Source organism: Falco biarmicus, chromosome 13, assembly GCF_023638135.1.
Source record: "Falco biarmicus isolate bFalBia1 chromosome 13, bFalBia1.pri, whole genome shotgun sequence".
NCBI lineage: Eukaryota > Metazoa > Chordata > Aves > Falconiformes > Falconidae > Falco > Falco biarmicus.
Genome location: NC_079300.1, coordinates 25059658 through 25636373, shown reverse-complemented (window position 1 = coordinate 25636373; position 576716 = coordinate 25059658). Strand labels below are relative to the sequence as shown.

Genomic DNA, 576716 nt, shown 5'->3' with positions numbered 1-576716 from the left:
TTTTCTAGTGAAGAGACTTACCAGCTGTTGTACCCACAGTGTGTTTGCATCCATTAATCATTCTTATGTCCTCTTCTGCCGACATATCCTTGGAAAACATCAATTTCACTGGAATATAATCTGGAAAATTTTCCTGTTTTATTTAAGAAGTAGAAATGTTTGTTTCACAAGTTGTTCAGACTCTCTTCTTTAATAACAGTATGTTGTAACTGCGATAGGCAAAGGTTAAATATGCCTCAATGCTTTAAACGGGGAAAAACAAGCAGATGAAAAAACAGGAGACTTCTCTTGCACAAGATTGCTGTCTATTCTAGCATCACAAGAAGGAATTATTTGAATGCTAATTGGCTTAGTAATGTAAGTAATGTCTCAAACAGGAGTTTCAATCTCTTATCTTCTGCAGTGTTGTAAGCTGACAACTAGGCCTCTGTAGCAGAAAGGCCTAGAAAAGGTTCAGGCTGTATGTATTAATTACAAACACTTGAAAATGGGACAATGTACCAGTGAACTGAGCCTCAGTTCTTTGCCTTCTCATTCAGACACGTGTTAGGACCAGTGGCGGTTAAGTTTGCCGTATGAGGTGTTATATGCAGTAGCAGAGTGGTTCCATGTCCTAGTGCAAAGCCTGTGACTTTAGGCTACTGTAAATATAGCATACTGGTCATACATGCATCATTCCTGCCCTCCACCCCACTCCCCACCACATCACCCTACCCCTCATCAAATGGAGTAAAGGCAATAGCAGGAAAAACGCTGGCAGTTTGGGACTCATTTTCATGCCTCTGGGGTTATGGCGGCTCCTTTGTTGGTTTGGTTTGGTTTGGTTTTCTTGTATTGCGTGCTTGTTTGACATTGGTTTAAGCTCCTAACTGTCCATTTTATGTAAATCTACCTCTCTGGGGTTGCTCTGCAAGGTAGTCCTGCAAGGTGCTGAGCACTGACCTTAGAAATTCGATGTAAGCAGCTGACCAGCTGTGGCTGTGCGTATGACTCAGATGCTGAAGCATTTGCTACTTCAGAGCCTTTTATTGCTCAAAGATGGGTCTGTAATGTGGTCTTAGTTTTAATTCTGTTTAACATATCCTCCTTTAACCTGGGGGGGTTTGTCCTTCAGAAGAGTGTCAGATAGTTGTCTATCATTGTAAGTTCTTCAGTTCATTAACTTCCTGTTAATGGTGTATAGCGTGCGCCAAGGAAAAATGTTAGTTATAAGGTAGACATAGTTGCAAATGAGCTTGAGGTTCCCTCTTTTGTCTTTCTAGTGAATTGATTTATACAGTGGGAATTCTGTACTGGTCTAAACCTGCATATGTGTATTGCATAAATGCATGTAAACCTTAGTCCATTTTAGATTCAGCGGGCCTTCTAATCCACTGGCACAGGGATCTATTCTGCCCCACTATGCTCACTTTTAAGTAATCAGGTGTCTGATCATTAGCAGAAGACTTTCTGCTTGTGTGTCAACACAGACTTGAAGAATTTTTTATTTCTTCTGGGAACAGTATTGACTATTAAGTCTCTTTCCCTGCAGTGGTGGCTCCTATTCCATAAGGTAACTGGTTTTTTCTGATTATAGGTACCTGTCCTAAGACTTTTTTGGAGACTTGCACTTGAGAAGCTCTACCAGGACAAAACAAGATATTTCTGCAGTTTGCATGTCTAAGAGATTCTTTTTTGGAACAGTTTAATATATTTGTGAGATTTAAAGATGTGCTGAATCTAATCTTCCAGGGGTTGAGGGAAATATTCATTAGAATGCATTGTTTCTTGCTGAGTTTGACCTTCACTACCTTGCTGGAGTGCACTGCAATTTTTTAGCTGCTTTCATTCTGCTTTTCCTCCTTGGATGATAATAGAAGCAAGGCAGTTTGCATGTCCAGCCTTAGTTCTCTGCAGTCTTGATGTTTTCCTGCCATTCAGGCTCCTGCTGAGGTCAGTGTCCCTGTGCCTGTGTCTTCGAATCTTCAGTCTCTTTGTATTGGCTTCTGCTTTTGACAAGCAGGTAATGAAGTGGTTTTGCTTTCTGTATTGCCCTCACGCTTAGAGGCTTGTGCTGAGGATTGGTTTGCATAGTAATTCTATCCTGAATTTTAGTACTTAAAATGTTGGTGGCTCCTGCGGTCTTCCTGCAGAAGTAGAGACTTCCTTCCGATCATCATTATTATTAGAAACTGTTCAGTCCTGTGGAGAAATACTTAATACTGGCACTGGAACAACAGCAGTTTTAAAACTAGCAATTAAGTACAATGTCGGCACTGGCCAGATCAACACCAGGTCACCTGTGCAGGGCCAGGAAATGCGGGGGGAGAGACCACCTTCCCTCCTTTCCATCTCTTGAAGTTGGTGGAAGTGAACAGTGGCTGCAGTCTGCTGGCTATTGCATTGCACGATGCAGAAGTACGATTTACGAAACACGCTTGCCACATGAAAAGAAAGGCTGATGGTTAGATGTTATATCCCACCCTGAAATAGGACAGTTTGTTTGCCTGTAACTATAGTTCTTATGACCTTAACTGTTTCACTGAATTGCAGGAGTATTAGAATTGGTGGAAAACAATGAGAATAAGTTTTGTTTTCAGAACAATTGTGTGTGAAACTCACCCCCACTCCACAATTAAATATTAAATGTGTTGTGAGGTTTTTCCAGCATTAGTTCAAACAGAGAAATACTAGCCCAATGTTGCTAATACATTTATTTTGGATGGCAACTGGAGGAAGTTAATGTTGGTACCATTCATCCTGTGCTCAGATGAATCTTCCAAAGCCTGAATGCTGTACTTTTCACTTAATTTACCTGGCTAACAGAGCAGGTCCAAGAGTGACCCTTTTGCACGTGGAAATACACAGTTATAAGTAAGTTGCCTGCTGTTCAGGTTTCAAGCCTGTGCCTGGGTCAGTAACATCAGAGGGAGCGATATCACTGCATTCAGAATAATACATGGCCTTGCTGTTGCACTCCTGATGCTAAAAGTCTGAAATTGGAATACCAGACGTGTATCCCAGTAACTGAATTCTTTCTTTCCAAATGCTGCATTCATCCCAACAAATGCAGTACAGTAGCTCCTATCATGGACAGCTGAAAGCACACATTACACTTCAAAACTGGATACTGGCTTATTACCATGGTTATATATTCTGTGAAGTGAGGTGAGTGCTCCTGAGCTTTGCCGATCATCTTCGTAAATCTGAGTTGGGGTCTAGGCTCAGCAAATCTTTCTGAGAGAGATGAGCCAATGGACCATTTTAGACCGAGTGGACAATGGCTCTTTTTTTTTTCTTCTGCTTGTGAACCTTTAGAAATGTTGCTCATCACTGATTGATAGATGAGGCTCTGAAACAGCTATAATTAAGATACCATTCACACTGCTATAATTACAAGATAAAGCATTTTTATTAACCAGGATTATTTATTAGTCACAGCAATCAAAGCTACATTTCGATTAGTCACAGGAGGACCTGACAGAACATGGATGTTAACATTAAGTGTCCAATATGTTAATTTGTAAACCTGTCATATTTGTCATGGTGGCAGTAAGTGGTTGTTAAACTGCTTTTTCAGTAGATTCATTAGTGACAACCTTTTGGGTTGATACATCTGCCAGTTTTTACAATATTTCCTGATTTATGTTTTTAAGCGCATGAAATATGAAGATTTAAATTAGGCTTATTAGAAAGAATTGGGATTTTATTAAACAAATTCAGAAATTTTTTTAATTGCTTTGGATTATTACATTTGATGCCTAATGTTTCTCAGCCACTACCTCAGATTTCATCAAGAAATATTTGATTTAGTTCTCAAACAAAATCTGATTCTGCAGCTATTAAAGGAAAATAATAGAATTAAGATAGTTTCTTGTCACTTTTGAGTTGTTTCCAATTCCAAAAGGCTTTGCCATGCCACTGTTTCTTTATTCTCCTCCACTAAAGAGGATATATTATATGTTTAGCAGGGAGTTCAGAATTAGATGTGTGAATTGGCAAATAACTTAGTAAATGATCACGTAAGCAGAGAATGTAGCTTATGACTGAATTTTAATTTGGACCTTCATTTTTGGTTACTTTAATGTATGCCAATGTGTGGTTCCTGAGATAAGATTTCTACAGAGAAATCTTAAATCACAGTTTCTTGTCCGAGGAGCTGCTGTAGTCCTTTTGATTAAACAATAGGGTTAATTTCATCTGGCATTGACTATTACACTTTGTTGAAAATCTGTTATCATGCAGGCTCAGGCAGCAAGGTTGAGGAACACACAAGAAAGGATGCTAAAATATGCCAGCCCATCAAAGTGAAGCCAGCTCTGCAATTCAAGTAGGTTTGCTAGCAGTATGCTAAACCTGGTAGCACGATGAATGGTAGTAATGGGCATGTGGCTGTAAAGCCTTGGTACGGGCTTGTCCTAAATGTATACAGGACTGGCATAGGTAAGATCAGTTGCCAGCTGTGGAGTTTGTACTGCTGTGTTTGGCAGTTGACTTGGTTACCTAGGTTGATGCTGGCACCAGTATGCCTATTACACTGTGCCCATTCCCCCATTGTGCTGGGTAGATGGGGAAAAAAGCTTGAGCTCTAAACCAAAGTATTGTTTCATATCTCACCCCTGGCAAAAGCTGCTGGACATATTTATGTGCCACAAACCACTTGATTATGTTGGTGAGGCTTTTTACTACTTAAAAATAGAAGTTTATTTGTACATAGCACTTGTTTTTATACATACCACTGAACAGCAAAATCCTTCCTGAGACTTTCAGTCAATGGAACAATCACTGTTGTCTTTACTGAGCACAAGTGTCCCTCGAGCACTTTGATTCTGTAGCAACAGGCTTGGATTTTACACAGCTAAAATACAGCAAATGTTTTGAAGCCTAAGCTTCTTGAGTGGTAAATTTACAGCTTGTGAGTTGTTGAGCTGTGACCAGTCAAGTGATGATGGTACAGCACTTTTGATAGGAGACAGAATTGCCTAATGCTAATGTGGAGCAGGTCCCAGTTCTCTTGCCTGTGAGTACAGGGACGCTAGAATTTATGTTGAAAGCTGTAAGTAGTGCAGCAGCAAAGCAGAAAACTTCCAGCCTCAAGTGAACACACACGATATTAGTTCAATGTCTTGCTGGAATGCTTCAGAGACATAGAAATCAGGAATGGAAGAGGATAGACCATATAATTTGTTTCCTTGCCAATGCAAGATGTTCTTCCGCATTTTATTGAGTCTAGTTTCAAAACTCTTGAGGAACAGAGATCACGGTAGTTTCCTTGAGTTAGAGCCAAGTGCTTTTCATTTGCCAAGAAGATTTGCTTGCTATCCATCCTAGTTTCTTCCTTCTAGTTGTACCTTTGAGCCAGCCTAAGTTTCTTTATTGTTGTTTATGTGCTTCACTGATATTTTCCCATTGTGGCATTTGACAAAGCTGTACATATTCATCTTCCTTTCTAACAAAATTTATCCAGTCTCCTAGCAAACAGAAAGGAATTTAGAAACGGTTTTGTCAACATTTGTTTAGGGATGGTTGGAAGACATGAGGAGAGGGAGGATATCACAGACACTTTCAGTTATGCACTTTGGAAAAGAAGAAAATCCTATGACCAACTCTGGTTTAATATTGAAAGGTGCACAACAAATGCGAAGGGGGTTTGGTTTGGTTTTTCATGTTTCAGTTTCTAAAAATCCAGCTGTTTCTATCTAATGTTGCAATTTCTATCTAATGCTCAAAATTTTGTTTAAGAGCACAGAGGAAGCACCATCTTAGAAGTAAAGGCAAGAAATTTTTGTTAGTGCAATTAAAATCTTGAGAGTCATAGTTGTTAGTGCAGATCTAACTTCTCTGTCTCTGCCCCTTTTCCCAGGTGGGGTGCTCCCCCTTCCACTGCTCCCCTGGGTCCTAATGCTGGTGGATTCATACTGGTGGTGGAGTGGTGGAATCCTTTGCCAGGAGGAGTAGGCGGCTCCTGTTCTTGTGTTGCTTTGTTCCCCTTTCCTTCCTCCTAGGATCCACTTGGGATTATTTTTGTAGGTGTGATAATGTGTGTTTAAACTTTCCTCTTTCTTCACTGGTCCACAGCTCTGGGTTAGATTCTAATTTATTATTTAATGGTACCCTTTGTTATGTTAGGTGCTTCTTCTTGCTTTGCTTTGTTACCTCTAGAACTGTTTTTGTCCAGCTGCAGGTCTGTGTTTATTTTCAGTTTTAAACTGATCGCTGGTGAGTTGTTTCTAGCTGTGGGGTCTCTGGTGCCAAGCCTGTGCCCCACCTCTCATCCCAAGCCTGTACTCCTCTACACCACAGCCTCCGTCTCTGCTTCACAAGGTCTCTGCTATCACACCAGGCCTTTCTCTCTCGACACTGTGCTGGTACCACACAAATCAGAAGTAAAACTGATCAGCCACAGGTAACCCTGTCGATTAGAGAAATTGCTGTCACGGGTAAACCAAGTGAAGCTACAGGCAGCTTAAGAGAAATGTAGACAGAGCAGGTCTGGCAACCTCAGTCCTGAGGCCTTGCAGATTCACTAGGAAGGTTATGGTCTGTTGCTGTAGTGCAGGGCTCTGAGTTGCACGAAGAATGCAGCATGTGTTGCTCTACACCTGGTTCTTAAGCACCTGAATCTCTCCAGCTGTCGTCTAAATACCTAGCTACTTAGATCTCTCCTGTACTGTTAGTTTGAGACTTTCACATATCCAACTGGGATACCCTGGAGACTATTTCCATTACATTTCAAACATAATTTGAAACTTGAGCACTGATGACTCCATAGTTTTGCTTCACCTCTTACTGTAAATGTAAATGCATCTTATGTTTTGTCTTCTACAGGTTTCATAATTGTCTGATGTTATTTTGATTCTTTTTATTTTTCTTCAACAGTAGGTTTCTATAATTCTTGCTTCTATAATTCTACTACAATATATTGCTGTAGTCTGTTCAAAACACTTCCATTTCCAGGAGAAATAATATAATGTACATGCTGGTTTAGTTTCTTTCATCATACTGCATAGACTTCTTCCAAAATGCTGTACAAGATGCTAAATTAAAACATTAGTTACTCCATGGATTATGTTTCCATTTAGCAGTTTAGGGACAATTTGTTTGGGGTTTTTAGTATTCTAGTCTAGGTTTTTTGATGGCTTGACTTTAATAATGATCAAACCCAAATTCTGATGTGGTCACAGGTAAAAATTAGAGCTATGGCAGTGCAATTACATTACACATGGCATTACTTGTATTAATTATATCAGTTCCTCGTATGGTTAATTTATATGACTGTGCCCATACTAAAGGAAGGAGTTGTATCTGTGTGCTTCGCATGAGTGGGTTTTTCGAAGGAGGCATTGCTCTAAAGTTGTGTATGTATAATTATATACTGTATTTTACACAAATATAAAACATGCATACTAACTCATAGTGGCAAATGTAACATAAGAATATGGGGTTAGGAGGGAAAGATTTGGTAAATCTCATTTCATAGGTGTAGTAGGTCTAGCCCAAAGTCTATGCTTGAAAGTCTGGCCTTGAGCTCTCTTTAAAAGGTGATTCTTAATTTCCCAGAGGCTCTATAAAGACATATAAGCACAAAGAGATAGGATATAGAACAAAAGCAATGTTGATTTAGCTGTACATTTACTGAAAATAGCATATGGAATTTTAACTCCTCCTGAATTGTTCCCTCCAAGGAGCAATCAAGGTATAAGAGCATCAAGAGATGTCTCTGCAGATAATTTCCCCATTCCTAAAGATTGTATGTCTCTCCCCTGAACCACTCATCTAGTTTCTCTGGGAAGCTTAGCCATGAATGTGTATACTCAGACCTGACTCTGTGTGTGTGTGTATGTGCACACATAATAGTACCAAATGGTACCTTTTTTGTCCAACCTACTTTACTCAGTATAGGAAAAAAATTCCTATCCAGTTTTTCATTATGAAAAAAGGTCTGCCAGATGTGAAGCATACACATATTAAGCTAGGAGGAGAGAGCATCTTTAACACACAGTAAGAGTGTTAAAAGCAGGAGGGGTTGTATTGTGGTGGTTTGGTGCTGGCTGGATGCCAGGTGCCCACCAAAGCCACTCTATCACTCCCCTTCTCAACTGGGAAAGAGAGAGAAAATATAATGAAAGGCTCCTGGGTATAGATAAAGACAGGGGGATCACTCAGCAATTACTGTCACAGGCAGAACAGACTCAGGGAAATTAGTTTAATTTACTACCATTCAAATCAAAGTAGAATAATGAGAACTAAAATAAAAACACCTTTCCCTCCACCCCTCCCTTCTTCCCGGGCCTAATTTCTCTACCTCCTACCCCTGAGGAGCACAGGGGAACAGGGAATGGGAGTTATGGCCAGTTCATCACGTGTTGCCTCTCTGCTCCTTCTTCCTCAGGGGAAGGACTCCTTGCACTCTTTCATGCTCTTCCCCTGCTCTAGCATGGGGCCCCTCCCATGGGAGACAGTTCTCCATGGACTTCTCCAGTGCGAGCCCTTCCCATGGGCTGCAGTTCTTCATCAACTGCTCCAGCGTGGGTCCCTCCCACAGGGTGCAGTCCTTCAGGAGCAGGCTGCTCCAGCCCGGGTCCCCCACAGGGTCACAAGTCCTGCCAGCAAACCTGCTCCAGCTGAGGCTGCCCACGGGGTCACAGCCTGCTTTGGGCATCCACCTGCTCCAGCATGGGGTCCTCCACAGGCTGCAGGGGGATACCTGCTCCCCCGTTAACCTCCACGGGCTGCAGGGGGATACCTGCTCCCCCGTTAACCTCCACGGGCTGCAGGGGGGACAGCCTGCCTCACCATGGGCTTCACCACAGGCTGCAGGGGAACCTCTGCTCTGGCACCTGGAGCACCTCCTGCCCTCCTGCTCTGACATGGGGGTCTGCAGGGCTGTTGCTCTCATATAGTCTCACTCCTCCTTTCTGCTGCTATTGTTGTGCAGATATTTTTTTTTCCTTCCTTATGAAGTCCATGTCTGCAGCACGTGTATAGCTCACAATATGGCCAGAAATTCAAATTTATCAGTGATACTTTTGTAGGAGGTATGCTGACCTGTTTCTATCATTTTCTTTGCTAAAGCAGAAACTCACATGAGCAAAATTTGAGGTGTTCACTGTTTTTCAACTTGCTTTTGTTCAGTAACATAGAATGCTAGAGAAATGTCCTCCATTCAGAGTACAGGAAATAAGTATTCCCTTGAGGCAGTTGATCTGGGGATCTACAGAAATGAAGTTAATCCTTTGGAACAAATGCATGGTATTACCAGGGAAAGATTCCCATTCATTTCCTATGTCTCTTGCTTGATGGAATATCCAGTAACCCAGTAAGGATTTTATGCTTCTTGGCCTAGTTTGAAGTAGGTTGTAGCTCAGACATCTGTCAAGACTACAGAGTGATTGTTGAGATTGAATTAGGGATATTATAGGTGTGTTGTGCTTAGTGTTGCTCTGAACTCTGATACTCTCTTAAGGTGTGTGTTTCAAAGATTTGTTTTGCTAAGGTACATTTATACCCCTAACACCTCCTCAAAGGAAAGCACACACAAGACATAAATGCACCATGTATACAGGATAATGTGCCTTGGAAGAAAGAAGAGCACCAGAAAGCATGGTGGGATTATCAAGAGCAGAATCGGGTGTGAATCGCTATTAGGAGCACAGATGTTACTCCAGAAAAAAATATATCTGTAAGTGCCTGCATCAGGGGAAAAAAGTGCCCTCCTCAAGCCACACCAGAGATGTGTAGCTAGAGATGTACAGTCCCCTGGGATTTACATTGCCCAGCTCTCTGTGTCTGACCGTTGGCCCCCAGAGAGAACCTAAGGGAAGGACATGTCAGAACCGGATCAGTTCTTACCTTATGCTCTGAATTACTTGTTATTCTCATCATGCGTTGAGGGTCTCTCCTCTGGGGATCCAAATAAAGCAAAACTTTCCCTTGGTCAAACCTGATTTTTCTCTCTGTAGTCTGTTCGTGATGCTGTGGCCTCATCGCATGTGCACAGACCCCAGTCACTTGGGTCTGCTTTCAAGAGATCCTGTCATGCTTTAGGTTCTTGCTTTCCTGCAGCAGGCAAGGCAGGTCTGAGCTCTAGAGCACACTCCTTGGGGGAAATACTTAGCTGGTGTTTTTACTAAGCACCCTTACTGTTAATTTGGGTTTATCTACTTGCAAGTATATGTGCAGCATCTGGTAAGAACCTTTAAAACAGAGAAATTGTTCAGCTGAATATGCAGATCTAATACTTGAAGCTCCGCTGATGCAGATGGTACGTCTGTTATGCTTTTGGATTCAAAGATACCGAGCAGAGTATCCATATGTAAAGAATATCTATTTTTCTTGGATTTCAGAAAGCAGTTGCAAAAATAGTTGTGACATGTTTCTAAGCAGGTAAGTCAATTAATTATAGTATAGCATATTGAGCATCGTATTTAGGAAGCTAGAGGTTAAAGTTTCTGGACTCCTAGCTGTGGTACAGCTGTGCTATCAGAGTTCTTGTTTTGCCATTAATATACTACGCTGTGATACTTAGCTTTCTGAATTTAAGGAAACTGGGTGACAATTACACTGTTGGATCAAGGCTGTGTCTGAGAGGCCTGAGTCTGGTGGCTGTTAAAAACAGGCCCACTGTGGTAAAAAAGCCATGGTTTAGCTTTTCAGTACCTGGGTCTTTAATATGAAGATGGATTTTGCAGTCCAAAGTTGTTCATAACCCACTTGGACTTACTATTCTGAAGTGTCCAGAAGGGAGAGACTGCCAAAGTAGGTGAGCCCCAAAGTAAACTGCAACAGTAAAATCATACCCCAGCGCACAGAACTGTTCCCTTTCATAACAGCCTAGAAAATCATAGATTCACAGAATCATTTAAATTGGAAAGGACCTTTTGAGATCAAGTCCAACCATTAATTCAGGACTGCCAAGGCCATCACTAAACCATGACCCTGAGCAACACATCTACATGTCTTTTAAATACCTCCAGGGGTGGTGACTCCACCACCTCCCTGGGCAGCCAGCTCAATGCTTGACCACCCTCCTTTCAGTGATTGATTTTTTTTTTTTTTTTTTTTTTCTAATCCCCAATCTAAACCTCCCCTGGCACAACCTGACACGCTCCAGCCCCTCCATGTCCCTCTGGCCCTGAGGGGCCCAACCCTGAGCCCAGGAGTCAGGGGCGGCCGCACCGGTGCCGAGCGCAGGGGGACGGGCACTGCCCCGGCCCTGCTGGCCACACGGCCTGGGACACGAGCCAGGCCGCTGCTGGCCGCCTTGGCCACCTGGGCACACGGGGGGCTCCGGCCCAGCCGGCCCAGCCAGCCCCCCCAGGCCCTGTCCCGCCGGGCCCTTCCCAGCCCCCTGCCCCAGCCTGTAGCGCTGCCGGGGGCTGCTGTGCCCCACGGGCAGGGCCCGGCGCTGAGCCCTGCCGACCCTCACCCGCTGGCCTCGGCCCCTCGGCCCGGCCTGCCCAGCCCCCCCGCAGAGCCCCCTGCCCCCCAGCAGCTCAGCCCCCCCCAGCTGGGTGCCCCCTGCCCTGACTGAGGGGGCACTCGCTCCCCTCGCCCAGCCCGGCGGTGCAGACACGCAGCAGGACGGGCCCCGGCGCTGAGCCCTGGGGAACCCCCCGTGTGCCCGGCGCCAGCGGGATGTGACTCCATTCCCCACCGCTCCCTGGCCCGGCCGCCCCCCAGCTCCTGACCCCGCGCAGAGCCCCCCCGGCCCGGCCGGGAGCTATTTTTTCTGCCTCTTCACCCTCGTGGGGTGGTCTGTAACAGACTCCCACCACGATATCTGCCTTGTTGGCCTTCCCCAGGCTCTTACCCATAATCACTGAACCCTATTGTCACCATCGTCAAGCTCTACAGCCAAAACACTCCCTAACACACAGCGCTGCCCCACTGCCTCTCATTCCTTGCCTGTCCCTTCTCAGGAGTTTTCAGCCACCCATTGCAGCACTCCAGTTGTGCGAGGCATCCCACCATGTTTCCATGATGGCAACTATATCATGGTTTTCCTGCTGCACAATGGCTCCCAGCTCCTCCTGGTTGCTGCCCACGCTGCATGCACTGGCGTAGGTACATTTCAGCTGAGCTCTTGATGCTGCTACCTTTTTGGGGGGAGAAGCTCTAATTCCTATGTGACTACTCTCAGGCACTTCTGTGGTTTCTCACACATCAATAACCCTTGTGCCTTTGCTGCCACATGGATCTCCATCCCCTACCTCCACCAAGACAGCAGACTGAAGGACCTCACCAGCACACTGTCCCTCAAACATTGGCATGTTGCCCCCAGGCTTATCTCTAGTGAGCCTGGTTTTATCCCTTTCCCCCCTTTGAGACAGAGATACCCTGGCTGTTGCCAGAAGGCCTGGTGTCAATGTAAACTGACCCATGACCAAAAAACCCCAAATTCTGTTGGTGACTCCAGGTCTGGAGCCAGGGATTGCTCTGCTGGCTCTTCCTGTTTCATCCTTCATCATTCCCTGCAACTTGAAGGACAGAGGAGAACACTACTTGTGCTCCTGATCCCTTAAGCAGTCATCCCAAGGCCCTGAAGTCTCTCTTGATTGCTCTCAGACTTATTGTTGCAATTGTTGCTGCCTACCTGAAAAATCAATGATGGATAATAATCTGACGACCATACCAGTGTAGGAAGCTTCCTCTTCACATCTTTAACCCAGGCCGCAGGGAGGCAACAGACTGCCCTAAGAAATGGGTCTGGCCAGCAAATTGGGCCTTCTGTTCCCTTCACAGGGAGTCTCCTATGACAATGACCCATCACTTTTTCTTTATGGAAGCAGTTTTGTACTTTCGTGTACACTTGTGAAGGAAAGCGAGCTCTTTGGAGGTAGGAATTTCAAAAATAAAGGGCAGGGAGGTTAATTGACTGTCCTACAGGCAGGTAGGGGCAAGAACAGCAAGTGGGGCATGTGGTGGAACGTAGGCAGAGTGATTTCCAGTCCTGAGGGCTCTCTAGCATCATGTTATCTGTGAAGATCTGTGCTTTTAACAAGTCTGTATTTATAACGTATGGAGAAGTAAATGTAGTGAAATCAAGGTTATTTCTGATTTTTAATAAATTAAATTTCTGCCTAAACAGGGCAAATTGCTCTGGGATGGAATTACCTGAATAAATTCCTATCAGGTGAAGTGGGCTGGCAGTCCAGTTATAACTTCCAGCAGAAGTGGATTGGATTGGGATCTCATACTATCAAATGTCAAATGCAGCTGGAAATGAAAAAGGCATGGGAAGGGTTGCACCTTCCATGCCACCCAGTTGCCTCTGGCCTCAGCTTGAGATGGGTATCAGCAAGGCTACAAGACAATGCTATTTATCAAGGAATGGGGTTTTTCCAGGCAGGGGAAAGTTTCCAACTTAGTGCTTTTGAAGAACTTTAAAATTTTACCTGGAATCCCTAAGTCATGCTATTTATTGCAACAAATTTGTATCTATTATGTCTTCTATATGTTAACACCTTTGTACATTTGAAGTTGATAGAGGAGAGCTGTATGAAGTTTTAATGTTGACAGTTATGAGCAAAGGTCTGGATTTGTCTCCTTTTTTCATTAAAGCCTTGTATACAGCTGCAGAAAAATCAACAGTTCTTAACAAAATGCTTATTGAGGTTTCAGTCTTCTGGCAAGAAGAAACTTAAACATACTTCAACTTTTCTGTAATACATGAATGTGTTGCTAATCTTGCCCCCTCTGTCAGTGTATTTCTGTGCAAAATGGGTAATTCATCCTTTGTTTAGTTTTGCTAACAAATATACGCAGTCTTTGAAAAGTCAGATATTTGTGCTTCCGACTTGACATTGCTTTCCCCAATTTTTACAGTGAAAACGTGTCACTCATTTATTTGTGCAACAAAGTTGTATCTTTTGAAGTTCTTACTAAATGCAGTTGACTTTAAAATGTTGGTAGTGAGTATTGCTCTAGTAGGTGTCTGTCAATCCTCCCCTATCAGTCTCAATGCTTTTTTTGGCAAACTAAGGAGCTGCAAATGCAGAAATAAGAGTACGCCTGTAAACAGCATAAATTTGATCATGCTTTGTGTTTATGGAAGTTTCTTTAAAGGTGGGTGACAATACATTGCCCATGTTCTTTGGTAGGAGTAAAGAATATTTTAAAGTTATAAAAATCCATTTATTGTTTTAAGGAACTAGGTTGTTGCGGGGGTTTTTTCCACTTGTGTCTCTGGGGAAAGTGTTCAGGTAAGCGCAATACATAAAGCATAAGATACCCAAACTCTTATTGACATTATAAAAAGGATGGAAAATATATGATGTTCTTCTTCACATAAACAGCTCCTGTTTTTCAGGGGATATTGTGATCCGTGGGCTAGAAGACAGGAATCCTCAGTAAGCCATGCATATGCTTGTTAATGATAAGCAATGCCAGAGAAGGTGCTATTGTGAAATGGGATACCATTTGTCTAATTTAAGACAACAGTAAACTGACTTAAAAAAACACAGTGGGGGAAGGCTAGACTGTTTAATTTATTGGCGAGATATTTTTCTGAATTATGCTGGTTAATTTTATTATTTTATTAAGAGGAGCCGGGACACTGCAAAAGCTCTATTTCCAGCGTTTAGTTTGTCCCTGGCAGAGTTCAGTGCTGAATTGATAGTGTATTCTTTTGAGGAGACATACAACTGCGACCTGCAGTGCTGTCTCTCAGCCTTTGTACTCCAGCTATACTTTCTGTAGAGTATGGAAACATACCCCCTTCCCACACGTGTGCCCTGCCCCTGCTCTCCTTGCTGAGGCGTTGGGCTTTTACTGAGCTGGCTGGAAGTGGCCATGACCAGCAGAGAATGGTTCTGGTGGCCCATGTGCCGATCCCAGCAGCCTCCCACTCTCCAAATGCTGCTGGCTATGCCCAATATAGGAGCTTTATAGGTAGGGAGCCCTTCTGTTCTCTCTCTGCAAGAGGCTCTATGGTCTGCTTGGGCTGAATACAAGCCTAGTGGTAACATTTATTTAAAATTGTCCAATATTCAGAGGTTTGTCCATCATGAACTGTCAGGGGCTAAAATTTTTCTGGCTGATGCCACCCTGAGTTGAACCTCTGATAGATTCAGGGCCAGCCCAGGCTAGCAGGGGGCTGTCATCCTGGCAGAGCATGGCACTTCCGTTACTGATTTGGGAAGCAGCTGGTGGAGGAATGCAGGAACATGGCTGTTTTGGAGGAGTGTGGTGGGAAAGCTGCCTGCGGCCATCTGAAATGAAAACATGCCTGAAAACATGGCTGCAGCAGAATCCCGGGACCATCTGGATGTACTGCATCCTTAGGCTTCCTCCTTTTGTAGCTAAATTCTTCAAATGTTTTGTTTGCTCCAGGCATTCAATATTGTTCTGTAGATATGGAGCACCAGTGAAGTTATATGTGGTAGTTTGTCAAATTAAAACCAACTGCTCTGTGCACACATTAATGCAATTGATTTTTAAGAATTACTTGTGGTGGTTAACCTTGGCTATGCCTGACTGAATACCATTTCAGGCCATTATACTTGTATTTCCTTGAACATTTGTAGGTTGTAATGAGCTTGAGGCACTAGGGTTTCGTATGGCTGGGAAAGTTACTAATGGCATAACCTGGAGCCTGTAGCTTTTTTACTCTTTTATAGGACAGAGATGGAATAGAATCCTGTCCTTTAAAGATTTAGCTTTTTTGAGGTAAACCTCTTAACATTTTTTTTTTCCCCAGTGATGATCAAGAGAGTAGATGTGCTTCATCCAGTGTGAATGGATTTTTTTTCACCGAGGTTTTTGCAATGACTGCAGAGGCTGATTCTGTGCTTAGCAGATAAACAAGGAGGCAGGGCAGCTGGAGGATGCCGAATAAGCTGTGTGCACCAGCACTAACTAAAAATCACCAGAGGTGAAAAATGAAAGGCCTAGAGGCCAAGCACTGCAACTGAGGTTTGGAAACTCTAAGGTATTGCAAAAGTTGGTGTGTTTCAATAAACTACTAATGTTTTCCCTGATGGGAGGCAGGAGGAAGGTGGCATTGGTGCCTTTGGGCTGTGACTGGTTTGTAAAACATGGGAATGTTTGGTTCATACAAGTTCTGCAAAGATGGAAAAAGTGAATGCTTAGCATAGAATCAGCTTCATTAGGTTTTCTTTTTGGTTTTGAGGTTTTCTGGTTTTGACTTTGTTGGAGTTTTTTATATAAGACGTAGCTGTTCCTGCTGAAAACCTGTTTGTTCTGTTTCAAATGGAAACAGGAGGAGGAAGCTGGAGGAGGAAGAGAACAGCAGGAACTGAAAGCAAATTGGTAAATCCAGCCTGCTGTTGTGACATGTGTTTATGGTGTGTGAGTTGGACCTACAGAGCCTGATTAGCACATTCCCAGCAGATAGAGCTGTTTGCACAATAGGAGGAATGGCAGAACTAAAGTTAGCTCGCTGTGTATACAGCATGTCGAAAAAACGTGAGCAGGGGGCAATCATCAAGCTGTTTTTAATGAATCTGGTAGTGGTCACTCTTGCAGGGAGATCAAAAGCAGAAGCTAAGGGCTGTTGCAGTATTAAGGCTTTTCAAGAAGCATCAAACTGAACTCTGATTCAACAGGAAGAAAAACATCAATTACATACCATCCTTTTTCTGATGTTCTGTATTTCATCTGCTGGTTAGAAACAACCCACTACAAATAGGATAAGAACTATTAAAGCTGGAAATAGGGTTTCTAATTACTGGAGGAGTTGAGGTTATTGAATATCTTTTCTTTAAGGACAGAACTGTTATGAAGTGAAGAGTTGATGAAAAAAAGGATTTGGGTTTATTTTTCGTGGTAGAAGTTGGAAGAAAAGCCCTGGAGAATCCTCTTCTAGCATTTTCCCCCTTTTGGATGTAACAAGTTTGAGGAGTTTCAGCAGCTGAAGAATAGAAGGGTTGTCTGAAAATCAACCCACATGCATGAGTCAGGAACACCAGGCTGCGGATGGTCTTGCTTATTACTGAGCACATGGTATGCGGAGAACACCAAGCTCTGTAAATTAAGTAATGATTGATCTGAGCTGTTTGTTAATTTCTTCATAGTATTGTCATTCCTTCTACCAGTGTCCTGAACACAATTAAGTGTGCGCATATCCTATTTTAGGACCTGCTTTGAGACAACTAATCAGAGCAAATGGCTAGAACTTTTTTTTTTTTAAGAAAAGTATTGCAAGTCCTTTTAAAAGCGTGTCTGTAACAATAAGAAACCCTACTTCTGTTCCTTGAGGCAGTAAGCATTGATTAAAGTGAACTAGTATGATCCCTTGGTGCAGGCACTAAGGTGTAGTGTTCCTGAAGGTTATAGTGTAACGCATAGTATTATGCATAAATGGCAACCAGAGAAGCTGTACAGTAGCTTTTCTAAGAGGGAAGACTACATTGTTTCTGTAATAAATGGTAACACCAGCAGTGACAAATTTTACTTGTGGGAAAATGCTAGGAAAATTGATGACTAACTAGAAGAAATTCATGTGACAGTTGTTGTCCAGGTTTATCTGGCAGCTTGATCTGGAGTGTATCATGTTATGATGAGTGACTGGGAATTGAGTAAAATTTTCCTCCATAATGAGAATGTGATTTAGGCGCATTTGATTTGACAGAGATGGAACTGTGTGAATCACAGCAGGTACAAGGGCTGTAGAAGAAGTATTGCTGAACAGCCCAAAGCAGGCTCCATGTCATATTGTAAAAGCTGGGACTATGACCCACACCTTGGACAATCATTATACTTTAGCAACCCATGGATGTGCTGTGTTGCAGAATTAAGTACTTTATTTGGTGCACTACAAAATCCAATGTACTGCATCAAGAACCTTCTCTGTTACATTTTCTGTTTTCTAAGAAGTTTCAATTTATTTTGAGGCACAGGCTCTATTTATCGGATTATTCAAATAGGAGAGTCATTCTGTGCTCACCATAGAGCTTTCATCATGGTATTCCAGTGATAGAAGAGATTGCATCCTTTTTCAGAGGCACCTTTGGCAGTTTATAATAAGCCAAGACCTATTTTTATGAAATGTGAAAATGACAGCATTTCTCAGTTATGAATGAATATGATTTCAGTAGGAAAAACTCTGTATGTCTTTGTAGAGGAAGATGAAGTATTGTTGTTCTGTTAGAGCTCTTTGAAGGAGCAGATTGATAACAGTGATCTTCTTGATGGGGTGTTTGTATTTCCAAAAACTCGAAAAAAAAACTTTTCACTGAAGGCTCCTAAAGTAACCAAACCACTACAGAATTAGCATTTGTAGGTGAATGGTATTTAGACATCAGTTGTAAATAAACAGGTTAAAACCCCAGGCAGTTACAGGTATTACAGACCAGATTTCATTACGAGTAGCGTAACTAAGAGTTGCAGCATTCACGATGTTCGTAACTAACCTGGAAGAAGTACTGAATTAGGGAGGAAAGAATCTGAGTTATTCCAGAGTGTTGAAATGACACCAATGTGTGGGTAAAGAGTTGCATAAAATATCATGAATGAAAAATACAGTGCCAGATGAAACTCAGTGCTGATAGACACAAAAAAATGTGTTGAGGGAAAACCAGTCCTAACTATCTGTACATGTTAATGGGTTTAAAATTTGCTATTATTGCTTATGAAAGAGATTTTTTTTTTAATAATTTTGGGTAGTTTTAAAATACCAGCTTAATGGTTTGGTAGCATGCAAAAGAATAAGGGAAGGTTAGAAATTACTTGTGAAAAGACCAGAGAATGCAATATGCCACTTTTGGAATGCGTAACTTGAAGGGAACCGACGAGTGCACAGAATTCATCTCAAGGGTGTGTTAGAGCTGTGCAAGGTGTGAGCAGGGGAGCTCAGGAGTGTTAAACATTTGACATGGAGGAGAGGGGAAATGCCAAGGTCCGTTTGCTTTACAGAAGGGACAGATGAGGAGGGCATGGCAGATGTCCTTAAAACTCTGGGTTGTTGAGAGGGAGTAAATGAGAACATAAATATGAAATTTCTATGAGAACAGAGAGTATTCACTGATGTTTCAGTCTTCCGGACGCTGAAAGACAGTGCAGTAGCAGGGTGGCGCCCCAGTATGGGAATGCCGTACAGTCCCAGACTGCGGGTCCTCTTACCAACCGATCAGAGCGAACGTCTTTGGGTAAAAGCTCAAGCAGCTGGGAGTGCACCTCTAGCAGTCTGTTAAGTGTGCTGTATTTCACTGTTACCTTTCTGAGTTGTGTCTGCCACCTTCTCTTTATCAGCTGGTAAAGTTGTTGCTTTTATCGCTGTCACTGTGAGCTCAGGAGTATGAACACATTCCTGTAGTGCAAAAGAACAACAGGTTCTCTTCGGCTTTAAATACTACTGTAGTAGTCATTAATGGTGGTCAGTTGTTTAGTGACCTAGTTCATAAAAACTCTAGATTTTTTTCCTAGACTTTTCTCTATAGATCTCTTAGCTTAAATCTATGGGTGCTTTATTATTTCACATAAATATTAAAAATGCATTGGGCTACCTTTTTATTTAGTCTTATTTGGTATTATATGATGATCACAATCTCAGATACTGTATCCTTAAGTACATGCCCAAAGCTAAATTTATATTGAATAATGAATCATACACTGGGTTCTGCAGAGCAATAACATTTATGCTCAAAATCAAGCACTCATGTGACATCTCTCAAATACTTTGAGCAGCAAAGGAGAGCACCATCCTTTAACTTCTGCTTGTAAGATTCATTACTTTTTTTATGCCTCAATCAGTCTAATTAAATTATTTTGCCATTGTGTCACCAGATGAAGGCAATGAATAGTGCCAGTAGTGTTGCTAATGCATTACCTAAGGAGAAATGGGTGCAAAGATATGTTTTTCATGTGTAATTGATACTAACAAGACTGTCAACCTTCTTTTGTTTAGGGTTATGTTTAAGAGCAGGAGGAGGAAGAGGAAGGTTTCTTCATCAATAGTCTTATGTCCCTGATGGCCTAAGGCAAGGAGCAGTGACTGCTGTGAGCCCCTGTGCTCTGCTTGCAGTCTGCCTCCAAGCCGCTTTGGGCTGTGTTTAGCTGCTGCTTGGGACTGCTCAGCATGTGATCCTCTGAACACTCCTGGAGGGTGGGTTCTCCATTGCCTAGTGCTTTGTTAAAGTTAATTCCCCCCTGCCCTGGCTACAGTTAATTAAAAATGCCACCATTTAAAGACAGTAATATGCTAGATCCTCTTGGCTGGTGATATCTTTCACGCTTTAGAAATCACTGGGTTAAAATTAAACCCACTGAATTCCATGGCATTGTTTCTGTCCTTACTACAGGATTAATATTTGGATTTCTGCTTCAGTTTGAAATTAGCACTTTCTTAAGACACTTTAATACTTGCTTACAGTTAAGCGTTTCTGTCAACAGTTCCAGTAAATCCATTAATCATTTCCAAAGTACAAGAGAGTAATGCAGCTAAACTGAACTCTCCATCGTCTGCACAGATTCAGCTTCCTCAGGGTTTTTGTAACTGTTGACATTGAAGGAAGGTAAAAGTGACTGGAGAGCTGCACTCTGGGAACACCTCATTGCTCCTCTCGGAAAGTGGCTGTCTTGTCTGAGGTAAATGATGTCATAACAAGAGAAAAAGTGGGCTCGTGTTATAGCAACATAGCTTGTGTGTTCAAATATATTCTTGACAGTGTTATTGCCTAGTAATTTTACATTTCCCATACTTCTGCCTCATACTTATCTCTACGGTGCATATTTGATGTTGGGAAGAATCAGATGTATCAGACTAATAGGTAAGCAGAAACAGTACGTGGTATTTCTCTTCTGCCAGCCCCTCCATAAAACCAGAAGTGGTCCTGGAAAAGTAATTCTCTCAGAAGATGAGACCAGCCTTTGAGAGGGAGACCATGACACAGGTGAAATGAGGGCAAGCTCATCCAGCTGCAGAGACAGGGCCAGGATTTGGGTCCATAGTTTGTAATGATGTACATAAATAATAACGAACAAATAATGTGGAAGTAGTTTAGCTATAGACCGAATAAACCAAGGAGGGTGGCTCTTTCCAGCCTGTGTTTAAATGAACATTCTTAGACTCAGTAAAATCCTCTACAAGAAGAGTATTAAAGTAAATTATTCACATCTTTATGTCAGTTATTTATCTGAATATAGACACTATCAATCCTCAGAGATAACTGTTGGACTGAGAGCAGGGGAGGAGGAAAGGAAGAGAGAGGTGGCTTCCTTTTTCCTTAGCCTGTACCTGCTAGTGTGACCAAGTCATGGGTGCCGTGTAGAGATGATCTGGGACCATTTCAGGTCACTCTTGCTTGCAGCAGTGCCAGAAGGGTAACAGTTCAGCCCCCTCTTCCGACCACGTTGCCATTACATGTAGTTGGTACCAGAACCGCTTGTAGATGATAGCCAGTAGACTTGTGGATTTCTTTTTATCTGGAGTTTTAAAGTCTTCCATGTTGGGGCTGTTCAGTAAGTGCCCGTGTCAGTTTGAGTTTTCCCTGCTATTTGAAATACTAGGTCAAGCTGTGTGCAGTAAAATAGGTAAACATGGAGAACCATGAAAAAACCCTTACGAACCCTTAGAGTACTTAAACTTATGAAAGATTTAATTTATATTATTAATAGCGGCCTCATTTCAGTCCATACCATAAGTACCAAAACTTACTAAATCAGTTTTGTACATGTCCTGCCCCTTCAGGAAGATGCAAGTCTGGTGGCTGCCGTGATTCTTGAGGCTGTTAAAGAGGTACAAAAATGCAGCAGATAAGAATAGTGTTGCGCTGATAGTAATTAGCATGATAGTTGTAGCTGACTGTCACCAAAGTTTGAGGTGGTTTAGATATCTAATAAGTCATTGCATTAGATTTAAACGTAATCACTTAAACTTTCAATATGAAAGGTAAGGCTTAACCATGTTTACCTGAAGTGCTTCTTTCAAGGCTTGTTTCACCGGTGATCTGTCTTTTTATTTGCTTCTGTTTTCAAGCAACACAAGATTTTCTTTTTGAAGTGGGAACAAGGTAAAGGAAAGAGAAAAATAATTTCTACTCCAAGCTCTTGTAGTTGAAATACATCTTTATTTCTTTAGTGAAGCAACTTTATGCAAATAAAAACTACCAGCAATATAGTACCCAAAATAAAACAGCAAGCACTAAGTCAAGTAGGAAAGTTGTAAAACAGTGTTCCATCGCTGAATGTTAAATATTCAAATAAACATTGTAAAAACTTCAGGAAGACTTTATGGGGCCATAGACGCACAGTGTAAAATCATTCAAGTTCTGCTATCAAACCGCAGCAATTGCTCAACATGTTCATATCAGTCCAAGTTGGAAGTGAGTATCTTAAGGGAGGGGAGTACTTAAGCTAGTGCATATGTATAATTCATCTCACCAGCTGCATGTATCCTGCTGCTTTCCCTATTACACCTTTGCATACAGAATCAAGATGATGATTAATTGCACAGAACACTGATGACAAATAAAATGTGTGCAAACATACATCAGTATCTGGATGAAGGAGACAGTTTGTTTCACCTAAGTGTGCTGTTACTGCCCTGGGTGCATGCTGTGTGTGCATTGGTAAGTGCCATAAGGACAGCTAAGGAAGCTCTGTAATCGTACTGTGTGGGCAAAGAATTGCAAGACTGCCTGAAAAAATACAGAAGAAAGGCAGAATAGCAGCAGGGGGGGTAAAAAAAGAAAAAAAAAAGGGGGGGGGGGGCTTAATATTAATCTAGAGGTTTTTCCCTAGATTAGTTTGTTTTTTTCTTTTTTTTCTGTAGTTGCAATTTATTTAGTGGCAGAAATGCCTTTAGGAAAGACTTCAGTAGAAGCATTGGTTGAATTTGAAATGTTTTAAAGAACTGGCCTTGTTCTCTAATGGCCTAGGATTCTGTGGCTTTGTATTTCTGTTGCTGGAAGTAGACTTGTCCAGTAATGAATAATACGGAATGACTTGTTATCTGGTGGTCAACATGCCTATGGTGAATGGAACTCCCAAAGCTTACATTGCTCATGCAGAAATTTTTTGAAAACGTATTGACAGACAGAACAACCTTTATGTGTTCAGGTATGTTTTGACCTCCTCACTGGGTAATACTTTATTCTGCAAATAGTCTCACTCAATGGGACTCTTTTACTGGGGGAGGGGGGCGAGAAAACAAAAAGTGGGAGTGGCAGAGCCAGACTGGCAGACTGAAGTAGATGAACAAGATACCAGAAGTGAAAAATACTTGTTAAGTAGTTATCCAGCTCAAATTTGCTAATCAACCACATTGTGTATCAGCTGGAGTAGATGCGGTATTCCCATCTGTATGCTGCTTGTGCATGTGCCCTGTTTCTGTCTGTCAGATGTCTGCTCTTCTCACCCTATGTGGGAGATGACTAGGAGAGACCATCTATGGGCTGACTTGTAACACCTTTGGTTTTTTACCACAAAAGCAGATAGTGTAAATAGATAGCCTGAGCTTACTGAATAAGGTTACTATGTGGATGTGGATTTTAGAAGAAAGATATTGTGGAAGCTTGAATATAGGCTGAGACACTAAACTCTCCAAGACTTCAGGAATTTTTGGTTAAACATCAGCTCGAGGTAGAAAATGTGCCAGAGAGAAATCGCACAGGTGTGATTCAACAAAAGTTATTGTACTAACAGTTATTTAATGGGCTATTTCTATAATGAAGCAGTAGTTCTTTTAAGAGTTTGGTTTAGCTTTAAATAAACTGAAAAGAGGAAGGACATAAATTCTTAAATGTAATCAATATTTTATTTTAAGAAACAAAATCACACCTTGTATTTGTCATGAAGGACCTGCACTACAAGCTGAAACCTAATTTGTCCTCTGTTTTTTTGGTTTTGGCTCACACAAAGCTTTCTGTTGACAGACAATAAATGATCTTGTGGAAAAGACGTGCGCTTGGGACTTGCAAGATCTGTGCTTAGTTCTTAGCTCAGTGCCAGTATTCCTTGAAATCACTTAATCTGGATGTGTTTCCCATCTGTTCTGCTTTTCTAGGTGGCAAACTTTTGTGACCATGTTTGCATACAGACGAATACAGGGGATCCCAAGTGTTACTCAGAGCCTCTTCTTGCTGTTGAAAAGCCTATGCCAGTGAAATAAATTCTAGTTTATGTCTTTTAAGTGATTGGATCTTAATTACATGCAAAAGTGTATCCTCCATTTGTAAGGAATGGTGGGGAACACTTACAAATGTGTTCCTCCTGTACAAAAAAACAGATTAAATAAGCATGAGGGGAAGGATTTAAGGGTAGCAAGCTGTATCAGAGTTCACAGAGGACTTCTTGAAGGAGGGAGCAGAGCAGAACTACTTTGGATCACCCACTCCAGCTGTTTATGTCCTTGTGACTTTGCAGTTTAATTTTCCAGCCATGATGGCCTGGTCAGACACGCTCAGGTCTCTTCCTGAGTACAGGATGCTGCAGTGTAGTGTTGGAGAAGGCTGAGCTGGGATGAAGTGGTTAGTTATGTACTAAAAGCAATCATTCCTAGTAATAAGGAGTCCCAAAGAGTTTATGCTGGCAATTAAAAACACTGTAGCTATGCTTTCCTGGGTTCATTAGAGAAGATATATTTTTGCTTGATGTAAATTGATAAAGCTCTAGTTAGATATCTAACAAGTCATTGCATTAGATTTAAACATAATTAACTTTTAATATGAAAGGTAGAGCTCAACCATGTTTATCTGTTACCCTCTCAGATAAGCTGAATAGTCAAACTTCAGAATCTCAAGTATCATTGAAATAAAACCACAGACTGTTGCTTTATTTGCTAGGGGTAAATTAGAAATAATCCCAGAAATTTGTCTTGATGTCCTGCCATATTGCTAGATTGTCCCCTCCCCAGTCCCTGCCTTTTGTAAGCAGCCTTTGGTTCTAGAGTTGTGCTCTACCGTACAGAAGTATAGCTAACGTAGCTAACCTTTAATGTCATGTAGTATGTTAACTGCTGGCTTTAAATGAAGTTTTTCCTGTAACAGATATCCTGTGCTGCACAACTTTACTTATATCCAGTTTATTTGAAAACAGATGGTATTTTAAATTTACTAAATAGATACTAGAGCTGTGTGGTATGCATACTTTTTGGCAAGCTGCCTTTCTGATCTGTCTTAAAAAGCTGTTTAAAATATATATATTTATGAGTTTGTGTGCCTTGCATCCCCTCACGCCTGCAGAGGTGTGGTTTTCATTTTTGTCAGGTAATGGAGAATAATGGCTACTAAAATTGCTGGCCGTACTTCACATAAAGGTACTATTAGAAATCCAGGCAAATATTTGCAGACTACTTATATAAGGAAGAGCAGCTTCCATCTGACTTTAAATAGTTTCAGAAGTTCTTGGTAGTAGAGACACCTTCCCCATGTGTGCTGCTCCTTGTTTCCTTTAGCCTAGTTACAGGGAATAGCAATTTAATGCTAAAATAAGTAAAGCCTCTGAGTTCAGTTGTGTCCATTGCTTTCAGACTTTTTACAAAACCCTGTGTGTAGCTTTAGACTGCAGTTCCCAAATATGATTTGTAATTTGTCAGAATAGGATTTTTAGGTGCCATTATGGAGAGATTCACTACAGCCTGGACAGTAGCAGAGAGTGAATGTTGTTATGGGATGTGAACGGGACAGAGAGGCCAGCACTGAGCATTTCATAATATTCTTCCTTATCACGGATCACTTCTGTTCATCAGAAGTGATGGAAATTGGGTGAAATACTCAAGGATTCTAATTTTTTATCTCAACTATAAGATGAGTCAAAATGTGCTCTTCAATATAACCATGAAATTCTTTGATTTGAGCTAAAAGATAAAGGCAAAACTTTGTCTGCAGCTGTTTAAGAACGGAAAAGAAATGGTCACAGGGATAAATCAATAGCTTTTCTTCACTACCAAGCAACACAAATGATGTCATGGAAAGCAGTTTTGGTAAACAACATTTATCTCTGTTTCTCTATTATCTGTGGTTAATGACAATTATTCATGCCAATTAAATATTCATTAAATGATTTGAAAATGCACTTGTTATTTTAAGTACACTGACATCTATTAAAATTATATATTTTTTAATGAATTTTTTTAAAGTGAAAGGAGCAATGCTCTGAATATACTTCAAAGAGATGACAGACCACTTACAATAAACTTGCTTGATACATTTTTCATCCCAGGATCTCACAGTTAATATACTAAACCTCATAGCTAATATGCCTACCCTCCAAGCTTTGAAAATGATTCATTTTGAAATACAGGGAGCTCTCTGTGAATGTGGTATTAAAAAGGGAATGGATTATTTTTTTTCAAAACTTCTCAGCCTCTGTGTGGGGAATACAGTCTAGTGAGTACCAGGTGCTTTGAAAATACTGGCCCACTGCATACTGAGTCAGTTAAATATATTTACGTTCACATTTTACTATTTGCTGTCATATTAAAATATTAACAAGCATACTCTGTGTAGGTGGAACCAAGTGCTGGCTGCTCTTCAGTACACTCCTTCTGAATTGCTATTTGTGAATATATCTGTGGATATATTTGATTGTACCAAGTGCAGTGTGATGGATACCCAAGTCCTGATGGATGCCTGTGGATATCAATGTGATTTGCATATCTTAGGTCTTCCCTAAGTCTCGACTAGTTGCGATGACATTGACTCATCAGTGCAAATACCTCTAAGGGGGACACTTTATTAATAAAAGCGCATTTTGTGTTAGTGCTTTGTACACGTGGGATTATGTCACCATAGCATCCTTAGCATCACTGCAATACTACCAGTCAAAAAAAGGAAACAGGTAAAATGGAATAAAGGGAAGGTGGAAGATGAGACTGGAAGACAGCATCTGGTATATAATGGGCACTTCCTGTAACTCCCCAAGTAACTAAGGCATCAGTCTCTGTCCTGGTCTTAGTATTAAAGGTGACCATAGTTGAAGTAGAAACTTAGGTCTTCTGCTAAAAAAGGTAAAGAAAATAGTTGTTGTTTGTGTATACTATGCCAGAGTCCAAAAGCCTGTAGAGGTTGCTAGCGTGGGATTGCCAAGGAAGGAGTTGGGTTGTGGAGGACAAGGAGTGCTGCTGACAGAAGCCATCATTGCAACTTCTACCCTCTTCCTGCACCTCCATCCCCGTCACGAGAAGAAGCTGTGACCCCAGGCCTCCTCCTCCTGCTGCTCTGTACCTCCCAGCTGCTTGTCCTGCTGCAGGAACAACTTGTCTCCTGCCAGGCCTTGGCCCCTCATTTCAGAAGTGGCAAGACTTGGTTTTGCCTGCTATGAAGGAAACATTTACCAACCAACATGATAAGATTTACTTAATTATTTTTAGTCTTGGTGTTTCGCATGGATAACATCACAGTGTGCAGAACAATATTAATGCTGGTCCATGTTTTCTCTCAACCTACTTTCATTTCTTTTCCAGCAGCAAGGGGCTGCAGTCATTGAGCCCAGCGGTAGCTTTCTCCAAAACTCACAAGATCAGATTTGTATAGGGTACAAATATTTGTATATGGTACGAATATGGTATACAGTGCTTCATTCTATGCAGACAGATTCTATTGCAGCTCATTGCTGTGATCAGCGATTCTGGTTTGTAATCGGTGGAAAGAACAGCTCCATCTTACACCCAAATACAGTGGACCTGATGGGCTCTGCCTTGGCCTCTCTGCCCAGTCCCCCAGTAGAAAATGAGATGGAAGCTGCAGTAAGCGAGGAGCTCTGAGATTTTGTTGCATTTTCGAACTGGCACAGGTATCAGGTGGTTGCCTGAAGGTAGTGAAGTTTGGTGGCTTTTGTGGTTGAATGTCATGAAATGAATTTGATAATGGAATTGATTATGGGCCAATGGAATTGATTCAAACCTCCGTTAGCCCTAGGTTTGTGACTGCATTGCTCAGTGTGAGTTACACATAGCATCTGGGTGTGAATTCTGATGGGTAATTAAATGGGAGTGAGAGAATTTACAAAAAAAACCCAACTACTAAGTAACCTTAAAAAAAAATAATAACTGCAATGACCTCAGTAGGCATTTATTTGTAATTAATGAAATGACAATTAATGGGCTAAAGAAGAAAATAATTTAAGATTATTAAATTGGTGCCTTATATGTTATGGTTAGACCAGTAGAAATGTGATGTCTGCTCTTCCGTTGCCTTGACACTGTGGTTGGAGTGGCAAGTTTGTGAGCGATGTGTAGGGGTTACACAGCCTTAGTAGCAGCACTTCAGGCGCACTTTGTACAGGTGAGGGATGCTTGACAAACCTCAGGGACGTGCAGAGCATGTGCTTAAAAGGTATGCTTGGCTTTCCTTAAAATGCTTGGGTAACTCCCAGTGCTGCTAGTAGGAAACAACTCTGTTATGGCAACAGCAGAGGCCACATGAACTCTTCATTTGGAGTTCAGCTCGGGTAAATTACTTCTGTTCCTTCCAGCCTGTCTCCTGGATGGGAGAGGGCCAGTGCAATGCCAGGGTTCTACCCAGAGAGAAACATCAGGAAAGCATGGGGAAAATAAAACCCCAAAATTGTTAGTTCTGTAGCAAAGGTGCCCAGCTTAGCTGAGCCTCTGTAGGTTCATTTGCATACCAAAGAATGTTTAAAAATAATTGTTCTAAACGTTGACTAGCATTTAGAAGTAAAATATTGTAGTTTAAATTATAGTTTGGGAAGCTAGGCGAAATCAATTTTAAATCTCTGGCATCTCAAAGATTAATACCTTCTAGGATATTATTTTTTTTCTGTCTTGAGTATTATTTTAGAAGCTAAATTAAAATGAGCCAACAGCTCTCAGGTTTTAAAGTTGTTTAGACCAAATTTTGACTAGTAAAAATGTTTGAAATTTTGTAGGTACACAATTAAGCAAATGAAATGTTTGTGCACCCCTAGAAAGGCTTAAGTAAGGTAACTTCAAATACTCAGCATCATGGAAAGGTCACACTATTTTTCCCTATATAAAATTGAACAAAGAGCAGTAGAGCTGTGTTAATTTTTACATCCACAAGAAGTAGCATAGAGCTTCACATCAAGGTGTCTCCTGTCAAGTCACAGTCATTTCCCAGAATGCCTTCATAAGTACAGAATTTTCTATCACAAAATAGAAAATTACTCCCTTCTAATTTCATAGCAGAGGTTATTTGAGGCTTTCTGTATAAAGGCAACTTAAAAATTTAGGGAAGACAGGTGTACATTGTGTGTTCCCTTTGCACACCTGAAAGGGCTGTGCTCCAGAATTCCTGATGGGGAACACAGCTGTGTGTCTGTCAGTTACATACAGCTGCAGTGCTGTCATGACTCACTTGTCTTTATAAGAAATTCAGAGTTTAGATTAATTTTCAGGGATGTTTTTAAGTGTGCCCAGGATTCAGAAGGACCTATTTGATGTGGCTAGTGAAAAAAATTACCCAGTGAAGTAATTTCCCTGAAGACCATCTTGTTTCAGCTGTCAGTCTTTCCTCCCTTTATAGCTGTTCATTTATCATTTGCCAAGATGTGTGATAGTGATTTTTTTTCTTAAGCAACATTAAAAAAAAAAAAAAACCAAAACAAAACCTCAAAACCACAAATCAAAATCACACAAAAAACTCTTTGGTGAAAGTTTCTGTCAAAGCACTTCCAAATAATTTATTTCACATTGTTAGCATTTGTACTCATTATTCTATATATCCTTAGATCTTCTAAAATTAAGACTTGAGTTCTGAGTTCAAGAAAAGAAAATAATTTATCAAAACTATGCAAAATTATGAAAGGTATTTTATTCTTATAAAATATTATGATCTATGTTGAGCCATTTACCCACATCAAACTCTATATTTTCAAGTGGACTTAATCATTCAACACATTGGATTGTCATGAGGAGTTAGTAGACAGGCAGTTGTTTCCCACATGATTATTTTTAAGTAGAGGTGCCACAGTTGTGTAGAGGCTATTAGTAAGGTTTCTTTTCTCTAAGATAGCTCTGCTTATCATCCTTGGTTAATTTTCCAAGTCTGTCTGTCTACCTAGTCTTTGGAAAGGTGTTTTTTTCAGAGTATTGCCACTAACAGGCCTGTGCTGAATCAGATGATTCTTTAGTGGTTAATATAAAGAACTCTCTGATCAATGGGAAGTCTCTTAACCTCTGCTTCCTGGGCAGAATATCTTGAAGATCCTTTGATGGTCTGGAGACTTTTAAAAAAAAAATATTATCAGGATGTTATATATTAGAGCAACAGAACAGGAAATTAAATCAATTAAATAATAATGCAAAATACACAGGAAAAAACTACTTTAGCATAAAAATATGCAGACAAAGCACTATGTAAAAAAGATAGTCACCCAATTAAAACAGTGTGTACAGAATTATCTCACTGTGACGTTAAGCTGGACGAAGGGCTGTGATGGGAGGCAAGCTGTCAGATAGCGTCCCTGACAGCTCTGCAACACCGAGGTCCAGGTGATGAAAACCTAGTGACTATGGACACCTGCTTTACAGCTCTGTCCAGTGTTGTTTTTGAAAATCGGTCAGTCTTGGATGGGATTCCTGTCGTCATCTCTGTGGTTGTGCTTAGCTCTGTTCTCTGTATTCAATTACCCACAAATGCTTGTATGGATTTAACTTACACTGTGGGTATGATGATCCCAGTTTGCACAAAAATCTCACAGGTTTAACAGGATTTTTTTAGAATTTTTTGTTTAGTTTGGACTTTTCAGCATGAAATGGTAAGGAATACTGCCAAATGCATCCAATTCATGTACCCGGTTATTCTCTGGTAGTTGTCAACTTTTCAGCTGACTGATCAAGATAGACTCTTGAAATATTTCAGGTAGTAAAACTGTTTCCCATTGGAATAACTGTGCTCTTTACGCATTAGGACAATATTGGGCCTTGGGGTTTGGCCAGACAAAAACCTTTCCTCCTGTTAATTGACTGCCAATTAGCCTGAGAGCAAACTAGCATTTATATAAACGTCCATCAAGATACTTCAATTGTATAAGTACAATTTGAAAGTGCTAGCAAGGGCTCAAGCTTACAGTCTGGCTTCTGTTTGGCCCCTGAGGTATTGCAGTGTTTTCAGAGCTGCAGTCTCTTGAAAGGCTTTGGTTACCGGCTTTTCTCCAATTTCTCAGCATCTAAAACCCTTCCTGCAGTTTTTATGCCTGTTGTGAGTGCATTGGTTGAGAAAAAAGAGGTTGATAAAGTAATACAGCTCCCATGTGTAGATGTAGTTACACACACATGTGTAACTAGATATATGCTGGCAGTTAGGATAGCTTCATTATCGCTGTTCCTATACTATATGCAGTATGATATGAAAAATGTTTAGTCAAAAAGAAATGTAGAGGCAGCACTTCACATTGTGAAACTGTTCTACCATTAACTGAAATCTTAAAAGCCAGCTTGGGTGTCTCTGGAGTGCAGAAGGCGTGTACGCTATACATGTACTGGTAAGTAGACATAACCACAGAGTATTTTAAATGTACTCTTTCTATCAAAAATCTGCTCGTGATAGCACCCTTATTAATGAAAAGCATTCGTATTGCTTTGTTCTGTTCATAAGTGGTGACGAAATAGAGGATCTGAAACATGTCTTGCATATTTGCTTTCCTCCAGTGCTACCCACAGAAGGGATACTGGGCTGTTCGCATCCAATTTTACAGACCGTGGCCAGAAGTGAGTCTTGAAAGATAAAAGCTATTCAGGTTTCAGATTCAGAGTGTAACGTGCGTTGACCTGCCTGCTAGCAGCATCTGTATTGCTTAAGTGTTTTATTAAAACTGCATTCAGTTTAGAGATCATAAAGTTAACTACATCTTGTATGGAAGACTATGGATGAGAACCATACAGGCCCGGCCAGCGCGGGGTTATGGCAGGCAGGGCCTGCCTGGCTGCCCCGATCTCCTTGTGGGACAAGGTGACCCCCCTGACGGGTGAGGGACAGGCTGCGGGTGGTGGCTGCCCGGGCTGGAGCGAAGCCTTTGGCACCGTCCCCACAGCATCTCCTGCAGCCACCGGCTGCTCCCGGCCGGGCCGGGGGGGCTCTGCGCGGGGTCAGGAGCTGGGGGGCGGCCGGGCCAGGGAGCGGTGGGGAATGGAGTCACATCCCGCTGGCGCCGGGCACACGGGGGGTTCCCCAGGGCTCAGCGCCGGGGCCCGTCCTGCTGCGTGTCTGCACCGCCGGGCTGGGCGAGGGGAGCGAGTGCCCCCTCAGTCAGGGCAGGGGGCACCCAGCTGGGGGGAGCTGAGCTGCTGGGGGGCAGGGGGCTCTGCGGGGGGCTGGGCAGGCCGGGCCAAGGGGCCGAGGCCAGCGGGTGAGGGTCGGCAGGGCTCAGCGCCGGGCCCTGCCCGTGGGGCACAGCAGCCCCCGGCAGCGCTACAGGCTGGGGCAGGGGGCTGGGAAGGGCCCGGCGGGACAGGGCCTGGGGGGGCTGGCTGGGCCGGCTGGGCGGGAGCCCCCCGTGTGCCCAGGTGGCCAAGGCGGCCAGCAGCGGCCTGGCTCGTGTCCCAGGCCGTGTGGCCAGCAGGGCCGGGGCAGTGCCCGTCCCCCTGCGCTCGGCACCGGTGCGGCCGCCCCTGACTCCTGGGCTCAGGGTTGGGCCCCTCAGGGCCAGAGGGACATGGAGGGGCTGGAGCGTGTCCGGAGACGGGAACGGGGCTGGGGAAGGGTCCAGAGCACAAGTGCTGTGAGGGGCGGTTGAGGGAGCTGGGGGGGTTCGGCCTGGGGAGGGGGAGGCTCAGGGGGGCCCGTATGGCTCCCTATGGCTGCCTGACAGGGGCTGCAGGCGGGGGGTGGGTGGGTGGTCTTTTCCCCTAGATAACTAGCAACAAGAGGAAACAGCCTCAGGTTGTGCCAGGGGAGGTTTAGACTGGATATTAGGAAAAAAAAAAAATCGATTACTGAAAGGAGGGTGGTCAAGCATTGAGCTGGCTGCCCAGGGAAGCAGTGGAGTCACCATCCCTGGAGGTATTTAAAAGACATGTAGATGTGGTGCTCAGGGTCATGGTTTAGTGGTGGCCTTGGCAGTCCTGAATTAACAGTGGGATTCAATGGTCTTAAAGGTCTTTTTCGTCCTAAACGATTCTGTGATTCTATGAGGCTTTCATAGTTCTCTTTATTTGAAGCCCTCTGTTTTGGGATACTTCCTGGCCGGCTCCTTAGTTACCGCATGTGGAAGTCTGTCTGCCCGAAAGCATGGCAGTGTCTTTACCTGCAGCTCTTCACTCACTATTACAGGCCTTTGTTATTTTATTAAGGTTAGAGTCAGCAGTTGCTGATTAGTCTTTCTCATATTTGGCATGTCTGGAGTTGCTCTAGGATCTGTTTTACTTGCATGTCTAGCCATGTAGTTATACTTCACTGTATTAATTTTTGCCATTCTTTCCCTTTATACGGAATTAAAATCTGGATATTTTACGGTACTTTATCTGATAGTGGTTTACAAAAAAGGGGTTAACATTTTTACCCCTTTTTGCAAATGAAATACTTAAGGGAAACGGGGACACATAAGGCAGATCTTTGAAGATCACCCAGTAATAAGGAATAAAACAAAGAATTAGTGTCATGCTGCAGTGCCTGAATATTGCTGTCTCCTTGATATTAATGTCCAGAAATAGCTAGATCATTACTGATTTGGAAATACAGTTACTTTAATTTTAATCTTTTCATATCTTTTTCTTTGGAAGTTTGCTCTATGAAATCCAGGAAGTTGACTTTCAGCTCAGTTATTTTTCTACCGTCACTCAATTTCTCCTAGTTAAGCTGTTTTTATGTAATCAGGTTTATGTTTCAATATAAGAATTCCAGAAAAACCATTAGATCTTAAATTCAGGAATCAAATGACGCATTGTTTATCCATTCAAATCAGTGGCAAAACTCTCAGTTACTCCAAAATGCTTTTACAAAAGTGACCGACGAGGTGAAATTCCTAAATATTATCTTTCTTTGAGAAAATTTTTTGATCAATCATTAATCATGACTGTCTTGAGTCAGTGAAGATGGAGGAACATATCAGTGACAGAGGAAAAAAAAAAGTTCAGTAAACTGATCACGGGTTTATTGGGTTTGGGGGATTGGTTTGTTGTTTGGTGTTTTTTTTTAAGAAACACCTCTTTAATTCTGGTTTTGAAGTTATATATTAAAGCACAGCACCATGGCTGTTTTGAGAAGATTGTCTAACTGGAATGAATAGGATAATTCTTGTGAGATAAGCAGCATGAGTTGGATATCCACCTTTACAACTGTCCCTTCTAGATTATTAAGAACAAAATTAGATAATTTTCAGGTCTGTTTTCTAAAGTACGCAAGCATATTCTCAATCAAAAATAGTGTGGATTGGAAAGACGTTTATATATAGACAGACATAGATGCAAATGTCAAATCCTTGTGTAGGTAACATTATACAATCAGCAGTTTCTACAGATGGGAAGGCTACATGCAGCGTTGGCAGTAAGTTAGTAGGCTGGATACATACTTACACAATACAGTTTTTCTTTAATCAACTTCTTGCCAGAAGAGCTTGTGTTGTATTTCCAGAATTACTCAGCTAGATAATGTAGTTACCCCAAAGAACAGTTCGGCAGTGTCTTTCTAGTAATGGTGCTGTAATAGCTAAAGCTAACACAGCTTTGCTGTAGGTAAGCAGGATGCTTCCATTCTGTCATTGCCCACCTCAGTCGTCATGGTACTTACCTCAGGCATTTGGAGCACAAATTTACTGCCTTCAACTGCCCACATGCATATAGATTTGCTATTAAAATAAAAACAAATTGGAAGGCTTCCCTGAATTTAGTGGTGACAGCCAAGCCTTGTGTTCCATTTGAGATCAGCACATCATAGTGTTTCGTTCAAGGCTGATGCTGTCCAGAGGACTGTTAGTAGTTCTGTTCGTTTGTTCCTTTAAGTTAGTACACACCATCCCAGTGACGTGTCTGAATTCCAGTGTCACAAAACAATATGAAATGGATAGAAGTCACCGCTACGTGCTGTAAGTGTAGAAACTGATGAGCTGCTGCAAATAGTCGGTCATCTATGCAAAAGTGACCATGAAATGTTGCTTAAAGTGGTCCCATGCTTGGCTGTGTGAGATTTTGCGCTGTCAGGTTGGTGGAGGAACATAAAATCAAAGTTTGTGCATGGTTCTCTCTGTCTCCCAGCTGTAGGATAATGTTCTGGAACACAGATACTGTGTGAATATGGTGCTCACAAAAAGAACTGGGAGTTTCTGTGTTAGCCTGGGTGGGAGGAGGAAGAAGTAAAAAAGCTTCCTAGTCCTTATGATTAAAATAATTTTATTCAGTATATTTTCCTGGAAATCTGCGTGCAAGCTGTGTCTTATTGGCTGTTAAGAATGTTCCACTTTGGAACAGGCAAAATACGTGCTCTAGAAAAAGAGTTTGAGTGCCATTTGAAATACCTCAGAGGTATTCCCCCCACCAAGGAGGAGGAGATCTAGGGGCTTTAGGGATTTGTTCCATCTGTAGCAGGGTCTAGCTGAGAATTCTCCTCCCTTGGCTCACCCTTCCAAGACCTGTCATTCAGCCCTGTTCCTGTGTTTTTTCAGCCTGGGAGCGGAAACTAAAATGGAAGGCTTGCTTATAAAGACTGCACTTCCACCAGTATCTTTTGGAAATGCCCCAATATCAGCAAACACTGATCTTATATTTATCCTTTGCTGTGGATACATTTTATCTGCATTTCTTTTTTTTGGCTCTGAGCACTACAGAGCATTTATGGACCAAGTACCTGTACCTCCTTCCCTAGAGTGCTAGAGACAAGTTGCCTGCCTAGCCTCTCCAGCTGCCTAAACTTGTGCCAGATTTGCACTACCATTGGGTTATCTCATGTTTTAAGTACACTAGAGACAGACCTCTCCTGGTCCTTTAGGTCTGGTGTTCCTTTTAAGCTGGTGAACAGTGATGTTTTAGTCCGTGTTCCTAAAAGAAAAATCAGACCTGGAGTGGGGCGTTCAGGGGCTGTTTCCTCTCCCAGCACTATGTTAGAAAGATTCTGGTGTGAAGATTTAGCTGCATACATGGTTCTCCTTCTTTATTTGTTGGTCTGAGAGTTAATACTTTTGGCCACATGCCTAGGAGATGTGGGGCAGCTTATCAGGGTGAGTTTTCCTCGCGTTCTCCATTAGTGTAAGCTCACAGTATGTTAGACCCTGTGGTAAAGCTGGACCAGTGAGTTTCTCTATTTCATCTGCTACAGTGAGAACTAACACAGAGTGGAAGCTATTGTAGATGTGTACTTGACCCATCTGACTTCTGACATTGAGGTACCTTCCAACTTTTCAGGGGCTGAACTTCTCTGAAATGTAACCACACAGGTTCCATACCTGTTTTGCCACCCTAAGAATCAGAAACACTTGAATTGGAATTATTAAATATATAAATGCTACACTTTTCAGCTGGATGAAAAACTGCTTGTCCCATGAATTGTCAGGAAATGAACCTCAAATTAGGGTCTCTGGGTCTTGGTGAGTCTAAGATGAGTCTGAGCTAACTGAAAGGTTGTTGTAGCTTGACTTCAATATTGGTGGTTTGCAGCTGGGTAAGAGCCTGAGTGGATCTTGTTCGTATTTGTCTGCAAGTCTGCTCAGGCACAGTGTGGTGGGTAATTGCAGGTATCCTGCCCATTAACTGTAGCTGCTGGGAGCACTGGATTTTTTTAATGCACGTGTGTTGGGGATATATGTCTTGAATGAGCGCTGTGTGGACAGTGCATTACCTAGTCCAAGAAATAAATATTGCTGATTTATTTTATTTGCAAGAATTAATATCCTTGAGAGAACTCAAGAATGTGAGAGGTTAATGTAAACAGGACTCTGAAAAATAAATACTAATTTTGAATGTCGTAAGGCAAGTATTAGAGGTAGTGGGCCTTTCACAAGACACTAGGGTAGATTTTTAGATTTTCTAATATTCCTATATTCAAAATCCAGACCAAATATATTCATTTTATCTTAGACGTTTGCTCTTCTGTGAACACTAATACCACAACTGTGTTGTTCTGTCATCATGCATCATGTATCATTTGGACACAAAACAGCTTCCAAATCCTCTTTCCTGCAAGGAAATTGACCTTCTCATTAGTTGAAAATAACACTATGATAGGTAATCAATATTTAGTTGAAATACCAGCATCTCATTTTAGGCATTACTCATCCTTATTTCTGGAAAGTGTTCAGACTAAAAGCAAAATGTTTAGACTCATCTGTGTATGGCAAATCTGCCCTTATACACACAGATCATGTGTATACAAGTGTTATTTTGAATGTACAAATTGCAGATTTGCATCTCTGAAGCTCGTTGTGTCAGTCTGACCTTCCACTCAAGACCCTGTATCAGAATGTAAAACAGTCCCCCTGGATGCTGACAGGTTTCCTGGCTGACAGGGACCTAGTTAGAATGACAGCTGGGACCTTTAAGAAACAATTTAATGGCGCTTTTTGTTTTGTTTTGTGTTTGGTTTTTTTTATGCTACTGTAGAGACTTGGTAGAAAAATCACTGGTTTTCTCCTTGCACTTTTAAAATAGTGTCAGATAAAAATTGATGCAAGTATTGATTAGCATTTAGAATTGTGAAGTCAATTCGGTTTTGGCATTTTAAAAGAAAATGCACCTTCATCAATCCATTTGCTGTAAAGTTGAAGGAAGAACCAAGCAACTATCTGAAAATGGGGCTTCAGCTTTTAATGGAAGTGTGACCTAATAGGCCCTGGCTCAGGTCAGATCTGCTTGATCTGTAATCACACTACAGGTTTTGTGAATATAAAAGCCTCTTTGTCCCTTATCTGTAATGAGGCTCTGTAAATTGTACATCGCCATATGTCTGTTTCCAGCCAGATTGGAGACCCTTCCTTACAAGGTTGCTTACACTCTCTGAAGACTGGATTCCCTTTAGATTTATTAATCCCCTCTAGTTTTACACTTCTTGGCATTTTTTTCCCAAAATTTTAATAGAGGTACGAATAAATACTGCAGTTATTGTAGGAGGACTCAAAAGGAGTGTTTCTTCTATCCTGTCTGCAGAAACACAGGGTCAAGGTAGCTGCTGAAGTGTATTCCCTTTTACCCCACTGTGGCTCAGGTATCTATTCACAGCTCAGTCCTGAGAGCTACAAAATCAAATCTGTGTCCAGGTCTGCTTATGAGAAGTTAATCCGAGCAGGCTGTATGTTTAACAGCTGCAATTAAATGGTGTGGAATGCTTGAAACAAAACCACCTCAGCCTCCCTTAGCTTAGGGTTGCCATATGTATATCAGGAATGCTATAGGCCATAGCATCAAAAAGCTTTTTGCTCCTGCATGGGCCATTTCTTTTCTTAACGAGCATAGCAGAGTAAAAGTATATGTAGACTTGAGTCTTACTCTGGTACCAGTGAGGAAAACTTTGGCAGATAGAAACCCAGACCCTCCAATCACTGGTACTTGTATGGGTGGCTCTTCTCTCACGGTAATTATGGTTACTGTGGTTCTTGTGATGTTCAGGGTTACATCCTCAACCTGTCTAGTGGCCAGATTGGACCTCAGTATAACACAAAAGCAGAAGAATCCAGGCCTTAATGTGACATATGCTTAAGATGTGGCAAATCAAAACTGTAAAGTATGCTTTGCTTTTGTTCTGGCAATGTCAGTAGTAAGCAGAGAAAGAGAAGAAAGTAATGGTCATGTGTTTTTTCTCAAGAAAAATGCTAAGGTCAGGTTAAAAATAAGTGTTCAAGAATAATCTGTACTGGAATAGTTAAGTATCAAATAGTTCTACAGGTTAGTGATGTGAATTTCCTTGGCAGAACTGAGAGCAGCTCTTCCAGAATAGGTGTCTTGCCCTGGCAGAGCAAGCCCAGCTGGGCACTGGTGGAGACTAAACTGAGGATCAATCTGTAGGCATGCCTTATGCCCACTCTGATCAAATATAAAATTACCTAACCGATAAATGTAAAATTACTTTAGAATAAGGATCAATATATGTATCTTAAGCTTAGTGTTAGTTAAAAGGGTTTTTTTTCATTATCATTCACCTTTAATTCTCTACATGCAGTGAAAGGTACCTAAGCATGTGGGAAAAATACCTAGCTGAGTATTTCATTCAGATGATAAACCATAAACTGTACATAAGGGCTACGGCATCTGCTAAGGATAGATTTCCTTCAAATGCTGTGAGAATTGATCACAGTAAAGAAGAAATTATGCTTCGTTTTGTTTGCTCTTCTGACACAGAATTTCAAGCAGTTTGACGGGATAAGAAACCCTAAACAGGCGCACACACACCTAAGGAGCTACAGACTGCATTTTTGTTCCTCACTAGTGGTTTTATGTGGTTTATAATGGAGTTTGGATGCTTTATTTTCAGGCATGTCTTTTTGTACAATGTGATAGCGTCAGCGTTTGAGCGAGTGATACCTGGTTACCTGATGCAGTCATGGTTCGGATGCATTGCTTTTTGTATTCTGCAGTTGTTTCAGGCAAGAGAAGCGTGCATTATTGTAAAACGGCTTTCCGGGAATCACTGCTTTTGTTTGTTCATCCACCAGTGGAAGCCTGTGATAAGGCTGAGTTTATACAACAGTAATACAGGATTTATGACACACAATAAAAAGAATGCCTTATTAAGGCCAATAGCAGCAGAACTAGTGATTAATATTCTCAAAACAGTTTTGAGTTTTGAAGTGTAGGTGACTACCAAAGTAACGCAAAGATTGAAAACAACCCTTTAAAAGTTTGAGGCTTAGCATAACTTAAGATGTAGCTTTTATCTGAATAAAGTTGGAAATTACACAAATTTAAATTCTGCAAGATGGTGATGATTTTTCCAAACCTCTCTTAAAATTAAGTAAAAAAACAAGAAAAATCACTTGCCTGTCTGTTCAATGCTTCATTGCTCTTACATGTGATGAACATGCAGCTGCTTTGTGGGAAATGCTGGTATTACTGTAACAGATTTGATCAGTGACTTGGCTAAACTAGTCTCTCCAATCAGGAATCACGGTCTAGATATCCTGACTTCACTAGAATGCCAATACACAGGTAAACCAGGATGTGGGGTTTTTTTGAGAGGAATCATTTCCAGTGAGCATTGCTGCAGCTTTGCTCTTCCAAACGAGGCTGAGGCACACAGCACCACGGGAGGGCTCCTGCCACCACTGGCGGGTTTTGCTCCCCATCTGTTTCTTCAAAGTGTCTCAGCTTTACCTGCATTTCAGCCTAAGGTGGTAATACCATTTTATTCTTCTGTTAGAAGTCTTTTTGACTGTTACACTATTGCTGCTTGTTTCATTTAAATTGGAGAATTTATTTTAAGGAAGCTATTGCAAACAAACCAGTCCTACCAACAACTTGTACTTAGTTCCTGTTTTTTAGCCCAAACTTTCTCCGGGGAGGCTGTTAATGTATGTAGATACTCTTCTAAGAGGCAATATTTTCCTCCAAATACTACTAAAGTGATTTGGTCCTATCATCTTTGATCTCCATACTCCATTGTCCCCCTTTGTATATGTCTTTGGCAGTTAAATTGTTGTTTAATTGTTGGGAGGTGGGGTTTTTTTGGTGGGGGGATGATCATATTCTGTTTTTTTCTGGGAGTTATTTATCTTTCAGACATGGTTATCTGTTTAACTGAATTTCAGATGTGAAAAGAAATCTGAAAAGAAACTCTCCATCTATAGGGCGATTTTGGCTACATAGATTTTTTTTTTTAAATAGTTCAACTTTCAATGACTCATTAATGATTACGAAATATCTGCTCGTCAGTGATCAATGATGCCTGTGTATTTTTGTTCTTAAATAAAAGTAGATACTGTAAGAGTGTGCTGCTGCTTTCAAATTTATCATAGGTGGCCTTTTGTTTTTACATTAAACTTGCTCAATTAGTCTATTAGCAACTTTATAGAGCAGAGAAATATGCACATTTTTCTCCATGCCCAGAAGAGCAAAGGAAGCATAATATAAAGCATTAATCTACATTGGTGATGGATGATCTTGCTTCTTGTGGTGTCTTATTCTCACCATTTGAGTGCGGATTTTGCAGAAACTGAATATGACCCCTATTTCACCAGAAATAAATATTAAGCTTATCTCTTTCTTTTGAACATATTTTTCTGGTTGTGGGGAGAGGGAGAATGCTGAAGCTGCCTTATAAACCTAACTGAAAGCTTCTTAACATAGTGTAGGTATCCTATTAAAAAAATTAAGTACAAATTTATGTGTTATAAAGGTGTTGCATGTTGTGCTAGGTTGAAGAAAATGGATTTTTTCTTAATCTGTCTCATAAGTGTTAACTGAGTAATGTAATAACTTTATTCTCAGGAAATCTTGACTATTGGGTATAAAAATACTTATTTACAGTATTCTGATCATTACTAGACAACTGTTTCATATGCATTCATAATGGAAAGTGATTCATCAATAATTCAGGAATCATGCTTAGTTGGTATGGTAAGTGCAAGGACAGGTATGGAAAGAATATTATTAGAGGGGGCCAATAAAAGAGTAAGAAAATCCTGGAATATGAGTATAATCACCTGTATTCTAAAAAGCAGCCAGCACTCAATTTGATATGCAGTGGATGTCACCTTTGGAAATGAAACACTGGAAGCTTCCTTAGCAATGAATATAAAAATGTGAAGATCAGTTATGCAGAAAAAGGAAATTAAAACCTAACTTTTATACATAGGTGTGATTAAAACTGTAGAATAGTTTTTAATCCTTTTGGGACAGGTATCCTGATGTGTCATTTATTGACGATAGACTTTGCCCTTAGGATTCTCTCCAGGCCTCAAGGAATTATAGTACATACAGTAAATTATTTTATTTGAAACTTACAGACAAGCGGCATGAAGACTAGCCCTCTTGGGATCAGTGTGGCTGGGGATGGGGTGGAGAAGAAAAGAATGGCTTTCATTTGCAGCTAACATTGTAGTGCTATAAAGGGCTGTATGTATATCACACCGGAATAGATTTTCAAAGGATTTGCAATGAGGTATAGTGCAGCAACGAGAAGCTACAATACAAGCACAATAGAGTACTTCATCTTATAGCTTCAGGTGTGACCAATAGTAGATATTCCCAGCACTTGGATGCTGGCTGCATGGCAAGTAATGCTAGGCACAGAACTGATCTGAAGGTTGCTCTAGTCAAACCACTAGATGAGCTTTAAATGGTAGAATAGCTGATGTTTGGGTGTCACAAGCATCTCCCACATTCTGTAATCTCATGCCCTACAGCAAGTAATTTCTGAGGAGGGCTGATTGAAGTTGCAACCACTTTTAATTTCTAAAATGTTTCATATGGGTATCCTTTCTTCTGCACCAAGACATTGGAGGAGTAAAGGAGTTCTATGATGTGCTTATCAGCTGCCTTTGTGGAGCTCCAGATTGAACTATAGTACAGAACCGTGCCTTGTTACTGAACATTAAAGGTGTTCTTAGATGCATCTACATAGGTGTCCTCCTCTTTAGAACAGTTGTGTTTTTACATGGAGGACAAATGGTATTTAAGAAGGTCAGAGACTGTCTGTTTCCTCTTTTGGCAGTAGTGGTAAAGGGAGTCGGATCTCTGCTAACAAAGCTTGAAGCTTGTAACCCAGTATTACATGTAAGTACATAGGACGGTCAAGCATTCATTTCGGTACTTGTATTCATAAGAAGATGGAAGGGGAGAGCTGTCTGACTCATATGTCAGGCATACTAGAAGTGGGAGGCAGGAAAAAACCATTACAGCACAGCTATTGCACTGAAACTGTTTTCTGACGGGGATCGTTAACATCACAGGGATTAGGTAGTTGGCTATTTTTAGATGCCTATAACTTTTAGAGGCAATTTGAAGCAGTAGATATCACCTAGGGCATGTTTTTGTGCTTCCAGAACAGCACCTTGAGAGAAGCAGGACTTTTCTCAGTTTGGAATCCTTAATTTCTTTCAGGACAGAGACTGCATAAATTCAGACTTGCACGTTATGACCTCTCTGTCAAACAGCTTGTGAAACACTCTCTGAGAAGGAGAGCCAGCTGGGCACTTCGTTGAGTGGTAAGAAGGGAAGAATTGGCATCGACTGTAGCAGCAGCAGCAAGGAGGCACATTCACAGATGCTCATTTACTTTCTCTCTCCTGCAGGGCTGACATGAAAAGAAATAAAGGTTAGAACCAACAGAGGAATACACATTTTTAATTAAAACAAAGATGCAGGGTGTGTCAGGAGATAATTTTAATTTAAAATTAGAGGAGGGGAGGAACAAGTTAGTTGATCAACCTTGGCTTCCCAATGCTGCTCTGATCTTCTAAAACAATGATTGAAATAGGGTTAAATAGCTCATAGCAGGACCTGAACCCCTCCTCAGATGCTGTCATTCTCAGATGTGTAAACGTGTGGTAGTTGTAGACAAGAGAAATTCGGGTAATAGAATTGCTCCAGATACTCTGCGCTGCTCCCTGAGCAATGTAAGGCAAACAAATCACCGAAACAGCACTCCTCAGGTTTTATGTTGTCATGAATGGGAGAAGAGTTTGGTCCCTGCTGTATGGTAAGAAATATCACTTCAGTGACGACTGCATTTGCTGCATTTGTAGTGTTTGTTGGCACTGCACATTCCACCTAGCTGCGAGCAGACAAACTGGCTTGCACAGCTCATCCTTGAATTTGTGTCCCTCTTACCTGCGATACTGAGTCATTTGCAAATAAATCAGGGCCTGACTAACACACTCAAGTTGAGATTAAGGTCTCCTAAGTGCTCCTTTTAATTTTGTCCATGCCTGCTTTTTTTGGACTGATTTGAGTTATCAAAGCAGCACAGCACAAACTAATCGAATTGTATCAGGAAAACCTCCATTTCGATATCAACTGGTCGTGTGCTGTAGCAGTCCAGCATTAAGAAAATTGATCTGGCTTTGATGGCTATGTGACTTGGTCAGACTTGCTTGTTCAAGCACCAAAATGAATCTGGCTTGACTGTCAGATGTTAGGTGGAGTTCACTTTTAGCAAACACAGCTTATTAGTTGTGAGATAAGCAAACTTGATAACGAAGCTGTAGAGAAAGGCTGAATAAGGAAACTGCTAGAGCTCTTATTACAGTTTTGCTGATGTCATTACTGTTCAAATTAGATCACTTAAGCCAGAAACTTATTGCCTTCTTTTCCTTAGACTCTTAAGTCTGTAATCTGACACGGAATTTAAAAACTTGTCATCCAGGAGTTCTAGCAGAGTAGAGACATGAATCCAGATCCTGCAAGCCTTGGTTTGGTTGTGTCATAAGCAATAGAGGCCCCTTTACCAGAACATGCGTTTCCAGGAGTGTAAGTAAGGCTTTGCTTTGTCTGAGTGTCTGTGGGAACAGCACAAAGCCAAAGGTCACAAATTTTTAGAATGTTAAAGGGCAAGAGATATACTCTTTCACAGAACTTCACTGAAAATTCATCATCCCATTTGCTGAAGGTCCTTTGAAAAGAATAGCTAGATAATTAGATTTTATTTTCTAATATTTTGTATTTTCATCCTTTTTTTTTTCCCCCCAAGTCCCTTTAAAAAAACCAAACAAACCATACAAAAGCCCACAACAACAAAAAGCCACTAAATTGGAAATAGTGGAAAGTAATTGCAGGAATTACAGATTTGTTTTTCTGAAGATGAGTTGCTTTATAACATCCCCAGCAGAACTTTAGAATTAAATACTCTTGAACAGCACTTGGCACTTGTTATATTAATGATAATTGATTCTCAAACACACACAAATCTATACTATGGTGCAAGCTCTGTAACATCCCAAAATGCTTTGCTTGAATTGCAATACCTGAAGTATTCCAGGGTTTAAATCAAAATGTAATTATTTTGTTCCTCATAAATCAGCATCCCTGAAGATAATACCAGCTTACATAAGAACCCAATGGCTGCGCAGCCATTCGTCTTCTGAAGAGCCAGGGTGTTTTTCATAGTTGTATAAGAAGTAAGTGACTCCTCGGACTTGGAGACTACTAGTGTTGTGGCAGAGCGGTGGTGTACTTTTAATGCAGTGGAAGTGCATACCCTAGCAGTTGGACAGACCTCTGACGTGTACAACAGCTGATTCTGCAAGATAAAGCACTTCATCTCTCTGCAGATGTAACCGTCTTCCTCCTTCACCTGTAAAACATGAAAAGACGTTTTCTATTTATGCTGTGAGAGCACGGCTATGAAATGCCCGGATACTGCACTGAGAGCCTGAGTATTTATATATATTTATATATATAAAATACAATATTTTGGGGTTGCCATTCTTGTGCTCAATGTACACTGTGCAGTTCTCCCAGTGTTGGTAGGGCTTAGTTCTGGTTTTGTTACACAGTGTTGGCATATACTGGAAGTAAGGAATTTGGGGTTTTAAGGCATTTCAATATATTGGATAAAATTATCTCTGTACTTTTGGTCATTGACACCATAGTAGCATACAGATTTCAAAAACCTCATCTGTTGGCTAAAGCAAAGAGTTTATTCTAAACCTTTTGACGTGTTTTTTTTTGGTGGTGTGACGGTGACTTCAGTGAGTTGCCATGGACAATCAAAACTGAGCTTAACTCTGTGTGTGAATGTTCTTTTAAATTGCAGTACGAGGTTGCCTGGGATGCACACACATTAATCATGTGCCATACCAGAAATATCAAAAGCCTATTTTATTTTTTTAAGGTAATAGATTCTTGAGGCAGACCACATGATGGTTGTTCTAAAGCTTCATGCTTTGAAATGTGTTCCGTGTCGTAATTAGCTTTGTGCATGCCCACGTAGCATATGCTTTTAATTAGTGGAATCCATATGGATTTTTACATACACTGAAGCTAACACAAGACACATGGACTTGAGGAGGGTGAATTTTTAGGCTTGGGTTGCAGGAAAGGCTAAGCCCAAAGGTACAACAAATCAAGTCTTGTTTAACATGATTACCATGTGACCTGGCTTTGGCTAATAATTGTGGGTTTAAGCAAACATGAAATGCAGTTTTTTAGTCTGAATGGAAACCAGTGACGGTAACATGAGAATTCTTGTGCAGTGAGGTAACTGGGAATGACTCTGCAGCTCCTTTCCTACACTCCTGCTTCTTTCCTAAGATTATCATAAATTAAAAAAAATAATAATGCAGGCTCTAAGCATCTCTCTGAGAAGCACATGCATCTGCAGAAGTTACTATTGCCATGATACTCTCTGGCTGAACCATGTCTCTTTCACGGTTGTGGGCTTGGAATTGTGTTCTGGCCCTGGCAAAACCAGTGGGTTCTGTGAGCTTGGAATTTGCACTGTAATTCCTGGAGCATCTGGCTGATGCTCTGCAACGAAACTAGTGCTAGAGGCATATAAATCTTATAAAAATGCAGTTATTGCCAGCACAGCACAAGACGATCTTCAGTGGATCAAGTTGCATCTGGGTGTGCTTGTGGACTGAAAAATAAATTCTGTATGGAAATAACTTCCATCAGGCTTGAACTTCAAATTCGCATATATGATTCTGGCTTCAAATTCAACAGGGAGGAGGATGTAAGTGAAAAGCTGGTGCTGTAATCGCTTTGCTCTGTCTCAGGCCCTGCATCCATGCCATCAGTCTTGTGTGGCTTCCTAGTTTTAAATTCCTCCCGCTCCTCTGACTGTGGAGCGGCTCCTGATTACAGAGCAGGTGGCCCCGAAGGCTGCTAATGTTACTTCCGAAGCTGCAGTCCCTTCTTTCACAGACCACATCCTTCGGTTAAACTAAGACTTTTGCCATCTGCTTGTAAGTAGCTGGAACGTACTGCTTTCTGTAGCCTTTGCTATTTAGTAGCGAGGCCCTGACAGAAATGCACCAGTGCTGGTGACGTTTAGTCAGGTCCTGCCTGAGATGAGACACAACCGCTGTCAGCTCAGCCATCTGCTTAACAGGTTTGGTGGGAAATAACTGCATCTGCAAGGGAGCGTTATCAAGGGTGCAAAGAGCAATGCTTGCGAGAGTTGAAGCGTGCTTTCTACCTTCATCTGGTTGCCTCTTCTGCCTAAAAATGTTATCCCCGTTCAAAGGACTGCCTGCCTTGCTTCATTTAAGCCTTTCTGTAAGATGTCTGGTCCTATGCTTTATTTATTGCATGCTATTCACACCTTGTTCTGATCAGAGAAGTATTGATTTCCTTATGGGCTTTTCTGTGTACTCATCATTTTGAGATGTTTCACAAATGCTAATTGATCCTCAGCTTGCCCATTAGGTGACAGGTTGGTGGGTATTCTCCTTCTCCAGATGAAGAGCCAAGACTCAGATTAAGCCCAAAAAAAAAAAAAAAAGAGGCTGCTCATTTCTATTTGCCTAATTTGATGTGACACTGCCCTGGCTTCTCACAGCACTCCAGATCATGTAACAATTCCGACGCTGACAGCCTGCAGTTCTGTGACCCCAGCTGCAGCTGTGAGCACTTAAGACTCTTGCCTTGCAGACCCTGGGGTCTTAGAATACCCAAAAATGAGCAATGTGATTAGTGGCCCCTGTGGGAAATTTGGTTAAAACTATGCATTTGGTCTGTAGGAACTCATACAGAGTGGCAATAATAACTGGTGTTCTCTGGGAGCAGAGGGTCTGCCTTAACCATGGGAAAGTCCTTTCTTTCCTTGCTCCCCACTCTTTGCATCTCTGGTTAACCCCTCATGTCTCATGGCCAAGTCTCCTGCCACGTGGAATGGACCTGTTCCATACATCCACAGCCTTCCCCCTCCCACTTGTACCAACCACGTTTCTTTCCCAAAGTTCCTTATTAATGTAATTAACTTGAACTCAGAGCAATGGTCCTGATTATTAGAATTTGATGCTAGGTTTCTACAAAGCAATGCATTCTGTCTGTACTTTTAGAGGTGAGGTAATGACATTAAAGCTTAAAATGTAAATCCATGTACTGGGCCTTGGGTACGGATGGGAATACAGATCTGCTTTCCTGAATCCAAGTCGAGTGTTGTCTGCATTGTGTGTATCCTTGCTGCCACCCAGAATTATTGCAATGCAAAACTAATCCAGCATCGACTACTGCTGAAATATGCTGCAAATCTATACAAAGTACCTAATTTCAGGAGCAAGGTAGTTATTATCCATGTGCTGGTTTTTTGTTGGTTTGGTTTTTTCCTCCTTACTTTAAACAGGTAATAAAAATGAAGACATATATAAAGTATTCCCTATAAGAAGGGAGCCAGTACAGCCCATAAAACAAAAAAACCCCCTTCATTCAGACTAGCTGTTTTTGCAGACAGCAGCTGTGCTCGCCCCTTGTAGTGGTTTCAGGGATATTGTTGAGAAGCATAGAAAGGTGCTGCATGTCTTTGTTTAAAAATGTTGCTCCCCCATCCCCCGACTATTTAACTTGTCCAAAGGAGCAGGTTTGTTGGTCTCACCGCCCCCCCCACCCACCCCCACCCACCAGCCATTTGTGCTCGTCATGAAAGGACTGTGCATTTTGCTGCAAATGGCTGCACTGGAAATGGCAGGGGTTGCTGCAGATAAGGATTAAGGTGCATTGGTGGCAGGAGGGCAGTGTGAAGAGGCTTGCTGCTTCCCTTGCTTGTTATAACTAGCTTTTGCTAAAGGCTGTTTGTTCTTGTATTTCTAGAGCATTTACTTCAAGATTAATTGAGACACATCATCTGAGACTTAGATTTATTCTGCCTGTTTAGGTGAAAACAAAACTTTTCTTGGATTCTCTTTTCCTCCTAACTAGCAAGCCTCGGGTCTGGCATCTTTTGATATGAATAAAGGGCAAATAAAGAAGCCTTTATTTAGCAACTGCAGTTTGGAGAATTTCTGACATTAAAAATGGGTAGTTGTTACCAATGGAGGCTGCTTTTTTGCTTTCTGAAAAAATTAACCATGCTCCTTTTACAGTAGGAAAGAAGTCAACTCTACTGGTAACTTTTAATTGCTACGACATAGCATAATGCCCCTTCCTTTTCCTTCCTTACACGTGCTTTCTTCAGCCATGCAGCAATTGAGGACAGGAGAGTATGTATAGGAAAGAAAAAAAAAAAGAAAAAAAAAAAGATTTTTTTTGTGCAGCCTGTCATTTATCTGGTATTTTGGGATAAGAATATTGGCATCTTTATTTGGGAGAATGATAAATTGGCTATCTGCTAAATGACCAGGGGCCAACGTTGCACACTTGTAGCTGTGGAAGCAGAAATCTGTTACTTCTGGCCAGGCACGACCTGCAGCAGGGTAGGAGTTCTGGGGTCTGTGGGGTCCGTGGGACAGGCGAGTATCTCTCACAGGGGAGCGTGGCCTGGGTGACGGGAGGAGACAGGAGGGTGCAGCACTGCCAGGCTGCTCGTGGGGGCTGAGCTGTGGCACTGCAATGCACTGGGGGCAGCTGGGGCAGGTGATCCTGTTTTCATCTGGGTTTTTGTAAGAGTTTGGTGGAAGCAAATATCTTTGTCTCTAGGACAGTACGTGAATTCTTCCCACCTTTGTGGGGCGCTGGCTGATGCTGTCCGTGTAACCGCGGCAAAACCGTTTGCTCTGAGAGACCTGTCAAATTTTTCAAAGCACATTTCATATTGAAACCTTGCCCTCACCAGAGAGGCACTGGTGGTGGGTGGGAGCCAGTCTGGTTACAGCACAGAGCTGATATTATTCAGACATGAGGCTCTGGGGGAAGAAAAACATTTCCTTGCTACAACTGTACAATTCTGCATCTAGCGGTAGGTACCTGATGGGAGCTCTTTGTGCTGCTTCAGTATACATAGCTTGGGTCCTTAGAGCATCCGCAGCATATCAAGTTCCTCAACATTATATTGAAGAATCCCAATGTTTTCCCACAGCATCATACTGTGGTTTGTGTTTAGTTTTCCCATAATGTTGTCTGCCCTTCCATGTAAATATCAAGAAAGAGGGTGGGAAAAGGTTGGGATTTTCCAGATGGGTTATTAGAGGGGAGCTTAAAATGCTGTAGGAAGTGATATTCTCTTGAAGCCACAAGGGAAGGTTAAGCACAAGGTCACTGTGAGCTCTCTAGCACTCAGTACATAAAATGTGTGACACAACTGTGCGTAAGCTTTGCCACTGAAGCTAATTGCCCCAGGCCAGCCCCGCGCTGGGGACCGGGCGGGCTGTGCCTGCACTGACACAGCATGTGTGCATCGGCTGTGGCAGCGCTGAGCTCGGTGCTCAGCCTGCCCTGGCATTTGAGGCCAGTTTGTGCCAACGGGGACACCTGGCTGTGTTCCTCTGCCCCCCCACCATTATTACTCCATTTATTGATATACTTATCTTTATTAGGTGCAATGTTTTAAAATTTAGTTACATTAACTGCAGCATTACAGCACATGGGGTTCTTGAGGTTGTTCTTTTTTGTTCTTTTTTTTTTTTTCCCCATGAGAACAGTTTGTGTAAGAAGCTTTGAGATGCCTTTGCAGAAGATATATCATATTAGGATTGGATGAGGAACTGCTTTTTCTTTTCTCTTGCTTTCCAGGCACTTGCAGCCTTTTTTCTCCCCATATAATTCAGCCCCAGGCACAGCATGTGAGCAGTTTTTATCTGTAGACTTGTTAGCTTTGCTTCTCCAGCTTTCAATCTTTGCTGTTTTTTCCTATGACCTGCTGCTTGTTTGGCAGCTTTGGGTCAATGTTTTAAGGGTGGTTCCAGTCACCTGGACTGCACAAGTTCATAAGAGAACAGCTGTTTTGAGTGTGTTTTCTTGTTGTTCCCAGGCTGGTGAATTGCCGCTGCTGCCAGCTTATAGCCCTTCTGGGTGTGAGATGTATGTTGTGCCCAACCTTTGGATAAGAACAGAGTGACAGAAAGAGTAAGATCATTTCCCACAGTATTGAGAATCATGGATTTGATTCTGATAACTCTTCTTTTTCAAAAATTAAAAATTGGATGAAACTAAAGGCTTACAGGGTTTATTTCAGTTTCTGTCCTGCTGTAAGGACAAAGTGGGGAAGGAGAACATGGAAAGAGCTTTAAGAGGGAAAAGGAAACCTTTTCACCTTGTAGTCTTTTTCAGCTGTCCTTGTATTTCCAATGCGTCTGGTAAGCTGCTTTTTTTAGAGGATGCTTTTTCTGAAGCTTAGGAAGAAAAACTTACCCCATCCTTTCTATTGAGGCGATCTCCCAGGGTGGAACTACTGTTTGAGAGCACTGTCCTTCTGTTAAGAGCCAGTAGTGACATGCAGAACAGGGCTGTAAGCAAACTTAGTTCCCTTTACTCCTTCTCCCCAGGAGGCAATACTTCAGCTGTCAGCGCAGGAAGATAGCTGCCATATTGCATTCTCTTCATTTTGTCACTCAGGACATTGTAACTTTAGCAATCTAAACTTAGATTTTTAGCCTTGGTTCCCAGCAAGAAGAGGGGCATGTTTAAAAGCGGATTTATGCTCTCCTAAAACAGATAAACAGATGTTTGGATGAGGTAAAATCACCCTCAGGAAAAAGCTTATCTTTCCCCACTGACTGTAGAGAAAGCAGTAAACAGACTAGCTTTGACCATCTTCCAAAAACCTATATTTTGCCTAATTTCGGATACTTTTCTCACATTTAGTAACCTTCTAGGTTGTTGTCGATGCATCCAGGAGTCCCTCTGAAGCAACGCTGGTGATATTCATTTGCACCTCAGGTTACAGGATGAGAGGAAAACGAAATACCTTTTCATGATACTCTCGAGATGAGGTTTCTTCCTGGTTCTGTACTCCAGTAAAAAGTACCACTGCTGGTTTCATTGTGTGTCTCCTCCACCCAAAGCTCAACACACGCATTTCTGAGTTAACAGTGGTTTTTTCAACTTCACTTTTAGATAAGTAAGAAACAAACAGAGAATTTCAAAGTGAAAAAAAACCCACCAAAAAAAAAAGGATTTAGGCAAGCTTTTCTCCCTGTTCTCTCATGTACTTTGCAAAACTTCTCTAGCTTCGGAAAAGTTAGGGACAAAAGAAAAATGAAATGCCACCTTCTGCCACTAACTTATTGAAGTTGGCAAAGCTTTGAAAACGGAAAAGGTGAGGCAGGAGGAGGAGAACGGTAAGGAGGACATGAAAGAAATAGTTTCCGCCAAATTTTTATTGCACTGAGATGAAGAAGGAGAAAATGCAGGAGGAAAAATGTTTAAAAAACAAGTGGAAATGTCATTCCTCTCTCCTCTCCTCTTTCTGAAGTGGTCTTGCAAAAAAGTTCATATTAGAAGAAAAATTTGATAAAATAGTTTTATCTTTTTTTACCTACTTGTGACTGCTGTCATGTTAACAGAATAACAGGGCAGCAGTTGTATTTGTATGCTGCTGCAGATAAGACGTATGTATTTTTAATGATTTTGGCATGTTCCTCTACTACATCTCAGGTCATGTTACTGTTGTATTTGGAACACAATGACTTAGCAAAACAAAGAAGTCATCCATCTTTTTATGTGTCTCAGTGGGGAATGCTGCCATACTCAATATTCTTTTTTATCTCTCTTACGAGTTTTTCTGTGTGTTGGATACCTTGGCAAACTGTCCTGTTCTGGAGGGAACTAACAGCATCAAGAATTCAACTAAAGTAATTTCTATTTCAGTCTAACTGCCATACTGGGCAGAAATAACTTGAATAATTGGGTGAATCATAACGCTGGCACTGCAGCTGTCTAGATGAATTCAGTTGCGATAACGTTCAGCCAGCTAGTTCGAAACATGCCCCTGGAATTGGCAACTAAATTCACAGAGATTTGTACGTAGAGCAGTGTAGTTCAAGGGTGAAGTTCAAAGTTTTCATCCTGGTTTTAGGGTAGCAGTGCTGGACTTCCACTTTCCGAAGCACAAGTTTGGAATTTGCAACTTGTAGAGACTGGATGGACCACTGTGTCTCACTGTTGTCCTCTCTTGTCCAGTCCAGCTATCTTTGCTCCCTGCTCCACTGTCTTTCCTGAAAGACTGCAAACACCACAAGATGCTTTTTGTATTAGGACACCTTTCAAAAATCAAGTATTTAATTTACTTGGGATCATAGTAAAAAGAAAGGGTAAAATAATGCACAGAACCAGACACTGTTTTGCATAGACACCTCTTCTCTGTCTGTTAAAGTGAGGTTTCCCTGGCCCACATACCATCTAGAATTTTGCCTGTAAGATGTACTGCATACAACATTTCCCCTTCTAAGAGTCCAGTCTTGGGGGGTGTGTATTAATGCATCTCTTTTATTAAGTCCCAGGCTGAAGTGTATCCACTTTTCTTTTTGAGTTCCCAAGCACAGAATTTTGCATTTTTCAGATCAAAGATTATATTCATTCCGTAGCTAAAACATAAGAACAATTATTATACTTGCATTTGCCATCTTGTTTCAGTTTTGATAGAACAATGGTAAACAACAAGATCTGAAAATTAAGTATAGGGCCAATGTTTTTCACAATAATGAGACTCTAACTCAACATGCTAATTTTAATGGGTTATCCTGAATAACTTAAAGTCATTACTTATATCTAGAGACATGTATCTGTCCAAGTTCAGGTTTTTTAGTGTAAACTGAGGTGGATTTTTGAAAAATTTTGGCCAGTGAGAACAAGATCCAGTTGTAATCCAAGACAACTAAAATTTTAAATGTGTATGTTGCATCTACTGCATGAATCACTCTGGAAAACTGTGTGATGCTATTGATAATCAGTTGTATTACTGTCATCTTTGTGTTCTCTGAATTTTTTATTAGTTTACTTTTCTCCACAGTCAGAATAAAAGTGCATTAATTTAACAAGCAAAATCCTAAATAGCACGTTCTTCCAGGGTGGTGGGTTGAGTGTGCTAGTTCTATAATGATCTACTGCAATTGAGGATTACTGTTCAATTGTTTTTCTTCTAAAGAGGACAAAAATATCAGCAATGACAATTTTTATTCTCTTTGAATGAGTTCTGCTTGGAACGTGACTCATCATTGAAACAGAAGGAGCTTCTCAATTCAGAGTCCCTAAACAGTGTCACAGGAGATACAGAACAAGAATGTTTTTGAAATCTTGAAATTTTTTCCCAAAAGAGCTGTTTTTTTCTTGAAGTTTGTAAGCATGAAAGGGAAGAATGAGCTTTGTATCTGATAAACCCTGTTTTGTGATAATGATATTGTGGCAAAGCAGTACCTCTGCTATAGGAAATAATTTTGTTGATAATCTGCCTCTAGACCAAGTGTCATCATGCTTTTGCTGAAAACACCACTCTTTGCAAATATTCATCAAGCATTTGTACCAAGCAAACCCCAAACCTTTACCAAGTGTTGTGAGAATAAGCACACTTAAGTGATTTTCTATTTAATTTGAACAGTACAAGCAACTACCCCGATTCTTCTTGACACCTACTTGTACTCATATTGATTTGATTTTATAAGCCTTCCCTATAATTAGAAATTCTTTCTGTGCACAGAGGAAGTAACCATATGCAGATTGTAATCCTTTAGTGTATGCTGTGTCTGGCAACACTCTTGGAAGATTTTCTGAAGTGTGTTTCTAAAGCATTAGAGAACTGTCCTTTCCAGAGAGTATTTCAAGCATTTCTGGGTCTGGGGAGCTTAGACTTAAATTGCTTTTTCACTTCATTTTATTGAGTAAAGGTTCTGTGCCCTTCTGTCTTCGGGGACTATAGCCATATTTCTAGTAGACAGATAATTGTAGGTGCTATTTATGTCAGGTTGTACTCAGTGGCTAGCTCCCAGGAGGTTGTGCTGAAGTGATGTTATCCCTCACACAAAAACTTCAGCAGTTCCCTGGCTAGCTTGTCTTCAGGATTAAGAGAGGCTTGACCCTTGTTAGGGGCTGGTGTGAAAGGATAGCTGATAGTCTTTGGCATCACGCTTTGTGATGATTTAGAAGTATCTGGCAAGAATATCACAATGTTTATACTTCTGTCTCAAACTTGAGGAGAAGGGATTAAGTCAGTCAAAAAAAAATGCCCTATGTTCAAACTCATCCCTAAAAGGCTGGTCCTATTCTATGAGTAAATTTAAGCCTTTGTACAGTGGAGTAGCTTATTTGTCAAAGCCATTGGACTGTCATGTTGGAGATCTTGGTTATTTTCTCTGCTAGATTGCAAGGTTTTAAAATGATGTTGAGGGAGACCACCTCTATTTCCACCCATGAAACAGGAGCAATACTTGTTTTCTGTCATTGCCTGCCGGTTTCAAGACAAGGTTTTCAGAAATATGGTTTGTCATCTATTCCTGTACTTACTACCATGTCAATGGCAGGTTTCTCTTTACTAAGTGATAGGGGAGATAGGTCAGTGCTAAATGCTCTCAAAAAAACCCCAGAATGGTACAGGAAGGAGAGAAATTCCTATGCTTACAAACATTTAGAGCTTAATAAAATGGGTCCCTGATTTTGGTTGTGCACTGAAAAGAGCTTCTTTATAATGCCACAGAGCTAATAAAGAAGCATCTTGGTTCGTGGACAAATTTCATACATCTTAATGATACTTTCCTTTAAAGGATTGCTGTAGAGACTTAGGAAGTAGGAAACGGATCATTGCTGAAAGCTTTCCTTGGGCACCAGAAATTGGTGCTGTCACATTCAGCTGTGTTGAAATTCTTTCCAAATAATTTGGGCATCTTAAAGAGAAAATAAAAATAAAGATCACATTATCCACCTGTGTTTTAATCTTTCTTCCCCTTCATGCATTTAACTTATTTTTAAAAATGAGTTATGTATTTAGGCAAATTCCTTTTTCCCTTCGTAAGCAACTGGATGGCTCTTTTTGCTACTGATTCATGGTTTCATTATTGAAATGGCAGCCTAATCACAGGACTGAGAGCCAACTGTTTGGTGTTGCAAAATGAAATGTTCAGCTGAACAGTGATGTTTTAAATGAGAAATATTACTATGGCAGCTTGAAGTTCAGCTGTTACAGAAGAAAAGGGGAATGGTTGATTCCTGCTTTCTTCCCCTCTGTTACTTCCCGTTACCTCACTGACACTCTCAGAATCAAGTTGTGCAGCAACCTAATTTTGTATCAGATCTTTCATTTCACTCCTTGCCATTATTTAGGATCTAGTTGCAGCTGCATTGTGTATGCTTAACAAATAAAAGCTTTCAGAGAACATCATTCAATTCCCACCTCCTGCTAAGGGTTTTCGAAGTGTAATACATCACAGAATCAAAATGACTTTCACTAAAAGTTCATGCTGTTTAAATCACACCAAATGTTATATTGAGCTGTAGCATACATAATTCATGTATCATTAACAGCTTCTACGAGTCTTTGGCTGCATGGCATACCAATGAATCAGAATGTGTGGATATTTTTTGATACCTGCCTTTACTTAAATTGTATTTAGAAGCAACAGCATGTAATTGTACTAACTTGGAAAATCAAAAAGGCATGTAATAAATTTTGGGTTGTGACTGACATGGTAAAGTAAGTCTCTTTCCTGATGTTGAGTAAGCAAGCTGTTTTAAACAGGAAAGACTCAATAGTTCTGTGCTGCTATTAGTATTATAAATAAAAATCCATTTTCATTGGTTATACTGTGAGAATTCTCCTGCAGCCACTTGATTCATTACATGGTTGATGGATCAATAGTGTCCTTTAGTAAGTAAGGACGTGTCTGTTTGGTCAGTTTGAATCTGTTTCACAAGATGCTGGCTTGGACAAGGGAACATGGTCAGGAAGATGGCCGTGGGATTACTGATATGTTAGCCTCTTACTTATGCCCCGAAGAGATGCTTGTCTTCCAACAACGCTCACAGCTTAATGATTGCATATGTCTGTCATTCCTACCATTATCCTCCTTCTGTCACACAAGTGTCAAAGGCTTCAATTTAAAAGATCTGTGAGTGCCAACTGGAGCGCTCTGAAGCTGGAAAAATCCCTGTGTCAGGTTTAGGAGCACGGTGCAGCCCTGACTGCATCAGAAGCTCAGCTCTACCTGCGTGAAGGGACTGTAATTCTGTTCAAGCATCTGAACGCAGTGATATATCCTGTATGGCTCAGTACAGGAGGATGTTAATCTGATTGCAATAATGGTGCGGGAGAGCCCATTAGACAATAGAACTACCTCCCAACAAAAAGAAGTGTTCTGCCAAAATTAGGGGAGACTGTACCTTGCAACTGGTGGTCTTGTGCTGGGTACGTGAACTTGATGACTAGGAAGTGGAGGTGGCCAAGGTCTTGCAAAACGCATGTTCTTCTAAAGCGGGATTACGAATGTTGATTGTAGCTCCTGACCAATTGACAAACAAGTAGGTTAGAGGTTTCATATTCAGAAATGTGACTTTTCTAGTAAGTGTATTCAGCCCTTAGTCATTGATATACCAATTTATTTAAGCAAAACTTGAATTTAAATATATATTTAAAGTAGATTTCGACCCCAGGTGCTTGTCTGTATACTTGTATTTAACAGACTTTAATAATAGATTACAACCTGGGAAACTTTTTGACTGGTTACCAGGAGGCAATTATTTTCCAAAATGATGGCATATATCGATCTTCAGATTGCATGGGAAACAGCCCCAGAACTGGATGACTTCTCAAAATTAAGTGGTTGGCACTTTGCAATTGGTGCTGTTTTAACCTAGCCTGTACTTGGTCTTTCATTGTGATTGCTGCTGGAAGTGGAAGCATGGCGTTCACTTTCAAGAAAGTAGCATGTCACCTGTCTACCCTAGCTGACCTTTTTTTTTTGATTTTTAGGACATCCAAGAACTGAACAATCAGTAAAGATTCCTCAGAAAAGCACAGCTTCTAACTCTACTTGTTATGCCTGAGAGTTCCCTGCTTCTTCTTAGGACTTAACTTCCAATGAACTCAAAGTTGCAGTGTGAGGGATGTGCAGATCTTGGTTTCCCTTTACGGTAGCTATGAGACAAGCAGCCCTGATCTCACCATTTGCTCACTGGTCATCTTGTTTGGGTGGCATTGGGTTTGTTGCCTTGGTTTTCCTGCTAGGCTTTCTCCGGTTTGCTTACCTTTGGGACAGAATTTGACTATGAGAATTAGCACGTCTCTAACTGTAGCTAGCACACAGACATTTGTGGGGACTGCATCGTCTCGCGGGACACTGGGTACTGATGACTCATCACCACCTTGCGATGAAGGTTATGTCTGAGACAAAGCTGCACAGAACTTTAAGGGATGTTTTCCTGAGTGGACAAGTTGGTGAGTTAGAAAGCGTTAATCTAGCTCACAAAAACCCAAATGTGCCTAGTGCAGATGCGCCTACATGCGAACCAGTAATTACATACCTGTGTGACCCGCTGGGCATAGAACATAAGGTGGCTGTGCAGTAAAACCTCAGATGGTCCTGGTATTAACCCGTAAATTGTTTACTTTTGTGAAATGGCCACTCAGAAAATGGCCACACCTAGAAAAATAATAAACTATTAAAAATGTCGGTACCTTCTAAGTCAGAAAAGGCTTATGCCAGTTTATTTGTCCCTAAAGCTTCATGCTTTTAAAGAGCAACTGAATGAGCATCCCTCTGAGTCTGGGCAGAACAGAGGAGCTGCACTCCATCCTTTCACTGTAGGGTCTTTGCTCCTTCTTTCCATTGAAATGTGGTTAAATGAACTGGAGCAAATTATACTCACCCTAGCAAGAAATGTGTGTGGGGGGGAAATTACCTGATTAAAAATTGTTTTAATTAAATATCAGGACCTACCAGATATTTTTACCAGGTATCTGCAGCATAACGTGAAAAAATGGAGAATGTCCCTGTGAAAAATGGTACAGTTTTAATATCATTAAAAAATAATGTAACAGTCATGTTATTATTTAATTTACCTTATTATTTAATTTACCTTAAATTTGAGAGTCTTTCTTTTAATGCTGATGTACCACTGTTTATAACCAGGAAAAATTATGCAGTAAAATAAGAGCTAGGAAGATATCGAGAGGTGAAGCTGCAGGAGCTGTATGAACCATGCCTAAGAGCGGTGTGTTCAGAGCTGTGGGCATTTCTAGTGTGACTTTTGTGCGCAAGGCAGTAGCCCTCTTGGGCACTGAACTATTTATTCAAGTTCTGATCTTCTGACTTTTCTCTGCCTGATTCAAACCATATTTAAGTCAGGTCTGCTTAAAGCTGCAACGAGGTGTAACTGATTTTGCTGTCAGCAAAAACAGATCTACTCAACTCCGGCGCCTGGAGAGCCGGAGAACATGTCCTGCACCGCTCTGTGTGCGGCTGCGCTAATGCAGAGGGCAGCGCTGCCCACACAGCAGCAGGTCAATGGCTAAAGGGATCGCAGAAGGCAGAGAATACACCTGAAAATGCTGTTATCTTCTCGCTCGTTAGCTTTGTTTTACCTCCACCTGTTTGGCTTTCTAGTTATTTTTGCTGTAAGCAAACAGACGACATGGTAATGAGTTCGCTGTCTGGTTGGTTACTGCTGAGATCTGTGATTACCACTTTAGAAGCATCATCTCAGAATTTAAATGAGTCTTTAACTGTAGGAAAGTACAGTAGCTATCTGCATACAGGTGTGTGTACAAATACAAAAGGGTTTTAAAATGTTTTGAGGAACAGCTCCTAAAGATACAGCAGTGTCAGCCACAGGCTGCGGCATTACCTGGCCTAGCTGGGCGTGAGCTCCCATGGTATATCCCTAGTGTAAAACATACTTAGTATTTAGATAAAAATAACATTTATTAGTAAATGTTAATCAAATGTTAACCAAATTCTCTATAGTTTTCACACAGAATTTGTTTTTTCTTGCCGGCGGCAATGCGTGCCTGTATTTTAAAGATGGGGAGAAGCTAACTAGGGGTTTGCAGGATTAGCTACAAGAATACATTTGTGTGCTGAGGTGCTGCCTGCCCTGAGGACCTATAGTTTTAAAGACTGGGGGAGGTGGGGAGGAGAAAAGGAAGCATTTGTGTTCATTGTATAGTTTGTGTCTTCATCAGCTTAGGATTGAGTTGCACGAGTGAGAGTAGAACTAGGATTTTTGTGTGATTTGGAAAGGTCAGCCTTCCTCTTCCAGCCCTGATATTCGGGCAAGCTTGCTTGCATGCTTGATCACAGAATTATTTTCAGCTCAGTTTCTCTTTTCTTTTGGTGTTTGAAGGAACTTGCCCCAGCTGCAAAAAAAACTTAGTGGTAAGAGGAGTGGAGACATTTTCAGCTAGCAGGCAAGTCCCTTCTGATTTTTTTCTGCAATATCTGCCTCTGCGTGTCTGCACATGTGTGTGTGTGTTGTGCTTGGGGAGTGGCGTGTGCTGAGAAATCAAAAGTTTGCCAGGAAAGTAATGCAGGTGTCTGGGAAATGAAGGTAAGTGTCCCAGTGATGGACTTGTCTTTCCTCATGTACCTTTTGCGGTCCTTCGGGATTTTTAGACTGGAATTTCAAAAACACTGGTACTGTGAACCCCACTAATGGAATTTTCTCATTTTCAACAATAACAATCCCTAAATCTTAGGCAGATGAGAGTCAGGGGTAGGCATTTCTTTATTGTGAAGGCGATCAGCCTCTAGAGCTATTTGAGCCTGGACCCAGTGCTGTTGCCATATGTTGTAGTAGGCTGACACTAGTCTTAAATGTGTGGCTTTGGGCTACACGTGTGTTGTTATTAGTGTATGTTATTAATAGAATACATTATTCATGAGGGCTAGTGTGCTCAGATATGAGGAAGAAATTCTCCCCTGTGAGGGCGGCGAGGCGCTGGCCCAGGCTGCCCAGAGCAGCTGTGGGTGCCCCATCCCTGGCAGTGCCCAAGGCCAGGCTGGACGGGGCTGGGAGCAGCCTGGGCTGGTGGGGGGTGTCCCTGCCCCTGGCAGGGGGGTGGGACTGGGTGATCATTAAGGTCCCTTCCAACCCAAACCGTTCTGTGGCTCTCTGATCAGCATGGCGTGTGCTTTGCAGCAAGCAGTGTGGCCACACAGCCACCCACCTCCCTTCCCACCCATGTGGGACACCAGCCGCTGCTGTAGCAGGGCTAGCAAAGCAGCTGCCTTGGGGGCACGTGGGGACAGGCCAGCTGGCTGGTGGGAGCAGGACCCCGGGGGGGACCTTTGGTGCTCCTAGTCACTCGGACTGCTGACAGAGCTTTTATAGCGCTTGGTGCTGTGGTCAGTACTAGGAGGTGTACTTGGAGACAGACTTTCCCTAAAGTTCACTACCCCTGATCTTACTGTTTCACTGTTTGCATTAGGCAGTGATCAAGGACAGCGAGGATACTATAACATGGAAGGAATAGAAAAGCGTTGTGAGCTGGGCTGGACCACCGACACTGGCTGGTTTGAGCCAGTAGCCAGGCCAGCCTCCATATCCCTTAGGGAAAATGATGTCCCTTGACTGAAACTGTGTGCTTCCCAGTTACACTGAATCTGCTCCCATGAGCTTCTCCCCCAGCGTCATTCCTCGTGCAAAGAAAATGCCACTCCCTTGACTCAGAGTTGGTACTGTTGTATCTGTGGTGGTTGGTAGTATTTGGAATTGAGAACAACTTCTACTGGATTTTTTGTGCAGTGTAAGCAGAGGTGACAGTTTGACCCACAGACTGTGATGGTAATACCCCCGAACTCCGGCCTTCTGGCAGTTTGGTGACAGAATATTTGGGGATTCAGTGGAGCAGGAGGTTAAATCAGACAACCAAGGAATGGCTTTGGAAGCATAACTCTACCCCGAGATGTTAAGTACAGGCACAGTTGTGATCTGAGAAATTCATGAATGTCACCAACACAATCTGCTGAAGTGATGGCTATAAAATGAAAGATTTAAAGGAGGCAATCATAATGGTTAACAGCGGTATGAAAAAGCTTAAACATGTTCATAAATTTCAATAACTGCTGAGCAATATACTGGATTCATCTAGGAGAGATTTAATTTGAAAAATGCTAAACAGGAGATACAAAGACTGGAAACACAGACATTTCTCCTGAAGATGGAGTCTTTTGGTGAGAAATTTACATTGTACTTCAGCTGAAGTGATATTAAATGCAAGTACAATGTGATAGAAAAGGAATTATAAAATAAATTATAGAGAGAGTTTTTAAATTTGTACATTAAGGAAAAAAGCTTTATTTTGTATTCTCACTTTGGATGGTATTTGTGTCTAGATCTATAAATGACCATACATGCTGAACAAAATGAGATAAAAGATTTTGGTGTCAATTATATAGATATTTAATAGAAAATAAAAATGACTGAAGTCTTACCTTATGGAAGTATAACCACACATACTTTTGTGCAAGCATCTAGAATATATACATCATTTAAATTAATGCATTCTATTTAGGATACAAATACTTCAAATGAATTTTAAATTTTCTGTGTTTAATTGTATTCTGAGGCAGAACCTTTCATTGCACATATTTTTAGCAAGATGCATCGGTGCAGTAAGATTTTTGAAATGGTGAATACCTTCTTTGTGTTGCTAATTGCAGCTGTGCAGTCTGCAAATGAAGGATATCCAGCATCTGATTTCCAATTTCAATCACTTTATTCCTGTTGATAAACAGCCCTTATCTTCTTCCCACACACCAGATAGATTTTACATTATTTTATAAATGTGAATTTTCCATTGTGCTTCAGCATATTGTTAGCAAGCTTGAGCTTTATTAAAAAGAAATAGAAACACAGAATTTGGAAACTTTCTCCTCATTCAAGTGACTTATTTTCATATGCAGTAATGCTGCTTGCAGTAATGATTTAAATTAATGGAGGTTGTGTGGTCTGAAGCAGCAATACTAGTGATTACCATCTTCTGATCTAAACCCTGGTGCACCCTTATCTCAGTCAGAACACCAGCCCACTTCGGATGGGAGTGGAAATGATCACAGCTCCGACTGCACTGAGGTTCTTCTGAACTGTGGGCCTGAATTTCAGAAAGGTGGGGCACCAACTACCCCGGTTCAAACTGCTGCTTGGCAGGTGTGTTGAACATCCCAAGCCCTAGTGTCCTCATTTCTTGTGTTATGGTCACAGGAAGATGGCGAATGCTTATGAGCAACCAGCTTGATCTGGGTTTCTGCCTGTGATGGAGGTACGTTCTGCTGTATATATCCAACCCCCTCCAAGAAGCAGCACAATCCTATAGATCAGTGTGTTGCTTATGGAAATGCCACCTCAGAAGTGCTTTAGGAGCTGAATCAGTCTTTTGAAGTCATACGGGAGCTGACTTACAAGATTTTGGGGGAACATCTAAGTAGGCACCCTTGTAACAACCTGTAGGTTTGGAACACTGAGGACCTTTCTTTAAAGCAAAATGTTTGTGTTTTCATCTTGTGCCTGCTTGTAGTAGGTAAAAATACACAGGGATTTTTGGACTTTGGGCTAAATTTCACTGTCTGTCCTTGCTAGTTTGATGTATCTCCTTGATCCCTGGCATAAACAAAAGTGCACACTTAGCTGAGAGTGGAAACCAGAATGGCTGAAGTTACAAGGCAGGTACCTTTGGGACCAGCGCAGGGAGAGCAAGGCAAAGGGAATTTCCCTTTCTGTGATCACCAAAAGCTACTCGTAAATTCTGGAAGTCATGAGTTCTCCTCAACTGAAACAGAACGTGCTCTCCAAGTTTGATTATTGAAGGAAGATGGCAACAAAAACACGTGTTAGAGAGTTTGGAAAGAGGAAATACAGCTACTGGCAGAAGAGTGATTAACCTAGCAAGGAGCTCAATACCAATGTTTAATTCTCAAGATAGGTTACATTTCTGCCACGACACTTTTTATTCTGAATGGCTTTACTGGTGCAGTTCCATTTGCTTCACAAACCACTCAAAATACAAGGAGATTTCTAGAGGGTGAAAATAATGATTTCCAATAACAGAATGAAATATTTTAGCTGACAAGTTCAGTGCCATGGCTCTGTGAATCCTCCTACATTACCTGCCAAATACCACATCAATTTTGTTTGACTTCATGCAAATCTGGATGGAGAGGAGGGGCCCTTATCTCTCTGTATACTTACATACACTCTCTCTATGTGTATAAACATTCCCAAACACGTTTGTGCTGGTGTCTTAGCAAAGCATATGGAATTTCACATTGATTTGTGAACTCAATAAAACACTAATGGAGCTGCTGCTTTAGCTTTCAGTCAGTTGGGAAAGACTCAGTGATGAAAAGCAGGCGAATTCTGCCTTTGCTGGTCCCAATAGTGCCTTCCTTGTAACTTTAGCCATTCTGTTTTCCACTACCCTCAGATTCCTTTCTCTCATTTGGGAAGCTACGCAAACTCATTCATGATACAATTCAGAAATGAATTCTATCTCACTCCATCTGATACACTTTATTTATTTCTAAGCACAGCTCTCTAAAAGGGAAAACAAGCTACACAATTCCATACATAATGTGTACACCTACAGTGCTGTAAAATGCTTCATCAGGAAGAGATGGGGAGCATTGCTCTTCTCTCCTTTTTATTCTGAAATGAATTGTACTGCTTTCAACAGCCTACACATGCAGATTTGTTATCCCTGTGCTCTGCTGAAAATGATCTGCATTATATGTGTTTTATGTGTGCCTGAGGGTACATCAGTGATGCCTTAGACTGCTGTTTAGGGCACAACCTCAAGACACCTTGATATTCAGAATCAAGTTCTATTATAAGAGAAGTCACCTGCTTCCAAAGAGCTTTTCATTGCCATGTACTTTTTGCAAACAATTTTGTTATATTGTTAGTCCAGTCACTGCTGGAGCAGTTGTTTTTGTAGTAAAATGATGCTATATCACAGCACAGTTGACTGATTGTCACAGGCAGTAGCTAAAGAAGAAAGTTAAACAAGCAAAAATCTACCTGCAATGTAGATAGTGCTCAGAATTACTGACCTTGACCTCATTTGTGAGAAGCCGTGAGATGTCTAATGGCAAATTGTATCTTCCTCACTCAGTATCAAATTGTTTTTTTTTTTCAAAAAAAAAAAAAAACCAACACCCTATATATACAGCGGCATGATTCCCTCACATGCTGCACACAGGTGTTTGTGCAATAGTGAATTCAGGATACGTGCTACCCATTGAATTTGTGCCATAGTGAATATAGGATACATGCTATCCTACGCTTCTTCCAACACGCATAAGCCAGCTTTTCTCTCCAGAAGCTGGAGGAAGCAGCAAGCTGGTTTGTTAGCATTTGGGTTTTTTTTTGAGGAGGTGTGAATAAAACCAAACCAAAGCCATGCAGCAGTGAGCGTGGGCCAGTGTGGGGGCTGTAGTTACTGAGGTCTAGGGGAAGGTGTGCTTATCGCTGGACTGAGTGCAGGGCTTTGCACAGCAGCTGACTGCTTTCAGAGGTTTGACATAATGCTCTCAGCAGAGGTCATGGGTAATCATAGATTCATTTGTGTTGGAGGCTGGAAAAGAACTTTAAGATCGAGTCAAATCATTGACCTAACATTGCCAAGCCCACCACTAAACCATGTCCCTGAGTGCCACATCTACACGTCTTTAAAACACCTCCAGGGGTGGTGACTCCACCACCTCCCTGGGCAGCCTGTCCCGATGCCTGACCACCCTTTCAGTGATTTTTTTTTTTTTTTTTCCCAATATCCAACCTAAACCTCCCCTGGCACAACCTGAGGCAGCCACCACCCGCAGCCTGTCCCTCACCCGTCAGGGGGGTCACCTTGTCCCACAAGGAGATCAGGGCAGCCAGGCAGGCCCTGCCTGCCATAACCCCGCGCTGGCCGGGCCTGACCCCCCGGCTGTCCTGCGCATGCTGGGTGATGGTGCTCAGCACCGTCTGCTCCGGCACCTTCCCCGGCACCCAGGGCAGGCTGGCAGGCCCGTAGTGTCCCGGATCCTCCTTCTGGACCTTCTTGTAGATGGCTGTCACACTGGCTGACCTCCAGTCTTCTGGGACCTCCCCAGTTAGCCGGGACAGCTGATAAATGATAGAATGTGGCTCAGTGAGCACTTCTGCCAGCTCCCTCAGCACCCTTGCGTGGATCCTGCCTGGCCCATAGACTTGTGAGTGTCTCAGTGGTGTACCTGGTCATTGACCGTTTCCCCTTGGATCATGGGGGCTTCATTCTGCTCCCTGTCTTCCAGCTCAGGGGCTGGGCACCCAGAGAACAACTGGTTTTACTATTAAAGACTGACAAAAAGAAGCCATGAAGTACCTCAGCCTCTTCTACCTCCCTTGTCATGATGTTTCCCCCTGCATTCAACAGAGGATGGAGATCCTCCTTATCTCTCCTTTTGTTGCTAATAGAAAGGATTTATAGAAATGGGTTTTATTGTCTTTTACAGCAGTAGTCAGAGTAAGTTCTAGTTGGGCTTTGGCCCTTCTAATTTTCTCCCTGCATAACCTCACAACATCCTTGTAGCCCTCCTGAGCTGCCTGCCCCTTCTTCCACAGGTCATAAATTCTCTTTTTTCCCCCTGACTTCCAGCAAAATCTCTCTGTTCAGCCAGGCCAGTCTTCTTCCTTGGCACATGGGGATGGCCTGCCCCTGTGCCTTTAAGTTCTTCAAGAACTTCTTTTTTTTCTTGAAGAATATCCAGCCTAATGAAATGAGCCACTGGATTTGGTCTGACTTCTTCCTAACTGGTCTAGCGCTAAAGTTGCACTTGATGGACTCGCAGTTTTTAAATCTAGAACCAGGCTTTTCACATTTCAGTAGCTGCTAGAAGGACTGTTTTCTGTTGGTTTAAATAGAAGTATCTGTGTGCAGGACACTGTTAAAATAAATGGGTTTAGACTGGGAGAAATCCAGACTACTTTTCTGTGTACACACTGAAGACTATGTATTGTGATATTTCCTTGTGATCGCCCTGTGAGTTGGTGGAGAGGAAGGGTGGCACTCAGAAATGAAACGGATTGTCTGACTGTTGGGTCTGACTTCTCCCCTAGCTGCTTTTCATTGTCTTTTTTCCTTCCTCTAATCATGTTTGTTCATTTTGATCATTTGTTTTCCCCTGGACATAGTCCCCTGTGGGAAACTTTATCAGCTGAGTGAACTGCTGCACACATTTCATTAATGCATAAATGAGCAGGCTGAGAGCATCTTATTGATCACAGATGCTTCGTTATCTGTGGTACCCTTGTTGTGATGCCCTGGGGGATAGAGGGACTTTCTACTGTGAGTCTATATGCTATTTTTTCCCTTCCTTTCTTTTCTTATTTTATGTGCACAAATAATAAAATAAATGTATCGTTATAATTTAGTGTTTTCATACTGTAATCTCTCTTCTCCCTTCTTCCCAGTAGGAATAATGTAGTTCAGATTTTTAATTTCACCTTTAAGGTTATGTGAAGGCTTCTGATTTTGTTCTGTACTCATACTCTTTGCACAAGCAAGCCTGGTGCTAGTAACAGTGAGATTTTTACAGTCAACATGGAGAACCTGGCAGTGCATTTAATATGCTCAGAGTTTAGAGGCAGTGCAGAGTCTTCAGAAGTCTGCTGGATATTTATTGCTTCTAGATAAAGAGGATATTTAAAAAAAAAAAAAAAATCTATCTCTCTTGCTGGTCCCTAGTGTTTGTTGCAAGACCCAAATACCTGCTGGGAAAGAAATATCAAACCTGAAACTCTGTTGATCATTGTCACCAGGAAAAAAACCCCGTTTTCAAAGTGAAAGGTGGACATGTAAAAGCACAGTTTTGTTGATGTCATGGCCTGATTTAGGCTCCGTGACCTTTTCCCAAACCTACAGTGGCTTTGAATGTTCCTGAAAATTCTCTTCTAACATCTTGAATCTTCACTGATAAAACTTTAGGCATTAAAAGCCTCCATCTTTCCTTGCTGTTATCTGTTTACCTGACACACTCATCTGCTCTGGGCTTGCTGAGGCCTGCATGGGGTAAACCTGATGGAATCTTTGCAACTGATAAAACTTGCTTGAACTACACTTCCCTGGAGGCAACTTGATGTAAACCAAAGTGAATGCAGAAGTGGACTCACTTCTTACCAATCTCTCTCTTTGAACATGGAAATCCTCATAATGGTTCCTGGTAGCCCTGCTGCTGTAATGGGATGGGGATGGATCTTTGATGTGCAGCACACTTTGCTTTTTCACTGTACTAAAAGCCATGTAAGAATCACACAAATTGCATTTGGTTCATATTTTCAAGCTTGTCCAATTTGCAGGAGCTAGGGGCTGTAATGTTAAAAATGCCAGCATGGGACTCCAGTGGTTGGTATTTGGTTTTGGTAAAAAGACTCAATTTGCTAGTCTTGATTTGTCTTACTCTGAGTTTAGTTGTGTTAGAGAAGTACTCAAAGCCTTGACTTGTATTTTCTAATTAATCTAACTTAAAATCCTCTTTTTTTATTGCAGATAATGATGGCAGCAATGACGATGAGAAATCATTGCATTCAGTTGCTTTTAGCAACTTTGTTTAAAAGAAGTAATATTAATATGTAAGAAATAGATTTACAATGCAAATGGAGCGAGTTAATACCTAAGTCATATACCCAGCTTCCCAAAATTCAACTCGAAACCTTCAGCTCCAGAATACTGTATTTAGAAAATCAGCTTTCTTTCCAAGTCACTGCTTTACGTGGATAGCAGAGTGACCCATTAGTGGGAAGTCAGCATTGGTTCCACGTATATATCACAAAACACATGGTACAGTTCACTTCAGTGCGCACTTTTGCCTTACAACTCTGGTTTTCAGTCCAGAATATCACAAATAAGAACTTCCAAAATGCTGGGTGTACAACACATACAGTATTTCTTTTGTTTGTTTGTTTTTTGTTTGTTTGTTTTCTTTTCAGCCTGTGTTCCTCTTACTACCAAAGAGCAAGAGGACAATCCACAGTGCCAGAGTCTGGCACAAGTGCGGACATAGCATTTCTGTTCATGGCATTTTTGTAAAATATCTTGGTATGTACACATCAGCTTTCTAGAAGCTGTCAGAAAAGGTTTCCAAGTGTAGTAATTGTATACCTTTCACAAGTATACATTAATTTGTTTTGATTTTAAGTTCACCGAGAGGTGAAATTTTCAGTGGGCCTGCTGGTGAACAGTCTTTTCAGTTTGTGTCATTCATCAATTTACACATCACTTAAATATGTCTGTCTTTGACTGCGTTGTACAAATAGAAAATATTAAGTTGAAAGTTTGCCTTGTGAACCAGAATTAAAGTTAGCAAAATATACACACTAAAATGTTATGCTTTGCTGTTAAGTCTAGGTATAAAGTGAAAGGTTAATAGAGTATATTCATAAGTTATATTTAAAGAGCATGTTTACCCAAGATTGCAGCTAGTGAGTATGAAAACTCAGAGCACAGCCCTTTCCTCAGAAGCCTCCAGCCTGAATGGACAAGGCAAGTGAGAAGAACGAGGAGTAACAAAACTCAAAGAGCTTTTTTCTGGGTGCTGATTCCTGTAAGAATGGGGCCATGGCTCTGGAAGACTGTCCGTAGGCTCTGTGTGAGCAAATGGTTTCAGCAGGCAGAGACATGAGAGGTAAAGAAGTCTGTAACACACTGGGAATCAGATTTATCCTTGCGGGGTCCAAATTCTTGAATGTTGTGCAGAAAAACCTTCTAATAACTGATGATTCTTTAGATGACCTATGTGGTGGTTCTCATGCTTGGCTTGGTGAGTTATCATGTAAATCTTTGCTACAAATCCATCAGGTTAGATTCTTTCTTTTTATAGGTTCTTATGTAGCATGCTCTGCAGGACATGTGTGTGAAACTTCAGTGGCTTCACATTAAGGTACCTTTTTTTTAAGGGACATGGACAAACTGGCTTTAGAACTGGAAATTAAACCCAGACTGATGCCTAGTCCAGAGCTTTACTGATTAGACTACTATCAAAAAAATATTTTTCAATTAATGCTGTGATCTGCTGTATCTTTTATTTTAAGCTTTCATTTCCTGTAGAATTGTGTTTCCACAAAATTTGCCCTGCATATTGTGTAGTTGAGTTTTAGTAGCTGCAGCTATCTGATTTCAGAGTGATAGCGATGAACTTGCTTTTGCAGCTGATGTTTCCATGTATGGGCTGCTGGAGATAGCCTAGGGGTATTCCTGGCTGAAATGAAACCTTATGCACAGTGTTGGGTGCTTTGTTGCTATTTTAATATTTCTTCTGCTGAAACTTTCAAATACACTGCACAGAAGAGGGAAAGATTTTGGGGTTATACATAGGTATACCCCATTGTTCCAACAGATCTATGCATTGCACAGTTTTGAAAATGTCATCTGTGTGATAGGCTGTTTTCTATATTTAATCTTTTCTTCTATGCTGGATATCACAGGTTTGTAAAAACCCGTGACGAGAGAAGTGGACAACTTAAAAGGGGATATAACCCACAATGGTGGGGTTACAAGATGCTAGGCAAAGTTATGAGTCAGGATGCAATAAAATTATTTACCAGATTCAATGATCTGCTCTGCCTTTGAGTTTCCATACAAGGTAGAAGGTAAATACAAATCCTGATCATGTCTCATGGCTCTGTTTACCAGCACCCAATTTGTGAGCTGGAATGAATTTATTCCATACTAACTCTGTACGCTAACGTATTTAAGAAGGCCTAAGAGTGGCTTCGTGCTAGGTAACATTTCATTCTGAAGACACAGCAAGGTATCTAGTATGGTAGTATCTCAACACTTCAAGCTCCTTTTTTATACAGTTAACATTAATGACCTGGCATTGGCACCGAAAGCAGCTGAACCACATCAGCCTATGGCTTTGTGTGAACCTGCCTGTTTTTCCAAGAAGCAGCATGCAAGCCAGGAATCTACTCTTTGCTCGTGGGCAACTCGAATGTCCGGTGCTGTGTAGTAATGGAGGACCAGCTCCCAAGGCTGGGTCTGGTCCACACTGACTTCCCAGCTGGGCAGTCCTGAGCTGTTCTTCAGCCTGCTAATTTACCTCTAAACTTCTAAAGGAGCAGGAGTCACTGCTCTCCATGTGGGATGTCCATGCCGGGTGACTGCTGTCCAGAATGACACTTGGGACAACTATGTGTGCACATTTTCTTGTAGGGTTTGCTATGGATCACATGACTGTGCTGTGAAGGACACAAGCCTGTAAAGAAGCTTACATGGTTTAGATTCTTAACTTTTTAATGAGACAATGGTAAAGAAGCCAGGGTCCCCAGTATTTCGTGTTCAGAAATTTAACTGCAGATTGATAGTGACAGTACTGTGTAAAAATATCTCTTAGGGATTTTCTTCCAGTTCACCTTTTGCCTCTAGTTTGACAGTGCTACACTTGTGAAGTGTTTTGTAATAATGATCTTTCAAACCTCTAGTTCATAACATCACTGAGAGAAAACATTTGTCAGAATAGAAAATGCCGTGCTATGTTTCAGGCTTGCAAACACTTCTTGATTTCACCAGAGTAGGATGTTGGGAAAAGGGAACTTTCAGTCTGATATTCTGCTAAAAGCCTGTATTCTCAAGGGTATACTGTTGACAAAGAAAAGCTAGAAGCTGCTTTTGGTTTGATTTGAACAAACCGCTGGATATAGGGGACAATGTGGTAATGTTTGAGCAAGAAAGGGCAAGATTTATTATAGAAGCACAGTTTACATCTTGTGCTTCGGAAAATTCTTCTCCAGCCCATAGTTATTAATGTTTTCTCAGTTGGTCTCTTGACTTATTTGTGGAAACATAATTCCAAAATGAACAGGAGAAAGTCATGATGTTCCAGCAAAAATTGGTTGTATGTTCTTAACAATAATCACTGTTTTCAAACAATTATTTCTACCCCTCTCAGGTAGGGCCTTTGCATTCCAAAATCAGAATTAACAAGAAAGAAAAAAATAAAAGAAAACATTTGCTTAAATATACCAACAGCTGACCTACATTAACTTGTACATGTTTCTTCATCGGTAAGGAAAGACTTGATATCCATTCCTTACTTGTGAATTACCTCCTGCTTCAGAGATGAACTATCTGCTATACATTATCTTCCCTCCCATCACACAAACTGTAGGTTGTATCTGGATATCTATTCCGGGTGTTATGTGCACAGTATAACTTTGGTTGAAGAGTAAATGGGAAAACTTATAGCTTGTGTTTTAATATGCTTGACAAAGCAGCAGGATGCTCTGATTAAAATGACACAGTGCAGCACGGAATGGGACAGCTTCCCCTAATGAACCGCTTAAAATGCTGATGATAAGTGCTCATCTATCGCTGTTACTGCATACCAAACAATTGGTTACAAAAAACAAGCACTTGTTTAGCAGCAGGTGCTGTGCTGGTGCCACAGCTGAAGAAAACTTGTCATCCTGTGATTTTATCCTTGAAAACTTCCTTCTTAGACACTGTAAACCCACATTGTCCCTATGCTTTTATCTTCTAATTCAGCCATAGACATGTAATGCTTTTTGTGCAACTACATGCCTCTAAACAAAGCAGGTCTGCTTCTGCCCTGGAAATCTATGTATAGATTCTCCCTGTGTCACACCGAGCTTGCAGTCAGTCACTAGGTCATCTGCTTTAGATTCCTCAGAGACAACCTCAGTCACACCTGGTGATGAGTGGGTGCATTATATGATGAGGTACTTTTTGTTTTAAACCAGAGTATGAGAGACAGCTATAGATCTCTGATGGACTTGTGGATGTGGAGAGAGCTTTGTGAAGTATTCCTGAATTCCCAGCCCTCTATGGATATGCTTTAATAAAAGAGTGTGCTCATCCTTAAATTATTGTTAAGCACTCAGCTTAGCTTAGCATAAATAATGATATAATCAATATTTAAAGACACTGCACCATTCAACATAGTCACATTTAACTGATTCTGGAGCCTATGTCAAGTTTTTTATGGTGTTTGGGAATTTAAGTCTGCTTTCCAAGTATCTAATTAATTGGGAATTTCAGTGCTGAGTGGAATAGTAGCTGAACACCTTTAAGAAAATGAGGTAAAGCTTCATACTTCTTAATTTCTTACTATGAACCATAATTGGAGAATTCGCTGTACAGGCATACAGAAAAAGGGCTGAGCCTTTTACTGCAGAAGGAAATGCTCCATTTCTATGGCACATCTGCTGTGCTCATCAGTCCATAACTGAAAAGCAAGGAATCATTTCAGGTTTCTGCAGGCAGAAAACTGACTCTCTATAGTCACTGTGTAGTTTTAGATCCTCTTGAGGTTGTTAATTCTCAATTCCTGTTTTGAGGATTCACAATTCAAACCCAGTTCCAGGCTACATTTAAAGTGAGGGAAAAAGTCTATATATTTCCTTCTTCAAAAAATTCTGAATGTTTTTGAAATCTGTGCACGTAAGTGTCCATGTGAGTGAAGTTCTCCATGTGCTAGTGTTGGCGGCATTGGATCTTGGCTAAGTAGACATACCTATGTGGATAGACTCATCCTTGCATACATTTACATGTGGGGGAGAAAGAAACTTCCTGTGCTATCGCAAACTGATGTGGAAAGGAATAAGTATAAACTAAATGAATCAAAGAATTCAAACCATTAATTTCTGATAGTAGATGTGAATGTATTTTAAGCACTACTTCAGTAGTGAAGAGTTGCTTAAGTAAATGTATCAATCTGTCAGTGAGAATTACACATTATATCCTTTACCCATTAATCCTGCCACCTTTCCCCTCTTTGTCTCTTTCTCACTTCTGTCAGTGGCTCTTGTCCATTTTCAGGACTCATTCACAGAGAGATCAGCAGCCATGCTAAAGGACAGGAATAGGTTATTTTATGTGGTGGTCACATTAAAAAAAAAACAAGCAAGCAAGCTTATGAACAAGACTTGGGTGCAAATCTGCAGCAGTAAAGTAAAACTTATGTAAAGGAATTTCAGAACTGAAATAAACCACTCTTCTGAAGAGCAATGTGAGAGTGGCGTTAAGCATGCATGGCCAATGCATTGTTGTCTGGTCTTGTCTCTGCTTTCATTGAAGCAGAGGTAGTTGGGCCAGTGGCTGCTGCATTCCTTTGATTCTGGAAACGTTTAGTTCTCCATGTTGGTCAGTAAAAAACAAAGCCCTGCATTCTTTAGACTTGCAGGCATCATCTTTGTGGTTGTGACTATCATGTCCTCTAACAGAAATAGGCCTTTCTAATCCAGTCCAGTTAAATAGCAGAGTACCACAACATATATCTACTGTGGCAATAGGCTTATATGTGCATCCTAGAGAAATATTGTGACAGCATACAACCATACACTTTTAATTTATATAATACGAGGTACCAGGGTCATTTCCTTTGAAATACGCTGTGGTCCTGTATGTTATAAAATATGCCTGTTCGGAGGAGTAACTTTGGTTAAATCTGGTGCAAGCAAGTCTTATCAGTAGCTACTGCAAAGTTAGCTCATCCTGGACATGAACTCAAGCTTAAAATTACTTGGAGTGTGGTAGTTTTGTGTGGTAACTGCCATTTTGTGGAGGGGGAATGATACTTGGTGCAGCTCATGGGGACAAGGTCTTTAACAGGCTCATGCTGAGCTCTTGGAGGTGTTAGAAAGCATGACAAAAAATTCATGGAGTCATAGACTCATTTAGTTTGGAAAAGATCTTTTAGATCATTGAGTCCAGCCTTTAATCCAGCACTGCCAAGCCCACCACTAAACCATGTCCCTAAGTGCCACATCTACACGTCTTTGAAACACCTCCAGGGGTGGTGACTCCACCACCTCCCTGGGCAGCCTGTCCCGATGCCTGACCACCCTTTCAGTGAATTTTTTTTTTTTCCCAATATCCAACCTAAACCTCCCCTGGCACAACCTGAGGCTGTTTGCTCCTTGTTATGTGGGAGAAGAGCCCGAGCCCGACCTGCCTGCAGCCCGGCCTGCCCAGCCCCCCCGCAGAGCCCCCTGCCCCCCAGCAGCTCAGCCCCCCCCAGCTGGGTGCCCCCTGCCCTGACTGAGGGGGCACTCGCTCCCCTCGCCCAGCCCGGCGGTGCAGACACGCAGCAGGACGGGCCCCGGCGCTGAGCCCTGGGGAACCCCCCGTGTGCCCGGCGCCAGCGGGATGTGACTCCATTCCCCACTGCTCCCTGGCCCGGCCGCCCCCCAGCTCCTGACCCCGCGCAGAGCCCCCCCGGCCCGGCCGGGAGCAGCCGGTGGCTGCAGGAGATGCTGTGGGGACGGTGCCAAAGGCTTCGCTCCAGCCCGGGCAGCCACCACCCGCAGCCTGTCCCTCACCCGTCAGGGGGGTCACCTTGTCCCACAAGGAGATCAGGGCAGCCAGGCAGGCCCTGCCTGCCATAACCCCGCGCTGGCCGGGCCTGACCCCCCGGCTGTCCTGCACGTGCTGGGTGATGGCGCTCAGCACCGTCTGCTCCGGCACCTTCCCCGGCACCCAGGGCAGGCTGGCAGGCCCGTAGTGTCCCGGATCCTCCTTCTGGACCTTCTTGTAGATGGCTGTCACACTGGCTGACCTCCAGTCTTCTGGGACCTCCCCAGTTAGCCGGGACAGCTGAAAAATTATGGACATTACACTGATTATATGGCAGTGTTTGAAAAATGTGGTGTGTGCTGTGTATCTCTGTGAGCCTGCAGGCAGCCTGGATCCCCGTCCTGAGGAGGTGCCTCTCCCTCAAGGGCAGGGCCATGAGGCGGCTGCGGCTCCGCTCCCCTCTGGAATCTTCCCTGAGCGGCTGTGGTGCTCCACACCTGAGGTCGCATTCACCAAGCTGCCAGTCACTGCTCTCCAAGACACAATAAAAACTTGACTTTTCAGGTTTGCCTTGAAGGTGAGACTCGCCAAGGATATTTTAAAGCAGGAGGTTTGTCTTTTGTAATCTTGGATAAAGGGCAGGGAGGGATTGTGTAAGTCCCAAAACACTAGAGACAGTTATAATTACTTCAGGTTTAGCAGCACGATGATCAGGTGAAACTTAAGAGGACTTGTTATTTTGGTTAGTGGCTCCAGGTTTTTAGACTTTTATCTAATATTTGACTAAATTAGTGTGAACCTTCTAAACAATTAAATTTCCTCTTTGCTTTTTCAAAGCAGTGACTTTTTCTCTCCTGCTGCTAGTCTTTTGGGTTGCAAATGAGAACTGTGTGTGTGCAGAGAGTTAGGGCACAATGTGTAGCTGATTTTTTGGTGCGAGGGTAAGAAGCTGTTGTGGGGTTGTCTCTCCTGACTTAGCAGCATGCTGTCCCACTTGGCAGTACTTGTCTGAAGAAAAGATGAGGTAAAAACTTAAGCTTCTCCACCACTGTCCTTGAGTGATGCCTCAGAAAGGTGGACCAACAGTCCACCCGGCCCAGCAGGCCTGTTGTCAGGAAGCAGAGACTAGCTTGCTTATTTTGGGGTTGTGAGTTATATTAACTGTACTTTCAACTCCGTTGTTTTTCTCTGCTTGAGAAATTTCAGGATGTGGAAGTTGTTCGCAGTGGAGAAAAAACTGTTCCTTTGATGAAATGTGTTGATTTAGTCAAAACCGGTTTGACTAAATAGTGGGCCTACCTCTGCTTATCATGGTTTTCATAGCTCTAAGAGCATGATGTGGTTGTATGGAATCCACAATTACTTCCCAAAATAATGGGGTTCACAAAATTTTAAGATCCTTTATATAAACCCTGTTCCTCACTGAAGCAATTTTCTCATATATGGAGTTGAACACCAGAAGAGGCTCCTTTGTGTAGTACATTTTCTAGTCATGACGAGACTGTATGATCTGTTCTCTGCCCTGCTTCCAGATTCCTGATGAGAAGACATGAATCAAGCAAGGTTTCCCATCTTTTTTTGTTCGTTTTGTTTTTAACCAGTTAATTACTCTCAGTGTTGAAGGAGAATTTGAATTTGTCAGATACAACTTCCTCCTGCAGTTTCTTGTTATACCACCTTTGACAAAGTTAAAGACTCCTTTAGTACTAGATATTTTTCTCCCCCAAGCTGATCTATCTCCTGTCTTTTTAAAATTACTTTTCTCTCTGAAGACTTTAACCCAGTCTTTGAATGAAGTTTTCTTCTCTGAAATCTTTTCACGTATTTAAAAAATCTATTTTGGAAACGTGAGCATGAGAAATGGATGCAATATTTTGATAGCTGTGCCAGCTCTGCTGTATGTGAGCCTAAAAATATCTGTCCATCCCTCTGTGCTGCTGTTTTATATACCTGTAATCAAGTCCTCTAGCAGCATTTAGGGGCAATAATACTCAACTGCTATTCACTTTTAGGACTCTATTTCTTTTAGAATCAACTAATAGCTTTCTAGTGCATGGATTGTATGTCCTGTATTGTTAAATATACGGTAGGGCTAAAACACAGTTTAGGGCTAAAATGCTTGTTTTTTTTTAATTAATATCTTTAATTTGACCTGTAGTGCTAAACAAGCTAAAGCGCTCTGAAAAACTACCCAGAATTTTATTCACATCTTCTCATTCATCTGTCACCTGCTAACTTTTCTTTCAGTGGATTAAGATGGAATGAAATACATTGATTAGCATCAGCTGGTTATTACAGCTCTCACATTCCAATATCATTTCTCACTGAAAATGAATATTTTGATTCCTTTCATTATCTGAAATCCATTTAATGTTGGCCTTGTATAGGGTTAGTGTAGTCAGAACATGGCATTCAAATACGTTACTGAACTCTGAGATTACAAGTTTTTACCTTTTTCAGCTAAATTAGTAGGTGTACATCATGTTACTGCTTGGAATATGAATGACATAGTTATTACTTATTTTATCTTAAATGTGTAATTAAAATGGACATGGTAAAGCCTTAAGTAACAGCCTTATGATCCAATTAGGATTTATTTTGTTTTGGTTTCTTTTACAAGAACAAGTACTACTGAGTGTGATCTAGCCATAATTCTTGCAAGACTTAACAATGTCTGTTTCAGTTCACTTTAAAGTTCAACATGACTCTTACATTAATTAACTGATTTTTCTGTCCTCAGCCGATAAGACCTCTAAGTCTGTTTTTTTAAGGAGTACTTGCGATAATTCATAGAACCATAGAATGGTTTTGGTTGAAAGCGACCTTAAAGATCACCCAGTCCCACCCCCTGCCACGGGTAGGGACACCCCCCCCCCAGCCCAGGCTGCTCCCAGCCCCGTCCAGCCTGGCCTTGGGCACTGCCAGGGATGGGGCACCCACAGCTGCTCTGGGCAGCCTGGGCCAGCGCCTCGCCGCCCTCACTGGGAAGAATTTCTTCCTCATATCTGATCGAAACCTACTTTCTTTCAGTGTAAAGCCATTACCTATTGTGCTATCACTACACAAATTCACTTCAATATACTTTGTTAGGTGAATGATTAATAATAATAATAATACCCACAGTACTGAGCTTTCTGTGTCCTTGTAGGGAGCACTTCCTGCAGGCTTTGTTCCTCATCAAATGTCAGTCATTTAGATTTAAAGTGCCTTTTGAGCTCTGTACCTTAACCAGCTCTTCTGTGCCACCTTTGAAACAAAAATAAAATGATCAAAGAGAGTAAAATGGGAATGCATTATCCGTTGTATCAGAAAGGTTTTTAAGCCTATTTAACCACAGTGGATAGATAACCTGTCATTCAGATATCAAATAACACATTCAAAATTAAAATTACATATGTGAGAACTGCAATCAATATGAAGATCAGCCATCTGAATTGTCACTAGAGGCTATTTAGTCCTCTTGCCCTGACTTTGCGTTTGGTATATCTCAGGAGGTGTATACCTTGCAGGCAGCAAACAGAAAGAGTTATATTTGCAACACTTGATTCCTATTAGAGTTTTTACTACAAGAATAGATTTCTTTGCCCCACTTTCTCTTCATTGTGATGAGAACACGACAACACCAGTGTAGTCAGTAGCAAAACTATAAACTTTTAATGCACTTATAATCATATACTTTAACCTTTTTAATATTCAGTGTTTTCATTGGTTGGCCTTTCACCTTTCCTTCATGGGTTATTGAGGCAATAAACAAGGGAGTGGGAGAATAACTAGTGACTCAAACCTCAGAACACTGAAAATGTCACTGACATATACTTCACAGCTTTTCTTCGGTATGTATGGCACATGGAAATGCCAATACAATGGACTCAGTTCAGGGTGATCAAATCCCTTTTTGCTGCTGCAGATCAACCCCAAAACTTCCTTTATGAGTCTGCAGGGGGACCTATGGCTACAGGATACTAGCTTAACCTGCCAGGTATTACCTCCTGCAGGTCCTGTTCCTCAGCGTACCGGTGGTTGTGGAGGGGCTGGGAAGTGGTGTTCTTGACTGCTTGCTGTCGCTGTAGCCTCAGCATGCTCTGGGCTGAAGTGCAGCATTTGAACATTCTGCATTTGAATGCAAACTTGCTCTTGATACAAATGGTTTGGATACAGGCCTCATGAGGTGTTTGTGTAGGGTGAGTGCAGAAGCACAGCAGGAGGGAGAGGGCAGGTCTCCCAGCAGTGTCCAAGAGACACCTCTGCCTGAGATGCTGTGAGACACCGCATCTCAAACTGACTGTCTCAAAGCTGGTTAACTGAGCTCCTGCAAGGCTTAACAGCTGTGAACAGATAAAGAGCCAACAGCTGCCTGACACCAGTTTTCAGCCGAGGCCTTTCCTTGCCCCAGTGAGGAATGTGCCTAGACATGGATGATCCCCCCTGTCTATGCAGTAACCCCACATGCCCCATGGAGGAATGCAGTAGATGCCATTGTCTGGGAAATGACCCCCCTGAACACTCTGTAAAAGACTATGCCACCAAACAGTGAGTGGCGATCCAGGAGACCACCACCACTGACATGAATGGAGACTATGGACCAACGGGACGCTGCTGTATCCATGGTGCTGACTCTCTCTTGCAACTCTATCCTGACTGCTTGCTAGATTTCCTTCATTCCTATCTTTCCCTCTCTTTCCTATCACTATTTTCTTACCACAACATGTGAACGTTTTGCACAACACATTTCCTTGGGTAGTGGCATTTGACCTCGTTTGTGTCTTAACCTCACTCTGGGCATAACAAAGAATCTCCCTGGCTTGGGTCTTGCCAGACTGGAACAGGTGTGTGCTTGTCTCCAGCCCATCATGCATCCCACCATGGCTCGCTGAGACAGCATGCTGGTTGCATTTGGCAGACAAATTACCCTTGTCTTTTTCCTACAGAATCCTAAAGTCATATGCTGCTGAATATTTATTAAGGGGTTCTTGTGCTACGGGATAGAAATGGAATTGAATATGGGATACAGAACATGCTCAGCTTTGGATTCTGTAGTTGGAGCATTGTTGGTGCTTGGCTCAGTAGTACAGAGAGAGATACTTGTCGTACGCCTTGTTTATAGCAATTCAGCTGTGAGGGTACTTTGGGAGTGTGTCTTTTCCTTAACAGTCACTGAATCTGCTAATGCCTTGGAGTTGCTGTTATACCTATTCTTACTGAGCTCATCATGTGTCAAGTGTAGTGGTGTAGTAGTATGTGGGGAGACAACCATTGCCATTTTGTGTGTGTGGTGAGGTGGCTTTAGATGGCAAAGATGAATAAACTGAGCTATTGAATCCTAAAATACTTGGATAGTTCTGGCTTGAGAATCCAGATAGAGAAACAAAAGCATGCTTATACCTTGGACTTAAAGACAATATACAATGAGACCTATAGAATTTGTCAGCTGATACAAGAGATGGCATGTTTAGTTCACTCAGCTTAGAACAAGTTGTAAATCAAAGCAGCCAGATTTTTTTACATTTTAATGGAGACAGCTGTGAGAAGCCAGATTGAAGCCCAAAGCTGTGGTAACCAGGACAACACAAAGGTTTTAACAAAACTGAATATCGATAAGGAAAGGAAAAAACTGCCCTACTGCACTATCTTTGAATTTGAATATCTTAAGGACTGACAGAAGGTTTCTTCATAATTGTTTGATTTGCATGAAACACTTGACCTTTTCTGATGAGTTACTAAATATCACAAAGGGGTTTATTTTTACTTTTGGTAAGAAGCATTTGATCCACTTAATTGATTTTTTAAATTTTTTAGAAGCATGACAGCACGGGATCATTCATTTGAAGTCAGGAATTTCACAGTCCAAATAGCTGGACCAAAATAAAAGCTCATGATTTTTACTGCAGCTTTTGTGGCTTGAATATTCTGACCATTCTGACACGCCTCAGCATTATGAATAGCTTAAAGATGTTTACATTTGTTTTACATTTAACAATGTAGTTTCTGATTTTATTTAGAATGTTTCTTTCTGTTTACATATGACATGCTATACCGAATACCACCAACTACAAAGTATATGAAATCTTACAGCTTGTGTATTTTGTAGGAAGTGGAAGGTCTGTAACATTACTTACGCTTGAGCTGCTGGTACTGTTGGTGAACAATGGACTGCAAAGAGGATATATTATTAAAAAAAAAAAAAAAAAAAAGAAAAGTGTGTCACAAGGGCTCAGAATGAGTTTGTGGCCACAGCAGAATGACAGGGGAGAAGGCCAACAAGCCCTAAAGCCAGACAGTGCCTAGTCTTGCAAATGATCCCTTTCCCATTGACTATTTGCCTGCAGCAAGTTGTAGACACTTCCTTTGAGAAAGAACATTTAACTTTTCTTCTTCCTGGGTGTCCATCTCATCGAAAAGAAAGATGGAAGTTAACTTTCCCTGGAGCTTTCTGTTCATGTTTACCTTCTTTTCTGTTTTCTTATCTCTCCAGACTGTCAGACTGAAATATGGAATAGTAAACTGTGCAAACAAAACCCCTTGTTATTTCTCCAAATCTTTCAACACTGCCTGCCTTTAAAGCTTTTACCATACTGAAGACAAATGATTTAATATTACTGCAATGCTCTGTTTTCTCTAGGTATACCTTTTATGGAATTAAAGAAATGTGACATAAATGATCATAAAGTTGCCTGTTGGTAAAGGCAGCCTACTTGTTAGTTGAATTGCTCCAGGTAAACTGGCTTACTGATCCGCTTGCAGCTGGAGCTAATGAAAAACTTGGGTAGAGCATGTAAATTCTTTAGAATGGATGAAGCAGTTTCTATCATATTCATAGGCCTTGGAGAGTCATAGATATATTCCTTCCAAGAGAATATAGATAGATATATTTTATCAGCAGTCTAAGTCCAGAGTATGTTTAGATAGCTGCACAAGCTAAGCGTCTCCTGTTCAAGGAGATCCATTCTTTCTTGTTTGTTAGGTACAAATGGCAGTATGCATGCGATGTCCCTGCTGCCCCACATCGGACCCCCTGTCAGACTGGCATGGAGGGGGTTGTACAGAACAGCAGGGGCCACAGTACTTTGTTCTCTGAGGTATCGCACCTCTTAATCAGCCCAGGAGCAGTTGCCCAAAGTTAAATGAGACACTGAGAATGCTCTTAGTCGTGCAAAGCACATTTTGAATCCTTGCGAGCACCTTGCGTGCCTGAGCTGCAGTATTTCCCTGAGGCTGAGTGCAACAAACATCAAGCTTGTTTTGATGAAAGCCCACTGAGAGTTGTGAAGGGCTGCTGCTGACAGTATGCTGTGCTTTGCTCAGAAGCTGGTGGTGGTATCGGAGCAGTGCTGGTAAGCACTCAGGCTGCATTCATGATCTGTGTTCAGTTGAGTGACTTGCTGGGTTTTTTTTCAGGCTGCTTTAGCATGCAGTTTGTTTGACTCTATAGCTTCCATGAAAAACTAGCACATGAATGCATAGACTGATGCTGTCTCCACTAATCAGTTCAGCTGCTCCAGGTCTCAGTCCATGCCCTGTCTCTGGAAACTGTTGGTTGCTCAAGTGAGAAAGTTTTATTGTCCAGTAGGATTGGATAGTCAAGTGTACATTTTGTCCAGAGAATCTCTATTTTACTTCAGGTGGAACAGTTTCTAGCATAGCTGGCCTCAATGCATGTTGACCTTTTACTCATGGTGAGATGGCTATTTGGAAACATAGGAAGTGTCTGTGGCTGCCAGAGTGCTCTCACGCATATTTTGTTTGTATAAAAAGGGTTGAGACACCTAGTTCTATAGCCACATATTCTTTTTCTTTGCTTGTATTTGACTAAAGTAAAAAATACTGACTGCTGCCACAAGTCTGCTGCTCTGATTTGTGTGGGAGGTTCACTGGGTCTTGAAGAACTGCATGGAGGTATGTGTCCTGTGGGATCCAGTCAGGTCTGAGTGGTTCTAAAGAGACATAGAAGCACAACTTGGCATTTGGGGTGCAAAATATTTTGGTAGTAGACTTTTTCTGGACTTTATGTATGGCTTGGGAATTGCACCGTAAATGGAGCACAGAAGTGTCTGCCTCAGGTTCCTTTTAGATGATCAAGTTCTTCTGAAAATCTCGATTGATGTGACTTGCTCTCAGCTGCCACGTGCCAAAGTCAATTAGTGGCAAAGCTGAGACAAGTCACATCTGATTTGAAGCCTGTTAAGAAAGTTCTGAAGACTGAATTTCCATGGTCTTCATTTGACTTGGGCTCAATTTGGATCCAAATTTGCTCTTTAGTTGTAAGACTGTTCTTATTCATATTTGCTGATATTTTCACTGTACCTTCAGTTAGCATGAATGATACATCAAGTGCTGCACAGGAATGTTATGGAGTGTGTGGACCAGAAAGGCAAGCAACATTATTAGAAAACTTGTGTCTTGCATGTGCAATTTACTGTTATGTCAAATACTGCATATTCTGTCCAAATTTTGAATCTTTTCTTCGTAAAATTCCACTAAATATTTGATACAGCTACATAAATATAAAAGTACCAATAAACCTAAAATAATATGGGTCTTAACCCATATAATTATGCATAATTTTGTAAATTTTCTTCGTTATTAAATGAAAGCTTACATAAGGGGCCATATAAATCATATGCAACTCTAATTGATACACTTGGATGGAAAAGTTTTTACAGATTGTTGAGATACATTTTCAGCTGATCTGTGCCTGGCAGCTGCCGCGGGCTGAAGGCAGATGTGCTGCTACCATTTTCTCCTGGCAAACAGATGAAAGAACAGTGCTGCTAAGCCCCTTTCAACTGGTAGTTTGTGCCCTGTGCATATATTGGCCCATGCCAAGGTATAGATGCCACTCTAGGGTCTTTAGTAGAGCTCTGCTGTTCAGCACCAACAAGGGACCTAGTCCTTTGTGGCTGTATACCAAGGCATGTTAGCTCGTCGGGTTAATAGCCAAAATTAGGGGGAAATGAGATGAAATATTTCCAGGCATTCTTAAAAGGACTGCAGCCTCTGTTGTTGTCACTCTGTGCTGCTATCGTGTTCATATAAACTAAATCTCTTCATATCGTGTCTGTAGATGGTGAAGATTCTTGGTACTCCCAATATGAATAAGCACACACTGTGTTTGGCAATCATCTCTCTTTAGTAAAGAGTTGGTGATTTAATAGGCTAGGAAATAGTTTTCACAAGGGAATTACTCTGTTAAATTCTGTCCTTATGTTGTCATTTGTTCTTCAATGGGAATATATTTGTTGTCAGGCTTGCCATACTGTCTGGAGGAGAGAGCAAGCTGATTTCATTTAATGGCAATCAGTGTGATCCAGCTGAAATCCCACACTGTATTACAGACAGAGGTTTCTCATTAATCTGGCAAGGTTTTCTGCTACGATAGATCTTTACACATTTCCCTCTTAGAGGATTTTTTTTAAACCTTGAAGAATTATCTTGCAGGGTTTTGTGTATAAAGGCTAATATTTCTTAAATTCCTCAATTTAAGAAATGGAAGGAGTGGTCTTTCCCAGCACTGAGACCATGCCTTCCACAGACTATTGAATGGCCCTGGCCTTGTCTGAAGATCAGTATCAGATGGGCCTGGTATAACTTCTGTTTTCTTTCCACATCCGCACTGGGGATTGTGTGATCTTGACAAATACCGTTACCAATCTGTGGGTCTTTCCCTTCTTGTCCATTGCCTCATCTTTCCAGCTTGCAAACTTCCCAAGGCTTGGATTATTTGTGATATACAGTGCCAAGCACAAAAGGCATTCTGGTGTGGGAATTCAGATACAGACTTTAAGGGACTTTGTATACATGACAGGGTGATGGAGCCAACAGATTATATCAATCTTACACTGGTCCTCCTTGTCAAACATATTCAGTCCTCATGGGCACAGCAAAAGTAAAGAATGGGACCCGGGTATTAAGTGCAATAGGGATCGGTGCCTTAGGCTGCAGGTTTTCTTGGCTCTTGTTAGGCTGCTCCATGCTCACAAAGACTCCCTAATTGCCCCAGGGGGAAAGAGTATCTTAATCCACCTAGCTCCAGTTAAGAAATTTCTGTGGTGACTTTATAGCTAGGTAACTTGATAAGCTACAGTATAGCTCATCATTGTAATAATCCTTCCCACATTTTAAATCATGTTAGGCAACAAGGGTAGAATGAAATCTTGATCTCACTGAAATCAGCAGCAAAAGTGCCAGCTGATTTATCAGAAATTCCCACCTAGTCTAAAGGATTGCCAAGTACTGGAGTTCAAACTGTCATTGCAGAGACTTGGAAACTGAGCTGCTTTTATGGCTTGTCATGTCTTTAAAGAGTAAATGCCAGTTAAGAGGATAAGTAGAAATGATACGTAATCCAGAAAAGCTGCCAAGTTTCTGTATTCTTAGTTATGTCATTAAGGTTTTATAGGTGTTCACTGTCTAAGGTTTGCATCTAGTGCTCAATAAGTACATCAATTCTGGGTACAGGACAAAAACTAACAGTGAAGAAAAAGGGAACAAAATATGTGTTATACATTTTAAAAGAATAGTGTTGCCATTCACAGAATTTTAAAATTGTGGTCACTGCAGAAAAGGGGGTGAGTTGCCGGATACAGTGCAGCTGTCTCAGTTGGCAGTTGTGCTTTGCGTATTTTACATACAATATCAAACCTTGCGGAGAGTTGATCAAAGTTTAAGTGTAAATTAAGACAGTATGTTTTCTGGGGGAACATGTATGAATAATAGAAGATGTTAGCTTACCAAGAGCCAGCCATTTGGTAGCTGCCATAATTTGCAACTAGAAAGGGAAATTAAAACACGTGTGGTTCCACTTCTTTGTCATTTGATGTTTTTAATAATGTTATTAATTCACTTTATATTAAGCAGTCACCAAAGACGAGGTGAGTGACTAGACGTTAAATTAGTGGACTATTTTTTCTGTCCATAAAACCTGTTTAATACTAAGCACCAAACCCTAAAGATATTAAAGAACTAGAACTCCTTCGTTCTGCGCTATAGCACTTTAAAATAAAGTTAATCTAAGTCATGATGTGCATCTATAGGTTTTACAAGAGCCTATAAATTTCAGGAAATTAACTTCCTCATAATCACATGTTCAGGCTAGTCTTTTTGAACAGGCATCTTATTTTTAGGTTAATCACTGCTGATTTTTTTTTTTCCAGAAACCTGTTCACATTCAGTCTCTTGAAAGGGTGAATAAAGTTATTTTCATTTTATTTATCAAATTGGGATTTCTTTCAATCACTTGTATCAGGAAATCCTCGCTGCTAACGAATGTACAGGCATGCATCACTGGATATCTGCTTTCATGCTAATTAGCTGATTATTCAAGTACTATGCAGATCAAAGAATTTGTCATGGGTTTTTTTGCAAAACAGGGGGACAAATTTTGAAGTAAGGTGAACCAAACATAATGGTATTGATTTCATTAGTGTTGGGCAGCTTTCAGTTGAAGGTCTGGCTGAAAAATCATAATGCAATTATATGAGGTCATCCTGCAGAGGGTTTTAGAAGGTCTTAGTTTATTCGCTTTACTGATACTTCTTCGTGTGTTGTCTGACATTCCTGAGTTGACTTCTGAAAGTTGAAACAAATATAAGCTCTGTATCAAGCCAGTGGCATTATGAAGTTGTCTCTGACACTTTTATAAACATGCACAATTCTCATTTCCAGTAAGCATCAGATTTGTCACCTCAGTCGTTACCTACATCTTAAGTCAAGAGCACTTAAACTTCCACAGCAGTTGCTTTCTGCTGATTAATATTTACTTGCATGGTCTTGTCAGTTAGTACTTGAAACCCAGAAAGCACCAAAACAGAGTTTGGTTTTTGTAATCATAGGCGATAATGTACCTTTCTAAAGTTACTGCAGCAATTTTACAGGAAAAGCTCAACATAATTTGCATAAATCAAGCAGTGACCTTATACATGCCTTTCTGACAGAGGTTTTGCAAGTTACAATAGTCTTCAAAAACAGTAAAAGAGAATTGTGATCTTTTCCTACAGTATGACTTTCAGTCTGAGAGGCTTGACTCAGTGGTTTGCATCAAACCATTCTCTTTTTGAGAACTGAAAAGGTGGTTTTAAACACAGAATTGGAATATAGTAGAATTTAGCAGGAAATACGGACACTGGGACCGTTCAACACAAAGGCAAAGGCTTACGCAGCTCACAGCTCTGCAGGAGTTTCTTTTTAGGAAACACCTTTTTTATTCCATTGACAGCAAAGCCAATTCTCTTTTGTGTGTCCACATGGAGTGGATTTGCTGAAAAACTTCCACAGATAAAATGTTCTTCATAACTGTCAAATATAAATGAAAGCAGAAGTTTTGCAGCCTCATTAATGGGGCACATTACTCTCTTTCACCATAACCTGCTGTCACTTAGCAAACTGAGATATCTGCTGTCTGGTTTCTGTCTGAATCTAGGACTTCTGGTGTCAGATCCTCTCACTGCAAAATGAGTTTGATCGAGCATTTCATAGGGTCTATTTTTGGTGTTCCCCTCCACCTCACCACAAAATGAGCTACTTTCCTTTTGGTGAAAACAGCGGCTTATGACCTCTTTAACTAAGTGTTGGACAAAGAAATACGGGGATATTTTAGTGACTAGCTGTGTCCTACTGCTGCTTTTGCATTACAAGGTGACATATTCCATGTAAGAAGCTCACAGCCAACTGAAAGGACAGTCTCCTGAGTGCAAAGGAAGCATAAGCCAATGAGAATTGGCTCGGGAAAGGCAACATTCATTCATAGTTCATCTCTTTTTTTTGTGTCACTAAGCTAATAAGAATAGCTGAGACCCACAGCCTGCTTCCTTTTCTGCTGTCCCCCAGAGTATAGCTTGTGGGACTGGAAGAGTGAAAATTAAATTACCTTCTCTTGCTTCAGATGAGTTGGATACCGAGGGATACTTGAATAAAGTTCTAAACAACAGCCATTTTTCTGTGTGTCATCAGAAAGGAGAAAAAAAATACATGAATGCAAGATAATTATAAAGTCAGTCTCTGGCACAACAATTAAAAGGGAAGTAGAAGAACAACCTGCTCCTTTGAAGCATTAAAAGATGGTGTCGTCAAGGTATACTGACTCCTGACCTCATTTCTCTGTGTGCTGTTATAAGCAGGTGGCAGGGAGTATGGCTTGTGTGTGTCCTTTCAGCCCCAGAAATCTGGGACACTTATGTCACCCTTTATTTTACAAGAAATGTTCAACCTTCCCTACCATCTCTTCCCAAAATCTCTTTGTCCCTGTTCACCTTGCTTTAATATATACCTGTCCTGTGAAAGGCCACATCTATGTGTTTTTAATTGTGTAATAAAGCTTTAAACAATTAAAATTGGAGTGGCAAGAGTGAGACTGAGATGCTGCAAATTTTCTGCAACCTGTAATTACCTGGGCAAAAGCTAAGTACTTTAGGTGTCTGACTTCTTTGCTCGTAGGTGCAATTGAGCACCTTTCTCTAAATAAGCAAATGTTTCTTAAAACCTTAAGGTGAAAACCCCTGAGATTTTAGGATGAGCTGAAAATCAGACCCTAGGTATGTTTTGGTTTACTGTTCCTGATTCTTGGCTTGAGCCACGAGAAGGAATTGTTTAACATGGTAGAGTATGAAATAAAGTGTTATTTAAAATTGGTAGTGTATTTTGAGTCACTTCTGCTGTAGCAGTACAAATTGCAGCCTCTGGGGAAAAAAAAAAAGCCATTCATCTTAAGAGTGACTTTAACAAAGCAGAAGGAACTTTGCACACATGCACAAATGGTGACTTCTGGGTGTCCTCTGGCTTAGTTAGACCTTAGCTGGACTTGTCTGGATCTCACAGAAGGTTCTTCAGTATCATCAACAGGAGCTCCTTACAGGTCCTGAGGTTCGTATGTCAGGCTTCTGAACTGCTCTCCATGCAACCACTTTTGAATATATAGAGTTGAAAGTATAGTGGGTCCTTAATTATCCAAAGAAGTTGGGACCATATTGCTTCTGGATTACATTCATTCACACTTCTGCAGTATGTTTGTTGCTGTACAAATACGAACTCTTCAGATAAGCTGCTGAGGTGTTTCCCTGAAAATGAGTGCACTGGCATTAGACAAAACACGAGAAAACCTGTGCATTATATGTGATAAATACCTAGAAATAAAAAGCAGAAGCACAATGGCAAAAGGAAAAGCAGAGGCAAACAGTAAATTGTCCAAGTTAGTAGAAAACAGCGAGACTCTGTTGTACTTGGGTTTTAACTATTTACATTCTTCAAGACTTTAATGCCCATCACAAAGAAACTCAACTGAATTATCTCAAAGACAGGCACAAACTGAATCATATATAACTGGATGCGGATGAAGGGTTATATTGGAATGTTTGGACAGTGTTATTACAACGTTATTGGAAGATGGCAGAATTGGCAGTCCAGATAGTTTAGATATGTGTGAGGCCGCCTTTCCAGACTCAGAAGTCGCCGGACCTTTGCAAGCAGATCTGGTAGTCCATCCAGTAATTGAGCAAGCTGGTGACTTCTTGGTGTGGTATCTCTCTCATGATTTTTCTGAAAAGTCCCAGAATAAATTGTCTGTTAAAACATGGGTGAAATAAACACTTGTTCTTTCTTGTGATCACTGCAGAAGGATGCTCCCCACTTAACTGTGCCAAACCTTGGCAGATACTTCTACATGCCTAATAAGAGAGCACAGCAAAAGAAGGGATTTAAAAACAAACAATACATGCCAAGACATAAATCTTTATTTTAGTGAATGATAGGTCTGGTACATGTTAGGAAAAGGCTTGCAATATTAATCGTTTTGAAGCTGACCCACACTAGGACACCAATCAAAGTTAATGAGCTGAGTGTACATTAAAAGGACAATATAGAACACGTCTGCTTTAATGGCATCTCTTTTCTGCTTTTGACTGTACCTTCAGGTAATGTAGAAATGATGAATGAGGCACTTAGATTAAAAACCTTGTGGATTATCATTAACTGAATTCAAATCAGAAAGACTAGCATTGCTTATACAAATGGACTTATGGCAGACATAACAACCATCACCCAAACATTTCAATTTACCAACAGAAGGTTTTTTTTAATAAGTATTTATTTAAGCAATATATACAGTAACTCTTCTCTGGCTGCCAGTCTGAAAGACATTGATCAATGCCTTTTTATTTATCACTGGTGGCTGAGTTTTAAGCTTTGTCAAAGAAAGTAAGAATTAATAAAACCTACTTGTTGACATAGAAGAAAAAGAAAGCAATAAATGTTCTGGGGTGGTGTGGTTCTTTTTGTTTTGGTGTTTAGGTTTGTTGGGATTTTTAGCTAGAATTGTGCAGCCAAAAGGGTGAGTAGTGTTACATGGAAGAAATTACATCCAAGTGATTCCAGGGACTGTATTTTTTGTCAAGAGTGGGAATGTGAAGATATTTTCCCTTTCTTGTGCTGCTTTCATTTAATCCAAGCTGGAGACTGCCATTATTCAGTTGTGTTAACACCAAGCCTGATAACTACAATGCTGAGTGCTGCACAGATGCATGGTTAAGAAAAGGGATTTACCTTTTGGAATTTATAGTCTAAATGAACACAACAAATTACTGGAGAGGCTGCTTAAATCTTGTCGGTCATTTTATGTTGTTTGTGAGTTATTGTTTGGCTTTGCTGCCCTTTCCATACAAAAGTGAGTCAAGTTTTTAAAAAGTTGTTGGTTTTCTTTCTCCCTTTTTTTTCCTTTTTGTCTTGTTTTTTTTGGGTTTGTTTTTTTTTTTTTTGGTTTGGTTTTTTTTTTGGTTGGTTTTCTTTCTTAAACATCTGTCGAAAACTTTGAGTTCTTAATGCCTCAGGAAGTCCAAAAATGCCCTCCAAGTAGTTACTCCCAGTGCCTCTCAGCTGAGAGTTTATTTCCTTAGGATTTGTTCTGTTACCTTTAAAGCCAAGAAGAAATTTATGCAGAGGCTTCTGCCTGTGAATGCCAAATAAATTATGTAGTATACTCAGAGTGCTTTATTAAAGTTGAGCTGGAGATCTGAAATTAGGAATTAATGGCTTTTTGGGGGTTTGGATCATTGTATTTCATCCTGAGGGCAAACATTATGTGGCTAGATTCATCCTGTGCCTTCTCCTGTCTTTGGCAGTATAACCATAGGCCATTCTGTGGGGAGGTGTCTTGAAAGAAGAGTTGTACTGAAAGGATCCCTGCCTGGGAGACATGTAACTGAATAGCTGATGCCCATTCATGCTGCTTTCTAAGGTGCATATTTAAACAACAGCAGGAGATACTGCAGTGGCAAGCAGAGAGCTGTTCTCAGTATCTATTGATTCCAGAGAAATGGCAGAGGTGCCACTTAGCTGGACAAGATTTCACGGCACATCGTGGCTGTTTAACATTTAGTCTGTTTGGCTGGGATTAAGCAGGATCATGAGATTTTAGACATAGCAATATAATTCTTGTTTAAATTTTAACCTGCATTTACTGATGGTCTATACAGTTAAAAACAAATTAGAACATATGTTCTTCTAACTAAAACTTTCATTTATAGTCAGGGTATTCGAAAGCACTGAAAGCAGTATCTGAATTTTTAAAGGCAATTCAAGGCTTTGTCCAGAAAACAAAGGAAACTGCTAGTGCATTCTGCTACAGAATATTGTCTGGCTGAGTAAAAGGTTTGGACTGGAGCTCCGCAACCTGCTCACTCTTAACCTGAAATCCGGACAGACCATGCCTTGTCCTGCAGCTCCTCGGACTGATGCAGGGCTGTGCTGGTGCCCTGGTGCCAGCTCTTTTCCAGGGGGAAAGCTGCAGTGGTAGAAAGTCTCTACAGTAAAATTTGGAACACATGCTCCTAACTGCTCTCTCCCTGCAGGTAAAGGGCAGTGCTGTGGGAGCTGGGACCCCACCATGCCCTTTGCTTTGGTTGCTCTGTATCATGCCTAGTGACACAAAATAACTGTCGGGTCTGGATCTGCAGCCCAGATGCAGGAAGGGAAGGAATCCCTCTCTGGCCTTGGGTTAGAATGCTGGCTCCCAGACTAGCCTGCAGTCTAGTGAATGGAGGGATATCCCTAATGAAGGAATATTACTGGAGGGGAAGCAGGTAAAAGGGGTAACAGAGTAGACCTGAACATGGTCTATGCTATAAAGAAAAACCTCGGAGGACAATCTGGTGCCATGGAAAACTGCTATGAATGGATGAAAGCACTTCATCTGTAGCATCCTGGAGTAGTGTCTGACCTGAGAGATGAACCGTTGCCCAACCAGTCTGAAAAAGGGCCTAATAGGGAATGTTAATAGAGGAGGGCTGGGAAGTTCATGAGTTTGGTTAAAGGGCAGTTAAGGCGTAACATCACCTCTCTGAAATCACAATGGTTTTGTGATAAGCAAAGGTGTTAAGAAAATTACAAATTTGGGCTTACAAGGGAATGATTCAGCCAAGGGAGAGTCGATATCAGTGTAAAAAAAATAATCAGAAGAGCATTTTTTTTTTGGCTAGCTTTAGTGTTTTCTTATGCAGGTGAGAAGACTTGTGACAATACCATTTTTTTACTCTTTTTTACTTTTTTACATGAATGACTCTCATGAAGTGAGAACACATGGAACAGCAAGTTGCCACGAAGTCTAACAAGTCACAGAGACTTTTATTCTACATTGCAAAGTCAGTCTGTGTATACAGAGTTGAGTCAGATGTGTGCCTTGGTCAATTTTTAATGGCATGAAAGATTTAAGGGAATTGTTCTCAGCGTTTCCAGCATTATAATATGAAAGCACAGGAAGGATAATGGTATTTAAACACTGCTGTGTGTAGGCATAGCACCCTTTACTGCACACCATTAACTGGGGATTAAAGGAGATGTAAGACTCTGGCAGTAAGAAGAGATTTCATAGAAGCCTTATGGTTTTCTTGTTCATCTTGTCAGTAAAAATAACCAAGGCTTGCTAGGGCTCACTGGTGGTATCTGTTACCATGGAGACTGGGGTTCAAGTTATTTTTAGGGCACAGAAGACTGATGATTGTGGACCCATATCAAACCTTTCTGCTTTAAAGCAAACATTATGTATAGGCACAGTTAAAGAGTAATTTGCAGAAGTGCCCATGCTGTAAGAAGCAGGAATGTTAAAGATCAGACCAAAGGTCACTGGGAGCTCAGTTCTTCCACCGATGGGGAAGCTAAGCAATAAAAAGTCACTCTTGATGAAGTGCCTTAGAAGGTTGTAATTACTGATGTCTGAAGAAAAGCAGTGCTTAACAAAAGCAAAACTTGAAAGAACTATTGCTCTACAGATGATATTAAATAACACACATAATGGACTAAAAGCAGCAGGGAGCCAGAATCATGTTTTAGTGAGACCTAGAGAATTCTTGTGCCAGATTTTAGTGTCTTGGGGCACTTCATAAAAAGAAAGCTCCTTGGACTGAATGGATCTTTAGCAGCAACTCTTCATACACAGTATACGGCACAGTCTCCCCATCTACTGTCTTCTTCACCTGGAGTGTACCTGCTTATATAAATAAGCTAGGTGTGTTACATGTGCCCCATTCATGCGCGATGCAATTTTTGCTGTTAGAACTTACTGCTAACCACAGTAACCTTAACTTAAACCTGCTCTTTCTTGTGGCAATGGGAAGTTTTCTTACTGACTTCTAGCACCTTGCTGAAGAGATGAAGAATAATGTTGATATCGTGCAACTTTCAACTCCGTGGTTTTAAAGTGATGTGTTAAACGATCAGGTACACATAGTATCCTGTCCAGTTTGTCCAGTGTTTTTAGATTATACCAGATGTTTTCCTGTCCTATCACAGCATGTAATTTTAGGCTGGTTGATGGAAATATGCGTGCATTATAACCTAATTTCTTATTTCTTAGTTTTAAACCACCTCATCAAAATTGCTGATAAAATGTAGCAGTGTATACTAGTGAAACTGTTCATGTAAATTAGGAGCAGTTTCTGAGGCTAATATCCAGTTGATTTCCAGTTAGCAATCGTGAGTACAATTTTTGGAAATCTGTGCAGGGAATGATGAAGAAGAACATCTGGTTTTGAAAATGGCAATTTAAATTTCAAAGAAACTATTTAAATTTTAATAGCCCTATTCTCTGAAAGTTCCTGGGGTCTGATACTTCTGATTAGGAAAATTATCTCTGGACCCACATTTTGTATTTGGTATTCATTATAGTAACAGCCCTAATGAAATTATCTTGTATTAATGTGGATGCATGTAATGTGCAATTACAGAGGAATTCCATTGTCATTCAGCAATGAATTGTCATAGCATTCCTTTAAAGTCTGGGAATTCACCAAAAGGCAGGGAGAATGGCATCTGAAATAATTCTCAAAGGATCAAACTGAAAAGTATTTCAGTGGCTTCTTTTAATCAGGAGAAGCTCTTTTTTGTTTTCAGCTTCTTTGCTGATATAACTTGCTGAAAGGCTGACTGATGTAGCGGTAGACTTTCAAGCAGCCTTATTCTATTTAAAATTTAGGGTCCTTGGTGACTTGGATATTTTAAAATACTTTCTCATTGGTGTCTATTAATCAATGCTACAATATTTAGTAAATCTTTTCAATATGCAAAGAGCTTAGTATTGTTGATCTTTTGGAGGGCTTAGAGTTACTAGAAGTTACATGTGTGTGTCTGTATATAAAATGCATCCTGATACTTCAGCCTGGGGCTTACTCTAGGACAATTGACAACGTTGTTGCCAGACACTTCACAGGATAAGGTCTTATTGTCCATGATCAGTAACTGAACATCAAGAGACTGACTTTTTCAGTTTAAGGTATTTGCTAAAGACTGATTGATTGTTTGAGGGATTGGGGTTTTTTTGGGTGGGGGCTGGGGTTGTTTGTGACACAGAGCCAGAAAATTTCACCATTGTCAAGGATAAAGCTGGGACGTAACACATTCACCTCTGCTAAAATTCTGGTGAGTTTTCCTTTGAAGAGGCCTAATGCCCTGACTCTTCAAGGCAGGAAATTGAAATCTGGTAGGGATTAACGATTGGGTCAGGGATGTGCCTTTTGATTTCCTCCTGAAATTGAAATTAAGCCTGTCCATTTGGTTGTTTTTTTTAATTATTGTGGCCTGTGATGTGCCAACAGGGTAATGGCTTTTTTTGCTAGCCTCTGTCTATCCTTCTACCCAAAACTGCTGCACGAGCAGGGAGGCACAGAAAGCATGATCATCTGTGACTTCCTTCTGATCTTTCCTCCACACTAAATCTGCGTAATTCCCATGAAGGACTCCTCCTGCTATCTTGCAAAGATAATCCTAGCCTCTCATTTCTAACATGATGCTCCTTCTTTTCCTCATCTAATTCAATTCTTTGGCATTCTCTTAGGCTTAACATTTGGCACCCTTTATAAACTTTAAACAGCTCTCATCAAGGGTTTTATATATCATGACAAGTTTATAACTTACCAGAAGTTTTCAAACATGCTTAAGGAATGTGGGGGTTCTCATCTCCGATGACAAACCTTCAGAAGGTTTTCAAAATGTCAGGCTAGATTATTAGGAAACAGCAATGTGTAAAGACAAATTACATGCCTAAGCAAAGGCCAGAACAGAGGCCTGTGAAACCCTTTTATAAAGTTCAGTGGGTTAAAGAATTTATATGCGGTTATCATTCAAATTGAGATTGCCAGCTTGGCAGTTAGGCCATGGTGGGCAGTTGTTTATCACAACATCACCTAAAGTTTTGTCGACAGATCATCACAGTTGCTGTTTTCTATTTAAGAAATTCATGCCTGGAGCATCTGATGTGAAGTGTATTGGAAGAGATATGTGCAGTGCATCTGTCTGTACTAAGACAGTTACTAGTCCATGCTGTCAATCTAATCACTTTCAGAAGCCCTAAAAAAAACCAGTGTAGTTTTAGAGAAGCGTTGATGTCTGTGAGATGCTCACATACTGCATTTACGGGAACCAAATGCCCAAGTGATTAGGCAGATATAGCCACCATTTAATAAAGGTAGGGAACCAGAACAAAGTACAATAAACACTTAATCATTTGTTTTATTTAGGTCTTTCTATTTATACACTAATACAGTACCTGAGAAACTGAAAAATACTGGATTTTTTTCTTTGCTGTGCAGTCATAGGTACATTCCCACCTGACGGGGAAAAAAACAGAAGCCAGAATGTCCCCTATAAAACTTATTTCAAGCTAATACAGGAATTCCTTCTAACTTAACAGTCTTTGGATCCCACCCTGTGAGATTTTATGGGTTGGCCAAAACCACTTATGCAGTCTGCAGGAGCCAGAAAGAAATCTGGTCCTGATGCACCTTAGTTCAATGCCATTTCCTCAACCACTTTTGAAATTGTGATGACCTAAATTTAGTGGGAGAGGTGCAAGCTAGCTGAAGAGTATTTTCACTGCCAGGACTGAAGTCACTCCAGGTGTCATTCCAGTGTAACAGGTGATCGAATCCTGCTGGATGTGTCCGTGGGGTGCAGTGGAGCTTGGTGCCCAGGTGTCTGAGTTACTATCGGTCCCGCTGGTCACTCCGTTTGGTGTCCCACAGCGCCTATCTCAGCTGGCCAGCTGCGGGCCGGCATTGCAGTGTTGGGCACAAGCTGTTGAGCTCCACCAGCTTGCCTTCCTGATACAGCTTCCCCGGGAGATGCCCGCCGTAGGATGTAGGCCAGGGCAAGAGTAAGGGCTGGGAAAACCATTACGTAATCTGCATTTCTATGGCGGATGAGGAAGACTGAATGGCAGCTGCATGCAGGGGAGATGAAGCTAATCCAAAATATTGGAAATGCCACCCCTCACAGTCCCTGGAAGACTGGCAATCCCTGATCCTGGCTTCATTTGTACCACTTTAATGGAATTACTCTTCTTACAGCCTACAGGAAATGAGGGGGGCCTCAGGTTCATGGCATGTGAACAATGTATATAGTACGAACCAGCATTATTTGTACCTGTATTCAACTTATATAATTTTGAACCAAGAAATACTTTTTGTCCCTGAAGTGCTGGGTGCACTGGTAATAAACTCTGGTTGTCTCGTTACTGAAGTGAATAGCACCATCTAGGGATCAGGTTGGTTTTAAAGTCATCTTTTTAAATTGTACATGGCAACAATGAGTAGAATTCTAGTCAGCTGTGCAATGCACATACACTCTTCCTATAGCCATGCTTCTCCATAATTATACTGCTGCAGGCACACATATGATATTTCCCTCTGTTTATATCTATATACATAATAATTTGCACATATAACATTTCCCTTAGTTTTTTTTTTTTTATATCTCTGTGTGCCCCCAGCAGTACAAAGCTTAAATGAAGAGCATATCCGTATTTAAAAACACAGAGCTTATAGATATATGCTTCACATTTACAGAATTCTCCAGAGCTGTTGCTTTGAGCCAGTGTTAATGCAGCAGCTAGTCTCTCCTGTACTGTAACAGGCCTTTCCGAATATTTGTGCCAAAAATGCAACAATTTAGAGTGCGTGATACGTTGCATTGCAGAGAAAATTGGAATTACCACCTATGCTGCTTTGAAATCGCTCCCTATCTTGACTATGCAAAGTAGGGAACATCAAGATAATGGTACTAATTTTTATTACAGTGAAGAAGCTGGGAGAGGTCAGAGCTGCTGTTCAAAGAAAAACTTACATGTACAATTAAGCCATTTCTGTCCTGGCATTTAATGAGAGTGTCTTGGCCAGAGGTGGGATTATAATCTCCTTGACTAAAACCTTTTTGGATTTCTTGATTGAGACCAAAACTCTGAAAACAGAAAGATTGCTAAATAAATAAACTCGGAGACAAAACCAAATAAAATAGACCAGAATCACAACTGAGGTAACTGTAATAACAAACCTGGATTTTTATAAAATGATCATTGAAAAATGCAAAACCTCCTGTGCCTGAATCAGTTAGTTTGCTTTTAATTTAAATGTTTGGGTTTTATCTGCTATCGAGAATACTTGGCTTCCAAGTGGGCTCTGTTATCGAACGGTGGGCCAGGCTCTGTGTGCAGGCAGCATGGAGCTGACTTCATGTCAACTGCAACGACCTGCAGAGACAGAAAGGTCTGTTACCGAGGCAGAAAGGTCTGCAGACACCGTCGCTGCAGACTCTGCTGTGTTTCATAGAGTTTGGGTGTTCAGACCTTGACAGATTTGGTGTAGTCTCTTCTGCTGTCATAAACGGCTTAAAGGAACGCTGCCAATCTGGGCGCATTGATAGGTCCCAGTAATCACAGTCAGCGAATGCACAGAGTAGGTGTGATTTTCCTCCAGCCACTGCCAGACTAGTTCAGCTTGTCTACTCATGCCCAGGAATATATCAAGCTAGAGCAGAAACCCAGTGCGCACAGAGGAAGCTAGCCATTGAAGTAATACTTACTTTGTGTGAATTTATATTTTAATTTGAGAAGAACACATAAACTCCAAATATTGTTTCAGTAAAGTAGCTGCTTCGCAGATGCACCTAATTTTTGTTAAGCTATTTGCACTGGTAAATATTAACGTTTGACAGAATTTGTAAAATTATATTCATTAATGCAAATTTCATGCAGTCTTTAGTATACTTATGTAAACAGTGTTCATATACCATGTTCTTATTATGGATGCATCTGAAACTTAATCCAGCTCATGTTGCTATCTGAGTACTTTTTTTTTTTTGGGGGGGGGGGGCGGATTGGGTAAATGATGGCTCTCACACTTGAATGCAATGCCTTTGGTTATTCTCTTGGATCCTGCTCTTGAAGAAATAATGATGGGTTGGTTTTCTGTAAAAATCTAGCTGGCTATGACAGCCTTCTGTTAAAATCAGTGGTACAACCCAAGCTGAGTTAAGATGCCAAGTGAAGTTTTTCTTTCTGCTTTTTTCTGCACTTTTATTTCAATGAATTGTGATGTAAAAAATTCTACCATTAAATGTGAACAATCAGTTTTATGGTTTTGCATTACTATTAAGGCACTAGTTTACCACTTCAGTACTGCTGTACTATGTACTTCATTTTGTATTTCTATATTTTTGCCTAACCCATAGGAATCACTGATGCAGTAAAAATACTGGCTTTCCCATCACTCTGCAAATAGCAGGAGTTTTTCTTGCAGACTTGACTTGATTGAATATTATTGGTGTTTAATTTTTTTTACATCTGCAATGTATTAGACACCAACTATTCAATAAACATGTTCCCATCCAAACAATACTCCTTAAGTACAATGCCAGAACTGTGGTGAGTTCATTCCTCACTGTAGTTGCCTATTTCTCTGTGTTGTGGAATCATGGAGCTGGAAGAAATTTTTTTTCCATTCCTCTGTAAGATGCTCATGTTTGAGTACCCTCTACCTGATTGGGAGATTAGGGATAGAGAAGCTGTCTGCTTGAATGCAGGGACTCCATTTCCAAACTGCTCTTAAAAACCTTCATTATGGGAAATGTACAGCCCTTTCAAGCAGACTCTTAAGGAAACTACACATGAATTTTGAAAGAGCTCCTACGAACGCATGCTAAACTTAGAAGGAAAGTTGTTTTTAAATACCATGTTTCTTCCTTTTCCTAGGTAATAACTAGAACCTGGCCCTGGTCCTGCAGTGAGCTCCCCTTTGACAGATAGAGCTGCACAGTTCCAGGATTTTCAAGGACACATTCTTTGCAAGGTTCCAAGGTTATTCTAATAAAAGGAAGTGATTCTAGTCCATTTCAGTGAAGATTGGCAGCTCAACTGTTCCAGCTGTCTGTCATCTGAATGGTGGCTAGTGCCTTCAGGTGAGTGAATGTTCACCAGGTTGCTAAAATAAGCTTCTCTAATTTTGGTATCTAATCTTGTCTAATAAGCACTGGCTAGTCTTGGCAAACAAATACAGCCTTAGCGTACATGTGCGTCAGAGCAATGTTGCCTCTTGGGCTCACTGGCCTCTTTCCTCACGGGAAAAACATTGATCTTCTGAGAATCACTGAGGGGAAAAAAACTGCCTTCCCTGGATGTTTTATAAGTGTGTAGGCCTCCAATTGCTGATGGTAACCTGTACAACTGAAGCACGTTTTTTCTGGAATTGCACCGTTCTGTAGAGGGGTGGCTTCTCTTCTCTCCTTTGGAGCTAAGCAGGGAACAGATTTCCCCTGCTCCCCTTTCTGGAGTGAATTGGACCCCCAAATGTGCGTCAGTGCTGCTCTGCAGGTCAGTCTGAGGGTAAGCTCTCTCATCTCAGCTGTCTGTCAGGAGTGGTTTGATATTGAGAGATTGGAGAAGTTGAGGTGTTTGATTGAATGTGAGAACTTTAATGCTTGGTTCTACAACGTATTAGAGGTTTGGATATACAGTTCAGTTAGGGCTCGGAGCAGTGCAAAGGCCTCATCAGAAACATGGAGCATGGTATGTTTTAGGAGAGGTGTATAGACAGAGACAGCTGTCTATACAGAAGTGTGGGACAGAGGTCTCCATTGTCACAAGTACTGTGGAGATGGTGATGGGGAAATTATACAGTTCCTTACTGTACAGAGATCAGAAAGTGCCTCTGATGCAATAGTATGCGCATGTTTGAAACAAACGAAGAGGAGGTATTTTTTTCATATATTTCATAGTAATAATTGTGGAATGTTGCCAGAGGCTATAAAGGAGACTAGAAGTGGTAAGTGACAAGTTCAGGGATGAGAGTTTCCATCAGTGACAAGAAGCCTGAGGGTCCGATCCAGCTTCTGGGAATCCCTCAATCACTGATTCCTGGAGTGTATAACAGGGAAATAAACACTGTAGTTTTCTGCTGCGGGCATTTCGGGCGAGCGGGAGTCAGATTCAAATACTCACAGAGTTCAAGATCTGATCCGTTTATTGTACAAACCAGTAGACTTTTATAAGGCATTCTATAAGCGTGCAATAATGTGATTGGCTATTTTACAAGCGTATAATAATATGATTGGTTAACAATTGTTTACTGGGAAGATTTCTGTTTCTGCTTGTTCTGGCATGTAGGCTCCTTTCTGCCGTTTCCCAGCTCCTCTTATCACGTCCCGTTGGCCTTGGTTTTGTGCCAACATCTGCAATTTGCTCCTTTTTCTTCATCCCACTGTTCTGGCCGTAACCTCGTCTTATTTCTTCAGTATTTTTCCACTTGCTTCAGAGTTCAGTATAATCATTCAATACAGCAAGAGCCCCAACAGTTTTCCTTAAGAAAGAAGTAAGTAGAAATTTGCTTACTGAAAGGTAAAGTTTACAAAGTCAGAAAAATCCATAGTCAGACCCTGAGTATCTGTTTTTGTGTTTACTGCATCCGTTGTATTTCTGCAGTGGGATTGTAGCAGGACAAAGCTTAACTAGCTACATTTATTTCCGTTTGTTTTGAATTCCTGGTAGTATTACTTCAGATCATAACTGCACACTAGCTCAGGTTGTCCTGTTAAACACAGTTACAATGGTTTCAAAGGTACTCTGTGATATTTGTTACTTTATGTTGTCTTTTCACTTAAAAATAGACTGTTGGAGAATGGCCAGCAGTATTCCATCATGTGTGGCTGCCACACTCTTGGTCTGCATCATTATGCTTTGGACAGGATTATTGTGCCTTTCCCCATCCAAGTGCAGGCTTGGAGCATAGTAGGCACGTTCCATTCATGTCACAGGGCTGGTTATTCCTGCAGCAGATGCAAGAGAAATTCGAGGGTTGCTTGCAAAAATATTACCTTTTCATTGCTGGCACAAACTCTTTTCTCCATTTCTTAGGAGCTTGCTCACTGAAGGACAGGGCTAACAACACGTGATTGTAGTCCTGCTGTTTCTTGCTGGCCTGCTAAAGGGGGCTGCCATGAAGCAGAGTAACTCCTCTTGATTCAATTCATGGAGCTCTGGGATGATCTTTGCGCAGAGTGGATCAGGGAATTAGAGAATGTGTACCTCTAATAGGTGTATTGCCTCTTCAGTGACCCATCCTTAGCAACGGAACATAAAAACCCCATTATTTAGCCCTAATCAACTCAGTTTCATTAGCCTGACAAACTCTTCTTAGGAACTGTAACTCTTGATTGTTAAAAGTAGAACTAAAAGATCAGTCTCAAAAATAGATCTATTATGACAAGAGTCAGAAATTTCTGCCTTTTTTCCAGCTCAGGGGGAGCTCAATCGTTAACAGATTCCTTCAGTCTTTGAGAAATGTGACAGCTGGCTATGAGATCCCCTTCCATCATTACATTTTTCCTATAGAAGCATGTTGACAACTGTATTTTCAAAGCATTATGCAGGGATTCAACCACATGACTTGTGTTAATAACAGCAGGAAATGCACAGCTGTATCTCCACCTACACCTTTAAGAACTTGCCTTTTGCTATCTCTGGGTTATCTTTCTAAAATATAACACTTTAAGTGTTCAAATTACTTTATGTCTGCTTCACCGAGAAAAGGGTAGGCTTGCTCTTTTTGTATGCCTCTGCTTGAATGAGCAGTGCCTGTGAAATACCATTTACAGTAATGCCAGTTTTAAAACTTGCATCCATGCATTAACTAGATGTTCTTGGCTGAATGTGTCTTATTATAGTTATTAACAGGCCACAGAAAATGGATAATTGGGAAATGAAAATGAAAGATTGTTATACCTTCTTTGTGTAAGTAAGCAAAAGAGGAGGGGTGGCTTTATAGACACATGTAGAAAACCTCATGCAATGAGAGAAGAGGAAAGGTTGTGAAAGAGCCTTATGCACTTAATGTGTTTTTATTGGTTAGGATTTGTAAATTGTTTGGAAACTTCCTTGGCCAGAATCTGTTGGACATGTGCCTTGTATAGTGAGGCTTTAAGAGTGGAAGGTAGAGGGGAAGACATGCGGGAGGGAAGAGTGAGGAAGAGAGCGTTAGGTTTGTTCCGCAGGACTACTCAGAGTAAAGACATAATGGCTGTAGGAGGCTGGGCCAGAGTCTGCCTTGGCCAGTACTGGACCTCTGGCTGTGGCCAGTGGCTGAAGGCTGTAAGATAATACGAAAACACACCAATGACTGAATAGTCTCCCAGCCTCCACCAGTTTCAAGCTCAGGGTCTTCCTGTACCAAAGATGATATTTCTGGTTTCAATAATCCACGTTAAGATTGCTTTTCTGTTGAAAATACTCAGTTAGTTTTGAAACTGTAAGCTTTATGGCATTTGTAGTTTCCTGTAGCAGGGAATTCCACACTTGACAGTGTTCAGGGAGGGAGGCTTGCCTTGGCTGGTTTTGAGTTTGCCTTTTGGTAATTTAATCTGATTACTTCAATGTACTAAGAGGCTGTAGTAGCTCCGAGTCCTTAATCATGTATGTAAAGTTAGGATTGTTTTCTTCCATGTGTATGACTTCACATTTCATTACGTATAATTTAATTTCCTAATTGTTTTCATACTTGTTCAGTCTTGGAAGGTCCTTTTGCAACATTTCATCTTTATCTTTAATATCCCAGATAGCTTTGTATCATCACCAGGTTTCACCATTATTGACTTTGTTTCAAATCACTTATGAGCATGCTGAACAGCATGCACCAAAGGTTGACAGCCCACTGTATCCTAAGAAGAACCAGGCAGAAAGAAATGGACACCAAATTGCCATTGCAATCAAAGAGGGCTTGGGTGCAAAGCAGAGTAGTAGAAGCACCATAGAGCCTAGGTATCTGTGACATGGGGCTTTGTAGGTACCAGCAGTGCTAATGGGTGGGGAGAGATGGCTATGGGAATGGCTCAGCAGAGTGACCTCGTGGCCCTACACCTCTCTTCTAAACCAGCAGCAAATGCCAAGCACACCCCTTGTATCAGGTACCTTAGGACATCAGTTCTCAAACTATAGGCTGTAGCCTTGATGAGGTCACAGATGTTTTGAGGTGTTGGTGATATTAAAAGATATGTTTTGCTTCATTGTCTGCTTTCAAGGTAAGAATGGTTGCTTTTCTTTTGCTTGGAGCATTGCCGTTACTCTTAGATAGGTAACAGCTGTGTTGGGGCAGTACCTCTCCCCTCTTACCCAGAGACAACAGCTGCCTGCGTTGGCAGTGGAGGTGGGCACCATCTGTTAGCTGTGTTCAGAGCAGCTGCTTGAGAACTTCCTCCCCTCTACACACACACACACACACACCCCAAACCAGTACAGCTCTGTAAAATGTGTGCAGCAAATTAGGGGACTGAGAGGTGAGCAGGCATGAAAGCTCAGGGCTGGCAAATCTCTCTGAACAATCTGTGTTCATTTGTCATGTGTGGACGTTGTGGTAAAGATAAGGACATTAAGATTTACTACCAGAAGTAATAGAAACTTCAAAAGCACAACCCAAAATTGTTTCTAATATACTTCCAGATTAGATACAATCAGAACTGGAATACAGCCTGTGTCAGTATGTCATTTTGTGAATAAGAAAAAAATCTTGAATACAAATGCTGCTTGTGGCTCAACTGTTACCATGCACAGCTAGACTTTAGAAGCAGATTATTTGGACCTCAGGCAATTTATGGTGTGTACTTACTGAAATCTTCATCTTTAAATGCTAGTGACAGAAGATAGATGTTCATACACAGCAGCTCTTTTCCGTAAATTCCCTTTCACACAGTTTGACCGAATGAGTCAAAATGTATCCTCCTCTACCCTTCAAATGCAGGACGCTGTTGTGTAACAGATTTTGCTCTCTGGTTGGAGCAGGAGAAAGTCATGTCCTTTTCCAGGGGAGCTTCTGCAGGGAAATAGCTAACCCGTGCATGTGTCCAGTGCTATCAGTATTTCACTTCTGGGAGGTCTCCACACTGCATCACATCGGATAACTTATGGCATAAGTCTTGAATATAACATCAAAAAATGTTCTGAGCACAAATACTTAGATTCTCCTTTTCTTATGATTGAAACACAGTCTGTCTACAGATACCTAAATAAAGATGGCTTTCTTTGTACCCATCTCTATTTTTCTTGCTCAAAAAAATGATAGTCTTCTTTATTGATAAATTGTTAGTCTATGTTTTTGTCAATTTTGTTTTAAATTATCAACTTGCCTGAAATACACAGCTATAAATACATCTCTGGATTATTGAAAAATATGTCACAGAATATGAGTCCCTGCTCCCAAATTTAGCAATAGTGGCTTGTTACTAATTTCAGAGATCAGCAGTAGAATCTGCAGGGAACTATTGCACAAACATTCTGGAAAGTCAGTACACCTTACATAGATCCAAATAAACAGAAATATATCTTTTGCCTTTGTTATAGTCACATTTGTATGTATCTGCTTGTGTTGCAGATATTTGAACATTTATATTATAATTATGCATGTATAATAATGAATGTTAATCATCTGTGTCACAGATTAAAGCCTTTCAACAACGCTAGTCAGCCCTTTCACTCTGCAGCTGCAGAGCTTGGAGCCGATGGGAGAATTTGGTTTGTGTCAGTTACCACTGAAACCTGCCTGTAACTTTGTGCCTTATTGCACTGTTTTCATGCACGTCTTGAATGGTATTGGAGAAAATACTGAAGTTACTTATTAGTAAGGATTTTTCAAGGCATTGGAATATAGTTCAGAGATTGTTATTTGGATCTCCATGATAATCACAGGGTGTTTATATATGCCATCTAGAATCCTTTTGCAGTAAGGATTTCAGTTAGCAGAACAGAATATGTGAGATCAGCTATATGGCAGAATGAGACATACAGCCAGTTGTTGAAGCTGCTTGTAAACAACATGAATGTGATTGCTTAAAGGAATGACAGTTAGTGTCCAGCAAAAAGGAGCTGGTGTATTAAGAATAGCTTTGTTGTTAAGCTAGAGAGATCACAAGTGGATCATGCTGTGTTCATTAATTTTCCAGTTTCCCTTTATAGGGAAATATTCCGTTTTTAAAGTAAAACAAGACATGAAAGTGATTGAGGGATACAGGTAGGGAAGAGTCTTTTTCAGTGTGTATAATAATAGGATGGTTGTCTGTTATAAGCACTCTAAGTGTGACCAGGTAGCCTGCCTCACTGCTGCCTCACATTTCTCATCTTCTTGTAAAAGGTACAGTGATTGGCAAAGTTACTTTCAGAAAAGTATTTGGTGTAGTTACTTCTAGTGCTTGGCAGTAGCTGGAAAGCAGGGACTGTCATCGTCAGATGAACTGTAATCTACCTGTTTCGTGGTTGTACTGTTTGAGCTATGGTACTAAGACAAGGTACTCATGGGGGGGGAGAATTTCATTTGAAATACCTTTTTCCTCAGTTTTCATTTGTAGTTTCTTGTTGTTTGGCTGCCATCTGACTGTAAATTTGCCTTTCCCACCTTCTGATTCAGGCAATGCCAAGTGTTCCAATGATTTCCTGCAAAGCTTCTGATTCCTGCCTTTCTCCCTTTAACTGGGAACTTCTAGAGTTTTCTGGCAGGAAAGGTGGAGGAAAGAGGCTGCTGCTGGGGAAGCAACAGTGCCACTGTGAAGGACAGAGATACAAGACTTTGCAACAGAGTGCAAATTTAACTGTTTCTCAGCTTTCTTCTGATTGAAGCGAGGTGGGGAGGGGGATCAGTTCAAACAGAATTTGTGCATACAACCTTTGCACTGATATCTGATGGAATAGCACAGATATGCTGATTGCCATTTGAGGAAAAACCTTGTAGCTTCATCTTCTTTTGTGCATTATTGGAAATGTGACTGGTATGAAAGAGCATCTTGAGAAACATCAGTTTTGTGAAAAATTCAGGAAAGCAAGTCAGATAATCCTATTCACCATATTTCAGACGACACAGTACATTGCAAGATAGCACAGCAAGACTCATATTGTATTATATTCCTTAGTTAGGATTTAGAAATGATGAGGAGCTGTGCCCTGGAATGAGTCCATTTCAGTCATTCATGGGATCTGGATTTATATTTTTGTGTCAGTTTGATAGGACTGCCATAAATTGGACATACTGATTTCTATCTTGATGTACTGTGGTGTCCTACCTTCCTGCAGTTCTCTGTTGGAAAGGACTGTTGGGAGCATGTGGTGGGTTGACCCTGGCTGGACCAGGCACCAGGTGCCTACCAAAGCTGCTTTATCACTCCCCTTCCTCAGTTGGACAGAGGAGAGAAAACAAAATTTAACAAAAAGCTCATGGGTCAAGATAAGGACAGAGATCACTCACCAATTACCATCATGGGCAAAGCAGTCTTAACTCAGGGAAAAAATTAATTTATTGCCAATCAAATCAGAGAAGGGTAATGAGAAATAAACCCAAATCTTAACACCACCTTCCCCCCACCCCTCCCTTCTTCCAGGCATAACTTTATTCCCAGTTTTCTCCACCTCCTCCCCCACAGCAGTGCAGGGGGGTGGTGAATGGGGGCTGCAGTCAGTTCATCACACATGGCTTCTGACACTCCTTCCTCCTCAGAGGGAGGACTCCTCACACTCTTCCCCTGCTCCAGCGTGGGGTCCCTCCTGTGGGAGACAGTCCTCCATGAACTCTTCGAATGTGAGCCCTTCCCACGGGCTGCAGTTCATGAACTGCTCCAGCGTGGGTCCCTCCCACAGGGTGCAGACTTTAGGAGCAGGCTGCTCCAGCCTGGGTCCCCTGTGGGCCCCCAAGTCCTGCCACCAAACCTGCTCCAGCCGGGGCTGCCCACGGGGTCACAGCCTGCTTTGGGCATCCACCTGCTCCAGCATGGGGTCCTCCACGGGCTGCAGGGGGATACCTGCTCCCCCGTTAACCTCCACGGGCTGCAGGGGGATACCTGCTCCCCCGTTAACCTCCACGGGCTGCAGGGGGGACAGCCTGCCTCACCATGGGCTTCACCACAGGCTGCAGGGGAACCTCTGCCCTGGCACCTGGAGCACCTCCTGCCCTCCTGCTCTGACCTGGGTGTCTGCAGGGTTGTTGCTCTCACGTAGTCTCACTCCTCTCTTCAGCTGCAGTTGCTATCACACAGGAACTTTTCCCCCTTCTTGAACACACTATCCCAGATCTGCTCCCACTGTCACTGATGGGCTCAGCCTTGGCCAGCGCTGGGCCCATCTTGCAGCCGGCTGGCATTGGCTCTATCAGACATGGGGGCAGCTTCAGGCAGCTTCTCACAGAAGACACCCCTGTCGCACCCCCTCTGCTACCAAAACCTTGCCATGCAACCCCAATACAGAGCAGAAAATGTCAAGTTGCATCAATTGCTGTTGAAAGCATGGTGGTATGTAGCTACCACCTGGGAATCCACAGGAAACAGAGAAAACGGTGCAATGGCGTTCTGGCTGACTCTCTTGGTTGTTTTTTTTTTCCTCTTCCCCTCCTTGGCAGCTATTCAGCACCTGTGTTGCTGTATGGTTCTGTAGCCAGGCCTCTGGTTAGGGATCCAAGTATGAAAGAAGCATTAATAGTACTCAGACAAGTGGTAATTTGTATGTGTATTTCACAAAAGAATTTCTGTGGGATTTCACCTGAAACAAGGTCAACATACCCTATTGTGAGTATGGACGAGACTGCGCCGCAGGAGTGGCATTGTTCCAGTGCAGGAGTGGATCTTGTGGCGCTGCTATTTTCCACCTTTGTGCACTCAGTCCAGTTGTACTAACAATGTCTCTGCCACTTAGGTTAGTGTAAGGCATACTGGAGTGGACAAGGTACAAGGAAACACCAGTTGCTTTCAAATAGTTCTACAATACAAGTGCAGGTGGACATGTTCTGCACATATTCAACCAATGCAGCCCCAAAGACCCTAAAGCTTTCTCCAAAAAAATTAAGTATATAGCAAAGTATAAGGACATTGTCAGTTCTTCATAGTACTTTTAGGGAGTTTCTGCATTGTCTCAAAGATATGAAAAATTTTATTGGCTTCTTAGGACAGGTATGCATAATGTGACATTTAAGTGTCTTTTTATGGCGATATCATGCAGGTTTCCTTCAAGTTCTCATTCTTGCACAGAACTTTTAAATACTAAATTCAAAAGGTCCACCCATACTATTTTTTTAATGCAGAGTCAGAGTACTCAGATTTCCTAAACTCTGTTATTTCAGTACTTCCTAGCTGCTGAAGTTTAAATTCAGTTACTTGGTGCTTGTGATCTCCTATCAAACTGTTATAAAGTACTTTTAATCCCCTTCCTCCTTGCTCCGTTCCTCTGTCTCTCCCTCTATCAGTGCAGCTGAGGTCTGTGACCACATTAGCATTAAAAACTGTAAGAAATTGCATTATAAAAGAGCAGTTCAACGTGAAATACTGTACAGTAAAACACTTTTTGTCAGTCCTTACTGTGAAGTAACATCCACTTTAAATAATTGGGGTAAAAATAGCAGTAATCCTAAACTGTCTTATTTTTTAATTATGCCTAGCTTTCAGTAGGTTTAATTGGGAGAAGCATGACACATCTGAGTTCTGTTATGGTTGGGAGTGAGTTTCTAAATTTCAGAGCCTGTTTTCAGTTTGATGCAGAAATAATTCATTTTATAAAACTTTGATACTTTTGAGGAGATCTTGATACCTTGATGGGTCAATACCTTCAGAACAACTAAGAACACCTTTTATTCTTAGCATGGGAAGAAAGCCAAGTCTCCTTGAAATTACAAAGTTCTTTTTTGTTTTCCAGGGTTTCAGGCAGCAGTTCAGCATTTAATATTTTCACGTGGCGGTGTCTAGGAGGGAAGTAGATATCAGAATATCCTTTCCCGCTCCTTTAGAGGTTTCTTCAGTAAAACCAGAGGTGTGGAGACTTAGTCCATAACTTCTCGGGGTTTTTTAAACTTTGGGGGAGAACCTCTAGCTGTGAGAGGTCCCTTCCATTCTCTATGAAACTCATTGGTGGTGTGATGTGATGATATAAAGCCCTGATGCTACCACACAGTGTGTCACATTGGTTCAGCCTGTGTCAGTCAACTTGTGCCAACATAGTGCATAACTGTCGTGTTTTCCAGTAATTAATTGCTACTGGAAGCAGCATTCTTGCTAGTAGGTAGGGAACCCTTTCCTGTGGAAGAGGAGGAAAGGAGTCTTTCTTTCTGTTCCTGCCCTGTTCTATGGGAGGGCAAGCTCTTTGCTCCTCACTGGGTGGCTTGTGGCAGCCTGAATCCTTTAATGAGAAACTCTACAGATACATGTGAGGACAGAAGGTACGCTGTACTAACAGATTGCTAGTAGATCCCAGCTGATCACTACTTCACGCTGAGCATGGCCTTTGTAATTATAATGAATCACACTTTTATCTTCAGCACAACATGCATCACTCACAACACTTTGAATATTGCAGCTGATCCTCTTGAAAACAAGAGTTAACCCAGGATATTCTCCGAGATCAAGAAACCTATTTCCAAGAAAAGCTGCTGAGCTAACACCCCAGGGGGATTATTGAGTGGGAAACTGTTGATGAAGTCAGACAGTGGTTTGATTTTTTTTTTTTCCTTTTTGTTACTGGAGGTGGAATTCCCCTAGTTGTCTCTTTAGTCAGTTTACTTTTTTGTCAGCTCAGTGGATGGGGGGGATGGTACAAGAAGACAGTTTTGCTCATTTGTTACACCGTCTCTGCCTTTTGCTGTAGCAGAGCTGTCAGAAGATGGTAGGTCTGAGTTGCATGGCTTGAGTGACAATGTAACATATCAGACCAGGCATGGCTTCTCTAGGTTGTTGCTCTCTGCTGATCCTTCACTGTGGTTTGACTGTTGCATTTTCTTATTAATATTTTTATGAAATTGTTCTATGCATCATTCTCCTGTGGCTATGGATTCAACTGTTAAAGCCCACCAGCTCTATTCCTAAACAGTCTCCATCGAACAGATCATAGCCCTTTGCCGGTGAAAAGATGCTTTAAACTCCTGTTTTTGTGCTTGTAAAGGTAATTAAGTAGTTTGCTGTGAGATTGAGGGAGAGGTTGAACAGAAGATCTCTAACCTCTCCCATGACGTTCTGTGCAACATGAGTCTGCCCGAATAGAAGACTGAGCAAAGTGCCAAGCCATCATCTGGGCAATATGTATCTGATTATTTTCAGACCCAGCCAGCATGGCAGTGCCCACCCATCAAAGTATCTTCATGTGTCTGAACCCCTACAAGTTCATGCAGAATACAGCCCCGTGTAATCCTCCTTCATCTGTACCTGTAGGACCATGCTCGGAAGGCTTGCCATCTGGACACCTTCTGCGGTATTTTTGCTATACATCTAAATATGCATGTACGTATTTCAAAGTATTTAGGCAGCTTGTATACCTCAGGAGAGAAAATTATGCCAAAGAATAAAGCTAAATTGTTCCCTGCCATCGCCCCTTTTTTTCTTCATCTGCTCAGGGCAGCAGATTGTAAGAGTTCCCTTCTTCATGAGGAGAATTAGCCAGTCTTGGGAGATGAAGAACATTATATCCCTAAAGACAGTGGCAACCTAACAAGCTACAAATTAAAATAATGGGAAAGTGTTGTACCACAGTCTGCAGTGTAGACAGTTTCATCATCTGTCCTGTTTTCTTAACATCAATTTTTCCAGCCATCTTAAAAAAAGAAAAGACTATAATCTAAGGTATGGATGGAAATGGAGCATGGATGGACATTCAAGAATAGCACACTGCAGGATCGTTTTAGAAAATTCTTATTCCCTGTTGTAATCTGAGGGTAGGGGAGAGTGAAATCACATTTCCATTGAATTGTCTTTTCTAAGATAATCAATCAATGTGCTTTCTTGTGAAAACATCCAGCCTGTTAGTAGCCAGGCATTGAGAAGCTGTTATGATAATAGGTATGCTCTCAGGAACTGATCCTAAGGCAGACCTGATCCTGCTCAGTTACTATACCTCCAGTAACATCTTAAGGAAGATAGTATAAGGGATACTTCCAAGAACCAGTCATGCTCCTCAGAAGAATTACAGCACTAATGAATAACATACCAGCAAAGAAAAAAATCTGTTCTGATATTGTATGTGGGTTTAGAATTTACTGACTTGGGTTTGTCTTATTTTGGCACCACATCTGTGATGTCGGTGGTTACTTCTGCACTGATGCTCCTGAGAGGTGCTTTTACTCGGGTTTTTTGCTTGTTTGTTTTTTGGTGGTTGTGTTTGGTTTGGGTTTTGTTTTGGTTTGTTTTGGGTTTTGTTTTTTTTGGGGGGGGTATTATTATTGTGAAGGGTGTAACTGAAGAGAGCCTCTTGATGGGAAGAGTGCTGTGCAGTTCTGCTCTTCACCAGTTTTAGTTCTTAATTGTGCACAAACATTGGAGATAGCAAGCTCTTACACTTAATTTTTCATCAGTTCTTAAAACACTTAACCAAGAAGATGAATATCCCATCACTGTACAGAGACACGAAGCTGACACGCCAGCAGCTTGCCTAAGCTGTTTCAGCAGTACTTGCAGAGCTGGGTGCAGAGCTCTGGCTCGGTGCTGCTCCAGTGCCCTGGGCAAAAGATGGTTTAAGGCAGACGTGAGATTCTGTGACTGTGGTCACAAGTGTCTAAGGGGGAGAAAAATCTCTGTGTGAGCAACAAATTTGAAAGGCGGCTTATGGGTGAACCTAAATCTTTGAGGCTTAGTTATTCCCTCTGCTCATAGAAAAGATCTGTTAATTGTCAGTATGTGGGATTTGGCCAGCAGACTCCCCAGCTGAGGCTGAAGTTGACGGTAGGGTGAAGCACGCCCAAGAGTGTTCAGTCCCAGGGTAACTGCTGTAGCTGACGTGTGGCTTTGTGCATCGCAACTCTTTCTCTTTCTGGGCCCTGCTTTATTTTTCCCAAACTGAGTTTTCTGGGTTTCCCTTCTCTCTTACGTGGTTTGCCTTGCTACTTCAGGTTACTAGACACCTGTCTTTAAAGCCAGCAGGGAATATTTTGAATAAACTTTGCATAGCTCCATCTTTCCAAAGAAATCACACCAATTAATCTTTGCCACAGAGGCCGCTCATATGGATTATATGCTAACAGTAACTTGAGTTTTGACAGAAAAACTTGTCAGTGTATTTCTGCCAAGGCACTAAAATTGCCAATTGCTCTGCTTTCATCAACTAGAGCAGGTGACTGTTTTGAACATTAAAAGCAGTGTGGGAATAAGCTGGTACTTTTTCCATCTACAAAAGCAAATGGATTTTAAATTTCACTCTGCTTGCAATGATGGCTAAGATAGCCAGCTTGGGGAGGATTCAATACAGTTTCTTTTGTACTAATCTGTCAGGCTATATCCTTGGGACTCTGGTAATAAATTGTCCAGAGAATTATGGGTGAGATTATGTAAGGCACTTCTAAAAGGCACACGTGGATCTTTCAACCAGCAGGAGTGAAGGAAATAGGATGATATAAAACCATTTTTATGTTATCCTAATAAAGAGCTTGCTCTCTCTCTGTTTTCTTTAGACCACCTCGAGGATCTGTTATTTCATGGCTGCCTGGCATAGCCACTGTGATTTCTTTTATTTGAGTATAACATTCATGGATTGGAGTGGGATCTTTGAAAACAGAACTGGGTCTGTCTTCCCCTAAGACTGTGCCAAAGGTGCACTGGCATTTTATAAAGAAGCTGGACTGGAGATAGGCATCTTACATTAAATACTGCAGAAAACGTAGTACTGGCTATCTCTGAGACTCCAAAATGAGGAGATGGGTGCCAGTATTTTAAGATGAGATCTTTCTTCTTAATCTTACTTTCCTTGTTTAAGCTACTGCTATAGGAGGTTTATTTTCTATGGAAACTATCCAGTTCCCTACTCTGTAGGCTTCAGAGGCTGTACACTCAGTTCTTCTAGGTCTGGGATTCTTTCTTAAATTTCATATGGTGAATTTTCTTGCTTGCCCTGTATGTTAGCATTAGATGTCAGAGTGACCTTTCTGAAAGGCAAAACTTGCCCAACATCTGCTGGAGTCTCTGGGAGTCCTTGCTGGATACTAATGTTGTTTGTAGGTTATCTGAAATAGCTAATTCAATCTGCTTCAATAAAATATTCCTCTGTTCCAAACAGTCTTGCATTTTCACAGCCAAATGTCTTTGTCTTAAATGTTCCATTTCCATAAATCTCTCTGATGTATATTTGACGTTTGTTACATTATTCCGGTCATGTATTAATGCTACGAGTGCTGTGCAGTCCTCTCCCTTTCAGGTCTTCAGTAGCCAAAATAGGTGTCTGAAAAGCGTTATGGACGTGTTTTTCCAGAAGGTTCCGAAAACTTTTTCTTCTTATCCATTTTTTAGTTTAAAGTCTTGAATGAATAATGCACAGCATGACAGCTCCGTTCACACCATGTAGCTTTAGAATGTTCTTTCTCTGGACCTTTCCTTTCACCACACCACTTTTGTCCCTAAGTAGTCTTCCCTTTGGAGATGTTGATGGCCACTGCTGTAGTTGCTGGTAGTTCTCTGAACTGCATTTGAGCATCAGCCATTTCAAAGGTCCGGTACTCATGTTGTCTGCAATAATTGCAGTCCCTCCCCTTAAATGACTGTGGCAGAACTACTGTTATAAGCAGTCACAACAAAGCTAGAGGTGTGAGGGCTTGATTGAGGCAAGAACTGTTCTCACTAGGTTCAGAAAAAGGCACTCTAAAACCAGCAGAAATACCATTGATGTTGATGCCAACTACTTAGCTTCTGTCCGGCAATCTTTGCCTCCTACTTGGAAAGGAGATGTCTGCTTTCCACCTCATGGTTTTAGTGTTGCAAAGAGTCACACTGTCAGCTCAGCCTTTTCCCAGACTATTTAGTTCTAGCTTCACGTAGCTGGGGACAAGAAGTTCCCAAAGTGTTTGCCTGTTTGATATGACAGAAGTTAAGCTAGGAATCAAAGTGCAAACATTAACTTCAGTCATCACTATAGAAAAGACAATAACTACTACATCGTGTTGGATGACAACAGTTATTTTTTATTGTAGGTAAGTTGGTGTAACTGTAGACTGTTTATTAGATTTGTGTTGCTGTGACCAGAGAAGAAATGTTTTTTAATTTTTTTTCAATGCTTTTCCTGCTGTTAACTATCTGGTTTATTAAATAGAGATTTCCGGGCAGCCATTTCCTATTCATCCAGGGAATCAATTTTCAGCGTATTCTAGAGCAAGGTTTTATAACAGGTCAAGTCCTATACACCTACAAGTCTACAGGTAGATTCATGGCTTTTCCAAAAGTTGGAGTGTTAGGTTGTAGATGTAACTCTTCCCCTTTTCCACAAGGTGCTCTGTTGTTATTAAAGCAGTGGCTGTATCAAGGGGTCCATTCTGTTAGCGTGGCTCAATGGATTGTCTCAGGGTGGACTCAGAAGGAGCAGAAATAGGAAAAGGTGAGGAAGGCCAAGAGCCACAAGACCTAAAGCATGCAGACAACGTACCCTCCTAGGAATTGAACAGGCACCAGCATGGCAGCCTGCTTTCAAATTCAGTTTGACGGAGTGAATTGAGCAGTTTTTCTGCTGAAGCTGTTTTCTTGGCACTCAAAAGAAATAGCTAATCATTTCCAGGTTGTGATTTACCAAGAATAGAAAAGGAAACTTATCTGCAGGGCTTCTACTTCAATACCAGGAGAATGGCACTAAATAGTTTGAGGCTGAGTTTTCTGTAGACTGGAATGACGTGAGCAAGCCTGAATCCTGGAGCAACAGAGATCTGGTACTGAAATATAAACATTTCAAATCCAGAAGCTTAGGGAAGGATAGTGCATGGAAGTTTTCCTACTCGTTAGCTTGTGGTCTGGATGTCGGGTAATATGTGCACAATGTATGTATCGCAATTTGTGCTGTCCTGTTAGCCTTGTGTTTTGGAAGTAAATGTAATTATCTGAACTCTCAAACTTTTTGCTTTCTGAGCTACTGTTGTGTTGCTGGTTTTAAAGGTACTTGGTAGAGGGTTAATTGGATTTATGAATGAGAGTAATTTCTAAATCGAAATGAGAAAATAGGATCTATGAGAAAATAGGATCTATGAGAAAAAATAAATTAACTTGACTTATTTAAAAACTAAGGGGAAACCTAGCAGAAACATGATTAAGGTTGTTTAAAAAAACAAAAAAGAATAAATTGTTTTCAGTGTTCATTGGGTGTAGAAAGTTAAAGAAATTGGAAGAAAAAAAGCATTTTTTAATGGTACATATGTTTAAGCAGTGGTATATAATGTAGACTCCATTGCCAGATATTACTAAGGCCAGGTTGGGCACATTGTTTAGGGATGGTGTAAGATGGATGAACTTCTGTTGGAGAGCAAGAGGCAGGATATGATGCCCAGTCCACTAAATTTTATCTTGTTCCCTGGTATGTGTAACTTTCTATTAGAAAGTCATGAATGGCTTTAATATTCTGACACATAAACAGAAAGAGGAAAAAGTGTGGAAGCTGAACTGATACATCCTCTGAAGAGATGGAGTATTTCTAGAGCCACAAATATTTTAAGACAGCAGTTAAGAGAAACAGGGGAAGAAAACCCTGTTGTTGAAGGAGTTCTACTCTAGGAAGTTGGATAGCAAGCACTTACTCAGAGATAAACTTCAATGAACTGGAAGTTCTGGTGCACAGTGCTCTTTATTTTATTCTGCTATTTATTTGTATTTAAAACTATATAAACATGTTGGAAATTGCCTCCTGTGAGTAACTTATTCCAGTCAAACTCACTAAAAACTGCTGGGCTGCACTGAATGCTTATTTTAATCTTCACCCCTTTATCCATGACAATTTTGCTACCTACAAGGAAGTCTCATCCTGTGCTCAGCTGCAGCAAAGACCTTTTCCATTCTGGTGATGAAGCTGTAATGCCTCACTTGACCTGGGAAGTTAGCAGCAGTAAGTATGGACAGTGTCTGCTCCTTACAGCCTTTCTTCAAAACGAAAGCCTGCTTTCAGGGCTCTGTTTGAGGGTCAGACCTCCCCTTGTTATTTCATAGGAAAGAGCTATCAGGTAATTAATCTGGCAGCCAAACTCCTGAAAGGTCTGCCTGTCTCATGAAGCAGGACTATAAAAATCTGTACTCAAATCAGGAGAAAGAAGAGCTGAGCTTGTTTAATGTAGAGGGACTCTTAAAGAAAAGGGATTTCCCACTCTGACTGTATCAGGCAGTTTTGGTTTGAGGTTGGTGGGAGCCTGTGAAGAGGTGAGTGAGGGAGGACTCAGCTGGCCTCTGGTTGGGAAACCGTAGTAGGGAAGGGAGTGATGTGTTAGAAGCCCAAGGCTCATTAGGGGCAAAACCTGACCCTGACCAGCAGGAGGACTAATTGTTCCCTGTGCCTTGTGGCAGTCAGTGGTAGGCTCCTTTTCTGCCCTTGCTCTATGATCTGACTTTTGAGTGCATGAAACACTAAGAAAGAAGACTGAAATTATGCATGCAAAATATGAGCATGCCAAGAGCTATCTGCATGCAGGAAATGTATGCTCAGAAAAGCTCGTCTGTACTTGTACAAACAGATGTGGGGTTTTGTCTGCTCTGTGAGGATCAAACAAGTGAGCTACAAGCAGGTAGTTGTAAATGAAAGAAAGTAGAAGTTAGACATCATCCAGCTTCACGCCTGAGGTCTCTTGCTGGAGTTGCAGGAGAACTCTTTTAGTTTGCACTTCCATTGATGTTGTAGTCCATAAAGGGCAATGTTGTTTTTCTATACTGTGTCAATATTTTACTCTGTTTGATATCGTGTTTTATTTCCTCTTCAATGCTAAAGATCAAGTCCTATATATGAAGTGTTCTGCTCCTTGAGAGCTATGCAGCTGTTCTGGGAGCTGGTCTGTAAAAAATACCATTATTTGAAGAGAGAGAGGGAGACAGCTACATCCAGTAGTTCTGAAACTGAAACCTGTACCAATAAGGTGAAAAAAGTTTACAAGTGTTGTGCAAAGCTAAAGATTCATGTAGTTTGTTCTAAGTAAACAGGAGCCCCCCAGGGAAGCAGTGGTGTACTTGAATAGTCCCACACACATATTCTGTACTAAGTGATCCTTCTGTAACAAAACAAACAAACAAACTCTTCAAATGATGAATCACAATAAACTCTGACTGTGCAAAAAAACATTAGCTGTATTTATATTTTTTTTGCATAGTCTAATAACCTCAGTTACTAAGTTAGACAGCTGTCAAATGCACCCTAAGTCTTTCAAACTACAAAAATCCTTATGATTCTCTGAAACTGCTGATAAACAAAAAGGTTTCTGAGATTTTTAAGCTCTAACATCTATAAGCATTCCACAGAAAACATGGGATGAAAACAGACTTCCAATTTTTCTGAGATTTTTCTTGACAAAATTATTTTTCTGACCACCTTTGTTTCAGCACTTGGGCAGGTAAAATGGAGAAAGTATTTACCACTGTGCCATGTGCAGCCATTAAAGCTGTGTGCTAGATCCTTCAGGGTCTGGGCCATCAAAGAAGCTACAAGTGGCCCAAACAGCAAAGGCAGGCTGTCAGCTGTTCTCCAGCCTCCTGCTACAGGAGATAGAGCAGGCCCAGAAAGGGAGAGGGAAACCCTCTCCATTGCTGGGGCAAGGGCAGGACCTAACCCAGCTCAGAGAAATCAGCGTCATCGCAGAAAAATAAACCTGCAGGACAGGCATGCACAACCTGGTGTGTGATTCTCACACCCGCTTTATTGTCCTCTCCTCCCTAGACTAGGTGAGTGCAGAGGAGGCCTGTAGGCTGCCATCCTTGGGTTACAAAAGGAATATCTAGCTGGTCTACAAGAAGACAGGGAAGTAACTACAGACAAGTGATAGAAATAAGTATGTCAGCAGGGGCTGCTGTGTGTTCTTCCGCTGAAGTTCAGGACAGTGACAAAACAACTGTACTTGGGAATCATGGAATCGTAGCATTCTTTAGGTTGGAAAAGACCTTTAGGATCATTGAGCCCCTACCGTTAGTCGGACTTTAGTTTGCCCTGGAAGTAAGACTACATTGTATACATCCCAGCTGTAGCTTAAACGTGTGGGGTGTTTTGCCTGGGAAACTTATGCTCTTCCGACGAGCACTTGCGCACATGTTTCTCTTTACTGGAAGCTCATGTGTGGGCATGGATTGGACCTGTTACATGTTTAAGATGAAAGTGTGTGTGCAGATGTGTGCAGGATTGGATTCTGTCTGGGTGAGTGACATTCATAAACTTCTTGAACATATTTCATAAGCACAGTATAATAAATCTCATTTTAACTGTGTCGTTCATTTTGTACTTTCAATATGTAACTAGTTTCTCAGAGAATAAAAAGTTAAGGAAATGTAAGAAAGCATTTTAAGCAATTTTCATAGTTTAACAAATTACCAACTATTTATAAAGTGAAAAACTTATTCTCTGATAATATGATCTTCTAATAAACTTAATCAATGAAACTAATATCCCAAACAATTTATCACAGGAAGAAAGGCAACCCATCAATTTTATCTTTAAAAAATCCAAAACACCCACACCACAACTAAATGAATGCCAGTGTAACTTTGAGACCATTTTTTATGTAGAGAATCTATTCTAACTTCTACCTAATAAGTCTGTTTCCCCATGGATCTACCAGAGCTCCAACCTGCTTCCACAAGGGCCACTTGACATGACAGGGCTCTCCTTGCATCTGATCCCACACCTTTCTTACAATGATGACAGTGGCATGGCTTGGGCTGCTTCATTATATCCACTTCAAATTGTGCATCTGTGCTGTGTATATTTTGTCCTTGGATGCAGAAGTTAAGTACCAATCTAGAAAAAAATAAAAAATTGTCTCTGTTGTTGAAGTACTGACGTAACAAGAGCTGCTTTCCAGACCGGAGGGGTCTTTGCCTTGTACGCCTTGTACTGACTCTCACAGTTGACCTGAGCAGTCTCTCACATTACTCTGAAATCTGATCACTCTCCTTTCTTCTGTGTCTTTTTGAGTTCTGTTACACTCTATCCTTCTCATGCCCGTGTTATTTTTTGAATACAAATACAATTGAACTCAGGCTAGTTATCAGGAAGTACCAGGTCCAGAGGTCTGAAGGATTGGGCAGGTTTGATTTTAGCTTCCATCCACAAGTCTTTCAAAGAGTTTTGGATGCTGGGCTTTAATAAGTGCTAAAAAGAGTAAATGTCTAAAATGGGAGCTACAAGTAGGTGGTTACGCTGCTTGAAAGAACACCCTGCCTCAAAACTACTAGAGAATCAGATGTTGTCAAGTTGATTTGCAATGACTCAACTGATCTGGGTAGTCTCACCAGTTAAAGGTGGGTGATACAGGACTGTGTGCTCCAGCAGAGCAGAGATCTCCTCTAACAGTTTTTTTTTTTTGAGCTGTGTGCCATGGCAAACAAGCACTTGCCTGCCAAACAGGAAGGGTGAGAAGGAATTTGTGCTTGAAGCGGTACATTGCCTTCTGGCACCTCTACAGCTCTTCCTACACAAATCTTTTGGCAAAGCCACAAACCTAGATGACAACTGGGAATTTACAATTAGCTGAATGCACGAGTTATAATAACGATCATTTTCTTTCATTCTGTTTTATGAATGAGTGGGTTTATGGAATGGAATTTGATATTAAAATATGTTCTTCTAATTGACCTTTTCAGCTGTCTTAGCATTAGATTGCAAAATCTGTTAGTGAGCTGAACAGTGTTGCTAAATTAAATACCAGTGCAGACGAGAGGAAAGCATGCTAGTGACAAACTGGACAGGGAGCCCGCTTTACCTCGTGTACATCTCCAAATGGTTTTTACAGCTGCTTTAATAAAGAAACAAGCTACATCACCCACAGCCTGGAGAAAGGGCCATAAACTCTGTAGTACACCATTAATATGTTAATATTGAAAGCAGTAAAGGATTTGCAGTACAACTTTGATGTTAGCCAGCTGCAACTGAAAGCTGGTCTGAGGGAAGCTTCTGGGTGCCAGCCATGACAACACACCGGCAGCCCCCTCGGAGATGATGTGCCTGTCCGATGTGGTTCTGCCTGTGATTTATACCCATGTCTGCCTGGCTTTTGACTGCCTGTCAGAAACTTTTCAGGCTTCTATTTCCCCTGCTCGCTCATTCCCTCCAGCCGGTTCCAACCATAACTAACCCGGTTCTGCTTGGTAATCACTGCTGCTGGCGAGGTGAAATGGAGACTGGATGGAGGGGCTGCCCATGTTTTCAGAGAATCTGATGGCTTTTCTGGGTCATTTTGGAAGGCATAGCTGCCCCCCTTTTTTTGCTCAATTTTACAATTAAGCCTAATTCTTCCCATCTTTGATAGGCAGTTTCTTCAGGTCTCAAGACTTCTCTGAGTCTACAAATTAACCCCCATTCACTGCAGGTCCCTGCTGCCATAACAGCAGGCCTGACTTGTAGAGGATGCATCTCACTGCCACAGTCCTTCTCAAAGCTCAGTTCTCAGTTAGTGCTTTTGCACTAAGGAGCAAATCTGCCATTTCTCACCGCAGTGTGTGTACGTTGCCTGGTCAGTCACCCGTTCGCACCTTCAGCAAGTCCTTCTTGGTGCATTTAGGTGCTACAGCAAAGCTTGGTACAATTGCTTGTGCTGCCTAAGGGAGTAATCCCAGTCCTCCCATCTCCCTTGTGTGTTCAAACAAGTCCAAACAAGTTCTGCTGCTCCTTTGACTGCATGGCAGGATGGTTCACCTTGCTGGTCCTGCAGAAGCTCTTCACTGCTCTTTTTGGCTGCCTCAGCAGCATGTTGGCCTTGCTCACCTGAATGCACATGAAACATGGATTGCAGGATGAGGGAAGTGTAGCATCCTTCAGAAGATTTGATCAACCAGAGTCTGTGATGGTATCCTACACATCAGAGCAGGGATCTCAGCCTTCCCTGGCCACCTGCATCTCTAGTAACACAAAGCAGGGACACCTCACTGAACCTTCCCTCAGAGATATTTAGGAGGGAAAGCAGCAACAGCCAGGGCCCAGCCCTTCACATGTCCCTTATTCCATTGCTTTGTACAACCTGTACAGCATCTTTTAACCTGCACAGCTCCTTCGAAACATCTTTGCTTTTGGTTCATTCACAGATGATCCAGAATAAAACCGCTTGCTGTGGTGCTGTTATTGGATCCAAGAGCAAGAAGCACGAGTCATACACCCTATCGCACAGATAGAGGTAAGCCCTTCAACACTTTGACATTTCCTACAGAAGCTGTGATCTTTCCTACAGACTTCCCTTCGTTTTATCTTTAATTCTTCATTCCACCCTTTGGAATCTTTTTCACAGATTTTATTTTTACAACCTTTTCTACATAGATTTGCTGAGAGATGGTTATTTCATTCTGAGAGATATATAGAGTAGATAAAATTTCTTCCTTGTAGCTGCACTGATCACAGTGCTTTAGTTAAGAGTCTGATGGTGTTTTCATTATAAACTGCTGGTTTCAAGGATTTATGTAATGTCCTGAAAAGGCTTGGCTTAAAAATAGTCATTTGGAAGAAATGTGTGTATGTACTTAACTTTCTAAAATCAGTGGTGTGTTCTGCAAGACTGTGGGGTGCAAAAAAAGTATCACATTTTTGTATACATTTTTATTTGTTCCTAATAACTCTAAACTTTTAGAAATGTTTATGCTAAAGACCCATATACTTGGGCATCTTGATGCAGATGCTGGAAAACATAATTGTCTTTAACAAATAACCTTTGCGTCTTTACTTCAGTACTCCCTTCCCAACTGTAAGTAGTACCATATAGGTCTCTGTCCCCAAATGTACATCCACATTTGTTCTTTGTGTATAATACTCCCTTTCTTTTGACATGTCTTACAGCTTCATTCTGCTTGTTTACGGTATAACCACTGACATATTAAAAAATTATGGTTATCAAAGGCTTGAATCATTGTAGAAAGAAATGAAACATAATGGCATATTATTTTGTTCAGTGTCATGTTGATGGCATGTATTTTAACAAAACTGTGTATTTAAATCTTGTAGAAGCTTCAGAGCACTCTAAGCATGGACTTCTTAGATGGTAGGATCTCGATGTGTCAAGCCTGCAGACTTTCTTTTTTTTTCTTTAAGCTGCATACTACAGGGAAAATCAATAAGGGTAACTTAAGAAGTGTAGTGAGAGCTCTGCATGGGAATTTTTGGAGTGTGAACTTAGCTACTTTGGACTGGTTGTCATGTCTTACGTACTTAAATGTGAAACAATGCTGCTTTTTCAACCCCCGCAGTGTTGGAAAATGAGGCAAAGCTTTTCTTCACAACTGAGCAGCAGAGCTACTGCTGATATGTCTATCACTTAGTGCATCAACCTTTCACTGTTACATGCAGATCTGAATTGATTTGAGTTCTAAGAGTTTTAATTGAAGTCTAAGATTTTTAAGATATATTATGCCAAAAATGGATTCGTCGTTTTTGAAATAGTAACAGAGAAACTAAAGAAGAGAAAAATAAATGAAAGGTAGATTAAGAGCAGTGATAATACATAAGGTCAGTTTCTGATTCACCAAAATTCCTGCACATTATCCTCTAGTCACCATTTCTGGACTGAACTCAGTTAATTTATGTCTGTTCTTTAGTCCAAACCCCTGTTGCTGAGAAAATATTTCTACTAATTTAGAACAGTTTTGGAACAGAACATTCAAAATATTTGGGTTTGAAAGTCTAAGTTCCATGCATATATTAAGTCTTATTCAGGTGACTCCAGTAAATTCATTGAGGTATGTTCTAAACTTGAGACCAGAAAGTGTTTTTGAAAGAACCCCCTGACATAAATTCAATCTCTTTGTTTTGAAGGGAAAAGATATATGAAAGGGCTAGTTCAGAGCCTGATTTAAAAAAATGAAATGGAAGAAGAAAGAAAACCTGGTAGAAATTCAGGCTGTAAAAATGTGACTGATTCTGGGGACAGGTTCATGTACTTGTGTTCTGTTTGGATCTTGATACCCGTTACATACTAGTGCTTCTCATGAACTAAATAGTGCTTCCTACTCCAAGTGAATTTAGATTTTTAACTTGTTCAGGAGAGCAGTGATGGATTTGATGGCTGAAAACTTTTGATAGAAATGAAAACAAATCTGAATAGATTAATTTTTAAAAGTCATAGCTAGAAGACACAAGTTCAGTTTAGTTCCATATGTCCCTGTAGAAAACTACCATATTGCTAACAGGATGATGAATAGCCTTAATGTCTCTTACTGAGCTGGGGAAAAAAGTCCTCCAAGATTCTATTATAAATAAAATTACAGAGATTCCTTTGGCACCCTATTTATTTATGTTCTAATTATTACTTAGCAAATGCAAGACGTGATATAGCTTTTAAGCTGAGATATTTATGAACCATGTGTTCTCTCTGCAAAATTAATTCAGGCTTTTTAGCGGTGGTTGTTCCTGTCTATACACAAATTCTGCAACACTTTTTTTAAAGATTTTGATCTTTAAGTCCAAGACAACTGATAAGGCTGCGGATGTATGCTAGACTTTGGTTACTCCTTTCATACCTTTTTGCAGGTAGGATATAGGCTGTTTGTTCCAGCACGGTTACTCTCATCTAGCTTTTCGGTGTGGCTGTGTATGCATCAGCTAAACTAATCCAAGTTCTCAGACCCCAGTGGTGATTAGGTCCATGGTAAAAGCACACCTTAAAAATAAACGGATCAAACAGATAAATGAACCAAATAGATAATGGATATTACAAGATATACATAATGCTTAAAATTGAAGTATTCAGAATTATGAAGAGTGGTAGCCCTGTGCCAGAGGTATTATTTTAGTGTTTCTGAATTCCACTGGTAAGCGATTATAGGTTCTTTGAATTTGGTCTAAAAAGGTCATATGAAATTGCTTCTGTTGTTGGTTAGTTACATGTGCTTTCTCACCAGAAAAGAGAATTAAGACAATACAGACTGTAAAAAAAACACATTGTAGGTCAGTGGTGTCAGGAAGATGAGCTAGAAATCTGGTTAATAACTACCTTGTTTAACTTGGATATTGAACCTGCTCTGTGTTTAGGGCTGCATTTGGGAAATCATCTGTGCTGCTCATGGGATTAAATTATATTATTTTCAGTGTTTTGTGAGCTCTTATGGGCCTCCTTTTCCTCTTTTGTGATAATTCACAAAATCTGACAGAGCAACACACGTTGGTGCAAACCTCATAAAGTTCAACAAGGTGAAGTGCAAGGTCCTTCACGTTGGTTGGGGCAATGCCAAGCACAAATAAAGGCCAGGCAGAGAATGGATTGAGAGCAGCCCTGAGGAGAAGGACCTGGGGGTGCTGGGGGACAAGAAGCTCAACGTGACCCGGCAGTGTGCGCCCGCAGCCCAGAAAGCCAACCGCATCCTGGGCTGCATCACAAGAAGCGTGACCGACAGCAGGTCCAGGGAGGGGATTCTCCCCCTCTGCCCCGCTCTCGTGACCCCCACCTGCAGCACTGCGTCCAGCTCTGGGGCCCCAGCAGAAGAAGAACGTGGGCCTGCTGGAACGAGTCCAGAGGAGGCCACGAAGATGATCAGAGGCCGGAGCACCTCTCCTACAGACAGGCTGAGAGAGTTGGGGTTGTTCAGCCCGGAGAAGAGAAGGCTCCGGGGAGACCTTGTAGCAGCCTCCCAGCACCTAAAGGGGCCGACAAGAAAGCTGGGGAGGGGCTTTTGACAAGGACACGTAGCGACAGGGCAAGGGGGAATGGCTGGAAGCTGAAGGAGGGCACATGGACATTAGACATGAGGAAGAAATTCTCCCCTGTGAGGGCGGCGAGGCGCTGGCCCAGGCTGCCCAGAGCAGCTGTGGGTGCCCCATCCCTGGCAGTGCCCAAGGCCAGGCTGGACGGGGCTGGGAGCAGCCTGGGCTGGTGGGGGGTGTCCCTGCCTGTGGCAGGGGGGTGGGAATGGATGATCTTTAAGGTCTCTGCCAACCCAAACCGTTTGATAATGATGATGATATGTAATTGCATTTAATAGTCATTTAGAGCCGAGTTTGGTGGGATGTCCTTCCATATTCCTAATGCTATATAAAAGTAAAGGCACTTCAAAATTGCATTTAAAAATGTGCTTAAATGTAGCATATCTGTGTTTGCTTTCTTTGAATCAGAGCCCAAATTTACAAATTGTGTATCTGTTTGCTGGTATCAACTAAGCCCTGCTAGACGGTGAAATTCTTGAGGTTTTTTTAAACTTGCAACAATGCTGGAAATACTGAGCTGCTTTGTCCGTAACAGTGAAACGGATTTCAGCACGGGATCAGGAGATACCTTATTCTTTTCAAGGCAGCAAGCTTGACATTCTGGCCTTAATGCATTCTTTTCAATTCTGTGTTAGGCTCAGCAGTAATTGTAATGGACTATTGTTTTTCCCAGGCGCATGCTATGTTTGAGAGTGCAATCAGAGTTTGAAGTCAGGGCTGGACTCCTTCTGCTGGCCTTTTTCTCATCTGCTGTGTCAGAGGAATATCAGTTCTGTTTCATCAGACTATCCTCACTAAAGAGATGACTAAGATTGTGTGGGTTTTTTGCTAATTTGGCCCGACAAAGGCAAAGGCTGGAGCTTCATCCAGATCCCTTGGATGCAGCAGCTGAACAACTGCAGCCCAGACCAGCACACATCAGTCTCACAAATATTAGGTGTGTGAAAAATCAGAAGAAAGAAATCTTCTTGAAGATAAGGAAATGGTGCAAGTTGTGATCTGTGCCAGGCTTTTATCAACAGAGATTTTTTATTTATTCTTTTTAAAATGTGTGCATGCTTTCCCATAAACTACCTAGAAGTGGAATACCATGAGGCTGTAGAAACTTCTTCTGCTTTGCAAATCCAAAGCTGAAGCACATTTATTCCATCTGGAGTTCGTAGAAGTGTAGCAAAGCCATTATTATTGTATCAAAAAGGAAGGTTTACGTGTGATGCTAAATCTAGAATTCTCAAACTCAAATGTAGTAAGGAAAAGACATCATATAAATAATTCAGTAGGGTGCCAGAGTTCATAGAATTAATATACATTTGATATCAGCTCTTAAGCTATCTAATTAGTATGCACAACAGAAACTAAAACGCCACAGTGTTATCATCTATAACAATCCTTGCAACGGCATGACAAATTCAAATCTTCAGACAGGTACTCTACAAGTGGTTTTCTTTCAGGAAAGAATCCAGTGGCTGTATTGTCAGTGCTGAGTGTTTTACATAGTCATTCTTTTATGACCTGGAGTGTCTGGGTCAATGATTTTAAGCAAAATAATTGCATATATTTTATTATTACAGAACTACCAATGAATAAAAATAAAATCAAATATTTACCTTACATTTATTTATGAGGGGACTCAGAAAAGGGACTTTATAGTCAGAATTTACAAATTTTCTTCTTTTTCAAAATGTTCTTAACCATGTAATATTTTTCACCCTGAAGAAAGGATAAGAATAATCTTGAGTATTATAAATTTCTCAGTCAAAAAGTAGTACTTCATTCTTTTATACTTTTGGTCAGTACATTTCATTCCCCTCCTAACACCAGTCTTAAACACTGTTGTAAACTCTCTTACTTTAAGATTCACATCATATATAGTCAGCAAAAACAAGTTTATAGTTGTCCAGTGATCGGTTAAAAGACATAGAAGACTGGGATAGATAGTGCAGTTGAGCTGCCAATTTTTAAAAGTAACGCTTTTTTTTTCTCTCCAGAGTTCTTTATGATTGTTTGCCTCCATGTGGATTGTGTGGTGCTGTACAGACGATATGCTGAATTTTTTTATGGCTTGGTCTTTCCAATGCTCGCTAACCTCATTAAAAATAACAGTTTACTGCAAGAGGTGCCCAGTGTGTCTGCACAGAGGACTGGATCTCACCTTACTAACGTGCTGTGCCAGGGAGCATAGCAGCATAGGGCACTGACTTTTTTGAAGGGTTAAAATGGAGTGTGTTCTTCATCTTTTGACATGTATAGTTAAGAGATTTTAAAAGTCTTCTTCAAAGTCTGCACCCTGGTGGAAAGATTGTACTAGTTTTGGACATTAGTGATTAGAGCACCTATTAGCTCGAAGCTGCATATCTTGTGTGCTTGTTTGAATTTAGGAGTCAAATTCAGCTCAGAAGCTTGTATCAGGCATCTACTATTTTCTTAAAAGCTGATAATTGAGGGTTTTAATTAAGTTCAGAGGCTGCTGTGATAAGAAAAGTGTGCCTGTTCTACTTACAAAGGAATGATCATTACTGAAGAAGCTGCTCCTGGAATCTGGCAATTCAGATTCTCATGCTCGCGCTGGGAGTTTACGTGATCAACTACCTGCACCTCTAATGCATATTTAACTCTCTTTTCTCTTTTCCTGCCCTTGTTAGTGTTATGGTTCACAGTCCCTGACCAGAGTGTGACACATCCCCTTTGGGGCAGAGAAGGGATGTCTGACACCGTGGGGAAGGAATACGATGCTGGTATAGGAAGAGCAGTGCAGACCACAGTTGCTTGCTGTAGAAACGGTGCATAAAATCACAATCTGGCCAGAAGTCCCACAGCCCCTTTGGTCTGAACTACCCGTCACCATAGAGTAAAAGCCACGGGGTAGAAAGGGGAAAGTACCAAGTCACACAAAACGGGCAGCATACCATTTGCAAAGGGAAGTATGCTCCACTGAAATAAGTGACTTCCAGTGCATGGTCACAATCATCAAAATGAAAATTTTATTACAAAACATGAAATAAAACTAATAAAGTTGAATTCTGTCTCTTATTCATCTTAACCGGTAGCTCGGTTTATGGTTATCCTAATTGATTTTAGTGAGCCTACTTGCTATAGAAGGAAAAAAAAGAATGGTAGTCTTGCATCCTTTTCTGTCTCTGCATGATGGCTGTTCTGCATCCCCTGGAGACATCCATGTTCTTCCTCCTCTAACACATAGACCAGAGCAGCTGGACCAGTGTCCTGGGGAAAGCAGGCTGTGCCCTTAAGGAGCTGGGGCAAGGGTCTTCCCTCGCCTAGGGTGGGAAGGGCAGTGAATTAGAAGGTAAATGGTGATGCTTTGCTTCTTTGTTTAGTTCCCTGTTTGCTCCCTGGTGGGAACAATATTGCATTGTCCTTTCCCTGGAGTTCTGCAGCAAATAAATAGCTGAGTGCGAGGCCCTTAAACCTTGTGTGTTTTGGGAAGATGCCACAAGAGTGAAAAGAAGGTGAATCAAAATTTCATGCAAACACACACAAAAGTGAAATGAAAAATGGAGGCAATTTTTTATTATGATTAAAAATAAAAAAGAAACATGAGTTTAGATATCCTTGATATCAACAGAAAATAGTGTTTGCTATAGAACACACCAGCAGGTGTGGGTTATTTTCTTTTTCCTCAAGTCAGTGGGTTGAGCCAAATTGTGTTCTTGGCAGAGGGGACAATGAACCACTGAAGATGAAAGCACTAGAATCGAATACCATTGTACTCTGCCACTGAGGCTATTATTTGAGTCAAGCGCATGAAATGAACTTCTGTCTTCCATGCATGTAAACAGCAGATTGGATGTTAATTGGAAAGTACTGGAGTAGTGGGAAAACCTGGTTGGAATTGTGCTTTTGGTATTTTCTTCTATTTACTTTCTGAACAAGCCCTGGTAATTTTACAGGCTATTGAATTGCTGGACAGATAAGATATTTTAACAGTGTGCTATAATTCTTAACTTAAAGGGTTTTCTTCCAGTGCACCAAGTTGGAGAAAAGGAGAAATACTTCACCAGTGATTTCTTTTTTTTTTTTTTCTTTTTTTTTTTTTCACATAAGATGATTTAAAATTTATCCTTTCCAGACAGGTCAAATCTTCAAAGGATACAAGATGGCAAAGTTCCATTGAAGCCAGGGTGTTCTACGGTTTTACAGCAGCTGAGCATTTCTTACAAGAAACATCCACTGAATAAAGTCAGAGGAACTAGCCAGCTGCCTTCACACTGAATTGGAAAACTCAACATCAAACCTGTTTTTGAAAGACCTTGAAGGTTGTAAAGAAAATGTTGCTTAGGTGATGGAACATGGCCTCCCATTGCAAAGAAGATGCTGGCTCAAGGAAGGCCAGGCAGAGTTGCTGGTATAAAGCAAGCTGCGTAGCTCAGGATGAAGGCTTGTCCTGCGAGTTGCTGGGTACCTTTGCCTTTCAGGGGAACGAGTGAAAGCTGCAGGTGTCAGATAGCAGATAGCAAGACGAGCATAATGCTCATATTGGTGTTCTGAGCCTGGAAAAAGAGTTCATGCATGTGCATACCTTTTCCTGAATCATGAAAGCAATCTTTTGTAAAATAGAATGAAGCAGAAATATGAAAGCAGACTTTTCATTAGCTGAGAATCTGGTCTGGCATTATATAATGAATTCCTGGAAAGTGTTGATGTGATTTCAGCTACAATAGCATCAGCAGAGCTGACGAATAGAGTCCAGTGAAAGAGAAATCAAATGGGCTGAAAAGCATAACAATTCATAGTGTTTTAGTCATTTTCCAATGAGTTAGAAATGAGGCCACTATTAGGGATACAGCAGGAACCATTTTACTTACATCTTCAGCTGATAAGGCCTGGAATTTTTACATGTACACATGCCATATGCCTGGGCAGGAAGAATAGCCCCTGTAGCACAGATTCTGGACTGTCAATTAATGGTGTTGCTCCTAAATAGGGGTTTTTTGATCCTGTATAGCATGGTCAGCAGTTCCTGTAGCGGGCCTTGCATGAGGTGAAATGTTTTATGGCAGTAATAACTGGGGAGCTCTTCATGATTCTGGCAAGGATCCAGGAAATGACAACATGAAAATGATAAATACGAAAAGATTCTCAAGAAGTGGCAACAATGCTTTCACACATAAGGCTTGCGTGCAACTTGTATTATCTTTATAGTAAGTAAATCTTCCTATGCAATTGGAAAAATCCTTGAGAGTTGGTGATGTTGTGTTCTTTTATTATGGCAAAGCCGATATGTTCACAATTTCACATTTGAATGCAGAAAGGTAAGGATCTGGACTATGAAAAGTGGGCATCAGGATACATGACAAACAAAAGAATCCCACTATGGTCACTCTGTTTCCAGTTTTGCTGAACTGTGGTCTCTTGTCTTGGCTATACGGTCACTGTTGAGCAGCATTTTACGCTTCAAAGCAGAGGTCTGAGCAGCTCTGTTCTGTGTAGGTCTGTTCGGTGGCTGCACCTTCCATGCCGAGGGTTGCAGGTTTTATCGGGTCTATAATGCATGTTTTGTTCTGCAGTCGACAGTGGTAGTAAATCCCACAGTAAACTGCACAAATGATAGTACAAAAGGCACCAGAAAAAAAATAACAGTGGAGTCACGATTGCATCAGAATTCTGTGACAGGGCCTTAAAATACCAGCAATGTCTTCCTGGAGATAGAGATTTCACAGGAATTCCAATGAGGCATTTCAGCCTAGTGTTCATTGCCAAGGTTCCTCTGGGACATTCAAGAATGAGACCATGACAGGTTGCTGCCTATCACCTCTTAAATCGGAATCATTATTTCCATGGCAACGGCAAGTGTATAATGTACCCAAGGCCGCAGGGCACTTTGGCATATCTGATGGTTACCTGCTGTTGTGTCTAGTCGCAACTAAACTGCACTTAGCAGACAAAAAGTAAGAGGTGATTTATGGTCCCAGTTTTTGATTCTTTGATAAATGAATGACCTTTCCAAATTGTGGTTGTGTGGTGAATCAGTAAGCATCTTGATGCTGGGATTCTTTGTGCTCCTTTGAAGTTTACAGTAAGCATCGATGAAGTACTTGCATTTGTTCTGGTAGCCCTTTGCTCCACTCTTACGGTAGTAGGGTGCCTTGTGAGGCAAACCCCTTATGGGTAAGGCAGGAGGAACTTTCCTAAGAAGTTTTCTTCCCCATAACTGGCTACTTTTGTCTTTGCAGAGATTTCTTTCTATGTGCTTTACTTATTCCATAAAGCAGTCTGATATGTTAGACTTTTCCTATAGTATGTTTTTGCTTCTGTATTTTGTGATTTCTGTCTGGATCCCTCTGAATGACAGTGATTATGTTTTGCCAGAGTCAGATGAGAAACTTACGGTCTTCTTATTGATAGTTTCTACCTGGAAGGGATGGTTTCAGTTAGCATTTAAGATAGACGAAGAGTTCAATTTTTTCTTCTAAGGTAGAAAAAGTGATTTTTTTCTTTGGTTTATTATTATCAAAGTAAATTGCCTTCCCAGTTTCTCAGCTTAACTAACTGTGTTATATTTAAACCAGAGGGCTAAGAGGGGGGGGAAAAAATTGCTGCAGATTTCTGCAGTTCCATAAATCATGAGAGTGAAGCTGGTGTGTTTGAATGAAATCCAAGCAAGCAACAGCTTTCTGGTAATGTGTAATGTGATTACCTGCAAGCTCAGAGCTTAATTTTATTTCTCCTAAGCATTAATCTGGGCAGACGACAGTTTTGAATTAGTATCTGTGGAGCAGTTCTGGATTTCCTGGTGCTGAAATAATTTTTCCTTCCCACCACAAGTTCACTGAAATGTAGCTATGATTGCAGCTTATCTGCCTTTGAGGCAGAGTTGGATGGGGACATTTAATAAAACCTGTGGTCCGCTTGTCCTTTCTCTTAGAGTCTCTCAGACTGGTCTATATTGGATGTTTCAGAGGCAGCTGAGAGCATGTCCTCACATCCCTCAGCTGCAAAGGAATGGGCTAGACAAGGAGTCAAGAGATTTGCACATCAAGGCCTTTAGATGTACCTAAGTTATTTAGTATTAAAGAATGGTGGGTTTCATTTCTTTCTTTTTCCCTTTTGCCTTTCATCCATGAGTGGCCCTTATTTCATTAAATGATCATATCTTGTGTCTGAACAAAATAAAACTGTTGTTTTAAGGGAGGGGAAGGAAGCAGTTAATGAAGAACAACTTTTATTTTCTAGCATAAAACAGTAATTTACAACACGTAGTAAGTTGACAGTATTTGCTACTCTATTCTCTGTGTGGCAGTATTTCAATTCTAAATTCCATAATAAAAAGCAGATTACAGGTGTTGCAAATGCCATATTTTACAGCTGTCCACTGTGCTCATTGTAGAGATTTGATACTGCTTTGGCAAAAGTCATCAGGTGTATGTTGCATATAGTCTTTAAAATCTCTCTTTGTGTATGAGAAGAGTATGCAGTCTGGAAGGAGATGCTTCTGCATTGTTCATTAGCATTGCATTAACTTTGATTGTGGTGGAGAGAGCACAAGCAAGCAGCAAAACAGTGTTTTAATCTCTATGAAGTTCTGTTCTTTCCTGTGCATTTATTTTGTGCATGTAGGGAAAAAAACAAACCATCAGAAATATATTCTAAAAACTTCCAGTACAGACAGATCTGTGTCACCATTCAAACATGTTATCACGTGGCTGCTTCAGACTTCTGAAGCTCAGGTAAAATGAAAGTTCATTCAAGTGGGGCATAAGCATCCTCCATCAGTCATTAGGGCAGCTGGTTAGCAATCTATGGTAACGTTCACAAAATGTAGGATTTTGCAGCTGTATTCATGTTGCATATCCAACAATCCATTATCATGTTGCACATGTCTATCAAATGGCTCTGAAGAAATTTCTAAGAATTTGAAATTTGACAAAGCAGTGGTGGTTAGAGCTTGCACTGCTCTCTGGCTGCTGCTGGGTAATACTCGGATTCAGTAGTGGTGGTTGGTGGGTTGGAAGATGAACGACAATGTTTTGCCCTTGGTGCTCTGAGAGGGTAGAGAAAAAAAGCTGTAGAAAGCAGGTGTGTACACTGATGTGCTCAGGAGCACCCAGAAAAGCACAGGTAAAAACATTCTAATCTTTCCTACAGGAATTTGGACTGTGTCTGTCGAAAGCATTTCAAAGAAGCCTGGTACCATACGGTTCCGCATTTGTTCTGTTCTTATGGTTAGTGAAGAGTGATTGACAGTGGGTTGGCAGGGGAAGGGGTGTTTTCGGTTTTTTAATATACCATTCAACACCAATACCTTTCTACTTTTGTACCCTGCAGAAGTGACCAGGCTTACACCTGCAGTGCCTTGCCTCTCTTCTACACCTCTTTGTATCCTGCCAGGGACCAAGGATCACTTGACACTTGTATATCAAGTCAGATGTGGTCACCAGTACAAAGTGTAATTGTGGGAATATTTCATTTGTTACTGTTAAAATATCACTAGATAAATTTTTATGACTTGTGCACTTGAAGGACAGGTTAGGTATCACACAGGTTCTTTTTTTGGATTTCAAATCTATTCAATTGATTTTCCTTATGGTATTACCTAGGACTTCTGGGACTCCTAAGCCACGAAACCTTGCCTTGTTCTTTTTATCTATATTCAGTTCTGGGTTTTGCAGCAGGGAATTCTCATAGTTTTGCCATTCCCAGTGCAACTGCAGGGAATAAGCTTGGCAATTTGTGTTACAAGTAGCACTGTATCACAAGGATTGCACTTGTGTATATTTTATTCTGCATTTTATATTTTCTTACTTGAACTAGATTTCCAGGAGGTTTCTTCCTTTTGCCTAATATTTTGCAAGTTCTCCATGCTGACTTATAAGGGAGCAGAGTTAGATCAACAACTGCCTTTTGGGAGTGCAGAGTCAAACCAATAGTGAGCATGCTGAGCTGCTTGGTTGAACATGTTCTGGAAGCAATTGGGTGTTGTCACTTTCCTGCCTGAGAAAACTGCATCACCTGCAGGGTGAAGAGGTCTACACGTAAACTCTAGCAGTTCTTCTAGCAGTTCATCCGTACGTCCTTGCATTGATCGTGTAGCCTTGGTAGTGTTCCTCAAACTTCCTCATATGAATTTGTGAAAGTTCCTAAAATATTAACGATACCAGTCAATCATCACTAGTGGTCTAACAGTATGTGGTATGCAGAATGCACACTGTAGAAGTCCATTAAAATGACTTTTTCTATAGCATCTTGAAGTATATAAATGACTCGGTACTGGTAAGGCTCCTGTGCTCTTTCCACACGAGGATGTACCAGGTATGACAGCTTGAGGAGCACTCGGTTAGAAGTGTGCCACTGCAATACCCATTGACCAGATATGTTTCTGTGTAAATGACAGCTGCTTATGGTTAACTGCCTGTACTCACTTAATAATCAAGAGGATTTATTACATCTGTCAGATGTAGCGGTGGGGTATCGAGAATGGATCTCAAAACGTTGCCATCAGAATCGTTTTCGGACCGAAGATGACTTTCACATTCCCATAATACATGCTATTACTCTTCTCCAGCCAGCGCTTCTAGTGTTGGTGTCACCGCTCCCCATCACAGATAAACGGGGCACACTAACCTTTCTGGTCTCGTAAATTAACACCCGACTCCTCCATATTTCTTGTGCATAGTACATTGTCACTAGCATCAGCACCATTAACATCAAGAAGCAGCCACCCTTCATCTCTCCCTGCTTTGAGTACCTGCGTGTCGTGCCAAAACAGCCGTTCATTACCTTGAGGAAGGGCCATGTGATGATTTTGGTGTAGTTTGTGAGGCCTGTGGGAAACCAACACGTAACAGGCTGGTTAAATAGCAGATAGATTTTGTTACATAATTGCTTTGCTGTTTTTGTGAGCAGAGTGTTGTTTTTAATTAAAATTTACATTCCATAACTTATCATTTTGACTCTATTGCTCCTTATCCTCTATGGACATTCTGAGTGCAGATAATTTTAATTAAAAAAAGCCAACAGATGCCTAACATGAAAAATATGAAGGAATGATATTGTAGTCCTTTCTAAACATAGTAATTGCTATGCTAATATTATGTACTATACTAATAGTTCATGCTAGACCATTTTAAAATATGCTTTCCAGACAAAAAGATTTTTGAAGAGAGAAAAATTAGCTACTGCTTCTACAGTCTGATACACAAATTCACCGAGAAAAAAACCTTATTTGACTTCAAGGGCTTTTGGATCAGACCCACACAAATAAATTCAGCAAAGCATGTGAAGTACATGATTAACCTTCAGAATGTGCTCAAATCACTCTTCTCAACAAAGCACGTAAGCACTTGCTTAAATTTGAGTATTTGATTAGCTGTCTGAAGTATTCGCTGAAGAAAGACCAAAGCACTACCACTTTTAGCTAATGGCATCTACCTAATGCTGTCTCCGCGATTGCATACACATGTGAATCTCTTTTGTGCAAAATGCCAAAAATTCAATTTTTACTTTCAGTCTTCATGGGGCTTCTAATGCAGTGACAATTTAAAACAGACGGGGGTCACAATAGTTAATACATTTTAATCAAAGCCATTAGTTTTGAATTTTATTTCTAACCATTTTTTGTTTATAACAAAAAAAATATTAAAATTAGGCTTGAGTCAAAATATTTAAACTGGATTTTAAAAGTCATTTTTATCGGAACTCTAAATTTCATTGAAGAGCATTTCCAAATCACAACACAAACTCAAAATAAATTTATTTCTTAGGAAAATTTATACTAATTGAAAGATTTTTCAGCTGGAGAAGTGTTTTACTGGGAAATGTCTACTTGACTGTAATGCTGATATATCACAAAACTGTTTTGAAATGAGAGCAGGCAATTAATGTTATTCTGATTCACTTTATTAAAGCCAGCACAAAGCCACTGCATTTAGTTTTGCTTGTGACATTTGGGCATTCACTTTGTAGAGCGTTAAACATTGCTAGTTATTGAATGTTTACAGTAAGAAGGTGGCAAATATATTTAAGTATTTTTTCCCATTGCTTTTTTAAAGGGATCAGTATTCATTTAGAGTTCTGGAAAGGATTCTGTGACTATAAATGCAGAAAAGGATGACCGCTTATGCCTGAAGAGACCCCCAGATCACAGCGATACAATTTGAACTAAGCTGCCTGTAGTGAGCAGCTCTAGCCCAGTCCATAATGCATCCGATCTCCCAGCCCATCATTTATATTCTAGTGCATTCATCAAGGCAGCACTTTTGCCAATAATATTTGAGATGGGCTCAGACACCGACCTGTGGTTTTGTCTTTGTGTTTTCTTAGTGAACAAACAGGAGGTAAAAACCTGTAGGTGGATGTGGACTTGTTAAAGAAGAAAAACTCACTTGCCTTCTAACTCTCCCCCTCCTTGTAATGCCTGCAGTCATACCCATGCACGCTGCCTCTGCGTGCTGCTCTCTGCTGCCCTACAGCAAAGATCTCACTTTCATGAGTGAAAGCAAGGCATGTGTGCTGTTTTGCTGGAGGAGAAGGCAGCCAAGCAGCAGTGCATTTGTTCGCAGTAGGTATCCTCTCCAGCACTTTGTTTGCATTTGCCTGCTCTAGACAGAATTTGCATCTGTTCTAGAGGCACCACGCTGAGTAGGAAGTATTCGACAGACAGATGTTTGTAATAATTAGCAGATTTTGCCTGCTATCCGTTAGGCACACAGCAGGCGAGGTATCTAACACTGATGTTCAATAGCCCACTAAGCTTGCTGTAATGACCCCTGCTGAGGAAACTTGTCTAGCCTGTTATCAGGTACAACAGGACAGCAGTCCTGCAGCCAGCAGTCATGGAGAAGGCTGTGTCCCTTGATTACAAAGAACCAGTCTCTGCCTGGTTCTGGGATGTCCTTTCCCTGGTCCCTCTGAAACAGCTTCTCTTCTCATTGCTGATAATCAGCACATGTATGGTACAGAAGTTGTGCCTGAGGGAGTTTGGATGGGAAAGTGGGAAAGCTGCTCCTGAGCAGGGGCACTGGGAGTCCCTGAGCTGTACTGAACGCAGTGATATGCTCGGCCTGGATCCCAGCACGCCTGGCCATCATTGGGTGCTGGGTCCGTCAGTTTTCTATTGTTGGGGACTGCTGTGAAGCTAGGACCAAGTGACACCAAGGGCATATTGACATGATTGCTGGCAACGTTTTACATAATTTGTTATATTTTGCAGCATGACTTTTAATACTATTGTGCTATTCAGGGATGTGAGAGATTAGGCAATCAGGCCTTTATACTCTAACAGAAGCAGTTAAAAAAATCACAGGTACCAAATTTGTTCTTTCTCTGGCTTGCCCTTTTCCTTTTTCACTCTCAACTTGTCCTATTGGCATGGAAACCACATTTTTACTTTTGTTGCCTGATTCTGTCTTCCCTCCTGCCCTTATTAATCATCTGCTAGCTGTTTAGTCTAATGTTCCAGGTACGTAGTGTAGACAGAATGACTTGGCAACCCCAGCCACCCAGAAACCTATTTATCCTGTGTCTTCTGAAAGAGAAAATTTGCTTCCCTTGTTTCAAGGCAAATTCAATGCAGTATGACAATATAAATGGAGTGTCTCCCTCTCAGTAAATGAAGAGCCTTAGTTTTGGACCATTTGAATTGAACTTAACTTGGTCCTACTAATCAATAAAATGGGTTGCACAGAATGAGTCCCTGATACACACCGAAAAAGGGCTTGTCTAGTACTGACTGGGAAGCTTCAGCCATGCCATTTTAGTAGGGTATCACCTTTGATAAGTAACATATATAATATACGTGTTTTGATAAAAGGTATGAAGAGCAGTAATTATTTCTCAGCAACTTCTACTCACCCTCTCTTGTAGAAAATCAAGAGTAAAGAATTATATATTAATCCGTTTTGACTACCCAACTGTAGTTCTCTCAGAGGGGAAATCTTTCAGGATCAGCAGCTTATGCAGTATAATAGTCCTGAAATTTCTGTACAAATTTGTAGATATTTCTACAGCTGTCTGTATTTGTAGGTAAAAAAGAGAGCAGATCTGATAACCAGAACGTTATGATTACTCTCTTCCTTTTGCTCTGCTATGATTTGCGTAAGAATTTATCAGCTAGTAAATCATATATTGCTAGGTTGAAAGGCTGTTACATTAGTCCAGGATCTTAATGTTTCAGATGCTCCAAAATACTGGTGTCTATCCTTTGCAAGTATTACAAGAACAACCACTACACTTATATCTGGCTAGAGGAACATCTGGATTTCTAGTGACGAGGGGAACATCTGGATTTCTAATATCCAGAGGTTTTAAGGTGCTGTCTATTGTCATCTGGTAATGCAGAATTGTATTTTCCGTGCTTTGAAATGCATGGAAATGGAAATTGCTACAGAGAGGCTCTTTATCAAGGATGCAAACTGTCAAACGAGTATCTTTTAGTGCAGAAACTCTTGTGAAACCTTTTGTCTTTTGGACCTGAAATAAAATAAAAGTCTGAGAAACTGCTGATATTGCTACATTCATTACAGTACCTGTAAGACCAGACTGGAGGAGAGAGGAGGGGAAAATTACTTTTTACAAAGTTTCACAAAACAGATTTAAATGTGGCTTCTTATTTGTTTAGATGCTTGGTTTTTTTCCTAGAAGATTTTTTTCTGTTGACTTTAATTACATCTCCATGGGTTCATTTCTTTGGCAAGCTTTGAAAGAGAGAGTGAAGAGAGCTTTCATGCCAAGATGGTTTCTCCAAGTTCTTCCTAATCCATACTTCATAGTAGCTTTATCAGTAATTGGTTTGGGTATGTTGGCAGTGCTTGATAGCTTTCGGTTTGGTTTGTATAGTCAAACACATTTGTGTAATCTACAGCAGAGTATTGTTCGTTTAGATCTTGTTTGTTCTTCTTTTCTAAAATAACTTTTTTTTTTTTCCCCCTCAAGCATTGCAATGTCTAATGTTTGCTGTTCCATTGTAACAAAATTTATGGTATAGCTTAGGTAAAGTTTAGGAGAGTAAACCTCATACGTGTACTGTGCTTCTTACTAATTACAGAAGGCTCAACTCAGTACTTCTGGGACAAAACAGAAGAATCTAATTAAGAAAGGGGAAGTCATCATGATGATGGTCTGTGCTTATGAATATTATTGTTATAAAATGACATTTGACGAATATATTTCTGGATCCAAAACCCAGTGTAATGTTAATAAATCATGTCATCAGACCTATTTCGTCCTCACTGTTGGTAAGGTGCTTAGCCAGCAGGTCTAAAAAGTGCTGTGGCACACAGCAGTAATTTAATTTTGGGGTAATTTTCCATTACCCACATGTGTCAGTCTCTTTCAGTGCTCTGAAAATTCTGCAGCTCAGCAGGAGGACGTGGCAAAATGCCGTTTGCCTCTGCTGAACTTGATGATATGATGGTTGGGGAGCGGACATTTCTCTGTATTGCAGATCAGGCTGTGACCGTGAAAATTGTTTTGCATAGAGCCAACAATCCAAAGATGCTATGAGCTGGTGGAGTAGATTTGGGATTTGAAAATCCAGGAAAGGTAAAACTGAAAGAAGCCACTAATTTTCATTATGTAAAAATTCTGAATACAAAAGATAAAGAAACTGCTCTGCATATGTCCTTGCTAGGACAAGGCATTGAGCAGAATTGTGTGCTGAAACAGATTGCATAGGAAAGCAACGGAGTCTTCAGTCAACAAAGATTTGTAAGAACAGGCTGGGCATGAGGTTTTAAATCCTCTTTCTGCTGACAGAAAAAGGAGATTACAGGTCCTGGTGGCAGTAACAGAAGTACCAGGCTATGTGCTGGTTTTCTAAGGTGTCTTATGTCCCTTGAGCTCCTCTCTATAAAACCATAATTGAAGACTTTCTGAGGGATTAAAATTTTGCAAAAAGCATGTTGGTGAGAGGTGGCAGCTCTCTTCCTGAGGGCCTGTGAATCTGCAGAGGACAGTGTAGCAGTGAGGTCCCCTGGATGGGGTAGCCCCACCCTGCCCAGCCTGGCAGCAGTGTATCCCAGGTGACACTCCTCTGCAGCTCTGCCACCACTGTGCTGGTGACAGTACCAAGGTTTGTTGGGTGGGTCATTACCACCAGGGACTCTGGTGTGGACTGCAGTGCTAAGCACCATAGTCAGTGTCTCCAGGTTTCCCGAGCTATGCCACAAACGTGATGGGAAGGGTGACCACAGCATGAATGAAGGCTGGGGTGGGCTGGGAGGCAGAGGTCACTGTGAAATGGGCTGAACTTCCAAAAGAACCAGCAGCCACCATTTCTGGTTGCCCCTGTTGGATACCAGAGCCCTTATATCCTCGTGAAGATGTTCAGAGGCTAGGGATGGATCAGCAAGAAATTCAAAAGCAGAGGAGGGCCTGGCTCTGACTGCTCCCTGCCGTTAGCTCTGGCCACGGGCGTTAGCTCATGCCAGAGCTTGTACCCCCAAGCTGTTAATTATATAAATTGGGAGAAATGTGCACACCCTGAGAAACCATACTTTCAGCTGTCCTTGCCGTTACAGAACAAAGCCTATTTTTCTTCCTAGTTTTGTCATTCCTCTTTAAATTTGAACATTACTATGAATAATGTAAATGAGCATCGGCCACCTGGGGTAAGGCTAACTAAAATGTTAAATGTGACTTTAAATGGCCTGTCTACCACCACTTCATCATGTTACATATTACAGTCATCGCTTGTTTAACTGAAAGGCTGCTCCCTGCTGCTTCACAGCCATTGGGGTAGCAGAGAGCTGTGTATGCTGGGGATGCGAGCTGTGTTCTGCAGTTAGCGGTGATTAACAGGCACAGTTATAAATAAGTGTGTACATGTGTATAGTAATCTTTGCAGAAGATTATGAAGTGCAATGTCAAACTGAAAAATCTAACACTGGGACATCTTTGAAGAGGTACCAACCCCCTTTGGATCCTTTCACTGTCACTCCTTCGTATCAGCTTCTGCTGCTTCGTTGCAATCTGTAGCTGCTAATGCATTTATAGGAAAACAGTGCTCAGTGGGAGAGGCTTTAAAATGGTGCTTAGTGTTTGTGTGGAGAAAAAGATTCATGTCTCTTCAAAGGGAATGGTGAAAATGTGTTTGTCAATATGCATGAAGTAAATGAAGAAGCAGATATTTTTAATAGGTTGCTTGTAGAATGAGAATATGGTTCCCCTCTGAGGCAGGTTTTATCAAGGCTGTGCCTGCATCTGTCTGGTTTATTTCCCTGCTATAAGAGCAATGCATTGACACCAGTAACCCCACAGCCTCTGAGTGCAATTCAGGGTGCTGAAGCGGACTAATTGCAGGGAGGGTTTGCTGTTACAGAGACTTTGAACAACCCCCTGAGTCATCTGTCCTGTTCCTGCCATCCCTCCTCCATTCCCCATTTCACTTTGAATCTTACAGCTGCACATGGCAGGCAAGAGACAGCAGACATCAACTAAGACAAGAGAGGGAGAAACTTTTCCCCTACGAGAGAGTCAGGCATGGGGACCTGTTGTCCAGGGAGGGTGTACCATCTCCATCTTCGGAGGTTCTCAAGCCCAGTTTGGGTAAAGCACTCAGCAACCTTATCTGATCTCATTGTGGACCCTGCTTAGAAGCCGGAGGTTCTTCCAGCGTGCATGACGGTGTGACTCTAAATCCCTCCCTTCCTGAGAGACTGCAGGGGCTCTTAGGAGGGGTTGGGCCGGAGGTTTCTGCTGTACAAAGGGACTACACGTGGTCATTCTGGCCATAACTGTAAAGATCTGACTGTAGGATGTGAAATGAAAGGTAACCACCAAAAGAAGTGCAAGGCAACACAGGATGGGGAATCCCTTTGCAAGGGTACTGGATATGGAGCTTCTCCACTGGAAACTATGTTAACAGCCCAAGGACCCATCCGTTGTCCGTCAGCCATGTCTTTGCCTGAGAGCTGAGAGATCCTTCTGTTCCTGTGTGCATGCTGAGATGAAACAAACCAAACGGTGTAACTGGCAGAGAAAGAACAGGCTCGCTATGGGAACACCTGCTACAACATGCTTCCCGTCCCTCTGTAAATCTACCTAGCCCATTTTTGCCATGGAAACGTCACCACCAGGCTGGAGGAAGGGTGACCAAGACAGACACAGGTCTCCCATCTTCAACCAGACTGCAAAATTAATGAGGTTCACAGAGGAGAGCGTTGGTCTGTACCCTAAAGAATATTGTCAGCACACTGGGACCGAGAGGAATCCCCGTCATGGATCGGGAGCTTGCAGGACGCTGGCACTGAGAGGGAAGCAAGCATACCTGTGCAGTCTTTCTGCCCACTCTGCTGCTGGAGCAGGGGTTTCCTTCCCTGTTGCACATACCCCTCTGGAAGCTCCTTCACTATGCAATAAGCTGGAGACTTTCAAAAGAGCCTGAGTGACGTAGTAATCAAGCTGGGTTCCTTTGGGCTTCTTGAAAATTCCCTGTTGCTCAAGTCTTCATTTAATACAATTGCTTAGCTGATATGTGCTTGAATTCCTGGCTGTAGAGTGGCATGCAAGCTATAACGTGGTACACAAGACACTTTACCCCCAGGTGACTTTGGCTGCTGAGACTCCCATGCTTCTTCTGTTTAGAAAGGACTTAATGGGCAAAAGGGAAGGAGGAGCAGTGCTCAATAAGGAAATTACCCTCCCTGCTAGAGACTCATCAAGATCTCAAAAGAAATTATCATGAATGCTGGTAAATCAATGTCCTAACAGAGGGATCAGAAGACGGAGTACTAGTTAATGGCTGTTACAGCCCACCCACTGGCATTAGAAAACAAGTTGGCCGGCTCCTCGAGCAGCCAGCTGTCATTTCAGTGGTGGAAAAGCAGACTTCAGCCTGAGCTGGTGCTCATGCTGCTGGTGCTAAGGCACTTTTGCCATTTTTTACTATTCTCACTGACAGAATAAAAATCAGAAAGTCTGGCATCCAGTGAGGAGACACCTGTAAAAATGAGGTGATTGTAAAATAGTTATTTTCAGTGTAAGTAACTGTGATTGGGTCATACTTCTTATCTGCAAGTCTGAAACCAGGAGATATTCCCTGGGCAGTTTAACATTGCCTTTTTCATGGCATTGCAGATAATTTTGAGGCATAGTGGTAAGGATCTGGGAGTAAAATTGTGGAGCACATAAGGGGTTTGGAACTGTTTTAGCTCCTCTTATGAGCTCCCTAAAATATCACAGCCAAAAACAGGCCACTGTCACCGAGAAACGAGAAGCCTGATTTAGGGGGAGTGTAAGGCAACTAGAAAGGAAGAAAGGTTTTAAGTGTCTGACACATACCAAATGGAAGGAAGGGGAAGATAGTGGGTCGTAAAACAGTAATGGAAAAATCAGGGAGAGGAGGAGTAACAAAAGTTGAAATCTAAGTCATCACCAAGACAATCAGAAGACCTGGTGGGGGGACGCTGAAGGTGTATTAAAACACAAGAAATATGTAACAGTTGCAACAGTCCATTCCTAGGAAGAGGTAACACTGCCAGTGAAGAGGCAATTTTCTGTAGATGTTTTTATCTTCTAGCTGAGGAAAGGCAAGATGATGTATCCTTTTCATATGAGAATGTGACATTTTCATCTCTTACAATGAAAAGTGTGTTAAAACTCAGATACAGAAGGTACACTTCTTGAGTCTGGCAAATGTAGATTAACTTGCATCTTGTAGTTGTAAAAGATCTAGCCAAAGACTGATATTTTTTTTTTGGGGGGGGGGGGGCTGGTTTTTGTTGTTATTTTGTTTTTCAAAACTCCTAGAACCTTGGGAGCGTTTCAGGGCACTAAAGGGAAATTAAGGTTTCAGAATGTGAAAAGCAGAAATGGTTTGATCCATGTAAATAAAATTCAGGTAAATATATGTCAACTTGATATCAGACTCAGACAAAACAAAAGGAGGACAAATATATGATTCTTGTAATAAATGGTTAAAATAAGTAAGTTCTTTAATTAATACTGCTTGGTGTATTGGCTTTTGGAAAAATGGATCCTGTCAGATTAGCTTTTTGATAGTATTATAAACTTATTTGGCTAAATTAATAGTGTTTGTGTAAAGTACTTTCGCTTGGTACCTTGGAATATTTTGACTGAGAATGTGCAGTACAAGATGACCTTCATCCCTATTAAGTTTTATTTCTGGCTGATAGGTGTTGAACTCTCAGAGCAGCTAAGTCATTACCATGCTGGTGTGCTTGCAGGGAGATCCTGCAGTATTTTTTCAGTGACCTCAGAGACAATCTGAAGTTGCTGAACAAAGCTTGCAGATGTCATGGCAGCTCTAGAATTATAAATAATTAAAAGGCCAGATCAGTGTTGCAGGTGTGAGAGAGAGAGATGCTGTAACACAGCAAGATGTAAATATGCATGCCTAGGAACAAAGAAGGCACCATACAAATTTGAATGTGTATTGAATACAAATTTAAGTTTTAAACAGAATTGCTTAATATTCCGGTATCCTACTCCCAAGACAGAGTTCTATTCCCCGTTCCAGTCCCAGAAGCTTCCTTGGCTAGCTGGAGCAGGCAGGCACAGCCTCTAGCACCAGCCCGCTGCTGGGCTGGGGGCACTGATGTGTTGGCCTGACGTAGCTCTAGCGGGAGGGACACCAGGTGTGGGCCCTGTGTCGAGTGGGTCAGAGTCACAGGGATACTTTTGGGTGTGTTGGATGCCTCACTTCTCTTTGGAGACCTCTCTCAGGCTCACCGCCACCTCCTGCTCACCATCGTGGCGTTTGCAGCCACTTTCCCACAGAGGCAGCTGCAATGAGCAGGGGTCGCTCCTCGGCTGCCTCCAGGGCTTTGTTCTAGGGGGAAGGTAGGATGGGGGAGGCAGTGCTGGAACATCACTGAAAGGGCTGGTAATCATGCCGTCAGGTTGTGACTCCAGAAACTGGAGCTTTTGAGTGAAATGAGGAAAAGGAGGATGTCTCCATATGAGTGGCTGTGTGAGGATCCAGTCTTGGAAATAGACTTCATTTCAACCAGTAAATGTATGAGAAGACCCAAGATTTAGTGGATGTAGCTGGACATGTTAATATTTTTGAAGTTAAAAATGGCTGACAAATATTTAGCAGCAGGGATAATAATACCCAGAAAAATCTTTCTGAAAGTGTGCTTGAACTCTCCACTGCTGGCAATTTGAAGACTAAAGCTGACTGTTGTAGTCCAAGGTATGAACTGCTCCAGACAAGAATTCAGCAAACGCTAAGACCTGTGTTATGCAGGAGAACATCTCAGTGATTGCAGCAGTCCTCCTTGGCTGCACAATCGGTGATGTGAAGGGTAGTGTGAAGTTGGGCAGACGCAGTAGTGAGCGAGATGATCATCTGAATGAATCCCCTTCACTCACTTGAACTATGAGGATAGGATCCTTCTGACTGTGATGACACTCAAACTTGGCTCGTCCTCACCAGTGTGTCTGATGTACCATGTGCTATTTGCAGAATATCAGGGGATGCTAATGAAGTTGTCTTTTCATCTACCTGGCAGCACTTTTCAGGAGGTACTAAGGCAATACTTCAACATGTCATTTCTCTTCATTTTTGGGAGAGTTCATGTGGGACACTTAAAGTCACGAGGCAGTACACAACTGTAGATCTTGGAAACAGTTGTCTTCCCTATTCCAGTAAAAGTAGCAGTAGAATGCCAACTCCTACAGGAGCTAAATGAAAACTAAATAAAAAAATCATCCTTTTCTTAATTCTCAGAAAAATTAAATTAACAAAACCTGAATCTAATATCTCCTGAACAAAGGACTTAGTTATTGCTTATTGTCTAGAGAGCCAAAATAGTGAGGCAGTACTCCCCCTGCAACCAGTATTCTCAGCCATTACCAATCTGCCTGTGTTTCTTGGCTCTGTAAATCCTTCACAAAGTGACTTCCTAACTCCCAATTTTTACCAGCTATCACCACCACTATTTTGCAAATCAAGGTAACTTCTCCAGTGCATTATTTCAATGCAGTACTGGATTCAGCTCTGGCCCACCTTCTTCCACCCTCCATGCAGGCAAGTTTTTAATGGGAAGGGTGTCTGGAAAACTCTTGAGCTTAGCGTTTGCTTATGGGAAGTTTATATATAGTCTGGGTATTAGGGAGAGAGGAGAAGGCTTCTACTGGTGTCGGAAAGTAAGGAGGTAAGAAATCATCTGCAGTTTTCCTAGGATGACAGGCAGTAGAAATAAAGAACGCGTAAGCAAAACAAGTACTAGGGAACCTCAAACTGCTTATTCACAGCTGTGTGCAGTGCAACTAGTAACACCTGCAGTATGTTTGGCTGGACAATAAACATGTTTATAATAACCTAGCTCTTCCTTCCTTATTACCAAGCTTTAATAAAAGTACTGCAACAAAAACTGACCCTGACGTGGCCACCCTCACCCTACCCTAACCCCTCCACTGGCTTCAGTAGTCAGGGTCTGCCATATAAATTTGTCTGAAGTGATCATTAGATTCACTCCCCAGAGCTGCAGACCCCACTTAGGCAAATTCAGTGGACTTGGGCTTAAGGCTGGCTTTGCAGCAATAGGGCGAGTCCCACAGGAAAAGCTGAGTATATGTGTGACTCTTTGCAATGCTGGAGGAACCCAGAGGGCCCCTCAGCAGTACAAGCTTGAATGTGCTGATGCTCCATTTTAGGGCCTGCATCTGTAAATTGCATTATAAATTGTTATAATTTGATCCCAAGGTCAAATGAAAAGACATCATCAAAACAACTTTGAGGAACTAGGAAAGGTCATTGTGGCTGCTTCTGTACTTCTCAGATTCTGCTGGAAGAAGCTTCCTGCATGGCCTGGGGTGCTGTGCTGAGTATGGTACTGTTATGTTTAAGGGATAAGGAGCTCCCCAGCTGTGCACTTTGTATTTCACAGGACTCCTTGCTCTCTTCCAGTTTATTTCTCTGTTACACATCATGCAAAGAGACATGAGATCAACTAGACCTGGGAGCTGCAAGATGAAAGCTTTAGGCACCATCTTTCAGATACGGCAGCTGCTGTGTCTTTGCTCTGTATATCATTAACAAAGCACCTCTCTCATCCCACCTCTCCACTAGGAAATGAGGGCTGGGAAGAGGGGAAAATTAGTAGCTGAGCTTCCACGCACGGTGCCAGATGCAATATATTGAGAGCATACACCAGATTAGGCCTATTTGCAAAGTGAATAGAACAGTGTTAGAAACCTCTAATTTGCTCTTTCAGGAAAACACATGTTGAAAAACCTGAAACCCCAGACTTCCATTGAACTTCTTTATTCATCAAGGGTGCACAACTGAAGGCAGAAACATAGGTTGTCCATTCAGCAGTCAGACAACACAGGATGAGAAGACATTCCTTTTCTTCCCTGTGACACTCACCCACATGAAGTGGCCTTATCACAAGGGTGAGAGGGGAAGAGAGAAAGCTGGCCCCCAAGAACACTACTTTCTTGTCAGAGAAGTGGACAGCAAAGTGCCGTGGAAGAGAAGGCAAGCAAAAGATGAGCATTTGAGCTTTTATACCATCTCACTTAGCCCACACAGGTCAGCTGAAAACACAAGGAAGTGTTTGGTCCCTGTTTGGCAGGTGCCAGTTGTTGCTGCTCCTCCTTTGAGGGCAGGTAGAAACCATGATGGCTGAGACACAAATCCTTCCCGGGCAGGAATGCAACAGCATGTTACTCTATGCTATGGGCCCTAGCTGGATTCTTAAGCTTGCCACTAAATCTTAACACTGTGTCTGCTTTTATTTTTAATTTGTGTTTCACAATATTTGCTAGGCATTTCCTCTAGTAAGTTCACATAACTTCCAGTGGGGTTTTTGGACCTCATCCTGCTGCCTCCTGAATTTGGATGATGCAGATTAGTTTCAGTACCAGTTAACGTGTAATGTTGAATGAGGGGACCCTCTAAACCTTCTGAATTGCACCATTGTTCCTTAACAGCATTATTTGGTGTAGCCAGGCTTTAATCACTCCCAGTTCTTGAATTATGAATCATTAATACGAGTGCAGAAGAAACAGAATATAAATGAAAAGTGGATTTCATTATTAAAGCAATTTTAACTTCATCTCTGAAGATAAGAAAACAAACTCTGATCTTCTCTAATAGAAAATAATTATGAACCTTAATCATTAACTTGAAATTATAAATTTACATACATCATTCTCACAAAAAGCAAAAATATTCAAGGTATGCTATTCTCCTTATGATATATTTTAAACACAAGAAAAAGCAATTTTCAGAAACTGATCAGTTAGCCAAAATTTGATGGGCCTACTGACCTGAAATAGCAATTTACTCTTTGAGTCGTCTCCATTATATCAGTGGAGGTTCTTTTCCTGGAAGGACACTGCTTGATATGTATAAAAGTATCTGACTTTGTATAGAAATGACTTGACACACTGGAAATAGTTGATGTGATGCTGTGAGTTCCCTTTGGCCATATATGAGAATAGGTCCCAGCATATTCCATAGCTGCTTTGTATGAGTAAGCATGCTGTAGAAGAAGTACCGACCTCCTTTCTGAGCCCGATTGAACTTTTGTACAGTGTACAATGCTTTGTAAAGCATTTAAAATATTTTCCTTCTTACAGTGCTAACTGATTTCTTATGATCACAGTGGTAATTTCAGTGTTTGCAACTGGAGGGAAAACAACCCAGCAAATACGCGCTTCCACTCCGCGGCGTACACACTCACATGTGCGGAGGTCACGTTCATCACAGCAGGTGTTCCTGCACTGCTACTGCCGTAAACCGGAGCCTGTGGAAAAGAGAAGATTCAATAGGAAGGGAGGGGTAATAGCAATGTGGGAGCCTGGGAGTGGGTCTGCAGTAAAAAGAGATTAGGCAGACTTGGCTGCTTTAACAAAGAGAACTGGAAGAGAAAAATAACAATGATGGGAAAAGATAAGGAGAGCTTACAATAGACCTGCAGGATGGAAAGTGAGGGCAGAGTACCCAGTGTTTTTGCAGATTCATAAAGAGCCTGGCACAGTCATCATGGGAGGGTTTTAACGACCCTTCCATTGACTAGAATAAGAATTACAGAATGACTGGGGAAGGATGAATGTTTCTGGTGGTTATTTCAGGACTGTTTTCTTGCTGCTTTTTCTTAAGCAATCAATAAGATCAGAAGCTGTAGTGGCTGGAAATGAACACTAAGTGACAAAAGATAGAGCCTTCATCTGAGGGAAAATGGTCATTATACCGTTGGATTTGTTTGAGGTACTTATGCGGAAATGTTCAAAGGCAGCAGCACAGAAATATTGGATTTTTTTAAAGGTAGATGTGAGGGAATGTGAAAAGGCTGGGATTAAAGCAATTGAAAGAACTATTGTCCAGAAATTCCACTCAGGAGCAGCCTGATCTAGGGCCTGTGAAGAGGAATCTCTTCATTATAGACGTCCTTTTACTGTTAATGGTGGCAAAGGAAGCCACCTTTGTTGAGGAAAATGTGTTTTAAACAAAAAAGTGTTTAATCGTGTGCCAGGTTAGAAGGGTGCAAATTGAGCTAAGAGGGTGAGGGAGGATATTTCACCGCAGATTATCATCAGGAACACTGAGAGTTGTCCGTTCTCATGGAGCAGTAGTGATTTCAGCCTACATGGGTCCTCAGCAAATATGGACACTCTGGAGGATCTACAAAACACCAAGATCACTCATGCTAATCTGTGGCTTCCTGTGCTTCTATTCACTTTGAGGACTTCAACTGTTACCACCTGCCCCCAAATCCCCACTGAGTGGAGGTTTTGTAGCCTGCAAGGTGGAGCCTTGGACTTCATTACCTTTTCAGCCAATTCTCCCCCTTGCCTGCAGCCTTTTGCCTGCCTTTTCCAGCTGTCTCCCACCACAGACCTCTGGGACACTGTTTTCTCTCTGCAAGGAGAGCAGCGAGAGAGAACAATTCCCCCAGCAAGTGCCATCCCTAATGTGCTGAGCTATATCCTGCTTTGCCCCACTGCGTGGGAAGGAAGAAGGATATAGCTGAACATTTCTCAATGCACAAAAGAAATGAGGCAAAATAGATAATGTCCCTTTTATTAAAATAAGTGGTGTTTGAAAAAGCAAAGTGAAAATCAAGCTTGCAGATTAGAATAAGTACCAAGTTCCTTTTTATGCAAGATTTCCATTTATAAATAAGTTAATAAATGAGAAATAAATGTCTAATGTTTTTATAACATGACTAGTGTGTGTTTATAGACAGTTTTCTAATACAATCAAGAAAGTCTTGTGGATGGTTACCTGCTGAGGTTATGACCAAGCTGTGTGACTTTAACAGCTGATCATTTTTTACACACCTATTCCTTTTCTGAGTCCTTTACAAACCCTGTGCCAAACTTTCACGTTACATGAAATGGGACTAAATATTGAGCGAGGTACAGATGTTCCACTTACTGCTGGTCCTTGCATGCTGCAGCCTGCCGTACCCCTGGCTCCTGCCAAGCGGAGCTGCTGCTGGAGGCAGACTGAGGATGCGATGGGTTTTGCTTTGCAGTAGTAGCAGGGGATTTGGAGTACTGGCAAGGGAAAGAGGGGCAGGACTAAGTTATACTGATTCATTAGCCAAAATATCATGTTTGCAGCTTACACCTTGAGGTGCTGTCAGCACGCTTGAGGACCGTTGTGCTCATCTGGGCACACTGCAGCTTCTCTACCACTGTTCCTGCTAGCAGTCTTGTCAAACAGAGAGAATACGCAAAAAGGTTTACATGGATAAAACTCACTTTCTAATATCTCTCCTTAGAAGTCTGGCTTGCAAAGGAGCAGGAAGAGGGAAGGAGATTGCTTCTCTTTCTTTTCAGGATCAAAACACTTCATGGTGGTTTCACTGACTTCCACCAGCATACGTTCTCTTTTGTCTTCCTCAGCAGCATCTGCATCAGGCCCCATGTTCTCTTTGTGCCTGTCTTGATGTTTTGTCAGAGCCACAAACTCTTGTCCACCCCCAGGGCTCTGGCTGCCTCTAATCAAGGCCAGCTCTGATATGGTGCAGCTGGGCCCTGGGATCAGGCTGCTGGGGCAGGGCTGTATGAGGCTGAGCCAGGAAACACTTCGACAGGGGCTCAGGAGCTGCACTGAAGCTCAGGCTCTTGTCCTAGGTCTTTACCTGAGCTCAGCCTCACGTTTTGCTGATCCCAGCTTTGTCTTGCTAAATCAACATCTTAGCCTGACCTTGGACCTACCTGCTCTCTGCAGGCTGACTGCTGCTGGGCCTGCTCTGCTCACTTTGGTGCTGTGGGAAGCGTTCCCCATGCTAAAGAAGATATTGCCATGTGTCTGCCTTGTCATCACCCTTGGCTCATCCCCCCTTGCTAGAGAAGCTTGTTTGTGATGCTCTTGGAGATGATCCAGGTAGGAAGAACCTGTGTGAGATTTCATCTTTGCTCATCTCCATAATTTTGAGTGCTTTCTTTGGTTTGATTTCTGGGAAATGGAGCGGGCTAACCATGCATTTTCTCAATGGTGTTTTGAGGTCTTTTGTGGTATGGGATATTTTCTTCCTGTTTGCATCCTCCGTGATTATCTTAAAAGCATGCTGGTTGTAGACTTTGTCTCTCTAATTGTTCTGATTATTTTTTTTTTCCTTCTTTCCAAAAAGAGAAAGACTGAGATATTTTTGGACTGATCTTGTAGAACAAACAGTCTTTTGTGTACCAGCAGACAGTCCCACCATCTGTCAAGCAATAAGCTGTTCTCACTTAAACACCTATGCTCTGCGCTCTCCAGGAGACTCAGGAGTCTGTTCTTCACTCCCTCTTGGGCAGGAGGTGTTTCTCCCTTGGTCCTCATCTGGTTGATAGCAACTGTGTGTGCAGTCAGTTGTAATAAAGGCAGCTGGCTGAGTAATGCCTGCTCATTGCTCCAGATCCCTGCTTCTCTGGCTCAGTCCTGCTCTGTGTGGGTTGATGTTCCTCAGCTGCTGCTGAATGCCAGTTCAGGATTCAATGCAGTGTTTTCCAGGCTCAACACCAGACTATACCCAAAGGACTATACCCAAAGGAAAATCCATCAGATTTCTCTGGGATCTGTTGTGAAAAGATGTGAGCTACAGCCAGTGTGTCCTGAAGAGGTTCAGCCCCACCTGGAGCTGCTTATAATGTTGATAGGAAGGAAGGGAAAGGCAGAAGCAGCTTTGCAGCCTCTTAATCTTTTTTACAGCAGGGAGTATGTATGCAATGAGGGGGGACTATGGTGGGTGGAGAGGCAACTCCATCTGTCCTTGGCCTTCATACTCTGCCCCAGTAAGTCTGCAGTGGGTCTCTCACGTGGCACAGGTTTCTGCCTACTGCCTCCTCTCATCTGCCGTCGTCTGCAGTCTTGACAGCTTTCCACTTGGAAGGTTCAGTGGAGAGGGCTGCATTTTGTGGCTGGTATTACATGGAAACAAATCAAGCACCACTCTTCATTACAGGTGCTGTTTTGGAAAGGGACTTAATTGTTAAGCAGATTTTCAGGAAAGAGATCTCGCCAAATCAGCTCATGTGATTTAGACTCGAGTGATTGTAGGCAGGTAGCTAATCCTTGGCCCTGCAGAGCTGTAGGGTTTGGGGCTTTGTGGGTGTGTTTGTTGTTTGGCTTGGGATTTTTTTAATATATAGCAGGAACTGTTGCTTTAACATGTAAAATGAAACTAGCTTGGCAAAGTAAATCCCTATAAAATGCTAACCTATGTAGCCTATCCTTTGGGTGTTTCTTTGTTCATTATTCTTTAGGATATGGAGTGGAAACTGAGTGGCTTCATACAAATAATGGTCTCTTAACCCATGTAATCTCGAACGGTAAATTTCTTCCTCTCTCCAAATATTTCCTTGAGACCAGTTCTAGGCTTAGTATGCCAAAGACTTTAAAAATAATAATAGTTGATAAGTGCATCTTCTGCAGAGTTAAGATAGAGGGGGATACTTGTTTGAATGTAGCATTTTCATGTCCATATCACAGCAGTTTATAAAATGACATTTTTTTATCAAGAACGGTATAAACATGAAAGCAGTAATAATTATCTGAATAGAGCTTTGGCTTATTTAACCAGGAGGAGGAAGCCTTACCTGGGTACTGCCAACTCTTTTGCTCCTCAGAAAGGAAAGAAGAGACAAACTTTCAAGTGGCAGAAGCAGTATGGCTTCATGGAAATCAGTTTGCACAATCCAGCTCGTGTTTTCCACCTGTTTGGGCACAGAAATGAACAACAGGGTTTGAAAATCTCACTTGAAAATTTGTTCTCTGTTTCACTCCAGTGTCATCACAGGATATGAGCCTCTGTCCCAGTGTGGGAAGTGAACTGGTGACCTAGCTTACAAACAAAAAATGTTTCCCAAAAGAATCTGGACAAAATTGCAGAGCATGATTTAATGCAAGAAAGAGGGCAGGCACTGAAAGGTCAGCGTGATGACAGATGATATTTCACTCTGCTTAGAGTTTTGCAGCTGTTTGCTGTTGCAGGAGGGTGGTGGTGGGGAAGGACAAATCCCAGTAGTACTATATCAAGACGGCGTGTCATTATGTCATGTGGAAGTGGTGCTTATGGGGGTGTCCACCTGACACCTAACGATACTCACAGGAATGTTTCTACTGGCTCTGCAGCCCTGGGGCACCAATGGGTGTATGCTCTCCCAAGCTGCAGGTAGTGTGGGTTTATAGAGGCAGGGGAAAACAAGCTAAAAGCCCCCTTCCTCCCTCCTTCACCATTGTTCAAAATGATTCCCGAGCCACAAGATGCAGGAGAGACCTTACAGCCCTTTATGGTGACCGTAGCTGTGTGGTGTAAGAGGTACAAGGCGGGGGGGGGGGGCGGGGAGCTTCCTCCCAGGAGCTGGCCTAAGGCTAAAAGCCCCAGGTTTACCTGTTACCAACCAGCTTGCCTGTTTCAGAGAGGCAAGAAGCAACCATGTTGCCCTGCATGCCGCATCTTTATACCTGGTCCAAGCTTTAGGAAGGCATGAAAAAGATGTGGCCAGGAGAGAGGGGCTCTCAATTGTTTGCAGAAGCCCATGTGTCAGCCTGCTCTGTGTGTCCCATCGAGGTCTCCTGCAGGTTTGTCCCAAACTCTGCCACGCTTTAGAAGAAATGGCTGTCATGGTTCCTTCGGGGTCAGGGAACCATGCCAATCTACAGCACCTGGGGGCTGCCTCCAGCAGTTGTGACCCAGCATGGTGTGCAGGCGGTTCAGAGGATTGTTAACGGGAGAAGTTTGTGCTTGGCTGTGTCCCTGTTCCACGGTTTTACACACAGCTTGCCTGACATATATTTTCTTAGCAAATAATAGATAACTGCATTTGGGTGAGGCTGCAGAAGCAATTCTTTTTGCAATTATCAGTGTCTATCTTAGCCTGCAAAATCTGGTGATTATCATATTCATCAAAACAAATTACATCTTTTTTGGACAGATTAATTAAAGGGAAAGACGTAAGTTGGTATGGTAAATCACTCTTACAAAAATGTGACTTCCCTGGAATTATACCTTAGTAAAATATATGTGCTGCTGTGACTTATGCAGCTTTTATCATTATCATGATTAAAAATGCAGAAGACATTAACCCTTGAACACCTTCAGAGGTTATTAAGCAAAGAGGACAGAAATGATTCTAAATTCCCCTGATTCCTGTTATGCACAATTTTGGCCTTTCATTCTTTGGAATGAAAATAGAATGGAAAATACACTACAGATAACTAAATATATATATTGTGAATTACTGCATTTTAGAAAGGAAAATAAAGGCACCTGTCAGTGGTTGAAGTTCTAACTGCTCAAATGTTTTTTCTAAGTAACTCTAAAATTGTGTCATTTGTGGAAGGGAAACTGGAGGATTCTCTTGAGATTCATGGTTTATTCTTAGGTTCAGCACAATGCTCACGTAAACTTCAGTTTTCTTAGGGCTTGTGGTCTTACCGTACACAAGAAACATCTTAGCATAGGGGAAATGAGCAACTTCATGTTTAAATTTAATTGGTGTAGTTGTGATTGATTGCTGTGGTAAGAGAACTAGGGAGTGCCCCTGACCTGGGGCAAGAGGAAGATAGCTGGCAAAGGTAAGAGTAACTTGATGTGCACAATGCAGAGAACTTGGACCCGCACAAGAATACAGACTTTCAGCTGCTGGTGTGGTCACCCACCTGCCTTTATGGTAAGGGCATCAGCAGCATATCATACCGTCACATGTAGTCAGGTAGGAGCTGAAAGGCTCATAAAGGCATGTAGGGCTGTTTGGTTCCTGGGATGGGGATTTCACTTCTGTATCTTTAAGCGCTTCTGTGTGATGCCATTACATGTTCTTTAGGCTGTAGGAAAAGCCAAGACAGAAACTGCCACCATAGTCTAGCATTAGGATGCTGACCTGAGGTTTGGGATGGGAAGGTTCCCCATGTGCCATCTCCTCTGCTTGGTGTGGGAGATGGCAGGCTGAACTTGTGCGTTTGCAGGGTGAAGTGTCTGATCCCCTGAGAGAAGTGGGCTTGTCATCTCTCCCAAACAGCTCCCATCAAGTAACGTAGCTTCCTCCACGTGAGACTACAAAAACCGGTCCTCCTCTTCTGCTTATGTCATGCCGTGGTTGGTGCAGCTGCTTTCTGTGCCCCTGTGAGTGGGTGAGATGCTCTCCACCAGGGTTGGTGGCACAGGAGTGTAAGGCAGGAGGTGCCACCTCTGCATCTAATAGGTCATAGACCAGGTGTCAGACTTCTTGAGTTGTCAAGACTGAACAGGCAATTAGACCTGACCAAAGCAAAACCGTGGTGTTTGGGGAAAGCCAGCGTCTTAAACATACCCAGGCATATTCAGGGTGCATCAAAATCGCAGTTTTGAATGGGAGTTAAATGGGAGCACCACACATGCCTCTCTCCCTTTTTTCTTTCTTAACGGTCTCCCAGTCTTTTCCCTGGATATAGTCTTTGCCCTTTCCTGATTATTGTCTCTTGTTCCCCGTCAGGTTGGTGTGTCTGTTTAGGAAGGCGTGTTCCTGCGTACCACCTACGATCTGTGTTGCTCTAAGGAAAGTGCTGTCATAACTATTGCATACATTTTACTCAGATGTATTTGTGCATATAGGACCACTCAAAAACTATAGCTCAAAGTGCTAAGGCTCACCTTCTTACATGTATCAGTGTTCCTAAATAAGTAATGAAGCAAACATAGTTAAGATGCAAATGTGAAGTATCTTATTTTCAGCTTGGCTTGCATTAAACTGTTAATTTCCATTAGCATTAATGAGAAAATACACCCAAAGGTTTTCCCCAGGAAAGAGCTCTAATCCTCCTAACAATAATTTCCCTTTTATAGTGTCTTTCAATCAAAGATATTTGTATTTTGCAAACTTAATTAAGACTTAATTAATTAACAATATCCCTGGAAGGAACAGCAAATGGCATTTCCCCCATTTTACCAGTGAGTGAAAGGAGGGTGCCCATGTGGGACTCCTGGCTCTGATGTTGAAATCTGAACCACCTGTGCCACCATCTTCAACTTACTGGGGACTTTCACAAGTTTGTCCAACGTACATCCGTATTTATCCTTTAATGTATCGCTTCTTGGATACTTGTTTACTAAATTGGTGTATGAGAAAGCTGTCCTTAGCCAAGCCTAATTTGTGATTATAAAGGATCTGGCTTGCACACAGCAGTTCTCTCTTGCTTGTTATGATTGCTGTTTCTGTTAAATACCTGACAGATCTGTTAAAACTTTCATGTCTGCATTTGTGGAAATAGCAGACAATTTTCATAGTTATCTTCAGAAACAAATTACATTTTGGCTGTAAACTGTGACTGATGCTATGGAACAGTACACCGGGATATCCACCCTATGATTTCCTATCAGATACTGTCTGTCTGTACGAGCAGCCTTAGTGCTGTGCATAGTGGCTAGCTAATTTCTACATATTCATTTTATGTAATATTTATTCCTATCACTCAATCAGATTTGTAAACCAAATTCACAAATGATGGGGGAGTATGTTGTTCTTTGCAATTAGGATGATTCACCAGTGGCATAACTAATAGGGGAACAGGAAACAGAAATTATACCCTTCTGCGTGAGACTGGGAGGGGAGCTTGGGAACAGAGATGGTAGGAGACAGAAAGATGGGATGAGAAAGAGAGAGGATCAAAATACTGTGAAGAGGCAAGGAGATGAGAGACAGTTCATTGGAACAAGAGAAGTGATTACAGGCAATGAGAAAGGCTGGGGAAGCCACTTTCCATAAAGAAAAGTAAAATAATGAACAAATAAATAAGAAAAGTATTTTACTTTCCACAGAAGGAAAGAGATGATGGGGAAAAGGGGCTAGCAAAGTTGGGCACATCTGTGTGGTCTGGGGGCGGGTGGGGGCATGGGTGCGTGTGTGTCTGTGCTCACTGTGCAAGTGTCCTGTTGGTAGCATCCCCGCAGAGAAACCCAAGGTGTTGCAAACACCTGATAAGGCTGTTCCTGGGTAGAGAATCTGCATTATCAGCACCAAAGTTACATCCAGCTCTGAGGCCCCCAACATAAGAAGGACATGGACCTGTTGGAGCAAATCCAGAGGATGCCACGAAGATGATCAGTGGCTGGAGCACCTCTCCTACAGACAGGCTGAGAGAGTTGGGGTTGTTCAGCCTGGAGAAGAAAAGGCTCTGGGGAGACCTTGTAGCAGCCTCCCAGCACCTAAAGGGGCCGACAAGAAAGCTGGGGAGGGGCTTTTGACAAGGGCACGTAGCGACAGGGCAAGGGGGAATGGCTGGAAGCTGAAGGGGGGCACATGGACATTAGATATGAGGAAGAAATTCTCCCCTGTGAGGGCGGCGAGGCGCTGGCCCAGGCTGCCCAGAGCAGCTGTGGGTGCCCCATCCCTGGCAGTGCCCAAGGCCAGGCTGGACGGGGCTGGGAGCAGCCTGGGCTGGGGGGGGGTGTCCCTGCCCGTGGCAGGGGGGCTGGGAATGGGTGGGCTTTAGGGTCCCTTCCAACCCAAACCATTCTATGAAAGGCAACATGGAGAGCTGGTGTGTTAGGAAAATATTTTACTCTACATTTCTTGTAATTAACTCCAGACATAATTGCAGAGGCTTATTTGTTCAATTGTTGATGTTAATAGCTTATTCCTTTAGTTTCTGGGAAGGTAAAAAACCCCAATTACAGACACCTGTTTTTAAATGAAAGCTCTATGCGGACTAACTTTTTTTCTTCAAACCACTTGTCAAAGGACAATATCCCTGGCTTTCTGTGCAGAAGCAGCCACCTATTCAAGGATTGAGACCACCTTACTCTCCAGAGATTTCTTACTTTGTGTGCTGACTCCAGGTATAGCTGAAAGATAGGCTCTGAAGGTATTCCAGACTGCTGAAAGTTACTGTTGGATTTTCCTCTTTCTCCCCAGAAAGATTCAGTTATTGAGTGTCCAGCATAACTTCTTGGCTGTTACTGATTAAGGCCTGTTAACTCGGGGGAATCAGCATTGGGCAAAGGAGTTCCAAGGACAGGAACCTGAGAAGAAAGGAATTTAGCTGGTGAAAGTGGTCCTAGAGATACATTGCAAGCTGGGTCCTTAAGCAGATAATCAATTCATGTAGTTTAGTTTGAAAATGACAATGGAGAGTTGAGAGCAAAATCAGTGGTCCCATGTTTTTCTTTTTGGATTTAAAATAAATAAATCCCATTTTTCCTAATCATAGGAAGTTCAAAAGTGTTCTCCATCTGGTTTGTTACTGTCTGTCTCTGATATGTTGTTTCATCATTGCTCTGCAGCCTGTACGTTGGACAGTACCCTCACTTCAGTTGCATTTTTGAGCGCTTTTCCTTAGTTCCCATTCACAGAACCATATGATCATATGAGTCCCAGCTTTCATTTTAAAGAGTGTAGCTGGCATTGCCTAGTTGGAAACTTGAAAAGTGGACCTGACAGGAAAAGAAAAAATACTTGAAATTGTTTCTTTTTTAGTTGTTCAACACAAATAAATGGATCATCCTTTTTGAAGACAATCTCATTTTTTTTTGTGGGATCTTACCTTTCCTATGGTTCTGGATATACATTAATAAATTAAATTTTGTCATTTGCATCTTAAAAATAGTAGACCTGTACCTCTCTTTATTCAACTAATTTGAATTTTACAATCTTATTTGGAGCAGAAACAATTCCAAACTGTAATAAACACATCTGAGTGCAGTTTTGTGTTGGTTGGAAGTTACTAATGGTTTCATGTTCTCCTTTGTGAGAAGGATGATCCCATATATTGATTAAAATTAAGTATTGCACAAAACCTTTATAATCGCAAAGGACTGTAATTTTTTCTCTGCATTGTCTTCTGAATAACTTTTTATACCCCAGCTAATCTACTCACTGTCTTTTTTTTTTTCTTTAACAGACATTTTGCACAGTTAATTGATTTCTTATTTTGCTTATATTCAGCTTTTATGAAACATGCCAATGGACACTTACAGGGCACAGTAATGTGAATAAGTGTAAAAGTGGACAGTTCTAGCTATGTAGTATGTAGCTGTAGGATAGGGAGCCTAAGTCTGGTTTTGCATATACTGCTTGGTAGGGATGATCACAAAGAACATTTAAATTCTTTCGGTGCCAAAGTATTTATTGTCTTGTATTGGTTTATACCTACGCAGCTTTGCAGGCTTGGGTGATTGTCTTCATACACAGCCATAATGAACAGTCTGTGGGTTTGGCTGTGGTTTTTTGTTTGTTTTGTTTTATTTTTGCATTGTTAAAGACACAAATTGATTTAACTGCATTATTTTTGAAGAATCATGCCAAGCAGAGGAGCATCTAAGTCATACTTGAATTTGGTCTGTCTGGCCAAAACCGTATGTGATTTATATTCTTTCCCTTTAGGACTGGGACATGAAGTGCCATCTGTAAAACTACAGCTCCTGAAACAACCGGTTGCTTGAGGCAGCCCCAGAGCGTGTAATTTCTCAAACAAACGCTAATGAACTGTCTGGGCACATTTCTCCTAACTTACCAGCCCTGCAACCCTGCGTTTTGCTTCTGATTTTAAGAGAGTGCTTATCTGATACTGACCCCTAAAAGCTAGTATGCTGCACTAACCGTAGATTTACACCAAGCGGTTCTTTTTTTCTTGTAGTTCCAAGCAGTGTGAATTATTCCTTCTAGGTTGACCCTGCACCATGTTTATAAACTTTGGGAAAGGCAATTGAGCCCAGAATGAAACCAGCAATCCATCCCTTGAGAGTAACGTGGCTAACCATGGCGTGGTGGTTCTGTGTAGGTACAGCTGAGTCATGCAGTGGCTCTGAACTGCAACGCTTTTGTTTGATCCACGTTGTGATGAAAAGGCTGAAGATCTGGGAGCTGATCCTGCCAGACTACCAAGAGGAGGTGGGGTTGGTAATTTCTGGTGCCAGGTCAGGCAAGGAGCTGTATTTGGCAAGTGGAAGCCAGCATCTATCCTGAAAAGGAGTAGTCATATAGCTGAGAAATGCTCTGTGGCAAATTCTGAAAAGTCGTAGCAACCAAACAAAATGTTTCAGAAAGGTAAGTAAGCAAAGGTACACTACAGGGACTGTTCGTTATCTGTGAGTGTGACTACTGCATTCTAAATAGAGATTTGTTTATAAGGAAACAATAACACAAGTGGGAAGATGGGAATTCACCCGCCTGTCAGTGACTTATCATCGCAGTGCAGAACGCAATGATTGGGATAGACAGGCTGTGTGATGTAGTTAGTAGGATACTCGCAAGATTTTCTGTGTGGCCTGGAGAGTCATTCCTACCCCCTGCTCTGGGCTTTTCAGACTGGACATTTGTCAGACCTGTGAATTTGCATGGCATCTTGTCTTGGCTACAGCCTCACCGTGCTTCCATAGCATGAATAATGCAACAGCGTATTCACTGCTGCGCGTAGCAATTGTACCGTGCCAGTAATCAACATAAACAGGTTGGCAAAATGTCTTGAGTACTGGTTAAAATTACCACTCTGAGCACAACAGAAGAAAGTTATGACAAGGTTAATCATTTGTTTAAACATTAAGTTTCTGCTGTTCCTTAGCAAGATGCTGCTAACGGACTCTCTCCCAGGCTACCACTTAATTACAATTAGTATGGTTAGAAGGTTAAGCAGTAAGGTCTTGCAGCAGGTCAAATTATTCATTAACAACCTCTGGGCAAAGCCTAGCCAGCTCATGTGCTTAAAAAACAATTAGACTTATCCCTAATTTTACTAAGTCTCTCTTTGGTCTTGAAGGTTCAGCAGCAGAGTTGGAAGGGACTAGACCTACAGTCAGTCCTTTGGGGCTAAACGTTTCCTTTCTCCCTTCTCCAGGGTTAGTGCAGGATTCCTTCTGATATAGGATCGGCTTGCTAGATTCTTCAGTATGTTTGTGTCTCTGTAATCAAGCATCGACTGACAGCGCTGGCTTCAAAATGGCTGTTAATAACTTTTTAATACTGCTTTTTCTTCTGCTGTCTCTCCTACAATTTTTTTTTTGTAGCATTTTCACTGAAAATCCAAACTGTGAAACTTCAGTTCTCCTTTCTGTCCCTTCCTACCTGCTTCTTGGTAGCAAAAATGGCAAAAGGTTATGCATTTATGAGCAGTATTCTGCTATTTAATTTATAAGTTAAAACTTTATAAGCCAACTTACCATCAAGAGTTTTGATTACAAAAAAAACCAACACAACAACTTCTCATTGAGTCCTAGAATTCCCTTTTCCTTGGCACAAGCGAAATACTGGGAGACAGTGACTGTACCCTGATTCTTTTCAGGGCTTCATCTACAAAGAGTTGAGGTTTTTTTCTTTGCATCTGGCTTTTGGCAGATGTAAAAGCATTGCTAACAGAGTGGTCATCCCCGATACTCCATACCCTGGTGTTGTGATGGGTATGTCCTAGGGATTCCAGGTTACCAACCACGAGCCCAGTATTCTCCCTTCTCCTCAAAGAACTATTTATCTTTATTTACATTGTTATTTGTGTTAAAGTAGGTCACCAGTTAAATAGAATTTCTTTATGTGAATTTCCTCATCAGAATAGGATTTGTAAACTATATAAAGCTATACAATGTTAAAATAATAATACTGTTGTGCTAGCAGGTAGAAGCAGCCTTGAGCTTGTCAGGATTGTCTCTTGAAGAGTGCAGGTAGCAGTTGCTAGGACATATCCCATGGCTCTGGGAATCAAATAATTTTGTAAGGAAACAAAAAGTAAAATTACATTTTGTGGTTTTACAAGCAGACTTATATTTTAAAGTAATTTTAATGGAACGACATAATGCAAAACGGCAACTAATTCCCTAAAGCAATGTAGCAACTTCAGATTATGCAGGCTGTTCAACTTCAATGTGACAAACAATGCTGCTGTAAAAAATGAGATGGTGAGATATTAGATGCACTCCCTGTGAGCTAAGAATGTGCATCCTTCTCAACAGGAGCTGAAAGTAAGAGCGAATTGGCACTGCCCTACCTTGGCTCAGTGTTGCAGCATCACCTCAAGTGGAGCTTTCATACTCCAGTTCTGAAATTGCAGTTAAACAGAGAAAGCAAAAAGTTGGTTTTAAAGGGCCACTGGCCTTCTCTGTTTTCTACAGCCTGTTAATTTTTAACATTGAGAGCTTGGACTTAGAAATCTTTACCTACATGTTACAGTAGAAGCGAAAATAGAGCATGTCATTTTTCTGATGAGTGCAAAGTGAAGAGGAACAGTCTTTAGCATTTCTAGATAAAACTGAACGGAAGGGACAAAGAGGAGAATGTGATTCCTGACAACACGTCCTGAGGCATCCACTCAGTGACCAATGTGCAGTCTGAAAGGAACCTTTTTAATTCCCCTACAAGAAACCTCTTCCTGTCTGCTCTTCTGCAGAAGTTGTAGGTTTTTTTCATTCTTCCTTGGGAATCAGTCAGAACTCTATCTTGTTTCCTAAAACTACATGTTCTGTTGGCCTTGTGCTTCCCAAAACGAACCTGTCACGTTGGCTGGCAGACTGAGAGAGAGAACCAATTCCTTTGCTCTTTCTCCAGACGACAGTGTTGAACCCAGAAATTATTTTGTGTGTGTCTTGTGTCATAAAGTTCCTCCTGTGTCTTTCAGGTGCTCCCTCACTGGTGTTGCTGATAGAAAGCACAACTATATTGCTTGTGCCCTAAGGAACCCCAACCTCTCCTCTGTGACTGGCTCTGCTTCAGCAAGCAGTACGGCACGGGAGGAGCGGATCTGTACAGGGAAGCAACTGAAACTGGGAAGCGGCCATCCATAATTTGTTCTGGGGGTGGGGGAAGAAGCTACTACCCATTTTCTCAGAGAATTTTTATGGCCTGAGTGCTTGTTGGAGGTTGGAGCACATTAAAAGCACACCTGGCACACAACTTACAGTTTACTGTCACCTAAAGTGCTCCCCTTAGCACGGTCTGAGACAGCTGCGTGGTGCAAACTGGAGCCAAGGAAGCAGAGATCCTGAGAGGTTTGCTGCAGCAGTGCTCTCCTCATCCAAACCCACATGCTAATGCAGATGTACCCCTTCAGCTCCTCGGCAGAGCTAAGTGCCCACCTTCCCTTCGCTCCCCTTTGCAGCAGGCTGGCTGGTACTCTGTTTTAGCTCGTAGGGATGGGATGGACAGGCTGGTGTGGAGGTTGGTAGGTTAGCTCCTTGCAGTTAGAGAAAGGAAGGTTTTGGAGGAAGCACTAAGGTAGTTAACTTGGGTGCAGTTGCAACACTAAATAGTTCTTTTAGTAAAAAGATGCATATGTAAAAATATCTCACATGATTATCAAAACAAAATATTGAAGATAAGTAGTAGACAGGAAAGCATTTAGGTGTCTCTTATCAGCTGCATGTTTTAATCGGGACCCAAGAAGATTTCTTGATTGTTTCTTATTGTGATGGTCAGCATGTGGCAGGAATCCTGACTTCTTGGGGTTGCTGCTGCTGAAAGAGCAAATGAGAGTTTATTGTTTAACCTTGTAACCATAGTAATTGTAATTAAATGGTAGTTTGGGAGTAAGTCCATTAGCAGCATCCTGCTAAGACAAAGCAGAATACGAAATATTCCATAAAACAAAAATTCTGCCAAAATTCTGTTCATAAATATAGAAAGACTTTATTTGATTTGTCTAAACAAAATGTTTCATTTTTACTAAAGCAGTAAGAGAGAGCCAAGCTATACACTTTGACAATTCCCTGTTGAAAACATGACCAGCATTGACATATTCCTGCAAAACAGTTTGATTCTATTTAAACTGTGTTTTATGATAGGTGAATTTTCCCCTTTGATACATTCCAGCCAGTTGTGGCTGTACATGCTGACATGACATGCCTTAGCTATCACAGTGGCGATGATACAGAAGCTCGAGTCAGGCAACTGAGGCTGAGCAACCCCGTTGTCCCTGTGAGGAAGGCTCGCTGCAGCCTGCAGCTGGATGTAAGTGGACCTTTCGCTTTGTCCACAATGGCAGAGCTAAATGAAGAATATCACTAACTGATTAAACAGTGTAGGTCATATTTTCTTCTGCAGGAAACCTCTTTTTACAAAAACAACTTTAGGGTTGGGACGTCATAGAACCATAAATGGTGTGGGTTGGCAGGGACCTTAAAGATCATCCATTCCCACCCCCTGCCACGGGCAGGGACACCCCCCACCAGCCCAGGCTGCTCCCAGCCCCGTCCAGCCTGGCCTTGGGCACTGCCAGGGATGGGGCACCCACAGCTGCTCTGGGCAGCCTGGGCCAGCGCCTCGCCGCCCTCACGGGGGAGAATTTCTTCCTCATATCTAATGTCCATGTGCCCTCCTTCAGCTTCCAGCCATTCCCCCTTGCCCTGTCGCTACGTGCCCTTGTCAAAAGCCCCTCCCCAGCTTTCTTGTCGGCCCCTTTAGGTGCTGGGAGGCTGCTACAAGGTCTCCCCGGAGCCTTTTCTTCTCCAGGCTGAACAACCCCAACTCTCTCAGCCTGTCTGTAGGAGAGGTGCTCCAGCCTCTGATCATCTTCATGGCCTCCTCTGGACTCGTTCCAGCAGGCCCACGTTCTTCTTCTGCTGGGGCCCCAGAGCTGGACGCAGTGCTGCAGGTGGGGGTCACGAGAGCGGGGCAGAGGGGGAGAATCCCCTCCCTGGACCTGCTGTCGGTCACGCTTCTTGTGATGCAGCCCAGGATGCGGTTGGCTTTCTGGGCTGCGGGCGCACACCGCCGGGTCACGTTGAGCTTCTTGTCCCCCAGCACCCCCAGGTCCTTCTCCTCAGGGCTGCTCTCAATCCATTCTCTGCCCAGCCTGTATCTGTTAAAGCATTGCTAAAGCATTCCTTAAAGCAATTAGATTTAGGCTGTTAAACCTCTGTGGTGAACGGATGGAAAGATGGGATGGGAGAGGAGCTTCAGTGTAGGTATCTTCCCTAAGGAAAGACTCATCACAGTTTTGATCCCTGACTCTCCTACAGGCCTTAACGTTACAGCTTCTCATGACAAATGAACCTGAAGGATGCAGGAGGAGGTGCTTTTTCTTCCTTTTCTGTCCTTACTGGCTATCTTCCCAGAACATTGTGGTGCCTTGACTTTAATTTGCCTCTTATTCTCTTTAACTGCACATTTGTGCTTTTAATAGTCTGGATTTACACTATTTGCTGGTGTGAGTTAAAAGCCCATTTGCAACTGCTGTTGTATTAAATGGGCTCATAGCTGCCTTCTGTGTGCTCCTTTGCTGCAAACCAGGCATCTGTTGTACAATGTGATGCAGAGGAGGTTGTAATTACTCTGTAGTCTGTATGTTCAGCCATAGGTCAGGTGAAGGCTTGAGGTCAAAAGGCCCAGTTCTGTCATGTCTGCAGCACTGAAAAATGATGGTTTTAATAAAGCTGGCAAGATAGAGGAAAAATGTTGCTGTAGGACCTGTCCAGGAGTTGACAGTTCCCCACTAGTGATGGCAGAAAAGTGGGTCTGTGCTCAGGGTGACAGAGCTGATGGGCTCCCCAGTGCTTATGGGACTGGCACGTGTTTTAAATCTGCCCGTGATCCCTGCACAGACAAAAGTAAAGACGTTAGAGGAAAGGGCCTGAGCCTGCACTGTGCTGCAGGCGCTGCTTCTGTCACCAAGACTTTCAGTGTCAGTGTTCGGTGTCTGCTTTTTTGGCACGTGAGCACCATGGTGCTCAAATCTGGTGCTTTACAGGGGCAGTCTGAGATTTGAGGGGTTTGAGACCACCAGTAATTTAGGAAGGACTGTCCTGGTTGTTGTGTTATTGGTACATAATTACTGAGTTAATTCAGCAGTTCAGGGGGAGGAAATGCCCCTCTACAGGGATGGAGGGCAGGGAAGGGTCCAGGTAGACACTTCTCTGCAAACCGTGTTTATATGTCAAGGAGGAAGAAAAGAGAAAAACACTAAAGTGTATTTTAGTGACTTTTAAGAACATTTGATGGTGTGAACTACTTAAGTGTACTTTTTTTATTGCATCTCACATTGGTGCTTATCAAAGGGCGAGCCCAAAATAGTACAGTAGCTTCTGTAAGACAGTTTTTACCATCTGCACCAGACCTTCTGAGGGCCTGAAGAAATTTTGTGCCTGTACCATAATAAAGAAGTTAGGGTGAATTCTGGTAACACACATTAAATACACGTTACATTACATGTAAGTGAGCAAGGCTTGAAGCACAGTAAAGGGAACCTCTCAATGCCCGGGCAGGTGGGAGAAGCTCCTGTTGTATGTGGGGCAAGTCTGGGAGTGAGGGGAAACACTTTGGCATAGCCTGCAGCCGCCATTTGACTGCTCCTTTCTTCAGAAACACAATTAAGCAATTGAGTGAAGTGCTGCTGCTGACTTTTAGAGGATGAAAGCAATAATAGAAGCTGAAGTCATCCTGCAGCTTAAAACTAAAGCCCCCCCCCCCAAAAGAATAATAATAAAAAAAAAAAAGACAATTCTTCCCAACTGGACTATTCCACCGGTTTGAAGCTAGTGGTATTTCACAAATACCTGAAAGACGTAACTATGACTTTCTGCACTCTTAGGTGAAAGGAAAACTCATTTGGAAATTAAGTATTGCTCTTAATGCTTATGATTTTGATCTGTTGGTTTACAGAAGGGAGGCATATATTAAAAATAATGAAGAAGCACTGGCATTTCAATGCTGCTCAATTACAGCATGTGTCTCTCTTGAGGACGGCAGTTACGAGATTGCAGGTGTGACTATAACCAGCATTTCTCTGGAGATGACTTTTTTGTTCACATTTGAAAAAATGTCATAAACCTTGTTGCCTTTGTCTTCCATTTTTTAGCTCTTAGTTTTATGGGGAGGAGGAGGACAAAGGAAAATGGGGGGAGGAGGACGATGAAGGGAAGACAATAAATGAGAAGAGTGATGTTTGCTATTCCAGGAAGGTAAAGAAGAAGGAAGGCCATTACTGGCAGTGTCCCAAGGAAGTTGCCACTCAGCCCTGGCTGAGTCTCCTGGGGAGAATTACTTCCCTTCTAAAGTAGTCCCAGAAGACTGCTTTGAGAACTTGCAATCACAAGTTATTTCAAGGATGTTCCTTATTGGAGACGTAATCAGGGCTGCACATCAGAAACTATATAAATTAACACTCTCATTAGAGCCCATGAATAGCTACAGTTTGTCTCTTAAGAATCACCTGAGAACATCCCTATTTCAATGTAAATGCAGCCATGGCAGGAGGTTGCAGGGATTTCTTCCACAGAAAGCACAGAAAAGAAGGGGTCAGTTGAAAGGAACTCTTTTGCAGACCAGACCTAAAGGATGGGAGTTTCTTAATCTCCAGGTAAAACTTGTTACTTGCATACTTTTATGCCCCGTGAATCACTAAAACCAAACCCCAAACAAAAAACATTGTGTTTTAACATGCTGGTCAAGTAAAACTACTTCCCCAGTTCTGGAAAAGTCCTCTCTCCATCAGAGATCACAGTGCCTGTTCTGATGCCATATTATTTCTAGATGGAAAACCAGTCCTTCAGGAGCGAAGGTCGTATTTCAGAGCAGAGTCAAAATTCTGGTGTCAGCTGGCCAGGAAACACAACGATCAGAAGTTCATCACAGTCATACCTTTGGATTTGTGTCCCTTTCTGCTGGCCCACTCACGTTCGCCTGCTGCTGTGCTTCCACGCATGGCAGCAGCCAAAGCTTGAACTGCTGCAAGGCTCCTGGTTCCCAAACCGCTGCAAAGAACCTGCTTCTTTGGCATGTGCCTGTCTGTTTATCCAAAAAAAAAAATAGAGACCTTTTATTTGGATGTTGCAGAAGACATGCCAAACCCAGGGCTTGGGCAGGACTGTAGAGCAGAGGAAGGAACTGAGGCAGTGCTACCAGAAACCTGCCTCCACTCCCGGGGAGTTGCACCATGAAAAGGATGTGTGTGCAAGAATGCAGTCTCATGTGGGAACAAGTGTTGTGTAGAAATTAAACTTATCCAATTCCTGATTAGTTATTGAGTAATTGGTGTTGTAGGCTTTCAAAAGCAAATGCAGAGCTCCCTTTGCATAAATTAAATCCACTGGGTCATTGTGCTGAAGGTAGAGTTTAAGCTGAAGTGAAAGTTGCACCAAAATTAACTGCTATTTATCAGCTACTAGGCAAGGTAAATACAACATAAATGCTTTCACATGCTTCTGCTTAGAGTCATCCTTTCCAACTTCTTCCTGAGCCTGAGGAACTGATAAACATTTTGAAGCCAATTCTGGTCATAGATACTTGGCTGGTTTTTCCAGAACTTCAGGGTTGTGTTTAACAGGCTTCCCCAGGAGTCACATCTCTCCTTCATTGTCCTCATCCTTCTTTATGACATTAAACAACATTTATTGCAAAGGCTTGATCCAAAGCCTGTTAGTCTCTCCGCTGCCTTCAGTGGATTTTAGTTTGTACACCTCAGTTCAGGCTTGAGAATTCCCTTATTTTGTTAGAACATCTAAAAATTATTTTAAGCCCACTGACAATCGGCACAGCTGTTCTTTGAGTCTGTTCAAGACCATTAGAAACAGCCCTCCATGGATCTGAAAACTACAGATTAAGAACCACTGAACTAAATACAATTCAAATAATGCCTCAAGCACTAATAGATACTTTTATTTGCTTCTCCCTCTCCCAACTCTGATCAAATCCAGCCTTTTCTGTTTTACCTTAAGGGGTAGAAAGCGGTTCAAGCACTGCACTGACAAATGGATGACTGTAGGAAAGCACAATTGCTTTGAGGAAGTTACTCTTCACAGGAGCAGTTTAAGGTGGGGGCGGGGGGGAAATAAAATTGCTTCACATAAAATTGTATAAACTCCATGGTTTATTGCCTAATCTAGGAAAGGGCGGTAAAATAGTGCCAAGTTGGAAATTTTTTTAATTAAACCCATGCTTGTTGACTTAAAGTTTGTTTATGAATTCTAGCAAAGATTAATATACAATAGGAAACCAACCAATTTATTATTGCAGAGCTTGTTGTCATGTAATTTGTAGAACTGAGTGAAAAAGAGGTTATTACATTCAAACAAATTTATTGTTCTGTAGCTTGGGGATTTTCTTTTGGTTCTTTTGGTTGTTGGGGTTTGGCTTTTGTTTCACGAAGTAAGAGTAAATAAATTAAAGTGCTGAAGCTACTCTCAAAATTTCCCCAGAGTGGGATACTCACACAGGCTCCAGGCCAGCAGCTCTGGACTCTATCAATCAAGGCAGAAGGATTGGGTTTCCTCAAAGCCAGAGTCATGTATTGTTATAGATGTAGAATAGAAGTGGGTAAATCATTGGTCTAATCTTTAAAATAGCCTGTTCTATTAAGGGAGAGATCCAGCAGATAAAATGTACGCGTACCTTTAGAGTGGTGTTGGGTTCTCAAAACCTTATAGAAGAGGGTCAGCTACAGAACTGCTCACAGGAAACGGTATGAAGTGTGAGAAGAGCAGAATCCTTACTGCCCAGTTCATTTTCTCTAATGAATTAGCTACAACCACCTCATTAAGGACACTGTTCTAGATGAAACTTTTCGGTCTGTTTTCTTAATAATCAAATTGAATGTAACCTCTCTCAACTTGAGAACGATTATTCTTCATCTAATGACAGGACTTGATTTAAACAATCCTTTTCATTCACTACATTATTACAGTAAGTACTAAATGTTAAAAAGAAACCATCCCAAAACCTTACTATACTAAAATGGAAAACTTAATTTCACTAAAATTAAATTATTCAAAAACTGTCAGGGTATTGCTGGATGAACAACCTCTCACCTCATCTCAAAGCCTTTTACGTCTTTGCTCCAGTTGTTTGTTCCTGACCCCATATGACATTAGCTCAGAGCCCCTCAGTTGGGGGTGGTGGTGTGTGTGTGCAAGCTGGGACCTCACTCTGAGCCCTAAAATCATTGCTTTGGCACAACAGAGGGAGCAATTAAGAGCAGAGACAGGGATGGGGAGGGATGGGAGCAGGATGAAAAACCTCTTACCCTAGCATTTACACAGCTATACATTGCCACAGTGCTGGACATGAGGAATTTTCTTATGGCGCATGTTTTCCATAGTCTCCTGTGGCCCTGCTGCATGAAGGGCTGAACACAGCGTGACAAGTGCCATACAGCAATCAGACTTGTGTTTTAGGCTGCGAGGAGGATTTTACCCTTAATGCTTCTACATCATAATTTGATGATGGTAAATGATGACTAGCTCTTTGGATGTTGTGAATGAGACATCTGGCAAATGATTTTTTACCATTCTCATAAAGTGTTGGGCCAGGCTTTCTGAATTTGTATGTCCCTACAGAGAGATCAGGCTGATGCTGGCTGTAGGATCTTTTAGAGTTGTAGCATGTTTATTTCACTCAACTGAAATTTTTCAGGAAAAATTTGAAATCACCCTGAGAGCCTTCCCTTTGAAAAGCAGAGGCCACCCTCAGCAAAGCAGCAGTTCTTGGGCTGAGTGCTGCTATTGGAATCTCAAATTTTGGACATTCAGAACTCTCTTCAAAATATTTACTCTGCAAACCCCTGCCTTTATTGGGACACAATGCAATAGCAGATAGAGGAATTCATGAGGCAATGAATATAATCTTTTGTTTGTATTATGGTTTATTGTTTCTTCTTATTTTTGTCATAAAGCGGGAGTAATGCTCATGGCATTAGAAGACACATGCACAATAAACAGCTTGGTGGTTCTCAAACACCTCAACTTTCCTTTGGTACTTAATCACCCAGAGAAAATGTTTATTGCAATTCGCACTCTTCTGCTGTGAACGTTATCCTTTTAATTACAAAACGTTGTGCTGTGCAAGACATATAGCACAGTCTACAGAATAAAATCCGCTATTTGTTTCTCAGGCAGGAAGTATCCCGTGGTGGGATCCTTGTCCCTTTGGTCTGCTTATCTTGACTTCACATAATACAGATCTAACCTATCTTCTCTGACTCGGGTGCCTTCAGGCTGGCATCCTCTTTTAAATGTGCGGTCCTCCTGTAGAAGCTCAGGTCCGCTTCCCCCTTTGGGGTCAAGTCCTGAAAGGGCAAATTTTAAGGGCCAGATTTATTGCCTTTACTCAATGAAGGAAAGGGAATGCTTGCAAAGTAAGTGACAGTACAAAGTAAAAGCCTGACAGAATCAGACTTTGTCCCTACTATTGCTAGCGATAACCCTTGCTTAAAACCTTCCTTTTCTTGGACTTGCTGAATACCACTGTCTGTTTAACTGTTGCCTTTTATGTTGGAAAAAGAGAAAAAAATCAGGAAGTTAAAAAGCAAGTTGGACTTAAAAGGAGGTTGCGGTAAGTATTTTTATAGATTTTCTGTACCGTGGGAAAAAATCCTACTGTGTCTTTCTCCCCTTGCATTGATGCGTAGCAGAGGCATTACAGGGACACAGTGTGCAGCTCAGGGAGGGGCTGTGCAGAGGGCATGTGGCCACCCCCGCCGCCAAGTCCAGGTCACCCCCGGCTTCCTGGGAACAGGCAGCTGCAGCCTGACTCATGTACATCCCCATTCTGCAGAAGTTTGGCTCCTTTGTCACAGAATAAATACAGAGGAAAAGGCTATATGAAAGCAGCTCAGCACTTCTCTCATGCCTCCCTCCCTCCTCTGCTCCCAGATGTGGAGGTACATCTGTATATGCTGGAGTGTACCTACCTTGCCCCACAGAGCAGCACAGTACAACCCCCAGCTGTCTGAGCCTTTCACGGTCAAGCCTGGAGCAGGGATGACATTCTCTGTGCAGTTACAGGGATCTGACCAAACAAGACATAACCACAGCCCAGAAAGGCTTTTTCAGCTACCTTTATTTTAAAGAAAATGTAAGCACCTACTGTCATTCTGTCCCTGTACAGACTCCAGGGCAGTATACCAAACCCCTGCATCACATATTCCTACCTGCTGTGGTTTTGAGTGCAGGCACAGAGTGCCATGTAGCCTATTTAACCTCTTCTGTGCCATCTTGGATTTTGAGACATGGAGTGAGTGGCTGGAGGTTGCACCTGATGTAAGATCCTTCGCTTAAGACACAAGCTACCGTGGCTCCCCTGGCAGAGTGTAAAGCCCCAGCTGTGTCCCAGGGTTTATATACAAGACCCCTCTGCTGGGAGCTCCAGGGGTCCTCGACCAGGGGAGAGGCTGTGGCAGTGTAGTGATAATCCATGAGACGTTGCCCTTGTGCTGGGCAAGAGTTGTTGCTCCAGCTCCATCCATAACTGGGGAAAGCTGACAGCTTTTTGAAGAGCCAGAACAGCCTTCAGCTGCAGTTTCCCATGGACTCTTTCTGGGTTCCTTCTTCTGTCCTCCCCTCCTGCAGAGGATTGTGGGGCAAAACTGATTTATCCATAGCCACATCTTTGCTGGAGGACCTTCCTCCCATTATTTCTGACGTCCTCAATCTGACCCAGTGCTGTTTCTCCTTCTTTTTTTCATGCTACATCCCCTGGGCTTAGGGCACTCTCCTTGAAATGATTAGCTGTCATCTCCACTTTGTCTCTCCAGAAATTTTTCACAAATTCAGTGGAGTAATAGGACCTCAGAATTTTCTTTTGAAGTATTTTCATCTAAAATTCCAGCGTCCCTGGATTTCTCCCTCCCTCCTTTCAGTTGTTGTACTAGAAGAAAGATTTTTTTCATAATGTTGTAGATTCTGAAGCTCAAACAAGAGCTGTTGTTAGGGGATAAGACACAATGAATCCATAGGAGTGGAACAGAACCTCATTGTGCATCCGAAAACATACTAGATGCTACATAAGAAAATAGTAATGTTTCAAATTACTATTGTCCTTTAGCAACTAGGAGTCAGACTTACTGCTGTCATTTCATGATAGCTCTTCTGGAAGGCACCCAGCATGCATTACCCGGTAATGTAACTTTGTCTGATGTGCCTCTGTTTTATGTATAGGCAGTGGAACAGCTACAGACAGATTTTTATATTTAGCAGCAGGTTTATAAGGGTGAAGAAAAATGTCTGCGTACCTGTATTGTTCCCATGGCACTTGAGCACTTAAATGTCTTTTTCTGTTTGACATCCTTTGTATTTTAATAACACACAGAGGCATCAACAGAGATTGGAACTCTATTATGTGAGGCACTAAATGAACATGGAGAATGGCAGCACCTGCCCCAAGTAGCTGACTGTCTAAAACAGACAAAATAGGCACTGAAAGTCCTATTATCTCCATTTATAGGTAAGGCCACAGGATAAATTAATACTCCTATAGTTATACACAGTCTATAATAGTCATAGTCATTGAACCCCTATCTCTAGAGTCCCAGACTAGTGTTTTTTTAAAAAGAATAACTGCTGCTTTCTTGGAAAAAAAAAAAATCACTCTGTTAATAATAAAGATGTAAAATGAAGTAATGCAGGTATTAAGACAGAAAGGTAATATGTTCAGGTATTACTTCATGGGGATGTTGCCATTTTATTTCCATAGGAACAGATCATTAAGAAGCAAATTAAGACTTTTTCTTTTTAAACGGGTAAAAAAGTGCATCATAAAACTAAAATAGAAAGAGCCCCAATTGTCCTTTACACCACTTTCATGCCCCAGGTGTTCCCTACCTTGACTGGAGTTACTCCAGTTTTAAACTACACTAAGGAAAAGAAGAATAATGCACTAACAGTCAATCCCAGAGACTCATTCATTTAGGGATAAGACCTCAGTGCAGCGTTCGCTGCTGGATTGCCTGGTTCCAAGCAGCAGCTTGCCCAGCTTTAAGGGAAATCCTCCATTTTTACATATATTTTAATTTACTAGCAGTAGTCAAAATACAAGAGGAGAATCATAGAATCATTTAGGTTGGAAAAGACATTGGAGATCATCAAGTCCAGCTGTTAACCCAGGGCTGCCAAGTCCATCCCAAACCATGTCCCTAAGCACAGCATCCACACACTTTTTAAACACCTCCAGGGGTGGTGACTCCACCACCTCCCTGGGCAGCCTGTCCCGATGCCTGACCACCCTTTCAGTGAATTTTTTTTTTTTCCCAATATCCAACCTAAACCTCCCCTGGCACAACCTGAGGCTGTTTGCTCCTTGTTATGTGGGAGAAGAGCCCGAGCCCAACCTGCCTGCAGCCCGGCCTGCCCAGCCCCCCCGCAGAGCCCCCTGCCCCCCAGCAGCTCAGCCCCCCCCAGCTGGGTGCCCCCTGCCCTGACTGAGGGGACACTCGCTCCCCTCGCCCAGCCCGGCGGTGCAGACACGCAGCAGGACGGGCCCCGGCGCTGAGCCCTGGGGAACCCCCCGTGTGCCCGGCGCCAGCGGGATGTGACTCCATTCCCCACCGCTCCCTGGCCCGGCCGCCCCCCAGCTCCTGACCCCGCGCAGAGCCCCCCCGGCCCGGCCGGGAGCAGCCGGTGGCTGCAGGAGATGCTGTGGGGACGGTGCCAAAGGCTTCGCTCCAGCCCGGGCAGCCACCACCCGCAGCCTGTCCCTCACCCGTCAGGGGGGTCACCTTGTCCCACAAGGAGATCAGGGCAGCCAGGCAGGCCCTGCCTGCCATAACCCCGCGCTGGCCGGGCCTGACCCCCCGGCTGTCCTGCACGTGCTGGGTGATGGTGCTCAGCACCGTCTGCTCCGGCACCTTCCCCGGCACCCAGGGCAGGCTGGCAGGCCCGTAGTTCCCCAGATGATTCAGAGAGAAATACAGTTAGTCTCTCTTGCTCACCTTTAAAATGCCAAAGCTAATAAACCCACTATTTCTTCAGGAAAGTAAGAGATTCTTTTGAGATGATCAGATCCACTGCCCACTATTTTTAAGTCAGATCTGCAGCTGACACTTTATTTTCTGCAGTGAATGAGTAACTGCATGTGACAGGTTTATAGAAAACGAATTCCTCACCTTCAGTGATACTTAAGGAGAGCAATGGTACCATCTGCACTGATCCCATTACAGCCAGCTTACGGACAGCTGGGATGTCTAGGCATACACTCTCATCATTAATCCCCCATTCCACTACGATAAACTTCTGCAGAGATGGCAACACATTGCAGATGGAATTAATCCACTATGGCAGGAGCTAATTAAGAGAACAAATCTGAAGCAGTGCCTTATGGCTTTAATTCCCTTTTTATACCTGCAGGGCAAGGACTGTTAAAAATGAAAAGAAGTTAAGCATAAGCTGATGCTGGCATTAACCATGTCTGCAATCTCAAATGCTATTGCCTCTGCTCATTTCAGCAAAGCCTTGGATCTGGCTTTAAAAAAAAAAAATTAAAAATTAATGAACTATGAAGAGAAGAGCGGAAAAAAAGCAGTTTTCATTAGGAATGTTCAAAAATCAACCTGACCACTCTCCTAAGAAAGCTGATACGATTAATCTCACCATCAAAGCAGAGTTTTGTGAAGTGGCACATATTTCTAGGAAACAGTATTCAGACAGATACAAAAGGTCTTTTTAGGAGCAAGTAGAAGTATAAATTATCTGAGATTGTATCATTTATAACAAGAAATAGTCCTCTACAAAGTGCTGATGTGTCAGGGTAAAAGCAACCATCTGTGCTTGTGTTTTTCAAAGGGGGAACTCTCTCTTCATAGGTTTTGGAACTTATCATCTTCAACCATTAAGAAAAATAATAAACATGAAGCCTTTCATTACGCACCAGTTCAACTCTCTGATGAGCCCCTCTGTCTAAAGCCAAGAATGGGGGAAGACAAAAATGAAAACCTCTGCACATGATTTTGCAAGATAGGAGTGCCAGCATACAAATGACCAATAGCGAAGGAAATGAATGAAATGTTCACAGGAGCATACGGGAAATGTTACAGCTACTGGTGATCTGTGCAGTATTTATACGCAAAACCTTGAAGTATGTTTTCTGGATCAGAGCTTTACAAAATGTGTTATTTCAAACATAAATAGCTCTATTTGTAGTGTACTGAAGCATGTACTTAGCTTTCAGCGTATGTTTAAGACCCTTCTCTGCTTGTGAAAACACTTTGGACTAAATACACAAAGGTTATAAGCCTGATGATTAGTATTATATGATCCATCTTAAGGACCCTTGCTATCACAGAGGAATTCCCAGTCTTGACTTTAGGCTTTAGGCTCTCTAAGCAGTGAAGTCACTGGTAGCACAGAAACAAGGAAGGAGTTGATAAAGCTAGTTATATAAAATGTTGAGTAATTGCCATTTTTTTCCCCAGGAACTGAGGCATCTCCTTCTGCAGAAAATTTTACAGACTTACATCTTGTCTTGGAATTAATTCCTTATGCCCTTACTTATGAAAGTGGTGAAAAAATAGGTCAGAGCTTGCTTTCATTCTTGACAAGTGATAGCCCTGGAACTTCCACACCATCCCAGATCAGTGGGCTGAACACATCAGGTGATATCCAAGTATGTCTAGACCTACAGGGCACTCTTAATTGCTTTGCAGCATCACCCAGAGACGTGTCTGCACTGCTGATATTTAGGAGATGGAGATGTTGTTAGCCCAGGAGTCAGCTGCAATTCAGTAGGATTTTTAAAAGACGGTGGTTCTGGCCTGAGCATTTGCCAGCGCATGAGGCTTGGTCACCTTTATCCTTTTGTGGATCCGGGCAGCGGTTCCCACAGGCAAGGACTGCAAGTCTGAACAGGGTCACGGTGCTAAGAAGTGGCATCAAAAATTCGCTGTAGAAATTAGAGAGGGAATTGTGAGCCCAAAAGTGGACAGCCAGGAGGGAAGTTGGGGAATTGCTGTCCTAGGGATGGAGGGGCAATTGTAGCATCATTGAGCAAAGCACTGTGCAAATGGATCCACACTAGAGGCATCTGAGATAGATTAACGCAGAGCCCTTCTTCCCTTACTAGGCTTTCTGAACTCTGGGATGCTTCTGCATGCTATGGCTTCATACTGCTACAAGTTTCCTATCTGTGGAAATCAGTGGGATTTCTGTATCCCCTCCAAGTTCAAGGTTGCTCTTAAGCAGCGACATTAATTGGAGTAGCAAGTCCTTTGCTGAGTTAGGGTCGGACAGGCATTGTTGTATCCCACACAGAGAACATCTCGTTAAAAGAATGTCTCTGATCCCAGAAAAATAATAGCTTGGGAGCAGAAAATAATATGTGCTTTTGGTCAGGGTATTTGCCACTTACTGCATGTCTTGTTACTGAAATAAATTAGAATGATGTATTCTTAAATCCAACTTATAGCTGTTTCTGGACAATTAAGATTGATTTTAATATGGATCCTTGGAGTCTAATAACTTATATAGAAACAGATATCTTAAATAGTAAGAGGCCTCATTATTTTCCAAATTATGCAGAAGTCTTAAATTTTACTGCTAAAATATTAATGTCCAGTTGTTTGCATATGAAGAGATAGAGTCTGGATAAATTTTTGAAAATGTGCCCCTGAGCACTGATGCTACAAAAAACATCAAAGTTACTTCAAAACTTTCAGTCAGACAGGGCTCCTAGGGCTCCTAAAGGTTTGTATTGTCTCAAAGTGAGCAATTAAGCCTGAACTGCTGGACTGAATGTTTAGAGGAATTGCTATGGGGAAGAGGAAAAAAAAGTAACAGAGGTTTTGGCCTATGCTCTTTGGTTGTAGCTTAAGGAAGACTGTAAGTATTATTGACTGGGGTTTTCAGTTTCAAATTGTGAAAAAAGATTGAAGACTGAATTTTATTGGTGGCAGGCAAGCATCAACCCCCTCCTTCTGTCACCGTGTGTGCGCAGGCAGGCTGCCAGGCCAGGCACAGCTTTGTTCCCCTCCTTCAGAGTCCACACGAAGAAATTGCAGAATGCTGTTTCAAAAGATTAAAATTAAAAAAGCACCAGACTTTTGAATACTTACTGAAACTTTACCACAAGGAAAAGACATGTTGTCTGTGTTGAAGAATTAGGTTCTTTTTCTAGACTGACAAACTTCTGTATTTGCTTCATGCCTACTTGATTTTGCTGGGTTTGTATTTTGAAACCCTGAGCTCTGGAGGTGCGTGCAGTGAGCCACAGGACATGAAGAGGAGTATCCAAACTCTTGCAAATCCCAAAGATTCAAATCAGACCTCATTTTGATTTGGGGTGAAGTTCTAATCAATTAGACGCAGTATGTTCTTACCTGATTTGTTAGTGAAGGTTTGCTCCACAGCTCTGTATAATCATGGAGAAACAGCTTCTAAGTCAATTGGTTAGGAATGATTTAAACAACTTACCATTATTTGTGTAAATAGTTGGTCAGTTTATATGAGCCCCTTTGAAAGAATGAGAGATTCAAGTCAAGAGACATTTTGTTCAGACTTTTTCAGCTTTTTGAAGAACAGACCTCTCTGTCACAGAGTTACTGACTCCTTTTTGACTGATGGACAGTAAGGGGGAACAGCACTCAGAGGTGGCATTGTGTGGAAATCCAAAGTCAACAAGCATCTGCCTAGAGAAGTCATGTGTCATACTAGATTCTCCTAGACCAGCTTCTCATTGACGGCATATGTGCAAGACCAATGCACATGGAATCAGAAGCATGGCAGCGATTCCCACCAAGAAGTAGAGCCGAGTGGCAAATAATTCCTGCTAACTTCAGAGTTGTTTGATTCACAGGCAGGAGGAGCAGTAGTCTGAATTCTTCTGAGTAGGCAGCTTCTGTGTTGAAGAGATACGAGTCTTGGAAGACATCCTTAGGCAGAAGATCCACATATTTATTTGTTCTGTAGGTGAAAAAGAATATTTCTGTGACATTTTGCGATTCTTGCAAAGGCTTTCAACTTAAATTTTCCCTAATGTTTTATTCCCACACTAGTTCAGATGGCAGGTTACTCTTTCAAGTTTCCCAAACCGGTATGTCTTCAGATCAAATACTTACGAAAAAATAGTTCAGTGAAATACCCCTGGCCTTCTGCAGAGAGTCATGGGAAGTGTCAGAATGGTTTTGTTTTAACCAGTTTTGGTTTTCAGAGTCTGATGTCTATGTATCATTTGGTATGTAACTGTGTTATTTTGCCCAGTGACCTTAGCAGTTTTATTTTGGAATTTTGCATTTTTTAAATGAACATACATTTCTGCAACTGAGCAGAGCAAGTGTTGACTATTTGTGGTGTCATGGATAAACAGCAAAACTGATTTAAAACAACATACAGGGGGAGACGGAGGGAAGAAGTCTCAGGTGCCCTTTCACCTGCTGGTGAGAGAAGAAAATTGGGAAGGACTGTGTGACTGTGTTTATCTTTCTTTTTGCCCTCATGTATTCTGCCTGGTCAGTTCCTCCACACCCCCATCAGAAGTGGACAGCCCCTGTAAAGCAGGAGTAACTTTCTTGGACTGTTTTTGCTCCCATCAGGTGGAGGGCGGTGGCAGGAGCTGGAGCAGAAGTCCTGGGAGTGGTGCTGGGCAGGTGGGGGGGTGCCAGGTCCGGGTCAGTGGCTACTTGCTCTGCCTGCCTAGCCTGGAGAGCTGGTGTCCTGAGAGTCCTGGGGACAGGCATTTGTCCCAGACACCACCACACCTGTTCACAGCTCTGATAGAATAAACCTTAGAAACAGCAGAGGCTTTGAACAGACAATTAGGAGTTAAGCTATCCATCAAAAGCCTCTAAAAGCACCCCAGGGAGTTGAGTTCATATTAGAATTGGAGAGGAGGGGGGAGTTTCTAGTTGATTCTTTTGATGTATCAAGAATAAGGTTTAAGAAGAATTTAAACACTTTCTTAAAATAATGCCTTTAGTTGTGTGGGTGGAAGTAACAAATCTTTCAGCTCATAAAACTTACGCTTTGTATAATTTCCTGATGTTCACTTACCTTGGCTGTTAATGGAAACTCGCATTCCACCATAAACTCTAATCATCCCACTGAAAGCAGCAGGAGAGTTTTGTCCCTGGTGACAGCCATGGGCCATTAATGCACTACACCAGTGGATGTACTCTCCCCTTCTGTTCACGCACTTCAAAGCTATCATGAGCAGTGCAGTGCTAACCATTCGGAAATGTACAGCTGGGCTGGAGCAGTACGCACCCACCCATGGAGCCAGGTAAGCCCGTCTCAAAGACAAAACAGGCAAACTACCTGGGAGGCCATGCCTGCCTCTGGGGTAGTCACTTACATTTATATCCCCAAATGTGCTGACATGTGCCACTAGAGTTCCGCAAAAAACGCTGCTGGCCACCAGGTAATGCCTTGGCCGCTGAGCTCACCAGTGCTGAGGGCTGCCACACATACAGATTTTCCAAGACTCCCTCTTCCCATACAAAGATGGGAGATGCAGTGCCTCAGGGGTGTCTTCTTGACTGTGCATGCACTGCACAGCTGCTCAGTGCTGGCACTGCAGCTGCTTCGCTTCAAAACCTACTGCCTGTGCCCCGAACTGACCCTTGGGTAGCGTTTCTGGTATGAACACCGATACTCTGATTACAGAGCTTATTCTATACTGAAAATTCACTTGTGGAAGAGTCTTGTAGCACGAAGCATTAATCAGGGCAGCGGAGCTGGCTGTGCCCTTTGAGGGGAGGGCACAAGCAGAGCAGAGGAGAGCTGGGCACACACTGACCAAGTGGGCAGCAGAGAAAGTTGAGAGATGCGTAAACAATAGTATGGGAGGAGTATGGCAGTGGGCGCCAGGAGAAAAGCTGGTCTTAAATCAGCTCCTCGGCGGGCCAAAGGGAAATGTTAATTAAAGAATCTGGGAAGCCCTGGAGTCTTATCTGCCCAGCTCAGGGTAGAGCCACACCAGTTAGCTAATACAGAGGAACTGGTCACTGGTCAGGATTTCTATTGCAGCTGTAACAGCAGGGTGGGACGTTATACCTCTCTGTGTGTGTAAATATATGCAAGTGTGTGTGTGAATATACATACATATGCCTAAATCCAGTGTAGAGTTTGTGCACAAAATTTAACTTTCTGGCATGGTTGCTAATTGTACTGTGTTGGCCTAAGTCCCCATATTCTTACTGCAAACTGCTGCCAGGAATGAAACATTGTTCTTATTTTCTATTTCCTTTCTTGGAGGCAGTAAATTAAAAGGAAGATCAGAGTCACTGAATGCCTAATTTGCAAGAGAGGGCTTAACTGCTTGTTCCCAGGATTTGAAATGTATTTTGCAAACTTTTATCCTGTTCGGATTGAACTTAACTGATTGGAAGTGACATGGCCAGTCTTGCTCCCTACGAGAAAAGTGCAGTAAAGCAGATGGCTGGCCAGGGCACTGTTCCATTATTAAACAGATCAGCAAGGAGCCTAGAAAAAAGAACACTTACAGCCTTTATATCTCACAAGGCCATATATTTTCTCTAAGATGAGGGAAAATTAATATGGCCTCTTTATTGGGTGGAAAAGGCTTTTCAATTTAACCTTGAGCTATTTCCCTTTACAAAGAAATTGCATAAAAGCAACAATGAAAAATTTTAATCTCCTTACAGGATAATAGGAGAGAGATCATCTGGAGTTTATAAAGCATCTTAGTTAATGGATTCATTTTAATAATGACAGGTTTATCCACCCACATTGGAAAATCTTGATTTTATTTTATTTTTTTTTTTTTTTGTCTGCATGCATCCAGATTACTTGTCTTAAAGCACAGAAAGAAAGTGTCATACTAAGAATAATAAAAGTACTCTTCTGCCTTTCCTTTGGTCAGTCAGGATGGAAAGTTCCAGCATTCTCCCTGATACTTGGGTCCATAATTTGAGCTCTGTCTCTGACAATCTTTTTTTAAAATCTTAATGTCTGTGCTACAGCTGATTGATACTCAGCTTGAAGCATAGCTTGACTCTGACAACAGAGGTTCCTACTTGCAGCTCACTAAAATGTAAAACATTTCCTCCAATGGTGTTTTCTGGCTGGTTCAGCTGTGTAACCTCTTTCTGTGTGTCCTTCTGCTGGTTCTTGGGGTTTTTTTAACCACCACCAGCACTAACTGCTTGCCTTTCCTTTAAAGGCCCTGCCTGATCTCTTCACGTCCCCATTATCACTTCTATGCTGCCAAGACAGTGTCTCCCTTTTCCATGCAGCCAGGGATGCAGCTGTGCTCACTCAGCCTTCAACACATTCTCTGTGTGCTCCAGCCATGAAGCCCTTCATAGCTGGAAGGACCCTGCCGCAGGCTGTGCCGTTCTCCTTTCTGCCATTCCCTGCTTAAACATTATTTGGCTAAAATAATTATGAAATTTTTGACCGCTGCTAACACCACTGCTGTTATCTCCTTGCTTCCTTAGCTGCCTTTTTGCCTTCAGGCACTGGTGTCCTGTTGGTCTGTAAGGATGTGGGGGAAGAGATTGTCCCTGCCCCATCTGCGCAGCGTGTAGCTCTGGGTGTCCATGGTCTGCCACCACAGCTCCTGGACCCTGCAGAAACACAAATAATTGATAGCAGTTCTTGTCACCATGATCTGGAAATCTTGTCAGCTTTGTGGCATTTCTTGTAAAAGTTCAGTGAGCCTTGTTGTGAAGCAAAGCTTGCCATTGAGGAAGAAGGCCAAACTGATTATCAATACAGGAATAATACAGCACTGTCCTGTGTTGAGTGTTCATTGATTTTTTTACCTGATTTTCTTTAAGTAGGGCCTAACTTTGCCCCAGCAGACACTTACATATAGTGGAATTCCTCTCTCTCGGGTGTTTACCAAGGCTGCTGGAGTCTGCTGTTCTACTCCTTGCTTTCTCTAATCAACAGGCATCCTATGATGCTTGCTAGATTAATTGAAAAGCTGCCAGCTGGGAAGCAAGTCTGTGTTTGTGTTTGACCATTTGGTTGGATCTAATGTGAAAAGGAAAAAAAAAAATCCTCTTTCTGTTTTGGTAAAACTCCCTGCAAAGGCTTTCTGAAGGCTCAGGATCAATGAGGCTCCTTTGCTCAGCAGTACCTGGCTGGGTGTTGGGAGATTTCTGGTAAGATCCCCAGTGCCTCCTTCAGGATATTAGGAACCCTTAATACTTCCAACAGGATATGCCCTAAGCAAAAAACTTTGTAAATGTTATGTGTGCTTTAAGTGATCACAGAAGCCTCTCTCCAGTGCATTTTATTTTTTCTCCCTTCTTAGCAGTTCCATAAGTGGTAAAGCCAGAGCATTTTGGGGGATTCTACCAGTGCCCATCATGCAGTCAGACCTACACCCACCACCCTTAACTTTCCTCAGTCGTCTGAGAAGGCAGAGGTGCTAGACCCTGCTCTTAACCCTGCAGATCTGGAGGAAATGGGAGCTTTAAAGAGCAGCTGTCTTGCTAAACTAAATTTCTGATCAAGTTCCCAAACCTCATATAATGCAAATTTCTCAGAAGCAAAAGTTTACCTTGAAAAAACTGCAACCAATAACTCCAACAGAGAGAAATAAGGATTTTGAAGGTGAATCCTATGCTAGGAATAATGCTTTAAACAAGCCCAGGAGTTAAGAGCTCAGATTTGCTACTCTTATTTTCACTCTTCTTTTGGTTTGGTTTCTCCATTTCCCCTGCATTGTCTGAATCAAGGAATTCTTTTTCACAGCCTTGATTTTTGCCTCTTTCCAAAACTACTTAGGAAACAGTGTAAGAAAAGTGGAAACAATCTTTGCAATACCAAAGACTTGTTTGATTTACTGATCTATTTATTAACATTATCTTGATCCATCATTATTAAGCTGTATCTTCCAAACCTACTGAGTAGGAGGAGGAAATCTTAACCCTGTTTTCTTCCTCCTGGGACATCCAAATGGGCTAATTTTGACAGAACTCTCTTTTGTGACAAATTAGCAAGATTTTAGACTATAAATGGGTGGATTGTAAGTCATTTTGTAACCGTTCCAGATCCCACTGAATACACTATAGGCAGCACAAGAATTGCTTCTACTAAATCCCAGATGTGGATATGGAAACTAAAAGTGTCTTCAGGGATCCTGTGATGCCCACTTGTTCAAAACATAGCTGCATTTTCAGCAGTCTCCATCACCTTAAATGGTGCCCATGGGTTTGGCCACTGCGTGTCCCTTGTGTGTAAAGGTGCACAGCTTCAGATCCATGTCCAAAAAGGTTGCAAAGCCTAGACATGGAGACCAGCGTGGCTTCATTCTCTGCTGAGAAATTACTTCCAATTTGAAAACCAGGAAGTGCACCTTATTGTGGGTGAAATGGCATGTTTTCCTTCACCCATTTCACAAGCCACGCTGTTGCTCATTTGCATATAAGTTCGAATACTTGTGTGTTTGTGTACCAAACCCTACAGTGGAGCCACCAGCAAGCTTCCTCATTTCATGTGCACGTTTCTTCCTTGAGCAGAGTCCCAGATCAGAAACAAAGAATGACAAGCCTCATTCCCCTGTAGTTATCTTCTCAATCTCTTCTGGAGGGCTATCCATAAATGTCAGCTTTATAATATATGCAGAAGAAACTTCTTCATTATCAACTAATGTCAGACTTCATTGGATTTCATCTGCTAAAACACCCAATCAAGAACCAAATTTTATTCTCTGGAGATTAAGAAGACTCATCCCTGCATCCAGAAAGTGGCTTGTGGTGCCCTGAAACTACCTGCAAATACTGACCAAAGAAGTTATTTTATATTTGTTTTTTGGGGTGAGTTATTAAGAAGAAATGTGTCATTCTGCCCTTTTAAATACCAACACTCTGCTGTAAGGAGCTATGGCCCACTTTGTGGGCCGGGGGTCAGGCTGGGGGAGCTCTCAGGCAGCTGTAAAGAAGCTATTTTACTTCATGTACTGTTAAGTACCCACTAGCCTGGAGACGACAGGGGGCACAGCCCAAGGGACTGAACCCAAGGTTACAACAGAACGATTCTCGCTTTCTGTTCTTTTCTCATCCAATTAATTTATAGTTATTCCATATTAGAGGAAATACCATCAGTAAGAGAGATGACGAACTCTACTGTGGCGATGCTGTGGCCTAATGATTAGGAATTCATTCTCAATATAGAACAAAGCAATGAATTTGAATGCAGATTCTCCGTGTCCCCAGGCAGTTCTCTGCCTGCCAGGCTGCCTACTGCCTACAGATTCTGCTCTGGGAGCCCCTTGTCTCCATCACTTTGGAAAAATGTCCAACACAGGCAGGTGGGAACTGCTGTTGGATCATCCGTATTTTCATTTTGGTTCAGTTAACAAGTTTGCTCGCTTGTGAAGCTTTTTGGAGTGATGTGTGGTTTTGCCACCAGACTGACAATTTCTGCATGCAATTCTGTTTTTCTTCTGACTTCTCTGCCAGTTTTAATTCATGTAGAGAAAGGAGGGGGGAAAAAAAAAAGATTAAGATATGTAAAGTAAATAGCTATCATTTTTTCTTAAATGTATTCATTAGTCAAAATTAGTCACTGAATAATTTACACGGATGATTCTTAGTTCACCAATTGTCTGTGAGCAGTTCATTACCCGTACTCAAATTGCAGATGTTTTGATTAGGTACATGAAATGCATCACAGCTGTGATCTTTCTTTCAGGGTGGTTTTTCTGATGTCAGCAGAGGCTCTCCCCGTTTATACCAGCAGTAGACCTGAGTGAAGCTCAATACGTTATCTCTTTTGATTATAGAACTTACGCAAAGCTTCCTGAAATCAAGGCGATCTTTGCATTCATGACTGCCAGCCTTGGGCTGTGAGTGGTTTTTCAGCCATTTCCGGGGAAATAGTGGGGATCCACAAACCCAAACAGAGATGCCAAATCCTGCACAGCAAGTATGAGGGAACAGACTTGCTTTTCTGCATGACCCTTCATAAGTTCTTGAACAGTAGCCCATAGAGCCTTGGTAGACCTGGGGCTGAAAATCACAGGATTAAACCTGTAATTAGGTATCTCGGAGCAGGGCTCTGGATGTGAAAGCTGACAGCTCTGAATTGGCTTTGCTCAGGGCTGTCAATGTCATTATGGATACATTTTTTAAAAAACTGTAAAACACATTCTGAAGTCTTTCCTCTCTGCAAACAAGCTTTTCTTGCAACCTTTGATTTCCACTTTAGCCTCTGGTTCGTTTAGGTAGGACTGTGTCTCCAAGGACAGCTTCAGCTCTCGTTCTCCTTACACCCTCTTGGGACACAGCCTCAGTTCACCATCGCTGTGGACAAACAGAGCATTCTTCTTGCATTTATTAAGCTGAGAAAAAGGTGAAATCATTATTGTTAGTCGACAAACAGGAGTTAAATACCTATCATGAAATGTAAAAAGGAATAAATATTGTACAAATTATTCTAATAGGTTTGCACAAAAAAGAGCAATTAAACTAATGCAGTTTGACTTCTTTTCAATTAATAATGTACCCAATCATTTCTACATTGTTTGGAAAGACTATGTGCAGATAATATTGTCTCATGGCCTAATTTTTTTCATGCAATTAGTTGCATACATTTGCTGACAGGCTAATTTATGAGCAATTGCTTTAAAAGCAGAACTATTTTGCATTTAATTACATTGGTTGTAATCCATCTGTTGACAAATTTGTGTGTTTTGCTATTTATTTGCTAATGCGTTCCACTACTCCAACATGATCAGTCATACAAGTTGAATATTTTTTTTATTATATAAATACCATAGGGTAATTAAGGGCCAGATGTATGGCTGGTGGGAATGAGTGGTTGTGGTATTTCTCCCCCTTCCTCCCGCAGTTGAACCTTTTATTACTGTTCTGTGGAGAGTGAACAAAACTATGATTCAAACTGGAATTCTGTGGCTGCTCTTTCTCAGCAGCTGCAGCAGGGGAAGGTGGGGAGAAGTTAATCCGATGGAGCCCTCCGGTGCTTTGCGCCCAGGACCTGCTTGCTGTTTGCTCACGTGCAGGTTACCTCCAAAGTCCGTGTTCCTGAGCAAATCGATACTCCTGCAGTGGGAAGCAGAGGGGAACCTGGGAAATCTGGCCAGCGTTTCTGAATTCACTGCTCTGAGGAGGAGGGAGGATGGGCTGGGTGGAATGACCCCTCAGGTGAGGTGCCTTTGGATGGCGGGTGCTTGGACGTGGGAAGCAGGAGCACTTGGTTTCAGTCAGTTTGTTTCTTGCTGAACTGATTAGCTGCGGATGCCTGGACTGCGAGTGCAGTACGGAGGGTGGTAGTTGTTGGGAGCACATTGTTTCCCTCAGCAGCTAGTGCTTGCACTTACTGAGGAGCACAGCTGTTTGGGTATAAGAATATTTTTTTTTTCTGGTACCCTTGAAAGAAAAGAGAGTTATCAAGCTGAGTGGTTTCAAGACAGTATGGTGCTTGTACTTCACATCATCCTTGGGGGAAGAAACAGGGTCAGAAAAACATGGGCCCGGTAAGGGATAGGTGTGTGGTGGCCTGCGGGTGGGGGAGCTTGCTTGCTTTTGTTCCTTTAGTGGGTAGTTCCTTCAAGACCAGTTGAGTTTAGGTTGCTTTCACCAGCAATGGACAAATCTTAAGACAAAGTCTTGAAAAAGGCAGTTGCATCTGGATACCCCATATCACTTGACAAAGCACACAGGGACAATGGGCAAAGACTTTTTTCCTACAGCAACAGCTGCAGGGTGTAGTGTTGGATTCCCTCTGCAGACAAAGCACTGTCATTCTTTCCCATAATAATACACTGACCCCCTAAGAAACCCCTTTTATTTAAATATGGCTCTTGATAGAGCTTCTAAGACCATTTGTCCAAGGCCCATCAAAATAGCTCTAGAGAATGCCATGCAAAAGTGACAGTAAGAGTGACAGCTTCTTGTGTATCAAAAGCAAAGATTGAATAATGTGCATTGAAGCCTTTTACCGTGACAGTGCCATATGTATAGATGTGCACGAAAATGCATATGCTCCAGCTGGTTCATTTGCACTATTGTGATAGGAGTACTGCTTTTGATTCTTTTCCCAAAAAAAAGGTCATTGTAAGGCTTGCAAAGGTAGATGTTTGTACACTGGGTTTATCTGTACTTCGTTTAGCTTCAGATAGACATCAGCTTTCTCAGCCTCTGAGTGGGGTTGAATTGAATCTTGCAATTACCACATTTTCAGGCAAACAGTTTCTGACTTTGGATTAAAGATAAAGGTCAAATTAGAATTCTCTTTGTATGCTTTGTACATTGGATTTTTGGTTTTGTTTCTTTGTGGTCTTAAATAACTGAATTTCTGTTTCTCCTGAGTATTAACAGCTGGCAGCTGTACAGATTATGAGAGTTCAGGCATCTATAAAAATATCAGTTCCTTTTGAAGTCCTTTAAAAGCAGAAATTGCAGTTAGATAATATCCTCAGATGACAATATCAGTCTGTGAAAAAGGATTTTCTTTCCCCACCTCCTTCTGCTTTTAATCTAGGAATTAAAGACATTAGGGACTGCAATTATCAAAGATGCCAAAAAATATTCCCTCTTGGAGGTTTCACCTAGAACTTCTAGTTTCTGCTCAGTGTACTTTGGGAAGTTCAGTCTGTTCTTAATATGGTTTTGTAGAGCTAAGGGTCCTCGTAAAGCATGGTGAAAATAGAGCTTAAAGGAAGGGATGGACACTCTGTGAGAGTCAGACAAATAAATTGCATGCTTTTTATTCTCTGAAGCACAAATTACTAGAATTGTAACTAACTGAATAATTCACAGTGATTAATTTGAAGAGATTTTCCAGGTTTTCAGTGTTCTTTGAAAATCTGTACATTTAAACAGAAGTATAGTTTACTTAAACATATTTCAGTGTAACTGTTTGGTCTTGAGACTGCTAGCAGGCAACTGTCATTTGAAATATTCAGTGTATAGACAAATTCCACAAAATCTGTGATATTTTTGCCTTATATGATAGGGAGTTACATGGAGATGGTTATATTGCTTAAATTGCAAGTCACATGTTTGATGATAATATTTTGCTATTCCTGCCATTTTGGCTAACCGTATCAGACCGTCAGGGAGAGGAGATGCTAACATATAATTCAAATAAGTAGCGGACTGAAATGTGAATTTTGCAATTGGATTTTTTTATCATTGCTATTTTTATAGTAGTGGTTCCTAGCTACTGTTATGAACAGGGTGAATGACTATGTGGGTGTTCCATGCAACTGGCATCTTAGAAGGCTTCCGTGGACTACCTCACATCATAGTTTTACACTATTATCATCTTAACTTCACTTTAGAAGCAGTTTTCTCGTTGTAATTAATAATTGTTTTGACTATTGTTTTGTCCTTGTAAACCGAGATCATTATGTAGGAGAGCAAGATGAAGATAGTAAGAGAACATGAACCCCGTCCTGTGCTTCTGTGAGAAGTCAGTGATGAGCAGAAGCCACAGGGGAAAAAACCAACAACCTGCTCATGTCCCTGTGTTCTCTAAGTTTGTTTGGGATCAAGAGCTGAACTAATATATTGCGAAGGGCAGGGGGAAGGGGAAAGCCGTACAGACAAGCGGCTCTGGCATCCAGTACATCAGTCCGTGTCCATACTCCTGCTGTGCCAGCTGAGGGTGTAGGACTTTTTAAGTATTTAACGCATTGCAGTTTCATGTCACGTATTCAGTTTCAGAACTGAAGATAAGCATTTTCTCCCGAGATCTCTGTGCTGGTTTCCCAGCTGAAGAGGTCCAGAGAGAGTTTGTAGTAGTGGAAGTAGGGGAATTCTGAAGCGTGATGAGGCTCATCCGAAACTTAATCACTGTTGGCCCTGATTTTACATTCAAAATCCAAATAGCTGCAAATATGAGTGTGGGAAACAGCAGTGAGTCTGTCCTGGTTTTCATCATGAGATCCTAGTGCCCCCCAGAGTCTGACTAACAAAATCACTGAGACTGAGATCCAGCACATGGGCCGTCTTCCCTGAAACAGATGGAAATATTTCATGGCGCGGAGCTTGGACTTTCCCGGTTGTCCTATTCACTGTCCAAAGTAATTCGGTTCAGATGACCAAGACATGGATGCTGCAAATTCTTCCTAAGTTGAAAAAAGAACTTGTTGGCCAAATGAGGGCAGGAATTGATTAGTGAGGAGAAAAGGTGTAGATCTACAGCACTGTGAGGAGTGAGGAAGCGGTTGCATTGCAACTGCCTTGTTATTTACTACAGCAGCATAATTTAGGTTGGAAGCGAGATGAAGAGGGTGTTTATACCATTAGCTTTAGACATCTAACTGAAGTACAGTTTGGTGAAGGTTAGCAGTGGATGTTCTCTGAAGTCAGTAGAAGGAGGGGTACTACCTGAGAGCCATTCAGATCACAAAAGTTAGGTGACACAAATACCTTCTTCATTCCTTTTCATGGTTCTTCATTCCCCATGTTCCTACCTACTCCGTTCTTCAGACCCACTTTGCAGTCACAGCTTGTGTGCCCGAGGCAGCTTTGGTGGGCAGCTGGGGGAGGCAGAGGCAGCACCCCAGTGTGACGTGCCATATTTGCTCTCGGTAAGTGCCCCCTCACTACCTGCCTGCTCTCTGTTTGCCCCTGTGTGCTCCTGGCATTAGTGAGCAGCACCACCGATGGAGATCATATCCCCAGGCCTGCTGCACAGCCCACGGTGCTACATAGCAAAGGGATTACTTCTTTGCTTCCCTGAATCCCAAGCCTGTATTCCCGTGCACTTGCTTCCCCTCAGTTGCTGTGGCACTACCTACCCAGCAGCCCTTTAACCAGGGAGGTAGCCTGCTGCTCAGAACATTTTTTTTTATCAGCATGAGGACACTTCCTCTGCTATATCCAGCTAACTTTCTCATGACAGTTTATAACAAACAGTAATGTCTAGAAAAAATGCAGATTTTATCTGCTCCCAAGATAGAACATAGAAAACATCCAAGGCACTGTAATGCCAAGACATTTTGAGGATGCTTTTCAGAACACGGACTTGACTTCAACCATTCCAAATCTATTTTGAAATCACAAAGCCATTTTATGTTCCTTTGAAACCAATTCTAAAGCTATTTCACAACCATAGTGAAAATGTTATGTATAGAATTTACACAAACATTTATTTCAGTCCTGTTTGGGTTTTTTGGTTGGGGTTTTTTTGTTGGTTTTCTTTTTTTTATGGTGTTCATAATTTTTACAGTAGAAAAAGTGGTGTTTGCGGAACCTGAGGTGCTCTAACATCTCACCATGACCTCTATAAAACGCTGCTTGAAGGAGTTCCATTCATCCGGGCAGTGTTAGTCTTAAAAAAGGAAAAGGAAGCCCACCCAATGCAAAGTTTTAAGGCCAGGTGGAGTCATTAACATTTAGTTTCAACTTTCCCTATGGCACAGGCCATACTGCTTCACCAAGGATTCCTTTGTCAAGGCGAGCAGCAGAGGTTTGCTAGGCCACCAAGTTTATTACTGGCTCTAAGGTTTCATCAGCTGGCTGCAGGGCATGGCAGTCTGGTTTGCTTGCTGGGTAGGAGAAAGGTCCGTTCTCTCTTGTCAGGTGGTGGTAATAGTAAAGACAAGATTGAAAACCACTGAAGAGGCCACACGCTTCAGGAATATCAGTGAGGGCTGGGTCAGCACGCTTGCCTATTATTACAATGTTGCCTTCTCCTTGATGATGTTGTGTGAGGAACATTACCAGATTTATCAAACCGTTCATTGTCCAGCTGTACATAACCCTGCTGCTAAGCAGGTTTTCTTTGACTGCAAAATAGCATTGGCAAAGCACAGATCACCTGCCTACTACATACAGCCTATCTCAGGCAAACCAAAGCTTTATTTAGAAGCAGCTGTGTTAAAGCACAAATCCACCATTAATGTGTAATGCCAGGAAATGAATGAAGTGTGTTTAGAGAGCAACCTAGTCCTAGCATGTGTATTGCCAAGTAAGAAAAGCACATAGCAGAGGGGAAGGTGTAGATCTGCTTCTGTGAGTATGTGCTATATTCACAGTGCAAGAGTGTGTGCGCTGAGTCAAAACAACATGTAATGAATTATCAAGTGTTATTATGTAAAGTAGCTGGAAATAAAACTGACATTACATAAAAAGTAATATGATGCTGCTACAGTAATCACTCTGAAGGCAGAGGAAGGAATTGTAAACCGATGTGATCTGGTTCTGATTTGAAATTGGTGGAATTTACATCCCCTGAGCATCTTTTTTGGCCCACAAGGAAATGAGGAGGCTTCCCGCTCCCTATGTTTGTGGGAAAACCAGCTGCGTAACTGTTCTCTCACCCCAATCTCATCAATATTGGCTTTCATGTTATTAGTTCTCAAGATTGCTCTTGTAATGATTCAGCCTTTAAGATGTGGTTATTGTGCTTTCTATAACTGAATGGAAAAAACCCACAAAGGTTAGCTATATTTCTTCTCAGTGAATTCCTTAGCAGAAGGAAGCATTCAATGATCCTCCTTTCTGTGAATGTGGTCTGACAGGTCAATGCATTTTCTGGGTTCTGCTACCCTGCTGAGAATTTATAACAGATTTTGAGGCCAGACCACATCTTCCTTCTGACCAAGGATAAGTTAATTAGGTAAACAGGACCACACAGTCTCACAAAGTTTCTAGATCGTCACTCTCCTCAGGGAGAGAGGGCCATACTGTCCCTGTCCCACAGGAGAACCGATGAGAGTCGCAGCATGTCTGTGCGTGGCAGTGCCATCTGCTTATGGGCCTTTTCCCCAGTCTGGGAGCCTTTTCTGTGCTGGGGGCTGTAAACCATTTACCCCCTGTGCAAGAGGGATACGAATTGCCAAGGTGAATTATTGATGAATGAGAAATGGATTTTTTAATTTGTACTACAAGTCTATTCTCTGGGGGTTTTTTTTGTTTAATTTATACCAAAAAAAGGTATGATTTTGCTGATGATTTCTGCCTACTGACATAACTAATTACTTAATCAAGGGCTTCTGCCTTCTGTTTAGAGATTGCTGAGATATTAAGAGATCACATTAATGCCCTTAGAAACACAGCGAGACTTGAGAAATCTATAAAGATATATTTAGTGGTAAAAAATATTCCATGATAATTTGTCAATTACAGTGTTCTATCAGATACCGAATACTTGAGATGAAATCTGCTCCAGCTGGGGGAAGGATCCATTCTCTGTGCCTTCAGACGTGTCTGGAAAGAAAATGCCTTCACTTACCAATTTTTTTCATGTTTGCTGTGTGTGTAGGGTTTGGGTTACATTATGCATCAGGATGGTTTTGTGTAGGGCTAGAAGATGGCTGATAGGAGTTTCCAGCATGGTACAGGTGTAAATTGATGATTTCTGGATTGGTAAAGTATGCCATAGAAAATGCTTATAAATAAACCTCCAACGCTAGTTCAGAGGAATGGAATATCTTAGGCTGCCTGGTCCACCTGCCCCCTCAAAGCAGGGCTAAATCATGTTAAAATGATAAACAACCATAATAAAATGTAATTTACAAGCCCTTCCCATTTCTACTCCATGTTTAATTTGCATGTCACTTCCGTGTACTTTAACGCTCTTTTTAACTGAGAAAAACCATGCACATGGAGGCATTCTAAGTTTTTCCTGCTAAACTTTCCTGAGTTTAAGGAAAGACCATCTGTTCTTCTTCGACAGAGGGGTGTTTGCCCATGCTCACAGCATGCAGGCTTAACGGCATTTTGCTCCTTCCTGCAGCCGAGTGTTGGATTCTTCACTTCTTGTATAACTGCACCTCCAACACATGGACATCACTCATATCCACAGGAGGTAAAGGTCAGCTCCTTCTGCAATAAATCCACGAGCCATGGCCATGGAGCCCACGGGGCTGTCCCCACAGACACAAAGTGGGGCCTCGGCTTTTTAAGACCTCCACAGAGAGCAGCTGGTAGAACAGGTTACAAACTCACCGCGAGCGTTGTTACAAATGAAGCCCTTCATCTGCTGTATATAATATGTGCACACATATTGATTGGCTTTATTATAATTTCTGTCATTTTATCCCATCTTATCAGTTAGCGAGACAAAGCCACGGTTTTAGTGACAGAGAACCTCACACCCTGCCCTGTCTCTTGTTTCAATGGGAAAGCTTACTCAAGGAGGACTAATGAAAATTATAGCTATTTATCCACCAAAGCTATGAAACGATACATTATGATTCCCAAAGTGCTGGGTTACTGTAGTGTGACAAAGAGAATACTTTCCAAAGTACCCTTGAGTGAGAACAAGTGTGCAAAAAGGGAACTAATATTGGAGATTTATTTTTGTCAACCGCTTAGTTGCCAGTAGAAGGAGTTATAAGTTTATATTTCTTAAATATCTGTTGGCAGGAGGGTGGGGTAGGAGGGGGTGGGGGGAGTTAAAAGCTGATAAAGCAGGGGGAACTTAGAGCCTATGGAGTTTGAAGTAGGAGGAGGAATAAATGTGATTTCCACACATCTGATGTTTTTTAAGAATTGTTTGTACTGCTGCTTTTCTGGCTGTGTACAGCCGCTGAGCCCTGGAGCAAGACGTGTGCTGTGCCCCGTGCCACAGCCTCGGCACCGTGCTGTGGTGCAGCTCGGCTGTTGGGGCACCATGACAAGCACCGATCACTTCTGTCACTCCTCTTCCAGGTGATCTTATTGTTCATCTGCTTGTTGTGCCTGCAGCAAGCAGCCAGCCTTTACCATCACACCAGTCAGGTCCGGACTATCTTACTCTCACGCTAGGAACGGGCAGCAGTGGCAGCACACGTCAGTGCAAGCCTGGTGCTGCACACACCGAGAGGCTCCTGAATCGGAAGAATTGCCATTCTTTGTTCTGCAAAATTAGCATTTAGATGTAAAGCTCTATCTAAAAGGAATAGAAGCAAAAAGCTGCATTGGAGGTACCTGTCCCACCTCCTCTCCCCAGTGCAGGCAAGCCGCATGAAAGAAGGACTTTGCTGCTGTTGTTGGAAGGGTGGCTCGAGAAAGGGTACTGCTTTCGGTATCTTGCTCAGTGGCTGAAAGATGGATAATACATAGAATCATAGAATCACTTAGGTTGGAAAAGACCTTTGAGATCAAGTCCAACCATTACTGCCATTGCAACCAGGACTGCCAAGTCCATCACTAAACCATGTCCCTAAGCACTGCATTTACGTGTTTTTTAAATGCCTTCAGGGATGGTGATTCCCTCCACCTCCCTGGACAGCCTGTTTCAGTGCTTGACCACCCTTTCAGTGAAGAAAGTTTTCCTAATAACCAATCTAAACCTCCTCTGGTGTATCTTGAGGCTGATCATCTGGGAGAAGAGCCCAACCCCCACCTGCCTGCAACCTCCAGTCAAGTAGTTCTAGGGAGCAATAAGGTCCTCCTGAGTCTCCTTCTCTCCAGGGTACACAACCCCAGTTCCCTCAGCTGCTGCTCATAAAACTTGTGCTCTGAACCCTTCCCCAGCTTCACTCCCATCTCTGGACATGCTCCAGCACTTCTATGTCTTTCTTGAAGTGAGGGGCCCAAAAAGCAGTGCTGTCCCATATAGGTTATAGGACTGCAGCATCCTGCATCCTGTATTTAGAACCTGCATCTACTGAGGGCAGAAGTAGGGGCAGGGGTAAATGAGATGTCCTGTTTGAGGTCCTTCACATCAGAAAGAGATCATCTGGCTTGGCTTTGTCAAAGACTTGCTGTATTGTCTCAGGCAAAGTATTTCATACCAGTTTCAGTCCAGATTTTATGCTTTTCCCTCCCACTGACACTCCTGATGATGCCCTTACTTGCTGAGATTTACCTAAAGGCGGTAGAATTGCTGGGTTTGTGGCTGATATCTTTAGAGCCTTTGGCAGCTGAGTGGGAGCTCCCAAGCCTCTATGTCTCATGCCCACCAGGCAGGGGCAGGTGTGCAAAGCCATCTGCAGTGTGCACTCTTGTTCCTTGCTGCAGAACCCGGTGGGATGATGCCCTGGGCTGCAGGCAGTGGGAACCACCATGTACCCGCTGCAGGGATCCCAGCAGGAGAGGGGAGTCTGTGTAGGCAGCGCGCACAGTCTGCACAGGGCACAGGGGTGGAGCAGAAAGGGCTCTCCCCACTGCAGACCCCCACAGAGGGGCTGTGCCCCACTGATGCACACCCTGCCATAGGGTTGTTGTGTGTCTTGGGTGCTAGAGGCTTCTCAGAAAAAGGGGAGTGTAATAGTTTCCCTACATTCATAACTATTAATTGTGTCAAGTTAACGGCCTCAGCAAATTAATCTGTGAAATGATCATTAATAACTCAGTTCGTAAATGGGTGAGCAAGCCAATAAATTAATGGAAGTTCTGTAGGTCTTGTAATTCAGCTCTGATGCAAATGCAAAACTGACACCTGAAATAAGCCCTTTAGTTGTGTTTCACCGGATTAGCTATAGAGGAGAACAAGGTGATGTCTTTTGGTTTCTTTAACAAACTGTCTACTTTGAGTTACCAAAACCTATATGCTTTTATACCACCTGGGGCAAAAATCAGGCAGCTGAGAAGAGCTTTCTCATTATTTTCAAAATACCTTAAACTTCATGAGGATGTAGAGAGGAACCCCATTCTGTCTAGTGTAGTCTAGCCCCTGTTACCCTAATACACCCTGCTTTGCAGTCAGGCTCTGGCTCCTTGTCCTCAAGGCACTTCCAAACCTTCCATCGTGTGAATAGACATTCAGACTTGCAACTGGGCAGTTAAATTACGTGAAGTGCATGGTGACCATTTTGACTGCTGTTTCTTGATTACTTTTTATGTGCATGGGATGTTTTTATGAATGCCACTGCTCAGTGAGCATATTGCTGAACCAACCACCTGACTTGTCCTGGGCCATTACCACTGGTTTTAGGACACATTAGGGCGCCTGTGTAGTTCACGTTGTTCTTTTCAGCCTGTATGTTGTTACAAAGGTGATCATCAAAATTAGGAAAGAGGCAATCTCTGAACAAACATGCTAATAATAAGCCTGAACTTGTGTTCGTATTTGTTATGCTTCTCAATTCTTCCCTCTCTTACAATGCCTACAAAGTGCTTGAAGTCTAAGCAGTTGATGAGTTGTGACTCCTGCTCATCTTTCATTTTCTGGTCTGATGGTTTCTTGCTGCCATCACCGTTTGCCCCTGTATAAGTGTGTTGAAAGCCTGCTGAGGTACAGATCTTTTCAAGCATATTTGGTGCTCACCCTGAGTGAGTCACTTTAAAAGCAATATTAAAAAACAGTGATCTTGAGATTACAGTGTTTTAAGAAACATGAAGCAGTATCCTCCACTCTCCTCTGCAGAGGACTTTTAAACAGACTTTTCAGTGAGACATTAAAGGGCATCAGTCTTTTCGCTCGCCAAGGTAGGCTTAGAGGCAGGAAAATTGCAAGTACCTACACATTAGGAGGTTTCTGACTGAGGGCTCTTTGTTCCCCCGTACAAAGTCTAGTAGCTGGAAATGAAAGTGAAGTGAGAGAAAGTACTTGCACCATTTGTACAATGAAAGAAATTAGTGATTTATTTAGGGATGAAAAAGTGCTCCATTCACTTCAGATCAAGAAGAGATGTCTAGCTGAATGACACGTTGTAGTTCAATGACAAATGGATAGGTCTGATACAGAAATAACATGGTGAAGTTCTTTGTCATGTATATAGTATGTCAGAGAAGCGCACCTTCTGACCTTGACAACTAAAGAAACAACCTTTCTCCTTTACCCTGTGGATCTGTGAAACATTCAACCACATGAGGAGAGAGAAAAAACCTGGGAAAAAGGTCTTTGATAAGTGAGAACTCCTTTCCCTACTTTTCACCTGCAGGCACCTTTGTTGATTAGTGACTCTGACATGTGGCCTGAGGTGGGTTTTTTTCTTAGTAATGAAGAAAAAAATTAGGCATCAGTTCCTGATTATGACTGTTGTGCAGAGTTTTGAAATAAAACCAGTGGTATGTGGCTGAACCTACTTGATAAGAAGCTATTAAAAAAAAAAGTAATAATGTCTTCGTCACAGCATTGAGGAGATAAATTATATGTTAAATGGCAAAGCACGGCACTGCATATTTCGTGCTCTGTAATGACTTAAGAGTTCATCGTGATAAATGTTATTAAAATAAGCACCAGAGGAATTAAATGTGATGCTCTGCTACCTGTGCTGAGATCTCTTCAACTCACTTAATTCTTGCTGCATTGCTTTTTGCATAGTCACTATTCAATATCACTTTTGAAGAATGTGAAAAGGCAGAGAAGTAAGCCCTTTATGATGAAAGGCTGCACAATTAACAAATGGAAAAGGGGAGTTGCCTTGAAGCTTTCCTGCTGTCTGTAAAAAATGAGCTTTAGGTTTTACACAGGTGGCATTATTTTTAAATGTCAGATCTGGGCTTTGTTCCCCCCTTTAATATAAATGTCAGTGGCATTTTGCTGGGAAATCTTTTTGTTTCACCTTCCACTTTGATAAATGCAGACTGGCTTTCAATCTTGCCATCTACCTTTGTATACTAATAACTCTGTTGACCAAAGTTCTGCATCAGGTTTTTTCCAGAAGCCATGAATAAAACACAAGCGGTGGACTGGGCATATTCCAGAAGATCAACAGCAAGGTTTAGCATTAAGTGGACAAGTGCTGCGGAGGGCATGGGGGGTGGGTAATAAAACACCATGAACCCTCACAGCCATAATGAAGGCAGAGAGCTTCATTAGCACTGGGGCCACTGATTGACTGTATGAAGAAAGTGTATTCCTTGCTGGGAGGGAAGATAGAACCAACAGCGCTTGTGTCTGCAGTGGATAAAGAAGGCAGGGTAATGGAATACCACAGGGAGAAGAGATAATCAGAAACTGCTAAATACTACCCGACTCTGCTCTTAAGTCATCTAGTTCTTAGTAAGCTGTATAAGCTTTGAACACAAATATGATGGTGTCAGAAGACTGACCCTAATTATCTGTACTTCCAGATTGGGTGCAGGTGCTGCCCAAATACCACTGCGGGGGGAAATCGCTTTATCATGAGTGCATTAATCCTGTCCTTGCTTTCTAAGACGATTCAGTGCCCTAGTACCTTCAGATGCTTTTACAGCTACCATTCATGGAGAGTAACACACCAGCGGGAAGGCAGGAGTGGGCTATTGGCAATGTTACTGCTCACTTGGATGAGAAGGTTGGAGGAAATGCCAGGGAATGTATCTCCATCTGCTGTCACTCGCCTTAGCATCTTCCCAGGGAACTGGGCTCGGGGGACCTTTGGTCTCACTCAGTAATGCCATCTTTGCTCTGTGGGCCCTTAAGAAATGGGATTAGCCCTTTCAGTTGTATGCATTTGATATTTTTAAAAACAGTATCCCAATTTTCTATGTGGTTATTTACCCACCCAGAAATATAGTTTGTTGCATTTAATGCAAATAGATTCATCAAATCTAAAATAGCAAAAACTGCCTTTCTGTATGAAGCAAAATAAATGTTGGCAAAACCTGTTCTTACTATAGCAGATTTCTGCCCTACCTTGCTAATGCCAACTGTTTAACTTCCAAAACCCACTAAGGTTCAGTGTCATTTATATAATCTCTAAACTATACTAAAGCGGCCAATAGTTCTCCGATCTCATCATTCTTTGAATAGTTGACTACTAGCATCTCAGGACTGAAATATATTTCTTTAAAACCTTTTTAAGCTGTCTGTAATGATGCATAAACTGAGAAGTAACGTTCTAAGGATTTGCATGAAAACCCACGGTGTTCATGGTACATTGTCTCTGAGTTACAAGGGTTTATAGCAGATTTTTAGTGTATTCGGATACTTAAAGGTGTTCAACTGTATTCTGTCAGAACTTTTTGGACATGTTAAATCTCTACTTTTTCACATCTTAGAAACTCCCATGGATCTGTCAATCCTAAGAAGTCAGCTTAAAACCATCTCTTTAAAGAGGCTTCCAAGCCTGTGCAGCTGCTTATGCTGCTTTGCATTATGAGCAGAATAGCCCCGACACACTCACCTTCGTTCTGTTACACAGATGTAAGCGCACATGGTATTCTCAGCACTACAGTATCAAGTACCTCCATGGTACAGGAATCACTGCTGATGAGGACTGGGTCATCATGTCAGAGACACTGAAATACTTCCCCCCGCACCCCACCCCCTGCTACTGGCTCCATTAACGTTCCTTTATAAACTTCTAATGGAATTAATTGCCCAGTGACCAACTTCAGCCCAAAAGGCACCATTGGCCTGTCCCTCATCCTCATGTGATGTTTATGGCAATTTCACCTCCCTGAAGATAAAACAAAGACTTTGTGCTCCTTTTGGGAAACGGGAGATGAAGGCAGACTGCCAAGCCTTGCTGCACAAAGTGTGCCTGAGATGGCAGCCGGGGCTCTGAGGCTAGAGCTGCTCTGTCTTTCAGGCTCGCCTAAGTGCATGAGCAAACTAAAATTAATCTCGTGTCCTCACTGAGTAGAAATATGTGCATGCTAATGCAAGTGGAAAGAGACTGAGGTCTGTGACACAGGGTAGTGCAGAGTAAGACAACCAACAGCTCGCTCTACTGTCCTGTCTCTTCCTGTGAACATCCTTTCTGTCTTAGTGGCAGCATCATGTTAGGCCAACATGTCAACCATGCATATTTTTTTCTGGAAAGTTTCCTAGGTATCAAAACAAGGATTTGCAGGTAGCAAAGCTCAGGCTTCCCTTTTGCACCTTGGATTCCCAGAACAGAGTCAAGACATACACCAGGTGTGGGTTTTAGCCTGCTCTCCTGTAGAGGAATGAAGGCAGTGGGTTGATTAGCATTGATAACATGCAGCTGTGGCCTTGCCTCAGCGGCAGTGGGTTGATTGACATGGATGATGTGCAGGTGTAGCTCGTTCCCACTAAGTGGTTAAATAGCCCTGAGGACGGTGGGGTCTGACCTCCGGAGGAAGGAGATACAGCTCAGGCAGTAGAATCTGACCAATGGTGAAGCCTTGTTGCAGCCTACTAGTTTGTTTGTGCTGCAACACTCTCCAGCTTAGTCTGCTAAAGAAAGGATAGAGGTATGGTGAGTGACGTTGCTACTGTGATTTGAATCAGCACTGGGTTAGCAACAAAAATCACACTGTCACCTCAGGTGTGCTCTTTAATCCAGCTCCTGCAGGCCTTTAAACAAACTGTGTTGTACCGGAATACCTCACTGGGTTTGAAGTGGATGCCAGATGCCACTGGGCTTAACAAGCTATACTGAGCTTCACAAACAAGCATAGAGACCAGAGAGCTGGCAAGCAAAGGTATGTCCCACAATGTATGGTCATTCTGAGGTGGGGCAGATACATCAGGCTAAGAATGGAGCAAGGGAGTACAGATCTAATACTCTTCAGTATGAAACCTCAATTTTCAATGAAGCCCTGAAGTCATAAGAGTAACTCGTGGCAGATAGGTTTTAAAGCACAATTAATGAAAATAAAGGCAGTTAACTGAGCAGTGACAGTTACAATTCATATGCTATGGTATGCTGTTGTTCGATTTAGGACCAGATGCTGGTACTTGCAATGAGTAAAAGAAGCTGGGGGATGTCTAATGTGAGATTCAGCGGGATACTTTTGTATCACGGTACCAACAAATAGAAGTGACAAAGTCTGTCAGTTAAGGTACAGTTCTTGATTGGAAAGACTGGTGTTTTCTGATTAAAGGGTAGTTAAACCCATAAGCTTTTGTAGTGGTGATAAAAGCTGAAATATAATAGTACACAAGGAGTGATTTCTTTCTCGGATTCTTGTAAGATTGCTAGCTGCCAAAGCCCTTGCAAAAGTGATGCTGGCAAGGTGTGTTCTCTTTTGCAAAGTAAAGCCCAGGTCTGAGCTGTCAAATGCCTGATTCACATACAGTCTTTGGATTACAGCTAACTGTTTCCTATAGCATAGCTGCTTTATGTTCGGTACATTCAAACTCAGCTGAAAGCGTGCTCTGAGTCAAATTTGACTACTTCCCATAGCCAGTTTTTGAAAACGTCTTTTACTGTTAATTCATTGTCTTTAAATATTTAATAACTTCATTGCCTTTGAAAAAAAAATCTTTGATCTCATGAGTTGAAAATTTAACTGGCAATATAAAAATAGAAAAACTTACAATGTTTTTATCAATGTAAGTTTACACAATAACTTTGAAGGCTGCTCTTCCAGTCTGGGAAGGAAATGTGATGCCAGTGCAGCTGCATCTCCTTTTTCCCTATCGATGGGTTTTTTTCTTCCTCTATAGCAGTTGCTGAAAGCTAGAGTTGTTGCTTCTCCCAATTCCCTCTCCTCTTCTTGCATTTTCCAGCAGCTGCCAAACATATCACTTCATCCCATCACCTCCTATCAATGGATTTCTCTCATATCTCTTCCTTTTTCATTGCATCAAGCTTGAATTTATCATCTGCATTTCTTATTGTGTTCTCTTCTTGTTCTCTTATTCTGTTGCATTCCCTCCATTCTGCCCATGGTGGTGGTCTCAGTGCCGTCTTTTGCTGGCTTCTTTCTTTTTATAGCAGGTGCCCACCCAGAAGCACCCTTCTTTCTCATGTTCTATGTGGTGATATAAAAAAAAAAATCCTAACAAATGGAAATTCCTCCTTAAAAAGTAGATAAGGAAAAAAATGCATTTTTTTTTTTTTTACTGTCCTCTAAAGCATTATGAGCTCAAATTGTTTGGACTAAGGAGGCCACCTTGCTCTCTCGAACACCTTTGTTGTTGCTGGTCCTCCCAGTGCACAGGCTGGCTTCACCTGTGGAAACAGGAGCAGACTAAAGGGATGAAGGGAGACAGCCCTGCAAAGGATACGTGCTCTGTGAATCACCACTGGCCTCACGTCTGTCTTCCTGAACTACGCTCTTTAAGACGTGTAACTTAAACACTGAATGTTTCAAGGGAGCCTGGAGAACTTTGGCACCCAGTCCCTTCTAAATCCCCAAAGTACTGACAGCCTGACTCCAGCAATTAGGATTAATCATTGTGGTTGATAATATCCATAGAGGATGGAACAAATTTGCCATGTCCTCAGAGCATTTAACTCTTACTGTCATGGTTTAACCCCAGCCAGCAACTACGTACCACAGCTGCTCGCTCACTGCCCTCCCTCCTGGATGGGAAGGAGAATTGGAAAAAGGTAAAACCCATGGGCTGAGATAAGAGCAGTTTACTAATTGAAATAAAGTAATAACAAAACAACAAAAACACAATAATAATTGTAATGAAGAGGAGCAGGAGAGAAAAGTATAAAAGCCAAGGGAAGAAAAACAAGTGATGCACAATACAATTGCTCACCACCTGCCAACTGGAGCCCAGCCAGACACTGAGCCACAATCGGTGGCTCCCGGCCAGCTCCCCCCAGTTTATATACTGAGCATGGCATTCTATGGTATGGAATATCCCTTTGGCTAGTCTGGGTCAGCTGTCCTGGCTCTGCTCCTCCCTGGCTTCTTGTGCCCCTCCTCACTGCCAGAGCATGGGAAGCTGGAAAGGCCTGGACTTAGAGTAAGCACTACTCAGCAACAACTAAAACATCAGTGTGTTACCAATATTATTCTCATACTAAATCCAAAACACAGCACTCTACCACCTACTGGGAAGAAAATTAACTCTACCCCTGCCAAAACCAGGACAACACCTAAATGGGAGGCGGGGACAGTCTCTACTCTGGGTCTTCCACAGGTCAAAACAGAACAAGGTCTTAATAAGATTGGTCAGGGTGAGTTTGGTACAATGCTCTGAGTGATGCTCTGTCTGTGTTGAGAAAGGAATGTACTCTGAATAATAAGAAAAATACTCTGAATAAGAAAAGGTTCCACTGACAATGTTAAAGGAATGTACTCTGAATAATTAGAAAAGATAAAGTGGGCACCTGAAGGAGATAAGGAGACCGTGAGTCAGGAAATCGTTGAACAAAGAAAGTTGAAAGGTTTACTCCACCTGGATCCCACCTATTATGAATAGAATGATTAGGTGTCAAAATCAAATGAATATGTATGTAAAGTTGTTGCAACATCTCCTGAAAACTGTATAAATTACCTAACTTTTCACTGAAAACTTGGGAGCTAGTTTGCCCGGGGTGCAAATCAGCTAGCTTCCCAACGTTGCATGAAATACCTTTCCTGCTTAAACACAAAATTTGTCTCTGAGCAGTTGCTCTGTGCTGTTTTGGCATCAAAGTGGACCACAGCCAGGCGCAGTGCTGTTCCAGGCAGCTGCTCTCTTTTGGGAGCTGAGCGTTGCTGTGATGGGTGTGAGCAGAGCCTGTGGCAGCCCTGGGCCGTGGTTTGTGACCCGTGTGGTGCTGTGGCAGCCCTGGGCCATGGTTCGTAACCCGTGTGGTGCTGCTCAGAGCCACTTCCCTGGTCAGGGTCCCACTGCAGCTGGCCTGGCGAGCGCCCTGGGAGGTTGGTTCATTAGATAAGGTACGCAAGTTTTCATGTTGCATGAAGGTTGGTAAGGCAATTTCTGGTAGAGGTTGAAAGAGGGAGAGATACAGGGACAAGATCAAGGTGTTGAACTTAACGTTAGTGAACTTGAGCCCAGGTTGTATATGGGGAAGACCAAGCAGCAAGTTGGAAATGAATCTTAGACGCTGCTGAAACCTTACTCCCCTGCAGCGCAGCAGTGATGGGGACATGAGAACGTCCAGCAGAAGTGGACCATGCCCCTGCTGTGGATCCACCCGACACAGGCACCTGCCGACCGAGAACCAGCAAGACCTCATCTGGCCAAAAAGCTCCTTCACCTTGATTGGGAGCTGGCCTATTTGTCAGCTCTGAGATTTCCAGTAAAGGACAGAAGTGCTGAGGAAACACTTCTTTCCTCTCCGCCCGCCCCCCCCCCCCCCCCCCCCCCCCCCCCCGATGTCTCCTAAACACAGGTCCTTTCCCCTCAGGGACTGGGGCCTGTTTGGTGCAAGATGGGAACAGAGTCTGTGACCTGATGGCCAGGAGCAGTGAGGGGGTAGAGGAACTCATGTTTCAGCCATCCTTCTGATGAATTTACAAAAAAACCCCAAAAACCAACAAAATCCAAGAAAGGTGGTGTTACAACCCAGGGAGAAAACTGTTCTAAGAAAGCCTTTAGCAGGAAAGTACTCACTTGGTCTGGGGTTGCAGGTAACCCAGCATCTGTAGGACAAAACATTAGATCCTGCTCGCAGGATCTGCGCTGAGAAACCAGCGGGGCTGTAACTGTTAGAAACAGGTTATAAAGACATAAATTAAATGAAAGAGTCCAGAGAAAAGAAACTTCTTCCCATTCACCATCTTTCTAGACATAGGAGCTGCATGGACAGCGTCCTGAAGCAGGGATGGGGACTGAGGGCATGAGGACGTGGGCCAGGCAGTGCACGAAGGCTGCAGTCTCCCCATTTAGTTCTGCTGTGGCTGTGCCTTGCTGCCTGCATGCTCTGGAGGTAATTCAACCATATTTACATCTGGAGGTCCTACAGTACACTTAGCCTTCTGTTTCTCTGTGGCTTTCGTTTTGAAAGGCAGGAGGGGAGGTGCAGAGAAGGAGGAACTTTACCTCGAAGGATCTTCCATGATAAGGCTGAGTATTTTAACAAAATGCACTTTCCGGCCTCTTTTCTGGGAGGCAGTGAATGAATCACAATCAGCTCTGCCGCAGGCTGCGGGGCTCAGCAGCTGAGTCATGACAGACCAAAGGGAGTGATACATCAGGAGCAAAATCAGAGCTGGTCAGCCTTGAGTGCTACAGCAGAGGGCCCCCATTAAACCGCTGCCAAGGACCATTCACTCTCTAGGACACTCTTCCATTTTGCTACATTATTCAGGTTTTCCGACAATGACCTCTCCTGACTCAAGGGATTTTTTTAGGAGAAATTTCTCTATTTAAATTTCATGCATTGTGCGTCTACTCTGATTCTGTCATAAGTTCTACATTTGACTGACTTCCTTTAAACAAAAATAGTTCTAGAAAATTAACCCCTTCTTTTCTAAGCCTCTGTCTTGTGAGTAAATGGTAGCTAATACTAGGAAAGGGCTGAAGCTTCCAGTGGGAGTCATGATGGCAGAGGAAGCACTTTTCAGGGCTCACACAGGTGGTGCAAAGAAGTAGTAATGGCTGAAAATAAAAAGGCTAACAAATTGTTGGGAAAACTGAGCATGTCTCAACCCACACCATGTTTAATTTGCTTAAACAAACAACCTTCCCACACAGTAGTCAAGACCAGCAGAGGATCTGGAGGACAGGCACATAGCAAACCAGAGACTGGAATATTCAGAAGTGTGTTAAACATGAAGTAGCAACTGGTGTTGGTAAATCTGCTGTAGGTGCACATGAATGTACTTCCGAGCTTATTTCTGGTATACGCTTCCCTGTTCCTGGAGTCAGAGACTTCTGCCGAGCCCAGTTAATGGTGCCCGTTAACTTCAATAAGCTGCAGTTTTAGTCTTCCAAAGAATCTTGCATGTTTCTGCTATCCCATGGGTGGGAGAAAAAGAGCTCTGATTTCCTTACGTTTTACTCCAATAGCTTGGCAAGAAATCATCTCATATTAATTTCTGACAGTTTTGGACCACTTGAGGACAGTACAAGAGGCCAGTATCAGTGGTGGTGCTCACAATCCATTCCTCTATTGGTTCAATGACCACTTTGGATTTCTTTGCTCCTACATTTGACAAACTGTGAAATTACTGTCTCACTGTTCATAGGGCAAATTAAGACCTTAATACTATTTGGGTGTGTTGAAATATCTGCACTACAAAAGAAGACTGGGTTTTCAAGAGCTTCCCATCTCTCATAATTGCTTTCCTTTGGTTTTACCTGTGAACAGGAAAGAGGAGCTTGTTTCGTGTGTCTCTGCTTCCTGTAAATGCCAGAGACATTGTGTCATCCTGACTGAAAAAAAGTCCTGTAATATTAATGTATGTGTATTTTTAAAAATAAGGTATGTTTAAGAAGGAAACAAAAGCATTTAAAGTTCATATAGTTGTTTGGTGTTTTTTTTCCCAGAATGCCCAAGCCTTTCTGCTGCAGTTCAATTAATTTCCACCATGGATGTCACCAGAAGGCTGAAATAAGGAAAGCACTAATATACACTCCATCCTGAGTAAAAGCATCTGAAGGCCTTTACTGCCCTGCTGTCGTGTTGCAAATACACACTGAGTGCGCCACCAAGCTCTGCATCCTCTTCCCCTGCCCTGGGTTTTGGATGCATGTCTGCAGGATCAGCTCCGATGTGGTGCAGGTGACTTTGGACCGCTTGTCTGATGCCCATGGGAGTCTTGGCTGACCCTTATTACCAGCACCCACCCCACTCTGCCCTTCTTGCTTGGGCACAACAGGACTGCGCCAGGCTGGGGAGGGCACTGCCCTACTGCTTTGTTGATGCCTGCAGCTCCCAGCTCGTCTTCACAAATCAGCCCACTTAAGCATGGTAAGATTCTGTAATTTTACTTAAATAGACTAATATTTTCTCAAGAAAATCTCTAATGTCTTAAAAATGTTGCTCTGTGCATTTAATCCATATCTGAAAGAAGTGGGAAATCAACCTATAAAGGAGGGTTTTTTTCTACAGTGCATGTGCTAGTGCATGCAAGGGTAGCCAGCTGCAGGCTTCTTACTGTCTTCTGCCTCTGAAGTTGCCTCATGCGACCACAAAGCCAAGTGTGCAGGCTGCTATCTTTAGGGAGTACAGTGAATCCTGCCTGATTTCAGGCTGGCTCCAAAGTCCATTGAAATAATCAGAAATGTCTCGTGGATTGTCTGTGAGCAGTCCTACAGCCTGCATTTACTGCGGCAACCTATGTGCTATAGTGTGCTCTTAAACCAAGACAGTATTTCAGTGCCTGCTGCTCCAGGGGAGTCCTTTGGCTGACTTCAGTTCCTCTGCCTAAACCCTTACCAAACAGGTTAGTGTAGACATATTAGGGAGGCTTTTGACCAAATGTGGCAAGAAATCTGTTGTGCTTATTGTTTGTACTTGTGGGGAGCATCTAAGGTAACTAAGCTTTGCTTTAGCCCTTTACGTTATTGAACAGCAAAAAGGATCCGCAGCAAGGTAAGTGACATTCAGAGTTAGGCTCCATCTGAACAGCTTTTCAAAGTCAGTGTTCTAATCTTGTAATCCAAACCGATAATCAAAGTAAAAATCCTTTTTCTGTAATTACTAATCTGAAATACTTGGCCAAAACTCTCCTCTATCAGCTTCAGCAAGGGGGCAGATGGTCTTTAAAGGTGTTTCAACATTTTAGATGAAGGTGGTTTTGGTTTTGCTTTGGGGTTGAGGGTGTGTGGGCCGTTGTTTTGTTTTCTTTTACAATACTTAATCAGACCTTCGCATGAGGTAAACTGGCAGCCACTAACAGGAAAGCCAAAGACTTTGTTAGAGCAGGAAATAGTCCTTTTAGTTCCACATGCAAAGGCACCTTTTAATGTGTCTGCTGAATTGGATTCATCAGAAGTAAAGGCTAATCTTCCCCTTGACATTTACGGAGTTGGTTGATTACTTCTCTTCTGAACCATCCGTATAGAGCATTGCAGGTTTTTATAAATTCTTTCCTGGAAGTGCTTAATATTAAAAGATGTTTTTCCAATTCCTGATTTAAGCTCTGCACACTAATATATAATTGAAAGCTTACAAGGTAAAGCAAAAAAAAAAAAAAAAAAATGACAGACCAAACCTGGCAGAACACACTGGGAGAAAAAAATATCACTGAGACAAAAACATTTTAACTGCAGTGGCCAGAGTTCTCTTGACCTTCATAAAATCACTTCCTGACATTAGTTGAAGGCTAATGTGGCAGGAGGGTGAGGAGCTGGAGGCTTGTGCAGCAGCTGGTACTCATGCAATACTATGTGCTGACATTATTACAATACATACACTACACAGAGGTGGAATTGAACGAGGGGATCCGCTGTGTATTCTCTGCTAAAGAAAAACCTTTTTGTTTGTTCTACAACTTACGCAATTTATTTGAATTTACATTTTGATTGTTTTGGAAGTACTGTGACCCTATGAGAAGAGTACCTATGCGAAAGGGAAATAGTTATTGTTATATATAGTTAAATGCATATGCATATACATATGTATGTTTTATATTAGAATAACAGTAGCAGTTAACAGACCATGAGAGGTCACAGTCCTCCTCTGTAGACTCTAGACCAAGTAGGAATTATTCACTGTACCACAGGGTTGACAACTCTGTGAAGACAGACAGAAAAAAATAATTTCTGTACCTATTTCTAGGGAACATGATGCAAAGCAAACATAAGGACTCAGATTTCTGTATGGTATGGATCTTCATAGGCCTTGAAAAGGGATCAGATTTTCAAGTTAGTTCTCTGTCTTTGAAAACCTGGGCATAGGTGTTTACTGCAGGTACTAGGTTCAAAGGTTTTCTTTAAATACTGGCCTGTATCAGGCTCTCTGTAGGAAAACAAACAAGCAAAATCCCATCCCAGAGCTTACACCTCTGAAATCTCTCCGGTAGTGCTGCTGCAACCCAGAAACAGGCACCTATGGTGGACCTTCTGCATCACCACCCATCTATAAGCTTGTCGGCCCTCATCTTAAAACTAAATAGGTTCCTACTGGCAAAGCTGCTACCATTTTCTCCTGCTGTTATCTCAGAGGTGATTAAAGAAGAATCTAGTTTCAAGCTTGAATTTATCTGTGGTTTATTCATACTTATTTATTCTTTGTCAGTGTTGTCCCTCACCATAGACAGCTCTTCCCCTTCCCTTGTGTTTCCTCCTTTCCCAGCCCCTGTGCTGAATTTACTGGCAGCAGGTTCAGCCTTGGCTTTCCAAGGTTACATGAGCCTTATCTGTGCACTCTCTTATCAGCTAACCTCTCCACAGCTCGTGTTATTCTAAGAGCCCTTCTCCACATCTGTTGCAGATTGAATGGGTCTTTCCCAGCTGGGGTGATCAGGCCCAGAAATGTGTTTGGGATATGCCGCCTTATCCAGGCTCTCCCTCCAGGAGTGAGATCCAAGTTCATTTCCCATCTCTGAGCGAGTGAATCTGAACAGTCATTTCACATAAACTAGAGACCAACCCATAAGGTACTCTGACCTGGCTATGTTTCTCAGTCACTTTCAGGTACTATTTCATTCACTCAAAGAAATCACATGTTAAAATGGAGCAGCAGTATCCCACAGCACTGCTGAGAGTCTTGAGCATTAAGCTAGAAAGTAATTCTCTTTCCTTTCCTGTGTCAGTACTATCATAACTGATAGTAGATGAGAGCCTCACCTTTCCTCTCTGCAAGACATGAATCCTGAAACCATCTGGAGAGCTTCCTGGTACCTGCATCCTCCTTTTCCCTCAAGCAGAGTGAAACGGAACCGCTTTCCCTATTCCAAGGAAAAGATAGATGCCACCTCAAAGTAAATGGCTTTTTCCAGGTTTAATGGCATCAAGAATACCTGAAAATTGAAAGCTGCAGATGAGTCTGGACTGATTTTTGTTTAACTTCAGTTAGGCCTGATGCACTGAGCAGGGGGAAAGGGTGGGAAAAACCAGCATGGTGAGTGCTGCTTGCCTAGCAGCGTGCCCCCTAACAGCCACAGGGGAGACTGGCTTTTGGCCCATTTGCAGGCTGCTCCATCCTGTTCAGTACAGATAAATGGGTGTGAACAAAGGTGAAACCCAGCTCCAGTATCCAACACAGTGGAACAGTGCAGCCGTTTGTTCAGGGGGCTTGTATCTGCTTAAACACAAATGGCTGGAGCCAGCTCACGTGGTCCTGTTCTCTTATTAGACAGCCTTACAGCAGTAGGCACAGCTTAGTTTTCAAGCAAAATGATTCCGTGATGATGAACTAGGGATATTGTTCACTTTGATAAGTGAGGAGGCCAGAAGATTTTTAAACAGGTATTCCTTTTTTTAGGTTTTGTAAGTAATACATTCCCCTACAAAGTTAACACAAGAGAAGTATCACAAGGTCAGAGTTAAACTTGTTATACAAAAATTACACTTGGTAATGATCTGAACTTTAAAAAATACCTGCTTCCCATTTCAGAAATGAGACAGCTCAATTCCTTCCTACGTTTCATTTGTTTTAAGGCAGAGAATGGAAATGGTATCAATTTTTCTGCCAGCATATTAAAACATGTTTTTATTAACAAGTAATTGCATTGAGTTTTGGAAAGCATTAGCAACAGCAGCTGAAAATACTTCTGGAAAGCTGAAAAATGTATTTCAGATTCCTTTGAATAAAAATGTAAAACTGCTCCAGCAGGGTATTTCCCTTCCCTGAACATAAAATGGGAGAATTTTATATACGTTCTACAGCTGAGAGCTATTTTAAATCTCATTTTGAACTCAAGTAATCTGTGAAGTGAATGCTCATCTGGGTGAAAAGACACCCTGTCCTTTTTTTTAGACAAAAAAAGTACAAAATACCTGAAAGCTTAAAAATTCAAATGAAATTCAGAAGGAAGTCCACATTTGAGCTATATGTGGCATCGGGTTTTTTTGGTTTGGGCTAGTATGGATCAGCAGGGAAGGGCAAGTGTTGATCTTCCCTGTGGTCATTTTTTCAGGGCAGTCTCCTATGTGGATGTAGTTATAACCACGTGAAGGTGCCAGTGGATTAGAAAACATTATTGGTACATGAAACTTAAATGTGATGTTATTAAATGTGATGTGATCATCTGGCTTGTCAAAAAGAAAATTGAGAAGCAACATTATTAGACCACATAAACATGGTGAAATGAGGGAGAATACCATGTGCTGATGAACTCTTTGTTCTTGCAAAGGAGGACAAAGCAAAAATGATGGCTGGAAGCTAAAGTTTGATAAAAATCCATTGGAAATGGTTTTTCAAGTGAGAGTGACTGGGACAATCTACCAAGGGCTGCACTAGGTTCTGCATCTCTGATGAAAGCTGCATCCCAGGGTCATGGTTGCCTTTGGGAAAGACACAAGGTCCTGAGCTCAGAGCAGGATGAGTTTAAGTGTAATAGCCTGAAAATAAACAGGATACTGACTGGACATGGGACAGTCCCTTTTGGTCTTAAACCCTCAAAGGGTTACATCTTAGGTTTAATCAAGCGCATAGCTGCCATTCCTGCAGCAATGAGTTCAATAAGCTGTTGTGGCAAACGCGTTATTAAAATGCAGTGACAGGATTATGGCTGCAAGCAGCTGGAGGTTGGTTCTTTGAAGAAGGTGTTAAAAATAATGTCTGGGATTCCCAGGAGGCCTGTTTGGTTCATGTGGCAGAGTATCAAGCAATACTCAAAAGACTTGCCTGGGGAGAGGGGTCTCCCCATGTTGCCTCAGGGAGCTAAAAAAATCAAGGAGGCTGACTTAGAGTAATGGTGTTGGTGAACAGCGCTGAACGCTCTCTTCAGTGAAAACAGGGATCGGGCTGGAGGCACCGCTGACTCTGTGCAAGGGCTGTCAGGGAGGCCTCTACCTTCCAGCTAAGTTTACCAGATCAAGCAACTTGGTAAAGCCCAAGTCATGTGGGGGCTTCATTTCCAGCCAGAAGCCAGTACAGAGGGCCTGTGGCGGGGATCAGACCAGGGCAGTGCTCCAAAGCCTGTCCTCTTTGCTGCCGTTCATACTGCTGTTGAAACCGTAGGCACTGTGCAGGCTCCTTCCTACTGCCTCGGGAGTGTTTTAAAGCCTCGATGCAGGGTGAGGGGCAAATGCAGATGAGGAAAATCCAAACCCACCTGTCCTTTCTATTTTCAATCAAACTTTATGTAGTGATCTCTTTGAAAAGATCTAGTGACTGACTGAAACCAAGCTCCTCTGAGTCATGATGGTGAGACCACTCACTGATCTTTGCAAAAGCAGTATTTCATCCTTGCTTTTTAAAAGAAAGAACGATGATCCAACCTAATCAAAACATTCAGTAAGTGTTTAAGCCCAAGCTATCCCATGGAAACAGTTTCCTCCTTTATCTCCTCCTTCTCCATCCAAAGGCACTTTTTTTTAAAAGCCTCTGCAGGCTGCTGCAGTAATTTTGTAATTTGAGGCTAGAAGGAAGCTGGAGTTTTCTAAAGGAATAAAGAAGCAGTTTGATTAGAACGTGGCAAACCTCCCAATAGTTCTTAAAACAGGTCTTTGGGAGGGTGTTTATATCACCTGTTGGCATAGCTGGGACCTTGCAGATCTGGACAACTATCCTTTCACCCTTAGGTTTTTTTAAATCACCCTAATAATACTAAATACCAGGGCTCAAACCTTTCAGACTCCAAGTATTTTTTCACCTGTTCTTGCAATGAAGCACATTCACGTTAATGCTAATATAGGAAAATAAGCAGATGATGAAAATATACCTTAACCCTGTTTTTTTTGGTGGTAGAATCTAATGAACTTTCATCCACAATCTGGCTGAAGGTGTGTGGGTCAGCGTGTGGGTCCCTCACTCCAATCGCTCAGCTGAAGCATCTGGATTTGGCACGTGGGCATGCCAGCAGAACCAATTCTGAACAGGCTGTGTCACTGAAGAAATAAACTGGACTTTGTGTCCTTCCCACTCGCTGGTGCAACATGTGTTCCTTGGCCACCAAATACTGGCAGGAAATCTGTGAAGGATACAAAGGAGGGTGGAAGGAACAAAAGATGACACTTAAAACAGACAGATGGAAATTTTCATATATTGAAAAAAGATGTCTGTTTTGTAGAAAACAGGCTGTTAAGTATGTTTGTTATTTTTAGCCAATAATACACTTGGTGAAAGAGTGTTCTTGATAAGGAACAGCCTCTGATGGGAGGGAGAGAGACAGAACCATGGCAGGTAGTTATTAAGGTCAGTTTGGTTGGCAGCTGTAAAATGAAGTAGTAGTGCTGCTCTTGGTTAACAAGCAGCAAATGGGGGGATTGAACAAACTTTCCAATCATTAAACAAATGGAAAGTTCACTCAACATCAAAGTGTGGTTTGGTGTTTAATTTGTACTTAAAAAAAAAAAAAAAAAAAAAAAAGGCAAAAGAAAAAGAAAAAAAAAGCTGGGACTAAATACTTCTGCAAGTCTTGTGCAGCCTCCATCAGACCTGCCTGGGAGCAAGACTGGTGCCATAGGGAGGAAGGTTTTGTTTAATTCCTCATTTGAGTGGGTAGGTCTACAGTGACATCTGTCCGCTTGGACATCATTTCTCCACCCAGGTTCCACCTTTTCTGTAAAATCCTGTCATTCAGGGAGCCAGGGACATGAATGTGTTGCTCAGGCTGTTGAGTTACCTGGGAAGTGTGCCTTAATCAGGCACCGTGTCCCCATATCCAGCTTATTTTCGCTAGAAGGCAATACAAGGATCACTGTCAGTCTCATTGCCTAATTAGTATGTTATTGGAAACAGGATGATGTTGATTGAAAATAAATGAAAAAAAAATCTAAAAATCAAAGGTTGAACAAAATTGCTACTTACATAGGGCTTTGTGGCTTCTGTGTGGTTCGAATGTCCCCATACCCCTAAACTTATGCTCCCGTGGGCACAGACCGTGTGTTTGTCTCCTCTGCCCAGGGATGAATTTGAGTCCGTAGCCTCCACATTTACCCATTCTAAATGTGAACAGAAATTCTGTAACATTCTCTTTATTGCAGTTGAAAATAGAAGAAAGCTCATTATTTACACACAGCATCAGTCTTCCCCTTGATGTCAGGCAGGCATCTTCATGCTCCTTCACTCAAATTAAAATCTGTCTAACCGAGCTCCCACCCTCTGGCTCGACCCAGAGACTAACAAGGGGAGAAAATAGCGAAGATGTTGTTTAACTTACAGAAAGACTGCTGAAAAAAAGCTTGTTGTAAAGATGCTGTAGTACTTCAGTGAAAAGTAAATTATTGGGGTTTACAGCTTTGTGTAATGCAAAATGTTCTGTAACAAAGCCTCTGGAACCTTGCGGTATTAATTACCCTGAGTACCCAAACTTTCTTTTTTAAGATGGGGTCTTTCAGCTATTTGGAAAGAAAAAGAAACATAAATACGTGATTTAAAGGGGAAGAGGGGGGGAATCACTTATATACAACAAAGGAAAAAAGCCCTATAATTTAAAACGAAAAAAAAAGGGTAAAGACATTTGATTTCCCCTCACTGATCACACTGGTACAGAAGGATGGCCATCTGATTACTTAGTGCTTTGAGATGGCTAGATCAGCCTGTGCTGGACTTTTTTATTATTATTATCTTTTTTTCCTCTTCTCTCTCCTGCCTCTTGGCCATAACAGAGATGAGGGAAATCATCCGAATAGAAATCCTAGCACTGGTAATAATCAAAGAACTATTCTGTTCTTATTTCAGAATCAAGTAAAAAAAATCTTTGTTCTTTCCCCCCCGCCCCGTTCTCTGCTCTTAAAGCAATGCATTATGGCCACCTCTTAGGTTCTTGTTCATTTCAGGGTAGATCATGATTTAGGTGATTGATTTGCGGGGGTGGGGGGAGCAGGAGCTCCCCTCCCCCTCCTGCGCTCCATGGATGCACACCAAGGACAGGAGTCTCACGGCCATTTTAAGGCAGCAGCAATGTTTTCTCTTCCTCTCGCAGCAGCAGAGAATCGCTGTGGGAGTACCTCGAGGTTGCTGTGCTGGGCTTGGCTGGGCTCCTGCCACCCAGCCTACAAGCCGCTCTCTGTTTTGCCATGATGCATATTCCTCAGCCACCCTTTTGTTGCCTGTCTTCTGTCCCCCTTCCCACACCCAAAATCACACTGCTTAGTGATTTTTAAATGGAACATCACACCTCATTTAGGTTTTCTTTGCAAGATAATCTAAAGTATTTGTGATTTTTCTGTGAGAAACGGAAGCCAAAGAAGCGAACAGACCCTAAGTATCTGCTCATGTCATCTGCATACAGGCTTAAGTTCTATTTTCCATATTCTACCTTCCCCAAATACCAGTATTAGGAAGAACCTCAGGTCAGTTTGATCCAGGTAAGACCCTAAAATACAGGTGTTTCCTCAACCATTTGCAAACTTCATCTTCTCTGCTTTGTTTCCCTCTTATTTACTATACACTCTCTAATTTTCCAAACTCCATCTATTCCAATCCAAGTGTCCCAGAGGTCCTTTATGCTTCCTTCCTTGCTCAGGTGCAGCAGATGTACCTTTCCCTTCCCCAAGCCCTGGCCTCTCCTGTCACTCCCGGCGCTGCTGTCCCCTCTGCCAGCAGCGTGCTGCTGCCCTGCCCTTGCTCTGTGGGTCAGAGCCAGGCTTGTCCCAAAACACTCGTGCTGCCAGGCGAGGCTGTGAGTCCAGCTGCTTTCCATACCACCTGTTTTATGACAGATAAGTCTACGAGTAAATCTCATTGCATTCTCCCCATGGTGGGCAGCAGCTCTCTAGGGACCCCTGGGCAGCGGGAACAAGGACCAGGCTGGCAGGGAGGGTCCCCCAGCTGCCCCCTGCTCGCCCCTGGGGGCGCGGGCTCAGCCTGGCCTCCCAGCAGGCGTTCGCAGGGTCCCACAGTGAGCACAGCGACTGGGTCAGGCTCACGCTCTTGTGGAAGAAGGAGCAGATGGATGTGGGTCCAGGCTGAGATTGACGCATGTACCTGTAGTTCAGCCAGCAGAGAGCCAGGCTGAACTTTCCCTGGGAAGAAGTGGGAAAAATAAGGCATAACCTGCAAGGAGCGAGGCATGGCTGAGGAGAGGAGGGAGATGTGCAGAGCAGAAGGCACCTTCTATGGCTGCTTGGCCTCCACTGCCTCTTCCTGCAGGGAGTGAGAGAGCCCATCCTGGAGCCACAGCGAGCGCTGCTCCTGCGCTGCCCACGTGGGGCAGGGTGGTCCCTTTTGCTTTGTCAGGCAGGTATTTGCCCTGGGTTTGTTCATTACTTTTTTTTTTTTTTTTAATTATTCCACTATCAGTTGTGGTTACCAGCCAAAAGGAGCACCATTGCATCTGAGCAAGGCCTGGAATTAATGGACACGAGAGCAGCAGGTCCAGGAGACTGTGCTGAAATAATTATGCCCCAACATTTTCTACCGGATAGATTTGAGGAAGACAGGGGCAGCCACTTGGCTCGCAAGGAAGCTGGAAAGCTATTTGTGCAAATTCTTGGGGCTAAATTTAGCCTGGTTGGGCTGGGTTTGAGGCCACTCCTTCCCAATCCCATTCCCACTTCTAGTTCAGGACTGTGTTTATGATCTTCCAGCAACTGCACAGCAGTCAGCCCTGGGGACTGAGGAGAATAATCACTGTGGTTTGATCCTCAGCTCCTTTTCAGAGCTAATAAATAAGTTAGCTGCTGGTTTATGTAACAGTTTGGAAGCTCACACCATTCAAAGGTGTGTTTCATTGGCACGAGCAATTAGCAAACATTACCCCAGCACTGTAATTTGCTGTTTGTTTTCCCTCAGAAGGAAATAGATATAAATTGTTTAAAAGGGCAAACCTGGGCAAGAAAAAAGCATCCAGGCACCCAAACACCAGCTTCTAGCAATTAAGGAGATATTATTGGCATCAACAGGATTATTGTAATTTTTAAACTACGCAGCTGATTGTGATTACAGTGCACTCCCAGAAAGGCAGCTGATCACCAGCACGCCCAGCCAGCAGGCGCTGGGGTGGGCTGGGAATTGCTCCCACTGCTATGCTGAGACTGTTTATCGTGGAGGTCTCCGGCCGGGTTTATCTCTCAGTGCCTTGTTATCACTGCTGGTATTTTCAAGTCAGCCTGTATGCCTTGAGCTGCAGCTGAAGCCTGCCCGCCCGTGTGTTCCAGCGGGTACAGCCAGATGGGAGCTGTCTGATGAAACAGCTCTTTAACCAGGAAGTGCCCGTTTCTCAAAACTAAAATGCTTTTGTAGGAATGCATCCCTTTCAGTGAATTTCTAGGAGCCTACACAGTTTGTGACGGGGTCCCCACATGCCAGCCTGGCCCTCAGCCCCAGGACCTGGTATTCCTGGAAGCTGTGGCATTCCTGACCCCAGGGCAGGGCTGCCCAGGCTGCACCACAGCGGCTGGGCACAGTGCCGCACTGGGAGCAGCAGGTGGGTGAAAGCCCTGCCTCTGACATCCCGAGCCCAGCCGTGGGTTATCCAGCCTCCGTTAAGCACTGCAGCCCCTGTTTTACTGGGCTTGTCTCAGATTTTGACACCCAGAAACCAGGTCCCAAATAAGTCTTGGGACGTGCTTTCATTTTCGTAATTGAAAAAAAAAGAAAAAAACTGGTTTGTACGTGAAATTTATTTGGTTTTTTCTGCTGTGGGAGACAGCAAAGCTTCTGTTTTGTTCTGAAAGAGAATAATTTTTCTACTTTTGAAGTAGTTTGGGACTTCACACTGAACAGCCATTGCTGCTGTGACTCTGGAGCTGTGATGGGGTCCCTGCCCCACACTGATGCTGCCATTCCCTTCCCTTGTACAAAGGGGCAGAGCTGTCACTGCTGTAGCAGAGCTGCCCATGCCAGAGGCTGGCACACGTGTTTATGCAGTTTTAGCTGAACTGAGAAATGAGAGAATAAAACAGGCTCCAGTCTCATTTATAATTACCCAGTGGGAAGGAAATTAAAATGACAGTACTTAAGTTTTCACTCTCTCCTGGTGACATTTAGACACGGGGTCACCCTTGGCAAAGGCAAGTAGCTAGCCAAGTACAAAACCTTACACAGCCCCAGTTCTCGTTGCAGAGCATTGCCAGTGGGCCGTGCAGTCCGTCTCCTCCCTTGTACAGGTATGCCATTAATTTCATTAGGCCCCTGTGAATTCTGTTGCAGATAATGGCGTAATTGAATTTAAACAAACTAGACTAGACTCTCCTATGGTCTAGTGAACATTTATGTCACTCAAGCATCAGGAGACCTCTGGAAGGGTTTAGGGTTTTGTTCTTGGGTTTGTTGGTTTTTTTTTTCTTTCCTTAAATACTTCAGAAAAATCAAATGTCAGTAGCGTTTTCTGGAGTAAATAGTTCTAATGGAGCTGCACAGAGCTTTGAGTGGTCGTGTGCTTTTTGTGTCCAACAAAGAAACAGGACTAGTTTTACCTGAAAGGCAGAGCCGCGGAGCTCCCTGCAGCCTGCTCAGGAAATGCTAATTCTTCCTGACTCAGGCGGATAAAAGATTCTGACACAAACTGACATTTAAAGAAAATAGCTCCTCCCCAGAAGGTGTTTTTTTCCTTACCTGTACCGTAATACTAACAGATTAATGAGCTGTTACTTAGATTGGGAGATCTGTATGTATATCATGATATACATTGCTCAGGTAATCAGGAAGGGAGAGCAGGAGATGCTGTGGCTTTCACCTGTTGTGTGGAAAATTGCCTAAGGTGCTAACGAAGTAAAGCCAGATTCTTGGCTGCATAAACGTGTTGTGGTTACAAATTATAGCAGGAGAAATACGTCTGCATTTAGTTGGCCTTAAGTTGAACTTTGTTGTGAACAATCATTTCATGGAAAATGTAAATGGTGGGGAGCTTGTATTGACGGAGCTTCCCATCCGCAGGCAGTTCTCGTTGCCACCTGCAGCACCCAAAGGGCTCCTTTTTTACCTGCAGTAGCAAGAAGACCAAAATGAGTCTGCTCCATGGCTGAGGTTGACCCTAAGCATGGAGAATCAACCCCATACTGACCAGCCCAGAGCCATAAAGAACCTGTATGCCCTGTGACCTTGACCTGCTGGTAACTGCGGGATTCCTCCTAAAGAGGGCTTAAGCTTGTGCCAAACCCCTGCTGTAGGCAGACACTAAACTATGACTGGGCTCCAAGGACATGTTACAGTACATCTTATCTCTAGATTGTTAGAAGAATTAGCATTTAATAAAGTGGTTTTGGTTTTTCTTTCTTTTTTTAATTTCTTTTTAATTTCACTGCAATAACCATGGTTAGATGGCTACGGCCAGGCATTGAGATCACCTCCATGTACAGTTCTGTTAGCTGAGACCTTCTCCCTCTGCATTAAACATTCATGGTATTTAGAATAAATGTTGCATGCATCCTTCTGTTGAAATAAAACCCAAACTTCCTCAGTGAAGTAATTAGGGTGTGGGTCACAGGTCTTTATATAGCAAGTCGGACATTATTTAACTTTGCAGAAATTCCGCACCAGGCCTTTTACCAAGAAAGTGCATTCATTTTTAAAAAACCTTAATCAATAAATCCTAATTAAAATCATATGTCAGATAACTAGTAGTCCTTAACATTTTGGTTTTATACCCGGGAGGGTTCTAGCTTACTGATGACATAATTGTATTTATTTACTGACTAGATCAATAGCCTGCTCAATAATTGTTTTTTGCCAAGGTTACAGGCATTTGGCTGGAAATAATTAGAACTGTTTGTGATGATGGATTTTTTTTTAAACTTGCTGTAATACCTGAAGAAACTCTAGCCTGGGTGCCTTGAGGCTCAGACAGAGCTGCGTTTAGTCCCATGTGCAGCACAGTTCTCCAGGTCTTTCTAAGAAATAGGTTCTGTGCAATTTTCAATGACCTGGCTTCCAAAACATGCCATCCACAGGGCCACAGTATGTGCCCTACAGCTGATATGTAGAATCATATCACATTGACAGCACTTCCAGTTGTATATTTGGTGATATTTGTCTGCAGTGGTCTGTGGGAAATGTTAAGGTTTGCTGATGGGTTTTAATCCCAGAAACTTTGGAGCTTCTGGCTTACAGGTGAGTTCTGGATAGCGTTCTGTGACATTGAAGGACTGTAGCAGGGATAAGGAACTCCTCCTTTCATTTATAGGATTTCTTAGCTTCCCTGTTTGTGTCTTAATAAGTGGTGATTACACTGTTCCCTGGAGACAACATACAGAAGATGGCACAAGTGGTTAAAAAGCAAGTACTGCTTTGAAGCACCACATGCTTTCGCCAGCAAGTATCAGTAGGGATAGTGAGGATGGCTGGTAAATCCCTGCGGTGCTGGGGGAATAAGGCCAGCAGTGGTGGAGGTCTCAACTCTCCAAAACCACTGCAAGGAGTGACAGACTGGCTATGAGAAGCAAAGAATCTGGGGAAAATGGGGCACAGCAGCTAGTCAAAAGAGCTGCTTTGACAAAGAGGCTCTAATAAAGATTAGATGCTTCCCTGAACTGTAGTTTCAAATACCTCTTTAAACTAGCAAAGTGACTAAGAACACATTTGGTTTAACCATAAACATATGAGTTCTTCCATTTATTTTTATTTGGGCTGATTAATGTGCACTGGAATATTTTTTTTCCTGGATAAGGTTCCTTCACTGTTAATTCCAGAGTACTTTGTCACTCAGTGAGGCTCACACTTGAGACATCCTTCCATTGTCCTTGCAATATACTGGGTCAGTGAGGTCCTCTTTCTCTTGCTGTGCAATGAATCTCCACTAGCCAGAGGTTGTTATGGTAGCACACGCCTCCGTCGTGTTGCACAGCTCAGTAATAAATACGTCTGACTTCTGCATCTCATCCTTTTCCCAGGGCGTCTGTTTGCCTTTGTGCACAGGAGCCAGCCATACATATTTATTACTGGGATGGAACAATAATTAGGAAATTTTTCATTTGAGTTATGCTTTTTACACTGTTTCTTGGTGTTGTGCACAAATATATTGGGGAGTAAACAACTTGATTACAATGACAACAAAAAGGAGAAGAAATATCTCTCTTCAGTAGGAATATAGTCTCAAAACTGATTATAGTGATAGCTTTTATCACGCTTGCTCTTCATCCCTTTTCCCGTAGGTTAAGACTCAAGTCATTGATGCAATATCCCAGAAATAACAATTCAGTTTATTCCCAGACGGCATCCTCAGCTGTGTATTTGGAGCCACTTGCACATAAATTACAGGGAAAGCTTATAGAAGCATAAAGTATTTTCAGTAAAACCTAAAACCTTTGACTTTTAAGCTTGCTCATGACAAACATCCCAACTACGTAAAAACTAGAGCACTTCCTCAGAGAACAGAATCTCTCAGTCTTCATAATCATTTAAAAAGAGAAAGAAATCACAGATGGGATGGCTAGAAATGAGCATCCTCCTGAATGTGAGTGTATCATGGCATCCAAGCAAGTTGTTGACCTCTACAGATTTAACCCTGTCTTTTAGTGTGTCCTTAATTAAAACTGGAGGTTAAAACACAGATTTTGTGCTTAAAACATATAAATTTATATATATGTATGCACACATATATTTATACACACATTTATAGAAAGGAATTTACATGAAAATGTGTTTTCCAAAGGAACTGTAATATCTTAAACAGGAAAAGCCATCAGGTTCTTGAACCATCTTTCCCTGACGATATCATAAACCTAAAGAACTACTTAGACTAAGTGTTTGCTTTTACATGGCTAAATTTAGGTAGGATGATTCACTCTTAATTTTAGAGCCAGATCTGCATAACGAGACAATGGCAGTTAGGTGTCTAAATGCCTGGAGCAGATTTTCCAGCTTCCTTACATCACAAAGCTGTCGTTGATCTGAGTGCAACATGAATTCTCTGAAATCAAACTCCATTTGTGGATACGAAGCCTGTTGCAAAGTTTAGTTCAAATTGTCAGAACAGTGATGTGACACCTGGTTGGTATTCCAAGTTGAAAAAGGGCAATAGCATTTGCTTAGGGAAAGAGTTTAAGAAGCAAGGGAAAATGGTATGACCCTTCCCATGGGATAGCCTCCTAGCTCACCGCGGTTGGCTGGGCAGGGTTGTTTTTGTGCTCAAGGCTGCACCTAGATCATTTTATGCTCAGTAGCTACTGATGAGTTTGCCTTCCATAAATTTTTGAGCTCATTTGTGAACCTTTCCCATTTTGAACCCACTTTCATTTTTGATCTCTAATATGCTGTGGTGATGATTTCCACAGCATAGTTAATAATTGCCCTCCTCGATGCAAGAGCCCGATGAAGGTCTGCTCAGTGGAAGAGACATGATGGGAACACAGTTATACAACCTTGCTGGATTTAGATTGCCAAAAAAGCATACTGGCGAAATCTTTATTTAGGGTCACTCTACAATATATAGGCCAAAAGCAATGCAAATCATTTTTCTTGAAGAAAAGGAAAGTAGAAATTGAACTTTATGTGCTTTGAATATGTGGTTGGTGTAGGGAGAGACAGTCTTTCTTTCACTGATTTAATTGAGTTAAAAATAGTATTTTCTTTGAAGTGTTGCTTGGCATGTCTCAAGCTACAAGATTCTTTTGTAAAAACTAATGCAGTCGAACTGTTCATCCACTGCCTGATGCTCCTTGCTTTCACTCTCAGGCATCCTCAAGGGAGTGTGCCTAGCAAAAGTGACACTTTCTCCAGTTAACCAGAAAATAGAAAACCAAGGACAACCCTTCCAAAACCAGCATCAATTTCACAGTATGACAACTTACATATTTGGGAGGCATTGTTTTTTTGCGTGTCTGTAGGACTGACAAAGTCAAACCAATAAATAATCATAAATCAGCTTACAGATGGTTTTTCATCTTTGCATTCTCTGAAACTACTGCTGGCTTGGTGGCAAACAACTGAGCTTTGATACAGCCTTGAGACTCTGTGTTTTTCAGCTCTCCAGGGACTGGCCAACGCACAGGCACTCTTGTTCTTCAAGCCTTCAGGTTTACTCCTTGGGTTCAAGGACTCTGTGTCATCGACGTAGATAGAATAGAGTTCAAGTCTATCTGGCAAAACTTTTCAAAAACTGTCTCCTTTCCCTTTTAAGGTGTTAGCCTGCTTTCAGATATGTGTTCAAGAATACATAATTTTGAAGAAAAAAGGCCACAGTCAGAGCAGAATGTGTCTAAACTGGTCCCTCTGTACTTCAAGCAATGCAAGAGCTATGCGTGAATCTTCGTCTTAATGCCCTCCTCCTTCAGCTGCATCAGGAGCTGATCCTCATCCTCGAAGCAGACCAGGACATGTCCTCTCCACTCCCATCTCTTTTGATGCAGCTTTGGGGTTGGGTTAAAGTTTCCGTAACAGTAGTAGACCCTCTTGTAAAGACAGCTGGTCTACTCTGTCAAGCTTGCTCTCATTTTTTTACTCTCAGGCTAGCAATTAAATTTCTGTCAGGAGATTAGCTGCTCATTTGCCCACTTGAGATTTGCTCTGGGCAGTAGCCAGCTCTTTGAACAAAAATGTTTCCTTTTGACTATAAGCTCATCAAAGCTTTACAGCCCTCCCCCGGGAGCCTTGTGTGAAGGAGGGGTGTCCCTCCTGGCACTGCCAGGGATCTCTGGCCAAATGGGTTTCCAGAGATTCAGATGGAGAGACACAGGGTAGGTTTTGTGCTCAAGGGTGGCCATGCACAGGGCAAAGCACAGAACACAGTGCAGCAGATGGAGAACAGTGTATACCTGTGCATAAATGTATAGTCACTGTTCACGCTTTCATAGGCATTCATTTCTTAAAAAAGAGCATCTGTTTCATAGCAGTAATTTTCTGTGATAAAATTACTGAGCATTTTTGTACCAACTCATTTTTCAAAACTTAACCCAGCACCGTCCTGTTGACTGGACTGGGATGGTTCTTGTGAGCAAGCACAGCGCTGGTGTGGGCTGGGTTGGCGTGGAGGTGCGGAGGGCAGCAGCAACGGGGAGTCCGCAGGATATACAACAGCAAACGGATTCACTTGCTACCAAAAAGCAAAATGTAAAGAGCTTTCCCTGAGCAGGTGAAAGAGAACATTTAATACCTAGTGCTTTCGAAGTCCAGATGAAAAATACTATAAAACATCCAACTTCATGTCATTCTGGTCCGGCATCTGCTTCTTTGGCGTGGAAGTTGGATTTTCCCCTGAAATCTGTTCTTGTTACCAGATTAGATCTTTTCCCAAGAAACGTGCAGATGAGAGCACTGAAACCATATGGATATGTACCTGTCACAGAATAGGTGTTGTCCCAGTGGATTATCATTTATAGATACTGGAAAGATCTGAATAAACCTTAAGTTGTCTGAGAAATAATAAGGTATATTCAGCTTGTGTCCTTGATAACCTACTGTAGTGAGCTCAGCCACTGCTTCTTAATACTGAATATTCATGAAGTCATTAAATGAATAATTGGGATACATTTACACTTTATTACTGTTATGGGATAGCCTGGGCACCTTAATAAGATGCTGATGATTCATTTTGGCATGACAGGAAGAGGGTGCAGAGGGAATTTGTCAGTATGACTTGCTAATGCAAAAATAATTGTTCCATTTTCCAACTTTAATGTCAAGAAAGACACTGATGTGTAAGAGTGAATCTGCCTAATAGTGCCTTTCGCTATGTGTTAGAGAATTGTACAGAGCCAGTGCTCCGCAGCTGGCTGTTGCTATTTCTGCAGTAAATGAAGAACCGAGGAAGAGGAGGCAGAAATAAACCTCCTCTCCAGAAACTACTAAGAGCTCCTGTACGTTGCAGATCAATTCTGATGCACTTGATAAATGAGGAGGATTAGATAAGTAATCTGATTAGAATGTAATAGCAATCGAAGGAGCTTTCCATTACACTGAGACCTTGACTCTCAAAATATAATGAAGCTTTTATGGGTCAATTTAATAATATTTGAGCTATACAAATATTTACCATGGCTACATGTTGAAAAGTTACATTCCTCTACTATAAGTCAGTTCCATGAATATATCAGCCATAAAGATATAAAAAGATTTATAAAGGTAGTAGGAAAGAAAATTTAAATGAAAACTAGGTTGAAAATGTAAATGAAAACTGTGTTAACTCAATCCAGTGTGCTCATTTTTGTGTTTTTTTAATCCCGGCCATCTCCCCCATGGTATCTTTCTATTTGCTAACAGATTGCCACGAGGCGTGCTGGCTGGCGGCACAGAGCTTGCATGGAGCGGGGTATTGGACCTGGGGCTGACCTGTCCTCCTGCACAGGACCTGCCCTCAGCTCCAGAAGCTCACGGTGGGTGGGTGTCTCATCCCACAGGGTGAGGCTGTGTCTTGATTGTAGAGGGGAAGAAAGGTGTCGCTGGAGGAAAATGGCCTTGGCAGGGTGTCTGTATGTGAGGAGCTTCCCCAAGATCTGATGGTTGTCAGAAAGGTGAATGTAGCAGACATAATGCACAGATAAAGGCAGATGCAAGCCTTCAGGCAGCTCGTATACAAGAATTTCCAGACCATGTACTCTACATCTGGCAGATGGTTCACATTATATGTCTTTGATAAATAGTGCTTATTAAAGAGTTAGAAATTTCTTCTTCCCAAGAGAAGCTGTTTCATACATTTTTCAATCTTTAAGCGAAATGAAAAAATGTAATGAAAAAGCCCCCGTTCAGCCTCCCCCGATGAGCCTCCAGTCAAGATTTTCCTGAAGTATATAAATTCTTAATTTGCTGTAGATAATGTCTACCAGATGATAGTACCAGGAGCACAACTGGAAATTAAAGAACAGCAGGCTTGGAACAGACATTATTAAGCACTTTTTCATTAAGAGAAGCATTAGCGTGTTGACTTAGGCAAGGCTGCCAAGGCAAGAGACGCCAACTGAGATCACATAGACAGGCTTTAGGTGGCCGCCTTCTGGAGCAGGTCAGCCGTGCAGGTGCGTATGAGGCAGGGGACAAAGCTCCCTTTCGCTGGGTCCCGATGAGAAGTCGATGACCATGAAAGCACATGTTGCATTCAATCACATCTACAGAGCAACATCGTTCCTCAGCTAGCCGGTCTTGGTTCCCCACGGTGAGAGGAACGTCTGGTTCACCTGAAGCATGGTGTGAGTTTCTTATGTGAAGATTATCAGGGATACAGAATGCGATTTGTACGCTGAATTTGTCTAGGTAATGATGTTGGAAGCCAAAAATATGGGTTCTTTTCATCTTCCCTTCTCCACTGTTGATGGTGCTTATGTGTGGAACAGCAGTGGTGGTATATCATATAAATCCAACGTTTCTGAAGGAGTTTTTAATGTCTGTCGTTTTGGAGAGAGGAGCTGTACAGCTTTTCTGGACCATGAAAAAATGGCCTCGGCTGTGGTGTGTTTTAGTGAATGACTAGAAGAGCAGAAAAAAATATTACAAAATCATAATAAAATTCTTCTTGTCATATAGTGAGGTTCATCAATAGCGATTATATGCGTTTGCACAAAGATTTATCACATCACCCCTCTTTCATAGATGAGGAAATGGAGACCTACAAGAACAAAGCAGCCTGCCAAATCCAAATGATCAGTGGATGAGCAAGGGATGGAGCGTAGGTCTTGATTCCACACTCCATCCTGGGAGGCCTCAGGCCGGAATAAGAGTTGAAAATTAGCATTTTATCAACTAGAACACGTGATTTTTTTTTTCCTTATATCTTTAGGGAAAGGGCTAATTATTTTCAGATTAACTTTTCATTATTCTTTTTTCCTATGACATGAACATTTCTATAGGGGACAAAGCAAAATATTCATTATGGAATACTTGATCAGAAACAAAACATTGCATTTACTTTGTGTGGGCACTTACTGAAACAGCAGGTTCAAAGGAAAAACTGGAATTTCTAACTTGCTTTGAAAAGAAATGTTTCACCTTTTAGGAAAATTGTAGCATTTTGAGTCTGGCTTCCTGAGGAAGATCTTTTGCTGTATCCTGAAAAATGCCTGATGATGTGTGTGTCCATCTGTGCATGAGCCTCTCTGTCCTCAGTCACTTTTAAACGGTGCATCTTGCAGTTGAGAAAATTCAGCTGATCTGCCTACAGTATATAAGTCAAGTGGGGAAAAATGTTCCTTGTTTTTACGTTTGGCAAAATGACAGCCGGTGCTGAATTCTATGCCTGCTTGTTCCAACATCCTCCTTACCCTGCAGCTGAAATTAATCTTAAGGCAATCTCTCCTATTTCCAAATGAAAAGAAAATCTTCATATTCTGCAAAATGCAGCTATTGATCTGGCTCTAACCAGAGAAATCCTTTTGAAATGAATTCCCAATAAAGCAATAAAACGTACTGCTTTAATAAGTTTACAGTGCAAAACTTATTTGACAATGCAATAAAATATTATCTCAATCATGGAACAGATTTAAGCGTACTTGTTAAATGAGGCAGTGTTTCCTTTTTCCAGAAACTCCAGTGCCAATATAGATGCAAGCTTGTTTAAAAAAAACACAGTTGTGGTGCAAGGTTATCCTTGTGAGAAGTTTCCAGCAGGGACTGTAGAAGTAATTATTCTTTCTGTGCTATCAGTAATTTCTACTATAACTTCTCATGATGGCAGAAAGCTTCAGTACTGGAAAAATTAGTGGATGGGCTGAGATTGAATTTAGTTTTAAAATGTATGTTAGTAACTTCAAAGTGATTTTTTTCTGAAAAAATTAGGTTTGTCAACAATATACTTACATGTTAAAAAGAAACATCCTAGCATTAGAAAACTTACTATCATCATCTGGATTTTTAAAATAAAATATTCATAAAGCCAGATCTGAATTTCAAAAAGAAAAATAGCCTTTAAATTCTGAAGTAATATATTCTCCCACCTCATTAAAAAGCAGAAATCTATCTTGGATCTTATACGCTCTTCCTCATTACAAGACTATTTATATAACAGTCTGATAGACATCAGCTCTTCTTGGGCTTACGGCCCTTGAAAATCATATAAAATACTTTCCTTGCTGTTTTAGCCTATATATCTAATTTTTCATTATTTATGACATACAACTCAACTCTCAAGGTCGCACTCTGAAGAAGTCAAAGCGCGTTTCTTTTTAGGTTTTGTTATATCTCAGAATTCCAATCAGCTGAAAGAAAAAACACCACAGAAAATACAGTGAAGGCAATCAAGAACATAATATGGTTGCGGTAAATGCTTTTCAAGGGTGGTGAGTTACTGAGGAGCTTTTTAGCTAACGCTTTACTTTAATGGTACATTTAACTAATGCCAACAAATTGCAGCGGGGCTTGAGTGAAAGTCCATGTGATGTGCATGTAACTATCCAAGAAATTCATTCTGACAGTTCTTTTTGCAAAAATACTCTAAGACAAAAGGAGACCTTGGAGTTCTCCCTGCTTTGTATGCTGAGTCTTGCTTTCCCAAGTATCGTGCCCAGGCATTAATCCCAGGAAAGGTTTCCTATCAGTGCATTATTCTGGGAGAACAGAGCAAAGCTCATGGTGAGCTTAAAACTTAGCCTGCAGTCACTGTCAGTTGTCAAACGTTTGCCACAGTACACCGAATTTTAACCCTGTTGGCAGTTTGAACCTGCAGGCAGGTGCCCACAATTCTGTGGCAGGAGGAGGGGGACAGAGGACATGAAGCCCAGTGTATGGTAAGAGCTGGCTTTGTAGGAACAGCTCTACACTTCCCATCCACATTTTATATTCTCTTAGAGGCAGAATTAAATAGAAAAAGAACTATGGAACAATCGGTGGAGTTTTGGAAATTTCTATCAGAGATGTAAACTGCCTTAGGCATGAAGTACGTTTTTCTTTTGATGCATGCTAAAGATTTGGTTAGCCAAGGTGGAGCTGTGGCATTTCAGAACATAATCACATCTGCAGCCATCACTCGGCCCATTCAGTGCAGAGGGTGCTACCGTTTCCCTGGAACATCTCCAGACTCCATGTGTGTCCTTGTAAACCAGACCAGGGCACACACCAGGAGCAGGCACTCGTGTCTCCTGCATGGTCTCTCAGAAGAGGGTGGTGGCACCCCCTTCTCCCCAGGTCCTCTGGCCCAGATCTGGCTGGGCAGATGTACGTGCTGCACCACGTTCGTACAGCCAAGTCAAACATGGTGACTGTTGGTCTCGGTGCTGCCCAACACAAATTGTAAAGAAAAAAATGGTAAGAGGAAGGGCCAAGCATCACCCTTCTATTCAGCACTCTCCAAAGAACAGGAGCTAGTTAGGCACAGGACATTCTTCCAAGGGCCTAGAGTGGCTAAAGCCACATGTCACTGTATTCCCAGCAATGACGATACCGGCAGCTATGTGCCAGAAGAAAAATCATCCTAATTCCTAATCATTAGAGATTGGTTTAAACCTTAGGCATGGCCCATGGTATGATTTCTAAAACAAATAATTAAATAAGTAAATAAATTAAATCAGATGTTGTTCTCATCCCTACAAATACCCCATTCCTCTCTTTCTGTTAAAATTTTATGCAGCATAAGAAGGTGTTGTGGACTGCTGGCAAAAACGCTAAATATTCAAAATTACCTGATTGTATATTTATGGCTTAGAACACTGTATGATTTATTCCTCCTATTATCCACTTAAAGGCTTCATCATTTATTTGTTTGCCTCTTTTACTTTCTAGTCTGAGAAGGGCACAAGAATGGTACCGTGTAAAGAGGGATGCCCTTCCCCCACTTTAGAGGATTGGCAGGCCTGAGCCGTACCTGCAGAACTGAGCCAGATCCTCCCCTTGCTGAACACAGGCCTGCAGCTCCCCTGATGCTTGCACCACAGGTACCCAGTGGAAAGGAGATGAAAATTTGCCCATTGAACCCGAGTGCTTCACATCTATCTTTTCTGCTGATGTTCTAATACAAGGGGTATATCGCAGCTCAGCACCTCATCTTCAGGAAGAGTCCCACAACACTTCATGGCACAGTTATGTACTAGTGCTACCCGTAATTCACCAGTGTCCTACTAAACATATGCTAACAGGACTGCTTTGGATTTAAATTCGAAACAGGGCCTTTACTCCTGCTACTCATCAGTATTAACCTGTGCTTATGGGAAAGAAACTAAATAAATCTTATGCAAGAATAACAAAGCATATGGTGATAGGACAACTTTATAGGGACATCAAAGTTTGTGACTCTTCAACAATTCATTCCCCTGCCTACCTCAAATTCTGTTTTCAGTGTATTACATGAGTTTCTCAGGTACATGAGGGTACTCTTCTGAGTTCCTCCCAAAGCCTGCAGTTCCCATGACGTGTGCCATATGCTTTTGTTGTAGTTAGAACAGCATCTCAGTTTTGTATCTCACTGCAGAATGTCTAGTTATCAGTAACTGGGACTCCCTGCATATTGCGTATGTTTTGTCTAGAAACATCACTCTTTTGCCATAGGCCAGATCCTGATGTCACTGAGCATCCTTTATGTTTGCAACAGCCAAGTCTTACATATCTTCAAAATGAACATTACATCATCCTTCAGCTTCATCCTTGCTGTGTGTTCAGGTGCTGCTGACCAGGTGGTTGCTCATTTCACTGCGAGAACAGTTTCTTGGTAGCCTCATTCTCCCCCTCCTATAACGTGCCATGGCAAGAGGTCCTGAGTTGGCAAAGCCAGCTGCTGCCAGCTTGGTATTACATGCACAGCACTTGTACAGATGCTGTCAGCCAAAGCCCTGTCTTCTTCAGCCTCACAGAGGGACTGGGGAGCTGGCAGCCTCAGAAGCCTTGTTTCTTGTTCATCTCTTCTCACCCCTTGTTCTGCAACACCCCACAGGGGTTCCACAGGGTCCCCGTTGTGTAGCCCTACATCTTCCACTTGTGAGAGATTTAACAACACTTCCTAACAGTCATGAAGTTTCTGCAGGCTCATAATGTGCAATCTCAGACCAAAAGACCATTTAGACTGAGGCCGCTGTGGGACTCTGATGTCAGATCGACCGCTGGGGGAGAGGCCCCCGTAGGAAGGGCAGGGATAGCAATACCCCCAGTAAGGGTGTGCGGGCAGCATGCGCGCTGTGGTCCGGGGGAGCAGGGCAGAATGTCGGGGCGTGCTGTGGCAGGTCTGTGTTTGGTGGTACATGCTTCATACCATCTGCACACTGTAACTAACAACAGTATCACTCAGAGCATGGGACAGTCCATGGAAAGACATCCAGGTGACAGAGGGAAGCTCTGCAGAGAAAACTGTGATGTTTATGACAATGGAATGACTATGTTGCGGATTGTTCGCAGCCTGTTGATGCAACACATCTTCCTAAAAATTCATGTGACTCTGGGCATTCTTCGGCTGTGTGAGCATCTGCCCCGTGGCTGGGGTCAGTACAGGGTCCCTGACCCTGAAAGCAGAACAAACACACTGCTGCTCCTTGAAAATTGCTGTTCCCATCACCTGCACAGCTCCCACCTGTAGAAGGCTGAAGGACCTCTCAGCCCCAGCGTGGTGCTACAAGGCTGAAGCTTTGTATCACTGCAGAGACCCGTTTGCCTTTGCTAGTAGATCTTTATTCTAATGCACAAATATAAATGTATCATGTGGCACCTCCCACCTGGAAATTTCAAGGCAACTTAGAAACACTAGTTAACCAAACCAAGAAGGTAACCATATAGACCAGAAACCTGAGGGTTTTGTCATTCAGTCATCTTGCCAAAGTCAAATGGGAAACAAATGCCAGAATTAGAGCAGAATCGAGGGCTGGCTGCCAGCCCTGCCTCCAGTTAAAACTTAAGCTGTTAAATGCCTGCTAACAACATTTAAAGCACAGGCCGGATGGGTGATCTCTAGTAGAATTGTTAGCTTTGCTTACCACAGGTACCAAAGATAGTGCATTGTGGCAAGTCAGAAATTCAGGTTCCATGTGAGTCCAGCTGTGATTCTCACTGGCAGCTTTTGCAAAAAAAGGGAGTAGTGAGATGTAGTCCATCACCATGCATACGCAGTATCTAGTGGTGTGCTTAGCATGAGGAGACCAGCCTTCTTCTCTTTACAATATAGGTTTTGTTGACCAGATATTGTCTGTCCACTTTGAGCTGACAGTGGCTGAGGCCCAGTGCAACTTGGAAGGGAAAATAAATGGGAAGATGAGACCTTCAGTTAAAATAACATTTTAAAAAGAAAGAGGAGTTTCAGTGATTTGTAATGAGAATGGTGACAGGGAAGAAGAGAGGTCACACTGAAAAATTTAAGGACTTTTAAGCTTGGTTTAATTTGTACAAAAGGATCTGCAGTGCACCTTGAGGCAACAGAGCCATAAATCATGCCTTTCCAGGGCTCATTTATCACAACAATTAGCCCCAGGATTTGGAAAAGGAGGTAGAAGCATTCCAGCTGTTTCATGCAGCAAAGTGTCATTGATAAACGCAAGTCTCCAAAGTAAACAATAAAATACCAATTATAAGTAAGACATTTGCAAGGAGGCTGCATAAGATTATGTTTCCTGTGCATTGCAGAGTTTTCTAGATAGTGTCTCCTTCCTCACCAGTGACATTGATTCCTCCATACTGGAGCAGTTCTTGCAGCTGAAAACAGGCAACCCAGACTTCAGGCCCACTTTCTCATCAGTAGCAGGTGGGCAAGGAGTCAGCAAGGCTCGAGCAAGGAACTGGTCTCCCCATCCTTCTGTGCCCATGCAGTCTGACACCAACATTAACACTCGTACTCATTTGCCATTGCAGAGGTCTCTCTTTGGAAGCCTAACATTTTCTCAACAACTCTGCATCCCCCTTCCCAGGGAGGGAATGACAATGAAATTAATTCAAAGTATACGCACCCAAATAAAGCCAGTGATAAGCAACGTACCTTCTGGTCACTTGGGTAGGGCAATGCTGGTTTTGCTGCCCTTGCAGATGCCAGCTGAGGCAGAACTGTGCCAGCCACACCGTGTGCTGGTGGCAAGCTGGGACCCACCTTCCCCAGGGCTCGGCGAGCTTGGGGTGACAGTGCTGCCAGATGTGCCCATGGACCAGCCTCCTGGTCCCTCCTGACCACGGTGCGTGACAGTCAGCCATTAATCATTTGCAGAGCTGCTGCTGGCTGCAGCCGTGGAGGGAGCACAGGGGTGTTTTGAATTCACTTTGTGGCATACAGCAGTCAGCCTGGGGGAGGGGGACACCTCACTATATTAATTTTCCAAAGTAATGTACAGGAATGGAGCTACATAATGAATGTCAAGGATTTTAATAACATCTTGTGTGACTAAATCACAGCATAATGCCTTGAAGTTCCACACATCCATACATTTGTACAGCACCCAGCACAGTGAACTCCCACTTCTTATATCTCAACAACATTAATAACCTGAGAGTATAAATTCTATCAGAATAGTTTGTGATATTTTCTTCAGCAAAGGCTTTTTATGTTTATCCAAGGTGTTAGTTGCCATTGCATGCTAAAAACTCTTGTAAATTCCCTGCTACTCATTCCATTTGTAACACTATGTAAATGCCGTGGGTAAGGGATTTTGCTTGCCATGGGCAAGGTGGGGCAGGCAGGTTGGATAGGTGTAGGGTTGCTGCAGGGACTGTAGGAAGTTAAGGTGCTTCTAGTGTTCACTGCCTGGAGGTCTGAGTCCTGCAGCAGGGCGTGCTGCCGGTGGCCCCAAGCCAGCGCTCCCTGCACCTCAGCACTGCTGAGGGGGGCGGGGGGAAGGACGTATCCTGAATGGTTTCTGGCTGCAGGTTTCTGGGCACAAGAGCTCGCTGCTGGGCCTGTCACGCTGCCGTGGTGAGTGCTGGCTGGGGGCTGCTGTGTGGAACTGCACGGAGCCTGCCCGGTGCCCAGCTCCCCGGTGTCTGTGGGTCAAGCGTGCCTGTCGTTGCAGAGGCTTGACTGCACACCCACTGACGGCTGAAATGCATTAAGGCTCCCTGTGATGTTTGATGGGGAGTGGTGTGGGGTATCCTAAGCTCGGCCCCACCCCAGACCCATGCTTGCAGGGAGAAAGACTGTTCTGGACGCTTGTACTTGAAGAGGAAGGGCGCTGTGCCAGGCTTTGCTGCGGCTCGGTTTGCTGCTGGAAACCACAGGAGGGAGCAACCCTTTGGGGCCACCTTCCCTCCCTGCGGCTTCTCCCAACGCTGACCTGTTTGACATCAGCCTGTGTCAAACATGCAGGCACTACCTGTCCCTGATGGTTTGTAGAAATCTATAAATAAGCCTCAGCCCCCCCCGAACCAGCAGTGACCCACCCCAGAGGGCCTCACGCTGCCCACGGAAGAGGCAGTAATGCCTCTAGCCAAGGGAGCACGTTTTCTTGGGCGTCCCCTCGGAAGAGGTATGCCTTACTCCTTATGCTGCTCTCCTGCTACGAGGGGTGTAAACCCAGTGTAGTACCACAGCAACAGTTCTCCGAATCGATACTGGTGCAATAGCGCAGACTAAACTCAAGGAAATACCCAAAGTCAAAGTCAGTTTAGTAGGAAAAAAATAAGTTATTTGTCATCAGTAGATAATAAGAATCCTATACACTTGCCTTAGTATTTATTTGCTCTGGGGGAATCCAGGCCACAAATTATGGATGATTTCTTAATTGCAAAGATTTATGATAAAAAAATTGCAGTCATTTCTATTTAATTGCTTGCAAAAATTCATGAATATTGTTAAGCAGCATAATTTTTCAAAATGTTTTTGGACGTTATTTTTATTAGTTATTATTGTACTGTAGGACTATTTATGTTTTGCCAGCAATCTAGTTACTGCATTATTAGTTAAGCTCATTAGCCTAAGTGACTAAGGCAGTCTTCTGTGCTACAGAAAGCTCCTCTGTCTCTGCAGCTAACTAGCTTGTTGCAGTCCAGCTTGTCTTGGATGCCTTCTGCTGGCCAAATAAATCCAGCCCATTTTCAGGACACCATTGTTTCAGGGTGATACTGAAAATTACAGGAAAATAGCAGGAATTAATGGTGGTTTTCATTTTAAAATTTTCACTCTTAGATGGATAGTGAAGTTGTGTTTGATTCTGTTTCTCTACCGTTGTAGTTCCAGCCGAGTTCAGCTGAGGTCAGGGCTGCTGTGTGCCAGGCACTCACCTGCACTGCCCAAGACTGTGCTGTTCAAATAGATGTCTTGGAGAGGGGTTAAACTCCCTGTACATATAGGAAAGGAAGAAGCTGCAAGGTAATCACTTGGGCAGGAGGCTGAGAAAGCCATGCTCCCAGCTGCTCCTGTGACTGCTGTTTATAGCCTGTAAACAGCCACGGGTTTGTAGACTGACCTGAGTGCACCCTTCAGTGCTGGTCCACTCAGCCACCTAAAATACAACGTGAATAACATCCAGGTGGCCGCCGCTCACCATGGTCCCTGAGAGATGTTGAGGTTCACATTCAAAGCTTCATGTTTGGGCTACCATTCAGCAGCTCACAGCAGAATCTTTAATATAGCTGTGTTTCTGGCACCAAACTTGTCTGACAAGGACCCTTAGCCTTGACAGAACAGCTTTCCACCTGGAGTATAGGTGCTGGAATGACTCCCCTTCAGCTCACTAAAACTCTGCCTCACCAGTTGCATCACTTCATTGCAAACCACTGCAGCAGTTCAAGGTGCTCAAGGACAAAACATGTCTGATTTTTCAAGGCTTTTAAGCCTGAGGGCAAATGCATTTGCTGGTGTTTTATTAATTTATCAACACCTTGTGAAAATTCCTTGTTTTCTGTAGCAGCCATCAGTCCTTCTAGAAAGGACAAGATGCGTAACCACACCATGTAGCTAACCTGAGTAAATAATAAATAAACATAGCAGAATTCAATAATTTAAAACACTATACTCAGAAAGGATTAGGTAATTTCAGGGAAATCAGCCTGGTTAAATGTTGCTAATGCACGAGAGCTAAGCGCCTTGATGACTTCGATCTGTTTCAGCCAGGCAGGAGGGTCTCCAGGCTCAGAGCTCCCCATTGGCAGGCACATGGGCCAGGAACGGGGGGGTGGGCCTGGGGCTCCATTAGCTTCCCCCAAACATCGGGAACTGGGCTCACGGCTGCTCGCAACTGCTCATCTTCACCCTTCCCTGTTTAGATCAGCATCGCTGATCACAGTATTATCTTATCTTAAAAGAATCTGCATACAGATTTTTTACCTTAGTCTTTGATGAAATTAGGGGTGTTCTCCATTCTAGTTTGCCCTTCTTTTTTTCTTTTTCTTTTAAGGAAAATTGATTCCAACAGTTATTTCTAGGGAATCCATTATCTGGTGTATCAGCTAATTGGCTTTTTCCTTATTGTTCCTCAGGCTCTCATTTGGTTTACAGTTGGACAGTCCCAGTCAGTAGGCCAGATTCAGCCCTGCTGTGAACCATAAGGCAACATCATAAATATCAATTCTGCTGTGTCTGTGCCACCAACACACTTCTGCTTGAGTTGTAGGGTCTCAGCATCTCACAGAATTGGGCTGGGAGCATATACAGGCTATTAGTTAGTACGGAATTTTAGGTAAGATATTAAAAGTAATTGCTTTCCAACGTACCCTGAATTATGGTTTAGGAGACAAAATGGAAAACATAGCACCCCAGTGTTCCCCTGCCCTCCTCATTAAACAGTGTCTTCAGTATTGCCTCCAAAACCAACCCGAGCCTGTATCATCCCAGCATCAGTTCCTAGAAGACATAGGAACGTCTAACAGGCAGGAATTAGAGACAGTGATATGGTAGTCACCTTCACTCCCTTATTAAAGAGATCTGTACTAATTTATTCAGCAAGCTGGAAGGCCAGATAGCCCCAACCGAGCCAAAGTGAAACTGGGACCGTTGTGGCTGATGACAAGGCTGCATATATTCTCCTTTCTTTTCCAGCTCGGTCCCCCTGCTTTGGGGCTTCCCAGCCTACAGTTTCCATCTGGGATATAATTTGTCCTTTGCAAAGGCTCACACTGTCTTAACTGCTGCACAGGACTGGATTTGAGCCTGGGTGAACCCTAATCACTACTTGATGCTCCCAATCCAGGGCTTTTTCTGACTGGACTGAAAGCTGTGCTGAGCTGTGCACTGGTGATTTTCTCTGGCTCATGAAATTTCCCCCAAATGTTTCCTGCCTTGTCAATGATCCCTAATTTTCTGAAGGCAAAAGGCCAGAACATCCTTATCCCAGCAAGTTAGCCAACCTCCTGCAGGTCCTGATGCTCTGCTACAGTCTGTTATCTTCATTGTTTCCCTCTTCCCATCACTCTCAGGTTGTAAGTTATTGATCATTCTGCCAGGGGTTGCTAAACCAGAAAAATTTGATACCTTAAATGAAAGTGCGTATCACAACTTATTTACTAAACTGCAACTAGGTTATCCAGAGCATTTTTCTGTTACACGTGAGCAAGAATGACTGCCATCAGGCCCAACAACAAGTTGTGAAAAATAATCATAGCGTGTTTCTTTATCTCATCTTAGATAGAGGCTATGGCCAAATTAAACCTGACCTTCATTGCTAACGAGGGCTTGGAGAGGTCTGTTCCAGCACTGTCCCCTGTGGTTCCATAATTTTGCAGTTCTGGTTAATAGCCACATTACAATGAGGTAGCCGTTACACCGAAATAGTAGTGCCCATTGGCACGGAGGTACCTGGCTGTATTCCTCCTACTGCCCTTACTGCCTTGTGCGATGCAGAGCTCCAGAGTCCAGGGCATGTCCGCAGGATCCTGCGGGGATCTGGGGAATGGCGTGCAGAGCATCTTCTGATAACCAGACTCCATGTGTGGCAAGTCAAATTTTGCCATTTCTAATGCAACCCAAAGTTACTTTTGAAAAGCTTCTCTGAACAACATCAACTGATCTGCTGTAGTGGGAAAAGGGGGATGAGTGGCTTTCGTGCCACCTCTCCACTGGCTTCCCCTGACTCTGCTGACCGGGCCAGCAGGAGCTGCCAGTGGTAACCTGGCCTCGGCCCTTGGTTTGAAACAGTGACTATGCTTTATGGACTTGTCCAAAGGTATATTAACACCTACTTTCTGTTTTCCCAGCTGTGTTCTCTATAATCAGCAACACACACTAAGCACAATTTCCAAGCAAAAAGATCACCATGTTAAAAATAACAGCGCTTGGTTTCAGGGCAAAGCAGCAGCTTGTGCATTTGCTTTAAAAACATACAAATATTTTTAAAAATCTTGACTCAGTTTAAGTGGTGACTTTCAGAACATATTCCACAAATCAGAACAGAGATCTTGGGCATTTGACAAATAATTCCAAGATTAATACAGATATATATCCCTGAGTGCAAGGACTTTAATCAATCCCTAATCTCCCAGAGAAGCAGTTTGACTGTACCTGACAGCACTGTGAAAGATGATCTGCTTCTATGTGACTAGTATAGGAATAGCAACAGCCATTTCCTTTTTTTTTTTTTTTTTAATTCAGTTTTTAGTATACATAGCCCACAGTTGCTCAAAGCCACATCCAGAGCCTTCCGTTGAATGCTGGAGGCTTTGGATCAAGCCCTTGGACACTTCCCCACTAATAAATTAGACCTAATGAAGTGGACAACAGCCTATGGGTCTTTGAAACTCCTCAAGTCCCAGCAGTTAAGTGTAAGACTGAAAACACACCTGAGAACAGTTGGGAGCAGGCAGAGAACAGGGAGCTGGGGACTGGTAGTGATCTAAGATCGCTGCTCTCGAGTACTTGGCTTTGCTTTCTCTGCAGAGGACAGCTGCCCTCTTCTTTCCTTCCTCCAGGTCATTCACAGCCCACTGAACTGCCTGCCAGTGGCTCTTGCTGTTATACATGCCGGCTAACCCGAGACACATGGGTTTCATACAGCCTGTTTGTGCATTGCCCAAAAAAGATTTACAGCTGAACAACCCCAAACCCTTACGGGATTAGAGCAGAGAACACGCGTACAGACGGAGTAACGCGGTGCCCGGGAGGTACGCCGGGGTCCGGGCACCCCTGCTGAGGGCGGGGGGCTCACTGCAGTGCCCGGGGCTTGCTCTGGCTCTAGCGCATCCCAGCACGTGCCCTGGTTGCTCCGGCAGCGTGGCTGTGCTCTGCAGCACAGCGGAGGGTGATGGATTGCCTGTGACTCTTTTTCATAGCATTGTTTTGCTGCTGGTCTAACCCAAGGCAAACTGCTTGCTTTATTAGCTAATTAACATGAGAGACCATAACATATAATTCTGTACAAAGATAATAAAAAAAAAAGTAAGAGTTAGGCAGCTTTGTGAACAGAGGTTTAAAACTCCAGCATATTCTGCCTGATGAGCTTCATTAATAACACATTAAGAGACCAAACATATCCTCTGATGAGATACACCGTGATGACTAAAATTTTAACAAAATATTAATAGCAGCTTTATGAATTGGCTCATTGATACATTCTTATATAATGGTATATGTTATTTATTATCTATCTTGTTAATAGATTGACAAAAGCTTTTCACAATAACCCTGTAGAGGATCTGAGAAGGTAGCTGCTAATAAACATTTCCACTTCGGTTTGGATTGTGAAACTTAAGATATGCCCACAGCAAAAGACACTTAATAGATCCATATAATTATGATCATGCAACATCCAAAGCATATGTTTAACTTCACCTGCTATGCATACTTCCCTTGAAACCAATGGGATGGTTCATTGTCTATAAATTAAGCCAACAGTGATAGAACAGCATTGTGAATGCTTACTCTTACTATTATGATCATGGCTACATGCTAGCTGAGAACATGGTGCCATCGTGCCTAGCCTTTTACATGATTGAGAGATTCCTGAAAATAATTTATCTTTCTAAATAGAGGAGATAAAGTAACCAGTCTTACAAGTAGGAAAAAACCAAAGCAAAACTGGGGGGAAAGGGAAAGCATCCACTGCCATGCTGTAGGGCCGATTCCTTTGCACCAGGGCATGTGGTACTTGACTGCATCACCAGCGCCACTGCAACATATACAGGAGTAGTAAAAGCTGCCGTACCCTGAGAAGGAGCCTGGTCTTTTATCTGAAAAATCCTTGTTAATGCCATTTCTGTCGGGTTACCCATGTAAACCTCAGTCTGAATTTCAAAGCCATGTTTGGTGAAGTGGATTTCTGAATTTACAAGCTAGCATATGACAGTTAAAAGAGTATGAATAGATCCATTTTAGCATCCCAGTTTGCATGGAAGCTGGTATATTTTCTTTTAATTTAAATGTCCAGATTCTGGTCTGAGAGCAAGCAAGGGGAAGTTACTCTCTTAAGAAACTATGAAGTGACTGAGCACCAGCAGAAGTGCCAGGATCTCCAGTGTAATTACAGCCTTCCCACGGTGCCCCGCGGATGCTGTGCAGCAAACCTGAGGTTCCACATGCAGATTTCCAGCAGATTTGGAATTTGCATAAACCACCACAAATATAATAAGGAATTGAACCCAGTTTCAGCTATGGCCCCGATCTCACTGTATCTGAAAATACAGCTCTGTTGTGCCTTGACCTTTTCTTTTTGGAATTTGGATTTTCTAGCCCCTCTTCAATCTGTTTACAGAACCAGCCCCTCTGGGAAGCATAAATAAATAAATCTTTTCCCCTGTGCATGCTCATGACATCAAATGATGTAATAAAATGAAATCTCTCTCCTTCTTTCTCCCTTTCAATATTTATTCTGGAGATTTATTGTTTTCCCTCCTTTTCAGGCTTCAAGGTTTCCCTCTGATAGATCACCTCAGTGTGGACCATTTCTTATACTCTCCGTGCAGTACCTCTCCAGCTATTATTTTAAAATGTAGTTGGAGCTGCTTTAAGCTGAAGACCATGAATGCAGTTTTTCACTTTTCTTTCTAGCTATGCTGGACCTGCTCCATGAGAATTTCAAGTCCATTTTTAATTGAAATATTGTTAACATTTAATAGTGATTTCAGTAAACACCTGAAGACAAAAAAACTGTGTGGTCCATGTGGGTCCTACTCCCACAGGATTCTGCTTTTATCATCAAGATTTATGCTGTCCTGAACTGAATTCTCAGCTGACGTGAATGGGAATTCTCTTTGGGATGGAGACAGGCTGATTTAGACCCTGTGAGTATTTAATATTGTGATGAAAAGACATAAAGTCGAGTGCACAAGCATTCAAGAGGAGGAGCTTTAATTTTACTTTCTGTGCTGTGAAGAGTTCCACAAGGTCAGTTAAAGCTCTTACACAGTTCAGGACATGCCTGTTTCAGTACAGGGTAATACTGAAGCCAAAATCAATGAACACACTAAAAATCCAAAGTCTTCTAGCAGAAAATGGTTCAGATTATCTCACAGGTCTTTTCTGTTTATCAGCTGTCCTAGAGTTTTCTGCAATTAAAATCCAGTATTTTCCCCATCGGGGTATTTCCCAGCAGTTTCCAGTAACTGTGACACTGGCTGGCAGAGGCTGTGAGTAGCACAGGCTGACTGGACTACTGCACGGGAGGAATGGGATAGAGGTACCTACAGGAGAAACCTGCTTCAGGGAATATGGTACCCAACAGGACGTATCACTGAAGGGTCATTTAATGATTCCATTTGTTCACCTTTGAGATATCATGTCTCCAGTCAAGAAAGGAAGCACCAGTGCTGCAGGATCACTTCTCCCTGCCAGCTCCCCACTACCCTTACTCTGTAAAACACAAGGCTGGCTCTTCCTGGATGGGACAATGATTTTTAGAAGCTGAGGCAAGCCACAGACAATCAGATTTCTCCTTTGCACTATAAATACGGCAGCAGTTTGGGTTATTCAGGCAGCACCCCCACCTCGGAGGGAGGATGGCAGGGCAGCTGGTGCTGGAGCAGCTGTGGGGCTGGCAGGACGGCTTGGGCAAAGCCGGGAGTCCTGTGTGGCTGGTCCCCAGCATCCAGGTGCTCTGCAGGAATGCTGAAATGGGGTGGTAGCTGGTGTAACACTGAACCCTGTGTATATGTGCTCACTTTCAAGTGTACTTCACTGTTACTTAATCTCAAGGGAGAATAATCATAAGGAATATAAAGTATCTTAGAGCTAGATTAGATCCGCACAGGGGTTTGATATATTGAATCCAAAGCACAAGAGCAAAGAAGCTACCTAAAGCAGGATTTCTGTAACGTTTAGGCACCAGCATTGCAACCCAGAAATACTTCTGAGCCTCTGGTGCCTGAGGGCATCTCATTTATCTTGCCCACACCATGTGCCTCCTGGCCTGCCTGGCAGTGCCTGAGTTTTGTTTGGTGAGTGCTGTTTGGTGAGTGCTGCAGGTGGCCTTGCCTGGGCAGTTGAGCCCTGCTCTTGCCCGGCTTTACTGCAACTGAGAGCCTTGGAGAGTCTGGCGATGCTTTCTGCTGCCAAGGGGCCGGGGCTGGGCTCCAAGCACACCAGGGGCACGTTGTGCAGAGATCTGGGGTTTTCTTTATTCCCTTTTCCTCTTGTGGGCTAGCTGAATTTCTCAGTGTGCCTGTTCTGTTACTGAAAATAAGTGCCTGTTCTCGCCTGTTGCTGTTGCTTTTAAGCTTGCTGACGACAGAGTTGCTTTTCCTAGTGCACTGATTGCTAAGGAGTGCAACTAGGAAAGAGTCCTGAAAGAAACCTGACTTCCCATCTCTGCCTGGGAAGTTTCCCATAAAACAGTAACTTGGAATCCTGTTTCTAAATGTAGTCAAGGGAGTTTTAGGGTGCTTTGAGCCCTCTTACACTGACCAACTTTTCTAGTTTTCTTATGAAAAAAAACCACATATTTTTATCCCATGAGTTAATCATTTAGCTATATCAAAGCTTTAAGCTTTCAGCAACAGGCCCATTGTTGAGTTTGGATTTTCTGCATAATCCCCTGCAATAAAAGCCACCGTCTTTCCCTGAGAACTTCAAGGCAATGCAACAACAGTTGCCTAACCAAAAAATGATTCACTGCTATGTAATTAGCAGCTCACGCAAGAGATAATCTTATTGAAATAAGTATATACCATGGGTGGTAATAAGAATTTAAAGCAGTGACATATACAAAGAGCTCATTCAAAAATGGAAGAATATAGCCTTTTATTTGTAGAACAACTTATAAAAGCAATGTGTGTTACAGCTGCGTTATCACCATGAATATATTGCAGATGAGCTGTACAAATAAGCAAGCATTTACAATAGCTTTGTTTACACCATTTTTTACACAAACTCTGTAATCACTCAGAGGGTACCCTGGGGGAGGGGGGCTGCTGAAGAATATTGAATATGAAATGTTGCAATTCTGCTTATTCAGGTAGAAACACAATTCTGAGAATCTGTTTAGCCAGCTAAGTTACAAACAAGTACTGGCACCTCTCTGTCCCCCCAGAGCTACCCACATACTGGGGTATGAGAAAGCAGCAGACCAAAAACCTGTTTGCTTAATAAGGTCTAATGACAAGTTGAAGACAGTCAGAGGCCCTTTGCAGATGAGTCATTAGAAATTAAATAGGAGACATTTCTCAGGCACACAGAATTGTCAGCCTGCTCCAGCTGGTGTCATCTCCCCATTCAAAGCTGATGCTGGCTGAACTGTGTATGACCAAATGACAGAGACGTTTGTTGTAAGATGCCTGGCTGAAGGTTACATCTGTTCTTCTGAAATAAATATATTCTCCTATATTATCAGCTCTTCAATTATCCATGTACTGAAATCAGCAATTAAGAACCTTGGAAACCTGTCCTTTCTGATGGTGGCTTGCAAACTGAGCTGGTCATCACCATGTGGCCAAAGCTTCTATTTCTGGCTTGCCAAGAAAGCACAAATCTGCATACTGCCTGCTCATGTGGGTAGACCTCCCTCTAGCCCACATTTCAGCCACAATCACTGGTGCATGGCCATCTAGATAGCTCCTGACATTTCACAGTGATTCTGAGCTGTAACACCTGCCTGCAGAGGTTAGCTAACAAATATGATTTTAAGCTCTGAGCCCACTGTCACAGCAGTTGCTTATTCTGTAATATCACCTTCTCCTGAGAGTGCATAGCTCTACTAGTTTAATTCACACACACACTTAGATAACACCGTGACATGTGAGACAAAATACAGAGACAGGAATAATTTGTTTCAACTGTATTTCTAGGTCTAGTGGTTTTCACTGATGTCAAGCAATCTTGCATCATCAGGGATGTTTTTCCCCTGACTTTCTTGGTGCTGTTAGGAAAGCTCACTCAGCCACTTACAGTCGAGCTCACAGACCTAATAAAGGACCAGGTTCACGCCTGTAATGAACTGGCATTGCTCTGCCTGGAATCAATAGAGCTGTATCGATACATCCCAACTGCAGGCTGCCCCGCTAGCGCAGATCTCTGTTAGACCAAGAAGGAAGTTTTAAAACTAAGCAGAGGAGTTTAAAAACTGTACTCATCTTTCTGCTCTGTACCCTAATCTTTCAAAAGAAACATTGCCCACCAGAGACAGAATTAGAAACATTCATTAGGAAAATGTGGTGAAAGGAGGGAAGTATGAGTTTGATAATTAAGATCAATTTCTGTGTCAAGGCACTCTCATTTTAACTGAAAACCTGCAAAATATCCAGATCCTGCTGCAATGTTCTTTGCCAAGGCATTCATGTTTATGCTGGACTTGGGTAATTTTGTTGTTTTACCACAAATTTCATCCCAGTTTTCTCTGAGCATTTGTATTTCAGTATGTTCAATATATTTTATATAGTTTTACTGAATATGAGGGCAGTCAGTGACACACTGGACATCAGCTGTTTTGTTAAAGAGCATTCGAATTAATAAAAGTTAACAGTTATCTGTAATATCAGATAACTTCAATCTCTGACCTTGATTTGTGTACTTTTGCCATTGGTGCTGAATACATCGTTTCTGCGGTGGGACACATAATAATCCCATCACTGTTATGTGCCAGGAAAATTCCTGGATTGCACTGAGCTGAAGTGTAGTTGCTAAATACGCATCTTTTAATCATATAGCAAAATGGAGAAAGATGAGGGAGAGTTCAGGGGAAGAGCATTAACTGGAGCCGTAGCGTTGGCCCCAAAGTTGCTGAAGGTTAATAGAGGTTTTTCAAATGGTTTCAGACAGCTTTGTGGAGAAATGCAGAAATCTTGTGTCCAGACACTGCTTTGTAGGATTGCACCGATACGTGCTGCTGAGGCAACATCAGCATGGACAAGATCACAGTGACGTAAAGCAGAAGTGTGCCCCCACCTTTTCTTCAAACCATTTTGTCATCTGTGCAAAGATTGAGTTTGGTGTGAGTCTTCTCTTCATAACCTGGAGATTATTCCTCACCTCACTGAAAGTGATATAATTTACCATAATGGAGGACATGTGCCTGCAGTTGTAGTTTCTAACCGTGTAGGTTATTTCACAGGGCATCAGATGAACGGGATAAAAAATGAGAGCTGCAGTTCTAAAATAAAGCATGAGTTTTAGAAATGCAGTGAATGTGACTGAACTCTCCTCTCACTGGAAGTACAATGGGAAAAGATTCAGGCCATGTCTGAGAGCTCCTGAAAAATCTCATTATGTATGTCCCCTCTATTATTTACATCTTTTACATATATCATGTAGTGCCAGTCTAATAGCAGTAGATAAGAATTACTTCTTTTTTTTTTACACAGATCCTTTAATTTAGAGACACCCAGCAGTATTCTAGTGTTCAAGTTCTTTCCTCCACTATTTGTAAATCAAAGTCTTAAGCTGTAGTGCTTTATTGAATACAGTGACAAATAGGGATGAACTTCATTCTCCCCTATAGTCATAAAATTGATTTAATATTTCAATTAATCTTTGCTACACCTTCTCCAAAAATTTATGTGAATACATTCTGAGTAAGTCATCTTCAGGAGTTAAATAAATACTAACATAAATATCACTTAATTTATTTGTTCTCTGTGAAATTTCTTTATATCACTCTTGCAGTCAAATGCAAGTATTGCTTCCACCAGCCAGGAGTAGCAGATGAGGTTGCCTTAACAAAGGGATTTTCACATTTTCATTAAATGCTTCTGCATTCCTTGTCTGGTTTCCATATCAAATGAAATGGTTCTTCACAGCTTTGCAGAGGATGGAAGTTGTATCATAATCTATCCCTTAATATCAAATTAAAATAAAAGATTATTTTAAAATAAGTGAGATTTTTCTTTCCAGAAAAGAAAAGCTGTCAGTGTTAGGGCTTTCCATATTTTCATTCTGATACAAGATTGCAGAGGGGCTGACAAGACTTCATGGAACATTTTTGTGTATGTGCAATTTTTGATAAGAAGTGCTATGGTTCCTATTTTTTCTGTGATGATCCTTTATGGTCATAATTTGATGAAGCAGACACACAACTCTTACTAGGCCGCGCTTAGGTAGTCCAGAAGTGGTGAGAAGAACGGGTATGTGGATGGATGCATTGTTAATACAAGATTTCTGAAGTCTAATGCTTTTTGCATAAGTACTTTTCCTCTAAACCAGAACCTTAAATTCGCTAAATGTAGCATGCAATTAACTGCGCATTAGCAAGCTATTTGTGGAAGCAGGCGGTATGAAGCACCCCCACCCCAAGCTCACCAAAGGCCTCACCCTGCAGTCATCGCAGTCCTCGGCAAGGAACTGACTGACTTTAGTAGATTTTAGATCATTCCCGAGTAATCTCCTACTCTAAAAGGTAAAGAGTTGGATTAAAAATTAGGTTTGGGGTGTTTTGTGAAATATAGCATTCTATGCTGAAAAGTACTTTCTAAGGAAAACAAATAAAGGAAATAGTATAAGGGAGAAAGGGCATCTTTCTCTCTTCCTGGGTCTGCCCTTCTGGCTACTCTTTCAGTGCTGGTTCATGACCTGGTGATGACTTTGAGCTCTAAAGCTGGTGGAGATCCTAAGGCCCTGTTGGGTAGGGACAGCCACAAACAGCAAGCCCCTGGCTCCGGTCCTCCCCACCGCGGTCCAGGCACAGGGTGGATGCATTTCTTCACGTTTTCCAGAGGGAGTCAATTAGAAAGCTGTGGGGTTTTTTTCTAAAAAAAAACCAACTGACCCTATTTGTAAGAGTCCTAGGGAGATACTCCGGTGGTACAGAGTTATATTAACAAAAAAGAGGGTGAGCTCTCGCATTGCAGGCCATGCGCTGAGAAGTGGTCTGATTTCTTTTCCTCTTCTGTTTCCTCACGGTATCCCCATTTTACTAACTTTACAGTTTAAGATGTTAAGGGCCTTAAACTACCTTGCAGTTCAGCGTTCTGAGCCCAGCTGTAACTGAAAAAGCTTGCTGCTCACTCGGGCTGGTGGCGAAGGAGAAGGTTCTCTTTGAAGTGGACCTGGAGGGGAACCAGTAAACTGGGAGAACCTGCTGAGAGAAGCGGCAGAGATTATATCTGTCCTCTCGGTAAGAGCAAGCACACTTAGTGCTTATTATTCCACTTTACAATGTAGAGACATGTTAAGCTCTAAAATATTTGTGGAAACAGCAGGAACAGCTGAAGTAGTTCTCTCATCTATCACTGATGAAAAATGTACAAAAATGTGCAGCACTGTTATCTGTGCATGTGATGTTTATAGAGTCATTAGGCAGTTATACGGCCCCTAGCAAGGAGTCTAACTTGAGACCACCACCTGTAAACTTCAGTTAATGCACAGGTGTAGCTGCCCATTTATTAAGTGGTGCTTTTACACTTGGGCTTGCTGGTCTCTGCGCTCCTGCTGTTGGTTGCCAGATGGAATTTAAGTCTTGCTTCATTAAGCCCTAAATGGCTTGGGCCATGCTTGGCTTTCTTGCCTTGCAGTACCATCATGCACCCAGAAGAGACACCTGAGGCACCAGTGCTATGCTCCAGAAGTTACTGAGACGTTTGCAGTCCATCTGCTACAAGGAGTAGTAGGTTCTCTTTCCCTCTCAGGCCAGAACTTCAGTGTCTTGACCCTTCTGGCAGAGGAAAACACTCTTCCCTTCTTGCACGCGTCTAAAAAAAGGATGGGGGGAGCTAGGTCAAGGCTGCATGGAAATGAACTTTACCTTAGGGTGACAGCTGGCCAGAGCTGATGGGGAGACTAGCCTGGTGAAGAGCTGTGAGGTGGGCAGGACGAACCTATAGCACCTCCAGTTGTGTGTGGCATATCTGACGTGGAAGAAAATGTGAAGGGAAATAAAAAATTAAGCTCCCAAGAAAAGTGAATGCTGATATTCTGATATTCAGTAAACACTCAACTATGTGGAAAACATTGGACAGATATAATATTGGCATAATATTAGCCCCATGAAGCTGATGATAATACTATCCTACTGCTGCTACCACGTTCTGTGCACAATTATAGAGGTCCAGTACAATTAGTGTCAGCTAAACTAGGTTAAAAATAATGAATAGGTTACTGCCGTGTTGTGTGTCAGTTTAGATCACACAGGGGCTTTTTATAAATCTCAGTGGGAAGAAAAATATTTGGTTCTTTTCCATTTTGGTTCACACAGCGAAGGCACAGATGTCTGGCATTTTTTCAGTTGCGTTTTTGCAAGTGGCACCACATTGGCACAGGGTGCAGTGCCAAGCTGGTGTCCTTGCACTCCTCTCTCCCAGCTCAGGGCTCCAGCAGCAGATTAAGTCCTCACTTGTTCCTCCTCTAACCTGCCAGCATGGGCTGGCAGTGGGCAAACATGGGACAAACCTATTTAAAAGCAGGTCATTGCTCTTTTAATGCTGCCTTCTACGAACCACTCTGCAGTATGTGCTGGGACTATACTGCTTCTTTAAGTAGGCAACCATTCCGAATGGGACCCCAGAGAGCTCCAGCAGCTCCAGGAGGCTGTAAGGCTGAGGATAAATTTGGTCTCCGTGCTCACCTGACCTGGGCAGTATATCTGACGCCTCAGTGGAGGCTCTGTCAGCCTCCCCTAGGTGTGCTTGCTGCAGCAAGCAGGACAGGATCCATCCTGGAGCTGAGCAGGTAACAAAAGGTCCACAGCAAGCCCAGCCTGGAGTGAAATGGAAGTACCAGCTTGGCATGGGCCTGACGTGCGCGGGATGCTCTGCATGCAAGAGGTAGATCTGATCTCTGTTTCTCACTTGGGACTAACTTGTCTTTAGTGCTGAGGAAAGGGGAGGCATATACCTGCTCCGGCCAGCTGGGACCATTCGGCCTCTCGCTGTAGCCCCTACAACCTGCTTTCAGCTTCCTTCGTGGGCCTGGTGCCTCCTCCCTGCTTGGCTCCCTGGGCAGAGGCACAACAAGGCTTTAAAGTTTGGAAGCACAGGAGGGAAATCCCAGAAGGAAGGAAGGAAGCCAAGGAGAGGAGAAGCCTAATACTGAATGTGAGAGGAGTGTTACCCAAGGCTGCAGCTCTTGTTCCAGTCTCAAGCTTTGCCCGGTTTACCAGGTGTTTTGTCTTCTCCCACTCACTCCACTCTCTATCCCCTTGCTGCCAATGCCAGCAGCCTTTCTTGTTCTGTATTACCTTTATTTTCCTGCAGTTTTTTTTCTAATTATGTCACATTGGCAAACATCTCTTTGGGTATGTGCTGCCTGCCTTCTTCTGCCACATAAATATCTCTATGGAGGAGTGAAAACTTAGCTGCTGCCAGAGTAGGGCAGGGGACCTTGTGTCTAAGCACCTCTCCAGCTCTGCACTCCCTGTGGAAAAGCCTGCTGGTGACCACCACAAGGGGCCTGTCCCCTGGGAACCAGCTGTGGCAACCAGCTCATCTCAGCAGATCCTGAGGATCTGTCACAAGGCACAATCATTGTAGATGATGAGAAGCAGCATCACGGTTGCTTTATGCTTGCGCCCTCCTTTCTAAAGCCCTGTGCTAGCAAACCACTCTGGTAGTGCAACCACGCTGCAGGAGGGCAGAAGAGTACATTAACGGATTAGCTTTTTGGTCATTTACATGCTAAGGGTTAAGTGTGGCACACGAAAAGCCTGTTTAAATGTCCTTTAAGCATCCCTTAAGCTTCTTGCTTTCCCCTCTTGATGCATAGCCAAGGCTTTGCCCTGTGGTAAGAGCAGAAGCCCGTGTGTAGCTGCCAGCCCTGCGTACGGCACAGGGCAGAGCAGGAGGGACACAGCGCGTGGCTACCTGCTGGCTGCACTCAGTGGCCACAGCCTGGCGTGGGCACGCTGCCCACGAAGGGCACGGCAGCCGGGCTGGGGCATGGCCACGCTGCTCTGGCTGGCCTTTGCAGTTCTCACCACTTCAGCAAGAGCAGTGAGGGTCCTGCATATCCCAAGTGGATCTCGGCAGGCCTGGGGATGTTGTATCATATTGCAGGCTGTCTCGCTGGGCAGTGCCGGGGGCTCCTGGAGAAGGGACTTGGTGACCTCTGATGGTTCGCACACTGAAACAAAGCAAACCAGTACTGTATAGACACTGACGTGGGCGAGCAATGCTAGGGATCAGTATGCTCCACTGTACAGTTAAAGCATATACAGCGGCCTGGTATTTTCTTCAGAAATTTCTCACATCTGGAAGGGCTCCTGGGCACTGGAAATCCTTTTCTGGCCATGATGGCCATTTGCTTGGGCTCGGTGCTAACCTAGCCCTCGGGAAGGAGGATCCACGGGGATGACGATAGCAGCTGCAGTTTATGCTAAGCTAGAGAGGTGCCTAAGCTCGGTATCAGTCTGCACGCTACCGGGGGCACCTGCTGTGTTGTGGTCAATTTTTTCACTAGCTAGTACAAGAGCTGAACACCTGGCATTCACTTTCAATCTGGAATGCTTCAGATGGAAGCCAGCTTTGGCCAGCACACTGGTGTTAATCAATCCATTGTTTGGGTCATACGATACTTGTACAGCAGCGAAGCTGTAGAGCCACCTTTCCAAAAGAAAAACAGCTTTGAATTTCCTGTACTGAGGTGTACAGGCTTCCATATTGATTCTGACAGCTTTCCCAAGCATCTGGAGTAGTGGAAGCAAATAGTTCCTTGTTTTACTGACACAGGAGAAAAATCAGTATCTCCATGCAGATCGGATCTTTTTTTCCTTTTGATTAAACGATATTGCATCCACAAAAGTCATTAGAGTTCCAAATACTTTGCAATTAATCATGAAGAGAGTAAATGAATCATTGATTTAACATTAAGAAAGGCTGGGGGTTTTTTTTGCAGTGTATTTTCCTGACAACTTATGTTACTAGTAACTATTCAATAAAGAATAAAATCATACATTTGGTCTGTTTTAGCATGTGCCCAGAACTTCATAAATATCAATACAGATACAGCCAAGCAAATCCTGCTGATTGCGAACTCTAGCTGACAATATATCTAGCAGTAAAGGTTTTCAACAAAAAGCAGTGATGGATACAGTGTTCTGATATGTCCATTGATACAGTTTGGGCAGCCGCATATATATTTGCACAGTCTAGGAATAACTTTTTGGGTGAGAAAGAGTGTGCATGGAGGTGGCAGGGACATATTATCTGGCCTACACCAAAAGATGTACTGACTTTTTGTCAGTACTGTGTTTGCATGTGTGTGAAAAACTGCTTGTGAGCATATACCCCCAAATCCACAGAGGTGTTGATGCTCTTGGCTGAGAATGTATTTGTGTCCATATGTAAAGAATTTTCATTGGAAAGGAAATCCAGAGAACTTTACAAATACTGTGTATGTACATAAAAGGTGAAGGTTATGAATTTAAGCACTCAAAAATTAGGAAATGCGCTCAGTGCTCTGTAACTGACCTATAGATTTGACTTTTGTGTATCAGACAGTCTGATGTCTGGACAAAGGTATCCCTGCCGTTGGGACATTCGGCATTCATTACGTTGAACCAAATGTAAATGAATCAAATTAGCAGGTGAGGGTGGAAGAGAGGTCTAAGCCTCCCACCACACGCTCTGCATCTGCCATGTCCAGCAGCTGTGTGACCACACGCAGCTGGATCAGCTTGCTGATCTGGAAGAAAATATCGTCTTTATTTTGGTGAGTTACTTTCCTGTGGGCTCAGTGAACTGGACCCACACACTGCACAGTTGCACGACCTGAGGCAAGGAAGGTTGCCAAAGCATGTGGCAGGCACAGTAGAGAAGGGAGATCAGGATCACTTTTTTTAACGAGAGCCTGCAGCTAGACTGGACATAATGAAATCCAAAGTCGTAGCCTTGGAAGGGAATATTGTTCATGTGCCTAATGGAGCATGCAGTCATGTAGCAGCCTTTTCTTCATTAACATGGTCCCTCTGCCCCAGCCAGTTCCCCATCCTCGACTTACAGAAATGTCGTTGTACCGAGATTTTTACTCACCTGTGAAATACAGTCTCTGGCCACTGGTTCAGGATGGGCAGGTTCCTGTGCAGGTGGATGCGCAAACACAGAGGGCTGCGCACGGGGAACCAGGCTATCGAACTAGGGCTGGGTCATCTCTTCCTTTTTCCTTGCAAACAAGATATTACATATCATCACTGGATAAGATAAAGAAGCAGATCAGAAAAAATACTAAAAATAATGGAAAAGATGTCCTCAATTTAGGACAGAAGAGTGAATATCTGGACTTCTGATGTGTATTTCTATCAGACAAAACTGTTATAAGGCTAGAGATTCATCCAGCTTGAGAAAAAAGAGCATTAGTCTATAATGTGCTCTAATAAGATCCTGTAACTTTATGCATATTAATATCCACCACTGAAGTTAATGATACTGCTTTTAAAGTTAGATACTTGATTTTTTGATACCTTGCTCGATCGGAGCCTGTTGTATCAACTTCTCTTAATAACTGTTGCTTAGAAGTGGTTATGGAAAGCTTTTATGGGGCTCCAAGGTTAATCTACCAGTATCTTTCTTTTCTCCTATCCCCAAAGTGCCGTAATAACTTCAAGCTTCCTTTGTACCTTGTTTTATGTTTTTGTCAGCTCTGTTGGTCCTTGAGCTTAAAAATATTCTCCATCCCTATAATAAATGGTAGGGGGAGGGAAGGCAATTGGGGCCAGAGTATAATTACCCTCTTCTGTAGCTTTTGGTGCATTTCAAGTCCCAGTATCCCCTACAGGTGAACTAAAACATGAGGGTTATAAACATATAAAAATGGTAAAATATGTATACATCCATAAATCTACTTAAGCAGAATTGGTGATGGATGAGTGCGTTTAAATTTTAGAATCATATTTCTGCTAACTTACTGGAAGAGGAATCCCATAATTCACTGGAGAGTCTTATTCGTGTGAATTATTGTCTTCATCATTTAAAGAATATTTCACCTCCTGAAGATGATCTCCAGCAACTGTAACCTGTAGTTGGCTTTCAGCTATATTTCTTTATCTTTAATGTCTATGATCTTGTGCAGTTCAGTCTGGAAAATGGGAGTCTCTGCTTTCTAGTTTCTGGAACTTGTTTATTCAGGAGCACTATTAAAGTCAACACAGTACAGCAGTACGACCAGCTTCTGTTTTCTTCCTCCTTCCTTGTGATCACCACTCATTTACTTCACCAGCATTACCTGTGGCTCCTGAGCAGCAATGTAACTTATTTCTAAAGGAGGTGACCCGGCAGTGCCTCAAGCACATATAATGTGCTAAAAAGGAAGCCGTTCTAGCACACCTAAATGTCCAGTCATTAAACTAGTGACAAATGGTCTTACGGGTAAAGCATTGGGCCTGGTGACAGGGTGACAGCTGAATTCCTGGCCCTTCCACACCTTGGCCATGTTACTGGTTGTTCTGTAACCCTGTGTCACAAGGTGGAGGGTAATGTCTGCTACCTTTGCCTGTTTGCATTAACAACTGCAGGGCACTTTAAGTTGTGTAATTACATCTGCTGTACCTGCCAAAGGGGCCCTAACCTTAGCTGGGCTTCTAAGTGCTGAGTAAAGCTCATCCTGAAGAAACCAGTTTAGAGAGGATCCATAGTCGCTGTGATGTAGGTATTTAATATTTTGTTCCTTATTTAAAAATACAGTAGTGCTGGTAAATGCTGCAGTGTGCAGGGAGGAGCTGTAAGGAGCAGCGTGGTGGAGGCAAGGAGGGAGCATCGAGCCAGCCATGAGGCTGGGCTCTGACCACAGCCTTCAGTCCAGGGCACCAGGAAGGAGGGAGTCCCCAAGCCACCCTGGAGCACATGATTCCCAACATCAATCCTCCTGGGAGGAAGCCTTGTGCTGTCAAGTCATGTCTTCCCATCCATGCTTTGGGAAATGAGGATAATACTATTTGAGCTATCTTCCCTGAGTTGCTTAATATTTGAATACTGCTTTGATCCCATGGAGTGCTGAGGATTATTGCTCTGTATAATCCCTATAATTCTATTACTCTCCAAGTGAAGTGATTCAAATAAAATTGGAAGCATCTTTTATGCAGACCCAGAGCCAAAGTACAACTGAAATCTTGTGTCTAGTGGAAGAAATTAAGCTCAACCACCGCAGAAAACTTCGGTTTTAACAAAGCATCCAAAGTCTACCAAAATGTGTTGGAGTCTCTTTATGCCAGTGGGCTTTGAATGGGAGCCGTAGAGACAGGTAAGCCAGAGAAAACGGAGGGGGGATTCATTCATTCTGATACTGCTTCCAGTTCTCCTACATGGTGTTCGCTATGCCCCAGATAGCTTTGAAGCTCCTTGTTATCTTTTTTTGTGTTTGACAATCTCCATGGACATAAGAAAGGAATAAAGTAATTTCTACAAAATTACTGGTGCTATCCTCTGAGCTCGGCAGCAAATCTTAGATCTGAGTCAGCTCAAATTTCTCCTCAGTCATATGGCCCAGACCCATCAATAGGCTATGAAGATTTGCCTAGCAAGTTTTCATTTCGGTTCTTCCCCTTCTCCTTTTTTTGCAAATGTTCCTCTCTGAAACTTTTCAGAAATGTTTGTGTCTGATGAGAAGTGGAGCCATTGGAGATGGGTTAGTGGGCAGGGCGAGGACATTTAAAATGGATGATAGATGAACACCATTACAAAGCTATTACCATCACACAACGTGTAGCTTAAATATCTTGAGGATATGCATGGTTTTGCTAGTAAAGAAATGATTATGTGAGTAGAAGACATTAGTATGGGAGTGATTATGCTAATGGCACTGTGCCAAGCTTGTGAAGGAGGAGCAGGGGAAGCTGAGGTCCCTGGAAACCTCAGCACCCTGGGACTCAGCCTTGCCATTTGTGGTAGATACAAACAATATTGTGTCTTCTTTCAGGCCCAATTTTTAATTGCTAATCAAATTCTGTGGCTGAGATTTCATTATTGCTTAAGGGAGTGCCACGGGGTCATGTAAAAATCTGATCATCAAATTTATACCCCCGTGTGGTAAGGGTGTAGGCTTGGGATTTCCCGGGCGCTTAGGTTAGTGCACTGGCGGTCCCAGTGGTGACTGGTGCAAAGGTCAGTGTGAGGCAGCAAACAAGGTATGTTCCTTCTTCACTCAAAAAAAGAAGAATCTGTGAGATTCTTTTTTGAAAGGATGAGCACCTTGTTGGGATGTAGCCTGAGAGGCCTCCAGGGCCAACAAGCACTGTACCTACAGGGCTGCCTCCAGTTTAGCTGGTTTCTTGCTCCACTACCTGACCACACTGCCTGCCATTCCGCAGCCATCAGCGCCACTGAGTAATAACACAATGTTTTGCTTCTTAGTAAATATCTTTTAAACTGGTGAATTCAAAAAGCACTTTAGATGACATTTAAAATTTAGAACCAAATGACTGAGCCGTGAATAATGAATCTTGCCCAGTAGATGGATGGCACGTTCCCATGCAATTCTCTCCCTCTCAGTCATTGTCACCTGAAGTGTTTTTCTCTTCCGCTTGGTTTCCCTCCTCTCTTCCCTCCCTCACCCCTGGTTTACACAAGACCTATTCAGAAATGCTTTATTTGAAGAGCACATGCAGGAAGAAACTTTCAACCCAATTGGAGATCAAACTAATCACAGATCCATTTTTCTCCTTCTCTTCAATCCTTACCTGAGGTTTGGTTAGTTATGATGCCCATCTTTAAACTGGGGCTTTCTCCAAATATCAGCTCATCCTCACCCATGCATTTGCCAGCAGTGTCTCCCAGAAGAACAGTGAGGCAACGTAACCGCCTGGCCCCTGCTACCCCCCTCGGCACACTGCCTCGGCCACGCGGTGGAAGGCAGCGAACAGGCAGCCCCCCGTTATCCCACAGCCCATAAGGCCAAACCAGAGGTGCTACCTCCAATGCCCAGCAGTACCCAATGTTCTGGAGCAGCACAAGGTGGCGGTGGCCTGTCACCAGCTCGGCTGTACAGGTGCTCTAGGAGAACTTGCTTTAGCAGGGGGTTGGATTAGATGGTCTCCAGAGGTCCCTTCCAACCCTGACCATTCTGTGATGGCTACGGTACACCTATCTCAGCTTTCCTTTTTGGGGATGGCACTCCTTGGCCATGGCAGCTCATGCCACACTGTCCCCCAGCTCTGGGATGTGTCTCCTGCCACCCATCACTCTGCCAGACCCACAGCTTCTGACTGATGCTGCAACCAAGTGTTTCTTTCCTGGATGTCTGGCCCCTGCTCAGCCCCTCAGCCCTTTACCTGGTTTAACCACGTCCCTTGCTGCAGGCGGGGCAGGTACTGGTCACAGCGTCCCCTCCAGCCACCCGCTGTGCCCAGGCCTTCACACCACTGCAGGCAACACTCAGTTGGATCCCCAAGTTGGGCTGTGAAACCCCTTGGCTGCTGCATCCTCTGCCCCGAAGCTGAAGTCCCTTCATCACCAGCAGGACAGAGAGCAGAACAAGGAGAAGGGGGGTCATTTAGGCAGGGGTGCTCAGGTGCAGCGAGGAGGCAAGTAACAGCATCCACCACGCAGGCTCAGAATCTGAATACTCCCGTCTCAAACTGAGCGGGTCACAGGTGCCTCAGCACTAGGGAAAAGGAACAGGTCTGTGCCCTTTGTGTTGTCAGGCCCCACAAATTAGGCAAAGGGGGATAAAGAACTGGTCAGGAGGTTCCATCAGATGGGAGCAGGCGATTAGGTGAGTTTTCTAATTGTCTTCAGCTGGGAGTCAGTTCTATAAGGGCTGTATTTCAACCATATAAGGTTGGCTGTCAGCTTTGGTTGGTTGTTGTGTGCTTTATCCCACCGTCTGGATAGGGTGGGGGAAAACCCTTGCAGCATATGAGAAGTCATGCTAAAGAAGGTAAAAATCTCTCTGTATTTATTATGGAGTTTGTTCTTTTTTTGCATTCTTCATTTTCATTGTTTCCATTCAATGTTTCTGTTTAAAGGAATTTTCAGTGTTGTATTGTGTGTCATCTCCTAGTGCTGTTATCTTGTTCCAGAAGGAAGCTGTCAAAAGTGCTTGCTTTGGTAATTACTCTCAGTTTTTTGAGATGGAAATTTTTTCTAGTGAGGATGATCAGGTGAGGTGGGCTGCTGTGAACATGGGCTGACCAGTCAGACTGGAGCAAACCAGCAGGGCTGGATGCAAGCCCTGGGGCCTTGCTCCTGTATTGCTTCTACACACCTGGCGGCTCCCTTGCCTCCCCCTGGCAGTTTTAGTGCTGCTGTGGTAGCGTTGGAGCACTAACACCAGGAAATTCCACTCAAGGACCAAAGTCCCTGCTAAGCAGGGTTGAGCTGGCTCACCCGCAACTAAGCAGGAAAGTTTGTGTTTGTTCCTGTTGCACTATTGCTCTGCTAAAAGTAATTTTTCCAAGGTAAAAAAAAAAACCCACCCTTCATCTGTACCTACTAAAACCTGCTGTTTTGCTTGTGCTCCTTGATGTATGTTTCTTTTTATATGATTCTATTGGAAACATTAGCCAAGAAATAACATGTTTAAGTCTTCATGTTGACTTCCTTGGTTTCTGTGTGGGTTCTTAAAACATTTTTTTTTATTTTAGGGTTTCCCATTGATTTAAGCACCCAGATTAGAGCCTCTCTCGTGTGGGAAATGCTTTTCTTCTGTGAAGACTTGTAGAACGTTTGCCAAGAGTGAACATGGAGGAGGTGCCCTTGGGTGGTAAGTACCCGCTTGGAGGTTAGTGCTCTGCAGTGGGTTGAACTTACAGCTCTGTCTGGCATCGAGTAGCAATCAATGGGTGTTGTTCTGTATTTATGAGGAAGGTAAATGAATGTTGCAAACTGTTGTTTACAAACCCTGCATTCACATCAAGGAGTAAGGTAAAAAAGGGCGGTGTTTGTTCGGTTGTGATTTTTATTATTTTTTTCAGTATATGTTAACTGTCAAAGCTGCCTCTCCTTAACTCCTTTGTATGCAAAATAGTAATGCAGAGCCAGGTTACAAGATGGAAAACTGTCTTTTGAGACAGTTATTTGGAGCAGTAACAAAGTAGCACTGACTGCATCTGAACCTTGAACCATTCATACCCTGCAAAGCTTTGCAAATAATTAATCTCTGCAGGATTATGTGAAGAACAATAAAAACTACTTTTTTGATCAGGGAGAAAAAAATCTGGTGAGCTAGACCCTGCTTTCAATGTCTGGGTATTCCGGTATGGTTGCACCTTCCAGCAGGACTTTGAGATACTCAGAGGAGAAAGACATTTTCCCTTGAGTATGGTACACCTGAACCAACAGGAAAGGGTGATGGGAACAGGGCCTGCGACTGATTGGAAATGTCTCAATAAAGATGATGGAAGCAGCATTGCAAATCCCAGGGTTGTTCAGAGTAAAATAATACTATTATTTTTTATATATATAAAAACTGGGAAAACTTAGCTGAGAATTTTTTAAGTCAGGAAATGGCTTAGTGGTAGGTATTGGATTGCTAATGAGCTGTAAACTTGACTGAACCTAACGTATTGATTAAGGTGGTATCTTCTTAATCTTGTTCTTAACACTTATTTACCCTCCATTAAACTTAAGAAAAAGTACTGCTGAAGATGCGCGTTTAAGACTCAAGGTCGCTATAATGTTCTACTGGTCAACTCACCTTGCACTCCAGCTAAGCACAAATATACGACGCAGTGCAGTGGGATATATAAGGCAAGCTGGTATCGTCAAGTGGGAAGAGCCTTGGGATTTGAACTATACACTGGGGTTACATTCAAACAGATCAGTATTCTGTGTGCACATCACAGAGCATTGCGTCGCGTTACTGCAATGAAGTTCATTGCCATGGCATGTGGGACAGGCAGCGCTTTTACCTCCCAGACACTGCGGCCGCAACGCGAGTGTGGGCGGGGTGACTGTAGTTACTGGTGCCTCCAAGAGTGTCAGAGCATGATGAGGGAATTGCATTGCATTCAATAGCTATTTGCTAAGGCCTCAGAAGTATAAATAAATAAATGGTTTCCAAAAGCTGAATGGGCTGTTCTACTGAACCAGCAGTGTTGACAGAATACACAGGCCCACACGCTAGTCCTTGGGTCGTGATTACAAGCTGCATGGTGAAATCGGGGATCTTTCTGTAGGCCTTTATTCCACTTGTCCTGGCAATACTCAGAGTAACAGTCTCTAAGTGTTAACATAGTATTTTTACTTTCACTCCTATCAAAAAAAAAAATCCAGAAAAAGCAAAGTAGGAAAGACAGACATTAACCAAGGATCATTTCCAGGGTACTGATTTAGCTCTTAGGACTTACAGTCCTTTTGGACAAATTGACTCCTATTACAGCTTTCTTGGGTGGGGTTTTTTTGTTGTGTGTCATCTGTCCCCCCTCATCCCTGATGCTTCTTCCCTGGCTCAAAAGACTCTTCTAACTCCTTACCTCACAGCTCAAAGGAGGAAAAAGGGGCAGGGGGAATAATCGGTGTCTGTGTATGCTCAGAATGCATGATCGCTTGTAAAAGACATTGTACATCATTGGAATAGATGCTGAGAATGTGACCTTTGTGTTTGAGAGAGTGATTAGAGAGCGTGAGCCTTGGTTCAGCACAGCACTTAGGAGTTTACTTTAAATTAAGCAATTCCCAACAATTGGTGTCTGTCAGGGCCTAACACAACTGTGTAAGGTGTTTGAAATATAAGTTTTTCTTCTAAAGAATTTTTTCTTTTCACTTGGAAAGTGTTCACAACAAAATGCTTTATTGTAACATCAAATGTTCTGGAAACATGATTAATCAAGAGCTTGCAGGAGTTGACTTAGCAGGCAAGAAATTGCTTGTATTGATTTACTCCACGTATATGCAAAAACTTTTATTGTGACATGAGCTGCTGCTCCTCTCCCCCCGATTCCTGGCAGCAAGTAGAAAGCAAATTTCTACCAGATGGTATGGGGGCAGTTCAGACTTGGTGTTAGGTATGTGATGGCACAGGTGTGGGGCTGTAAGAAGACTGGAGGGCTCACTGATAAAAGCCAGTGTACTGCAGACTGTGGCTAGGAACCAGGAACTGACTCTTCCTTAGCCTATTATTGACGCTGGAATTACTAAGAACTGTTTCAGAGCATTTTCTGTTGCTGGTAGGTGTGTAACAGCAGTACAGCTTCTAATCCATATGATTAATGGACATTGAGATCTTTCCTGAAATCCTTTAAAAGTAAAACTGTGACCATATGAGAAAGTGCTCTGTTATTAATGTCCCTTCTCTGGGGGGTGTATGTGGGTTTCTCGTTATGCTGTGAATAGCACAGTGTGAACTGTTGAAAAGCTGCTGAGCAGCACAGGTCTGCAGATTGCCAAACCCAGGCTGACCAGCTCAAGCTCTTGCTTCTTTCAGGGGATGCAGCTGACATGGGTGATCTCGGCCTTGCTGTGAGAACTGCTGCAAGCAAAGGAGAATGGTTATGCAAAACCGCATAGCAAGCAATCCTGTGAATGATTTTCTCCTTCATTTATTTCATAGGAGAGCCTGCAGTGTCTGAGCTTGGACCAAATACACAGGAGTGTTTGGACATGTCTGGATTTTCACTATTTGTCTGCATGCAGTCCTGGGTGCTGATTTAAACTTCATGTGGTAAATGTAATGGAGGGTATAAATCTTCATCTTGCTTCTCATCCAAACCATAAAAATTAGATAATCTGATTCATCCTATAGCTCATGCTAAAATGAGTCATATATAAGTATGTGCATATATGCTTATATAGGAGTCATTACCGAAATTTCTGCTGTTAATGGGTTCCTACAAAATCCCTTTCAAGGGAAGTAAGCCAAATAGCTTTGCTCTCTCATCATTCCTACAGAGGCAGCCACTGGGTCCCTGCAGGGATGTTAGCATCAACCAGTCTGTGTTTTGAGTGAGACACCAGGAAGCGTAGTTTTCTGGGCCAGTATTTCCAGAAAACATATGGCAGTGTCTGCAGCTTGTGAACGGCAACGGTGTAGTCAAACACTGAACCAGGATTTTCCCACTGCACAGACTTAGAAGAATCCAGTTTTCCCCATGCTACTGGATTCTAGTGCAGAGCTATCTTGCATTTTCTACTGTAGCTCCAATAGAAACTTTCGTGCAGCTAACCCATGCAGGAATTGAACTCTATCATTAGCACTGAGGTCTTCAGGCTAACAAAGCCCAAGTTCAATAGCTAGCCTCGGGAATAGGTAAGCATGCCTCTTGCACAAGGAAACCACTAAAGACGGTCTTCTACTGTAAGCTGTGTTTTGATTTGTGTTTTAATGCACATCATGTTAGATGAAGTCACTACAGGGCAAATGCGGTTTCTAATATTCTGTTGGGATGACGAACAGGCTAGCACTTCAGAGCAAATCTGGGGGGAAAGGGCACCTATCACTGCTGTACCTTCACTGTTCAAACTTGCATTGAAACTCATTTTGTTCTGCCATCCTGAACTTCTGACATTTCTGCCTCATTGCTGTTGTGCTGTCTGCATTGAGCTTGTTTATAATGGTATGTTGAAATAGAATAGTTGCAAGTGGACCTCTAGGCTTGTGGAATAAGTTTAAAAGTACATTAGTTGCCTTATTCTGTAATACAGCCATGTTCTGACAGTTCTTCCTAACATGATAAATAACTGTCTTACGAGAATCTCTTGATTGTATTCTTTTGCTAAAGAGCACTTTCACAACAGGCATTAATGACTTGGTTTCTAGTATTCTGGCTTCTTTGAGATCCCTAGCAGCTTGGGCATCAGGTGACTGCAGGACAGCAGGAACTTTACTTTTAAGCACCCACCATGGTGTTATCTGGCCTAGCAATTTTTCTGTCGTTCAGGACCCAGGAGCAGATTTCCCTTCAGTGCAGAATGACTTTGTTATGCAAGGTAATTATTTTTGTCCTTTAATTTCGAATGTTGATTGGGCTTTTTCCAATCTGTAGCTGTAGTATCAGCACAGTGTCAGCTGTGGGTGGGATTATAAACAAGAATTGCCAAAGCATATAAATATTAAGTATGGATATTCACACAGTCAGATGTTGCATGGGGGTTGTCTTCATTAAAGTTCTGTATTAGTAGTTTCCGTTATGCTGCTCTCCTGCAGTGCAAGCATTCTGGATCAGAAGAGACCTGCCATTTCACATGTGCTCCAGCTGTTCCCTTCACCCACCACAGTCAAGCCTAGCGTTTTCTTGTTTTTAATGCATTATGTGTGTGGAAAGCAAAAAAAAACAACCAAAGAAACAAAAAAACCACAACCAATATCAGAGGGAGATTGTTAGATTGAAGAAGCTGGGTGAGATCACAGAAGGGCCCAAGGAAATTTTTCACAGCTATGTGAAATGGGGCACTGCAGGGCTGGCTCATTTCCTTGACCGCTCATTGTGATGGACCAACAACAGGGCAGTTGCTGTCTTTCCCCTGACACTTTTGTTTCTGAGATCACCGATTATTTCTGCCCCATTTTCTAGTCTCCTTTTGTTCTTGCTCTTTTGTTTTCTGGGCTCTTTATTATTCTGTTTTGATTTTGCTTTTACTGTTCCTTCAGGGATTTTTCCCATCTCCTTATGTCTCATCTTAAAGCTACACTTGGTTCAGGGCTCCGAGTGATGGCCCCAGGATGCCTGGTCATGGCTTTGATGCATGTCATAGTCAAGCAAGCTGAAATCCCAACACAAATCAGTGCACAATCTGACACACCCCTTATTTTTTCATGCAGTGAGGGAAAAGCTGCGCCCAGTAAAACCAAAGCAACAATGAAAAGTGTGTCCCTTCACAAGGATTGATACAAGCCCCCCCACCGTGACAGTACACGTGCTGCATGCATGTGCCCTGCCTGCCTCGGGCAGCTCCGGAGGCCCCTGTATCTGTACCCAGTGGCACACTTGCACTGGAGCACTGTGCTTTTGCACCTCCTTCAGCCAGCAGAGCCTTCCCAGAACAGGTGTAGATTGTCTGTGGCATGTCCTGACCGTGGGGGTGATCACACTGATGGGAGGTTCTTCCTGGGTGGTGTTGGGATCCTCTCAGCCCGTGCCATGTTTGAGGCAGGGACTTGCAGAGCAGGACTCCAGCTTAGTTGTGAAAGCCTGCTCCATTTTACAAAGAACTAGCACAAACGTGACTGCAAACCTGAATGCCAAGCTGTTCCTTGTGCTTCACATCCCTTGCAACTTTGACTAGTTGCACAGCAATTTCAGAAAGCTTGCTGACAATAAGACAAACACTTGCTGCCTGTGCACAGGAATATCCCAGCTCTGGGCATGCAACCAACAGAGCATGTAAGCTTCTGTTTCTCTCTTTCCTTGAACCATCTTTCTGCTTCAAATAATCTTCAGAGAAAAAGAATTCAAAACTGCCATATCGAAGGCATATACCCAGTGGTCATGAAGAACTGCTGAATAAACAAGATTTGTCTTGTAGCAGGGCTGAGGGGAGGGAGTGGGTGCTGTGGCACTCTCATTGCTTGTCACGCTCTTGGAAAGGAATAGGGCCTGGGAAAGCGGCGCTGAGCTGATACAGGTCAAGTAGAGTGGCATTTTCAGTTCCCTACCCTCTAGCTATGCCTGATCGGCCTTTGCAATGTTCGTTGCTTCTGTACAGCCTCAAACCTTGCTGTGAGGGAGTAATCAGGCCCCTGCGGTATCACTTGGAAAGAAGAATGGATTAAAGCTCTGGAGGTTTGATAGCGGACCACCAGTACTTAAAATCTGAGAACTCTGTATAGTCTGGAGACCTTTATAGCTGTGCTGAATTACCACTGGCCTAAAATATTGCCAGAATGCATTACTCTTCTCTGGAAGCCATTTGTTTTCATTTACTGCACAAAGTAAAACAGGCCCAGGGTTACAAACAGCTCAGCCTGTGCTGTGCCTGTAATTCTGCTGCACTGGTAAACGCCATCGGCACTCGGAAGTGCTACTGTCGCTGATGTGACACAAGCAGCTCTGCTAGCTTCTCCAGCTCGGTGCCAGAGTGTAAGTGCTTGGCTGTTATGGAAATGGATGTGCAGACCTGGCTTGGCAGAGGACTGAGGGAAGGGATGTGCAGGGAGGGTTCTTTTCACAGGCCTTGGAGGGAGGGGGTGGGTAAGGGGTGGCAGAGAGAGGCTTCCTCTGCCTTGGAGCCTGCTGCCAGGGGCACCGCCTGTCTCTTGTGCTTGAGTAGTCTGTTGAAAGACCAAACCTGTAATCAGAGAGAAGACACCTGGTGTGTGTGGTGAGCAAATGAGCACTTAACACAACTAAAGTGTGTATCCACCATAGGTGGCCTCTCTCTAGCAGGGCAGCGCTGCTGGGGCACAAGGTTCAGGTGTTACAGCCAGCAATTTGCTGCAATGCTCAGTATCGCTAGCTGAGAAGCTCAGCGTGTTTCATTTTAAATTGCACTGTAAAGCTGAAATAAAAGGATAATATCTCTGCTTTACAGAAGGGGAGACTTAAACTAAGAAGAGCTTATATAACTGTCCTCATGGAAACTTCTTACAAAAGCAGAATGTGAGCAGGTGAATGGTTAACCAGTCTGTGTTCACTGGATGAATACAATCATGTAATGGGTAGGATCTGTACCTAAATTCTGTCTTCTGTTGAGAATTTAATTCCTAACAACCAGAGTAGTCCCTAATGTGGTGAGGAGAACTTCTGGAGCAAGGAAGATGTACCCTGGGTAGAGAAGGATGAAGCTAGAAACATTTAAATGAACCAGACAGACGCAAGTCCCTGGAACCTGATGGGGTGCACCCATGAGTGCTGAGGAAGCTGCCCTGTGTCATTGTGAAGCCACTCTCAATCTCTGAAAGGTCACCGCAATTGAGGATGGTTCCTGAAGGCTGGAAGAAATCCAGTGTCACTTGTATCTTCAAGAAAGGCAAGAAAGAGGATCTATAGCAATACGGGTCAGTCAGCCTCACCTCAATCCCTGGAAATCTGAAAGAGTAAACAATAATAGAAGCCATTTCCAAATACACTAATTAACAGGAACATGTCTGGGAGAAGTCAGCATGGGTTTACAAAGGGTAAATCATGCCTGACCAACTTGGTAGCTTGCCACAATGAGATGACTAGCTTGGTGGACAAGGGGAGAGCAGTGGATGTTTTTATCTTGAGCTTAGTAAAGCTCTTGACAGTATCTTCCATAACATCTTCATAGACAAAATGACGAAATATGGGCCTAAAAACAGACAGTGAAGTGGACTGCAAACTGGCTGAACTGCCAGGCTCAGAGGTGTGATCAGCACACAGACCCCAGCTGGAGGCTGGTCACTGGTGGAGTATCCCAGGGGTTGGCACTGGGGTCAGTGCTGTTTAACATTTTGGTTAATGATGCAGCTGATAGGACAGAGTGCACCCTCAGCAAGTTTACAGATGATGCCAAATTGGGAGGAGTGGTTGGGCTGCCCATTTGCAGGGACCTTGATGGACTAGAACAATGGGACAACAGCGACTTCATGGTATTAAGCAAAAGGAAATGCTAAGTCGTACCCCTGAGGAGGAATAACCTCACCTAGCAGTACACTCTGGGGGCTGAATGGCTGGAAAGCAGGTCTGCACAAAAGGACCTGGGGGTCTTGGTGGACACTGAGTTGAGCAGGAGCCATCAGAGTACCCTAGAAGCAAAGGCAGCCAACAGCACTGTGGGCTGCATTAGGAGGAGTGCTGCTAGCAGGCGAAGTGATCCTTCCCCTCTGTTCTGCACTGGTGAGGCCACATCTGGAGCGCTGGGTCCAGTGCTGGCCTTCCTGGTACAGAAAGACATGGACTTACAGGAGCAAGTTCAGCAAAGGGACAAAAGATGATTAAGGGCTTGGAGCATCTGTATAAGAAGAGGCTAAGAGAGCTCAGATTGTCCAGCTCTTAAAAAAAGAAGGCTCAGGAAAGGTCTTATCAACATGTTTAAACCCCTTGATGGGCTGGGTAAAGGAGATCAAGCCAGATGCTTTTCAGTTGTTCCCAGTGAAAGGGCAAGAGGCAATGGACACAAACTTAAATTCAGAAAAGTCCATTTAAAAGTAAGAGAACTCTTTTACTGTGAGGGTGGCCACATCCTGGAACAGGCTGCGCAGAGAGGTTCGAAACCTGACTGGCCACAGCTCTGAGGAACCTGCTTTAGGTGACCCTGCTTTGAGCATTGGACTAGATGGTCTTCAGAGGTGCCTTCCAACCTCAGCCCCTCTGTGGTTCCCGAGGAAGGCAGTGGTTTAGCGCAGGTGCAGAAAGGTAGTGCTCTAACTAAACAACATAACTTGGTGCTCTGCTCTTATTCCAGGAGGCCTATCAAAAATCTAACTTTGAAATCTGCATTTCCTGGCTTATGAGATCACCCGTGGAGGTAGAATCTCATTTCCTGAAATGGTAAGAGCCCAACAGATAAGCAAAGGGCAAGAGCTTGCTCAATCTGTTAGTTATATAAGCACATAAATATAACAGTCACTCTTCTTAGCATCAGGTACTTACTCTGTAATTGGTATCACTTAATGTAAAGCGTTGTTCTCCATTTCCCTGCTCAGTTTTAATGGTTGATGTAACTGCAGTTCTGCAAACCGTGGTAGCATACCAATGCAGTTGCTTCTGTATCAAGTGAAGTACTTGGTGCTGTTCACGATATGTTAGCATTAAGACTCAGACGATCGCAGAAATAGGATGGAATTGTAGTTGCAGACAACTCTTTTGATATTATGAAAGAAACAATACTAAAACAGTCCTTGAAATAAACCTGCAATTCTTAATAAAAAAATAAATCTACATGAATAATCGTTTTTAATTCAGGTACAGAAATTGCTGGTGTTATTCCAACTACCTGAATTTTCATATGGGAGAGGTAGAAAATTCCACTCCACAGAGAAAATGCGTAGCTAGCGGGATGTAGAAAACTTACTAAATGTATTAAACAGTTGGAAAATTCACAACTGCTGTACAGTGCGTGTGGCAGCTGTCTGAGCCAGCATTTCAGCTACAGTTGCAGAGCTTGTGAGGAATATCTGGCTTCACTGAACATGCTTGCCTGAGTAATAACCAGCTCGGATATGAGCTCCACCAAGCTTTGGGGCTGCTCCTGTCTCTGTTTTATTCAGGGTGGAAAATAAGCTACTTCATACAAATAGCAATCTGATTAATCCTGACCCTGCTAGAGAATTAAAATCGCTCCCTCCTCTGTAGTCCTGGCTGTAGCGCCTAGCTGGTTGCGGTGCCATTTGCTGGGTTTCGCATATGTGCCCACCGCGTTGTATATGGTTAGCCTTGGCAGGTCACTCACTAGGTGACTTTTGGATATAAATGAGATGATCATAAACTCAGTCTGAAGCTGTGTTCAAACAGCTTGCACCTGATGCTCTGAGGACAACTGCTTAATTAGAAGAATATTGTAGAAGAGGTGAGGTGTAGGATGGGAATGATGGTTTTTCATTCGACCTTGCCTCAGGAGTTGATCAGACTCAAATGTTACTTACTTTTTCATTTTATTGTGTTCTGTGAAGACCCCTGCCTGCCACCTGGCCTTCCGCTGCACAGAGATGAGCAGGATTGAAGATGCAGTAGAGGCACCAGACGTGACAGCGGGAGAGTGAACTGATGCCTGTGGATTTGCCACTTGGTGTTACAGTTATCCCCTTAAGCTGTGAGGCAAAAAGCTTGCTGGGTAATGGGAAAGTAAGCTTAGCTGGGGGCGCGAGGATCATCTCTGAAACACCTGCATGTCTGAATAATGCTTTCAGAAGAGCTGGTGAAAAGAACAGGAGTTTTCCTGCAAGAAATACTCATAAAATCTCATCTCTGCCTGCTTTGTACCTGGACACTGGTATTTCCAGTTCTGGGGTGGGGGAAGAGGAAGGAAATTGCTGTCATTCATTGCAAATGGTCAGCAGAAGAGTGAAAGCTCCTCCTTGGAAATGCAGGCAAGATCCTTGTGAGAGCTGTCCTTTGAAAAATTCCACAGAAAAGAATAGGGATTAGCTCCGTTCTGAACATTAACTCAGTTTTAGTGTACAAAGTATGCTTTCATCTGCAGTGAGGTCCCAACTAAATTAATACTTACGAGTGTTTATACCAGCGATATTTAGGACCTCGCTGTCAGTTCAGTGCAGGGACGGGATACTTCCCTAGAATTGCCTCATTAACTTGGGTTTACTGGGATTTGATCAAAACCATAATCTCACCTCCCTGCCCACAGTGTCTTACTGTCTGTATTAGAAACAATCAAACACAGCTCCGAGCTGCCAATTTTCCCCGTGTGCCATTAAAATACAGTGCAGTGTGCTGCAACATCTGTAGGTGATTCCATGCATGGAGTATATTGATGCCTCTGCAAAATGCTAGATTGGGGTCACTTCCGAAGCATTTGGTAATACTTCTGTTGAAGGGAGAAGCAGACTGTTTTGTTTACAGTACAGGCATTTCCTTTACTTAAAATGGATCTTGGAGAGCCTTCATTAGCTGTAAAACCAGGGTGCAAGCTGACATGTGGATTCATTGGTGCTCTGCTCATTTACACTGGTGCGGACTTTGGCCTGGTTTCTTGTACCATGTATAGACAAATCCAGCAAGTTTGGAGAGTTCCCCCACTTCCCCCTGCAAATGACTATGTTCCTGGGAGCTTTGTGTTTTTTGTAAAACAGTTTGGCGCATCTGACAACACAAACACTTGAAGATGCGGAGTGTGCATGCCATTGAAGTCAATACAGTTATTTCCATGCCTGAAGTTAAAGTACACTGACTGCCTGGGCCAGAACACTGACTGAACTGGAATAATGGAAGTATTTCTGGTTTTCTTTCTTTGTGGTGAGGACAAAGAAAGCACCAAAAAAAATGTTTCTTCTGCTAAATTGACATATGCCTGTCCCAGAAAGTAGTCGTTTTGCCTGGGTTGAATTGATGTGAGGTTTTCTATTGCAATTGTGTAAGGAAAACACATCCTAGCGTGACTGATCATAGGTGCATAGCTTTAACAGCAATTAGCTCCACTGGTAGGTTATCTGAACAGCTGCCAGATGTATTGATCAGGAAAAAAGCTGTTTGGAATAGTGACATCTGAAACAATTGGTTTTAAAACAGTCAGAAATATAGGTATTGATTGACTGAAGGGGATTCTTCTGGTTTCCAAGTGTACAATTTTGCTTTCTTAACTCAGCAGGATGCTGTGGTGTGAACTTTGAGAATAACGTTTATAGAAAGTTTTAAGAAAAAAAATGCAGCAGGTGTGATTGAACATCTTTCAGTGAAAATTACAGAGAAATCCAGGGTTATTTTCCTGATTATTTCTCAGCTATCCAAATCCAAGACTGAAAACGTTGCCTAGATTTCATCAGGAAGATGTAAAAAGGGCCATTGTTCAGAATCTGTCTGGAAAGTCTGTATGCACATCACTTTCCTGAGATTAGGAACTTTCCTGGGACTAAGAGATGGTTAAGTCATATTTGCAAACTGAGGAACACAGAAATTGAAAGTGGTTGGTGGCATTGAGCAGCTGATTGAGAAATCATTACTGGGATTTGTTCTAGAACTAGGCAAACAGTTCTGTGCTGGTGGGAGGGATTTTACCGGAATGTGTGTTCTTCAGGCCTCTGATTATCTGCCTTAATTCATGCCTGCACAGAAGGATAGCACATGTTATTATATTGAACCTCCACATCAGGAGACATTTCAGTTAGTGAAATGGTTGACTTTAGTGTTTTTCAGGGTAGTTAAAGAACAAATGTCTCTCTGTTTTCCCATTCCTTGTCAGCCAGTCGTTGCAACAGCGAATAAATTTCAAGTACAGTCTGTAAAGTCTCACGATCCAGACATTCAATTAATGTGTTCAGAATGTGGCTGTTATCATGCATGGTCTGATGTGCCTGACACAGTTGCATCTCCACCTGCTGAACTAGGCAGTTGTTTGAAAGATGGTAACGTGTTACATGTTGTAATGCTTGTGTTGCTGTAAGTTGAAGGTAGACAGTTTCTGAACTGATCCTTCCTGTCTATATAGCTAAAATGAGCTTGAAACAGGGAAATTGAAATTTAACATTTCCTTTTAAAAAAAGCTCTGTCCAAAGAGAATTGTGCTTCTTTCTCTTTCCTTCCCCCAGTTTGCAACAATGCTTAGTCTTTGTTTGTCTGCATCAGGTACAGGTTGTGCACCATGGGCCTTCCTAGGGCTCGGGATTCTGCGGAGAGCTGGCTCTGCTGCATGTGTTGCAAGGTGATGGAGCTGAGTCTGCTTTGGATGAGGAGGAGGGGTTAAAATGTTTTTCAGACCTCATGTCCTATATTCTGTGGGGTAAGAAAAAAACAAACAAAACCCCACAAACCAAACCACAATGCTGTTCTTGAACTGCCAGCCGTTGCCCTGCATTCTAGGCAGTTTCTTATTGAAACACTGTTAATTGTTAATTTGTGATCATATCGAAAGTCTCTGAAAACATCAACCAAGGCCAATGTCCCTGTATCCTCTGTGCAGCACACAGCGGAGCAGGTTACAGCTTTTCATGAACTTGTCTGTTTCTTTCACGTCACCGTCTCTCTCTGGAGAATGAGGGAAGTGAGATGTGACAATGTAAAATGGCTTTTTCCAGCATCACACAAACTGCCTGTGACAGAGCTGGGAAAACTGACCCAGCATAGCCCTGCGCCAGGCCGGGCTCTCGGGCCACCCTCGGGGTTACAGAGCGGGCTGGCGATGCACAGCGGAACGCTCCTCGGCAGGAGGCTGGAGTTTTCCAAGCTGCCCGAGGGTTGGACTTTGATCAGTGCAAAGCCAGTTCATCTGCCAGCTTGGCAGGCCAAGGAGAGCCAAAATATCCTTGTGTTTCCAGTAATAGAAAAAATCCTGTGACTTTATCATGAACAGCTCTTTGGCGGAAGCAGCTAGGGATTTGAGTGTGGAAATGTGGCATGGAAATAGCCTTTCGTTACAATCGCGGCTCTGAGCATTCCCATGAAAAACTGCTTTTGAGCAGCCCCAGGCTGGGAGAGCGTTACCTGGCGGGGACTGCAGCGGTGCGGGCTGCCCTGCAGTGGGGCTGCCCTCGCCCCGGGCTGTTACGGGCAGGGCAGGGCAGGGCGCCGCGGCGGCCACCCCCACGTACCCCCTTACAGACAGGGATGGAGGGGAGCCGGCTGGGGCAGCTGGAGCTGGCTGCTGGCGGCGTTTCCAAGAGAGCCTTTGTTTCCTGGGGAAATCTGGAATTGGTGCAGAAGGCCCTTACCCCCCCCGCCCCCCTCCCCGGCCTTGCGGCGGCCGGCGCCGCGCTGTGACCGACGGGCAGAGCCGTGCTGGCCGCTCGGCAGCGCAGGAGCGGGGCGGGGGGCGGCGGCCCGGGCGGGCGCGGAGGGGCCGCGGGGCCATCGCCGGTGTGGCGCCGCCATCTAGCGGGCAGCGGCGGGGCTGCGCGGGCCGGCCTGAGGGGAGCCGGGGCCGCGGCTGGGGCTGAGCCCGGCCCGAGGAGAGCCGGGGCCGCGGCTGGGGCTGAGCCCGGCCCGAGGAGAGCCGGGGCCGCGGCTGGGGCTGAGCCCGGCCCGAGGAGAGCCGGGGCCGCGGCTGGGGCTGAGCCCGGCCCGAGGAGAGCCGGGGCCGCGGCTGGGGCTGAGCCCGGCCCGAGGAGAGCCGGGGCCGCGGCTGGGGCTCAGCCCGGCCCGAGGAGAGCCGGGGCCGCGGCTGGGGCTCAGCCCGGCCCGAGGAGAGCCGGGGCCGCGGCTGGGGCTGAGCCCGGCCTGAGGAGAGCCGGGCCCCGGGGCCGTGCGGGCGGTGTATGGACGGAGCCTGCCGCTGCCCGCCGGGCGCCGGTGGGTGTGCGGCCTGCGGGCCCGCTGCTGAGGGGACGCCTCGGCGGGGTCCCTGTCGCCCCCACACGCCCCTGGCCCCTGAACGCCCTGGGTGTTCGGCTGCGATAGCGCTGGTTCACGCTCTTCTTGACTTCACCTGTCGTATCGAAAGACTTTGCAAATCACGGAGCCAACTTTGGCCCTGAAGTACTCAGCGAAGCAGCCGGTACCAGTACCGCACCTGCCGCACCCAGTCGCGTTAAGCCTAGTGTCATCAGGCTGAAACGTCCACTACCTGCACCTTAAAAATCAGCATCACACAGATCTTACGTTCTGAATTACTAACACCCATACGTTTGGAGATTTTATGTGCCTTGTGAGTCTTGGAGCCTCTTAGAGATGCCTCGAAAACCCTGAAGCCTGATGAGGGAACCTGTGGTCATGGGCAGACCCCCAAAGCAGTGCGCCGGTGTCAGTTCGTTGTTACAAGCGGTTGTGTTTAGGTAGTATGTGCTCACAGCGTAACAGGGGAAGCTTTCAGCACTGCTGAAATGGAGAGAACAGCAGATGCTCCACACCCACCTCAGTGCCTTGTAGTGAAACTGCAACAGGAAGGAGAGGAGCAAATAAAGGTACTTTTGGGACTACAACCCAAGTTTTACTGTGGTTGCACTTTGCAACTACAAACCAGACAGGCAATGCAGTCGGGAGAAGGGAAAGCAGGAACAGGGGCAAAGCATGTTCCCCAAGCTTTTGCCAGTTCAGGACCACAGCAGTTCAGGAAGGTATGGAGCTGCGGAGCCTTGCACAGCAAATTTAGTTCCCTAACTTGCTCAGGTGGAGAAATTTCAGTAAAGGTAGGCTCTGGTGGGCAGGGTTAAGCGTACATAATGGTCTGCTTAGCCTGGTAAATCCATCATACAGCACTGACAACTGATAAGAAGCCATAGCCAACATAGCATGCTGGGGAGAAGAGCGATGTGTACTCCTACATTAACTGATTGGTTTAAATAGCACTTTTGTTTTTATTCCTCCCCCAGATTAGTGGCTAAAAAAAGCCACCACCCCTCAAGAGTAAAAACAAAATGTACATAAAGCAAGGATAACGTTCTACAAAATGTACTGTGGTCCATCTGACAAACACTTTAATCCCCAACAAACGTACAAGATAGATTGCCTTTAGGTGGCAGAGCTAGTTGTGGTCATTTAGTGTCTTTGTCTAAGCAAACTTATTGATTGTACCCAACTCTGCAATTCATAAACAGGAAATACCGATACAGCAACCAGTAGCATTTAGCCCAGAGCAACATCTGTGCTCCAAGCTGCTTACTGTAATACTCAACAGTACAAATCTGTTGATTTGATAACACACTGTCAAATGGTAAATCTGGATCAGCACTGCATACATCCAAGATTAAGCGTTTCTGAGTCAAAGCCTTCAACTCCATTAAAAAAAGAAATAGGCCTTAATTCTAATCTATAGCTATAGTGGTGTTAGCGCAGAGTTACTTTGATTTCACAGATGTTACATCATCTTTATTAAATGGCAACTGAGATGACTGAGGTATGTCAGCCTGAGCCGTAACTCAGCAGCCACAGTTGTCTTAGTTCATTTTTCTACCAAGTAGTCACCCTTGTAATTGCTTAGGAAAGACGGGAGGTGCACAGAATTAATCATGGCACCGTTTCCTTGCAAAGAAAACCTCTGTAAGGCGACTACCTTTGAAAAACATATACCTGTCTACAGACCAACTAAATGAGAAATGTGGAACAAAGGCTAGTAAACATGTCAAGACAAAACAATTACACTTAAATATTAATTTTATTGCTAAGGAAATTTTGATATAAATTAATAATGAGAATGAAGACAGAGTAAAAGCAGCAGTTAAAATAGTGCACAAGAATATGAAGGATCAGGGTGGGGGGGAACATCTGCTGCATGCTACCCTCTGTGACTTACACGTATCTATCCTGGTCATATCACAAAGAGGAAAAGCCAAAAACATATCTGAGGAACACGAGTGTGAATTTTCTTCTTTACTCAGCTTGCTTAGCTGGTTCTATCACCTATTGAATCTCCACTGAAGAACAAACAAAATGAAGCCAGTGTTGTGTAACGTTTAGAGCAGCTCCATCTAGACGCAGCTCAGAAATGTGCTTCATCACTACAAAAGATGTCTTTGCCAAAAGTCAGTGCAGTTGCTCTGTATGTAAACACTTCCCACCCACTCCCCTCTAGTTCTTAAGCTTTTACCCACTCACTAGAAGAGGCTGGCTCCCTAGTCCCCCACGTTCAAGCCAAAGAAGCCACCAGCTATGTCTTCAAATGTAACTAAGAATTTGGGAAGAGGGCCCTGGTTCACCTCTTTAATGGGGCTGGACTTCTGAGAAGGCTGAGCATTTCCACCCCACTTTGGAAGCCTGCCCCTGCCCAGCTGTCCATGACTAAGAATCCAAAAGTAATTAGTCACAGATGAAAGTACAGCCTTGTGACCTCTGTCAGCATTGACATTTAATTCTGAACGGACTGTAACTGCTACGCAACAGACTTAGTCATCCTTACCCAATAGCATACCCGGCAAGAACAGCGGCACTGTAGTGGCTGTGGGCTGCCCATAGTTTAGGGAGGGCAAGTATTGGCCCCCAGGTGGGAAAGTGTGTGCCTGGGTGCTATGGTACCCCTGGAATCACAGCATCATGAACAGCACCACTCCGAAACAAACACCTGCTTAGGACTACCATTTCAATCTGTTTGGAAAGTGATCTTAGCACACGCACTGCCTCTTCCTATCACTGTGGTATCACCTATCTCTCGAGTTTATGCTCTAGCACAGTTTTGTATACTGGCTTTCTAGCTTCAAAATGCCTATGCTGGCAGGATAGAGAGATAGCTCATTATTTTTGTATTTTTATATTTAAAAAAGATGGAACTAGAACCTTCAGCTTCAATTTGTAATTATTTTTTTCCCCTTGAGAAAGGGGTAAGGTTATTTTTTTAATGGAGACATACTTCAATTTGAACTTTTCAAAAGATCATTTCTTGCTTTGAATCCAACCCAGCAATGTTTTGCAATGAACAGTGTCTTTATCTAACATGCATTATTCGAAGAAACTGGAGACCTAGATACAGTTATGTCCTGAAAGCACAAGAGACTTACATGTCCCTCTGCAAAACATTTTAAAAAAAACCCACACCACACAATAAAACACTGAATTTAAAATAAATTACTAGCTGATTCACTTTGTGCTATTCTTTCACAATCATTCTGAAATTCAAAAGAAATCACAACTATGTTCAATTGTTTTACTCTCCCCGACCCCTAAATATCACGCAGGGAGAAGAGAAGATGGAGGCAATCTGCAGCACTGGCTAGATTGCAAAGCACAAACTGAACAGCAGTGTAGACCTGTAGTCAGCTTCGAGGTTTTCTCAAGGCTGAAAAAGGGTGACAATTCACTGAAGTTCTAGACAGTCACCATCTCCTTCTGGCCTCAAGGGTACCAGGCCTCAAAGAAAACTGCAGTAATGTACTCCCATTTCTTTTAGTTCAGACTAGCAACAGGACACTTCTGCTTTAGTCCTCTTTTGAACCTGCAGCACGTCCTTTCAGTACATACCGCTGGCAGAACATATGCAGCTTGTATCTGTGAAAGGACATGCATGCACATTGGTGTTCCGCTCCAAGCCAAAGTTTCTCAAAAGAAATTTACGTTCCCTGGATTAGGCCCACTTCTAGTAATGCAGCCAAGATTACATCCATCTGTTTACTTCCAATCATTTCAGTTTATTGGGTTGGTCCTGAGAGTCATGAAAGCTTAGTGCTTCCCCTGGCTGCTACCCACTCTTGTCTGAGATCTCTATGGCTTAAATACATAGGGTAGAGCCAAGACAGCTTTAGGATGAAAAGAAAAAGGTTGCGGCTCGATCTAAATTTATATGGGTGCAAGTTCTCAACTATTTTCATCTTTCCTGACATACCTGAAACCCCACGAACCTTAAGGAAATTAACCTACTTCTGAATGAAAGCATAAGACAGGCAACATATTACTGTTTTAATACAGGAAGCTGAAAGTGGAAGTATAAAAGTAAGTCCTCTTCCTATAAAGAACTCAACGTAGGCACCCTGCCTCTTTTACCTGAGTAACAAAACACATGCATTTCTTCAGAGCTTTCTTTCCCCTGCCAAGCACAGCTCAGCATGGATTATAACAGGATAAAATAACAGGCCACATAACACACATGACAGTTGCACTCCAGGTTACAGTTCATAGCACAGCAGCCTCCAAGAGCACATTGTATAAAGGAACCAGACATAGCAGCAAAGCCAGCCAGGTTCCTTGGAGTGTTTTCCTTAACAAGCCATGAAGGGAAGAAGAGACCTGCTGAATATGAGGGGAAAGTGTGCACAGAACAAACCCAGCCTCAGCTGTGCTCAGAACTAGTTGCAAATAATGAACGTGGTTCAGGAAACCTTGGAGACCTTCTCTCCAAGCCATGGCAAGGCAGCTGGTGTCAAAGTGCCTTGTGCACAAGGTCTACTTGTGCTGGTTATCTCTGCCCTCTTGACCATTACTGCCTGCAGAGGGGTTCTGGTAGGCCCAACAGGGCAAGGGTTGTTCAAGCTGGTTCTCCTCCTGCAGACTCTGCCGAGCGATAGCAGTAATGAGCAGAGGCACTAGACAATGGCCTCTTCCTCAGTAATGCACTTGGTACAGTGTCTGAGGCAACTGTACAGACATGAAAGACCGCTTGCAAAGCTGGAGATCTATTACTTCCAGCTGACCAGAGAAGATTCGGGATAAAGAGGTTGGTGGAACAACAAACATTGGTCTTCCTTGCCACTGGTCATTCACATTTCTGGGAGAATAAAAGAACTGAGGAGTGCTGCCGCTTTTTGTGGTTTGCTTATACATTCTCAAAGACAACCTGGGTGGTGTGAGAGGCAGGTATAGGACTCCATCTAAGAAAATACACTACCATCTGCAGGCAAGTTGGACAACAAAAAAAATCCTCAAGCATGGCAGACTAGCTAATGCCAAGGAGTTTCTGCTGAGCTATATGTTTGTCCAGGGAATGTTTAGAAGCCAGTAGTACACAACTACTAATGCAGGGCTCCTGTCAACCTCCTATTTGGACCAGATTTTAGACTCCCCCTAAAAAATCAATTTTTTCTATGGTGTTTATAGTAACTGTCTATTCATAAAGCTAGCAACTGCTACCATGTTACATTGGTGCTCACGTTCATCCTTATCAGTACAAATTCTTATAACTCCAAACATCAGAACAGAATTCTAGAGCAACACATCATCTCCAATCACTTAACTAAATGGTGCCTTTAAACTCTCCATAAGACAGTTAAGAATCAGTTATTAAGATGTCACTACTGAAAAATAACTATTGCATTTCTTAAAGTTTAACAGTAAACAACATTGCAAATATATTATTGCACACAATAAAGGTTTTTGGAACTACAAAGATAAGGAATGGGTAATCTAGAAGACCCAGAATAATGATCCCAGAGCCATTCCAGTTGCTGCTCCAGCAAGCATGCCCAGTGCAAGGTCTCCATCGCTGTCACGGTAACGCTCTCGGATGATGACATGGTTTGCAGGGGGCTGGCCGTAAGGTCCTAGGCAATAAGAGATCATTAGGAGGAGGGCAAAAGAAACGTATATCTTAACACCACACACTGCAATTTCAAAACATGCTCACTCTTTCACCCTCTTTCGTCCATTGAACACTAAGGTGATATCAGCTACAAAGGTAAAATACATCTCTGCTTTGGGTTCAGCCTCCACATTTATTAAATAAATGCAGAGGTCTAGCAATACTTCTAGCCTTTTAAGAGTTCCATACCTGGAAGAAAAGCTCATCATAAACATAAAATGGAACATTGTTCTGCATTAATATTATCAAAGAACCTATGATCCACTTGCATCATTCTATCCAACACTTAGTGGATTTAATGCAAGAAATGGCTTTAAAAATGGATTCAGCCTTGAAGTTAAGGCAAATAGTGTAGTTCCTTCTGCCAAAAAATCTTTGGCAACTCTTAAGCCAGCGGTTTGTCAGGAATTGCGTACCAGTTATTCACTCTATAATTACTGCCTACTACTTCAGTTCAGCCTTAACATACTGGACTGATCTACTGTGCGGTGACAGCTGCTAAGTTTCTTTCCAGATGAAGACTGGCCCGGTAGCAAGGCATTAACCTAAGACTCAAGACACCACCAACTGACCCTTGCTCTGCAACAGACTTGTACAAGCTCCATCTGTCATGTTTTGTGACTTATCTTCTACCTGCAAAGCAACCATACAGTACTGCTTTCCCTTCCAGACATTTCAGGAAAATTGAATGTTCTTGAAGATACCATAATGTTCTTTGTAACAGATACTGAAGTGATCCAGCTAACACAACTGGAAAAAGCTCTCACTGACTCTCAACAATGCATGACTGGGAAACTCATGAGGAGGATTATGCCAATTCAGAGAATGAGCAATGAAGCTGAAAGCGCAGGGGTTAAGTTAGCTGCCAGGGGTGAACTTGACCCCTGAGATTTAGTTGCAGTAACTCTAGTGAAGGAAAACATCAAGACTTGGTTACTACGCCCAGCCTAAAACTGGTATCTTAACACACTGGACTTGCAAACTGTTTAGGAGAGTTGCATTTTTATGATAGAGGTTTCTGAAGCTACGCCTGCTGCTAGTTTTTAAAAATAGTTCTTGGGACTTTCAACAAGCTGCTGCTTTTCAGCTGCTGAGAACCAACAGAACCCACCTTCCCCTGTGTTTGCATATATACACTCTGTATCTTAGGACTTCACCAACTTAGATGAAGAAAGCTTTAAAAGCTTTAGGCTCATGCACCTCCCTTGTAATAAAAAATGGAAAAGGCAAAGGAAGTAATTTGACAAATGTCAGATGGAAAAGAATTTCCCTCAAAACTGAGAAAGATTCTGAATAGAGATTCTTGTTTGCACAGCCAGATCATAAGCAATTAGTAAGTTAAATCTTCCGATTTATATTACCTGTACTACTCTAAAGCCCCAGTTCTGTAGGATTGTGGCTCTCTGTGCAAAGCTAATCCTAAATTAAGTTGACTAAGCTTAAAAGCACACCCTAAAATTTTACTCTCTTCCCTCTTTTATTGGGATTGAAAGCTATACAAACCTGAACAGAGAAACAGAAGACTTCACAAGGCTGAATGCACTGCCTTACAGCAATACCAGCATGTGGGACAAGAACCAGTTACAACCATGGTTTGGGTGTGGATTTACCTTTGAAACTTGGGTTTAATTCTGAGGTCATAGCTGACCATCACTGTTGAAATAATTAAGCTAGGTATAAGAGCAACAGATGAATCAAAAGCTCTATCAATGCCCGTCATGGAGTACTGAATCAATATTGTTCTGGCTCTTCTATCTTTCCTAAGAAAACATGCTGCCTCCTGTAGTTATCGTTTTCTGTGTACTTCATAAAGAGTTTATGAAGTAATTTAAGTATGTTGGGATCACATTGGGAAGGTTAAATCACTTAATACAAATTTCACTGCACTTGCTTTGTCATGGAAGGGTAAGAGCACTTGGTTCCAGCTGCAAGTCATGTTTCTTTCTATCACTCTGTTGTGCAGGAGTGGTGGGTGGTAAACGATGGTGATTAATATAATTAAAGCCAGAAAGACTGACACAAATAACTTCTATAGGAAGGTGAAGGATATGGTTGATACCGATTACCTTGGTATGGATACTGATAGGGAACAGCATAAGCTTGTCCATTGGAGGCATAGAAGACTTGAGGACCAGGAGGGGGATACGCACCGTTGTACTGATCATAGCCATACCCATAAACCTGATGAAATAAAAAATGTCCATTACAGAGGTATTCTCTGCTATGTACCCGATTTTGCACTCTGTTCAATTCTCCCTCATTTCTAACGCAGTCAAACTTCCACTAAAATATCTAGTCCATACTGATATAGTCTGCCTAGTCCCTGGAAAGGATTCAGAACCGCTGCTTGCAAAAATTAGTGCTTCTAAGCAGCACTCCACCTCCAGCCTTCCTGGATGGTGAACGGCAGAGGCAGAGCCCGGATCATCAGGCAGAGCTGCAGCAGCCTTACCGGCTTCTCCTCTCTGCTCTCATGCCAACAGCAGCTCTCTGGACTGCTCAGAAGTGCCACGTAGGCAGCAGCTGATCTGAAACTCCAACCAACTTTCCTCTAGCGCACTGCAAGTAAATGTCAGATGCAGGACAGATACTCTGTAGCTGTACGTTTTGGAAGCAATTTTGTTCTCCAAAAAGAAAGGACTGCCACTAGCCCTGATAAAGCTCCCAGTACCACCTCTAGGTCTTAACAACTATTTCTAACAGTGAGGGGCTGGAGCAGAGCAGCTATACTGCAACAAGTAACACCACCCCAAACCACCCCTTTATGTACCACTGCACATCAGTCAGAACATCCAGAAATCCGCAGCGTATACTGGTTTGGCCCCAGTGCTGCTCCTTCTCCACTGCAAAAGAACACTGCATCCAGGAGCTAGAGTTATTGTGTTGCTATGATATCTTGGATACAACTAAATCCTTCTGTGTTAAAAGTGACAGCTCCAGTCATTAAATCCTATTTTTAAAACTCCTGGTTTTATATCCTTCCAGTGCTTACACAATGTGAAAGTGTAGTCACACCTCCTTATGTTACAAGCTGCATGGCCAGTATCTTTCAAGATCAGCCAAGTATTTTCTGCTCTGTCTCTGAGCAGCTTTATTTTCCAAGTTGACTGAGCAGCCACCCTTTTATATACCTCCCAACTAGATCTGCCTCATCTCTTTCAAAGGAAATCCATGCAAAATAGGAGTGACAATAGATTGTTAGTGCCTTACTCACCCTGCTTTCGTACAAACCTTAAAGCTGGATACAACTGTGAAACACAGCACTTTGGGAATACAGTTTGAGCGCCTGAAGGACAGCCACTTACGTTACCTTGGTTATTTTAATACTTCCTGACTGCAACTCTTACCTCAGGTGATGGTGTGGCATAAGCTGTATAGGGAGGAGGGGCTGAGGAAATGGCTGTCTCATCGAACATCACATCAGATCCCAGGTAGCCCTAAACAGCACGGGAATACAGCAGTTAGCACCTTTTCCTACAGATAGCTAGTTAAGAGTAGTACAAGGATTAAAACTGAATGACTCCAAAGAAAGAGTAACCTTTAGATGTGCTACATGTTAAGGAAGCAGTGAGTACCTTATAAAGTGCTACAAAAAGAAAGAACTTGGCGAGCAGACCTGGGAGAATACACATGCCTGATCAACCACAGGAAGGAGCCACAAAATTTCTTACCTGTGTGTGTGCACATACATGCATATGTGTACATGCAAGCACACCAACTGCTTCCACCATTCATAGCCTCAGTTTTAGAAATTACCCTCTTGTTCATCCTTCGTTTTCAGATAAAAAGGTCTTTACAACTCAGCTACTGCTTCCTGGCACCCTAGGGTGGTATCACCAAGTTCTGCAAGGGCAGATAAAGGAAACAAATGCAGTAGCCAAAAGCAGCACCTGAACTTTTTAGCAGAACATTGTTACAGTTCTTAGCCACCTCTCACTTTCTGGCTGCGAGGAGACTTTAAAAAAAATATATGGTAAAAGAGGCTTAACTCTAGGGATATGGGGGGGCTTGGTTGTTTTTAAGGAATTATTTTGCAATGCCACCTATAATTCTGGTCCTTCTTGAAGGCAGCCATGAAGCAAAGGTGATAACTTACTTCAGTCCATCTACAAGGAGCTCTCAAAGCTAATTAAGATTTGTTACAGTAGCCTTGTGTTTTTGCCTCTAGTATCAGAAAGCTACAGTGATGCTTTTAGTTAGTGCCCTATCCCAAGAAAAAAAAAAAGCTCCCTTTTTTAATTTAAAAGTGAATGCCTTATTAGCTCAATAGAGAATGTTCCTATTGTCTTTTGTACTGTAGACAGACTTCTGAGGGCATACTGTGGCTTATATCCCAGCTCAAACTTGTGGTGGAAACTCTAATTGTTGCTCGAAACATACTGTTGAAAGCACTATATGTAGAAACAAGTATTTCTACCACCTGAGAAAAAGTCCAGCAAGTGCTCGTATCTTAGCAGGAAACGTATTCAGTCCTGCTACAGGGAACTCTGTACAACACAAGCCGGTAAACATCTGTAAATGACATAATTCTCAAAGTAGGGTGATCACCCTGCTGCTGTTCCAGTGAAGTTATGAGGCACTGCTGGCTGTTTGGTATTTTTGAAAGCTGCATCAGACACCTACAGATGGACTCAAACCCAGTTACGTGGTTAGTTCAAGTCTTTGCTGGAGACCTTTAACAGCTTTAGAAGAGCTAATTTTCGACACTACCTGTGCGGAGAGCTACCTGCCCTACTTTCAGTAGCAGGGGTCTGCCTTGGCTGACAAAGGTGATGCACTGGCAAGTTTTGAATGCCATCTAGCAGGGCTGGCAGCTGTCAGAGACAGGACAAGCAGCAGCTCCTAACTCCTGAAACCAGGAGTCACCATCTCACACATAAGCAAGATAAAATGTCTAAACCAAGGGCAGACAGACCATGAGTGTTGTCCCCTCTGCGTGAGGACAATTCCTTCAGTTCTCATTGAACACCATGAAGCAGCATAGTATGGCTGCAGTCAGAGGCAATTGTGTCCAGGGTAGCTTTGCTATGACAAGTGTTTCGTTCGGATATCTACAGATCTAAGTTACATCATATGACAGATGCCTCAGTACAGTGGCAATGTTAATGTGACCCATAAAAAACTGAGATAAGCTTCTACAAAACCCAGCATTTCCCTATGATACACAAACATCTCTAGCTGGTTCAGTCTAGCCATCTAAGGAAAGCTAGTACTGAAAAGGAGTGAAAAATACATTTTTACTGGTTGCAGAACATTTACTTTTTGTCCATAGCCTCAATGCCCACTTCCCTTACAGACCTTCCCAAACATTCACTTCCACCCAGAGAAATCATTCCCTGAAACCATTCACTTCCACCCAGCATCTATTTGCCTGGACTTGGCTGCAAGGACCACAAGTGCTTGTGCTCCAGAGGATCATTCTCACCACTGACAAGCCTTACCATCATGCTCATGACCCTGTTTTTCTCCAGCACAGAAGGATGGAACATGATTTCAGAAGAAAATTTCTGGACCACACATAACACTGATGTGCTGCTTCTTTATCTGTATAAAGTCTAGGCAGTACACTTACTGTGTTTGTTCTGGCATCCTGGAGAGCAATTTTCCATGCCCTGCAAAAAAAAAACCAACCCACTGTTTATTGGAACACTGATAGAAATTAGCACCACTTTTTCTTTTTAGGACTATGAAAAAACCAAGGTCAGCAACCAGAGGTACTGCAGGAGCAGAGTTTAAGATACTGCACATGTCAAAAACTAATGATACACTACAATGAATGCACAAAAGTGTTACATCAAGATTCAGAAATAATTACTCCCTCTGCAGAGCTAAAAAGGCATGAAGAGGAACATGAGAAGGAACAGATGCAGTTTTGAAGGCCTCCCTGCAAGCACAACAGCTAGGTAATATGCAGCCAAAACCAGCTCAGGATTAGGTAATAGGAGGAGATGGACCAGAGAAGTTGTATCTCCTGCCTGGACACTTGCATCTGTGCTGACTAGAGAGTGTGGATCTTGATGTTATAACAGGTTGAAAATAAGGTATATGTACTTCCCACAGATACCCCCACACCATACGGCTGGGAGCATGCTTGCTGCACCACGCGTACTGCGCAAACACTGATGATAGGAGTTATCTAACCATACATAGCCAAGCTCAGCTGGGAGTTCATCGTAATAGAGTATTCTTCCTTTCACTACTGATTGGGCTATGCAGGATCATGTACTACTTGAAGAATGGGAAAAGTGGAAAAAAAAATAATCTGTTCAGCAAATCTTGCACTAACCATTTTAATAAGATTCTTTTATTCCTCCTCACCCTTCAGTGTTTTCAGTCAATTCAGCTGCAGTTAGTTTGCATGAGCTACACAACTTCTTATAGGAGAGCTATGTTTTTTGTCACTGAAAGCCTGCTTTTACTTGCTTGAAAACTTCCTTTAAATGAGTCTTCGAAGTCCAAAGCAAGAAAAATCATCAGGCAGAGAAAGAAAAACAAAGATAAAAGAAGAAGAGGCAGCAAACCCAGTATTATCTGGCAGACTTACAGGCAGTCATCTGGACTCTCTGCACAGAGGTTGACTGTCTTCCCATCACGGCAAACAATCTGCAGTAAACAGTCTCTCTGCTTCCCCTCCGGAGGCTGGAAATCTGAGTTAGAAAAAGGACATGAGTTATGAAATATCTATAACCAGAATTTCACGATCACATTTATAAGAATGGCGACATTTATGCAAAAGTCTAGACAAAATAAACTAGGGCCAGTTGTAGCTGCCTTCCACGGCATCAGAACCAATTACAGAAGGAAATAACCCATTCTCACTCTTCAGCCTCCTGAAAGTAAGCAGCTCTGAACATCATTCCTAAGAAATGCAAATGTCTCACAGCAGAACCAATTCTTACTTTGCAATAAGTGCTCTCCCAATACGTACATCCTTTACTTGTGTCAGCATCAAGTACTAACGAGTGGTAGAAGTGAACTTAGTAATAACTGGAAAAAAAAATATCTGCTGAGGTTTCCCATTTCTAGTCCTGCCTCTCACTCCAGCCAGCACTATAATTACACCTCTAACACTCTATAATCAGACACAAGCCTACTGTGAACATCCTGTTCTTACGTGCATGCCTGCCACCTGCATATATAGTACACTGTCCTCACTGAGTTTTAAAAGGAGTATCGAACCCTAACCTAATCTGTCACATGGTGATACCATGCCCTGGGTATCTATAGGGGAATTTAGTAGCTGGTTGGGTTGGGGCTTTTTTAGGGGATGGGTTGTTTTTCTTTAACAACAATGAAGTTGCACACCTTGGCCACATTTATTACTGCAGCACTGTTGTAAATGGTACGCTAGGCAAGCACTGCAAATGTAGAGAAACTGAATACACAGATCCTGAAGGTTTCATTATTACCTCGACATTCATTCCCCACTCTGAGGTTGATGCAATGGATTCGCATGTGGATTTTATCTTCTATATCACGGCGATTTTGATCATCATAGAATATTAAGCGGCCATCAGACCACAGGTCAAACCAGTTCTTCTTCCAACGCCGTAAAATAGTACCTTAAAAATCAGACAGTCACTTTTAAGGGCACATATTGGGAAGTATTTGTGTCCTGAAGTTAATAAAAAATAACCCAGTAAATCCTTCACAGCTGCCCCAGACATTCTGAGGTGCCAAGCAAAATCGTGTACCACAGCATCCCTACTTCAGAACATTACAGGATTGGGTTCCATACTTTATCTAGTATTCAAAGTCACAACTGAGTTTATTTTCAAGTGCATAACCTGGCGCTTCAGTTCTAACTTGCTGCAAGAACAAGCAGAGGGCATGACTAATTGAAGACTTTAAGTTAAGGTGTCAAGTAAAGTTTCCAAGCCTCCACTTATACAGTACTAATTACAGAGCAGCATCTGAAGCCTAATGCCAGTCAGACGCGTCAGATATGGTATACCCTGTTTCACACCAGTATACCCAAAAAGTCCCATGGAAATGCTGTCCTAAAACACTTTGTAAAGTGTCCTAAAGATAAAAAAAAAAAACAAACAACAAACCAAACCAAAAAACACTCACAGAGCTAGAAACTTGTTTTAAGAAAGCCCTGGGAATTACTAAGTTGCTCTGATGTTTTTGAAGATGTTAAGGCACAGTGGGGAGAAACGGAGGTAAAAGGCCCATGACTTACTTTGCCGGAGCAGCCATCCGCTCTTCACAAATGTCATTGTTGCTTAATCTGGTAGACGGAAGAGGAAGGTGAGGGGGAGAAAAGCAGGCTTCAGTATTTCACAGTAATACATTAGAAAGAGGCATTTCAAGGTATAATATCAGATACTATAGCTGCGTGTATTGTAGACAGAGATGGTAGGTCTCAGCTGAAGATACCCAGTGAGGCACAACTAGTATTCTAGGACTTAACAAATGGAACAAACGTGCAATTGTAGCAATCCAACATGACTATCAGGGACTGCTTTTAAGTTTAACCGGAAAACGCACAAGCTTACAGCTACCACTCTTGCGACACTGGGAAGACAGACTGGAGTGAGCGTTCCCTGACTCACCAGTTCCTTTCAGAGCTGTTCTCTCCATGTGCTGTGTGCTTCCTGTATTCTGCACTCTCACATTACTAACCTCCCTCACTTCTTCCCCACCTCCCTTTTTCTGTACTTCCTCTTCTGTTTTTTTTCATTCACTGGCTCAAAGTCCAGCCTAATCAAAAGCTGAAAGTTTCATCTTCAACAGGAAGGAGAAAGCTGGTTTTATGACTTTTTTTCTTCCAAATTGTCACTAGCTCCCTCCCAGATTAACTGAAATAAGTAAAAGTTGGGCCCATAAAGGGAGATTATTTCTCCTCAACTTTTTAAATGAAGCTTGCAATGGCAGGGGAAGGACCCTGCATTAAATGCAAGTTATCACACGTGACATTAAGCACTCAGCCACTGCACTCTGGTTTAGGAGCATGCTAAAGAAAAAAGATCAACTACAGTGTGTATTAGAGAACGTGTTTTTACTTTATAGCATAATGGCCTTCTGACTACTGTTCTAAAATGGATTAATAAAAACACAACTATCTGGATGCGACTGAGCTAGAAAAGCAAGAACAGAAGCATTATAAGCCTCCCTTGAGAAGGCTGCCTTTTTTTTTTTTAATAAATTATTTGTGGGGCTTGTAAGCCAATATGAGAGACAGGTACTTAAACCTACCAGATAACATTCTACTTGTAGCAGCATAAGAAGAGGGCCGGGGCGGGGGAAGTGGCATAGGTTTAATAGACAGAGGAACTCCTCTCAGACAAGGAATGTGTTTAAGGTTGGGGGGGGGGGGGGGGGGGGGGGGAAGGGACTAAGAGAAGAAAGTTTTGTTATCTTCTAGTAAAATATAGTTAGTAAGCGTTCACTTATTTTCTGATAGATGCCATCAACTGGATATTACTTGTAGCTGTGTCCTCTCCACAGTACTGGGCAAATACTGTAACATGTAAGACTACAGCCAGCAGGATTTCATACTGAAGGAACGCTACATCCTTCACAGGCTTGGGTGTGATAGTAAGAACCACCTGCAGGTAAACTTTAAACTCCAAGATAAACCAGCTTGCTGGGAAAACAAACATTTAGTTGACAGCTCACTGAAAGGGAGCGTCGAACTCCTATCCTGCTGTAATCCTGGTCACCCTGACCTGCCCTGAGGTCTAAGTATGCCATTGTCACCTGTAGACAGAGAACAAGCTCCAGCAATAGAGGCCAATTTACTCTTCCAAAGTAACAAAGTGGTACAAAGGACCAAAGCATCACTGTCCCACCACCTCAGTGTATGCTCCTCTCCCCTGGGATTTTCCTTTACAGGGAAACAAGTCTTCTTGCTCTTCATTTTCACAGGAATGGGTCCCTCCAATGGAGCTTCCATGTGTGCTAGTTTCCCTGCCAAGGTGCAATCACTGTACATCTTCCAGAGGCCTTTTTATAGTCTAAGAGCCAATAAAGAACTTGGATGAACTTCAGTTCTGATGCAAGTGCTAGATTAGGCCACTGAATGTATTCTGCTGCCTTTAAACCTACTCTTGTTACACAACAGCATAATTAGATTTAACTTAGACACATAACGGGGAAGAAGTGAAGAAGAAAACATTTCTCTTGAAAAATTAAGATTTGCCTGTGATTACAGAATGTCTCACAGCTATCCGGGGCTGTAACAGTGAAAGGCTTCAGCAGCTGTGCAAGCTGATCACCTTGCACGTGATCTTGGATGCAACAACTGCATCTTCCCAACACAGGCTGAAGTGCCCAAAACTTCAGCTCTGGCTATAGAGCAAGGAATCACACAGAACAATCTGTCGGTACTGAAGTAGGAGGTGCAAAAACAATTAGATATTCTTCTCTGGTCCTTTTTAAGCACAAGCACTTACTTGAAGTTCTACACAGTATTGAGAAGCAACCCACGTTATGTCTAAAAGAGCACTTGCAGAGCTGGAAGCCAGCCTGGCAAGTGGTCACGACTGAGTATTATTCGCTTGTTAAAGTAGCTCGGCGCAACCAACACGGAAAATGGGATTTAAACAAAGAGAAATCAATTTATCACCAACCTCAACCTAGTTCCTTGGTGACTGAAATCTAAAAGCAGTAGCTGCCTAAACTGAGCGCAAGTTAGGTGTAAATGCAGCAAAGGGGTGGGGCTATTCCCTCCCACCCCCTGGAATCGCCGTTTTTCCTTCTGGCACAGAATCCACTGTGGAACATCCACCAGCCTTTTCCAGCGGACTTGTTCTCACACCAGCTGGCTGGCAGGAAAAGCGAATTCCAAACCAGATCCAGCGTCTCAACCCGCAGCCCGCGGCGGCCCGAGCGGTGCGGTGCAGCCAGCCCGGGGCGGGGCCGCTGGAGGGCGCTAGGGGGACGGGGGGGCGCTGGGGGGGCAGCGCGGCCGCTGGGGGGCGCTGGAGGGCTCAGCGCTGCCCCGCCCCGGCGGCGGGTCGGCTCCTGCGCAGCGCTCAGCGGTGCGGGCCCCCCCGCGCCCTCGAGCCGGTTTCCGTGGCTGGAGCGCGCCGGCCACCCGCAGGCCGCTTCCCCGTGAGGCCGCGCCTGGGTTGCGCTAACCAACGCCCCGTCCCGCTGCGGGACGTGCCGTTCGCCGCGGCAGCGCTCGAAGCGGGCGGACGGAGAGGCACCGGCCCGCCTCCCCCCGCTGCCCCGGGGGCGCCGCCGCGCAGCCCCCCGCTCCCGCCCGGGGCAGGCTGGCCCCGGCCCGCCCGCCGCTCTGCCCGCCCAGGGCGGCACCCGCCGCGTCCCCGTCAGGCGGGACCCCGCCAGCGCTCCCCGCGGCAGCCCCCGCCGGCCCCGGCAGCCGGGGCCTGCTCCGCCGCCCCGCTGACCCCCGCGCGGTCTGGCCGTGTCCCCGCCCCGGGCCGGGCCCCCGCCGCCGCCCGCCGACGTGCCCAGGCGCTGCCGGGCCCCGCCGCCCCTACCTGCCGCTGCCGGGCCTGCTCCCGCTGCCGGCCCCGCTCCGCCAGCGGGCAGCGCCAGCCCCGTCCTGACGTCAGCCGCCGCGCCGCCCGCCCGGCCCCGGCTGCCCCCGCCCGGCCTCGCTGCCCCCGCCCGGCCTCGCCGGCCCCGTCGGGCCGGGCCCCGGCTGCCCCCGCCGCTCTCCCGGCCCCTGCAGGCCCCGCCGCCCGGCCGGGCCCGGCTGCCCCTCACACGGCCCGGCTGCGCCCGGTGCGGGTCAGCGCTGGCCCCCGCCGCACGGAGGCAGCGGGCCCGTTTGTGCCCGTCCTCCGGCTGTGAAGGGGCACGGCCTCGCCCCGCAGCCCGGCGCCGTCAGAGCCGTGTGCCAGAAGAGGGAGGGCCGGCCGGGCCGGGACCCCCACAAACCTGCCACCGGCTGTGCCTGGGGGACCCCGGGGACCCCAGCCCCACAGCCCTGAGCCGGGTCAGTGCCCCGCACAGCAAAGCCAGCGTGCTGTGTCACTGCCTGCCTGCAAAACATAACTGTTTTCTGTTTCTAACCCAAATTACTTGAGATCGTTACTGTTTGAAATGAGGAAGGAGCCTTCCAGAGATGTAATATTGCCCTGGATGATGCAGCTTCCTACTGGAACTTTTCCCAGGCGCATCCTGGTAACATAGGGATTATGACTCCTATCATCACAGTAAGTAAAAAGAAAAAAAAAAGAAAAAAACCCACACTAATTGGTTTGCTTCGGCCAATCATTTTCTTTTAAGACTGGACAATACAGAAGTAATATTCATCATAGTTACAATTTCACTTAATCTGTTGACAAGCTCCGGTCTTCCTCCTACCCATCTATTTTCTCCTCTTGAATACAACAGCAATTCCAACCAGGAATTCTGTGGAAAGCCTGCAGTAGCGCAGTTCCTGGCTGCAGTGCCGTCCAGGCTCTGATACATCTTTGAAGTACCATAAAAGTGGCAAAGGCAGAACAGGAGGGATAACAAGGGAGGGATCATCTATCTGTAACCAGAGCTGCAGGTCTCAGAAACAACCAGTAACTGAGGTTTGTGTAGATCAGATTCTGGTCGTGTACGAGTCCTTTTTCTGAGACTGAAACTGCTTGCTCTGCATCACTGAAAAACTGTTTTCAGAAACTCGGAGGTATCGGTTTAGAAGTGGAAGGCAAGAAAATCTTTAGACTGGGAGGGAGCAGTTTTCTTCTGGAACAAAAAATACTCTTCTTGAGGATCTGGGAGCCTCAGCAGATCCTATCCTTGGTGAGCAGTTCTAGGGGACAGCTGCCTGTCTGGAATGTCTTCCAAGCACTGGCTGTCTGGGTTCATATAAAACTTAAGGTTTCAGACTAGGTTTAAAGCCCTTTTAGAATTAATTGCAAAACTATCTTTGTGTTTCCTGAATGAATTACCTCCATGGGCACAGAACACAAGTTTTTACACCAGATACCCCAGGAGGCTACGCTGCCGTTCAGTGAGACCTAGACAGGCTGGAGAGCTGGTGGAGAGGAACCTGATGAGGTTCTACAAAGGCCAGTGTCGGGTCCTGCCCCTGGGCAGGGAAGCTCTGCGAGGAAGGACCTGGCAGTGATGGCACACAGCAAGTTGCCCATGGGCCAGCAGTGTGCCCTGTGGCCAGGAAGGCCAGTGGGACCCTGGGGAGCACTGGGAGGAGCGTGGCCGGCAGGCGGAGGGAGGGGGGGATCCTGCCCCTCTGCTCTGCCCCGGTGAGGCTGTGTCTGGAGTGCTGTGCCCAGCGCTGGGCTCCCTAGTTCAAGAGAGACAGGGACCTACTGGAGAGGGTCCAGAGGGGGGCTGTGGAGATGGTGAGGGGACTGGAGCATCTCCCTGATGAGGAAAGGCTGAGGGAGCTGGGCCTGTTTAGCCTGGAGAAGACTGAGAGAGGATCTTATCAATGCATATAAAGGTCTTAAGGGCAAATGTCAAGAGGACAGGGCCAGGTTCTTTTCAGTAGTGCCCAGCAGCAGGACAAGGGGCAATGGGCACAAACTGCAACACAGGGAGTTCCATCCGAATATGGGGAAAAACATCTTCAACCTTGAGGGTGACAGAGCATTGGCACAGGCTGCCCAGAGAGGCTGTGGAGTCTCCTCTGGAGACATTCAAACACACCTGGACGCGACCCTGTGCAACCTGCTCTAGGAGACCCTGCTTTAGCAGGGGGCTGGACTAGGTGATCTCCAGAGGGCCCTTCCAGCCCTGACCAGTCTGGGATTCTGTGCTGTTGTTTAGTAGCTGTTTGGGACCATGTCCTATATTATGTTGACCTTGGAAACCCAGTTCGGGCTGTGAACCCGAGTCAGGGCCACTGTCATGGGAGTTCTGTGCCCCACAGGTTCAGTCTGAGGGTGCACAACAGAGGAGCAGGTCCAGGGAACACCAGACCTTCAGTCTGGCAAAAATGCAAGCATATGCTGGAAGCCCATGCAAACATGTATTAGGCTTATCATCTCATTAAATTCTGAAATGTTTTAAATTAAATATATTGGGCTCTGCATTTGCTGATGAAACTTCAATCAGGAAGTTTCTAACTAGCTGTGCTGCAGAGCTGAAGGCATGAGGCTTAATACCCTGAGCAAAAGAACTAGAGGATTTAGATGAATACTATGACAAATGTGGATTGTTTTCAAATTGTTTGCCAGTGAAGTTGTGGAAGTGAAGGCTTTTGTTGAAATTTTCAGCCTATTTATAATTGCACCTTCAGTTTGATCACGTTCAAAGCATGATGTAAGATTCATCCCTCACTGATAGCTTAAAAAAAAATACGTTTGGAATGTTTCAGAGTTATCAAACCCTCTCTTTTTGCTCCCATTCTTGTCCTGAATCAAAGAAACTAAGGCTGAAGTTCAACTTGCCAGTCATAGTTACAACATACAAGTTAAAATTCAATTGGAAAATTAATTTCTAAATACAAAACAAAATTGCTATTTGGAAAAGTTGAGCCATATGGTGACTTCTAATTCTTTGTCATAATGCAGCTGACATAATGTGTCTTTTCAATACATGCTAAATTTTGACTGCCGCCAACGTAAAAGTTTGAATTTTCACAGTCATTTGAGGGTCTTCATTGGTTCTTTATATGCTGCTGAAATTTAAATTTCAAATTTCCCACTTTGGTTCATAAAACATAATTAGTCTCCAAACCAAGCAGAATACAGGTTTTCACTAAGGATAAACAAATTATTTTAAACAAAATACATGCTAACATTATTAAGTACTATAATTAATACTGTTAATACTACTACAACTAATATAGTGCTCAACCAGGCTAAAAAAATCATATTAAGAATCAGCATTGCTTGAAATGAAAAATATTAATATCCGGAAAAATATTAATAAATGGACCTAACAACCCTAGCTGTAACATAAAAGAACAGGAGAGCTGCTGCCGGGGAATACCTGAAGAAAGAATTAAAAGAGCTAGAACTCCAGGTTTGTTATATGATTATTATTATTATATTTATTAGTTTTTCAAAGCTCAAATATGATGGCTATGGGCATTAGTTAGGCATTAGGTGAGAATGGCAGAGCAGAAGATAGGTCCCAAAATAAATCAAGCTTGATTAAGCGTTTGTGAAACTAACCAACTCTGCAAGAGTTTGTACATAGCCTGTAAAGTTTCCCTGATGAAAGAGAGATGGAGAAGAACATCCTTCTGGTTTTCCAGAGGGCTGTGTTGTCTTAGCCATTTATGTGATAGTCCCAAACAGAAAGGTAAATCAGACTTGGACAAAAACCTTTCTCCAGACAGACTGCCTTAACGTGCTTCCTTCTCTCCAGTGGAAAAGACTCTTGGCTCCTTCCATTCCTGTGGGTAACTGACCTGCACCCAGGATTAAAATTCCTTGGCACATTTTACCTACAAAAATGAATCTGCCTGATGGGGTTTTGTCACATTGTCATGTGAGATGAGTGTCTGCTTATGAACTGAAGGGTTCTTGTGCTGCCATACAGAGGTCTGAACAGGACTGCAGCACGCAGGTGGTGCAGCCAGCCTTCCCTCTGAACAGCAATCCCATCAGGACTCCCAACAGGAGTCTTACATGGGAGGAGCTGGAGCAAAGGGCCCAGGTTTTTAAAGCGCTTTGAGTTTTGTTCCACTCAAATTTGCAAAACATAATGTATCCATATGGCAAAACATAACATAATTGCAAAACATACCATATCTGTGTAATGTACATGGAAGAGGAACCTTGCTTGCAGACTGCACGTTCTGCTCCCGCTGACTTAACTAGTAGTAAGACCTGAGCGGTGCTGACTCCGGCATTCACTAGCAGCCAAGCTCCCAGGGATTGTGGAGGCACATTGCGACTGCAGACACAGGGAGAGGGCTGTGCCACTTGTCTTCCCAGCTCTTGTTAGCCTGGAGAGCTGGATTTTGCTAAAGGTGATGGGAGCAACAGTCTACTGTCTTGACAGAACAGATGAGCATTTTTGGAGCAATTCAAGAAATTAGACCCCTGTGTCTTAGGAAAATCCAGGCTTCAGAGTTGAGAAAAGCCTAAATTGCTCTTGAAAATGGGACTTGCCTTTAAGCAGGACAATGCCTGATTAGCTGTAGCACACGGGTGGTGGGACGTGAGAGGCTTGCCCAAGTGCATGTGGCAGAGGCGGAGGATGCTCCTTCTTGACCTATAACTGAAACCATGCTTCCTCTCATTTGCCTCCTTCTGGCCTGTGGTTTGTGGAACACTCCAGTATGCTTCTGGAATGAAAAGATCTCTTCAGATGCTTACTCAAGAGGAAACGTTATGGAGAGTTATATGCAAGTAAGACGCTGTCTGCAGCTGCCCAGTGCGAGGCCAGCTCTCCAGCCGTGGCTCTCCAGCCGGCACATTGCAGAGTACACCGAGAACAACAGGCAAACAAAGAGTCCAGCCAAAACCTGAGGAACTTTCTGGGTGAGACTCTGGCATTTCATTGTCAGCTTCTATTGTTCGGACCTGATTAAAAACAAACTGGCAGGAGAAAGGCCACGTGCTTATCGGACATCCCCGCAGGTCACACCACTTAAAAGCCATTTCACTGTTAGCGATGTGGCCTGTTTGGCAGGAGCAGAGGTTTGGATTTCACTTCTATTTGTAGGCAGCTTTGAAAAGCACAGGATTATCGGGGTGGGTTAGGTCCTTTGCAACTTGCAGAAAAGTTCCTGTCTCATCACAGCCCTTCTGAAGAGGAAACGGATAAAACCCTTGTGCAACACATTTCTGTTTTCCACTAATAGCTTATGTTTTGGCTTGACAGCCCACCAGCATCAGTGGGGGTGCTTCCTCTGGGTTATCTGGGCTCTGGCTCTCACCTTTGCTTTATGTTGGCTGTACTGTTCCATTAGCATTTAAAGACAGTGCTACATGCACAAAGGAGAGGATTTACACTCATAGCCAAAAGAAAGACATGGCAGAGAAAGAGGGAGAGATCAAAAGAGTAGGTACACTTCATTTTCCTTGAAGGGACCCCACTCGGTCTTGTCTTCAAATGCATATTGCGTCTGCCCTCTTAAACCCAGACTGCTAAATACTGGAATTGGTGGGAATCACCATGTCTCCAGAAGGTTTTGCATTAGGCCCCCTATTTTTTCCCTTCTCTTCCAGCAGTCAGACATTAAAATACCTTGTCAAAAAGTGGAGGATGACTATTCGTTGTTTCTCAGGAGTTACTGTGCTGTGTATTAGCTGCACTGACATGTGTAGGATGTGTTTGTGTTTGGCTTTTAGAGGGACAGCCTCCAATACTTGCCTCTCCCAGAAGCTTCTACATGCCTTTGGATTAAGCAGCAGGAGCTCGGGCTAAGAGTACAGCTTCTTGACAGGCAGTGTTTTATTTCCACAGCTGAGATCTGCTATACAGTCCTGACGTGTTCTGGTTTTCTCTAAGTGAAAATAGAAAATCTGACAGCTACTTTTCAGGAACGGTCCTGAAAGAGGGACAGTGCATTCTATGAACCCAAACCCAGGTACTCTGGATTCTTTGCTAAGAATAATTTCTGCTGAGCTATATATTGCCACTGAGATCCTCTGACCACATTGCAGTGATAGGGCTGCCACACAGCGTAGTGCCATTTGTTGTTGCTAAGACAAGCCAGAAGCAAATTACGTCCCACCAGAACAAGGAAAAGGCCACATGGAAGTGTGCCTCAGAAGTGCCTCTCTTCATCTGCCCCTTTGTATTTAGGTCTCCTGAACGATCATTCTCACTTAATTCTCGTTCTTTTCAAGCCTCTATTTTATCACTTCTGGGACTGGATATTTATCTTGCACGTATATGGACACTGAAGCAGAAACATTTCAGGCCTCTGAGCTGCAAGAAGAGGAAGAGAGAGTTCAGCACCTAGCATCAGCACTCAGCTTGCAGTTAGTAAAAGAGGTGGGCACCCAAGGAAATACGCAGGAAGACCTACTCTGTCTAAGCAACACTACAGATTGCACATCAAGCTGAAATGTTCCATATATGAATCTGAGTGGCATTCAGAGTAGTTCCCTTCCACACTGCACCTAGGTTTCCCTCTTCTGGAAAGGCTGTAAAGGATGGAAGTGTGTGCCTAGGTTGAACCAAGAAACATCCTGTCTCCCTCGCCACTGACATGATAGCACAACAGTGCTACAGGGTCTGGCAGCCTCAACTTTGCTGAGATAATCTACTGGATTTTAGTCAGAGCAGAAATGTTATCTCCTTTTGTTTCCTTACTGTGGCAGGTCTGGGAGTGTTCGTGGGTTGCTATAAAATGCCATCAGAATGAGAATTGTAAAGATTTCTGTTTGGAGCACTAAAGGTATTTTCCCTACGTTGATGTGTTGGGCCAGCACTGGAAGAGACAGCCCTTAATTAGGATGTAGTGAAAGATACTACGGACTGTGCCTATTTGTGCAGTAGTTGGTAAATCTCGAGAGGATAATGCTCCCCATATTATGCATTCTTTGCATATACAAAAGCTTAGGAGACAATTACTTGACAATTTCTATGTACCTTGCAGAAAGCATTCACCAGAAACCCGTGATGGGAACAATCAAGTGCCAGGCATGGAGCCAAGACGCAGCTGAGTTTTACAGTGTGGTACAATTGCTGAAAATCTCATCTATATGAAAAGGGCTTCCGTGAGCACACAAAAAGCTCTTTACATGACTTGACCCATGATCTAAGAACAACCAGAAACAGAAAGTTTTGTTGTTGTTTGTATCACAGGAATTACAGAGGCTTGGGCACCTCTGTGCTCTGTATGTATGCAGCCAAAGCAAAGTCACGGAGTGTTTCACAGACGTGGTGCAGCCCATCTCTCAGGCCAACTCCCCAGCTATGCTGCTGTTCACTTGTTTTGAATAGGTTGGTAAGTTGGCTCCAAAGCAGAAAGCTGTTTTCCAAAACCACTCAAGCAAGAAAAGCAGATAGAATGACTTCAGGGATGGTGGTTTCACCAGGGTTTTGTTGCCAGCTGCATCTCTGTTTCAAAGTGCACTGTCTGCTTCCCAGCTCCACAACAGCGTTCGGCCAACATCCATGTCTTCAAAGAAATTATTCCATGCAAAGGCAGAAAAGTTAAGGCAGTTTTCAAACATTCTTTGTTCAAGTGTCACCCAACTCTGAAAGAGCTACAAACCTTCAGAAAATTATAAGATCTGTGGGACATGAACTCTTCCTGCTCCATTTTGTGTGCTACCCACACCGTGGGGTTTGGTCTCAGCCAGGCCCTACTCTAACATAAGTAAGAGAAAAAAATCATCGCAGAACAGGCACTTGTAAAGTTTAAGGCATATCAAGAGATTTCGTGTTCCTTCAGAATTTGCACAGTTTGAGATCGAGTAGTCCTAATTCAGTATACATTCAGGCATTGACTTCGCTGGGACTGCTCATATTGATAGGCACTTGTGCTGAAGCAAAGCATTAGGCCAGTGCAGAAAAAAAAATAAAATATCCCCAGCCCTCACATTCAGCAAGGATTGGCTTCTGTTGGCTGGCATTTGACAACACCCCAGAGACCTGTAGCCAACAAGGGATCTCCACATTGAGAATCCAAGTATCCATTTATTCACATCCCTTCGCAGCATTTACAACAACATGTCAGCATATCATCTATACATCTGCCCTAAATTTTCTGGAGCTCTAACGTGTTTGTATCTAACCAGATCAAGCCTTAAAATTATAATATTCTACTTCTAAATGAAATCCCTGTATGACAGAACCTGAAAGCGCTTAAGATGATGCTGAGATTCTTGCAGAGAAAGTATTTTAACTGGTGGGTTTGATGCAATGGCATAGTGAGTAATTTGGGAAATTAACTGCTTATGCTTGCTGGTCATTCTTTAAAGTTTTAAATTCAAAATGGGACAGCTTTCTGGAAGATATGCTGTAAAGGTGAGGGAAAACATGCTGCATACATGGACAAACATGTAGTGGACTCAGTGTGTGGAAGTTCAGATTAACTTGAGTGTGCTTTTGGCTTCAAACTCAATGAGTCAATGAAGATAATTGCTGATTTAGAGAAATTTCATTTCTGAGTCCCTTCCTGGTGCCCTTTTCTTTGCCAGCCACTGAGCCACTGTAATGTGATAATTCCACTGCTGACAGAGGCAAAATGAAGCCAGCCAAGTTATAATGTGTAATAGGATTTCCTGGAAGCTTCCTCAGGCTGTCCCCATTTGTACAGCTAGACGTCCAGATTTGCCAACTTATTAGCTGCCTAAAGAGGCAGTTTTATAAATAATCTAAGGAGGTGCATCATCTTGCTTCTTAACTTTCTGAGGCACTATTCAGATACTTCTGTGGTACCAATCTATCCCATCAAAGTTCACACGTTTCATTTAGGCACTGGGACAGTGATATAGTTGCTTTAGATTTCGGCTATAATCTCCAGAAGACAGAAGGGCTCTCCAGGGAGTGCTTCCACCTACCTCAATTTCAGGCACCCTTTAAGGGTGCCATTACCTCTTCACTGAATAAACAGAAACTCTAGAGTGATCCTTCTCCTCGTTTAAGTGTTTGAGGGGCCTACTGCTAAGTAGCAAAACCCTGGATCTGGGGTTTCTCACTGTACCTTGAAGTGGTTTGAAAATGTGGTCCATGATGACTACTTCCTTGAGAAGCAGAGAGCGCAGGGGGTCATGTGTCACTGTGACTCGAAAAGAACATTGGCCTCCACGGGAATAGTGGCTCTGACACTCACTGCTGCTCACCTCGGGTGGCTGCACTGCATAAAGAGTAGTCATTGCTCCAAGGATTGCATCTCCTGGGTCTTTCCTTGGGGAAGAGGAAAAGGCTTAGAAATAATTAAATAAATAAATAAGTAAGTAAATAACTGAATAAATAAACGAATTAATAAACAAACAGATAAATAAACACACTCTCTCATATATGTGTATATATATACATTAAAATATATATATAAACCACTCTCATTAATATTGCATTGCCTTGCAATAGCACTGAGCTCCGCCCCATACCAAAACAATGCTTGTCCCATTAAAAAGCATAGGTACATTAAAAAAATGCTGGAAGGCATTAATATTTATGTTATTGTTAAAATGCATATAAGCAGACGTTGACAGCAAGTTCTCATTCTGAGTCTAGGAGGCTTTCCTTTTGCTGCGCTGAATTCCCTAGCACTTGTGCGCTATAATAACGGTTCCTGGAAACTTCTACCTTTGAGGGCTGGCTGCTGTCATTGCCAACTTGTGCTGCTAATTGACTTCCATGCTTCCCTTTTGTTTTTATCTGTTGAAACGCTGCATGTCATTAATGCTCTCGCCTCCGTATGTCATGAATGCTCTCACCCTCGGCCTTTGTGCTTTGCATTCAAGAGCAGATGACGACAGAAAGAGCTGTAAATTAGATGACCTACAGCAATGCCCTTTCCTTAGGAGACAGTAAAAAGCAATCCCAATAATTTACTTAAGAACTTGTCAGTTTTCTTTTATACTTCGTTCATGGAGCATGTGCGGGAGTAAAACACTTCATCTCCACATCTAACACAACCAAAACAGAAATACAATATGGACATCAGATTTTGCAAATGGATTTTTTCCCATTTACCTCCATGCACTTGCCCTCATCAAAACTTTCCTTGACCTCCTGGGAGCCCTTTGCTTTCACACAAAATGGAGGCAAAAACGATGCCAAGTTGGAACAAGACTCCCATTTTGTACTGGTGTCAAAAGGCTGCCAGCTAGGGAAGAAGAGGGGATATGGTTCCTAGTCTCGCCCTTTATACCATGAAACTGAAGAAAAAAACCATCACTGCTAGAATCATCTCTGCCAGCCCCAGCTGAGAGGACTGGCAAGGAGCGAGGGACACACTGAAGGGACGGAGACAGTACCCTAATTATTTTCATGTCAGTGATACACTGGGTGCACTCAGTTTACCAGGGAATAAACAGAGCTTTCAAGGGATGGGGCCAGCTGAGGAGAACGCTCTTTTAATTTACATCCTCCAGCACCCTTGTCACATGCATAAGTGCTATGAAAGCAGCGTGTATGTGGAATATGCTTATTGCAGCTGAGAAGACATTACTGGTTTCTTTAAAAACTCAGGTTTTTGGAGGAAGAATAGATCCAGTGTAACAAAACCAACCATGACTTGCTTGTGCAGGGAAAGTTTCTCACTCAGAGCTGTCACTGTGGTGAGGCACAGTTGTTATGAGCCAGCGATACTGCAGAAATGCCTGCCTGCCTATCTAAGTAGAAAACTCGTGGAAATACAACCCTTGGAGGATATGCAGTGTACGTGCTTATCAGTAATTTGTCCATATTTGCTTTGGACTTGTTTGAAAGTTATTGTTTAGGGGGATATTTTACTACTTTGATTTGCTTTAATACCTGTACCCACATTAAGCTCCGGTCCATCAAAGCCCAGCAAGGTGCCCCGTGTCTAACAACAGGGTAGTTTGCATTCTCTCTTCATGGGACACCACTCGGTGCCCACATCGGTTGGTACCCTGGGTAGCCAGCTGGCAGCCAGGGCACGCAGATGTGGCACAGGCAGTGGCGCTGCAGCTGGCCGCGGTCATGTGGCTTCAGCAACAGGAGCTGAATTAATTGAAGCATGAACCAAGAACAGCGCGGCTGGAGTCATGCTCTGCCGTGAGGATCTCACTTTGGAGGGTTTTGTGCTGAATCTTTGCTGCTGGAAGCTTCTGCACTGGCAGAGGAAAAATCAGTGGGGCTGTGCTCAGCCGGCTGAATTAGGAGGGGAAATTCCATGGAACCCATCAGACTGGTACCACAAGGTCAGGTACCAAGAGGTTGTTTAGATAGGGTGTATCTGGCATTTTCTGGATACTTGCACTGAACTCGTAATAGTCAGAATTATTAACTTGTTCAGAGTTGGTGGCTGGTGTTGGTTTTTTTTTCGTTTTGAACAGAATTCAAATCTGTCAGAGATGTTTCATAGCTTTGTCCTGTGTTTCCTCTAAGGGATGGGTTACATGATGGAAGAAGGATGTCAGAAAGACGACCACACATAATCCAGTTTAGAAGAGCTTTATATAGTCATTAAGAAAGATAAAAGAACAGATTCCACAACAAGCATTGTCCCTAGGCCCAAATGCAGGGCTCTGAAGGGCAAGGCCGTACAGAAAGCTGTGTATAGCATATTTATGCAGTTCTATGCATTACTTAATTATCTTTGGATTTATTGCCTTCAATTTCTTAGTAAACTGTTTACAGCAGTTTAATGATGATTTTCAACCACCCTTCCATCAATATGTGGTGCTGCAGAATTATCTTTATTTGCATTATGTTTCTGCCTATCAAAAGAAATTCAAGTCCAACTGTTGTAGGATGAAATAGTTATTTATAGCATTTTTTTTTGTGTGACTAAATGAGACCCTCTTAAACTGGCGGTAGGAAAAGAAAATTAAATAGGTTCATCTAAAGTTCAGCATCCAACCTTACAAGTTTAGAAAGTTGACTTCATAGTAAGAGATCAGCCTCTAAAAAATTCTGTAAACTACCTCTGCTGAAAAGTAAAATTTGATTAAAAGACAGGCAGGGTTGAACACTTAACATTAACCCACCAGTAAAGTAATTGCGGTACAGCAAACAAAAATCACCTAGTCCAGAATTCAGTTTATGGAAGTCAGGTACTACTTCCGTACCAAGAGCAGTTTACAAAATCCAGATACTTCAGAAAAAGAAACTAGCATCAGAAAGCCATGAAGAATTCAAAGTCAAGGTCCCTCAGAAAGCAGCACTTGCTAATAAACACTCTGTGTTAAGCTGTGCAAGTGAGGAGAGCACCCAACATTTGCAAACAGATGTGAAGTATTACATCTTTTATCTTTTTGCAGAAGTTTGCTAAAAACAGCTGCGTGTACCTTGCCTGGGGGGAAAAAAAAAAGGAAAAAAAAAAATGATAACAGAATTACATACTCCAGAGGTTTACAAAAAACATAAAAAATTTTGGTTGATATACAAGCCTTCTTGTTGCTACTTGCAGACTTGACACATTAGTTATTCACATGAAGCCTCTGGAAAAGCAGAAATGTTCTGTTCTTATCTCAAAAATGTGACATATTTTACTCCGTAGAATGAATTGTATTCTAGGCACTTCTTAGATCCATAGCTGTAAGAAGAGTTTCTGCTTGAGATTTTTAACACATCTGCTAGCAAATTCAGAAGTTGAAATGTAAAATCCAGGGCACCATGAAGATTTCAAATAGTTTCAATTTTATGTGGTAATTTAAAATCAAGTGTTAGAGAACACAGTTGAAAACACTGCTTAAATCAAGATAAGCAATATAGAATTTTTATTTAATTAATGTCTTATGGACCAGTCTCAGTGCAGTGTCACTCTTTGGTTTTTCACTAAACAGAGCCACAGTGCAAAATAGCATGTGGTAAATGAAGGCATCCGGTGAGAACTGTATTTTCCTGTGGTAGAGGGCTATGAAACATGACCTATTTCATTAAATGTAGCCTAACTTCATCATAAAAATGTTTTCTGGATCCGAACAAATACTTATTTAATGAGGGAGTTAGCCACAATAGGATTTCACAATTTGCAGCATCAAAATAATGAAAAATATCTCAGTTGAAAGAAATTTCAATGTAAAGTACTTCCCTGGATATTACTCAACAGTAGGAAAAAAGCAATGCAGAACGTGGTATGGGGGAACATGCTTACCTGATAAAGGCAGTGTCTAGATCAGATGGCATGAGGTTGGTAATTACAAACGAGAGGGAAGCCACCAATTTGGTGGGTCATGCTTTGTACTGAGAAGCGAAACATATTCAGTGTTGTCCAAACTAGGCACAGCTGAACTCCACTGCCCTGTGCTTACTCACATCTTCACGGCTGTGGTCAGCCCTGTGGCTAATGCCTAATTACCAATTTAATAACTGACTCTTGCTGTTGGGATTGGTGTTATAAGAACAGAGGCTTGTTCGTGCATGCCATGAGGCCTGGCGACATAGGGGGCTAGAGAATGTTTTAGGTACAGGCTTGATAGAGAGTGAACACAAAGAAGAACTTGTTTAATCATTTTTAGTGAATATCTAGTTCTTCTAATAAAGTTCTGACAGTAGTTCTTGAAGGCACCAGTTCTCTGTAGGGCCTTATTGTCACATAAGTGTCAGCATTTGGTTGGATTACTTGAACTTTCCAAGCAGGATATATTGATAGACAAATGGAAATCACTGATGAGCATTTTCACAGAGGAGGTGCAAAGAGCACTAATGTTCACTTTTTCTTTAAAATATCAGGGAAATGTCTGGCAGATAATTATCACTGGCTTTTCTACAGTCGCTACTCAAGACTTTTGTCTCTGCCATTATAAGCACTTGGACTAGGAACTGTCAAGCTGAGTTTATTAATCTTAGTGGATGTTTCTGCATTAAAGTGCTTAAAATGTGCATTTGAGTGAGACTGGTATCTGCAGAAGTGTAGAATTATTATCATCAGAAAGTCTCAGTGCAGCGTCTCACTGTTGTTAATTTTAATAATTTGGAATAACTTTAAAAATACTGTGAAAAGTGCCAAAGCCAAAGGGTATTCAGCTGTCAAATAGCACAGCTTTTGGAGAGGCGATTGCCCCCCTAAAGAAGAAAAATAACAAGTTCAGGAGTTTTGCAAATGGTATTTCTTTCCGTATAGCAATAACAACGCTTCTTCCCAATGAAATAAGACTTGCAGCTGATGTAGATTGGTCTCTGTGGGTTCATATAAAGTGAACTACTGGCTTGTGAGCTGGTGTATATAACAAAAGGAACAAACTTGCTGTAGAAAAAAGAAAAAGGAGTATCAAAGACATTTAAAGACTCAAAGTTTCAGCATGTATCCACATGCCTGCGGCTCTTGGCCAGCTGCCCTTCTTTGAATGAAAGACTGTGGGACAAGTGGAGCTGGTCATCAGCTTTCACCCCCCGAGATGGGGATGCGGGGCACAGAGGTCAGCCAGGTGCAGCTTTTACCGCATTCAAACTCAGGCTGGAATCAGGATTTTAACCACATCTTTAATGGAACTTCCAACCTATGGTAAGAAGACCTTTCGCTCTGGTTGTCTAGCCGTGGCACACTGAATATGCCAGCTCCATTTGCGTACAGATACCTGGTGGGTGCTGGGGATCCAACACAGCATTGCCAGCATGTGTGCCTGTTAGCAAATACTTCTGGGGCTCTAAGCATCTGTCTCAGAAGAGTTTTTTTCAGCACCAGAATGATTCCCAGAAGACAGACAGATGGTACCATCTGTGTAGTCTTCTGATCTCCAGCCTTAGTGCTTGCTGCAGTCTCGCTGGGTACTTCACGAATAACTTGTTCAGTTTATGCTGCCAACTGATTCAGATTTAGAATTGCCCTAAGACTTTCCCAGCCTGGTGGTCATCTCCCTGCCTCTTTGGTGGTTCTCAGGAAACTTGTTTTGATGGAAATGAGTCACGTCCTTACAGCATGCTTCACTCATTATACTGTCAAAGCAGAAAGACAGATAAGGAAAAAATGTCCTTGGGGAGAATTACCAGGCCATATACTTTGATGTGACACAAAATCACTTGAAACAGACTTAGAAAATGTCGAATAGTTACCATTTCTGTGAATAGCATAGGAAAAATAATAAATCATACTGTGCTGTGATTCTTAACGACATATGTATCTATTATCCTAGCCCTATCTTCATTTGGTTGCAGTTTTAAAATTTTGCTTAGTAGTTAAAAATATGGAGACACAAAGTGTACATTTTTTAAGAAGGGCAATTAGTCTCCTACTGAAGGAATGTCAGATACTGTTTTCCTCCCAATCAGGGCAGTTTTGAGATGAAGCTAAACTGGCTTTTTACTTTCCATCCCAAGTTTCCATGGTAATAGCATGTAATCATCATATTTGTAAATAGCAACTACCCATTTACTTCACAGCCACTTTGAACATTTTTCACCACAATTTTAACATCCTTGAAACATCCAAATCTTTCTTGTTTTTTAATGCTAGTACATATAATACAATTTTACTGCCAGTGTATATAATTATTTGGGGATATTTCTGTTTATGAAATCTTCACAGATGTAGTAGCACTGTAATATGTCTGTGTATAAGTCTGTGTATGTGTACACATGTGTGGGCATACATACACGGACACATTTATAACAAACATTGTCTGGCAATGGCATATCCCATTATAAATCTTTATTTCTCAACTTATAAATTTGCCAAGTTGAGGCTGCTCAGGTTGAATGCCATTCAGCCTAATTTAGATTCCAGAGATTTCTTTTGTGCTGATAATTTGAAGTTCCAGCTAACTTTTTTTCCAATTGTAGCCAAGAATGTGCCTATGGAAGAAAACAATGTCTTGCCTTCATGGAGAAGATTCTTTACAGCTTTTTTTGGCAAGCCCTGGCCCAGGGCTCTAGAGCTGATGGATGATGCCTTGCTGTCACAGAGCTTTTTGCTGTCCTACTAAGAATTAACCCAAATTTGGCCAAGTTTTAATCCTCTGAAAAATTTCATCTCTCATACACACAATCTTGCCTTCTTAAAATTCATAGCTTGATTTTGCTAATGTTTCTATCTGCAGAAAGCCCAATTAAGTCCCTGAGAACTCCTACGTGCTGACTGGCTCCATGTGCACCATCCCCAATGGACTAAGCGTGCACTAGTCTGAATGACACTTAGTCTCTAACTGCCTTTGCTGGGGTTCAGTGTAGACTGGGGTCAAAAGGTAAATGTAGAAACAGAGAAAGAGAAGAGGAGAAGGATGCCTCTGCGAGACCTGCATATATGGTTAACATCAAACAGGTATTGAAAAGCTTTGCAGAGTAAGGATGCAGTCCATAGTTTTAGCAAAGCCCTTTCCCCGAATCTTTCAAATCACACCCCTTGCAAACTTAGTCTTTTTCCCACTTCCACCCCATCCAACTTACATCCCCAGGACAGTGCTTCATGTGGAATTATAAATCAAGGATACAGCTTTTGGTTTTGACCTAAGTGGTCCGTATTGGAATCTTGTCAGTTGTTTTTCATTAGGAAAAACTGAGAATGAAGTAGGGCATTACTTTAATGTAGCCCTTTTCCAAAGAACATACAAAGGTTCCTTTCCATGGGCACAGGAGGAATTAAGCAAAGACAGTTTCTTTGCTCATAGTATCTAGTCTCTTCCAGTCAGCAGTTGGCCAGAGAAGTGCATTCTGGCCATGATCCTAAAGCTAGTCCTTACTGCTGCTTTAGCTTTCTCTGGCTCCTCTGTCAAATCCTCTGATGCTGTAACTGTCTCGGACAGACGCAGACGATGCTATTAAACGGTATCAGCCTCCTACTGCTGCACTTGGATGCAGCTGGCAGTGAAATCCCTCCTCCCACACGACTTGGATTGCTGAGCGCTCTTCTGTGCAGTCTGTGTTTCAGGTGGTGGCACTCAACGTTTCCTTGGTCTAGTCCATGAAGAAATGTGTGTTTCCTACATTTATCCCACCTAAAAGACAACTATGCATACACATGAATTCCAGAACATAGCCCTCACTCACAACAGGACATAATTTTTAAGAAAAGGAAAAATAGCAGCAGAAAAATCCTTGCAGGTACACCAAAGTTAAACAATTACATCATACACAAACAAATGTACTGTTAACAAGAATTACCAGTATCAGATATATTTAAAACACACTTAAAACTTAGGAATACTAGAAAAGTGCTCACATTTTCTCTTTTCATCCTTCCTGATTCTAGGAAATAACCCTAATTTTTGCAGGCAGATGTTTGAACTGAAGCAAATACTTTGTGGTGATTCCTGCCCTAGTATGGTTTCGTAGTTCTCAGTAGGCTGGAACATGGGCAACACAAGGTAGTATCTGTCGGCAAAAGACTCTGCAAAGCTCCTGACTCCCTGCTGCTTGATTTAAGTCATTCTTTGTTGTAGTGTCTGGAGAAATAAATAGAATCAGGAACTGATGACCTTAATAATAAATACGATCAAAAATACTCTTTCGCTTTAGTAATGCACAAATGAAAAAGGTTGCATAAATTAATAATTTTTCATTTAATTTATTTAAATAGTAACATTATTTTTCTTTCCTTCTTCACTACACTGAATTAACCCTAATTCTCTGTCTTCTGCAAAACATTTGCATCAAATAAAATGCAACATGTCAGTGACAGGGAATACAAACTGGCTTCCTTCCCTAAGTGCTATTATTCTTACTCTTGATTCTGTTAAATATAGGACAAAATTGAATGTAGTATTCCATAACACTACCTGGGAATTGTAAAATATTCTACTGATACCAGTTTGAATGATGTGAAACATTTATCTAGCGTTTATTTATCATGAAGTTGGAGGAAGGGGATGGAGGGTCTAACTAGTTCTCTGTAGAATTTGTATTGTGAATTTCTACACAAAATTTATCAGTTTTATTTGTAAAGGCTCATGGGGACTTAGAGCACCATTAAAATGGAGCAGGTGCTCACTCTGCCAGAACAACTGCTAATGGTCTGGGAAGAATCTCTCCTTTTGAAACTAAAGGAGATTATTACAGTGCTTTCAACAGTATTCAGCAAAACTGTAGCTGATGATTTGCATCCTTAAGTCACAACAGTAACGAACATTTGTAAAGCCCTGCTAAATGCCACAACGCAGTGGTCCTTGTTCTAAACTTTTACTAACAGAAACATAGGAAATACATGTTTCCTTGTTATTTTCTCCACCTTTGGGCAACCATATACCTAGTCTACAGAAATTGTCCGCGTTTATCAATGGGAGATGGTGGCTTAAAATCTGCCTCCACTGAGTGGAAGAGAAATCTAACCAGTAGATTAAGGACTTTACCTTGAGTGTTTGTATTTATCTGTGTAATAACGGAGTAGAGTTGAGCTGATTTATGAGACCTTGATATTTACATACATTGCAAATACTTTTTAATTTTATGTCTGTCTTTAATTTTGTAATTCCTGGGTTTCAGATGTCTATTTGGGGTCATGATGAAGTTTTCACCATGTTTTCTGTCACACATTTTCAATCCCCACTATGATGGAAACAGTATTTTGTCTGGTTATTTAACTACATGTATTAATTACTTTTTATCATATTGTGCTTTGGAATTAAGAGCCATGTTGACTGCCTGTAAAAACCCTCATGTATCTGATGGAGAAAGAAATGCTGCAGCACAGCATATGTTCCTCATGTTACCTATGCATAAAGTAGGGATGCGCTGAGTAAAAACACTTCTGATGCCCATAAAACAGAATCAAAAGCTGTGGTTCTGCTGAATAATGAATCTATCATGTCTGAGTTAGATCTGTGCTACAGCTGGTGTCCACATGGACTGTTCTTCTCAGAGGTGTTTGTGTACCTGATGAAGATACTTGTGATGGAACTTGTCGTTATAGAAAAGCATGTGTCTCATACAGAAATCCTCAAGGAATTCAACTCATCAAAAAAGGGAATGTGTTCACTATTGAGAAGGGGAGAGTCAGGGATAATAGCATTCTGAGATATTTCCGTATGGTTGATGTGTCAGCAGGGTTCTGGCAGATGCCCTCAGAAAATCAGAACACATTTGCACGTTTTTTCACTGCATACCACCCTCTGAATTGCGCTTGTCACCCAAAGTGTTTGATCAAAACATATACTTTTGAAGACTTTTAATGATGAAGAGAGTGATAAGGCCTACAGAGATAGCATTTTGATCTTGTGGAAAAAACTAAGAAGGAGAAGCATAAGCAGAGCTCCTGAATGGTGAAGAAATGGGTAGGAATGGAAGAAGCCAAAAATGAGAAATGCTCATGAATAGTTTTATAGCATTTACCAGTCTTATTGAGGGCAAAGGTGCCTGAAATCTACTTGTCAGTCAAGATACCAAATCTTAGGTGTATTTTTTAATTACAGGCTCATTTGAGACTGCTGAACAAGATAGACAAGCTAGTATCTATCCTGAATTAATGACCCTCCACACATCTCCATTGCCCGCTCTTACTTGCACACCAGTAAGTTTTGCTTCTTTTAGAATGTGTAACAATTAAACACACAGACAACACAGTTCAAAACCACCAAACCCCACCAAAGTATTAAAAGGATAGTAAATAACTATCCATTTGTTTACATACAAAACTGGAAAACAGTTACCCAGGTAAAAATAGCCACGCTATTGCAATATCGTCTGATAGGCACAGGGTGGTGGCTGTCCGAGGCAGTTATCCCCTTCCAGGGCACGTCCCGGGTGTGGTGGATGCACAGATTTCCAGAAGAGTTCAGGCAATTCCAGGTGAGACTGATGATAGCAGAGAAAATCCTTAGCAGTGCAGTAGTGGCGGGGGGGTGGGGTGTTGGCTGTTTCAAGTGCTATGGAATAATCCACAAAACATGGGAAATCGTTATGGAGCAAGTATCGTCTCACTGTAGATGGTATCGTTCCCTGTAGTGCCTTTATTGTCACTTCCTCATTACTAAAAATTGAGTCCCCTCCAGCAGATATATTGAAGTGCCTGCGACTACATCTTCTCAAGCAATTTTTTTGTTATCATTAGTGTGGTTACAGCAGTTGTGACCTCTCGCCCCCCAGACAGGTCTCCCTCCTCCTATCCAAACACACCACACTCAGTCTTACATTGTGGTGCCAGAGACAGTATTTGAGTCACCCTGATACTCATTCCTGTCTAGAGATTAATGCTACCATTCTTTCTGTAATGTAGCTAATGTCAGTGCACCAACTCTCCATTTATTGTAGTGCTCCTCTGTGACTGACCGGCATGACTGATGAATGTCAGTTCACATTTCTGGAAAGCGTATTACAATAAGAGGGAGACATCTGAGGATAATTAGAGAAGAGCAAGCTGTCCTACCTGTCATAAATGTCAGCAAGCTGTGAATCAATTTGCAATTCTGCCACAGAGAACATTATCACTGCTACATTTTACTACTGAAACTATGACATTGTACAAGAAAAATATTGAAAGGTCTTCAGGTCTATTAGTTTTTAAAAATAATTTTCATCTTTTTGTGATTTTTTTCCAGCCACAGTTGTATGTTTGTAATTTACTGTTTGACAAGGGTTGCGTACCGTAGAACCGATATGTAGTTAACATATGAGACTACTAATTACACAAACCAGTGATTGACTCATATATGCGCTGCCAGTGTGCAAGAGTTCAGATTGTTGCCTTGTCATCTCTTTGGTATCAGATTTTTGTTTTGGCTGGAATGTGTTCCACCATGCTGTAAGGTATTACACCACGAGACAAGTATAAATTTACAGTTTAGGCATAGTTTTCAGAACGCTACTTAGCATAAATAGTAATACCCCTATGTTTTTTATAATAATGCATTGTGGGGTAACAGAAAAGGATGTTGATACTATAACACATCCCTAAGCAAGGGGGCTTTTAGTGAAACTAGTTACCAGAGTTCAGCAGGGTTCCGCGGCACCCTGTAAGGTCATGTAACCCTATGGATGCCAGGCCCATTTCTGCAGGCTGTGTATTGGCCAGGGCTCAGCGCGTTGTACTGGAGATCTTCTTCAAGAAGAAGCTGATCTGCTATCTTTTACTGTCGTAGGAGTTGTTGGTTTACCCACCACATTTGTCTGTCCCGACTGTAGGTTTGTTAACAACACCAGGGCTGCTGCTCAGATCCCCCTGCAGTGCACCACCACCAGCTCCTCACTAGAGGTGCGGTGCTGGGCCATTTGCCTCCTACCTGTTGTGGTTTGTTGGGTTTAATACCAGTATCACCCTCCAGCAGCACGCTGGCTTAGGCATTCAGGTGCAGCCTCAGCTAATTAATAATATATTTGTTGCCATGCTGGCAGTTCACCCTTTGGTGGCATTAGTCACGGTGCCTGTCAGGAGCACCTCAGGAGCACCTCTGAGCTAATGGCACCGTTTGTACAGCCTTCTCAGGACAGACCCTCTCTGTTCAGGCTGCCTGCATGTACTTGCAAAGTTACGTTTCCTTAACAGTTGTTGGACAGCGCCAAGTATTGTCTTGACTTGGCCTTTACCACAAGTGTGTGCAGCTTCACGTGTCATGTTTTTTAAGGACGAGCAGTATGATTGCTGTGTGGCTGGCACTTTGGTCTGTGCTGTGTGTTCAGTAATGTCCACAGTCTCTGGGCAAAATTCACACATTGCTATTGTGTCCCATCCTCTGCAGATACTTAGTGCTTTACCTAAGAAGGTAAGTTCTAGATCTTGTAAGATGAGAAGTCTGAATGTTTTGTCCGAGGAACAAATCATAACCCGAAGAGGTCCCGTGAGGTCTGAGCTGCCAGGTTGGCTTCCACCTGCAAGTGGAAAGGTGGAGGGAGGCTCCCCAACCTAAACAGATAAACCCCCTTTAGGCTGGCTTGCTCATGTTTCAGTTTTATACTGAGTTTGGGACAGTTCCAATTTCTAGAGAACTCTGATGGGTTTCCCTGCTCCGAGCACAGAAAAACTACAGAAAAAGTGAAACTTTTCATGAGGAGTTACTGCATTCACAGCACCACCTGTCCAGGTGCCTCACACAGCCACAGGCACTCTCGGAGGTGCTGTCTGACAGCTCTTCTTTGCCTGCCCGGTCCCAGTATGGGTGGATCTCCCCCTTCCCCGGATCTCCCCGTCCCTCCGCAGGTGCAGCCCGAGGGGCCCGGCCTTTCTCACTACACAGCAGCTACTGCACGGGGGCCTAGCCCGGGCCCCCCGCCCCCGGCCCGCGGCGGGGCCTGCCCCGCCGGCCGCCCCCGGCCATCGGTTCTCCAGGCGGTTTCTGGGCAAAGTGCGAGGAGGCCGAGCCCCGCGGGGTGCCCGGCACCGGGTCCGTGGGCGCCGGGGACGCGCAGCCGGGAGAGCCCGGGCCCAGGCGCTCCCCCCCGGGGCCGGACGAAGCCCGGGCTCCCTCCGACGCGGCCCGACCCCTCAGGCGGGCGGACAATGCCCCCGCGCTCCCCGCCGACGGCGACAGGGTCACGTGCCACGGGGTGGGGGGGGCAGCGCCCGCGGGCTTCCGTGCACGTGACGGCGGCTTCCGCCCCCTCGGCCGAGGGCGCGCGCCCCCTCCCCCGCGGAAGTGACGTCGGCCGCTGGTCGGTGCGCAGTTGTTCGGTGCGGCCGGGCGCGGAGCAGCCGGAGTCGCCCGGCGGCCACTGCCCCCGCCCCTCCCCCCCCTCCGCCCCGCGCAGCGCCCGCCCGCCCGGCCCCGCCCGCCGCCCCGCCCCGCCCGCCGCCTCCCGCACCCGCGTACAGGCGCGCACAGCCGCACACACGCACGCACGCAGCGAGACAGCCAGCGACGGCCGGGCCGCCACCACGAAGCGCCGCAGCCCGGTGAGTGCGAGGTGCCGCGGGTGGCGCCGGCTTCCGGGGCCGCTCCTTCCCCCCGCCGCGCCGGCCCGTTATGTAAGGGAGCCCGGGCCCCGCGCCTCCGCCGCGGCCTGCGCCGCCGCCGGCCCCTCGGCAGGGCCGCGCCGCCCCGCCGCCCCCTCAGGCGCCCGGGCGAGTCCCTCGGCGGCGGCGCCACCCCGGGGGGCGGTGCGGGGGCCGCGGGCAGCGCCGGGGCCGGGGCAGCTCCGCCAGGCGGGGCAGCCAGCGGCCCTCGGGGGCTCGCAGCGCCCCGTAACAGGTGCCTGGAGCGGCCTGGGGAGGGCGGCAGGTGACGGGCCGGCTGCGGGGGGAGCGGCGGCCCCGCAGGGGCGTGCGGGCCGGCCCGGGGCCCTGCTCTGCGGCGGGCGGGAGCTCGGTCAGCCGTGCGGTGGGTTGCGTGCGGGGCACGGCCGTAGTGCCGCCTCGCTGGTGTAGGCTGGAGGTGCTGGGGATAACTTCCTAAAAACCGGGTACAGCGTCGGGAGGGCATCGGCCGGCTGGATTTTTAATTAAATAGCGTGGGTAAGCTGCGGCGCGTTGTACCTGCCCTGTTACCTTTGTGTCTGTCAACTGGTGGAAGGAATAACATTTTAGTCGTCCATAGCTTATAGGAGCAGTTGTGAGACAAAAAGGCTCGGTGCGAACCGGCCTTTCAGCGCTTTTCTAGAACGTTTGGAGCCAAACCATACACACCAGGCACATCGTGAAATCTGGGCTCCCAGAAACGTAAAAAGTTAGGTTTTTAGCTAAGGGGAGGTACACCGGTATGCAGTGCTCAGCATGAGAAGAGCTGGCCTTAACTGGTTCTTAAATGTTCAGTAGTAGTGTGCATGTTAATCTAATTTGACTAGACTTTCTGTCTGCTCTAATGTGATTTTACAGTAGGATATATAATTGTTAGTGTCATAAAACTTCCATGCTTGTATAACGCACGCTTCCCAACCTGTATGTTTGGGGTAGTAATTACACGCCTTAGCTTTCAGGTTAAAAAGCAGGAGGAATTAAGAGGCTTTTGGAGATTCTTTCTCGATTTGGAACTTGTAACAGTTTCATCTTGTTTCAAAAGTCAAGGTGGAATAAACTAAAAATGAACTTAATGAAAAAACGCTTTGCAGGGTAAGAATTTACAAAGAAGCAGAGCTTCAGGATTTAACTAAGAAGTTGTAAATGTCATTCCTTCACATTGTAAGGTTTTATTCTTCCAGTTTGATCCCCCTTCTCAGAGTTGATAAACTTCCCCTGAATTTGGCAATAGGCAGGCTTCTAAGATTTTTACGATGAGGAATTGAATATTTTGCTGTGCTGCAGGGAGAGGAGCTGACAACTTTTATCCCCTTGTGCAGTACCACCAACAGGAATCGTAGACTGAGAAATGCTGGGCCATTTGTTTAATTTTTCCATAGATAGTGGGTGTTTGGAGAAGAAAGGTTTCGGTAATGTTCTGGAGTTTTAGCAAGAATAGAGTAACGCCACTAACGTACAAATGAAGTTGATTTACAAGCAGGGTCTTAGTATTACATTTTTGGTGTGGGTTTTCTGTTTGTGAATGACATAGAACTTATTATGTGGATTCTTTAATATATGATCACAGTGTCTCTATCCTTACTAATACTGGGTACAAGTAGTGTTGTGTATTTCAGCACCAAAAAAAACATAACAACAAACAGCAAGTAGAATAGGCTTAGAGATGAGAATTGTATTCATTAGAAAGGATTAAGAAGTCTAAACTGCTCTATTCCTTTGTAGTCTTGAAAAATTGCATACACACAAAATATAGAAGGGTGATTGCAGGCATCTCATTCTTTCTTTTTTATGAGAAGAACATCTTGTAACTGGAGCAGGGGAGGAAGACTTGCATGTGAATGATGTTTCCAGCTTTGTATTTTATTTTGCATGAACTTTGGGCAAAGTTATTAACTGTCCTTTTCCAGGCTGTGGTTCTGCAACCTCAGTCTGTACTGCCACTCTCCATTCATGCTGCCTTACTTGCATTGGTACTGGTGCTATCTTAGCCATTTGGTGATGAGTCTCGGCTCTCTCAAGCTGGGACAAAGAAAATATAGCAACCCTCTGCTGAAAAAACTCCAGGAAAACACAGAATTCTGCCAACCGACTTAGCTGATCTAACTTACTTGAGGGGTCAGAGTGCAGTGCTGTCCCAGCACAGGGAGTGGGACCGCTTGCCAGAAGTGTGGCAGTTGTGTGTAAGCATTGATTCCAGCTGGCTTCAGTTGCAAACTCCCAAAAAAACCATGCCCTGTTCTGAACAGGGCCAATACTTGCTTCCTTGTAAAATTTGGTGACCTTTTTTGTGGATGAATGGAAGAAATGAAGCATGTGCTACCTGCAAATACCAATGCAGTGTGATATGTGTTGTCTTAGACTTCATGAAGTCTTGAATGCCTGCTGATAGGAGCCCCCTTTTCGAAAATAATCGTGACGAGGGCCTGCTGTTTGGCCTAGGATTTGCATCAAAGGGCTTATTTTGGTGGCTGAAGTTTTAATAGAATGTAATGCAGCTAGGACTTTAACCGTTGTTGGTTATTTGAAGAACTGAAGTGTCCTGAATTATAGTTTCCTCTCCTAAGCAACAAAGGAAATATTTTTACATTACAAATTACCAGGCATATAGGAATTGTATTTTACTTTCATTAAGCTTCAACTGGAAATCAAAAGGGTAAAATGTAAAACATTACTAAGGTGGTAATTAAGGAATTGTATGTAAGTGGAAACTGGGTAGTTTGTACAGTTTCATAGCAAATGACATTCTGAAAGTATTACAGGATGGACAGATGTTAAATACTATAATGACTTAGTGTGAGTCTGCTTAAGTTCCAAGAACAAAAGCATTAGTGGACCGCAGTAGTGTGCTTTAGGCAAGGTACTTGGAGATTCTTCCCCAGCTCTTGTGATGGAATTGTCATCAAGTGGGCACAAAGTGGCATTCAGTAGATCTGGTTCTGATAGTGTTTCCACACACCTTTGAAAATAAATTTTAACAGATGTATTTCTTACTAAGGAGTATGGAGATTGATTTACAGTATTTGCATTGATATGTGGGTTTTTGCATGTATCTCTGTAAAATTATTTTTAAAAGCAGAATTTCATAGAAACATGCTTGTTCTGAGTGCATCAGGAAAAGCTATGTGCAAAAGAGCATCCAATTTGGAATGCTGGAGCTTCAGCGTTAGCAGTGGCTGGCCTTTGTGCTCAGCTTCCTGAAACATGGATTGTCCTGGTATCTGTACCAAGGTGAGATTTAACAAGCTTGATCAAAACTTGAGTTTTATTGTTTGGCTTTGGCAAGAATGAAAGGTGAAGCATTTGCACTTCCCAAGCATGCTTGCATAGTCTTTAATCAGAGTATCTTTAATAAGGATGATTACCTTAATTTCAGCTGAAAGAATTAGTTGGCTGTAATTTATATACAGTTGACTGTGCAATTTATATACAGATGATGCACAGTAGACACTTATTTACATATACATTAACATGAGAATGCTTTGGAGGGGATGCCAACAAAAAGGTTGAAAGCCACGGTTCTTTGGGTTTGCTTCGTACTAGTTTCCCTAGCGTTTGATGTGGACTTTAAGTGTTACAGGGAAGTGGACTGCAAGTTTCCATATTTCAATATAACAGATGCCCTTCCAAGTAAAATTATTGTAAGAGTGGGATGATTGCAACCACTGCGTAATACTATATAATTATACTTCCACATGCTGGGTCCTTCGGAGAAGACCTGAAAATAGTTATTTTCAGTTAGAAGTGATCTGAAGTTTTGCCTGCATTATAAAAACTGTAAGCACTTATTGTAGGCTGGTGGATTTCTACTTGTATTTCAGTGGTGAAAGCTGTAGTGTGAAAGTGCATACCTGTTCAACCAAAGTTGAATTAGTATGTGTCTGTGTACACACTCCCAGTTTCGACGTATGGATGCATTTGAAGTGGAAGTTGACGTTGTTTCCAGTAAGAGGCAGCTGGCAGGCTCCCAGTGCCATAGGTGGTTTTTTTTCCCCTTACTGGAGTGGAATTCCTGTCTCTTGATCTGCACTTCCTTTGAGATTGTCTGATGAGTTATCTGACCTTTTCTATTCATCTTCTGTACCTTTTCAGCTTTGTATGTCTTCTGTTTGTCATCTCCCAGAATGTATGTCCTTGTGTTCTTCTGCAGTCACCGACTAGTAACACTTCTAATAGTTGGAGGGTGGTTTTATATTCTTTATGTTTTACCCAGATATTCACAGAATGCTCTTACTGTTTGTTTTTTTCTTTCTTCTTGTTGCCATTCAGAACGGTGAGAGGGTTACAGGCTCTTCTTTCCTCCTAATTGCTGTAGGGACGGCAAGGAGCAGCAGAGTATGTGTAGGGGTATGGGGGTGTGGGAGAGTGCTGCTTACATTTGAGTGGAAGGCTATATCCACCTCCCTTAAGACCCCCCCACAACTTGGAAATGCTTGCTGAGACTGAAGTGAAGCTTGAACCTCTTACGGGTTTTGTAAGTTTAGAGACAAAATGTGACAAAATCAACACTGAAAGAGGAGCAGAGTTGCAAATGAGAAGGAAATGCAGGGAGATGCTAAGGCAGCAGACTGGAAGTTTTCAAGTAAGTAAGTCCTTCTTTAGGAAGGAGGATACACAGAAGAAAGTACAGGGGAAAAGAACAGTCTTGCTACAGTGAGTGAAATGCTAGTCCTGCGAAATATGCCTGTTGGTTATGGCACAGCAGAGTTAATGCTACTAAAACTCTACGGGGCTTCAGTGGAAAATACTGCTTTATACTTGAAGACAACTAGTTTGCTGTAGAACATTTCCAAAGAGATTTGTGTCAAACTGCTTTTTTAAATGTTGGTCAGGTGATTAAAACATTGCTCTGGGGAACTTTTTTCATCCTAAGCAATGTAAATGGCAAGTTGTTTGTTTTTAACTCATTCTTGTCTTGATACGTAATCCAAGTATGAAAATGGAAAAAATAAAAGCAGTTCTAGTTAAGTTAGTGTTATAAGTGTGTGTGGGGAAGTCCAAGAAACTGGTGAATCTTATTTCTCTTACACAGAGTTTGAGTGTTTTATGAAATCTGATGATACACTTTCTGACTTCTTAATTGTGCACAAATGGTTCTTCTGCTGTGTACTAGGCACTGCTAAAACTTGACGTACAGCTGAATTTAGTGTTACTTCAAAAGCAAACTACTTATGCTTTATACAGTCACTTAACATAAGTTTATTGATGCAGCTATACTGATAAACTTAACTCGGGTTCCTGCCATAATGTATTCTGTAGCTGAAGTAGCGCGTGATTAATGATGTCTCTTCTTGCTTCATAAACTTTATTTACAAAATTCTGTTAAACTGTTTAACACACTGTTCATTTAAAGAAAGACAGCATCTCAAGCGGTGGAAGAGGAAGTGACTCAAGTATCAGATATTAACAGTTAATAGGAAAGTCTGGTTTCATAGTGTGCCCTCCTGTTCTGCTGTCAGAGGCTGTTGTCAGAAATGGGCAGCTGCAGGAAGAGAAGTGGTAGATCTGTAAATAAATGAAGAAAACAAGATAATTGAAAATAAAGGGGGGGGGGCGGGGGGGCGTGTTTTCTAAAATACTAGAAAAGTAGTTGTGAATGGTACTGTGTAAGAGGCACATGGAAAGCTTGCTTGTGAGCTGTGATTCCTAGAAGTACATAGGTGTACTAGAAAAGCTTGAGAAGCATCCTCAGTGCAGTTTTATTTTCCTTGGTGTTTATATATAAGATGTTTTTTAAAGATGTATTTGGTTTTATTCCTGCCTGTGATGCTAGCTGTAGGTGCCTTTCTGGTGTGTGAATACGTAATTCAGAAATGACTGGACCCAACTGTCGGCTTGTCATAGGCTCTGAAGAACTTGGCAGCAACTAAACAAATGTGAGCTAGTTGTCTAATACAGAAAGTCTTTTGCCACTTAGTTCTGCAATACTTGGGCTGTTGATGGTTGATGAATTTAGTGCTGGTAAAGGACTGGAATCCCAGGCTTGAAATGTGAGCAGTAGTAGACTGGCAGTATTTGCATCCCTTGGCTAGATGCTTCACGAAAGAACTGGGAAGAAACAAAGATTGATGAGATGGTAGATAAATGCTAAGTGATTGAAAGATGACATGGGGGGAGAAGTCCAACACAGGTGGACTCCTGCAGTGGATTATAGATTTGCACACCATGGGGGAGCTCTTAGGGATGGAAATATTTTGAAAACATGCTCTGCAACAAGGAATGTTTTAATTCCTGACACATTCTCTAGGTGATTGAGACTTGTGATGCTTTGAAACTTATTTCTACAGCTACTCTGTCTTGCTTTTAGCTACAGTTTTAGTGTTGATGAGCAGTGGAATTGCTGCTTTTTCCTCTGTTACTTTTTCTTCTGATTATACTTTCCCCCATTTCCAGTTCAGTTGTTGAGATCTCAAGCTTTCCCTACGCTCAAGTAAATACTTTTTCTTTTTTTCTCCTCCTGATTTAGTTACTGAAATCATGAATCCTGTGTATAGCCCTGGATCTTCTGGGGTTCCCTATGCAAATGCCAAAGGAATTGGTTATCCAGGTAAGTAACTTTTTTTTTTTTAAATGAGTTTCAATTACATTGATCTGTATAATCAAGGAGAAATAGTCAATTATGAAGGTCTTCATGTATGGTAATCTGTTTGGGGATTTGGGTGGGTTTTTTTTAAAATGTAAAGAATGATGTTTTAAGAGTAGTGTTAGTTGTTCTGTTATATTTCTAACTCCAGTATCTCTTCCAAAGCAGCTTATTTTAGGAGCTCTAATAATTATGCCCTGAAGGAAGAGGAGTCAGTCTATTTCTGCTGCTAGTTGGCTGGCGCTGTTAACCTTTCTATCCTCTTAATTCTTCTTCATGCTATCTGTTTTATGACTGCCTGAAGCATGGCATGAAAGGTGGGACCAAGCAAATGGCCAAAAAATGTGTTTAAAAAAGAAATTAAATGCATTTCTTGCTTTTTCTGCTTCTCATTTGTCTTCAGGTTTTCCACCAGGGTTTTTTTTTCCCCCTCATCTCCTAATGTGTTTGTGAGCAGGCTTCATTTCTGGTGTCCCCATAATTCAAAAGTTGGATAAGGTAGTAGTTAGATTTGGATAGAACTTACCAGGGAGGCTGAAGAGAAGGGCTGTATGCCTCTGTGAGGCACTTCAAGCAGTATGTCTTGCTGCACTTTCCCCCTCCCACCCTGATATCTGTGGGGTAAGGGAATTACTCCATCCAGGGAGAGGCCAAAGGGTCTTTCAGCTCAGATTTTATGTGTCATAAGCAATTACACTTTTGTAGCTTTTTATGCGGAGGCTGTTTTGTGATCTAGTTGATGTCTGTGTTGGGAGCTAGAAATCATTCTGCGTTGCTACTGTTCATATTCTCTGTAGCTGTACCGTATTTTCCTACTAGTATTTACAGTTTAAAAATTCATTTATCAGCTTAGGTAGCATACTGGAGTTCCTGTTTTCCTCTTCCACTTTTCTCTGCTTCTTTATTTAAAAACTGGTGCTTAAATGAATTTTCTTTACTGTTGACTTGATAGTCTCAAAAACCTTTTACTTTTTATTTTTGCTTTTCAGGTACTTTTAATTTTTCCTCAAACCAGGGTATCTTTCTTGATTTCTACAGTATTTATAAGGGGAAAAGACAGACTGTGTTGCGATGTTTTTAAGTCAATTGAGTGACTGAAATGGTGCAGTAATAAATTGTAAAGCTGATGCTATGTAACCATAAGGTCCTGCATGTTTTTTTCTTTTATTCTTTGTAACTGTCTGTAGTTATATGGACTACGGTAATTTTATAATAAGGTGAGCAGCAGTGGTTTACTAATCAATATAAGTTGCAGTGCAGTTATATTCATAATATTTGCTTTTTCAGGGCTTTCTTTGGCATTAGATATGGATTGTTATGAATTATTTAAATATAACTGTATTTTTATCTCTAATCATTTTCTAAAAACAGATTTATGTTAAACTGTTTCATTTGCACTTATATCCATTTACACATTGCATTGAAGCGCTTGTTTATATTAAACTAAGTGGTACCTTAATTTACTTAGGAAGATGCACTATTGTAGATTGATGAACAGCAGTTTAAACAACATTACAACTTCTAATCTTTTATTCTGTTACACATATTAGACTACATATACAGTACTTACATAATTCAGTATTTGCTAGTTTTCACTTGGTTGTAAATTCGTATAATTAAAATACATGGAATTGAAGTAGAATTGCTATAGAAGTGCCATAAATGTCATGCTACAAGTTGATCACCCAAAATTCTTCCTTAAAACAGTCAGTCTGTTTACACAACTGTAACCCTTATTAGTAAGGTCTTCAGATTTACACTGTTAGAGATTGTTTGCTGACCCACCTGGTTCAGGCTTAAAGGTCATGGCATAAACACAAAACACATTCTCTAAAATGAAAAGTAGATTTGTATTTTAGGATTTCGTAAAACTGTTGCATTACAAAGTCTCCCTTCTTTGCCTCTCCTAGTTCAAAAGCTACAGATTCTCCGTTCAGAGTCACTGAATTCACATGGGTTGCATGGCGATAGAAAGTAATGAACATATCGCTAGGTGGGATGTATTATGTAAAGGCACTGTTTCTAAAGCTGTTGCATACTTAATAGCTGTTTATGTTACACTACGCCCATTTGAGGTTGTTGGAGGGGTTTACAGTAGCAAGGGTGCCACAGCCGAATAATCTCATATAGATGAAAGTTCTGTGTAGAAGTTAAAACTACTGCTTCTTGTAGTTGTTTTTCATAAATGACTTGTTTCCTGAGCAGCTCAGGGTGCTCTACTGTGGAGTTAAACCTATGAAGAAACAAAAGAGGACTGAAAATGTATACAATATATAATGTTGCATGTGTGCAGTCACTTTGAGTAAGGTGTAAAGCTTCACTAAAGTTTTTCGCTAGCAGCTTGTGAATTTGAAAACTTAAGAGCTATATACACTCTGAAAAGTTTTGTATTGGATATGTTGTTTTTACCTTTGATTTTTAAGCTTAATGCTTTTCTTAGTCTTACCCATGCTGACCACCTAATAGCAGTGGCAAGTGTATGTCACTTGATATGTTTACAGAGTACTTTAAAAACTAGGTTAGCATATACAGTCCTGAGCTAAGGAATTTTTATTATTAGGAGTAATGGCTAAAGACTCTGGGATTTATAGCAAAATAGAAATCCTTCAAATTTGAATAGCAGTTTAAAACTTAGCAACTTTAAGCCTGACAATGAATATACAAATAGTAATTCCCTTTTTTCTGGAGAATTGGAATCTTTATATGTTGATAACAAAATGTGGTAGTAACTCTGTCTTTCTAAATACAGACATTAATCGTTTTTACAGTTTGGAAAAATGTAAAGAAGTTCCTGGGAAAATTAACAACTATGATTAATACAGATATTTCACTTACTACAATCTAAACAAACTTTGTATCTTTCAAGTAACTAGCTTTTTTTAATACTGTTTTATGCCTTATGTTGGAGACCAATATATCGTGATGTTAGTTCAGCCACAGTGGTTCTTGTATTCTGGTGTAGAAGTGTTTACCTACCCGTTTGTCGATCCCTCAGTGAACCACTTGTTACTGTTAACTGTGATAGTACGTGCCTGGAACTGGTGAGCTTGTCTGATGCCTGAGTGCAGTAACAAATCTGTGTCAAATGCAACAAATGTTTTGGACTACTCAGTGTTGCTTTGTACTCTTTGCTTGGGGTATCTCTGATCTGAAGAGTCGGTCACTGACTTTCAGGGATCTATTTCTGTGAAAAAGTCCCTTTTGTTCAGATAAATATTTTATGTACATCAGGTCTTGTTCACCAACACTTTAATCGGTGTCAGAACAAGTCAGGGGCGAGAGGGGGGAGTTGGATAGTTGCGCACAACTTTGTTGCCCCACTGACTGAAGTGTTACTTAACCAACTTTTGGGATTTGCTGAAACAGGGATGTAAGGGAGAATGGCACTTGTCACTACTTAAGCTGTTCCCTTCATCTGGCTTTCAGCTTCAGGTGGCTTGGGAGAATTGAAGCCCAGTGTTTTAGTTGAGGAGGTGTGATTGGAGGCTGATTGTTAGCTTATCTCAATCAAAAGATGCGCAGTGAGAATCTTTGAGAGTGAAGTCTGGTTAGACTGTTCAGTCGGTCTAGAAAATAACTTTGACATATTCTTTTTTCTAGCTGGCTTCCCAATGGGCTATGCAGCGGCTGCTCCTGCCTATTCCCCTAATATGTATCCTGGAGCAAATCCTACCTTCCAGACAGGTACGTGTAATAGGTGTGTCAAAGCAGTAACCTGAATTTTGGAAGTTGTTAGAACCAAGAAAGAAGAAAAGCTGTAGAGGCTTACAAATAACACTTAAACTGTGGGATAAGTTTTACGTTACTTTGAATATGACTCATAAGGAATCATCTGATAAATTAAAAAGAGTATAATCTTGTCTTCAGTCATACTGCTTTCACCTACAGAGAAAGGAGAATCTGAGTTTTTAGCTGTTGTTTCTATATTTCAGGCTTGAGGATTTGCATCATGTTTCCCTTCACTGCTTCCTTCGTGAATCCGCTTGCTTTGCATCCTACTGGTTGTTTCCAGATTCCTGTTTTTCTCGGTTGTCTTCAAAATTATTCTTTTTCATCCTTTCCTTAAATTGTATCTTACCAAGTTCAGTTTGCTGCCTTCTTTCTGCCCTTAAAATTGTCTTGCACAAACTAATTGTCTGGAAAGCCTGGTTGCTGGGTGAAAGTGGTTTGCCCGTAGTAGATACTGGAGGAGGGTTGAGGTAACTGCACTTGTATGTGAGAAAGGGACTGTCATGTGCTTAGGAAAAGGGACATGGTGAAACAGGCACGAGAAATGGAAGCACTCGCCTAAGTTGTTTTCATGTAGGTCTGCTTCCACAAATAAAAGATTATTTTTGTATGGTAATGCTTGAAACCAAACAGAAACTCATAGCATTTGATTTCTACTTAAACCAGGAACATACACCTGATAGAATAGTACTCTCCCTGTGGTTATTTTGTATGTGAAGGAATTCCTTACATTGCTTTGTTAATGTAGATTTGGGCTGTCTTCAGGAACTTTCACTTGCATGTATTATGTCAGCATTTCAGAGATACTTGTGGCACATAACCAAATTTGTCCCAAATGCCTGTGTGTAACTTGTGGAGATAGGAAAAGATGCTGATTGAAATTGGGAAGCTTAGGTTGTGAAAGTCTGCTTGCAGTATTGAAGTTCAATGTTTGCAATGTATGGTGTGTCATTAACTACCAGGAGACTCTTAAAAGGGTGTGGCAGCAATTACTGAGGCGAGAGTGTAAGTCATCTAAAATGTTTGCCTTCAGAACCTATTAAAAGTGTGTAGCTTTCCTTGGAACTGTGGAGTATTCTAGTTGTACAAACAGGTACGGCCCGTGTGTCTGTTCGGTTTGCTGCTTAGAGGCATAGCAAGCGCAGAGCTGATTTTGGCTTGTCTTTGGTCTTGAATTCTAGATAGGGAAACGGATGGATATTATAAAGTTCCAGTAATTAAAAAAGAAAAAAAATATATCTGTCCTTTGATAGGGTATTGCCTCTGTGCAGGAATCCTATCTAGGGGCACCAGCCTGCATTTGCACTGGGTTGCTTAACTTTTCGAGAGGGGTGTTCAAGGGAGAGTAGTTCCCATCAGGGGTGTAAGTCTTAGCATGGGAATCCAGACCCTATCTGGGATCTGATTATTGGCTTGTATTACTAATAAGCCTTCAGTTTCACGGGTGAGATTTGCCTTGGTGATGTCTCTGCCTTCTGTGCTTCAGTGTACGTATCGTCAGGATTCCTGCAGCTGTGCTGAGGAGTAGCTGTAGTTTTTAATCTAAGGATCAGATAACTGAAAGGTATTTTTGGTTTTATTACTGGTTGCAATTTGTGAATGCTGTTGCAGGAAGATGAACATAAGTTGCACGTAATCAATTTGCCAGATCATGAGACTGATGTTTTTACCCAGTTGATTGCATTTTCTCCTTCATGTCCGTTAACGTTGTAATAAAAGGTTATGGTTTCTAGGGAAGAATGTTGACTTGTTTGACTTAATCTCATTGTAAAATCAGTTTGCATTGATTAATCTTGGAATATATTTCACACTATATAACAAGGTTAGAGTAATATATTTTTCACTTTTCTGTTAAAAAGGAGTAAAGATATATAGAAGTCGTATACCATCTTGGAATGTCCTTGATTCTTTTTAAAGCTAGTACAACTAGTCTCTATTGCTGTTGAATAGAAAATAAACTTCTGTTTCAGAACTAAGAATAGCTTCAAGCTTTAGCTACTCTTTAAGCTACGAACAAAAGTTCAAAATGCCCAGATCTTCTAATTCAGGCAGATAACTTGACGTACTTCATCCTACCAACTGGGATGGTTTTTTAACTTTTCTGATGTAACTGCTTGTTTGTAGAATCAAAGCTTTTGTAAATTCACATCACACAGCAGTATTTGAATGTGCCATGCCACTGCTGTTCAGGAAGGGTACCTTCTGGTACCTACAAGTATTTTTCTTAAATTTCTGTGTTTTTCAGTAACAACGTGGTTTACTTTAAGGTCTTTGCTCCCTGTAAGGGAGGAAAAATTTAAATGGGAAAGCAGAATACCTCTTGTACAGATGTACCACTTTGCAAGGATGAAATTTAAATTACTGTGCAGCCCTATCAGTGGGGTTTTAGAATGAGAGGGCTTGCTGAGGGCATAGTTGTAGTTCAGTAGTGGTGCTTCATGTTCAGCATTTTGTAGTGGAGTTCTTCAATGCAAATAGCTCCTTGTACTAGAAGTAGAAGTTATTCCTCACCATGCTCTATTAGTCAGATACTTAGGAGTTCTAAAAACTAGTTCAGAGTAAGTGCTGTGGTAGCTTTCTTTAGTGTCTAAAGGCGATAAATTCTATTTGGAAAAAAAAAAAACCCCAAACACCCACATACATCCCCAAAAAACCCCATGGGAAGCCTATTTCTTCGTTAACGTAACAATTTTCTGTTTGAAGGGTGGAATGAAATTGGAAAGAAACTCGGACTTCTGCAAAAAGAATGAAGGTCATCTGTCATCATGCCGTCTGCACAGACTGATCTTTCACAACACAAATGCCAGTGTTCTCTCTGCTATATGGCTTCAGATCTGTTCTCTGTATTGAAGTCAGCACATTCTAGACAGATTTTAAAGTCAACCTAATCTCTGTTCTGATAGTCTCACTTTTTACTATGATTACCAAGTGGTTTTTTCTTCCTTGTGCTGCCCTAGTACTCGTTTGTACGATTCCAACTAAACAGAAAATGTGTCTGTGGATGTTTGTCTCAGTGTGGCCTGCATGAGACCCAGGATCTCTTGGGTGTAGCACAGGCTTGATGTTTTCTCCAGAATAGGTCATGAATATCATTACTGGTGGGTGCTGCTGCAAAGGTATTGGTATTGCCACTCTGGCCATTAAGCCATCAATCTTGAGAGTATGGCATGCAGCAGCAATGCTGCTCTTCATAGATCTCCTCCATGCCTCATCAAGCCCTTGTTCTGTTATCCTGAGACCTTGTCCAGCGAGGGCTGGAGAAATTGCAGAAGAACTGTCTTCAGGCAGGGTCTGAGCCAGCAGTTGCTACTTATCTCTGTAAAATTGAATGGTTCCCAACATTTACAAGGCAGTCTGATTTGGGGGACCTTGCAATAGGAAAGCAAAATTCTTTCTGATGGCACCTGAAGTCTTACTGTAATTTATAAAAACAATTCTTAAGTCATTGTTAAGGGTGTATCTATGTGTGTAATACACAAAAAGATTTAAAGATATTAAAGTGCCTTCAAAGTCTTAATTTGTGGCTGCAGTGATCTCTACAGTGCTTGTGTTAAAAAGGCCTATGGCCTTTTGTATTTATTTCGGTCAGTTCAGAAAATGCCTGAAAACAAATATGAATAAATGTAAGTTGAAGTAGAGGTTGCAAATTGTGAATCTGTGTTCTCTGAAAATCCATCTGGAGCTCTTTACATGATTCTGACTTTTGAAATTGTTGTTCTTGTGCTGTATCATCATTGGTAGAAGGTAACTGCAGGTTAATTAACCGTTACCGTTTTGCCAGTACAACTTGGGGTGCATTGAGAATCAGGCCAATATTAACAAGTGCCAAATCCTGCTATGTAGGAGCTGCCTAATATGCTGAATCCAAGTATTTAACGACATCACTATGAAAATCCAAACCCACTTTTTTTATTCCTTATCCATAGATTTAAAAAGAAAATTGTGCAAATAATATCTTTAACTTTTCATGCTTACTTGACACAGTCAACTATTACTTTCAAACTGTTCTCAGTATTGTGTAAATGATAGAACTTGTGCTTGGATATTGAGACTAGCCTACTAAGTACTCTGATGAAGATTAAGGAATTTGGAAATCGTTACACCTGACCTTAGAAAGCAGTGTACTGACACTTGTTTTTCATGTTTTTAATGCAGATTTACCTTTGTTTCAGGTTACACACCAGGCACCCCATATAAAGTATCTTGTTCACCCACTAGTGGAGCAGTGCCGCCGTACTCTTCGTCACCGAATCCCTATCAGACTGCTGTGTACCCAGTTCGAAGTGCCTATCCACAGCAGAATCCATATGCACAGGTAAATGGACCAAACAAAAAAAACCTGGATAGTTTTTTTACTTTGTAGTATCTGCTTGAACTCTTTAACTTCACATCACTTACTTCTTTGTGGATGGAGAGAATATTTAGTTGCCTACAGTAAGAATTTTTGATAGTGATTTACAGACTGTGCGTGTGTTAACTCTCGCCTGACAGTTACTCAGCACTTTAACTGGTAATGTGTTCAGTCTTTGAAGAGACACTACATTCGGTAATTTTAAAAATGTGTGCTGGATGCTGTAAACCATATTCTGATTTCATTTTGTCAAAAATTGTCATAAACTTGTGTGGGTTTTTTTGATATTTTTTTTTAATTTTAGGAAGTCTCGGTTGTGATTCAGGGAGTTAGTCTCATACTAGGCAAACTGTTGAAAATTATTAGAAAGGATAAAATGAAGACAGTTCACTAAATATGATATTTTGGGGAAAGTTATCGCTCTTTCTTTCATGGAGGAAACTTGCCTTGCATGTACACGGTAGTTGAAGGGAATTAAAAGCATGTAACAATGTTTATCTAGTCTGCTTAGTGTACTTGGATTTGTGAAAAACCTTTGGTTCTTTAACTAAAAGCAGCTGAATAAAAAGTTGTGAAAGAATAATCCATGACAGAACTTCTCTCAATGTAAGAAAAGATAGGAAAGGAAGGGGAGCGAGTGAAGGATGAGCTGTTGTTTCTGAAGGTAGTCAGCACTGGAGTTCTGCAAAGGTAGCTGCTTTGAATGTTATCCTAAATGTGTTTAAAAGGGGCTAAACGTTAAAAAGTTTACCAGGGAAACAATTGAAATAATTGAAATGAATGTTTTTGCATCTGCTCTGTAAATGCATTGGATCTTTAGAAAAGTTATGTTGTCGTTCATGAATGTATCATAAAATAAAATCATTAGGCTTCCCAACAGATAACTGTAATTACTTAATTTACTTTTGTCTCCAACAGCAAGGCACTTACTACACACAGCCTTTATATGCAGCACCACCCCACGTAATCCACCACACCACAGTTGTGCAGCCGAACGGCATGCCAGCAACCATGTATCCTGCTCCGATTCCGCCGCCAAGAGGAAATGGTGTGACAATGGGGATGGTGGCTGGGACTACTATGGCAATGTCAGCAGGTATGTGAACCCTTGTGTTTTCCGATGAAGCTCTCCTTTCAGTGTGGGACAACACAGCTGCATTGCAAAAATGTGATGCCAGAAGTGTACTTGGCAGTTCAGAATGGGTCCAGCTAGATCAGGTTTCATACTTACTTGGTGATATTTTGATTATACCCGAGGATGGAGATACCACACCCTCTTTTCTGATACTAGTATTACAGTAAAATAGTTCACCATATCTGTATGGGATGTCATTTCCTCTTGCATTCTTTGCTTGTCATCTCACCCAGAGTCTGACTTCCTCTTCTCAATACATTTCTCTATGCCTGGTTGAAAACAGCAACCTCTTCAGGCTGAGGGAGATGCAGTGTTCTCAGCCCACCCCTCTATCACTGACCTTCTTTGTATGTTGAGATAAAACATTTTATGTGTTTACACTACCTGCAGGTCTTCTGTGTCATAGACAATGGTTAGGGATGTCTGCTTCCTAATGCCACGCCCCTTTAGTGGCAGTGTTTTGGAGAAAATGTTGTTTAACCAATAATCTAGAGTCATCTGTGAGCATTTACTGAGGGGCTGTCATGCTTTGTTACTCAGTGGGTGTTAACTTGTGAAGAAATGTCCACATTCACTCAAAGGATGCTCAGTTCAGTAATAACCAAGAGCCATGAGCTGCTCATCTTCAGACTCTGTTTTTTTATCTTGTGAAATTTATGATTTAGTTTAAGGAATCTCAAAACTAGATAATTTGTGTGTCAAACTGAGCTGGCTGGAGATTTGCATGTGGGCAAGCTTATGCCAGGTGTTTGTTACTTTTTCTCCAAAGTGCTGTAGAGTAATGCTGTTAAGATCCTGCCTTCTCAGCCTGTTTGTTTCTGAAGCCCCTTAGTCTGTAATACAAACAAGAACTAAACTTGACTGATAAATCAGAATAAATATCTGTACCGTCACGTATTCTTAGGGCTTGTTAAGCCTGCTGTGGGAAAAGTTTTGCAGTGAGTAATGCTTATGTTGCAGGCTTTCTGCTAGAGCTATTTTTGAGTAATGAGTGTCTTTGGGTGCATTGGACTAAACATTAAAATGGTCCCCTTGCATAAATGTTTGAAGAAAGATTGGGGCTGGAGTGCAAAATTATACTGGTTTTAAATTGGAAGATGAACAAGCTGTGATGGTTTTTATAATTAACTTTTTTTTTCTCCCCTCTGTAGTAGAATTTGTCCTTACTGAAAAAAATGTTCTCTTCATCCTAGGTACTTTGTTGACAACTCATTCCCCAACTCCAGTAGCCCCTCATCCAGTTACTATGCCCACATACCGGGCTCCAGGAACACCAACCTATAGTTATGTGCCCCCACAGTGGTGATCATCCTGGCAGTCAGTGTAAGTTACTGATTTAGATTAAAAGCAGTTAATATTTCTTATAAATGACAGCATTGGAGGTTCTTACTGGGGAGATTTTTCAGAAGGTAAGTAGTCTGTGGTACTTCTACAGTATTCTAATTGAGTAAGAAGACACAAAAATTAATTGCTTCTGTAATAGCTGTTAAAGAGAGAAGCCTAGTGGGACTTCTTTAGTGGTCTGTATCTTCAGAAACCATGAATCATTTTCATGGTTCATGATTGCTGAATATGAAAGAAAGAGCCTCAACTTTGCCTTATTAAAATACATCTGGGACTAAATGTTTTCAGGATTTTTGATTCATTGGTAATTGCTGAATTCAGCAGTAGCGCGAATCCTGAATGAAGCAATATGTGTAACTTTAGTCTTACTTTTGATTGGCTAAATATTAGGCAAGGTAAGTGTTTTGCCTTGCTCTGAGGGTGAATTTTTCTCACAAGGTGCTGAAACAAATACACAACCTTGAGTTGATTTCATATATTCACTTTGTTTCATGTAAATACCAATCAGTTCATACCTCATGCAGTCAGCAAGGAAAAAATCACTTCTAGCGTGGACCAAAATTTAGATCATGGGTTTCAAGAAAAGGAGTTTAATTTTGAAATCTGCTGTAGGGTGGGATGGATTTTGGGGGCGTAATTTGTGTCAAACTGACACGAAGCCTAATATTTTTGGGATCCTCAATTCTATTTCTGATTTTTTTTAGCATAAATTGAGAACTGTTTCATTTGCAATAAGGACTTTTTGAGACCAACTTGAACTAGAAATTTTCACTTTTAGTCTGTTTAGTTTTTGACAAAGTTAACTTTCTCTGGATTTCTGTTTCAGCTGTTAAGAGTCCAGAGTTCTATGATGACAGGTGACTATTCCCTTTGAGTTAGTAATGCAACAGCCATTTCTCATTTTGCTGTGATGCCACATATCAGTCTGCAGATCTGAAATGTTTCACGTACTATATGATACTATACTATGTATTTCATCCAAGAGCATCATATTACATGAGTATAAAAAGTGAGTTTTGCTGTGGCTAAACTCATGACTGCTGATAATTACATTTAGCATAAAATACCTTTTTAATATTGCACCTTCTACTTTGCCATCACTAGTAGTTTTGTCCTAAGCTGGAATTGACATGGCAGAAGAAAATGAATGTAGTAAACTCTTAACCTAGAAGCCTATAGGACTGGATAAGTGCTAGGGTAGCATTACCTAGTGGTTAACATCTGTTGTGTGTGCATATCGATGTGGTGCGTGCAACGTTAGAATGTTCTGCCACACTCGGATAGTATCTCACGTAATTGAGAAAATTTCCTGCTTTTTCCTCCCCCTTTTAACGTAGGTTTGAAGATGGGAGATATGCAATCAAGAAATTGAGGTTTAAAAGTTGGTGCTGAAGCCCTCATGCCTCCAACCAGGACTTTTCTTCTGAATGCTTTCAACACTTGGCTAAACACTACTAATTCCTGATCACTGAAGATTTTCCAGTGCTGCATATCTTACATCTTGGAACTCCAGCAGTTAGTCTTAAAGCAAATCCTGTTTTGTGGACTGTCTTGCAATTTTTTAGCTAATTATAATGATAAAAAGGGAGTATAAATTTATTCTGATCCATATCTAGTTGAATGCATGTTAAAACACAAAAACAAAGCTTGCTCAATCTACCTGCAGTGACTGATGCAAAAACCATCATATGCAAATCCAAAGGAACCGAAAAGTATTTTACAACTTGTATCACTAATGCACTGTTGTAATGTATGCAGGGTCTTAAAAGGTAGAATCATGAAAGTGAGTTTCTTTATAGAATACCATAATAGACATTAGATAAGTGCTTCAGCCTTTTTCAGGTTGATGGAGTTGCCAGTTCAAAAGGGGCATATTTTTATTTAAGTGATGTATTCTTTTCAAATTCAACTATTAATTTGGAGTGACTGGAAAACGAGTCAGACAAGCTGTAGAAATCCCGCACACGATTAGTTTACTTCATGCCTTTTCATTTTCGTTATATGGATTCAGTGTTATACAGACCTTCTTAAGGATCAGAATGAAATGACAAAGGTAATGCTGTGTGTGCCAGTAAGTAGAGCAAACTTCCTTGAGGCAAAACTGGCTCTTGGGAATAGTAGGAGGTGACATCACCTGCGTAATGAATTGCATGTCCTGGGGAGATAACTATCCAGTACTATCTTTCATATGATGCAAGATGTGTCAAAGTGAGACTGCCACACAGACTTGATAGAAAAACACTTTCTTTTCGTTCTCAGTTCAGGAAATCCGTGCTGTTTTTCCTAAAGAATGTTGTAGTCAGTTGAAAATGTATGTGCAATTGATCCAGCTTGCTTTCCTGAAACTTAAGAAATGCTAGGGCTTTCTACAACAAACAGGAGTTCAGCTGCATGTTATTCTGAGGAAAGCTTGTGTGCCTGATGAGTATGTTAAAGGGGAACAAATCATTTTAACACGATTTCCTTATTAGCTACTTGCAGTATGGGCTATGGATATGCTGTAATAGGACTGCCAGGATACAGAGGTTTCAAATACCTGTTGGTTTTTTTTTCCTGAAAATATTTGTAATTGAAGTAGGAGCCATTTGTTGGTTACAGCATTTTGATGTTTTCGTAGTATTTTCTTTTTTTACATCCTAAATTGCACTTGGAAGCACGTAAATTAAGACTTGACTGCAGATTAGCATTTCATTGCAATGAGTCATTTCTGATATTCTTTCTTGCAACTTCAATTTTTAAAAAGTACCTCAAAGCAAATGCTGTGGAGATAAAGGGCTAGCCTTTGAACCCATTTGTATACCAAAATTGTTACGGGGGAGATTTTAAATTTTTAAATTTGAATATTGCACATTAAAATCAAGGTTTTTCTTGAACCTGCTTGATTTACAGTTCCGGAAAGATGCGAATTTTTTTTGATACATTCAGCCTGCAATAAATTATGCAGTAAATGGTTATAAAATGTTGTTCCCTTTTAAGCGTTTACACAGAGGTATATCAGGCTGTATTGTTCTTGTAGGTTAACTTCCATTCAGAAGTAGATTTTTTTTTTTGAAGTTGTATATGTAGTTACGCTTTGTTTTGGGGTGTTCTGCTCCTATATGGGTTTGGCAGCTACTTCAGGGTATCATCAGTGCTGATTTAATGCTGCCATTACAGTACTCTGTCCTGGCGGGAGGCTTCTGTACCTTCATAACTTGTTGGTGGTTAGAGCCTTCAGTAACTTTATTTTTTACAGTAAGCACTCTCCATATTTTGTACTTCTTTTTTTTGTTTAATAAAGTTTAGGTTGATTTTGCATGAATCGCTGTCAGTGGATGGCCCCCTTATTTCTAATGCCTTGAATATAACTATGTTTTTGGAATAAGTACTTTAAACCTTACTCATGAGCACTTAACTGCAGCTTAGGGATTTCCATATGTTTTTCTATGGAGCAGAAAATTACCCCAGGCAAACTTATTTGAACTTGTACTGCTTTGTTGCAAGTCTGTTGAACAATTCCATTTGTGTGGTAATTTGCAGTTTTGATTAGTCAGGTGTGCCAGAGAGTACAGTGAACATTAGTACAGGCCATTTGTCCATTTTAGCTAGTAGAGTTTGACATTTTGTCGTCTTAGCGTGGTTTTAACAGAGCTGAGGTTGAAACAGTGCTCTACTGGGGAGAAGCTATAAAAAACAAGCTCAAAGCTTTGCTGTCTCCTGTCTCATCACCCAATAAACTAAAGCTTGGAAAATCATAGGAGAGAACTTTCATGAATGCTGCAATAGATAAATAGTTAAGGAATGAATATGACTTCCTATATATTTGCTCTGACTTCAGATTCCTGAATGTCATCTTGGAATTGGTCTCTGTATAATATTCTGTAACATTTAGGCAGTCTCACTTACTTGAGCACTTTTTTTTCTGAGTTGCATTATGGGATTCATCCACAAGGGGAGAACTGTACCTTTGTCCAAAGGTACTGCGCCTTCCAGTTTTGATCGATTATAATCTGCTGGGAGGGTGGAGCGTGTCTCCATTAGTTGATATGGAAAGTAACCAAAAGCACAGTGCAGGGGGACGGGGGGAATATGTGTATATATAACTATCTTAATGGTATTTTGTTGCAAATAGTAGAAAGCATGGATATAAAACTGCGGCGGGGGAAACTGTACATCGTTAAATAGGCGTTTACACAGTGAGGGTCTTAATGAAACATTCTCTCCTGCTTTTTATATAACATTCCCTATTTAGAATTCCTTTATAAATAAATACGCAGTATGTGTTTGCACTAGAGCTCCTCAGCAGGTGAAAAGAGCTAGTGCAGTAGAGACATTTCAGATCAAGCTTCTCTTTAAAAAAAAAAAAATACAAAAAAACAAAACTTTTATGGCAGCTTTATATGATTAAGAAGAAAAAAGTACTACTTTAAACCTGGAACTGAAAATAACTGTTGCAGCAATAACAAAGAGAAGTCCAAGGAAGATTTTTTTTTTTAATTCAAATTTCAGGTGTTGAGTTTAGATAAAGTATTTTTTAAAAACTGAGGTATTCCCTATGTCAGTAACAACTGATGAAAATGTCTTTTAAATGTAGCAGCAGCAAAAAAAAAAAAAAGGCTAATAATTGGCTCTAAAAATGTGTAGCCCTAGTCAGTGGTATGGTGGTTATTAATGAAACACTAGGAAGGGAAATGGAGAACCTACTACTAGATCTTGCTTATGCTTGTAACCATCTGATGGAAGTTTCTAGGAGAACGTGCAGGAATGCTACTCAAGAAAGCTTTTTGTGTGTACTATGCAAGTTAAATGCTTAGATGCAGTGGTAGATGAAAAAAATCTTTTATTTTAGTTGAAGTCCTTCCTTATATTGCTTCATCCACTGAAAAAAACCCCAAACCACCACCACCCTTAAGTACCACCATGTCTTAGTGTTGTTTGAGAATAGTTCATGGTACAGAGTTGTATACCAGGGTACTCAGCATTGACTGCTCTTCACATGGAGCATTCTGGCTTCACTGCTGCTTGGGTAGTAAGGCCACTTCAAGGTATCTGAGCAAGAGATGGTCAGAATTGACTTGGAATCGCTCCCCAGTGCTTAAGCACAGTATTATACACTGTTCATTTGAGTTTAGAACATACTTTTGCTTGAATAGGTAAGCGCAGCAATCTGATACCACCACTTAACTCTAGGCTTAAACTCATACCAGAGCATAGTAAATACCGTGTATGTGAAACCTCCCATCTTAGGAGCACGAACAGTAGTGAAGCTTCAGCTGGAACTTGCGGGAGAGAGGAGAGGTGCTGCGGTTGTTGGTTGTTGGACGGCAGGTACGTGCAGTTTCCCAGGACGCCGTGTGTGCGGTAGCGGGTAGGACACGGAGGGGCTCCGCCACCAGCGGCAGGGGTGTCCCTGGCCGACCCGAGCGTGTGCGCGGGGCTGACAGCAATCCAGTCATCCTCACCTCCGGGTGTTTGTGGGCACCTGTTCAAGAGATGTAAAGATTTAAGCTCATTCAGATTGTTCTTGTTAATAAGTATCAGCTTTCTATTCCTGTGTTTTACCAACTCTAAGCTTCCTGCAGAGACCCTGGGACTGGATGAGGTAGAATGGCGGGGAGCAGGAACAACTGCAGCAAAGGTAGGAGAGTCTTGTGCACCGGGTCTCACCAGGAATCCGGTTCCTCTGAGGTCCCGGCAGCAGCGGGGGCTCTCGGCGGGCTGTGTGTGCCTCTGCGGGGGCGCTGGGAGGACATGCGGTGTTTTGTAGGCAGAGAGAGGGAAGAGGAGCAGTGCTTATCTGGGGACAAGGAAACCTTTTCTTGTGTGGGTTGAATATAACACTGAAACATCGGAATTCCACAGGTAGTACGGGTCCACTTGTGATGTTAAAAAATACTCTATAAACAATTTATGGGCTCTGAAGTTTCAACATCAAGAAAGCGAACGTGACTTTTCTAAACTGTTGCGACTTTTGGGCACTTAGCAGGCAAACTGGGAAAGCTTTTTTAGCTGGCTGCTGTACAGACTTGTTTTAAGTAGAATGGATTTGTTAGTGGGTTTTTTTTATTGTAATGCTATTATTGGCTGCCCTCCTGTCTAAGATTTGAAAAAGTGAGTGCATGCAGTGGAAGTACAAGAGGCCCCAGTAATAGTTCTCCATGTTTGTTATGAAGTAGACACAGGTTTCCTTTTTAGGACTTTTTTTAAAACTGTCTTACGAGCAGTTGTATTGGTACTTTTTTTTAATTTTAGGTCAATGTTGTCTTCCAGAATAAGTTTTAAGGCATCACTCACTCCTGCATTGAACTATCGCATCAACACAAAGAGTGGAGATTCCATTCTGAGCCAGTTCAATTGTGAAAAATTCATACTTTTTTATTTTTTATGCAATTCAATGAGTAGATGAGCTCAGACTTAAATTCTTAAAAGCACGTTTATTGTAACAAGAATTGTTATGTATTAATACTTCAGTTTTCAATAAAGATTGACTTGTGTTGCTTATTGTGTTTTTTTCCTACTGTGCTTGGTGAGATCCTTTTAGAAGACATTCTGTTGCTGAATAGCAGTGTGGTATGTTTGAACGCTTTAATGATGTCTGCCGATTGATTGAAGGAAAACATTTACGTTAAGTGACTTTTCTCAGTAAGGTTTCTTAATGGCTAACAACACACAGTAGTAACGGCTTCCCAGTGGGGGGAGTAAGTTGCCCTGCGGAGAAGGTGGTAAAGATGTGCAGCCCTGCCTCTTTCCCTCTTGAGGCTTTTCCTGGCATTTGTTATTACTTTATTTCATAGCTTAAAACAAAGGAAATGGAACAGATGCAAAATTTTGTGACGCTTTAGTATTTACTTGATACCAAATGAATGTGGTTTCAGAGGTGACAAGCCTTGAGCAGAAAGCTGTTATAAATCAGTGGATTTATAACTGAAGGAAAAGAATTGAGTAGGTGTGAAGTGTAGGTAATTACCTGATTTCTTTAGAGTGTGGGTGGCTGAAATGACACAAACGTTAAAATGGAAGTGTGTATATTTAGGGGGGGGTCAGGATTATATTGTTTGAACTAACGAGCTATTTTCATTTATTGTAGGTCTCCAAAAATAACAGTAACTTACCTGGTAACGTTCCTGTGAAAAGCAGCGCGTGAGGAAGAGGAAGGTGTAATGTCAGGAACTGCATCGACCTGCAGAAGTAGCATGTGGTTTTTGAGATTATTGCTACAAGGTGTGTTTTGATGCTCAGTCAAGTAGTTGAGGAGCTACAACAGTAGCCGTGCACTAAGAAATCCCATGGACGGATCTTTTTTTTCCGGTGCGTTTTACCTGAAGCTAATTGCTGGTCAGTTACCCTGGGATGACTTTATTTTACAGCTAGATAGGTTTGGGAGTTTGGGTTTGTTGTTTGGTGGGGGGGTTTTTTGGGGAGTGGGGGTGTTCTTGAGGTCACTGGAGCTGATGTAAGTTCGTAATCTCAAACCAGTGGGTTGCCAGAATCTGGGAGGACATAAAGGGGAAATCCTGTTCTTCAGAACGATGCTGAGCGTTCTTGTGTCAGAGGGATTCTGGTGCAGCTGTTCTTGCGGTTGTCTGTCGTGAAGAATTGCTTTGTATCTGATGTTCATCGGAACGTGGTACTGAACTTTTAAGTCTGTATATGGGGGTTTCTTTCTGGTTTGTTTTAAATGTATCCATGGAACTACCAAAATGGTGGGTCGGTAATGGTTTGATTCCCCCCGCCCCCCCCCCCATCTTCCCACATTGATTTTGCAATGGCATTGGGATGCATATTGCTCTCCCACTTGCTGCTGAGTGGCTGTTAGTGGTTTGCTGGGAAGGTTAGATACGCTGGTGAGAACTCCCCTCGCTTCAGAGGCAGCTTTGGACACTTGGTAACAGCCAGAGCCCCTTCCAGAAAAGTAACCGCTCAGTTAGTGATTGTTAGAAATAGGGAATGTAGTTTTGAGTTTCAGGTTTTCCTGTAACTGATCATGGGTGAAAAGAAAGTTTTTGTTTTGCTAACATCTTGATTTAGATTCTAAACTCTATGGCTTGCTGTAGACAGAGTGAGGTAAATTGTTGGTGAGCCCTGCTGGAACTGGGGGTGATGCACTGATTGTTTTTTACCTGAGAGCCTTCCTTTGTAGGAAATGTCAGTCCTAGCGCTGGGGTAGAAGGTGTCGCTGCATGATGGGGATAAAATGCCTGACTTGTGGGGGAGGCCAAATGCTCTTCTGGATTTTATTTCAAAATCCATCAGGCTATTAGCCATCCTGTCTTAAATCAGCCAGAATAGAATGGGCTCCATGTGACTCATTAAAAAAAAAAAAAAAAACAAACCAAACAACATATATTCTACAGCAGTAGGAGGACCTTGGTAGCTACGGGAAGTTGTATTGTCCGTGTTACGGAGGGAATGGCAGACCTGCAGGGAAGACTGCTGAGCCTGATGGGTACAAGTAACCTATAGCTATAGACCTTGGTGGGCTGAGAGGTAACTCAGACTCAACAGACAATGTGGCACCGAGCAGCCCCACCGTCGGTTTCAATCAGTGCAGCTGGAACTTCATCTGGGGGCTAAAGGAATCGATTTTGTAGTGTTCTACAATAGCTTGTGCTTTTCTGAGCAAGAGGGGTAAAATACATAGACAAGTTGATGCTTCAGGAAGAGGAGTTTTGCTTTTACCAGCCTTATTGTAAGAATTGTGGTCGCGTGAACCTCACAGCTGAGGTCAGAGGCTGTGCCCCCTCTGTGTGGGAATGCTGGCGTGGCTGAAGTGGGGGGTAAGGTTTTTCTGGATGGTGTGATTCAGATAGCGCATGTTTCAGGTTGCTGGAGGTTAAAGAAAATATCCCAAATTATTATCAAGCCTAGGTAATGGATGTGCAGGCGGGCTGCCGCTTCTAAGAAAGGGGGAAGAAGCTGGTGTGGAAAGATGGAAGGAACTCTTAAGCAGAATGCTGTTACATAGCTCCATTTGGTTGTGCCAGGTACAAAGGCTTATTTTGTATACTCGCTAGTTCGTGTTTTATGGGGGCATTGCAGAAGTAGACAAGAGTAAAGTTGATAGCTTGTTTATTTCCCATCTCACAAATGTATATGTAAACAGTCACACGCAAAGGTACACAAGTCTGGGTTCAGTATCACAAAGTACTTCGTTTGCACAGGCTGTACAACAGGGAGCTGCTTTGGTAGCAAAGTTGTGCAAAAGAAAAGCTTACTACGTGCAGAGAAGAGCGGCGTAGTTGCAGGAAGGAAAATGACAGGAGCGTTATGTAAAAAGAACAAGCAGCCTGTATTTTTTTCTAAACCCACCAGCGCTGCCAAAGCCATGGGATTTTAGTAGCTGCTTGTTAGGGAAACGTGGGAGGCACGGTGAGAAACGAAGTGTGGAGCGAGGCGTTAGTCCCAAGGCAGGGCGAGCGCGATGGCTGGTGGCTGGGAGGAGCGTCCCTTGGCCCCTCAGCCGGAGCCGTGTGGCTGTGGCCACCAAGGCAGGTGAAACCCAGGTCGCCGCTCGGCAGGAACATGCAGGGTGCGTTCTGGCTTCTGTCCGTGCTTGTGGGTGCCTCCCTGCGCTGGCGTCGCTCTGAGCGTGTCTCTGCTGCTTCCAAGATCGGTTCCCTTCCTGCGCTATTGAACTGCATGAGCAGTGCTGCATCTTCAGGAAGTTGGAACAGTCTGAAAACACCTCTGATTTTTTCAGTTAATTTCTATCCATTAGCACAGCTGCTCTTCTTTAACCCATTACTTACCTGAAGACCTGATCCTGCCACTTTGCTTAGGCTGGGAGCTCTGGGGACAGGGACTTTCTCCCGGTAGGCTGGTATGGGACATCCGAGTTGGAACCTGGTGATGGTGCCGATGTGGTTCTGCTGCTTGGTGGTGCCGTGTCCTGGTGACTCTGGCCGAAAACCCGAGTAGCAGCAGGTACAGGCTGAGGCTCCCGTGGCTGGGTGAAGTGTGAAGCGCTCCCTGCATAAAGCTTCGGGGCTTGTGCTGCTGCGGTTGCTGTCCGCAGGTATTGCAATGCCGTAACCCTCGTGGGCAGGTACATGGGGAAACTTGGCGTGAGGATTTAAACCAGTTGAAGTAAGAACAGCACAATGAGAAACCAGTGCTTGCTGGAAGCTGTACCACCTCACAGGCGCTGACAAAGTTCTTGAGCAGTCGGTGTGGCAAGGGGTGCAATACTTGTTCAAAAGCCTGGTATTTAAAAATCAGCGGCAGGATTGATAATATTTAATTCTGCTGTTACATGAACATGTGCTTCCACTGCAGTAAATCTGGAGAAGCACAGCCTGATGATCTGACATACTGCAAAAGATCAAAGGCCTTTTTATTAAGAAAGCTAATTTCTGTCATTCTGGCATCCCAATAAATGTAGTGTTTTCAGTCTGAAGCCAGGATCTCTTGGAATGGCTGCTACTTGTGGATGCCTCAGCTGGGAGCGGTCCCGCTCAGCGCCGGGAGGCCTGGCTCTCGGATGGTTCCAGGAGGCCACTTGGACACCCACGCAGGTGGTCTGCACAGCCCGGGCTTCGCACGGCAGCCTGACACACGGGTTTTGCAGAGCAGCATCCTGGGCAGCTGGAATTACCCGCAGCAAGGCAAGGGGCTAGGGCAGCGGAGACAGGGCTCCTCCTCACCCTGCGCCCCACGGCTCCTAAGGTAAAGGCAGCCTCCAGCTCCGTGGAAACAGAGCTATTTGTTATTTTGTTTTAGTACAAAGACAGTTTGTGCTGCTTTTGATGCTATCTAAATGTGGAGCGTAGGCATTTTTCTAGTCTATGCACCCACCTTTTCTGACTCGGTTGTTCTAAACTAATAGTTCAAAACAGAGGGCCTTTTTTGTTAGTGTTTTGTTAGAACAGATACTAGATTGTTTAGCAGCCACTGGTTCTCTTAATTTTACTGGTAGCTTCAGCAAATTGTTCTTCTGAATGGTTCATATGCTTTACATAAGTCTGTGTCTTACTTGTCCAGGTGTATCTGGGCAGGTTTACTCATTAAGAATCAGGGCTGTCCTAAACAGGTAGCTACAGAGTGAGGGGAACAAATAGTGCCAAAATCCCTAAAAAAACCCACCAAAACCCAAAAAACAAAAAAACAAACAAAAACCAAAACAAAACCCCAACCACCCCTGGATTGAGTAGTCTTGTCCTCTTCATATAACTCAATGCAGAAGTATTTGTCGGAGTAGTTTAGGTAAGTTCTACCCTGAAATCCGGAATGATTGGTGCTGTTCAGACCCAGGTCAGGAGCTTCCGTTTGTTTTGCATCTCTGGCCACGCAGAAGGTTTGTCTCCAGAGGAGTGGGTACTGAAGTCTCACATCTCTGCTTATTCATGTTTCAAATGGATTCTTGTGAATCTGGTGAGTTTGTGGCGTTCGGTAAGCTCAGAAAGCTTGACAGAAGCTGTACTTGACCTGTTGTTCATATGCCAGGCAAACCCTTTATTACGAGTTTACATTGTGACTGTGTGAATCTACGTACTGTGTACATCAGTGCTTTCTGTCCTACACACGCATTCTCCCCGATACTTCTAAATGGCAGTACAATGTGAGGAGCCACTCAAAATCCAGGTGCCAGGGTGAAGAGGCGGGGAAATTGTGTTGGTTATTCTGTTACCGCTGTCTAACACATACAATTTACCATTTAATCAGTAACAGGAGATGAGGTGACTTCTTATTTAACACCCATGGAGGTTACACGTGATCCGATACACAGTTTGTTCAGGAGTTAATAGGTGGTGTGGTGAGAGAATCGGGAAGTAGTGCTGGGTGGAAGGTGAAGGATGGCGCTGCTTGCTGAGCGCTGCCAGATGTACACAGCGGTCTGGGGCCGGGCCGGTGCGTGGGTAGGTGCGCTCAGCAAAGTGGGTTTGATCCTTACCTGTCAGCGTCGCGCTGTAACTCCGTCTACTGCGTTACAAGATTTCCGCCTCCTTCAGTGTGATCAGCTTTTGTACCTGATTTCAGTCTTGCATAGGGGATCGGATCCTAGCTCCAAATGTTTCTTGCAAGACTAGAATCCCAACTGAAGACACTTTTTAGGAAGAGTACCGACAGTCAAGCAGAGAATGTATTTCTCTCTACCAGAAAGTAGTAACTTTTCATTGACTGTTTGGCCAGAGAAGTCTGTTTTGTCACTTAAAAAGATTTCTATAAAAAGTTTCTCTCTATAAATCCTTTGTGTGCACTGGTCAGATATGAAGTTGTGGAAGAGGTGATAAATAATCTGATAAACAACTCTATGTGTATTTACTGTTCAGAGTATTGCTACACAGATAGTACTAGCCAATTCTTGCATGTGTTTTAGCAGGGGAGGGCAGGGTTATTATTTTTTTTCATTGGCCTTCAAAGCTGCTGCACCTCAGAGTACTGTGCCGCTGTCGCCCTGTGTTGTTCAGTAGACTGGGTCAGGGCGGTAGGGGAGGGTAGGTAGATGCACAGTTGCGTTTATAAAGCAACATACAAATGAAAAACAGAAGTTGCAGCAAGAGAAGCTTCCAAAAGGTGTAAGAACATATTTCCATGATGGGGACAGTGAGGTATGAACAGGGAGCTGAAGAGGTCCGAGCACACGTGGATAGCAGCTGGGTGAGACCATGAGAAACCTGTTGCAGCTTCACGGCTGGTCTTGCTTTGAGGGTGCCGTGGGGTGGTCCGAGGGCCCTTCCAGCCTAGGTTCACTGGGCCCATCCAGCGTTCCTCCCCCACTAACTACAAAGCTGAGAAACTCAGAAAATTGATCGCTGCTGTGCCAACAGATACTATTATTTTTTTTCTTCCTGGCCAATCAAAATAAACACGCCATGGATAAGGAAAGGAGGGTGCAGACACTGGGGTAAACACAACAGTGACAACTGCCTGCTGTTACCGATGGGTGCTGGCTGAGCCCGTGCTGGCAGGGGCAGCGCAGCGGGGTAATTCAGCGCTGTGGGTGCTGTGCCAGCCCACGGGTGCGTTGCTGTGCTCAGCGTGAGTGCAGCAGGGGTGATTCAGTGCTATGGGTGCTGTGCCACCCTGCTGGCGGCTTGCTCTTGGGGCGAGCACAGCAGTGCAGCAAGCACGGGGTGGTTCACATATGTGAGCATGTGTGGGCAAAGGCTTAAGCTTGTTGGGGGGGTGGATGCTGTTGCAAAAGGCTGTTACGCTGGTATTTGTGTAGCTGGGGGGGACTGGGAGCAGCCCTGAGGACCACCAGTTGCCACGTCTGGGTTAGCTCAGTAGAGCTGCTGTCCTCGCCCTGCCGGGGGAGCAGGGCAGGCACCAGGGCTGCAGCCTGTGGCAGCTGGCGGAGGCTGTGCTGTGGGCAGGCAGCTCTTCCCAGCGGTTAGACGGTTAGACTGGGGGGGTGGGGCGGGGGGGGGGGGGAGATGTCCAAACCATGCAATGCTCAGGGCACCGGGGTGCTCCGTAAGCTGGCACGGGTCTGTGAGGTGTCACTGCTCATTGTGGTCCCTGGCAAGAGGTAGTGCAGCCCGAGCTCAGTGGCTTCTTGCAGAGCCTGATTATTTTCTTTACCTTTTTTTTTTTTTTTTTTTTTTTGGTTAGCCCCCACACCCCCCAAGTATTGACACCCTGTCCTCTTGTGCAGAGAACAGATGTTCTGTATTTTAGTTCAGGTTGAGAGACCTGACTGTCCAAAGCCCTTCGTGTTGGCTGCTGAGAGCTCAGCTGCGCTGGGCTCTGGCTGGTGTGAGGGGTGAGGGCAGCGCCGAGCGGGAGGTAACGTGCGGTGAGGGTGGGTGCAGGGGCTGTTTGTCCCTCGCCCCATTGCAGTGACCCACACCTGTCTGTGCAGTGTTTGAAGGCCGTTCCTGCAGTTCCCACTGGCTCAGTTTCCCAGCTGCTACGTGCCGTTAGAGAGGCGTCTCTGACGAATGCCAGACAAATGCAGTGGGCAGCATTTCAAGGCACTGCTTCCAGTTTGGTGACCCCCGCTTTCCTCTGTTCCTTGGGGTGACACAGGGGGAAGGGGAAGTGCCAGACCTTCCATGGGCAGACATCTCTTGTGCTTCTGCATGAGAGGGAAGGGTTAGGGGGCATTGTTGGGTTTTGGTTGCCATTCTCTGTAGCAGCATATTGCACAGTGATGTGACAGCTGGTTCTGCCTGGGAGAAGAGCATGGGGGTAGGTGTTTGCCCAGGAAGAAGGGCAGGGGCGTAGGCTGGGCAGGTCCCGGGAGGACCCATGGGTTCTCTTTACATTTGTACTTCTTCACGCTTCCTGGTACTCCTTAATTCTATGTTGCTCAAAGTGGGCTTGAGCATCCCCTGCACTTTTCTGATGTTTCCTAGACACGTGTTTTAAGTAACTAGCGGGAATTTGGGAACTGGTGACTTCCTAACCTTGATCAGTGTCCTAAGCGATCAGCACGTCTCCAGTACGGTCTCTGCTTCACCAGTCTTCCACCCCAAGGATGGCTTGGAGGATAACCTAGCACGGCTTCTACTGATCAGTGGTCACTTCTGGAGTGCAAGAGCAGAATCCCTACAGTGACTTTGAAGAGAAACAAGTTCACACAGACATGTTGGAGACAAACACAGGCTGAGAGTCACTTTTACAAGTTTCTTTATGAAATTAAATGTTACCCCTGGTCTGGGGGAAAGATATAGTGCAAGAATGACTTTGTACATGCTACTGAATTCAGATATCCCTGGATGACCAGACTTTGGTCAGCTACAGCATCAACAAACACTGGATTTCTGAGCTCTGCGGGCAGTTAATGCTCACTCACACTAGCGTCGTTGGAATGAGCTGGCGTCTTCCTTCCACTGTCACAGGATGTCTCCTAAGCTAAGGAATTCAGTCAGTATGGCTTCTAACTCTCTCTATGGTAAGGCAAATCTTTCCTTTTGCTAACCAAGGTTTAAATTAATTCTTTTTGGCCACAGTTTGAAACTTGGGTACTTAATGTGAGGCTCCTAATGCCAAATCTAGGCCTTTTTAAAGTGGCTTTCCATCTTTTTAAAGGTGGCAAAGACCTGTCGTAATACCCCTTGAATGGAGGGTCTGTGGGAGTTTGCATAACAATCATCTTTCAGAGTTGAACTGTAGACTCTGACTTCTGGGAGCTAGGTTTGCAAATATTGACCTTTCTTTAAAAAAAAAAAAATAGACAAAACAGGCATCAAGTTAACAACATCTGACAAGAACAATTACAGACTTACAAAATACACAGTTCTGATTTTTACCATAAATAAACACATTACAAACGATGAGCATTTTCATTGGCCAGGAAATATGGCAGAATGATGGAGAGATGAGAATCTAAGGAATTGAGTACGGTATTAATTAGGCACACTTTTCTCTAACTTGCGTAACTCAAACCCACTAGAGAGATTCTTGAACTTTACTCATGCTGCAGGTTGATTGGCACAGTTTAAAGTACTATCTAGTTCATCATCAGTGGTGTTGAACTAAAGGGAAGGAAAAGGTCACAGTGCGATACTCACTGTTGGCTGAGTGCCTGCCAAGGCTAACTGAATGAGTGAGGCGGTGGAGGAGGATCGTGTCTCTGAGAAACGTGGGGAGTGGGGGTGGGCAGAGAGCAGAAGGGTTTATCCCTCCACAGAAAATGTATCGTGTCAATGACTCTGAACTGTTTGGAGCGTGTCAGTGGGCAGGAAGCCAGCAGGTGTATCAGCCACTGTCCCCTCTGACAGCTGCCAGACAGCAGCAGTGTTCGCAGCGGGAAGAAAGTACAGCTGACAAGCGAAATCTTTTTAGGTGAAACATGTCAGGCTCCCTCCCGTGATCTCTTCCTGGAAGTTTGCCTCTTGGGCGCTGTGCAAGGCTGGCTCGTTGGGACTGGCACAAGTGCACACGTGTGTGCAAGCACACGCACGCAGCGTCTCACCTCGGAGCCAGTGCAGTCAGTCGGTCTGCAAAATAAATAGGGAAGGCCGGAGCACGTGTGCCATCCTCTGTAAACAAAGGATTGGAAGAACCTGGGCTCCACCTCCCAGGACTGACGGATAAAGTGCTTTCTCGAAAGGGGTTCAGGCACAAACACGGGGCTGCCCTTATTTCCGGAAGGGCGTCAGCCTGCTGATGTTCTGCCAGAAGTTCGAGGGCTTGCGCTTGGGCTCTGCCAGCATGAAGACTTGCTGCTGAGGGAGCGTGGTAGGCAGGGTGGGATGCTTCTGACGCATCAGAAAGTCATAGTATGGCCTGGTGACAGCTGCGGCGAGAAGGAGATGGGGAAGCATGTTAGTTGAGCACAGCTCCCTTCCCCACACCCTGCCCAGTCCTTGTTAAAGCTGCAGGGGAGTCAGCGGGGTTTGCCTTAGTATGACCCTTGGTTTCGGCACTGCTGGGGGGGATCAGCTTTGCTGTGGAAGGCCCAGCAATGTGAAGCGTAACTGACAGGTGTTCTGTCAGCACAACAGCAGGGCTAAACAGCTGTAGCTCATCATTAGTGACAAACTTCACCTCTGCCTTTGGCGGTTTTGGGAGAAGCAGCTGCTGTGCATGTGCCTGTCTTGCCTCTTACAACTTCCTGCGGTGGATTTCAGAGTTGTAATGGTCAGTGCCTAGCCTGCGGACAGGGCTGGCTTAGGGGGTCTCCTTTACTGTGTCACCCCTAGGGCTTGGCTCTGTTAGAGAGGTCTGGCCTCCTTCCAAACTTCCCTGTTTGCAGCCAAGTCTTACATCTGACTTTGAAATTCAGCCAAGCTTGCTTTCTGGAGACTGGGCTGGGATTTACTTGCTGGCTGGTACCACCAAGAGGAAGCGGTGGCCTGTCTGTGGGTCCAGGGGGAAAGCAAGTGACACCTGTCCCTCTGGATATAAAGAGGTGTGACGGCATCATGAAATAAGGTAGCAGGAATCTTCAGCTGGCAGCACGGTGGGCACAGGAACCTCTTGAGCACACGCTCCCCTGGCTGCTGCTAAGTCTTCCTTGTCTTCAGGGTTCAACGTGGAGCTCTGTCAATGCGCGTGGTACCTACCTGTGGTGTTCTGCCAGAAATACAGGTTTCAAAGCGTCTTCCCAAGCAGGAATAGTCCCTGCTGCAGCGACCTTTAGGACCCTCTTTGCACCATGGGGGTTACTACAAAACTTAATCTTGTCTTTTCACAAAGGGCGTACCGCACTGCTTGGAGAGCCTGGCTTCTAAGGCGAGCCTGTGAACTAGCCCTTGAGCAGGAGCTGCTGGTTTGTATGTAACCGTGGCACCCGGCACCGTGCTCGGCAATCAGGTGTGAAGCAGCTTTCCTGTAGTTATGAATTGTTTCCTGACTCCAGCTGTCTGAATCTGCCAGGAACAATACTGCAGATTGTCACATCAGAGCTCACCATCTGGCTTTCTCAAGAATTAATGCCACTTCATTGGAAGTGCTCCCATATAGTAAATATAGACACATGCACACACACACACACGGTTCTAGCAGCATTTATGTGTTCAGGTGTGACTTACCCTTAGGCTTCCCAGTATGGTGCTGCTTGCTGGCATTCAGCATTGCCTGCTTTTTCTGCACCTCTGTGATTGAAAAACCTTGAAGATAAAATAGGAGTTTGTCAGCAGCAGGTCACCATTTTATATCTCATGGAAGACACTGGCACAGAGAGCAAGGGAAATACGGTGGCAGGAATATGCCTGAGGTGAGAGGTCACAAGCTAAAATTACTCCCAAAGCTGGAAGGGGCACGTACTGCTCCCCCCAGCTTGCGCTGCGCTGCACAGCCCTCCCTACCTCTCATGCAGGGTTTACTGCCTGCGCTTTGCTGGGTGAAGAAGCTGCCAGCCAGGCCTGCTGTGGCTCAAATATCATTAGATCACAGGTCTGAATTAAGCAGTATTTAGACAAAACAATTAAAACCCTCTTTTACAATGAGAACCCTTGACTGAACGTGTTTTTTACAGATATTGCCAAGCTGGGGACTCACACTGTACTGCAAAATAATGGAAGCTGTATGTAAGTATTGACTATTTGGTCAGCCCTGCCTGAACTCGTGAAAGACACATCAGCCTCCCTGAGGACATACTGCAGTGTCTGCTCACAGTGGTTTGCATTTTTTTTTTTTTTCAATTGCACAGATTCATCCAGGATGTGCAATTCAGCAGCCCAGAGCTGGACTGGAGCACGGACTTGCTTCCCTACCCTTTCATTCCCATGCATTGGCTGGTGGTTAAAAAAAACCAAACAAGAAACAAAAAAACCACCCTCAACACCCATCGAAAGACCACTGGCTCACAACACTGCTCTTCCCATACCTGTCTCTTGGTCGAGCTGAACCTGTCTTCTTTCATTCTCAAATGCCTTCAGCCAGCGCTGTTTCTGCTCAGGCTTTTTTGCACAGAATAAGTGGACTTCCTCAGTGTCTCGGCAGTGCAATTTAAATGCATTTTTCACGCTAATATTGAAGTCCTTGTCCTTCCCATCTTCTACATCCAGTATTTCCATATCATCCATATTGATCCGACTCTTATAATACAAGATGTCCCGGCGCAAAAGATCCTGTAAGAGAGATCACACAGACTCATACAAATGTTACTGTTCCCTGTCCCATCCCTTCCTTAAGCATTCATATTCTTTGGTACGATGCAGCATTTAATCTTTGTGGCAGTCATTACAGTCCTGTAAGAAAAAAATGATACAGGATTTGACTCTATGAAATTGCAAAGCACTGAGCTCCTGTTGACACCATTGGCAGCAAGGGGAGGAATTGCATGGTTTCTTCAGTGGTGGGGTCAGGATAGGCTGGCATCCGTCATTGGGGAATATCAGCTGCCCTGAGAAGCTCTGAATGAGAAGCAAGCTTGTGTTGGTACACATGATCCCAAATCCTCATTAAGCGTGTGTCAAAAAATAGTATTGGAATCCTGCAGTCCCAGTTAGAAAGCCAAAAAAAATATCCTAATTAGCTTTTGATTTTTGTGTTGACAACAAGAAGTAAACTTGAGCGCAGTGATAAAACAGTGAGGGTTTCATGCCTTAGTTACCTGTAGCTACCTGTATGCCATGGATTATGCAAAAAAAATGGCATGTTCAGTGCTGAAATTCCAATGAAAGATACCTTTCATTTGCTCTACCAAGGAAGACTGATCACTTGGGTTATGAAAAATAGCATGGTCTGTACTTACATGTGATGTTAATATGGTGTTAGCGACTGTCAAGGCCCACAGCTCTTCATCAAAGCTGCATATATATATAATATATATAATATAATATAATAATAATCTCATGTGGAAGTGCAGTTGAAAAAAAACAAACGTATTTAAAAGAAAATGGGTGACAGTGCTCATACTTGAGCACACATACAGCACACAAACACATACACTAACCCTAGAAGCAGCGCAGTGCTTCCCTTTTGCTGTAAGAATTAGGCCAGTAGATGGTTTCTGTAGCTTATTGCTGTGGTCAGGTGATGTCAGAGGAAACAACGCAACGAATGCGCGTAGAAATCTCTGTGCCAGAAGCATATATGATGCTAGTAAGTATTAAGGAAGCAAACGGGTAAAGAGAGAGTTTGCTCAAATGCTTTAGTGCTGTGACAGACAGCATTCCTGCCTGGCTAGTGAGGTTACCTTCTTGCAGCAGACGAGCTGGTGATCGAAGAGGAAGAACATCCTCTGTTGGCTCTTGGCTTGAGGGTGGGAGATTTTGGTTAATTCCCCAGAATAGATGAGTTCTGAGCTTCTGACCAGGACATCTTCACCCTGAAAACAGCACAAAGAACAGGTGGGTCTCAGCCATCTGAAAACGGGGGAGAAGAAATAAGCCCACAGTCTCATAAGAGAACCTCAGCCTGGCTGAGGGGCCTGGGTGGCCTGAATTCCTGCTGATGAAACTTCTGGGAATGAGAGGGAGCTGCTGGGCTGGAGGACAGTCCTTGTCGCATCAGGGAGACACTGTGCCCCTCGCACCCGGGGAATGGGAACTGAATTTGATAAGAACAGTGTGGTAAATGAAAAAGATCTCCTTTTCCAGGGAGTCTGCTCAGGGCAGCTGATCCATCCCTGACATTAAAGGAGGCACGTAAGCGGAGAGCTGACAACGTAGCCTGACATCCTTGGGAGGGAGACAGTCTGGTTTTATTGAGTGTAGGATTTAGAAAATTAGTGGGTTTGCTTCTTTTACTAATTTTTTGTTTTAATGAGTCTACACGAAACCTTGGCTTCCTTTGTCACTACATCAGAGCTTGCCTTTCTGCAAGAATAATGTGGCTATTGAGCATTAAGGGGCAGTTCTGCCCATTGGGAGCATTTGAAATCACTCAAGATAAAATGGGGGGCAAAAGGAAAACAACAGGATTTCACTAACCTACGCACTCATTTTATTCTGCAAGGAAAATGGGAAAGCAGAAATCTCGGGGAGCATGCAAAGGCAGCTGGTGTAGCTGTTACGCACTAGAACATTTCTGTTGTACTAAAAGATTGTATCTGTCTAAATAAAAGAACGAACGCACACAAAGAGGGGCAGCTGACCTGAGGCAGGGCTAGACTGTAATCCTTACGAAAATCCTGCTGTAGACAGAAGCTGTTGCAGGGGGAGAAGAGGGGCAACGCAGAACGTTCAATTCATGGCGAAAGTAAGTCTCTTACCTCCCAGTCTTCTATCGAACTCTGCCACTGAGCAATTTTGTCAATGTTCTCCAGCCGCCGCTTTCTCTCATTGATGAGCCGAGCAACGTTCTTCATGGCATTTAAGGCAGCTTCGACGTCTTTAAAATCCCTACGGTAGGGCAGAAGTGTTAGGCATGACAAAATGACGTGTGCTTATTGTACCTACGCTCCAAAGGAGTGCAGTCGGGCTCGGCCTAGGGCTGGAGAGCAGAAAACACGAGTTCCACTTGCGGTTCTGTCCCAGCTAGTTTCTGCTGGAAGTCAGAGGTACAGGTTTCAGACGCATGCTGGCTTAGAGGCCCAGATTACAGTCTTGTAACAAATCCAGGCCCGGTGTGTGGAAGGGAAGGGGGTAAGCAAGCAAGTTCAGCCACAGAGGTGTAAATACAAGTTGCTGGAAGAATCTCCAGGGCTTTCCAAGCCTTGGGTGTTTTCTGCAACATAATGCAATATATTCATAATGCACCACTTGCATACAGGGACTGAGTCTGCCATGCATAGGTAAGGCAGATCAGCAATAACTGGCTTCATTTCAGGTAGGTTTTACCTGGAAGGGTGAGACAGAAGCTGATCTACCCTCCCCCACAAACCATCTGCTGCCACCAGCTACTTCTGAGTTTAAGTAGCTGGGAAGGAGCTGTTCTGCACAACTCGTTTCCAACATAATTTCCCAAACATCTGTGTACTGCATCGAGAAGCTTTCTGTTCAGAGGTCGGCTTCAGAACATCATGCTTATAAATCTAGTAAGACATGCTTAAAACCATTCTGTGAAATATCAGTGCTGCACTTAGGAAGGTAAAATTAAGTCAAGCCACAATGGACCAGTATCAACACTTTTAAGACAGATTTTTCATGTTTTATTTCTGTAGCTAATTATTTCAGATGCTTGATTAAGTGACATAGTTATTTGAGCCAAGGGCAGTGCCTTTACTGAGCAATGGATTTGGAGGCTTCAGAGCTGGTGCTGAAGTGGCCAGTGTGCATGGCCTGACAGCTGTAGGCCATGACTTCCTGCTGGTGAAGCACTGGGCAAAGCGCATGACTGCTACACAGCCCTGACATGCTGTGGGGTAGTGACATGGGCATTTTGGGGTATATTCAACCAGTGCTTTTGGAGGCAAAGTTTTCAACACCACCATTAGAAACAAATTTTAACTCCAAAGTACGTATGTGCTGGTGCCAGAAATACGTGGGCCAAATGAAATAGAAAAGTACCATTATAAGGTGAACCTTGCAAGTCCAGATCTGTAACAGACAGGAAAACCCAGTGCTACTTTAATGAAAAATTATGTATTTGATAGAAAAATACTTTTTTCCCCCCTGGTTTCTACAAGGTAACACAGAAGAACCATGGTATCGGCTGCTCTTGGCAAGCTACCCTCCTCCATACACAATTCTGCATTAGTCCTTTTCCATGAGACCAGTCTCGCTCCTTCCCTCCCCACCGTGCTGACCTACCTGTGCTGGGGGTTGGTGTATTTGAGCAGTTCAGCCAGTTGCAGTGGGTATTTGCAGATTTTCTGCACAGGAGTCAGCAGAAACCCATCTAGTGAGATGTCAATCATCTTCTGCAGCAGGCGGCAGGCTTCGAAGAAGTAGACGTACTTGTTAACTTTGGCGAGGCGGGACAGCTCCATGCAGGCGTTGGGGTGGTTGTTGCAGTATTCAGAGTATATCTGAAACTCTGTTTGCTGCAAGGGAAACGAAATGATTTACTGTCCGTGTTCCTGAGGGTGATGGCTTGCCTCAGACTGCTGTGTGTGAGTTCCCAGTGCAGGTCCTGCTCGAGTATCACATGGGGCTGTTCAGTAATTTGTATCCTGCCCAAACTTTGAAGCCCAGAGACCTGAAGCAGGGGTTGGGCAGGGTATATTACAAATTACAGGATGTGCTGCTTATCTGTAAGAGCAAGACATTTCCATGTATTCTGGCCTGTGCTCAGCTGCATGTTTGTAATGGTCGAAATCAGCCATTGCTGATCCTGCACTGACCCAAAAATGCCACAGCTGTAAACTCAGGTCCAGCACAGTATTTTGGAATCTTCCCACATTTTTGCCTCGAGGAGCACTGTCTGGCAGGGAGTATAGTGCTCAGACACTGAGGCACCTTTGTAAGTGTTCTTTCCACAGCCACAAGAGCTAGAGGATGTTGCGTTGGGAGGTGGGTAGTGGTTGGACAGGGTAGGGGGTAGCATTTAATTTGGTTCGGTGGGATTTTTTAAACAGAGCTTCAATTCAGTTAGATCGGTTTCTAAATCCTTTGGCTTAATCCACGCTCAGCTACCCCTTTCCCACAAAGTCAAATTTACTTACATATTCCAAGAAGCATGAGCCAACCTCACTCAAATGTGGGTGGTCTTTGTTGAATTTCTTCTCTAGTGCTTTAACAAATTTCTTCTGGCACCTGTAGATGTCCTCAATATTCCCAAAGATTGTCTTCAGCTGTTCTTCTGTAAACATGTCGGCTCTTTTGCGGCACTGCTTAATATAACCCTAGGAGGAAAACAAATGGGAAAACTTGGTGGGCATTTGCTCTGTGGCCTTTGGTTATCGACAGAAAACCCCGTGAACTGTAGTCAGCTGTACACTGGGTTCCTGTACCCCCTTCCTGCATAGCTGCTTCCATGTTCTAGCTATGATTTCCTCTGATAACTACCCAAAACATGGTGGAAACAGAAACTCAGCCACAGTTACATCATCACTGCCTTAGAGGATACTGTAATCCACACTTGGGAGTCCCATGGCAGCTTTCCCTCCTGTGAAACCCACCTTTGTCTGTCTGCAGGCTACTGGGTGTTCTGACCCCAGCGCTGATCCACTGATGGGTTTAGACCAATTAAATCCAGTTGTGGATCTGGTTTGGATGCTTGTATTAGGAAATGCCTGGTTGACTCAAGGGAGGAGGAGTGCACAAAGGACATGGGGGGGACACTGCAGGAGGAAAGGCCTGTCTGGTAAGTGTGTGCTGCTTTCCCCCAGCTGGCTTTCCTGGAAGGCACTATGTTTTTGTGTCATTTCAGTGAAGAACTATGTTCCTGCAAAACCCTCACCAATTACCTTCGTTTGCCCCGGTGTACCGGGTCTCTTTTAGAAGAGGTGTCGCAATGTTCAGCATATTTGCAATTGAAAGACCTAATTGGCTGAAAATCCCCCAGTTGTTTCGATCTGAGCATGACTTGCCTGAAGGCTGGGGTTGCTGATTATATTACCACAGAACATGTATTAAAGAGGACAGCAATGCTAGACATTTGCTTTTTCTCTGGCTTGGCAAATTCAATCAATTCCATTTAATCAGAGCCCAAGTGGGTGCTCCAAATACAGAGGGATTTGGGATATTACTGTAATGAATTGTCTTCTGTTTTCTGAGCATGCAGTGCCGTTTATCAGAACAAGCTCTGGTGGAAATAGGCTCATTTTCAGAAAAGTTACTTGCTTAGGGTCTCTCTTTGGGCAAGAATGGGGCATATTCTGTTACCCTTCAAACAAGTTCTTACGTTCGCTTCCCCCTTTTTTCCATTACCTCACAAATGTCCTTCAGATGCTTGATGTAGTCTCTCTCTGTGCTTATGATCTCATTGATGACGTTGGTCCTCATTTGGTCTTTAGTGGTCTGCCCCATCCCAAAACGGCGGGTGCTGCTGCAGGAGTCGTCCTCTTTGCCACCCTCTACCTTCAGGGGGTAATCTTCCATGGGTTCATCCTGGTTTACTCGCAGCTGTGCCGGACACACAAGATGTTCACCGTTTGTATTGCTGAACACAGCTCTCCCAGGGAAAAGAAGCGTGGGCAGCTGACTGAATGGCAGAAGAGTACTGTGCTAGGGTGAGGAGTGACAAGGGCTGCTGTGTGTATATTACCTGTAAACATATTTTCCCTGGGGGGGAAGCTAAGGCCAGATAGTTTAGGGAGGGTACTTTCCAGCTGCTCCCACTGTGTGACATGGGTGGCTTTAAGCAGGCATCTCTTGTGGACAGAAATCACAGGAATGATCTGGAGTCTTCCAGGAAGAATACATACAAAGTCAGGACAGAAACGGTTTATCAAGTGAACTCTGCTTAGGTACGTGTGAGGAGACACTTAGGGAGAGAGGGGGGAAACCAGCAAACAGTTGCTTTTTGATACAGCTGTATTGCTGTACTCGTACGATGAATAACAGATGGACGCTCAGTATCTGCTTCCCCAAGATTATTTAAAGAGAATTTGTGAATATAGAAGCAGATAGACGCCAGCGGGCGTACTGTGCGGTAAGGAGCAGCACTAGTTACTGGGCTGTTGGCGCCCATCAGATGGCAGCGCAGCACGGGCAGAAGCACCGGCGTGCGCAGGCACGGCGCCCTGCAGGCTGCACCCCGCAGCCAGGGCCCGGAGGTAACAGCGGCCGCTTGACGGTGCCTTTCACTTCCGAGCTTTCTCTTCTGTAGCAGTACTGTAGCGGTCAGAGTGCCCCTGGGAGTATTTTGTACACAACTCGAATGATCAGTTCCAGCACAGAAGTGAAAAACACTGAAGCAGGAACATGCGTAACTACAACTAGTACAATTGCACAGAACTGTAGTTTCTTCTAGGCAGGATTACTTACCACTTGATACAGATATAGCTACATATAAAAACCCAGAGCATACTCGTATCCCTTTGCCAACACTGGCATAGATCACATTTACTCACTCTTTACAGTTGGAGAAGCCCTGACGATGTGCAATCCTGGTTCTCCTTCACTGTGAGCAGAACAACACTGGTGAGTCTTAAACTCGGAGCCTGGCCTGAAACTGGTGTGGAGTAACTGAGAGACCTGCACATCATGCAAGTCTGCCAACATACCGGCCTTCCCGGCAGTAAGTTGAGACCCAGCGGTAATTAGCAGGGAAGCTTCACTCAGATGCCTGTGTAAGTGTTGTAATTACTCTGATAAAAGAACTTGTTACTCTGTATCCCTAATGGCTAGCAGTAGTCTCCTGAAATCTTACCACAGATTTTTGCCAGCCAGTACAACAATTCAATGTAGCGGTAACACAAAAGAAAAAAAGGCCTGTGTTTTGACTATGAAAAAAGCAGTTCTGTCCCCGCCGGTGCTGAGAGTTTGGTTCTAGTAATCTCACTTGCAAAAACATGCACCATTTGTAAGTTACCCAGGTGAGACTGTCTGCTGCAATCTATAACAAAGCATTTCAAAATTTACACAGCACTATCTGCCTCAATTCTCGAAGGACTTTTGCTACAGACGGGATCACCTTGTATCACCTCCTTTCATGCTTCACCTGGTTTTGGGTCACTGTGATCTGAAGTGACCTGGATAAAGAGCTAAAGGGCTGAGAATCTGCCCTGAGGCACCTAATTGCTTTTGCAGTACTGAGGAGCCTGCCCTGAAGTGGTGAAAGCTGGGTCAGGCATCCACACCGACAGTCACAGCCCAAAGAAAGGAAAAAAGATGCTCCTCACAGCAGGAAAGTGCACAGCGGTTACCCAGACTCTTATCTTACCCCCAACTTGCACAGAGAATTCAGGTGTGTTTCAGACTGCTCTGTTGGAATTTAATCCAACCTCTGTTCTATATAGCTGTTTCTACATGGCCTTTGTAGCTGGCCTCGAGGGAGAGCCTTGACCCACAAGCCTTGGCCCAAAAGCATCAAGTGTTTCCTATCTTCCCTCATCAGTTGTCCCACATGACCTCCAAGACATTTTTTGTGGTTTTCTCCACCATTTTTAAATCCCTGGAATACAGTGCCATGTGGCAGCCCAGCAGCCTGACATTGTTAAAACTCCAGGGATAAGAGCAGGTGTATGAGTGAGTCAGGTGGGACATGGCATTGCACTGGACCCAGCACCAGGTGGAGAAAACTAAATTTGGTGCCATGCTCATCCCATACTGTCTGAGGTGGACACTAGAGGGAAGACCTCTGCCTGCTGCATCTGGGATTCCTCATAGAGGGTGTTTGTTGCTCGCTCCTGAAGGGCATGCTGTGTGCTTGGGCACAAACTAGCCGATATACGTATGTGTAAGCAGGAGCCCAGGCTGAAACCACCATGCAGGGCAGTTCCCCAGCTGGCACAACTCACATTAGCTCCAGGAGTCTGGAACTGAACCACCCTTGCCCTGATTTACTCATGTAAAGAGGGACCTTCTCCACACTGGTGGCAGTTCAGCCCAATGTACCGCAGCCATGCGCAGAGGAATAGTAACAAGGCACATTGAGCCAACTATCTCTAGCAGTGACAGTGCTGAGGAGTCACTACAGAACATGAAACCAGCAGAAAAAGAACAAGCGCTTGCTACTAATGGAGAGGCATAAAGAAATATCAAACTCTTACCCGTACAAAGCTGGCTGGAAACCAGCCTTCGCTGTCCAGAATCCTCCCCCACCACCACTCCTTGTTGGTAGCATCCATTACTTCAATGACATCGCCAGCCTTGAATCCCAGCTCTTGGTCATCCATCGTGACATGGTCCCAGAGGGCTTCTGCGTACACCACGCTGCCATCACTGATCAGCTGTGGACAGAGTAAGTCAAACTGTCAGCTTCCTCCAAGAAAGCAGCGCAGTCTGCCGACGTGGCTGCAGCTTTTGCAACACTGCTGCTGAGCCAAACAAGTGTTGATAACTGTTGACTCCCCCTGAGCAATGTGAAAAGGAGTTGGTGCTAGTCTGGGAGTTCCTTCAACTGACCTTGCTCTTGACAGCATGTATTCAGAATCACTTGGTCACAAGTATGTTTACTACCATAATGAACATCATTTTGATGCTTTGGAATTTCTTACTGGTGACTTTGCCACAGCAACCAAACAAGGCTCAGTGGTACACTGTTGGTGGAAGATGCTCTTGTGCTGCCCTGTTTTGGAAAGCCTTGGAATAAACCCTTGAGCATTAATGTTCAGAAACATACTTAGAGCAGAAGGTATTCTGAGGCCTCAGAGCTAGTCTAGGATGGATAGAGCCTTAAGTCTTCAAGGTGGTTAAACTTAGCACTTAAGCTGCTTAAAATAAGTCTCCTAGAGAATTTAAGTAATTATACAGAGGGACAATGGTTATTTACTACATGTTCCATAGAGGGCCTACTCTACAAAAAAACAAAAACAAAACACTCCCAACAATTAAAAAAAAAACCATAACAAAAAAACCACCCCAGCCTATATGGCTAGAGGCTGTGAGGGGCTCTTGAACATAGTGATGATTTTGTCTGTATGTGCCTAATGCCATTTTCAACCACTCACACCTTAGCTATTGTGTAGCTAAGTAAAGTTACGGTGGTGGTGTTGTGACCTGGTCCCGCTGGCCGTTACAACAGCAGCGCCTGCCTGATGCCCACAGGTCTTATCAAGTCAGAGTCTTCTTTGAATTTCAACAACTACATAGTACATGCACAGACTTCTCGGGGCCTGAGCACAACTGAGAATATCTGAACGCCGAGGATTTCCCCAAGAAGGCAAAGTGTATACTGGAGTCCTGCAAAAAAGGACTTAGCCATTCTGGAGTGGAAGCGAAGCCCTGTTTTTCTCCAGGAAGATGGTGCAATGATAAATTCTGGGAAGACAAGAGGAAGAACAGTCTATGAGGCACAAGGGAGAAAGAAAAAAACTGTACAAAACCCACTGCCCATGGTGTACCTGACAGCGTTGCAGCAGTATCGCCACAGCCACATAATGCACATGTCATCCATGCTGGGCACCTAGACTGCTCGGTCACACAGTAAGCTATCTGCTGCTCTGCATTACTGTTTTTGCCCCTCTCCAAAGAAGAAAGATGCGTGTTGTAAAAGAACGTCAAGATAATGGTGGATACAGTAAATCAGGAGAGAGTTAACGAGGCATTAGAAAGAAAATTCAAATGCAGTCTGCCTTTGGATAGCAAATGCCCCTTCACTGAACCAGAAACAGCTTAATGCAGTGTTTCCATTCTGACAAAAATATGATGGGGAAAGGAGAGGATGAGAGGCTTCCTCCACTCATACATAGCGTGTTGGTGCTCCCCACACTGTCTTTTCTCCGCTGCCCTCCACTGCATCACCACAGGGCTGGGTGCATCCTTATGGCAGGCTTCTGCTCTTCACAGAGCTGAGCAGTCACTGCGGTGAGGCTCAGCAAGCAGGGACTGTAAGGGACACGCTGCTGTCATCAGCCTGCCAGTGGCACGATGGGAAAATAATCCAGGCATCGTAAACAGTCCCTCACTAGTCTAAGCTCTTATAGCAAGGGCAGCCTTTGACAAGGCAAGTAGAGAAGTAGTATCATTAGTCTCTGAAAACCACACATCAAGAGATAGTAGCAATGAATACACCGTACAGCAGAAGCAGCTATGCCCAGTCAAATGGCAGGTATTTGTCCAAATGAGCTGCGGAGGGAAACAATATTTGGGCTTGACAATTAATGCATACAGCTGTTAGAGCTGTGTGTATCTCAGTGGAGGTAGGGGATGGAGATCCATGTGGCAGCAAAGGCACAAGGGTTACTGATGTGTTGGAAACAACAGAAGTGCCTGAGAATGGTCACACAGGAGTTAGAGCTTCTCCCCCAAAAAAGGTGGCGGCACCAAGGAAGCGCACCTGCCCCAGTGCACGCAGCGTGGGCAGCAACCAGGAGGAGCTGGGAGCCATTGTGCAGCAGGAAAACCATGGTATAGTTGCCATCATGGAAACATGGTGGGATGCCTCGCACAACTGGAGTGCTGCAATGGGTGGCTGAAAACTCCTGAGAAGGGACAGGCAAGGAATGAGAGGCAGTGGGGCAGCGCTGTGTGTTAGGGAGTGTTTTGGCTGTAGAGCTTGACGATGGTGACAATAGGGTTCAGTGATTATGGGTAAGAGCCTGGGGAAGGCCAACAAGGCAGATATCGTGGTGGGAGTCTGTTACAGACCACCCCACCAGGGTGAAGAGGCAGAAAAAATAGCTCCCGGCCGGGCCGGGGGGGGCTCTGCGCGGGGTCAGGAGCTGGGGGGTGGCCGGGCCAGGGAGCGGTGGGGAATGGAGTCACATCCCGCTGGCGCCGGGCACACGGGGGGTTCCCCAGGGCTCAGCGCCGGGGCCCGTCCTGCTGCGTGTCTGCACTGCCGGGCTGGGCGAGGGGAGCGAGTGCCCCCTCAGTCAGGGCAGGGGGCACCCAGCTGGGGGGGGCTGAGCTGCTGGGGGGCAGGGGGCTCTGCGGGGGGGCTGGGCAGGCCGGGCTGCAGGCAGGTCGGGCTCGGGCTCTTCTCCCACATAACAAGGAGCAAACAGCCTCAGGTTGTGCCAGGGGAGGTTTAGGTTGGATATTGGGAAAAAAAAAAAATTCACTGAAAGGGTGGTCAGGCATCGGGACAGGCTGCCCAGGGAGGTGGTGGAGTCACCACCCCTGGAGGTGTTTCAAAGACGTGTAGATGTGGCACTTAGGGACGTGGTTTAGTGGTGGGCTTGGCAGTGCTGGGCTTGGAGTTGGAATGAACAATCTTAAAGGTCCTTTCTAACCTAAATTATTCTGTGCTTTTTATGCATATTTCACTTAACAGGCACGTTGCATATAGTTTGACATGCTTGAAGCATACTCAGCATTATGAGTAAAGCCCTCATTCATATTTTTGAAACACTTGTAGGCTTTGTCAGGCTTCCAGAAAGTTAGATGTTTTAACTTTCTAACAGAAAGCGGTGAAAACTACAGTAGAGAGCAGACATAAAAAGTGTATGTTTTTCTAAAATCAGCTATCAGACTTCAGTTAGAGAAAGAATGGCTGGATGTTAGCTACTGTCCGAGAAGAGCTCTGCTGCTGCTTTGAGCAGTCTGCCTGTGCACCACCCATCTGTTTGCTTTAGCAATCCGAATGCAGTGACGAGTGACCGTGTGGACCACAAGCTGAGCCCAGCTCTACCCTTCTGCAGGGAGAAGAGAGGAGTGACAGGGTGATGGGGTGGCTGGAGCTGAGCATCTGGCCACCCCTACAGAGAGGAGCTGATTAAATATGCTGCTTTCAGGCAGAGTGCTGGGGAGTCACCTGCTCCTAGGTAAGCCCTACCAGCAGGTCACGCTGGAACGGCTGCCGTACCGTGCGGAGTTGTGACCCTGTGTGTCAGGGATGGCTGCTGCTCAGGAAATGGGCATATGATACTAAATCTTTGGGAAGGGTGGCACTCAGCAGGCTTTTCAACATACAAATTGTGAGCAGCACATAAAGAATGTGGCTCTTTTTGGGATAAAATACCTTTGCTGCGTGCTTAAACATGCCACTCTGAATCAGTGCTCTGAGTATGATGTGGTAGCTGGTGCACACGCCGTGACCATGACCAGAGAGACTAAGGAGGACCTCCTTAGCATTTTGATGATCACACAAGCAGACCACTGATGTGAAGGCATTGATACCTTACAGTACCAAGCTGTCAGATCTCAGTATCTTGATGAGAAGACAAGACCAAGCCTGACCTAGCTTTAACAGCATGTTAGGGTTGATACATCCAGCTCACAAGGGGGCAGAGCCACATGGTTCTTCTCAGAGTCACTGAAATCCATGGGGTTGACTAGTGAATCCTCAGCTGGTATTTTAATCCATCCACTAATATTAGTATCTTAAATTTTCCCTATTCAACAACATCCCTTCTGTGACTATGATTTGCCAAATGTAGCAAGTCACAACTTCTTGGTCACCAGCCTGGCCAAGTAGGCGCAGGCAAGTAGACAAGCCACTACCCATGGCCAGTTCTCGTGCAAAGGAGGAACTGAAAACACACCTGAAATACAGGCCGGGGTTTGATTAACTAACACCATGTTTGTAGGGAGGAATGATCAATATGGAATAAAGCAAGAAATAAAGAGTAAAAAAACACTTTAGAGATGCTTTGGATTGTCTCAGTTAATTTAGTAGAGCAGCACTTGAAACATCTCCATGACTGCAGGCTGACAGGCTCTGCCTGGTCTCCCTGCACTGCTTCAGTCTGTGCTCGTTACCTGGGGGTGGGCAGGGGAGCAGGCGCTAACGTGAAGTGTTTAATGATCACCATGCTCAGTGCTCATTTTTCTATTAGTCCTCAGTCTGTACCAGCCTGTACCTTATACTATTTTTTTCAATTGCGTCCAGCCCAATTCCTAGGCTGATACAGACATACCAGATACACCCAGTCTAACAGTCCCTTTCCCAAGGCAAATACTGAAGGGTAGCTCTGAGCCAGGACTGAAGTTTCCATGGCACAGAAACACCTACAGTACTGCATGCCACTGCAGCAAGCAGAGCTGCTCCAGCTGGGGGAATGCAGTATCCTCTCCAAGGACCATACTGTTACTGGGGACGCTATGACTCCCTATCCCAGGAAGGATAACACACACCAGCAGATAAAAAAGCTTTCTGCAAAATGCATTGGAGCATAGCACAATCAACCAGCTATATTGAGAGAGCTGCCTATCTTCTAGAGAAACATGTATTAAAGGGAATGCTCACCATTTCAAAGCATGGCAGCTCCTCCGCTCAAAAGGCTCATCTTACCACTGGTTTTGATCTTTGCAATTAAAGCAAAGTTTGAAAAACAACTATTAATTTCCATATGAAACAATATTTACGTGCTGGCTTTGTATTATCAAGGGCAACTCAGTACATGTTCTTGAAAAGCCCCAAAAACTAGTCTCTAGAAGAGAAACATTAGAAGGCAGAGAGTGCAAACCCAGCCACCCTACAGCTGCTCTAGCTCCTGCAGCTGGCAGCAGTGAAAACAAACAAAAATTGGCTCTTTTTCTTTATTTATAACAACATTTAAGTTTTTAGACAGCAGTGTTTGCAACCCAAAGGCAGTACTAACACTGATGCTTTGAAACTGAAATCGACTGCAGCTCTAATATTGCATTGGCATTTCTGTGCAGCTGCAGCTGCATTCCCCAACCGCCCGTGCAGCTGCAGCCTCACGGCACATTCACAAACAGGGAGGCTAAGGGAGGGCGCCAGTAAAGCACTGCTTGTGCAGGTTGCTCAACTTATGACAGAGAGATGGAGGGGTGAGGATTGCTGCATTACTCCTCCACACAATGTCCATGCGCAGGCTACCAAAGAGGAGAGACAGCCAGGGCAATTTGCACATAGCTGCCCCAAAATAAGTCTGTTGCATGTGGGCAAATAGATGTGGCATGCAAAGGCCCGCGTCTATGGGCTTGTTTGCATTCCAGCCACTCAGTCCCTGTTCTTCTCAGGCTGGACACCTTGACATAATTACCGTGTATGTCCTGGTCTTGTTCTGACAGGAGCTCCAGGCAATATTAACAGAGATAAAAGATCTTGACAACTTACAGAAGGAGGGATGAAGACGCCTTTAGGAAATATTTATCTTTGAGCTACTCTGTTCCATTTGAATAAAATTTGAATAGCTTTCTCCTGATGATGCCAAGTATGTTGGATCATATTGAGCTCAAAAAACGAACCCAGAAGCATCAGAAGATAGTGGGAACAGGGCAGTTCAGGGAGAAGGTGCAGATAAAATGGAATTTACTTTTCAGCTCTGTGACCCTGAAACAGACACCTTCCATGGAGAGCACCTGAACCCAAGCCCTTCCTGGTGAACTGAAATGGTTGCTCTGAAGACTGTGCTCATCGCTCAGCCCCCCAAGAACTTGCCAGTGGCAGACTGAAGCTGAACTGGGTCAGCACAGCAAACATTTAAACCCTGCAGCGGTCCTGACCCCAGAAGCAAAGCCCCCCCAGCCCCAGTTCCTTCACCCATCACTGCTTCCAGAGTTCCCTTCTGCCTTCTGTCATGCAAAGTGCAGCAGAGGAGTTAAAGAAAAAAAATTATTTCCACTCTTGCCCCAAAGTAGTACTTCATTCACACAAATGCTTATTTTTCCTGAACGTGGGTAGAAGCCAGCTAGCCTCTCCCTTGAGCTGAACCCACAAAATAGTTTTCAAGTCGTCCTGACAGCTTGCTTCCTCTCAAAACTTTTAACTTCACTGTTTAATGATGGGCAACTGAGATGAAATTTATCTCATACAGCTTCTGTCATCTGAACAGCAGGCATTTAGTCTGAACGAGTTATCTTGATTGTCTTTACGGAGCATCTCCCCTTTGTGGAGAAAGACAGGCACCCCAGGAAAGGGTTTGCTTTAGGCGTATACCTTATTATGATGAATTAACCAAGCCCCTGGGGGTCCTGTCTCCCTTCACTGCCAGGGAGGAATTTGGGCTAGTCTTGCTAGACTAGACTTGCTGCCTGGCTGCAGGGTGCCAGAACCACTGACACAACTCCACAGCCACAGTGAACACTTCATTGCTTCCTGCTGCTGCTCTGTCTACATACTTCAGGGTAACACAAGCCCTCCTTGCCACAGCATCACACCAGACATGCCCCCACAAGGGCAGCGGGTTGCATTCATTGCTTCAGAAGCACAGACCGGAACACCATGCCCCCAGTCAAGCCATGCCCTCGGCATTTGTTGCCCCTTTGCCTACTGTGTCAGCTGCATATTTTTTCAGCACAGATTTTTGAGTACTGATTAAGGATAGTGGAGGACTCAGACATTTACCAAACACTGCAGATCTCCATTCAAAATACTTTAATTTGACAGTGATTCTCCTTAACAAATCTGAGATGTCAGTCAACCAAGATCTGACCCCAGTTAAGTGTGCTACACTGATACTCTGTAGTGCTGCTTTTTTAATCAGTGCCTGTAGTCAAACTCCCCATGTGACATCTAGTACAGCTGCCTCCATTTACCAAACATTCAAAATTTGTCATCTCATTTATTTGATAAGAACTGTTTTCCACAAAACCATTCTGACTGGCATTAATTACATTATTCCCTTTTATTTATATCATCTGAGTCCTGATTCCCCCTTAGAAGTGGTTTAAACAGATGGGAAGAGGAGGAGGGTCCCCCCGCAGCAGGCAAGGAGAAGCTTTGAAAGCTCCCTTTATCAAGTGCTACAGGAGGAGGGAAGCAACTCTTGTAGAAAGCGAAGGAGGCAGAGCTCTGCTGTGTGAAAAGTACAGCGTGAGAAAGCATGCCAGGTGCAGGTCCATCTGAGTCCAATTAAATATGATTTTTCAAATTCCAGAGTGATGCAAGAAGTTCTCAGCTCTTCACCTAAGATACGGGAGCTGATTATTATAAGGTGAATCAAATCAACTGAAATTCCTTCAGTCCATGTTACTTTTGGCTGGAATAGGTCAGGAAAATTCTTATGAAAGCGTGGGGATAGTTACCTGCAGCTGAGGACGACATCTACTCATCTAGATCCTGTCAGCACCCTCAGCACCCCAACCATCACTCTCCTATCACCTAGATATCAAGGGAGTCTGCTAATTTTGGGAACCAACATCCTTCAGCTTTGGCATAAGGAAACAACAGCAGCAAAGTCCTTCTCAAACTTGTTCATACTCTGCAAAAGCTTGTCTCTGTGTCACATTTTACAGTTAAATGTTCCAGTTGCTGGTAGTGCTTAGAGTAAGCAAAAAGCTGTAAAATAGCTTCCATTTTAACCTTTCACACAGGTTTCCAGAAGATACTTATTTAACTCATCTATAACTTATTTTTAAATGTCTAAGACATTTATTTTCTGGTATAAGCAAAATACATATTAACTCTTTCTAAACAAGCAGATCCAATGCTGAGTGTCAGGGTGACAAAATGGCAAATGAAATTCTATGCTGCCAACTGCAACACAGGCAATACCTGACACAAATGACTGCCTCAGTGAGCCACTCCTCAGGAACGTCTCTGCAGACAGATTTAAGAAAACGTCAGCCTGCTCCATCAGGGTCAGAAAGCCTGCATGGTGGGATGACTCAGAAAGAAAGAGAGAAGAGGAGAACTGGACAAGGCACAAAGAAGCATGAATCAAAAGTGGTAAGAGCTTCTAGGCTAAGCTAAACCCACCCTGAAGCTGGAACAGAGAAAGGCGGATGGAGGGTGGCACGGGAAGGCTTAACAATGGCTGGTTGTAATGCCAGGACGATGGGTGCCCAGTGAAACCGCCAGGCGAGAAGTTCAGTACAAAAGCAGTACTTTTTCCCTGTGGTGGGTAATTAAGCTGTGCCACAGGATGCCACAGAGCCAAACACATAGATAATTTTAAGCGAGATTAAGCAAATGTCCATCCTTTGAGGCCATTTTTGGACACATCATATCCGGACACAGCCATCAAGGATCTTAAACACACCTGGGAAGGCACACAAGGGAAAGAGCCAGGCCATGCTTGTGTCTATTCCTGAGCAGTTATCCCAAGTCACAGGTAAAAGTGTTACTGGCTGGCCCTGCAGAGCTGGTCTTGGCATATTAGGGTAGCAAAAAACACAAAAGAAAGGAACTGTTGACTATCCATATTACCCACAAATACTTCTTTAAAACGGTGAGCCCTGAAAATGTTAACTTGACGGGGACAGATAGGTTCCCTCAAGTACAGCAACAGTCTTGTTTTGTTTTCATTCTTGAATGAATGAACAACATTCAGGTGGAAAAATAGCAATTGCCAACACAGTAATTACAAGGACATTAGGATGTCTTCTGGGGTAGGGCTGTCCTCCTCCCAGCTGGGACTCCTCAGGCAGAGGTAAGTGCAGCACTTCCACACAGCTTCGCCCTAACAGATCCCGCACACTTTATCCTACCCACACAACACTCTCCAGGCATGTGGAGGAAGGTCAGTCCACACACCTGGAGCAGCCATTTGTCCCTACCACATGGATGTCCAACTCCTGGCCATTTCTGCCCCCTGCTTCTCCCCCTCCCCTCCCAAAAAAAGGGGGAGGATGAAAGTGTACCCAGGGCAATCTGTCTGTTCAGATATTGCCTGGGAGGCTTTCAGAGAGAGAGTCCCTGAGCACAGGCTGCAGGAGTGAGTATGTGCTGCACCCTCACTCAAAACGTTCAGAAAGGCCTTTGCAATTAAGAGCTCCAAGGCCCTCAAAAACTTCTTAAGCACTCAAAGCCAGAGAACTTAAGTCATTCCAAAGCTCTAAATCAGCTTAAATAGCTTAAACTCATCTAAAGCCTTAAAGTGTTTTAAGCATTTTAAACCCATCTAAAGCCTTAAAGTGGCTTAAGGAGCTTGAAATACTCTAAGGCTTAAAAGTGGTTTAAGTATCTTTAACTTTCATCTAAGTCACTCCTCGTAGCTCTCCCAGTTGTGTGGCACCCATCGCTCCAGATAAGGTGGGATCTCGGCACCACAGTCCCACTTACCACAAACAGCCCAGATCTCTGACAGAATCACTCTCTTTACTCTCCTTCCCAGCTCTCCTGGGGAGTGCCGAGCCCCCAGCTCTGGCTGCAGTGGCTGGAGGTGGGTGCACGTAACTACTCAGGAGGTTGTGACAGGGTTTGCTGGGCTGGTGCTGTAATAGCACCTGGACATCAGCCACACGCTCTTCTCCTACGTTCTTTGGTTTCAAAGCCTGGAAAGGAGTGAGGTCTGGGGTTGAACTCTCAGGTTTGAACAAGACTTTGACCTAGGGCTCACACATCTACAAAGTTTCTAGTTTCTGGTTCCAGTTTGGCTGTAGATGAAAACCACGTCAGTGACTGACTCCCCTCTTTCACCTCACCCAAAGTTTTGAAGCCTACATTTACTGCAGAATATGAAGCATACCTGGTCAACACAATATTTATGTTTTTCTGATGCCCTGATTTTAAGTGTACAACTTGCAAATAGAAATAGCCCAGGATGTTTCTGTTTCTCACGTTTAAGAGTGATGTTGCATCTTTTTTACTACCCTTTCTCTCAGACACCCGAGTAGAAACTATTTTCTTCAGAAAATTTTATTTAATGTTACATTAACATATTTTTCTGTCAGTGATGCTACAAACTTACCCCATTCTTCTCTTGCTGCTCCCTGCAGGATTACCCTTCCTCTGTGCACTCCCACCAGCACATGCCCTTGGGACATTCCCCGACTTTTTCCCCTCTCTGCAGGACAGCTCCTGATTTCACTGCCTCTCCTCTGACTTAATTTTGAGATTTTTCCTTTCTACCTCCTTTTTTTGCTTCCTCTTTCAAAACTATTTCTTTGGACAAGTGAGCGATATACTGTACAGATCCCCCAGGACAACATATGCCAAACAGTTCAGCTGCAGCTCATCCAAGACAGGGATTTATTGAGGATAAATGTTGCATCCTGGCTCTTTGCAGAAGAAAAGGAAAGGGAACCATGCAGTTCCCAGAACTCTCCGCCCACTGGTGACTGTCGCTATTCCCTTCTCCCAAAAGATACAGCAAGTTACAGAATCAGTTATAGCTTGAAGGCAAATTAATCTGAATTTGTTTTACAAATAAGGTTAAAGAAAACATTTTAAAGCAGATACAAACCATGTCGCTAGCAAACCATTCTGAATCATCAAAAGGTCAGCATCTCTTTGGGCTCACAGCAGGCAGTACGCCAGAAACACGGCACACGGCTTTGCTTTTCATGTGCGTGCATGATTTGATTTTAATGGAACACACTGCAAAGGACATGTTGAAATGATTTTTATTGCTTCTATCTCCTATGAAAACATCTCTGTTGGATTAACAGTACTGTGCCAAAGTGCACACAACACTGGTAGGTGCTGACAGACATGCTGAGCCAACAGAGATTGTTTAGCCATTTCCATGACCTGGCTCTCAAACATGGTCTCCCTGCTTCAAAAGAACCATGCACATTTTAGTACCTGTTTCCTTTCTTCCCCTTCACCTGAGAGAGGAAGTCCACAGGTTTCTGGTGACCCAAAACTTATGATTTCCACCTCCCTGCACCTTTCTGGTGATCTCTCTCCCAATACACACACACTGTTTTAGATCCTTTCGCCACCGAACTAAGAATTGCTGTCTATCCTTTCCTTTGAAAATGGGGCAGAGGAAAATCTGACGATCAGACAGAGAGAAAGAAAAGAACAAAAAACCTTCATAACATCTGTCAGGCAAAAGGGGCTGCCTAGCCTTTGTTTTTGGTTAGTATCTGTAAATATAAAAATGAGTCATTTCTTTTGTAGTCCCTGCAGAAGGTTCTTTAAGCTAAGTACACTCAAAACCCCCAGCAAAAACAACATCCCCGCCCCAGCCTTTTCATATTGCAAGTGTCCTGTGCTAGTTAAAGGAGATCGATTCAAGAAGCAGCAGATCCCTGGGATCTTCTGAGACCCTGAACTATTATGCTTTTGAATATATACCCATTTTGTTAATTTGTCGTTAAGTCCACATTATCTGGATGAAGAGACTCAATGGCCTAAGCAAAGCTAAAGCCTCAAACCAGAAGCACGTTCTGTTTCCAAGACCACCTTGCAGACAAGCTCTCTAACTGCAGGAGGCTGAAGCACCTGCCGCTGCTCCCGCAGAACGTGGCTTCTTTAGTCCAAACAGGAAAAGATCCTCATATCTCCTGTTCCCCACAGGTTCTCATTTTAGTCACCTTGACTCCCTGCACAACCCTGCCAGAGAGGCCACTGTATGACAAAGTGGTTTTGCAAAAGCAGCTGGGTGCAGAGCATGTTCTGGTAAACCAGGCAGCCATGGCATACTGCTGTCACTGGCTCTCCTTTCCTGGTGTCTAGTGCAAACCTTCTCACTACATAATTAGCGCTTAGTATAACAAGTCCTGACTCCTGGGTGCTACAGGTATGAATTGGGATACTAAAAATACTAAGTCATGACTCCTTAGCAGCCTGTCTTTTCTTAATCTCCTGCCGGAACTATTTTATTTGGCGAGGTGAGTAAAGCTGTGTTAGGCTGCTGCTGAGAGGTCCTAGTGTCCCTCTTCAGATTCACATGGGATGCCTATATACAGCCTTTGTATTTACATACAAAGTTTGCCGCAACCCTGCAGACACTCAACATGCCAAGACTGGACAAGATTGTAATTCAAAGCAACCACAAGCAGTCAAACCCAGCCCAGCTCCACTATGCTGTTCTGAGCCACGTTACCACAAAGGCTACAGGCACCAGGCCTATAAATAACACTCACGTACTGCCCCTGCACAGCAGCCACTACAGACCAGCATAGCTTAGAAGAAGACGATACACTAATTCTGTTCTTCTATCAGTATCCTAAATGGATGCAAGATTGAACAAGCACAAGATTTTTAAGTGTGGATGCTACGGTGGTTTGCTCCATGCCCTGTGTCTCCTCTGCTTTGCCCAGCAGCCTGCTCCGGATAGGAGCTGCTGCAGGATGGAAATGGGGGTGGGGGAGTGGGTGAAGGCAGCCCCTGTTCCCCCAGCTGGTGGAGGCCGGGCTTGCTCTGCCACCAAGGGACAGCAGAGATTCAGGTGCCCAATGTGAAATCGGTGCTCTCTGGAGGAAAAAGCACGCTGGGGTTGCACTAGGGTCTCCCTGACAGGGGAAGAGGAAGACATGGGACCTCGATGCTGCAGCAGGACGTGCGGGACTGGAGCCCTGCACCAGGTCCAGAGGGGCCAGATCAGCTGCAAGGGAGAGCAAACTCCCAAATCTCCCTCTCCACGGTTCTTCAACCTGGCTGACTCCTCTGCTGAAAGGTTCAACAACATCCTCTTGGTACTTAGGAGGACACTTTTCTTTCAGTGTTACCAGCAGAGCGGAGCAATCACTCTTATCAGTTACAAATGCAGAAGTCTTGCACACATGCAACAGGACAGAGACCACCACTGTGGGCCTGTGTAATACTAAAATGAGAACCTGTGGAGAACAGGAGATACGTGGATCTTTTCCTATGTGGACTAAACTGTAGGTCCATGCTACTGCTTCGAGCCCCGTTTCCAGCACTGCCCGATGCAGGCACAGAGGGGATGGGCTGTATGTGACAACCACAGTCATGCCTGGAGTAACTCCAGCAAAAGAAGAAAGATTCAAAGGAGACTTGATTTTATTCCAGAGTTTCCAGCACATTCTGTATTTAACAAGCCCAGTGACATGGCATAAATCGCAAGTTCCTCCCTCTTTTTTTTAACCTGTATGATGGGACTTTCATAGATATTTTTTTTTCTTTAAATCAAAACACTGGAAGCATTAATTAAAAGTAATTGTTGATGCTATCATCCTAAATGCTCACTGTGTTTCTTATCTGGCCAGCTCATGCCTTAGATTCCAAGAATAAATCACAAAGACAGCAGATACCACATATCACCACAAAAAATGAGTTTAGCCTGGGAGAACAAATTAAGAAAAGATACAATCTAAAGCCCAGATCTCCCTCTGGAAATGATGTCTTGGTCTCACCCCTGTTCATAGATGCTCTTTGCCTTGCGAGGCTCATAGTAAAGCAGTAGCAGAGCAAAGCTCTTGCCTGTTAAACGTTCTGGTGAACTTGCCCCACAGCAGGGGCAACACAAACTACCTGTGCAGGGCTGGAAGCAGCAGTACCCTGCCCCATCCCTGCACACTGCTTTGCCACACAGCTGGAGTACACCAGCACCACAGTGGCAGCACAGGGGAAAGAGTAGAAGCACAGCTCTTACTCTGCACCCTGGGGAAGAGGAGGGGTCCAGCAGCCACAGGAGGGCCGGGCTGATGTGACCTGATCCGCAGTGGGAGCAGAGAGCACAGTGGGTACCAGGCACCCCAAGTGCTTTGCAGAGAGGCCTGACAATGTGCCTCACTTCCCTGGCTGTGTTGCTCCCTCCCTGGGGCTACAGCCCAAATGCCAGGGCAGAGCCCAACTGCAGGGAAACAATCACAGCCTTCCTGCAAAGCACCCATCTCTGCTGTCAAATAAGCACGCTGAGAGCAAATTAAAAAAAAGCCAACTTTGTTGACAGAAATGCCAAAGGCTTCTCCTTCCCCACCATCCTTCTGTCACCATCTACAGCTCTTGCACATGATTCAGGGATCCTTCACCAGCTTTACTTTTCCTGGGCTTTAATCGGCCATCGCAGCTTCTTCAGCCAAGATCTGAGGCAGGCTTGAATGAGTCACAACTAATATCAGACTGATTAACACTTACATGTCAACTGCAGCTTCCAGCTGAACATATACATCTGTAGGTGAAGTTGAGGAAGGAGATAAACACTGGGTTCTCCATAACAAAACTCAACACAGATATTTTAGGATTAGTTAGGTATCAAACACCTAGACAAGCAGTGGAAAGAGAAAGTTAAAATTCCCCTAATATTAAATACTAAGAGGAAAAGTGTTCCCAAGGCTCTTGGCAACCAGTGTTACCTGTGGCAGGCAGTGTTATCTCCAATGAGTACTCTACAATCTTGCAATTTGTCTTCTGACAATTTTTAAATGCAAGAACCATTCTACTATTTTGCTCCCGACTATTCTGGTACCAATAATCTGGTGAAATTGCCATATGCAGGGGTGATGCAAATTGCCCGACAGAAAAGGGATGCAGTTTCACCAGGGGTTGCATTACCTTTTTCTCTAACATCCTTTCTTCCAGGTTATCCCTCACTGCCCTGGATTCCCCATAGCCCTTGAAGGAAATGCTTTATTTCTCTAGCAGCAGGCAGGTCTTCTGCAACTGGGGAAGTCTCAGTATCCTTTGTATCAACAACTGCAGTGCTTCCCAGAGAAGAGAGCTGCTTTGCAGGAAGCAACGTGGCAGCTCTGTACCTCAGAGGCACTAACTGCCCAAACTCATGTTATTCCCAAGACTTACATTTTCTCCTTAGTATCAGCAGCGAGCATTTTGGGGCACTGGATCTGCTGTTAGCAAGACACTCCTCACCTCCCATTATATGCACTGGCTGCTTCTGCACAAGCTTTGATGTGTCAAAGCAGCAAAGGCAAATGGCTCTGGCTCCCACAGGCACAGCTGCTGTGGCTGGGCCGAGCAAAGGAAACTTTTTGGAAATAAAGATGCTGAACCAGGTGTGATGTAGATGTGGTAAAAGTGGGCTAGAGAGAGAAGGGAAGGAGGAGGTTGCAGCATTGTGGGAGCACTTGCCTGCTCACACAGGGCTGTGCCTGCCCCAGCAGCCTGTCATCACCACCTTTGGTATTTGATCCCTTCCAAAGCCAGCAGAATCCTTTAGCAAGCAGTGGGAATAAGCGTCCCCAGACTGACCAAGCAGAAGGTAAACTATTTCATCACCACAAGACCAGCTCCAGCTACTTAATTTTGCAAGACATTAAATAAAAAGAAATTCCTGGAAAACTTCCCTTAAGTACCTTCCTAGGAAGAGTATAAGAGGAAGCTACAGTCTCCAGTTCAGTGACAAAAGCCACCCAAGGAGCATTTCAGTGACATGACACCAAGGCTAAACAAGAGCATAAGCCACTTTGTGAATCTAGGATCAGTCTTAGCTGCTCAGCTTACCAGCTGCCCTACATGGCTTCTATACGTCGAGCCAAACATTCAGATTACGAACAGGGTCGACCTGCTGGATAGTCTCCAGAGTTATGTGTGTATGTGCAAGCCCTGGGAATAACTACAGTTCTCATCTACCATCAGGTGTGTTTTGCACTATGTCAAGATACAGAGCAGGTGAGACAGCAGTAAACTGGCCGTTCAAACAGCTCGTAGGGGCTGCCATGGTGCTGAGGCCTATTACTGCTCCTACTGCTGCTGAGAGCAAAACACTTCACCCACTAGGTGAGGGGTGAGGGCTTCTGAATGCTCAAGCACTGTCAGAACCTGCTCAAGCCTTGTGCATAATCCTCCCTCACAAGCAGCTGCCAAAAGCTTTCTGTCACCGACACCTGTGACCCCAAAGCCAAAATTTGGTCCCTCATCTGTCATTTGAATACCAAGGTATGCTTTCACATCTTGTCAATTTTGTCACTTGTCCTTTCCAATGATCAATCTTTTTTTCCACCTTACACCGTAAAGTTCTGATTCCAGCTCTAACTAAGGCCACAGCTAAAGTTTAGAGGGGAGAGAAAACAGATTTTTTGGAAAGCCAGTGTTGTGTGCAGAGGCTTGGAGATTTTTTTTGAAATGGTAGCTTCAGAAAACAACATATACTGGGTAGTTCCAGTGGCTGTTTATCACAATGTCTAGCTAATAGAGTTAATAGCCTAGTCTGAGATTTTTAATAATTCAAACCTCTTCACCTATATAAGAGATTCGCAGAGAAATGCGGAGAGCTGCCCCACACCCAGCAGGAGACTCTCCACTCCCAGGGACAAGGCTGTCCCATGCCTCAGATGTACAGAAAGGAGCTCAGCAAGTACAAATTTCATTGCTTTGTGTGCTAAAGTGACGTGGTTTTGTACAACACTAATGTATTACACACGATCACATAAATAGCTGGTACAGAGTACATCATTCATGATGACAGAGACAACATCAGCATCCAGCCTTTCTCAACATCAGCTCAGACTCCAGGAGCCATAAACATTCAGGTCTGAGAGGGCTGAAGTAACTTCAATCATTAGTGCCAGCAAACACACTGCCCTCATGGAAGTGGTATGTAAATTGCAGATTACCTAACACACAAAATGAAGGATCTTGCTGAATTTCAAGGGCTTGGATATTTTGTACAGTCTCCGGCACAAATGCAAGCAGTGTCATTAAGAACAGTGCACTGTGGCTTCCTTTCCAGTTTATCTTCCACCAGGATTCGGTCTTCTTCAGTGCCATCAAGTAGAGGGTTGCTCCATTGAGGTGCCAGTGCCCAAGTCTGGAAGTGCTGTGACGCACAGGGCTGCCGATAAAATTGAGGTGAACAGGCCTGGAGCGAGCACACTGCTTTGCTGCCCTTCCCTCCTAATGGGTCTACAAGAGTGCTCCTTGAGTTGCTTCCCTGCTGTGCACGGCTACTACTGGCCACTGAGAGCCAAGTGGCCTGCGAGCAGTGTCCTGTGCTGTTCTGCCAGCCATTTTAATACCCGTAGCAAATAAGCACTGAGATATAATAAAGGAAACGGGATAAAAGCCAACAAAACACTCCTTCCACACTGCTGCAGCATTTATTTAGCCCGAATTCCTGATGCACTATCGATCAACCACTTTGGCTAATTGGGCATTACTCACGCCACCGCACAGCACAACGTTCCCAGTGGCAGAGCAATGGAGGCATTACGGCGTTCCGCTTTTTACAGCAGGTGTTTACATGTAGTAGGTCCTTGTGCAAGGGCTTGATATAGGATGACTGTCCCTCTGCAAACAAAGCAGCAGCACTTTGGGCTTCTCCAGGGCTGAGAAGTGCTACGTATAGGCACAGTATTGTCATTGTTAGGAATTGAGGCTGATTAGTGCCACGGGGAGCGGTTACGATTAAACAGGTTGGCTCCCTTACCTCTTTCCCTTTCTCTGGTTTAACGGTGATCCAAACCACAAGGCACAGGTGATGACAGGAGGAGAGTGAGGGGAGCAGGGTGGGGAAGGAGGTGATGATTAAAAAACAAAGGAGGGATACTCTGAGACACACAGTTACCGTAACAGCAGACAAGCAGACCAGAGGCAGACAACAACAAGCTGACCTGCTGATTTGTCGCCCAGTCCTGGAAACCCCCATGCACCACACACCACTACCAGCAGTCCTCCTTCAGTGAAATGCCAAAAGAAACATCAGTACCACGTTGACGATGATGAGGAAGAGCAGGATGACAAAGACCACTACCCGCTGAGTCTCCGGGTTCATGTTGCAGCGGAGGAAAGTGTGAAGTGCACTCCATTTGTGCCTGCTTCGGTCAGGGACCTTTGCCATGGCTTCAGCCCCCGGAAAAAAAAAAAAAAAATTTAAAAGCAGCAGGCTTCTTAAGTGACCGCTGTACAGCCCACAGCGGGGGCACGGAGGGGGGCAGAGGGCCGTGAACAAAAGCTGTTTTGCAGCTCTCAGAAGCAGAAGTCTAAATGGCTCGACACAGCCATTGCTGGTCCTGCACAGCACGTGTGCCAAAACGCCCCCTTCCCCACCCCCTTATCTCAGGGGATGCTCATCAGCACATCCGCGGGTTTCCACATCTTCTTTGCCAAAGGAACCGTCGCCATCGCTTTAGCAGAAGGAAGACATTGAATCTGTTCTTGCAGACAGCCCAAGCCGGAGCACTGCAATCCGGGCTGTGATATTGGCTTTCCAGAGAGCGGCTCAGCTATTTGCTGGGCGCCGTCTCCAGGATACATGCAGGCCTTAGCAACGCAGCCAGCCCAGCCCGATGTGGGGTGTGCAGGGGAGGCTTTTAAGGAGGGTCAGGAGTGGATTAGGCGGCTGCTTTTTTAAATCCTTCCACCCGCACTAAGAGCGTGCCAGCAATAGAGACAAGTCCTGCCAGCAGGCAAATCCTGCTGCTCCGGATGGGGCTGGGGGAAGCTGGCCGTGTGGCAATGCAAGGGCACGGCGAGGGCACGATGGCTTCCCACATGCCCGAGTGTGCAACAAGCTGCTGGGTGTCTGCGAGGAGGATGGGGAGATGCAGCCTTGGGCTGGGGGTCTGGGAGAAGCAGCTCCCATCCGAGCCTGCTGTCCACTTCCAAGCAGGGTCCTGGAGCCAGAGTGCCCAAAGGACTTGGCTACCTCTGCCAATGCCTCTGCAGGACCGAGGTATGCCAAAACCGAATCTCCGCAACCAGAAAACCTCTGGTCAGCTCTGCAGAGCCCTAAACGTGCTTTTAGGAACTTAACATTTTGCTGCTGGACTGTGAAATTCACCGAGCACCCAGCTTCCCCGGGGTATGCTCACAGCTGCTGCAGCCTGAGCATAGCTCCCAGCAGTGTCTGACCAGGACCAGGATGAAAGGGCAGCACTCCTCCTTGGAAAGGCCAGGGATGGTTCTTGGAGAGCACCCATCACAGACAGTCTCTTTGACTACAGGTGCAGCCTTTTTCTCTCCTCTAGCCAGCAAAGTGGAGCCCACCTTTTGCTCAACAGCCGGCAGTAACAGCACTGCTCAGGAAAGGAAGAAGAGGACATCATGAATGATCATTCATGCCCTTCACTGACAGGAGGCAATTCCACACCTTCCAGTTCTCATGTGCTCCCCCTATACACACCTTCTCACGAAACAGAAATATGAATCCAGCCCCTGGAGCTAGGGCTGGATGACACAGTCGCTAGTGCGTGGAGCTGGGCGCAACAAGGATGACTGCACTTCACCTGAGAGCTTCAAACATGGAAAAAAAAAAAATATCTCCAATGTGAATGTGTGTGTGTGTATATACACACACACACACACTCTCCTAGGAGCAGGAACCAGAAGTCATGGCTCCCTCCCCTTAAACATACTAACTGCTAAACACCTACGGTAGCAACCATCTCTGGGAAGGGCAATGATGGAGCAGCCACATGATGCAGGTGTGAACAGAACACACTCAGCTGCTCTCACGCTTGAGACAAAGCATAGCAAAATGAAAAAAGCTGTCTTTTTTCAGGTGTTAGCACATCAATGCCCATAACGTTTCTTGAAGATCTGTACAGCTCTATATATATCCTGGAACACAGCAGGTGAGAGATTTAAAAGGGAAAAGGTTTAAGAGTTATGGTCTGGCTGGGTACTTTTCTTTCATTTTGTGTTTTCCCAAATTGTGCCAACCTCTGCAGGGGTTATATAGAAAGCACTAAGCAGTCAAACAACTTCCACTGTCTCCTTATGTTTCTGTAATGTTTTTTAGATGTTATAAAATGAAGTCAATAATTATTTCAGTTTGCTGGTTTCTGAACTTAAAGACCTTGTAAATCTCCTTGCGTCTAGCCTAAGTGTAGAACAAAGGGAATAATGCATAGGACAAGGGCTTGTTCTCTCAGTGCAGCTTCAAGACCTGATAAGCAGAACTTCCCACATGAAGCAAACTACTGGGATCCGCAGGCTGCCCAAGCTCCCACATGTTTTCGGGGCTTTGGCCTGCATTCGCTTAATGGCTTTGAAAAACTAATTCTCCCCGCCATATGCACCAGAGTGTAATACTTAGATCCCTAAGCTTGCAGACTTCAATTTAACAAAACTTCTTCAAGTCCACAGTTGACTCACACGATCGCGTTATTCAGTTTCTGAGGATTTTGCAAATCTTGTCTGGTTTTGAAGTCTTTTCATGAATTGATTGAGTATGGGCATAAGCCACCAAACAGTATTAGGGAGGGGTGTGGACCTTCAGGAGAAGGTAATCATGGTGAATAAGAAGCACGATCACACATACTCCTTTGAAACCTCCACAGCAACTACCATCTTCTCTAGTCACTATTACACTGAAAAGAAACAGGTAAACTCCAGTGACCCACACCAGGACACACACTGGTAAAGTCATGCTGGCAGAGGAATACTGTTGGTGCCACAGGATACCGGGCAATTTCTAAAATCCACGATGACGTAATTCTCCCATAACCTCCTGAAATCTTTGCCACTCATGAACATGCTCAAGCATTCGAAGTTGAAGCACAGAAAGTTTGAATAAATATCTATAAAGACATCTTAAAGGTGAGATCACCTTGCAGAAGCAGCTGAGGGGAAACTGATACCAAGATGAAGATGCAGAAAAAGCAGCTGCAAAATTGCAGGGAGGGTGCATTTTCACCTGCGTTGGAGCTGTCTCTAAGAAACATCTTAAACCACAGCTACGTCCCTTTGCTTTTCTGATGTACAGACCTAAGTACCCTCCTGCACTACATTGCCTGGGCACATATAACATATTTACCTTGCATACATCTTGGAGCATTACACAATTAATGTTAAGTTGCAGCCACCCCTCTGACCCCACGGTAAGTAAGTGAGAACGAGTAGGAACTGGTCTCGAACAAGGACAAAAACTGCAGAGTTACTCTAGCTGTGACCTGGTTTTTGTTTTCACCCCCAGGCAGTGAATCCCCTCACAGATTCTGTGCATGGGGCAGTTACTTCCATGGTAACTCAAAGTGCTGGGGGCGGGGGGGAGGGGGAGGCTCCCACTACTGCTGCACACGGCTAAACACCATGTGGCGTTTTTCTAAGACAGAAATGAAACCTCATTCTTATTTCTCACTGATCAGACATGCTTCTGTGGTAGGTGGCAAGAGATGAAACAGCTGAAGGTTTTACCCTGTGGCTTGTAGTAGGGCGAGACTTTGTATAACTATCAGTGAGGAAGCATATTTCAAGTAAGTGTTGCACGATATTTGTAGGAATCTGATTTGCAATTGTAATAATTTACTTGCAATCGTTTCTCTAAGAGCCATCCTCAGCCAGGACTGCACCCAGGGTATAACACTGTCACTCAGATAGTGCAAGTGGCGAGTGCAGCGCAGCCTCGCAGGCCTGATCACACACGGAGTCGTGCTGCAGTCAGTGACCACGCCTTCAGAGAGTACATTATTCAAGAATCCCCAGTCTAATATTAGATAAAGCAAACAATACTAATTATTGTCCAGCCCTTGTCACCTTGCTTATACATGCAATGGGGCCTAAGCTTTGGAGGGCTGTTTTAGGTGCCAGCTTTTAGAGGCCAGGAGCGCACAGACAAACCCACTTTCTGCCAAGTGAAAAAAGCCGTTTCAATATTGTAGCAGCTGAACTGGGAGCCGAAAGGCACATGCACATCAACGTGAAAAATCAACAACTGCAATAAGCAGCACGGGTGCTTCAGTAGAACAGGCAAAGAACTACCTAGGGAGACAAGCAGTGACGTTATATCCAGTGCACTGGGACAGCAAAGTGCACGTGCCCCAGAGCAAGGTCGGGGGGGGGGGGGGGGGGGGGGGCAGCCCTACAGAGGGGACCAGCCCCACAGAGGGGACCAGCCCCACAGAGGGGACCAGCCTCACCAGCAGCACCTTTCCCTTCTCTCACAAAAGAGCAGGCTTGGAAAGCAAGGCTCCGAGCAGTAAGCTAGATAGCATGCTAATGCACATTTCCAGGACTTCCTACACTTGTCTTAGCACAAACAGGCACGTGCTTGCTACAAGGCACACAAGACAATTCAACTCCTCTTAAAGCCAAGGATGCACTGGTATTGTAGTACAAATAAACTGTGCTCTCAAAATCACGAGACAAAAAAAAGGAACACCCCCACTGGGTCATTTATCAACACCTTCTCTCCAACAAGGTAAAAAATGTGTCAAAGCATTAACAAGTAAGAAAGACAGAAGAAGTGCTAGGATTGAGCCTGGATTAGGCCCATCTGATACACAGACACATACTTTTTGACCCAGCTGCACTACCTGGCTCCCTGCTCCAGGCACAGAGCTTGGAGAGAGCAGCCAGGCAGCTCCATGGGGTGTTTGCCTGCTCTGTTCAGCAGAGCTTTGCATATCATGCAAACACAACACCGAGCATGCAAATACTGACTACTTTACAAGTTTTCCTAAGATGTTCCTAAATAGGGTATCTCCTGAGGTAGCATTACTCTCTCTTTTTAGACCAGTGAAGACTCAGACACAGACTTCCCTATCCATCCAGTTGGCATCACTGCCTGTTTGGATGCTGTGTATACAGAACTACAGAAAAGAACATGTTCAGTACCCGAGGAAATCAACAATTCAACAGCCAAAGTAACAAATTTCACCTAGATCCATATGACCAGGTTTTTTCCCCCCCTTTAAGCTTCCTTTGAAATAAAAATCACCAAATTATTACTGCCCTTTTTGTAACACAGAGCTGTTGAAGAGCTTCTTGGAGAAGAAGCTCCTATTTATTTATTTAATTGGGTGATACTTCCACCTCATAACACTGGGGTAATCAAACTATTTCAAATGCATCTTTCCAAAAACAATCCAGGTTCTGAGTTGGTGTTCAATAGACAAATTTCTACTCAGTTCAGCAACTGAAAGCAAGGGCTGAGAATGAAATTGGGAGGGGCAAGCACTGCTACCTGCAATCAATCCATCGAAAACTAAGTTTCCTTAATGCCAAATAACCTATCACATATTGTCCAGAATCCAAACAAAGCAAGTACCAAACCCTGTTAGGCACTGAATTAACCCTCAGTAACAACTGTAGCCAACATCTCCCAAAAGCACGTCATTCACTACTGAGCCACGGACAGAAAACATCAGAACAAGTACAGCTTCTTAAACTGCAACTGATCGTATATTTCTAAAATGGAAAACGACCTGTCAAAGGCCCACGGTTTGTTCTGAATTTTACAGTATTTTACACTGTAATGTAATGTAATGAATTTTACACTGTGATACTAGAGCACAGTTACCCCCACTGCATGTTTCCTTAGCTAGCACTGCATGGTTTAAGCCCACACAGCTTTTACAGCTAGTACTTCCCTGGCCAGTGTAATCATGCAATACTGCCAAAACGTTACAAGTTGTTCTCTTCCTTGACTACTAAGATTTACGAGATAATCATCAATGGGAAGAAAATTGGCATGACAGTTTCTTTGTGTGGTGCACAGATTAAGGCATGGCCACACTGGTACGCTACAAGAAAAACAGCCATTTAGATGGACCACCCCTGACAACAATTAAAAAAAAAAAAGACAATCTGCTTAGCAACCAGTCTTTTGCTTTCACACTCTACTAAAGCTAGAAAATCTTTCAAGTCCTCCTAAAGCAAGTTTTATTTTCAAGAACAGTAACTATTAACATGTTGGAAGCAGCTGGGGATTATTGCCATGGCCTAGAGCTCCCGTGTCAGAAGAACCGCGTTGCTGCTGTGAGCCATGTACCAACACAACACATCCCACGCGCTTGTGTGAGCTGAGGCAACGGAGCTTCCAGCATCGTACACAGAAGATGACACGTTTCCAGGGTGGGTTTGACTAGTGCTGGGCATGCATTTGGTTTGACTGAAGGTACAAAAATTCTCTCTCAATACTGGATGACAGATAGCAGGCAAGGGATACAGACAGGAATGGTCTGGGAAAAAAAACAAAGCATGTTATGATAGATGTTGTGGAGCAAGGAACAAGTAGAGAGAAGCAAAGACAGGCTCACATGGTCCACGCAGCAGCCTAGGAAAACGGATCTTGTCAATACAAGATTGGACACAGGCAGAACAAAGGCTGCTGTATTAATGGTGCTCTGAAATAAAGATAGGCTGAATGGTATATATGGCAAGACAGAGGGATAGGAAAGGAAATGCCACATCTTGGAGACCTGGCAAGATTAACAGCTTCAATGCAATAGCTAGAAAGGGGTCAAAACAGAAGATGACACTCTTATTACAGAGCTGAGGAACAGACAGGATGGCAATGACATCCTTAGTGAATGAGGGAGGAGGTGTTCAGGAGGTCCTAGAAATTATTTTAATGTGGTTTTTTTAGCTATCCTGTTTTTGAACTGAAAATTTGACAGCCATGGATAACACAGAAAGACAAGGAATGGTCTTCATTCGGGCATTATGCGGGCCGGAACAGAGAAATAAGGGAGAAACAGAGGCAGAGAAATACTCTGAGAAAAGTCAGGGAAAGGAAAGAAGGAGCAGGCGCAAGTAGAGTTGTGGGACCTGAGGCAGCTGAGGTCAGAGAAAGATAAAATGAAGCCAGTGAAAACAGGTAAAGTGGGTGAGGAAAAGGGAATGAATAACCATGCAAGGTGAATGACAAGATCTACGTGGTGACTAACAAGGGGTAGAGCAAGATGTATAATGTACAGAGCTGAACCCCCCCACAATCAAAACACTAAAACATAATTCCTGTTAAGAGGCCTTAAGAGAGGTGGCTGTCAGGGCAGGGGGGAACAAGGGCAAGCTTTATCTCTTGGTTATTTCTAGACCATAAGACTCCTTTCGTTCTGACTATACAGGAGTTTTCAAAAAAGCCATGTAGCTTTAGGCTGTCTGGCATAGTCTGTTGAGCCCACACATTATAAAATGTGAGTACAGGGTTCCTTTAGCTGTCATCTTAAACAAAAAATGCCTTTGGTTGCAAAGCAGTGTTATGACACTTCTCTGACTGTTCAGCCTCCTCACCTCTTACAGAATATACCAGTCTTGCACATGTAGAAAACAAGAAAACTGCTCACAAGTAACAGCTTTGTAAAGTTCTTCCAAGCTGGCATGTAATAATGTTAATTTGAGAATCCTCCTTCATTGTCCTCTGATGGAATTAAAGGAGCCATAGGAGGGCTGGGAGAACAACGAGTTCCATGGAGTACAAGCAAGAGAAAGCTATGAGAGGGTAAAAGACATACATAAGCTGTGTATAGTAGGCTTATTTTTTGTCCTATGCAACAGAAAAGCAGGGCAGAAGTTTTACATGGTCAAGTAGCCTTCTGAGGCCACCTTTTCCTGACACCCCTGTTATAGCCAACAGGCAGGAAAAAATGCAGCAGAACACCACACCCTTGAAGAAAGAGTCTTGATGGGCTCTTCTCCAAGAGCCTGCACCATTGACCAAGAAATCAGTAACAACCTAAGATAAGATACAGGTCAGAAGCAAACTTGGTAAGTGACTGTCAAGGTGATCAGCAAGGCAAGGATGGGAAATTGGTAACCGCAATAGTAAATGAACAAGGTGTCCCCCTGCTTTACTAGCAAAGCATCCATTAGGGACAGAGGAAGGTGAAAAAGCAGGACATTCGGTCCATGTTGGATAGCTCAAGTGGCCTGCTTCCTTTTCACAAAACCCACAGACAGGAAGACTCGCCAGTGGCAAGTCAGTGGAATAGCCAGAAGCAGGAACTTCTCTAAAGATTATAAAGCCAGCTGGAAGTAGGATTGAAACAAATAACCCCCATCACACCTTTCTAGGCCACTGGCCCCAACAACTGCACCTGTCCCTCAACCCAAAACTTCAAGAAGCAAGCTGCACTTTACATTCAACCGCTGTAAAGCAGCACAGCTCTGCTCCTGTCCTCTGAGGCCCTGATTACACTGTGCAACTCCGTGCAGATCTGCCGGACAAGTTTGTGCCACACGGAGGTGTGCCAGGCAGTCCCACGCTGCTAGGGACAAAGGGACAAAGGCTGTTCTGTTTGCCCGCCCATGCAGCGCGCGTGTGCTCCAGCGTGGGAGTAGTGGGGTTAATGCAAGTAACATTTCCTCACTTTGCTGCAAGGAGCAGGCGTAGGACTGACCGGCACCCAACGGCTCTCCCAGGGCATGAGCAAGGGCTGGCCCCATGCGCCCCGGAGGGAGGGGGAGTCTTTCCATGAGCCTCAGGAAAAGCTGGGTTGGCGCTTCAGCAACTTGGTTGTTCTTGCTGTTCTTTCTTTCCGCTACAGCTCCCGCAGTTTTGCTGCTTTTATCAGAGTGGCGATATAAAACTGCAAGGAATACACCAAGGCCTTCGCTGCGTTAAAGCGTGGCTGAACTTGCTAACCCTGCCGCCAGTTTTCTGGGTGTAGGACAAGGGGCCCTGGTCACAGCCTAGGGCTGAAGCTGACCGGGAAGATCTTTTGAGGGATTAACAGTGCTCTCTGAAGGGCCAGAAGAGTCAGGATGGATTTTATTTTTCCACCACAAGGTTCAAATGTCTTCTGGGGATTAGGAAAAAAAAAAGAAAACTTTTCAGAGAGGAGCTGCTCTCAATCAGGATTTGGAGAGAGAAGAACGAATCAAAAAAATGTTTTGATATCAAAACCATGCGGAGAGGAACCCAAGGCACAAGTATGGTATAAAACCAGATATGTTCACTCCTCTGTCTCTATGCAAACACTTAAACCTGTAGTAACCTCTGCACTAACCTTTACCCAACATTCCTACTCTTGTCACATTCCTTCTTTATCCCCTTGTCTCAGCAAATCTTTGTACTCCAATACCCACTTTGTTATTGTGCTGTTATCCATCACAGGTGTTTCTCGAACTAACAAACTGGGGCATGTACAACCCCAAAACTACTTTTTAAATCAAGACATATGCAGAGTGAGTTGTAACAGCAAGATTCTGCAAAACACACTTGTCTGCATGCTGTCAGGCTACCATTTCAAGCAGGATTAACTGAAGTTTATGCTATACTTCTAAAGACCAATCTATAGATGGGGTGAAAATATTGCAGTGCTTCTAATGCTCTTCCTCCCACCGAACAGCCGTGGAGAGTTAGGTTCCAAACCAAGGATCCCTGAAAGCCCAGCAAGGAGATCCCAAGGATAGCTAGTGAGATACATCATGGATGGAGGCAAGTTCCTCCTCTGCATCAGACAGAGGGCAGGTTTGAAAGCAAGGCTCCCACTGCACACATGAATGGTGAAATCACTCATCTTCACCTGCTCACGCGTTATCCTTGGCTGTCACTGCACAGGCCTGATGAAGCGTGTCTACTCTGCAGGCACGTCCTGCAGGCAACATTGGCTGAAGGGTGACAGGTGAAAAAGCCTGCGTTAGGTGCACACGCGAGCCCTCAGCAGGCAGGGACCATCAGGAGCACAGAGGGGGACTGCCTGCCTGCCACACTAACTCAGGTGCAGCAAAGCAAGGATTTTAAGATCTCAGTGGCGCCTTGGTAGATGGTCCTCACGTGCTACAAGTGGCAGGCAGGAAGCCAAGGCCTTCTGCAAACCCAACCCTTAGCTCTACAATATATACCACCACTGGTACGGATTAAAAGAGCTCTTTTAACAGGTTGCCAAAGCACTGGAAGTTGGTTGCAACCTTCACCATAAAGAGACAACCACCTCTTGTGATAGCATCAGTAGACAGGCCATGTTTTCTTTAGGTGGTGGGGAGCAGGTGACATTTTTAGGAAGCCACAGATGCACTGGATAAAATACATGCAGACTTCGAAATGGCTTGGCACAAGTAACTTCAGGAGTTAAAATATTGTTGGATCATTTTTTTTTCCAAAGGGAAAACTATTTGTGGGGCCAAGCCTCTCTCTACACCCCAGTAACTGGGAACACATTTAATTCCAGCAAACAACAGATGTTATTGAGTCCCCTAATACTCACAAACTATCATTAACAAGCGTTAACAGAAACTTTTTTACAATTTAACGGCTGGCAGGACTGGTGTAAGAACTCCAAAACCACCATGCTGTCTCCAGTTATTTCCTTTGAGTGGTGTATTTAGGTCTGGTTTACAGCCACAGATGAAAATTTCAGCAGTACTTTCCCCTCTTTAAACATGTTGGTATGTGTGTGGGGACACATCTGTGGTCCAGAAAGAGGTGAGACACAGATGCTACCTCTCCTGTTCTGCTTCTTCAGCTTGGCTCCTGGAAGGAGGAGTTAGGTCCATTCAAGACCAACTCCATAAACTCAATCATTCCCTTATGCACCTGCAGGCCCCCTTCCACTGTAACACCTCAGCATTTTTATTTAGGAGTTAAAACTGTGAAAGACTTCCAATGTGCTGTTCTTGCCCCAAGAACTAAGCTAAGCCTGGGGTTGGGTTTGTTGTTGGGTTTTTTTTTTGTTCCTAATGTGTATTAGATTAATAGGGCTATTTAGAAAAAGCATGGGTCTAGCAGAAAAATGATACATTTTTTAGAAATACTCTGTGTGGATTGAACTCCTGCTGGTGGTCTGTTTGTATGCTAGAGACTGTAGCATGGCATAGGAGCTACCTACCTACACTTTGCACGTGTGTGTGTGAACAAGCACTTGGACTGCTAAGAGCTCACTGCATGACTGCAAGTATGCAAGTTTACCCCATTCCTCCCAGCTCTCCAAAAAAACCCAGCATTCACTTGCAAGATAGTCCTTCCTCAGATGAAGATAATCTCCAGCGCTGAGCGAGCTCCGCTGGCTTCCATCACCCTCTCTTCGTCTTCAGCCTGCTGGGGGAGGTTCCCTTGCTCAGGGCATGACCAAATCCTAACGCTGACAAGGGCACAAGAAAGCGCCTTGGAGAAGCAACAGCTGCCCATGGTAGAAAGTAGAAATACGGCTCTGGCAACCCCTGGGACCACTTAGCTCCTGATCCTTATGTTTGATGAGACATAATTGCTATCAAGTATTTGAATATACTGATTTGCTTTAAATCCATTGAAAAAGCCCTCTGAAATAACCTTAGAAGTTTGCAGACCTGAGAACTGTGAAAACTAAATCCATCAGGCAGTAAAAGAAGTTACAGTTCTGACTCCATACTCTGTTCGCACCGGATTCCTATACAAAATCATGCAAGCACTTGGGACCAAAAACGAGGATTCAGTAAAGATTTATGTCCATTGGGGAACATTATTTCTTGTCCTTGACAGCACTGAGCTTTATACAGTATTCTGCAAATAAATCACAATTGCTGCTTCTGGACCACAGTTGTCAACCTTGGTTGCAGAAATACGTAAGACACAAAGGCAGGAATTAAGCCCTCTGGATAAAAAAAAAAACCAAAAAAAAAAAACCTAAGGGGAGGTATGGTGGGGGTGTATTTGTTAACTGCTTTCTATTTGCTTTAGTATCAGTTGGGAGAGCAATATACTCACATTAAGATATAAAAGTGGTAATAAATCTCCTTTCCCAGATGACACAGGAACGTTATATATTGCTTCCATATGATCAATAATTCTAGTTCTGTTTTCAGTCTGGGAATCTGTCGTGACCATAGCTTTTTCAACCTATTCCGTACTTTTTTAAAAAAGGGGGATGATAACATTTTATGGCACTATTTTAAATTTTTCTGTCTTTTGAAAATTGTCCTCATGTAATACAAAACAGATTTCCATTAATTGGAACATAGATAATGTGAAAAATGCTATGAAGGATTTTATTCACACTTAACAAAACTAAAATATGTTCTGATCTCATCTGCATTAACATTTTATGAGGTTTGGGTTTTGTGGTTGTTTTTTGGGGTTTTTTTTGGGGGGAGGGGGGGTAGTTGCTTTGTTGCTGTTTAAAAAAACCACACCAACTAAATAAAAAAACACAAACCAGTGTACATATAAAAAACCACAAACCAGTGTGCGTATGCCTCTCTTATTTAAATTTGGCTGTGCTTGGAGGAGCACTGGGTGAGCCTAGAACAACTTCCCAGTGAGTGATCAAAGAGTTTAGCACAATAATCATGCTTTAGAGACTCAAGAGCCTCAGTTGTACCCTGCTCAGCAAGACAAAATGAGGACTGCCACAGTATCTGTCGCTTTTGGTACATGGCAGATGTATCGTTTGTGCCACTTCCTGAGCATTCCTCTGTATGAATTACTTTGTTAAATCAGAAACGTTTATGCTGGAACCAATTAGCTTAATTGCATGTTGTCAACAAGCACTGGTTAGCGCACAAACATCTGTAACATACTACAGGATTGTAACTTTAAAACGTAAGGCAATGGTGTTACATCTTAAGATAAAATCCTGGCCTGTTGAAGCCAACGAGTTGAGCAGTTCCCCAGGAACAAGACTTCGCATACCAAATTCCGAACTTATCAGAGATGTAAGAGATAAGGAAAAAACAGGGAGTCTTGCTGTTATTTTGCAAACATGTAGTGCTTGGCTTTCACAAGCCAGGGACAGCACTGTTCACCTGGGGCTGCATGGGGCTAAATGCCCCACATGTTGAACTGCAACAGTGCTTCTTCTGGCGCAGAGCGCCACGCAGACCCCCCTGCACAGCAGGACAGAACAAACCCTTTGCACGCATCAGGTATTTCCACAGTCAGGCCTACCTAACCCTACTCACACTTGACAAGCAGTATAGCTCTCCTCGTTATCACCACGATCACTCGAGAGCTGGCCAGGCAGGCTTTTTATATACATAATCCCTCATGTCCTCAACTTCAGTCTAACATATAACACGTTTCATGATGCTTGAATCTATGTCTGCCCTATACGTAAGACAGAACCACAATGCATTGGCCATATAGATTTTTCTCTTGCCGCGTTTTACCTAATTATACTGTGGAAGCAAAAAGATACAAGGATAGGGTCTTTATCTGGAACAAACACAAAGTAAACTCCACCAAGTACAATCTAAACACAAAAATCTCTTTTCATGAGCATCAAGAATGTCAAACAGATGCCCCAAGAAAATTGCTTCCCCCGCCTCTTTCTCATCCCAAACCCTTATTATTACTTTTTGATTGATTTTTCTTGGCTATTACACACCCTCATGCTGATCTTCTTAGGTGGGCTCTATACAGCCTTCCCAGCTTTCTTTGATCCCTCTAGTCTTCTTGCCAATAAATTATTCTAGTTCTGTGAAAGGTTTCTTTCTTATTTCATAACCATTTTCTCTTGATCCAAAATCAGCTAAAACTCAGTGGTCGGGTGGTTTGTTTTTTAATGCAACACTTTGTCTGCCAAATGCCTTAAAAATATATTTCAACCTTCTCTGTTTATTTGAAAGCTGCTTCTTCCAAGAAGGCTAAGAATAGTGCAGTTACCATAGTTTCCTTATCCATGACCAATAAAAGACAATTTGGAATACAATAAAACAAAGAGAAGACTACTCACAAAACGCTACTAAATGATTGGACATTGCTATCTTCCCCCCCCATCACTCCTAGCACTACTATAGAAAACACTCAAGATGAATCAACACCCAGCTTTTGGTCCAGCAGGGAAGACGAAGACAAGCCTGTCCGTCTGCCAGTTATTTGAGATATTTCAATTCCAACACTTAAGATGTCTGTTCATGCAGAATCCCTCCCTCACAGATTTAGTATTTCACCTCAAGAGATTTTGTATTTTACTGTAGTCTTTTGTTCCAGGAAGTGGTTGTGCAGGAAAGCACTTTGCTAAGGCTCAGTGAAGCTAAGTGATGGATTAATTACCCGTAGGAACCAGTTGACAAAGTAAATAATGTGCTGCCTGTTCTTACAGCTTTGTTGGCCCCTGAACAGGCAAGCTTCTAGGGAACAAGCCAAAAATAATCTTTTCTCTTCCAGTCAACTGGCCAACAAAACCCCGCATACCCTTCAAAGACTAATCAAATTACACCTGCTTTGGGCACATCCATTTGCTTTCCTGATTAGGAGTTAAATGATGGAATTTTACTCTAATAAAATGAACTTGTAAGAAAAAAAGAACAATTGCTCTCAATAATAATGGATGATGAAAGAGAAAGCCCGCAAGATGACTGATGGATATATAGACCCACTAGCAAGTTAATTTTTTCCCCTGACTTCAAAGATTTGTAAAGACACACTTTAAAAAAATAAAATATTTTGCCTTTTCCTTTAAAAAAAAAAAAAAGGAAAGAAAAATCCAGAGGATGTTCTGTTTGATGAGACACTAAGAAGACTTACCAAGGCAAGCACCTGCATGGGAGAGAAGCAAAATCCTCCTCGCACACTCCCAGTGGGAATGACTCCTGTGGTGCCTGGGACACTCACAACACACCAAGTAAATGCAGAAGAATGCAACTCAAGATTTTCTGGTGTTCTACCGGCATTTGCTTACCAGTGACAACAGCCCAAAAGAGCTGAGGTTAAATCAAAAAGCTCTGGCCATAGTTTGACAACCCCCGGACATAACCAGTAGGGGAAGAAAATATAGCAAGTCTCTTCCTTACCCCAGGCACACGGGGCTGTGTAATCAGGGATTCTGGGCTCTAGGAGCAGGAAAACTGCTAGAAGCGCATTTGCTGCTGTTGTTTTTGAAGAAAAGCTGTTATCCTCACTGTGCAGCTTTCTGGAGCTTTTGCAGACCCCAGAAGCACCACTGCTGTATAGATCAAACACACAGGCACAGACCCTCAGTCAACAGTTTCAGTTACGGCTTAGCCACAAGGAAATATACTACATCTTTTATCCTTGCCTTCTCATCTTGTGAAGGTCATGTAAAGGTAACAGTGTAGGGAAGAAAGAAAGAAGGTGTAAGAGTGCAAGAGATCACTCACATGGTGAACATGCTCCACTCTTCTAATGAAAAAGCTTATTAGTTCACCCCAACAAAAAAGCATTGTGCATGTAACAGGATGGCAGTTCTAACACATTAGACAAAGCCACTGTATTTTTGCAAAAAAAACACCCAACATCTTAAATCCTGTTAATATGTTGCTCATCACATCAGTTAAACTAAGTAGTACAATTTTAAATTGCTGATCTCAAGTTAATCAGTGTCAGCACTATAAAATAAAATAGCTAAAAGTGCTGACTAAAAAGGCATCTCTCACATCCTGAATTTACTGGGGAACAGGAAGAAGCAGTGAAAACCAAGGCTACATTGAGCTTAGAACCCTTCCACCTACCTATGAAGAGGTACGCACACCAGTTGCTTTTGGTGTTTGTTTGGGGGTTTTTTTGTGTGTTTTTTCCCCCTCAGCATTTCCTTTATGCCCTCAGTACACCACATTTCAAGTCTCACACCAGCCCTGACCAGGCTGCTCATTCATAGTTTTAAACTTCCCATCCAAAAACACCTAAGAGGAGAGCTACCTGCTCAGGACCTGTGGCTCTGCATTACCTTACATCATTGTCCTCTGCTGTTAGGGACAGCACCCTGATGGAAGGCCCAGACTCCGTCATTACCCAGTTGTAAGTGGTACCCACAGCAAATTTGAAGCCCCACGCCCTTTACCATTATCAGTTCAGTTGTTGAGCTCTCTTATGGTTCACAAGATCCTTCCTTATCCTGCCTGTCAGAAACCAGCCAGTGCAATACCTCATTGATGGCAAGCTGCTCTCCACCTCCCCCAGGGTGGCCGTAGCGGTGGTTCGAGCTCCGAAAGTCCTCATAGAGGTCCTCCTCGCTTCCCACGTCATCTGTTAGAGCTGTCTTGTCCAGTGCCCCATCAGCAATCACTGCAACAACAAAAAAAGGACAAATTGCTATAGACCACAAGATCCTTAGCAACACTGCATTGATCATACGAGCCTGGCTGGGGTGAGGGAGGCTATAAAAAAAAGACAAGGAAACTAGATAAGCAATTTCAAGGCACAATTCCAGCCTCGTTCATGCCCGTTTTTCAGAGAATTTTTCTCCATTTGTGTTTTGTTATGATAAATGATTGTGTCGTTTTCTAGACTGGGAAGTACGATTTTAAAATGTTCAACAACTGCTGTATGTTGCAAAGAAAAGATGAAGAATAAGAAAATAGGCTTGGAGAAAAGGGGCAGGGCAAAGACGACACAAACAATGACTTCATTATGACATTGCTGCGCTGATAGGAAACTTAACTAGGGAACAAGCTCATGTCTGCCAGTTCATACCTTGATAACTACCATTTATCAAATCCTATCAGGCCAAGGAAACTCTCAGCCCTTGGGAAAAGCATTCCCCTTCCTTAATGTCCACATGTTTATTTAATTTGAGAACCCTTTTTGTGGCTTAGAAGCGTGTTTGCTACAGAAGTATCCAGTTTTACCACAGGAGGGCCATTCTGCTCATCACAGCCCTGAACAAGCTGCAGCTAACAGAGGATTAGCAGTCTGTAGCTAGAACAAACACTGAAGTCTCAAAGTAAAAGCATAAGCCTGAGAGAATTAAAAATATGGCATTTATACTCCTTACACAGAAGAAAACTGCACTTCATCTGTTTCATAGGCAGGAACCTTTCCCTAAGGTCTCCTCAAGGCATTAGCAAATACCCTTCAGTGGCAGGTTGACCTGTACAGGCTACTTGAGCATAAACTTTCTGTTCTCAAAATCTGTGAAAAATGTCAATGCTTAAAGAAAACATTTGCTGACATATTCATCTGGATTAGCACCTGCTAGGACAACAGTGTCCATGATGAAGAAGGGGGCTTCACAAAGATTTCTGTTGCATGAAATAGCTAACATGACCACAATGCAGAGAACAGCTGATTTAACTAGTAATTTTAGTTTAATGGATGTGACACAGCTGCAGTAGTAGAACTGAACCAAGTGGAAAGAAAGATACTGCTGTCAACACCCCTGGTGACAGTCTGAGCTGTCCAACTTACACGTGATGTCATGCTCAAAATTTTTGCCAAAGAGGTGGAAAAAAAGCCACCTTTGAGCTTGATCTTATACAGCTTGGATAGGAAAAGCACTGGAGCCTGGGGACACATAAGCCTGTTCTTGAGTCCCCATTTCACTCCATAATGCAAATGCATCTTACAAATGTAACTGTGTCAGCAGGCCAAGAAAAGCACCTAAGGGTTTGTTAGCTTATTATTACCTGAAACCAAAGCTTCCCAGTAACACAAAATAAAGTGCTGTCAGAGGTTACAGCAAGACCTGCAAAGATTGTCCACATCAATATTTTCACGACACAATGTTTTGTTAAGGGCACGTCACCATCACTTGATTACTTCCAATAACATGGCAAGGTATAAATTCAGTGTAGCAGCTATCAGTTCAGTGCAGTAACTTGACATCAAAATGACTGGAATATGAGCTATTTTTTAACAAAATACTTGATTGTTTACGCTTTCAAATCAATAAATACAGATAACATACTAAAGACTTATTCATTGTCTAAATCAGCTCCATGCAATGTTAATGGTGGTTCAGGACATGGAGGTGCATATGATGTTATAATAAAAGCAGAATATTCTGTGGAAGTGTGTAACTTTCATTCAGCTTTGCTTGATTTTTGTGAAACATCACTTATTCTTTCAGCTTTGCTCTGACATGTAATATCATTATACAGATATTCGCTACCAAATACATGCCAGTAGTATAGATTGCATATAAAGCAGTTCTGGGGCCAAGACCTGTCCCATTAATATAAAACTCAAAGCCATATGGAATGCCACTGATTATAGTTTTATGCAGAATTACCATAGTTTGCACTTAATTTTTTTTTTAAAAGAGCATTAAAGTATCGCTTTTTGCTCATACACTGTCTGAAAAACATTTGTCTGACAGCGACAAACAGCTTTCAGTGAATTAGTACAGCAACAGAAACAAACTAGAAACATTTTTCAAGCACAAACAAAAATAAATCATTTATAAGAAGGGATTTTGTAGTCACTTAATTCCAAACTTTCTTTGTATCCCTCTGATCTCATTCTTTCCCCTTATTTTCTGCACGGCTTCATCGCTCTTGCCTTATGCATCTTCTGCTATTTTCACTGCTAAGAGTAATTTTCAGCTTGAAAAAATGTTCATTGACATCTTTAAAGCTTTTGCTTTTCCCCCTCACATTTTGCTATTTGTTCTCTGATCTCTGCTTAGATGAAAAAGCAAAAGCTCCAGAGAGATATTTATCTGTGTTACTTAAAATGCTCTATACCTCTGCTAAGTGCCTTGAAAGCTGTGTTTTCTTTTACTAGAGATCTGTTTTTCTTCCCTGATCTTACCAAGCTCATCAATTTTCTGCAGTCTCAAAACCTGCTACTGCATTTTGGATTAGTTTTCCTGGCAGAAAAGTCCTCATGGGCATATTTCACCAAAAAAATGCAGTTCATAGTATATGGAAGTTTTCAATTCTTGATGAAGAACAGCCCAAGACAGCCATTACATGTTTTCCCAAACTAACTAGTGTTCCAGGGAAGAATAAGACCAATGAAAAATAAGAATTTGCTCTAAAGCAGCTTACATGGGAGACATGATTACAACTAAATAAATAAAACAGTAGTCTGGAACTGTGACCCAATGCACTAGAAATCCATCAAGGAAGTAGGAGAATGAAGGCTTTTAATGTAGGTACTGACCCAACATGCACAGCATAAACTAGGTCAAGCAGCAAAGAAGCAAGCACTGTACAAAAATCTTTAAAGACAAGTTAGCAGAGATTGCTGAAATAGTCTTTCAGCTTCCTCAACAGCACAGGACTAGTCAGACAGACAACTATTAAGCTGCACAGTAGCTGACTTGGATGCCTCATTCCCGCTGCCCCAAATGTTCATTCTCTGTTTAACACTGAAATCCACCAGTACGGTCACAGCTGGCCCCTCCGTGTCTCTCCGAAACCACTGATCTGACCTGTCCCTGGCAATCAGGCAACACCAAAAAACAACGTTCTGGCAGAGAATAATGCCAAGCATCCAATTAGCTCAAGCAGATTTCTCCATATTTTATACGGCTGTCCTGATAGATTTCACTAAATACGGCAACAAATCCCATACATAGGAACACAGGGAGGGGTTGTCACCAACATTTAGTACTACAACCTTCTGTGCAAGTATTAAAACCCTGCTTTATACTGTTGTTAGTCAAAGCCCAAGCTTGGGATTTATGTCATTGAAGTACAAAAGCAGACGGATAATTCTAGCAACAGTAGCTCACAAAAGAATGCTGCACAAACCTTTCTTTACGCATCTGAATAGAGAATAAGGTGCCAAGAGCCCAACTCCACAAAGAGCTATCTTGAGGATATGAAGCAGCAAAAGTCATACAAAAAACGGCACTGAAAAGAGCAACTGGCACAGGTGGTCTGCGTTCAAACCTGAGCAGGTAGCACTGAGACAGGCTACACTGAAGGATAGTCAGAAAAACAAGAGGGAAGGATTGTGTAAAAATCAAATAAAGCTTGTCCAAAATGGTCCAGAAGAAGAAGGTGTATGTGTCCACCCTTGCACTTTCCTACAGGTTTGGGATGCAGGCAGTCACCAGTGGGAATGGTCCTGGCTGGGCTCTGCTTGTGCCCCCACCTTGCTGAAGGGGAGCATGGAAAAGCAACCCTTAGAGGTGCTTCTCCCACACAGTTACAGAGCTCTCCATCTCACCAGAGAGCCACTGGAGCTGTTACCAGCTCTGTGGTTTTACACAGAAGAGCACTCTGTGCCCACAGTGAGACACAAGCCATGCAACGGCCACAGCAGAAACCATGGCTGTACCGCTCGGAGCAGCCTGCCTGCTGCACCCTGCTTGTAGGCAGGGTTGGATGATTTGAAATGCATATAGGCGGCTGCCCATATGGTAGGATGTTTAGTCTTGGAAGCCACAATCGAGCCTATCTGACACTGGAGAACAGCTGGACTACACTGGGACAGCCCCAATCTTCATAACCATCAGAAGCTGGTGGAGAGGGAAAAATGAGAGAAGCCTTGTGTTGTTCATCTAACTGGTGGGAAACCAAAAGAAGTTGGAATTAGATCATCTACTGAAGGTCACAGACTGAAACGAGTATTAACCATAGACCAGAGTTCACTTAAGACTAGTGTCACCTAGTACAGGTAATACTATTTGCCATGCCCGAGTTCCTCTTCTTTCTCAAAGGACAGACCTGCTTCATACATTGCAAGTGCCAGGAATTAGTGAATACAAGTTGTTGTTGGCAAAAAACCAAACCAAAACCAAACCAAAAAAAAAAAACAAACCCAACACACACCCACACCAAAAAAGCCACCCTCTCACTGGAGAAACACAGAGTAAGTTTTTAGAACAGTTTCCTCAGAGCAGCTGGGCACTGCAGCCCCAGATCTAGCACAGCCTCTTAACAGGGATCTCTCAGTCACATAGGTTTATGTTGCAGCTGGAATAAACCCCAGTAGCCTCCTGCTGGCGAGGAGCTCCAGCCATATGCCTGGGTCAGAAGCCCAAGCGATGACCCAGGAGTGAAGGAAAATGGGCTAGAGGCAGTTTCCCCAAGATTTTGATTATCTGTTTTCACTTGACTTACAGCCTACAGCTTTTAGGAGTAAGTCTGGGACAGGAATCCATGATGATCAGACAGCTCTGAAAGCCAAGAGCATCCATAGTTTATTAAAAGCACATTATATTAATGACAAAGGGAACAACTTTTGTGTATTTGAAGTGTCTCTCTTTCAAGTGTGCTTTGTCAGTACCACATCTACACATTTAATTTGTCTCTGTAGCATTTACATTTAAAATAATTCACCAAAATAACAGTAGGAGCCAGATTTACACTCACAGAGCAAATTAATTCAGAGCTAACAACATCATTCCCTCTCTGCCTCACTGAGCAGAGATTGCTGTGGTTATGTGCAGCGCCCACAGGAAAGCACACTGCAGCTGGTGAAGGGAGTAGCTCAAGAGATTTAAGATGATAAACAAATGAAAGGAGTGCATGGGGTGGGGAAACTCAATCCAGACTACGTTGCCCAGGTGAAAAGAGCCCCTCCACCCATTCTAAATTGCTAACCCCTCCTCTTCCTTAGAAATTGCTGCCACAGTAGGGCTGCAGCCTCCATCAGTCCTGTTCTGAATTACGTGCTTCATTTATCAGCTGCTTGATATATGGTATGGAGGTCCCTATGCAGCTGCCACAGTAAAATCCATCAGAGTGATGTCATCCCAGTTCTGCCCCAGCAGTGCAATTCTCCACCTCTTTACTGTGCTGATGGACCCTCTCACATCATTCTGCTTATGGTTGTGGGCCAGTTTAACAGGAAGAGGAAGTCTGGCAGGGAATTAGCAACAAGGGAACAATGACCAGTTAGTATGAGCTTCATGGGGGGGGATGGACACAGATACGGACACACACCAACAAAAAACCAGCCAAGGATATGGGTCTGCAAAGTCAAGCCTTAGAGAGCCAAGGTCCTCACAGGGATGTTGCTGAGCAGTTAATGAAACTGTGTTCAGTGAATCATTGAGAAAAAATAAAATAACACAATGGGGAGGAGAGGCAGAAAACATTTAAGTGGAGAAAGCAAGCTGGATCACCTCCATTTTAAAGAAACACGAAGAAGGGAAAGGATTCAACATAAAATTAAATTAAAATTTTGGTATAATGCCACAAATGGAATTGCTGTTGTGAATGAAACCAGCTCCTAATTAGCTGAGGCAAAGAGCAAATCTGCACTCAAGAACAAAAACGAGACAGTCCTTCAACGGAAAGCTGAGCGCAGGTCCTTTGTGGGTCTGCTGGGTGCATCACCCAGGGTAACATTCATCAGCAATAATGCACTGAGCCACCCACTCAGGTTTCAAGAGTTTTTAAATCCCAATTAGAATCTAAATGACTTGCAGGGAGGCTTAAGGGAGTTCTCAGCTCTCTTGGGTAGCGAAGATAATTATGGGGAAGAGAGATGTGGATTATGAATGGCTCTGCAGCTCTGACTCCCACGTTACCACTTGCTACGCTCTTGCAGCTTGGTCTGCCTTTGCCTTGGCAGACATGCGGCAGCGAGCTGCCCCCAGTCCCTTCCTTACTTGTTGAGTGATGTTGTGAGTGGGAGAGAAGAGGGGGAGCAGTTTAACTAGATTTGAAGAGTGGAAACGATGGGAAAATAAAAGATAGGAAATCACATAAATGTACTTTCTTGACCCAAAGCCTGATCCTTCATTGAAAAGCCCCGCTGTTGTACTGCATACAAACTATTAATTCACTGGCTGTGTTCCCGTCACAGCTACTGACTTGGAAAAAAGCAGGCATGTCCCTCTGCGATACGTATTGGTTGTTTATTTGCTCAGGTCTGATTACTCATCCATACCAATTTGTTTGCTCTCATTTTTCAGATGGATATCTTTGGAAATGCTGTTTGCTTTACGTCTGGACAATGTTGAACATGATGGACAAATTCTAGTTCAGTCCTTTAAGCCCTATCACAATCTAAACATTAAATCAATCATAGCAAATGAAAACTAGCAGACAAATCCCCTCTAGTATCCAGGCACATTCTTTACTGTATCCTTGGTAGGATATACCGGTTGGAATATCTGGCATGTCATTTACTGCTCCAACAAGAAGTCTTATTCATTGACACAGCTGCTATGTAAGGAAGTTGGGAGATGGGTGGGTGTAGATGAAACAATCCATCATATTTTTTTGAAAGTTTCCTCCATGGAAGACTAAAATGATTGTGTTTCTTGTTTCCAACAGGTAACAAACACTGACATTCCAAACTCATGCTGAATTTTTACCTGTCCATTTAACTCTGCTGCTTAGTCTTGGGCCTGTTATGCCTTGAAGTAAAAAAAAAAAAAAATAAATAAAATCAAACCCAGACCAAATTCCCCTCCCTTGAAGTGAAAAACATCATCAACAAAACTGTCCCTTCATCGGACAACTGCCGACCAAAATACTGACAGGCTGCTGGTTGGGAAACAACTTATCTGACAGTGTCTAGCAGAGCATGATCAGAGTCAATTCAGATCAACAGTATCCTCGTATGAGCTTTGAGCTCACCTGCAAAGATGGAAACACCATGTCTGTGTCTCCACACCCACTCATTCTTACCCAAAAGTGTAACAACAGAGGAAATTCAGGCAAATGAGCCAGAAAACCAGAACAATAGTTATTTCCAGTGAACAACACCTACTTCAGCAAACACAGGAGGTAAAAGCAACAACAAAGAGTGTTAGTGCAGCTGACAAGCCTGACAAACATGAATTTGAAAGGGCTTCGTCAATAAGATTTCAGGCATTTATTTATTTATTTTTAGCAGAGCAGCTGTTCCAGCTTTTCAAAACCTTACAAGCACTTCCCACAACTTGGAAGATCAGCAATCTGGCAAAAAAAGACACACCGCTTTCTTAAAAGATCATTCCCACAGATTCGCCCTACATGATGTCAACACCTGCCACTACTTCAGTGCAGTTACATGTGGCATCACTTCTAAAGGTCACCTTTGGGCTTCTCTCATCTTTGCTTGCACAAGTATACGAACACACAAACAAAAGGAGTCACACTATCTTAAACTGCTACTGAGCCTCACCACTCTGCCATTACTTAGTCTGAGTTCATCTGAACCAAAGCCCAGGTTCATACTCAAACTCTGTGTTTTAATCCTTTTTTTTTCTCCTCCAGAAAGCAAACAAAAAAGCCTCAAATAATTTGGACATAAGCAATGCTTTTATTCATCACCAGTCCTCAAACAAAGTCCTTAAACAGAAAATGTTCCCCCCTATTCTCTCAGGGATTGTTATTCTTCCTACCTCTGCAGCTACTTTCCAGGGACTTAATTGGAGTTTTCTTAATGCAGTTGCTGTTATCTCCCAAATCTCATGCTATCCTCGTCTGTTTTAATTATATTGATTTAGCTATGATGCTTGCTTCACCTCTAAAACAACTTCCTAAGAGAATTCAGAGGACAGTGTTAGAAACTCAAGCCATCATTGACCTCACAGTGCCTCCATTCTTGTACCTGTTACTTTATTAGACGAAGAAAATAATGTAAACATGCTGTAGGAAATTCTGTTTGCTTTATATTTCCAAATATTCTATGCTTTTATTATGTCTTTACATCCAAGTACACCCTCAGAAGACCAAGAGCTCGGAAGCTAAGTCTTTGCTAAAGATTTTGTTGCCAAAAAGCATACAGTTTTGTTTAGTCTTAAATCGCAGTCTAGAAAAAGACATTTCCACTGTACACTAAGCTTTAACTACTAGTCTGGAAGAGACCACGGTGTTAAGAATGGTTACGGTCATTTTTAAGAAGAACTCTCACTAGGAAGTCAAACAATTCGTACTACAAAAGTCTTTAAAACGTTGCACCCAGTCATGCCAACTTGGTATGAAAACATCAACTTCCTTACGCTATTTTCATGACCGTCAAACCTGGAGCAGGGAGACATGGGTCTTTCTTATAATGGAGTAACCCACGTTACAGCTTGAAAATTAAGAATGAAGAATTGTCTTGATAATAATTTAAAAGCTTTTGACAATGCAGCCACCTTTAAGACAAAGCTATTTAACAGCAGAACCTGGAAGAGGACCTGCAAGCCTATAGCTGGCTCGCTGATACAACAAATAACACAGAGGCACTGGGCAAAATACTGTTTCCAGCAAAGTCAGCACAAAGAGCCACTGCCTGGCACTTTGGAAAAGCAGGCTGTTTATATAAGCGTCTGAAGGCTGATTTAAGAGGCTAACTTTGAACACTTAAATTTGAAAAATGTGACCTTTGTTTTTTCCCAGAATTCTGCATAATGCTATAAATCTAGTCTTTATCTTTGTGAAGCTATCCAGGCTGACAAGTGGCTTATATCTATGACCTTGTACCACAGAAGTAATTAAAAATGAATGCCATGAGAAGACTTTCAATTGCTCTTGTGCATTATCAAGTATAAGTCTCAAGGGGCAGCAAGACTGTTTTGTTGACGTTATTTTGAATGACCAGTCTTCACGTAAAACACAACAGATCTCGTTTCATACTGGGGCTACGTTTTTTTCATTAAATATACCAGTAAAACTGCTTTACCTTTAGGAAATCCCTCTGTCCCTATTTATGTTTTAATCCGAGTTCTAAGAAAATCCCTGAGATCAAGCTACCAAATATTTCTGAAGGGAAAACAGGAAATTAATATTATTTGACTACAACTGTCATGACATCCAAGAGATCAGGCTCTTTGCAGCATATATTTGAATCACACAACCCTACACAAAGGAGGCAAAGTCAGGCTCCAAGTTAGTCAGGGTGATTCTTCTTTGGCCTTATTCAGAACAAATTTGGGAGATCAGCTCTGAGCAAGCTAGAGGGGATACGCTGACCGTGGCCAAATGTAATCCAGTCTTTGTGTTCTGAGTAGACAAAGACACAAGAGCATCTCCACTGGAAGATGGGTGCGGAATAGGAGGGTGCCACATTAGCTCTGTTTAGAGGGACCTCATGGACAGACAAGGCAGAAATTTCAAACGCATTCAGAACATTGCACGTTTACAGTTCTGTGAGTGTAAACTTTGCTGCCAGAGTCCAGCAAAAAAACCCCATGACTGACTGGTTTTATTTAATACACAGTACTGCTACATCACCTGTGTTGAAGACCAGCTCTACAAACTGATGGAAGGTGGCAGCTGGAGCACAGAGGTGACCTGGATGAGAGGATGGTGCAGTCTCTTGCCCTCATTGCAGGGCTGGGGGTGTGCTTCACACCAGCTCCTGCAGCAGTCAGCTGTCACCACCTCTCCTCCCCAGGACCTCCAGACTTCCCTGCCAGTCATATATAAATGAAAGACTCTGCACCAAAATAATTTCAAACTGTACAAGGACAGCAATATTCTTATGAAATATATTTAAGAACTCAACAACAGGTCTTACAGCCTTATACATTTGATACTGTTCATACTGTAGTGGGAACAGAGCTGCCTGCTGTGAAGCATTTGCTCCCTGGGAATCTGAGGGTGCAGATATGATATATTACTGCAAATCAAATTTAAAGAATTAAGTTTGACATACTGAGCCTGTTGATTGATGCATCTCAATACATTTTCAAATATCATGGGGGGGGTGGGGGGCGGGGGGAAGACGCTTCACGTTCAATAATTTTAAGTTTCCTAGGAAACTGGTGTGAGAAGATACCTTATTTCGGAGTGTTTTCACAACATTCAGCTTCAGGTCTGAATTATAGCTGAATGTGTCAGATGCAATCTCACCCTATAGCAAGAAAACTCTTCCAAGGAAAACATTATTCCTCTTGGAATACATCAATTATTCAATTCAAAGCCATTATTAATCATCCCTTTAAAAGGAGAAAGCATTCTGGCAAGGTCACATTGGTCAGGATGCCTTTAGTAGTTAAATTCATTACTTGGAATGTTTACTGCTGGCTTCAACAAGGAAATAAGAATAGCAGAATTGGTAAGATCAGCATTTCAGAAATCACGAACCTGAGATGCTAAGTGTGCATTTGGAACTATGAATTCAAAATGACACATTGCCACTTACAGATCACTGGATGCAACACACAGTATTTTGGAAGTTTTGGAGACTGGTTTAAAAGTTGAACCCATCCCCAGCTGGTGGTGGTAAAATTAAATGGCAAAAGTATAACCACACAGACAGCCACATAATCTCAATACTAACTAATAAAAGAGTGCTGCTGATCAAGCAGTGACCAAACTGAACAAGGTCTCTTAAAAAGATAAGAGAAGATGCAGCCTCTTCAGAAGTCACATTACCTAAAACAACCCTATTGATCTTTTGACCAGTACATAGAGGGTACAGTCACATGCAGCTCCACCTAAGGCACATGCCAGAAAAGGGACATTCTTCAAGAGAGGTAGCTGAAGCAAAGTAATCTTTGAAAATTTGACATTAGTGGTGTAACTTACAAAATCACAATGGGCTAAAATCAGGACAGTGTCTTCCAGAGCAGCTCTGTCTGGGTGTTCTAGCGCACAGCATCGGTCGACAAACCTGCAATTCTCTATCAGTTGTTTGAACTTATAAAACAAACACAATAATCCTTTCACTTAAAGGCAGATGTGTCAACTTTCTTTTCCTGTGATTATCCAAAATCTAAAACATTTAATTCCACCATATTGCTGTTATTGTTTCCATTTATGAATTGTTTCTTATTTAGATTCCATATGCCACCAACGAGAATAGGAAAACACTTTGTTTCTGAACAGAAACCGTACGTTTACTACTTCCCGATCCTTAGCTTTTCCAAAGCAGCTAAAAAAATACAACTAACTTGCTTTAGACTCCAGGTTCACAATTCCAGAAACATGTTCCAGTTTTCCAAACATCTCTCCAGCTACACTGTATCCAACAGAGGGGCAGGGGGAAAGAATGAACCCAAGCCCCATGCCACCTAGCTTTCAAAATTGCTCAAAGTATAAAATTACCTTTACCCTTAAATACTCTGAAGGATGTTACACAATTATTTGGTCCTTCAGTGTCTGAAAACCACAGTTCCTATGAACTAAAGCAAATGGGCAAAGGAATTCTTCCATTAACAACTTGCCAATTTAGAAGTTAAATTTAAATTAACCTGATTTTCCAAAGGTCTTATAGCTGATGCATGTTCACTTAGGATGATGAATCTAATGTTCAGTTTCTCCTTTCCCTGACAATTTAACCAAGCTGATTTGTCTATCTTTGCAGCCCATTTTTTGGCTATGAGCTTTACTCTTATACCTCAAAATTTGATCTTTTGAACAAAGCAACACGAATTTTCCTATGGGCTGGTAGTCTTAGTACCCTTATCCCGTTTCCAAATGAAGTTCCAAGGAAAACAAAAACAATCCACCCATATTTACAAACAGATTACCTTCCCCTAAGAGAAAACTGCTACAGAGCAGGATGTGGTTGAGCTATATTAAAAAAAAAAATAAAAAAAAATGAAACCACCACTCAATGAAAGGGCTACTTTAAGTATCTATGTATTTTAAGTTGGCTGATGACATAGCCTGGATGAAGTGTAGACACAAAATCTGTCAGTTTAGATTATAGTTCTGCGAAATCAAGCTACTGGTTTATTTTCACATTCATCATGAATGGTTCTGTGCAGTAGCATCTTCCTTTAAGTTTAGGCATAGCTGTTATCTCTGTCTTGTAGATCTAAATTATTTTTATTTTCAGCTTTGTTTGTATTCTATTCCTCTGCACCAGAAGCCCAACTTGATCATGTCTGAGTGACAGACTATGCAATACAGGATTATTACATCAAAGGACAACACTGAAGTATCAGTAAAGGAGAGTCCCTCAGGAGACTACTGTCAGAAGATATAAATTTCTTCCTCCAATATGAAAAAAAATAATAACCCCTCTAAAACAAATTCCCAGAAGATGTCTGTTCAGCCTGGAAAGCCATCCATCTTTGCTTTGACAGAGACCAGTGCTCTCAGCACCAAAAACATTTGTTGTATTTGATGAGTATGGAGCGTGTAAACAGCGACCTGGAGAGACCAACAGGAGGAAAAGACCAGCAGGGCAAGGCACATTGCCTGCTGTACCGCTGCGCACACCGTGGCAGATCCAAAGTGGCTCTTTTTAACATTCACTTAACTTCTTCACATATTTCCCCAGAAGCAATCATAAGGGACACTGGTCTACTTCTCAGTTTCTGTAAAATCCAGAGTTCAGGGATAGAAAAGAATAGTGAGAGTACTGCTGATATATTCTAAAAGAGTTTTAAAAGAGGAATTGTCTGGTGATTAAAATCAGTGAGTGAGGCACATAGCATGTACTGGGGATCATGGAAGTTTAGCATGCTGTAAAACTCATGAACAAATTAGGATGCATTTTAAGTCCACAAGGCCATGTGGGTGCAGCAATGACGAATATTCCACGCATATACATTCGGTATTTGGCACGCTGCATTCAAAGCATATGGCTCAACGGCAGCACGTGGTATCAGCCTGACTTAGGGGGTGATGCCACAGCGCAGCGCCTTTGTGATAGCCTAGAAAAGGAAAATGATTAAGAGGCCTCATCCCTTACTCTTTCTGGAGACAGCCAGCACTGCTAGCAACTGCAATCCTATACAGGACAAATGCAAAGAGGATACTCTTTAGTTATTCAGGTGTGCCCCTTCTACTCACAAACTAGCCCAAGGTAAGCCTGCAAGTCTTTACAAATTAGCTTTTGGTTGATATCAACAAACCGTCTGTTCTTCCCTTCTCTCTCCCAGTTCTACAGTAATCAGAACAAAATCCAAGGATGAGGGAAATAGGGACCCACACCACCCTGTAGCAACCTTCCCACCTTCACCTGCCTCAGCCTTGTAGAGATCTAAATCCCACCACGTCAGACAGAAGCCCCTTTATAGGGGCTGTGCTGCAGTTGACAGAGCCATCATACATGCAGATGATGTATATAAATCTCTTTACAATCCTGTTTCCTCACACCTTGATTAATTACGCTTCTGTCTGCCTCCTTTCCTTTCAAACACAAACGCGAAGGACAGACTCCAAAAACGGGACTTTTTTCCCCTCGAGCCCCTTTCTGAACTCAGCAGGTGCAATTCTATTGAAGTCAGGAAACCACCACTTCTAGACAATGTTCCTGGCACCTGCTTATCTTTCCTGCTGAAAGCACAGCAAATGCCATCAAAGTGCATCAGAACAATCCCCTCGCCTCCAGTATCCCTTTGCCGTAAATACAGTCCGAGCTTGTTTGAACTGCAAATTGTTGTTCTGGGGAATAACAGCTCTGTACACAGCGCTGTCTCCAATTGATTCCAGGACACGTTTTCTGAGCTGTACGAGTTTTCGTTACTAACCTCACAGTAACCTCAAAGGTTTGTGTTCATTCTCTTCACCAAACGGCATAGATCCTTCGTTGCATAGTCTCCAAAATGTCAACAGCAAAACAATGGAAAGAGGCACGACTGTGCGTGCCTTGTTGCAATGCAGCATGGCATTTCCAGGCTGACAGAGGTTAGCAAGTGCTCTCAGAGGTGAAAGAAAAATTCTCTCCATGTACACATACCTCTGTTAATGGTAAGCAGATTGAAACTAGATGGGAGGAACAAAAAGAACAGATGAATTCACAAGTAAATTAGGTATTAGCAGAGAGATTATGGAAAGTATTATAATGAGTACTCCCATTATAATTGGTATTCCCAGGCCAAAGTAACAAAATAGCGTCCTTTGATGTTAGCCTTCCCAGATTTTGTCTGAGGCCAAAGCAATACTGTAGGCACAAGTACATGAAGTCTGGACTTGCACCCCCTCATTTCTCATCACATTCTGCAGAGGCTGGGATCGCCGAAGGTATGAGTCGTCACTTAGGAGTGGGCTTGGGTACCGACAATCGAAATCCAGAAACGTTTGGCATTCAGATACTATGGGTATGGATCATCACAGATCCAATGACCCCACCACTAAATCTACAACCCCACTTTTTATCCAATTCCAGTTTAATCCAGCCTTTTAGGAGGCAGAGAAGCACATTATCTGGATGTTGCTTTTCTGAGCAATGAGTTCTGGGACTGGAAACAGAGATGAGGGTTGATGATGAAAAAATCAGTAGGTTTTCTCAGTTCCAAATGATGACAGCCGAAGAACTTAACCCAGAAATTGTGAGGAGAAGGCGTCTATGCTCCCAGTGACAACGCTGCAGGCATGGCCGAGTACAAAATAAATTTCATTTTCCTGGCCCTAGCTACTGCTAGAACACGTGAAGAGATAACCTGTGAAGTCAGTCAAACGCAAGCAAGAGCTCAGCTTGGTCTGTGTGAGGAGGGCTTCCTGACTTCACTGCTATTTTCCTCTCCCTTTTGGGGAACGGAAATAGCATGAACCCCCATCTCATCAAACTGATGCTACTTCCTTAACTAAGCATCTAACCTTGTTCCTTAGAATAATCACAATTAGATCTCCCTTTTGAAAACAAACTAAAATACAACTGCAGGAAGAGGAGAAATTCGTTGTGGTTTGTTTTGGGGTGGGTTTTTTTGCTGTTTTGGCAGGGGTGTTGTTTGAGGGGTTTTGTTGGGGTTTTGGGGTGGGTTTTTTGGGTTCTGGATTTTTTTTTTAGCTTTTTATTAGCTTTGGTTTGTTTGTTTTGTTTTTAGGTTTTGTTTGGGTTTGGTGTTTGGTATTTTGGCCTTTTTGTTACACTTCTATCTAATTCAGCCTCCTGTCATTGTTTTTCCTAGGTACAAAAAGCAACACCTTCAGCATGGTCACAGAATTAATTATCTGAAAATAGGAGTTTTAGACAGAAAAAATCTCACATTAAAATTCCAGATACTTCCACAGTCAGGAAGACAACAGAAATCAAAATTACACAATGTAGAAAAAAATTCCAGAGCAGACACTATCCCTAAGCCACCATAAAGGCAAGATCACAGCAGGAGGTAGCAGCAAGAGAGTAATCATGAAGGACTACACAGCAGACTCACGGCTGACCACCTTGCCCTCCACCAGAAAGCAAGCAGCACCAGCTTTATCTAATATTAGCAATGAAAGGGGAGGAAGGGTGCACATTGCATCATATTGTGGACAGGTCTACCTTGCCCAAAAAGGACCCATGATGCAAAACATTTTTTCCCCCCAGTTACTAATTTATACTTCTAACGTCATCGAGAGAGGCTGTTATTACCCATATCAAGTAAATTCTTGCCTTCCTCTGTATGATGTGGAAAAAGAGCAAGACCAAGCACGCTGCTGAATAGGACAAGCAGAGTCCTGAGCATCAGAGTACTACTTTACTCCAAAGCGCTACAATTACATCATTTTCCTTTCCCACATTAAGGCACATCTACAAACAAAATTATCTTCTGCTTTTAAGAAAGGAACTGTAAAATTTGTGCTCAGCCTATATCCCTTTCCACCCACAATCCTCTCTCTGTAATACCCCCATGATTCAAAGTTCTTTTTCCCCTGAAGAGGAAGGATCAGTCTCCCAGCATACTGGCAGGGCAGAGTATTTTCTGAATATATCACTAATGCAGTGCAGCTACAGTATAAACCTATCAGTATGCCACTCCTTATATTTCTATTGCTTTTATTCCATTTATTAAGAAAAATACCTAACCCCTAAAACTATAAATACTATATCTGAACTCCAGACGTTCTAGAATTCTTCCTAATCCACCAGCTTTCCTTTTCAGAATTGCCAAGTAAACACTGCAGGGAAGACAGGATCTTAGACCAACTACATACTATGCATCATCCATAGGCTTTCACAAGGTGATGCCAGCAAGATGCTCTGCTTGTTTTCCTACGCTCACCCCAGGAAGGGGAGCATGTCCCACAGCCACAATTAGTATGATACAGAAGGGGTAGATTGCCTCTTGCTGCCACTCAAGTAATGTAACTCCTATCAATCTCCACTATAGGAAGAGGAGAGGATTTGGGCCTTGGAAACAACCTATGAAGCCACATAAATTTGTTCCAGAAACCAGTTTGAAAGAATTTGATCACTGGAACAAGCCTCTTCAGTCTCTAATGGATTGCATATACCCAGCGAGAGGCAACATGCAAATTTTGGCTTGAGAGAACAACTTGTAAATTGTATTCCCCGGCCCCACAGACAGCTCATGGTGGGTTCTAATGAAAAAGATGTTGAGACCCTGCTTCAGTTTTCTCTTGGGGCAGCAGCTGATTTACATCTCCTTCAGCCCTTCCCCAGTTATCTTCCTGCTGTAAGCTGACCAAGTCTGCAGCCGAATGCAGCTACTTAGAGATAACAACAACATAGAGATGGCCCCAGAGGCATCACAGCAGAATCTGGAGCCCTCACTCCCAGTGGGTATGCAATACCATTTTTAGTAGTTGCTGACCTGTGTCAGAGAAAGAATGAGGTCAGGAAGGCAAGAAAACACAGACATAGCACAGCATTGCTGGAAGACAGTGCGTGAGACAACCCACCAAAAATTGTATGTACCATTAACTACTGAGCAGCGCTTTGCTGCTAAAAACATTCTCTGATAACGTTTGACATCTGGATTCCATCTCCCACACACCAGGAACTGATGATGCTAGTAAAAAGGCTAAATGCTATCACATCTGAATTAGTCACAAGTGATGGTTTTTGTTAATTTTTGGAACAGAATTTCTCCACAGATAAGTTCTCCAAGCCAAGGTTACTAAGCCTCCTAGAACCCCAATCTTTATCTAGTATTTGCTCCCTATGTGACTTACATAGTTTGAATCATCTGCTGAGTTCCACAATAGACAGAACTCAAACATCTACACAAGATGTCACTGAAAGGGGAAAGGGGGACCTGTAAAGTCATCTTCATGCTTTAAAAAGATAAAAAATGCTTTTAAATATATAACAAGTTACAGGAAATATCTTGAAACCACAGCTGTCCTTCTAACTGTGCAGAAAGGATTTAATCCAACTTTTACCAGAATAAAGAATATTGGAATGGAGCCAAAGTTCCTCACTGTGTGGTAATAAAACTAAAAAATTAATGAAGCTAATTACTTGAGTTGCACCTCAAAGCATAGGTGGCGGCCCAGTGTTCATTCTGACCTTGTCTACAAAAGGCAAGACTGGAAGGGAACCTCACAAAGTCTTCTTGCCAGTCCATCTGCTTCAAAGCTGAATTAACAACCATAGTAGTTTTTAAGCAATGTTTTCCCAACCTTGTTCTCAAGATCTACACTGCTTAAGACTTCACAGGCTCTCCAGATCATCTTTTCCCAGGGCTTCTCCTAGCATCTAATCCAAGTCTTCTTCACTACAGGTTTCCCTGCCCCCTCTACCTGCCAACTCTCACCACCCCATGAATAAGAAACAAATTATTCACTTCACAACAGAATTTTTTAGGCATTTCAAGATTCATGTCTTCCCCCATTCTCCTCTACTGTATACCCCTACAATGATCCAAACTTCTCCTGCAGATCAAGTTCTCCAGATTACTCTCGTTACTTTCTTTTGGATCCTCTCCAACCCATCCCACAGTGTGCTTATTGTGATGCCCGAAAATATGCACTATGTATCCTTTGAACAACTACACATACACTTAACAAGTCAGCCTACACACAATTTCGTACATAAAGCTAAGCATGTTCAAATTATAATGTTATGAGTTCAGGTCAGCTTTATTTAAAATAAATAAGGGGGAAAAAAAAGATTGATGTAGCACATTTTACACCAGACTGGGCAACAAGAATATATTTGCTATAAACTCCCTCAAATTTAGTTAAATTAAGGGCACTATGTTTCTGGACACCAGGGCATTGCTCTCCTCACAGAAGTTCAGCGTTATTCCTTGGGGAAGGTGCCAGACAGTTGCACACCTGCTCTGTAAACCCAGCGCAACATGTTCTAGCACAATTATGCTCTGTAATTTGGAAGTCCTCTTGTTTACTGTGCCTCTCGATCCGATTTAAGCACACAAAACACGGACAGCGCTATCTGCTTTGGCTTGAACTTCTCACACACTCCGGAGAGCTCTGCTGAACCCGGGTGTCTCTCATTTTCTCTCACTTACTGTAACTCCATCAGATGCTGGAAAGAGACCTGTCAGTTCTTGTGTGCAGCTCAGTGACCTTCAGGAGACCCTCTGGCTGCTGAGCATTTAGTTTAGCAAGGAACGGAGGGAGAAAGCACAGAGCCACATCCCTGTCTTGCAAAGAGTCACACCACTTGATGACGTGCTCTCCCTAACACAAAAGGGCAGACAGAGTATTCCCTTCCCTTTTTTTCTACCCAGTTAGTTTGACCATAAATGTGACTGCACTGAGAAACATCCGCAGCCAGAGATCATTTGCCCAAACTAATTAACTGCTGCCACCAAATCACCATGCAATATTTTCACTAGGAAAGCGCAGCCTACGCTGCTTGTGTGACATTTAGATTTCAACTGCACTCAGTCACTGGCAAAAAATGTTTATATTCTTATTTGTGTTGGTTAAAGTTCCCTCTCTAGATAAAACAAATACCACCATAGGAGCACCGGTGCACTGGGTTAAGAAGCTGCTACTTGACTCCTGCTGTCCCACGGGCTGAGGTCAAGGGGAGCTGCCCGCAGCCCGCAGGCACTAGCTGGGCTGCACTCACACCAAGGGCTTGGCACGCACTGGCTCCTCCAGCCCCCAGAGGGAAGAGGACATGGGAAGCAGGGGATTAGGACAAGCTGATGCAGTGCGGCAGATCAAGCAGTCACCGCGGCACAGCAGGGAAGGAGGAATGCTTAGGGCAGGAATTCACGCTGAGCAGAATACTCCCACCCAACCTCCTCTCCAGCCATGGGGAACAGGGAGTAGCTCTAGTCGGAGGGAGCAGAACAACACTCTCTCAGCCTACAGCTTTCACTGGATTTTGAAAGATTTTGACCAGCAAGGTTTGCTCCAAGTGATACTTACCTATGCAAACACTGCAAAGCACTGCACAGGACAATGCTATCTTGCTCCAGTCAGCTCATGGCTGCTCACTAGCCAACTGTCCTGGTAACAGTGGTTTGCAGTTGGACCATGATTTCTAACCTCACTCCAAGCACCGTTAAGAAATTGCTCCAGCCAAGTTGCAGTTTGCATTTTAGTCTCTCAATAAATCTGCCTGTTGATTTTGCTTTGATGCAGCGCCATGCCTATGGTGTGGTTTGCAGACCAAAGAATCCAAGGGCCTGAAGCCAGTCCACAATACCAGCCACTTAGCTGATGCTGATAATTAGGAACAACTGAGAGTGCACCAAAATTTTAATGCTTGTCTCAGTCCTAGGATGGGCAGCATACCAGTGCAGCAAACCAAAGCTTTTTGGGTTGTATCACATCTAGTACTTTATGGCCACCAGAACAGCAAGGCTGTGCCAGGTCAGGAATGGAGCTATTAATCAAAGGGAGTCTCAGCTTTCAGTCACAGCACGTGCAGCAGGAAGCACAAGGTTATTTTAAAGTTGTAACTCAAGAGTGGCAGGATCAATACCCAAGTAAGTTCACAATGACCTAGCTTCAGAAGAAGCACAGATACATGAATTCACCATTTCAGCCAGGTTGATTAGCCAGACTGTTAATCACTGTCCCTGTCACAACCTGGCTATGAAGATCTAACCCAGACAGACATGTTTGCTCATGTGTAACTACCTTGGAAGTCTTTAACAGTGCTCTGTTTTGACAGGTAGAAGCCAATTTTCAGGCTTTCTATCCACAGATAATATTTCCAGGGAAGAAATACCAAATTCCATTTAAAGTTCCAGTAAAACAGGGCCCACAACAAACCAAAATTGAATGTCAAAGGCTAAACTGTGAATCCTTTGCTCACCTTAGTATATAAATCCCCTCTGAAATTGTGCCTTGTAAACCAGTGACATGTCACAAGTAAGAGCTCAGCAGTCCAGGTAAGTGGATCCCAAGTCCTGCTATACCACAGCACAGTCCGGAGAAGAATCCGGCTTGCCTCCCAGCCCCAGGTCCTGCAGACACCGCCTCAGCTGCCCTCATTTGCCTTATGGCTTGAACTTGACTCCCATTTTCAGTATAGCTTTGTAAAGCACAGCAAGGGGGGACTGTCAGCTCAGAAGATGTGGTACAGTTTTCTGATCTTGCTTCATCAAGCAGTATTTTGAAAGAACTGGGAGTTACGTGCCAGAAAAGGGTGCTCAAGCTGCAGACTAATTTTAAAAGTTGAAGATGACATTCCTCTCCTCGTTCATACGATTTAGGCCATAACTGCAGCCTTGCTGTCTTCCAGGTAGTCTTTAGTGAGGGGAAAGACAACTGATCAGCAGCACAAGAACTCAGACACTTCCTGGAACTGTTGGGGGTTAATTCAAATGCATAAAATCCAGGCATCACAGAGCATTTTGCAATATAATCCTAAAGCTGCTTACAGACCTACTCAAAATAAAATTGTTGTTGTGCCTGCCTGGTTACAACGAGCATGCAATAACTTCTCAGATGCCAGTGCCGAAGAATAGAAATTTACCTCAGTGTATGTGTTCTACATACAGCAATATGTTGTCACTAAAACAAAGCTCTGAAGAAGTGACACCTTAGTCATGGTCTATAATCTTCCCTTGGAAACCATTTTGCTCCCCATTGACTCCAAGAACACCATTTTTTGCTGCACAAGGTGCTCAGTATGAGCACGTTCCAAAACTGCAACAGGATTTCCACCCCCCCACCCCCCCCCCCCAAAAAAAAAAAAAGCTTTGAATAGTTCCTTGTGTTACTAGCATGCAAAAAGACTTCAGAGTGGATCACAAAACCGTGCTGCTAGGCAATTTAAGGACACAGACCCTCTGCTGGATGGGAGTAAAAGAGGGGACAAATGGCGATACAAGGCTGACAATAGAAAGCAGAGCCAAAGCAATTTGCCAGTAACTGTACTGAAACTTAAATGAGATCTCATTCTTACTTTGGTTGGTTTTGCCTCACCACTAACTCACCTGTATCATCACCTGCAATCACACTCAGACAGACCTGAACATTAATTTCTGCCAATTCCCCTGCTGCACTACCCAGTAAAATAGCTCCTGGAACTCTTACCCTTGGGAGCAAGACTCACAGTATCATGGCTATTGTAAACGGGCCTGAAAGCTACTTGTTTCTGTAATCATCTTACACAACTGCTATCAGGCCTGACAGCATCCTTTCAGATGATAATGTCCTGAGACATGCAGATAGGAAAGACTGGCCTAAGGCTACTCTTCTACCACTTGTAAAAATATTAATAAAAATGCCTAAGCAAAGGCTTGACTTTATTACTATATATTAAAGGAAGAGTCAACTCTGCAAGAAGTCTGGCCAGAAGGATTACATTTTTATTGATCTGGTTATTGTCTGATCGGGTCAGCAGCGGGACTCGCACTTATGCTATACAGCCCAACCATTTACAGAAGATTTGCCCTCATAAGGCAGACGCTGTCTGCTTGTACCACAGCGACTGGAACGATGCTGTGGATTGGCAGGACTCCACTGCTACTGCAATACAACATTTGCAATGGGCTAAAATTTGCTATTTTGGCTGCACTTTTCCAAGCTGCAGAAGGAAGCCCAGATGGGGGAATAGCCACATATGTGGTCTGCCTGAAGGAAGGAGTGCAGCAAACCCCTGAACTTATGCTTTGAAAAAAGAAAGAAAAAAGCAGGTTTGTGGCATTTGGTGGTCTGGTTCCATTGCTGTACCTACCTCAGCTTTGCTTTCTCATTAGGCGGCAGCAGGCACCCAGAATGCTGCCTGCTCCGCTATGGAAAATGGGCGACACCAAAGCCAGCAAGCTGGGTCACATACCCAGAAGTAATTACAATGGAGAAAGAAAATAGCAGGGAAAAAGAAAATCCCCAGAATCAAGTGGTGGGATGCCAGAAGCACACACTTCTGTGCTTCAAAATACCCACAGAATAAGCTCTATAATCCAGTCTGCACCTTATTCCCTTGGTCCATACTCGTACCAGGATACTACTCTGGTTTTGCTTGGGAATATGAGCGCCTTGCCAACAGTCACGTTCAGGATGTGCATCACAAGCTTCCTAATGCATACAAGCATGCTGTTCCACTAGCAACAGACCAGGATGTTATTGTTCTCATGGACTCATGCTGGCAAGAAGTCCTCCCTCCACCCAAACCCACAAAAAATGCCTCCAAGTTGGAATCTCACACTTCCCAGTTTTCAAATCCCTCCATCCCAGACACATCATGGATGCTGATCAAGCATCAGACTTGCACAAACTGTAACGCAGCACTCTGTGGTGACCTGGTGGCCCTGTGCCCAGCTACATCTCGATTGTATTGGAACTCAAAATGCTTTCAGTGTCCCAAGTTTACATTGTCCCCATTTCCCACTATTTAGGCAACTTTGGATGAACCAGGGAAACAAAACATAAAAGAGAAAACATACTTCTGAAGAAGCCTTTTCCAGGCTTACGGTAATCGCATCAAGAGACTGGAAACATTCCAGCTAGGAATAACAGAAAAGAGCGGAGGTTTTACTTTAAAAGACTTCAGTATGCTCATCCTGAAGAAATAGTTTAAAACAGATTTTAAGTCTCATCTATAGCTTTTTGGAGGGGGGGGGGGGGCAGCAAAAGAAACCCATAACTTATCTTTGAAAGCTTGGTCTTAAAACCGCCTTATTCTAGATGTGCCGAGATTTGGGCTCACAACTGAACCCTCCAAGACATTTTAATAAACATTTTTCCTGTGATTTTCCTTGGTGTACATAAAACATAAATGTTGTACCTGTTGTGGATATATATCTTTATTGCACACATTAGGAGGCACCACCACATCATTGCTGCCAATAAGACGAGTGCCTCTCCTACAAACCAAGGCTCCAGGAGAAAGCCTTAAAAACAGAAACAGAAGCGAGCATTTGAGAGCAAGCAGTGGCAGATAGCTCCAGGCTGAGGCCATTACTGAGATGAAGATGATTCTTAGCCTCCGCTTTCTATTTTTTCTGACATTGCTTCGTATTTTCAGTATCCTGGTTATTAAAATGTTCCTCTTAGGAGTAGCACGGGAATGAGAACAAAAAAGAGAGGTCTCCTTCAATAGCATACACACAAGGAAATCCAAAGCAAAGGAGCTTAAACCCTGTTACATTATAGAGACTGTAATATTTATGCCATGGCTAATGTCATGTTATCTTGGCCAGATACGAAAAGACTTGCTTTAGATTTCAGCTCAACATGAAATATGGCTAAAACCTCAAGTTGATTAGTAAATTGCAAGTCACAGTTTTTGTCTCAACCAGAGAGAAATCCATCCACAGAATCTATGCCCCTGTAACCTGGCTGGTATAAGAATTGAATGCAAACGTATCAGCCAATAATTAGTCCAAACTGTCAGTTTTGCTAATGGGGATTTATAGCTTAACCACAATACACAAATTAATTCTATTATTTGTAGGACATAAAGCAAAAATTATATCCAGGTGTTCAAAGAAATTACCTAAACATGATGGTTGACAGAACAGTAACTAAAATCTTGAACACCAAGTAAGAATTATTCCTTCAAAATTGACTTCCTAGACAAGGTTAGTCCCATGCTGATCTCAGTACAAGTAACGAAAGAACACTTGGGAAGGCTGGAATTCACTTCTCCCCCTGCACAGTTTTAGTTAACATATAGTCTTCCATCAAATCTGTTTAGCCTCCATAGACATAAACAAATCCCAAGGAATGTAAAGAATTAGACAGGCCCATTAATAGAGGGCCTAGAAGTTCTACATCTTCAATTTGACATTAGCTGTAGTTGTCAGAAAAGCATGCAAGATAGAGCCTACCAGATGCTTTAAACCAAACATCTTAATTGTTCATAGTGTTACTGGAAGAAATGTGACCTTATGAAGCAAATGCAGTGGTAAGAGTATCTCCAGTGCAAAAGGACCATTAAAGGATGGTACTTTTAATTATTGCTTGACCGCAACATCCTCAGATCCCTGACACTCAAGCCTTTTTTGCTCAGAAACTTCTGGCTCCTGGGTTGCCTGAGGATTCTCTTTGCTATACAAAAGCTAACAGGACTCGGAAAATTCCCACATGGAGAATTTTTATTTAAGAAGGACATATTCTCGGAGAACTCCCGCAGGTCAGAGGAATCTGAGGTTCTTTTCAACTGTTGGCATAATATTCACAAAGCACAAAGTATCCTTGTTTGAGAAAATAACCTGTAATGCCAAAGCCCTGTGCCCTTCCTGGCACAGAGAAGGCCTCCTGTGACAAGCAGAGCAATAGGGGCTTCTCAGAAGAGAAATGCCTACATAACATGAGGGTGGGGAGGGAAGCTATTCAACTGGAAGAACAATGCTGGCCCAAGGACAAACATGTACAACCTTGCTGTAAGGAAATTTAAGACTGGGAAGACATCGTAGTTGCAGAAGGCTTGTAACTTTCAGGGCAGTAAGGTCATGGAACAGCCTCCTAAACAGCAGTGATGAGAGCAGGACAATCTAGTTGATGTAGAGACACTGCTGGAAAATAAGTTATGGAAGTATCCCAGAACAGAGTTGGCTGCAAGAGAAAAGGGACTATTCTTATTTGAGACTGTAAGACAGTCACTCAGCAAGTGGTCCTGTATTTTCTTTTAAAATCAAGGTGACAAATTAAGGATCAGTCATCACTGAACAAACCACCAAAACAAACCAAAAAAGCCTGATAAACAAAGCACCCAAGCTGGACACCTGTGCTAAACACTACTGCCTGTAAGGAGATTGGTTCTGCTCTGCTGCATGCTCCAGACCACTCCACATACCTGTCAGGATGCTAACTCCACACGCATGGCAAGAAGTGTAGGGGAGCCAAGCGTACAGGCAGGGAAGTCCAAGGGTCCTCTGTCAGGCACTCTGTGCTTAGCTGTCCCCTGGGCTGCCTTTCTGACTGCAAACAAGACATGCAAATCCCTGTCTTGGCACCCTCAAATAACAAGCACATAGAATCCCTTATCAATCAAGCGTCAGTGGACAGGAAAGGTTTATTGAACTGTAAGGGAATCTAGATACTTCAATATGCCAGGGTATGGCTCCAGCCTCTTTGAAATTAGTATTTTTAACTACTTTGCATACAATGCTAAATCAATAAAATATTATGATCACATAAATCTTGTAAGGAACCATACCCTAGAATTTAATAAAGATGAAAGAAATAAGATCCTCTTGTCATTTTATTTCTCTAGTCTAAATTGAATTGATCAAGTTTCCTTTCTGCAGACCTCTGCACCCATCCAAGGAGAAGTTACAGGAAGGGCTATAACTCTTGCCTGTACAGCTCGATCCTTTAACATGCCTCAGGGTACAATATTTCCAGCTGACGAGGGGATATAAGACTGGAATCTTTTTCAGCTTTTCATCCAAGCCTATGAGGCATGGCCTGCACTACAAAATTTTGTTCAAGATGGTTTTGCTGCAGCCATTCCCTGGGCTGATTCAGACCCAGGTGTTTGTTCTTGCTTCCTTCAAAGAAACTGACGAGTTTCACCTTGTAAAAGATGGGAAAGAGTTCCAATCATTTATTAATCTTTCTCTCTTCTACTCCCATTACCTTGTCCCTCACATAAGGCCTTCCCAGCTCCCCCTAAAGACTGCTGGTTGAGGAGGACTCTTTCTGGTAGGTGGCCTTTTGCTGTTAAGACTCCTGGCTGAAGATCAGAGCTTACCCTTAGCAAGCAGAGCAGAAAGCAGCAAATGAGACTTTTCCCAAACTACAGAAGAAGCACAACTTGCTTGCTTGCCACCGCTTTGGACTCTGGGTGGGAGGCACTGGCAAACAGAAGCACGCTTGGGCTGCTGCAGGACTCCCACTCATGGGCTGGAGCAATGCTGTGCAAGCATAGAAACAATGGAGTCTTAATTACGGCAGCTGTAACAAGGGCTGGCGTTTGAGAGCATGACGGATAAGCAGCTAGATAACAGACTGATGAACGGACCATCTGTAGTCTGTCAAAGAGCTAACCAAGGTCTGGACCAAATGCGCTGAACGCACTACGTGCAGGCTGAAAAGTGTCCTACTATGGTCTTCAACAACATCCAACACAAACAGAACATAGTCACAGCTAAAGGCCGGAGCTTCACATAGACATGAAGTAACCAATCCAGACATGCACAGCAGAAGGTGATAGTTTATAGGAAGAAACACAAGATAAGGAACTGACAACATACATGTAATAGAAAGCCAGAGATTAGATTTGGGCCACCAGACTGAAGGGTTTTGCTATGGAATATTTGCCCAAAAGCACAGTGTTATCTTTCTATCCACCACACTACCTTGAATTGGAAACCTGTGTTACGCTGAGCTCTGGAGGTACACAAAGCTGAGTAAATCATGATCCTCAGAACTTCAGAGCAGCAAACACAGCCAGCAAGCAACAGGCACCACTCTGTATTTTCATCAGCAAACCAGGATAGAAGCAAGCAGGAGCACCAGGCACACAAAGCAGCAGCTACTACAGATTTAACATCTGTAGTCTAATTCACCTTTCTCCCCCTACTAGCGTGAAAGCAGTGAGCAGTGAAGACAAAACTGTGGAAAAAAACCTTAATTTCTCTTCAGAATTTACCCTGTTGCAACTGAACCTACAAACTTACACAGACATTGTTAGGAAGCTGAATAGATCTTCTTCTGCCCCATCAATACAAATGATAAACAGCCCAGCTGCGGTACCAGAGGAAAAAAAAAAAATCCTTCTCAGCATCTTCAGGTTAGTCCTGTGAAACAGCTTCTTGCTTCCCTTCCAGTCTCAGGAGAATCGTTACCTATTTGCCAGGATCATCCTGTTATGCTCAGGAATGGGCTCACAATATAGAACAAGGCTGGTGAAAAGATGCTTTGCAAAAACTTCTCATGCCCAGGAAATGTAAAGAGATCTTTGAGGCTACAGTCCTTTCTGTGAGAGAAAGCATCTGTGACAGCTTCACTGTGAAGACTGGATTGGAAACACTAACCTATTTTTCAATGGAGCTGAGATTTCCCTATTTGAACAGGGTGAGCATCTCCTGAATTCTCCACAGGAGTTAATGAAAGACAAAATAATATTCTGCCTGAAAAGATTTGAAGCTTGCTTGGAAAATATATTACTACTCCTTCTTTAGGTTTGTTATATAGCCTTGATTAACTAGTCGCCTTGTTTGCAGGAAATTTTTGTCCCACATTTGCAGTTAAGTTCAGTTTTTTAGGCTGACAATTTTGAATTTATTGAATCGCAAACCCTATGTTGTATTTTCTTCAGTCAGCTTGTTCTTTATTCATATGTGCGTGTGTGCACAACACTGGTTAAGCTTGTGATCTCAGGATAATAAACTCACTGAAGGTATGCATTTCTCTAAGCACAACTATGCAGTCTTCTTGCGCCAAATATTTTAAAACTTTTTTTTTTAAACAGGGGATTTTAATCCACACTATTTTTAATCCACATTACATCTAGTTTCAATAGCCCATTGTAGGCATTTTCATATCACAGTAAATCTTGTAACAGGAATGCACAAACCAGGGTTGTGACCATGGCTTTTTATACTATGAGGAATTCCAATGTTTTATTAACTGTTTACAACAATCTTAGTTGTGTATTTCAGTCTGGCAAGGAAAGATACCATTAAGTCTCAGAAACTGAAAACCAAACAAGAAACCCCGATGTTTTCCCATGTTAAAAGAAAAATATTATAGGAAAACTCAAATGGGGAATTTGGGACAGAAAAGATGGGATTAAATTTAATTCCATTTTAACAAAACACAATATCAATATACATGCTTCTCATATACTGATGGTAAACATGATGCAAATTTAAGTGTGATGACAGGGTAGGCCACAGATCTATGAGAATCCTTTTGTACTAACCAAATTCCAAATCCCTCTGATCTGCTTTAAATTGTAATTTGGACCAGGAGGTTGCATGCACACAGTGCCCTGATACTCTTTGGCTGTAAGATCCTACTCACAAAACTTGTTAGATGAGCTTTAAATTTCCAAGAAGAATATATTTAGACCAAAACAAGAGAATGTGAAAAGTTACAGGATTTATATATATATATATTTTTTTTTTTTTAGAAGAGATTACCATCTCAGAGATAACACATCAGCTCTTTAGGTAAAAGAGTGAATGCAAAGGCAGATTTCAATCAATATCTAAATAGCATAACTAGCAAAAAAGTAATGGTGTTGCAGTTTCTGTTCAGGGCTTTGGAATTCAACACTGAAGGTGGGAAATGAAAGTTAACTCATTGCCTACTATGGCATTGCATTTGTCTTCTCACTTCCTCAAAACAGTCTTCTACTGGTGCTCAGAAGAAGGGTACAGCAGCCATATATCACACATACCAAAAGCCTTACTCTCTTTGAGAAAAAATGTTTTTATCTCTGGTTCAAACAATCTCTTTCATACAGAGAATAGAAAAAGCAGTGGTATACAAATATCATGCTATAGCTTTCTAGCAATAGGCCAGCAAGGAATATGGAAGGGACTTCCCAACTGAAACATGTTCAACTACAAAGAACTGTTTACAACAGGATGCAAGCCATAGTCCATTGTGCATCAGCCAGCAGTTGGTAGCTTACTTCTCAAGACGACACAGAACTGCACTTCTGGCACTATCTTCTTCAGCATCCTTTTATCATCAAAAAGTACAGAGCAAAAATACAGAACAAAACTCTGTCTCCATCATCATGTTACTTTAGCTAAGTGCAGACAACAAATTAGGTGATTCAACGAACAATCACCTCTCCCCAGTGAAGTCAAACAGATCAGGTTGTGCCTGCAGAGCAAAACACTGTTTTGAAAGGCACCTGTAGCTTCAGTACATTTCACAAGCAAAAAAATATATATAAAAAAATCAGAGTTCAGCAAATTTATAGAACTGGGACAGTATTTATAATTATAGAGATGCTGCCACCAGTAACTTCTTGTCCTTGCCTTCAGTTTCCACACTGCGGCCAACACTGCCTTCAGGACAGAATCAAATCACATAGCTGACTGGTTAAGAGCCCTCGAACCAAGTCAAAGAGGCATTGTCGGGCTGAACTCTTGCCTTGAAAAAGGATGAGATAAACAATTCTAAAATTAAAAGAAAAGAAGGGAAAGATTCACAGTAACAGACAGGTAGTCAAATGAAATGTGACACGCCATCCCTAGAGGACGGGAAACTGGCAGCCTGGCTGGCTTTTCCTCATGACAACCCCAGGATATATGACTATCTCGGCAGAGAATAGAAAGAGGTACTATACTTGTCTGTATCACTGCAGCCCAATTTAATTAGCAATCTGCTAAAGAGCTAAGTTTCATAATTAACAGTGATGCAAGGAGGCCAACAGCACAACAGAAAAGAATTTGCAGGGTTCTTCCAGAACTAGCTGACTAATCCACTTTGGGGATCATTTTAGCAAACACGTCCAATGAACACTTCTGGCTTCTAAAGAGCTTTGAAAAAGATGGGAGGCAGCAAAGAAAATACTTGGTATTCATTTCTGCCTGCTGACCAGCCTGCTCTTTCGGTTTGTTTTCCAACCTGCTATCAGATTAGGCATCTTATTTGCACAAAAGGCTCGTGCCAATTACAGACAAACTACTAAATTGTTCCCTCCGGACATCTTGAATACCACCACCTTGAAGAGGAAATAAGTTTGATTTACAAATGTTTCACAGTGAGAAGCATTTATGTCCCCACTAGCTATTGCACTGGTATACTCTGTCAGGTACTATCCCGCTCTTGCCAAAACCAACAGATTTTTGACTGGATCCATAATTCAGGAAGCAAAGGTATGCCAGTAACAAAACAGTAAACCCAGGTTTAACTTGCTCATCTAGCACAGAGATTCTTGATTAGTTGAAGAAGAAATGCAATCCAGCTGCCCAGGGCCAGGCCATGTCCAGCTTCCCTTTTCAGATGATGAATTCCACAGTGTATATCTGTGGCTGGTTAAAAGAACAAAGCCTGAACTTAGCGTCTGGCACAGGGCTTGTCTTCACATTATGATTTGCCTCTCAACTATTAAAATCCCAAATGAAGTTTCCTCTTCCTCTATTTTTTTTTTTAAGCTCAAATAGACACAGGGAAAAAAGCTCTTATGAGTCTCGATCTTCATAGCTGTTTTCATGAGGCAAGACTTTACACTGTCTTGTAGAGTTCGACATCATCTCTTATTTTAACGCCTTCTTATTTCTTTTCTTTCTAAGGTAACAGGTGCTCAAATTTGGCTGAAAGGCTGTTAACAGGTTTGTAGATTTATGTCAGGAGACTTGTTATTTCCCTAAAATAAAACAATCAGCACAGAGGTATTCTGAAAAAGAGCGATACTTCTCCCTCCCACCCCATCAATTGCTGTACAGTCTTTCAAAGGGGTTCTGAATTGTATACTGCTGGAGTGATGCAAAGCAACGTCGTGAAGCCAGCACAAGTGATGATGCAGAACTTTTAACCACCAGTTATTCATACACACACATCACCTGGCAAAAGAGATCAACCTGGAATAGCATTTTGCTTTCATAAAGCAAAGAATTTCACCAATTACTGAAGAAGTCTGATGGTGTGATGCAGGCAAAAGTGTTGGAGAACAGCCACAATGCTTACTTGAAAAAGTTTTAATTAACTTTTAACCTCAAAGGCAGCCCAAAACGGAATTATTGTACTAAGGTCAGCACAGCAAACTCCAGAATCATGGCCAATGTGTGGGAATGACCTAATGAAGTCGAACCATTCTGAAGTGGAAAGAGTGAGTCAGTTCTGACTTCAGACCCTTCCCCACCTTTTAGCCTGCATAGACAACAAAACATCTCCCATTCCCACCTTCAGACTTTATCAACATGCTGCAGTGGGTCAGACACCACTTTCAAAAAAGCAGATTTGTTTGAAGTAGAGCAAAGGCATCATTGCCAAGAGTGTCACAGCAGCCATTTGCACAAGCATGACTTCTCTTTACTAATACTACTCCAAAACAGAAAAGCTGTCCTTTTCCAGAGAAACAAAACAAAAAGCCAGCCTAGTTCAGAAGTCTCCTCCTGAGCAGTTCCCTCCAGACTTCCCTTTTCTGCAGTACTAATTAACACTCTCAGCCTGAAGTTCTGTCCCAAAGGAAGCTCATACTCCAGGAATTCCCTGTAGCATCTGACAGGCAAACAAGGGATGTGCAGACAGCCTCCTGAACCATGTTATTAGCCATGTGTGCAGGAAAAACACTTGACATACTGGTCTACAGCTGATTCTGCTGGGGATGGAGAGAAGGATGTATATACACACACTTTACCAAAAGCAGCACTAAATCTGCCTGTTCAGAATCCAGTCTCCAACTGGAATTCCTCATGGTGTTTGTGACAACTGTGAGTGGAAGTGCTTATACCACTAGAAGGATGACCTTGCTGAAATACGGAGACCAAGCTTGGGTCTGGTTTTGCACAATAGGCCCTCTGGAAAATTGTATGTGCTGCTTCAGTAGTCACTAAGAAATCCAGCACTCAAAAGTCCACAAATATCTGGACAGACCTGAAAGTTACTCCCTGGCATCCTCTCTTCCAAGACAAACCAGAGTGATTTTAGCCCCAGTGGTTCCAAGAACTCTATTTCAGCTGAAAGTCAGCACCGGTTTGAACAGCCTACAACCATCACCTGAGATCCCAGCCTGGTTTGTGAGCCTGCTCTCACTATTTTACTTACCACTAAGAACCCACTGTATGCGTCAAGCTCTTTTTCTTTCTAGTAAGACAAAATTTGCAAGGAAGGACATTGCCCTTGCTTTACCAGAGTCTATGATATTAACAAATATTTGGCCAAGACTTGATGATGAAGTAGTATGTCTGTGAAACTGGTTTAAATTATTCCAACTCAAAACCACTTCCCTGATTAACAGCCTAATCAATTTGACTAGATCTGTGGTCAGAAGCACACATTACTTCTGACTAAAAACAGTAAGAGTGCTCATGGGTAAGGAATGGGAGCTATAAAACTCATGCATCACGTTAATAGACTTTTGATAAATTACAGTCAACAATGCCATTTAGTAAAAAGTCTCAGTCACCAAGACAGAAGCAAACCACCAGAAAACTATACAAACACTCCAAAGTGGCCTATTTCGATTTTTTTTTTTAGGCAAGATAGAAGTTTAAGACAACAACAACCCTCCAGCCACCTTTACCACTGCATTTCCTAGTCTGTGTTGGTTTTTTGCTCAAAAGCAGGACCCCAGCATCATGTAAAAGATGTCTGTGCATCTTTCTAGATGTGCTCTGTGGAACGGAGCTGTCATCTCTGCATTTTGTAACACTTGGCAGCAAGCCCACATTCCTTGTGCATCACAGACTTCCCCTAAGGCCATCAAGGGTGTTGGATATGGACAGTACAGGGTCAGGGCTTCCAATTATAAACCCAGATCTACTCACACTTTCGGCAGATGAGACACACAGATCTCACGATAAGCATGTATACTAAACATATACAGGATATATCATTTCTGCATACCTACAGTATCAGGGGACCCTCGCTGTTTCAGTAAGATTTTTGACCCATTTTTCCCTGTGAAATCATGACCTACATTTTATGTGTAATTTCCAGAGTAATAAAATTACCTCAAACCCTCAATATAAATATTTCTGGGATCTAATTCTGTACCTTACAGCATCACCTTATCTTGTGAATCCAAAGGAAAACCTGCCTAACAGCAGTATAAATTTGTACTGTGCTTGCTGACCAGACTGGAGCAGAAGGCACAGGAGGTGCCTGGGTTTAGCCACGCAGTGTTGAATTTGGGTTCAAACGCACTTCTTGAGAAACTCTAAATAAACCACCAGTCACCCCAAACAGGCTGAAAACATTCTGGCTGCAGATTGACAGTTTCAATCTACATGTTGAAGAGCGGAGTCCAAGGCATACATTCTAAAAAAATAAAGTAATAAGTGACTCGAGAGGTAAATTATAATCTCATGGAAATACTACAGTAAAAGGCTGCTCCCCAGATCTAATGGCAAGCATGCCTACTAAGCAAAGACTGATCAGACAATGTATTTTTCTTCAGCACATCTGAAATGGGCCAGTGAATTAGTCTTGGCAAACAGACTCAAACATGACCAGCTTTCCATAGGAAAAAAAAAAAAAAATAAAAAGCCAGTTGTTCTGATGGCACGAAGCAACAAAATTAAGCATTTACAAAATGCTCCGAAAGTAAGAACCGGCTGTAAATACCATGTTCTCTCTCCCCTTTTTCTTTGCTTCACCAAAAATCAAGGTGAGGGGGACAGACTGACAACACAATAGTAGTGAAGGGGTCACAGCATAGCTCTGTCATCATCTTCTCTGTCATTATTTAAAGAGGTTGGGTATGATTCTTGAAGACTTAAGGCATTAGTGCAGGAATTGGAATCCAGCTTACAATGGCTGGGGTTTTTTTTCAGAAACACACCTTCTAGCACATCTGCAGCTATTGAAAGAAAAATTCTGATCCTACCCCAGAACTGCAGTAGAATTGCTATAAATCATGAGACTATCTTGGTTATACTGTATCACCAACACTGCTTCCACTCTGCATATTACCTGGGATGTGAGAATGGATTTTGGTGGTTTCAGACAAAACACAGCTATACCTCATGATGCAGCTCTAGTGATCCCGAGATTAGTTTGAAATGCACCTTCTTACTCTCAAGTTCCCCAGATAACTTTTTCCCAGCACTAATCCAGAAATAGCAAGTGGTTTCTAGGTGGCTGGAGAATGAAAGGGGCAAAGAACTGCGGGAATTTCTGATAGAGCTTGTCTCTGGCTATTAGACAGTGAAAGAACCCGAGAAGCCAAAAAGAGGTCAACTAAAAAAACCCAAAACCAACAGAAGTATTCCTCACTCCATTATGCAAACTGAATTTATTCATGTAGAAAAATCTCTGAAAAAACCCTCACTTTCCTAGCACGGCTGCTGTTGCCTATTGCTATAGCCAACTCCTCCGGCTCTGAACTCTGACCACTGGGAATTTCATTCTGCTTCACAATAAAACCATGAATACTTTGTGCCACCGAATAGCCTGTTCTTCAGCACTCATGCTACACAATATTTCAATTTTTCTTTCTCTCCTTTCTTAAAGGACGGTCATGCCTACCTCTTTCATCAGAGATTCCTTCCTCTTTCAGAAATCAAAACCTAAATATCTAAAAATGAAAGAGGATGAATCTGGATGAAAAGGAAAAACACAAGACAGGAAATAAAGTCAACAAGCTGCTGCCTAGCTGTGGACACAGAGAAGTCATACAGATCACTTAAAAGTAAAAGGAATTAGTTCACGTTCCTGCTGTGATCACTTCATTTCAAGGTTAGCAAGGGTATGTCCTCAAATAGCACCTTCAGCTCTGATGGGAAGTAAGCACTTGAGAAACATTAGTAAGCTGCCAAATTCTTTAAAGTGTTCCTCATCTGTTTGGAGAGCAGGTGGAGAAAACGCAGAGGCCATCTGAGCTGTCTACAGAAGCCCACAGTTCTGTAGTTCTATTTAGGAAGGAACCGCTTGGGATGAATTGACAAACCTGCTCCAGAGCCTGATGACAAGAAACCTCCCTTTGTGTTTATCGCGATGTGGACACTTGCTCCTGAGGACAGGGCTGAGACAGTGAGCATGCTCTGCGTAACATGGCTAAATAAAGTTTTCTTATCTACCTGAAACACTGACCCAGCTGACCTCTCCCACAAATGGTACCAGACCCAACTCTGTCACCCTGCAGTTGTCACAACAGGAAAAAAAAAACAACACCAAAACCCTAGCTTTGCTCTTCCTGTAAAAGCTACATCCTTGTAGCTCAAATATTTAAAGCCTTGAGTTGCATTTTTAAATTAAGAGTGGAAGTATGATCTTAAAGTAGGAATCATTCCTTCTGAAAGGTCTGGTAAGCACATTTGATCAGACCTACCTTTTTGTATTAAAAGATTATAGTCTCCCTTTCTGTTAATTTTACAGACCTAACACAACCATGGGAAGGTGATATGTTACAACTAATACATATTACATACCAAGACATCCACTAATGTCTTCAACTGATGATCACATTCCAAATCTTTACTGCCACCTCAAATACTAGAGGTATCTTTTTTTAATCATGTTTTGAAACCTTCCTCTAAAACCATGATTACAAGCACTGAATTCTCCCAATCTTAATTCAGGTCAGGTTTCTGTTAATGGTGGTCAGCAGTAATGTTATAATGCCCTAATATATCAGAAGTTTTACAGTTATGCTCTGTGATTGTAAAATGCAACCAAGTAAGTATACTAACTTACAATCAAGTGTAGTGTTTTCTTCTTCCAGTTAGCTGTCATTGTCAGGAAAAAAACTAGGTGGTCACTGAGCTAAGACAGTAAAACATTGTCCTCTCTTTTGAAACATGGCACTAGGGTGTATGAAGCACAAAGACAGAGATTATTGGGTAAAACACAAACAGAAGAATCTTGTCTCTTTATTGAAAGGCATCTGAGTTTAGAACCTTCATCTTGCTGCAGTGATGTGTTCTGCACAAGTGGCATTAACTGCATATTTCACTGCTCCCAGTGAAGTCAACCAGAGCCAAGGACAGAACCTGGAACAAATTTGTGCAATCCAAGCAAACCAACCAAATAACCAAACCCAAAAATGCAGGAAAAGTTTACACAGCTTGTCCAGTTTCTAAATTTAAAGTAACTTCCTCTGCAATGTACAAACTAGGTCCTGAACTTCTCATGTTCTCGTGCCCGTACTCTTCTTAGGTCACAGTACAACAATATGTGACAAAAATTTCAGTGCTTTCGTAGTGAACACTTTCCTCAAAGGAGTGGGGAAAGCAGAAGGAGTATTTTTCACCTTGGGTTACATGCATTTTGTGTGCAGTAATAAAATTTCCTCAGAGTCCTGGATTTATAATAAACCTCCTGAAATCTCTGAGAAATGCATTTGGTCTGCAGTATTTTCTCAAAAGAATTCATTTGTTTCAGGTTTTGAGCTAGCTGATCAATTTTACTTCATTATGGTTATTTCTTCCCATATATACTTTGCATAAAGATTCCCAGGCTCCTCATTTTTCGGAGCCAAGTAGTAAATTAGCTTCCCAGGTGCCAAAGTGATTAACTCTGTTTTCTGCAATTGTTGCAGCCAAAGTTCTGGAGTTCTGTTTGCCCTAACATCTGGACAAAAACAGCTAAACAGTTTCCTTCTATTACTGAAAACTGGGGTGATAAGATATCCCACAGCGTTTCCTTCTTCCATAAATTACGCCTCTCTAGGTCAGCCCTCTGGATTTTTCTTTCATTGTTAGTATAACCAAATTCCATAGCACTAAGGAAAATAGTATGGCTGAACTCTGAGCATAAATTAGTCTCAGAAAATGAACAAACTGAGCAACTACATCTTCATTTGTAATGTAAACAAAATAGAAAAAAGCTGTCACACTGGCTTAGGAGGCTAATATATTCAGCTTTTTTTCATCTGTGCTATAGGTTTAGGAATGAAAGCCCTTTCCTGTACTCCATTTTAGGTGTCGCGCTAAGATTTTAGAGATGCTCTAAATTCAGTTCTGTGGGTAAGAGTCACTGTCATTAAACATTTCTACTCTCCTGAAAGCAAAACTGCACAGAATTATTCAAGAGTTCAGCTAGCATCTGCAAAAAGAGGCATCAAAGACTGCTGTTCTGTCAAAAGTCCCTTTTGCAACAGAAGTTCTGGTGCCCATTTAAGAATGACAATGCCCTTTACAGGGACTTTCTGCCTGTCCCTCTCCTATCTCAGAGCTAAGCCTAGAATGAACAAAATAAGAGTACGAACACAAACGGGTGTTCCTTGTCTCCCAGAAAATATGTCCATATGTGGTAGGTATACTCAGAAGGCAAGGCATTCCATATGTTCTTAATCAAAGATAAAATAGATTTTACTCCAAACACGGGCTCCACTAAGAATTAAAGTCCTACTCCTGTTCATTTCATGTGTCACAGGAAAGGCTACACAAATTTAGGTGGGTTTACATGTCCCACTAACCAAGGTCACACAACACAACAATAAGTGATAGAACCTCCTCCCAGCAGAGATAGAAACCTAACACAGAGATCCACCACCCTACTAGAAGCACCTAAAGTCTTTTGGTTATAGGTCTCCAGACAGCACAGAACTTCTGGAAGCCCATGCATGGAAAAATAAGCGTCTTCAATCTCTTTCAATATTAATGACCAAGAACTCAGCCTTAACCACTTAGAGTAACTAATACTGCTAAACCACAGATGAGAACACAGAGGTAAAGGGGGATTAGGGCCCAGATTCATCCACCTTAATTCCACCCCAGCTCCCATGCTCTGAGTTTCTACGCTATCCAGCTCAAGGCCTTGGTGAATGGCTGGCTACCAGGAAATAGCAAGGGATTTTCCATGGCAAGCGGTAGCCTTTTGTGATCAAGCTAACGTGCACGTGAGACATCCATCCACTGGCTTGTGGCTCCAGGGGCTGAACTATGTCCTTCCTCTGGCGAGCATTCCAACGTGAAAAGCTAACAAGTAACTTAATTCCTTGATTTGTAAGGGCTAATTGGAAATCTTGAGGAAATTAAAACACAACATTAAAAGCCTTCACTTTTCAGATAAAGAAAAGCCCCAAAACAAAACCCAGTATTTTTCACTACCTCAGAGTCTCTGCTCCTGCTGTGAAGAGAACGCGGAAAATTCCGAAGTCCAGCACAGGAATGTGAGACATATGGGCAGAACTGAATTCCTGGGGCATCAACCTATCTCCTGCTATCACTAATAAACCTCCAATAATTGCACCCATAAATGGATGCTTCATTTTAGAGATGAGTTACAGTCTTGGTCTGACATCAAAAAATAGCATCAATGTAAATAACCAACAGTCCTCCTCAGGAACTTTGGGCTTTGTGTGCTAGCTTCTGTATTTATTCCCTCATCAAGAGGGAAATGCATACCGACCACTCCTTGAATTCCTTTCTGCTTGAGCAGTGCCAGAGGTTAAGTGCCTCTGCGTCTGTAGGAGGGGGCACAACCAGCCATGCCAGCCTGACAGTGAGCGTGTCCACGCTTGACCAGAGGCACAAGATATTCACCAGAAAGGTCCACGGATGGAGGGATATTCCAACCTCAGTCACAAACCCCATGCTGTATTACACAAATCTCATACTTGTCTTATTTTGTCCTTACTTTCTCCAGTCTCACAAACAACAACTGTCACCAAGTAGAGGCAAGATTATTTTAAGTCACAGGATATCATTAACTGCAAATGAGCTGACTGACTATCAAGTCTATGTATTACAAATTCTTCAATGGATGCAGAGCAAAATATGCTACAGGTATAGTCTAATACTGCAGAGTACCTTCCTCTCCAGTGCTAAGTGCTCTACTTGCAACTTTTCCTCTGCATGTTTCCTTTTTTTTCTTTAACATTTCAATTAAGAGCTTCCTCTACCCCTAACCAATTAACTCATGCCTATTGCATTATCATAAAGTGAGAAGCTGCCCACTGTAAACCACTGGTATTTCCCATTGATGCCACAGAAAATCTTCATTTCTGTGTGCTCAAATGCAGCTAATTCACTTTTCTAATACTTCATGCTAATTACTTGTTCACAGAGCAAGACATCAATTTCAAATACATTTCCTTGAAGGCCAGCAATAAGAGATCCATACATCAAACAACTAAACAGATTTTACTCCATACAGCTAGTCTATATGAAGGCAAAGTCATTAAAATTAGATTCAAAGTGGAACATCAAAGATAGCATGAATAGTTTGATGCGAAGTATTATTGGATAGAGAAAAAAGTGAGTACAGGTAAAAAAAGAGACTCCCAACTTATGTTGACTGTATCACAATTGCTACTTATTTACAATTGCATTCAGCTGCTGAAGGAGTAAAACTAATTTAATCAGTTATAAGAGCAGCTAATCACAAGAATCACCTTCCAGAGCACAAGGGTCTCAGAATGAACTGAGACACCAGATGTGAAAATCACTCTTTTCAGCAGTTTCAGGGGTTGAGCAGAACATTTAGTGAGTCAGAGCTAATTTCTCAGGCAAATTAGCTTTTAATTTTCCGTGTCACTTAATATTATGCAACTGGTTTGGAAACTTTCTCTTTTCTTAAGATAACATCTTCTCACCTGCATACTATTCTTTCTTGCAGGAGGTTATTTCAGTTCACAGCAATACAAGCAGAATAAGACTCATTTAGCCTGGAAAAGCTAAATTTTAATTTCAGGCACACTTCTAAGATTTCCTTTTGCAAAAGCTAATTGGAGTCAGCGAGCAATTGTTACATGTTACTCTGAAAGCTGTAAAACACAAGGATTGGATCCACTTTGAGCACACACCACCTCCTTACTGACAAAGGTTCGAGGCCCTCCAGACAGAAAACCTCAGTTCTATCCCCTCGATAGTTTACTTAGACCATCTGAAGAAGCTATGCACGTGACAGCAGAGGATACAAGTTAGTGCCATTTACAGCAGTAGAGGCCAGTGGCACAGTGTTTGAATGCGAGCAGAGTCAAACTCCTGCAGTAAAGCCACAGGTTTATTACAGGATCACCTATAAAGAGTTTAAGATGCCTCCAACAGAAGCAGAGGTGTCCAGAAAGCAGAGACTAGACCTATATGTCACAAGCTTTTATGGACCCCAAGTAAAATTTAAGGGTCTTTTCCCACATACCCTTAATGAATCAAACTGAAATGACAGGTTGTATTAGGAGCACCCGAGACTAATGTTCAGTGACGGGAAAGTGATAATGGAGAAAGTTTGGGAGGAGAAGAGAGCTGACTGAAGCTGGTCATATATGGATGACAGGACGAGGAAATCAGCATGTCTGAGAAGAACTGATGATGAAACCACAGTAACTGAAGCAACCTGTGAAACCACAGTAGGCAGACTGGTGGGTGACTGTAGCAGAAGCACAAATGAAGAAGTAGACCCTATGGATAGAGTAGGGGAGAACATGACACTGATAGAGATCCAGACATGTTACCCACAAACGGTAAGGACAGTCAAGAAGTCACCCGCCTGAAAATATCAGTACATTCAGTATTTCTATTAGCATAATCTGCACATTAACTTCTCAGTCAGAAGTACCTAAGAAGCCACCAAATCCCATTTCCTCACTGATGCCACAGGCTCCGCAGAACATATCAATTAATAACTCAGAAGCTGTGGACAGGGAGGTCACAGCAAAACAAGGCAGTACAACACTTGGCTGTTTTAACCGTAACTGTTTGCCTGTGGAAGTCTGATTACAAAGCTTTACATTGCTCCTCCTGAACAGGCCTCCCAACCCTTAAATTCTGGCTGATACAAGTGCTTCTGAACAACTCAAGATGCCTCCTATAACCGTGGCCATCAAACACATGCAAACTGGACACACCAGACAACAAGGTGAAAACTGTGTGAACCTGCTGAGGAGCTGCTATGTGTAATTGAGCAGGTTTCAGCCAGGCGAAGTAGCTTGTGTGTCAAATGCCCCACGCTGCTAAATAACGGACTCAGACTTTCTGTATTAGCCAAGTTGGCATCCTGCAATAGGGATGATGACGTTCTTGCATTTGGCATCTTCTACTTCTGCACTATATCAAATTTTCCACTGCAGTGTCAGGAGAGATTTCTACCTACTTCCACTGAAAGAGGCCAGGTAAGGACAGTAGTTCTACACCTTTGTTATCTTTATAAAAAGGTTAGTTTGCAAACCGCCTTCATTTTCCACCAAAGCCAATGTACAGCTCACCAGAACACATATCCCTGTTCCCACAGATTTCTTCACCTTTTCCACTATGCTATCAAAACAGTGAGCATACTTACAACAGCCACTTGATATTTGCCTCAGGAGGTGGCCCCAATCAAAAAAAGAAAACAAAAAAAGTGTTCTATATTGCCATTGTGATATACAAAAAGTTCACCAGAGAGATGAACTGGAAGCAGCCAACTGGCCCTCCTTCCCTGGGTAAGGTTCCTTGATCTGGAAAGATTACTTCATAAGGTTCAGAGTATCTGGAAAAGTCCCTTTGCTCCAAGAAAACGTACATTAAAATGGCTTTTTAAAGGAAAATATTTCTTCTTAAGGTCTTCCCCAATTTCTAACATGAAAAATTGCCTGGGAACTTGTTCTGATTATACTTCATATTTTGTTCATTCCATTATTCAACCACAACCACATCCTGCAGACAAAAGCCATCCAAGGCTCTCATCAGCTGTGCCCAGGGCAGCAATAAAAATATGCTATCATTAATCAAGAGAACTATCTTCCTAGAAAGGAGGAGAAATTAAGATGTGTTTTATTTAATAAATGATATTTAATAATAAATAATGGCATCTAATATTAAATATTGACCATTTTTCATTTCACTTATGACAATTAAAGGCCAAGTTTACAGAATACATCTCAGTATTTGGCTTTATCAAAGCTAAACAGAAGTCCCAGTTTGTTGCTGTTGATGCTTTTTTTTTTTTTTTTTTGAACAGCAGCAATAGTATGGGTTCTGTAACCCTAATGTGCCAATATTTACAGGGTGACCACTTTGTGCTAGGGCCGCAGAACCCTGAAGGAAGCAGAAGCTTTCTCAGGCAGAACAGCTGGCACAGATATAAGCAGCTAAAAAATTACATTCTTCATCTTGCAAATTTCTACACAAAATGAAAATCCTTCCAATCTGGTTCCCTTTATACACACACACACACTAAAGCATCAGAAAACAGACTATTGCTTCAAAAGCTTAAGCAAAACAATAAAGGTTTTGGGTTTTTTTAATCAAATGTGCATTACAAAATTTGAAAACTTTGGTTTTGGTAAGCTCCAATAACAAATACCTTCTACCACGCTAATACGGATTGCCCAAGTGTGACAGAAACTGGAAAGTTGATTAACAAATACACATTCCTGAAATCTGAAAAGATGAAATCCGTTAAAGCACTTAAAAGTGTTTGAGAGCCCAGCAGGGGTGGATTCTGTGTAAGTCCTGCTGTACCTTCTTACAGGGGGATCTGGAGTCCAAAGGACAGTTGTCATGCAGGGACAGAAGCTCTACCTTTTACTTGCATTCTGTCTATTCCGCAGAGGCCATCATGATAAGTGAAGATTTTAAACATGAACAGAGAAGACTGTCCTTATCTGCAGTCTGACGGCAATAATTTTTGGATTATGATGGATACATAACCAGACTGCATTAGAAACAGCATGGCTTTTACTAAGCACGTACCAGCCTCTATTTGCACGTGTAACAGAAAAAAAACCCAACTGCCCAAATATCTGATTAACAGCATTGAAATATGCTCCCACCATATTCAAGATGCACAGGAAGGGGGAGGAACTCCTCCCACAGATCCAGGCACTAGAGGAAAGAACCCTGCAGAGCTCAGTGCTGAGACACAGGATGCAGCTTCCCTGACTGCTTCTGAAGTTTCTTATCTTCTGACTCTTCTTGGCATGAAGCTGAGAAGCTCCCTGTAGCAACAGGCTGTGAAAACACTCTGACATGAGGCAAACTGATCCAAATTCATTTTTCTATTCCTCCCCCTTCTCACAGCCAATGACCTGTCTTGGGGGAAGTGCAAGGTGGCCTGGCAGCAGCAGAAAGCACACTAGGCATGAAATCCGCCAATACTACTAACTTCTACCATCTAAGTTCACTTTCATTAACTTTCCAAATATTACCCTTTTCCAGGTGTTCAGGAGGAAATAGCTGGCTACAGTCCCTGATGTTTCCAGCTACAATATTCAAATGGAGAGCACAAAGGATGAGATTAATTTTTTTTCCTACTATTTTCAGAATAGTTCTTTGTAGGAACATGCAAGATCTCACATGAACTAGAAATAGTAAAAAGGACAGAGCAGGGATGTTACTGCTCTGCAGTGGTGCTAATCAGTAGCATACAAGCTATGTAGGAGGCAGCTATTGTAACTGGGGATCCTATCGTGTGTCATGTTCAGCAACGCTCTGTGTTAAAGTCCAAATGTTGACTATTGTTCTGCATAATTCTTTCAATACTGGCTCAAAACAACAAACCCAACAGCTGTATGCCTTCCAACTGGAGCTAAGAAGCTGAAGAACAAATATTATTAACGCCTGAATGCTGAGAACAGGCCCCTTCCTTTCTCACTCATCGTCCTTCTGATCCTTCTGTACAAAGCTGCTCTGCTATGGATGTGTCAATACAACCATTTCCATGACAACAGCCTAGGATGCACCAAATATAGACATCTGACTTCAACAAAAAGAGAAGGAAGAGACACATGACTAGATGGCCATCCGCTGCACTGCATTTAAACCCAGTTCCCTCCTTACGGCCACGGGCAAACACTCAGAGAATAATTAATGGTAGCCCTTTGAGATACTAGTGCTCTGGGCTGTTGACCACCACATTTCTGCCACCTATGCCCTCTCCTGCTGCAGAAGGGAGGGAACCAGCTGCCTGGCTTTACCCTACATTCTCCACAAACAGCTGAGTATTAACTGCTGATGAAGGAAGGTTTAAATTTAGTTTCTCACCCTCATTTTGAAAGAGTTGAGGCTCATACAATTGTTTCATTTTACCAGCTCTGCTTTGCGAGTTGAAAACTCTGGCAGAAGCAAAGAACAGACCGCTTCCAAAGTCACATCAGAAGGACTCGTCAGCATTTTCCTTCTTCTCATAGCCAAGTGAAGTTCACAGAGTGACAAGGCCTCCTGCAGAGCACCACCAACAGCATCACCCGCTGAAGAAACCCTGTTGCAGTACAGGACCTGACCCGAGGCCCTTCCTGCACAATACACTGCATGTTATAAGACAATACACGAGCATCCTGCTCTTCTGGCTGTAGGCCTTTAAGTAGTAAATATAATTCCGACACAACTAGAGCTCAATAACGTGCAAATTGCTTGGGCTTTTAACGTCAATCCATTTAAAATAGTGAATAGGTAAATACAGCTACTGTTAAACTCTGAAAAGTGACTAAGGCACTCCCAGTCACGTGGCACTCAGCTCCTGGATCCGCGCTACGCAGGGAGCCAGGAAATTCCAACCTGCAGCAGGATCAGAGCTCTTTCTATGGCCCTTGTAGGGTACTTGAAGCAATGTTTTTGGTCTATGGCCCAGCTCTGTTTTCCTTTTGATTATCTTACACACAGCGCTTAGCAACCAACACAAGCTTGTCCCTTGTATTTAGGCTTTGTAGAAGAGGAAAACAGAGCAGGGATGAAGCTAATGTGCCTGCGTTACTGAGTTAGTAATTGCTAAAACCCCTTTTCCTGCAGCATTCCTACCTACTTCCAGAGTCTCTTCCAAGAACCTCCCAAAGTCTTGCTCCCTCAGGTGTTTTGACAAGAAGCAAGTAGCCTGGATCAGTGTCTACAGGAGAAAGTTCTGGTTTAACTGCAATGCTTTAAATTGTGTAAGAACAATTGCTAGCTCAAAATCCTTTGTGTACCACAGGCCAGGCAACAAGGGAGGACATTCACAGCCGAGGGATGCTGCGTTTAAACTGGGTTATCCATGGAACTTACTCACAAGTGCTCATTCTAACAAGCACACTGGCTTCTCACATAAGTTTCTGGGATTAATAATTACAGTGCTGCCGCAGTGAAACTGTAGGCTGTTGTGTCCAATATGGTAGGCCCCTTCTGTGCCATGACTTGTTACTTACTGAGTGCTATAAATAGAGAGGCTGAATGAGTTTCAGTGTATACAGTACAGAAACCACATACAAGGCTCAATCAAGGAGCACATAGACTCAGTGCTTTCTAGAGACTTCAGACAAGGCTTTACCTTTGCATAAACTATTTGTGCGCAGATCCCTTTCACATGCACGCCGACGTCTGGCCTGGCATATGCCAGAGGCCATGACACAGCTAGTATCTGACATAACTCTCAGAAAAGCAAAACCAGTACTGACCAGGTGTTCTCTCTCCCACTTCCCACTGGCACGCTCGGCAAGTGCAGAAACATGCAGCAAGAGGCCACAAAAAACCAAACCCACGAACAAACAAAATACCCCACACCATGCAATTCACAGCCTATGAGAATCAAACACCATCTTTGAGCTTTAGGTGTCAAAGGCTGCAGAAGCACATGTCACCAATGAACCATCGGCTACAAGATCTGCAGCTCCAACTTGCCTGGTCTCTACAAAGGTTCCTCTCCAACTATGGGTTCAGCTGATCAATAAGCAGCAACTTGTGATGCCTGCAGTGATCCAACAGCCAGCAAAGCCTGGCCCTGAGGACCCAGGTAGGAACATTCACCTCTGCTTTGTGTTTTCAGAAAAATTCATCTACTTGCCTCCTTTGCCAAAGAAAGCACTTGAAAGATAAAGCTTCAGATGTGATACCAGGTGCTCTCCTACCCACAGGGAGAAGGATGATTCTTAAGGTTGTGAGGACTCAGAAAACCCCAGCATATTAAACTCAGCCAGGACTCAGGTGGCTGCCAATGCAAACAAGACTGCAAGGAAAATACAGATGTACTGGAGCGGGTCCAGCAGAAGACCAGACATAATTAAGACACTGGAGCACCTGACACACACAGAGAGACTGGGCGAGCTGGGATTGTTCAGCCTGGAGAAGGCTCAGGGGGATCTTAACTATGTGTGTACACACCTGACTGGAGGGGGCACAGAAGGCAGAGCCAGACTCCACTCAGTTGTGGCCAATAAAAGTACAAGAAGAAATGGATACAAGCTGAAAGACAGTAAATTCTATTCAAACATAAACCTTTTTTTACTGTAAGGATGGTCACAGCCTGGAACAGGTTGTCCAAAGAGGTAATGGAGTCTCCATTCCTAGAGATACTAAAAATTCAACCAGCCACCCATTCTGGGTGACCTGTTTTGAGCAGAGGGGTGGGACTAGGCAGTCTCCAGAGGTGCCTAAACCATTCTGAGATTCAGAGTGGGAGGGAAGACCTGCTTCAGAAGCCCTGAAGCAAAACTAGAACATTCTACAGTAGGTAAACTTTTCAGGAACAGCCCACTGCAAAGGATGCTTTGGTTCTCCAGGACTCTGGAAACAAGAGCATGATTAAAGAAAAATGTTGTCATTCATACAAGTTAATCTCCTTGCAAAGTACAGTGGTGCAGGGGGAAACTTCCATCCCCCGCTGCTGCCTGATCAGAGAAGAGAAGAGCATTAATACCTCAGCCAGCACAGTGAGCTACACATGTCAAGATGCGATCAAAAACCTTTGTCATATGTAAAGCTGGGAAGTAACTGGAATTACTTCTGCCCTTATCTGCATACAGTTTGCACTTAGACAAGACTCATTTTCGTCTGAGCACTGAGAACTTGCTGAACTGCCCCTTCTTTGCTCAGCATGATAGAGGAACTGGGTCACAGTCAGCTGCAAAGTCAAAGCACTGGTGCCACTGCACAGTGAATGCCCTAATAAAAGTGTAAAGCATAAAACTAGATGACAAATCTTCTGACAAGTGGACAGAATGATCCTCCTTCTTCCCTGCATTTGCACTGTATTCCCATAAAAACCAGAAGTCATCCTCATCTTTTATTCCAGTTGCAGCTGGAAGAATCTTTGCAATCAAGATGCTTTTCTCAAAAATGAAAGCTGAGAAAAGGAAAAGCAACACCTGAGAGGAAGGCAGAATACCAAGCTGCTCTCCCCATCTTTATTCAGAAACAGCCCCCACACACACCTTATATTTGGCCAAGCAGTCTTTCAAAAATTGACCCAGCAGTGCTTACACTCACCTAAACTGATGTTTTCAGAGACACCAAGAATCATTTAGATGAGTCAATATTAATGACCTGGCCATTATTAATTCAGTGGATTTTTAAACAATTCTGTTTAAATGTCAAGTCACAGGCTTGAAAAGCTGGGACATTTCTTTGTCTTATCTATGGAAGTATATTGTTTTTCTTCAGAAAGGTGAAGTTCTCCAGATCAGAGGAGTTATCTAGAGCAGTCTGTCACTAGTGGCTCCCTAAAAGATGCATGAGCTGCCCTACATACAATCACTTTGGAGACTTCCTCCAGCAGCTCATAGATGATGGTCAAGTGGTACTTGGAAGCCAAGTGGAAGTCCCAGCCATCCAGTGCATGCCCTCATGTGAGCCAGAAAAAGCTGCATGAACACAGGTGACCATTATACCACCAACTGTGAGCACAGATGAACATGAGAAAGCTTGACCAAACCCCCAAATTCAGCCCATGGACAGTACTGACATTAAGCCAGCATGAAATAGGCCTTAGATTTACAGCAATCTAGAGATTGTGGTAAAGCTCAGAATTGTAACCAAAAATAGCCCAAAATAAATGATTTTGCTCTCTCTAAAGAGAGCTGACAGATCCAATCAACAAGTTTCAGTACAGATGGTTTCTGCATATTTTTAATTTATTCAGGCTTTTAAGGCTGATCAGAATGCCACATTTCAAATCGATCCAAATCCACTGTTTTCAGGGTATTAGTAACGCTGTGTTTTCATAATAAACTCTCTTAAAAGGTTTATTGTCAAAGCTTCTTTCAGGCATGCAGGGTAGGTTTTTGCCTTGAGCAGGATGTACCATCAGTGACCTCAAGCTGACATGCAGCTCTGCTCAGGGAGGGTGCCCTCCTGCCAGCGCATCAGTCAAGGCAACAGGAGCTGAGCCAAGCGAGAAGCTGCTCAGCATTTCAAATAAAAGCTCCAGAATTCATGCTATTATTTCTTTTTCCAGGTCACACTGTATCGTCAAAACCTGGGACACTTTGAATATATCCATACAACAAAATCTTCACAAGAGCCTCATGAGCCCTTTTGCTTGCTGCAGGACTACAAAACAACCCAGGCCCGGAGCTCAGAGCACCTTACTCCTGTGTCGCAGCACTCTCCAAACTATCAAGCTGCAGCAAGGTCTTTCACCACCTCATACCAGCACACTCTTCATACAGTCCCTCTGCTGCCTGCTCCTCATCTCACCTCATCCAGGGCATGTGTCCTCTCTCTGCTTATTCCCTCCTCCCTTTCTTCCTCGCCTGCTCTCTCTTCATTGCCTCTCAACCACTTACCAGAACCAGCCACAGCTGCACCTTGTCTACATCAACCAACCCACTGCCCCTGAAGCCAGCCCACAGCTGTATATTATCTATGCTAATTAACCCAGCTTCATTCCTCTACACTCCTGGACCATACTCCTGCCTTCAGAATCCTTCCGTAATCTTCCTAGTGCAGACACTTCACAGCTGAAACCGAGGTCAGGTCTGAACACTGCAGGTGTATATTTTTCAGATGAACTCTGAACTGACCCCTTCACACAGCACTGAACAGAGCTGCTGCCTTGTGTGATTCCCTGAAGCCTTACAGCCTCACTGTGTCCCAGACTATACAGTATAAATATAACAGTAAGTTACCCCAGACACAGCGATGGAAGGCACACACACAACAGAAGCAGCTCCAGCAGCCCTTGGGAAGCACCTGTTGAGTAGATGAGACTGATTCTCACAGCATGCTGCACCTTATTGCTACAGCTGAACCTTAAGTTTCCAAGCAGATTTTTTTGTTTTTTCCTAAATTCAACAATTATGTAGACAGCTTTTCCTCCTCCAGACTTGTAGATGCCTTGATGTTTCTAAAGATCCCTGCAAGGAATAACCTCAATGACAGCTCCATGAACAGGAAGGCATGTCCAATTAGTGCATAAGCACTGTGCAGTCTTCCTTTTCTTCTTGAAAGAATCTGTGAACTGCCATTTCTAAATGTCAGGTATGCACTCTGCACGTGCATTTGAGTAATGATCTTGGTTCATGCTTAGTCGAGGGCATTTAACACCTCGCATGGCAAGTTTTCATTGGCAGAAGGAGAGCATGGGTAGCTTAATCCTACCAATTAGAACAGATTATCTGGTGTTAGTATTGGGCCTCCTCGCACATCATCTTTTTGCCTACCTTTTTAAGGATAGATTTAATAAAAAAAAAAAAAAAAAGAGACTGATTCAAAACTACCTCATGGAAACTATTTCCATTAGCCAAAGGGAAACTCTTGCTATTTCACTCCCACATAGAAATAAATCTCTACCAGCTGAAAACGTAGCCAGTCTTATCTTTCTTTATTCTCAACGTGAAACATTATACTGCTTTATAATGTTTCTTTGATTTTAAAGAAAAGTAAAATCAAAGCTCTGCATTTTCCTGATGTTCCTGAAACAAAACCTTCTTTTTCAAGTTATTGTATACTCACATTTCATTTACCTTCCAATACAACAGGATAGTACCGCATATCTTAATGGTACATTTGAAATAGATTTCAAATGATTATTTAGATATTTATTAGATCCCTTAAGAATGGTTTAGAAAGAAACCTCATCGTTACCCATCTGTAGATGAACAAATTTAGAGCCCAAATCTAGAAATACTTGTTGAGAACCTTCACAGACAGTTTTGATAAGCACATGGAATACTCAAAGCTTAACTAGTGAATAACTATCTATACACACATTCAAATCCAAGATAAAAAGATAATTCAACAGAGTAAGAATGTGAAGGACATTCAAAAGAACTGATATGGATTTTATTTTTTTGCATAGTCAGTCGCTTTTGACACATGAATTGCCTGTTCTACTACTACTTGCCAGCCTACACCATGCTGGGAGGCCACAGAATACAGAAATCTGCCTGCATGGGGGGCTGATGCCCCAGAGCTTCCATAAGGGCTCCTTGGGATACACCACAGCTTGGAAATGGCTCAATTACTCTAGCAACGCAGTTACTCTGTACTCCATGACAAAAGTGTTACTTGAGCTCTTAGGAGCCAACAGCCAGGGAATCTCTTGCTCTTTGATTAGAAAGCATTGAGAATAACATTGGCAAAACTCTATAGCTGTCTAGGCAAATATACCCTTGAGGTATACCTGTAGTGACAGTTGCCAGCTCTTGCAAGTTCACACAATGTAATTCAAGACAGTATCCAGGTGCAAACTATGGTCCTATCAGCTTACACCCAAGCTCATGTCTTGCTTTCATGTGCAGACACACCACTTTACAGCAGCTTGTCTGAACACCATAGCCACTGCAGGCATTCAGCACTCACCTTCAGACTTCTGCCTTGCTCAGAAGAAGTGTCCTGTGAAGTCTAGTCTCTTGTCCCTAGCACTTTTAAGCAAACTACTGAACTAGTTAGCTGGTTTAACAGACCTCAGACTACAAAGGTTTTTGAGATGAGGTAGGATTCTAATTAAATTAGACACCTCCACAGAAAATTACTGACCCTCAGAAGAGGGCTACATTTCTCTAATCCTTCAAAGGTACTTCTCGTGACTCAGATGAATTGGAGAGCAAGACCTTAATAGTGAATAAGCTGAGTTACAGACAAGCTTAGTAAATTAAAGGATACATCCCCATGACAAAGAAAAGGCATGATTGTTGCCTATATTGTTTAACTTAACTAACTGCTAAGCAGTAATAGGGAAGCTTCACCCTGTGTAGGCAACAATTATACACATTCTTCATGACCACTGAGCATAAACACTACTTGCCAGCACATGGTATAACCTTTTTTTTTTTTCCACTGCCTCTTTTAACTACATGAAGTAGGTCCAGATAACCCAAATGAGCAGGCACATGCAACAGTTACTCCAAGCCTTTGCACATCTACCCAAAGGTAGAGAAAGGAAGGGTGAGGTAGGCTTCATGGTACCACTTAATTGCCCCTTCCATTTACTCTCTTGGACTGTGCCAGTTTCCTGCTGCAAGAGATCTGATGCTGGTAATATCCAAACCAGGCGGCTTAAAGCTGTTTCACTTCCATCTAGAAAAACAACAGCAACCAAAGCATTGATATACCCAAAAGAAGTGTTGGTCTGAAAGACTACTCTAAAAATAACTGAATCTTTGAGGAAAGACAGCCTTCGAAGATGTCATCTTCCTCAGCAAAGGGAAGTAATCACAACCTAAATGTTCTTCATGGGAGTTGTTTTGAGAGCAGAGAAGGAAAAGGATGAAGGTGGCGTACCTGAACGGGGTGTATGCCTGGGGAAATGCCATAGGCAGTACTCCCAAAGATTTACCACCTTCTCCCTGCAAACACAACATCAGCAAAGATGGGAGTGTTTTTCTTCTGGTAGACACAAGTGGTAATCTGTGTCTTATGGGGACATGATAAAAATAAGCATTTACTCCTTTTAAAATGAAACAAAAAAAATATCTCAAGGGAAAGTCAACTAACACTGCTCCCCAATACAAGAAAATGTGGTTAGAAGTACTAAATAGCTGAACTTACAAAAAATGGTTCTGCTGGAAACAGAGCTATAGAAACATGATAAGGCTTTTCTACTTACATGAATACTATTTTCCTTTTTATGGAAAATCATGACACTAGAGGATATTTTGCACTGAAAAAAACCATTTGAGTGTATTAGAAGTGTTAGGTGGCCAAGTTTACATACACTTAGCATTTACTGAGGTTACATTCACTAGAATGAACTCAACCACTATTAATGTAGATGCCCTCACTATTTGAGTACGATGCCAAGTCACAGTTCAGCAACACTCAACACATTATTTGGAAGATGTACTTTCAAAGAAGAAATCTTTACTTAAGCTTTAGGGCAGCTCATTAGTTCAGCCAAGAGATGTTAATCTTGTAATTCTTCCTCAAAAGTTCAGGATCTCCCTTAGGTTTACCTCACTGTATCAGTCACCATTACAAATGAATGCATGTAGAGAGAAAAATCAAAGTTAATTTAGCATGGATTGTTGTATCTTTTTTAAAAAAAGAACGTATTGATTAATTGTTTGGAAGATGAGTGGAAGTTATTCTGGCAGGTGACACAGGAAATATATGGCAGAAGCGGGGGACACACACCACACACAGGACATGCTACAATGCAATCAATGAATCCAGCTGAAACAGCCTAGCGCACAATTTGCCAAGTCAAGGGTGAAACAAAACATCAACACGCTGTAGCGTGTGCTTTAAGGCACTAACTCCCACCCCCCATCCCACTGGAAGCATTCTGAAACACTTTGAACCTTAAATCAATCTCCCCTTGCGTGACCTCTAACTCCTCCTGACTATGTGACCCTGGAGAAAGAAAGGTCAGTGGAATTATGCACTGCAGTCCATGAGCACAGCTGCAGACACCAGTACCGAGAAGGCAGGGCTAGAGGAAGGAAAAGGAAAAAGAGGGAGCTCAAAAGCAAATCTCTTGCCAAACAAGAATGATGCAAAGCATTTGCCACAGCTCTATTACTGGCTCCCTCATCAGCCACAACAATGAGATGAATTACTTGAAAAAAACTTTTCTAAAAACTTTTTTTTTTTTAAAGCTCTGAATGAAAAACCCTCCCCACCCATAGTCTATGTTTCCTTGTTTGTTTAAAGGCCATATTCCCAAGGCTAGTAGATGAGCATATCTGCATATTAGGAGCCACAAAAACGTGCACAGGCGCACTGAAGTGTAGTCTGTACAATTAAATTGCTACATATGCACAAATACACAGAGGATCTCTTTGGGAAACTATGGCAACCGCTAGTCCACCAAGTTGCAGTTCCCCCTTTGTCCCTACCTTTCTTTGCTCTTCTAGTCCTTCCCAACTTGGACAAGCAAAAGAATAAACAACAGTAATAATGAGGTCGGGATTGGACCTGCAACAAAGGAGCTGGAAAAGCAAAGAGACCTACTCACAAGCTTGAATCTGGAAATATTCTAAAGGAAACAAACTTTTCAGTAGAGCTGTACAACAGTGATGAATGGGATAGAGACAGCATGAACCTGGGATACAAAATCTTGCCTAGGAAACCAGGGTTAGAGTGCCCATAATGCCATTGAATCACTTGCTGGAGCACTGTCACAACTGACCTTTAATTTGGATGCCTCACATCTTTTTGTCCAGCTCAGATACTTAAGGCCTGATTTTCAGAATTGTGGAGCAACCCAAGCTCTCAGTCATTTTCCCACTGGAGTGTTGACACAGCCAAACATTTAGAAATTGCTCTAAGTATTTAAAAATAGAAAGACTACTATCCAAGTATCAAACTGTACATATCTCTTTTTCTATCCTAAATCAAACTTGGAAATCCTCTCAGGCCCTCTGTGAGGGTTATTGATGCTTATGAAGTCCTCTGGTATCCTCATATGGAGAGCCTGGTAGAACAACAAAGCATTCCCTCTTTTCTTGTTTATATTTAGCTTCAGGGAGAACGGCCTCCTCATGTAATGTATATTGACATTTAGACCAAAAATGACGTGGACTGATATTAAATAACAGCAGAATTTTTCTACTTCATACAAGTCTGAACTATGGGCTTTTGCATATTTTTTTCAAGTGGCATTTGTACAGAAGTTTGTGCTGTAACAATGTGTCTTTTCTCTATCAGTTCTGTATCACATTTAACTTCCTTGCTTGATCAATAGATTACAAGAAAGTCACCTCCAAAACAAAAGGAATCATACCTCATTACTGGTTGCAGAGGAACATTATTAACCAAAGACAGCTTTTCCCTCTTGTGAACCTGGGAAAAACGCTACCTGTCTTTTCTACATAGGGGACATCACTTTGTATTCCTGAAATCTCGTGTTGTCGAATATATACATGTGTAAATATACTATGCCTCTGTCTTTGCATGCTCTTGAAATCTAAATTATGTAGAAGAGAAACCCAAACAGCTGCATCCCAATTGTTCTGAAAACCTCCCACCCACCTTTCACCTCCACTTTTCAGTCACTTAAAACTGGTTTCTTTGTAATCTTCTCTGAAGTCTTAGACAGCAACAGACTCAGTGTGAAGATGCCTAGAGACAAGTTTATGTGTACAGCGGGAGAAGAAAAGCAAAACCCTGTCTTTCAAGTCCATTTATCCAACCTTATGGCCACTCCTGGGAATGCAGAATCCCTTCAAAACAGAAAGGGACTGGCTATTTTTCCAGCCCTTTTTTAATGCACCATCAGGCAGGTTATAGTGTTTCCACACGTTCATTCTTCCCCACCCCCCCTCCCCCAACTTCTTGATGTGACATGTGCCAAAATGCTGGAGACTTCTTGCCCCTCCAAGGTGAGAACACTGCAATGCATTCTAGTTACCACTACTCTCATACACTGCCAGCTGCTATTGCTCCTGCTGATTTGTTTGTTTGAAGCAGTGTATCAAATTTTACCATCCAAAAACATTATTTAGCCCACGCTTTAAAGAAATCCTGCCTCACTCCTCTGACAGCCAACTGTCCTTGATGGCAAGGAGCAGTTCTCCTACCATGGTTGCCTTAGCTTAATCCAAAGAACACCGACAGAGCAGAATCAAAGCAAAATAAACTCTTTCGGGAGATGCACTGCTTTCAAGCTTTAATCCTAATTCTGACCTGAATTTCGTTAGTAGTTAGAGGCAAACTGCTCGGACATCTTTTGCACATGAGAAGACAGACACTTACCCACCACAGTATTTTGAGGCAGAAAGGAGCCTGAAGTGCAGTTATCCGTTTTTATTATTGTATTGATATATCAATACTGTAATTATAAAACTTAATTTGGTTTTTCCCTGTCCTCAGTTTGTCCCCATACCATTTTCTATTCTATTCCCTCTCATCTTTGCATTTCCTGCTAAATGCAGGCAGCATCCACAAAATGACACCATGCCTCACAGTTGTGGAAATGAAAGAGCATTTAGAAAAAGAGATTTAGCTTCAAAATTAGTTTTTGTTATCAACCTTACTTCTTTTATATCACTGTATGTCATTTGTATCAACTGACCCGATTCAGCCTGAGAAAGCATCCATGGGAGGACAGCTGACAACAAATCCTCTAGGACAGAGGGGACCAAACTACAGCTACTGCCCCATGTGCAACTCTTGGAGCAGTAGTTTGGAAAAGGATCCTGTGCCAGGGCTACTTTATGTCAATGTCAGAGCCATGCTGGGGATTATTTGCATTCCCTGTTACAGCAGAAAACAAGCCAGCAAATGTTACCAAGATGCAGAATTGCATCCCCTTGCATTTGCAGCCCAGATCTTTTCCCAAAAGAGAGCACCGATAGCCTGATCTCAGCCTGAGCCTTTTTTCCTGCCCCCGGACCCTCAGGACATACTGAAGGTATTTAGTGTTTCTTGGCCACCTAGAAGGTCTGGTGCGTGGGCTGGAAAGTCAGGTAGGCTGGCCACCCTGCTGTAATCCTTCCCCACACGCTAGTGCAGTTACTGTCACTTCAGCAGAAGACTCCAGAGAGCAACACAGATTTTATTAAAAAGCCCCAAATCTACAGTCGTAGATGGAATTACAAGACCTTCCAATACTTACAAGTATATGCAATTAAAGCCTATTACACAGAACTACACCTAAAATTCTTCCCAAGCCTTGCCTCTAGCTGGTAACAGTGAGTATTTTTACTAAGGAAATGGCAGTCACCGGTGGCCTTGAAGGCACTTGTCTGAATTTATCTAAGAGAAGAACTGATTTGCTGCAACTCTACTAAAAAACTCTCTAAACAGCAACAAACAAGAAACAAACTGAACAGCTCAGAAATAGCTGGCCATTAAAATAATTGCCAGGCTCCTTTGCAAGTATCAGTTGGGAACGAGAAAGCTTCTTTCCCATGCTTGCAGTTGAAACATCCAAACCCTAAATAGGCACATCACTGATTAAAAACTAGAGTGCCAGATCCAGGCAGGTTGAGCTGGAACGGATCCAGGCTATAGGAACATGCCTCCAAAATCTCTGGTTCAAAAAGGAATTGAAAGAAGGACAGGAAAACAGAAACCAAACTTGAGCAGCTGGCTCAGGGAACTGCCTTTCCCTCTTTCAGTACACAGCAGTGCAAACCTACCTAGAGCTCAGCTGCTGCACAGCACCTCGCTTGGACATTTTCTAACAGCAGCAATACTCTACACTGGCATTTACACAGAGAAATGCCAGCTCTAACGTTGGGCTCTGTGTAATTAAGCTGAAATATGAAATGCTGTTCCAAAAGGAAAGGGCAGCTTTGATCAGGTAGAAGCCTAAGCATTATTTCCAAAGCCATTAAGAACCCATTTCTTGCCTTCTGACTTAAGAAGTATATTAAAGGTCTATGTTGTTTTGTTTTAGCTGTTAAGTCTGCAGGGGGTACAACTAGCAAACAGAGAACGTTTTGGTTATTTCTCCTGACTAAAAGATTGCATTTCCTAATTACATACTTTTCCCAGAAGGTTTGATTTAGTCTCAAGGTCAGTACAATATCACAGAACAGGTTGTGGGTGTTTGTTTTTTGTTTGTTGTTTTTGTTGTTTAAAAAAAAAAAAAAAAAAAAGAGAGAGAAGCCCCTTACCTGTGGCAGAGTGGAGACTCTCCAAGCTCCAGTATCTGGACAGGACGCCTCTCATCCCACCACCACCACACACCACCCCGCTGCTGTCTGAATCCGAACCCGGTGAGAGCCCAGAGCTTCCACTGCTACTGCAGTTTTCTCCACTGTGTGCCCCGCTGGACTCACTGGGGCACTGCTGGGTCCTCATGCAGGCAGGTAAGAGGGAGAGCCAGGGGCTCTGCTCTGCTGGGGGAGGAAATGGGCAAAGCACTCCGTAGCTGCTCGCAGGGCAGCGGTACCTGGCAGTGCTGTCTGAGGACTGAGCTGGATTCCTATCCTCCTCTCGCTTGTCTCGATGCATCCTGACATCATAGGGGTCCACTAAGGAGGCTCCCTCTGTGGCAGCTCAACTGCTCTCAGCTGCAGCTCCTAGCAGCTGATTTTTATTAAAGCTGATTTCAAGGCATTAAAAAAAGCAGGGGTTGGACAGAGATCTTTCCTCCTAATTTAGCAGAAACGTCAGATTAAAAATAAATAAGTGGGAATAGTAGAATTTCATGCATTTTAAAAATGCCCAAGTGAGAGAGACCTTGTGTTATCTGCTTCCCCTGAGAACTCAAAAAGGACTTAACATATAAACTAATCATGTTTAGAACTGGCTGCGGCTGCTGCTATTAAGAAACTATTTTTGTAAGTCCTTAGAAAAAGAATTCAAAATTAAATCAAAGCCAGAAAAACACAGATTGAGATTTGGGGAGGTTGCAGCTGGGAGCTTTGAAAAAATCATTTAGCATCCACTTCCAGGCTGTAGACCTGGGTTGGTCCCTATTTCAGTGTGTGATCTTTGTAAGAGACTTCAGCCCCAAGTGAAACAACATTACTAACTACTTTTTAATCAGAAAGTTTTATATTCTTATTCCCTAACACATGAATCAGTGTGCCGCTACAAAAAGAATTCTGAACGAAAACTGATTTCCTGAAAATGCAGAAATACCTGTACCATTTAACAACAGCTTTGAGACACCACAAAGGTTTTATGATAAAGGACATTGCCAGACTGCCACTCTGCCAATAGCAGATTTGTCAAACTATCAAGATAATTTAAGAGTAGCCACATAGTTTGTACCATATGCAGCACAAAACATTATAAAACTTCTCATGCTAGTTACTACAGCAAGTGTAGGACCAGAACTAGACTGTTTCAGTGTGAGATCACCCAGGGCAGCTCAAAGTTAGACAGGTGAGACTTTGCAGCCAGGGGTTTGGACTGGAGGAACGGAGGAGCTCAGCTCCGCTAGCACAGGTGGGGGGGTGACAGCCACCCACGGGTGGGACGCAAAGGATCATGCTGGGAAATACCAAACTGCTCCTACCATTTACAAAGTGAATGCGTGCCTAGGCACCCAAACCCAATACTAGGAGCTTAATTTCACACAAGAATTGAAAATGCTTCTTTTACTATTTCTGTGTAAGCTAATTCTGTCTGAAGCCATGTTCTTATATGGCCACCACAGCATGCTGTGACAGACTTACCCCTTTGACTCTGCCTCACTATCTGTGCAATAGCCAGGTTATTTTATTGCAGTAAAACTTCTGTTTTACTAAGTATTTCCTAACAGAAAAAACCTTTGCCCTCCATCACTGCAGGTTATTACAAAGCATCCAACAATGCTGAACCAACTGTTAAGTTGTTAAAGGTTTCAGCTATTCCTTACAAGAGAGGTCTCTGCAGTAATAGCAAAAATAACATTTCTACAGTGTCTCAGTAACAAAAAAAATCTTTAATTATCTTCTGAATGTAGCTACTTAGACAAAAATATCTTCCTCTAATGCCTCCCAATACAGAAATGGAAATGTGTTCTCAATTTGACTGCAGTGGAACCACTCTTTTGCATTGATCTGGCCCTTCCGGGGCCTCCTAGAACTGCCTGCATCAAAGTACAAATGGAGAGAGACACTTCTTGCTCATAATGATGGGGCAGAAGGCAAGTTAAGCATTAACAACCAAGGTGAATGCAGCTGTTCTGTAGAGGTGGAGCACAGGGCATTTTGAACAGGGACAGTGCAGCTTTTCCGACAGGAAAGGTGCTAAGAAGAGGCTACAATTCAGTCCAAATTATGCTACATCTGCTCCCTGAAATCCGTGCTTGGCACACGAGAAGTAAGGAAACTCCACGTACCTGTATCTCTCCTTGACTGAACTACTAAACCTGACATTATTTACAGAGGCTCTGTAGCAACTGCCCTTGCCTGGGAGATCTCTGCCCTCAACCTGCTTAAATCACTCCATCTGTTCCTCTGCTAACCCTCCCATTCTGGACTGAATGCTCTTGGCAAATAGCAAAATATGTTTATTTAGTGCCACAGACGATAGTGCTGTAATCCTAGCTGAAGGTGCTACAGAAGTATGCATATTCTATTCATGTGCTGGATAGTCATTTTTAAATAGAATAGAAAGAGAAGAAAAATATTACAAAGCCAGTTTGTGGAAAGCATGACATTACATCAGAGTTGAAAACTGCAATCCATCACAGAGAAGTTCTATCTGACTGCAGACCTTTCTTTTTTTTTTTTTTTTTGTTAAATCTACATAGATATTTTTTATCTGTGACACTAGAGAGAGTAGTCAGCTAAAACTGCTGTCAAACTCCAACTACAGATGAAGGATCTCATTGCACAGCCTGATCAATGTAATCAATGTAGTCAAGCCAGCTCGAGCCTTGGACAGCCTGATCCTAAACATCTGCTGGATTTTTTTATCTCTGTTGGGTTCTCCTGTGGTCTCATAGCTTTGAAGAGCGATTGCCAGAATCATTAAGGATTTGCTAGGATCTTCTTTTATACTCTTTGCCCTATGGAAAGTTTTTATTCGTATGCTAAATCTTTCACCTCAGTAGCTAATACATACAATCCCACCCAACTAGCTAGGACAAATTTTCAGGAACTCAGCCATCACTTGGCCCAGCTTTTAAGGTTGGATGAAAATCTTTGAGTAAGCACATGTTATCAGAGACCTCACAGCACAAATACATGTGGCTGTGGTTAAACAGAATCAAGATTGACACAGCGGGTCTAATTTTGCTGTGATTCAGATACAAAGTGAAAAAATACAGTAGGCAACACGACTACTTTTTAGCCACTTGAATTCAATGGTAATTCCATGGGTTCATGAGGATACAACAGCCATTTCATACTACAGCTAAAATGATACACTGCTGCGCACTTGCATACCACTTTTTTCTGTGTCCCTTCAAGAACTAAAATGACAAAAATGGAATAAATAGCTCAGCTTGTTATTTCGCTGAACTACAGGACTGCTAAATATTTATAAGACATAATGAAATCCTGTTATTAAGCTAATATTTTCCCTCTTGAATAGATTTCTCCAGTGGCTGTCAAACATCTTCACATTAACTGTTGCCAAGTGTGAGCTTAACAGCCCATCTATAGCTGGGAAAAGAAGATGAAAGTTGGCCACGTGATGTTGAGTAAACAAACAGTCCCTCTGCCTCTGAGAAATACTTTCCGCTATACCAGCGAGGCCAGAGCATAACTCAGTATCACTAAGTGGTCAGTGTTTTCCAGACTATCCACAAAAGATTCAGCCTCTGAGAACTTGGCTTGCCTATCCTTACAGCTTGTGTGAGATTTCCAAGGCCACCAGCATGCTCAGCGTCAGTACACATCAGTCAGAATGAATTCATGCCTCTCTGGTTGGCATAACCAACACCCGCACTGTGGTAGAACTCCAGGGCATCTCTTGTAGATATCTGATAGCAGGAAATGGAAAAATCTCAGGCTGTTTAAATCTGACAAGACAGAGGGAAAGTTGCCAAAAAGATTCAGTCTGCATTTAAATAAAGATTTTAAATAATACAGGTTTAAGATCTGTGATACCATGCTACAAACGCGATCTTGTCACACACTAGTTACAAGTTTCTCCCTCTGTGAGGATGACAAAGGCCGAAGGCTTACAGTTGTATGTTCATATGTGTGGCCCTATCCTAAACTTTCACAGATTGTCTGAGAGGTAGCATGGGGGAAACATCTGGGAGAAGGTGTAACAAGGGCAGGCACAAGAATAGAAAAGTCTCTAGCTGAGAAGCACAGACAGCGGCAAGAGTAGGGACTTCAAGGAACTACACCTCTAACTCTCAGACAACTGCCTGTGTCACCTTGTGATTGTCCACTGCTGAAAAGTCCCTTTAAAAAAGCTCAGAGATGACAGCACCTCCTCAGAAGAAGTTCCCTCTGCTCTACGCCTGGGAGATAGTAGCTCCCACACCCAGAACTACTCGTCAGCCCAGCTGCTACATTCTCACAGCTGCATTCACTGTCCAAACAGCTTCCCAGACATGTCCCCAATTTTAGGCAGCACCTTCAGGTTACCATAAACAGATATCAGGAGAAAGATGAGGAAGGAGATGATAGGTAAAATAGCCTAAAGAAAAACACGATGGTCCACTGCTTTAAACCAAAATCTTGCTATTCTACCACTGCTCACTCCAGTCCATTTTGGGCTCTTCCCTCTCACCCCTTTCCTGGGGCAACTCCTGGGTCAAAAGGTCTCTCAAGATCTTCAGAGGCTGCCAAAAAGCAGAACGACATTGCCATATCTACATTAAAAGTGGCTTGTTTCCTATGCTGGTCTTTCACTCTAGCTCAGCCTATTCAAACACTGCAGCAAACCAGGCGGTGAGAAGCAGATACATACCGCAAGGTACAAATGAAGATGCGGGCATAACCAGGCAACTAAAGGAAACGCACTTGATCTTCAACACTACCTGCCAAAGTGCATGGTGCAGCCAAGAAGGTCCTTCCAAAGTGTTCAAACGTTCCTGATGTTTGAACAAGACAGTTAACTTTACTAAGCTCGCAGGTGCATGTGTATGTGCACACGTATTAGTGGGGGTGTTCAGCCTCTACACTTCTTTGGAGGAGGCTCAAGACTCATTCGGTCTTCACTGAATCGGGAGATTAGCACCAGCTTAGCGGCTCTTTATTTCACAGATGTTAGAGCCACCTACTGGTTCCTTACAGTTTTATCAAGTGGCTGCTCTGGACAGAAGAGGCGACAGGATGGCAGTCTGCAAAACTTGATCAGCAACAAAAAGCACCTCGCTATGCCTGATCCCAGCTGCCGGGATACCCAAATAACAGGTCTGAGCCTGCCTCATTTCTCCTGGCATGACATAAAGGCAGAGAGCAGTGTCAGAGGAAGCTAATGAGCACAGCAGATACAACATTAAAATGAAGATCTCCCAGCACTTGCGGTATGCTCTAGTTGGGAACAGGTTGCCTCACCTAAAATAGCAAGTTTGTGCCCAGCTAAGCTCTTGCCCTCAGGCGACAGGTAGGTGCACCACAGAGGTCTCACAGCTACGCATGGCACCTTCTGGGCTGGGATCATGACAGCCACCCTTTCATACCTGAAGAACTAGAGAGGGCACCAAAATACCCCATCCCTCACAGCCTCTGCAGCATTCCCTGCACGAGGTGACCCAGTACAGACTTTGGGAGTAAGAATTTTATCCAGATTTTCAATGTGGAAGTGTATAGTACCACTGCATATTGCACAGTACTTTCATATCCAGTGTCTTTTATGATTAAGGCATATGCTAGGATCATTAATACAAGTAGTTGCAGCTTTAGAGTTAGGAAACTTAAAATTAAATGGATTCATCATTTAATTTTATGTTTATTTTAAATGACCCACAGCTCTGTCAAAAGCAACAGGTATCACAACAAAGCTGTGCAAGAATCAAAGAGGGCATTCTGCTGCACGACTGCTGCCTCAAAGACATTCCCAATCCTTACACTGATCCAACAACTTGAAGAGTATTGCTTCAGTAATTCGCAGTTTTCTTCCCTTCCACATCCTACCACAGGAAGTACACATGCACACACTGATCACCTCCGAAATGCTTCACATGAAGCCCACCAGCAGCAGCTAGCAGAGATGGCTGTGGTAGAAGCATTACAGCGCTTCCTCTGTTGGTCAGTTTTCTCTCCCAGGAGCCTGGTTTTGGTGGTCAAAAAGGGGTTCTGCTGTATTTGATTTGTTTTGCTACATTTACACAGAAATTCTTGACACGCAGGCTTAGGCTGTGGTATCAAATTCACTTGTACCTACCTCAGGAATATTGTAGGAATTGTAGATGATTCAGATTTCATGCCAAATTCTAGATGGCATATAAACACATACAGCACTACCGCCTGGGCAATCTACATTTACTCCCCCTGTTCACTCTCCAAAATTCATATATATATTTTTTAAATCCCTCAGGTCCCTGTTGGGAACTATCATGAAATTTGTATCAGCTCAGACTCAGAATTTACTTCTATGACAGTGGCACTCAGAGATTTCAGCTAACGTCAGAGATGCATGGACAACTTGACAATGATAAGTTTCCACCTGGGATTTCCAAGGAGCAAAGCTGCATCTCTTTCAGTTCTGCCAAGGAGCTGGTCTTAAGTGTTGGGGCAACACCAGATGCTTGTGACAGCAAGTGATCAAAGCCCTCAGTGCTGAGAGAGCAGAGGCAGAGCTCTTGACATCAGGATAGTAAGTAGTTTGTTTTCTTATTTCCAGATCAAATCTCATGACTCTGTGCACAAGTTGTACGAAGTGTCAGAAAGTAAACCAGTTATGCTTGGCAAAATATTATGAACATTCAACTCTGACATAATTAGCACAATGTTATGGTCCCTTAATTAGATAATTCCAGTAGTGTTTAATCGATGGTACAAAGAGACTTTCTAAGGGAGAAATGGCCGCCTAGCACCCAACTGTGGTTGGCTTTTCCTGGCTTGATTCTTACCCACCAAACAACTCCTCTCTGCTTTTCTTGTTCCACTCCAAAGTGCTATGATAGAGATATCTGCAAGGTTTGGGCAGGCACTGTCAGATGGAGAATTTAAAAACCTGGCAAAGATATGTCTGTTTAATAATCTGCGTGACTTACATTTTAATTCTGAGAAAGCATCAGTCATTGGAAAGGAAGCAGACATGATAACTTCATACACATTCCTCATGAAAATACAGCATACGTGTTCCTTAAGATGATTTATTTAAAGTACAGGAAACTTCTAACTCTAGGGGCTCACTTGGTTGCTTTAGTGCCTAATTAGCATCTTGAGAGGAACCTCACCATACCCACCGTAGTGGTCTCCAGCAAACAAAGGCAGAGAGTCTGTTTCATCTGCAGAAACCTAATTCCAAGTTTGTGATATATATGACATCAACCTAGATGAGACAGAGTTCTCATGAGACAACACAATGTTTCTATATCAAGCAGACTACCATCACCATTAGTGATCTTTTCTCTGCTAGAAAGCTGACCACTGCCTTTAAACAGCACCCTGGTTATTCACTCAGGGAGAAAACAAACAAGAATATGAAAAGCACATGAAAGAATTAACTCTAAAGCAGATTTCTGCTCAGGCATGGATGCAGCATTCAACATAAATAGATTAGAATGCTTATCACATAGTTTCCATACTCAATACACCAAAGCTAAATTCTCTCAAAATTTATGTCCAACTAAGACTAGTGTACACACCAGGAGAGATGTGCCGTTTCCAGCCCACACAGTCTAAGCCTGTCGGAGTGCTCTGGGAAAATGGGTGCAGTTTCAGTGGTAGGACGTCAAAGGCAACAGCAGATGTGATGGATGGACTTCTTCCAGCCTGCAACAAGAGTGGGAAAACAAAGACAACAAACATTAAACTTAGATGCCCTGCAGGACAAAATACAGTATTCATCACTGAGCACCTCTTTCCACCTCTGATGCCTGCTCATGTAAGTAGTACATTAGTAGACATGTGGATGATTATGGCTAGAGCGGTTAGAAAACAGTGAGAAGGCAGGGAAAACTGAAAGGAAATAAGAAAAGAAGAAACGGATAACCAAGTACTGGACTCATACTTCACATACTACCACATATACCTACATTTATAGAAAGTTTCGCTCCTTCTTATGAAGTGTATCTAGTGAGAGGGGGAAGCATATCACTCCAACAAGTCATCCCCTCAGCTACAGAGCCCTTTCCTACAACTTTATGACTAAATTCCTGTTCTGGAATTTTACACTTAAATAAAGCTTTTCCCTTCAGAGATTTATTGGTATCAGTCCCCAGCCATACAGGACATGGATAACACAACATTCTTTCCTTCAATTAAAGGTATAAATAAGATAACTCTCTCTTTTCTTTAAAAGACTTACATAACTTTACAAAACTTTGAAAGCTCTGTACCATTGCCAGATCTCATTGAATTAATAACTTCTGCTGGTTTAAGGGGGGAAACATACAGATACATACACACAACTCATGACCTCTAATGCCTCAATAAGTCAGGCTTAAAATAAACAAAAATACAAGATTATTTTTTTTAAGGAATCAAAATCATACAAACCACTGCCACAAAGATACTCCACCCATACACAGACCAACGCACTCTCTCACGCAGACATTCACTGAAAGATTTTTTTAAAGAAGATTTATCAACAAAATCCAAAATGTAAACAAGCTTGTTCTCCTTTTCTATGTCAAACCCAGTATTTTCTGCCAATCTTGACACACTAACAAACTTTCAGTATTTTCTGTCTCCTCTCATCCACCCTGAAACAGATGGGGAAACAAGACCAGCATTCGCCTGCTACTTCACCAGGGAATCACAAGATATTGGGCATGATACCACAAGAATACAGATCATCTGACAATGAGCAATACAGATTGTAGTCAAAGTCACTGAAACTTGTAGTACTTAATGCATATATGCTTTTATTCCTTTTTTTCTTCTCTCTTTTCTCCCCCGTACCGCCTAGAGCTGGCACACACAGAAAATACCAGTAACCGCAAGTAACTGGGAGATCAGCTGGTCAGTAAGCATCGGTCCCATGGGTGTAGCCATTTTTCCTCTGTGTACTGTTACCGCCTGTTCCTTTTGCTGCTGTGACATTCAGTCACAACATATCCATCCTTCACTGAACCTAAAGTTTGGTATATTGGCATCCAGTACTTTATCTGGGATCTTTCCTTCCCTCTACCAGCCCACACTATGTCCCATCAGCATAGGGTCTGCTGACTAGCCTTAACACTGAAGCCTCTTCGTTAGAAGGTGGCGATTAGTCAAAACATCCTTCCAAAACTAAACAGAAAACTAAGCCCACTGAATAGCCGCACGATGCCCAAGCAGCACATAGTGCTGCTGCTCCATGCCTGGTTTGCTTTATTCTTCTTGGACTTACTTTCCTAAAACAAAGAAAACACTGCCAATACTTTGGCACAAATCACCATCTCCTGAGGGACATGTGAACCCTCTTCAAATTAACCTGAGCAGCGTCTGGTTTTCTAGAAGAGTCACAGCAAAGCCCCAGTGGGAGCACATGCTCTTCCAATGACAATGAAATCAAGCAAAACAGACAATTTACTGGGCTACAGTTCTGAAAATGCCAAGGGTAAAGTCTAGGTTATTTACATGAAAGGTGATAGGAAGCATTATTGCTCTGTTTAAGACTAGGAAGCAGAATATTGCCTTAGGGTTGTTACAATAAAAATGGCAGGTTTCATTCTTATTAATCCCCAGGACATCAGAGCAAATTTCAGGTACAGGCATTGTTTGATTTCTATAGCATGGGAGCCAGGCCTGTACAACCCAAAGTCAGAAGAAGCATTTTCAGAGATGTTCGTAACACATGGGCAAGGTTTTCCCCAATCTACAAGGGAGCGGGGGGAAATGATGGACCAGGGTATATTAAAGACCCTCTCTACATTTTCTGCTATAGGTTCAGGGGGGTATTTCTATGTTTTTACACACAGCAGTTCAGTCCCTGGGAGAGGCATTTACCCCTGTTGTGTGTCTGTGCCTTGTCAGGTGCATAATAGGGGGAGACTTGTCTCATTCAATCCCCTCTCCAAAGTGCATTTATTACCCTCTTGAAGTGTACCCAAGGTGCCCACAGTGCTCATAATCATGGTAGCACACAGCAAAACTTAATTTTATATTACTTCAGATGGGGTAAAATCAGATTTCCAGGAGTCATATTCAGGGCAACAAGCTAGAGATCTATTTTTCACTGTTTCTCGTTTCTCTTTCAAAATAAAAGCGAGAACTTTTTCTGCATTATACTCACTCTGGGTATAGTCCCCTGATGGGCCTTTCAGGAATCTCTCCAATTTGGCAGTGCATAAACTGTGCTCTAAAAAATGCATGTAGAGGCCATGTCTGTGCTTCTATTGCTGCGCACTGGAGAGGCATCACAAGCTCAACAGTCAGGCTCGAAGGTTTTGTCAAAACAAGAAAGAGCATGATGGGGGCAGACAGGCGGTTCAGTGACATCACTAAAACAATTTTTGCAATAATTCCCATAACAGAGCCCATTGCCATTACAGCATTACATGTATCAGTGGTTTGGGGCATTGTCTCTGCTTCAGCTAGGGAATTTATACTGCATTAAAAGTAAGTAAGAGGACCCCAGGCTACACCACGAAACCCATCACCATGTGAAGGGCAAAGCCTATGGCCGTGCAAAAGAAAACAGATTCATGCACTGCCATGTGATTTTCTTTTTTTCCACTTCTGGAGAGAGTGTGTGTTACCTTCAAAGGCTTGCCAGGACCAGTTAACATTAACGCTTTAAGGTACAAGATCAGACTCTGCTCAGCTTGCTACTAGCAGCATTTCATCATAAGGGACAGCTGGGTGAAGCTTTGAGTTTGACTCTAGGAATTTACACAGTCTGTTCCCATTTAAAGCAGATGGGTAACTTACTGGACCTAAGCAAAAAAAGACCAGTATATAGAATTGTTTAGGACTAGTATTTCAAGGGGTTATTTTTCAGTTTATAGGTAGTTTCCTGACTGTTTATCCATCTCCCTCTGAATCACAGAATAGTCAGTAAAGAAATTTTTCCCCATGTTCAGATGAAACTCCCTGTGTTGCAGTTTGTTTCCATTGCCTTTTGTCCTGTCGCTGGGCACTACTGAAAAAAGCCTGGCTCTGTCCTCTTGACGATCACCCTTAAGATATTTATAGACTGATAAAGATCCCCTCTCAGTCTTCCTTTCTCCAGACTAAGCAGGCCCAGGTCTCTCAGCCTTTCTTCATAAGGGAGAAGCTCCAGTTCCCTCATCATCTCCATAGCCTCCCCTCCCCACCCCTACCCCAGACCGTCTCCAGTAGTTCCCTGTCTCTCTTGAACCAGGGGGGCCAGAATTGGACACAGCGCTCCAGATGTGGCCTCACCAGGGCACCCTTCAGAATAGCTTCTTATTACCACTATAGTCATTTGTGCACATTGATCTGAATGATAGAGCAGTATCAGAAATTAGCACTGGAGAAATGAAGAATTCCTCCCTTGTCTGATCTATTAAGTTATTTCCACAATATTGCAGCATTACATCACCTTATAAGCTGACCTGATCTTGACTTAATATGACTTGTCATAACTGAAGCCACACATCCCAAGGCAGCCATGTGTCAGAAAACATCAGACTTGCAATTTCAGATCTCCAAAGCCCCATACAGTTGCCTTGATCCAGTCACAAAAACACAATAGACAATGAACATCTTATAAAGCTTCTTTTGTGATAATTTACTTCCCCTTACAAAAAGGGATTTAGCATCCTTCTAAAACCGCCCTCAAACACTGCAGCTTGCGACAGCACTCCCACCACATTGGGAGTATGAATAAGCCAGCATTATTACAGGAATATAGCATTGCAAAGACAGAATAAAACACATCAGGAAAAAGAAACTACACTATGACTATTATAAATAAAAATTATAAGCCAAGAAATGCAGTTATATGGGCATACAGTAAATAGCCCTTGAATCCCAACAGTTCTTGTAATAAAACTTAGCATTGTGTTCTCTTGGCCAGCCCACAAAGCCAAAAAGCGTCAATAACTGACGTAACACGCTTAAATCAACAGAAACAGTAAAAAGAAAAATAACAAACTACCTACATACTACTAAATATCTTCTACTCACCTCTACTACCCAAAGAATGAACCAGAAAAGTAACTCAGGCCCATGAGCCCCACAGGCAGATGATGTTAAGTGAGGGACCTCAACGGGCACAGGGGCAGCTGCAAACCATTACGCAGCTGATCACAATGTAGAGGTAAGTTTGCACCAGAAAATAAGGGTGGAAATGCTTAAAGGAGAAGCTGGATTTTTGGCGACATCAAAATGTGCAGTCAATCAGCAAGACAGACAGCATCCAAGCTGTGTGATCTGATGGCTCTAGGAGAAGCTATCGAGGTAACTGGTTGCTCCTCTTAGAAGCACTAATGGTCTCAGTGCTGGCTAACATACCCGGCAGCATGGGCTAGATTTCTATCACTATTTGTGCTTGTCAAGGAATTATAAGAAATATTTTTATCAAGTTTTACTGGCTTCTGTTTATCAATGAGCTTATGTAAGCCAGGGATTCGTTTTCCCTAGCTTGTTTCATGCCTATACAGCACTAAGCTCTCAGAACTCCAAACAAGGTAGAAAAGTAACACAATTTCTGTTTAGAATTTTTAAATCCTTTTAACATACACAGGCCTCAGGAGCATCTTCAGCACATAGGTAGTAGTGGGGCTGAGCCAGCAAAGCATCCTCACTGAACTGAGTCTCGGCAACGTATCACAGAATCACACCCAGCACTCATTCAGGCATCAGCTGGTGAAGTTTTGTTTTGAAGAGCCCTGACAAATATAAAATAGCACAGATTTTTTAGCCCTTTTTCTTGAGAAGGGGAGAACAGTGGGTGGGTTTTCAGAAAACCTGTTCCTGGAATTGGCCTGGCTCGGTGTCCCAGATGTCAGTTAGCTTTGACAGGAGGCTCTCCCAGGCAGAGAGGTGTGAGGCAGCAGCTTTACTCCCAGCAAGCCACAGCAGACAAGCTGAGCTGTGTCAGGTGAATGTTTCCCCTGGCCATCCAGAGAACTATTTGTGCACATAAGCTCAAGCACATGCTGAAGTGGTGACAGGACTGGGGACTCAGCTCCCCTCAAATGTTGTCATTTTGATGCAACAGCAACTAGAAACAGGCAACCAGGACAACAAAGGGAAGAAAATGCAAATAACAGATCAAAACAGAAAACCCTGAGGAAAGCTTTTATTTAAGTATCTGCTACTTGATTTCAAGCTTGCTCAGAAGCTTCCTCCATATTATCATCAGATGCTGCATAGAGTGTCCCTCTATCTCATGTCCTTTTTCCCCAGAAGTTCTTTTTTATGTATGAAGGCTAAATTTGGCTCTTGGATACAGATTCATGGCTCTCCCTGAAAGGAACCGACCTTAGTTCTGGATCCAAGAGTAACAGATGCCATCAGTGTGAGTCACAACAGCCACAAAGTTTGTCACAAGCAATCATTATGCTGATCTAAAAATCTCCCCTGGCAGAGAGAATACTAATAGCTAAATCTCCAATGGCAGTGCTCTCTCAGACATTTACAGCAGGAATTTGCCTCAGTGGGAAGTGTGGAGTTGGCCTCAGATACAAGGGAAGTCTAATTTAGAAGTCCCTTGGTAAAGTGATACAGCAATGCCACGGGGCACGGAATGAGATTTCATCAGTTTAATTTATATTGATTTAAGGCTACTTTGATTTGCTCCCTGCCCTCCCTATCTCCCAGCTCACAGAGCAATCAGATGCTCTTACATTCTGTTGTTTAACGCGGCACACGGCAAGAACTGCTCACTTAGAGTGACTAAACAAACCACCACCTTTAGAGATCATCACTTATGGACCAGTTCAGTGTTTCATTAGTCTCTGCAGACCACTGAGCTCGAAGAAAAGCAGGCAGAACTGGTACCAGACAAAGTGCAAGGACAGGAATATGATGGCAGTAGAAAGAAGCAGCCGGAGCAGAGAGGAAGACAGCGCCAGAGAATGAGCAGGACAGTGTATGGTTTCTTACGTTTAACTGGTCCTCTGGGAGGTGTCGCAATTGAATCCCTCTCTCTGGCTGTGTCTCCTTCTCTAGCTTCCTTTTTTGGCTCCTCTCCATCCAAACATCATCGAAGCTGAAGCACTTATAGAGGGGTTTAGGTCTCTTCCTCCTCCTCTCTGGAATCTCCTTGGCTTTTTCATCTGGAGCAAGGAAGGAAAGCCTCCAGGCTTTGCTCTCAAGGGTAGAGATAGGGCGTAGGGATGGTGGAACCTGAGGGGACCTCCTTTTGCGATGGGGAACCCATTTCTCATTTGGCCTCTTTTCAGGTGGCATTTGACATTGCTGTTTTGACTCCTGTTTTACAAACAGCAGGTGAAAACACAGGGTTTGTTGGCTGGAAATTTTGTTTTCTTCAAATCACTTTAAACAGAAGATGGCAAAGCTCAGTTACCTAGTCCTGGAACTATTCAGAAGAAAATACTTTCCCAAGTGTACTGGCTGGCTGAAACCAGCCTGTCCACTCACTCAGCCTTCTCCATAGGCTTTGGGATACTCCACCCAGAAACAGCAGCTCTGCTCTCCTTTGAGAGTGTAATATACACTCCCTCTGCACAGGACGATGCCCTTTTCACCCTCATTCTAGATGGCATATTACAATAACATTGCTACTGGGATTTAGGTCACTCTGTATAATACTATTACAAAGACAGACAGTGTCTCTTAAAATAGAATAATGACCAGTCTTGTCTGTCTGTGCTTTTCCAACTGTACTTCAGTTATACAATGTGAAAAGGCTTCCTAGATGCCTGCAGGTCTGATATATTAAGTCTTGTGCTTCCTGATGTGCTCTTTACGCTATCCATTTTGCTTGATGTTGGGCCGAGAGCAAGGAATTGCACAGCTTTGCACTTCACTCTCATTTGCTTTTAACGAGTGGGTGCACAAGATTACAGTTTTTATACTGGAACAACTTGAAATCAAGCAGGCCCTGAGCCATCTAACTACTACTCCAGGTAGCATCAGTGTCAGAATCATTAATACTTAAGGTGGGAGACAACACCACTGAGGAATGAATGATCTCAGGAGTCTCTTTTCACACAAGTGTGTCCTGACAATAGTATCTCTCCAGTTTCTCACAGTTCATTTGAAGATCCTAAACAACACCCCTTAAACCAATGCAGGCACTTCCCAGCTACTCTCAATTAACCAACAATTCCAGATCAATTCTTCTTCGCCACTGGTAAAAGATGCCACAGTCTAAAAACACTTCTTATCTGCCAGATGCGATAAAAAAGGGAAGCATATGCTGCTGGTACTCTGCGCCTAACGCCATCATATTGGAGAAGAGTGAGGAGGAGAACTTGCACAGATTCCAAACATGGGACATATTAGGACAGTTCTCTCTTGCCTGCTGGGCAACACAATTATGGTAAGTAAAATCACGCCACAAACAGATTAATTAAACATTTAATGAAGGCCCTGACATATAGGCAAACGGGAAATTGTTCTGCCTTGCTGTTCTCACAAAATTTTTGTCCTGGATGTAACCTGAAGAAAGTTAACCATTAGCAGGTAATGAGAAAGGGGCTGGTCTGTGCTCCATCAGGTTAAGAAGGGTTACTTACCAGCGTGGCAGCCAGAGCCATCAGAGGCAGGCTGGCCCAGTGCAGGTTGGTACAGCACTGTAACACAGATAAAGCTGAGAGCACTGGAAAAATACCTGGCTGGGGTCTTGGGGAATAGATACATATCCCCACAGCAGAGGCCACGCTGGGAAGTGAGCTCAAGGAACTTCACAAATATGCATTTGTTTTGCAGTAATTACTAATGTGGAACAGAAAAGGACTTCTATTTAAATATATCATTAAACTTAATTTTATGACCTTTTTAATTAGTAGCATACATAAGGAAGACCATCCTTAGTGCTGAGATGGTATAATTATGTCTGAAAGACTTAACATTGCAAATATATTTTGCCCAATGTCTCTGCTGTATTTTGAGAGATTCCTGAAAAAACAATTTCACTTACAAAATCCAAGGTGCAGTTCTACTTCATCTCACATTGTCATGAAAATGGAAATAAATAAAAGCCCTATCTGCTTGAATAGGTTAGGTGTTGTGTCCTGAAAGCTGGGACATTTACATTAATTTCTAGGCTCCAGCTGCATTTATCCAATTTCAGATATCATATTCTGCAGCCTCCAGAAGTATCAGGAAAATTAAACTGTTTTTATATGGCTTAAATACCATTTAAATTTTTCATGGTTTTCTTTAAATTATTTAATCTAGCAATCAATTTAAGTAATTACTTATTTTCTCCTAATGGTTGAGTTATAGGATGTGGCCTTGCCTATTCAAGGCTTTACATATGCCTCATCTCTCCTCTCTTTTCTAGATGCTCTTTTGAGTTATCATTTACAGGTCAATAATTTTATTCATCCTCTGAGAGGCTTCATCTGTTGACAGTGTGTTTAGTCTAAGTGTTTTGCACTTTCCTAGGCTGGTGTAACACTGCAGTCTCATTTGGAATGTGGTGTCCAGTATTAAGTTTGGAAGTTAAGTTGATGCCTATGAAAGCAAAAGATTTTCAAGTAACAGAAGGGATTAAAGCAAATTCTTTTCCCCTTCTGCCCACAGCAATTCCAGTACTAGTACCCTTACTTCTCAAACTGCCACCCACACGCTTCTTTAGATTCCAGACAGCATTAGCCAAAAACCCCAAACCAATCAACCAAAAAAATTCATTGGGAATGTGTGGGGAGAGGTTGAGGCAATTGAATTTATTCAAGCTGATAAGAGGGCACTAAAAGCAGTCTAAGAGCAGTCTGCAACAATTTCGTAATTGCATGAATGATGGATCCAAACCTCAGCAGTTCCAGACAGTGCCACAAGGCAATAGCCAGAAAGTGTAGCTTGGAAAGTTCTGGTTGGGCATTAGGAAAAAGATTTTCCTTGAGAACATGTTTCCCAGAAAGGCAGTGAAATCTCCAGCATCAGAGGTTTTCAAGACTTAGTTAGACAAGGTCATGGTTTTGTCTATCTGGTGTTGTCACCAGTACTGTCTGAAGAATGAGATGGGATTAGATGACCTCCCAAGGTCTGTTCCAACCAACCTTTTTTTGTTTCTATACAAAAAATAGGGAGTTTCTATTAAAAAATGGGGAGAAAGGGTAGGCTAAGACCGTTTTGGAGGGTATCTTAAAACTTTAATATAATTTGGGATGTGAGAGACAAAAGGTGGCAGCAGCAGCAGCTGGCAGTGGCAAAAGCTATGCAAAGGCTCATTTGAGTTGAACACAACCAGCTGCAGAACTGATCAAGTAGTTCCAGATTAATGAACTCTCCAAAAAAATATCTGCTTAGGGTATGCAGAATGTCATACTCTCCTCTCAAGAGCCACTTCAGAAAACCTGCTCAACAAAATTATTTTGCCCATTTCTTCATGTCAAAACTCATCATCAGCAATACTGAAAAAGTGGCTTGATCAAGCCAGGTTCTGGGATCTCAGCTAACAGATCGTTCTCAGTCACTTTGGTGGTTTGTGCTTAGTCACGGAAAGAGTCCTAAACGGCCAGCCACCTAGAGCTTGGGAAGTCCTCTCTGGGATTAAAAACCTACCGACAGAGGATGTTTCTGCTTTTAAAGGCCTCAGCCAACCGAGAAATCCCTGTTGAAGACACAATCTTTTCTGTGACATCCAGCCTATCACAAGGAAATTAGTGCATAATGAGGAGCAGAATACAACACATCAAAAGGAGATCCTCAGTCCATGGGGGTTTTTCTGTTTGCTGTAGAACAGGCCAGAAAGGATTTATATTGGTAATCAAAGGGTGACTGCAAAAGATTCACAGTACTTTGAAAGACAGCTACTGATTGTCTAAATAAAAATATTTTACTTCTTAAAAAGTGACTGCTAGCAATGGGAATTGATTTCTTTTGCCTTTCACTTCCAGAAACTTATTTACTATAAACCAGTTACAAGGCTCAATACTGTCTTATCTTAAGAGGTGTAAGACCCAGCTAAAAACTGGAGCTGAGCACAGGGTGGCATGTGTAATCTGTCTGAGGCATATTATGCATTAGCACTGCTGTGATTACTCCATTTCTTTAGATTTTTGTGGTATATCCTCCCTGAAAGAGTGCATAAATTCATATAGTCTCGAACTGCAACTTATTTTAGACAGAAGTGGAACATTTATGCACCCATCTAACTAGTGTGCTCATTAAGAGTTTCACTGGAATTCCTAAACCATATTAGAACAAAAGACTGCAAACCAAAACACCACCCGATCATTTTCAGACGACAACTCACCTCATCCCGGAGCATGTCACTAATGGAAGAAGCTGTGTTTAAGCTGATCTGGGATTGACTGCTTATGCCACTGTCATCCCTCTGGTATTCGTTGTCCAATGAGTGTACAGAAAGTAAGAGACTGCCTCTGGGTTTCAGTGTCTTTGGTCTCTCAGGAGCCTCCAAATGGCTTTCAAATGCAGAGCTGTTCCCAAGAGAGATCATCGAAGTGGCACATATTCTTCCTGGATAACGGAAGCTCTTGTGTTGAGAAGTGGATCGTGGACTCTGCGGTTTAGGGCTCATGGGCCTACAAGGCATGTCTTTACCATCAGAATTTGAGAGCTGGGGACACGAGGGACTTGACTGACTAAATGGCGACTGCAAGTCAGTGGGACTAAATGGAGATTTCACCCAGTATTCCTCTAGAGAAGTATTTAAACTGTTGCTCAGAGCCTCCTGTTGTTCATCACAGTCTGAACTCTGTGAGTATCTGATGCCCAAATCATGGGACTGTATTCGTTTTCTCCACATACCTGCAGGTGAAGAGACATCAACAGGCTCCACAGTGTCAAAATAGCTGGTGTCTGTTGAGGAGCCATTAGCTGTTTCTGTCTTAAACAATGTGTGCCCATTGGAACTGTCCTGTTGCTCTGCTGACATTGTCCTCATTACCTTGCCGCTCAACGCATTCGGACTCCCCTGTGTTGGCGATAAACTTGCTAAGACAGGCCTTTTTAGTCCATCGGCCTCCTTGCTTTTTAGAAAAGCTTTCCAAGCGCTCTGGCGAAGTTTGGCTTTCTCCTTTTCATTTTTCAGTGATACTCTTGAGCTTTGCTCGGTATTTTCCTTTTCTGGAGATTTTGATTCAAATAAACTTGAGAGGGATTTGTGTGCCAAGGCCAATCTTGTCCTGAACTTCTTACCCTCAGGGTTTTTGTTTCTTTTGTATTCATTTTCAGGGGATGATTTTCTAATCCCAGAGTATTCCACAGGTTCACTATCATTGTTTTCAGATGAACCTGAAACTTGTCGATCTGCATATTTGACAGCAGCCGGTGTGAGAGAAGTTGAATTTGTATCTGCATCTTCCATCAGTATCCGGCCAGAGCCAGAAGCCTTCCTCAAGCTCATTCTGTTGAATAATCCTGCAGGTCTCTCATAGAATAAATCATCATCATCAGAGTACTCAGAGGTGTAGCTTTCCTTCCTGTGGAAGCCTGAACCAGATGAACAACTTTTGAAAGACTGTAAACTTTCAGTGTCTTCATCATCCTTCCCAGCATCCAGTTCTTCCATCTTTGCCTTGCTGCCAAAGAAGCTGCTGCTTCCCTGATTTTCTGCTGTGGCAGGCTTAGTTTTCCTGAAAGATGTCATTTTTGAGAATACTAAAAACCTGGAAGCTTTCCCACTATTCCCATTCTTTGCTGGCTTTTGCACAGCTTTATAGAGACTGCTGTTACTTCCCAGGACGTGGAAAGAGTTCTCATCCATTTCCTCGCTGTTAGTGCTGCAGGTACTTATATTATCGAGGCCCAGCATGCAAGCGTTATGGGTCTCACTTTTCATAGAACAGTTGAAGGCATCAGACACATCACTCAGTGTACTATCTTTGCTAGGGCTAGCTGTGTCTTCTGCAGGAGAGCCCTCCGTTCCCTCTCTAGGAGAGGGTTCTTCACAGATACCTACTTGTTCCTTTGAACCATTACAGCCTTCGCTTTCTTGCCTGCCTACTGCTTGTTCAGAGATGACGCCGGGCCCTTGAAGGTCAACATCAGCACCATCACTCTGACTCAAATTGCTTACACTGCACATTGCTGGTGTTACTGCACTAGGTACATATAAGCCTCCCTCTCTGCCTTGATGTGCTTTGAATTCCTCTTCCTTAGACACCTGGTCATCTCTTGGTTCAGCCTCTGACTTTCTGAAATGTTCTGCCTCTAATTCAAAAACAGCCTTTGTTTTGCAGGGCTCTTTCCCAGAGATCTTAACACCACTTCTGCTGTGTGATTTTAAGAGCGCTTCTTCACATTGATCTGCCTGACTTTCTGCAGTAAGTGTATCATTGCCCAGTGGTACAGTAACACTCCCGAATGCCACTTTAGCACTTGTTAATGTAGAATTACTACAGGTGAACCCTAAGGATGAAACTGCATCTGTCTTCTCGCCTTTCTCTTGTGCAACTTCTGGTTTTTCTTCAGCTGTATCTGTACCAGGGAATACCTCTGCATTACCAGGAATAGGTGGGGTTGCCAGATCTTGTTCTTCACAGCTACAGCTTTCACTCAGAACTGTCTCTGGCTCATCATGAACTTTGCTGACAGTATGAAGAGACATCAAGTCCTTGCTCTCCACATTTCTCAATGTTCCAGTTACCACTTCAGTAGGAAGGTTATCATTCAGTGTCTTGGACTGTAATCCCTTCTGCTCTACAGATACTATCATTAGGGCAGGCTTTAACTCTGGAAGAGTCATTAAATGCCTTCTCTGGCTTATAGAATCTGATCTGGGATTCATTTCAACAGCAGAGACACTGTCTTCATCCTTTCCTTTATAACTAGGATGCTCATTTGTTACTAGCTCAGAGGAACTTTTTAAGGCACCAGTTTTGCAACTTGTATTTTGCTGCATTGACTCTTTGAGGTCTGCCCCACTGCTACTGCCACCTGGTTGCAATGAGGTTTCCAGGACTTTCCAACTGAAGTCAAGGTTAGAAGAATCATCTACCCAACTTTCCCCTACCACAGTCTCCATACCCGATAGTTCAGATTCAAGGCCATTCTCCTTCAAACTTTCCTGCTGTACGTTACCAGTGGAAAAGTGGTTTAAAGAACAACCACAATCTCTGTTTTCCACAACAGTAGGAAAACCTACATGCCAGGCTGATAGGTTCTTAGTGTCACCAGTGTCAGATTCAACATCAGTATCGCAAGGGAATTTGTCTGCTTCCAGATCTCTTTCAGCTTCATACTGGTCACTTTTTATAAGTTCTTCAGCATTTACGATCACTGGCTCAGAGTCCAGGGTAGATGAAGTCTCCTTTTGTTTTGGATTACAATGCTCACAAGCATCAGTCCCTGTAAAAGATAAGCTATCTGCACGTCTATGTACTGCTTCTGGGCTAAGGTCACATGTCTCTGATTTAGAGTGCAAATAACAATCAACACATTGGGGAGAGGCTGCTGGTTGAGAAAGCTGACACTCATTTGAATCTGTGTCAGTATTAAGAAAAGATCTTTCAATGCCAAATTTGCCCTCTATTTTTATTGCCTTTTCAGGGCTTACAGGTACCCTTCCTAAGTTTTTCCAGGTGTATTCAAAATCTAGCCCTTTAAGATGTATTCTGGAACATGACCATCTAAATCTGTCTGTCAGATGAATACAGTTCCCCACGTATTCTCTCTTGCTTTGAGCACTGATATTTTCAGGTAGACTGTGCCATGTTTTACTTTCTGTAATCTCTGACCTTGTGAGTGGTGGCTGAGATTTTGATTTGAAGCAACTCTGGTAAAACAATGAATCTGATGTCAACATCGTCTCTGTACTTCCATGTTTTATCTTTTTACCTATAGTTTCCTCACTGTCAACCGAGTTCCTCCTGCTGCATTTTACACTGGACATAGAATCTAATTCACACTTATAGTTGGATGTCTCAGTGTAATTTTTACGGATAGGTCCATTTGTTTCAAAATGAAGATTAGGCAAACTACAGCTTGATGCTGCATCTGACTGGAAGGAAAATTGCTGTGCCTCAGGAAAAATCAAACAGCTTTCTGAGTTTGCTTTGAAACAAGCAATGCTTAATACTGCAGGATGTTCATTCTGCCTTGTAATATCATCTTCCGTAGGTACAGAGTTGGTATAGGACTGCACTTTACTGCTTTCACGCTCCACTTTATTTTGCAATCCTGTTACAAACTTTCTATTTGTCTGTGATGTTGTGCCCTCCTCACTGACTTGGTTCTCTGTGCTGGAAATATCACTAGTTAACGTTACCTCTTCATCACCCAGTTCTTCACCTTCTAACTTCGCAGATTGTATGCAAAATACAGTTTTGCTTGGTGCTGCTTTTATTTTGGAGGATACTTTTAACCGCACCTGCTGGGTGAAATCTGGTTGCCTTGAGCACTTAAGTTCATGGAGGGTTGTTTCTGCCTTTGCTTTAGGAAGACTAAAGCACAGATTATTTTTTTCAGTAAAAAGGCAGTTTGAATCCAGGCAAGTTTCCCCAGTTATGTCACTAGAAGCAGATTCTGTGTCTGATGCACTCTCATAAGGCTCAGTTTTTACATCTGACAAAGATCCACTCTGATGTGACAGGGTCTCAAAATAATCTTCATCTGTTTCTTGGCTGGATCCGCGTATCTCCAGCTCTATTGTGCTCGGGGTAGAAGAGCTCAGATCGTCTTCAAACTCTCCTTCACTGATGTAGTTTTCAACTGGCTCTGGGGTCTATGAATAAACAGAAAAGAATGATTTAGCAATGATTTCCTACAGCAGCAAGGTAGCATGAATTATTAGAAAAGAGACCTAGAATCACAATTAACTTAATACACACTGAGCTCTTCGGAACTTATACTTATCTTTTACACATTGATGGACCTGAGGTCTTTCCATTTCTTACTTTTTGTCTCTTAATTTTTCTTAATTAATATTTTTTCATTTTAGTATGTAATTATGCAGAGGCAAAAATTTGACTTTTGGCCATATCTTTCATAGCCCAATACCAAGACACATTTCACATTCAAGTCAGTTAAATGGAAATCATCCCTTGCCCTTTATATCAGTAGATATAAAAACTCTAATGAATCCATCTTCAGATCTGAGGAGGAGGTTTATGTGATGAATCTGAGAAGTAATGTTACTATCCAGATTACAGAAATGTGACATAAATATATGCAGAACAGTTTTGCACTTGAATAAATGGACACTACCCATACCAAGGCCTGAACCAAAGGTGAATGAAGTCTTTGATCTCATTTTCTAGAAGGCTTATACCAGGAGTACTACATGTATCAGTTATCAGGGCACATCCAAATCAGTGGCTGAGAGCAGAAAGATCAAAACCACACTGTTAATATTAGGAAATGTCTTTCTTCTAGACAGCTACCCTGGCAGAGTCTCGGTCTTCTTTTCTTTAACTATCAAAACCAAGTCTGGATATTTCTTGAGTTTAAAGTAGAAAATCAAATCACAGCAAGATTTCCTGAGGTTTTAAAAATAGTACTTACCACCTGTCAGCCTCAGATACAGCTATTGTCAGAAGTTCTACAAATGTACCCAACAAAGACATTTAGCTGAGCCCAGCCTCCTTCCACTAATACCTAGAATGAGAAGCTATATCAATGGCAGCCTTTAACCCTAGTGTTGGATGCCTCTTTAACCAGGTTTTGATAACAGTCATCACAAGAATGATCAGCACGTTTCAAAATCTGAAAACTGAGATAATAAACAATGAAAGACATTTCTTAAGGAAAAAAACAAACAAACAAACCAAAACAAAACAAAAACCCACAAGTTAATGGTAGCCATCAAACTAGAACACAAGGTCCCTCAGCCCGAGTTGCGTGTCACCTTCCCCAGGGAGCTCTGTCACACAGGAAGCGTGAGCCCTTCTAAGGGGAGCCAAATCCCATCAAAGGACAGGTCACAGCACTGCTGATTCTAGGCTCCAAAACATAGGGGGTAAATCAGAAAAAGGAAGGCACTAGGGTTATTTCCAGAAAGGAGTCTCAATAAGAAAATTGGTATTTTCTCTTGACAGAAGAAGGAAAATACAAGTTGAATGGAGGAATGAGGGGGAGGATTCAGTGTTTCAAACCAAGTCCAAAAATCACTTTCTCACCATTAAACCTGACCAAATTGCACTATAATGGCAATATGAGTCACACAACCAGCAAAGCAACGTGTCCTTTACTGTGTGCAATCAGTGATACATGTAATTGAGGTCCTTTAATAATGTCAAATCCCGCTATCACCAGGACAGAAATGACCAGCATTAAAGCAGCACAGACTAGCATTTCACATAATGATCGAGCAGCATTAACTGTGAGCAGTTGGCTCACACAGCAGTGAGTACAGCAGCAGCTGTTCAGCAGTAACAGCGCTGCCTCTTCAACAGTGTTCTGAACACAAATTTACAGATGGCAATGAACTAAGATAAAAACTGTTCAGGCAAGTAGGAACAAAGTAATGAAGATGCCCAACTATCCCCAAGGATAGTTATGAATTAAATTACAAGGGCACAGATCCCTTACAGTCCATCTATCATTCCAAACATAGCTATGTCAGGATATTTGTACTGTGACCCCTCCCACATCCATTATTTGTTTTTAATGGGCATTATACAAAATTATGCAATTAAAGCAGAGGCCCCACAATTGCCTCCATACCTTGTGGGAAAGGAGGAAACAAAGTCCAGGTATGAAGGGCACCCATTAATATCACCCAGCATTCCTGGACCGGGCCCAGGACTGACCACGGGCCCTCGGTGCTGCTAAAGAGCCGGCGTCAGGGCCAGCCCGGCAGGGTGTACTCTGCCAGAGGGAGTCTGCCCGGGGATGGAGGTCCCCTGAGGAGGGAGAGGACATAGAAACTTAGTCTAGATGACTTTCCTGCCTTTAACTACAATATTTGGAACCACTATAAGCCATTCACATATTAGCAGCAGTGGCAGAGTTACACAGAAGGCTGCTTTTGCATTTTCATAGGTCATCTTCAGTGGTAAAGAGAGGAAGATAATTTCTCTTTCCCTCTTGGCTTGGATGAAACAAGAACTTATGACCTTCTAAAAGCATACATTGCTTATACTTCTGCCTGTTTTTTCACACTTCTGTAACATTACCTAGGCATCTCTGTGCAGGCTTCCATGCAAACACTTGTGGCTGGAAACTCCTATCCTCATTCAGATTTCCCGTCAAGGTGAGAGAGCTCATGCTTTGCAAAGCCTTTCAAAAACTACTCACGAGAGAGTTACATTCCCATGGATAGCTGCTTCCTTATGTTCTCATTACAGTTGAAACTAGCTTCCCATTACAAGCCAAATTTTCTCTTGACTTTGACAAGGACTAATTCAACCAATGTGACACTTCAGTGGCTGCATCATATCATAGCATAGATAGACTGCTATGTCTATCGAAGCCATATGTGGAAAAGATACAGACTCAGAATTAATGGTTTCAACTTACCTACTCTCTTCCGTACTTAAATAAAGGCAAAGCACAGCCAGAAATCCTTAAAGCAAATTGGATGCCAGTCAGAGGTTGGATTATACGTGACACAAAGAGTCACAGGCTTAGCTCTGGGAAATTTTGTGTGGCAAATGGATTCACATGCAAAGTTTTATACTCTGAAGGGAAAACATAAAATTCTTTGGGAGAGCCCTCCCACATGCCCAGAGTTGTGTTTTTCAGGGTTCATACAATACAGAAGCATAGAGCTTGCAAAAGGCTCTTTAATTAATGGTGATCCAACCACACCTCAAAAAAGCTACCATTGGGAAAGGACTTCAGACAGGAGGTGACAGTGTAGGGTACAGAGCAGTACCTGCAACCTACCCAGAGCCCCTCTGCACCCAGCTACTGGGGCTTGACAAACAACCCAGCAGAGACTCAGATTTGAAACTGTAAAGAGAACTTCATGTAAGACAGCCACATAATGTCCCCAAGGCCTCAAATTATCTTCCTGATCAAATCCAGCTATACAAGCCCTTTCCTTAAACCGTGTTCATCATGAATAATGGAAAGAAGGGAGTTAGAAATCAAAAGAGGGCACACTGGCAAAGCCATCACTTTTTACTACTACCTTGTAAAAACAAACCTTGTTACACTTAATGAGTAAGAAGTAGATTGAAAGACATTAACTTCAGACAGAACTTCAGTATCTCATTTGGCAGAAAAACAATTTTTCTGATTGTCTGTCATCGCAGTGGATCTATAGGTGCTACAGATGTTTATAAAGAGCAAAACAGATGAATAAGAGCAGATGCAGCACTGAACCTTGATAAGGACTGCTGAGAAGTGATGCTGTTGTCAGCAGTGGTTCTGAACGTTCAGACTGACTTTGACCTGTGCACAAATGGCAGTTCAACAGGCACTCTGCAAGACACTGGAAATGAAACTCTCTGCAGGAAGTGAGGAGAGCGCTCTATAGCCACTCAATAATAACACTTTACCTGCAAAACATATTCAGTTTTTGGTGCAGGACACAAACATTTGCATCTTAACTGCACAAGAGGAAACAAAAATCACAGATGGACGAGAAAAGCAGAACTTCCCCAGAAGGTTCTTGCTGCAGTCAGTGCAGATATGTACAGGCATCCAAAAGTAACTTTGGCACTAAGTTCTTTAGCCATTTGGTGACACAGTTGTTTCCTTAATCACCTATATACAGCAATAGCACTATTTGCAGGGCACTCCATCCTTAAATCCTAACATTTTTATATACACAACATTCATATCTAAAGTCACTAGAACAAAATGTCTCCCTTTTCCACAAGAGATGGATGAGCTTTTTATTCTTCCCAAACAGTGCAGTTACTTTTTGCGGAAAAAGATCTTTAGGTCAGTCCTGTTGATTGTGAGAACATGCAATATACTAACAATTAGTGGCATGAGGAAAAAACATGCAGACATCCTCTTCGTTTCTTGCTCTACTTGTATTTAGTGTCTTCACTGGAAAGCCTCCAAATGGTTAAGCAATTCCAAAATCAGCAGGACTATGTGAGCAATTGCATAAGGCTCTGGCAGCTACCATCACTCAAGGTGGTAGTGCCAGGGAAGGCAAAGAGAAGGGATTGGAACCAATGGCAAAACAATGCACAGAATCAGTAAAATATCTAAACATCATAACAACACCATAACTGCCAAAAAATCAGCGTGTTTCCCCCTCCTGCCAGCTTGAGTGACCACGCTCTGTTTCTCTTCAGTGAGTGCTTCAACATTACCATTCAATAACCTGGCCCCAGAGGTAAATCTGGGCCTCCACCATGATGTTGTCTCGTGACATTTGGTAAGTGCAGGACTGCATCAGCAGAAAAATGCCATAAGCAGGGGGCCTGCTGCACTCCACACAGCTTCTCCGATTCCTTTCAACACACCAATTCCAACATGAAAACACTTTTATAGCCCAAAGCCAAAAACATTACCTCCCTCCTTTGACATTAACACTCCTACTACCACATACAGCTTAGCAGCAAAGTTGGCCAAGATAAAACGCGTTGGCCAAGGTGTAGCAGTTTCTAGGAACAGTGCGTAATCTGGGTGCCATCTAGAGGTTGCAGTGAGGTCCCTGGTCACACTCGGCTTGCATGGAGAATTACATGCTCCCTTTAATAAATACAAGCTGCATTCCAGTGTCTTATTGTGCTGCAGGTCAAGCGTCTCACCAACAAATTCCTCAGTACTGCTTTAACTCCAGCCAGATAAGGAGTGCCCAGCAGACGACGAGGTGAGGCAGTGAAGAGGCATAAAGATTCATTGTGTTTGAGTAGAAGATAAATATGCAAGATTTGTCATTTGTACAATACGATTGCACAAAACTGAAAAGTTCATGGTTCCCTGTATCTTGTATTTGTGGTTTATTTTTTCCATTAAGCTTTACAAACTGCAGCTATCATCAGAAATATATTTTTATTAATGCAGCAATATCAGACACAACTATTATGAAAATATTTTTAGATTTATTCTCACAAGTACATTAAAACCTGACAGCTTATTTGTGCCAAAATAAATCCTGTTTTAGCCAAGGCACCATGTAGCTTCACTCTTGAAACGTAAAGTTTAAACTGTATCAATAATTAATATTGTTACTGTTCTTAAATATAAAAGGATTGGAGTTTGTTCAACACAATAATATAATATGTCAAATCAGATTTGGAACGTGAACAGCTAAAATTCAGACTCAAGCAACTTCCCTGCTGTGCAGCGATCTGCACTCATTGCGTTGCAATACTCCCTCTGCTGGCAAATTTAAAAGGGAATATATTGCTTCTTCGTACTTCTGCCTCCAACACGTGGGAAGCTTACACTGTTAAATTTCTGCTTACCTTTTCATGAAAGCAGGGATATATTTTGCTTGCCTTACAACACCAAGTCAATACTCTTCCTCCCTCTCCCACACCCTTCCTCTCTATTATTTTTTTTTCACAGATAAAAGCTCAGGACTGCCCCAGAAGAAAAAAACAGGAGTTACTATGTTCATTTTGAAGATAGAGAGTAAAATATGAGCAGGTAACATCACTGTTCCCATGAAATGGGGGTCTAAGCCTCCGTGAAAACACTTTTTGTGCTAAAACGGAAACTCAACTTGCTTGGCCACAGGGAAGCTCTTGCCTCAGTCACGGAGGCAAGTGTACATCTGCCTCTGATGTCACCCTTAATCTTTCTCTAAGGCAGATGCACTTACACAAGGTTGAAGCTGAAGCAACGCTTGGCTCTGCACAGACCAAAAGTCCTACCCAGAACCTATGTGAACAATTCTTCTCCAAGGACAGGGCCCATGCTGAATTCTTGTGCTATGCAGCTAGGGAGCTTCAGGTACTAACATCCTCCTACCACGGAAGTTTGTATACCCTTTAAAAGATCATTTTGGCCTGCTAGTCTCTGCTAAACGAACGCAGCACTCACAGTTAGTTTCCCTTCAGTGTTTAATGACATGTTTGAACTCTTTGCTGAGTGAGAACCTTTAGGATTCCTGGTGAAAGAAGGGGAGATTCTGCTCTAGAAGACCAGACAGAGTGCTGTGGTGGTTTGTCCTTCCACTGTAAACTTGCTCCAATCACTTTTTTGTGAGTACACTTCATCACAGACATATTTACCTTTTTTAAATTCTGTTTTCTTGAGTGCCATTGAGAAATTATAGAAAGAACACTGAATCGGAGGGGTAGAAAGACAGCAAATACTTCAAGGCAGGGCAAACTCCTCTGATGAAGAAAGCTATTGGAAAAAAGACTCCATTAAAAGCAGAGTGGTCCTAGAAATCCTAAGTACATGTGTGCACAAGACATCCATTGATGTTCCCTCAGTGATCAGCAATTCAGTGTTCAGGTATGGAATTGCAATGAAATCAGAAGTGCAAAGTCATGAGATATATGGCTTGTTCATCTTATAATCTAATCAGCCTATTTTTGGAACCACATACTTTCTTTGTTTAATCATGAAAATCAGTCTGCAGTTATAATTCAGAGTGTTCATTAAAAGAGCACTTTGAAGGAAAGGGCCTATATGAAGCTTGTGAGACACAAGGCAGTGACTGATAAACCCCCTGCCTTTCTTGACCTCCTTCTACTATTGCTGGAAACATCATCACAAATTGCTCAGTACACTTAGCACTGCATCTCCCTCTTGATGATGTTTACTTTTGAACTAATATTTCAGTGGTCAAGCTGCTCCTTTTTATCAGCCCTGTGCAATATTACTACATTAAATATTCTTTCTCTGGAACATCATACTGCATGAGTTGCTAGATGCCACAAAGCCCATGACCTAATTGTGCTAAGTGCTGGATAAACATGGCGAGAGTGTCTGCTCCATAGTGTTTATAGTCTAATTATGTAAGATAAAGGGAGGGAAGCAAGGAGAGGGAGGAAGTACTGTCTTCATTTTACAGAACCAGAGTAAATGACTCACTCAAGTCATACCACGGCATCTGCAGTGGAGCCAGCATTCAGCCATCTCAGCCCCTGCTCATTATTTTTATCTTTTCATTTCTCTGTTGAGTCTAAGGCCTCTCTGAGGGTTGAGATCTCAAACAAGCTATTATGTAAACAGAGGAGAAAACCTCAAGGGCAGTTAGGAAAGAGACATGACTAAAAGGTATGTATACACATCGGCTGGCAACTCACAGGCCTGACAGAACAGAAACACACCTAACACGTTTGTAGACTCTTTCTTACTGCATTTTAAGGAGTGGCCTCAAGGGGAAGGCAGAAGTGAGAGGAGCATCAAGGGGAATAAAATAATAGGAAGAAGGAACAAATATGAAGAAAAAGTATAGCACTTTATTTTGCATCACTGGGACAAGTTTAATGGTGCTCCAATGGTACACTCGGTTAAACATGCACCATGCACCCCTATCATGAGATGAGTAATAAAAGCATTATTCTTTCATATGTCTCTCTCTGACTTGCCATTAGTAACTACATGCTCTTGACAGCTTTAAGTAAGAGCTTTGCTAACAAAGTCAGCCTGGCCTTTGATAGACATTTTTTTTTCCTCCTCTTCTTGTCGTTGCCCTTCATCTTCAGGGTAACCCCTGGTCAATATCACTCCATATGCATAAAATACATGAGGACTCCCCCTCCCCAGCTGCCTCTACTGACCTTTAGTAGCTGCTTCTTACACAGTTGCCCTGAAGGATTTTACCTGGCCTGTGGACTCTTGCTAGTGTTACACAAACAGAAATTCAGCTGACAGGCTTTGCAGCCAAAGGCAGCTCTTAGCAGCAGACTGCATCAGATCTGGAGACAGCAGTAACATATGAAACATGGGAGGAATGGTTTTTAGACATGGAACAAGGACGGGCTAGGTCTTGCTCACAAGTTCAGGAAGTTAGTTGAATCCAGCACAACTTTGCATCCTCACACCATATTTGAGTTTTGCCTAGCTGGGTGACATGAGGTAGTCCAGTGCCAACAACCTGCTCACTCCCTTCCTCCTCTCTCAACAGTGGTTGAGATATCTTCTCAATGAGCTTTTAAAAGCAGAAGAGATCAAATAACACACCAAAAAAATAACAGCTTTTGAGAAAAACTTAGCTAGTAACACTGTGCAGAGCATGGATTCAGCCAGGTGAAGTTCTGACATTTGCAAAGACCTTTTTCACTCACTGTTTCCACTTCTCTTCACACGTAACATAAAGTAGAAGGGCTATTTACAGGTATTTTAATGGCTTCGCTGTAGGCACAAGAACTGCATCAGCACTAGGCCTGATCTGCAGCTGAAATATGTGTGATCAGGGTGCACTGCACCTACGCAGGCTCCAACTACTTTCCATGTCTACATGGCACACTGCAAGGAAGAGCAAGCCTTTCCCGTTGAGCGTCTGCCAGGGTTTCAGATCTGGACTGAAGCTGAAGTGTACTGCATGCTACTACGTGTGGGCGCAAGCCATTCAGCTGCTGGGCCTTAGGAGGTGGCTCAGGTGCCTTTTTTGGTGCAGCTACTCAGTATCCAGCTTAATGCCTTGCTTCTCCTTTGACTCTGGATACCTGGTTTCACTTACGTTCCTCCTCTGTAAAACAATGGTAACACCTCCTGACCTCAGAGCTGCACTGTAAATACGAGATTAAGTGACTAGGCACAGGGGAATGAGACTCCTGACTCATGAGATGAATTGAGGTCACATAAGCCTTGCCTTGTATTTCAAGATCCACAAGGTTTATATGAATCTGTGACAAAAATTTCCCATTCTCTCCCTGAGAACCCGCCCATTTTCAGGAATATTTTATCCCAGTGATGACTTCATTTGATGTCACTTGATTTTATTTAGATTAGATAGATATTCTAGCCCACTACTTGGGTGAGTTAGTATAACTACCGACTGTGCTTTTGCTACAAGACTCCTGCCTCATTCACGTAAATGGCTTCCAGGGATTTTCTGACACTCCCAACAGCACGCATAGCTAAAACAGCAGACACAGTAGTTACAGCAGCAGGGGAACCAGTGTTTGGCACAGGTAAGGCCTCAGCTGGAACCTTCAAGAAAGCTTGATGTGCATCCTGCATCGGGATACATGGAGCAAGTGGCAATAGCCAAAAGAAGAACAAGAATGAGCTAGGATAAATAAGCTACAGGGGAAGACTGGAAGTACAGTGTGTAGTTCAGAGAGAAAATTCAATGTTAAAACAGTCTTTTAACTACTGATCCAAGGTAGTAATCTTCTCTCCAAATGTATGACAGGTAAAATAAGACTTAAGGGATTTAAACTGAAGCAGCGGAGTCGGAAGTTAGAGGAAATCAATCAACCACCAACAGTATGGATCATGAAAAACTGGGACAGATTGCCTAGGAGACAGCACTGAGTCCCCATCACTTTCTGTCTTTTAAGTACATATTAGATACACGTCTGACAGGAACGACACAGGTAGAGCTGATCTCCAGTGGAAGGATAATGAGAAGACCTTTTTTGGCTCCTTATAGACCTCTAATTCAATAGTTATTAACTTGTAGATGCTCATTGACTTATTTTACTGTGATACACGGGCCCAGGGGGATACACCATTGTAACAGAGGTGACAAGAAGATGAGTCATAAGTAAAGAACTCCTAGAGCAATCCAGATCTACAAGCAACCTACATTGTTCTCTGCAACTACAGGCAACCACATATTAGGTGCAGAGCTTAGAAAGGGCCCAAGAATGCCCACTAAAGATATGAGAGGTCTAGAAACCGTGACATACCAGAAAAGACTCAAAGAGCCAGACCTACTGATTAGCCTAAAAAAGACTTCACACTGCAAAATGGCACGTACCACCTAGTCCTTCTAACTTCAGGTTTTTATGTCAATCCTCAAAACTGCAACATGATAATGACAACAGCAAAAGGGACAGAAGTTGTCCATATCCTAGGTCATTTGGCACAATCTATCTAGGCACACTTGCCCTACAATCTGAGTTGTGCCTCTATCTCATGGGAAAATGAACAGTATGGTAAAGATTCTTCTACTGGCAGAAAGCATTATATATCCTTACCTAGGATCACAAATTATATCCATTTAGTTCTTCTGATGGAAGGACTGCTCCTTAGTCTGTCATACCTATTTAATACCAAGGCAGATTCTAGGATTGCAGCTGAACTATTAGTTTTGGCTTCCCTAAACATGAGCAATTTAGCAGTAATTCATTTTTTTAAAAAACAGAGGGGGCAGAAACTGGTGCCCCCAAAAAAGTACTAACTTCAAGAGCATGCCACTCATTAGTTCAGTGGGAAGGATCTGGTTTTCCATATTGTAAGATTAGAAAGAGGGCTGGAGGAGGGGAGGGAAGCTGTGATAAATCATCACACACAGTTTTTCCAACCTGGCAATGTGCAGAAATGAGGAAAAAGTCTTGCAGAAGAAAATCCAGGACAGCAGGATTGTGAGCAGGAGATAGCAGTGGATGTGGTTATACTAAGCCATTCATTCCTCAACTGTTCCCAGACTCCCAAACTGCCCTGTATCTAGAAGTAATTAGCAAATTACTCCATGTGGTAGGGAACACAGTCACAGGTGAGCAAGATCCAGTCACTTGATCCATACCACAATTCCCCATCTAGCCAGAGCTAACTTGAACACAGAGAAAGATTTGGAAGCTTATCAGTTCAATCACGGAAATGTGCATTTTAAGCCGAAATCCAGCTTTCAGCACTGTAGAATCAGGAATGCAGCAACTATAGCCTCCTACCTCGTGATTTTGCTTGGCACAGCACTGACTTAGAACCATCCCCAGGTCAAAAAAAAAAACATGTTGCAAAAGCAGTGTCTCATTTGATACTATTTTAAGGTCAGTTCAAGAAAAATGGCACACACATACCTGCATGAACATTTAAAACGCTGTAAACTTTAGTTAACAAAACAGAACACCACTTTGCTCTTAACCACAAAGATCAAGTGACATTTAAAGGGAAACAAAAAGATGCAAATCATAAATTTTCATGTCTTTGAAGATCCTGCTGGCACTGCTCCGGGTCAGAGTACTTCTCAGTTTGTTTCTCTTCAGTCAGCCTTTTCACTTGCTTCAATGCTGAATATGCAATAAGCACCAGACATTTTTAACCTCGATAATATTTTTTTCATTACCTGTCAGGAATAGCACTAATAACAGGCATTAGAGGTACAATATTCAATTGTTCAGGACAGCCTAAACATTCAGTTACATTATGGTAGCTCATCACAAATAATTGCCTTTGCTAAGACAGGGCAGCTGCAAGTGGATGCAGCTTGCCTGTTCAGCTCATGGCACAGAATTCATTGAGGCCAAAGCAAGCAGTACAGGGAGAAACATCTTAAAACCACCCACAAACCGTCCTTCCTCTTAGTCTACTTCAGCTTACTTCTTACTTCTGTGCAGCCCAATGATGACCACCTTGTTTGAAAAAAGCCCAATTCCACATAGACTGTGCTTTGGGTTCTCTCATTTTATTATCACTCCTGCTAACAACTGTCCTTTTCTCAGATCTGACTCCATCAGGTTTCTTTATCGTTGTTTCCTTCCTTCCCAACCCTGTAGTTATCTTACACAAATGACTATTTCCACTGACCTGCCAGAGAGAAATCAAGTAGAAGGTGATTATCAGAATCAATGATGTTGAAAACATGTCTTTTAATGAAAAAGAAACAAATAAACCCAAACAAACAAAAGAAAGAAAAAAAAAATCCCACAAAAAAAAAAGAGAGAGAGAGGAACTGATCCTTCTTTCTTCTGCCACTATATAGAAGTAGGAAGTTTAGGCTAAAATAGAGCAGAATATTGTGAACAGAGATATGTTACAGCAGGAATTCTATGACTCAATCTTATTTCACAGGCACCTCAGATATGGACTCATATCTATGATGCCTACTGGCCTGTCCCCTCCTTATACGTTATTATCTACGATCTTTCTTTACAGATACCTATACCAATCTCATGCTTCATCACACAACCATTATATTCCAAAGCACAATGGCTATGGAGTGATGGACATTTCCGCAAATCTTAGCTTTTACAGAAATGAGTTCTGTTCCTATGTGTTATAAAGGCTTAAGAATATTTTCTTCAGCCAGTAGACAGTCTCCTTCAGTACCAATTTCAAAACTCCATTAATAAAATTATTTCGCTGGTAGCTCTTTTAGCAGAAGCCTCCAAGCAACATATCAATACACCAGAACCAGTGCAGACACCCCTTTCACAGTTGTTAAGACCTCAGCAAAAGCCTTCACAACACAAGACTGAAGTCTTGCAAAGGACAAAAAGCAAAAGTCATAGCATGTAAAACCACTCAGCCAATACCTTCATTCCAGAGATGGAAGGGTTTTATTCAAGTGTTCAAGTAATGCAGTATAACCTGGAAGACTACAACTTAGTCTAGAGTTAGGATTCTGTATAAGCAACAGACCCACAGTTAGAACGGTCTGGTCCCAGGTGCCCGTGTATAGTTTTCTGTCACTCTTTCCCAGTCACTTTGCAATCAACAGCCTACCTGGAAGTTCCTGACTCTCTCATGTTTTGTATTTGAAGCGGCAGGACATCTCAAGTGCTGGCCCAGGTGCTGCCTCCCCATAACTGATGCAGATGACACTGGGCTGTGACAACATGGGATGAATTGATTTTGCTTCTCTCGGTCATATTTTGTTGTGAGGGCAGGGGAATTTTTCTGTCCCCAGAAGTACCATTGATTACAGCAATTATAATTTCTTATCTTCCAGATTATACTACTGCTGCTCCTGTTCTCCCACTGCTTTGTCAGAACTGAAATAAACCTGGGGCAGGTTTCCTGCAACATTCTTTCCATCTGCGATCCCAGCTCCACTGCCTGGGCCAGAGTCAAGGTATCAAGTTCCATCAAGAGTTTCTCCCGAATTCGCCAGTCTGCTGCTTTATCAATTAGCTGATCCAGGATCAGCTCTTCCTGCCAACAGCCAAAAGCACAGGCTGATGCCAATTCTTGTAGTGCCAAAGCAAAGGCTGTAAAAGTTTCACCTGGCAGTTGTGCCCGCTGCCTGAACTGGAATCTCTGTAATACTGTGCCATGTCTGGGCTTAATGTGCCCTGAAAGCTTCTTCATTGTTTCTTCAAAGGAGGCAGCTGTAAGCTGGGTTATAAAAATCCTCTGATCTTTCACATCCAAAGGCTGGAGAACAGTCCTCAGGGAGTTTTCAGGTTTCACTCATCTATATCAGCCAAATCTCATATCAGCCACTGACACCAGGGGCCTGAGAGATTCCACAGTTCCAGCATTATGTAGGACACAAACCAGCAGCAAGATGGAACTGGAACTCGCCAGTCTTCACCGCCACCGCTGCGTACATCCACTGGTATTCCCACTACCTCTGAACAAAGAGCACAGAGGCACATCACAAACGCTTTGCCTCTTGTCACAGGAAGCAATTTCTTGTCACCCAAAAGACTCCAGCCTTCCAGCCCAGGTTGTCTGGCTGGGCAGGAAATACAGTGCTCCTCCCAGACCAGCAGTCAGCGTGTGACGGGAGGAGAAAAGGAACGGGAAGGAAACAAGAAGATGAGATGCAAAGACTCTCTCCCCTGCCAGGAAGTTCTTGTTGCATTCCCTAACACCCTAAGCTACAGCTTGTCAAATGTTTAATGGGAATCAAATGTAAAATCCAGGTTTAATGATTTTACATGCATTGCTCACAATAATTAACAACACAATCTTCACCAGCAAAACAATCCCGATGTGCCACCAAGGCACATGTAGAAATTGAGTGGGACTTCAGTGGCAATGAGATGCTGCTGACAGTCAAGGCTGAACTATGTTTGCCTTCATAGATGCAGGCTGTCAGCTATTTATTTTTTTGATATCTAACAATAATGCCTAAGAATGGCATCCTCCTCTGCCAGAGCCTATTGATCTGTTCAAAAGGTGGCACTATTTCACTAGCAGTTTACAGAGATCAGTCCCACAGGTAAGTAAAAGCAGCAGAACTGCAGAAAGATCTTTGTATGGCAATTATTCTTCTCAGGACTGGAGTCTGAGGCTGCCTGCATTTTGCAGCTTTTTTCAGCAATTACACAGCAGGTACCACTGGAAACACAGAGCCTCAAAAGCATGTGTTGTAGAAAAGACAATGACAGAGAAGGAGGAGATGTCTTAATTGCCCTGCATATTTGTGAATATGTATGGTACTGAGAAATAATTTTTAGCCCTTTTTTTGTATGTTGTTGTGTGTCTGCTGTATCCCAGCCAATGAGACCAGAAGGGTCTATGCCTCCCATCCTGTAATCAGGGAGGGTTAAGCGGTTCTCTGCAGCAAACCTCTATATAGGCCAAGATAAACACTGGTTTAAGGCACCCTTTCTCAATGAACTAGCCAACTCCATTAGTTCAGGAGTACTGGACAATTTTTAAAGAACTGTAACATAAAACACTTTCTTTGGCTAAAAAAAATTCCTGAAAAACACTGGAGAAGTTCACAGATTTACCTATACCTGCCCACTGCTTTACCATTTCTTTTTCACAGGAACATACTAGCTGTTTCACTAAAGGCTTGGTCACACAACAAGTTTCAGTGGAGGTGGAATGCTGAATTACTCAACAGCTTTTGCATTTTTCAAAGACTTGAACTTTAAGAGGTTTAAAAAGTATTGTCCCAACAATTTAATAAAGCAGGATTTAGATTAAAATTAATCTAGAGAGTCTCAGTCCCATTTTGAGCAGGAAGATTTACTGTACAGAGATTAATGACACAGATTTGGGTTATTTTTATAAAAGAGCCCTAAAGGTTGCCCCATAATTTTTCTGCCACTCAAAATTCTCAGTGTCCACTGTTTTTACAAGATTTCCAGTTTATTTACAGAGTCAGCTGACTTGAATGAAATTAAGCTAAGTGAAAAAAGGAGATGGAGGTGAACTCCCTGGAAAAGCATGCGAAATTTAAAATACCACAGTGCCTTGAACTGCTTTGCTCAGAACACTCCAGTGTACAGTTGGGTTGTAGTCACCAGACTTTTGTCTGAATTCCTGTGAAGTAAAACTCTTAATAGCTCTTTACTAGAGCTGGACAAAACTATCAGTGAAATATACTGATAATATCATATGATGTTAATAGATTGTGAAGTTTCAGCAGCATAACTAATTTTTAAAGTATTTTCCGTAAGCGGAAACTGTTACTCATGCACACTGAAGGAATATGAAGAAATGTTTCCTTTCCTAAAATATTAGATGACCTAGAAGAATATTTGTGCAGAAGGGAGACAGAGGGGTTGGACTCTGAATCCTACTGTTAGAAATCTATTTCTGGACTGAATGAGACATCCTTTAACATATTAAGCATCTTCACACTATGCTTCATACCATCCCTAGGTCAGTACTCCCCTTATCACAGAGATAACATGTGATTTGCTCTTGACAATAAATGAAACAAAGCCAGGATAAGGAGTTAGGGCTTCAGTATCCCATGCCCCTTTCTTCAGCAATTCATTAACCCTACAGCCCCATTGCAGTTCTACTTGTGGAAACAAACATACTAGTCAAAAGATAGTCAAAAGCTATTGCCATTCCAGCTCTTGATAATCAGCCCTGAATTTAACAACAACCCTATTTAAATTACTTCTCTGACTGGAGAAGAGCCTGAGCTACAAATTGTTGGCAGCTGACAGAATGCTCAGGAGAAGCCTCACTATGTTTGCTGTATTTTTATGCTTTTTCCTGGACATCTTATTTTGATCACTCACAGAGACAGGATATTGAGATGCAACAGACTATAGATCCATCTGGTGACTGTGGCCATTCTTATCTTCTCAGTTCACAAAGAAGGAAACAAGTTCAAAGAGGGTGATGCCAAAAAGTTACCTCCATGAAATTTCAGCATGAATTTTTAAACATAGAGATCTGAATCTTGATGCCACCTTTGGAAAACTTGCCTATAAAAATCAGTATTCAAAGCCTTTTGCTGTGAACTATGGAACATCAAATAAAGTAATCAGGTTGGGTTAAGAGTAAATGCGCTGCAGAGTGACCTTGTGTATTTAAATTAGAACTACACCACGTCTTCAAATCAAGAGCTTTTACCTTCTATAACGTAGTGGGTCAAACACATGCCATCTGACCTGGGTCTAATATGACTACAAATAATTGGACATAGTGAGGATGTTTAGAGAAACTGTCCTGCACACAGAGTGTGTTGTGTTCCTTAACCATTTCTAAGTGACCCTTCAAGAAATCATGCCAGGAATGAGTCATTTGACATTAATTTGGCCATTTCCATCCACTTACTTTCCTCAGAGCTGGAGAAGCTGCTCGTACAGTAGTAGTTTGCTCCCAGCTACCCTCTCTCCAGGAGCCATCAGCCCATCACCTGACAGAGAAGTATCAGAAAACCTGCGCAGAAACAGAATGGTCATAGCAGGCAGCTGTTGGGACAACTGGGAGTGGACAGATTAACTGACCTGTTGTGCCAGACACAGCCTCCAACTGTACTCAGACACCCCTCACTTAAACAGCCAATGCTCTGGTTAGTTTCTTGGCTTTTACTATGAAACATTTCCAAGTTAGAGCATTTATGTGGATTAGCTATGAGGGGCTCATATTTTCTCATGAAGCTACCCAAAATGTCTAGTAGAAAATTTCATTACTAAGCTGTTAGGAAGTTTGCGCCTTTTCAGGGTATTAATTATCTTCCTGAGAGTTCTGCATTCGAAGTCCACATGAATGTCAGAGTAATTAACGAGGAAAAGCAGAGCACCCCACCTGCTAACTCACTTCAGAGAAAACAGATGTGAATGTGTGGCCATGGCTTGTTTAGAGGCAGGACTTCAGTGAAGAGAAACAGTTCGCCAAACAGGAGAAGGAGACACTTCTATAAGCCCCAAAACAGCGACTGCCCTCGTGATTTACAGGGGAAGAGGAGAAAGGGAAAGAAGATACATTCAGCCAAACCATAGGGAGCTCCTTCAGAAAACCATCCTTCTGAGGAAGGCAAGTCACTGACTCCACATGTTCTGCTCCATGCCACAGAGCAAACGAGCGGCGGTGGAAAGGAAAGCTCTGGGTGTGTTTGGTGTTCACTTCTGTGGGCACGATGCCACCTACACAGGAAACTGTTAATCCTATCGATGCAAGTGATAATACTCCCCACAATTCACACAGGCACATTGTTGCCAACAACTCTTCAGTGTTACGAGCAACATCGTGAGTCAAGAGAAATGACATTAGCATTCAGGACACTTATCTAGGCTCTACCCATAGTACAACACAGACAAAGTATAAAGAGCTGAGTACAACATAAGCTTCCATTTACTCTGGCTTCACTGTTAAGACATGACTAAACCACATCATGCCCCATCATGATAAGAACCCTGGTGGGACAGAAATATGTGGAAAAAACTTTGGGTAAGATTAAAAATTATGCAGAAATACCATTCTGAAACTTCTTGTCTACAAACCATGATGCCACAAGACAAACCCAAGCAGTCAGATCAGATGTTCCTGCTTTCCGTCACACTCCAAACTCCGTTGACTTGAGAACATTAACAACCCTATTATATTGCAAAGAAGAAAAGAAAACCCAGCTTGAATGGCAAACACGATGTTTCAGTCAAGTCCTTCCTTCCTGTAATTGTTACTTTGCTCCGCATTGGTGTGACTGAACATGAGTTTTCAACACTAATTACAGCTGCCTTGCACAAGAGCCATTTTCGCTGTCATTGCCCACCCATTTCCCAGAGACTGCCCGTGTTACTGTTCAGAGGAGTGACTGCACACTTGCTCATGTACCAGGAGACATCACACTTGAACTAGAAATACCAGAAACACGTAAAAGTGCCTTACTTCTCACGCTTGCTGGCACTGATTAAAACCATGAACGCCACTATTTCTTTGCCCTCCCTGTAAATGAGGCACTAGGATTTTACACGTTTGTGACAGAAAATCGTACAAAATCTTTTCTTCAAAAGATTTCAGATTCCATGGTGTCTGACCACATTAAACAAGGCTCATGAGTATAACATGGCCAGGCAATGGCAAGTTATATAGATTGTCTCTAGATGTCCTATTGCCTGAAAACCCCGTGTTAGCCTGTACATCTACAGGAATTTGTGGGCATAGACACTTTCACATGGATATGTTAATCACTGCACATTTCACTGATAAATCTGCACTTCTTTTTAAATTCATGTCATCTCTCCTCCTTCATCACACTCTTTATTTCACCTGCCTTCCTTGTTTCAGCCTCATTTTGGGAGATGGATTTAAACACCATTTGGAGATTGTCACAGATTGTATCCTCAGTCTCTGTGGTTGTAAAGTGCACATTTCCATAGGCTGCCCTTAGTGCGAGCAGCATTTCTCCAGTTTTGGCCCAGTACTCTGAGGTATATTATGCAGCCTCACCGCTATAGAAGTCTATCCTTCAAGCAGGTTTGCTGTGGAGCATTCTCTTCATTTTGACAATGATTGAGGGACATTTCGATCTCAATAGCTTAGCAATATATCACTGAAACAACCCTGTTCATGTCTCCCAGCCTTTTGTCTTCTGCAGGACAGCACTGAGACACTGAAGTTTCTGAGACATTGTCCATCTTAGTTTGCTGCATTAATTATCCATTAATTATAAAAGCCAGTATATGGATTTCACATAAGCTAAGCCTGTTATTTTAAAATCAATGTCTCTGCACCTCTGCACTCGGTATTGGGTAGCCTCATGGAAGATCGAGTCAGTACCAAATGCCATCACATTTAGCCACCACTTGTATATGTTTCAGAGCAATGGAGAACAAAATCATGCTCTCCTGTCAGTTTTTGTTCCAAGGCACCGTGCAGGAGCAGTATTTGCAAGATCATTGCCTTTAGGATCCATTCCCAACCAACACTGTTAATGTTATGCATTCCTGCTCAGGTATTAAAAAGATCATCTCTGCAAATAGTGTCAGGACTCCATGTGACTTGTAATAGCAACAGAGGTTTCCCAGTCAAGAAGTCTCAGGCAGTAATAATTAAGAGTCTGATTTGGTCAAATTCCCCCTCTATTGGACATAAGCTGAAAGAATTACCACTCTGCAGTTTATTGTAGCTTCCAGTAATGTTCCAGGTGGCAGAGAGCTGGGCATATATCAGTTTATACCAGGATCTAAAATTAGACAAACTTTTTCCAACAGTGCAACTTTGAGGTCAGTTATACTTTGTGAGTACCAAACAAAAAGCTCTGTACAGCCAGAAGTTTGTTTCTCTATAGATTACTTTCAAAGCTTGACAAACATCTCCCTCGTATTAATGGAAAGCAGAAAAATACATGAGGCTTCCCTTGGATGCCACACCAAAATTATTACAAATATTCTCCTGTTCCAGATTTAAGCCTTCAGAAACAGAGCTGTGGGTTTTCAGAGATGCTCATTTCAAGGTTCTCAGCAAGCAGATCTGTCCTTTCAAAGTTGTTAATTCTCTGAGATTAATTGCAATCTCTCTGATGAAAGATTTATACAAGACCTATCGACTAATATCATTTTTTAAATTTTTTTATATATATTTTCCTGATTTTAAATAGTACATTGATGCAAAAAAAGATCTCTAAGGTATGTAATTTCTCTGCTCATGGCATAGACTACATTTTCAATGTCTGCTTTTCCCATTCTTTGCTTGGCTGAACTCAACAGCCAAGGAGTGAAGTACTGCCACATTTTGAGTATGCAACATTTATCCAGTCCCTTCGGATTTAACCAGGCACAGAGATATCTGGGTCACCTGAGCCAGCCATGACACAGACCTACTTGCAGGTTTTCTTAGGAAAGACAGACACCCAAGTGGCTTTGAACTGTGAAACCTCACTGGTATTGGAATATAGACCAGAAAAAACAATAACTTAAAGCAGAGAAAATCCAGACCAGTGAGACAAAATGAACAAAACCAAAGGGATTGTAGATGAAGTTTCCTATGCCCAGTGTCCCTGAAGGACAAGTCCTTTCTTTAGGGCTTCTTCTCAGTCCAGCAACCTAAAACAGCTGTCAGGGTTATAGGAAACACACACAAAGGTATTTTCTAGGAACAATGGTGTATTTTCTGTCATCTCTTAGGTGCAGTGGTTTGTCTGCTAGTTTCTCTCCCACTCCCTGCCGTGCCACAGACTTCTAGTGGCTATGTCTCTGTCTCTGCATTGTCTGTCCTTCCCCTCAACTGCACACATGCAGTTACTTTCCCACACTCTTCGCTTCAGCTGTCTACCTCACCCAAAATGTAGAGCTCCTCTCCTGCTGCTCAGCCACAACCTTTTCAGGGAAGAGAGAAGGACATACAGCACACCACAAACAAAAAAACAAATAAACCAGCTGTCAGAGAGCCCTTTTCAGTAAACTAAACAGAAGGTTGTTGCAACCCTAAGTTCACATGCCAATAATACCTTGGCTGAGTCTAGCCAGGCACAGACACTGGAAAACATTAATATCTCAGCACAGCATGAGCCTTTTCCATTACATGCAAGGAAGGAGGCTGCATGGCCAGAAATCAGAATTTGAGATAAGAATGTGCCTCAGCCACATGCCCTGCTCAGGTCAGCAAGGTACTCCTTCATCCAGAATAGAATGTAAAGACATTAGGAAACAAAAAGCTGCTCCCCTTTCCCAGATTTGCCTTTTAGCATGGAAGTACCTGCAAGTTTAGGAGGAGTTCTACATGAAAGGTCTCCAAAACAGGACCCTCAATTTCACATGGCAAAAATGTGCCCAGGCATTAAAAGAACACACTGGAGCAGGGAGGCTGTCTCTACTGCAGCTGAGAAGCCTGTCTCCCTGAAGAAACACTGAAACTTTGAGGAAAGGAAGGGATGTCTGGATTAAACAGAAAAGGAAGACACCTGGGGCCTTATGAAGCAGGAAATGAGTATCTGCAAGTATTCAGTAAATAAAAGGAACCAGGTGCTTAAAGAATTTCTTCACAGGTTTCCCCCAATGAGAATTGTCTAGCTTGGCCAGAAAGGCTAAACTCTGCCTTTCAGAGTGGTGTATGGAAGGTGAGGTATCACAAGGCAGCTTGATTTGCCCTCTCAGCACATATATCATGCATTCAGGTGAAGGAAGATGATGTTGCTAACACCCTACAGCACTGAAAAAGGTCCTATAGGATCAACTGAAAAGGACTTTTTATAACCACATACCTCACGGAGCACCAACATTAGAAAGGGGGGGAAATTGCCTGCGGCACTGTCTACAGCACAGGCAAACATACTATTAAAGCTTCCACTGCAGAACCACATCAATATTGGTGTATAAAATAAAGATAATGTGATTAAAAATAAATTTAGGTTTGTATAAAATTAACAAGAGCAGATTTGGAGAAGTCTAGCATTGTACCTGGATCTCCGTAAACACTGGGAGATGCAATAGTACCTGTCAAGCTCACAGAGACTGACTCTCCAGTTTGCATTTCACAAATCCCTTGTACTGGTGACTACAGCTCACTAGTGGCAATGTTCAGCTCCTACTGAAAGCAGTGGTATTTGAAGATGGAGGTACTGGCAGGATCTACAGTGATATATGTATATAGAGAGACTATTACATATATATATTTCTGATTTTAAAACATGAAGTGTGCATCTTAGCAAAGCCATGAACCCTAGGGTTTCAGGTCAGACAGGACGATTCTGATATTCACTAGAGAAGCAGTAACGCTAAGAAGAACATGACATCACAGTATGACACGTTTCTGCAGTTCTACAAAGCTTTTCATACAGGATGTCAAAGCATTAAACATGAATGACCTAAACCTCCTGAAAACAATGAATCCGCCATTGACAGCGTAAGAGGAGGTCAGTTCTGTTGGTTATAGTCCAGAAACTCCCACATCATTATAAATCCAGGACCTGCTACATGACCATATCAGTTCAATAGTCTGAACTGAAATCCTGTATCAACTATTTTACAATTGCAGATTCCACCCATTTTCAAGACTGTAAATATATGGCCCTGGCTCCCAGAAGTGTTATATTGCCAGGAAGGCCCGTATCTGTTAAATACCTTATCTACTTAATGAAGTTACTCAGTATGGTATTACTGCATCAAACAAAGGTGGCAGAAACAACTCCTCACATGGAATGTGCCCTTCTCTTGTCCCTTAATAAGAGTAAGCAACTAATGGATCAGGCCCAGGGAGCAGAAGAGCACATGCCAGTAATAGCTGCTGAGGTAAAGTTGTATTAACCCAATTCCTACCTACCTCTGTAGATGACTGTATTTCCAGCTCTTCAGTGGCTGCTGGACCCAGTGCGCCAAAGTGATCATTAAACACCTCAGAGAGAGAGACAGTATGGCAAGCTTGAGGCAAATGACTGCCCCAACAGAACAGTAGTCTTTTTACCAGCTGCGTTTCATTGAGCTATCACAACAAACACCCTGCTCACTAGCCAGGCTCTCTGATGAGGCAGGCAGATTGTGTCTCCAACAGCCTTACCTAGAAGCTTTTAGAAAATCCTGTTCATTACTCATCAGGCACTTCATAGTTTCTGAAGTGAGCACTTCTTACAAAAAGTGTGAATCAGCAGTACTGGGGATAGCTGAAAGACCTCCAGGGTTGGGAGAAGCCCCTTACTTATTTAAAATGGAAAAAGAATCATGAGACAATTGCTTGGGGCCTCCTTATAGCAGTGAACCTTGCACAATTTTATGGAGATGTCCAATTGAAATGTATATGGTGTTAGGAATAGGATCACTTAACTCCAGGTAAGGCAAATGTTCAGATTTGTTACCATACAGTGGAATTTGCACCACGTTTGCAGCACTGATCTAGCTACATGTGAAGCCTTACACTCTGAAATGAGATGCATGTTTTCCCATGTCCTAATTGCCACTTTTACCCCTGCCCTCTTTTGTTGTCATTAGTCATTGGAATATATGGCTTCTTTCCAAAGCAGAATGCTCTGTTTGCTTCACTCCTCAACTTCACTCCTCAACTCTGTACCAAGTTGAGATAAACAATGTTCTGATTTAATCTCTCCTCTGGGACCCAAGACAATTTAAAGAACTTTAATTCAGTTGGACTTGGCCAGATTTCCAGCATCACCTTGGCTTGCTACACATTATGCCATAATGCTTCTACCTGTAATGTGAACGCAGGGTGAGTGTGAATCCCCTGGTATTCGCTGTCATTTGACGTAAAAGGATAAAAGAGATAAAATAGTGGGGTTTTTTTTAAAGACCTGACCATTGCTCCCAGGATTTCCTAGATATCCTTGGCTCTCTTTTTCTTTGTACATACATACCTGGTTCTTCCATATGACCTGAAGTTTTGAAAAGCTGAGAAAAAAAACGACCATGAAGCAATGGTCATGTTGCCTTCATAGCAGCTGCAATAAGACTGTAATATTGAAATATTAAGGGATAACGATTTAACATTGAAATGTCAAATGCTGCTGATAGAGGAAACATGTAAAATGTGCTTGTGCTGGTATTTTGACACATAACAATTGTTTCAGGGTAACCCTATAGTTTTTCCTGTGGGTTTTTTCATGAGGTAAAGTAAAAATAGAAGAGCTTCATTTTTCAGCCTTAATGGGTATCCAGTTACAGAAAAGCAGAGACAGAGAAGCTAATATTGCTTTCAAATTCTACAGTCCAACAATTTATTTCAGGTTCCCCCAGGAAAAAACCTGCAGTGTTAAAACAGAAAGAAAGAAAATGAAACAGAGGTGGAGAAAGAGAAGAGAAAAGGAGAAAAGGGAGAGGGAAAGGTAGATAGCTATGTGATATTCCCCAGGTTACAGTGTAAAAGACAGTAGTTAAACTCAAAAATAATAAGATATTAATATCAAGATTAATATCAAGATTATCAAGATCAATACCAAGATTAATGTACCTGACCACAGTTGGCCACCTGTGTAGGACCAGTTCTGAAATCAGTGTGATCCAGTGTACACTTGGCTCCCACCTGAAGTCTAAGATATAGCTGCAGAATTTGTGCTATCAACTTTATCTCCTATGGTGTAAAACAATTTATGGGTGATTTAGATAAAACTGAAAGCTTGAAATGGTTAATTTCCACCGATGTTGGATTTTTGAACATGGCCTTGGCTATAACATTCTTGCTAGAGCTCCCAGAGATGACAAGACATGTGGCATGTATCCTGCAACATTTCATTTCAAAGCCCTAGTTGTCAGAAGTTTCACATAACTGAAATGTATGGGTTTATTCTTTTCATTTGAGAAAAAAAATCTTAACTGTGCACCAAGCCAAGAGTTGGAGAGATAAAACACATTTCCTGTAGTGCACCAAATCCAAGTACATTCCTTTTATTCCCAATACAGCAGAAGTTGGAGGCCAAAGACAATCATCAGGCTTGGAAAAGGCTGATGACTGATGTGTACATGGGGATTTGTGCCTCTGAAGTGCTCAGAAACCAATACCTTTCCATCTTCATGACGTTGTGCAATAGCAATGAACCCAGGGAGCAAGGCTCACTCTTTCAACAGCCACACATGAGGAGCTAGTTAACTTCTTTGGCTGGGGCAAGACTAGAAAAGCTTTGAGAACATCTCTATTTCCAAAGTTTCGAGAAGCCTAAGGTCAAGACTGTGTTTTGCAGAACACTTTAGCAGATCCACTGCTAAGTGCCTGAATGCTTGCTGCTGCTGCTGCTGGGGTGGGCATGGTTCAGGAAGACGAGAGAATTGGACCCTCACATTCTGTGAGCAGAAGGAAGTTACCTTTCTCAAGCAGTCTTGAAAGCTCCACCAAATTAAGTATTGCGAGACATCCCTGAGTTTTAAGCTGTGACTGCTTGGGAAAAAAGCCCTTGAGAATCACGAGTGGGAAAGCCTTCCCACCCCTATGAGTAACTGTGTAACTATTATTTCTTTTGTCTCCTATAAAATAAAATAAAAAAAAAGCCTGGCATCATAAAGATAGACTGAAAACATGTGCTGACTTGGCATCTAGTTGTGTCATACAAATTTTAAGCCACAACAATGCAAACACAGGAAAAATTTGGATACTACTCAGCAATAACAAGGAACATTGCCAAATCAATTAGCACCCTCATAATAATTAATCAGGACAGCTCACTGAGGGAAGCACGTCTTATTTACGGAAGCCTTGTATAATAATCCAACATGAGTTACCATACCAAATCCACAAAACTAATCAAATGTAACATGAACTTTATAAATCATGCCACGCTATATATTTAGACACACACACTTATATAAATTAACTTAAATCAATGTATGTATTTACCTGGGTAATTTTACAGGAATATTAATTTTTTGGCACTGCACAGTTACTTCTTAACCTCTCTCAAACCCATTATATTGCAAGGCGGATGCTAATGTTTAAATCCCTGTCAAAAAAGGAAACAGAAATACTTTTTCCTTTTCAAAGGACACTTGATGAGACTCTCTTAGCTCTCCTTGCATTTTTTGTGTAAGGTCCTTGTATTTCAGCCTCTTCAGGATGAAGTCTGTGATGCAGAATGCAGCTTCCTATTTTGACAGCATCACCGAACAATGAGCATTGAGTGCACTTACTACATATTGGTTTTTCTTCTACTAGGACAGTGACTTACTCTTACTGTGTAAGACACCAGGTTTTTTAAGGCTTTTCAGACACAGTATCAAGTTGTCAAAAATATGTATCAAGAAATGTCAGATACAAAATCTGATCTTCAGCCCAAACGTGGAAGACTTGCCATGCATCTGTCTGGCAAAAAATGTTACTCTTAAAAGTGACTCTATGTTCTTGCTGCTGCTGCTTAAAATAAAGGCACACCAGGCCATACTTTTTGCTACTACAAGTTACCACAGCTTCTCTGAATCTCTGAACATCTAAAGCTGGAGTGTGCCCTGCCCATTGCCTTTAAGCAGTTTTATCCACGTTGCATATGCAAAAACCCACCCATTTCTTACAAACAACACACAAATGCACGGTGCCCAGAGATCTTCCCCTGAAGTCCCTGCCCCTAAATCACTCACGCCAGTAGCCCTGGATCATGGGAAGTACCCTTCAGGAATTTCAGTTATAAACTACAGAGCCTCTGAACCAGGGAGTCATCGTAGGAGGACTTGTGACTGATGGAGGATTTTATGCTAAAAGAGAAAATCCTACCTACATACCTCATCTTTCCATACGGGGGTTGCCCCAAAGTAATCTTAAACCTCATACAAGATTCACTGGGGGCGGTTTTTCAGCGAGCAGCACTATGTAATCAGCACTAGGGAATTAAGGGAGTCCCTTGCAAGTGAACACTTACTTCAGAGATGGCAAGGAGGAAAGTTATAAGGGTGGGTAAAGGACAGAAAGTAGCAGCTAGTGAAGACTGCTAGAAGATGAATAGCAGCAGCTCAAAAGCAATCAGAGTGAAAGGAAAACAACTTTTTACTCTTCAAATTGAGCTTTCTATAGGAAGGACTATCTTTAGCCTATAACAAAAAGCCATGATGAATCACAGGAAACTGCTTAGACACAGACTCATCACTTGGCACTGGAAGGAGGTGACATGCTCTGAACTCACCCCTGGTTTGCACCGCAGGGCCTGTCAGTGTGCTGACACCCTTAGCGACAGCACACAGGATCTTCCCACTCCCCATCACTACAGAATGAGACCTGCCAGGAACCACTCGCTGCCCTGGAGGACCGTACCCACAGAACACATCTACATTAATCCAACTCAACAAGTAAGGCTAACATTTATGCACAGTTTGATTTACCCACATTTAATACAAACACATGACCTCAAGAAACAGAAGAGTAATCTGCTTTATTTAAAATAGCCGTTTCCATGGAAAGTTTGTCTCCAAATGGGGCTTTTGCAAGTTCTCAAGGCTAGTGAAAAGAAGGGCACTGTCTCTCCACATACAAGAAGACTGCTCCATTTGTTACTCTTTTTTTCTTGGACACCTTTGCATTCAGAACTGAAAACTGAACAAAAGCAAAGCACAGCTGCCTGGTATCTGGAAGCCATCCTTCAGCTCTCATCCTCCAGCCCCTAAAAGATGTTCAGCTCCCTCTGAGGCACTGCAACTGTGGTTTTATTTTTGAGCTGAGGTGAAGGCATGTACCCAAAGACATTTGTCTAGTTCTTTGGAAACCTCAAAAGTTTGAGATTATATGCCAATACAACAATAGCTCGTCATTTCTGCAGTTAATAAACTCCCAACATGTTGTTTGGGTTTGGTTTTTTTTTTGCAAAGCTGCTGTTTGCATAACTTCTTTGTACAAAGCCAGGCTACTAAAAGTTAGGTTTCCTTAGGTGACAGAATTACTCTGGCAAGGGCCCAAAATTAACAGAAATACAGCTTTGCTGGTCAAAAGGACAAAAAGCAATCCCAGCCTCAACTGTGGTTTGTTTAAAAATAATAATAATTAATTTCCCACAGTCATTTATTCAGGGAACAAAAACAAATTGTCAAGTGACTAGAATTTGAAATATTTGATCAGTCTGGAGAGTATAAAATTAATGGTATTGGTCAAAGTTGAGAAATGGAAGTGCAAGATAAGTGCAGCAGGAAAGAAAACTGAATTCCTCTTCTTGTGCAATTGCTTGATCAGCTGCAGGGTACTATGGTGTTCAGCCTGGGACAGAGTCCCCTTTTCACTTGGGAAGGGGGACAAGGGTTAAGATTATCTGTCTCAGTGCAGACAGGCTTAAGGAAATAATGAGAAGGTCTGAAGAGGATATGCTGAACCATCAGAAGAGAAAAGAGAAAAAGGAAAATTCTCAACACAGAATAAAGACTAAAGCTTTAAGGTGGGAGAGATCAGCTTCATGCTGAGAACCACACATTCATCCCAAGACTCTCCTCAGCTCCAGTGGAACCTTCCACTGTGGCACCTGGCCACTGCAGAGACAGGCTCTGGAAAGCACTGTCACAGCACAGGTAACAGAGGTAAAATCCTTTAACTAGGAGTAAGCAGCTCATACTTTAGAAATCAGAAAACATTAAAAGGGACTGGCAGCAAAGAGTAGTAAGAGAACAAGAACATTTATGGTTCACTATTATACAAATCCTAACTCTCAACATTGGAATATGTTACTTGGCTGGTACAAAAGACCAGGGAAAAAGGACACTCACTCCTAATGATCATAAATGAACTCTATTGATAGACATGTCTGGCCTTTCCCTCTTTAGATATCTTCTCTTTACTCTGTTTTGGGGTGGGGGTGTCCTCTTCGAAAACAATAGTCAAGGATGTTGTGTACTTCAGTTTAACGTGTTAGCTTTTCCTTTGTTAAGAGCTGGATTCAAAGCCCAAGTCCATCTGAAAGAGAAGTAAGTGTGGGCATTTCATACTGTTCACTCACAGCCATGAAAAAAGCAACGCGGAACTGCACTCAAGCAGAAATCTCTGCCCAAACAAGTCCTAGAACTGGAAGAACAAGTGTGGGTGCTTTGAAAATTTTTCAGCCCTGAGCAATATGTGGGCAGTCCAGCCAGCCTCTGACTGTGATGTATACAGCACAGTCTGCTACCATTAAGTGTTCTGCTTCTGATTAAAAGGAAAATGTAGCATAATAAAGAAGACTGAATGAGGGAGGGGGAGAACAAAACTGCTTATGCTGCCACTTTGTGGTTTGAAACAGCATTTATTGTTCGGTGCATCAATCTAGTTTACGCAGCCTCCAGACTCTCATAATCCAGTCTGAGTCCTGACACCCTACTCAGAGACAGCAGAAAAAGAAAGAATTGATAAGAAACAGAAATGGAAACTCCATCACATGTGAACAGGCACAAAGCCTGAACTGTAATGCAAGCAGCAAATGCCAGGTCATCAAGTCCCCTAAGAATGTATTCAACATGGGATTATGACTGAACATTTAAGGATAGTTTTCCTTGATGGCAAAATCCCACCAGCGCAAGTATTATTAATTTTTCTGTGTTTTCTTCCTTTGCTGTGTTTCTTACACAGCCCTTCTGAAGCTATGAGCTCTTCTGAAGAAAACATGTATATAAGTACAGCAGTATTAAGACCAAACAATTATTATTTAACAGCACTAATGAAAGGCACAGATTAATGCTGCAAAATATACAGAACTCAGCTTTGTTAAATGCTCAGTGGGAGAAACCCCAAAGATTTCACGCACATGACTGACTGTTAAGAACCAAAGCTCAGGCACTTTCCAGGAGAAGATACCGTACTACGTACAAATCTTACTAATACATATGGGTCACAACTGATCTGTAGAAACTGCCGCACATTTACATGCGCTACACAAGAGAGAACTATAAAACAAGTTAAATTGACAGCTTGGGAGCAAGAAGGACACAATCTTCCTTTCTGCCATTACTTTTTCATTTTTGCCCAAGACAGCAGATACAAACGAGGTGTGACCACTGACCACTGGCGTTTCCGCACGAGCTGTACCAGCAGTGGCTGTGGCTGCCCAGTGCAGCGAGTCCCAGTCAGCAGCAGGTGGAGCCCGTCCATAATGCTCTCCCGTTGAGGACATCACCCTCTTACATCGGCATTCCCTGATGGTTCTCAGAGCCGATTTTCACATGCAGAAGTTGAGAATTGGATTATTCCGACACAGTAAAATTATACTTGTCCTAGAACTGCGTAGTACAGAGAGCTAAAAAAAAAAACAAACCAAACCAAACCCCCCGCCCCGCTCAATTTTAAAGCATCTACATTCCTAACATTTTCAAAACTCCTTCACTCCTTTCCCAGATGATCTCAAGGAAATCAGAGGAGTATGTACTGAGTGCAGTTTCTAGAGATACATGGCTCCTCACTTTGGTACAGCGAGCCAAAGACATACCACAAATCTCACTCCCGTGTTCAACAATTTTGCAAGGACTCCAGACCAACAGTTTAGACATAAGAGGTTCAGACTGCTTGGATAAGCAATTCCCGGCATCTGGATACATATTTGGAATTTATAGGTCCAGAATCTAAATCTCTGGAGAACCTTTCAGGCCTAACACCATGCACTCTGTGTGAGACTTCCTCATTCCTACCTGAGCTCTACAACAAAAGAGGAAAAGGAAGCCAACATTTAATATGAGAAGGACTTGTACGTCTCATGCACAGCTCAGCCCAAGCCTGACCTTTACACCTGTTATTTACACCTTTATACCTCCCGTTATTTGAGAGTACCCCCAATGAGTCCAACAGTCCTTCCCTTACTAGCACTGTCTGTCCAGAAACTTTGCCAGACTAATGAAGGCAGAGTAAGCATTGTCTGGAGCATGAAGAGCAATAATAGAGGAGTCCAATTCTCTTTCTGCTGTTAAATTACTGGGGCTCACCAGGGGTTGATGTTGCTGGCTCCTTGTTTTCCTCCAACAGTGCACAGCTGAGTACATAAACTCTGCTTGTCTGTCAGAGAGGAGGTGACTCTGGTTCTGGAGCCTCGTTCATCATGCTGGAGATTAAAACTGTAATCCAAAATGAAAAAAAAAAAACAACAAACCACCTGTGCAGCTGAACAAGAGTTCAGTTAGATCAGGCAGGTCTCTTGGGTGCAGCCAGCAAGTGTCCCCATCTACCTGAGAACCCAGATGTGCCCAGGCTGGGGTCTTTACAGAAGCTGCAGCACTGTGGTTCTTCCACCTGATAAAGAATGCTGACACGTGGAAAAGCTCAAGAGTCAGCCCTACCTCAGCCTACCTTGACTTGCTCCAGGTGAAGCTGAGCTTCAACCTCCAGAGCAGAAAGTGTGTTTCCTTAGGCTATTAAGCGTAATTCAACCTGCTATTTTCTCCCATTCCGGGGGAAAGAACAAGCTTTCTAAAACAAGTCCTCCACCCACAGAGGCAGAGGAGATCTTCAGGGTATAAGATACTCAGAAGGAAAAGGGTGCCTCTGGCACACCAAGCACTCAAGCCTCTCTTTATCCTCCTCTCCCCACACCTTCCATTTAGCCTTGCAGCTGCTCTAGGCTCTCTGGACATAGCCTCACCTGTCCAACCCGAAATGCCCCTATTTTCTTTATCCCTGGCCTGTCTCATACTAGGCCATCTCAGGCTTCTTTGCCCCCCTTCTGCAGAGAAGCAAACTGCTTTTAAGTCCACGCTCAGCTGCCTTTCCTAGGAACAAGAACTTCCTTTGCAGACTAGTGTTCTCCCAGCTTTCTTCACACTGAGGAGGGGTGTCACCTTTTCATCATACTTGGAAGCCCTGGAAGGCTCTTACAGAGACATTAGTGCTCCCAGCTGGCAGGGAAGTTAGGTACTTGAACTTACTCCGGTTTACATTTTGCTTTATCTATCTAGACTTCGGGTTTGTCAGTGTTAGAATAGTACCAATCAGCAGTACAAACACATATCCATACACAGCCACAGAACAGACTAATGTGAAAGTCCTGGCCATAGCAAGCTGGTTTTGAGAAGCCCACAGCAGATTCTAGGGAGCAAACACAGGAGCATAGTTCTCCCGCTAGCTGGGCAGGTAGTATCTTCCCATACGCACCGAAAGGTTCATTCTGTGTGAGAGGAGATCAGCCAAGTGGAGAAGGGGAACAATTGACCCAAATGGCAAAATTCTCTCAGTTCAGGTAGCCAAGGAGACTTGATGGAGGAATCACAGAACCATAGAACGGTTTGGGTTGGAAGGGACCTTAAAGATCATCTAGTCCCATCCCCCCTGCCATGGGCAGGGACACCCCCCACCAGCCCAGGTTGCTCCAAGCCCCGTCCAGCCTGGCCTTGGGCATTTCAAGGGATGGGGTATCCACAGTTGCTCTCGGCAGCTTGTGCCAGTGTCTTACCATCATTATAGTAAAGAAGGAAGTCAGTAACCTCATAATATTTCACATATCTGTTGGCAAATCTACAATCCTTATGAAACAGGACTGCAATACCCTCCAGTCCTGGAAAAGTGAAAAAAGGTCCCTAGCCAGGCTCTTCACCAGAAATGTCTGACACCAGACTAGAAAGCCCTGAGCAGGCTACTGCACCTGCACTGAAACATGGAGATACTAACTCAGTCCCCAAAAAGTCTGTTAGCTCTAAGCTACACCACATTAGAGCTGCGTCCTAGCAGAGGTGATGAGCATGTACAGCCTGAGAAGCCAGCTTGCCTGGAACAGCTGCTGTACAGCTTTCCTTTCAGAGCAGAGGCATATCCTCAGAGTCCCACTGCTTTCAAATCCCGACACATATTATTGCACCTTGGGGAATAGACAGATACCAAAGGAAGGCAGGCAGCCAGACTTCCTCAGCCAGAGCTGACAGAGGAGTTGGGTATCTGTTTTTTCTCCCAAAAATACACCAGCTGTTCTAATGAAAGATAATAACTCTCCCTCTGCACCTTGGCTCACAGCAAAAGTAAAAAGATCGGGTTTTCTGACATATTAGGAGGCATAGGATGGGGCTTGGCAGCAGGGAAACAGCTTTGGACTGGATCTGTGCAAGTCACAAGTGGTTTGGCAGAATTTCACTTGCTCAAACATTTGACTCCAGGTGAAGTGCATTGGGCATGAAGTTGAAATACAACACGGGGTAATAATCCTCTAAAGCACAGTGTAAATCAAAATACAGCATGTACAAACATGCAAGATTATGCAACAGTACTCCAGAAAACACTTCCTCAATTTCTCTGATAGATTCAGTTCTTCTGTGGGTCTCCCAAGTAAGAGGAATCCACGTAGTCCTTGGTTTCCAGACATGTATCAGCAGAAAAAAAAATTCTTTCCCTATTATTAGAGAAAAAGCCAAAGCAAAAATGTGTTCACGGGCAAATGCAGCCTTGTTCTTTTCTTGTACTAGGTCTGTTGTATCAGCTGTGTGGCTGTGAGTGTCAGGAGTAAGTTGTAAAGTAACAGAAATACTTCCTCAGGCATCCTGAGGGACTTAGGAGCTCCAAGGCAAACCACACGCAGTGGCTGGGTTGCAGGGCTCCATCACACCCCAGGGAGCAACTCTGTAGCCAAAGACAGCACTCAGCACCACTTTTGCCACTCCAACTCTTTTTGTCAGTCATCATTCTTCTTGCACAGGTAATCAAAAGTTCAAACACAAGTCTAAAGCCCTTTTCTCAGAAATGGGCTCACAAGCACCTCTAAAACCACTGCTACCTCTTTCACAAGGGAGGCACTGTGACAGTACCTTGTCCTCTGGATTCAACCCAGAGCAGCTTCCCCCCATCTCTTGCTGCTCCCCTGGATCACCTCCCAACTATTCTCTTTCTTCCTTTTTCACAGCTTCTCTAAGCTCTGAGACCAAACCCAAAGTTTTAGACTATTGCTCCAAAAAAAGCCTATTGCTCTGTTTCAAATCAGCTGCTTGATCACCACCATGGCGATAATTAGCTATTTGATTCACTATGCCTGGACAGCTGCCATGTGGGACACTGTTGCATCGGGTTTTCAGGCAGGATTTCTGCCTATGGCATTGACTTGGCAGAAATGGGCATGCCCACGAAGTTTATCAGCTGGTGGCTTTGCTGTGCAGAAATGAGCCCTAGAAGTAGAGCTATGCCAGCATGTTATTATTGCACTCGTTCTGCTGTAGCTGGTTTTACCATATTCACCAAAGTAGAAAGGCAGTATCTGCTTCCCTTCTCTATTGCATTTTTAAAAGAACAGGCTAAACAAAAACATCTCATAGGATTATATTTGGACTCCAGTCTGTCCTTCCTCAAAAGGTTGGACACTTCCACAACCCTATAAACACTTCTGTTTCCTTTCACATGTCTGTGATACTCTTTCAGTGGCAGTCTGCTCCTTTCCCAAGCAGGGACCACTACGTTTCAATCGCTGCAGTCTGTCCATTACTCCAGTATACCCCTGCAACTTTTATCAAATGGACGTGGGAGCAGCTTTTCAGAACAACATCAAGAATCACTCCCTATCCGATATTAACTACTATGCCAATACTGAAATTGCTAAATTTGGTTGTGACCAATCAATTCACCAGCAGCTAAAAACTCATTACACTCAGTCATGGGCCCACCCTTCCACCCCCACGCCCTCCTACCCACCCCCCCACCCCTACTTCACAAACCAGCTAGAGTAGACTAGTGACAGACCCTGTAACTGAGGGGCCACACTGAGAACACCTCGCAGTGAAGCTCCCACATCCTGCGCTAAAAGACCTCCACAATATCCTTAAGAACAGGAATCAAGCAAGGAAGATGACTGCAAAAGCATAAAACTAACAATTCTACCCAAAGGACACAGCCAGCTGATACACTCATATATGGGATACCACCTCCCACTGAAGGTTTCCTCTGGCAGCCAGGCTGCTACTGTCTTGGTTTTGACTGTAAAATCCAAATGGTTCAAGGAGTAATCAAAAAATGAAAATCCAAACAGCACATTATTCCACTGTTATTTTCAGCTTCAAAGTAGAGGGAAGAGGGGTTTCAGATACAAGTCGTATCAGTGCTTCCTGTCAGTTAGCTCACATTTCTGGTACCAGGCTTTGCAGGATAGTTAGTTCCTATCTATATGGAGGGATGCCAATAGTTGCACATCATTCATCTTTGCTACATGTCAGGACATATTAGTTCAGGCTCAGCTTTATAGTAACATGGCTGTAAAGATTCTCTGATGGAAATGGATCACACGCTTCCAGCTCCGAGATCCAGAAAACTGAGCACAAGGTTGTCTGTAAAACTCTGAAAAGCATAATGAAGACATGCAGATGGGCATACCGAACTCCAGCACATGTGCACTGTGTCCTCTAAGGACCTGTCTCTTCAAGTTGTTTGGATTAGGAGCCATTAATGTAATACAATTGTTGTTGGAAGAAGTAAGTGAGACTCAGAAAGTCTGAGGAGGAATCCAACATATTTTTTCAAGAGAATAAAAGGCAATGACAGCATATTGGAGCTTCTTACTCTAGGCAACGATCTAGATATAAAACAAATACAACTATTGCATTTCAAGCCTTCCTTTTAGCAGCCCTGATATGTTTTAAGCCACAGGGACTTCACATAGATGAAACCCTTTACTGGCATCTCCTGCAGGGATATGCTTAGTAACAAGCAGCATGCAAAAGATAATATCACTCTGTGCTTGGCTAGGCAGTGAGAAGAGAAGGAAGATCTAAAAACCAGGCACCTGAAGAGTATAATCTGCTATTGAAACATCCAGGTTTTGAAACATCTGTAGTCAGAGCCTTTTATATTCTCCAGAGATCAGTAGAGTCAGTGTCCCCTGCTGCTCAAAATGTGAGATGCTATTTCACATTTATACTGTTTAGAATCCTTTCAGTAATCATCCAAGAGTCAAAACTGGCACTGTGGTTTCTATCCATGCCTGAAAAAGCTGGCTGAAGTTTCAAGTCTGTGCCATGATTCAGCAAGAACAGAGAGGGCAGGCTCACTCCAAAGTCTTCACTGGCAGGAGTACCACAGAGGTAGAGTAGCTCTCTGTTTCTAAAGGCATTCCCAACATCTTTTGTCCCTTTGGAGTTGCCAAGGAGACAGAGCTATTCAAGGAGGGTGAACTCATTCAGTTCATGTTTGCAAGCATAAATGAAAATCCCAAAGGGGCAAAGTATGAACATCACAGTTTACTTCCTCTGTCAGAGCAACTTGTGCCTCAGGGAAAGACAGACACCAATAAAACCGGTAACAAAGTGATACAACATACACACAAAACCCAGCACAGGGAAATACAGAGTTTGTCTAATTTTAAGCAGTTCAACGCAGTTTTCAAATTCTTCCCATAGATTGTTCTGAATTTTTCCTTGCCAGGGTCTAGGGACTTGTTCTCCAAGAGCACGGTAAAAATAACTCCCCTGGCATCAGCTTAAATTTACAATGTACATGTGGCACAATGTGTAAGTTGTACAACAAGCCCTAAATATTTAGGAATAATTTAAAAATAATGTTATAACTCTGTATCAAAGACTGAGAATGACTAAGAGCAAGATCTGAAAAGGTTTACTTATTTCCAAGGCTGAATTCTTGCTTCAGTGGGGTTTAATAGTATCCCACTTGTAAGAATACAGCCTTGTGTTCTGTTCCCCTTACTTTTGGGGCAAAAAAGGTCTCTATTGATTCAGAAGTAAAAGTCTTATTTCTTCTTTCTTGAAAGCCTCATTTATGAGAATGACTGGAATAAGATGAACACTGTTCTCAGAGAGCAAAGGTTATTTTACTTCCACAATTAAAAATTCCTTTCAGAAAAAAAAACAATGAGACAGAGAAATAATGTTGTCTGTGTCAAACTTTTCCACAGATATTACGTGTGAAAACCTGTGCAAACATCTTCCTATTTTAAAGATGATAAATACATATTTAAACATTGATAAAAACATGGCTTAGATTTTGCGGTGCTGTCCAAGTGTGGGTAATAAGAGGAAATAAGAAGAGGATTTACTCCAAAGACCTTTTGGCCAATAGCCCTTGCTCCAGATCCCTATATTCCCTGCCTCCAGGTCTTAGATGCTCACTGTGCCCAGGAATGCCACCGCCTAAAGCCAAAGGCCTCTGCCTCCCAGTCCTCCCAGTCCTCAGAGGAGGAGAGTTCAGGTTACCTGAAGACTTGTTTTCAAGCATAAGTTATCCTGAAGGGCGCGATAGTATCTGAGGTGCCAGACACACACGACAATAATGCATGCTGATACTGAACATTCAGCGTATTTTATATATTCTATTGTGTCATGGTTAATGCCATAGTTCTTGATGTTTAAATAATTTCTAGACTGTTCATAAATCCAAGATGAGAATGAACTAAGCACAGAAATTAAGCCTATTAACCCCCCACTGCTGAAAATAGTCTCTTTTGAAAATCAGATGTAAACTGCCTAAATATGTCAGCAGGAGAAATTGTTCATTCTTAACACACTTTGGACCAAATTTCATAGCAGCATATTCACCTCTCCAGAAGGTGACTTGTTCCTAGAAATGCTTTATTTGCCTCCACCTAGCATTAGCCCCTCATGCCCAAATATGTGTCTTTAGTCTTGAGAAACTAACCTGACTGAAAAAAGATCCCTGTGAAAGGAAGTAGGACACGTTCCAACAGGCTAAAAACTTGTAACGATGCATAGTTATCTATCTCCCATCATAAGAAAAGGCAGAGTAAGTATTCCCACCCAGCTACAAAATGAGGAAAAGCCTCTTTTCCAAATAATCTGACACAGAACTTCTAACCCTGTAAAATTTTCAGTACAAAATATTGGGGATAATCTCTACAGCCCAGTAGTGGAAATAATCTTGTCAATAAGAACATTTCCTGCATGTGTTTCTTACTTGGGAAGTCAACTGCATTTACATTATCCTCTGCATTTGCACAGAGATCCCAGCTCACATGGTTCTTTGCATGAAGCAGTGGAGTCATTTCGATTGAAACACCGAACTCCTGGACATGTGGAAAGTTTGCTCTTAAAACAGCAGAGATGTGTCAAAATACAAACAGAAAATATGAGGAGGAACAGAGGGATGACAGTCACGTGCAATGTGAAGCAAAAGAAGAATTCATACATTTTCAAGTGACGCCTTACAAAGTATCAGTCCAGACCCAGTGACATAAACCCAGAAAAAATAAGATTCACTGACATAGACCCATATGCCACTAATTGCAGTGGAGTTCCACAAGTGTAGTCTAAGATAAAGGGGCTGAATTCTCTCTAGGATAATTGTGTTCTACACTGACATCTAATTCTCCTGGCAAGATAAAAATATTTAGCAGGCTAGTTAGGGATTTTAGAGGTATCACTCAGGCAACAAGAGCACAACAAGGAAAGAGACAGGCTGGACCACAGCCCACCCAAGTTGCAGCTGGGAAGTGAAAGCCCCTTTGTTGTTACCCTGCCCTGGGGTTGGTACAGGTCTGGGTGTAAATTACCCCTGCTCTCTCACTAGTATCACAGCCGTTCTTCGCAGCATCCTCCCTGTGGCTCAGAGACACCAAGATGACATCCCACTAGAATCATCCCCCTCTCTGTGGCTGGCGTAGGGAATAAAGCCCAGGGCTAGGAAGTTCGTGGAGGGGAGCTTATCCACTCCTGGCACTGTAGGGCACAATCCAGCTGTGCACATCTCCAGAAAGGCAACTCAGGCTATTCCTCAGCTTCTCTCTGGTTGACTCAAATACTGATGCAAAGAAGTGACTAAATTTGATGTATTGAAAAACATGCTGAGGATTTGGCAAGAGTCGGACCTTTGTGCTACAGTTAATGAGGATTCTCCACTGATTTCTGACAGTCTGATTCCTTATTGCCTTTCAGGCCATCTTTCACATCGCCATTCTGCCCAATGCACTGCATCATGATGCTATGTGCTGCATCAGTTAATTTTCAGTTTTCAAATACACATTTCCTCCTACATGTGGGTGGTCTTGGCTTATGCCTCAGCTTTCAAGAGCATGGTCCTCACTTCCAGAACACCAAAAGCACTTGGCACAGTTCATGCAAATGGGATGCAGCACTGAATGGCTACAGAGAGACCTTGTAAAAAATTTTGTCAGTCATCTTGCTTATTGCATGCAAGCCTAGTGAAAGAACCTGCTGTTCTAAAGGAAGGATAAAATAAATCTATTCAGGAGATCATTTTTTTTCACATTTTATTAAGACTAGCTTTTTGTCGAAGGTTTTATGATAGACAAAAGGTAGCTCAATTTATTGGCAGCACATCAGAAAGCATCTGGTACCTGATGGCTACCTGCTAGATGCACACAAACCAACAAGTCTATAACTAAATGTCAGCAGTAAAAAGGTTTTCACTTGCAAAAGTGCTTTGCACAATAAGAAGGTACAAAAGTCAAGGCAAAACAAAGCATTTTGCTGAAGTGTAATTCTTGATTAGTCACTATAGTGCTACTGCTCTTATGCAGCTCTACAATGATATTACTGGGAGAATTTTCTCATAGTTTAGCATGGGACTGACATAACCTCAGGAGCTGCCCACTGATTCAAGAAGGTAAGGCATCGATAGAAAGGGAGACCAAAACCAAAACTCAAGACAGACCACCATTCTTATTTTTTCTGTTTTTTGTTACAGGAAGACAAGAAATGCATGGAAGTAAAGCTTATACTCTCAGGTTACAGAAAGCCACCATCTTTGATTTAATCTAAAACTCTTTTCTGCTAAACCCTTTTGTTTTAGCAAACAAAATGAGTTTCAGGTTGGTCGGATACCCAAGTAAAATCAGTTGTAAACCATCACATTGTCCCTGACTCACCCTTACACAAAACCAAATAGGCTCCCATTCAGACAAGTACCAATCACCCAAGTGTGTTTGAAATACTGGCAGATGTTGCCCAAGTACAGCTGATCACAAGAGTCCTTAAGAATAAGGAAGCTTTGATGCCTGTCTTCTGTTCTCCCATGCATAGAAAATAACAACATTGTTAAGAAATTCAGAGATAAGAAAAAATTAAGTATGAAATCAAATATTTGTTTCTTAGTACAGAAAGTAATTTGGCAGACAAAATCCAGCTTGTTTTTGAAGTTCCAGTGATACTTCTTAATGCAAGAGGTACGTTATATGAGAATTATGTTAAGTAAAGATAAGAATTATGTTATATTGTGTTATCATAGCTCTTGTAACATCATGCATTTCACTTAACACCTTTGTTTTAACACAATTTAGCTGTCTGTAGACCTAGGTTATTCTTCAGCTGATTTTGAAGTTAGCAAAAGTTAAGGACTGTGGTTTCCTCCTATGTCCTTCAAGCCAAAAGTGGCTGAGAAACTCACCTACTAAGGTAAACAAATGAGCAAGTGGGAAAATGTAAAAACTGGGAAAATAAAAGGTATTAAAAAAATGTATAAAAAAGATTTCACTCCTAATGGTCTTCCAAGTCTGACTATAAATCAGATCAGATTGCCTGTGGCATCTCTTTTTCAAGGCCCAGTCTCCAAAACCAGATCTAGAGATTATCTATGTCCCAAAACAAGATGTACTTAAGTCTCATGCTCTGTAAGAAAAGCTAATCTTTATTAATTAGTTGTCATGGAAACTCTCAGCCTTGGGAAGGCTATGAATGGTACACCAAGATCACATACAAATTGCTTTTAGTAAATGCCTTCATGATGATTTGGATAAACAAACAGTAAGCAAGGCAAAATCAGACTATTTCAGAAGTCTTGCAGAGAAACAAATGATAGAGTAGTTAAAAAAAAAGAAATTAATTAGAAAAAGTTTAAGATATTGCGAAGAACAATTATTCCAGTTCTTTCAGGCTTTCTGACAAAGATCTGTAATATTAGCTAATGGTGCCTGAATGATGAACAACTGAAAATACCAAACCAGCGATACCAAGTATGAAACAGCACTCCAAAAATAGGGTGTGAAGGCCCCTGCTCTTACCGCCAGCTGGATGATGCATTTAACAGAGAGAGGCCAGGTGTGATGGTAGAAGGCCAGGGATCTTAGCAAGAGCCTTACATTAATTCTTCACAGAAAATAAGACTTCTGGGAGTACATTATTCAAGTTGACTTTGGCTTCTTTTCCTCTTTTCAGAACTGTGTAGCGCATACTTTTCCAGGAGTTTAAACCTCACACCCAAGAGGAAAAAAAAGATACACAAAACTGATCTTCCCCAGCACTGAGACACACCACCTCATCAGCAGAATAAAGCTGAACAAAACAGAGCGACAGCACAGAGACCACAGTATCCAGCAGAACCTGCCGAGCAGGCAGAATGCAATGGGCAGAGCTGTGCTCTCACCAGCAAGATAAAAAAAAAGCTGAGGAAGCATATCATCTTATTTCTGTGTGGGGCTGCTCTGTCTGATTTCTGTTGCATTTGCGGGGCAAGTGAAGGGAGGAGAAGAGGGAGAAGCACAAAAATTTTTAGGCTTCTGGTTTGTTTCTTCTAATGTGGTCGTATCAACTATGTTATACTTAAATCCAGAAACAAAAAAAACCCACCCCAACCTGTGGAGTACACTACAACCGTAACTGCACGCCTCTGCAGTAACAGTCCTCTGTTCTGGTACTGCAACACCACGTCTCCGGCTTTCCCACTTACAGATATGATTTGTCCTTTGAACTTCCTTTTGTTGAAATGGTGGATTACAGCAATGTAGATGTACATTATGTATATTACATCTAAATGTATATTTTTATATATATATTGTTATAGCAATGCAGAATAGCTAGTTTTGCTACGAATTTAAAAGGGAATTTTACAGATTATTTTCATTCAGGAAGCACATGAGATTATCTGTAGGATTATTAAATGTTTTACTCTGGATCAGAAAATTATTTTGTTTGATAAATTAATGAGGGGTAATCAAATAGCTTGATTCTTCTGAAGATGGTCAAAATCTGAGTAAGGTAGCATTTACATGCCTCCTCAAATAAATCAGCTAGCTGTTCCAAAATAAAGTACAGTAACACTCCCACAGCTGACCTGGGAGATGTTCATTCCAAAATTCAGACCAACTTTTCTTGCAACAGTTGCAGACAGGAGCCAAAACAGAAGTTAGTAGCAGGGTGAGAGCACAGGCATGGCAGCAGGGGCTCCCTGCAGGCTCACGGTTCACTTGTTTACCCAGATACTGGAACAGATTTTGCTGCGGCATCAGTCCGCATGTTATCCCATGTTACTTAACTGTCAGCAAGCGAGCTACCTGAGGTGTTACTGCATGATCTGCAACTGCTGAATAGATATGCTCTCTGAAGAAATAGTTGTCTTCATTGTGGTGGTGACAAAGATTTAAAGCCATCTGTTAAACAGTCTCCTGAACCTGGACTGAATCTTTTTACCATGGGATGTTACATTAAGACTCAATTGCCAGGGCATTACAGCACTTGTTTAACTGAAATCTAAAATAAACAAAAATGTAGTAGCATTGATTGGCAGGGTTTACATGCTTGTGTATAAAGCTGAATGAACTTCATGCACACTTACAGGAACTGCGATCACCCAACAGCATGCACTACAAACTCCGTGTGATAAAAAATGTTGTATTTGGTAGCAATATCGTATCTGATACCAGCTGAAACCCTGTAGTAACCATGAGTACTCTGGAATAACTTTGAGTCTGATGAAAGAACAATATGAAAGACACCTGTCTCAACTTTGATTGTTGATGAACTCAACTCATGATTATTTTAGCCTGCTGATGGTTTCAAGTGCATTCCAGTTCTTTTTACTGCTTGAGAGTTACCTGCACACTAAATGTCTATGTTATACCTAACTACCCAGAGCAATCAATCTAGCAGACAAGCTCCAAGATAAATCTACAGAAGGGAGAGTGTCAGTTGGAGACAAAGGCATCACACTTATTAGACAGCATTAAGGCTGACTTTAAAAAGATATTATTATCTTTACACTTTATTCAAACTATCCCAATCATGATTTGCCTTTCCATCATTTTTTACAATTTCTATTACAGAGCTCCCTAAAACGTCCAACTCATGGAACTTAATTGTCATGAAAAATATATAGTTTCCCAAATACCATTTAATGACATGTATTTGCCATTTGATTGTCAAAGTAAAAACCAGAATTTATATAAGCTAGAATTTGAGATAGCAGACAAGAATTCACTCTGTATGTAAACTGCAGAAGCTTACCTCCATTAATAAGGACGCACTGCGAATTGAAAGACTTTTTTTTCCCTTCCCAGAACTGCAGAATTATCCATTTTTAACTCAATCTCCACCTGCTAAATTTTGAGTGCTTATCTGATAATGCATCAAATTGTTGTTGATGTTGTTTTTCAAAGGCTGTTTATTAAAACTTTGGTTTCTTCATACAACTGGTTATTTTTTCTTAATTTATTACACTTGACCTCTTTAATAGGCACAAGGAATACACAGGGCTAGATGCTCACTTGCTGTAAACAGATTTGTTGAAGTTGTATTTAAAACTGGAACGGGACAATTTTAAAATTGTAAGCTTGATCAGAAAATTGTCTATTGGAAACATTAAATCTCAGCCAGTAGAAAGAGCCAGGCTTTACAGACAAGGCTTATACAAAGCCCTCCGTGACCGCGATGCTGTATTTAAAAGCAGAATTTTTAGTACCAGAGAAGCAAAGATGTTTACGATACCCCACTTAAGAGGAAAAGCACTTGTCTTGGTTTTTTTCAGAAAGGTCACATATATGATCCGGTAGCATTTCACTCAAATTGAAACACTATCCTGGACACATGCAGACTGTGCATGTCTGTGGCAAGCCTACCGTGAGAGATTTCCACGAGTAACAGATTGGTCATTAGCCTGCCCCTATTTAGTGTCATTGTGGAAAATTGGCTCAGCAGAGGGGTTTGAGAGAGAGAAGTGTTATAATCGGAAGGCAAAAGAGTCATCCATTGCTGCAGCAAGCATTGCCTGAATTTCCACCTTTAATCTTGGTGATACCTGTCCTCTTAAGAGCACATCAGTATTCCATCTTTATTTTTATGTATGTGATCTGAAAGATGCTGTTTCAGCTGTGAAGCATTTCAGCTAATTGTTTAAAATGCCTCCATAAGCTCCAGCCCCAGCTGGTTGAGGTGCCTGGAACAAGGCTGTCCTATTCAAGAAGTGCTTGTGTGTTGCAAGGAACTGTTCATTATTTTAATCATCTTCTTGCATTTTGCATAAAGCCACAAAAAGATTGTCATTGGCAGTTAATCTGATGCAAATTCTTGTCTTCTCTCCTAGGACTTTTATTCAGGCAATTATTCTTGTGGGGTCAAAAGTTGAACCTAAGGCTATGTATAAGTCCTGATAATTTTTAACTTTGTGGTGCAGTTTAATCATACAGATTTTCATTCTTCATTTACAGGCTGTGCACAGGGTGAAATCCTTTTCTTAAGGAACACTGTTTAACTGCTACTAGATTGCAATCATGTTAATGGAAACTGCTTATCTAAGTAATTATATACTTATGTGTATGACCTCAATAATGTTACTGCAAGTTTCTCAGCAGCAAGCCCTATTCTAGCTGTGCAGGATTCCATCTCTGAAGGCAAAAGAAAATTGTGACTCCCAAGCAGCTTGAATTCTTTGGAGCACAACCAGCAATGTCACAATTCTGGTGATTTGGGAAACTGTTGACTCGGTCACAACAGCCACCCTGCAGGAAAACTTGATCTCAATATAACATGAGCTTTGATTACACACAAAAGATGACCAAGACCTTCAGGACTTGTCCCACACTTTTATCTGTAAGCAAATCACTCTTCACTCTTGGATGTCACTTTTCGCATGTGTTGTCTTAAGGGGTCCGGTTTTCTTTTCTGAAACACAAGTTACTGCTTTTATTGGAACATCTAGAGCCTACAAGTGATTTATGTTCTCACACATTGAGATTCAATTTGTAAATAATCCAAGTGGCCCAGAAGTCAAAGTGATTCCATTAAATGTAATCTCACGTGGTACCTCCTCTCAAGTAAATGTCTAAGCAAATGGATATGTTTGTTAATTCCTGTCAATGGATGCATTATAATGGTACCCACTGTTACGCTTGTATTTTAGTGGACATCCTCTGCAATGTCAGTCATGGATCAGTCTGTCCTGCCTTAAAAGCGATAGGCATTACTATATACTGAAATAAGTATTAATCACAAATGTTAATGATTTGGATGCAGAATCTGCTTTGCAGAATTTGCCTCCTAGATTGATAATAGCACTCTTGTACTGAAGACGAAGACAACTCCCGCAGTGATATTTCAGATGGTGTCTGTGTGTCATCACCCCTTTTAATTTACATACATACAGGCAGGTTAATCAGGAATTACCTGGCTGTCATTAATTCCAGTTTCCATTACTGTCAAAGACTCATTAACGCTTCAGAGACTCTGTCTTTCAATTATTTAGATACTTTGCATACTAAGCAGTTCTACCTTTCCTTTTATATCTCTTTAAGCCTCTTCCAGGCAAAATGCACTCCCTCCTTAAAAACAGTGAGAGTTCATTTAACACTTTGTTGCTTACTAGCATACCTTCACTGACGCAACAGCTATGAATGTTCCAAACATCATTGCATTTTTCAGTTAATAGTGATTTCAGGCTGATTCTTTAATCTTCTGATATGTGAACTAACTCTTAGTTAGTTTAAAAGCAATTTATTTGCTTTTGATACAGAAATGGATAACTCCTGGCTCTCATCCGGTATCATGTTCTTTCCCAAATTGCAGCATTTCTTTCTCCATGAAGACTGCCCATTGCCATGCACTATGCAGCATTTGTGGTTTAAGTAGGTACAAAATAAATGTCTGGGATTAGAAATTTCCAATCTGCAGCTTAATTCAGTATCAAGAAACTTCATGGGTTTTAGATATAAGCCATCGCAGGAATAAAATATATGAATTTCCATTCTTCCTTAGTATCAAAGCTATTATTAGAAAATTTAACTCCGGCCACTGTACTCCCTGTCTTGGAAAATGCACTTCAGTCAAAGCATTTTACTTCCTGTGGCCAAAATTAAGAGTTCGTGGTCACCTCAATTGAAAAGTATTTGTCTACAGCTACTTCAGTTCCTCTGAAAGCCAGATCTTCAGACGCATTTTATATGAATTCATGCCCCTAAGATAGCTATGTTTTTAAAGCTGTTTAAAAACTCAAGTTAAATTGTTTATATTTTTGCAATAACAAATATTCACAGCATTGACTACAATATCCATTCTACACGTATATATAACCCAGAGGTTCTTACAAGTCTATGTGCAATCATACAAATTTGTTCGTTTGCATATTAAATGAGACATTAGCAGCCCTCTAAGTTTTTAATGAAGAGGTGTGTATTCTGGTATTACTTGCAGAGTTGTTACTCTGGTAGTATGAGTTGCTATAGACTTTCCTGTAAGATCTAAGCTGACATTGTAAGGTTGTCATTTTAGCTCCAGTTCAATATTGGCTTGGTTTAATTTATGCTAAGAGAAGTTCATTAGCTAAACACTGACAGTCTTCTTCAGCCAGTTTTGCAGGAAAGCAGTTCCCACCCAACACTGAAATGTTCTATTTGACTGTTCTTTATACTTTTTGTAGCTATTTAGAATGCTGCAGCACCAGTGCACAGAAATCCCACTGTACAGGGTGACCTTGATATCTAGAAGATTGAAACCTGAAATTCCACACACTCACAGGGTGCCAAATGTCAATACACTGTTATGATATCTACATTGTATCTGCTTGCCTGACAGTTAAGCATGCTTAAAAATCACATCAGCACACCACATCGTCTAGTTTAGGTGTTGAACATCTGATAAACACAATTCTAAAACAGCTGCATGTTACAGTCACCACAGGTTTCGGTAAAACCTGCAATATCCACAGGCATTATTCAGCAAAATATGGTGCATTCAAGACACAGCCCAATACAGCAGCAATGTTACAGATGCATACGACACAACAAATGCTTCTGCAGGTTAACAAGGTACATTTTTAGTGGGACAACATTCTGAATTTCCAAGGGAATGTCCACTCAGTAGGGTCACTGCCTCTACATAAATGTTTGGCACAGGTCCACCTCAAATTGGAATTTTCTTTAGAAATCTCTACTATAGTTTCACTAGAAGGGAAAAAGGAGATGACCCTCAGAGCAGAATAACCAGACATTATTTCAGTGCTCATTTCACAGCTATCTTAGAGGTGCCAAGACGGAGGCTAACAAATATTAGCTCAGCTAAAAGGACGATGGTTACAAAAAAGGAACTAAACCACAAAGTTTAAGGGGGAAGCTAACCTTTCAGCATAGGTGAATATCTAGTGAAACAGATGCAAGACATAGAACTACTACACAAGAGGTGTTTGAATTGATGCCAAGTCTGACAGAGAAGGGGAAGAGCACCTTTGGTCAAAGGCTTGCCAAGATTAAACTAAAGTTGCCAGGGGAGGGGAACGTCAGTCCATCCCTGTTTGTCCAGTCCTCCTACCAGTTTGGTGCCAATGCCAGCAAGAGATGCCTAGAGCCTGGAGGGGAATCACAGGGCAGTGGGGGAGCACCTGAAGAGCAGCATAAGGGAATTCCACGTGCTGCAGCCGGTAAGGTTCATCGGAGGCCCAGCTGAAGTGCCTCTGTGCAAGCACACATAGCATGGCGAATAAACAAGAGCAGTTAAAGTCATGCACATGCCTGCAGGGCTACAGTCTGACTGGAATCATGGAGATGTGGTGGGGTCACTCTTATGGCTGGAGTGTTGGAATAGGAAGGACAGGCAGGGGAAGAGAGGAGAGGGTGTCCCTCTATGTCAGCAACCAGCTGGAGTGCATGGGGCTCCATCTGGGGATGGATGAGGAGCTGACTGAGAGCTTATGGGTCAGGATTAAAGGGAAGGCAGGGACAGGTGACGTTACAGTGGGGGTCTGGTACAGGCCACCCGACCAGGAAGACCAAGCAGATGAGGCCCTTTACAGACAGATAGGAGCTGCCTCACATTCACAAGTTCCCATTCTCATGAGGGACTTCACCCACCCCAGTACCTGTTGGGAGAACAACACAGCAGGGCATAGGCAATCCAGAAGGTTCTTTGAATGTGTTGATAACTTCCTTATCCAACTGATAGAGGAGCCAATGAGGAGAGGTGCCATGCTGGACCTTTTTCTCACCAAGAAGGAGGGGCTGGTGGGGAATGTGAAGCTTAAAGGCAGCCTTGGCTGCAGTGACCACGAAATGGTGGAGTTCAAGATCCTTAGGGCAGCAAGGAGGGTGCACAGCAAGATCACTACCCTGCACTTCAGGAGAGCAGACTTTGGCCTCTTCAAGGATCTGCTTGGTAAAATATAATGGGATAGAGCCCTGGAGGGAAGAGGCACGCAAGAAAGCTGATTAAAATTCAAGTATCACTTCCTCCAACCTCAGCAGCAATGCATCCCAACAAAGATGAATTTGGGCAAAAAATCCAGGAGGCCTGCATGAACAAGGAGCTCCTGAACAACATAAAACATAAAAATGAAGCCTACGGGGCAGGGGAATTAAGGACAGGTAGCCTGGGAAGAATACAGAAAAACTGTCCAAGCAGTCGCAGATCAAGTTAGGAAACTTAAAGCCATGACAGAATTAAATCTGGCCAGGGATATTAAGGGCCACAAAAAAGCTTCTACAGGTACATCAGTGATGAAGGGAAGACTAGGGAAAACGTGGGCCCTCTCCAGAAGGAAACAGGAGATGGGATAGGGGGAAGACTGAGGTACTCCGTGACTTTTTTTTCTCCATCTCCACTGGCAAATGCTCCAGCCACACACCCAAGTCACACAAGGCAAAGACAGGGACTAGGAGAATGAAGAACTGCCTGCTGTAGGAGATCAGGTTCAAGAGGATCTAAGGAACCTGAAGGCGCACAAGTCCATGGGACCTGATGAGATGTATTTGCAGGTCCTGAGGGAACTGGCAGATGAAGTGGCTAAGCCACTATCCATCATATTTGAGAAGTTGTGGCAGTCTGGTGAAGTTCCCACAGACTGGAAAAGGGAAAATGTAATCCCCACTTTTAAAAAGGGAAATAAAGAAGACCAAGTAAACTACAGGCCAGTCAGTCTCACTTCAGTGCCCAGCAAGATCATGGAGCAGAACCTCCTGGAAACTATGTTAAGATAGATGGAAAGTAAGGAGGTGATTGGTGATGATTGGTGACAGCCAACATGGCTTTGCTAAGGGCAAGTTGTGCCTGACAAATATGGTAGCCTTCTATGACAGGGTTACAGCATTGATGTATCAGGGAAGAGCAACTGATGTCATCTGCCTGGACTTGACACTGTCCTACACAACATCCTTATCTCTAAACTGAAGAGACATGGATTTGACAGATGGGCCACTCAGTGGGTAAGGAATTGGCTGGATGGCTGCACTCAAAGAGTTGTAGTCAACAGCTCGATGTCCAAGTGGAAACTGGTGATGAGTGGCATTCCTCAGGGGTCTTTACTGGGTCCAGTGCTGTTCAGCATCTTTGTCAGCAACATGGACAGTGGGATTGAGGGCACCCTCAGCAAGTTTGCCGATGACACCAAGCTATATGGTGTGGTTGACACGCTGGAGGGAAGGGATGCCGTCCAGAGGGACTTCCACAGGCTGGAGAGGTGGGCACATACAAAACTCATGAAGTTCAGTAAGGCCAAGTGGAAGGTCCTGCACATGGGCTGGGGCAATCCCAAGCACAAATACAGGCTGGGAGGAGAATGGATTGAGAGCAGCCCTGAGGAGAAGGACCTGGGGGTGCTGGGGGACAAGAAGCTCAACGTGACCCGGCGGTGTGCGCCCGCAGCCCAGAAAGCCAACCGCATCCTGGGCTGCATCACAAGAAGCGTGACCGACAGCAGGTCCAGGGAGGGGATTCTCCCCCTCTGCCCCGCTCTCGTGACCCCCACCTGCAGCACTGCGTCCAGCTCTGGGGCCCCAGCAGAAGAAGAACGTGGGCCTGCTGGAATGAGTCCAGAGGAGGCCACGAAGATGATCAGAGGCCGGAGCACCTCTCCTACAGACAGGCTGAGAGAGTTGGGGTTGTTCAGCCTGGAGAAGAGAAGGCTCCAGGGAGACCTTGTAGCAGCCTCCCAGCACCTAAAGGGGCCGACAAGAAAGCTGGGGAGGGGCTTTTGACAAGGGCACGTAGCGACAGGGCAAGGGGGAATGGCTGGAAGCTGAAGGAGGGCACATGGACATTAGATATGAGGAAGAAATTCTCCCCTGTGAGGGCGGCGAGGCGCTGGCCCAGGCTGCCCAGAGCAGCTGTGGGTGCCCCATCCCTGGCAGTGCCCAAGGCCAGGCTGGACGGGGCTGGGAGCAGCCTGGGCTGGTGGGGGGTGTCCCTGTCCATGGCAGGGGGGCTGGGAACGGATGATCTTTAAGGTCCCTTCCAACCCACACCATTCTATGAAACATATATGGTGAACAAACTCTTCTCCGATTCATGCAAATGCAAGCTTGGCATGTTGTTCAAAGAGAAAACCAGCAACGTTAGGTTCAGATCCAAAGTCTAAGCTGGAAGGGCTGCAAAAACTAACCAAGCAGATGACACAGATCTCTAAGCAGAATTACATGAAAGTTGTGGCCAATGAGAGAGAAATGTATGACACTTCAAACACTGAATCTGAAACAAATTTCAGGTGTCCTACACCTGTGCAATGCTGTTCCCTGTGACAGCAGCAGCAGGGCTCCCAAAAGCTCTGCCTGCAACTGGTGACTGCAGCAATCACTGCTCAGGCATACACTGGCCTTTTAAAGTGGCCAGGAATTGTTTAGCTGGTATTAGTGGCCTGGAGCTTTGGTTCAGAGAGAACAATAGGTGTACTATTTTAGAGGCATTAAAGGTATTAGTGGCAAATCTGCATCGTGCGTTGTTTACCGCTGTACCAGTGGTACTAGACAGGAATTGAAAATTACTGCAACAGGCTGCTTGTTTTGAAACCCTCCATGCCATAAGTGAAAACATGATTCTTATTGTGGCCATCATTATAAAGACAGCGGTATTAATCAGCATTTTCTGGTTTTGAAATTAAAGAAAATAATAATATACTTCCATAAACTTTGCTGTTGCACTCCTCAAAAATTAATTATAGCTCATCTGAACCATATATATGATTATTCATTTAATAAGGAGTTACACTTTGATCTCTGCAGATTTTATATGAAAACCAAATATTTTCACATTAAGTGAACAGACATGTAGAATATTTTAATTAGAGAATTATTTAAATTAGTGGGAAAAACCAGCAGCTAAAACCAATGCAGTTGTATTTTTATAACAACCTCAATATCTCTTTCCATTTCACTTGGCAGAAGCAAAGATAAACATATTAAGCCTTTAAATGGATTCCTATGGGAGATGAAAAACTTGATTGATCAAAATATAACAGGATACCTCTGCTGACACATCTTCCCAAGTTCAGATGGGCATGCAATTGTGTGTCTACTTTGAACACGCAGTGAAAGGAACCATGATACCATCACAGTTATGTATTGCAAACTCATAGCTCTGTGCTACAAAAGCCTTGCAGCCAGAAACAAACAGGGCAGGTGGGGGGGCCCAGGTTTTTCCCCACCAACCCTTCCCCAGGGTCCTGCACCCAAATCTGGGTCCCTCCTAGAGGTGCAGGGACAGGTTTATGCTAGTGCCACTTCCTCCTGCTCCTCCCGTCAGCAGTAGCACTGATGTAACTTCCAGAGGAGGACAAGAGGCACCACAGTAACTGCCACAGCATTAGCAGCATTTATCCCAAAGCTGAGGGCAGATTTGTTAGCTGTTTGACCCAGGCTACTTTTTCTTTCCAGTCAGGTGAGGGTGATACTTGTAAAGTTCCCAGCCATGGATATGGGGATCTTAGGAGCTAAAATCCTATTGAGAAACATGGCTAAGACCTGAGACTGCATTTCAAGCTATTCAGGTCATTCTAGTGTGACCCAAACCACAAGAATATCAAAGTGCAGCATGGTACACAGGACCTGCAAAATACAGCTCTAGATATACTGTGTTTTGGTCAGCTTTCAATTAAGAACTTTCTATTTCAAGAAAACTTCACAGAAAACAACGAAGAAACTGTAATTAAAATAGTCTTAATTTTACCTCCATTTCAAAGTTTGACCAACTTATCTTAGATTTAAGACAATGAGTGCAAAATGAAACTTGTAGACATAAACTGACCCTTGCTAATCTCTCAAACTGAAACCAACAGCGATGGCACAAAGCTGGTACAAACGACAGTGATCATCTTCAGAATGAATCCAGTAATCACCAACTTAACAGCTACCAGATTTACTCAGTCCTGTTTTTCTCAAATACTAGTGTCTTAATGCTATTGCAGGTGTATCATCCTAATGTAACAAAAAATCCTCTTTTACGTACTGAGAAGTATATACTCTCCCACCTTAAAGTAAGGTACTTACATACACTTTAGCAACACGTTTTACGCTATAATTTTTCAAAGTCAAGGCCAATCATGCGATGAAACAGCAATGCAAGTATGATGAGTGAATAACCATATCCCAGTAAGGCAGAAAAACCTTCCTGTTGCTTCCTATTGTGTTTTTCCTATACCTTGCTTTTACCTCCCAAAGAATGCAGTGTTTAGAGTAACAAAGTAATTCAGAAAAAGCTACGTAGATATTTTCAACCCAAATGTAGGCCATTTTTAAGACCAACTCCACACAATCTCTCTAAGGAAGGCTGCCAAAAATGAGGCCCACCTTCTACTTAGAAGTGCTATTGGTTTTCTATGAACCGTCGGGTGGCTGCAGGTGCTAACTGTAACTACATGTGTTAAGACCAGAATCAAACCTTTTCTCACATTTATTTTAAGCAGCAGTCGGTCTCCACGGAGCTGTAAAATCAAATTTACCGCTGACTTTACATTACAGCTGCAATCCTGCAGCATACTTTACCAAGAAGCAGTTTGGCATGCAAATGTGTAAGTGACAACATAATGGGAAGCTGGAATTCAGCTGATTATAGTTATTCTATTCCTTAAGTACTTTTCTTCTAAGTTAGCATAATTCTCTATTGCATTTTAAATTCTAACATTTTAGATCACAGAATAATCCAATATTCACTAATCTGATTAAACTTCCATTTCCTTTGACCCACACTTCTCCAAATCATCTACACATTTCACAGTGCACGCTTCTAACGAAACCTGCAGCACACGCTCCAGTTGCAACATGCGCCGTCACTCTGAGCAAGGTGAAAGCCACAGCTGGGACTCAGATTTTAAACAGCTATTTCAGCCCAACAGCAGACAGCAGCAGGACCTCAGTCATAAAACTGTGGAATTTATTAGATTCACAGAAAATGAAACTGCCCCCAGAAAGTTGCATACACATCACTGAAGATTAGATTTTTAGTGTGGTTGTTTTAATAATATGAAATATAAACTTATACTTATTGGCAATATTTTATAATTTATTTTGTATCTAAAATGTTTTCAATGATGGTAGAGTTCAATTGCTCAATTTGGTATGTTTAAAATAGAACAAACACTTCAGAAAAACATAACAAAAATGAGTTGTAATTTGGTTTTGTCTCACAACAGGCATCTTTCTGTTAATAACTCCCTGTTGATGGATGTGGGTTACACCACAAATTTTATAGTTTTCATCATATAAGGATCTTTCAATGTAAATTCACAAGTGTTTCCTTTACACTGTAGCAGAAAATAACCACTTTCTACAAATCAAATATTAACATAGCAAAGCAAATTGCAAACCTGGTGAGTGCACTTACTTACTGGGCATCAGTTCTCAAGAAAACTACTTTCTACATTCCTGTACAGACTTCAAATCTAAGTTTCTCTCTTGTCAAAACAGAACTAAACCAAACAAGCTCCCACACTCAGGAAAAGTTTGAAATTGCTTACCTTGAAGAAGCTCCGAAGAAAATACATTATGCTTAGCATTTTGGAAGGTTTGAAATGAGGAATTGTTCAATCTTTAGAACATCCAAGGCCTGGGTGAATTCCTACACTCCTGCTGTGTCTTTAGTTACATGCTTTCTTGTTGCTATTTTGGACGGTCTTAGTACAAGGGAAGCATATGAGCCATGCCAGGAGCTTATGCTAAGGAGTTGCATAACAATTAGGGCTTATCTGTGCTGCGCTCTACAGTACAGCAATGCAAACAGGTTTGTTCACAGTTTACTAGCCCCAGAACACTTCTACTAGGCATGCCCAGAATGATGCCATTGTATTTGCTAAAGAAACTAAAGCTATTTGTGAGTGCTTCTAAAAGAACTGGAACTACAAAGGACAGCACATGTTCTCTTACATCCCCCCCAGCTTTTGCTTTTGCCAACTGCAAGTTCAATCAGTGTGTATTATGCTTGCTGCAGCGTTTAAAAGCAAAGGCTCCCACAGTATGAGCTTTCTAGTTGCTATCTTTAAAGGTAAGGGAAAATTTTATAACAAGTCTTTTGAAGTGCAGAAGAGTAAACGCAATTTCAGTTTCTTCTTTTTTCTCACTTGACATTGAAGTCCCTTAAAGATTATCTGTGCTTCAGTAACGCTCAGCAACACAGAGGTGCAACCTATGCCACACTGCAAAGAATCTATCAACATTTAGCAGCCAGGACTGAGAGTTACAGGTAGTCTGCTCACAGTGCACTTAGAATTAAAGGCAACTACTGAGTGCAAGCAAGTTCTCAGAAAGGGATCACTCTGCATTACAGCAACTGTCAGGCACAGCCTGATACTGCATGCTTTCATTTATTTTTTAATCTAACTTCAGCTTATATTTGAACTATTCAAACCACACACTCTTAAAATCTTTACACCAGGAAGAGGTGTTTTAGGGAGGTGCTCCAGAGTAGCTTCCGATGCTCCATGCTGCTGGGCACAGGGAAGAAAGACAGAGAGATGTGCAGTGCACCCAGCACAGCAGGGTGGAAGGAGGGACACAATCCCCCACCATGGTTGCTGCTCCAGCACTCGCCCAAGACTATCACCAGCTCTAACCTAAAACATACTCTTTTACCTGCTCAGTGCAATTGGGATCTTGGCAGCATCACCCCCTCCAGTAAGCACATCCCCCAGTTGCCCTGGATTTGCAACACTACAAACCCCTCTACAACTTCCAGCAGCTATTCTTCCTGTTAGTCTATTTCAATTAGAAATATTACTGTTCTGGTAGTACATGTAAATAAGACATTTATGCACAAATCAAATACTTCAGAGCAGGAAGCCATATTTTACCATGTACACATTTTTTCTGCCATTGTGGGAACTGCATATGTTAAGCATAATACTGCCATAGGGAAGGGCACACCTAACTTGTTAGAAACCAGGCCAGTAATTTCTAAATTGCAACATAAGGTGCAAATGCAATATAACCTGTGGTTTGACTTGCCAAAGGACAATGCTGCTGCATGAAGCTTGCTTCTGCCATCTCTCATGATTTCATGGATAAAAGACATACAGAAGATTTTTCCTTTAAATCTTAGTTCTAAAAGACATACATGTGTCAATATTATACACATCCAGAAATCATTTTAAGTAAACTTGGCCTACAATTTGGGATGAAAATTGCAAATAAAAATTCTAAAAAGTCTCAAAAAATTTCACAATGCAATATTAGTTTTTAAAAAATCTCCTTGGAGGCAAAAGGGCCTGGCTCAAGAGTTTTCAATGCTTTTATTTGTTAATTCTTAAGTTTAAATTATTTTGAAGGATTACTTTTCATGATTTATCCTGAAATTACTGTAATTCCTTTAAACCCCGCTTATTCAAGAAATTGCAGGTAGACTTATACTTCCTCCATGCCTCTCCTGGTACTGACTCAATGGACACAAGGTTCAGCTGAAGCATTCTTTGCCCAGGCCCTGACTTCAGACTCTTTGGGCAGAAGGAAATGCCCACTAAGATGACTCCAGCTCTGAGGTGCCTTGGTATTTATCTTTCACAAGTGAAAAGGAAGATAAAGATTTATTCACATATGAATTAAGGGGGTTTTAATAAGAATCAATCTATGCATATGAAAAGCCAGATTTTTGCTGCCCAATTTTTATCTACCAGTATTTCTAATATCTACAGAAGTGCCTGTGTTGTGAACAACATGCCAGAAGCAGGTCATTGCTGCTAGCCAGGGGGGTTGCCCTAAGAAACCGACTCCCCTTTCAGTTGCTTATCTTTTCTGAAATGAAGGTTAAAGCTCAATTGCCTATCACTCATGCTGTTCTTCCCTGCTTTACTTGTTTGTGGGCTGGAAATAAGGATGTTCCTTTTCTGTAAATCAGCTGAGATCTTTTCTTCAGATTGGTACATTTCTTGGACTGTTTTACTTCACCACACAGGATGGGCAAATTGCAGAGTATTCCTGTAATCCTGCAATTCCTTAAAGACAACACTACTATTAATGGAGCTCTGCTGTCCAAAACTTTGTAAAATTTACAAGAAACTTTCTAGAAATCAGGCCTTTGTGAGTATGCATCATAACATATGATTACAGAGCTACATAAGCCCTTTTACATTCCTGAAAAACACAGGTTGTATCAGGTGCCCGTGCATGGCAGCTGGCTGCAGGGCTGCACCTTCTTGATGAGGAGCGGCTGGGGCTGCCCCGTACCAGGCACAGCAGGTTCCAGTGGTCCCAGGGCAGGGCATGGCTGGGTCTCTCAGAGGAGCTGGAGGACCTCCATGACAGAGTGCTTAAGAAAGGGCCAAAGGCCACCCAACAGCAAGGGGTGAGGGACAAGGTGTGAGAGCCAGCCCTGTGGGCAGCAGGGTCACAGCAGGAGGTGTCGCCAGGGCCTGGGCAGGCTCCCCTGCGGTCCCAGGGGAGCCCATGCTGCAGCAGGTTTGTCCTAAAGGAACCGCAGCCTGTGGGAAGGACCCACACGGGAGCAGGGAGGAGGAGTGTGAGGAGGAAGGAAGAGCAGAGAGGGACTGTTGCTGGCTGACTGCAACCCCTCAATCCCCTTCCACCAGCCAGGGGAGAGGTGGAGGCATTGGGAATGAAGGAGTGAACTTCGACCCTGGGGGGAAAAGAGGAGAAGTGGAGGGAAGGCATTTCAGCTGTTGTCTTTGTTTCTCATAGGTAATAGATTAATTTTTCTAAAATTACGTCTGTTTTGCCCATAACAGTAATTGGTAAGTGTCTTCCTCAATCCATGAGCTTTTTCATCTTATTTTCTCCCGGTTCTCTTGAGGGGGGGGAGTGAGAGAGCAACTGGGTGGGCGTCTGGCAGCCAGCCAACATCAATCCACCACAGAGGACAACTACAAACAGACCTAATGGCATTAAAGAGAATCTGTAACCTGAATTAATTTGTCTTATGATATGTGCAAACATCTAAAAGATCTCCCCCCTTTAGTTACATCTAATAAAGAAGTCTCTGACAGTAACTTTGATTAGCAAATCTATTAAAAGCTTTCTGATGCCCAAAATTTTGCATCTAGAACATCAGCCTACTGCCAGCAGACTGGGGTTTCTTCATAGCTAACCTTTCACAGTTTTCCCCCCTCCCCTTAAAAGCAAACAACGGGTTCCCAGGAGTTTACTATTACCAAGTCCATTTTCAGAGTGAGTTTATCAGTTAACAGAAATTTCACTTGCAAAACTGTGGTGAACATTTTTTCAGCATATGATTCTGAGGTTTCATTTGGTCAATGAGGATTTATCATCTTTGGTACAAGCATAGAGCTGTTATCCCTGAAGTGTCCAGGGCCATCCACTGTTGGCACTTTTCCTACTGGTCCACTATATAAATCTACAAGTCTTTTCTGCTTTTTAAAGAACAGCAGCTGGAAACTGTCACTGACTCATAGAACAAAATATCCATTTTGCCTTTTGCCACCACAGTAAAAAAAATACCGTTTAAACTGACATGGCCTTCAGCAGATTAGGTACTATGGGGTGCCTGGACCAAAGCATCTGTTTAAAGTTAGGTACCAAAACCTTGCAGAGCACTGAGACTAGGATTTTCTAAAGGCAAACAATTGGCACTGGAACTCCACTACTGTACTGGTGGAAGGCTTTTCTTCCCATGATTTCAATTCTTTGACTACTTCATGTAGCATTCACCTGGGTTAGTTTAACGTAATTGGGTATTATATAGATTTTATCATGTTGGCTTTCAAACCAACTAAACGTTAGAATACGTGTTGATGTCATTCCAGCTTTATGGCTGCAAAGGTCAAAGGTTGCCTTTCTGCCCCTTCTGAGAGTATCATATGCTTCTGTAAGATTCCTCCAAGGAACAACAATTTTGCCCAATATTGTCTTCCCCTTAGAGTACGAAGCCCAGAGACTTCATTTTTTCATGTCAGTAAAGACATAACCATCCTCTATCAAAAAAGGCATTGAATATGGCTCAGCAGAACCTTAATTTATATCCCCAGGCTCTCATAGCTTGAAACAAAAAGCTCCAACAATGAAGACTTTTAAGCTGTCACCCTGACCTGGGCAGTAAGGGACATACTGCAGGCAGCCATCACTAACAGCCTGAGCAAGATGACTTAAGTGACAAAACAGGTATTCTAATTTCTGAATGATCATGTCAGACACTTTCATCTCCAGTGTAATTGCTTATTTGCCTTTAGGCAGTTCATTTGATTACCATTATCATAAAAATACACCTCTTGATGCAGCCCAACATGTTCGTTCAAGTACTCTTCAAATCTTTCTGAATTTCACTCCTGTAATCAAAATATTTAAATTTTCTGTCTTCATAGAAGGTAGGAGATTCTGGGCGTATAATGGGAAACTGTACCTTTGGGAGCTGAGATAGGTATTTCTGAGCTTTACCACAGCCTCGGCTCTCAGCTGGGTAAACATTTGTGCTGCTAAGCCAGAGGTGTCCATGCACCAACACTGTCCACCATTGCCCAGCAAAATCCCATTGCTTCCAGACATCAGTAAACAGCAACTAAGTTAGAACTTCTCAGGCTATGCCTTACATGACAGGACAGTTTACAAGCTGGTTTTAAATATGAGCTTCTAAAGAAACATAATAAACAAAATCTGAGTAGCAAAAGCCATGGATCAAACTTGCAAGGAATTTGGTCAATAATGGCACCAGCACTAATTTCTGTCAAAGTATGTATGGGGACTTGCTGGTGCTGCCACAAGGAGAAGAAATGCCACTGCTGTCACTTCTTACTCAGTGACTTCCTCAGACACTTCCCCTACCCACAGGCAGATAAAGATATTTTTACTGCAGTTTGACACCTCCACTCAAGACTGACCCCGGACTGTGAGACACAGCAGCCTTGCTATGAATCTTGCAAAATTAATTCAGAGCTGATTAGATCGCCAAAGTTCTCTTCTAAACTAGTGTGGTGGATTGACCATGGCTGGATGCCAGGTGTCCACCAAAGCTGCTCCATCACTCCCCTCCTCAACCAGACAGGGGACAGAAAATATAACAGAAAAGCTCATGGGTCAAGATAAGGACAGGGAGATCACTCAGCAATTTACCATCACAGGCAAAAGAGACTCAGCCTGGGGAAATTACTTTCATTTATTCCCATTTGAATCAGAGTAGGATAATAAGAAATAAAACCAAAACCTAAAAAATACTTTTCCCCCACCCCTCCCTTTTTCCCAGGCTTAACTTCACTCCAAATTTCTCTGCCTCCTCCCCTGCAGCAGCACAGAGGGACGAGGGAACAGTGGTTATAGTCAGTTCATTACATGTCTCCACCGCTCCTTCTTCTGTAGTGGGAGGACTCCTCACACTCTTCCCCTGCTCCAGCATGGGACCCTCCCGTGGGAGACAGTTCTCCATGGACTTCTCCAGAGCGAGTCCTTCCCATGGGCTGCAGTTTTTCATGAACTGCTCCAGTGTGGGTCCCTCCCACAGGGTGCAGACCTTAGGAACAGACTGCTCCAGCCCGGGTCCCCCAAGGGGTCACGAGTCCTGCCAGCAAACCTGCTCTTGTGTAGGCATCTCTATCCATGGAGCCACTGGTCCTGCAAGAAGCCTGCACCGGCATGGGCTTCCCATGGGATCACAGCCTCCTTCAGGCATGAGGTCCTCCACGGGCTGCAGGGGGATACCTGCTCCCCCGTTAACCTCCACGGGCTGCAGGGGGATACCTGCTCCCCCGTTAACCTCCACGGGCTGCAGGGGGATACCTGCTCCCCCGTTAACCTCCACGGGCTGCAGGGGGGACAGCCTGCCTCACCATGGGCTTCACCACAGGCTGCAGGGGAACCTCTGCCCTGGCACCTGGAGCACCTCCTGCCTTCCTGCTCTGACATGGGGGTCTGCAGGGCTGCTGCTCTCACATAGTCTCACTCCTCTCTTCAGCTGCAATTTGTTGCACAGGGTTTCCCCCCCCCCCTCCCCTTCTTAAATATGTTATCAAGGAGGCTCTACCAATGTTGCTAATTGGCTCGGCCTTGGCCAGTGGCAGAACTGTCTTGCAGCCGGCTGGCATTGGCTCTGTTGGTCACAGGGGAAGCTTCCAGCAGCTTCTCACAGAGGCCACCTCTGTAGCCCTCCCTCATACCAAAACCTTGCCACACAAACTCAATACAACTAGAAGCACAAGTGACACAGAATTAGATGCCTGGTAGCCTACTCCAACAGGAAGCTCTTGCTGTGTGTTTAGAAAATATCTTATTCATGTTCATTTAAAAATCCCCTGCAGTAAAAATCTAAAAACCAAGTGTGTAATAGTTGCCTCTGACCCTAATAAAGCCAGCAAAATGTATTCCAATCAGCATTTCTAGAAAGAATTTACTGGGTCCAGAGAAAGGCCAGAATGGGAGTACTGAGGTCCCAAACTAAACTCTGCCCTCAAATATGCTCAGTAACCCCCAGACAAATGGAAACTTCAATGCAGTGCAGAAGTAGGCTTCTGCAATTTTTTTTCCTGTGCTTGTACAGAAGTCCTGCTAGTAGTAAGCCAGTTAGAAGCAGAATGACTGGCTTCTCGATCTACTGTTCTCCACAATCTCCATGGGAGGTGGATGGCAGAAGGGTGCTACCACATGCAGGTAATGAAAATGACAGGGCATAATGAAGCAGAGTTCAACTATTTTTATTCTTAAAGTTATTCAGAAACTTATGACAACTGTCTCAAAGTTATAACCATTATCTCAGATGCAACTCTGCCATTAAAACCTCTGCCTAGTTGGAAATAGTACTGTGGTGCAAAATGAGAATCCAAGCCATCACTCTCAATGTACCATATACTGGACATAAAATCCATTTTTATGTCTTTCAATCAGCCCCAAGTACAGAGAAAATGCTGGCACCTACGGTAAGCTGAGATGCAGTGATACCCGAAGTGCTAAAGCTACAGTGTTAAACCATTAGGTGCATGGACAGAAAGTGACATAAACCAGCACTAGGTATTATCAACCTGATGAAAGACAAAATAAAAAAGCCAATATCAAGGATATTAAAATATCACCTTCAGGTCAGAGTCCTTGTCCTACTTTGAGGGCCTGACTCTTCTGGAACCAACCAAAGCAGGCCTCTGGGGAGATCCATTAAGACAGGGAATAAGACAATAGTCTTTAATTAGGTGATAGAATCTGGTTAGGACAATGATACTATTTCAAGGGCTCATGACATTCAGATTTCTAATCCAGAAAGTTTAATGTGTGTGGCAGAGGCACAGTACTTTATGGAGAGGTTTGTGTGTAGGAAAAGCTCTTTGGAAAGCATTCCAGGAATAGACAATGCACACACAACAGAGAAATTCCCACAGACTGCGGTGTCCCTCTCTGATGAGATCCCACAGCTGATCACTGGGGGGTAAGAATGTCTAGAGCTTTCTTCCCAAGCAGGTGACATCATGAGGTTAGTTATTTGAGATGGGGCCGGTTCTTCAGTCAAGAACTACTTCAAAACTGAGAAAAAAAACGAAAGGACTTGTACTCTTGGTACAATTATTCCTTTGATTAACATATAAATGCGGTTCTTGTTAACCAACATGTTTTCAACTAAGGTGTTGTTAGCAATAGTATGCTTTCACTTGTAGCACAAGTAATTAGATTCTGCATACATAGAAAATAGCTATACAATACACAATAGATTGTATAGCAATAGGCAAAGTATGCCATTATTGTCATATACTGCTACACTTTACACTGGAAAATATTAAATGCAGATCAAGCCTTTGAGCCTGTAAGCACAGTCCAAAGTGCTGTAAGCACACAGATATAAGAAACAATATTCCTCTGTATTCCTTTAATACAGAACGATGACTAACTTGCTTTCCTGCTTCCAGCCTCGTTGATCTCGTTCCTTCTTCCAGGAAATCACGGCATACATTTCCTATACTATCTTCAACACCCATTCACTGTCTCTGCCCTCTTACATGTGTTTTTTTCTGCAGTGTTGTATCATCTATATGCTTTCCTGGACTTTCCAGTTTTCACTTCTCCATGTTAGATTTCGCTCTTTTGAGTAGGCCATTTTTTCACAAATATCTTTAAAATCTTATCTTACAATCAGTTTGCTTTATAGGCAAGAACTCAACAGTTTGTCCTATTGACAGAGAATCCAAGTGACATGTTCAAACCCCCTGCTTCTAGTTTCCACCCTTCTACAGAACTAGCTGGATATCTGAGGACTGGGCACACCCCACCTCTTAGCTGCATACTTGTTGGTTGGCACTGGTATTTACCCACCACTGGAAAACCCACTCCCCAGGCACAAATAGTTCAATAAAGGTGAGAAAGTATCAGATAAAAATAAGAAAGTATGCATCTCTTTCTTAGCATGGCATGACACCTGGCAAGAGTTAAAGACACAGTTACTAGCATTAACTCCTTCTGGCAACATACTACCAGTGGTTATGCAAGTAATCACCTGGTATTTGAGTCGAAGCACAGATGGCAAACAGCAACACCTCCACAAGCAGGTGTCAAAAGCCCCCCAAATCACATTAACTCGAGTATTAGAATCCTGACCTCGTCAGGCAGGAGAACAGTCTCAAGCAACCCTCACCAGTTCACGTCACAGAGCTATAATGCACTGTGTTCAGTGCAAATGACTGAGAAAGGAAGACTGCAGCTGGAAGAAGATAATCTGCTGCAGGCTTGAATGACAATATGCAGCAAGAAGGGAAGGTGAAGTTCACAAGCTAGTAGCCTAGCTTGCTCCTGTAGCCATCATTTCCTCAGTTCTGTATGCAAGAGCAAATTAATGAAACAAAAATAAAGGTCTGTTAGTGGGTTAAGCTGGACAAGTTACAGCTGCAGAACTGATACCGCACTACACCATCTGTTGGGATATCTGGCACAGGCACCAAAACCTCATGCTATTTATCTTTGAGCTGTTCTAAGTCACTGTCATATATTTGTATTCCAAGGACTGTGCTGACTGCAGCTTGTATCTATTAAGCTAATACCTAACAATTCAACCTTAGACACTGATCAGAATCTTAAAAAAACTGAGCAGATCTGTTACCAAATCAGTGTCAACCAAATCAAATCTCAGGCCTCTGCTCAGTCTTTATAGTACTGGTCTGCTTTATATGCCAGTAGACTTGCACTGTTTACCTGGCTACGCTGGTGTTGCAATAATGATAGAGATGAGAGTACATGCATTTCAGCACAACCCGTACAAGTCCACTGGGAAACTCTGAATGATATCAGGCAGCTGCACTTCCTTTTAAATAAGCTGTTATTTATTCCAGGTATGATAAAGCTACCATATATAGCCAATCTCTATTGCAGCTGCAATGCATACAGGCCCTTTGAATGGTCTGCAAAAGGCACAGCCTGGGGATCTTGATCTGGTTCTACACAGGTCTAGTTTTCAAGGAGGCTAAGAAAATCCAGGACATGTACAAATCAAAACAAGCTACAAGTTGTTGCTGTGGGCCAGCTATCCCTGTGGAAGGAACAGAGACACATATAGTTGCCAACTTCTGCCCAGAAGCAAAGACCATTAGCCTAGTCTCCATACTATAAGCAGCAAAGTACAGCTTTGATCTAGTTACCCTCCTAATTTTAGCTTTTGGCCTTTCTCCACTCTGGGAAACAGTAAGGAACAGAAATGTTTTCCAAAGTAAATTGAAGTTCTTCACATAGTCCCAGTTCAAACAGCCAGCAAGAACTAATAGAAGTCCTGCAAAGTCTTGTGATACTTCACAGTTCTCCATACCTTTGAAGGTTGAGGGTGTGCAGCTTTCCAGAGGTAGCACGAGTTACGGGTAACCACTCCTTCCTCATGCAGGTCATGCTCTCTGATGACAGACAAGGCTTTACTCAGGAGTCCCCACGAGTTCAGGAAAGGCCTGCTTCCTACCTGCTGCTAGACCCAAGAGTTAATATGGAGAGGCATGCACTGACCATGTAATGCCTCCAGGTACATTATAAACTACAAGCTCATGGAAGCATCTCTGCATATTTATGGATAGAACTTAGACAAGCACAGTCACCTGAAAACATATATCCATTCCTGCTCAGATTTCAGAACAGCACGTTCATCACACTGCCAAAACCATCACACAATCCTAAACTACTAAGTTGTATGCTGAGTATGGAGTTGCCCCAGACCGCCTGTCATCCAGTGTCTATATACTCAGCTTTTTCAGCATAGGAATTTTGTTAGTTTTGTCTTCTTTTATTGTCATTTGCATTTTATTCAGATCATAAGGCCTTGCAATTGTATTCTTAATTCTGCCTGCTAAAGTTCAACAAATATCTCTTGTTGTATGCCAAGCACAAAGCAATAGACAAAATTACATTCCCGACTCGTGGCTGGCATTCACTGCCTTTCCAGTTATTTGCATTGTTGAGCTTTATGTAGATTATTTTCAGTTTGATAAAATATTTTTAAGTTTGGGTGAAGAGAAACAGTTTGGGTGATCATAAAACCTATCTATCATAAGTACCTATCTATGTTTATTCACAGTAAAATCTTTTTAGATCCATGCATCAAATATTTTGGATAGCAATTTTTCACATACACCACAAGTGACATCCCAGTCACTGGCCAAATACCCAGCCTTGTCACACTGACTTTAAGAGAGATAAAATCTTGCCCTAGCAGCTGCAATTGCCAGAAAACAGGATGTTCACTAATGGATATACGTACACAATATACAGCTACAAACCTGGCTACTTAAAATTTTAACCTCCCCTGCAAAATCTGAAAGTTTCTAAAGCTTTCCTCACCACCTTGAATGGAGACAATTACTACACCTAGAGGACCAGAAACATTGATTCTTTCTTTCAGATATTACAGGACTCCAACTCTTTGCTCACTCTTTAATGGCAAGACAGAGTAAGATACAATTTATGTTCACTGTTACGTTCTGCACCAACACACTGAACAACCTGTCCAGAAGAGCCTAAATGGCAGGATGTCCCAACAAACAACGAGGGAGAATTGAAAAGGGATACCATAACCGGGTAACTACCATTTCTGTTCTTTGAGGTAAGCAAGTCTACAGTAATGGTGGATTTCAGCATAACAGGGGAGAAACACCACCACAGTAACCTGCTAAGTTTACCAACTGATTACTTTCACTAAGGTGCACGTACAACAGAAGTCCATTTACAGTGTCATAACTTTTCCAAGAACAGAGTCCTGGTGCTGAAATAACTCTGGAGTAGCCCAGGGAAAGGGTTTGGAACAATAAAAACAACAAAAAAAATATTTCCTTTTCCAACCTACAAAGCGCTTCATTTTCTGGCTTGCCAAAGGCGCTACAATAATTGCATTGTAATTCTGAGAACTTCTCATAGCAACTTTCCATGAGAAGAAATGGAAAATCTGAGAAAAGTTGACAGTGAGGTAAAAGTAAAACACTATGACGTCTCCACAGAGGAAAACTGGATCTGGATGATTAAGCAATGAAGAAAATCAAAGATGTGGAGCATTATTCACTTGAATCACATTTGCCAGGCTGCTGTCTGCACAGCCCAAAGAACCCAGACACCAATATCAGGAAAAAAAATGGGTGAGGAGACTCTCTGGCTAAAAACTCTGAACAGCAGCACTTTGTTAGAAAAAAAGCTGAAAATCTGGCAAATCTGTGTTCCAAAACGGGCCAAGTGTAAAAGATCCATTGCATTTTATTTTTGCCAAACACTGCTATTGAATGTTTTAGATCCCTTTGAGAGTTCAAGGCGTAAGGAAAAGAAATTCAACCAAGTTACCCATGACAAATAGTTTTAAAATATTTTTACAGTAATGGGCCAAATTTTACACAGTGTGTGTACAAGACAATGCAAATATTTTGGCTTGCTTTTGCCTATGCAGTAACACGGTGCTTGCAAGTTGAAGCTTGCACACACCCATCTGTAAGTACTAAGCCTGCTTTGATCATTACTTCTGCTCTTATACACTGCACAAGCCTATCTTGCAGAAGTAACCTGCACAAGTCTCTTACCAATCAGCAGTAAAAACAGAGAAGATGGAGATAAGGGAGAATGCTGCCCCAAAAGGTGCAGTTTAGGCAAGAAATAGAACTGTTTCGAACTGGGAATATGTCACTGTATCCCCATCTTTACATTGTGTATGCCTGGCATTAGAAATTGGCCTGAAAGCCAGCTTGATTGTCTGATTTAGCAATAAATCAAGGCAGGACACAACGTTTTCTTCTGAGTCATTAAGGGTTAGCTACTAGCTTAATAGCCTGCCAGATGCTCCCAGCTTGCCACAAAACCAGTTCTTTCCTACAAAGTATGATACAGACTAAAAATGGTCCCAAGATGACATTCATGTGCTTGCAGAAGATACGAAATTAGAAAAGCTGGTTTTCTCAGGTGGTCAGCTATATACCAAAGCATGCTGGAAACAGCACTTCGCTGACTGACAGGGTACGTCATTCCTTATGCCCTTTCAGTCCTTGCTGTTTAATCACTGGGCTTCAAATCACACGTACTAAAGCTCAGGTGAGTCACCAACATCAAGAAAAACAAGATTAAGCCTGTCATAGTCCATCTGCTCCATGCACACAAAACCAGTTGCATGGCTCCAGGACAGTGAAAGCCATCGAGTGTCATGGAAAGAAGCCAACTTCCTTTTTGCTGTATTCTCCATTTGCCATGGTCCCTTCAGAGCAAATTAACGTTAACTATTTTCTTGCTTTTTTCCCCTCACCTGAGCTATGTGCTGTTTTTTAGGAAAATCTCACCCCAACAATCTTTTCTACAAATAGAAGTTCACTTCAGTTTACACTTTCTAGGATGGTGTTGATACATCAAGAAAGTAGTGTGCTGCTTCATGTCTGGACGACACTATGCCAGCTATTAAAATAATAATACTTAAAACTCTTCTACCAACCATTGTGCTGAACTACTGTACAGCAGAAAATAAAGGCTTTCACATATCCGACCTAAGTAATTCAAGATTAAATGAATACTAGGTACTTCCCTTTCAAACTGGGAAAACTGATTTCTGATTCACAAATTGACCAAGGTTGTACCTCTACCTACAAAAACACGTATGTCCTCGTTCTCATTAAATTAAATACCTTCCAATTATGTAATACTAGGACCCCTTCCTCAATTAAACAAATCCAGCTTAGTTCTGGACAACTTTTTCCTTGCTCTAAACCTGCTATTTTGTTTGAAATCTTCAAGCAACTACATCCCCTCTTAGATGATGTTTCTGAGTAAGTAACTCCGTACACCTGTTTTCTAATGAAGGCAACACTAGAGGAACATTAAAGCTGTATTTATGACACATTTCTATACCCTAACCATTTTTATGTCAGCAACCACAGCACAGCTTTTTATTATCCAACCAGTAAACAATTTAATTTCCTCCACAACCTTTTCTATATCACATTAGCCTATGTGGCACATTGCATCCTTGAGCTATTGCTGAAGCCCAAGCCTTCCATTTCCTGCAAATCAATGAAAGGGATATAAGGATATCAGACATGGTTTCAAACATAAATTTTCATATAAGGTTCCACTGATGATTGGCATTACCCCAGGAAAAATTGCTTGTTTAGGGAGCTCTAAACATAAAGGAAAGCACAGTTTCCATATGAATCCAAACTTTGTTAAACCATAAATAACCACTGTGGGTTTGAATTAATACCCGATTTCTTTTTGTGAGAAGAGGATTCTGTAGACACTATAAGTATCAGCCAAAATTTTCGAACAGGAGTACTAAAGACAGGGTCTTAAATTTATACTAAGCAGCTGATCATCTCAACTGTCATTTCACAGTTCGCTTTTAGGACCCCTATTTTCAGGCAGGCCTCAAGACTCACAAAATGTTTAGGATTTTAAACAGGAACAGTCTCCTACTCCATTCATGAGCTGTAAGAGATAACCAGTACTTCTGATCTCAAGGCATTTTCAGTGCTGTTTGAAAGTTCTGAACTTGCTTGTATGTCAGCACCTTCTGGATCTGGTAAAGGAAGTGAACTGAAGCTGTTCAGCTTCTGAAACACTAAGGTCCTCATCTTTCCAAACACTTGCTATACCTTTACAACAAGAAAGGGTCATCAGCTCCCATGTTAAAAGAAAACAGAAATTACTTCACTATATGAAAAAGCCCACACTTTTAAGACTGTTTATAAGTAGGTAACTCACTTTAAGCTAGAAGCCTTTTATAACTGATTTCACATACATACAAGCTTGTTTTACTACTTAATTTCCCAGGAAGCAAGCAGAAACTTTTAATATCCAGGATGTTTGAAGACTGGTATTCTCTCAGACAGGAACTCTATGAAACCAGTTTTACCGTTCTGTCTTTTCAAAGGTAAGTATGTGTGGGGTGTTGTCTGATGTTCTTGTTAGGAGAACACAGGGAAGGAGGTATATTTATGTGTCTACAGCATGAAATTCCAGAGTCTGGCAGAATATTTCACATGTGTTAAACTGACAGAGAAAATTGCATGCTGCTTAAATTTCACTCAAATGAAGAGACTGGATATTAATCACTTTAAATTGGTGCTTGCTAGAAAACGACATAAGCTGGCAAACAGGCCACTGACCGCATCGGTTAGCAAGCTTTCCTCTTAACCTGACCTGGAATTAAGTGAATAGGTTTATTATCATTTTAGTTGTGTTCTAAATTGGGCTTCTTCTCAACTTAAGCCTCCCCCAATGAATCCCACACAGAACCACACACAAGTACAGATACATTCCTTTGACTTGTTGTCCCCCAACACAGCAATTTGCCTTATGAGTCAGTTCTAGCTGGAGAAGAAACACTTGTAACAAGTGAATCACAGAATTATAGAATCATTTAGGTTGGAAAAGATCTTTGAGATCAACAAGTCCAATCATTAACCCAGCACTGCCAAGTCCATCACTAAACCATGTCCCTAACGCACCTACACACTTTTTAACACCTCTAGGGATGGCAATTCCACCATTTTCCTAGGAAGCCTGTTCCAATGCCTGACCATCCTTTCAGTGAAGAAAGTTTTCCCAATATCCAAATTAAACCTCCCTTGGCACAACCTGAGGCTGTTTCCTCTTGTCCTGTCACTTGTTCCCTGGGAGCAGAGCCCAACCCCACCCCCCCGCCTGCAGCCCCTGTCAGGCAGCCATAGGGAGCCATACGGGCCCCCCTGAGCCTCCCCCTCCCCAGGCTGATCCCCCCCAGCTCCCTCAGCCGCCCCTCACAGCACTTGTGCTCTGGACCCTTCCCCAGCCCCGTTCCCGTCTCCGGACACGCTCCAGCCCCTCCATGTCCCTCTGGCCGTGAGGGGCCCAACCCTGAGCCCAGGAGTCAGGGGCGGCCGCACCGGTGCCGAGCGCAGGGGGACGGGCACTGCCCCGGCCCTGCTGGCCACACGGCCTGGGACACGAGCCAGGCCGCTGCTGGCCGCCTTGGCCACCTGGGCACACGGGGGGCTCCGGCCCAGCCGGCCCAGCCAGCCCCCCCAGGCCCTGTCCCGCCGGGCCCTTCCCAGCCCCCTGCCCCAGCCTGTAGCGCTGCCGGGGGCTGCTGTGCCCCACGGGCAGGGCCCGGCGCTGAGCCCTGCCGACCCTCACCCGCTGGCCTTGGCCCCTCGGCCCGGCCTGCCCAGCTCCCCGCCCCCCAGCAGATCAACACTCTCCCCCAGCTTGGTGTCATCTGCAAAATTCCTGAGGGTGCACTCGATTCCCTTGTCCAGACTGTAAATAAAGATATTAAAAAGAACTTGCCCCGGCACTGAGCCCTGGGGAACACCATGTGTGACTGGCCACCAGCTAGATGTAACTCCATTTACTACCACTCTTCAGGCTCAGCCATCCAGCCAGCTTTTTACCCATCAGAAGTGTTTTACAGAAGGTGTACAGTGAACTCCTCCATGGGCAAGCTTGGGAAGGAAGGCAACCTGGCAGAAAGAAGCTTCACTGGCCAGATGCTTTTATGGTCCCACTTGCACTGCCACTTTCATTGCATTTTGTTTGCTGTAACGTTCATTATTTCAAGTTGGAAGGATAATACCTAAGATGTTCTTGTAGGTCTCTTATATCCAGGAAGCTTTGCTCCAGTTTATATGCTACCCTTTTGGCAGCAGACCGACAAAAGCCAGATTAGAGGAAGCAGGAAAGATACAGATATGGGAACTGAGGTACTTTGTAATTTTGGGAAGAATGGAGATGTAATAAATAAGAAACAAAGCAGCAGAAAAATGGGAGACGCTAGACCAAAAGTTTAAGTAAAGCAATTATGTGAAAAGGCAGAGCAGATAAGTCATATCACAGCTGTTGCACCTCCCTTCCACCTCCACAGTCTTAAGACCTGAAGAGTAATGTTCTCTCTTGATCTTTCTAATTTCAGCTGATCCTTTATTGTACCATGTAGAGTAGAACAGTTTCAATGGGAAGGCACAAGAACCCTCCTACCACCAAACAGCTCAACACATAAGCTATGAGGAGTAAGAAAACTCTTCCAAAAATTGGAATCATGGGGTTTAAGCCTCATGTGGAGGAAAGAAATGAGAGGTGTCCTGGGTCCTGACTGGGTGTTCTAACTATGGAGCTATTGTACAGAAAGTGAAACCACCATCACCTGACGGGTCTTTCACTGTATGCAAAGCCCAAATCTATAAAAATATCGGCAAGACAAAGCACCTCAGGTAAGATGAACAGAAAAAGGTCTAATTTACAAATTCCACTATATACTGAGGAACGAAGGAACTAACCAAGCAACCCCAGCTGCACGGTAAATGAGCAGAAGTTCTGAGGATTTATATCTTGGACTTGGGTATTTATTCCTAAGACTGCTCTGCATATAGCACTTGACATCCACACTCCTAACTCCTCAGCTTTTCTCCAGGGATCACTGTGCCTCCCTGAATTGCCGTAATGCAACAGCAAACACAAAGAATACAACACTCAGATCCTGTGACGGTAGAGGCACACAAATTATATAGAAAGGTCTGAGGGCTCTGAGAGCATTATTAACCTTCATAAAACAGTTCTACATAATACCAGGAAAATTAATGAACTGAACTGGTAAAACCAGCATCAAACAGGGCTCCAGGTACAAGGTCTGAAACACTGACATTCAAGATCAACTCCATTTAATATGAAAACAGGATTGAGTTCTGAAAACTCATATTACTTGACAGAATCAAACAATAACTAATTCCCCATAGCTCATAATCCTGCAAAAAAAAATTTATACTACCGCTATGAGCTTTTGAGCTGTAGCTATTGTACATACATGGGACAGAATTCTAGGAAGGGCTGAACAGCTTTAGGTTGTGTTGTCTTCAGATGAGTCATTAAATTACACTCTGTTATACTGTATATGGCATTTGTTATACTGACATATAATTAAAACCCTTTCATAATTCAATATCATAATACATAAGAAAAACGAGTGAACTTAGAATTGTATACTTGGTATTGTCAGAGTTTGGTAGAAGATTATGCTATAAAATTAGCTTTCCATTAAAGGATGTTCCTGAAATTTCTTTAAAGACAACTGTAAGAACTACAAGCTGACCCCCGTTATAGACCATGTTGAAATAGACTTTTTCTGAATGTTTTCTTGTGATGCTCAAATATTCCTACGTAAAGAAGCCAGACTTTGTTTTTAATTGGTAGAACACAGATGATAGTTCCAGTCCCTGCAGATACAAAGAGCCCTTCTGACTATACCATGAATGACAGCATGTTCCCAACCCCAAATAATAGAAGTGACTCTGTACCTGGATGTGGAGCTGCCTCTTCCCAGAACTACTTATTTCTGTTTCTTCAGTAGCCCTTCTTACAGCACTTTGTTGGCACTCCTGTGCAGAGGAAGGAAGGAAAAAAAATAAAAAATACAGATATATATATATATATTTGACCTTTAGGGAACAAGGAGTCACCAGTACTATTGCTTTCAGTTTGCCCACCCACGGGAAAACAAAAAAAGCTTTCTTGAGTTACATAAAAACTATGTGTACAAAACAGGGTTAAAGGAACATCTCTGCAGTTACAAAGTCAAGCTCTCAAACATTAAGAATCACCAGAATTAAGATTATTTGTGTGACAATAAAGCAGTTCCCTTATGTATTCAAGTACAGTCTTTAATTATATAACATAAAGGGCTTTTCACAAGTTCCATGCTTCACTCAACACAGGAACGGATAATACTCACTTAATACTTGGCTTCATCACTATTGTTCAGGGTACAAAGAAGAGGGAAGAAGCAGCTGCATTAGGCACCGAAATGAGTTTATAGCCTTGTGCGCTAGGGAGAACTGAGGGCGTGCTGGTAAGGAAGAACAACGCAGCCCATGCTCCCTTGCCACAGCCAGCCATTGCATAAGCTGTGGCTTCATCTGGGTACCACTGTGGATTTCCAGGAGAAGAGAAGTTTCTGCTGTTTATAGCTCTGGCAAGTCACAGAAACTCACTTCTTCACTGGTGCATGTACTCTTTTGCATGCCTTAGAGGTTAACTAGTCCTCCTCTTACTTTCTTATCCCTCCACCCTTCCTATATCCCATCTGTCCTCTACCTGTAGTCAGATGGAGATCTGTAATAGCTGAACTATAGTCAGTCAGTGCTGCCCACTGTCTCCTAATCATCAGACACCAAACCACGCAAACCAAAGGGCATCAGGAGTATGTAAATGTGAAGTTCCCACTCAAAATTTGAAAAGAAGGCAACAAGTGGCAGAATGCCTTCAGATCTAAGAGTACATACCCCTTCTCACTTCAATGCAAAGTCTTAAAACTTTGGAAATAATTACAAACATTCAGGTTTACCATGAGTGACATCTCTGGAGGAACTGGTCATAAGTTAGGTTTTGCTATCTTTGTGAGAGATTAATTCAGTGGGTGAAGTTTCTTTATCATCTGACCAAAGAAGAAAGTCTCAGTGTCTGGTCTATCATGGAAAATTACTTCTATGAGCATCTGAATGAGGGTGAAGGTCATACATTTGTGTTCCCATCCTCCAGGCTTGTACTGTGTAGATGTCTCCCTTGGTTTGTTTGTGCAGTATGATTGTTTACAACATCAAACATAAAGACCTTAAAATAATATTTTAATTGCAAGCATCATCAAGCTCCAACTTCTCTAAAGTCCCATTTATTTCTGCAGGATGAATTGCTGTTAGCGCAGTAGAGACCTCACTGACTTTAGCCAAATTCAGCCTCAACATGAGATAGAGGAGCAAATCTATCTCCCCAGAGAAAGTAACAGCATACATAAAAGGGAAAGGAAGTGAAAGAAACTGAAAGAGTAAAGATGAAAACCAGGAAACACAATTAAGACTGAGCTTAGTCATTACAGGGTGGTCAGAGCTGCTACTTGTCTCTATTTGAAGAACACTGAATCTCTTCTCAGTCTTCAGTGATTATCTGAAACTTGTAGCAGTAAAAGCTCAAATCACAGTGACAGGGAGTGTGGGATATGCTAGCACAGGTGGATCCCAAGTCTGGTAGCTGATTTCCTATTGCACTCCTATCACAAGGAAAGGCAAAATAAGTATTTAGTACAAGCAGGTTTTCCTCATTCCCTGTATTCTTCATGTACAACTACACCCAGGAAGCAGCTGATACTTATTTGTTGTGATCCTACAACAATTTTTCACCATAGGCTTTTTATATCTAAATAGCTCCATACCATTCATAAAGCGAGGAGACGCAGTGCTGAGCTGTCTGTAAATAGCTGCCCACCTCCTCTGCTCCTTCCACCTTAGACTGCAGTGTGCGCCAGATTGGCAACAAATGGAGCTCTGGGATAAACTGATTGCAAACACATCTTTGATACGTTATTGGATTGTTAAAGCTTAGTCTTTTGCTAATTCAGAAACACAAATAACTAATTGTACCGTGTCTAGCTCAGATTACAGCTGAGGATGGATCTTGTGGATAACTGGGAAAGAACAAGCCTGTGCTTTTATTGTGGGAAGCGTTCCCTAAGCATAATACCATTGGAGATGGCTGAAGGGGATTGTATCTGGCTGGGGAGGAAATTACAACCATAATAATTAGCATCAAATTAGCTGCTGTCTCATCTCGAGCCAGGCAAGCCCATCACATTCCTTTTACCAGCTGCCCTCTGGTGGAAGAACGTTCTGCAGAACAGCTCCAGGCAGGAAAGCAATGGTGCTGTGCACAGGCCAGGTGAAGGCCACAGGTGGCTTCCACATTTCTGCTTCATTTCACCGGAAAGTAGTTATGGGTGGGCCATTTGTGAGTTAAGCCAGAAGGGACCAAATTAGGAGGAACAAACCCTAAGAAAATGCCCCCTGCCCAGGGGCAGGAGAGCTTTGCTAGGCCAAGCTAGAGTGGTTGACATTCCTTTAGCATAGCACCTCTTTTTATGTGGTCGCCTAGTTTCTGACAAGTGGGTATACAGCACTTGCTCTATTTATGTGTAAGACTTCTCAAACTTTGATCAGAATCATGTCTACAAAGCTTTAAAGGTCTCCATGTTAATCAGAAAGGGGCTCTCTAGTTGCAATTATTCTATTATAACAAATACTATAATACTTACGATTAATTCTTCTTACTGCCTTGTCTCTGAGTTTGGCTACATGCTGGTACTATTTCATCTTCACAGAAACCAATGAAATCTCTAATCGGGCAGCTCCATGCTTGGTGCTCCAAGCTTGAGTCACTCACCAGCCCATCACCATCCTCTCCACACAGATGATGGTTGTGGGGTCATGTCTCAGGAAGAGCACAGAAGCTCAATCCAGAGCAGATAAATTGACAAAAATCAGGATGGAAACCCTGCCCAGGGGGATGCCAGGTCTGCAGGCAAGAGGCACAGCCACACAAGGCAAAGGGATCTGTGTTCAGAATAAAGCGAGAGTGGTAACCAAGCAATAGGTTCAAACTTAGCACAGAAACGCTTGAGGTGAGACATCAGGAAAAATTTCCAAGCCATAAGGTCAATTAGACCATGGAATAATCTTTAGGCAGTAGCAGAATCACCATTGCTGGAGTGGTTCGTGCATGGTCTAGACAAGTCACTTGGGATTTTTGAAGGGAATGGCTTGGCACTGGCAGAGGAGCTGGGCTGGATGGGGCAAAAGGTCATTTTCCATCCCTGCATTTTATGGTTCTACAAATTTTTGCTCCAATAGAAACTGGAGAGAGAAAACAAAACGAACAAACAAAAAAAGCTAAGTCCAAGCGAGAGAGAGGAAAAAAACCAGCAGCCAGGGTACGGCTCAAGTGGCACTCAGCATGACAGGAGGAATCACAGAGTCACTGCAGTGGGAAGGGGTCCTTGAGTCTTGCCCCCTGCTCCAAGCAGGGCTGGCTGGAGCAGGCTGCCCAGCACCACATCCCAATGGAACCAGCACCCTCCCAGGGCGCACCCAGGCAGAGCAGCCCTTTGGCAGAGTCAGCCCTGCTCACCTACGTCCCTAGAGGCCCACACCGTGCACGCGCTCCCCCTCTAGAGAAGCACCCAAGAGGCTGGTGGGAATTAGGTACCTTCCTTTTGCTGCTGCAAAACAGAGGGAAAAAATGTGTCATTTTCTGATGGCCTGTCTCGGCATGTGGCTTCGGTCTTGGTTCTTTAATGGTTGTAGGTGGGAGAGCATCTAAGCCTCTGGGTGCCGGCATGTCTTGGGGTTCTCAGTAAGGAGCTGTCACCTTAATGTCCTATCACAGTGCCAGAGGTGCTGTGCTCCTGGAGAAACCGCTAGGGCTGAGACCTGGACCAGGTTTTAGTGCCTGTGGCCCCATTGACTTTGCAGCAGCAAGGGAAGAGGCTTGGGCCAGACTTTCATCCACAGCATGAGATCTGTGCCTGTCAAAATGATCCCACATGCAGTCTTCTTCCTGCTTAGCCAAGCCACAGGCTGTTTGAGAAATACGGTATGCCTTCCACCTTACGTGCATTTTAGAAATGAGGAGTTACATTGTACATGGTTACTGGGGGACAGAAGGACTGCCAGAATAAAGAGGCAGGTGAGTGTTTAGTTTTTGAGACAGAGAGCCTGGTTTGCACTGGTGCCACCAGTCACCAGCAGCACCACAGCTCCTGTCCTGGGTCCTGGTGGTGCCATGTCCCCCTTCACCAGCACAAAGCCCTGAACTGTTCTGGGAATAGTGTCCTACACCCACTTACATATCTACACCAAAAAGATATAAAAGTAGCATTGCATCTCCTCCTTTTATGAATGGTATGGAGCCACTTTAGCATATAGATATAAAAAGCTTACGGTGAAAAACTACTGTAGGATCACAAGTCAAAAAGTAACAGAGTCCCCATGTGTTCCCACAGTCCCATACAACCAGACAGGCAGAACCGCATGAAGCTGAGAGGTCAGGCAGCACTTGGGCAGTGGGAGAGGGAGTGCAAGATATGGGTTGCAGTAATCTCTGTATTCCTGGCCACTCTCCAGTCACTTCCTACCACACGCATTTATGTACATGATTAGAGTTCTTGCAGCCTTTGAATGCAGGCCAGATAATGAGTTCAAAACCTTCATTAAAGCATAATCTCTTCCTTGACTCCCCCAGTCACACACACACACATCCCTGGGCTACCTGATTGCCCTTCCTGCCCAGACGGAGTTAATAACACTCTCCCAGAGCCGATTCCTCTTGCTAGGAACCGCTTGTGTCACATGTGTTCAGGATCAATAGGGACACTCTCTGCACTTGGCCTAATTAGCTGTAATGGAGGGGGAAAGCAAAATCCAAACCATGTGCTTGACCTGTCCTCTGATTTTAATATGAGCAGTTTCACACTAAACCGGCTGGCACCTCCGCCAAAAAGTGTTGGTGCTTAAGAGCCTCTGGATCTTTAACAGTTCCCTGGATCCTTCCACACACACCCTTCCCAAACACACGAAGCCTGGCTGGGGGCGTGGGTAGGGATTTGTTTTCCTTCCCAATGGTTTTACAGGGCTGTCTTTCTTTGCTTCCCTGCATTTGGAGGCACTAACCATCCCTGGAGTTGTGAGGGGCTTGGGAGCTTCAATGAGAGAGATTTATTGTAGAGATAAAAGAATCCTGTTGGACATCACAGACCGATGATTTTCAGCAGTATTTCTTCATGATATAAGTTGTACTGGAATATGTTTCACTGAGAATGGATTCCTAGTACATTACTTTCGTAAAGGATTTTAGTAAATCTCTCTTGAGATTTCAAACACACATGGAAGTTTATCAGTAAAGCATATCCTGTACTTGTCTGCCATGCCTTCTGACTAGAGGTGGGATGAGGATGCTTACATTTGGTTATGTCAAGAATTTTACAACTACATTATGAAGTGATAAAGACATTTAATGGTTTGTATTATTTCAGTTTTTCATGCTGTATTATATGAAAATGTTTCAAGTAAGCTGTCCCTGGGCAATGACACAACAATTTTTAAATCTACACACATAATTCTGTAATATAGCAACAAAATTCCCTGCTACATAGAGCCTTTAGACAACAAACACGGCAACAGTACTGAGAAAGGAAAGCATATTTTTCACCACATGTTTTCAGCAGAACCAAAGGGCATGACTCAGTTTCCCTTCAGTCCTCACAAGCACAAAGGACACTGGCTTGCAGTTTCAGCAATAAAATGGACTCAAGTCCCACACTCACAGCACCACCACAATGAGCCCTTCATTAGCCAGTACTTCCCGTCAGACTGTTAAAGGGGACACAGGTTTACCAAACAGCTAATCCTTGATAATGAAAGGTTTCCAACAAAGCCCTCTTTCCAGGGAGTCTGGGCACTCTCACATTAGCAAGAAGTGAATAGACAAAGTGGTTCAGGAAATGTGCCAAACAGTAGCTCATGCACTCAAACACAAAGACCTGTAGTCTTCAGGGAGCTAAATTAAAAAATACAGTGGTGTTTCAAGTTGTTTCTCATCATCATAGTTACTTTCTTTCATATGATTTTATGAATAGTCTTCAAACTATAAAATATATATACATTTCTCTCATAAATTTCACTTGCGAATATAAATCAGTTTCTGCACTGCCTTATCCCATTCTCCATGTGAGACGGAGGTTGCCCCTCTTTGCTGTGGGCCTCTTCTGGACAGATGCCACTTTTCTTACTGTCAGTCCCTAAGCAACTGTAACACCACTGACTGCTACCCCTTCATTTCCTCAGGGTTTTGTTTTATTTTGGTATTTAACAGGCCAACAATTGGATCTTTCCCTTTTGGGGTCTATTTTAAGAAGGCTTTGTTTAATCAGATGCAATTAAGCATTTAGGATCCAAGATAAGTATTATCCCTTTAGAACTGTAAAGGCAACGCATATTATTTGGATTTGAGTAAAGAATGTCAGGATTAACATCAAAACATGAAATATAAGGGTTATGGAAACAGCTTTTATTTCTGACAGAAGGACATGGCAAAACAAACCCAGGGTGGCTGAAGAACCAGTTCATGAGGACAGAGAAGCTGTACAGTGGACAGGCTTGAGTATGGAAGCACAAGGTGTAGATAACCCTCAGCGCACAGCAGAGCTCTGGGAGGGACCATGCCACCCTTGTTCACCTTCCCTGCAGCTGGCAAAGGGGAAGACAACACAGCACGTGTGTGTTCTAACTTCTCGTAGAGGAGAGCAACACACTTCAGTGTACATGAAGCAGCTCTGGCTATTCTTGACTTACCCTTCTATCCCTTTACTTTTTCTCTCCAGGGGAATATGAAGGTACTGTGGACTTCACGGGGAGCATCTGTCCCTCAGTCTCGTGTGTATGGTGGGGCAGAGAAAGGGAGCTTATTGGGAGGAAGGTAACAGGTATAACCCAGCATTGAAAACCCTTGAGACAGAACTAGCCTGACACCTGATGGTTCAAGTTCAAGTCTGAGGACAATTGTGCTACTCATGCTGGTCTGTAGACAGATAATTCCACTCCCTATGGCAGTCATTTTAAAGAAATCGCTTTTATGTCGACACCCGTTTGGATGTAATCAGTTTATATTCCGGCAGAACTATCCAGGTCACGAATTCAGCCCTGGAAGCCACTGGCTGTACCGCCGAAGCGATTCCCTCCGCGCCGGGCCGCCCCGGTGCCGGCAGCCAGCAGAGGGCAAGCTGCCACCGCGCCACCCAGCCCGGGGACCCCGCTGCGGGCCACCGCCTCCCGCCCCACACCCCCCACTCTTCAAACTCTAGTAAGCAAATACAGCTTGGAACTGAGCTGGGGCTGCAGAATGGCAGTGACTCGCCAGTGTCACTGGCGTGGGGAGAGAAAGATGAACCTTTCTCAAGAATCAAGAGTCCCTGCAAATCAGGCTCCTGAAATGACTCCATTGAGTCTATTACCTTTCTGAAAAACATTCTTAGGAGATAAGGTTTGCAACCTTCTCATTTTGTATTTCACTAAACTAAGCCACGAAGACTTGCAGTGGAAGGGTAACAATGAGATCTGCTTGAAGCTATAGGTACTGAAGATCTGAGATCTCTATATGATGCACAAGCAGTTTTCGTGCCGAGCCACCAACCCTAATGTGGTGCTGCTGCTGAAGTGAGGCTTTGCCAGGAATCACAGCTACTTTGCCAAGAAAGCTTCAGCTTGTGCAGGAAGGTCACTCCTGTAACATTCTGCCTTTGTAGCAGTCTGTTGACCTGTAGGCTGAATCTGACCCATCACCTTGCTGACCATTTCCTAGCACAGCGGTAGGTGTGCATGCAGCTTTCAGCTTGCTGCTCTGTCCCCACAGTGAGAGGGGACTGCCATCTCTTGTCAACAGAGAACTGCCAGGAGAGTGCCCCACAACAGCATCCAACCTGCCACTTCCAAGGTGCTCAGAGGCTCCAACTGTTTCATACCATGTCCATCACTGACAGTTAGGGCTGACCTTAGCACCAACCACACAGGTATGCCTGCTTCCCCTCTGGCTTGCACATTTTTTCCCCAGAGCCCTAACAACTCCTCCAGTGAGTCTCAAACTCAGCTGAAGTGCAGAGGAGCAGCTGAATTCTTCCTTTGTGGCCTCCTTCTGCAAAATGCCTGGGACTTGTATGCTGAAAACCAGCCAGCACTTTTCAGCTTCACATCCCCCCCATGTCCCTTCACTCCCACCCATGAAGCAGACCAGAATTTTGCAATTAGCTAAAATGTCTCTACTCATGACAGATGTACAAAATTGCATTAGTGTTTTGGTACAGCACCTAGTAAAATGAGTAGCTCAGGCTGGTTCAGAACAGCCCACATCCAACCAAGATGAATGTGTCATTGCCCTAAAAGTCCAAGGCAAATAAACAAGACTTGGGTCTCAATTCCTCTACAAGATTCTCTACATGGGGGGGGGGGGGGGGAGCATATAAATCACTTTGAAGATCTAGGGACTATGTTTGGGCGAAGAATGTAAAATAAGGCTTATGCTCAGAGCAGAATAATTTCCACAGTCTTTAAAGCTATGTGAGGTTGAACATTTGCCATATTGGAGTCCTCTCCTTCTTGTTTATTTGTCACAGTAAACCAATTGAACCAAAGAAATTATATCATTTTCTCTTTTGGACTAAATGAATGAATAATCCTCATTTGCATTTGGCAGGCTAGCAGACTATTCTCCAGTCTTGACAGATATTGCATATAATGGTCTCTTTTTTTGTTCAGCTCTACTGTCCAAATGTTGAAGGAGTCTTTCCACATTATACTCTGTTACTAAAAGACAGAAGCTAAATTGTAACAGAGGTTTTGCATCTATGCAGCATCCCTGTGCTCTGCTAAACAACAGCTTGTTCCCCAAGAGGCAGAACTGATGAAGCCTGGTTTCCTACAGATTTTTGTCCTCTAATATACCCTCTCCACTCACCTCATTAGCTCTGTTCCCACCAGCTCCTCACACATTGCCCTATCAATACATAAATGCTGACTGGCTGGGTGGGGCTTGCCAGTAAAAGCACACATTAGAAGAGTTCCCTCAGTAAAAGCACTAATTTGGACATTCCTCCTTTACTCAAGTGCCAGTGGTCTTGAAAATTTCAGGAAGCTTTGATACTTCTACCTCTTTTAAATTTGGTTAAAAACTGTCAGTATTTTCAAAAGGTACTTGCAGTGAGACAGACATAGATTTCTCAATTGCCTCATTCCCTTAGGAATTAAGCTAAAAACTTACTATAAAAGTGATTCTTCAAGTTCTTTAGGACTGTAAAGATGGTCCTTTGCCATTTCAGAAGTTAGTGTTCACTCTGATACTGGGTACAATTGCATCCCCTCATTGCCCGTTCTGGGATAGTTAGGACTCCCAGTAACACACTCCTTTCGCAGATAATGATGAGCTCAGTTTTTCCTTATTATAATTTGAAATACCTCACATACTTTCACATACATGCTATGCAGTCCAAAGTCTCATAAAATGTTTCTTCAGGAAAACCTGGTGAAAATAACAGTTGAATAGCTCCATGTATTTGACTTAAAAAGCAATATATCCTGCAGAATATGCATCTTAGTTATGATCCTGAATCTGCACTGAGTCCCCAGTGGAAACTAAGAGTGGATATGAAATTATTCATCAATTTCACCTAACCAAGATATTTCCATTCCTCAGTTTCTGCTTCCCTGAATGCAAACCATAGACCCATTTTATTTTTATTTTAAAGGGAAACTGAAGCTGATAATCTTGAGTCACTGGGATAACAGTCAGAAATTGTAGAATCCACATACAGTACAGTCATACTCAGCAGCCTGACTTGCAATGGACCCTGCAACCTAAATCCAAAGCTAGCGGACAAATTTGGATTTGAAAACATAGTGGAGCACAACTTCCCCAGGGACCTGTTCATTTTGTCACCTGAAAGACAACAGGAATTGAGTTCAGGCAACAAGAAATAAAAGACACTGGACTCCCAAGTTAGCACAGCACTGAGAGGATAAGGGATGTCTTTAAGCCATGCACTTTGCCCTCACTGAGGGACACTGAGATGGAAAAATGAACAAATTGGGCCTCCATACTATTGAACAACTGAGCCTTGCTACAAACTCCAGGGAGTGAGAAAACCACCACCAGAAGCAGGCACCTACCATGAAAGAAGTATCTTTACAAGCATGCCAGTGCTTTTTATATAGTGTCTAGCAAAACCACAATGGAGATGCCAACACTAATATAAAATGGAGATACTGAAATGCACTTTACCCCCACACTGAGCCAGAAGGAGCTAGGCCAGGTTCAACCTGGACGGTTACTGTTTGCATAACCTGCAACAAGAGAAAACATTTCACTAATGACTGAAGAAAGCCAGAGCAGCAGTATGTAAAGGAAGGAGCTCTGTGCTCCTCTTGGCCTCACGCCTTGTCCTCCTGACTGTGAGCCCAGGGTTTACAAGCCAGTTTGTACAGGAGGTGATGCCCTGCATCAGGCAGGCAAAGACGACACTGCACAGAAACAGTTATATAAAAAAAAAAACCACAACCAAAAAAAAAGGCTACAGTGATGCAAACTCAAATGTCATGCTGTAAAAAAGGGCTCACTGTTGAATGCATCTGCCTTATATCTACTGCCTTGAATGGATGCCAAGGAAAAGCCTGGGTTTGAGTCAATCTAAACTGAAAATAGTTATAGGAAATAATATTCTGGGTTGCTTTCAATTTTGGGGATTCATTCACTCCTAAAATAAAGGATAGACATTATATGAGTGTTAGGTTATCTGCATTCAGTTCCTTGCTCTCTCTCAGACTTTCTGAATGATCTTAGGCAAATAATTCACTGTTTCCACCCCTCAGTCTCCTTTTGCTACATCACAAAAGATACTGGAAGACTGAATTCATGGAGAAGGCACTCGGACACCATGGTGATAAGTACTATTAAAAAAAAAGTTCTATACAAGAAAAGTACAGGCATATTTAAAGGAAAAGCTAATGCCATCCTGACTCTCTACAAACTATGTGTTCTCCTAAAAGGTCTCCTCCTCCAAGCTCTTTTGGGTTTTGCTCTTTACCATAAAAAACCTTTAGCAATTGCAAAGTGAAAAATTATTTATCATTCTGTTTTCCTTCTTTGCAACGGGCATAGTCATCTTCTAACTGCTTCTTTACACTAAAAGTTGACAGTTATCAGAAAGCTAATGGTGAATCTATTACATACCAATGCCGTGTTTAAATTAATTCGGCAAATGACACCAACTCATTCACTTGACTGCAGAGCAAGTACTTAAGTGTAATTGTTGCATGCAACAATTTCACCTGTCATGGGCTAACAAACTCACTCTTTCTACAGCAGCTTTTGAAGTACCAGAATGAAAGCAAGTTCTAACTGCAGACAAATTAATCCTGATTCTATCTTTGCTTTCAGAGCTTGCACTGACAGCAAACAGAGAATAACCAACATTACGCTTCATCAGTTCAGGAGGAAATACTTGGCACAACTCCAACATGGAAGGCAACAGAGATCTGTTACTTTCATAATCATAAATCAGGTAATAAACACACAAGACAGAATACTAAGTGGGCCTTTTTACTGGTATTTAAGCAAAGACAAAAAACCCAGAAGATAGGATTTGCTGATGCAGGGTAAGAGCTCACCTCTATCTAGTAGAAACATATTTCATTTGTAATGTGAAATGCTGACTTTTGCACAAACCATTCACATAGCCTGCTGCCTGGGGGCAAGGATTACTGAAAATACTCTCTGGCCAGTCATTTTAAAGATAAGTACGTGGCAGTGCCTGAACTGGCAGACCTGATACTAAAGTCAGCATGGCCTCCCATACAATTCTGGGTGCTGGAGTTTTATTACCTCCAGACGGTGTATATTAAGGGTTTTTTTATGGAGTTTTTAATAGAATGAGGTCCATATGGGTTCAATGACCATAGTTATCTCCAATATGAACAGACTGACTGGTTCAGACCCACACCAAAGTAGTCTGAAAAGTCTGTTAGCCACACGACATACAGTTGCTCTGAGAATCTGCACAGCCATTACTGCATATCTATGTTCCTTACGGGAGGGATTTGCAAAAATGCAAGAATAACTTTGTCACCAAAAGTCTTCTTGATCTTTCAGAATTTTATTCTACACTCATTAATTTCAAAAGAATATTTCATTTGCTACACTGGAAATATGAGAACTCATGCTTTGCACCTGCCATTTGTGGAGGTCAGTCCTACAGGTATTTTGACTGTATGACCACACTGCCATGAGATTTTACAAAAAGTCTTTCCTCGGTCTCTGTGTATCTTCTTCCAAGTTTGCTGCCAAGACAGAAACACATACCCTTTCTCCATGAAAAAAACATGCTTGAAACAAATGCAGGCTTCTCAGTCAACATAATACATATTCAGGACATCATTACCTATATGAGATGTTTCTGTTCTATTACTTTAAATGTCATTATGCAACTATAAGGCATAATCTACATAATGAAAATCCAGAAGGAAAATTGTGAACGTACTTTGTGGTTCAATTTCACTGGCCAAATGCATAAAACTACTTAAGAGGCATTTCACAATTCTTTGGAGATTTTTCACAAAGAGGTCACTGCTCTTTAACCCACTGGCTGTCACTGCACCCTGGAGATGACTCTGCTTCCATAACAACTTACTGCATCCCACAGCACAAGTGGTATGAACAACAAGAAAAGGAGATAGAGAGAACAGATGTTTATGCTCCATCAGATAGTCTTCCTGGCGATTGGTGTGAGCTGCTTGGTCCCAACATGCTAACTTACTTTATCTGCTGCAATAGGTAGGAACACATTCAATTCAGTATTTCCTTCTAGGACTGCAATGTTTACTACAGGGTAATGTCAATATAAATGGGACAGGAAGAGTTCTGCCTAACAGAAGCATGGGAACAGTATGCTCTCTGCTAACATTTCCTCTGTAATACACTGATGATATTCTCTGATCAAGACATAATATTAGTCCTTCACCGCATCCTTTAAATACATCTCAGGCACATTGAAGACAGCTGAAAGCCAAACTGGACATAAAGAATATCTGTTCTGTTTTAATACAACACCATATCTCAGGGATTCTCTCCATTGAGTAGTAACAAGTCTTTTTGCAGAAAATAGCTAAAAACACTAATTAACACCAGCAGGATGACAACTGACACTGGAAAGTAAGTACTCCCCGACAAACAGGACAGCAGGTGGAGTCACTCTTCTCCCATGCCAGGGACAGCTCCCTCTCTATCAGCCGAGGAACTGTCTGTTGCCCACTTTTACATTAATGCCTGATTTACGCTTCACCAAACTTTCTCTGGCAGTCTGACAGATCCATTGTGTCACATGCCTTGATCAGAAAGACAGGGATCTGACAGGAAACCCCCCTGGCTAAACAAACCCCAGTCTGCCAGCTTGCCATTTTTCACATCCCTGTCATCACCTCTCTGGCATGTACTAATGACCGGACAAGACTGAATTGCTGGCAATGGTCACAGAGCTGGCTTCTGAACCAGCCCTTGGAGACATGGGCTAAAATCATCAGCACCTGACAAAACCACAGACTAGTCTGTAAGATGAACCAAGATGCGCCAATGCAAGGTGCTAACCAGGTATGGTCTATGTTTTGTTCCATCAACAGTGAATAATGCCATCTACTGCAGGAGTTCCACAGTATTTATGTGTTCTCTGGCTTTCCATTCCCTAGCACTTTGTGTAAAATCAGAGACAGACAGCAGGGTCTGCTCTCCATGCAACCACAGCTCCTCCTTCAAGTGCTAAGGGCAGGAGAGGAAAAGATGCTCACCTTCACTGAGGTAATAACTTCTGCTGTGCTTTGACTTGCATAGTTGACTCTGCTCCCAGACAGAAGCATCTAGCTTGAATTAGTGATGATTTAAATCCAAGCCAAGAGACAAGCAGGATAAAGCTTGAAAGCTGTTGACTTTCAACCCTCTTACTACAATTACTAGCCATCAACTGCAAGTTCAGCTCTTCTAATGGAGTCTCTCTGTAAGGTAGATTGTCACAGCCCAGTGCAGCTCCTGCTCTTTGGACAGGGCACTAACTTGAACTGAGTAGTGTAACGGAGGTAAGCATTGTGTTCTCTGCAAACGGCTTTTCTTTTACCCATCTGTCTCTTAGCTCCAGCTGCCTGCTCCCCTCCTTTGAAGCCTCGGACCTTGCCTTTTTGATCTGTAATCTCTGCTATGATTTTTAATGATATACTTACAATCAAAGCAACCAATCAAGCTAGCCAAAACAATTTCTTTAGTCTTTTCTATCTGTCTATGTATCTGGCATCTATTCTAATAAAGTCAAGTGTTTAGACTTCTGTATTTATCTCACACTTCTCTACTGCTGTGTTGACTGAATACATCCTTAAGTGGACAAATGACATTTAAAAGAAGAGACTTTGTTATGATTTTTGCCAAACCTCACAGACCTCCCCTTTTGTGTTAGGGAAGAGGAACAGACTGTGTAATGTATGTGGGTGTACTCTGAGCCGAGCATGCCAGAAGCCAAGGGCTTGCAGGATGTTTTCAGTCCTTCATGAGCCTCCCTGTTTATTTGCTTGTGAGTAGCATGGAATATGAAACCATGGCTCTCCACTTTTGTGCAAAAGTTCAGACAGGTCAGCTACAGCTGTGTAAAAGATGTGGGTTTTTTCTTCAGCCACAGGACACCACAGCTCAGTGTAACTAATGCAACCTGCATAAGTCAAATACAACAAACACTTCAAGTGCGCAGCTCGCAATCACTAGAAATATCCCAGAAATCAAAATTGCAAACCTGGTATAAACAAAAATCTGGCAGAGGGGAAATTACCTTCTTTTCAAAGACTGTTTTGACATCTGACAACGAACTATTCAGATCCTGAAAGGGAAACTCATTTCCATCCCAGTACTCTATCCTCTTGAGAGCCTGGGATGGGGGGTTGGATGGGTTGAAAAAGGAAGAGACTGAAAAATGACACAAACAGGGGGAGTAACCTTCCAGGGATAATCAATGGTTTCATAATGAACAACTGACTCTACTGAATATTGATTAGCTAGCACTGGCAAGGCTCAGCTCGGAGGAGGTCAGCACTCCTGCCAGCTGCCTTGTGTGAACACAAAGGAGGCCTCAGCAAAAGGCAAATTGTAAATGGCAGGTTTTATATGAGAGGCACCATTCAGGCCCTTGGTAGAGGAAAAAACCCCTAGAAGTATGGCCACAGCACTAGCAAGCACAAAGCATCAGCAGTCCTGCTAACTTTTGTTATTACACTGTGCTATGAAGTGCAATCCCAGGTTTGCCCCAATAAACTTGTTTTAAAGATTATAATTTGCAAATATGCATGATACTAGGAGTTGCCACAGGTTCCTCTTCCCTAAAGATTTCGCAGACATGTGAAGTGTGGTGCTTTCACAGACATCTGCCCTCAGAAGCTTTGCCCAATGTTACTCACTACACGCAGAACGTTTCAAGGTGATACCATATGCTGATACCTAGGCCAGCTCTAAGCGTATGTCATGCACTTGCAGCACAGCTGTGTATTAGTACTCTATCCCTCTCACAGTACATTCTGTTCCTACTTTCCCATTCAATAAATATGATTTTAGGTTTTTAGTATACTTTTTTCTATAAATACTTAGAGATTAGTTTTACAATTACAGCCATTGGTAGATACACACAGAACTTACACTGCTGCGGAAATTAGGTATTAAAAGGTTATCCTACCTTTTTAGAAGCAGAGAGTCTTTTCTCATAGGCTTTCTGTGGAAAAAGAAATTGTGACAGTCAGGGAAAAGAGATCTGGAAACGGTTCTTTTTTAAAAAAAAGAGAAAAGTTCCAGTTCCTGCCTGGTGTAACTCATCTGACTTCAGTGGGGCTGTCCCAGGGTAGATTTGTCCCTCTTTCTTTGCCAAAAAGAGAACAACAGGAGCCAGCCAAAGGCATCTGCTTTTGCATTTCCTCAGTGAATCTGTTCATTATACTCTCATGATAGAGAAGCTGTAAACAAAGGCACTTCATGATGTTGCATTGTGCTATCCATAATTACATTGTATGTGCTTCATCAGTATACATGCTTCAGGGCACACTGCAAAAGCTTTTTATGTATTCAGGACTTTCTGAAAGGGTGGGTTAAATGAAGAGAGGGGAAAGCTAACAGTTAAAACAGAAAAGAAAAACCTAACAGTTACTTAGACAGGAGTTCTGCATGAGAGGGAGGAGAGGAGGCTTTATATACACACACTGCAGAAAAAAGACACTAGTAATACTCCTGCCTAGCAGTATCCCAGTTAGTTTGTATGCTTTAATACTTTCACTTACTCTTTCACTTTAAGATTACAAGCCCTCTAATACAGTAATCAGGTTTATCCACTAGTCTCACATGAAAATCTCAGCCTGGATGGGGAGTCAGAAGATTTTTTGTAAAACAAAAAGTTCAGTTTGGAAGCGCTCTGAGGCTAAGTTTATACAAATGGCCAAACTGTGCTCTGACTTCAGAGTGGTATGTCAGGTGTAACTCCATTTATGCTTGGGAGCATTAGAAAATTCTAGTGTCAAATCATAAGCAAGTCCTAAATTCTTTAATGCTTAGCAGATTAGCTTAAAGTGATTGACAATATATGGTGCAAGTAATTTTGTCTCTGAGAAGCAATTCTGTTTATCTTGCAAGCATTTACTGCTCCCACTAACATAGTCTTGGATGTAATAAAGTCCAGCAGGAATATATAACACTTCTGCTGAGAGCTTTGCTTTCAGAGAACCAGAATCTGCCACCAGAAGATGTATGATTCACATTCTCTCTAGAAGTATTTGTGTTTTAAAAGAACTTGGGGGGCAAAAAAATCCTTAGATAACCAAAAGCCAAATGGGCAGGGGAAGCAGGCATTCAAGGGCTGGAAGCTTGAGACTGGTCTGGGAATAGAAGCACGGACAGAGGTAGCAAGCAAGGGTGAACACAGGGGTTGGTGGAGAAACAAGGGTTTTGTGGCAAATTCTACCTTGTGTTACCTGTGTGCACATATAGCGTATTCTGCTGCAAAATCACAGACTTAGGTTTGGTTGGGTTTTAATAGAAGTAATTCTTTGGAAGGAAAAAGGGAGAATAGAATGTGACCTATATCAAAATATAGTGAAAATGTCACTCAACGATGTCAAATTGTTTTAAATGCTAGATTTCATGGTGGACTATGGAACAAAAGTTTCAAAGTGCATATATCAAGGCAGCATTTGAGTAGTTTAACAGAAAACTGAAAGATTTCTAAACTGTGCAATCCCACTTTTTTAAAAAATTAACTCCATATCCCAAGTTTTTTCCTATTGTTGATGACTTCTCTGCTAGAGACCATAAAATGAAAGGCTCAGGCAGTTCTTTTCTGAACACTTGTTACATAAAGGTAAAAACTGTCAGTCTTGTGTTACTGCAAGAGTATTTACAGATGAGAAGTTACAGCTAAACAGTAGCTCCTTCTGCTAGAAAGGACTGGACGTAGATTTTGCCTTAATCACTGCTCAAGTGACAATGGACACAAGGTATTGAGGAGCAGCCAGTGATGACTATGTCAAAGTAATCTACCCATTTCTCACTAAAAAAACAGAGCCAAAAAGTCTGCCTCACCTGAGCCCCAGGGTTTAGCATCTTACAAAGCACTTCCCAGTATCTGTTAACAGGAACTGGCTCTGAAGGAAGCGATTACATGGCAACCCTTTAAAACCCTGCCATAAGAGCTGTAGACCTACTTCTGATGTTATTATTTAAAAGGTGCTTGCATTTATTTCCCAGTCATCTTATTCATGAGTTTTCCTTTCACAGACAGGAAAGAAAGCCAGAAAAGGGCATGAACAGACATTACCATGTCAGAAAACTCCCAGCCAAGCATAATCGTTTCATGCAAATTCAGAAAGGCTGGAGACTTGCTCCGCTGAAGTTTCAAAGTTGTGCAATTCAGTGTAACAAAGAGGAAAGGATACCCAATGTAGTAAAATAATAATATACTACCACTTTGCAGCAAAATATAGTCAGTCCATAACAGCTTTTTTAAAGGCCCTCCCAGCATTTATAACAATAAATTATTCTATCAATAATTATTAATAACATCTTACCTAGTTATTCAACTCCACAGATGTCAAAATCTTTAGCAAAGAAAGGACCATCCTTTGCTTATTTTGTGTTATCTAAGGCTTGACCCTGCAATCAGGGCAGGTGGCCATATTGTGACTACTGGCACAAAGAAATCCATACAGCTGCAGGAACCAACATTTGGCTTCTGCAAGAAATCTTCCCCACTCCTTGCACTACACAGAACAGAACTGAGAAACCTTTCAGACTTATGTGAAGGAATCTACTTCTACAGGTCAAAAGGTATTTAAGGGTTAATCTTTTAAAAATTCCTTTGGACTAATTAAACAAGAAGTAATGCTTAGGAAGAGTGCCAATGTGTACCCTTTGGAATTATTGCAGCTTTCTCCAGAGCCTTAGTGTAGCCCCAGAAGTGAGTTCTGAACAAAACTACCTGAGGAAAACTGCATGAGACCCACATGTTGCCTCATCAACTTTGAGGTTTAGATGTATGGATTTGTCTATAATGACCATCTGGCTGAACCAGAACCTAAGTAAGCCATCCATGACAAGTATACAATGCTCACCATTTCTGTCCACTACCAGGATGCCATGACTAGATGTACTCTGCAAGTGCTACATCAGTTAAAAGTACAGCAGGCTCCATTCACAGCACTTCAAGCAAAAGCTTCACGCTGGGCAAATCTAGGCCTGGGCCGCAATGAAGGCTGAAATACAAAGTTGCATGCAGCCAAAAGTGCTGTGCTTCAGGTGGCTTGGGATCAAACCCATCCTGATTTACATCCAAACCATATACCATTTCAGGCTTGCTTGAAACTTCGCCAAACTGTTGCTGAAGGGTTCACAAACTTCAGTGAACTTGTCCTGAACTTTGCATTGGAAATGAAAAAGTAAAATAAAACTTTCAAGTTGAAGGTTCTGCCTTAAAACATTTTGCCCTTCTCCAATACTGCCGTCTTACAAAACAATAATCGGTCTTCTATTCTACACAGTGATCCCAAACCCCATTCCTCATACACACTTTCCCAGATTTCCTTTTCGATATATCTAAGGACTTCTCCCACCTCATCAGCTTCACGGAAACCATGATCTTTAAGATGAGGAAGAAGATCCCCAGGTACAGAAACACTGTAGGTTATGCATAATTCTTTCACTCACAAGAGTAAAATCCCTCCAGCCCAAAAAGCTTACCTTAAGTAATAATAACACCACATTCTTAAAGATTTTTCAAGGCCAAATGAAAAGTTGTTTTATATTTTTAAGGCAAGTCATCGTCCTGACAGTGGAAGTAATTCCAGGTTTAAACTCACAGATTCCATAACATGATTTATTAGTCTGCTATATACAAAGCCCTTTGTTATTTACCATAAGTTATGGCAGCTTTGAATCTTTCCAACAGCAAGTGCCCCACTGCTTCTCAGGATGAGTGCACATTCTTGTCAGTGGGGTACTTCCCCTCAGTTTTAGCATTTATTTTTAACACACTCAAACCCTCCATCTTAAAACCAACACTTGCAGGCCTGGGGAGCTTTAAGGTAAACTGCAAAGCACTTTTGTAAAGATGACAAGAAGGGAGAGTGAACCATCTGTTACTATACATAATTTCTGAAGTTCTGTTTCAATAAATAGGGTTTAATTTAAAGCAAAATCAGTTTATCCTTGAACAATGACACTTCCTGAAACTTGTTCTAGAACATCCTTCAACACTATCCACTCTTCTCCATACTAATTTTTAACTTGTTCTAATTGGAAGCCTCTTTCTTTATGTAACTTCCTATTTTTTTAACATAGAATTACCATTTTTGTAGTGGCAGTATTAAGCCATTTCAAAAATTAGCTTACAAAAACCTCACTCTGATATTCTGAAAATAAAAACAAAATAAAAAAAAACACTACTAACTACTTCTAAACAATTTCACATTATCAAGGATTGCATATTTGAAAACAAATGAAGTTATAAGATTCTAGAAAAACAGATTTTGGATTCTGCACACTTCTATGTCTATAAACCATCGCATATTCACTTTTTGAGTTTTGCACTTAACCTGAAGAACCAGCAAGGAAAAATAGTTCCTGTCTCTAACCTTTTCTTTTTCATCTGATGATAACCCACTCCGTCTGTTTCTCAAGGAATAGCAAAGTGATAAATGGATCAAACATAACATGTAAATAACCATGAGTCACTGAGGCTTCTCCTCTGACCTACTGAAACAATTATTTCTTCCTGATAATTTAAGTCTCCCCTGAATCTTTCCATGTTTGGTATATATATTACAACACAGGTCCTGACCTCATCTAGGTAGGTTTGGTTTCCTCAGGAAGACTTTCTGACAGCTAATGAGAATGTGGTACAGTCCCATGCTCTTGTGGCAATAAGAGTTTAAGGAAATTCCAGCTGACCAACATTCATGCCTGTTTCTGTGCAAGCATGTGACTGTGCTCTGAAATATGGCACTTCCATGGAAGTGAAAATTAACTGGGGCAAGTGGAAGAGATTAGGTTTTCAGACATGTCCACTCCTTGACTTGTTTCATTGTGCTTCCCACTAAAAGTTGTGTTGCTAGAAGTGCGTGCCTGGGGGGAAGAAATGGATTAATAAACAAGCAGTTAGGGGTTGGAACTGCTCAAAGCATGAGTACCACCAAAAAAAAAAACCACTTAAAAGCCAAAAACAGTTGCAAAAGCTTCTCCACAATGTCCTACCATTTTTTTTTTATCACACATCTCTAAAATCAATCTGAAAACTCAAATGTTTCATTCATTTTAGATGCTTTTAACTTACAAATTGCAGATGTCACATTTCAGTTCTTTCCTGCTAACAAGCAGGCCTTCTCCTCTTGCACATATTTGTCTGTAATGTAGTGATAGCTACAGGTCACTTCCCAAATTGGAGACTTGCTATACGAGGCATATAGGCTCATTCTTCCAAATATCTGTGTACTTCCTGGTGGAAATAAGCAAGTATTCCCATAAGATGAAGAACTGATGCAGAGATGAGGCAGTTTATCCAAGGCCATATTGGGAGGTTCAAGCAGAAACAGGAGTGAACACAGATATTCAGTGTCTTCACACAGGGTTGCACACATTTCTCAGTCTGGAAAGGATGAGATCTACTATGTTAGAAGCGTGAAGCTGGTTTAGCAGACACAGTAAGATAGTGTTGTTGGGACATACATTGACCCGCAGCACAGATTTCTGGAAGTCAGGGTTTGTACAAACATTGTTTCCAGCCAGGCTGCTGTTCCCCTGGGGATCCTTGTTATTGGCCCCCAACACAAAACCCCATCACTCTTGCACAAGTTTTCTGAACAAAAGACAGTGAAGTCAGAGGTGTCATTCTCTTAGGGCTAACAGATATTTGGAAGTAAACAGGATGAAAAAGAGCACATGTCCATGAAAACAAAGATGTATGCAGAGTCCTAGTTTCAGTAAGACTGGAAATACCATGAGATCACACAGATCACTTTTTTTTTTAATTATTGCTACCATGTGTTGCCATCCTCACCGCTCTAACAAAAAGCTACTCAAGCTCTTAGCTTTCTAAATTGCAATGATATGCTGCAAGAAACAGTGGCAATTCAAGAGGCAGCTGTCCTCTCCACAGCAGAGCAGCAAACCTAGGTTTTCTCAACAATGTGAAACATTCCACCATTTATGACCATTGAAGTTCCCAGGATGTCTTGTGTGCAGATTTGTTCTGGGAGTCTTTGCTTGCCTCCACCAGCATAAATGCAATTTTTTTAATTTTTTTTTTTTTTTTTGAGGCTTTCGTCTGCTTCCAATGCATTTTGCTGATGCCTGTCCCCCCACACTCTCTTTGCTGGGCATCCTGGCTAGTTATTTATATGGGATGTGAAATAAAAGCCTGCACTTCCCAGATGAGCACTGCTATACTCATGCTGTTTAGAATTTTTATTTGGCATAAGCAAAGAACAAAGTCAGTCCCACAAGCCATTATAATCAGCATCTTTAACAAGTTGATCCAAGCTCTAAAACACTTGCAAGATGATGGACAATTCCAAGGATGAAAGATTTATTGTTTGAGAACTTTCCATTGCAAACTGATATTTCGGTTTTCCTGTGCAGTTATAGCATCTGAAAAGCTTTTTTAAATCAGACATTTATGCAGTCACTTGCCTCCAGGAGCTGGGACTTTAAGGGAAAAAATTCCAATTTGAGAACTTTAATTGCCAACACTGTAAAAGCTATTTTCTCCTGAGCACTGACAATAATATTTCTTCCACATTCTAGTTTACCACCCACGTGCTTCTCACCACACCTTAAGGGCCTGGTCTCTTTTTCAACAGGGAGAGACTGGCTACCAAACTGTACTAGGATTGTCCATTTTGCCAATAGGATTATAGCAAATATCATCAAAAAACCCCACTTATTCATTTGGAGACAGCATTAATCCCTTCTGCTTGCCCCACCCCGTAATTTGTCTGAGCACAAAAGCTATCTGTCTGTTTTGGCAGCAGAGAAATATTTTTAAAATGTTTCCAAATACTAGGAGGTTTTTCCCCCCTTTCTTTTCAGTTTAGTTCTGCAGGAACACAGAGACAAAAAGCATAACAAAGACTATTACATTCCGTCTCATTTAATTAATATAGGGCATTTATATTGCTTTCTGGGGTATAACATCAAATATAATTATCAGCAAATGGTGAAAATAAAGAAGGAGCTATAAATAAAGCTGTACCATTTATGCTGTTAGTTTTGTGCATCATACAACGTCACCATAGTGCACCACTAATCATTATGTAAGATTTTAGTAACTAACATTGTAACACAATTTACTAGCCCAGTTTTCCAGATGATGTCCAAGGGATAGATTAATATCACCTGTACAATGTAAGTGGATGTAATGCTGACCTCTGACTTAGTGGGTCTCACATATTAACAGAGAGTCAACTGGAATGGCTGAAGACAACAGCAATGCAGACTTCAGTTTACATTAACACATCTGGACATTAAGAACAATGTTCAGGGTGGCAGATTCATATCCTGTTGTGCTGCCCCTGCAGCATAAGCAGTATCTGCTGGCAGAGTGTGGATAGGAAAATTTGGAGTGGTAAACACGGACAGACATTTCTTGAAAATCTGCCTGTGAACTTGTGTCTGTGCTCAGTGCTTGCATCTGAACTATGGTAAATAATTCTGCCTTGATTCCTTTATTACCTGGAAGTTCTCTAAACCCCAACACTACAGTCTCATCTATTGGATAAGGACACAAAAGGTGAGCTACCAAGGTTTATCCTACCATTTTCTTTTGCTAGAATCAAAATGACAGTCCACTTATAATGACCCTAATCAAAATTAGGCTATTTTCTCTAATCTACAGATTAATCCACTTATTACATCCAAAAGCAAAGCTGAGAGTTAAAGAACAAAACCGGCTTTTGACTAAGGAAAAAATGCAATATATATGTTAAAACTCAATGTAAAGTGATAGCTTGCTTTTTTTAATTATTCATATTATTCTACTTTTTTTTTTTACAGGAATTGGGGCAGTATAATTGAAGGTTGATAGCCCTACAAAAAATGGCTTTTTCACACCAAGACACACTCTTCCTCAGTGCAAATGCAAGCTTCCAAATAAGTTAGTCAAGTGTGTGGAAAAAATGCATTTGTTGATATTTGGAAGCTCAAATTTTGTTTCACTTCTTGTTCCTGAATGGCAGAGTGATCTACCTAACTTTTAAAATAGCCCTGCCCAAGCACTTTTGTGGTTATTTAGATATTGTGCTATCTGGCAACATCTTATTCAAGGCTTGCTTTAATGATGCAGCTGTAACACCACAAATTCCTCAATACTTGCCAATTTTCATCCAGTTTTGTAAATAATCACACTTGGAGTGCCATACTCGAAGCATCAGGTGAGAGATTTTGTTTCTGTCCAGCACCAACTCTGCTCTTTTCCTCCAACAGAAAACACCAGGACAAAAAAAAATACAGCACCTTCTCTAGATGTCTATAATAATAAGAAACTTTCTAGGAAAAGCATCAAGTATTCCAGCATGCCCAAGAAGTAGTAATTTATTCTCAGTCATCTATTTACAGGTTCTTAATCCACCCCATATACTCTACTAGTCATGCAGGATTTCAGTCAATTTTTTTTAACCTAATCGTAAAGTCACGATTTAGCAAGAAAGTTCTGCCCTGATTCATGAGCTCCAGTGGTGCCGAACTCTGCAGGCTCATTGCAAGAACTGCCCTCAAATTAACAACATAAAGAATACATCTTTGATTGATAGTGTTTTCTGGGAACTTTGATAGCTGAGAAAGACAGTTTCACAGAAAAGTAGCTACTGAATACAAACATATGTTCTCCCACACAAAAGAAGGTGTGGTAATTTTAAGAGAATGAGGTTGTAAAAAAAAGGGATGTGCCTGGCTTTTCCAGCAATCATTCCCCATGTTTCAGAACTGTTCTGTACATCAGTCTTTCACAGCCTGCACTCTCTGAACACACTGGTTGTAGCTCAGAGCTAGATCCAGGAGATGGCTTGATAAATACCAAAGATACTAGGAAAATTTCAATTCTTGGCCTTTTGGAGTGGGGAAAGGCAGAAGCCTAACTCCCCAGCACAGGCCAAATGATTTACACTGCCCATAAAGAACTGCATCTCTGCCCAGAATGCGAAACCAATCTGAACCAAGCTTACTGTCAGGTTTGATACATTCCAGTTTTCCCCTCCACTCTTTTCTATTTCCATTGCTCTGTCTCTCTACAACACTTGGGCCTACCCAGCACTGTAAGTACTACTCCAGTATAAAACAGGTTGCTTTAATATTTCTGGCCCAAATAAATCCAGAAAAATTGGGCATAAATTAAAGGAAAACTGATTCAGAAATATTTTCCCTGAACAAAATAAGCCCTATATAACAGCTTATGACGTTTTAGAAATTAACAGTGTACCTAATCAGATTGTTCACCCTAGCAACTTGACTCAAAAAAAAAAAAAAATTGACCATTTTGACCAAATAAGTGAATGGAGATTGAGATCTGGCTGACACATCTGAGACAGCTTAAAAAGTCAGTGTTCCAAGGGGAGGGGGGAGGGAATGTTTACGGCTTCCTGAAAAACATCCCTCTTTAGTTGTCTCAAGTTGCACTTCTTGAAAAATCTTGGCTTTTACTCTGAGGACAGTAAGCTTCAGTGGAGTTCCATTAACAGCCAAACAAACAACACTTTATTGAGAAAACATGTATTTCTGCAAGCAGCTGAACCAACGTAGTCCTGTTTCCTACAGATACGCAGTTCTTCAGTGTGGAAAGGGAAACATTTTACACTGTTTCTGATGTTTAATAAGGGATAAATATACGCAGGAGTCTTTCCTCAGGAGGGGTATTAGCCAAGTCTCCGTTTCCACTCCCTGACTACCTACTTCTGTCTCCCTGATGTGAACTCTGTAATGTCTACCTCACTCAAATTTTGCGGAGATTGGCTGGAATGTTCAAAAGTTATTAGGGAGGAGTTACAGACACAGCAAGATCATATAAGCATATCAAATAACTAAAAAAAATATCTTTCCATTTCCAACAAATATTTATGTTAAGGTAGCTGGAAAATAACTGAAAGGAGCCAGCCAGTTCCCATTGCAGTATTTTCTTTTTTTGCTCCAACTGCCACCTACCAAGACAGGACAGGGGGGATGGTCCACTGGTTAAGCCCCTGTCTCACACTGTATCTCAAGGTTCAGCTCCCTCCTCTGCCAAAATCTTTCTATGAGCATAGTGTTATGTTGGGAGCAAACTAAAAAAGGAGATAGGAACCTCAAATTAGTTTTTTCAGACCCAACTTTCTGGTGCTTCAAACTTCTGATAGTTAGGTATTCTCAGTAGAATACATGGAGAGTGTTAAAAACACAGTAACAGCACACTTGGCAGGCAACAATTGTATCTAACCACTATAAAATTGTGATGGCAAGACGTATCTGAAACCCCTTTCTCCCTTCACTAGACAGTTTCTTGGGGTTGTCATTTGGAATCCAAAAGAGAGATCCTTCTCCTGAACAAGTCACTTACATCTTAGATCTTCCAACCTGTTGTCTGTAGATCCCAGGAATGAGAAATAAAGATGTGGAATACATAAGTGACATCTCCAAAAGGCACCACACTTTCAATGAAGATCTTTTTGAAAACATCAGATAAGAAAAGGCTAAAAATGGCCTCTCTGCACCCTTTTTTTCCTCAAATGGATGGCAAAAGAAGGCAGGCAGTACCTCTACACTTCCTTGTGATCACAGACTAATGCCTAGAAAATTCATTCACAGTATAGAACCAGGCTCCTCTTTCCCCTTGAAAGGGATTCATCCCATACTGTTCAGACTGCCCTTACACTGCCACATACATACAGAAAGATAATCTAGCCCCACAATATTTATATTCAGAAGTAAATATAAAGAGATTTTTTAAAAATGCAACAAATTTTTTATCCCCTTTACAGGCAATAAGCTGAGCCAAGGACAGTAAGATTATCAATACAGAGTAATAAATCAATTGCATAGCTGAGAATTAAGCTCCTATGCCCTAAACCATAGGATAGTGATTTAAATACTTTCATCTTTCATTTGGGATCCATTGGGGTAGGTTTATGTAGCATGTACAAGTTTGTCGTGTTCAAGTCATGACACAGCAACAGCAGAAGCTCCATAGAATCCAGTACTCAAAAAGTATGCACGCAGACAAGAAATTAGGTAACAGATCCACCTCACCGTTATTTTGCCTTATGTATGGATTTAGATTGTTAAAAGAATACCAGGTGAGCTGACAGAAAACACTTAAACTATAGTGTGTAACAGGGAAATCACATGCATTAACCAACTGTTCTTGATAGTCAGAGGTACTGGGTATTACTGAAGTATTGTAAATTAATGAAAAAGAGGATCAATTCAATTAAACTTATGTGAAATCTGAATTAAAGCCTGCTTTTATTTTGAGGGGGGTCTTTTTGTTGTCTGTTCTCTTTCTCACAAGTTTAATGTATTAATTATCGTCTTATTTGAAAAGTTAGTGTGACATCAGTATGGAACTTGATGGCCATCTCCCTCTGTGGGTACCTTTTGTTTCAAGGTGTTTCAGAACTCTCTGTTTTAACTTTTACTTAAGCTAGAAAGGAATCAGCTTATTTAAATCAATCATTCTTACACATTAAGAAGGGATCGCCCATAGGAGACTGCACTAATTTAACCTTTTGTTTCTAAAACTTTTCTAAAGTTTATAAAGCTGTTCGCTTCTTTGTGAGCAAATATCTTTGGACGTGACACAGGTAAGCAGCCATGAACTGAAAAATGAAGAGATTATTTACGATGGGAAGAACTAACACAAGCAGAATGAGGAAAGACCGTGTTTAGCAAGTGAGAAATCAGACACCAATCTGTGTGTGCTCTCATGCAGTTTGATATGAAGCTCAGTCACAAAATAATTGACGTCCACTTGCGTGCAATAGTAACACACATTAGAATGTCAGGGAAGCACTGCTCAAGTCTGAGATCTGGCAGGATACCTGCCCTTATAAGATTTAGAAAACAACCTTACAGATCCAAGGGGCTTCATTATGAGTAAGGGCTACTGGGTGCCAAACACGTTAGCCCAAGAGAAACTCTCCATTTCAGAAGACAACTAACTTCGATAATATACGGATAATATATAAAGATAATATATAATATATAATAGAAAAGCTCCATCTACAGACAAGCTGTTTAGCCAAATGCATCTTTGCACAGAAGCAAGAAGCTTAACTTGTTCACAGGCATCTATAAATGAGTGCCCAACCACCCTTTCCTTGCAACTGTGTGATGTTCAATGGGACTTGAAAAGCAGAACTGGCTGAAAGGATAGCTTCTATGGCATGTGGCACTTTTAGAAAGATTCACAGTCTTTTGTCTCATCCCCACAAGTTGTGGTGACCCCTAAAATCTAAAGCCTACCTTGGGGACACATCAGCGAGGTTTCCCAGATGGTAGTCCACAGAAGACCAGCAGGCTACACGGCTCTCTCCACGCCACCTACTTACATAACTATTTCCCCTTTCAGGGTAGCGCTGGTAAGGAGTTATAGGGAGCCCCAGATATTTTCCAAGTCATAAGCACCTGAAGAACTATCTGTAGCCAAGAGCTGGAATAATTTTGATGTAAAGGAGGTGTACATTGGCTGTTACAAAGGGTGCCTCTGTACCACAGCAGCACCATTTCAATGCTGCTGGCCTCCCCTCCCACTAGGCCAGACTTGCTAGGTTCTGCCAAGCTGCAGAACCTAAGAAAAAGCAACACTGTGCTGCTTTTGTTCTTGTGAGGGGGAAGGAGAAAAAAAAATAGCACTTTTTGAATGGATTAGGTCTTGGAAGAGACTTAAGTCATGGAAGAGTGTCAGGAAATAAGAAAAGGGGGTCTCAAATCTGAACAGTCTTTAAGAAAGCTCAGCAAGAAAGAAGCATTAATAAATTAGAGGTTTAGTTATCCTCTCAGCTTAGCTAGGGCATTGTAAGGTTCTCAGAAAGCTTTCTGAAGAAATTTGTGATATTAACAGAAACTGCATTACCTCTCTTCACTCTACTTTCATATAGTATGAATTGTTCCTTCCCAGCTCAAAGGACTTATATGCACTGTGCAAACGTAATGCTATATGCAAGCAGATGCAATCAGACAGAAGCACCTCTCCTAGCTTATGTATTGTAATAACTCTTCCTGCCATTTAAGGAATAATATCCACACAGAAATGGGGCAACCCTAGCATACTCCAGACATAAGCACATAAACAAAGTATTCAATGATACTGTGCAATTCACAGATTAGTCCACATGGAGCCCACAGAAGTATGGGCTTACTTGGAGAAGGAGCCAAGTGGGCATTAGGTCTCCTCTGTTCCATATGTTGCTCTGAAGTTCCTGCATACCTGCCTGGTAGGGACATTTCATGTTTTTCTTTGCATCAAGCCATAGCTTCTTTGTAAGAGTCCAACACCAAAGATTTTGTTTGCTACTTGTCAGGTTTAAAAACAACCATTTATGGTAAAGGGTAAGGCGCACACAAGACCATTGTGTGCATGCCACTCAATGTTTCCTGCACACATCATGATTAATGCACAAAATTTCTATGCATTAGTAGTGAGTCCAAGGTATTGAAGTTGCTGCACACACCCAGACCAACTACTACCAAAGCAGTAGCTCTGGATCATTCTGTAACACAAGCATGGCTCTTAAAACCTACAGCTTCAATGGCTGCAAAGAGGTCAAACCACAATAAAACCAACTGAACCGATTAGGAACCAGACAAGGTGAAACCTTCCCCACCCTGGATCAGCACTCTGCAAAACCAGCAGGAAGTGTGTTGCCCCAGCACTCTGCCTCACATGATGGCTCTGACACCTGCCCTAAGGCTATTTACTTCCCCCATGTAGCTGTATGGATTTCTACCCCTTTCAGTCAACCTCACAAAAGATCCCTGCAGCAAGTAAGCAGAAAAATTACAGGGAAAAGTAATATGAAAGAAAGTGTCTGTGTCTGCCCCCTAACACAAGGAATCAGCAGCACCTGATAAACTCTACTTCCACAAAACCAAAGGCACTATAAATATGGAATATATATGGAAACAAAGCTATCCAGCAATCTAACAGATGAAATTGTTAGTACTGTTCAGTTTACATTTTTATGTTACAGTTTTGCATAGCTATGCTAGCAAAAAAACTATGTAGGTGCTGCCACAAAACTGCCACACATGTAGAGGTACCTGTAGGAGAGGGCTTGTTGCTGCTGAGACACCACCTGGCCCAACACCGGTGGTCTCCGCTCCTTCACCATCATGTATTTCCTATCTGTCTTAAACTTCAGAAGTAGAAACAGCCAGAAAACGTTGCTTTGACATTTTTTTTGATCTATCTGGTGATCTGCCCATCAACTAAATGCCTACGAGTGTAAAGCTTGAATGCAGTAATACAAAGGAAGACATATTACACATTCTACATTTACTAATATAGCATTGTTATCATAAAAACATCAGTCTTATAAGCTCAGATGTCTCAGTGTTCTCGGCTCAAATCAAAAACCTTAAACCTATCACTTCTGTAGGACTGAATGTTTCCTTGCTTGGATCTGAATATTAAAGCAGCTTTCTGCAAGGTGAAATGGAATAAACTACATATAGCATTTATACATGGTCCAAAGCCTTGTTTCTTCCCTATCCAGTAACACATCAAGTAAAAATATTTTAATTAGGTGTGCCCAGATCACATTTAAAGTAGGTCCCACCACAGGCTAAAACTGATTCCCCATTACATTTGGCAAAAATGTTCCCAATTCCTTACTTTTATAATGTGCATGTTTTCAGGACTAAAATACATTCTGTTGCTTATCCAACACACAAGATGAATGTAAACCAATGAAAAGCAGTACAATAAATTTCACCTAGAAATTAACCTAAAATAATTTCAAATCCCATGCCACTATGTAAACAGTATATAGAAATAAACTGTATGGCAATTATTAGTGCATTGCTTTGTAAAGTACTGAATTAGTAGCCTCTACAAGTTGGATCACCTGTTTCTGAGTACAGTGTCAATATTTATAATGCTCCTTCTAGTAATAAACCATGAAGGTAATTAATTGTATATATTAATGAATTATCAAATGCTTCAGCAAAGACTTTAATCAATTTGCCTTTTAAGCACATAAGTTAAATAAAAATCTCACATATTTGTACTAAAATTTCTTACCTTGCAGAGTTTCAGCAACAGCCAGTATGTCAGGTACGCTGTCAGAGTGAATTTTGCTTTCATATATCTTTCAGACAAACAAGTAAGGTGCATTTGTGCCAAATCCGGCTGTTCATGGACCACACTACTGCCAGCATTATTAATATCATCTTCCCCACCCTCTTGTCTTCCTTTTTCCTCTTCTGCTGATGCACCCAAACATCTATTGAACTCCATTTTGAAAACTTACACCCTCACCCCCCCTGCTTCTCCACAAAACCCTAATCTTTCCAGAGACAACTCAGGAAAGTTTTTATTTCGTATCAGTAATGCTATTCCCCAGTCCTCCAGAAGTATGCGGCCCTGTCTTTAAGCCAACCCAAAATATTAAAACTATGGTAGAACAAACTTTCTTTAAACTGCATTGGCTCTTTGCCTTTCTCTTATTGAGCGACCTCTTGCAAATGTGTGTACAGCTACAAGATAAATATAGCACCAGCTAGCCTTGTCATACAGCACAAGAATACTCCTGCCGTTGCCAAGAGAGAAGAGAAAGATTCCATTTACTTAAAGAGCAACTCTTCAGCATCAGTACTCCCTTGTTCATTCCGAGGGTGAAAAAAAGATGAAAAATCTGTTATCTCTGAATTATTTTTTTTTTTTTGCCAACTGTGCTTCCTCAGAACAAATCCCAATTCTGTAAAAAAAAATTATGTTCTTACGGAGGAGGGTTTTTATAATTCCAGAGACTTCTAGCCACAATAATTCATTGTCTGTGATATCGCAGATGCCAAGCTTGTGAAGGCTACAAATTTCAAAAGAATAAATGAGGTCTTGCAGATGGACTACAGCCAAGATATTCTGAAATAACAAACAGCCTTTCCATAGGCCAAAATATGAAGAAAATATGCAAGAGATTAACTAATTTTTTAGCTAAACATTAAGCAACTCATCTGTCCCTTGTGACAGCTCAAATTTGTATGTTAAGAACAATTTTAAAGACTTTTAGCCTACTCTTAGTGACAGTTAGAAAAGATCTAAAGGGTTAGGTTTAATTGTATCAATTATGAAAATTCAACAGCATCAACAACTGAAATACATCATTTTAATTAATAGGATTAACTGTACTGGTAACTTCATGCAGAAAGTTATGCTTGCTTCAAACTATTTCCCTTACTACAGGGGGATATTCAAGTCTAGGAAGAGATAACTGTGGTTTGCTGAAAAACTAATCAAGAGGGCCGGTACCTTGAAACATCGCCATTTTTAACATACGGGGGATCTAACACAAAGATTTCATCGTCTCGGACCACCCTTAAGCATCAGACATGGCAGTTATTCACTAAATGCTTAACATCTGATTTTATGATCTTCAATCATATTAATAACATCTTGACCTAATCTCAATGACTTTCACAGGACTACCTGTGAGTTACATACTGTATTGTTAGAATGGGTGTTTCAGAATACAAAAGGTAAAAACAAAGCTGCTACACACCCGTATACAGTCTGTCCATAAGAAACAGCAAAAGAAATGCAGAAAACCTAACATTTCTTTTGTCTGATATATTTTGCAAGGTGTTTGGCTCACCTGATTCCTCTGATGGATACAGCTGCCACTGTTTCCCTCTCTTTTCATGTTCACACAAATTTGAGAAAGAGAAAATACAATGAACTACAGAGCCAAACCTTCCTGTGATAGCTTGCTGTAATAATGCAGAACACCGTTTCTATTCCTGCAGGCAATCCTCAGTACAGATGTTGAAGGCAAGCTGGCTCTAGCACTTGCAAAGGAGCTGGACAGCATCCCAGTGTTCATTCCTCCTAGCCATATCCCTCTGCTGCCAACAACATGTGCCTAAAATTCCCACATTCTTACTCTGACATAGCACAGCTTTTGAGTAACACTCAGCAGCAATCCCTACCTTTTCCCACCTGCAGCTGATTAAAGTACTGCTTGTGGAGCTTCAAATGTCAGCAGGCAGCTGCCATAGCCTTTGTGTGGTAGCCTTCTCTGCACAGGGGCAAGCTAGCACTCCTTAGGCCTGAGTATGAAAGCAGACAAGTTCATGCAGAGGAAAGTTTCACAGCTCTTGCCTGCTCTCTTCTTCCTAGAGGTGTGTGGCCTACTATCTTTATCTGAAAATAATTGTGGCCATGCCAAAAGCCTGTATCACCATTGCTGGAAATTTTAAACACAGTTAAAGAACACTTGATATAGATAATGACAGGGAAGAAGTCAAACCAAAGACATGTCAAGAAGCAAATGATTGAGCTAGCTTATAAACTAGTAGAACACTGTCAGCTGAGAAAATTACAAGAGTAGATGCAGATTGAAAACTGCATATATTGTTACCAAGATACCTTCTCTTAGTCTGCTCCTGGAAGAACATAATGTTTCCACATACTGACAAAGTCATATTTTCATCTTACCATTGCCTCCCAATTCTTTGACGACTAAGGAATTTCTACATGAGATATTTTTAACCCTAATATGACTTCTCTGATCCCTGCCATTTATCATGTGAATAACAACATATGAACCAATGAAGACAGGTTTGCCTAAGCTGTTTCCTGGTCCTGGGTACTGCAAATGAAGTGATAGTTAAAATAAGATCCACTTATACCCTTCAGATAGTCAGAAGCCATGATAGCCAGTCTCAGCAATTTTAGGAAAATAAGTCATATAGATTTGGACCAAGCCTTAAAGTTCCCTGATCTGGAGTTTGTACACTTTGCTGCAGGTCGTTTTAAACTCCTCCAGATTAGTGCTAAGAGGATGCACTGGGATTTACATCAAAAGAATCTAGCCCTGCACTATCATACCATACACAATCTTCAGCTTTAAAACCTTCATGCAGGTAAAGGTGTTTCTGTATTCCCTCATATCTGGTTAGATGTCTTCCCTCACTTTTCCAGGGAGAGAGCTTTTATGACTGAGTTGTAGAACTGCCTGTTTTGGAATTCAAACAGCAACCTTAGAGCATTAGCATTAGAATGAAAACTACCTAAAGCCTTTAAGTAGTCGTATGTGCTGAATTCCTTCCAAATTTTCACCATCTTTTAAAAAAGTACAAAGTCTCTTTACTCCTAATAATTTCCTGTTGCCCCAAACAGTGATAATATCACTTCTCTAGCCCCATTTTCTAGCTCTGAGCAGACTAGCTCTTTTACCTACAACACCTTTTCAAGAATTTCAACTTGAAACAAAATCAGAATGGTTTTTAGAAAGTGAATTAAAAAGCAGACTGCATGAAGTATCCAGATACTGGTTTTGTTTTATCTTGATAAAGTCCAGTATCTGAAATGGCTTCAAAGTCTTGAGATGAAACAAATTACCCAAATAGTAACTTTTTGTTAAAACTTTATGAGAAATCAATGTAATTATGAAGAACTGATTTTAGCACCCCACTGTGATAGGTAATTTCCCATCCACAGCCTGTAGTCACAAGTCCAATTTTTGTATTGGACTCTTGATACATATTTGGAAACAGCTTTTCTTGTCAGATATGATTACCATGCAATCCCCATAGCTTCTTCAGCACAAAGCATAATGTAGAAGAATGGGTCCAAGTTTTTTGTTTTGCTGTTTTAAATTAAAAATTATTCATAGCAGAAGCATGTTACACTTCAGGGGAATGCATGTAAGCTCCTGGCAGGTCATACACAGTTCGCTACTCAGTTCTGCCCAGCCTGAAGAACAGTTGCTTACAAGAGCTCTAGACAGGACTATGCTTCCCCATCCCAAGAGTTTAGATCAAACAACCCCTCCAAAAATAAACCCCAAAAGAAAAAAAAAAACAAACCACCACATAGAAATAAAAACTATTATCCTCACCTCCATCTCATTTTCACATGTTTTTAAGCATATTTTCAGAAAGCTTTCTGCAAAATGGGCTCAGAACATAACTTTTATAATCTTCAAGCCTGTGTTTTTGCTACCATCCTTGGGCTATCTATCCCTGACCTGTTAACACATTCGGTATTACTGTAGCATTCAGTAGCTACAGTCTGAGGTGTTTAAGAGATTAAACATATTTGACATTAAAACCATCACAACTCTATATTAACAAGAGACTGTTACAGAGGAAGCCAAGAAATATCAGAAGAATAGGATTTTCGAAGGGCAAGCTGCTAAGAGGTAATGTATTGAAATGTGAGGTAACAAACAGAATTTGTAGATATAAAGTAACATGACATAATGCAGTTGAGAAGATGTTCCAGTTATGAAGGACAAATTGGTAACAGTACTGAGATGATTTCTTAAGTTAGGTGATGACATAAACTGACATCACACAATGAGTGAATTGTTTAAATCCTATACTTTGTTTGCCAGATTCTACAATGATACCTTTATGAAGCAGGGAAAAGAACACCCAGCCCTGATGCTACGTTTTCCATCTTCAAGGTCTCCAGTAATTTCACTTAAATCTTAGAGCCCTAGGAATGTAGTTAACCTCGACTTTACCCAGAAGACTGCTCAACCCTGATGTTACCCCACAGGGTATTTAAATTTATTTTATTTATTTAACTATTTAATTTTTAATTTAATTTATTTTTAATAATTATTTTTATATATAAATTTAATAATAAAAATAAAATTAAAAAATAAAAAGTAAAAAATAAAAATAAAAAAATTAAATTTAAACAGATAACTTGTGGTTGTGTATAATCATCAAAGCTCCAGTTCAGAATGGTTCATAGTAAATATCCAGTTACATACAACTTGATTTTATATGTATATACCCACTTTATATATTTACACTATTTACCATACGTATGTAGCTGATACAAGCAGGTTTTAGATGACTAAATGATGGTCGGGGCTCTACTAAAGCTCATTCAAAAGGCGCACTGAAATGGCAATAAACAGTATTTTAGACTCCTATAAACTGTTTAGAATCATATACATAAAACCTTCTAATGGAGTATTGTTACAGCACAAACAAACTAGTAGGCTGCAACAAGGCTTTACCGTTGGTCAGATTCTACTGTCAGTGCTGTATCACCTTCCTCCAGAGGTCAGACCACACTGCTCCTCCCCCACACAAACCTCTCTCCCACCAGCCTC

At 42.6% G+C, this 576716-nt stretch overlaps 3 protein-coding genes across 9 annotated transcripts; 1 reads left to right on the top strand and 2 right to left on the bottom strand.

Annotated features, from left to right (window-relative positions):
* Nucleotides 1-273959: 273959 nt before the first annotated feature.
* Nucleotides 273960-289389, bottom strand: PLEKHB2 (pleckstrin homology domain containing B2). Its single transcript, XM_056358511.1, has 8 exons — nucleotides 289281-289389; nucleotides 286010-286057; nucleotides 285234-285386; nucleotides 284369-284471; nucleotides 283397-283436; nucleotides 281172-281261; nucleotides 279891-280005; nucleotides 273960-277786 (listed from the first exon to the last, which is right to left on the bottom strand). Exons 2-8 carry the CDS (start codon nucleotides 286044-286046, stop codon nucleotides 277650-277652), a joined length of 675 nt encoding a protein of 224 aa, XP_056214486.1. The 5' UTR covers nucleotides 286047-286057; nucleotides 289281-289389; the 3' UTR covers nucleotides 273960-277649.
* A 22429-nt stretch (nucleotides 289390-311818) lies between these two features.
* On the top strand, nucleotides 311819-335686 carry FAM168B (family with sequence similarity 168 member B). Of its 3 annotated transcripts, none has more exons than XM_056358098.1 (7): nucleotides 311819-312007; nucleotides 318531-318611; nucleotides 322248-322331; nucleotides 326549-326691; nucleotides 327646-327823; nucleotides 329056-329185; nucleotides 330544-335686. In XM_056358098.1, exons 2-6 carry the CDS (start codon nucleotides 318542-318544, stop codon nucleotides 329166-329168), a joined length of 588 nt encoding a protein of 195 aa, XP_056214073.1. In that variant the 5' UTR covers nucleotides 311819-312007; nucleotides 318531-318541; the 3' UTR covers nucleotides 329169-329185; nucleotides 330544-335686. The 3 variants fall into 3 exon arrangements, with proteins under 3 accessions (XP_056214073.1, XP_056214074.1, XP_056214072.1); XM_056358099.1 differs by lacking the exon at nucleotides 311819-312007 and adding an exon at nucleotides 312427-312565; XM_056358097.1 differs by lacking the exon at nucleotides 311819-312007 and adding an exon at nucleotides 325080-325128 and having other exon boundaries at nucleotides 318567-318611.
* Nucleotides 335687-343742: 8056 nt separating this feature from the next.
* ARHGEF4 (Rho guanine nucleotide exchange factor 4) lies at nucleotides 343743-571953 on the bottom strand. Of its 5 annotated transcripts, XM_056358091.1 has the most exons (16): nucleotides 571667-571953; nucleotides 556604-556639; nucleotides 540783-540863; nucleotides 464908-469338; nucleotides 460623-460949; nucleotides 454268-454394; nucleotides 389863-390002; nucleotides 356064-356243; nucleotides 353278-353472; nucleotides 352071-352250; nucleotides 351217-351449; nucleotides 349737-349866; nucleotides 348720-348851; nucleotides 347406-347649; nucleotides 346609-346686; nucleotides 343743-345371 (listed from the first exon to the last, which is right to left on the bottom strand). In XM_056358091.1, exons 1-16 carry the CDS (start codon nucleotides 571880-571882, stop codon nucleotides 345214-345216), a joined length of 6888 nt encoding a protein of 2295 aa, XP_056214066.1. In that variant the 5' UTR covers nucleotides 571883-571953; the 3' UTR covers nucleotides 343743-345213. The 5 variants fall into 5 exon arrangements, with proteins under 5 accessions (XP_056214066.1, XP_056214068.1, XP_056214067.1 ...); XM_056358093.1 differs by lacking the exon at nucleotides 460623-460949; XM_056358092.1 differs by lacking the exons at nucleotides 540783-540863; nucleotides 556604-556639; nucleotides 571667-571953 and adding an exon at nucleotides 522618-522866.
* Between the last annotated feature and the right edge of the window lie 4763 nt (nucleotides 571954-576716).

Bases quoted from the DNA above. Each gene is read 5' to 3' on its own strand.
- PLEKHB2 (XM_056358511.1), bottom strand. From the start codon at position 286,046: ATGACATTTGTGAAGAGCGGATGGCTGCTCCGGCAAA. The intron at 283,437-284,368 runs GTAAGTCTGCCA...TTTTTTTTGCAG, and splicing joins GAGAGTCCAGATGACTGCCT to GGCATGGAAAATTGCTCTCC. The intron at 281,262-283,396 runs GTAAGTGTACTG...CGTGCTGTTTAG, and splicing joins AGGATGCCAGAACAAACACA to GGCTACCTGGGATCTGATGT.
- FAM168B (XM_056358097.1), top strand. From the start codon at position 318,582: ATGCAAATGCCAAAGGAATTGGTTATCCAG. The intron at 322,332-325,079 runs GTACGTGTAATA...TTCTGTTTGAAG, and splicing joins AAATCCTACCTTCCAGACAG to GGTGGAATGAAATTGGAAAG. The intron at 327,824-329,055 runs GTATGTGAACCC...TCTTCATCCTAG, and splicing joins TACTATGGCAATGTCAGCAG to GTACTTTGTTGACAACTCAT.
- ARHGEF4 (XM_056358091.1), bottom strand. From the start codon at position 571,882: ATGGAGTTCAATAGATGTTTGGGTGCATCAGCAGAAGAGGAAAAAGGA. The intron at 356,244-389,862 runs GTATTGCACTGG...CTCTGTCCACAG, and splicing joins AGCAGCTTGCCATCAATGAG to CTGATCAGTGATGGCAGCGT. The intron at 347,650-348,719 runs GTAACCTCACTA...TCTCTCTTACAG, and splicing joins AGCTCGTCTGCTGCAAGAAG to GATCTTTTGCGCCGGGACAT.